This window comes from Lycorma delicatula, chromosome 10 (genome assembly GCF_047948215.1).
Source record: "Lycorma delicatula isolate Av1 chromosome 10, ASM4794821v1, whole genome shotgun sequence".
Taxonomy (NCBI): domain Eukaryota; kingdom Metazoa; phylum Arthropoda; class Insecta; order Hemiptera; family Fulgoridae; genus Lycorma; species Lycorma delicatula.
This window is the reverse complement of record NC_134464.1, coordinates 57473884-58050599: the sequence shown is the minus strand read 5'-3', so window position 1 is coordinate 58050599 and position 576716 is coordinate 57473884. Positions and strand designations below refer to the sequence as shown.

Genomic DNA, 576716 nt, shown 5'->3' with positions numbered 1-576716 from the left:
ATTTTTAATATCGAGTAGATGAAATCAATTAAATAATCAGAATGAAAAGTATCGTACATTATAGAAATAGACATATAAAAATATTTTTTTTAAATTTTTATACTAATTATCTTTTTTCAACCAGAATTGTTCTTCCATGAATTTATCGAAATCGGTTGTCTCCATTAATTAATTAAGATAAACTAAATTGTATTAATAAAATTAAAACCAAATAATTAAAATTATATTAAATTCATGATCTTATAATATATTTTAATTACTAAAAAAAAAAAAAAAAAGTTAATAATCTAACCAATATTAAGTACATAGGTTATATATCGGGCAAATACTAAGTGAACGTATATATATATATATATATATATATATATATATATATGTGTGTGTGTGTGTGTGTGTGTGTGTGTGTGGTACGTATGTATGATTTACGAAATGTTAAATGAACGTACTGTGTAATATTGTACCCGACTATTTAGTGTAATTGGGTTGAACACAGAATGTCGATTACAAAAGCACGATTGCTTCAGGCGATGCAGTGATGGCCTTTCATTATACAGGGAAAGGGGCGGCTGGACGCATACGTGGTAAGGGAAGGGCTAGTTAAACTAATGGAAGATTGTATCTAGCTTTATATATATGACATCAGCTGCAGAAAATGGCATTTAACTATATAATAATAATAATAATTATTATTATTATTTATTTATATATTTTTTTACGAAATTGTACAATATCGGGTTCCGCTAACACATAAGTCTTATCAGCAGGTTCTCGTATTAACATAATTTGATTACAAGTTATTTACACAGGGCAACACAAAAAAATACAATGAAAAATATACTTACATCTTAAGTAAATATTAAAATTCTGTTAAGTGTAAAAATTCAAGTTTGTTTAAACTGTTTAAAGTAACAAAAGAGTAAATAAATCCACCAGGTTGGTATAGTGGTAAACTCATCGTCGTGAATGAGCTGATTTCAAAGTCAAAGTTCTAGGTTCAAATAATAATAAAAGTGTTACTTTTATTCGGATTTGAATACTAGATCGTGGGTATCGGTGTTCTTTCGTGGTTGGGTTTCAATTAACCACACGTCTCAGGAGTAGTCTACCTGAGTTTGTTTAAGACTACAAATTTACCGGTACAGTTACACTTACCAGTTAACAACACTAATAAGTCGCTAATGACTTTAATTGTTGATGCGACTATAAATAAAAGTATTAAAAAAGTAAATAAAAATTAATGAGATTAATTTGTAGACTTATATTAAATGGATTACATCTAAATTTAGACTGTTCTTCTGCATTACAGTTTACATATTATAATACAAAATACAAAAATAAATAATATATAGATCACAGATATGATAAAAACTAAAATAACGATTATAATAATATATGATTATATATAATAATGATTATATATATATATATATATATATATATATATATATATGTCGGAGAATAAAGTACAGTGGAGTATCTTCCGACAAAACGATGAGAATATTCTTTAGAATATCGGTATTTTTAGTAGTTTTAAGAAATGTACTATTACTTGTAATATTTTGTAAAATAAGGTTTAAATTGTTTTATTGCGGTAGGCTTAGGCCTAGGTAGGCACATGGTTGTCAACGTAGTCGGGATCCCAGGACGATAGGGGTATCATAAAATTAATAAGGAAAAGGAAATATGCAGTAGGTATATTATTTGAGAATATGGAGAAAGGGTAGTCTTGCCTTGGAACCCAGATCGAACAGACGTCCTGGTGATCGCGAATTCGTTATTTCCCTGAGCCTCGGTCTATCGCAAGTTGTTTTAATATTATTTGAATTCTAAATTGAATTAGTCTTATATTATGGTTCGTGTACTACTGAGTTATTGATGAGTGATGGTTATCATTTGTAATTGTTTCATTGTGCGAGTTGTCTGCTCATTTTTATTAATTGAATTTTATTATAATCTTATATATTCTCCACTTGTAATAATAAAAATGAGTGAAACACAAAACGTTGAATCCCTGACAAATCTCCTCGCCTCTCTGACATATATATATATATATATATATATATATATATATATATATATATATATATATATAAAAGCGTAGTACAGAAATATAAAAAATAAGATATTAAATATTAAAATAAATATTAAAAATATTATGTATGGTACATACATAATATATAGTACAAAATATATTTTATAATAAAAGGAAAAAGCATATAATCTATTAACAAATTCCCGCTAATAAATAATTAAAAACTTCTTTTTTAACATTTTATTTTTTATATTTTCAAAATATGTGAAGGCAATTTATTAAAAACGGTCGGAATTTGGATTTTTAAAGTCTTCTTCCCATATAGATTAAAATAATTAAAATAATTTGGTACTGTGTACATTCTCTTATGTCTCAAATAAAGGGGTATATTATGTTTTACTAGATATTTGTTATATTAACCCACCAGGTTGGTCTAATGGTGAATGCGTCTTCGAAAATCAGCTGATTTCGAAGTCGAGAGTTCCAACGTTCAAATCCTAGTAAAGGCAGTTACATTTATACGGATTTGAATACTAGTTCGTAGACACCGGTGTTCTTTGGTGGTTGGGTATCAATTAACCACACATCTCAGAAATGGCCGACCTGAGACTGTGCAAGGATACACTTCACTTACACTCATACATATCACTCTGAAGTAATACCTGGCGGTGATTCCCAGAGGCTAAACGGGAAAATAAAAAGGTATTTTTTATTTTGGAAAAATAATTTACAAAGTGAGAAATAATGGTAACCTAGAGAGGTCAACGTATTACAATGCTTACTTCAACTAGCAAAAATCCCAGACCGTTGCTCGGCCTGCACATCGGCTGAATCAGCAGACCGGGAAATGCCAGTCTACTGCACAGCTTACCGCGGAGATAGGACACATCAACAGATGGAAAATGGACTAAGAAAACCTAGAGGAAACACCTGAAAAAATCAAACTACGCAAAGACGTAAAGAAATAACTGCAAGAGTAGAAAAATATCAAGCGCTTCTCAGAAAATCACTGTAAGTGTACGGGGCCAGAGGCCGAAAAGCGATGATAATAATAATAAAAAAAAAAAGCCTATGTGGGGTTTTCTGCCCCTCATTGGGTGCGTCCCTAAGTGGCGGATTGAGGAACGCTCCACATTTATGTGAGATAGATGGGAAATAAAATACCATCCGCGAACCAAAACAGAAACACAAATCCGGACGCGTCTGTTCTCATTGTGGGCGACGTTCCGGTCAGCGTCTTTACCCGTATCGAGCGGCTGTGTTTGGGCTGTCGGAGTAGTTGACCTGCTCGTGGGAGCTTATTCTACAAACCCACCGTTGAAATGGAGAATCAAATCAGGTGTTAATAGTCGGGGCAGTAGGGTCACTCGGGCGATGGCTCTTCGGAACCGCCAATACGTCTCGCCCAACGTGGATGCGGACCAACCGAGCGGCGTCCCTCTACGTTCTGGTACCACAAGAAACGGAAACAAACTACCCCTGTTTCTTAGGTTATGAGAAGATTTTTTTCTCAACTCACGGCGACAGAGACACGGGTCGAATCAAATCTTCCAACAATATTAACGAATATATTACTCGATGCCACCTCCTAGTGACTAGACTAGGAACAACTAACATACTTTATAGTATGAGGTCCATAGAATGGTTTTGAAACGCTTCCCTGAACGTTTCGACAGAACTGTCCAGAATATAATAGATCAACATATCTCTATCTTGACTATCACCGAAAAGAATGAAAGAAATCAAGTGAAAGGTGAAGGAGGAACTGGGAATGATGGTTAGGGATCCACAAAACGGGTACTGAAAACGGGTACAAATAGCGTACTGAATGAGCCAGAGGAAGAAACAACAAATAATGAGTAAAATAATGTATTTGAAGACACATGTTGTATGATGGAATTGACTTGATAAAACGTTCCACCTTGCTTAGATTAAAAACCAATTATCAAACCAATCAGGTAATTACGAAAGTTAACGATATTCTCAGACTTAAAATTTCGGCCGATTGTAGACGAGAGAGGTTGCACTTTCTATATACGTCTGTGCTGCCAGAGTTCTCAAATTTCATGGGCAAAACATCCGACTTAGATTGTCCAAATGATGAGTAAGAAGAACAAACTCCCGCCGTGGTAAAGAAGACTACAAAACAAAGTAGCAGAAGTGAGGAAGAAAATTGATGTAATGAACCAATATTTAAACGGTAATATGTCGCGCAGGGTGGTGGAAAATGTCAAAAGGATTATAAATGTCTTGACTAACTCTGAAGATCAAATTCCTTATATAATGGATAACTTGAAACAGACCTTGGCAGCTCTATCAAAATTACTGAGATGATGAGATGACTCATTTTGAAAGGGAGCAGAGAAAGAACCAAAATAGAATTTTCGAAGGGAACGACAAACAGTTTTACCATCAGGTCCAATTGCAGGTAGATAAAGATAAAGAAAAAACTACTAAAGAATGGAACCAGGCATCATCACGGTACCCAAGACAATCTGAAGCGGAAGAGTTGTCGAGAAATATATGGTCCACCAGCGGTGAACATAAACGGAGTGCAAGGTGGATTAAAGAAGAAAAAAAGAAGTGGAAGAATGTGCGCCATATGTATCATTCCAATATTAGCGAACAAGAAGTCCAGGCTGCACTGAAAAAGGCGCAGAATTGGAAAGCACCTGGAGTGGATAAGATCCAGAACTTCTGGTTCAAAACATTCACAGCGGCTCACTCGTAGTTGATCAAGGTTTTCAATAAACCGCTCCACCACCCAGACACAGCCGCTGAATTTCTAACCATTAGAATAACACACCTTCTACCTAAAACCACCAACTTTTCACCGCATCCAGGAAAATGTAGGTCAATAACATATGCCTCTTCACAACTTATAAATTTTTTTACAGCAGTCTTAGCAGAAGTAAGCAGTCTTAGATTGAAGTAGCACTTCAATCTTAATGGAATAAATGCCGAAGAACAGAAAGGCTGCAAGCGGCAAAGCCGTGGGTTTAAAGAGCAGCTAATTATTGTTTCGGCCATAACTGAAGTTGCTATGCATATAAGGCGTAACCGATAATTAAAACCGAAAATATCAAACTTTACTGGAATAGAAGGCTAAGAACATATAAAACTGTAAGTTATAATAAGCCAGATATTATTCATATGGATAAGAAAATAAAAATCACGCTCCTTGTGGATGTAACTATGCCATTTGTAAACAATCTCACAAAACGAGAAAACCAGAATATAGAAAGATATTTGCCGTTCGCAGACGAGATAAAAGCTATGTGGCACAGAAGGAGGTTAAAATAAGGCCAATAGTGATAGGTGCCATGAGGGAAATCCCTGTAAATCTAAAGAACTGCCTTACAAAACTGGATATCAATCATAATTGATAAATCTCCTTCAGAAGATAGTGATTTTAGAAACAGCAAATATTATGAGGTGTGTGATTGGTGGTTAACACAACTGTAAAAACTAGAAAAGTTAACGTCATGATTCCTTGCAGGAGGCCTGCCAAAACGTGACTAAGCCCAGTCTCGGTTCGAATCAATAACTGTGAAAACAAACCATAATAATAATAAAAAGAAGAAGTAGGAGGAGGATGAGGAGATGGCGGCGGAGGGTGAAGAAGAAGAAGAAAAAGAAGAAGAAGAATAAAAAGAAAAAAAAAGAATAAGAATAAGAATGAGAATGAAAATGAAAAAAGAATAATAATAATAAGAAAAAGAAGAAGGTAGGTGCAAACAAAATATTGTAATGTCTTAAATTTGTTATTGCTTTCATAATTATTATTAAAATTGACATTACTTACGTTTATTTATTCTTGAATAAAAAAAATTCTAAAATATAAATAGTAGCATAGGTTTCTTTCTCTCTCTTTCACCTATTCTCCTCATTGTATATTTATATTAGAACAAATATGTTTGCATGAATTAAGGAGCATAGAAAATTTACAAACGAAATTGCATCTTACAGTTAACAATTTTCAGTAATATCTTAAAATATAAAACAGTACAAAGTTATATAAGTTTTTATCCTATTATTACTTAGTTAATATCATTAAAAACTTTAATACCGGTATTTATTTATTATAATTTTATAATTTAATTAATTCCATTCAGGGGAAATTATGTTAAAATTTCGTTATAAGAGTTAACTTTGATTAAATGCATTGTTAAAACCGTTTCTTTTTTTTGTAAAAGAAACATTTTAATCAGATTAATTTTTTTTAATTTAAATTATTTTTTATTATTCTTGCCAATCTGAACAATATAAAAAAAAAAAAAAATTTCAAAAAGCGAATGTAATGTATTCATCCTCGTTAAAATATTTCTTAATTATTTTTTCTTTACCTAAAATATAAATTATTAAGTTGTCGTTTTAACATATTTATATAAAAAATAATATCTTCCTGTCACAGCTCAGATAAAAGCATCTAATAGCATTTATTTAAACAAAAATTCTATAGTGTTATAACCACGGGTGTCCTATTAAAAATGGATGAGATGATGCAGCTAAAAAATTTCAGAGATTTAAAAAAGTACGTTATCGCTATTAAGTGTTTAGGTTTTTGTGATATGTATCACAAAAGATGAAGCTTATGTCTGGAAAGAACTTTAATATAAAAATGAAAAATATTTTCCGCAATCTGAAATTATTTCCAGGTATGATACGAAAAATTAATTATACTAGGTATTACTAAAGTGTGGTAACATTTAAATAATTTTTCAAAAATTGGAATTTAGCAAAAGCTCCTATCGAAACGATCTATTTTTTCTACATGAAACAACCCCCCTCCCACCAAAGCACCCATAAGGGAGAAAACTCAGTAATTTAAAATGAAAAGGCTAGGATTTTCTCACATAATTTTAAAGGGTATTGAAAATCAAACATTTTGATATAAAATAAATTTCGGGACACGACAACCCTAACTGAAATTGGCGGGATTTAACATTCTTCATAGGTAATTTCAAAAGTGACCGACTGCGCATCTCAAGTAGTGATCTAACTTCTCAAAACGGTTATTTTGAAGTAGGAGAACCGAGTAAATTCTATTTTTTTAAATATTTCACGGATGGGAAGTTACTTAAAGGGTAGTGAAGTAATATAACATACTACTCGTCTAGCCAAAACCTGGACCCTTAGCGCCCAGGTAGGCCTACGCGAACCGCAGAGCCAAATCAAGGGCTCCTGGGACTTACCTCAGAACCGAAGAGCTCGCTTTGCTCGCCATTCCCCCTTTTTTTTTTTTGTCTTCAGTCATTTGACTGGTTTGATGCAGCTATCCAAGATTCCCTATCTAGTGCTAGTCGTTTCATTTCAGTATACCCTCTACATCCTACATCCCCAACAATTTGTTTTACATACTCCAAACGTGGCCTGCCTACACAATTTTTCCCTTCTACCTGTCCTTCCAATATTAAAGCGACTATTCCAGGATGCCTTAGTATGTGGCCTATAAGTCTGTCTCTTCTTTTAACTATATATTCTTCTTCTTTTAAATTAATTTTTGATGTAAACAAATTATATTTCTTACTGAAGGCTCGTTTAGCTTGTGCTATTCGGCATTTTATATCGCTCCTGCTTCGTCCATCTTTAGTAATTTTACTTCCCAAATAACAAAATTCTTCTACCTCCATAATCTTTTCTCCTCCTATTTTCACATTCAGTGGTCCATCTTTGTTATTTCTACTACATTTCATTACTTTTGTTTTGTTCTTGTTTATTTTCATGCGATAGTTCTTGCGTAGGACTTCATCTATGCCGTTCATTGTTTCTTCTAAATCCTTTTTACTCTCGGCTAGAATTACTATATCATCAGCAAATCGTAGCATCTTTATCTTTTCACCTTGTACTGTTACTCCGAATCTAAATTGTTCTTTAACATCATTAACTGCTAGTTCTATGTAAAGATTAAAAAGTAACGGAGACAGGGAACACCCTTGTCGGACTCCCTTTCTTATTAGGGCTTCTTTCTTATGTTCTTCAATTGTTATTGTTGCTGTTTGGTTCCTGTACATGTTAGCAATTGTTCTTCTATCTCTGTATTTGAACCCTAATTTTTTTAAAATGCTGAACATTTTATTCCAGTCTACGTTATCGAAAGCCTTTTCTAGGTCTATAAACGCCAAGTATGTTGGTTTGTTTTTCTTTAATCTTCCTTCTACTATTAATCTGAGGCCTAAAATTGCTTCCCTTGTCCCTATACTTTTCCTGAAACCAAATTGGTCTTCTCCTAACACTTCTTCCACTCTCCTCTCAATTCTTCTGTATAAAATTCTAGTTAAGATTTTTGATGCATGACTAGTTAAACTAATTGTTCTGTATTCTTCACATTTATCTGCCCCTGCTTTCTTTGGTATCATAACTATAACACTTTTTTTGAAGTCTGATGGAAATTCCCCTATTGCAGGAGAATGGCGCCTTCGATACCTGCAGAGATGGCTTAGGTCGTCATTCCTGTCCATCCAGAGGACTCCGTCCTCTGGACCTCCGTACTTTTCATTAACCTCATAATTGTGAGAACAATGCTAATAAATAACAATTAAAGTATTCAAGCTTTATTGAAACTTGTAAAAAAAACTAAATTACAAAAAGCAGAATAATAGTAGTTTTTTTTTATATGCACCCCTCCCGGAGCCGGATCCTCAATTAAGGAAACTCAGCTCCGGAAGGTGTCGTCGCCAACTCATCCTAACCAAGACCCACCCGAGTCATGGTCGTAACAGTTGCCTACCTCTAACTGGATCCCTCGAGGGGGCCCCAGCCAGGTCTCGTCTCGAGGGTGACGTAGTACTCGTGTCTCATTATCGTCGCCCCGGACGAACGACGACTCCAGAGGAGGCTGTCCAACACCCCCTCACTACCTCGCCATTCCTGCCTTTGTGCTGTAGTATCGTTGTTATATATTTTGACACAGCGTTGAATTTGTCGACTCCAGATACCATTTTCGGTACAATCGTGTCTACATCGAGGGGTCCAGTTATTTGTTCGAATATGCCTCTTTCAACCATCCACCGTCGATACCTGAACACAACATGTTCAGAGGAGTCAGAATAATAGTAGTTACGGTAACTGAAATACACACACCATTGACGACGAAAAATTTACAACTTACTTCTTTGTCACGGAGGGAGAAATATAATAATGAAGTAAAAGGTATTAATCTTTTTTTTCCTTAATGAATGTTTTTAATTTACAACTTCAATCTCCTTGAGGGGTGAAAAAATAATGAATAATTTTAATATTTTAACTTTCAAGGGGCTAAGGCCTCTGTCTGTGGCTTAAAACCTCCCATGGTATAATAGGAATATTCCCTGAAAGTTTGAAAGCAATCCATCGGTTGGTTCTTCGAAATTTTTCGAGACGAATTATATATAAAAATAGACATAATTTATCTTCTTAGTTATCCCAAGATCTTTTTAGTTAACCCGATAACTTCTTAGTTATCGGGTAAACGTTTGGTTGCAATTGATCGAGTAGTTTTTCTGTTTATTCCGAGTAAACAAAAACCCTCTTCTTCTTTATATAATAGTATAGATATATATTTAAGATTTTATTTCAGTGACTGTGACTGATATGGTAACATTGTGTTTATATTTTAATTTTTCAAGATAAATTTGTAACCAAACACATATATTTTCATTTGTTCTGATGAAGCAATGAACGTGAAAAAGCGCTGAACGTAGAAAAAGAGAAATGAAAAAGAACGTAGAAAAGGAAAAGGAAAGTAGGTGATAAATACCTTTTTTAAATATTTATATTCTGCTGCTAGGATACAATTTGCTAAGCTATTTGTTATAATCAATATAAAAAAAATTGTATTCTTTCCTGGGGACCAAAAAATTGCAAGATTCAGCAAAAGACCGGTTACAAAATAGGTTATTCATGCGTTTGTATGCGCGTGTGCATGTGCAAGGAGTATTGGTTCTAATTTGTTTAATATTTCAGAAACGGGTTGACGTAGGAGCTTGAAATTACGAGTAAGTTGGGTGACTCTACATGGGGGTATTAAAATTGCGAAAAAAAATTCAAACTGGTGAAATAGAGTTTATACCTGGATAAAAATATCCGAAGAGTAATGATTTTTTCTTATCTTTCTGATATTAATATCTGCAAACATATTTTTTTTTCTTCAAAAAACTAGCCCTTCGCTAAAAATATAAATTAAATATGAATTTCAATCGATGGTACATTTTATTAATTCTATTATAATTCAATAGTAAATTATCCGAATATAATTAAATTTCATTTATCAATGACTCTTCGATAAAAATGATTGCGATAAACACTTTCAGAAACCATCTCCTTCCAAAAATATTTCAAATATATGAATTTTTATTAGAGGCGCTTTTCATCAATTAAATCTAATGTAATTTAAAGTTAATTATTCTTATAAAATATAATTTTTTGAAATCCTAATTTGAAGAACTTTTTTTAACAGTGATAAAAGTATCGAATTTCATTTATTGACTTTTTTGAATTTCGCTATCAAAAAAAAAAAAAATGTTTATTTAGTAACTTAACTTTTATGTATGAGAAACTGATGTTAATAAATTTTTAATTAAAAAAGTTTTTTTACTTCCTTTTACGAAATAAAGGAAGTATTGTGATGGCGAAAAAATTTCGGTTTTCTGATTTCAACGGAAATATACATTTTCACCATACCTGAATTCATTTTGACTATTTTCGGCGTGACGTTTGTACGTACGTATGTATTTCGGATAACTCAAAAACGATTAGCTGTAGAATGTTGAAATTTTAGATTTAGGACTGTTGTAACATATACTTATGCACTTTTCCTTTTGATTCCAATCGACTTGACCAAAAATGTCCATAAAATGATTTTTTTATTGATTTTGGTCTTAACTGCAGCAATAAGCCCTCATTGAGAGCCTTTCAACGATATATTATAAGTAGTACTTATTTATATTGGTTTCAGAGTTATAACCAAATAAAATTTTAATTAATGAAATATTTGGATCTACAAGGAAAAGAAGGCACATCGGTTCGACTCCGACTTCATAAATATATATATTTTAATTTAAATATATTGATTTATTAATAATTATTAACCTCTATTTTTATTAATTATTAATCTCTGATTGGAAAAATATTTTTACAGTAAATAATAATAACAAAAAATAAATATATGAAAAAAAATCAGAAGTTATTAGTGAAATAAAATTTGATATATTTATCATTTTAATTCAAAATTCTTTACAGCGGTTAATAATTATTAATAATTCAACATATTTAAATTAAAAAAAGTTAAAAAAAAAATTATGTGTATAAAGTCGGATTCGAATCGGTGTATGCATGGTTAGGGATCCGAAACGTTCTCACTTATTCCACATAACTACTTACGCGAAACAAAACTATTATATAGACTAATATAAAATGCTGATACGGGCACCACAAAAAAATGTGATGCAATATGGTATCTATCACGATGCAATTGTGTAACTGTCCACTTTATTAAAGAATTGGAGGATCAATTTCTCAAACATGGAACTGCTGATAAGTTAAATGAATAAATTAACAATTAATGTAATCCACCTTACCAGCACTTTGATATGTACTCTAGATCTTTCAGATTACTTGGAAGCCATCATCAGCAGTTAAAATTAATATATTTCAAGTTAAAAGTTTATAAAATCATATTTAAAATTTAAAAACAGTCATGACTGTCCCGGTCCTATTAGTATACTCATAATTGGAGGATAGTATCTCACTTTCAAATGAAATAAGTTTAGATGAAGTGCAGCAAAAAATGTGTATAAGTAATTTAATAGGCGTACAAGAAAGTAAGAGGTGTCCACATCAGATTTGATGAGATTTTATTAAAAACTCGGAAAAGTTAAGCAATCTGTTGTCGCTTTTTTATTTTAAAGCTACATAACTCTACACAGCTAAATATTTTAATTATTTCAATATTTCGAAATCGAACTAAGAAAAATTGATTTTTATCAAAATAAAAACCTTTGAAAATTTTCAGTTAAAAATTTAAAAATAATTTTATTTCGGATCTATAATTAGTATTATAAGATTGATAATCCAAAAGGTATTTTAAAATTTTCATTGACGTTAAAAAACTTCAGTTTTTTAATATTTTCACATCTGATTACATATATTTTGACACAATCAACCGATCAATTATTGACAATCGAGTAGTTAAGTTATTCCTATTTTATTTCGGAGTTTTACAGACATCTATTGCAGCTTTCTTAATTCAGTGCCTTAGGCAGCTGCATCCCTTGTACGGGTAATGAATCTACATGTAGCTTTCACAACCACGAATCACTAGGCTAGAACGCGTTAATTAAAGTCCTTTTATCGTTAAATACAACTGGTTCGGCCGGGCCTCGTTCTATCTACCTCCCACTCGAAAATCCATCTGCCGTCTACAGCACGCTGAAAAACATATTAGCAGAACAGTAAGACATGTACAGTTCATCTTGTGCGGGGTTGTAAACGCTCCTTACAAACACTAACGACTGTTCCCCGAGAACAATGAATAACAACAAATTATCTCGATAGAACATAAATTACATAGTTGTAAGAAATAAAAAATTTAACAATAGGTAAAGTACCATTGAGGTTAAGGATGTTGAATAATTGCCCGTTGTTAGTAATGGCGTGCCATATGTTTTCGGCATAGAGGCGTCTTTCTTATATATAAAGTATATAAATATATAATGTAGTAAACAGGTCTAGCCTGTATAATTACATAGAAAGGAAATGTCGGTCAAACGTAAAAGGTCCTTTTTAAGACGACTCATATAATATTAGGGTCGGCTAGTTAGGGTAACCGACCGAACAACAGAACAAGACCTATCTATTCGTGTGTCGATATTAGATAGTAGGTGAACCAAAAAAAAAAAAAAATATATAACCTTAGTAAATAGGTGAAAATGGCAGATTAGGTTAAAAAAATTACTGGTTAATCTGCCGGAAGGGAAATAAAGGTAATTTTCTTACCCTCAATAATAGAAAAAAAAATTATAGTGCCACTTGGACTGCTAAAATAAATATTTTTTTGCTTTTAAAGTACTAGTCACATATCGGAAAGAATGAACGAACGCATTAAAATAATAATATACAAAATTTCCTATCCTTATGTTATTGACAGATAAATTATTTTTTTTATTTTAAATCTATTATTTATGTAGTTTGTATTGGTGTTTCTGAAGATATAAATTTATTAATTTTAGCTTTATTTAAATTTAAGTTTTATCCAAACCCACCGGGTTGGTCAAGTGGTAAAGTCGTTATAAACAGCTGATTTTGAAGTCGAGAGTTCTCAGATTCAAATCCTAATAAAGATAGTTACTTTATTTGGATTTGAATACTACAGGATGGATATCGGTGTTCTTTGGTGGTCGGGTTTCAAATAACCTCACGTCTCCCGAATGGTCGACCTGAGTTTGCTCGAGACAAACCGGTACAGTTATATTACACTGATAAGTCGTAAATAATTGTTGATGTGGCTAAAAATAAAATTATTAAAAATAAATCTAAGTTTGATCCAGGTTGAATGTATAACAAAAATTATAAATTTGTGTAAAGCAGTGATTCCCAGTCTGTGCGCTGCGGTGCAGCGCACTCTTCACAGGGGCGCCGCGAAATATTGCAAAAGCTTCGAATTAATTGAACCAAGATATTTATAATTATTAATTTAATGTTAAAAAAGTAAAAAAAATAAAAGATACACGTGTTTTATTTATTTTTGTCTATTACTTACGAGTAGTCATGTTTTTACTTAGGGTAGGGCGTCATGGAAAAATTTTAATTAAAAAACGGCGCCGCGATTCGGAAAAGTTTGGGAACCACTGGCCGTAAAGTAATTAGAAAAAATAAAACGTTGTATGGTACATAACAGATCGAGTTATACGTGTACTCCCGAAAAACTTGTAGAATTAATTTATATTACATTTCGGCAAATATATATTTTTATCTCTTCATTTAATTTTCAACGATCTGTTACCTGTGTATAAAATTAATCAAACAAAGTGAAAAATGACGAAGTAATGAGGAGAGTAAACAATAATAGAATAATCAAAACGACTTCAGGATAGGAAAGCTAACGACAGTGGGGCACGCGATGAAAGAAGAAGGAATAATAATTAATAATACCAGAAGGTACTAAAAAGAGAAGTTGGAAGAGAAGAAAAGATTATGGAAACTTGGTTAAAGAAAATCGGAGAAATCATGATCTCAATAAAATATTGGAAATACAACAAAATGTTGGACTTGATGCAATGAACCTGAAAGAGGGAAAAATAATTATATGATGATGAAATATTTATTTAAAATTTTATTACCGATGAATTTGAAGTTTGATAATTCGCTTAATGTAAAGAATAGTCTGTTGAAATTAATCATTCTTTGATCATTCAGACAAAAGACAAATTAAAAAAAAAGTAAGAATCAATATTAAGTTTAACAAGTTAATGAACTAATGTTGGTGTTTAAGGAAATAAAAATTTCCTTAAACACCAAGTTTTGGTGAACACCTAGGTTGTTATTTTAAATCAAATTAATCTATTTGAAAATACAGGAATACATTATTAATTATTGTTTTATTACTATTATCTATATTTTATAGTTTATTATTGGTTCGCACTTTCTAACGGCCGGACAATGTAAGCCACCTGAGATACAACGATATCAAAGTTACTTTCACTGAAAGTAATGACGTTGAGGTAACAACCACTTTTTGAGCTGAATTCCAGCTATATTTTGGTAGGAATGGAGTGTCAATATACAACCGTACATTTAAGAAAGCAACAAGAAATCATTTCTTGCCCTTATTTAAAGGGCATATTAATTTTTTATCACTGTTTAAATATACAGGGCTACAATATTAGCCACATGACATAGAGAGTATTTTGGTTCGACATGATAAGCGAGTATTCTGTTTACGTAAGAGAATGTTTCAAACAATCTTGTGTGGTGGCATCTTGTGGCTGCATTGTGAGTTTGTGGTTAACATTCTAGCCACATATCGTTTATAGAACGTGCTTATTCAGGAAATTGCAATTTATTGAACTTTGGTAAGCTTTTAGGTACTTTCTTTTTTTTTAGCATGTTTTATAATAATTGATGAAGTAAAACATTATAGAAATATCGTAGTAACTCTATCACTCAATAATATATTAGAAAAAACATACTAACATGCTGTTTTATACCCGACATTTTAAACATTCTTCATTTATATAAATAAAAATGTAAATGTTCGTTTGTTCAAAATCTTAAATCTCCGAAAGGTCTTCACCGATTACTTTGAAATTTTTACACAACGTTGCGTTCGAATACGCGCGTGTTTTATATACCTACTATTATATACCTACCTAAGATGTCATACCTGTGACAGGTAAAAACATACTTTTTTTGAAAAACAGCGCTATTTGTTGGACGTAAAAGCAACACACGCTATAGTAAATATTTTACGATTCCATTTCAATGTTTCCGATACTTGTGTCCGCTATAGATTAAAATACTACTGGACCGACTTATACAAGTGAAAAAAGGGAGAAAGGGAAAAACCGGAAAAGGAAAATAGGGAAAAAAAGAAAAATCGAAAAGGTAAAAGGGAAGAAGATAAAAATGGAAAAAGGGGGAAACGGAGAAAAGGAAATGGAAAGGGGAAAAGATAAAAAAAGAAAATGGGGAAAGAGGAAGTGGGAAAGGGAAATAAAGGAACGAGAAATGGGAAGGAAAAAGGATAAATTAGGGAAAGGGAAGGGGAAAATAGGGGAAATGGAATATTTAAAAATTAAATAGGGAGAAGGAAAATAGTGAAAGGGGGAAAAGTAAAATGAAAAAAGGAAAAGAAAGAAAGGGTAAAAGAGAGAAACGTTAAATTTTTTGAAGTTACGTAATGTTCTTTTTGTTAAGGTTTTATCAAACTTTCAATTGTGTTCATTTAATCTACATATATACTCAAATCTAACAATAGCAAAGCATTGCCGGGTCTGCTAGTATTAATGTATTTTATAACATATTTTACATAAATTAAAATATTAGCATTATTGAAAATATAAGCATTATTGCTTATAATTTTAAATATAATCTAACCAAACTTAACCTACGCTCGCTTCGCTCGCTAACTAATTAACAGTAATACTTTGATTATTTAAATAATAAATTCAGTAATTATTTAATAACAGTTAATATAAAACAAACCGCTTACCAACGATTGAATTCGAAGCAATCAAGCGCTTTCGGAATTAAATTTCATCTTCTGGAACTCTCATATTCGTTCTATTTGTAATAGTAATTAAAACTTCACATGTAAATTATAAAAATTCGTGGTATTTGTTTAAAACATAACAGGTGGTAGTCAGTTACATGTTATAAAATTATGTCAACGTAAACGTCCTGTCAATTTGGTGGTCTAAACTGTTGTGTGGTCAGTAATTATTGCAATTACCTACTGATTTGGAAGAATTCTGCCTCTATTGAACTTTCTTTTTGGAAATGAGGACTCCTGTACTTTACCATGGACCACCTACATTTTTTGGGTTTTTTAATAAAAGGTCAGCATGTATACCTCTCTCAGGTACATTTTCCAGTCGTTATTGTTTCATTTGATATTAACCAACGCCCGATAACCTTGACTAATCTGTTAATATGTTTAAAAAACCGGTATAAAACAGCATGATAGTGTTTTTCTCTTATGTTTTATTAGAAAAAATTAGTTATAAAATATGCTACGTTAAGTAATTTTTATATGAAGAAATGCGAGAAAAGTGATTATAAAATCGATTATTTAAAGACTCAGGTTTCATTTCCTCCTTTTTTATTTGTGAAAATAAAGCTTTTTCGCTTTTCTCTCTCTCTCTCTCTTTTACGCTGTATAAATTCTTACATTTTCTGTTACTCTTATTAAATTAATTTGTCTAATGCTCTACTGTTAGTCAGTCTTATTCCATTCTTCGAGCAAAATTCAAAAAAATTATTTAAAAAAATTATGTATTTATTACGAATATATAATTAATTAATGCAATAACCGATCTAAATCAAATTTAATTGGTAAGATTTGCTGATATTTTTTTCGCTTTTCCCTTATTAATTTTCATCATTTAAAAAAAAAAAAACATTTTTACACAAGAGGCAATCAATTTTGGACACCTAATAATAGCATTCCGAGACGTCGCCCGCCATCTTCCTGAATATGTAAATAATATTTTCCGAAAGCCCTAGAACATAATCACTACTAATAATTTTTGGTAAGCGGAAATTATAATTTATAAAATTTTTTTTTATATATTATATATACCAACGGGCCATGGTGAGATTAATCTAAATTGAAATAATATTAATAATAACAAAAACAATAAAATATCGTTTTTCTAAATATCAATTCTATACATTATTTATATAAGCTATTGATTCGTTCGGATTTGTAAAATGAATAACTCGTTAGATTTAATGGAACTTCAATTCCATATCGACATTTATATTTATAGTTGTTTAAATCTCTCTAAATCATTATATTAATATTGCAGTAAAAACAGACTGAATAATATTGTTCGCAGTAATGAACCTATATGCATTTAAAGTTTTTTATTTTTAAAAAGAGAATTATATATGAAAAAAATTACGATCTAAATAAATGGTACAAAAGAAGTTTTAAACAGAACTTAATAATACTGTGGGTAAAATAAGCGCTCTAAAAAAGTGACTAGAAAAAGATGTTAACGGGTATTAAGTATATATTTGTAAAGTTGTAATGACACGCTATCTCCCCCCACTATTTTATTTATTTCTTTTTCTCCACCTGTTAAAGAATAACTATTCTATACATATATATTTTGCGACCGCTAAAATAAACTCACGTAAGATAACTGTGCACGATCAGTAAAAACAACAGAAAAATTTAAATCGTAAATGTTTTATTATGTTATCATGATTTTTGTTATATTTAGGTTAAAAAAAACCGGCAAAAGGTTGCGTAAATTACCTGGTTTGACCTTGAAAAATTTTTATTTCAGTTTTGTCGTAGGGTTTTTATATAATAATTACTTAATATGCAATAATTAGAGTACGAATGCAAAAAAAAAGATCAAAATGTTCAATAAAAAAATTTGGATCATATTTCACCAAATAAATAAGTTTTTACCTTAAATGTAATCCATTATTAACATTATAATTGGAAAAAAATTAAATTTCTTACTAATACTTTTTGGATCTCGGGTGATCTCTTTGGTTGAATAACGTAATCCCCTACTCCTGCTGCAGATGAACAGATGCCTTTTGATTCTCCTTTCCCTGTATCGATTACTCTAGAATTTCCTATATCTCGAGAAGGGGTCAAGGTGCTGAAAGTCGGATATATTATAAAACGCATACCCTATTATTTTTACGTCGAAAAATGAAATCAAAAAAGGTATTAGTTCGTCGTCTAAGCGGAAAATTCACAACTTTACCACCAAGAGGTCTAGTGTCTCGATCTATGGCTTTCCTCGTGACCTTCCCTATGACAACACGAATGTATCCTGAAGATTTGAAAATAATAAGTCGTTGGTTCACGAGCAATGCTGTTGCAAATGGATAGAACCACCACAACTTTTGCATTTACATATTAGATGTATATATTGTACATTTTTAGTAAAACAATTTAGGTCCCGTTTCACCCCTTGCCCGACAACTACTTCATATAACATTTTTCCTTGTACAAAATAAAGGAAGTATTGTGATTGCGAAAAATTTCTGTTTTTAGATTTCAACGGAAATATCCATTTTGACTATCCCTGAATCCATTTTGACTAGTTTCGGTGTGACGTCTGTAAGTACGTATGTATATCGCATAAATCAAAAACGATTATCCGTAGGATGTTGAAATTTTGGATTTCAGTTACAGGACTACTGTAACATCTAGTTGAGCACCTCCCCTTTTGATTGCAATAGACTGAACCAAAAGTGTCCAAAAACTCCAAAATTCAAACAATTTGGATTTTGGACTTTTTCATAACTGCAGTAATAAGCCCTCATTAAGAGATTTTCAATGATATGTCACATATGGTACTTATTTTCATTGATTCCAGAGTTACAGTAATGAAATTTTAATTAATGAAATATTTGGATCTTACAAGCGGAAGGCACATCGATTCGAATCAGACTTCATCTCCTTTTTTTAACTATTTTTAATTTGAATATTTTTTTTTTTGTCTTCAGTCATTTGACTGGTTTGATGCAGCTCTCCAAGATTCCCTATCTAGTGCTAGTCGTTTCATTTCAGTATACCCCTTACATCCTACATCCCCAACAATTTGTTTTACATACTCCAAACGTGGCCTGCCTACACAATTTTTCCCTTCTACCTGTCCTTCCAATATTAAAGCGACTATTCCAGGATGCCTTAGTATGTGGCCTATAAGTCTGTCTCTTCTTTTAACTATATTTTTCCAAATGCTTCTTTCTTCATCTACTTGCCGCAATACCTCTTCATTTGTCACTTTATCCACCCATCTGATTTTTAACATTCTCCTATAGCACCACATTTCAAAAGCTTCTAATCTTTTCTTCTCAGATACTCCGATTGTCCAAGTTTCACTTCCATATAAAGCGACACTCCAAACATACACTTTCAAAAATCTTTTCCTGACATTTAAATTAATTTTTGATGTAAACAAATTATATTTCTTACTGAAGGCTCGTTTAGCTTGTGCTATTCGGCATTTTATATCGCTCCTGCTTCGTCCATCTTTAGTAATTTTACTTCCCAAATAACAAAATTCTTCTACCTCCATTATCTTTTCTCCTCCTATTTTCACATTCAGCGGTCCATCTTTGTTATTTCTACTACATTTCATTACTTTTGTTTTGTTCTTGTTTATTTTCATGTGATAGTTCTTGCGTAGGACTTCATCTATGCCGTTCATTGTTTCTTCTAAATCCTTTTTACTCTCGGCTAGAATTACTATATCATCAGCAAATCGTAGCATCTTTATCTTTTCACCTTGTACTGTTACTCCGAATCTAAATTGTTCTTTAACATCATTAACTGCTAGTTCCATGTAAAGATTAAAAAGTAACGGAGATAGGGAACATCCTTGTCGGACTCCCTTTCTTATTAGGGCTTCTTTCTTATGTTCTTCAATTGTTATTGTTGCTGTTTGGTTCCTGTACATGTTAGCAATTGTTCTTCTATCTCTGTATTTGAACCCTATTTTTTTTAAAATGCTGAACATTTTATTCCAGTCTACGTTATCGAATGCCTTTTCTAGGTCTATAAACGCCAAGTATGTTGGTTTGTTTTTCTTTAATCTTCCTTCTACTATTAATCTGAGGCCTAAAATTGCTTCCCTTGTCCCTATACTTTTCCTGAAACCATTTGAATATATTGATTTATTAATAATAATTATTAACCTCTGATTGTTAAACAAATTTTACGATAAATAATAAATCAATAAAAAAAAAAAATTTAAAAATATCAGAAGTCATTAATGAAATAAAATGTTATTTACTTTTCATTTTAAAAATATGTGTGTATGTAATTTAATAGGCGTACAAGGAAGTCATGTAGTGTCTACATCAGATTTTTAAATAACAATTCAGAACGCGTTAATGAAAATTACTTGAACACATATTATTTTTGCCAAGTAACCCCAAGCATTGAATAAACAAAATTCAGGTTTTATTAAAACGATTTTATAAGTAGAGAGCGGTCCAAAAAGTAATGAGACTGATTTTCATAGGGAAATTTAAAGCGCGCTGAGTGGCAGTTCTGTGTGCATAGAAGTATTTCGGTGTGTTACCTACTTCCCGTGCCTTCTCGTGTCGACTTCAGGTTGATCGGTGTATTACTGAGTACCAGTGACCGTTTGCGTAAAGTGTGTTGAATCATCCATATCCTATCGTGAAAAAAATCATCGTTACACGATTCATTTTTGTGTCCGTTTAAAAAAAATCAGTTTCCGAAACGTAGGAAATGTTGAAAGAAGCATTCGATTATGAGTGTGTCACGTACAACATGTTTTCGTTGGCACGCCGCATTTTTTGCCTGACAACCGAAAATAGCGAGCGTCAGCATTCGAGAATATCGTCGTATTGAAGTGCAGCAGTCTAGGGAACCGGTAAAGATCTAAAAAAGCAGTGCGCACTTTTTTTTAGCGAGAAGTTTCGTATGAAACGCGTTGCGTGTCGTCGAGTTCTATTGGGTTTTAACGCCTGACCAAATTGAGTACCGCGTATTTGTCTGCGAATATCAGCTAGCTACAAGAAGTAAGGAATGCGCTTTTTATATAATGCGGTAACCGTTGACGAGTCTGGGATGTTCAATTGTGATCCTGAGATGAAGCAATAAAACTCCCGATGGAAGTCAACTTCTTCACCGCCTCCCAAAGTAGCGAAAGCTGCACGCAGAACGGGTAAAGTAATGATGATAGTCTTTTTAAACCGACGATTCATTTACCGACATCAGGTACCTACAGGGACGAATGCTCTCTAGTACATCAGCGTGCTGAAGATATTACCAATTCGCTTTAAAAAATACAACGTCTTGGAAAAAATGAAGAACTTCTGTCGCACTACTATAACACGCGCCCCCATGTCGATTATATAGTCTGCAAATTTTTGAATGGGAGAAATTAAAACGGTTTCTTACCCACGGAACAGCTTCGTGCGACTTTTGGCTGTTCGCAGAAGTGAAAAATGGCCTGAAAGGGTAAAAATTTGAGACGAATCTAGAGGACGTAAAAGTTGTGCTTTCGAAAGAAGGTTTGAATTTCGTGTTTGAAAAGTGTATCAAGAACGCTTAAGGGACACGTTGAAAAGGAACGTGAAACTTTAGACTCAGAATAAAGTTTTTTCGAACTACAGTTGTTGTCTGATGACTTTTTGGAACGCCCTCATATTATTTAAAAAGTCATCGTCAGACTATTATGGGTTCTATAAAAAAATCTTTTAATTTTATTTTAAATAAATTAGTGGGAATATATTGTATAATGGATTTTGATAATTATTAAAAAGGCTAACGGAAGCATAATAAGGGCCTTTCTCGTAAGTCATAGTATTGAGCCAAATTACGCGAAAACATTCTGTTTTCTGGTTTGATAGTAGTGTATTTCTTTTTTACGAATGACATTTTTTAACCAAAAATTTCACGTTCATCAATAACAAGGATAAGTTTAAATTTTAATTTTTTAAATATCTGTTTACGTGATCTGACAGCCCATTTTTACATCTCAAAAACTCGTTCTGATTTTTTGAGGGATCCAAGAGATGATACCATACTTTTTTCGGAAATATATGTAATCATAATAAACATTTTATAATGATGGCATACTTAGCGTTTTTATTAATTAAATCAAAACGTAACTGTTTTATTTTGTTGTAAAAGAATTCATGGGAAACAGAAATACTAATGTTATCGTTATTGACAATTCTATCCACGGGAGCAGAAATGAAACGTCTATCTGTCAAACGCAAAATTTAGATGGTTAAAATCCATTCATATTGACACAGCTAATAGTTTAAAAAAGAATGAGTCGTTGTTTGTTTTTTTTTTTATTTCTTCCTATTCCTGTTAATTTCTTTGTACAACACTACTGTTCAATTAAATTCAAAGTAAAACTTAGTTGTATACCACCTACATTATACAGGAAAGAAAATTTAAAACGAAGTAGAGAGATTGTTTGATAAGTAATAAAAAAACGACGTCGGCATCTCCTACTATCTGTAATCGCTGTAAAAATAGTGGTGCAACAAAATTTTGATTCCGAGAATCTAAGATGTTGTGGTCTTTATACGGCGAACTGACAGGGAGCTGACGGAATGCGGCTGCTTCCTGTTCTGCTGACGTTGCTGTAAATGTACGAATCGGCTACTTCCTATTATTAGCGAGAAAGGCGTCCCCACCAAAGCACAAAATTGCCGACTCTTTGTCTCCGTCAAGTAATACTGTTCTGCCAAAACAGTATTTTCTGAATTTATAAATGAGAGACCGACTGCATCTTGCAACGATGCGATTTATTTGTAGTAAAATGATTCCGATGTGCATTTCTTTATTTCACATCTAAATCTCGGTCTGTTAGTTAATGTGATAAAAACATTCGTAATTAATGGTCTGTACCAATTATTAAGAGTATAAAGAAATAAAATAATGCTTTTTAAATTCGAAAAAAATACACGATATGTCATCAAATTTTAGTGATCCGATTAATCGATTGTTTCTTCTAAATAATTTATATTATTTTTTAAGAGATTTTTATCTGTCTGAATGTTATCATCGGAAAGCAAAACATAATTTTATACAGATGTAAATAGGTAAATGTTTTATTCTGATCGGTACATAAATTATGTAGATTACGTTTTTAAAAGATGAATTATAAATACAAAAACAAATTATAAGATCAGAAATAGATGCGATTAAAGTCGTATTAATTATTTAAATTCAAGAAAACGAAACAATGTTAGGATAAATATATTAAAAATAAAATATTAATACAAAATAATTAAATATTCAGAAGCCGCTATTAAAAATTATGTTAAACATATATTTATGTAAGTGGTGAACGGAATCCAGATAAATTATGGTTTTTAAAAAAAAACCCAAAGTTTTGAAAGATATTTATTACTATTACCTAAAAATTCATCTACAAAGTTATCTTGTTTTCATAAAATAAAATCTTTATTTGTATTTTACAAAATCGATAACTCGATAGGAAAATTTTTTTCGTAAGCAAAATCGATAAATCGATAGGAAAATTTTTCAAAATTTTATATGTTAATTCCATATAATATATATATGGCAGTTTATTAAAATAGGAAGAGCTGTCTAATAATGCATTTTCTCTTAACCTGAATTACTGTATCTAGTTACACAGAAAAAAAAAATTTCTGTAGTCTGGTTTTATAAACGTGGATATTATGTTTTATGTTTTTTTTTTTTAAAGAATAAGTGACTCATTTTTAGCATAAATCATAGATTATACAATCATAAATATAAACGCGAAGTTAAGTTTATCTTTTTTTAATTCCTTGTACGAAGTAAAGGAAGTACTGTGACCGCGAAAAATTACGGTTTTCAGATTTCAACGGAAATATCCATTTTGACCATTCCTGGATCCATTTTAACTAGTTTCAGCATGATGTATGTACGTACGTATGTATCTTGCATAACTCAAAAACAATTAGCCGAAGGATGTTGAAATTTTGGATTTCTGGCTGTTGTAAGATCTAGTTGTGCATCTACCTTTTTCATTGCAATCAACTGAACCAACCGTGTCAAAAAAAAGCCCAAAATAAAAAAAAAATGGATTATGGACTTTTTCTTAATTGCAGTAATAAGTCCTCATTGAGAGCTTTTCAAGATATATCATAAGTAATACTTATTTTCATCGGTTCCAGGGTTATAGCCAAATTAAATATTAATTAATGAAATATTTAGATCTTACAATCACATCGGTTCATCAGAGATCGGGCACATCGGTTCGATTCAGACTACATCTCCTTTTTTTAACAATCTTTTTTAATCTAAATTATTGATTTATTACTAATTAACCTCTGATTGTAAAAAAGTTTTACGATAAATAATAAATCAATAATAACAATAAAAAAATATATATATAAATTAAAAAATATCAGAAGTTATTAATAAAATAAAATTTTATGTATTTAAAAAAAAAGTGTGTATATGTAACTTTATAGGCGTAGAAGGAAGTCATGTGGTATCTACATTAAATTTTTTAGTTTTCTAAATGTAGATCTACACGAGCCATTCTTAAGGTTGCGAGATAATAATCTGACAGCCAATATATTCATATTAAAAGCTCGTTCTGAGTTTTTGAGGGAATCCCAAAAAGATAAGATTATAATTTAGACGGGAAAATACGTAGGCATAATAAATATTTAATAGTTAAGGCAACCTAGAGTTGGAATTTTGTGGCGTTTTAAGACCGTAATCCAAAATTTCAAACGCATTTGTTCATCACAAGGTTGTTTCAATGAACAAAACGATCATCGCATTACAATTTATCATGTAATAAAACATCCCAAAATTTCACTTTACAGGCAACAGAAATAATATAGTTATAAATAATGAGAATTTCATCCATACGATCAGAAATGTTAAGTTAACCTGTGAAGTACAACATAACGGTTTTATTCGTATTTAAAGTTAGACGGATACAATTCTACTAGATAAATACGTGTACAATTGACTAAAAATGTAAGAAAGTTTGAGGAAGATGTTGATAAAAGATAAAGACGAACAATAAGAAAGGAAAGAAATGAATATGAATGAGAAAGAGAAATGATAAATACGGAGTAGGATGAATAGAATGGCCGGTCTTCGTGGCGCGAGTAGTAGCGTCTCGGCCTTTCACCCCTAGGTCCCGGGTTTGAATCCCGGTCAGGCATGACATTTTCACACACGCTACAAATCATTCATCTCATACTCTGAAGTAACACTTAACTGTAGACCCGGAGGTTAAAAAAAAGAAGAGGATGAATAGAAGGAAGCAAACTGAAGTAGGAATAGGAAAAAGAGAAAGGGACAGCTTTAGAAGTCAGGAAGTCGAAAGATGGTAGAAATAAATTGGGTGGGTGAGGGTAGAGAAAGAAGTGAAGAAGCAATAATTAGGAATTACTTTAGATTAGTATAACTCACGTTATGAAATCTCATATCGTTCCTAGAATATACTACAAATTTTTGTTCACATATAACTAACTGTATTTGTTAATCATATACAAAAAAAAATCATAAGTAATTATTAAAGTACAATTACTTTAATAGCAATACAAAGATCGTTGTAAAGAAATCTTAAGAATTTAAAACTTTAAAGGAAATGCAATAGATTTATTATCTTTTACTTTCTTTAAATTATATCGATTCATCTATTAAAATAAATTCGAAGTAAGAGCGTGTCGATCTATTTATTCTAAATAAAAATCTTTCGAGTTAATGAAAGAGAAAAAATATATCGGATGGATTTTAAAAGATTCATTCTTGTACTTCAGTTAAAAAGCACACTGTAGCAGTTTATCTATAATGGAATTGTAAGTACTTAAACACATATGTTTGATCGCGCAACACATGTCGCAGAAAACAAATTGAAGCCATCTTGTCTCATCGATCGAACCCAAAGAGTATTTTCTTTATTATCTTTATTTCTCTCTCTACCTCTCACACGCTCTCATTCCCTTTTATATCTCATCCTTCCCCCGATATTCTGATCAAAATATTCAGTGAACAGCTGTTCAATCGTTTGTTATAATATATATTAAAAAACTTGTTTACACTGAACTAGTTCACTAGAGGCTAGTGTTGTTGTTGTTGTCGTTATCATAATAATCATCGACCAGTCGGCTTATCGGCCGCATCTAATAACTATTATGTACTAAAACAACAATTTATTAAATTTATTATTACAGTAAGAAGTGAGAAAATAACAGCGATTAATGAAGTTAAATACTAGTTGAATTAATGTATTTCTTCTGCCGATTACTCGATGGTTACCGGTAATAGCATAGTCGTGATATAACATGTTCTATATACCGTAACCTGGTAGCTGTATTACTCAAGCGACCAGAACTAAACAATTGAGTCACTTATTTTAAATTATGAAATATTATTATTGCTATATTATTTCTTGGTTTAAAAAACATTTACTTATTTTAAAAATTTCCTTTTTTGTATTGTAGTAGCGAAAAATTTCGGTTTTCAGATTTCAATGGAAATATCCATTTTGACCATCCCTGAATCCATTCTGACTAGTTTTGGCGTGACGTCTATACGTACGAATCTCGCATAACTCAAAAACGATTAGCCGTAGGATGTTGAAATTTTGGATTTAGGACTGTTGTAAGATCTAGTTGTGCACCTACCCTTTTGATTGCAATCGACTGAACCAAACGAGCTCAAAATCCCCCAAAAATTGACCTTTTTTTAACTATAGTAGTAATCTCTCATTAAGAGCATTTCAACGATATGTCATAAGTGGTTCTTATTTTCATTGGTTCCAGAGTTATAGCCAAATAAAATTTTATTTTATTGAAAATTTTCTTTTTTTTTAGCCTCCAGGACCACCGTTAAGTATTGCGTATTGCTTTAGAGGATGAGATGAAATGATAAGTTTGTAGCGTGTGAAAATGCCATTCCTCTGACCGGGATCCGAACCCGGGACCTTCGAATGAAAGGTCGAGACGCTTCCACTCGCGTGACAGTAGCAGGCTAATGAAATATTTTGATCTTAGGGGAAGGTACATCGGTTCCAATCAAACTTCATCTCCTTTTTTTTAACTTTTTTTTTATTTAAAATTTATTGATTTATTAACAATTATTAACCTGTAAAAAAATTTACGATGAATAATAATTCAATAAAAAGAAAAAAAAATCAAAAACATCAGAAGTTAATGAAATAAAGTTTTATGTACTTTTCATTAAAAAAAATATGTTCATTTAATAGGCGTACAAGGAAGTCATGTTGTGTCCACATCAGATTTTTTATAAAGAGCATTCACAAAGTTTGGCGACCGTTAAATAATTTTCAACTTTTAACTGAACAGAAAGATAAAATTTAGCTAATGCTCCTGTCTCAAAAGGATCCATTTTTTCTTTTTGTGTATGACCGGAGCATAAAGTGTACTGTAGGCCTTTTTAGAGGTAACTGTGAAAGATATAAAATTGCCGTCATTTCGGTTAGGGTTTTGCTTAGCTCGATGTTTTTTCTTACGTAAATATTTTTGTTTTTAATGACTTTTAAAATAATGTGTCATTATTATCTTAATCTTTCTATTTAGATTTTTTCAGTTTTTCCCATTCATGAGCGCTTGGGGATTTGATGGTCTTATAATGAAGGTAGTTTCGAGATAAGCGGATTTGCTAAATTTAATTTAATTTTTTTAACGTAATTTAACTTTTCTTAGTTTAACGGTTGAAAAGTTATTTAAGGGTTCCCACACTTTACGGATCCCTTTGTGTATGTAAAAAGATGGAAGCGTAAAGTAATACATCGCTTAGAAAAACTATTTAAACTAACTTTTATAAATATTTGTACGAATTTAACATAGACCGCAATATAATTGAATGAATGTGAAATTTAATAAAAATAAAAACTTAACTATTAAATTTCTATGCAAAGAACCCAAAAAAATATTTTAAAAAGTTTCTTTTTAAGCGTAAACAAATTTTGGGAAAGATATAGTTAACTGGATATGAAATGTTCAGAAAATATTTAACTACGCGTTTTGTTTTAATCCATTGATGATCTGATTAAACTATTCACATTTCCACGTGCCGTTCTAATTACGGGGAGATTTTGCTACAAAATGGTCAAAAACCTAATTTTTTTAACAGTTTCTACATAATTTTTTATTACATCCGATTTCTCTAAAGTTTATTTATAATGAGACGAATTCACTTTTATTCTTGTCTCGATCTCTTTTACTTTTTCCTAGGATCTTAAATTATGCCGGTCTACGTGACGGGAGCGGTAGCGTCTCAGCCTTTCATTCGGAGGTACCTGGTTTGAATCCTGGTCAAGCATAGCATTTTCAAGCGGTAAAAAATTCCATTTCATCTTATCCTTTGAAGCAATACTTAATGGTGGTCCTTGAGGCTAAAGAAGTATCTTAAATTATGAACTTAGTAGTGCATGAAAACCGGTCCACAGGAATATTTTATTAAAAACGATATTTTAAAAATACTGTAAATAATAAACAGGAATCGAGTAGTTTTGAAACTAAATTTTTCATTGGTACGGCAGAAACTTCATTGTCGAATAGAAATACGAGACATATCTTTTTAAATTATAAATTTATTTAAAATATTTTCTGGAATGTTTTCAATTGTAAGAATATGAAAAACGGTTATTCCTGCCTTTAAATTTTTTTTCATGAGAGAAGATCGGTCCATTTCAGTGGTTCCCAAATTTTTCCAAATTGCGGCGCCCTTTTTCAATTAAAATTTTTTCACGGCGCCCTATCCAAAGTAAACGTATGACTACTCGTAGGTAAGAGATAAAAATAAATAAAACTTTGTGTCTTCATTATTTTTTTTACTTTATTAATATTAAAATGTTAATAAATGTCGTGGTTCAATTAATTATGAAGCTTTTACAATATTTCGCGACGCCCTATGAAACTGTAGATCGCGGGACGCCGCGGCGCACAGTTTGGGAATCACTGGTTTATCTCTTAGGTGCGGTTTAATCGTTTATTTTATCTCTTGAGATAAATCTTGATATATCCAGTCCTATACAGGAGACGTAATCTGGGTGTACTCAAACTGAGAATCTGAGTAGAAAATTTCATCGGTTTAAATGTTTTTAATCTAAATTTAAGTTTTCTAATAGGAATGGGTTTAATATTTTTCTCTTATTTATTAAAAGTATTCGTTTTATAGCGATTCATAATTAATATTTATTATTATTTTTTCTTCGTTTCTCATTTTATTATTTTCAGACTTATACAATTTCCTCAGTATTTATTGATTACCGAAATTTCGGTTTAAAAATTGAAATATCTCATCTAGGCTTAGATATTAAATAAAATCTTTAAACGATTTTTTTGCGTAAACATGTTCTCCAATTTAATTTCAACAATCGTTTAGCTCTATGAGTTTTTGAATACTAGATCGTGGATACCGGTGTTTTTTGACGGTCGGGTTTCAATTAACCACATATCTCAGGAACGGTCGACCTGAGACTGTACAAAACTACACCGTCCTAATTATGGGGAGATATTGTTACAAAATATTGGTCAAAAACCTAATTTTTTTAACAGTTTTTAACAGTCTTTTATTCTTGTCTCGAACTCTTTTACTTTTTCCTAGTATCTTAAATTATGCCGGTCTACGTGGCGCGAAATTATCGCGCCACGTAGACCGTGGCATAATAATTATTCTTTTTAAGCGTAAACAAATTCTGGGAAAGATATGGTTAACTGGATATGAAATGTTCAGAAAAAATTTAACTACGCGTTTTGTTTTAATCCATTGATGATCTGATTAAACTATTCACATTTCCACGCGCCGTCCTAATTACGGAAAGATATTGTTACAAAATATTGGTGTGCAATAATAATAATAATAATAATTATTATTATTATTATTAATTAAATTATGCGGTCTGCGTGGCATACATATTATCCTCTGAAGTAAAACCTTACGATGGTTCCAGAGGCTAAACAGAAAAAAGAGAGTTTAGTAATTAAGATGACAGTAAATAACTTATTAGTAAATAATATGATCATTTATTAGTAAATTGATCACGTTAAACCTATCCCGGTAAATTCTTCCTTTAGGAATACTCATGAAAGAAACGCCTAATACCTACAAAAAGGCATTGAGCAATTCTCCGAGCGGGAGTTATTTATCTCGTAGTGTAATTCCTTTACGAATATATAGTTCATTCAACCATTAAAGTCTGTTCCTATTCTTGAAATATTTTTCCCCACGATTTTCTGGATGTAAGTAAGATTCACGCTTAGGGTGCCGAACCTGTAAATCTGTAGAAATAAGGGGTATTTTTATGATGTGATGGTGAAAGCAATACTTGTGGATTGGTCTAAGGATTATATTTTTCTACCCGATAGGTTTATAAGACAAAAAAAAAAAACAACCCTAAGCTGTATCGGATAAATAAAACCAGACCTCCTGATTTTAATCAGGATTACCGATATAATGGTTTATCTTTAATAAAACTATGTAGTAAAATTTTACAAATGTTTTTTTGGGATATCCTCTATTCCGGGATCAAAATTGAAAGGCGAAGTTATACATCTTGTTGTAGATACCAAACCAAAATCAGGAAGATAAGAATGCAAAAAAGATTTTAGATTGAAGTTTCTAGGAATTTATGTTCGCTTATCTTGTAATATATATTTAAAACTACAGACAGTATTGTGTACTTCCTGACGAAATTTGTATTTGGATAGAAAGTTTAATCTATCTAATATATAATTACGTCATCTTTATTAAAATCCAAAAAAAACTTATATTTTCAATAATGTAGATAGTTTTAAAAATTATTAGCTTCTCTCTTTCATTTCTTGTTATACTAATTTGCTATTATTATTACGATCGTAATACATTATTTATATGTATTTTAAAGTAAAAAATCAGATGGATTAAATAATAAGTGTAAAACCATCAGATCTTTGCTCAGTATCAAACATGATGAACATGATGAACAAACATGTGTAAGTAAATAAGATAATTATCCTCAACTATTCGGTATAAATGATAACAACAAGCCATTTTTTGTTAAAGTAATGAGCTTAGTATCGATTAGAAGATATCTTGCGGAGAGAGATAAAGTACTAAATTCTCAAAAATATTACATCGGTCGGGGTTAAAATAATACAATGTCAGGAGACGGACGGATATTTAATGATAAATATTAAAATAAATTATACTCGACATTCTATAGAAAAAATGGCTGTAGCAAGAATATGGAAATTATAATTGAATAACAATGAGAATAAATGAAGAGATGTAAAGGGTAAAGAAGAACGTTGTAGATAACTGAGGAAAAAGTTTGAGTGCATTGTTGCCAAAGCCCAAGAAATGAATTCCTTTTAGTCAACAAAATTCGTTCACTCAGACGAGCTCATAAAATATATTTAAAAATAAATAAATGAATGTAACAATACTTAATAACATAATTGTTTTTTAAAATTTTTTAAAAAGCTACGAAACATTAGCTAAATTTAAATATTGGATCTACAAAAAAATATATAGTAAAGTTACCTTAATTTTACTATATTATATTAAGTAACAAAAACTAATTAAACGTAACTGCATTCATTCTCATAAATTTTTATTATAGTAATTAAAATGAACCTAGAATATAAGCATATTAATTACCCATTTTAATTAAAAATACTGAAGATCATAAAAGGGGGAAGGAGAGTCAGGGATTTTTTTTTATAATATGAAAAGAAATACAGAAAAATTAAAAAACAAAACACAAAGTAGAAAAAGAAACAACATGGAAGAAAGTTATTACAATAGTGGTAAAAAATGGAAAAAAAATAGTATGAAAAGAATAGCAAGAAGAATGTAAACAAAAAGAAAGAGAAAAAAAACGAGAAAGATAGGGGAAAAGCATGAATGAAGAAAAAAATTAGGGTAATGCAAATATGAAAATAATAATGAAAAAAAAATAGAAATAAAATATTACTGGCCTTAATTAACCCATATTTTACGTTAATTAGTTTGTAATAATCTTTTTATATAAGTTAAAGCGTATGGGTTATAAAAATATGCTGTATTTATGCTTTAATGGTCGTTTAAAAATAAATATAACCGAAACGTTCTGCAAATAAAACAAATTAGTGTAATTCTACCCTACTAAACGGCATTTGTATGTGTGTCTGCGTGTGCGTCCCTCTAGTTTAGCATCGGAATGTACCGATCACTAGCGGAAAATCCCGATTCGTTAGTACATGTCTCGTGGTGATTACGTGTATATTTGTTATATTATTATACATCGATGTACCGTATATATATGTATATCGATACATAGATGAAATATATATCGAAGTTTTGGGAAAATTTAGTACTTTTTAACCGGATCCGAATTTTCGGACGAAAATCGCAAATATATCAAAAACGGTCGGTCCTAGCGCTCTGAAATTTTTCAACCCCCCTCGCCATTACCTTATTCACTCCCCGTGATACCCGTCGGATGATAATATTTTCCAGTACCCCGCTGCGCCGTTCGGTACTTTAACAGCTTTAACAGCGGCACCACTGTTAAATTAATACGCATTAAAAGGTAGAAAATAATTTTAGGACGGTATCTCAAAATGGATTTGAAAAAAGCTTTGATGGTGAAATGTAACATTGTGTGAAAGTCATAGCTTCAAATTAAAAAACATCAAATTTAATTTGATAAAATTTAATCTGAAAAATCTTTTTATTCTATTTGTTTATTTTATTTATTTACAATTTTATTTTTGATTAAAAGTTTTTTTAATCAAATTTAATTTGATAAAAAACATCAACTTTTTAATTTGTAGCTATGACTTTCATATATAATAATTTTACATATCATCATCAAAGCTTGTTTTACAATCCAGTCTGAGATACCGTCCTAAAATTATTTTTTACCTTTTAGTACATATAATTTAATAGTGGTGTCTTTAAAAATTTTTTATACATTTTTTATTTATTTATGTGATTATTTTTCTTAATAAAATAATCAACTATAACCTTAAAGTAGGCACCGGAATGTACCGATCACTAGCGGAGAATTCGTTAGTATCAATTTCTAGAGTTAAATTTCTAATTTAACTTTCGTTCTTGGTTTGCTTGCCATTTCTCGCTCCACCACCCTATTCGGTAAAGCATAAGGCCGAATATCTGTGCCACAAACGGCAACTGAGTCTCGAACAGTATCCTTACATAGCTCCTACCTAGACTTTACCTAACAGCGTGAGCTCTAGGAGCTATATTAGGTTGTTATAACTTTCGTTATATCAATTTTCATCATTCAAAAAAAAAAAAAAATATTTTACACAAGAGGTAATCAATTTTGGACACCTAATTATCCCATTGCGAGACGCCCGCCAGAGCAATCCGCTCGGAAAGCTAGTTGCGGAGGCGTGCTGTAGGCACGCCTACCGCAAGTACTTAAATTTTTTTTTTTCTTTAATATGAAGGTGAATTTTTTAATTCTTTTCATTTTGATAATTTTCTTTACAGCAAGGAAATTGATCATAATGATAAATTTCAATCGATAGTTAATTATTATATTAAATAAATAAATAGTATTATATTAAATAAAAGAATAAATAAGCTATAAAATTGACCTGATTTAGGTCAACTACTCATGGGTAGCAAATAAAATTATAACATCTAGAAAAATGATCGCGAAAAATTTCGGTTTTCAGATTTCAACGGAAATATCCATTTTGACTAATTTCGACGTGAAGTCTGTACGTACGTATGTATCTCGCATATTTCAAAAATGATTAATCGTAGGATGTTGAAATTTTGGATTTCGAACTATAACAGTGCTCTAGTTATGCACTTTTACTTCTGATTGGAATCAACTGAACCAAAAGTGTCAAAAACGCCCAAAATAAATAAAAAATCCGATTTTAGACTTTTTCTTAATTGCAGTAATAAGCCCTAATTGAGAGCTTTTCAACGATATGCCATAAGTGGTACTTATTTAAATTGGTTCCAGAGTTAGAGCCAAATGAAATTTTAATTAATCAGATCTTTGGATCTTATAAGAAATAAGGGAAGACACATCTTTCGAATCAGATTTCATCTCCTTATTTTAACTTTTTTTTTTAATTTGAGTATATTGATTTATTAATAATTATTAACCTCTGATTGTAAAAAGGATTTTTTAGTATAAATAATAATTCAGTAATAACAATAAAAAAGAAAATAATGAAAAAATATCAAAAGTTATTACAATAAAATTTATGTACTTTTCATTTTAAAAAAAATGTGTATATGTAATCTAATAGACGTACAAGGAGGTAATGTGGTGTCCACATCAAATTGTTTTATTTTATGTTTGTTAATTAAATAACCGGAGACAGGTGCAGCCAGTCGCGTCGCATATACAGTAACAGTGGCATTGACTGTGCCAGTTGAGTTGCCGCGCCACAACACAGCGACTCAACTGACACAACCAATGCCACAGCAAAATATTAGTAACTTTGAATCCAGAAAACTTATACTCAGTAGATCACCAAAGCTTACGTCTTATGCTCAGGTTGCTGCGGCTCCGCAGCTTATTTTAAATTAAAGGAGGTAATTTCTGAAGTGGCACCAGCATTAGCAAGCATGGTTGAAGGAATCATAAATCATAAACAGAACAGTCGATCAAATAGAGAAAGTAATCCAAAACGGATGAAGAAGCGGATGTCTCCATGCAATAGTTTGTTATACAACCGAGGAATGAATCTTCAACCAGTCAGAAGGCGAAGAAAAGTGAAAACAAAATGAAAAAGATTAAAGCTAAAGTACAGGTTGAAAAAATCCTCACTCAGGGACCTGCGAAACCAGAAATAAAGATTTTGGAAAAGGAAGGTTTCCAAAAACCAACAGGCCTTTAGGCGAGAGGGCGAGCATTTCGGCCGCCCCACATGTTCTAGCAGTGAATGCATTGAGTCTCGAGTGTAACGTACTTCTGACCGCGCCATCGGAGCCGGTGTTATCTGATACCGGCAGCAGGAGTTCCTCCGCGATTTACTGCGGAGGATCTGAAGTCTCCATCTCCGAGGACTCAAATACCTTGGGATTCAACATCGAGGCCTTCGGGAAGATGGAAAAACGGAAAAAGAAAGGATGGCCTAAGCAAAACCTAGTCAATAGAATTAAAGACTGAAATAGGATTTTTATGAACTCTTGAAGAATTTCAAGCAGAATGTTTCATTTCTTTCTTGACAATGAATTTATTTTCGTAGAATTGATAACATTTTGTTAGAAATGGAATGATTTATAAGTGTTTTTGAAGTGTTTTTAGTGTTACCTTTTTAACCGGTTTTTTTTAAGTGGCAAGGGCTCTTTACAGCCTTGTCATGTTGTGTTTCTTTTAGGGTTTTGTAATACCCCTTGACAAGTTTATTTTTGGATGATCTGTTATGACAAGAGAATCTACTGACTATGTAGCTAGTTTTTAACAGGGAAGGGAAAGACATTTTTTTTCTTTTCTTTTTGAGGTGAAAAGGGGCTAATGACTACTGCAGACGATGCCCCTAAAACTACAATTAAAAAAAAATTAAAAACTTTAAAAAATTAAAAAAAATTGGAACAAAATAGATAAACCAACAAATTAATGTATTCCTTTTTTTTAGTGAATAAGTCTAATATTAGATTGCATTTGCTCAGTGGAGGAACTAAAATTGGTACAGAAAAAAGCCTTTTGTAAATTAAATTAAAAAATTTTGCATTAATAGAGTGTCAACACTTTGTCTATATACATTGAACGAAAGTACTAAATTAAAAAATAAAAATTAAAACGAAAAAGTTTTTCTTTTTTCTCTTTTTTTATACAAAAATATTTTGTATAAATATATTTCCACTCACCAACAATTTTTTAATGTTTTATCCAAGCGCTTTCGGAGTCATTTCTCCATCATCAGGGATTATTTAAAGCTATGAATTTGTATCCGTGCATATAATGTTCTATCTATGATTATAATTAAAATTAAAATTGTTATTTTCATAACAGTCGGTCATCAATAATTAAAATAAGTTATACGTTAAGTAAAATAAAATATCATGTCAGTAGGATGTTTACGACTGTTATCAACTCTGTTTGGATAATACATTAAAAAAATTGTTGGTAAGAGGAAATATATTTTTTATACAAATTATATCAATACCAACAGTGCTAAATGTTAATAAAATTAAATCTAAATCATAAAATATATTATTTGTTAATTTTTCAGTAAATTTATTGAATAGGCGTGTAAAAAAAAATCATTATAACGTGGGAGTTTAAAGTAAAAAAGATTTTTATAATGTTTTATGAACTTCTTGTTATCGTTTATCGAAAATAATCCCCTTACAACCCAAAGGATGTATGGATGTATCAAAGATATCGGTTATTAAACATATCGCATTAAAATAATCGATTTTTATTCAAAGCGAACGAAACTCAAAAGTCTTAAAATTGTTCATGTTTATTCAGGCTGCTATTTTTACCCGGTTGTTGAATCTAACCGATGAGCCAGAAATTATACAAAATATTATTATTTATAACATTTTAAAAGCAATAACGAACGGGATAACTTTCTCGACTTTGTGCCGGTATCTCTCCACCACATCAAAGAATTACTTTTAAATTAAAAACTTATAGGAGTTAGTGTTTCATTTATAAATGTCACATAGTCATATCTCCATGTCATCGAAGTTCGGAGAGATGAGCCATAATTAAAACTTGTTACCTCCTCACCATTTCTTGTTAAACACGCGTCAAATTGGAGATTTTAGCACCGATAAAGAACAATAATTAATTTTTAAATTTCAATAATACTAAACACCAGTTACGATTGAAATTCGTAGATTTTAATTATTTGATGTAGGGGTTATTTTTGAAAAATTCATTACAATTCATTCATTGAAGATGTTGAGTATCCCTAAAATATATTTTACATAAATAAATAATTAACTATTTAAACACAATTCGATCAGTAAAAACCAGGTCTATAGAAATTCATATATACGAAATATTCCAGAGAATGAGTGTTTTTCTGGAGGGGGATGATGAAAGGGAAAGGTCTATTCAAATTGTTGTTATTAAAGTAATAACTACTATCATCTTTTCTGCTTAGATCAATATAGTTTCTATTGAGTACTACTGTTTACTTTTCTTAGCTTCATTCTTTTGACGAGTTACGGAATCACTCCACTTCTTTTTTTTCAAATATTACTAATATAAAAAAGGAATAAAAGGTTCAGAAAAATATAAAATTATGGCAATTTTTATTAAGATATGATACCACTAATGCTTCATAACCCTACTCTTCCAAAAACGTTTTTTCAAAATTGAATCAAACAAGTCTCGTACATAGAAGTCATTCTATAAACCTAAACTGTCTAAGCCATCCTGTGGCTGATAAACGAGGTAAAAGGACATCAACACACACTAACATATCTATATATATCTGACGGATAATCAATTAGTCGATATCGATCCATTGCAGGATGAATGCCTCTTCAGCACGTTTCTAACTAATATGGTTTTATGTGATCTTCTGCTGATTCGGTCCAATTTACTTGATATCATCAATTCAAGGTGCCTTTGGTATTGTTTCGTTGGCGTTTTACATCTAGTGGTATCCATTCAAGTGCTAATTTGTCCATCTGACATTGCTTCTGCTTACTGCATGGCCTGCCCATCACCATTTTAATTCTTTAACTTTCATGATGACATCGCGTACATTCGGCTGTTCTCTGATCCGTTTACAGGTCTTCCTATTCCGCCTGGTAACCTTTCTTGACGTATCCTACAAACGGAATATCTTCTCGTTTTAAGCCAGAACTTTTCTTTCTTTTATTCACCTATACGTTTTGCTTTATTAATTCCCTTATCTTCCAGCGTCTTCTGCATTTGTTTCACGTTAACCGACTCATTTCTTCCTGGATGCGTTTCCTTATTGTCTTAGTTCAACATATTCCTATTAAAAAAATCTCCTTGTGCATTAGTCGTCGTTTTTTCATTAGACTAACAGTTTCAATTGAAATTTTTGAGTCTCGACGATGCTGTTTGATGGTACTGTATACTTCACCGAATCACGTATAATATTCACAATTCCTTCTTTGTGTTTTGATATGTCCAAGTCTTGCAACAGAGAGAACCGACTCGATAGATTAAGCTCAGAACGGCTCTTGTTTTCTTATAGCTTTGCAGTGGTTTTTTTTTAGTTTTCTTGAGGTTTTTATATTGTTTTTTTACGTTCTTTTCAATTTATTCTCGCTTTAGACCATTTTATGATCTTTTCCAACATTTACGCGGTTGAGAACAATGCAATCGCATAGTATGACTTTATTTTTTGACATGATGTAATCAGTTCAACTCACATAGCCGGCTAGGCTTTTTCACGTTCATTTTCGACTGCATTTTTTCTTGTAAAATGAGTTTTTAAGATTTACAGTCCGTGTCCTACTGCAAAATTCACCAGCAAGTCATCCTGCCGTCTTGTACACCATTTCCATACAGGCCGATTGCATTTTTATAAGTTCATGTTTTTTCAATTATAGGATTAAAATCATCCATATGAATCTTCTGTATCCTTAAACTGCTGATACTATCGTTTAATAAAGCCTTTAATAGGATAGTCACGGCCGTACACTAACCGAAAACGTCTACGAACAGTAATAACAAATCGGCTTTCATGAAACCGTAGAAGGCACATTGCTTTCTCCTGCGCGGTAGTCATTGCTCAACTGACGAACCCCCTTGTCGTTGTACGTATAGTGCCGGCGACTCCATTCAGTGTAATCACTAACTTTAGTACCTACAGTAATGTTTAAAAAAAATCAACGCGCACTACATTGCTTAGTTCACTTTTTATTAACCTCTAAAGTGTCCTGAATAATTTATGTTCACTTTATGTATATATCACAGTGCTTATAACAACTCTTAAATATAACTTTTCAACAATAAAAAATAGAAAAATGAAAGTTAGCAGTTGCTCCTACGTCAAAACAATCTATTTTTCAGGATTGGGGAAACAATATAAACCCAAGCCTCTATGTAGGGATAACTAAAATAATTCAAATGGAAAAGTTGGGTTGCCCATGTTTTTCATTTTTATAAAGTTTTCTATTGAGTGTGGGAATCGAGATGAAAGGATGACATAAACTCAAGCACAAACCGAGAATCGAAATGACTTACGGAAAGTATTATTACAAAACTTAAGAAGCATATGTTTAATGGTTAGATAAAAGTATTTCAAAATGGTGGATAATAAACTGCAGAACTTCTTTATTTAATTTTTAAAAAAATTATCGCACATGAAGGAACGGATAATGGTTCATTAGGTAACAAATGGGAAGTCCTTAATTCGATAAAGAATTTTCTTCGATGCATATAAATTTAAATTCGGATCGTATAATTTATTATCAATCGGGCTTAAACACGACTAAAATATTTTATAATCAATTATTTAAATCTGAATTTTTATTATTATATACCAAATAATAAAACCTCACAAAATATAGCACTTAAAAGAAAAATACATTATTTATTAATTTGAACAATATATTTCAGTAATAAGTAACAGATCAGATTTTGCCTTATTGTTACTTTCAGTAATACAATAAGGAACTGATTGAAGCAACCGGTAATTCAAAGTTATGATAAAAGGAAATATGAATGAAAGATAAAAATATTTTTTTTTTTAAGAATAAATACAGAAATTTAATATAGCAATGAAAAAAGAAGTAAAGAGAGAAAAAGGAGAGAATAGAAATTTATCTCTACATTCTAGGTTAATATTATTATCAATAAAATAAAATGTTAAAAAAATTACATTTTCTGTATAACAAATTCTGTCTGCAGTTCAGGGATTAGCTGCCGGTTCAATTTCATTGTTTTAATAAAACTAATACTTTTCCGTTGAAAAAAAAAACAACTAAAAATAGTCTATTTTTATACAGTTATTTCTTTGTAACTTTTTTTTATCATTCATTTATCTATACTTTGCTTCATTATTGTTTGTACTCTATTTCTCTCCTAAATTTAAAGTAAAAAAAAAAGATAAATAAAGAATTCTTTCGTGCATAAAGAAAAACATTAAATTCATTTAAATTAAAAAAAAAGTATTAATTTTTACTATTTGTTATAAGAATTACAACCAATTTTTTTAGTTGATCTACAAAATTAAACTGATACGAATTCATTTATCTTTCCAATGTAAAAAATAAAAAAAATAATAAATAAATAAATCTTTTATTCTTATCGGTACGTAATAATACGTTATATATAATACGTAACGAATGAGTAGATATATGTTACTCCAGGGATAAAAGAAAGGACAGTCCTCTACTTTACCTGAATGAAAACTGTAGCAAAATCTTGATCAAATCGGCATCACAGAATACACATTAATTATAAATTAAAAAACAATTCTTCTCCTTCTGCTTTTTTATCATATATTTAGGCTTCTGCCCGTAACGTTAAACTACACTCTGAATTGTTCTTGCCATCTGTTCGTTGGGCGTCCCACATCTCTCACTTCTATTGGACGATAATCATAAAATCTTCTGGGCACCTTAGATTCCGCCATTTGCTGCACATCATCCAATCGCTTTATCGATATTCTTCAACTTCCTTATTCAGTCCATACATAACAAGTTTTCTTCGAATCTCTGAGTTTCTCCTTCAGTCAATTCGTGTACAACCTGCCACTGTTCTTAAGAAACGTATTTCTGCTGGTTGCAACTTGATTTATGTGTAGCCGTAATTGTCCACATTTCACTTCCAAAAAGGCAAGAAGGAACTTATATTACTCTGCAAAATTTTAGAAGGGTATCCTTTCTCTCCTTATTTCTCAAGGTTATCTTTATGACTACATCTAAACGACTAAAATTCTCAATTTTATCACGTATATCTATTTCTCCATAATAAGATATCCTACATTCTAAAAATCTAAAATTGTTCATTCGCTCAATGCTTGCGTTGTCAAAAAAATGGATATTAATTATTAAAAATATGAACACTAGAAATAATTTTAAGGTAAGTACAAAGAGATACTAAGTATAAAAAATAACTACAAAATATTTATACGGGGTTAATAAAAATTATTCAGTTTTTACTATTCAGTATAATTATTCAGTTTTACAGTCAGAGAATTCAGTTTTTACAATTATTATTTAAAATAAAATTTTATCGGGAGAATATTATGTTTTTTAAATCTTTAATTTTATTTTTTTTAATACTTTTATTAACAGTCGTATCAGCAATTAAGGTCATTAGCGACTTATCAAGTGAAATGTAACTGTACCGGTAAATGTTTAGTCTTGAACAAACTCAGGCCGACCATTCCTGAGACGTGTGGTTAATTGAAACTCAACCACCAAAGAAAACCGGTACCCACGATTTAATATTGACACCCTAATAAAATCAATTACCTTTATTACGATTTTAATCTGAGAACTGTTTACCATTAGACTAACCCGTTGGGTTATTTTAAATAAATTGGTGGGATGATTTAAAAGAAAAAATGTAATTTTTAAAAAATGGCAATGAGATCATAATAAGTCTTTCTATAAACCCAAATATTTTGTTGAGTTACAGGAAAATAGTTGTGTTATAATATTTGATAGTGGTGGATATTGTTAATTTTTTATGAATAAGTGACTATTATATTTAACAGTACTGCGCATTCATAAATATAAACACAAAAGTAACTGTCGTTATTTAAGATAATAATTATTATTACATTTTGCGCTAAGAATACTCTAATTTCATGTTGAATACTGTTTACCTTTCTTAGCTTCAATGTTTTATTATATGTTGACGCGTTTCAGAACCACTCCATTGTTAAATCTTCAAAGTTTAAAATTCAGTGTTCAAAATTTAAAGATTTATAAATTTAAAAAAAAAAATTAGAACTCTTTAAATTAAAAAGTAACAATAAAATGATCATAAATGAATATATCAACAATCAAACGGATGTCCTTTTCAAGAACCTCAATTTATTAAAAACAGGAAATAGATAAATAAAATTAAAAGATAATATAACCTTTAATAACAAATAAACAAGAAGAAGATCAGATAAGACATGACGTCAAATAAAGAATCGGGCGGTAAATATAAAGATTAACAGAAATTTAAAAGTACCAGTACAATCATTTTTGACAATGGAGTGGTTTCAAAACGCGTCAAAATATAATAAAAGAATGAAGTTAAGAAATCAGTCAATGAAGCTAAGAAATCAGTCAATGAACAACATTCAACATAGAACGTAAAGATAAGTTAACATCTAAATTTTTTTAAATATTGGTCCGCATGATTCAGATTTATAAGCGCCAAACAACGATCTACGCCCACTTTTTTCCTTGAAAAAACGTTTTGAAGGAGCTTCCAGAAATGATGTTATCCTTCATGTAGGAATATGTCTAAGCATAATGAATAATAATGATAAGCTTAGCGTTTTATTAAGTCGCTTGAAAGCAAAACAGTATTCAAAACGAAATCAATTTCACCACCCTGAGAGAATCTGTCAACCGATAAAACACCCAGAAATTTCGCTTATGGGCAAACAGAAATACTATTATTATTATATGAATAGGAATTCTACCTCGTGATCAACACTGCATCTACCTCAGAAATAACGCTTTTATATATATTTAAATTAAGATGGTTATCACACATCTATTGAATAACTTTTTAATCTAGTAAGGAGAATTTCCAGTTTTCTTAAAATAATTATCTTCGGATATATATTAAAATTGAAGATATTTTACCGAGCGGTAGTGATCTTTAGAACATTATTTTTATGATCCTGTGCACGATGTTAGAGAATATCTTCAACTCTATTTACGAGTTACTTTTCTAAGTCAGAAAATCAAAAGGTTTTACCATAAGTTTACCATTCTTTCCCGGTAACTTAAAAATCATGTACTTTTCTTCTTCTTCTTCTTTTTCTTACTATTATTTCTAATTTTTAAATATGGAATGTTTTAAAATAATTAAACTGTACGGTTTTAAAAATATAAAGTAAACTTTTATTAATGAAAGAGACTGGAATACTTTTGTAGAAAAGAAAATACTTTATAAAGAACTCCTATAAATTTCAATTAAGATAAAAACTTGTCTATTCATAATCTCCAGCTCTCAAGATTAAAAAAAAAGAAAAAAGAAAGTTTAAAAAGAAAAAAATGTTTTTCTCTACTTCTGATCATTTTTAAGTTATAGATTGAATGAAATAACGTGATCTTAACTTTTTCTATTATTATTATTATTATTATTATTATTATTATTATTATTATTATTATTATTATTATTATTTAATTTCTATTTCCTTGGGTATTTCCTAATATTCTATTATTATAATAAAGTAATAATCGTATGTGAGTAGAAAGTATAATAAAGCAGACATTAACCGCAAAATAATATTATTTTTAAACGATACATATTATGTTATGATATATATATATATATATGAGGTTAAATTTTATCCCAAATAATATTTTTAAAATTTCATCATTATTCAACCAATATGTTGGACAATAAACTACTTTATTTTATACGCAATTTTTTCCCTCTATGAGCCTGTGAAAACAAAAAAATTCTCTATACTTAAAAAAAAGTTAATCTATGGTAGAAACTTGAAATAAATGATAAAAAAATAGAAATTATATATTGTAAGTTAATATTAATGGTCCGAAAAAAAGGATTTTAGATGTTATAAATTTGTATGTTTCATAAGTATCGAATTTAATGCTATTTTATAATATTTATTAAGTTACGACAGGTAATCAAAAATAATAACAATAAAAGAGCTATACATTTAAGGAATTAAACTGCCTAGCATTTGCAGACGATTTTGTTAAATTTTCCGAAAATATAACAGACGCGACAACACAAATTAATCTTTTAGGAAAAATAGCTAGAAAAACATGTTTAAGATTTTCTGTAAATAAAATTAAATTCATGTCCAACATTAAGAGTGCACAATCATTTTTGTTAAAGATATCGGTCGCATAGAAAAGGTTAAAAAATTTAAATATCTAGGAGAGATAATTAAAAAAAATGAATTACAGAAATCCGCCGTAGATGGTAGGATTCATAAAATGCAAAGAGCGTACGATCTGAATAAGAATATCTATAACAAAAAATTTTTATAAAAAAATGCAAAAATAACGCATTATAACATTGTAATTAAAAGAAAATATGTTGTTTATACGTTTGCGGACGCCTATTGCTTAATTATAAAATATAATTGTTAGAAAGAGGAATTATTAGGAAAATATTGGGTCTACTAAAAACCGATGAAGGCTGAAAAATAAGTAATGATGAAGTATATAAAAATGTAGAAAAAATTTCTTAAAAAATGAGATAAAAAAGATTGAATTTCTTTGGGAATTATATAGAATGAATAACAACAGGTAAACGAAACAGATTTTCAAGTACCTTAGAGAAAAGATGTTAACGACAAGCTGAATCCAAGGATCAAAAACAATTAGAAAGAAACAACATATGAGAGGATGAAATAATAGAAAAAGGTGTGTTTCGTAGAACAGTTCGAAAAATAGAAGGATACTGAGATAAGAAGGAGAAGAGAACTGGAACACAGTGGTCCAAGTTAAAAACGCATAGCGAAAAATGAAAGAGTACTGGATGATGAGGAGACAATACAGGAGAAGGAAATAAAATTGTTACGTGGTCTTTATACGGCCATAACGGAAGAAGAAGAAGAAAACGAAGAGGTGGAAGAGAAGGAGGAGGAGGAGCAGCAGCAGGAGGAGGATGAAGATGAAGAGCTACATGAAACAGTTTTTGAGGTATATTAGGGTAAAGTTTACGCTCTAAAAAATTAATTTAAAATATAAACTTGAAAATGTAAGTTGTGTGGGTTTCAAACAGACGGTGTAATATATGTTTTTAGATTGATTAAACTTTCCATTCAAATATTACTTTCGTCAGGAAGTACACAATACCGACTGTAGGTTTAAATGTACATTACAGGAAGAGCGAAAGTATAGTACATTGAACTTAATTTTTAAATCTAAGATTTTTTAGATCGAAATTCAATTTAAAATTTTTCTTCACTTCTATTTTGTCATATTTTCCGAAAATCTAACAGACGCGGCAACACAAATTAATCTTTTAGGAAAAATAGCTAGAAAAACATTTTAAGATGTTCTGTAAATAAAATTAAATTCCAGACGAGTACTTTCTCTTTTCAAATTGAAAATTATTCCCGGAAAAGATCGTATTCCAATTTTTTTTTGTGACAATACAACCTACGTCACAATGGTTTTTAAATGAGAACCACTGAATTTGTATCACAGGAGTTATCAAAAGGCCTGTTTTTATACGGTTAAGCCAAAAGGTTTGTTTTTTATTGATGTTAAGAAGTCCAAGGTAGAAAAACGAATCCTCAGATCGATCCAGAAGTATCCCCTTCGCTCAGGTAATACTGAGTACGCCCTTCTACAATTCTACAGGTTCGACATCCTAAGCAAGGATCTTATTTTTTCTTTTTGAAATACCCCAAGGCAACCAGTCTGGCAATTAAGCAACACTCAGTCACCTCCTGTGTTGTGGCAGAAGCCTGCCCTCCCTGACTAGCCCCTTGTAGGGCATCCCAGTTGAAAGATGAGGTCTTTCTTGTGTTATCAGAATTCGCCGACCTCCTCTTCTGGGTAGCCAGCCTATCCCTCAGCTGGACACCTACCCTTCCCGTCCCTAACCTACGAATCACCAGGTGTGTGTTACGCACATTTGGTGCTTACCCCACACGACCCGTCCCCTAACACCTTACCTTGAGGGTATAAGCAATAATCTGAGAAGATCCATTATTAAGTAAATAAAACTATCTCAGGATTTCATTTACTTAATAATTGATAGATTATTAATAATTTACTTTTGAATATTTTCAATAATCACTTATAATTTTAAGCATGGTCTATTTCTTAGTTCTGCGATTCAAAACCGGATGGGGTTTTATTACGAAGTTATTATTGCGCTTCTACGAGTATATTTACTTATTCTTTACGAGGTTAGACTCCGCACTTGAAATCTTAGGAGGGTTTAAAAAACCATTAAAGAAAATATGTGTAAGCTTTAATTTATCTCGGAGAAAGCTGAACATATCTTTTAATATAAATACTAGATAAATGAAATGAAGCAAAATTGTAAAAAAAATAGCCGATCCTTAATGGGAATCGATAATAAAACTAGTGATCTAGAAATCAAATTTATAAACGTTGCATTATTTTCCTCATCAGGTTTTACTTATTAAAAAATAAAAACAAAAAAGAATAAAAAAGAAAAAACGGTATAGTTATACTTTTCATAATAATTTCGTTCAGTTTGATTAGGAAATCGAGCTTTAGAATTTGCTAATCAGTTTTTTAAAAAGTATAGACTGAAGAAAAATTGAAAAAACGAATTTTTCTGCAGTTGATAAAAAAACAAAAATTAATAAAATTCATCAAATTTAATAATGTTTGTGGTTATAGTAATAATGTGGTTTATATTTTTAATTTAAATTTATTTTTATTACCTTTCTAATCGACCAAGTATACTATAAATCGATATTTCATGTATTGTATTATGGCATGTATATACGCGCGCGCGCGTGTTTGCAATTGTAACTGTTATTTACTTTGTAATATTTTATATTACAAAAAATATAGGTGAAAGTAAGTTGTTTAAACGCAATCACGAAGTAAAAAAAAAAAAAATAAGAACAAGAAAAATTATAAAAAAATTAGTTAAAAGTGAGTGATAACGAAAAGCGATCGGGTTTTTGCGGTTTAGATGGATATAAGAGGAACGTATATTTTGCGATAATAAGGAACTGTGGAGTTAAAAAGATGGAGGGCGTTAGAGGTGGTACGGCAATTAGTTCTCACGGAGAGGTTAGACGATATCAAGAAGGCGTGAAAGTTACTAGGGCCACCGTCTTCATGGTTAACTGCTCGCTAGGCACTTCTCTCGTGCGAGCGTTGCCGTGCTCCGCGTCTTTTATAAAAGATGTTAGAAACAAGATCGTTGTAAATAATGCAATGTCTCTCACGCCGACACGCGGCGCGATCGTAAGCAAGGCCATCGTACGCTGTACCACACGAAAGAAAGTCATTTAAAACTTATTCTTTAGGAATAATATACGAAGAGGTAATGAATTTTTTACAGGTGTTTATTTAGAGCATAATACTAAAAAATTCCCGTTAGCTATTTTCTTAAAAATCGTATCGTTTTATTCGAACTTAAATATGAATATTTAATGGACAAGGTTCAAAAATTATTTTCTATATCCCTGCATATAAATCGTACAATACTATCTAGAATTAATATCTTTCTTTTATATTAAAAAATGTGTTTAGGAACGTTCATACAATGTATTACCTAATAGTAATTTATCATGTCTTTAGATTTAAATATTTTACGCAATTCTAAATGATGATGTAAACATAGATGATGACAGTGGAATTTACAGCATTAATACGATTCGAGTGAAAGTAAATGCTTCCTTCTTAACACAGGTCATATACGAGTATAAACAAAAGAAATTATTATTTTTTTAATTTTAAACTTTTGAAATCTTCACCAAATTAAAACTAAATCTCTAAAATTAACCGCTAATTTGGCATCAACACTAACACATCGAAATTTTAAGAAGAGGATATTATGTTTTAGAGCGAGTGTTGTATAATTCGATTGAAAATTTGTTATGTTTTATTTGCTGGATTTTATAAGAAAGCTACTTACTGTACTATATCGAATCATATTGTACACCTAATCCTTATCATTCTACCGAGTAAAGATTTGAATAAACGATTTTTAAAATACTCGTGACAGTTTTTTTTCAAAAGAAGTGGATTTGCGGTTCTGACGGGCATTCTGAAATAGGTTTAATATGTTTGAGATCGTCAATGTAATATGAAATCGACTATAACAATTTGATATCGAAATAAAATGATGGGGACACGTGAGATGCGTTAAAATATGCGTCCATCACGCTATTGTATGAATAAGAAAGGCCAGTAAAACGGAATTTTTTTCGTTTAGGTACAGTCCGATTGCGATTTGTTATGTATCTGCCAATTTTTATGATAAACTAAATTTGTTTTTTACAAACTTCTTTTTTACAAATTTCACTACTTCCCTCAGGATCTATGTTTAATTGAATCTATGAGTACTTAAGTATTCATAGAGTACTTAATGTACTTATCTTACTTAACATATTATCTACTTCTTACTTAATGTACTTGAGTACATTAAGAAAGAAAGAATTAATCCTAGAAACAGAAGTATAATTAAATGTGTTAGAGGAAATAATAGAAAAAGAAAAATAAGAGAAAAGATTAAAGAAATAATAAAATAAAATTTAAAAAAACATATACAGTATATTTTTCATTATCTTAATAAGAATCGTGACGTCATTTAATTAAATAAGAGCATTTTAGAAAACCGAGTCTAGGGTATCAAGTAAATAAATTTTTTTCCTAGTATATATATATATATATATATATATATATATATATATATATATATATATATATATATACTAGATATATATATATATATATATATATATATATATATATCTACTAACTAAACAAAAAATATATTTCAAAACTTTTTTTGTTGTATCAAAATTAATAAAATTAATTTTACTTCAAGTAATATGTTCTGGTATAATTTTTATCCCTTTTACGAGTAGTTTAAATATTTTATTCATATTAAAAACGGTATAATAAAAAGAGATAGAAAAAGCACTTTTAAATTACTTTCTGTTAGTTATTCATTTCACTAACAATATCTGAATTTTAAATACATAAATTGGTTTTAAATAATTATTTTCATCAGAAGTAAATACATAAATCGGTTTTAAATAATTATTTTTAACAGCAGTAAATGATGAATAAATATATAGGAAGAATTAGGAAATACACAAAGGCAAAAGAAAAAGAAAAAGAAAAAGAGTGAAAATGAAAAGATGAAAGAAAGTATTAAATTGGATGAGCAAAAATGAGATAAGAAGCACCGAAACGAAAATTAAGAGAAGAAGGAGGAAAAGATAAGAACTAACTGTAAATCAGTAAATCAAAAGAATGTTGTATGGTTCTAATAATAATCTGTTCAAATTTTTTTTAGCTGCAAATTTCATTTGCAATATTTTTACATCTTAAAGAGCCTTAAGTAAATTTAAACATTTGAAATGAAGTCCCCATCGAAACTCCACAATAATTACAAAATAGTATTATAATTTCTACGGAAAATCATAAGTTATAATACTATTTATATTATTACACTTTAAACACGAAAAATAGGTACGTCAGTAATATAACGAGTCAAACGATAACCAGAAATCAAGAAGAAGGGAAAAATGACCACAGAAAGAAAAATGAAATATAAAGTAAGCGAAAAAACAAAAATAGAAATAATTAAATAAAAATAGAGTACTCAGACGATGCGTTACCATAAATCAGGTTCAGTACGTGGAGACGTTTAAGTCTTCGGACGTCCTCTACATTATCGAGAAGGTTCATGGCCAAATGATTTACGTGATTGTTCAGGCGCAGTTCATATCTGGAACTGAAACGTTTTATTTCTTTCCGGACACGGCGTAGTCCCAAAAATTTATAGATCTCATTACTTTTCTCAAACCTTAGCGCCTCTGTCATACATCTCACTAACTTATTCTGAAACCGCTGTAAAATCTTGACGCGTTACTCTTGCCTGTTCAATTCCACGAATCAAAATCGTTTAAGTACTGCTAAGTACAATAACAGGTTAATGGATAATGATAACTAGAAACCTAACAACCAGCACATTTCCTTAATCTTGAAGTTTAATTGCTTTATATTTTCTCCTACATGAACCTTCATTTTAGGCGGTCAAGGTGAAGGCCTAGGTACCTTAAACCTTCGGTATTTGAGATGAAAACACCATCTATGTTCACCCGCGGATAATCCTTTATCCTCAAAGCGAATTTTACACGATTCGATTTTGCTTTGTTAACCCTTATTTTCCATTTTCCCAGCCACCTGTTAATTTGTTCTAACCCAGATTTGGAATACTCGAAGTTAGAGTTGGGTCCCTATCGACAGCTAGCATAGTCATGCCGCGATAAAAAGAAGGAATGGTGATGTTATCCGCAATCGAAGGTCTGTAGTGAAGATTGAGTGTAGAACAGGATCCATAACTAAACCTTGGGTTACACCCGACTTAGTGTCGAGGAACGTAGACAGCTCCTGGCTATACTTCAACTAGAAAAATCGTCCATCGAGGTAGCTAGACAGAACTACGGTTGAAGGAGACACTTTTTTTAATTTTTATAGTAGGCCCGGCACCCATATCTTATCAAAGGTCTGCGGACATTTACAAACGCAGCCAAACGTATTTCTTCTCTGTAAGACACTTGATTATATTAATAAAACTATGCGGTTGCTCAATAGTGGAGTATCCACTACGGAAGCCGAGTTGATGAGCAGGAATGACAAGACGTTCCTCTAGAATAGGCCACAGCTTTCGAAGAAACAAGCTCTTAATATCGTCGACAATACAGAACAGACTTAATGGTCGGTACGATGACATACTGACCCCCGTAGGGGAAGACGCCCATCCTGTGATGATCTCGGTCGCCACACCACCCCATCTATTCGTAGCCCTGATGAGCTTCACCGGAGGTCGTTTGTTAGATCATCTGAACTTGGAAACAGATCACAATCATCAGTATGGCCTCTGTCAGTGTGCTACCTATGCAAATGTCTCGGCAGACTTTCCATCAGTGTATTTATACAACTTACTATCGCCTTCGTATGGCTTATTTCAACCACGACTACCTACCTTAACTTACAAGCCTCATAAATCAAATTAACAGATTCGCGGAAACGCGATCCCCGCGCTTTCATCTAACACCAAAGGTTTCACATAAAAACTATTCCCATATCTAACTTCAATTAGACTTTTTACTCAGATCATTGCTTGATTGAATCTTTTAAACACCAAAAATATTATTCTCATACCAACAAAACAACTGTTGATCGCAACAACGACAATTTTGTCATGGAATTCAATATTCAAAGTCCCCAAGATTTACTCGAACATTAAGAAACGAATTAAAAAATTTATTAAACTTTTAGTAAAAACATACCCTACCTCTCTCTGCTCTGGCCCACTTTAGGAAGCGAGGTCAATTTGTACACCTCCCTCATTGCAGTTCCATCACAGAGTTTTCAACATGTTCATTCTCATCCTAACAGCGATTATCTCAGTTAACCGGGGCTCGATACCAAAACGCCTCCCAGTAGTAATTATCCAGGCAGGCTCCTAGCCATCCGGGTTGCTATTCTATCTATACATCTATAACAGCATCAGACTCCTTCAACCATCCTCTGCAGGGGTAAGAACTCAGGAAACCAGCAACTATATTCCATTCTCTTTCAATGTTTTTCAATTAACTTCTAAATCAAACCTGGATTGATCCTCGCAAGCTCTATAACTACTTTGGTACGTTCAGTTACGTACCTGGGACAGATATATAAGACAAAGCGCAGATCATTAATGGTCCTACACTCCGGACAGAAGTCTGTATGATGTTACGTAATCCAATAACTTGCCCGGCTTTGGGACTATAACCACTTATGAAACCTTCCATTCCACCGGAAAGTACGTCATCTGGAGTATGCTATTAAAGAGATGCGTTACGTAACAGCCGGGCCTTGAGAGGACGCATGAGTAGCATCTTGTTAGTAGCTGGGTTATATCTCGCGGCCTTCTTTGAATTTCCTACCTTTCTGATTACTTGCAGAATCTATATTGTGGAAAAAGGTTTGACAGGAAAACTCAAAGGAATCGGCCTGTTCAAGAATTCAAACATTTCCTCCACAAGCACTTTATACATTAAGTGGTAGAAAGACGTTGCTCAGATAAACAGCAAATTGGTTGACTTTTTCTTTGCTATGGATATTTCTTTTTGTGAATGATTGACTATGTTATTCCCAAAAAGGCATACCTGTTCCAAAAAAGAGATATCTTACGATAGGTGTGTAACTGTAGTTTTTTGTTCAGTTTGATGCGTTCTGTATATCACAATATTCCTGGGAAGGGAATTTAAATCACTTTAACTGTACTCAATCGTTGTTTTAGTTTATTTATTTTTTTGTTCCTTTTTACGAGGAAATATAAATTATATTGTAGAAAATATTTAACCAGATTAACGTTATATTATTAATAAGTTATGTGCTTTTCAAATTAGGACGAACATGCCTCTTATCTTCTGATAGATTATGTGAGGGACGGGTGAATCCGTTGCCCGGTCCAGTTCTGTGATTATCTCTCGCAGGGTTTATTTTCTTGATACAGATTTATTTCTCGAATAAGTCAATCTTTTTCGTAAAATTTTTTATTGTCGATCCATCACCGACATTTTTGATTCCGCTGTAGTTCGTAGCTTATCAGATCCAAGTTGATAATCCGGGGCCTATAAAATCAGTGTATCTCTGGCGTGATCGGGTGGAAGGGTACTGATCTTGGACTGTTAATCCGGAGACTGTAGTTTAAGCGAAACGGTTCAAGTACTTATTGTCTAAAACATAAACCTTCTTAATATATAAAAGACAAAAGAAGTTTCGCATGAATTTCCTTAAATTCGTTTGGATACTTTATCTATACATATAGATAATTGTAGTAAGGTGTTTATACAAGATCTTAAACAAAAATTTTCTTCAGTTCATTGATCTTTCCGTGATGTAAATAAATATAATCCATGTATTATACCTAAATATTAAAAAGTTATTTATTTTATACCTTAAAATTTGTTGCCGTTTTAAATCTGAGTCCGAATAAAAGTAACTGACGTATAATAAATTATTAAAAAAAGATTAATTTGATAATAATTAATTAATGTAATTTAATAATATTTATATTATTAATAAATAATAATAACAAGAATAATAATATTTATTAGTCTATTATTATTATTATCGTAAAATAATAGTAATAATAACAAGTAATTTGAAGTGAACATACTGTTGCAAAAGAATAAATATTAATCTTCCTATGTAGTTAGGTATATAGGTATAAGGTAATAAACTAAGTTCTAATAACCTGCCATAATAAAATAGAATCACCGATTGTACGAACCCGCAATTTTATATTACCTTTGTGCACACACAAACACATACATATACACATACACACAAATATTAAACCATTCCTTACTAATATAGAATAATATTTTACTGATGGGTAAAAACGATAGTGTTAAATATATATTGAGGTTTATTTATTTTATTCTATATATATTGATATCATTTTATTTGTAATTGTTACATATATGATGTGTGTGTGTGTGTGTGTGTGTGTATGTAACTAGAATTAACCTGACCGACAAAGGATAACAGTGTAGTATCAATTTGACGTATCGAACGACCAATTTAAGCATTAATTATACCAAAGCTCTCCCTCCCCCTCCGCTATTCCTCTCTCCTACCACTATATCCTTAGTACTATCATTTAATTAACAGTCTCATATGTCTATTATGGTTAGATATACGATGCGGACCTAATTTATAAAAGTATTATTATTTATTAGTGTTTTATTAATACCTTTTTAGTTAATAACGTTACATAGACGTATTTGTTGGTTTTCCTTTTATTTCCATTACCGTGATCGGTTTTTGTATTATGATATAATTATATACAAATATATCTTTTTTACTTTTAATTAAATTAAATTACAGTATAACACAAAACAATTAGAAGCATATCAAATAGGGGAAAAATTATTAATTAGTGTAAATTATTTATCTTGGTCTTCAATATAAGCAAATAGATCCTTAGAAAAAAAAAGAATTTCATACAGAGTTCAAATTTTTTCCTTTTGAAATGTTTCAAATAGTTTCGTTAAATATTTGCCGATGTGTTTGAAATATAATCTTAATCCTTTTTATATACTTTAATTATAACGGTTACGGGCTATTTAAGTGAAACAATAAAAAATAACTTTGCCTTTTTCATTCAAGACAAAATTCTATTTCTGGTTTACTACAGGATGTAAGAGGAATTGTTTTCCCGAGTTTCATTTCTCGCCGAATCTATTTTATATCGATATATCAAGCTCACTGTAATGCACATTATATTCTGTTCACCGAAAAGACCGAAGGCACCGTAATTCGTAACTTTAAGTACTTCAATCTTTTATGTGCTTCACAGTCATAAACAGTTTTGCAAACTGTTTGGTCAGAACAGGTTGTGCAAAACAGCATATTAATGTGTCCATTTTTATTGTGCAACGCATTATATAATATCTGTTTCAACTTGGTAAGGGAAACTCACTACATAGTAAACAGAAAAAAAGAGGAACAGTCTTATTTTACTCAGTATCTCTTTATTATAAAATTCCATTTGATACTGAAATTTATTGTGGATAAATCGAAGAAAAATACTGAAAATTACCTTTTTGACGCAAATAAGTCTTAAGAATTGTCACACGAAAAGAGGTTTTAACAACAATTTGATGAAATATTATTCTGTAATACTTCAACGGTTGGCATCCCCACGGTCCTAGTCTCTGCAGCTTTTCTTCCTGCTACACACAAAACTGGAGAACAATTGTTCTCCTGTACACTACACAAATTAAAAGTATATCCTTACTCAACTACACAGCATCGTACACTATTTCTTGTTACATTTACACTCGGTAGTGTTGAGACATTTTACGAAACGCAACCTTTCGAAACATTCATTTTTTCTCAGATTCCATGAGTGCTTTACAGGTGATTAATGATTACTCCAGATACCCTGTTGTCTGTGAGATTCATCGTATCATTTCTCAGATGAATCACCGAAATACAATACTGAGCTTCTGCTGGATCTACAGAGATATTGGGATTTTACGCGATGAGCGCGCTGGTGGTGCAGCAAAGGAGGCTTGTTTCCAACCTCCTTTCACCGATCGCATCGCTTCGAACAATCTTGTCTGCTTTCTAAAGAGGGTGGTGGATAATGATCTTGAGGTGATAATGATCTTTTCTAATATCCGATCAAAAACAATGTCTCACTGTGGAGCTCCTCATGCAGAAATAACCTTTGAGAGGAGATTATTCTGCCGTTTGCGAATAGGGCTCACTAGGCTCACTCATGGATATATGATGACGTAAACAGATGCACCTACTTGCACACGATGGGCTGCCAACTAATAGTGCACCACATCCTTGTAGATTGTATCTGTTATACGGAATTGCGTCAGAAGTTTAACCTACCATGCGAACTATTCTAGATGATCACGTAATGTTGTTATCTTATGTTTTACGATTTCTTAGGGCCGACCGTCTACATTGAAGTATTTGAATTACTGTAGTTTGGTGCCCGGGTGGTCACCAACCACGCTAACTTGAACCAATATCTGTTTCGGTTCCGTCTGGCAGCTGTTGACCTGTGCGTCTGCGGGGAGGTCCAGTCAAATGAACACCTGATGTTTCACTACCCTGCTGTGGGGGGGGGGTGACAGGGACCGGCTCACCCTGGAACTTAGAGATCAAGGGAAAAATTGGCCACTCACAAGCGGCGAGACAATGTGACGACAGCCGCATTGTCGGACCGTGTGGGAGTTCCTAGATCCGTAGTTTACTTAAGGGAAACACTCTTACCGCATTGCCTTGGGAAGGTAACCCTGAGTATGGCTGACTAGCAGCCAATTATTATGGTTCCAAGTGCTATAAAATGATGGACAGGTACTTGCTGGCATTCAGCGACCTAGGCGTGGCAACGAATTGCTGCCAAAATAAATTTTATTATGGATGTCATATATATTTTTAGTAGTTGACGGGGTGCGCCTACCCATTTTAGTAAATATATGACAAGTGAGCGGTTGGGACACGTAAGCCAATGGTGTATGGCACCACGCTTAGTCCACTAACACTGTTAGGTAAGCTCTAGGAGCTATGTTAGGATACTGGTTGCTAAACTGTTCGAGGCTCAGTTGCCGTTTGTGCCACAGACATTCGGTCTTATACTTTAGGGCAACGGAATGGCCAAACAAACCAAACAATACTTAGTTTGAATTCAAATTGATTTGAATTACTACTAATTGAGGTATATAATGTGATATATATTTTTTTATTACAATAAATATATAGTTCCCGGTTCGATGATAACGCGGAAGCCAAAAAAAGGTTTTTGCCCGACTATTCTCTGGTTTTTTTCTGTTTATGCTCCAGAACCATCGTAAGGTGGTTCTGGAGCATAAACAGAAAAAGGAGCATAAACAGGAGCATAAACAGAGCATATCATCCTTCAGAGGATGATATGTATGAATGTAAATAAACTTCTACAGTCTCAGGTGGACCGTTCCTGAGATGTATGGTTAGTTGAAACCCGACCGCCAAAGTATACCGGTATCCACGATCTAGTATTCAAATTCGTATAAAAGTAATTGCCTTTATTAGAATTTGTACCTTAGTATCCTCGACTTCGAACGTACGTTTTTCGCCCAGAAAAATATTCATGAGAATAAGACGATAACGTTATGAAGGTAGCTACGATATAGTCGGTCGAATTATAAATGCATCGGTAGATGAACAAAATGTTAAATCGATTGTCGAGACAATCGGATGATGAGGTTTTACGTGGATATTTGTGGGTATATTATCGATATCGCCTACCTCAATTTTTTTACCGATTTTGTAATCTATTTCGACTTAAATCTGTTTAAAGCAAAAGAATATTCTAAAAATATTTTCAATTAATTATCGAATACCTACTATCCGATATCATTCTTCTCATGCGAATCAGACGTTTTGGAAAAAAATTATATTTCAGTTATTGACTGTTTTTGTTTTTCCGAATATAGCTGTTAGATTAGAAACGGTTCATTTTAAAAATTGAAACAAACTTATTACTAGAGTTTAAAACCCGATTAAAAACAAAATTAAGTTAATATTTAAAAAAACCGCTTATCAACAATTGAATTCGAAGCGTTCAAGCGCTTTCGGACTTAAATTACATCTTCAGGAACTTTCATATTCATCCTATTTGTAATAGCAATTAAAACTTCACATGTTAATTATAAAAAATCTTGATAATCACACAACGTCTGAGACTACCAAATTGACAGGATTACGTTGACATAATTTTATAATATATGACGATCAACTGTTATGTTTTAAGCAAATATCACGATTTTTTTATAATTTGCATGTGAAGTTTCAATTACTATTACAAATAGGACGAATATGAAAGTTCCTGAAGGTGGAATTTAATTTTGAAAGCCTTTAACGCTTCGAATTCAATTGTTGGTAAGCTGTTTTTTTTTTGTATATTAACTTTAATTGTATACTTATACCAACGGGCCATGCTTAACAAAATTATTAAAAACAAAATGCTCATCTTTTGTTTTGTTAAGCCGGGGTAAATAAAATATAAGGTTTTTTTTTTTTTAACCACTCAGGGGCAACCGGTAACCGCCTAAAAGATGTTACCTCGGGTGGCTCCAAGTGACGTGGCGTCGACTAGCCCTCCCTATTATCAGTGAATGCCTGGCCTGTCATCGGGGTCCCTTCCGGTTCATACGAACATCCAGACTTCCACTTCTCGGTGCCGTGATGTTCATCTCCTGTAGGGCTACCCTTCCTGTCTCTACATCAACTCAGGGTCCGGGTATGCACCCTTCGCATACCCTCCTTGTTTAGCGCGTATAAATATAAAGTATTTAATTAATAAATATTTTACTTTTAAATAAACACTTAAAATACCAAATTTTAACAAAATTATTTTATCTTAAAAGCAACCAATTTCTATTTATTTCATTGATATTCTATTAATAATAAACGGACTCGGCTACACAATCAACAGGTGGATTGAAAAATACATTTTAAAAAATCTGATTCTGCACGTATAATAATGAGACTAATTTACAATAACTCTTCCAATAATAACAATAATTTGAAGTTATCTCTAAAACAACAAATCCTTTTATAATTAAATAGTCTACATTATTACATGATCGTTGCGTACGTTTCCTGTAAGCAGCAATTATTAAAAAAAGTTTCAAATATTATTTTCAACCATTACATTTTATCGTTTATCTTTAACTACTTTACATATTCTTTTACTTTGTTTATTTAAAACAAATGTTCCAGAGTTTTTAATGAAAAAAGTAGTCATTTCTGAAGAAAATAACTAAAAAGAAAAACGGTTGATAACCGAAAAACTGGTGGTTTAAAAAGTTCAAACTTGGCAAAGACATCACCGTTACTGAGCAGTTATTTTGTATTTCGTTCGTATTCTTAGTATATTTTTTTTTTTTAGCATTTTACTCTTGTGTAATTCATGTTAGGTTATAAAGCAATTCTTTTGAAGAAACATTTCAGAAATTGTATGAGATTAAGCATAAATTTACAGAAATGTGACTCTTGTACGATAAACTAATATTTCGATTATTTACCGTTCTGAAGCGGTGTGATTTTAAGTGTGATTTTAATCATCGTCAAAAATATATCACCAGTAATTAGAACATTTATTTATCTCTTTAAATTCACTCGGATACAATATTGTACAATACGATAACATGTACATAATGAAAAGTGAAAATTATAGATAGAATAAATCATTTCTAATAATACACATCAAACCAGCTTTCAAAAGTAAGTACTGTACTTGAGTCGAAAACAGGATTAATGATAAACGTAGAGTAATCAAACAAGAAATCATAATTTACATGTAAAACTGTATTACTTAAATACCACTCAAAGTAGAAGTTAAATAATTTATAGGAAACAAAAATATTCTATAAATCAAATACAAATACAATAATACTCACCATGTTCAAGACATATTTCATATAATAAATAATACAATAAATATCTTTTATAATAACATTACTTAGAGCAGCGATCTCCAAACATTTTTGATCGTGTACCCCTAAGATGAAAATAATTATAAGCTGTACCCCATATAATGTAATACATATGTATTTTTGTGTGTCAAAAATAAAATTATTTATTATTTGTACTAGTTCTTTAGCGTACCTCCTTAGGGTAGGCCACCTTCTCTTCTCTCTTTTTCTGTTTAGCCTCCGGAACCACCGTGAGGTATTACTTTAGAGGATAATGTGTATGATTCTATATGAAGTGGTGTAGTCTTGTACAGTCTCAGGAGACCATTCCTGAGATGTATGGTTAATTGAAACTTAACTGCCAAAGAACACCGGTATCTATGATCTAGTATTCAAATCCGTATAAAAGTAAGGAGTAGGCTACCCTGGGATAGACTTATCCCACTTCGGAGACCACTAGCTTAGAGGAATAAAAAAAAATATCCAAATTAAAATAATTAATATACTTTGTTAAAATCATAGTGATCATTTACAGAAAAATCCTTCAAATATCTCGTTGAATAAAACAAAATTTCAGATTATTATTATATTTTATTTTAAAATTTCGAGTACAACTTTATTATAGTACTTTTTTTTCTTTTTTTTTTTTTTTTACCGATCGGATTTAGATCATTAAAAATAATTTATTATATTAAATATTTTCTGATACTGAGTACTGTATCACCGGAACTTATATGTATTTCAAATTTCAAGCGTACTTTGTTATGATTTTTTTTCCCTGTTTAGCCTTCGGTAACTACCGTTTAGATAATACTTCAGAGGATGAATGAGGATGATATGTATGAGTGTAAATGAAGTGTAGAGTCTTGTACATTCTCAGTTCGACCGTTCCTGAGATGTGTGGTTAATTGAAACCCAACCACCAAAGAACACCGGTATCCACGATCTAGTATTCAAATCCGTGTAAAAATAGCTGGCTTTACTAGGACTCGAACGCTGGAACTCTCGACTTCCAAATCAGCTGATTTGGGAAGACGCTTTCACCACTAGACCAACCCGGTGGGTTGTTAATGATTCATAATTGTTTATGATTTATCTGTTGCATTTTATGTTAACTTTTTTCAGTGTTGTAACTGAAGCTTTGTTAATTTTAATAAAAGATAAAATAAGCCAAATCATTTAACTACGTTGAAAAATTTGGAAAATTAATATTAGTTTTTATCTTTTAAAATAGAACTGTTCAAAATTTTTCTAGTTTTTTTATTTTTCCAAGGGTTTTTGGAGTAGAATAAGGTAAGAATATTATAGAGATAAATATAACAATTACGATTGTTTTTTATATCCTCAGGTTTTTCTAAATTACTGGAAAAATATTTTGTTTTAGCTTAAAGAATTTAACAAAATTAACTTAGTTTGGAATATTAAACCAAATTTTTATTTGAAATTACAAAAATAAATTATTTAATTTATGTAAAGACAAATTGAAGTAGAAATATGTCGCTGCTACATGAATACAATAAAAAAAATGCTGACAACACAGTTGCAGGACGTTTCCGTCACGTGGATTTTTTCTGATGCACTGCATACACACACAATTTAAAATATTTAGCATTTTATTTAAATATAATACTTTTTTGTTTATTTAATTCAATGATTCTAACTAAAGTACGTGCGCATAACGTATTTCATTCACGCGGGTGTGGCGGTACTAGCGGCCACTTTAAATATTTTTTTACACTTTAAAAGTTTTTCCTTTATTTAATTCTACCGCTCACCTGCGACATCAGAACATAGTTAAAAAAAGACTGCAGCAGTTGTACGTCAGTGTTGCACTAGCGCTCCTTGTGATAAGAACGGGGTAGTATCGATACAGTATACCCACTTAGGCGCTACTTTATTTAGAGAATTTTTTTGGGGTGGGAGTGCGATTTTGCAAAAAAATATTTTTTGGAATTATTTTTTTATTAACAAATGTGCCTAAGAAAAATACAACCTTAATTAGGCGAAATCTCGAGATACTGAGGGTGAACTTGCTTTACAGCCTCATCCCCTAAACCTTTTAAGTTGAAAATTTAATTTCATCAATTCCCATATATAGAAGTAATATGACCAAATTTGGTCAAAATCGGTGGAGTAATTCTGAAGATATAAGGAAATTTAAGGGGCGACACCGAACATACACACGTACATACAAAAATCCGGAAAATTTCCTTTTTGGTAAGCTCTATCGGAAAAACTACAGAAATTCCTTTTTGGCTACTAATATCTGCTATACACTACAATATATTGAAAATATGTTGATCGGGATTAAAAAAAATTAAAGTGGTGCGGTCCCTTTTAATTAAGGACCTTTATGGTCCATATACTGACCTTAATGGACCTGTATATAGGTATACGGATTGATGGGATACATAAGAACTACTTTATAGCCCACGTAACTCAAAATTTTAGTCAAAGCGTAGGTTAAAATTTTTTCAAGTAATTTAATACCCCTTTAAGTAGGTAAGATGCTTCCTGAATTATGTTTGGTTTTATTCAAACCCTCATAAGGGTGGAGGTAAAAATACAGTTTTCTCTTTTTTTGCCATTTCTAAACTCAAACTCAAGTTCTTGAACTTACTACATGATTCCATTTTATTAGTATGTCATTTCGGTTATGTTTTTGAGCAATTTATTTAGGGATGTGGAATAATAAGGCTGATTTGTTTGTCTTTTTTTCATCAGTTATCGTTTTGCTTGATAACTTCAGACTTTATAACCAATTTTTACGAAATTTTACGATGATTTCTGAGTATGGGGGTCACTGATGCCATTTAATCTTGGTAAAAATTAGTCAACTGTGCAAAAAATTGTGGAGATACAGTTACCATGGGTCCCGTAACTTCGCCAGGAAAGTTGTATAACTCTGCAACGATTTTCAATTCTAATAAGATTAGACTTTTCATTTAGCTGTCATTGAAAAAATTTGTCATTTAAATATTCAATCAAGTTATATCGGAATATTAGAATATGCGGATAAAGAGATTTAAGAGAATTTTATCTATATATTTATAAAAATGAATGTTTGTCTGTCTGTATGTCTCTTATGCCTTCCTAAACCATTCATCCGATTGCAATGAAACTTTGGTGAATTGTTATGCGCACGCCCGCGAAGATTTCTGAATTAGTTTGGACCCGTTAGGTGGCGCTAGGGTCGAGATATTTCGAAAAATTGTATTTATGGTCCGATTTGGCTGATATTCAGAATATATATTAGTTACGTGAAAAAAAAAATTTGTGCAAAAACTATACTCGCTAGGTGGCGCCGGTGTCGAGATATTTACGAAACAAACAAACAAATACACAAACAGACTTTCTTCTTTTATATATACCGTATAAAAGGCAATGATCGTATGTGTACCCGCTGTAGACTGAAGAACTACTGGACCGATTTACGCACGGAGAAAGGGAAGGGGGAACGGGAAAAAGAGGAGAGAGGGAAAAATTGAAAGGTTTATTTTGTGAAATTCCGATATGTTCAGTTTATAATGTTTTATCAAACTATAGATATATACTATAGATATATAGATATTCTCAAATCTAGCAATAGCGAAGCATTGCCGGGTCTGCTAGTACTTTTATAAAAAAATTAGGAAATAATAAGTACATAACTTGCCCTAATTTCGTCCGATGAACTTAATTATTTCAAAGTCTGCTCTACTTCGGACAGTTCTCTTACTTATCAGAAAATTTTTAATGAATTCTGGGCAATCGTTAGAAACTCTCAATAAATCAAATACACAAACAGGAGAGGTACTAAGAACGGCTAGGATGTTTAAGGATAATTTCTGTCTCTTAGTGTACACATAATGAATTGATCAATTAGATTACAAAAAAAAAAAAATTATGTTAAATTCCGTACTAATAAATTGATTTTAATATTTAAATATTATTAAAATTCATAAATATGAATTTTAAACTGATTAAGAATCAGAAATCAATTTTAAATTTTTCAAGAAATAAATAGGATAAAATAGGAACCAAGCAGCCCCTACCCTTAGTTATTTGAAGTAAAACATTTGCTTCCTGAAGTAAAACAAATGCCTAAGGCATTTTTTGTTAGCATTCTTATGTTACCAAAAAATGTCTTAAATAACTTTTCAACTGTTAGATATAGAAAAATAAGATTTATTAAATATTCTTACTTCAAAATGATATATATATATCGCTTTGAGAACATTACACTCCAAGAATCAGGGGAGCTCCTAAAGGGATGCAATTCAAAATAGTAGGCTAGCAACATATTTTAATGTGCATTAAGCAAAAAAATGCATTCTGACGCAAAAAGCTTCAGATTATGCTATTAAAACCGAAACGTGGCCATTTAATATTTTTCACAGCCAGTTTCAAAGGTGCATCATACCCCAAGTGGGTGGTCTCATACCAAAAATCCATAGTTTTAAGAGAGGAGCATTTGTTAAATTTTAATTTTTTAGCATTTCAATGTTGGTAGTTATTTAAGAAGTACTGCAATACGTTTTTGAAATTGACTTTGAACAAAAATAAAATGACCGCCAATTTGGTAGGGTTTTAGCGGCCCGATAATTTTTCGTGAAAACTTTTGGTTTTTTTAATTCACTTTAAAATTATCGTAACAACCCTACCCTTTCCAATTTAAAAGTTTTGGGTTGTATCCCTTTGGGGGCATCTAGATGATTGAAGGATCTCATAACGAAAACTAAGTCGTTTCGAAGTAGAAACTTGATAAATTTAATTTTTCTATGTTTAACTTTTAAAAAATTATTTAAGAGTGCCATACTATATTTACTCGCACGAACTCTCTATTTCATGACATTTTTTATTCATAAAAAACAAAATAAAAATAATTACAATACAAAATAATAGTATTTATAATTATATAACAAACCAATAGTAATGTAAAATATATTTATGAATTTTTATAAATTCATTTATGAATTTTTCATAAGATGGATCTCCTTTTCTTTTTGCCAGTTTTACTCTCTCTCTCTCTTTCCATATATATATATATATATATATATATATATATATATATATATATATATATATATATATATATATATACATATACTGGTATAAACGAGTACATAAAATGTTCAGTAGATAAATGAAATTCTTGATTCCATTTCCCGTCAATTATTTTATACATAAATCCAATTTCCTTTTTCATTCATCTCGTTTTTCCGTACGACCACCTCTTTACTGACATGGAGGGTAAGCCTGTAACTGACGAAACTTTTAAAAACTTGGTATATCCGAAGAATTAGAAGAGAAGAAAAAAATGAATGAAATGAAATGAATGATTATTTATAATTATGTCCAGAAGATTTTTATGGATATAAATTTAGTAGAGAAAAGAAATTAATATAAATTTACAAATAAATAATTTTAAAAAAGTAAATAATTTTATTATCATTAGTGTAGAAGAAAATTTAATATATATAATAATATATATATATATATATATAGAATAAGATGTCGTGAATCATTCATAATCATCGCCCAGCAAAAACTACTGAATATAAATTGATGAAAATTTGTATACACGTTCTTCTTAACTAAGAAAGAAACTTTTAAAAATTCTGAATTTAAAGGATTAAAATTGACTAACAATGAAATATACATTTTTTTTTAAATTTATCATTAAAAAATGAAGATATCAACTTGATCTTTGGTGAATATAATCTTCATGTGAATATCTAAAAAGTAATTTCTAGATTTTTGGAAATTCGACTTCGAAGAGGAGAATTCGAAGAGGTGAAGAAAAGTAAAGTTTCGAACAATTATTATAAGTTTTCCCCATTTCCAACAATACTAAACGAGATATTTACTAAATTTTGGCTTGCAAGTACTCTTCAGATAAATATCTAAAAGCGATTCTCGGGTTTATTTAAATTTCAATTTTTTTAAGAGATGTGACTATGTTCAGCGCGGTGATTTAACCAACATAGCCATTGCCAGCCAATGTTGCTGTATGTGCTACGCTACTGGCTACACCTACCTTCGGTTACTTAACTAAAAAACATAAAATAAAACAAAAGTTGACCGTGACGGGAAACGCAAGAAACCAAATAGAACGGGTGAAATCGCGACGCGGATGCTAGTATTATATGTCAAAAAAACATGTGTATACATACATTTAAATAAAATATTAAATTCGAATAAAATCCATAACAGGTAAAAGTCTTAAAACAGCATCTCAATAAAATGAATCTGTACACCTTCAAGGTAATCTATACAATTTAATAAGTTTTAGTAATATTATAATGATTAAAAAAAAAAAATATTGTAATACGTTCACTAATGGCTTAATATGTATTATCAAAATATATCTATTTTTCTTCTTTTTAAAATCAAATCTCAAATATTTTTTAAATTATTACTGTTATATTTATAATTTTAGGATAAAAAAGTTAAAATCTTGCATTAAATAAACGAAAGATTTATTTATGAAAATATATAATACACTATACTACAGATCGAAGTTTAAAATTGTGTAATGTAATTTCATTATTATGTTACCGCACAAATATTTATGGAAATAATTTCCATTTAATTCATTCAGTAACATAATCACTACGATTTCAGGGAAACTTGACCTGATAGAAAATATACAATCGATCATGTGCCATGTGACAGAAAAAAATAGTCTCTGTCAAGCTTATCAGGGGTAGTAAAGGATATAGTGATTTAAAGATACCTTTTTACCGAGTCAAATATATTTTTATGTATTAAATCTAAGTCATATATCGAACAGCATTACTTTCAGAAAACCTAACAATGAACATTTTCTTGTACCTCGGGTGGTCTTTATTCCTAGTAAAGGCAGTTACTTTTATACGGATTTGTATACTAGATCATGGATACCGGTGTTCTAAGGTGGTTGGGTTTCAATTAACCACACATATCAGGAACGATTTATCTGAGAATGTTCAAGACTACATTTCATTTACATACATAAATACCATTCTCATTCATCCTCTGAATTAATTACTTGAGACGACTTCAAGTAATACCTTACGTGGTTCCAGAGGCTAAACAGAAAATGAAAAAAAAGCTGGTCTGTATATCGCATTAAGACGTTTAGTGTTAACGTAATGTTGACGTATTTATCAAGTTTTTAAGACGTATGTTAGGTTTTATATTATTAATTAGCATAGTGATATTACATTTTAGGACATAAATTGTGATAAATAAAATGGTTTCAAACTTTACTTCCAATTTAAAAGGACATATCCATTGCGTATCTTAGGTAGAAAGGAATAGCGAGAGAGAGAGAGAGTGATCGAGCGAGAGAGAAAGAGTGAGAGAGAGAGAGAGAGAGAGAGATTATCTAACTCTCTCTATCTCTCTTTCTCTCTCTCTCTCTCTGTGTGTGTGTGTGTGTGTGCAATGTGTAGGTGTGTGGTTGCACGCGCAAGCACCCTCCCCTAACACAGACACACACACTGTATATACAGAGTCTAATAAAGTATGAGAACCTTGAAATAATTATTCAACAATTAAACATAGAAAGACGAAATTTTGTAAAATGTTCCTACTTCGAAACGATTTTTTTTTATGTATGAGACCGCCACTTCACCAAGCCTATAAGGAACTCCAATAGGAAGTAACTCGAAAATGTTAAACAGAAAAAGTAGAATTCTAACATAACATCTTAAAAAGAATTGAATAAAAAAATTGAAGGAACATTCGGCTATAACTCTAGCCAAGATGACAGCTATTTAATGTTTTCACAAAGTGCTTTACATTACCTCTTACATAATTGCTCAACAGTGAACAATTAAAAAAAAAAAAAAAATTGTAAAATACTCAAACTTCGAAACGATTAAATTTCGGTATGAGAACACTATCACTGTCAAGTCCCCATTGGGGATAACTCATACATTTTAAATGTCAAGGGTAGAGTTGCAATAGTTCTTTTTTAAAGACTTGAAACAGAATTATATTTTGACATAAAAGATATAAAGTTATGGAAAGCTTAAATTAGAAAAGCTTAATTAAATTAGCTTAATTTAAAAGCTAATTAAATTAAAAAGCTTAAAGAAAGCTTAATTAAATTAGCGGTTATTTAATTATTTTACAAATAGTTTCAAAATTGTCCTACAGTTCACCCCAAGCAGTGATCTCATATTACAAAGGCTTGGGGGGTACCGTGGACTCATAACGAACGTTTCAATGTAGAAATATTTACTAAATTCAATTTTTTTGTGTTGAACGGTTGAAAAGATATCTAAGAATCACCTTATACTTTAAGAACACTGTATATTAATTTATATAAAAGTTTATAATGTATAATGCCGCTAACTTTGGAAGAGGTTTGCCTAGTTTCAGAGGTTAGTAGCGCGATAACCTACACGCATTTCTTCTTATTATGCGATGAACTTGTGTAGAGCTATCGACTCAAATATCAATACTCGATATCGTCTAAGAATGTTACGATTAAATCGTTTTACGTATGTAATATTTTTATTTCCAGATCTCTGTAAATACCGTTTTAATTTAATTGTACAACATTTTTTATCATAATTATAACAATTGCAACAGAAATTTTTGAAAAAAGTAATTCATTTTTATCGGTTTTCAAATTATAAATTTCTTATATTATAACAATATAATAATAAGTGATTTAATAATTTAAATTTCTCTGAAGATATGGAATAAACTTAACGTAAATATTAAGTAGAGAAAAGATATTTCCAAGGATATTTCAATTACTTGTCATGGTGAACGAACGGACGACCACAAATTGCTACGACATTTATTACCGCACCGCATTGTTTAAGAATTTCTTCATTTTTACATTAAAACGTTTAAGTTTTGTTTTCAAAATCATTATGAAGTAATCCAGACAGAAAATTTCCATTAAGATAATGAAACACTTTATAAGCCTACACACATCCTCGTCTTTTTTGTTTTGTGTTTGAAGAAAACTTTTGAGTTAAATATCAGATGTCATTATCTTAATGTTTAATGCTTTAATTATGCTCTCTTCTACTATTCTTTCCTGGAAGTAGCACATCGGTATACATTAAAAATATTTATTATTATATGCACGCGTTTGTACGCAAGAGAATGAAAAAGTAGGGGGAGAGGAAAAAGAGAGAAAGAGAGAGAGATTGAGAGAGAGAGAGAGAGACAGACGGACAGACAGTCAGACAGACGCAAGCAAACATAAATAAATGTGCAGTATAAAGCTACTTGGCTAATTGATTCACTAACCGATACAAATTCCAACCCGTAAATATATCTGGAAGCCTAAGATCGAAGTACTAACTCATTCTTCGATTCCAGAACTAACACGATTTTGACTTCGTGAGACAGAATTGTAGGAGAATCAAAGAACTGAAAAATACTTTTTTTGCCATTATTTAAACCGTTTGTCAAAACAAGCGGCAACCTCTCTTGGGGGAATAGCCCCAATTTTTTTTCATCTATTTATTTACTATTATTTAAAATAAACCTAGTCAACATACAAGAATGTAGCAAAAAATCTATAGGATCCTATTAATGAAGTTGTCGAATGAAAAGGGTGATAAAATAAAATTAGTTACGTTCAGAACCATTCGTGGGAGCAGCCTATGTTATTTTATTACATAAAAATATTCTTCTTATGATGGCTTTGAAATAAGAAGAATGGAAAAAAACTTGAAAATCTTTTTTTGGGGAATGATGGTAACCAAAAGAAAAATAAACCGCGATTAATATTTTCGCAATTTAAATCTAAGGAACCTTTTTTCTTTTCCCTGTTTAGCCTCCGGTAACTACCGTTTAGATAATTCTTCAGAGGATGAATGGTATGTATGAGTGTAAATGAAGTGTGGTCTTGTACATTCTCGGTTCGACCATTCCTGAGATGTGTAGTTAATTGAAACCCAACCACCAAAGAACACTGGTATCCACGATCTAGTATTCAAATCCGTGTAAAAATAACTGGCTTTACTAGGACTTGAACGCTGTAACTCTCGTCTTCCAAATCAGCTGACTTGGGAAGACGCGTTAACCACTAGACCAACCCGGTGAGTAAATCTAAGGAACCTGGTTTCAAAATAATGTTTTGACTGTTATTATATGGAATAGACACAAATTATAACAAATAAAGAGTCCTTTCTCTGAAAAAAAAAATAGGAATTTCTTGCATTTTATCGTACTAAAATAATGGAAATTAACAATAATTTTGGAATTAACTAAAATCAGCACAGTGGTTAAACAAACAATTCAGATGGATTTTTTGATATAGGAGGCCTCTTAGAGAGAAATAGTTTGACAATTTTGGATTGAATTTGTCTTGAAATTCACGGAACCGTTAATCGAATTGTTCTATTGGTCTACACCACTGACTTTATAGGACTACCTTCTAAAAGTCCGTTTGTTCCTTAAAAAACGAACGAATATAACGATAAAAGATATTTTTCGTCACGCCGAAAGACGGAGGTAGATTTCACCGGTGCTAAATAGGGTATAAAAAAGATTTTCACCTTAAAGTTAAGAAAAACGTCAAATTTACTTAATGCGACATGGTTGCATGTGAAAAAAAGTTTCACATGCTGTAGCTTAGAGGGACATGTGTGATAGGGCTCTCTCACTTCATGCCTGCCGCTGATGCTTTGTGGTTTTCGCCAATCCATTTATTGACTGCAGTGCTTATTTGCTCTTTATCTGAGTCAAGAGAAGGAGTGCTGAATAGCTGAGGCAGACAGCCCCCAGCTTTGCCAATTTGTCAGCCATTTCATTACTATATGTTACCGATACACGGTCGACCGGTATTATCTTTTTATAAGCGTAGACAGTTACCTAGTGTACTAGAGAGTAGTTACCAACCTTTTCCGTTCTCCATATATTTCAGAACATTACGGCATTAGTAAATACTATTTAAACAAGATAGTTTAATCTAGATGAACTCGGAATCCTGATGATCAGCCATTCTCAAAAAATGATCAATCGTTAATAATCGTGGATTGAATAATTCAAAACTAACAATCCTTGAAATCGAAAATAAAATAAAATACAATTACAATACCAGGTCGGATCAAATCTTTAAATTTTACTTCGATAATTAAGTAACTAACTAGTCCATAAAAATTTACGCCTATCAAATTCCATCTGTAGTATGTTTTTCCTGTAGTATTTCCTCAGGAAATTTCCAAAAATGGAGAATCTGTTAGAAGAAATAAATATATCCTTTAATCTGGTCGGTACACAATGTTACTTAGATCACGTCAGGAATGAGTAGATATGTTACTCCAGGGATAAAAAAGGGTACACTTCAGATTAGTTTGCATGGATCAAGGGAAATCGTGAAAAACCTGATAAGATAGATTTTAAAAATAATATTATTATAATTAAAGTAAAAAAAATAGGTATAGGCTTAAAAAATAGGTATTTTTTAAGCCTTTATTAATCGTTTAAAGGCTTCGTTTAACACGAACTGATATTAAGATGACATGTACGTAATGTCATCACCCTAATGTAACAATGACATGCCATAATACCAAATATAAAAATAAAACTACAAAATAATTTACAATTCAGAAGGTGTTAATGAAAAATTATTTGAGCGCATGTTAAACTGTAATTGAAAATATGTTAATGAACACGTTGAACACGGGATTCAAAAAATTCAGTCTTAAAAAAGGCATTTTAATTAATATTATTTAAAAATTCATCAAAAGAGTAATAAATTACAATATTTTCTAAAAAAAAGAACATTTTTTTAATTGTAAATAAATCAGTAGGAAGATTTTTAAATGTTAAATAATCTATTAAATGTTTTAATAATCTATTTAAATGTTTAAAAATATTTAAAATCTATAAAATAATTTATTATTCCTTCTATTAGACGAAAGAATAATAATGCCCTTTCTGGTAAGCCGTAGAACAAAGTTGCATGAAAACAACTGTGTTTTCCACTTTGATAGAAGTGGTTATAGTTATTTTTTAATGAATAAGTGATTATTATTTTTAGTAAAGATAACACATTCATTGATATAAAAAAATCTGGCAATACAGTTGATCTCCGTTACACGGCTAAAGCCGCGTGTCAGGAAAATTCTACTAGTGTAGGTTGTTTCTGATGCACTCAGATACACACACAATTAAAAATATTTATCGTTTTATTTAAATGTAGTATTTTTCGTTTATTTAATTCAATAATTCGATCTAAAGCGCGGGCGCATACCGTACTTAATTCGCGCGGGTGTGGCGATACTAGCGGCGACGGTCAGCACTAATTAAACTAATGTAATTTCATACCTTACATAGAACAAATTTCGCTTGTACGGTCGGCAGTCCGGTGTAGCCGCGAGACTTAACGCACCAAGTACTGAGTCGACTGGGCGATCAAGTTCGAGATCCGGCCAGATCGAGTTACCTTTTTATGCTTTAAATATTATTTTTTTAAGTCTACCGTTCACCTATGACGTCACAACATAGCAGAGACTACAACAGCATTTTTGGGATACGGGTGCGATTTTGCAAAAACGTTTTTTTGTAAATATTGTTATTGTTTAATCGTTAAGAAATGTGTCTAAGAAAAATATGCCCTTAATTAGACGAAATCTTGTGATATGAGGGCGATTTTGCTCTACAGCCTCACTCAATCGACCTTTTAATTTGAAAATTTAACAACATCAATTTCCCATTACAGAAGTAATCTGACTGATTTTGGTCAAAATCGGTACAGTAGTTCTGGAGATATAATATGATTTAGAGGCCTACACCGAACACATGTACATACGAACATTGACATCAGGAAAATTTCCATTCGGTATTTTAGTTTTTTAGTTTCCTTAGTTGTCAAAACGTCAAGATCCGGTGAAAACCGCATATGTCCAAATCGGACCGATTACAATAATTTTCCTTCTAGAGCTACAGCTCTATCTAGACGGGAAAATAAAATATAGATTAATATTTATAATTTTTTAAATGTTGATCTACAAGATTATAATCTAAAATATATATTTTCTTTCTCCTGTTTAGCCTCCGGGAATTACCGTTCAGGTATTACTTCAGAGGATGATATTTATGAGTGTAAATGAAGTGTGGTCTTGTACATTCTCAGTTCGACCATTCTAGAGATGTGTGGTTAATTGAAACCCAACCACCAAAAGAACACCGGTATCCACGAACTAGTATTCAAATCCGTAAAAATATAACCGACCTTCTACTAGGACTTGAACGCTAGAACTCTCGACTTTCAAATCAGCTGATTTGGGAAGACGCGTTCACCACTAGACCAACCCACGGTTATCTAAAATATATCTATGATCCAGATTAATTTAAAATTCAATATTACTTGAAAGTAACTAAAAATTCGTATTTATAATAAAATGATCCTTTCTTTTTCGTACATATGTCATTTACAAGCACTAGGTTGTTTATATGTAATATGTATATATAAAATTATATATATATAATTATTTAATTTAATTTCATAATTAATTATAACTTGTTTCATTCCATACAAACACACACAACACAACACACACACACAAACGCGCGATGTTGTGTAGTGAGTACTTGCTTATAAATAATTACACTCTATTTTCTTGTACAATTATGTCTAAACAGTATTTATTGTATATACAGAATAAATGTAATAAAATTTATGTGTATAAAGATGATAAAATATAGCTAGAAAATTAATGATGTTAATAATTTGAAATTAAATGTTAGTTAGTCAGTAGCATTAGTCGGTTATACTCGGTAATAAATTGCAATCAAGAAAACGTTTTCGTGAATACAACATGTATCTATCTATTAAAACATGCGCATGCACTCTCAAGATAATAAAGTATATCTAATTTTTTCTGTCCACTTAAATATGTAATGAGTTTTTAGTTAATAATATTGCCGATAGATGCCGCTTTATTTTTTCATTATTTTAATTTTATTATTATTGTTGTTATTTGTTTGGATTTAAGGTAACAATTTATTTATTTATATATTTTGAATGAATTATAAACATTTTAATAAATCATTAATATGACTATGAAGACGGTACTTCATTATTTTTATATTTATTATTAAAATAATGTATATATGATCAAAAATAACGATAAGTTAAATAGGAAAAAAACCAATATATTTTTATTTTTGTAGTCCTATATATGAAGAATAATAAAATTATTTAAATAATTATTTATTATATTTAAAATCCGTAAACATATAAACAATAAAAACAAAACAAAGGAACGGGAAATCGTGTATAAACATAACATGTATGTATACATACGTATTCTAAGATGTGAAAATTTGTTCGGTCTCATAAAAAAAAAATAATAAACCGTTATAGACCAATTAACACGTTTTTATTTTATTTTATATAACTCTGTGAGTTGTATTAACATATATCATGTTATTCATAGAAGCGGAAGGTCGTTATAAAATATACTTACAAGAATACTAAATAATTTGTTATGTACCTTTTATGTAAGTATTCCCACACAAATGTGTTGACTTCATAACAGTAACAATAATAGTACAAAAAAAAACTATATACATGTAGAATCTATTTATTTATTGTTACCGTATATTTTTTTATATTTTATTTTATAACACTTTAGAAGTACTACTTGTCAAAAACCAAGTAGCAAACCGGTTTTTTATTGAATCTGACGAACTAGTACAATATTTCCTTGTAATAAATAAACCGTTAAAAAAAATGTTTTATACGTAATATCTTTCAATAATATTCCGTTATTTAAAATTTAATTGTTATTATTCAACATTAATGGTTATTTTCAAAATATAAACAAAATATATTAATTGATTTGTACCCCTTATTAGTATATTGTTAAAAAAAAAATACTGTATTAAATATAATGTGTTAGATTATCATGAAATAATAGTGAATACATTAATAATAAATGAATTAAATAAAAAATCCCTTTCGGCACGCTGGAGGTAGATTTCACCGGTGCTAAGTAGGGGATAAAAATATTTCCATCTTAAAGTTAAAAAAAAATTCAAATTTACTCAATACGACAATGGTTACATGTGAAAAAAAGTTTCACTTGTTTAGCATACGAAGAACCACATCTTTTTACAATTCCAGCTATATTTTGGTCATCCCTTGCCGTAAGGATCGGTCATATCAAAAATTGTTTCTGACAAAGGTTTTAGGTAATTTGTAGAGGACTAACGACCATTTTAAGTCGATTCGATACTGTGCCTATTAAGGGAGGTATGATTTTTTTTGTCTTCGAAACACCAATCTTTCCACCCCTGGGTCAATTTTTGGTGATATAAAAAAATTTACTTACATAAGTTTTAGGCCCTTATCCAAACAACAGTAGGAACTTTAAATGAATTCGATATTTTACTTAGTAAGAAAGTTATAACGATATTTTATTTTTTCGAAAAATTGCCCCATTTCCATCCCTATGGACCGATTTTTCCCATTAACAAACTTAATGAGAAGATTTTGGGTCGTTATATTTTATTTATCAATTTGAAAGTGATTGACGCAAAATTCCGGCAGTTATCGTGTCCACAAGAAAGTGAAATATATATATATATAAATAAACTTCTGAACTGACGTTGGTTTTGTTGACTGGGGGATGTGAAACGCGAAGATAGGTCAAAATTTTGCGGAAGTTGAATCATGGTACTCATAACAACAGGTAGCTATCATATGAAATCTATCTAAAATTTATTTGCCAGTATACCATATAAATAGATTTAACGTGCCAGATAAAAAATTTGATTTAAACATAGCCAGCCCGTCTAGCCAGAACCTGGACCCTCAATGCCCAGGTCAGTCTAGGCAAACCCCGGAGCCAAATCAGGGACTTCTCGAAGCCTCCCTGGGCAACGGGACCTGCCCCAGGACCGGAGAGCTCGCTTCGCTCGCCAATCCCGTGTTGCAAGGGGACGGCGCCTTGGACACCCGCTCGTTTCGGTCGTCATTCCCGTCTACCCAAAGGGCTCCCCCTGGACCCCTGCACTGTTCGTTATCCTCATGGTTGCGAGAATAATACTAATAAGTAACAATCAAATTATTAAGGTTTTATGGAAACCTGAAAAACAAATTAAATTACAAAATACAGAATAATGGTAACTAAAGTACAGACACCTTTGATGACGATATATTATAAACGAATATTTTTTTCCTTAATAAATATCTTTAATTTACAACTTCACTCTCCTTGAGGGTGAAAAAGTCTATACTATTATATAAAAATGAAGTAGTTTTAGTTTGTTCAGTATAAACAAAAAAACTACTCGATCAATCACAACCAAATTTTAAAAATATTCATTATTTCTTCACCTCCAAGGAGGGTGCAAATTTTAATATTTTAACCTGCAAGGGAGCTAGGGCCTGGGTCAGAACGAGGATCTAGGTTAACATTTTCCATGGTAAATACGAATGTAATCTGAAAATTTGATCGGTTGGGTCTTCGAGAATTTTCGAGATGAATATATTTTAAAAAATCCCAGTAGTGCAAAAAACATAGGTAAATAATTAGTTCCGATTAATCGGATATTTTTTTTGTTTACCAAACAAAAAAAACCCTCTTCTTCTTTAAATAATAGTATAGATATAGATATTGTGTAACGTAAATTCAATTTTATTGTTTTTGTAATAGTAGCCATTCTACTGAGTCGGATCATTCAGTTCATACCCATCTCAAACAATGATAGAGACTTACAGTTCACAATTCATTAATTCTGCTTCATCCGGTAAATCTTCACTACTACCACTACCGCTACCGCTACCGCTACCACTACTACTAATACTACACACACACACACACACACACACACACACACACACACACACACACACACACACACACACACACACACACACACACACACAAACAACACACACACACACACACACACATATATATATATATATATATATATATATTAAGAGATTTTTTGAGATAAAATTTATCTAAAAACTTTCTCAGTAATGCCAAGAAATATGGGTAAAAATTGGGTTGCAATTTGATAGAGTAGTTTTTTTATTTATCCGGAACAAACAAAAACCAAACAAAAACTCTTCCCTCTTTATATAATAGTATAGATTTCAAAACATTTCAGATTTCATAAGTAAACGTGCACTGCATAATTTTAAATAGAAAGCGTTTATATTATTATTCTTTTTTTTTTTTGTTAAATTATTTTGGAATATGAACTGAAAAAGGATTTATTTATTTAATATGAACTTGGGAATTAATATTTATTGAATAATTACACTTATACCACGGCGGCAGTTATTCAAACATTTTTGGTCCTCCGACCGCGGAGGAATATGAAATTTGAAGAATCTTCATATCCAACAAATTTCATATCACAAATTTTTATATCTACATCATCATTATGTAATATCTTTTTTAATTATCTTACATTTAATTTAAGTTATTAATATTATTATGGAAAAGGAGCAATTATTATGGCAAAGAGGGTCAATAAAGGCCTTTATAACTAGAACTGGCACATTAACTGACAAATATGACCCTTCACAAGGTGATAGTCACACCTTGCAAATTAAGTTAAGGAATCTTCTTGGTTTACAAGGCAAATATGACATCATTCAATCAAAATTTGAAATGAATTTTGACGATGATGTTTTATCATTGGATCGTAAACAAGTCGAGGAAGACTTGTGTATTATAGAGTGCAAATTATAACAGTTAAAAAACGACAATAATAATGATAATAATAATAATCAAAAATCATCTAATCAAGGAGTTATTTCAAACACAACAACTACACAAATACAACTACAAACTATTAATCTATTGCCTTTATTTAGAGGTAATGTTTTAGACTGGCAGAATTATTTTAATATAATTAATGATTTGATACATACTAGAAATGTTTTAATCAATATTCAAAAGTTACATTGCTTGCATCTTCCTTGAAGGATGAAGCTTTAACTATCATTAAGAATCTGCCAATAACAAATGAAAATTATATAATTGCATTAAAATTATTAAAGACGTATGACAACAAATATATAATTGCATTTCATAATGGTGATCATATTTAAAGGTCAGATTTTATAAAAAGAGAATCTGTAGATACTTGATCTAAATTTATTAATGAAATATCCTCATATGTGAATTCGCTTGAAGCATGCAACTTCCTGTTAATACATATGAATTTATTGTCGATCAATTTCTAACATCAAAATTGAACTGTAAAACCTCAAGATTATGAAAGAAGAAATTGTCAAATCAAAGGTTTCCCACCTTTAAAAATTTTATAGAATTTCTTAATTCGAGACGACAACATTACGAAATGTAACGTATGGGACCGCTTGTGCAACATAATTAGCCACAAGATCTTTAATTCAGATAGCAAATGAAAATTAAAAAGATTTTCCATTAGCTTGTAAAGCCATTCGAAATGATTTTTATGTTTATTACCTCATAACAGGTTCAGATAACTTAAATGAAATTATTCATCTAAAAATTATTAAAACATTATGGTTTTCCACTTCATAAATGGTTCTCAAATAATCACTTCATTTCATCTTCTGATCAAAATTCTTCCATTCCTTCAAATCAAGAACAGAATTTACGTACTTTAGGAATTTTATGAAATAATTTTACAGACACACCACTTTTCCAAATTACTCATTCTAATGATTCTAAATCCACACTAAAAGAAACATTCTTTCTATTATAGCAGGTATGTTTGATCCTTTAGGACTCATTGATCCCATTCTATTTTTATTATAAACATTTTATGAAATTACTGTAGCAACCTAAAATTGATTAGGACGAAATATTACCTTACATAGTATTAACACAATGGCTCAATTTACACAATCAGTTGCATTTGATTGAGTCAATTAAATTAAGTCGATACATTAAACCTAACAATGGTAGTAAGGTTAATTCTATTCAAGTATACGGATTTTCCGATGCCTCCGTAAATGGTTATGGCTGTTACATCTACATACGAACTGTATTCGCCAACCATACAATTTCATCTTAGCTGCATCGATTTAAATAAAAATTAGCTTCCTTAAAACAAATAACATTACTAATACCTAAACATTATGATTGTTTACTATTTAATAGTTTGTTATCGAAGGTAATTAATGCCTTAAACGTACATTTTGAAGAAATATATCTACGGATTCTACAGTACTACTATATAGGATTAACGGACAATCATCTAATTTGAAAATATTTGTCAGTAATAGAATATCTGAGATTCAACGAAATACATCAAATGCTAATTGGCATTACGTCAAATCTTCTGAAAATCTACCTGATTTATTATCTCCAGTTGGAGTTGAACTCCAAGTAAATTACTTAATATGTCACTTTGGTGGCATGGTCCTTATTGGCTTTTACAATTTTCATCCCAGTGGCCAAATAATAATAATATTAACTTTAATAACTATAATATGAATTCTGAATGTTTAATAGAAAAACGCAGAACTATTTGAACATAATTTGAATCTGTTGTTGCATTTGATACACAGAAAGATTTTCATCTTTAGACACTTTAATTCGCACATTTAGTTTCTGTTTTAAATTTTTTCGCAATGTTAAACAAAATAAATCGGAAAGAATAGTTGGTTCCTTAACTATAAAGGAACTAAACCATACTGTTAATTTTTTTTTTTCATCAATCACAAGACTTACATTTTAGTAATGAAATTATCAATCATAAAAATAATCAAGTTATTTCTAATCAAAGCAAACTTATATCACTTGATCCATTTTTGGAAAATATAGGCTTACTTCATGTAGGAGACAGATTACAACACTTTGTACTGCATTACCATGTTAAACATCCTATTATTTTGCATCCAAATGCAAATATCACGAAATTAATATAATGCTGAACACTTGTGACTTTTGCATTCTGGTATTCAACTAACGCATCATTCTTTACGTCAGAAATATTGGATCATAAATGGTAAGAAAATTATTTCTTCTATCATTCGTAAATGTATGACATGCTTTCGATTTAATCCAAAAACCCAGGTTCAACAGCTTGGTCAGCTACTATCTTTCAGAGTAATCCCTTCCTGACCATTCTCTACTTGCACATAGAATACGGCGACGGTGGTCTAATTATAATTAATCACGGCGAGCACAGGTCTAAGATCTTGATTAAATCTTATATCGCACTTTTCATATATCTCACTACTAAAGCTATTCATTTAGAATCAGTTTCTGACTTGATTTCACAGTTGTTCATGTCAGCATTTAAATGATTTATATCACGTAGGGGTATCCTTACTCAAGTTTTTACTGATAACTGTTCCAACTTCAGTTACGCCAAAAACATCTTTTATGATTTATTTCACCTTTTAAATTCAGAAAAACGAAAATTTTTCAGAATTTTTTAAAAGTTTTTCAGTTTTTTTTTTGTCAGACATTCAAGCATTTTCATCTATAGAAAGTATAATCTGGTCATTTATTCCTCCCTCTTCTCCCCATTTTGGTGGTTTATGGGAGAGCACAATTAAGAGCGTCAAATATCACATGCGTTGCGTAATAGAAACAATCCTTAATTTTGAAGAGTTATGTACGGTTTTAACTGAAATTGAAACCTTTTTCAATTCCCGTCCTATTTTCGTTATTTTCCAAGATCACAGAGATCCAGAACCTCTATTACCAGGATACTTTCTCATTGATTGTCCACTCACCTCTTTGCCTAAATCCAATTTCCAAAAATTTATGCAATCTATTTGGAGACGATGTCTAAAGACTATCTACATTATTTTCAAAAACGCAATTAATGCTATTTTCCTTTTCGTAACCTTTGTCTTGGAGATTTAGTATTAATTACCAACGAAAATTCCTCACCCAAGCATTGGAAACATGAAATTGTCACCTAGGTATATCCGGGTTCTGACAACCTAGTCAGAACCCGGAAATACTCGTACAGTTAACGGTCAGTTAAAAAGACCTGTGCATATGTTTGTTACCAATCACTAATGATTGACTTAAATTATATTTTTTAAATAAATAAAGATAACATATTTTTTTAAATGATAATGATATTCTCATTGATTTAATTATTTATATAATATTATTATTGTAATGTCATTTGATTTGTTCTCTCACAATATAAATATTAATATACTCATAATTATTGTATTACTACGTTTATCCTAATTTAAATATTTATATTAATATAATTGTGTTTTAAAATTTATGTTGCTTTTACACTCCTAAACAATCTTTCTTTATTTTTCCTGCTTAGCCTCCGGTAATACCCTTACAGATAATATTTCAGAGGATGAATGAGGATGATATGTATTAAATGAAGTGTAGTCTCGTACAGTCTCAGTTCGACCATTCCTGAGATGTGTGGTTAATTGAAAACTCAACCACCAAAGAACACCAGTATCCATGATCTAGTATTCAAATCCGAGTAAACTGACTTTACTAGGACTTGAACGCTGCAAATATCGACTTCCAAATTAGCTGATTTGGGAAGACGCGTTCACCACTAGACCAACCCGGTGGGTTACTCGTAAACAATCTACAGTCTAATTACTATACTACGTACATGCACACATATATATACTACATACATCCACACAACATATATATATATATATATATATAGATTATAAGATTATGTACATATATATACATTAGGCGGAATAGACACCAGCGATAATTTATTGATTGATCGTCAGGAGTAGAATTCCCCAGATTTATTTTTTATTAATTCTATTTTTAAGAATATATACTCATGAATCTGTCAGTGGCACGAATTATATACCATATACCGGTCATTGAATACATCTTCACTGCATACACACGAACAACACATTAAAGAAATCCTAGATCTGTATGATTGTAGGTACAATTGAAAATATTCAGATCATTAACTTTGATCATTATTTATACATTCACTGTTAAATGTACAAGAAAATATGGTTGATAAACCAAGTTTAGATATTTATTAACATTGTTAATGTTATTTATTACATTACTGTATAATTATTTTAATACTTATGAGAAATGAATGTGTAATAATTTTAAACTGGTCATAATTTGTTATTTATTTATTTGGTTATACTGTCGTTAATTAAGCGATATGCATTTTAGTGAAGTTATATGAAAATTTCATGATAATTATATAAACTAACATTTGTTATTATTGTTAAAATACAGTATTATACTCGTAATACCGTGTAATACGGTATTATGTACTTATTATCCAAAAATTAATTTATTTACAAATACATTGTTAAAATATAAAATATTGTTAAAATAACCGATCATCTGTGTAGCTTATTGTGATTGCAAATCAATGATTATTAATGTTCTATTATTCCTGATACTATATTGTTATGTATATTAAAAATACATTCGATTTTTTTGACGGGGAGTATATTTTAAGACTCATGTTTCATCTCCTACTTATTATTTGTAAAACTAAATAAATATATAAACTGTATAGTTCTTCTTACTCTTTGTAAAATAAATAAGTTTATTCAGCTAGACTTGTTAACAGCTGATATTTTATATTAATAATGAAATAATATATCTGATTCTATATTGTTCAGTCTTAATCCATACTTCTTGAACAATGTAATATTTACTCAGTATAAAAATGAAACATTATATCAGACTATTTTGGAATATGAGCTGAACAAGTGTTTATTTATTTAATATGAACCAGCGAATTAATATTTATAGAATAATTATAGATAACCAAGGTATTAAACCACGGCGGCAGTTATTCCAACAGAGGCTGACATTGCTCTACAGCATCACCTCCTACATCTTTTAAGTCGAAAATTTAATGGCATCAATGCCTCATATATAGAAGTAATCTGGCCAAGTTTGGTCAAAGTCACTAGAGTAGTTCTGCAGATATATGGTGTGAAATACCTAACACACAAACACGTACATGCGAGCATTTCTATCCGGCTTTTTGTTTTTTGGGTTCCTTAGGTGTTAAAACGCAAAACATCGTATGAAAACCTCATATGCCCAAACCGGACCGATTATAATACTTTCCATTGTAAAATTATAGATCTGTTATAGTGCTAAGCAGGAAAGTAAAAATAAATTAAAAAAAATATTTAAATATACTTTAACGGTTACATTTATATTAAAATTACACTACAAATAAAAAATGCTGTATATTATTTTCTGTAGTCTTACTGCTTTCTATGAGGATTATAAAATAACTTAAAAAGTGCAGTTTTTAAAGTAAAAACTTCAGAAATTACTCCTGAAACTCCGCAAATTTTCCTCTTCCTTAAATAAATTTGTTGTCGATGTTACTACTTGTTACTGTGATCAATTACTACGAAATTTCGAAATTTTGATTATTTTACTCAAAAGATGGGAATGAAGAAAAAACAATCAAAGGATTAATAAAAAAAAGAAGCAATGAAACAGTGAGAGAAGAAAATAAAATAAAACTAAAATTAATAAGAAAGAATAATAACTAAAATTGAACGAAGTGAAATTATGAATCCATGGGTAACAATCATGCAGCTCAAACTCAAAACACCAAAATGAGCAAGGTCCAAAATGCGAATCGTTTTATCCTTCTAACATTTTCACTATTGTCCAGAACATTGTTTCTCATCCGGTGATCCGAGGACCATTGGTGGTCCGCAGGAAAATTTTAGTTGCCCGTGAATTTCTTTATATTTATTACATAGTTTTTACAACCTTTAAATGCATTATTACTCATTTTTTGTAATGGTAATAATAATGCATACAACTGAGAAAATCGAGCATTTCCTTATCGCACAACTGCGAGTTTACAGCACTGTTTGAAGTTTTTAGGTAATTAGTTCGCAAACCACCGGGTTGGTCTAGAGGTGAACGCGTCTTACCAAATCAGTTGATTTGGAAGTCGAGAGTTCCAGCGTTCAAGTCCTTGTAAAAGCAGTTACTTTTATACAGATTTGAATACTAGATCGTGGATACTGGTGTTCTTTAGTGGTTGAGTTTCAATTAACCACACATATCAGGAATGGTCAAACTGAGACTACAAGACTACACTTCATTTACACTCATACATATTCATCTTCTGAAGTAATTCCTGAACGATAATTCCTGGAGGCTCCGCGAATTCGTAAAAAAAAAACTGCACTTTCTTCAGTTTGGTATGCAACTTTTTGTGTGATCCGCAATACAAGCTTAAACTTTTTTATGGTCCGCAGTATCAGTTGCGTTGAGAAATACTGGTCTAGAAGGCTAAAAGCCAAATATTTCAATGGATGTTTAGCCGCAATTTATACTTTATACGAATCACTGTATTTCTTCTTTAGCGTACGATATACCAACGTATTCGTGGATTTCATTGTTTCTTATGAAGCAAAGCTCCTCTTTGATGGTCCTCAGTATTTGCTTTGAGTCGCTGTATAATTTCGAAAAAGGCTGCTGCTGGTAATACTCCAAAAAAAGAATAACGATTAAAAATAAGAAAATCTAATTTATAAAGAGCGACTTTATTTTTTAACCTGTTTACATTTTTACTACTCTGTTTATTGATAAATATTTATCATATCATTTTATTGTTAAGCTGAAAACTCTTGACGTAAACTTATAACTGACTTTTTTCTCGCCATAAAATATTTTAAAACCAATTATATACACATAATGTGAAAGTTTTATTTTGATCGGTACATTGTAATATATTACAAAGATCGCATAGAGAATTCGTAGATATACTATTCCTCGGATAAAAAAAGGAACCGCCCCAGAAATTGCTTGGATAGATCAAAGGAATCCGTTATATACATATGATCAGAGCAGCATAAAAAAAACAAAATTCATTACAAAATAAAAAAAAATAGATACTGTTAAATTTCGTATTAATTATTTAAAATATAGTAAAAAATTATAAATAACAAAAAAAAATAAATAATATTAAGATAAATATTTGAAGATATTAAATAAAAGAAATAACTTCTGGATAGTTACTTTTTCTGTAAAGTCACGATTCAGAAAATGTTAATGAAAATTACTTGAGCTCATATTTATGTATACGTTGAATGGAGATGTAGAAATTTTGTTTTTATTTAAAATTATTATTGTTATCTAAAAATTCATCAGTAGAGTAACCTTGTTACTTCCTTGTACGAAGTAAAGAAAGTATTGTGATCGCGAAAAATTTAGATTTTCAGATTTCAACGGAAATATCCATTTTGACCATCCCTGAATCCATTTTGATTAGTTTCGGCGTGACATCTGTACATACGTACGTCTCGTATAACTCAAAAACGATTAGCCGTAGGATGTTGAAATTTTGGATTTAGGTTTGCTGTAACATCTAGTTGTGCACTTCCCCTTTTGATTGCAATCGGTTGAACCAAAAGCGTCCAAAAAAGCCCAAAATCCCCAAAAACTTGGAATTTGTACTTTTTCGTACCTGCAGTAATAAGCCTTCATTTTTTCAACGATGTATCATAAGCAGTACTTATTTTTATTTGTTACAGAGTTATAGCCAAATAAATTTTTAATTAATGAAATATTTGGATCTTACAAGGGGAAGGCATATCGGTTCGAATCAGACTTCATCTCCTTTTTTTTGTTTTTAACCTGTTTTTTTTAATTTTAATATATTGATTTATTAATAATTATTATGATTGTAAAAAAAAATTAAGATGAATAATAATTCAATAACAAAACAAAAAAAAAGAAAAATATCAGAAGATATTAATAAAATAAAATTTTATGTACTTTTAAAAATGAGTATATATAATTTAATAGGTGTACAAGAAAGTGACCACATCAATTTTTTTTTGAATAAGAAAATATTTTAATTTGATTTAAATAAACTGGACGGAAGACTTTTTTAACTGTTCCGTAACTTATTAAAATTGGAAACGAAAACTATTACGGTCTTTTTTGTTTTAAACCGAAGTATTGTGTCAAGTTATAAAACAACACTTTTGTTTCTGGATTTATAGTAGATATGTTTTTTTTTATTAAGTGACTATCCTCTTTAACAAAGATTGCACATTAATAAAAATATAAACACACGGGTAAGTTACATAATTATTAGGTTTAGCGTCTACCCCCCGGGCTGGTCTAGTGATGAACGCGTCTTCGCAAATCAACTGATATCGAAATCGAGAGTTCCAACGTTCAAATCCTAGTAAAGGCAGTTACTTTCATACGGATTTGAATACTAGATTGTGAATACCGGTGTTCATTGGTGGTTAGGTTTCAGTTAACCACACATCTCAAAAATGGTCGACCTGAGACTGTACAAGACTGCACTCATATATATCATCCTCTGAAGTAATACCTGATAGTGATTCCCGGAAGCTAAACAAGAAAAAAAAAAGTTTAGCGTCTACATAAAAGCGAGTATACTCCATATGGGCGAGAATATTCTACACATTTAAAAAAAAAAATATGACGCTAATTCGTATATAGTGTTCCAAAAATGTCTTTCTTGTCTTTTCCCTTTTTTTTTGTTTAACCTCCGGGACCACCGTTAGGTATTGTTTCAGAGGTTAAGATGAATGATTTGTATCGTGTGTGAAAATACCGTGCCTGACCGGGATTCAAACCCAGGACCTCCGGATGAAAGGCCGAGACGCTACCAGTCGCGCCACGGATACCAGGTAAAGTGTCTTAATATGTCTATAGTTATCTCGGATGCGACTAGTGTTCATTATCTATTGGTTTTTTAATTTCAAGTTGTTATATATACTTTTCTTTTTTTTCATGGATTCGTCATTTTGTTTTATTTCTACTTATATATTATTTTGCTTTCTGTTGTTCTAGTGGCATTAAGTGTCATTTATTTTACGCTACTCTTACCGGATCGGAAACAGAATCGACGATCAGGCGCCCAAATGGAATTAATCCACCAAATAATATATAAAACGCACCATTTCAATAGATATCGGTATCTTTCCACGAAAAGATCTCGGCTGAGGTCTCGAAAAAACAAACATGTGAAGAATATATATATATAAATTTATTAAAAGAAAAAGACGGCAAAAATGCAGTAACACAGTAACAGTATAAAAAAATAATTGAATCTAAAAGAAAGATTCTCAAAAACCGTAAATGAAACCCTCCTTAGTTACAATATGTTTACTTTGCTAATATCCCCTCGGGATATCAGCTTATTTTCAAAACGGGAGAAACATATCGATAATACTACATTGGCAAAAGACATTACCTTCTTGAGTGCACGTTGGATATCTACTGGGTTTTTTTATAACTTTTCTGTGGCCGTTATAAATAATTAAAAATTGAAAGGACTTAACTATGTTCTTAATTTTACCTGTGCTAGACGAATAACCGATAACCGACTATTTAGGCAGACACTTCTGCATAAATCTTGTTGCAAAAGATTTACATGGTTCTTTAAACACAAACAATCTCAAAAGTATCTTATAAATTGTAATAATACCATCAAAAACATTAAATATTTTTATTTTTCTAATAATAAAAAATAACAGATATTACATAGTAAACTTGATTTTTTTTTTTTTTAATTTATTAAGGATTCGAAAAAAAATATAAACTATTTATGCAATTAAATGTTATTTAAATTAAATTAGGAGTACAAATAAAAATAATATTTAAAAAACAAACATATTTTTTGTTGCCCTGCTTTTATTTTCTTCATTCAAAAAAATATACCGATCACTGGAAATCGAAAAAACCCCAAAATCAGCGAGATCATTAAGTAAAAATTAATTAATTAAACATTTAAAAGAAAATATTTTTATAGTTTTTTTCAACGATTGTTATGAGCTATAATTTCAGTCGCTTAAAAGTACTAAAAAAGGTCCTTTTTTGGTTTCATTAAGCAAATTTCAGTATGGAATCAAATCGAAGAGGTTACTTTTTTTAACAAAAAAGTAACTGGGGCAGTAAAATTTATATCCCCCTTGATTCTTTATAATTATATTGGAGCGAGTTATTAAACTTTAAACCCCTCTATAAATTTATAGTGAATCGAGTATGGGAATTTACAGAAAAATCAATCGTACCAATTACGATAACAAACAAATCAGTACTAACCTATCATTAAATAGCGACTTAATATGATGATAAACAGAGCTTTAGATTACATAAATTGTCATGAATTAAACGAGGAACTTGACAGATTAAAGTACTTAGCGATAATAGTGGTCGGTAAAAACATAATAAGTATAAATGAAATCGTAAAGAAAAATATGCTGAACAAAAAGCGGAATAAACAATACATTACAAATACTGTAATAAATTAAAACAATTAGACGTCTACAACTATAATAAACATACTGCTAAAAATATTTCCCGATTACAATGTCGTTTTTAAAATATACAATAAAATAATATATAAAATTATTTAACGGAAAAAATAAAACCAAAAAAAGCAAAATTTATAATGAAATAAGCTCGTGCGCGCGTGTGTGTGCATATATATACACTTGCATATATATAATGTGGTGGAAGAAATTCCAAACAATTTTCACATGCAGGCTTATCAAACTGTATAGATGTAATTATTAGAAAACGTTTTTTTTTTTAAATAGAGGACCTATTAATTTAAAAAATAAATATTTAATTTCATATACGTAAATATTTACGAATGATTAAAGATTAAATTATTATCAATGAAAAATTTAGTTAGACTTTCCCGAATGAATGTTATTATTATTCTCTCAATTATTAATTCACTTCTAACAAAGTTATTATCTCTAACTTCTAATTACGCCAAGTTAATATAATTTATTTATATCGTGTTTTGGCGGTTTTACGGCATTTTTTTAAAAATTAATTAAAAGTTAGTTTTTCCGCCATTTTAGGGTCTTACACTTGATTTAAAAAATGTATATTCATATATTTTATGAATTTTAATAAACCTTACATTAATGCGTTTGAACGGAGTTGAGAGCTTACCACGTTACTGCGTAATGATTTTTACAAAATTTTAATTCTGGCGGCCATTTTGAGGTAAACCCAACAACGATCGGAACCATTCGTGTAATCCTCTAACGATGCTTAATCCGAAAACGAAATCAAAATCAGAATCCGAGACATAAAGTATTCACATATATTCATACATATATAATTCAATAAAGAAATGTTCGTTCTTGGATGAAATTTAATATGTAATTAATGAACGGTAAAATTTGTTATAATGAAAAATTTCTAATTTAATAACCAGTTCGCTTTTTTAAAACTAAAATAGATAAAATAGATTATTCCAATACCAAAAAACATCATACATTTTCTCGATATCTTTAAATGTAAAATCACATAGATGATAAGAGTATAATCAAAATATTATTAATAAATTATGGGTACCCTCAAAAAACCTTTTAACAGTTACATTACATTAAATTTACCAAATAACGAAATGACTAAATATCACGAAATGATATTTTTTTGTATTAGACCGACACATTTCCAAGCTCCTATTTAGTGAGGATGACAACACAATCAATAGTTTTAAATGGAAAAGGTAATATTATGAGACAATTTTAAAAGTCACTGCAAAACAGAAAATTTTGATGAAAAACTTCAGTCTACGATAGCCGTAATCAAATGACGGTCATTTATCATTTACACAGCTAATTAATTCTAAAGTGGCCTAAATTCTATCCAAATTCTATCACTTTACCAGACAGGTAAAATGATACAACATAGCCGGGCCTGGCGTTTCCCTCATCTGTCGACGAGGTGAAACCACCTCCCTCCCGGAACCGTGTTAATGCTTAATTGCGTTCTGGTTCCGGGAAGCAGGGTTAAAATAAATTAAAAAAAGTTCTATCATTTTGAGCAAGGAATATTTGCTAATTTCTTTTTTAGTGTTTCACTGTCGAACAGTAACTTTATAGATACTGCAGATCGCGTTTAAAATTAGCTGTTAAAAATATTTTTTAAATGGCTGTCCTCTTGGTTCGGGTTAAAAATATTTATTATTTATTTAATGTCCTTTAAAGAGATGTGTTATAATTGTATTACTCTTTCTATTTAAAAGTTTTAAGTTGTCCACTCTGCATGTGGGGTTGCAATATGGTGGTATCATATCAAAAAAAGGTCATTTTTGTAGGATTTTGTTTAAATTTTCATTTTTCTGTATTTAATGGTTAAAACATTTAATTATTACCATACTTTATTAAACCTTTGAGAGAAAGAGAGCGAGAGAGAGAGAGAGAGAGAGAGATTGTGTGTGTGTGTGTGTGTGTGTGTGTGTGTGTGTGTGTGTATATACATATATAAAAGTATAGAACACACTGTAAATGTAAGTAAACCTTTTTCATGTAAATTAAACAATATTCTTTTTTTAATTTAATAATTCCTCTACCTTGAAAAAAAAACAAATTTTATAAAAGTAATTACGCAGAAATAAGTAGAGTTTAAAAAATATATTTATAAAAAATAATATATATTATGCTTTTAAATCTTATACAAAATAACATATGTGAAAGTAATATTTAGTATAAAAATATTTAAATGTGTAGCTTAAAATAAATGAAATAAAGATAAAACGGAAATTAGGGTGGTAGTTTTTCCCTTTACAATATCTGTTTTATCTACCATTTCATCCCTATATATACAGGGGTACGTATATCCCTATTTCTCTACCCTAGGGCTGGATTCTTAATTAATTCCTAAGAGATTAAAAAAAACTTCCTGCTTTTTGAATTCATTTATATACTTTAATAATTGAAAAGGTCTTAGCTGTACTATTATATTGTATTAAGTGGAGATCTTTTTAGTCTTTAAAGCTAAGCGTTGTATAATATAATATGCAATAACTTACGTCTGTAGTAGCTCTACCGCCTACCGCATGTACACGCTTAAAAATAATACCGAGAGATATATTAAAAAACTTAAAAAATAAAATTAACATTCCTGCGGTACAAACAATTATTTTTTACAATGCAGGTGTTGCTTTAGAAGTAAATTTTAGGATATCTACTTTAAATAAGAGTATAAAACTAGATTCTTAGTCGATATATTATTTTTATTAATAATTATTGATTGATATTAAAAATGTTTTTACAAGATCTAAATGTTCGGTTAACTTTGAATCGGACAAATAAATAATCTTTATTCGCAGATCGTTAAATAAATCTGATCTTAAACTCTAAAAATAAATATTTAACATAAAAAACCTGATGTGGACACCACATAACTTCCTTGTAATACTATTAAATTAGATATACATATTTTTTAATACCAAGGAAAGAATAAAATAATTAAGAAAAAGGATGATAAATAAAAGAGAGAGAAAATTAAAAAAAAATTGATAACGTGTACACAAATTAAGATCAAAAGAACTATATCAAACTGCGATTAAATGATTAGCAACAAAAAAAAAACGAAATGATCATCTCCGACTTAGAAACAATATTGTCCGACAATATCATAGGAGTTATGAACTAAAAGATAAGAATTTTTTTAAATTTATTAAAGATCGGGCATATGTGATCCGTTTAAGAATTCCAGCCGTATATATCGGTAATTTATTCATCGATTTGATCAAATAGACTAAATTTATTTACAATAAAAGTCTTAACATTTTATCTATTAAAATATAATTCGATAAGACTAACCTTTATGGAGATATAAGTATAAAATTAATATTAATAGATAAATAATGTAAATAACAAAGGAATTTTGAATTTTTAAACTTAATCATTTTGTAGAAGATGTAAGATTCAGGTAAAGAGAAATTTTGTTAAAACATCTCAAATTTTTCTTAAGATATACGTTTTATTGAAAAAATAAAACAAAATGGCGGACAGAGGAAAATGAGGCGATGTAGAGCATTTGTCCACCCGAGTTTTTTTTTTATTTTGATGTCCAGGATCAGTCTCTTAAGTTTGTCTCTCTCTCTACATATATATATATAAAATAAACGGTATATATATATATATACATAAGTGTGTAGAGAGAGTGAGAGAGAGAGAGAGAGAGAGAGACAAACTAAATATATATATTGTTGTGTGTGTGCGCGCGCACGCGCGCGGGTGTGGGTGTATGTATAAGAAAAAGTATAGTTTTATTTTATTTTTACATTTTACCGTCAATAAGAACTTTTATTTCTGTAAATAATATTACGGTTTTTAATAAAAAGTAATTTCTTTTCTTTTAATGAATGCACTTACTAAATAAAATTCTTACCAAATATATTTTGATTATTATGAAACTTGGAATCTTTTCTTTTAAAAAGTATCAAACAATTTTTTTTTATATCTAATTTTTTATAATTAAAATATATTCTCATTAACGTTAATAATATATATATATATATATATATATATATATATATATATATATTAATAGAATTCTACTAAAAATAGGTCACCAGAAGCAAAAATTAATTACAGAAATAAAAAAAGAAATTAAGAAAAAATATTACATTTTCTATATAAATATAATTTATTCTACGTGACTGGAAGGCAAGCTATATCTTAAAAAATTAAACGTATTTTGGTGGTAGGAAAACAAAAGAAGGATAAAGTGAGCTGTTTAGACCGAGATAGAGTAGTGAAGTGCGGTAAAAAAGGGTAACTCGTCACTATGGTAACCAAATGGAAGCGTCTTCATGACTATGTAACAGGATTTATGACGTAAAGTAAGATGGTTTCAATAAAATCCTTTCAAAAAGCTTTATTATTGTTGATGGAAAATAAAAGGGGTAAATCACTTTCCTCTAAAATACTCGCACCTAAAACAATATATTTATGAATATATATAAATATTTTTCTCTATTATTATATTTTTAATATCTTTAATTAATTAAAAGTGAACAAGTTTTTTTAATACGTAAACGTAAGCATGTTTTTTTTATTAGACAACGAGAGCGCGCACGCGCAAACACATACACGCACACACATGTAAAATGCACATATATATACAAATTTAATGCAATCTGAAAAAAAAAACTTGAAGTTATATAAGTGAATCAGTTGTAGTTTTCTGAACTACTGCAATTAATATTAGTAAATAATCAAAGTAATTATAAGAAAATAAATGCAACTCGCTCGTATTTGATCGGTTGAACAGTTAAAGATGATGTTACTAAAACTACGCACATTTACTTTTATAGATTTTTCCATATGTTTCATTATAGCAGATATTACCCTTCTGAGTGTCTGAAACTACAGTGTAATCAATATTAAAATGATTAAAGGGACATGGTAGTGATTTCTAGAGGCGTAAACTGAAAGGGGTATTTTATCATCAATAGATGGAAACCGTCACAATTTATATTATAAACAACATATTACGGTAGTAATATGTTTTTTATCATATATATGTTTTTTATCATGTGATAAATTCATCGATCCACTTATAGAAAGGGGTGCAGTAATTTTTTCTTTATACTACTTGTACCGTTCTTTGTTTATTTTAATTTTGATTAAGACACAAGTAAAGTACGTGAGATACAAAAGAAATAAATAAAATGCTGCTTTCTCTTAGAATAATGATGTTTATTATACTTATATGTTACCAACAGGATAAACGTATTAATTATTTTTACATCCATCTGAACATCCATCTGTATTTTGGTCGGTCTGTGCATACTAATATTCGATTAGTATATTTGGATCGATGAGAAGGCAAGAGGAAACCATTTTAAACCTTATTTCTCTAAGTAAAACTGGCTTGCGATTCTTGTTATTACTGAAACGGTTATACCATTTTCGAGAATAACTAATATTTCTCAAGTTAGTTAGGATTGCCAGATTTCTTTCAAGTTAAACCGACAAATGTATGCTTAATAACAAAATTGTGAAACTGAGACTTTTAGGCGTCTCGAAAGTTCGTTCGGATCACTGGGACACGAGGTTTAAAACCGGTGACAATTCCAGTTTATCTGGACGCCTGGCAACCCTAAGTTAGTACGTCTATAATCGTTTCGTTACTGTACTCGTATTGCAATTAAAATCTTATCTTAAACTTATCTCAGAACGCTGAAAAAACGGTAGCCGCCATCGGTAGGATAATGACCGATATCGGAGGTCCACGCACATCAAAGGAGAGGGTTTTGTCACATTTGTTGCTTTCAAAAGTGTATATACGAAGCACCAGCTCGGCCTGTCGCGCTGGAAAAAATGAGAGCCCGAGCGATTCTTAACCGGTTGCACAAGGCCGTTCCCTTCGGGTATGCTGCAGTGACAGGACCGTCTCGAGCGATACAGCCTGTATAGTGGCCGGACTTGTACCTCTGAAAGAAAAAGATGATATATCAAAGAAATAATAGAAAGGAAGAGAAAGGGGTGTACCAGGGGATAAGTAAGCCGGAGGCATCGCTAGTTCGCAGGAGTCAGGAGGGATGGGATCGGTAGACAAACGTTAGATGGACTTATATACTGATCCCGGACTCTCAGAAATGGCCGGATCGCAGGTACGGGGAACTGGAAAACGATTTGATCCAATTCCTTAGCGTTGAAGGTTGCTTTAAAGCATACCTGTGCGCGCGGGCATTGAGACCTTCTACCGAGTGTGATTACTGCGGAAGACCTCGTAGAACGCACATGTTCGAATGCGATCGGTTCTTGCAGTACAGGGAAGCGTGCCTGAGAGAATTCGGTGTGCTTTCCCCTGATAAGATCGTAGGGACTATACAGTATAATGAACGAACTTGGGACGCTGTGTCGAAATTGTTAATGGGAATTATCAGTAAAAAGATGGCGGAAGACGTGCAGGAGTGAATTCACCCTAAATTTTGCTTGGGGCTGTTTTCGTAATCAAAGAAAATTAAACCCCAAGGAGAAGTAATCGACAAAAAAAAATCGTAAGAACTGAAAGTGCGGGAGTTGTTATACCACTAAGTACTACGGTTCCGTTCAAAGAAATTAATATTTATTTTTCAGACTTTTAGAATATTACGCAGTTTATTGAGATTTTAATAATTATATTTTTTCAAGACGCCTGATGTAAGCTGAATAATGATCCCTACTTTTCCTATCTCATTTTATTGTTTAGCGGTGAGTTACTAGTCTTCTCTTTCTTATTGTCTTTTCTTTTTCAAATATTTTTACGTCAATTGTATTGTTTCATTTAAAATTAAATGACATATGTTAAAAAAAAATCGTGTAACTTTCTCGGGATGCAACTCGATACTACTACACTTAGGAGCAAAATAATTAATAAACCAACTGCTTTAATAACTTTATTGATTCCCTTCGGAAAATTTTTGAATAATTCTATTGCGTATTCTTGTTTACGGAGTCCCATTGTTCGCCGATTTTCTTACAAAGAAGAAAATCAATCGATGTATTATTTTTATTTGAAACACAATTTTGACACCACCATTATGAGAAACCAGCATATGACAAAATTTACCATAACCACCATTATGACAAAATTTCATAAAAATCGTTTAATCCTTTCTGAAGATGTCAAGCAAAACAATAACAAAAAAAGGAAGGATTTTAATCTTTTACCCCCTTAATGAAATTGCTCAAATACAAAACCGAAATCATATACTTATACAGCTGAATCATCTAATTAGTGCAAAAATGTGACTTTGAATACAAAAACGACTTAGAAGAAAAAAGTGTTTTTAACCCCTATTTTACGGGGTTGAATAAAACCAAAAACCTTCACAAAGTATCATAACTACATAAGAGGCATTATATTAAAAAAAAAAAATGATTTATCCTTTTTTGGAAATTTTGAGATACGGTATCTGTGAGATCTAATTGAGACCAAAATTAAATGACATCAATGTTTCATATTTAGAAATTCATCCTGTTTATTTATTTATTTTTTTTTAGATATTCTAAATTATAACAAAAAGACTTTTTCCAAAAATTAATAAAATATGGTAACCCTTATATAACTTTTCCAATAATTTAACATAGAAGAATAAAGTTTAGCAAATGCTCTTTTTTAAATATATATTTTTCTGTATGAGACTATTTCACCTCAAGCACACAGAGATTTCTCAGAAGGGGTAACTCAAAAATTTTACACAACCAGTTTCAATATTTATTTATTTATGTAAACCAAGTTACTCAGTAACAGCACAATGACATGATTTCAACAGTACTTTGCCGAGATGCCAAGGAATTTGTGCGCAGTGGCGTGTAATCGTAAACGTACCGGAAAATGTATAGTTTTAAAGAGACTCAGGTCGACCGCTCCTGAGACACAAAAGAACACCGGTATTCATAGTCTAGCATTCAAATTTATTTATAAAAACACTTAAATAACTATTCGACAGCGAAATGCTAAAAAAAAAAAAAAAATTAATTTACTAAATCCTCCTACCTCAAAATGATCAATTTTGAGATATAAAACAACTATTTGAGCTACACTGTAGAACACTTTTGAAACTACCTGTGAAAAGTATTAAGTAACAGTCATTTTTGTTAGGGTTGTCGTAGGGTAAAGTTTTCACATCTGATTTATTTTCCATTACGCTCTAAATTGATGTGGCACAACCCTACTGTTTTCGTTTTAAATGTTGGGAACAGCACGGGGGCAAGGGAGCATGATGTCTCGCATCACAAAATAGATCGTTTCAAGGAAGATACATTTGGGAAATCTAATTTTTCATTTTAATTGGTGAAATATTTTTTATTTAAGAGTTGTCATACCTTCGTTTTAACACTAGATATGTTTTTTATAGAGTATTTATCTTAGTGAATACAGATATATTTTTCTTTCCGTTGTATTTAATCTTATTATTATTATTACTCGTACTAAATGTAATTAAACATATATTAAATATAATCTCATTGATATCGGTATTCAAAACTACGTTGTTATATTTCATTTTTTATATATGAACTTCTTTATAACAAAGCTTTATTTGATTAAATAAAAAAAAAAACAAATAATAATTTATATTCTATGTTTTTTTTAGCAACTTGTATAATTCTTGTTTATCTTGTATTCTGTATAATATAAAAATTATGAGAAAATTTAACTAATTCTCATAATTACTACAAATTAGATATTTTTATTACGAAAGATGAACAATAAAGTTCATATAATGAACAATTTTTTTTTGTCTTCAGTCATTTGGCTGGTTTGATGCAGCTCTCTAAGATTCCCTATCTAGTGCCAGCCGTTTCATTTCGGTATACCCCCTACATCCTACATCTCTAACAATTTGTTTTAAATATTCCAAACGTTGCCTGCCTGCACAATGTTTTCCTTCTACCTGACCTTCTAATATTAAAGCGACTATTCCAGGATGCCTTAATATGTGGCCTATAAGTCTGTCTTCTTTTAACTATATTTTGCCAAATGCTTCTTTCTTCATCAATTTACCGCAACACCTCTTCATTTCTCACTTTATCCACCACCCATCTGATTTTTAACATTCTCCTGTGGTACCGCATTTCAAAAGCTTATAATCTTTTCTTCTCAGATACTCCGATCGTCCAGGTTTCACTTCTACATAAAGCTACGCTCCAAACATATACTTTCAAAAATGTTTTACTGACGTTTAAATTAATTTTTGAGGTATACAAGTTATATATCTGACTGAAAGCTCGTTTTGCTTATCCTATTCAGCATTTTATATTGCTTCTCCTTTGTTCATCTTTAGTAATTCTACTTTCCATCTAGCAGAATTCTTCTACCTCCATAATCTTTTCTCTTCCTACTTTTATATTCAGTGGTCCATCTACATTATTTTTACTACATTTCATTACTTTCGTTTTGTTCTTGTTTATTTTTATGCGGTAGAACTTCATCCATGCTATTCATTGTTTCATCTAAATCTTTTTTATTCTCGGCTAGAATTACTATATCATCAGCAAATCGTAGCATCTTTATCTTTTCACATTGCAGTGTTACTCCGGATCTAAATTGTTCTTTAATATCATTAACTGCTACTTCTACGTAAAGAATAAAAAGTAACGGCGATAGGGAACATCCTTGTCGGACTTCCTATTTTATTACGGCTTCTTTCTTATGTTTTTCGATTATTACTGTTGAGTCTGGTTCCTGTAAATGTTAGCAATTGTTCTTCTGTCTCTATATTTGAACCCTAAATTTTTTAAAATGGTGAACATTTTATTTCAGTCTAGGCTACCAAATATATTTTCTAAGTCTGTAAATACTATCTATGTCGGTTTATTTTTTTCTTTAATCTTCTTTCTACTATTAGTCTGAGAGGTAAAATTGCTTCCCTTGTCCCTATACTTTTCCTGAAACCAAATTGGTTTTCTCTTAACACTTCTTCCACTCTTCTTTCAATTCTTCTGTACATAATCTAGTTAAGTTTTATGTTGCGTGAGTAGTTAAGCTAATTATGTATTCTTCACATTTATTTGTAATGTACAATAAATTGCATCGAAAAGATATAATGCTGAAGATAAATTGCTGAAGTCAAGAACCTCTTTACGAAAAAAGTGATGGGCATCGATGGGACTGCGTGAACGGAATTTTGAAACGCTCTGTGTTACACGATGTTAATTTAATGAATACTTTTTGAACAGAACTTGTTGTTTCTATTAAGTACAAAACGATCACTGCAATAATTACTAGGTTTTAAAAAAAATTATTCCGTAAATATTATTTTATTTATTATTATTTATATATTGTAAAATTTACTCCGAATTTATGTCTAATACCACAAACTAACAATTATAAAATAACTGATGAATCGCTCGCAAAATTACCATTCCAAGAATAAGAGGGATTCTACGTCAGAGTCCTTCATTTCGACGAATACAACGTTACAAATCAGCGCTTGTTGAGTTACAGTCGGAGATGAGATGTAATATTGCACCGGTTGCTTTTATGGAGAAATATCAAAGAATAAAAATGTCTTATAATTAAGGGTTGTATCTGAAAACATTACAAAAATTGATGATGTCCACTTAAAAAAAATTTAATTTTGCCTTCATATTTGAAAAACGAAGGTATCAAACAAGCCAGTATTTTAATGCAAACATGCTTGTTTGTTTTTCAAAAGAATATATTTTTTAACTCAACCCATTTCGCCTAACTAGGAATAAGGTGACTGACTGAGAAAAAAGCGGCACTTGTCAGAAGAGTTGCTTTCTTTAAGAGTAATGATGCCCATTATATAATCACTCCCTGTGTTGAAAAGAGTAAATGAAGTACTTGCTTATTTGGATATCGCTTGAATTTCGCCGGTCTTGAAATGCTGATTTGTAATGTTGTATTCGATGAACTGAAGGAACGCTGACGTGGTATAATTCAAGCGATATTCAAAAATGTAAGTACTTCATTCATTCTTTTCAACACAGGGAGTGGTTATACAGAGTGTCCCATATAAGACGCAACCCAACCATATACTGGTAGGTATTGAAATAATAAAAAGGCATGTGTAAATGTAAATGTAATTTTTATTATTACCATCCATTACGTTACATTTAGAGTAAATGTTGGAAGTGGCCGCCATCTTCTTGAATACAAGCTTCAATTCTTTTTACAGCGTTTCTTGCAACTTTTTTCAAAGTTTGTCGCTGGATATTTAATACAGCTTGTTCAATATTGACTTTCAATTGTTCAAGTGTTCGTGGTTTGTTGCTGTAGGCTTTTCCTTTGAGGTAACCCCATAGAAAAAAATCCGCCGCAGTCAAATCTGGAGATCTTGGTGGCCACAAGCCTCGACCGACAACACGATTACCAAAGAATTCCTCAATGAAATGAGAAGTTGAACCTGCGTAGTGCGATGTCTCACCGTCATGTTGTAGTCAGCAGTGTCTGTCTTCCTCTTCCAAGAGTGCAATGAATTGGAATAAAATATCCTGATATCGTTCTGCATTAATGGTGTACTCGAAAAAAATAGGACCGATTATTTTCTTCCGCGATAACGCGCACCACACGCCCAACTTCTGCGGGTGTAATTGTTTTTCGTGATAAACATGGGGATTTTCAGCACTCCAAATTCTACTGTTTTGGCTGTTTACGTAACCATCCAAATGAAACCGTGCTTCATCTGTGAAAAAAAAACATATCCATAACATTCATTTACTCACGCAGAAATCGTTGGAACCACTGACAAAATTGTAGCCGTTTTTCTTTGTCGGGCTCAAGAAGTCGATGAACCGTTTGAATGCGATAAGGTCGTAATTGTAATTGTTTGGTCGCCCGATGAACAGTTGATTTAGACAAATTAATTTCAGCAGACAAACGTCTGATCGATTTATTTGGCGAGGCGAGTAATCGGTCTTTGATTTCAGCGACTGTATCTGTATTCAACACTGACGCAGATCTTTTGTGTTCCTTGTTATTAACAGAACCAGTCTCTCTAAATTTTGCAAATAACCTTAATACTGATGTTTTGTTAGGAGCTGGTTTATCTGGGTACTTATGGCGAAACAAATCTTGCACTGCAACCACTGATTTCGTACTGAAGTACGACTCAACAATGAAAACACGTTCATCTAGCGAAAACACCATCTCGTCTCTAGCAATACACTGAACGTTGTGATTGCATTGTTGTTACTATCGGTAGTGTTCTACTGCGTCGCCGCGATGTTCAGATGTTGGACGAGTCCATTTCAGTAACGAGTAGGGGAGTAAGCTTGACTTTTGAAATTTCATGGATGAGTGATTGATAGGTTGCGTATTATATGGGACAACCTGTATAATGGACATCATTATTTTTAATGAAAGCAACTCCTCTTACAAGTGCCGCTTGCTTCTCAGTCAGTCACCTAATTCCTAGTTTGGCAGTGGGTTGAGTTAAAGAATATATTCTGGTATTATATATTCTATTCGAAAAACAAACAAGCATATTTGCATTAAAATACTGGTTTGTTTGATACCTTCATCGTTCTTCAAATACCAAGGCAAAATTAATTTTTTTTTAATTGGAGATCACCAATTTTTGTAATGTTTTAGGATACAACAGGTAACTGAAAGACATTTTTAGTCTTTGATATTTCTCCATAAACGCAACCGTTCCGTTGTAACACCTCATTTCCGATTGTAACTCAACAACGTGTAACGTTGTATAATACATTTTTCGAAAAATAAGATTTGTTTTGATTTTTTTATGGATTTATTACGGTGATTATGAATTATGTAGTAATTAAATTGTACCTATCAATATTAAAAAGAATATTTTTTTAATTTTTGTCCTAAGTAATATTTATTTTTCATAAATTATGATTAATATTTATTTGCTGATATTTTACAGCAACTTTTCCAAGAAAAGTATGATATTACTTTCGGTCGCAAGGTGGGATTGGGAGTTGAAATTGAATTTTCTTTACGTTTCGAAATATAAGGAATACGAAAACATCATTCACTTGAAATGTAAATTCCTTTTATATATATATATATATCACAATTTTTATGAATTTACCTATTCATAAAACTTTTGGCTCGAAAATCTACAAAAAATACCGTATTGCAGCAATGTATCTGAAATTGTGCATTTGAAAATTTAATGAGGATTGGTTTAGTCTTCTTGAGTTACGTTCATTTAAGGTAAACAACAAACATAGCTTCAATTTAAGTTATTTTTTCGGTTCCATGGTGTGAACGGGGGATGAAAATGATTTTTATTACGTTTTGAGGTGTGAGGATTGTGAATATATATTCATGCAAAAACTTTTGTGACTCGAAAATCTCAAAAATAACATTTATTTATAAAATGAATCTCCAAAATTATTAAATCAATTTCATTGTAGTTTAAATATTCTGTAGTAGTCTATTTGAAGTTGTGCGTGTAAAAATTTGAAGATGGGTTGAGTTTTTTTTTGAGTTACGTTCAATTTTAGATCGAAAACAAAAAAAATAATAATTTTAATTTGAATTTATATTGACTTTGGTGTATTTTTCATACGCGGTTATGCAGTGAGTCAAAGTGGTGAGTAAATTTAAACTTGTGCATAGATCTATTCCCTCGTTATTTTTAACTATTTCATCAAACTAGGGTTATAATAATATTTAGTTTTCATATAAACAGAAAATATATTTTAATATTAAATAAAAAAATAATTATACCCCTTTTTGTTTTCTTATTTAATTTATATTCTGTACATTTCTTGAGCAAAAAATTATAAAACAAAATACAAGATAGAATAGAATAACTAAAAGTCTATTTGTGCAGAAACGTGCGAGATTTTTTTTTTTATTGCATAAAGTAACAAGCTTTGTTGTCGTAAAATTTAATGAAAAACAATTTGCAGTTTCATTAAATTAATGTTTACGTTCATTAACTGAAATAAAACAGAATCTTTTGTCAATACTTTTTTTTTCCATTATAATAACGAGAATAGTACAGAATTTGAGCAACTGATTTAAAGAACTATAAAACTTTTAAAACGAAAAAATGTACAGTTTTTAAAAATGAACCGTATTGCAATATGAAGTATTATAAATATTCGTAAATATGAAATATTACGAAAACATAACTACATTAAACAATAAAAAAAAGCAAAATCACAAAACTGCGGAATTATGTTCAACTTATTCGTGTAGGACACACTGTCAGTAGGTACAAGTGGTGATGTATGTATTACACACACACACGCGCGCGCGCGCGCGAGTACAAAAGATAAAATTAAATTTTACCAATGAATATTCCATAATTGCAGTTATTTAAATCTTTTAATCATTAATAGATTCATAAATATTAATTTTATCGAATTATGTTTCATTAGATAAAATGTTAGGCTTTTTATTTAGAATAAAATGAAAGATGACACCTTATTTATTCAAATCGGTTGATAAAGCAATCGGGATACGACTATAATTGTAAAAATGTGTAGCGAGAATTACGCAGTGATAATTTTGTGCAGGTTTTCAATTTACTAATAATAGATTTTTTTAAAATTATTTTTAACACGATTGGTGAATGAAGTGAAAACAGGCCGAAAATTTACTTAGTATAAACTTTGTGATTTATTCCGACTATTACAGCCGTATCTCGGCTATTTATCGACCGATTTAAACAAATGATTTTATTTTTATTGTTTTTCAACTGAGATGTTTTTTTAATCATTTTATTATTAATTTTAAATTATTATTATTATTATTACTCGGTATTTTATTGGTTTCATCTAAATTTTAAAATATTTAATTTATGTCGGAATAAAAACATGAGGGCTGTAAAAAAGGAAACTATTATAAACTTTTATCTAATAATTTATGTTTATATAGACGTAAATCTGTTAAAAGATTTTACTGTTAAAAGCAATGTCCTAATTTTTTAGGTTTACTATAAAAAAAGTAGAAAATTTCGCACAAATAATCATCATATTTTAAATGTGTAACATAAAAAAATATAATAGAAATCCTCAATAAATTTGAGTAAGTTATTTGAAATGAAATCGTAAAGTTAAGGGAGAATTTGTGTGTTTGTATATAACAGGGAATTACAATCTGTGAATGAATGTACGAGAGAACAAGGGTGTAAAGTACCGTGTATTTTATTACTTACAAATAAAAAAGATAAAGTTTTAAATTTATTATAATAATCTACGTTTGAACAACCAAAATCATTAAATTAAAGCTGGAAAACCATACTACAAGCTGATCAGCAACTAACAAAACTTAGTTTTAACTGGATCTAAGCCAGAGTCGTAATTTCTTGTTAAAAAACCTTCAAACAAATTAAAAAAAAAAAAGAAAAAAAAGGGTTTTGTAACAGGTAGTATAAAATTACACTTTAGTTTTTGGTTTACGATGAGCGAAAGAAATTGAAAAAATTATTACATTGTTTTCTTTTTGCATTTTTATATCTTTGACCTACTTTTCATATTTTCTTACGTAATTGATGTTCTTCCCCGATCATCTGCTTCCTCTCTTTGTTTGCATGTAAATATAAAAAGTTTATAGTAATATATTTTTATCTTTTAGAATCGCAAAATTTTGAAGAATTTTTGTTGTTCACAAAAATGAATATTTTTAAATCGTTCCGACTACTAAAGTAATTTAGCGACCTCATAGGAAGTTGACCGGTTATAAATTTTCTAAACTCTAGCCGAGAATCAAAAGAGGGACTTTAAGAATCAGAAGAAAGCACATTTTCTCCTCTCCTAGTGAGACGGTTAATTAACATTAAAGAAATAAAAAAACATTTTTGTAATTTTTTTCTGTTCTTTTTTTTTAAGTTTTGGATTACTGATAAACAAGATGAAAGGTTTTCTGGAATTTGGAAAAATCGGTTATAACAATTTGGGAGTAGAATCAAAAATAATCTACAGGCGATATACTAGTTCAAATATTTTATTAAAAAATTATTTAAAATCTTTTGTGACAAAGTGTTTTTTATATTCGGCGATGAAATATATAAAAAAAATGTAGTTTTATTTTAACTAATAATTTTATACAAATATACAATTATCAAATAAAAAAACCAGTAAAATATGTCTTAAAACAACTCCGATCTGAAGGGTCGTCCTTCAAGAATTTTCAGGCGATATATATACTAATATTCATCAGAAATTTAAAAAATTTCTACCCGCAAACTCAAAACCTTTCCCGATAAATACACAAATTTTTGAAAAGTAAATTAATACTAACACATCTATAAAAAAAATTTAAAAAATTAAAAAAAAAACAACAAACGCAGATCTCGTGAACAATTTTCGACAATTTTGAAAAATAGTTTTCCCATATATAAGGAATAATAAAGCACATACATTCTATCAGAAATATTCCGGTAACGAAAAATAGTCTCCGAATTTTTAAAAGCTAAGTTTGACGTAACAAAGATCATACATGTAACGTAACTTCTCACCATTATTACAAAACAAAACAAATTTACATTCTAAAATAAATGTTATCTATTATCTAATGGTGTGTTTTACATCACAAAATAAACCGACAAAAACATTTTTAGAACATTCAAAATTGACAGTATCAGAAAATCTTTTTACTTTATTTTAGAAGTAACCTCTATCACTTTCATCGCGCCTGAAGATCACATAAAAGAACTCAACATTATAAAATATATTCACAAATGTAGTATAAACAATCGATATAACAGCACACTCATCGATAGTATAATGAAATAAATAAAAATAAAATTAAGATTACAATAATACAAGATATATTAAATTAACAAAAATGAAAAAAACATACAAAAAATAGCTCAGAAATTAGAATAATCTGGATACAATGAATTCATAATAACAAGTTAAATAAATGATTATACACATACAATCAAATACAAATGTTTCTGAAACATGATCGTTTAAATTTAACTGCTCCGTCTGCTTATTGTTTTACTTCGGTCAAACGGGACGACCGAATAAATATACAATAAACTGTTAAAAGCCTTGCATACCAACACAGGAAACCGTCTCGCGAGCAACAAAAAATCGATTAATAGTGACAATGACCAACAGTTTATACATATAAAATACGAAAACACTCAACAATATATATTACATTAATGAAAATAAACAATTCAAATTCAACGCATTTGATATCTATCTGCCTTTCTTTTTCCTGTTTAGCCTCCGGGAATTACCGTTCAGTATTACTTCAAAGGATGAATGAAAATGATATGTATGAGTGTAAATGAAGTGTAGTATCGTACAGTCTCAGTTCGACCATTCCTGAGATGTGTGGATAATCGAAACCCAACCACCAAAGAACACCGGTATCCACGATCTAGTATTCAAATCTGTATAAAAGTAACTCTGTCTTTACTAGGAGATGAACGCTGGAACTCTCGACTTCCAAATCAGGTAATTACCACTAGACCTACCCGGTTGGTTAATATATCTATCTGCCTGGCTCAACAAAACCACCGGTATAACACGGCTGACGTCAGAGTAAGATCAACAGTACCGGTCGCTGAAGATAGCTGCGAGACTGATTAGAAACTTTATATTTTAGTTTTAACGCTACGTATTTATAAAATTTTGTTCAGTTTCTCATTTAAAAAAAATTAAAGTATTAAATAATAACTTTATTTGTGATTAATTTAACTTAACACAAAACTTTAAAGGAAATATGCGCGAAGAAATTTATTTACTAAGCGGTATTAGAGCGAAAAATAAAATTAATGTAAACGTTTAAGAAATTTTAAGATTATTAATGTTTAATGGTATAAACACAAATGAAGTATGAAGAGGGGGGGGGGGTTGCTTGTAATTTAAGTACGAAATATGTGGAAATATTTAAAATAAAAACAAACTAAATTTAGGTTTAATATTTCAGTAACTGACAATTTAAAACGTTGTAAAATTTTAAACACTAAAAAAGTATAAAGTTTTCCAAAATAATGAAATATTACGAAAATATACTCTCATTAAATAATAACAACAGAACGAAATTACAATACAGTGTAGTTCAATTCAACTTGTAAGATACATACAGTACAGTTTTTAGATAAGACTGGATATGAGGCGTGGCTGGCTCTTCAACGGTGACGTTTAAGAAAAAATTCCCAAAAATAGAAAATATCTTGTATTGCAACAAAAAATGTTATAAAGTGGACAAAGTGTTTTAAAAGGTACTCGCGATATTTCACTGCATAATATCAGCTGTGAAATTTGACAATGTTTACCGTAAATAATATATCATATTTAATCATATGATATGTAATCTTTATTTCAGACTTTACTTCAAAATTTTCAATAATAATATTTTTGAAAAAATATATAAACTGATATCTCAGGAACGACATAAAGAAATTTAAACTAGTTTTGTTTAGCAGTAATAATAATATAAAAGAAAATAACTGTTCTTTGGGGGTGATCGTCAGCCTTGATCTGAACACAAATTGTAATAAATTACAGAAATACTCTGATCGAATTTATTGTATTATAATTAAGACGGTTTACAAATATTAAGCAAAATCTAAAAAAAACCAATTATTTTGGGTAAGGCTATTCCTCCTGTCGGATCGGAGGCAAAACGTTACAGATGTTAGAAATAATTTTATTTTTAAAATAAGTTTGTAGAGCAATATTTTTCCAAGTTTCATGAGTTTCTAGGAATCAGTTTTGAAAATATATAACAGACAATCTCTAAAATAATGAATATATATTTTTTACCCTTACCCTTAAGCCGATCGACTTAAAATTTCAGTCTCGTAAACAACTCATATAGTTCTACGGCTGTACTGAATTTAAAATTCTTAAGATGCCCCTACAAAAGAAATTGAATTTCAAAACGACTGTTATTCTCTCACTCTCTTGTTGATTAAATTAAATATTTAATGGGATCAATACCCCTTATACAGTAATATTTTGAGCCAAATTCCATGTTTTAATGCGTAAACGATTCTGAAATATTGATAAAAATACAAGGCCAACATACATACGGGGACGTACGAACGTATATACATTCTTCAGGCGTTTTTCATTGATTTTTTATGTTCTTCGGTTAGAGAGAGTAATAAAAAGTCGAGATTTGAAAAAAAAACCCCGTACTTATAGCCCTTATAGCCGTGTAGGTATTGCCAGGGGAAAGTGAAAAAAAAAATTCGTATCTAATTTGGCTTTTGAAATCGGTTTCATTTATTCAAACATTTTATATTTTTGTTTTACATCTTTTATTTATACATTTATACAGAATTCCATTCTCTCGTACTATAAAATAATTAATTGAACAAAAAAAAAGTTATCGTTAATTTGCGGTAATTATTTATTCTACTACAATTCATTAAATAACACCTGAAGGGTTTTTACATGTAGCCAATATAAATAAAAACGGAACCCCCCTCCTCTCATCAACACACTTAGTCAACATATATATGTTGTGCGAATGTAATTATTTATTTATATATATGTTTAACGTAACGCTATTTTACGGCTACGCGTTACAATAATGTAAGAAAAGGTTGTTCGTAATACGACCTTGAGAATATTGCCAGTAGAGTATATTAAATCAAACGTTAATTAAACGAGCATTTTTCTAAACCGGTCCGTTATTTATGTAACAAACGTGTCGATTACTCGCGACTTCGATGAAAGTTTACGCAAGCAAATAGAATGTAAGTTATGTTGAGAGTTCTCTCGTGGAAAAGAGAGTCGAAGTCGATGCGAGAAAGGTATTTATGTGCGTGTGTGTTTGCACACTCTTTGAAAATGAAAGATAAATGAAATGTACGAGCGTGAGAGAAAGAAATGCCTAATACTAATGCAACTTTGTTTTATAATGGTAAAAACGATGATGTATAAAAGGTTATCAAAAAATTTCTGACCGTACAAAAAAAAAACCAGAACCAGTCCAGTGAAACGAAGAAACTTGCACACGATTTTCTTCTCTCAGATCAATATTGTGTATACAATACTTTTATATATATATATATGTATGTAATTTTATAAATATATATAAAACTTCCGCAATAGTTACTCAGTTTTATAAATTTTATAAAGGCATAAGGATAGGTATATAATAATAATAATGATAATAATAATAATAATAATAATAATAATAATAATAATAATAATAATAATAATAATAATAATAATAATAATAATAATAATAATAATAATACACACCTTTAAAGGTTACAAACATTGGAATTACAAAATAGACTTTCCTATCAGAAAAGTACATATTACATATAATATAAAAACGTAATTAAATTGATTTTATTTTTAATTAGGAAATAATACTGATAGAATTTTTAAAATTTATGTTTTATTGGGCACTTATGACGTAAATATTTTCTCAATAAATAAAACGTATATGTAAATTCTATCGATATAAATAACAATCGTAAAATTCTACTTGTTTTTATCGTCAATATTTTTATATAAACAAAATAAATCTTTATTAATAATGTAAGAAAACAAATAAAATTTGTTATTTTTATCTTTTTTTATTAAATTTATATATTCCTTTTTATTACTAATAATACATAGAGAAACAACGTTAAAAAGATTACCTTTACGGCTTTAATAAAAAATAAACCTATCAAAGGATTTTTATTTAATGGAAAAGTGTCGACCGTTAATTTTATTTATCGAGAGATTATTTAACAAAAATTAAATGTAAAAATATAATAAAAAATTCAGAATACGTTGAACACTGTTTCGCAACCGAGGTTAAAGTAATATAATATATAGTAAGTGGAGATCATATGACCCCTTTACGGATGTTGTGGTAGCGCAGGAACATTGAAATAGCTGTTGCGAATTTACAGAGCTTCTTTTTTTATATCTTTAATATACAGTACAATAAAAAAAAAACACACAACAAAGAGATTTTTAGCGAGGTTACTTTATTTAGAAGAAAGAAATGTTAACTATTTAAAAAACTGTCAATCCTAGTTATTTTTCTTGTTAATAAAGACTAATGGGCAAAACGTATTTTTTAAAACAAAATATTTTTAAATTTCAGTTTATAAATAAAATAAAAATAAAATACTATTAAAGTCGAAATTAGTTCCGTTACGCAACGAGACTATAATGATAGCCATTAATGCACGGGTACGAAGTAAGTTACGACACGAGACTTGGCGATTGTAAAATTCGTAAGAGTGCATTAATATATTGTTTATAAAATATTTTTAAAACTTTTATCAAAAAATACATTTTTGTGGCAATTTATTAGTTATAAGTTCTTTTTTTTTTAATATCGATCGGTGTTAAAGACATTTCTTCCTAAAACCGGACATTATTATCAAAAGGATAAACAGTGTAACGTAGAAATTTAGTTATCTATCGGGGTACCATCAAATTAATCTCTCCTTGCTAACTACTAAATCGGATTAAAATCGAAGTTAAAAAAACAGCCGATAGGTTAAACGATATCCGCTTACTGTTTAGCGGTTGAAAAGATTATGGTTTTAATCAGTTGGGCGCTGTATCGTAATGAAAATCTGTTTAATAAAACTATCATTAAGATACAGGTAATTCAAACATTATAATAAAGTCGTAGAAAAAATACCTTTAATGATTTTTTCTTCATTTCTATGCTATAAAAATTTATCAAAATAAAAAAAATTTAAATTTTTAGATAATATTAATTTTTTGAAAGCGGTTTATACTGACTAAACTTTTAATAACTCTTACAATATTTAAAAAAAAGAAACTTTGCTCTAGTTATTAGGAAAATGGATGTACGATGGCCTCATCATCAGTTCTTTGAATAAGTATTTAAAATCGTTTATCAGCAAAAAACTGACAACTGCAGGTTGTTTCTGATACACGGCTTACACATACAACTTAAACATATTTATCATTTTATTTAAAAAAATATTTTTTCGTTTATTTAATTCAATGATTCTAACTAAAGCACGCGCGAATATCGGATTAAATTCACACGTTTGTAACGGTACTAGCAGCGACAGTCGTCACTAATTAAACTAAAGTAAATTCACAACCTACATAGAACACATTTCACTTGTACGGTCGGCAGCCGCTGAAGCCGCGAGGTTTAACGCACCATGTACCGAGCAATGGAATTCGAGATGCTTTATTTATTTTTTACGCTTTAAATATTATTCATATATTTAATTCTAACGTTCTCATGTGACATCACAACATACCAGACGACTACAACAGTACTTTTTGTAGGGGGTGCGATTTTCAAAAATTTTTTTGCAAATATTGTTATTTTTTAATTGTTAAAAAGTGTTAAAAATATGACCTTAATTAACCGAAATCGGGAAATACTGAGGATGACGTTTCTCTACAGTCTTATCTGCTTGACCTTTTAAGTTGAAAATTTAACATCAATGTCTCATATATAGAAAGTAATCTGACTAAGTTTGGTTAATATCGTTCCAGTAGTTCTGGAGATATAAAATAATTTAGAGGTCAACACCGAAAATACACTCTTACATATGAACATTAACATCCTGAAAATTTCCATTCGGATTTTTTGGTCCCTTAGGTGTCAAAACATCGACCCATCGTGTTGGTTCGAAGTCGAGAGTTCCAACGTTGAAATCCTAGTAAAGGCATAATCCTAGTAAAGTAACTACTTTTACACTAGATCGTCGGTACCTTTATCCACGATCTAGTATTCAAATATAATATATATAAATGGGAAAAGAATAGATTATGGAGATAAAAATCCGATTAATGGATCTTGAGCGAGCTCAAGATCCATGTGTAAATGAAACAGACTTTTTTTCAAAAAGGGTGTGACTTTAATATTTTATCCTGTTATTTCTTTAATAAAGTAGATCTCGAGGGACTGTTCCAGAAAAAATAAATTTTTCATCCAGAGTACCCAGTTAATCGGTAAATACTTACTTTTCGTCAAAGCATAGAGGAAAATAAGATTTAATTCCTACTTGTCGTTCATGCGTAATCTTGTACAAATTGAAAAATAGACACAAATGGAAATATTTGGCCAAAATGATAATTGCCACAAGTTGAAGTATTGAAATCTTTCTTCAGCTCGGTAAGAATTGAAAATGTAATATGAAATATACTCGTTCTCAGGAGTTTAATTTTTAATTAATCTTCTCCCAGATTAAGTACAAGGAGGAATTATCCAAATTCTATGATATTTCCTCGGGTGTTCCTCAGGGCTTAGTGTTGAGGGGGCCTGTCTTTTACATCATCTTCACTACGAATGCCACTATTACAACGTTAGTTGACGGCATGGCAATCGTAGCTGTCGATGATGATCCCAATCAAGTCTCTACTAAGTTGCAGTCCGAGTTAGACCTTCTAGCCGAACGGTTGAAGAAATGGAAAATAAACGTCGATAAAGGGAAATCGACTCATATTACATTCGATAAAGAGGAGAGCAACGAGAAGAGGTGACTGCCGTGGAATCCATTTTAATTGATTTTATAACCCGCGAGCTGAAAGTGTATGGTATTTACTATTCACAGGTCATTGTCTAATACGGAAGGTTCACATTAAGGAAAAAAGGTAACAGGTAGATATCAGATTTATTTAAATGGTTATACTTGTTAATAGACAGGAAATCGCAAGTACTCCTACCTATGAAACTACTTTTGTACAAAGTGAATCTAAAATAGGTGTGGACATACGGAATCCAACTCTAGGGTACGGCGAGTACCGGCAGTATAAAGATTATTCAGCGTTTCCTTAATAAATTTACGAGATAAATTACACAGGTGCAATGGCTTATTCGGAACAACGATTCACCCAGCTCATTATTCTCCTTATTATGAATGGTTTAATGATCTAATACGCGGTTACCGTGTGTTAGGAATTCGATTGATTTGTAACAGAATACAAAATAAGACTTAACGACCAAGTAAACTTTTCTAGCTGTAAACTTTCTAGGTAAATTTTCAATGGCGAAGATGAAAGGAGATTAAAGCGGGTACATCTATTGGACATAGGAGCCTAATAGTGAGACCTCGGGATAAGGTGTCCTCTTTTCTTAAGTTTCTTGTATCATCAAAGCATTTATGTTTACATTTATGATCATTTACGTTTCTATTGTTATTTGTTCCTACGTTATTATTTTCTCGTTTTTCGTTGTAGGTTTATTCTAAGTACTGGCCACTATTATGACTTCTAATTCATTTCTAGCTGGACTTTATTAATGCTTATGTTACTTTTGGTTTATTGCTGATGTGTAGAATGTATTTAAGGTGTTTCAAAGGAAATTCCTTTAAAACTTGATTATTATCAAGAAATTAAATTACGGTTTCTAATTTACGAAACTTATCGTAAATATAATTTCAGATACAAAAAGAAAAACGTGTATGGAACACGGATTTTGCTCGCCACAAAAAATTATGCCAAAAAATTATAGGATAACTACAGGAAACTGTATGTAAACCAGTTTCAGTTTTATTAAGTTACTTATACATTGAAATTTAACAAATTTTTATAAATAAAGCACCAAAATAAAATTCAATTCATTGTTTTTACAATTTAAATTTCGCATATTCCATTTTTTTACAGAACTCGTAATTCAAACCCGACTCAAAATATTAAGCTATTGTGCTAAAAAAATGGGGCTATGAGAAGCAAGAATCATACGCTCAAGCGATTTAAACCTAACTGTTCACCAAATAATTGTATTATTTACATAAATTTTCACCAAAAACTTTCCTCAATTTTCAATTAAAATAATCATTCGGATGGTTCCTAAGTTTTAACCGAATTCGGTACAAACAAAATATTCCGTTATATATAATTTAAACTTAAGTAACCGTATTACAATGAACGCAAATTTAATCTTTATGGATGGAACGTAAACGTTCTTTGTAATAAAATAAATTGGTATCTATATAAATGGTGATGTAGTACAAAGAAATGGAGGGGATAATTTACAATGACAAGAATAAAGATCATCTCTGTGACGGACAGTATTCCAGACAATTTATTCTGCAATATATGAGGGGCAGGAATACTACTAAACCACCCCTCTTAATATAAAGGAAATAAACTGAGGGCTTATCTGAACCCGATTAACGTAGACAACCCTCTAAAGTAACCCTCCTCCTTCCCATCCCACCCCCCCACAAAGAGATAACAAATAGGGCTTTCAAACGCCTAATTAAAATATGCAAATTCTTTATAGTAAAAAAAGAAAGAAATAAAAATATAAAACCGCTATTCCTTTTTGATCTTTAAAAGATAAATTATCCGTGCAAGGGAAATTAAAAGTGAGAGAATTCAATTTATTCGATCTGTAAGGTAGATATGGGGGAATTTTTAAATTACTTTTCAGGTTTTTTTTTAATGAGTAGAGAGGTACTTTATTTAATGTAGTTCTCTGGAATTCAAAATAATCATTCCAAAATTTCTAAAGCAGTAGATTCTATTTAAACAAATAGGTAATAATTAGAAATTATTAAAATTTAATGTTTGTTTACAGAATAATATTTGATCTAAGAATAAGCTATAGTACCAAAAAAAAGGGTGATTTGAATATTATTTTAATTTTTCCCAAGTATTGGCGAATAAAAAAAAATTATTAATTGTACTGGCGAACGTTTCTTGTATTTTCAAAAAGCCTAAAAATTCATCCTCTGCTTATAAGGATGATTTTTCCCTTTATTTAATAACAAGCTTTTTTAAAAATTTTTGTTTATTTTCTTAATCAAACAAAAATGATTTTTAATAAACCCAATAGAATTAAAAACAATTAAAAAAGAAAATCTCTAAAAAATTAGAATAATTAATTACCCGTTGTGAAAAGATTGATAAAATGGCAAGTTTCCGATCTGATTAAACATAATTAAAAAAATTAAATAAAAAAAAAAAAGAATTTAAGTAAATAGGTTAAAACAGTAAAAAGAAATCCTCAGGAACGAACCAACCGATAAGGCTGCCAAGAGAGCGGCAATAAATTGCATCCGAGTACAATCGACATGTGAGAGAAACTTCATGAGATCAGTCCGTGTAAAATTACGGGCTCAGTGGAATAGATTCTGGCTGCTGAGTCCTCCCACGGCATTACATAACATCCGGGAGATGTGTTCGAGAAACCTCTTTCCCCGAGCAATAAAAAGAGACCAAGTCATCTTAACTCGGGTAAGGATTGAACACACCAGGCTTACCCACGCTCATCTATTTGGCTCTTCTCAGAAGATCTGTGAGGCTTGCAAGGTCAAATGTTCCGTGCACCATCTGCACTTTGATTTCCCAATCTTTGGAACCATCCGAAAAAAACTTAGACCTGGGTTCAGATATGACATTTCTATTAAACCAGAAAGAAGGTACAATAAGTCTGTTGTGATTCCTTTCCTACAGCGGAATGAAGAGTACGATTTAGTGATTTTTGTCTGATTTATGTATTTTAGTTTTTATATGTTGTTGTTACTTGCCTATGTTTATTTTCTTTATTGTTCCTATTTATTTTTGTTGTTTTATGTAACACTACATGATAGTATAACTTTAGTCGCTAATGACTGTAATTGTTGATCGACTGTAAATAAGCATTAAAAAAAAAAGTAAAAAAAAAATAAAATTTTAAATTTATAATTTTAAGGTACTCTTTTTTTTAATCTCTGATCCTTTAATAAGGTTTGAATATTATTTCACTTAAATATCTCATTTATAATAACAATAATAATGTTATTTCTTTTTCTTTTATGACCTCTACATCTCACCATTTCACAGCTATCTCAGCCTCTATGAAGAAACGCTAACAAGGAAACTGACTTACTATAATGTGCACAGAATATAAAGTGCACAGAATAGCAAATAAAACCTTGATGTATACACCAGTCCTATCAGGGAACGAAAGTATAACAGGGAAACGTCAGAATACTAAAATGAATATAAATATCATACTAATGTACAATATGCTACAAAACTTACAAAAGAATTGGTAATGTGGAAAATCAAAAACACAAAAATACTGAAATACAAATGATGAAACAAAGCTAAAAAAAAAAACTATTAAAAAAGTCCATATTAAAAAATTATTATAAAAAAAATCATAATATTAATAATATATTTATACATTTCATTTGAAATGAATGTATTACAAGCAATAAGTAATATTTTCAATTAAAGTAAGTATTCTTTTCGTGGACTTCAGGAAAATTGTTGTACCATCCGGCACTCGACTGAGAAATTTGAATTGAGCTTAAAATTATTAGTCTAAAAGATAAAATTAGTAATTTGTTAAAATATTTTTTATATTTTCAAATAAGATCATTATAAAAAATAATTATTAGGATAAATAAAAAAAATTTAAACCGGTCTAAATATTTTTTTTAAATAATCTTTTTACGTTTCATACAAAAGTAAAATAAGTTATCCAATTGCATCTGTTTAGGTTTAACTGTCTGATTTTTCAGATAATTTTTATTTTTCCTTAGACGAAATAAACAGATAACTAACTAATAATTAGTGGATTATATTAAAATATATATATTTATACAGTGTCTCGGGAGAATTCTGCTAAACTTCATAGGCGTATTTCTCTCATCAAAATAATGAAAAAGTTCATATAAACATAGGTCCGACTAAACGCTTCGTTAGCGAGTAACAGTTAGTAAAAGATTTTGCCCCGATTTCTGCTTCCCCGCAGAAATGAAATCCTACTGTAATTAACTTGCGAATTTAGTGGTTTCATATGGTTTTTCACCTAAAAACGTTTTAAAAATGGGTCCCAGAACTGCATCACAGTCAGTTAAATTCCTTTTCAATTTAAAGAATAAGTTTTATTTGTTTACTGAAATTTAACAAAGTAATTTTATGACAAAGCTAAAAAATTGTGATTTTCAGCTCAAATATTTTGTTTATTACAACATATTTTGTATAAAATAATGGCAATACAGTTCTGCGACCCACTTTTAATACTTCTTTAAAGATCCGGGATGAAATCTTTCACTAGCCGTAACTCGCTAAGGTAAAGCGTTTTCAGACCAATGTTTATATGAACGTTTTTAATTATTTTAATAAGAGATACGCATATGAAGTTTAGTAGAATTCTCCCAGGACACCTGTGTATACCTTTTCTTTTTTCTTTCTTGGCTTATGTAGCTAGAATGGCTATATTAAAGGGTATAGTGATCGTGTCAAAAATGGGATATCAGGTTTTTTGTAAATCTTTACGTTTTAGGATCCAACTAGTTCATCTACATTAAAAAAATACATGTATATATTTTTGTGTATGTGTCGCACTGCTTTTGGTCTTATATTTCAATACTGATTTGCTTAAAATTTGGCTTAAATATTTCTATATATGAGGCATTGATCATATTCAAATTTTTTTTCAAAATTCGTTAAGGGGGTGTGGAGATATCTCTATACAACAAATTTCGATTTTCTTCAGAGGAGAGAAAATTATATTAAAGCAAATTTGTTACTTACAATGCGTATATAATAAATAATCTAATAAATAATTATATATAATAAATAAGAAAACCACAATTTAAGTGAAAGCTATTTTCCTACCCCTCGTACCTCAGAACGTAAAGAAAATTCATTTTCACTCCCCTGCTACTATGCATCCGAAAGTAATACGTTTATTTTCTTCGAAAAGTCGGTAAAAAAGATATAAAATTAAAAACTGGAATAACTGGAAAACCATTTCGTTATTATGAGAAAAACAGCAATAAATACGTGGATAAATTAACGTTAGACTTAACATTATATATTATTTCTAATGAAAATAATATTAAAGCAAATTTGAGTTTCATTAAACATGAAAACCAATATTCAATTACATGCAAGCTTCCTGGACAAATACACACACACGCGCGCGTACAAAAAAATACGATGTTCATTATATATATATATATATATATAAAATATAAATTAATGCGACGAGCGAAACGGCACATGTTGCTTTGTGGTTAGAATATAATTAATAGCAACTGTTGGCCAAAACGTAAAGCTTAAACGAGCTGTTATATACATAAACAATATGTTACTACATACACATATATTTAATATAGCTCTACATATGACATATATATATTTTATAATATAAGCCTATTTGTTAATTAGAACTAAACGTAAATTTATTATTTGTTAATGTATTACATTATATGTTTTGATTTTGAATTGAAACTTATTTCATTCAGTTAACAATTAAAACATAGTAGGCCTCTAAAACAGCATTAAGCAGTATTTAAAATATTATACATTATTATAATTTAATCTCGTATGTATAGAAATAAATATATTTATTTTTCGAGCTTTATTACTAGACGACAACAATATTATAAACACAATAGATCTAATGTGCCCGAGCTAGCTACTTAAATAATTTGGTTCGACCGTTGTGTTATCGATAGTCCAGCGACATTAACTCGTATGACCCGAATATTAAAAAAAATAAATCTAATCGAATTCATAAAAAAATTAGTGCAGCTGCTTTCATGCCGTGTAATTACTGTAAATAAATTTATCTGAAAGATAAATTTTCTACGGAGTTATGATCTACTAAAGATTTTAATTATATAACCGGCAATGACCGCAATCTCTACAAAAGAAGTGAGTTTTCGTCAAATTTTTTTATAAAACGTAGCCGACGTTTAAACCAACCTTTTCGATTTCGCAGTGCATAAGTAAAACGTGTGCGAAGATGAACTGATCGCAATCAACTGTACTTAGCGGAAGGCGTGTTTGATAAGTTAGTGTAAAGTCAAAAAACGGCGTTCGTAGAACAGTGTTGAAGTCACTGTTTAATTTCCCGCATCTCCTCTGGGAGTATACACTAAATTTTAGTCAGATAACTCCATTAAATTTTAGTTAGATAAATTCATCTTAGATAAATTTGACCTTTCATCCGTAGGTCCCGGGTTCGAATCCCGATCAGGCATGGCATTTTTACACACGCTACAAGTCATTCATTTCATCCTCTGAAGCAATACGTAACGTTGCTCCCGAAGGTTAAAAAATTTTAAAAATTGATTATTCTGTTGTTGCCGGTCGTTTGAGTCGATCAAGTTGCCTTTTGTAAAGAGCAAATGAATGACTGAAGAAAAAATTCATGTAATGCTCAATCATTATATTTAGAAAGGTAAAATCAGTACAGGAAACTAAAGGCAAGCTAGATAAGTATCATGATAAGTCAGTTTCCTCGGTTAAAACAGTTTATAAGGGGTTCGGAGTGGTCTTATCAGCACAAAATACATTGAACATCGGAGGATCTGTTGTGATTATAACTGTAAAGAATATTTAAAAATCCATTATATGGTGATTGAGAATAGAAAAATGAAATTGAGTGAGATAGGTAAGATAATAAGTATCTAAAATGAAAAACTGCATCGTATTTTACCCGAAATTTACTTACGAGAAAATTGTTGGAAAGATAGGTACACCGCGTTGCTCACAACCGATTTAAAGCTTGAATGTGTAAGTACAGTTTACGAGATTTTGAAGTAGTGCAAAGGAATTTTTGTGCTGTTTCATAACAGTAGATAAAATTGGAATACAACCAAAACTCGAGAAAGTTAAAACAATAGATTGGGAACTTGATCAAAAGGCGGTGGAAAACCGTTCCATCAGCAGAAAAGGCAAAAAGACTGTCTTTTGAGAAGCTCAAGGCATCTTTGTTAACTTTCTGGAGAAGGGTAAAAAAATAACAGAGATGGTTGTTGCATCGTTTAAAAGTGGGAATAAAGATAAAAGGACTGACTACATTTGACGAAAAAATAGATTATTTACCCTCTTCCCAAGGCAATGCATCGGCTCACTCTTCTGCGATTGTAATAGCAAAATTGTTCGAATTATGCTACGAAATTTTTCCGCATCTTCCTACTTAGCACCTTCAGACTATTATATATTTCTAGATATGAAGAAGGGGCTTGCTGGAAATAATTTTACGTAAAATAATGAGATTATTTCTGAAACATCTGCCTATTTTGAAGTCTTAGATAAATAATAATATAAGGATAGGATTGAACAATTTGAGTTTCTCTGAACGAAGAGCTTGGACTTAAAGGAAATCATGTTGACAAAAAAATAAATAGATTATTACCGAAAAGATACTCTTTAATTTTTAATTTAACTGGCCTGATATGTTAACCATTTATGAGTTTGAAGCTTAATATACCTCGCAACTTAATTGTTATAAAAACATCTTATTTTACTTGCGAATAATGTCTTGTTAAGCTGAAAAATTTCATTTTATTATTAAAACTTTTATTTTCGAAAAAATAAAGAAACTACGTTATTTTGATTTGTCCTCTTATCATTTTATTGCGAGGAATAATATGTATTGATTACTCTGGTACGAAATGTTTTATAATTCTGCCAGTCAAAACAAAGGAAACAATAAAAAAAAAATCATTATTTAAATAAAAATTAAAACAAAAGTTAGCGATCCAAAAATGACAAAATTGACGAGGAAAATTAAAAAAAAATTAATTATTATACAGTAAATTGGGCTTATATTTAGAATTACATTACTCTGTTTAAAACACCGACGTAAATTAAAATTATGTTAAAAAATGTAATCAAAAAAAGTACTTTTTTGTTAGTTTTTTTTAGTTAATTTAAAACAAAGAAATAAAATTAAATAGTATGAGTTAAACAAAAAAAAGAATACAGAGTAAAATATGAAGCGAGCTTAAAATTAATCAGCGAAGCGATAATGAGGATGTAATTTGACTATAAAAACAGTGTGAATGTGTTAAAAAATTTATACTGATTGAATAGAACTGATTTTTGCCAATAGTTTGAAGCTGAATGACTAGTTTCCTTATTGTAACAGAACCAGTATAACGGACCTGGGTAACGGATTCCTTCAAATTAAGAAGAAAGTGAGAAAATTATAATGAAAGGAATCCCGAAAGGAACGAAAAGGAATTTTTTACTCAGACTAACAGGTCCGTTTAACAATATGTTCCTTGTAGTACAGACAGTGGTTTACCTCCAACAGTTGTTCGACGAGAAGGGTTACCGGACCGGAGTAGGAATTTATAGGAAAATATAAGTGCGCGGACGATGAAATTAATACGCTTACCTACTGCTCGGGCCAGTGGGACCGTTAAGTATTAAGCCAGCGCTGCGAGGCCGTATGCGATGCGATTGTGTGATGACGTTTATCAGTAAGCGCGTAGTAACAAGGAGTGAAGCGTACGTCACAAATATTCCAGTGTGGACAGTGGGTAAATGCAGGAAGTTGTTCGGTATTATTGGTCGACAATAGTGAAAATTACAACCAACCGGGTTGGTCTAGTGATGAACGCGTTCTCGCAAATCACCTGATTTGGAAGTGGAGAGTTCTAAGATTCAAATCCTAGTAAAGGTAGTTACGTTTATACGGATTTGAATAGTAGATTGTGGATACCGGTGTTCTTTGGTAGTTGAGTTTCAATTAACCACACATCTCAGAAATGGTCGACCTGAGACGCACAAGACTACACTTCATTTACACTCATATATATCATCCTCATTCATCCTCTGAAGTAATCCTAACGGTGGTTCCGGAGGCTAAACAGAAAAAGAAAAAAGTAGGGAAAATTACAGTATTAAATTCGTTCATACAGTGTAGGGTAGTTTTATTGTAAACAGTAAAAGCAATTGTATTTGCTGAGAATGTAATTATATGAACTTTAGACTTGTCTAATATTTTCTTGTTAATGCGATATTAGATGTTAGTATTAGAGATCATTATAATGTCTTTTGTCGATTGGCTGTACTCTGATTTTTATAATTTAACTATCTTTAAACAAATCTTGTCCTCATTTGAGATATTATCGTGTATATTTCAGTATGATTATCATTATTTATTTATCATGTGTTCTACGTTCTTAGAGTTAAAAATCATTTTTATTGAAACATATTTAGTTGTTGGTCTTTCAATATCCTGATTGAGCCGAGAACACGCGACAATATAAAAACTGAGGGACATCAATCAATCACTTTTATATTAAATTATGAAGATATTTCCGCACTTATATAAGGTAACAGATTTTAAATAATTCATGGTTTTGGCGTTAGACAATAATGTATTTTTTTTTTAGTATAAATCGATGTATTGTAAAATCCATTAATTACAAAGATGGATCTACATAATCTTCAATTTACAAAAATATAGTAATTAAATTTTTTTAAAGAGAGGTAATGACTGGTAGAAGAATACGTCTACCTGGGGCAGCTAATAAACAGCAGAGGGGACATCAGACCTGAAATTTTCCGGAGAATCAGGATGGGCTGGAAACCATTTGGAAGACATTCAACAGAGTTCAAATTTAATATGACAGTAGTCTTGAAAAAGACCGTGTTTGATCAGTCTATTCTTCCAGTTCTCACCTACGGATGCGAGACCTAGACTTTAAATTAATTCGTGAAAGGAAATCTTCGGACAGCGCAAAGAGGCATGGAACCTCCATGACCTTTCCATTCCTCCTTGTACAGTCATGCTAGACTATACAAGGAGGGACCGGAAAAAAAAAGAAGACATAAGAGCCATAACAAGAGTGCATGACAATAGAAACAGTGAAAGCTCTGAAATGGCAATGGGCAGGGCGCATCGTGAGAAGATGTGATGGAAGGTGGACAAAGGCGGTCCTTGAGTGGAGTCCAAGAAAACGACAAAGGCCAAGAGGCAGGCCACCGAACCGATGGACAGAGGCATTAGAAGGATGGCTGGAACCAACTGGCAGAGGACGGCGCAAGACAGACAAGCATGGCGAGAACTGTTGAAAGCTTACCTGTCGAACTAGACTTGAAGATGCTACATCTTGTAAAAGATCGAAACAGCTGTATAATAACAATAATAATAATAATAAAAATAATGACTGAAGACGCAGTATGTTAATAATATCTTCATTAATGAATTATTATTTGATGTCTTTAAAAAGTACGTTGTAACAATACATTCCATCTAATTGGCAGGTGAAGTTAAAAGGTTAACTCTTCTATTTTGAATTATTTCACCGTTTTTTTAATGTTAATATAAAATGGGATTAATTTAGTATTTTTTATTGGGCTTCGTAGGACATAATAAAAAAATAAATAAACAAAAATAATAAACATACAAAAAATCAAAGAAGATTTTATCTATTACGTTACCATCATTAGCGTATAATAAATTAGTAAAAATAAATATAAATAAAAAATAAACAACTTAAAAGTATAAATATAAATAAAAGTAAATGCAATTAAAAAAAAACATTTAGTACATATAAAAAATACTGAAAGCTAAGAAAGGTATTTCTACCTTGGGGGTTTACTACAAACCTTTTACTTTATTGTTTTACAAAGTTTTTTATATTTATTTTTGTTATTTTACGATTAATTTATACATTTTTTGGGTCGACTGCTTTCGTCATATCAAATAATATATTAGGCAGTTATGCCTTTGAATAAACTATAATAATGTTTATAATAATTCTATGAAAAACCTGTTTAATACTATAAATCAAACGTAAGGAGGCGTGCTAGTTTCGTCGGTGTGACTTCCGATGATTTTCAGATATATTTATGTTTGACCCGTGCGAGTTCCACCCATTTAAAGGATATAATAAATAACGAAACAAGAATTAAGTTATAGCAACGTTGCATTTTTACATTTAAAACATAGACGTGCGAAATATGTCTAGGTGTTTAATAAATTTTACAAGCCGAATCCGTCAGTACGTCCGAGAAGTTCCCCTCTTATCCTTAGACAAATATTCGTTGCGTTTATAGGTTTGCACGTATGAAATATTTATCCAATTTTTCTGTGTGTAGGTCATCGTGTTGAACGCTCAGAGCTGTACTTCTTCTTCGCGTAAAGCGACTCCGGAATTACGATTTGAAAATATTCCTGCACAGTGTTGCGAAATTCATCATTTATTGCATATCAAAATCGAGAATAAAGGCCTTGATTATTCCCCCCAAGGAATCGTCAGGTGTAGTAGAGTCGAAGATAGTACTGTTTTTGAGCCGTCTAGCGGTTAGAGAATTGTTCATTAAAGAAATCGCGCTCTCCCTCTGGGTGAGAGGGTTGAATGAAAGAAAAGATAGAGAAAAAAAAGGGCTCAACCGGTGTTTCATCTCCATCCGATAGTTCATTCAAAAAAATTGATCGAAACGATTTCATATTCAAGTATTTTTTAATGCGTTTATGCATTTTTAACCCTCGATATATTAAGTTCGGCTGCGCGTATAAGAATAAGTCTAATAGTAGACCGCTCGATCGAATCGGCGACGGCACATGTGGCTTGTCGGAAGACGTTTTGTGACACACGAGTTATAATATTTACTCTTACGACTGCACTCGCGTTTTCTTTTTTCCATTATCTTTAAAACTGTTGGAAGCAAATGTAAATTTCTCTCGATCAAGCACTGTCGGTTTACGAGGCGAGTCCTTATTAAAGCTTTCAAGAAACACATCCATTTTTTACGGCATTGTTTCCTCCCTTGTTCAGGTACCCGAACATCACCAATCGTTTCTCTAAACTGTATGTGAGCCGTTCAGCCACGGGTTTGCACGATTGTATACGCACAGATCCACTGGATAAATATTCTGTAAATACATATGTTTGTATATAATTCTTAAAAAATGTACTATGTCCACAACGTATGTTTGTCTAAAACAGTACTATATACAGCTAATGTTTTTCAAGAAATTGAAATTCTTAAAGAGGACTCTGAGTATCGTAATAATAAATATAAAAAAAATTTGAATTAGGTAGATCGGAGGAAAATGACAAATAAAATATAAAAATTTGAATAAAAGAATTAAGAAACTATTAGATGTGGATAATGAAGATAGTAATTTAAGAAAATGTTTTTGTAGCCTGGTATACTTGTAAATATTTGAATACGGTAATGACAGAAGCCGTTAAAAAAAATTAAAAATAATGAAATCCATTAAAATGAAAAAATTAAATTATTAAATATTAGTTTAATAGCAAGTTTCACGCGACAAAAGTGCAAGTTACTCGAGGTATCGGTAAGTCTGGTATTTTAAATAATCAGGCAGTTTTATATTTCAAGCGGCTACGTAGCAAAACATCTTCTTCATTTCAATTTGTTTGAGTTGAATTAAATAGCAGAAACAGAAATAATAATTTCATAACTTAGGTAAAAACGTCCTTTACATTTTTACGAATGAAGTTATTATTACAAGTCACGTTAGCCTAGTAGTTATTTAACTTGCCATTTAGGCTTTACATTGTTAACAATTTTATTTAATGTTTAACGCGAATCGGTTTAATAATAAGTCATTAAAATCATTGGAATTAGCATGACGCAAACATAACCGATTCACTGTCAGGATCGAGGTGTATCTTTAAGTCATCTCTTCATTTTAGAAAACCTTCGATCTGAAAAGCCGGAAGGAGGATCTACCTACGATCTGCACGAGTCGCTCTCGCTATCGTCGTTCGAGATCGAGATACTCTTGGACGAACTCCAAGAGTTCTATCCTGCGTAATCGGACGCCGGATCCATCCGTGGATCTTCTACGTCGAGGAAACTGGTAGACCTGCGGGCGGGTGATGTCATTACGTCTATCGATCGGCTTTGGTGATTTCGTCTGTATGACCTCGAGGGTTTGGATCGGTTTTGTTTTGAGAAGGCGGTTTTCCGACCTTCTTTTAATCCTTTCTAGCTTTATACATCTTCTTTTTACCGGTTGCGCTAGTCGTCGATATGTCGATCCACTTCTGTCGAGTAGAGTTTCAAGCCTTATTTTGATAAATTTGTAGACTACGGAAAATAGATGCGGTTTTATATTACCTTAAAATCATTAATTTATTTAAATTTTATTTTTATAGTTCTTTTATAAATTTATAGAGCTAAAAATGATTGTTTAACGGCCAAAATGCTGAAATTCTTTGCGTTCAGTATACACATTCACTACTTGTAAATAATTAAGAAGATTAAAAAAAAATTGTAATTTTTCTGAAATTAAGGATATTCATATTAAAAAAATCACTTTCGGCACGCTGGAAGGCGAAGGTGGATATTACCGGTGCTTAGTAGGGAATAAAAATATTCCCAACTTAAAGTTAAGAAAAACTTCAAATTTACTAAATACGACAATGGTTGCATGTGAAACAAATTTCTCTTGTTTAGTATACGAAAAGCCCCGTCTTCTTACAATTCCAGCAATATTTTGGTCATCCTTTGCCGTCATCAAAAATTGTTTCAAACAAACGTTTTAGGTAATGTTTAGAGAACTAACGATCGCTTTAAACCGATTCGATACTGTGTCTATTAAGGAAGGTATGATTTTTTTTTGTCTTCGAAACCCCATTTTTTCCACCCCATGGAAAAAAATATCACCAATGGTGATATTTGATTCACCATTGATATCACCAATTGTTGGTGATATCAAAAAACTTCACTTACATCAGTTTTAGGTCCTTACCCAAAGAAAAGTAGTAGCTTTAAACTAATTTGATGTTCTACTTAATAAGAAAGTTAAAGCGATATTTTTTTTTTTTCGGAAAAGCCCCCTTTTTCCACTCCCATAATCAGATTTTGCCCATTAATGAACTCGACCTAGATTTTGGGTCGTTATATTTTACGTATCAATTTAAAAGTGACTGGCGCAAAATTACGATAATTATCGTGTCTACAAGAAAGTGAAATATATATATTTATATACATATTATGTCGCTGGAGATGATAAAAACGGATATTTGATCAAATTCCTAAGGTAGATGATCAATTCACGGAAGATGTTAAAATTACAACTCTGTGGAATGATTTCCCTAAAGAAAGTATGTGATTTACTCAAATCCCTTAACTGTTTTAGTGAAAAGATGAAATAATACTGTTTAGATATTAAAAGTATTTATTTAGTAAACCATGCATTATTAAATGTAGAGTAGGTAATACAACAATAGTTATTGAAACACAAATTATTTATTCGAAACTAATTGAAAAAAAAACTATGAAAAACTTATTAAGTTAAGTAGTCAGTTATTTTTACACGGATTTGAATACAAGATCGTGAATACCGGTGTTCTTTGGTGGTTGGGTTTTAATTAACCACACATCTCAGGAATGGTTGAACTGAGACTGTACAAGACTAAACTTCATTTACACTCACGCATATCATCCTCTTTCATCCTCTGAAGTATTTTCTGAACGGTAATTACCGGAGGCTAAACAGGAAAAAGAAAGAAAAGAAAACGAAAGTAAGTAATTAAATTATAAGTTTTTTTATCATAGTTTTTTTTAAATTAATTTTGAATGAATATTTCTGTTTCAATGACTATTGTTGTATTACCTACTCTATATGTACTAAATAAATACTTTTAATATATAAACAATATTATTTCATCTTTTCACTAAAACAGTTAAGGGATTTGATCAAATCACTTACTTTCTTTAGGGAAATCACCCCACAGAGTTGTAATTTTAATATTTTCCGTGAACCGATCACCTACCTTAGGGATTTGATAAAATCTCCGTTTTCATCAATTCCCTGCGACATATAAATGTATATAAAATTTGAGCTGATGGTGGTTTTGGAGTCTGCGGGATGTGAAACGCAAAGATATGTCGAAATTTTCCGGAAGTCGAATCATGATTCCCATTACAATAGTTAGCTTTCTTATGAAATCTACCTAAAAGCTGTATAACATTATAATTTCCACAATTTTTCTAAATTCTATATATTTTGAAATTAGAATGCAATAAAACAACAAAGACAAAATATTTTTATTCGCTAATATCTTATTTAATTAACTGTAAATTTAACTGAAAAATTGAAATATATAAATAGTGATTTTCTTAATTAAATTTGAAATTAGAAATGTTATCACTAAAATTTAAAAAGATATTTCTTATCACGATTTGAATTAAATTAAAAAGAGAAGAAAAAATTTCATTAAGATTTATTCTAACCGTATCTAAAATGATGTAATTTTATACAAAAATACTTCCCGTTCTGTTATTTTATTGAAAATAGTAAGCGGACCGTTTACGTTTAGCTTAAACGCGTAATGTATAGTGTTAAAAAGGATTTTACTGAAAGAGATAAAAAGTGTAGTGACAGCTAAGAAAGAAACTTTCAAAATTACTTAGGATTTTAATGAAGTCAACAGATTTCAATACGCGACAAGAGTAGGTACGTTTAAGAAATAGGGGTCTTTAATTGAATGAGGTATCAACGAAGAAAAACGCTACAACGAATCTTTAATATAATGCGTAACACGAGTACAATATCTCTTGACGCAATAAAAAAAAGTTGAAAACATTAAATTCTGAATGGGTAATTTAATTAATATTTTGAAAACTTCTTAATTAATTTTTTTAAAGCATAAAATGTTCATATACGCATAAAAATAAATACGGACGGTTATTTTATATTACACACTTTAGGGGAGATGTTTTGAAATAGGCTAATATGTGTTATAAAGTGAGACTAATATTAAGGAAAATTAAATATTTTATCCCCACATATGAAACGTTTTCATTCATTTAATTGCGAGCTTTTAAATTTTAAATAGATTATAGAAATTTTTTCTTATTAGAAATTCTAAAGTTTTTACGCTACATATAAGAAATTATAAAGCACCTTAATTAAGACGTATGCTCACTCACATACACACATACACATCTAAACGTGTACTACACCATTATGTATTATAGATGTATATATGTACAGCCTATTGATATAAGAAAAACCATTTTTTTCAGCCTATTTAGAGTTCTTCATTTTATTAATAAGAGAATTAAAAAGCGAAGAAATTTCTCATCTAAATAAATTCAAAATTGGAGGAAATGTTAAAATATTTTAAATAATATTGTCATTATTTTTTTTATACACCGATGATTTCTAAGAGTTTATCAACAACCGCTTCTTCCTTTCTACAATGTAAATGTTTCATAATATCTTAAACATTATGGTATGATATCAAGAATTTTTATTCGGCATTTATTTAAAAAAAAAAAAAAGACAAAATATACACTCAAACCTCCCTAAGCCGAATATTTACTTTGTCCCCTTGAAAAACCTCTTTAAATCGAATTAAATCATCTCCTTTATTCGAAAATCTCTAGGACTTGATATACATATTATTTCTTGGATGAAAACGTTTTTTTAAACGTTTTCAATAAAAATAAACATACTGTACACGATTTCCAATGAAGCATTGCTAGCAGATTATTATTTTAATAGTGTATAGCGATCGTTAGTGTGGACTGTGAATTTTATCCGGTACTATATGCTTAATGTTAATCAACTTCCTACTTGTTTATTTCCGTCGCCGGCCGCGCCGGAGTAGTCGATAACAAACTACGTGAACGGTGCCACTGTTTAATGAGTAATATCCTGTTTTATTCCTTACGGTAGGTTATGTGTAAAATAATGAGACAGATTTTATTATGGTATGCGTTTTGATTTTATGTAGTTAACATTAAAATTGTCGTTACTAATTGTATTTTAAAATTTGCATTTACACAGTGCACTAGCTTTTCTCGTCGAGTTCAACTTTTATTTCATTTTAACATTAAAATTGTCGTTACTAATTGTATTTTAAAATTTGCATTTACACAGTGCACTAGCTTTTCTCGTCGAGTTCAACTTTTATTTCATTTTAAAATCTACGATTCGATTTTGTACATTTTTTTTCGTTTCTTTTTATTTAAATTTTGTTACGTAAGCCAATTATACATTTTTAATAACCGCGTTTTATAACGAGCGTACAAAGGAAACATAAAGGATTTTATCAGTGAAGTTTAAAGATTATAAAAGAGGCAAAAAAAGAGACAAAGCTCACGAATTTGGAATTCCATCAAGAACTTTATCGACAATATAAAAAAATGAAAATTCGATTCTTTCAAAGAATATTCTTCGAATGTGGATCGCAAAATAAGAAGAGAGGCAGAATTCGCCGATATTGATGAATGCGTGTTAAAATGGTTCAAACAATATACAGATACTGTCAGTTTAGGGGTCCAATCATCAAAGGAAAAGTACAGATGTTTCCATAGGCGTTGGGGCATAAAGAATTTAAAGCGAACAACGGATGATTAGAAAAATATCAATAAAGAACTGGTACTGCGTTCTATAAAGTTAGCGGTGAAAGTGTTAGTAAGAGTGAAAACGTATGCGAATCGTGGAAACAACAATTAATCGCTTTGTTGAAAGACTATGAACCACAAAATACTTTTTTTGCTGATGAAACCGGACTATTTTATAAATGTCTTCCAGCTCTTACTTTAGCTCTACTTAGCTCTTTAAAATGAAAAATGCCATATTAGAAAGAACAGTAAAGAGAAAATTACCTTGATACTTATCGCTAACATGACGGATACAGAAAAACGTAAACATTTTTAATTGAGAAATCTACCAAACCCAGGTGTTTTAAGAACATAAAATCTCTTCCAGTTACTTATGCTACAAACAAAAAAGCATGGGTGACGGATGAATTATTCTCAGAACAGTTAATTAATTTAGACAAATATATAGAAAAATAGAAGTGAAATATTTTATTAATTATGGATAGCTGTACTGCGCATAATGATATTTCACCATTGAAGAAACAGTAAAATTTCTGCCTGCCAACATAACGTCAAAACTCCAACCCCTTCATCTAGGAATTATAAAAAAAATTAAAACTCTACAGAAAAGAAATTTTGCGTGAAATTATAACAGGTATTGAAGATGGCAGGAAAACGTGTATAACTATGTTATAGACTATACGCTTTGCTGTCAAAGCGTGGAGAAATGTCTGTCCAGAAACAATTATTAGCGGCATCGGGTACTTGGCGCACCAGGAAGAAACCAATTGTGATATTGCTTGATGTGAGCAATGCTTTTAATTCGCTGAAATGGGATGCGATCCTACAAGCGTTGAGAGATAAGGATATTCCTGGATACCTAAGAAGAATTATCCAGAATTACCTGCAGGATAGGTTTGTTGTTTGTCACCAGGGTAGATCCTGCTTCCGCTTCAAAGTGACGTGTGGAGTGCCTCAAGGCTCTGTCTTGGGGCCACTCCTTTGGAATCTGGTCTATGACGGAATTCTCGGGCTGAGTTATCCTCTGGGTGTTTTCCCAGTGGCTTTTGCTGACGACCTGGCCTTGGTTGTTACTGGAAAAACTGAAGTAGAGGTATCGGAGAAGGCAAACGCAGCGATACGAATGGCAGAAGTCTGGATGTCTACTAAAGGCTTAAAACTTTCGCATGGTAAAACAAAATACGTAGTCATGACAGGTCGTAGGAGAATATCTGACATCCTAATTCGAGTAGGGGGTAATCTTGTCCAGCAACAGACTTCAGCCAAATATTTAGGGATCTGGCTTGACAAGAGGAGGAGTTTTACGGCACACGTGAATGAAATACGTAAACGAGCTGAATGCACGGTCAAAAATCTTAGCAGATTACTCGGTAATATGACAGGATCCAGAACTGCGAAGCGTAAGATTTACGCTCACGTAGTTAATTCCATCTTACTTTACGGTATACAAGTCTGGGAAAGAGCTCTGCGTGCCGACAAGAACAGAAGAGCCCTTGAAGGAATTCAACGGCGCATGGGCTTAAGAGTGATATGCGCATATTCTTCAGTCTCCACCGAGGCAGTACTCGTAATTGCAGGAGTTACTCCGCTTAAACAACTGGCGGAGATGCGAGTGAGTATAGCATGTGGACAACCTTCTAAAGAAGCATATGAAGAGATGCTGCGTAATTGGCAACATCGTTGGGATGTAGCCAACACGGGACGATGGACACATCGTTTGATACCTTTGATCCGACCATGGATAGAAAGGAAGTTCGGGGACATAAATTACTGGATAACGCAATTTTTTACAGGGCATAGGTCGTTCAGGTCCTATTTATGTGCGAGACTAAGGGTAGATAACAACAACTGTCCTTACTGTGGGGCTTATGATTCCCCTGAACATGTAGTATTTGAATGTAACCGTTGGACTGAAAGCAGGCAATCCTGTGTAAGACGTATAGGGCCATTATCTACGGAGAATGTGGTGGATAAAATGCTACTTAACGAGGATAACTTTAACGTGATCTTGTCGTTTATAACCGCAGTTATAAAGAAGAAAGATGAGGAAGCTCGTCAAGAAGAAACCGCTCGCTGATGACGGCTTGTATGTGGAATTTCCATCTACGAAATAAAAGAGCTAACCGGTGAACTGACCTGCCGTGCCGGACATACAGCCGGCGGGCGGGGAGGCGAGCTAGAGTAAAGGACACTCCTCTGGCGCGAGTCAAACTTGATTGTAGATCCGTTCCAGAGGAGTAGGTGGAAATATAAAAATAAAAAAAAAAAAAAAAAAAAAAAAAAAGAAACAATTATTAACTCATCGGGTTGGTCTAATGGTGAACGTGTCTTCCCAAATCAGCTGATTTGCAAGTCGACAGTTCCAGCGTTCAAGTCCTAGTTAAGTCAGTTATTTTTACACGGATTTGAATACTAGATTGTGGATACCGGTGTTCTTTGGTGGTTGGGTTTCAATTAACCACACATCACAGGAATGGTCGAACTGAGACTGTACAAGACTACACTCATACATATCATCCTCAGAAGTATTATCTGAACGGTAATTACAAGAGGCTAAACAGGAAAAAGAAAAGAAAAAATTGTTAATTGCTTCAAAACTTGTGAATTTTGAACCGAAAAAATCAAGATGAATTTGTTGACCCTTTCTCAATTTCCGAAAAGAATGGAGTAATTTGTAAAAACTTTAACATTAGTATAGACGAAATTTCATTTGAACTGTACACACATTTTGAAGAAGATATTGCAGTTAATGCCACCCCAATCGATGATGATATCAGAGTGTCTGTGTCACATTCAACCATTGATAAGGATTGCGATGAAGAAGGCGAAACGAAACAAAGAAACTGCAGAAATTACAGTTTCAGCAAAAGATGCGAAATCGGCAATAAATAATCTTTGAACATTCTTCGAATGTTCAAGCGAAGTGAAGTTTAGTGCATTACTGAAGATTGAAAGTGTCCTTCAAATCTGCCAGAAGAAAACTCAGAAAACAGACTTTTTTCAAGAAATAATTAAAGGATACTGCATTTCTCTTTTTTTAATTTTTACTAAATAAGTTTTTTAAATAAGGCACAGTTGGTATGTAATATTATTTATATATAAATAAACGAAATTCAACCTTACCAACAATACGTCCGCAGTCTCTTTTCTAGCACTTTCGGTCATTCGACCATCCTCCTAAAAAAAAATATTCTTCAATTTATATCATTAAAATTAAATTATGTAAAATGTTAAAATTACAACTGGTATCATAGTATAAAGCTAGTCGTGTCTGTCACGTAAGAAGGTCGCAGTTGTTTTACATAATACTATACACATTTTGTCCTTTCTAATGTAATTTAGTACTGCAGTACATAATTATAGATTAACATAAATTTTTATTAAATTATGAAATTTTTGTGTACAATTTTTGAGTTTCATTATTTTACCTCTAAATAGAAAACTCCCTAAATCGAAAAAAAATTGGTCCCTTGAGATTCGAATTTGAAACGTATGACTACATCTTTTATAAAAGAATTCGTACGAATAATAAATAAAAATATATATATATAGCATAAATTACTCGGCTTTGCCAGCAAATTTAAACCGGATACGTTTTTACTCACGGTGACCGTACACCCCACCCTGTGGACCAATTATAACCAAAATTACATTTCTTAATGACCCGTATTCAGAAGTCACGTTAAAAATATTTCATAAAAATCTGTTAATCCAGTTCGAATATATGAAGTAAAACGATAACCGACGAAAAAAGCAAAAAGGAAATTACACTTTTTTCCCCACCCCATCTAAGATCCTCATTTTACACGGATTTGAATGCTAGAATGTGGATACCTGTGTTCTTTGGTGGTCGGGTTTCAATTATCCACACGCCTCAAGAGTGATCGGCCTGAGTCTGTTGACTACACATATTTATACTTACACGCCAGACTGTGAACAGATGCCTTGGCATCTCTGCAGAGTACTGCTGACATCATGTCACTTGCTGTTTCTCTGTAACCTGGTATTTATAAATAAATAAATAAGACCGACCACACAGAAAATATCTAACTGAGAAGAATACCGGTGGTCGTATTATTAGATGTCAAAAACGCCTTCAACTCGTTCCGCTGGGAGGCCGTCTTCTAAGCTCTCAGGAACAGAAGAATCGATGACGGAATAAGACGGATAATACAAAGGTACCTGGAAGAACGGTACCTACTATATGAAACAAATGACCAACTGATCCGCTTCCCAGTCACGTGCGGGGTCCCACAGGGGTCTGTTCTGGGCCCCACACTGTGGAATATCGTGTTTGACGAAGTACTCCGTCTCCAACTCCCTGAGGGTGTTACTCCTGTAGCATTTGCAGATGATCTTGCTCTGGTGGTAACGGCGAAGACAGTTGACGAAGTAGCGACGTCAGCGACTGAAGCTATCAGGACAGTTCAAGAGTGGCTGACCAACAAGGGGCTGGCTCTCTCCGGGGATAAAACAACGTTTGTTTGTCTAGCAGGTAGACGACCGCTCCCAGCAATCCCAGTGAAGATAGAAGGCACACTAGCCTCACAGGTGAAAACAGCCAAATACCTGGCATTTGGCTAGACCACAGGAGGTCCATCGCAGTTCACGTTAAGAAGACCGCAGAAAAAGCTGGAGAGACGGTACGAGCACTCAGGCTGCTGGGAAACGTCACTGGCCCTAGAACCTGTAAAAAGAGGTTATATGGGCACGTTATAAACTCTATACTCTTGTATGGAGTTTCACTGTGGGGGAATGCCCTGGAATTTGGAAACCATCGCCGCAGAATGGAAGGGGTGCAACGGAGGATAGCGCTGCGCATCATTTCTGCTTACTCGTCGGTTTCTACCGAAGCAGCCCTAGTGTTAGCAGGCATTCCCCCTCTCACCCTGATTGCTCGCATGAGGAAGAGAGTGGAGGAAGGGGAAGACTGGATAGTGGCGCGTAGACGGCTGTTCCAGGAGTGGCAGGAACGGTGGGACCAATCGACGACTGGAAGATGGACCCACCAATTAATAAGAGAGGTCGAACCATGGGTCAACCGCAAGTTCGGGGACTTGAACTATTGGTTGACCCAACTACTGACGGGCCATGGCTTGTTCCGAATCTACCACCATGGTAGGAGAAGAGCAGATGACGAACTATGTCGATACTGCGGAGAGACCGATACCCCAGAGCACGTCATGTTCGAATGTAGGCACTGGGAAGGTGAACGGCGCAGATGCGTCAACGTCACCGGACCTATAACAACTGACACGATAATACAGGTGATGTTAAGCAGCAGAGATAAATTTACCCTGTGGTGAGATACGTAACACATGTATTCACAACCAAAAGCAGAGAGGACGGAATGACAAGAGATGAGGGATAACCTCCACAAAACAGCGTCAATGTGTAACATACACTACTGGTGGTTAGGAAGACCACAAGACGTAAATTAAAGAGATTGCGAAGGGGTGAAGGACAGCCCTCTGCAGAGCCATCACTTGTCTGCATCTATGCGGGTGCGTGCTGGTGATGAGGCACGGGGACTCTTGACCCCCTGAGCCCAAAAGACACCCCAGAGGTTGTGCTATGCTTGACTGTTGATCCGGCCTCGGGTGGGGAGATACGGTGAAATAGGAGTTTTAGTCGGTAGGGTACGGGCACACATAGGTTCTGATAACAACATCTAGCCGAACCTGTACGAGTCCGACACTCCCCCACTTTGTGGGGGGTACGTAAATGGTATTTCTCCGCAACACTGTAAAAAAAAAAAAAAAAAAAAAAAAAAAAAAAAAATAGTACATCCCAAGTAGTGTCCTCATTCTGAAAAGTGGTTGGTATTGAGATTTTTTTTATTTTTACTCTTTCTCTGTTGTGAAATTATTTATCAAATACTGTTGACCGATATTAAAACTAGCCGTGAAAAATATTAAACGGCTGCCATTTTATTTGGAATTGTAACCCGAAGTTAGTACATCAATGTTTCTTTTTCAATTCCCTTTAAAATTGTTTGTAACTACTCTACCCTTTCCGTTTAAAATTTTTGACCTGCCTTCACATGTGGATCGCCTGGATATCTGTGGTATGGTTGTGATTTCATACAGGAAGAAATATTGTTCGAGGTAGGAGCATTTATAAAACTTATTTTAATATTTAATAAATTAATGGTTTCCATATTTTATTTAAATCCTACGCGTACTACGTGTGTGTATAATTATAATATATATATATATATATATATATATATAGAGAGAGAGAGAGAGAGAGAGAGTCTATTTTTCTGGCATTTTGTAATGTTTTCATTACACAAACCTATCAGAAATATGATTTCCTGTGAAATTTTGTGTTTTCTTAAAACGTGTAACGAGATTGATCGGCAGTGTACATCCGTCAACAACACTTTTTAACCGTGGCTTAAAATTATTTTTAAATTTACTATTTTTTAAGCTAAAATGCGATGTTATATTATTCTGTAGAATGTTTTATAAAATATTTTAAATTAATAATAAAAATAATAATATAGTTATCTTTTACTTTAAAAATAGATTTTCATTTCCATTTTTTAAAATATATATTTAATTTAGAAATGTAATTCTGAAAATATCTTATTAATGTTATTTAAATCTCTTGATTGTTTTTTCGTTTTGTTTTCTCTTTTTTGAATTTGATAAGATTATTATTGAAGAATATAATAAAAAGGGAATGAATACACACGAAGTTTTTGATTTCGAGTAATGATAGAAAGTAGAGTGTAAAATTAAAATTAAGAAAGTTGTACGACATTCATATGAATCATACAGGCTGTGAAATTACTATATTTTTATTTACAGTTAAAATGGTCTTTACGTACTCTTAACAAGTTTATATGCTGTTATTTGTTTATATATATATGTAATATACTTTCATACGATTAGTTCTAAAAAAAGAATATTATTTTAATCTTTTACGTACTTCTACGTTAATACTAACTTATGTTTGTAACTCCTGTAAAATATTTTCTTCATAATGTTATTACATGTACGTAAGAAAAGCTTTCTAAGAAAGTATTTTATTGTCTGAACTGCTACAGATTTTACGATTCTCTTACGTTAATTTAATGGTATTCCACAGTGACTTTGTAATCAAATAACAACTTAGAATCATCAAAAACGGATTATCCGTCTTGTCATCCACATACTTAAATAAAAAGGCATTTCCATTATATATTGACTGGTTCCGTATAAAATGGCTCTTTTTTTACTTCCTTGATATTTTAAAGAAGCAAAGAAAGAGACAAATAAATAAATTATAAAATGAAAATAAAACTTCTGACTTGATATTACAAGTATTACTTATTTTTAAATGGGTTTCTATAATCTTATCTATATTGTAGCCATATGGCGTAAAATTTATAAAATGAAGTATTTTCATATATATATATATATATATATATATATATATAAAGCTAGTCAAGATCTACGTGCGCGTGTGTCAAATACACACACCCACACGCACACGCACACGCACATGCACACACACACACACACACACACACACACACACACACACACACACACACACACACAATATTTTTATGCGTGATGTACGAGTAATAAGAGAAAAAGATAGATAGTTAGAGAGTGAGAAAGGGAGAAGTTAGCAACGATATCGCTGAATTTCACAGTTACGATTTTTTAAAAATATTTTTGAATTTTTAATAAAAATTCATATTTTGAAGATCTAAGCGCGCGTGTGGCAAACATACACACACACACACACACACACACAACACAATATTTTTTTCTTATTTTCTTAATAAAAGAAAATTTTTATTTTCTTTCTCTAATTATATTTACAATGTGACTAGTAACGGTGGTTAATTGAATAAAGATGTTACGTGAAAAGTTGACAATAATTTTTTTTGATGGGCTTAGTACGTTGATTTATAACAGCAAGACTCGTTTATTAACGAGAAACTACCTTACCTTCTGGAATAAAAGGGATAAATTTCTCTGAAGTTGGGGAATATATATTTTCTATTTCCAGGTTTTTCGATTAATTTGTGTATGTAAGCATTTTGATTATGTAAAATAGTTACAACAATCCAATAAAAAGCAATGGCTCAAAAAAAAAATCCCATCTGAAAAAAATCTCTTCAAATCGTGTATGTAGACGATGTAATTTTTTGTTAAAAAATTTTTTCACTTAACTTATCTGGAGAAATTTACAATGCTATTAACAGAGTAAATTCATTTACAAAAATAAAAAAATAAATAAATTGGATCATTTTGTAAAGAATAACGTTTGAACTTACGTAAAAAAATATAATCCAAGACCATTTTTAAAATCTCTTAAAAAATACTGTCGATAAATTAATACCCAGAGAGACTATAAATTTTGAAAACAATATCGGTAAGCCTAGGGAATAAATAACACTGAGTAACTTATATAATAAATCGGTTACACATTACCATTTAATTATCATAAAGAACAGGTTTGGTTCTTTTCCTATCAAGATGTTTTACAAAAATAGTGATAAGCCAAAACGTAGATTATTTCGCAGACATTTTAATTTAGGAAGTCATGATCATGTTCAATCAGCAACTGCAGTATACAGTATTGGTATAGCAAATAAAAAGAAACCTACTGGTAGTAAGCGAAGAATTAGTACGGTAAAATTATTGAAATCGTTCGTGCTATAAATACAAATTATTCGTCATCATTAGGCATGTCTATAGAACCATCGTTCGAGTGTTCATAGGATATTATCATTGGTTTACATTACCATCCAAGATTCTTTGACCTAAAATATACAGCAATCAACCTCCAACTACAGAAGAACTGAAAGCCAATCTTCGCTAGGAAATATTGTTGTTATAACACTGAGTTTGTGTAGAAGCAAAATTTAATTCAAAGATAGCAAAAATACCTGTGAAGTAATGGATGCAAGATGTCATTTTTGTAAAATAAATCTGGGGTATGTTTTTATTAAATGTCACATATTTTACATAATTAAATTAAATAAATAAATTTGTTCTTCAAACTTTCCCGTTTCCACAACAGCTGGACAAATAAATTCTGTAGGTCATTTACTTAAAAAATATTTACCGTGTACTTTCTTTAAAAATCTACGAAACGAGACCCACGTATGATCATACTACCGTACACTACCGGGTGAAAAATTTAAACCCAAATCAGGCGTCTGGAACTGCAGTTATCCGAGCGTCACCTTTAACGCTGCTACTACTACTACTATTTCCTTTTTCCTGTTTAGTTTTCGGGAATTACCGTCAGGTATTACTTCAGAGGATGAATGAGGATGATATGAATGAGTGTAAGTGAAGTGTACTCTTGTACAGTCTCAGGTCGACCATTTCTTAACCCACCGGGTTGGTCTAGTGGTGAACGCGTCTTCCTAAATCAGCTGATTTGGAAGTCGAGAATTCCAGCGTTCAAGTCCTAGTAAAGCCAGCTACTGTTACACAGATTTGAATACTAGATCGTGGATACCGGTGTTCTTTGGTGGTTGGGTTTCAATTAACCACACATCTCAGGTATGGTCGAACTGAGAATGTACAAGACTACACTTCATTCACACTCATACATATCATCCTCATTCATCCTCTGAAGTATTATCTAAACGGTAGTTACCGGAGGCTAAACATGAAAAAGAAAGAAAAGAAGGTCGACCATTTCTGAGATGTGTGGTTAATTGAAACCCAACCACCAAAGAACACCGGTATCCACTGTCTAGTATTCAAATCCATTTATAAGCAACTGCCTTTACTAGAACTTGAACGCTGGAACCCTCAACTTCCAAATTAGCATATTTGGAGAAGAAGAAGACGCGTTCACCACTAGACCAACCCGGTAGTGAACGCGCTGCTACTACTACTACTACTACTACTACTACTACTACTACTACTACTACTACTACTACTACTACAGCTACTACTACTACTACTACTACTACTAGTAGTAGAAGTCTACTACTCTACTACTAGTACTCTACTACTAACGCCGGAATTGGTGTGAATGTTACTACTGTCGTCTATTTTGTCAGTTTTCATGTTGTATAGCAGTGTAGTTTCGTTCTTTGTAGTTATTTATTTTTTTCTAAAATACTTATTCGATCGAGGAAAGTACTGCTATATACTTATTTCAGTTTTGGATCGTTTCAAGAAACCCGTCAAATATTCTCGGAAAAATATCGAATGGCAGTATCTCAGCTAAGAGAAGCATACACGATTCGGTTAAAACATTATGTATAACGGGATCAATTCTAAACGCAAAACGAAATAGGTGACTTCGTGTGGATCCCAAAGGCATATCCGATATGCAAAGAATTTCTGCCGATCTGAAGAAATCTATACGTAAGTTATCACAATAAAGTGCTGAAAAAAAACACATCTTATCGTAAAATTCTACATGATTTATAACTGATCATGAAGTAACAACTGATAGTTGTTAGGCGGTATGGTTTTAACTTAAGAGAACAAACAAATCGAAACGTCTTTATTAATTTATTCGCCTTTACTAAGCTTCTCAAAAACATTGTCAATGGATCGGTAGATCTTGTGCTGCAGTTCGTATCAGACAAGGCATGGTTTCGTTTATCTAGGCAAGCTAATTCACAAAACACTAGGTATCGGATGATTAAAAATTCTCACTGATGTTTGAACTTACATTTCACGATGAGAAAATCAATGTATCGTGTGCTGTTTCTGATAGTCGTATAGCGGGACTGACATATTTGACCGGAATATCGATATAGAAGTGTACCGTACAATTTTTAATTTTTCAAGGAATTCTACACACGGTTAATAAATCGCGTAAAAGAGTATGGATTCTTCCGACAAGGCGGAGTAACGTGTCACACGTAAGTCGATTCACTTAGCGCGCGTTCACGCGGCTGGTACCGAAGAACAATTTATCAACAAAGCGCGGTTGTCTCCATACTATCCCAGATTTGTCAATTTTTTCCTTTTGGGCTATTTTAAGGGTAAAAATTTACGAATCGAATTCCCGACTTATCGAACTGAAGACGAACGTCGAACAAGAAATCGACGGTCTTGCCAGCAATGTTTTACGAAAGGCTACTCTCAATACGATCACTCGTACAAAAAGTACATCGCTGAGCAAAGCGTTTACTTCGAATGTCTATTGTAAAAATATGTAAACTTTTACTAATGTAATTTTATTTAATTTACTTTTTCATTTTTTCATTCATTACACGTCTCAGCTCAGCTTAGTTTGAGGTCTTCGGTTTTAAATTGTTCACTTCAGTAGCAGACTAGTACTCGACTGTATAATATTTTTTTCAGAACAGGATGACTTTACAAAGAACCTCATAAATTTTTATACTGCATATAATTATTATTTAATAAAAGGCTTTAAATACAAAACATACAAATGCATATTTGTTTGTTTTGGAAATATTTACATAAATATTTTTATATTCCGTTTGATAACGACCGCTAATTTGAATTTTTAAGCTAAAAAAAGATTTATAACAAATGAAAATAATTATAACCTGTAAATAAAATTGTATTCAGTAGGAATAATTTTTTTTACGAGAATTGATATTCGGAAGAAAAAATTAATAGTATAGTAAAAATAAATTCTTTAAATTTTCGTTTCGAATAATTTAATGAAGAGAGAAAATATTATTATTATTTTATTAAGTATAGGTTCAGATACTTTTAAAAGAATCTAAATTGTAGAAAATTGGCAGTTTTAGTACGTGTTTAAAAAAAATTAAATTCGTGAGTTTGTAGTAGCAGCATACATTATACATTATGTTAAACGTGTTCGAAATAAAAATACCAGTTCACGAAATGTATAACCTATATTATGGTTATAAAAAAGAACGTGTAATAATTTTTAAAAACCATAAAATCTTTCCTTTTTATTGCGGATGTAATACTTTGTTTATAAAATAAATATTAGGTAAACAGAGTTATCACCTCATTCGTAAATCCATCTATAATTAACACATTTAAAAAAACTAATTTGGGATAAATCTTATTTATTATTAAAATATTTATAGCGTTAAATATATTCAATAAATTTTTATATTGAAATATATATATTCAAAAAAATTATTGCTTATTAAATTAAAATATTTCTTTAATCTACAGTAAAAAATTTAATTCTGAAAAGAAAAAATTATTTAGTAAATATTTCGGAGGACTCATTCAGTTAGATTGTTGTTAAAATACTACTTATTTTCTTTAATGCTGTCTAGATAGAATTTATATGATAATGGATGTACTAAAGCGTATTTAATTATAAGGTGACCGATTGCAATCAAAAGGGCGATGCCTGAAGTTAATTATTTATTTTTTCATATAATGGAGAATTGAAATGGCAAACACATATGTGTACAGTTAGAAAAAATTACAAATATGTAGATGCGATTCATTTAAAATCAGCCGAAGTTTCTCATTCTTGTATAATAATTATTTTTAACACGGTAAATCTATAAATTAAGTATATATAATATAATAATTATTTTCGTATAATTATTAAGCAAGAGTCTTAATAAAGTATGAGAACTGTTAAAGAACTTTTCAACAGTTAACTATAGAAAAATGAAATTTGGCAAATGTCAGAATGAAAAACGATCTATTTTCAATATAACATCACCATACTCCAAGCCATCATCGGGGGTAACGATTAAATTTTAAGCGGAAAGGGTGTAATTATGACGGAATATTTAAAAGGAAATCGAAAAAACCTTTTGATGTAAAAAAAAATCGGGCTTAAACAAGCCTAATTTAAATGGTGAACATAAAATAGTTTTTTTCAGCTAGTTTCAATAGCAACCTAGAGAACACCTCAAGTAGTTAATTTCATGCCAAAAAAGATTTATTGTTTTAAGGCATTTACTAAGTCTTTTTTGTTTTAGTGTTTTACTGTTGACCAATTATTTAAAAAAATATTGAATATCCACCTATTTGGTGAGAGATGTAGCCCAATACAATAACATTTTATTATTCAGTGGACTTACAATTCTTTTAATTTAAAATGTTTGCTGCTTTCTCGTGAAACTCCCGCGGTGGGCTTCTGCGGAATAGTCTCGCATCGAAAAATAGATTCTTTCTAAGAGGACCGTTTGCTAAATATAATTTCTATGAATAACTTTTTTAAAGTTTCCATAATTTACTTCTCTGCGTATAATCAAATAGCCTTAAAATATTAATAAGAATACGAGGTAGACAAATTATGTAAATTAACCTAGGATGAAGTGTAAGGTGCTCCTCATTTCTGACCTTTTTTCAACCTTCAAAGCCATACAATATAGTAGGAACAGCCATCACTTTATAAAATTTCATTTGAGTCTCATTTACCACCACCTGTGCAGTGTTCTCCTTATTGTTCCACAAATGGCTTGAAATCTAGAGATCTTCTTATCGCATCTCTACCGTTCCGTAAGTAATATCACAGCCTAAGTAATTAAAATGAGACACCTGTTCAAAAATCTTATCTCGTAAAACGATTTTTGATCTAATAGGAAACTTTCCCAGAAATGCCATGACAAATTAAACTACTCTTTTTGCAATGATCTGTTGAACAGAAAAGACATCGTCGTCCATGCACGACCGGCCTCTCCGAAAACCCACCTGGTCCTCCATTAAAACTACCTCCGAAAGACTTTGCAGTCTACGATTGACAATACTGCTATATAACTTATAGCAGATGCATAACAAACTTATCCCTCTATAATTCTTCACCACACTTCTATTCTCTTAGAAAGGGATATCACTTTGGCTATCTTTCACTCCTTAGGGATTTTTAAACTCATCCAACACATATTAAGTGAGTGAAAAGGCGTAGTTTAAATAATGTGCCTCCACACTTAAAGAGCTCAGAGATCGGTCGTGCATGGACGGTGTTTTTTCTCTTCAACAGATCATTGCAAAAAGAATAGAGTTTTATTTGAAAACACATTTCTGTTTTGTAGACTATGAGAAGTCCTTTGATAAGGTACTCAGAGGAAACGTTTGGTACATAGTGATGAAAAGAGGGATTCCACAACATTTAATATATGTGATTAGAAGAATGTATGCAAAGACATCAATCTTCTGTGATGGGAGGTTGTAATAAATAGAGGTGTACGGCAGGGTTGTCCTCTTTCTCCCTCTCTGTTTAATATATATATATATATATATATATATATATATATATATATATATATAGATGAAATGTGTAGAGAATGGAAGAGTGCAATAAGCCAAGGGATACAAATAAACCCTGATATATCCATCAATAACGTCTTATTTGCGGATGATCAGGTAATCCTTCAAAGAACGGAAGTTGATTTGCAGAGGGCGTGTTCTATCTGAATGGTTTAAGCTCTCAACATAATATGAAGATATCCTTGACAAAGACAAAAGTCATGGCATTTCTGGGAAAGTTTCCTATTAGATCAAAAATCGTTCTAGGAGATAAGATTATTGAACAGGTGTCTCATTTAATTACCTAGGTTGTGATGTTACTTACGAGAATGATAGAGATTGGGATAAGAAGATCTCGATTTCAAGCCATTTGTGGAACAATAAGGAGAACACTGCACAGGAAGTGCTAAGTGAGACTCAAATGAAATTTTATAAAAAGATGGCTGTTCCTACTCTGTTGTGTGGCTCTGAGAGTTGGGTCTTATCAAAGAGATAGCTCAGTAAATTCAAGCAGCGGATATGAGATACCTGCGTTCAGTAAAGGGGTGCACTAGACAAGATCTTTTTAGGAACGAGGACATCAGAAGGGAGTTAAATATTCTGTCCTTGTGCGACACAATATTAGAGAACAGGGAGAGGTGGAACGACCATGTTAATAGGATGGTAGACGGAAGTTCCCCAAGAAAATAATACACTATCGACTGAAGGGCAAAAGAGGTGTGGAACGGCCAAGAAAGCGCTGATAACCCTTTGAAACCAGAACAGGTGAATCGCCTATACCGTGATGGAGGAGGAGCAGGAGTAGGAGGAGGAGGAGGAGAAGAAGAAGAAGAATTTAGCTGTAGAAAAGTTATATATAAATACTCAAATACAAGTTTCGAAATGATTATTCGAAACCATAAATGATTATGGAAATAATCCTTCTAATTCAGATTTCAAAACAACATTTTATCTGACAATCTTTAACGCGTGATTATTAAAACGTAAACTAATGACCCATGCTGTTCACCCGTGCTTCTATGGGTGGACGGTGGTGATGGAGTGCGGGGACTCTCGAGACCCTGAGCTAAAAGACTGAGTCTCCCAACGGGGCCGACCCTTCGAGAGTGTTCCCGTTAGAGGCGAGGCATAAAGGACCGAGTCCCGGTTGCTCGGTGATGGTGGCTGGAAACGGCATAGCCGGGCCTGGCGTTTTCCTCATCTGGCAGCTAAAGGCGAAGATAACTCCCGGAAACAAGTTCATGCATAATTGTGAGTCTGGTTTCGGGAGACAGGGTTAAATGAAAAAAAAAAAAATATATATATATCTATTAAAATAAACTAATGACACAGCTGGTTTCCCTGGCGCGAGTGGTAGCGCCTCGGCCTTTCATCCGGAGGACCTGGGTTTGAATCCCGGTCAGGCATGGAAATTTCACTAACGGTGGACCGGGAGGTTAAACACAAAAAAAACTGTCACAATTTTATAATCACTTTTGGGTAGGAATTATATAAAATTTTGCTAAATATAATATTACGTAAAGAAAAAACTATTACAACAGAATTTATAAATTTATTATCGAAATCCCACACCACCAAGAATATTAGAACAGACGATAATAATGTGATCTAGGTTACCTAAATCTGGTTCTGCTGATTTGAATTTAAGCGAATATTATATTTTATTTCATAGCTGAAAGTAATATAAAATATTTTATATGAATATTAAGAACAGATGTCGTTACTTTGTTTGTAAGTGTGTGGGTACTTTCATATTCGGTGTCTTTGCATGAAGGTATAATTTACCAAAACATTTCTGCAATTTTATTTACTGCACCGAAATGAGTTTATTAAGTTTTGACCTTTTTTATATTATTACTATTATATAATTTATGATTAATTATTTTCAAATTTTATATAAATAAGCGGAAAAGAATCTATATGTTATAATGTAAAACCTTTCGGAAATTTTGGCTGTCCTAGGTAATATAATTTTATTTAATAACAAATTTATAATTGAAAAAAAGTCTGATGATATATTTCTCGGCAATAGATAAACAGCTTCTGCAATAGCTGTATCTATAAGGTAGAGAATAATGATCGGTAAAAATTTTATGGGTGGGGTTTTTTAAATCTCGACGTTTCATGACTTTTTGTAACAAAAAAACACAAAAAACCTATGATAAATCCCAGAAATATGTGTTTGTAGTCTTATATTTTGATGTACACCACCTCACTTTGACTTTAAATATTTCAATATATTGAAATATTTAAAACGTAAACTAATGACTTATGCTGTTCGCCCGTGCTTGTACGGGTGGATGGTGGTGTTGGAGTGCGGGGACTCTCGAGCCCCTGAGCTAAAAGACTGAGTTCCGGCGAGGCCGACCCCCCGCCGGGACTCGGTCTACTATTTCAATATACATGAATATATTGAAATATTTAATACTGAAGCGATAAAAATACTGGTACTGAAAATAAGATAATTTGATAAATACTATGATAATATGATGTGATAAATACTGATACTGAAGCGATTTAATTTTTGACTTGATCAGACAAGGAAATGGGGTACTTACCGACATTTTAAAATTTCAAATTTTCGTTGAGACATCGTAAGAGCTGTTAACAGTGGTAATAATATAAGATTATAGTGATAAAATTTTAAGACAATCGACTTAGGGCGGGAATAATTAGGGCGGGTAATTAGTTTAAACGTTTTACAGTATTTGTTGTGTATTTTCAAAATGGATTACTGAAAATTCATGAACTTGGAAAAAATATACGTCTACATAAAATTTAACTTTTGTTAAATTTTGACAAAGACTAGAAAAGGGGGTTCGGTCGTACTGAAAATAATTGGTGTTTAGATTTTTCTTAATATTTCTACACCGGTTTAACAATTAACTACTAAATTAGGTCAAAGTCTTTCTCTGGAAGAGATCTTAATTACTCGTATATATAGATTCAAACCTTGAAACTTAGTCTGTCCTTTAGTGGGTTACCCTTATAGAACAGTCGTATATATTTATACTATGGCGGCAAAAAAGTTCGATTCAATATCATTATTTCGTTATTGATATTTTTTGCCAAAAAGGTTTTACACATATTCTGAAATAAAAGCCGAAACATAAATTGTATGAAGTAAACAATGCAACAGTCGGCGCTCTCTATTTAGTAAAATATCACCAGGTTGTTAAAAAAAAATCAAATAAAAATCGTTATCCATTTTGTATTTTATAATTGATTCGATTCGTTTTAAATACTAATTAATAAAGAGACATTGGTCTTTAAAAAATCCCCCATTATGGATTAAAGAAATTAAAGAAGACATGTAAGAATTAAATTTGACTTACGAAGATTTACTTAATAAATCCGAAAAATTAAAATTTGTTATTAAAGATCCGAATACCAACTTTAAAGTAAGAACTTTTAATTATACATAAAGGGTTTATTCAGAAGAGGATCGTAAAGCAAGATCATTAAGAATGACTAAATATTGGGAGAAAGTAAAAGCTAAGAACTTAAAGGCCAAAAGATCAGCAAAAAAGACTTGAATTATTCTGAGTAAAGTGGTCCTTTGCGGCCTTAAAAGTACAAAAAAAAGAGACATTAATATTTAAAAACCGTACATCATATTTGAATAAAAATCTGACAATAGTGAAGCCAGAAAAGTTGAAAAATTCACCGAATTTTTTATTTTTTATAACAATTTTAAGTATAGATATATATTTTATGTAAATATTCAGAAGAAAAACTGTAAATAATTTACCAAGAAATTATTCTTACCGGTTCAAATAACTGACCCGACGTGAGTTCAGTTTACTTACAAACTGATATTTTGTTTTAAAATTTAAAATGATAAGATTTTATTTAATATTCTTTGACTTATTTATTTAAAATTATATGATCGGTGATTTGATATAATGACATATTATTATACGGATATAGCTAATGTTACGTTATAGATTATCTAGTTACCTCTAAATCGGTTACGTTATAACTGCACATTGTTTCATTTAAATTGTTTCAAAATGTAATTTAAATAATCTGGAATTAGTTTTAAAATGTTAACTGAAAATAATAAATACGTTAGTTTTCAATTTTCAACTAACCACGCCTACCACCTATCTACGGAATACCTCGTGGAATGTCGTTAAAAATGAATGTGGTCTCATTTTCACTATAGACGACATAAGTTTTGATTAATTTTATTTTTTTATTTTTTATTTATTTATTTATAAATCGTAAAATGTAGTTTTTAACCTTTTTATGTAATTTTTATATTTTATGGGGTAATTAAAAATACAAGAATTAATAATCGAAGTTTTTATTCTATAATTTCATGTAATCCTCCGTAATATCAATATTTTATATAATCAAGGTTTCTATAGGTTTATATTAATTCTAATAGTACAGACCTAACTGAATTTATTTTAAGATAACTTAATTTTTATTACATTATTTAAAAAAAAAAAAAACTGTAGCAGAAATACATTACGAGTAAGTAGTACGTTTAAAAGTTGTTATATAAAATATACGTAAACCTTTAAGATGGAAAATCTTTCTTAAACCGGTAGAACATAGAAAAGAAAAATATACAACAGAGTTATTGATTTATTCTTTAAACCGGCTAATAAATACAAAGCTGCGATGGTAAAAAAGATAATGAAGAAAACACAGAAACAGAAACAAAAAAAAAATTAATTAGACATCTTAAAGAAAAGTAATTAAATCTTTTCAAGTTTTCCTGACTAAAAAAAAAGTTTAGACTCTGTTCAGTAATAGTAAAGTTTTGTTCACTGTTTTTGCTTTTCCATCACTCTTCCTCTCGTTTCCCTCTCGTACTCTTTTTGTTTTACTCTCCCTCGTATTTCCTCTTTCTCACACACTAGAACTCATCTCTCTTAAACTTTTTGTATTCCGCTTCGGTTCGATATCTTATTTCAATGTCGGATAGAGACCGATTAGCAATAAAGTTACTAACAGGGAACCACGACTAGCGATTGTAATTTGCACGTGATACGATATACGAATCGTTTAAATTCGCATACACTTCTGGGCGCATTCTACTTCGCAGTCCGATTAGAATTTTCAATACTGAATTAACTAAAAGTGAGCCCGATTACGTATATATTTAAATCAAACTAAACAGACATTTCTGGTAAAAAATTATTATTTAAAAATCTCCTACCTTTTTGTCACATTCTGTTGGTAAAATAGGTTAGTTAAATTTTAATACTCTTCATTTTAATTTTATTATAAAAATGGTTCTCTATTTTTTTCTCCCTTAAAAAAAAAGGGAACCACCTATTTTTTGGTAGGAATAATAAAGGGGAAGGGAAAATCAAAAGTTTAAATAAAAAGGGTAGAGTTATTACAGATATTTTAAAGGGCACTGAAAAACGAAAATATTTGTTGTAAAAAACAAATCGATTACGAAAACCCTAATTAAAATGGCCTTCAGGTCATCTAATCTAACTTCAAACGTCACTTACGTATTGTATACTTTAAGAAGTGGCCTCATATAGTCAGTCCACTTCTTGATAGATAGGAAGTATTTAGCATTTGCTAAATTACATTTTTCTGTGTTTAATGTATTTAAACGCATGTAAAACTCATGGATTTGTTTTAATAATAATAGGACTAAAAATGTTTAATGAATTTTTAAACGTACAGTATATCTTTGGGAGATTAATTTACCATTACGTTAAGAATTGAAAAGGTCCATTCTTCTTAAGATTGAATGCAATCGAGCAAGTCGTTCCTTGTTCCTGGTCAATCGCCTTGACAATACCGATGATTTCACTCGTAATGTTCTGTTTGAAATCATCTTATTTCTGTAAATCTGAAAGCGTGTAGCGTATACTCTTGATATCAGAAAACCCAAACGAAAAAATTTGGTGGTAATAAAACGGGTAATCTAGATGGTCAAAAGTTACTAGAGATGATATGAACGTTAAAGAAGTATTTCTTTAAATACAAAGAAGTATTCGATAAAGAACGTTCGATCAAAGCCGCGGACTCTCATAGTGCTCCGTCCCGTTGAAATTGCTAAATTTCTTCAAGCTATTCAACGGATATAATGAAAATGCGTTGGCATTCACAGTTCTTACGAAAAAAGATTTAAATGGACTATTCTCTTTGCTGATGTTACACACCGAACTCCGACTTTTAGTGGATGGGTGGAATCTTCATAAATGATATATGAATATTTCGCAGTCCAAATGCGTTCGTTCTGTGAATTGAAATAATCTGACAAGAGAACTACGCATCATTTGTGAACCAAGTAACGGATAGTATATCCGGATTTGCAACATCTCCTAACGACCATCATCTGGAACCTAACGACAGTACTGCATTTTTCAGCTTTGTCGGGTTCCAGCAATTCATGAACATCGGTACGGTTTTCGACATTTTTGGCGCATCGAGTAGGAGTATTCGGCTTTCCTGAGACAGATGCCCTAATAATTTAATGTGTTTTTACAGAAATCTAACCTGAACGTCGGCAATAAACTGCTCCGGCAGTTTAGCCAAACAATTTTTTCCTGTTTCACTTAGAAAATGAACAGTTGTTTTCGGCTTTCTAACCAGCGTCAGTATTGTGATTCTGCCTGGACTAACACCAGATTCTATTTGTTACGTTCTTTGCATCACCACGACTGAATTTGTTAATCAGTAATGTCTTACAATGAACAGACATTGGCTCTAGTATTATCTTATTTTACCTTTAATTACAATAATGATACTTTATAGAAATAATAACAACACGGTTATAAATAATAATCAGCAAACACTTGTTATATGCTCCCCATCTAACCGCACATAATTGAAACGATTAATTAATCTAAATTAATTTTTTTAAAAATCATGAGTTTTATATGAACATTCTGGCTTGTGTTTGTGTGTGTGTGTGTATATATATATACACATACACACACACACACACACACACATATATATATATATATATATATATATATATATATGTGTTTGTGTTATTGAAAACTGAGAAAGATTTAGAATTCACATGAAGACAGAATTTTATGATTCAACAGAATAGAATAAATTCACAAAGTTATTTCAGTTTGATTTAATTTTCTAAGCATTTGGCACCGTTGGTATAAATTAAAGTTCCACACAGTTTTAAAATATATTTCCAAGTACTTTCGGAGTTGCTATACTTCATCATCAGGGATTTATTATAAGACGTTAATTCAAAATTCATATGTATAATTATCGGTCGTCAAGAAATAAAAAATAATTTATACGTAAATAAGACTGTAAGATCATGTTCGTAAGATGTGTACTACTATTATCTATAGATAATACCGACTGTTTTGAACGTAACAATTTTAATTTAAATATAATTATACAAAAGAATTTTGAATTAATATCTTATAAGAAATCCCTGATGATGAAGTATAGGACCTCCGAAAGTACTGGGAAATATATTTTTAAATTGTTGGTAAGTGGAAGTTTATACAATTATTTCAGTTTTGTTTGTAAATTTATTTCAGTTGAATAAACAATCTTTTATTTACTCGTACTGTATTCAATTTAAATTGTTAATAGTAACGTAATAATTCAATGCAATTACATCATAGTGTAATTGCCACACAGAAAGGGAAGGAATGTCATTTTTGGAAGATGATGTGTTGATGGGGTAGGGTTGTGGTTACCGTTAAAATGATAAATGGAGGGGATTTACAAAAAATATCTAATAGATCTACATTACTTCTCTCCCCTTTCTTTAACTATAATAATGTGAGCTGTTGTATGTCTTTACCTGCTAGAATTAGATATCAACCAAATTAAAGGCATCGGAGTTCGTGTTTTCCACGGTAGTGTAAACGCTACTACTATAACTTTGATAAGTGTATCAGTTGCAAAAATTGACGAAATAAATTTTAATTTAATGACAAATAATATATTTTAGTATGTAGGTCGGATGCGCCTACCCATTTTAGTAATATATGAAAAGTGGGCGGTGAGACACGCAAGTGAGTGGTGTAGGGCACTGCGCTAATTCCGCTCACTCAGTTAGGTAACCTCTAGAAGCTAATTACGATATTGGTCGCTAAACCGTTTTGAGGAACAGTAGCCGTTTATGGTACGAACATTCGGTCTTATGCTTTAGGGCGACCTAATGGGGTGGTGGTGGTGGTGGTGGTGGGAGAAATGCCAGCCAGATAAACTAAATCAGTTGCAATAATATAATTATTTTTACGATTCCAATTAAAATTTTAATAAAAGGATAGAATAAATTGGAAGAATATTTTGTAATGTATCTTCATAAATAACTATAAATTGAGAAAATAAATGTATATTTTTTATAAAGTGTGTATCAGTTTTTTTTTGTTGAGAAAATTAATTATTATATCGGGTTATTTATTGCTTTCGTATTGATAACACTGGTCGCTTCATTTTCCTTTACAGCAGTGATGATCGGTGTTTACTAATTCATTTCTTCTGAACAGAAGGTCTACATCCAAAAAAATTACAATGAAATTGTAAACCGTACGGTAAGTGTCTCGTAGATATCATTTCTTCCGCTCAAAAAACAAAAATTTCTGTAATATAAATAAAACTGTTTTTAAGAAAACGATACTGATATTAAAAAAGTAAGACAATACATTTCTATTATAAAAATCTGTTATTAATTTAGAATTCCCTTTAAGTACATGTTAAATATATATAATAGATAATTAATATACAATAGCAGATAATAAACAATGTTTAAGCGTTCCATATAAAAAGAAAAAAAAGAAAAAATGTTACAAATCTTTTACCGGCCCGATTTCATTTATTAAACAACAAATAATCATAAGAATTTTATTATTTCTGTAAATGTGATATGTATTATTCGTTGTTTAATAAACGAAATCCGGCCGGTAAGAGTTTTGTAACAAATTTTTTTTTTCCTTATATGGAATGCTTAAACATTGTTAATTATCTATTACTTTTATTTAACATGTATTTTTTTTTAAACAAAATTCTAAATTAATAACAGATTTTGATAATAGAAATGTAGTGTCTTACCTTTATTGATATCAGCATCCGTTTGTTAAAAACAGTTTTATTTATATTACAGAGATTTTTGTTTTTTGAGCGTAAAGATGATATCTACGAGACTCTTACCGTACGGTTTACCACTTCATTGTAATTTTTTTGACATCACTGCCCTTTTGTAAGTTATTCTTTTATTTTTTTTAATGTATTATTGATTCTTATCTTATGGATTTATTATTAAACTTTATTGTATTTCTAGAACAAGCAAATTGAATTTCACGGTCAATTTTTTTTGTTGGTAGACATCATTCATTTCATACCATATTTTTCCTATTTTAATAAAACTACTATAATGACCTTTAGAAATCGAAGATCGGTGATGTAATACTGCACTTATTACATTGTGTTACCCTCAATTTTTACCGTATTATTCGATTTTACCAATCGAAATTATTTCTGTTTTATTTATTTCTTTTTTAATAAAACTAGTATAATCTTTTGTAAATTAATAGTTGGTACTTTTTTTTAAAGAACTGATGATAATTAAAAAAATTGTTTCATCTTCAGTGCTTACATTTACATAACAGCATTTACTATTAAAATAAGCTATAGTATATTTTCTTTCGAATTTTATTATTTCAAGTACATTATCAAGTTTTCGTACGCTACCTAGTATTATCAAGTACTGCTATCTGGCGGTGTGATTCGTAAAGGTACATTAAAAAAATTAATAAAATGACATTTTAGAGTCCCAGGGTTCATCAAATGGAAAAAAAAGTTGTTTAATAAAATTCAAGGTAGTTTTGAAAGTATTCTTTATTATAAATGTAATTTAACGAAAATATAATGTTTTCACACTTATTTTATTTTCCCCATTTTCATTTCACTGTTAGGTTAGATCATGTTTAGAACTGTAAACGTAGTTCGTTGACTTCGTTGCCTCTTACCGACGAAGTTCTAAAGAACTCCATGAAAGTGTTTAAGTGTTTATCAAAGAATACCATACGGGAACTGTATTTTGCCATAACTGACTGCCAAAGAATGGCTCGGAAAAAAACAGTAGTATTAGCTTGTGTATGAGTTCAAGGAACCTGAGTCCGATCGACGGTCACAATAACATTGAGGGATTATTTAGCACGGAATAATTAGACGGGTGAGTGATTTTTTGGTGAAGCTGTACACTGTATGGAAATTATTAACGGTTTTTCATACAAAAATATAAATAAGGAACCTGGGTTTAACGAAGTTTGGTTAAAATGGGTAAAAACGTATGATATGCTGAAAATTTGTAATTCATTTATTTTATTTAATTAATTTTTTTTTTAATTTTATTTTTAATTATTTTTAAATTAATTTAATTTAGTTAATTTAATTGAATTTTTTATTTTTATTTATTTAATTTCATTTCATTTGTAATACAAATCTTGTATTGAAATAGCAAAATATCTTCCATTGGAAGATCGTTTTGATCTGTGCACTAAATAAAATTATTTGAAGTATTCTCAACCAGAATTTTCCAATACTAAATTTTTTCCATCAGTATAGTCGATAATAATATTCTTATACTAATTCACCTAAAACTCGTTTAATAAATTCTTAATCGATCAAATTTTCGTTGCATATTTCACCTTCATTTGTTTCATTTGCATAAATTTGAAGTACATATATATGTACTTCAAATTTATATTTTCCTTACAAGCATTACGGAATAAATATGAGGAACAGCTAAGAATTCCATAAACTGCTCAGCTGCTGCAGTCAAATAATTTATTATACCGGTGTCGGTATGTTTAAAATATTTTGAATATGAACATGGCACCCGCTTTAAATTTTATTTTACTTTTCTTTTTTTTACTTCCTGATAATAATTCTGTATTACTATATAATAATGCGATCAGATTAACCATAATATTTTAGAGGGTTTTTCAATAATTGTACAAAAAATAGAAAAAAATCATTTTTTTGAAACGTGTTGCTTCTCGGTTTAGTGTGTGGATTAACGAGTGGTTCGGATTATCACGAAAGTATTCTATTAAATATTCTTCTTCGTTAGAATCGAATGTAACCTATTAATTTGTCCTTTTACACAGTTTTCACCAGATTCTTTTTACGACTGAGACTTATTATGCACTTGAGGTAGAGAATACCTCGGTAAGCACCTAGTCGTTTAATATTGTGAGGTACTGAGTAACTTTGTAGGCACCTGAGTTTAATAATAATTGAATTTCATACATAATAAACGGGGGTTTAATAAAAATCTATAGATATAACTTTATACCACCAAACCGTCTTGAACATCTGTAAAAAAAAAATCTGGATCGCTACGTTAACGAAAGTGATTTTTTTTTTATATTCACACCGAAAACGAAGCAAAGGTTCTGTATTAGGAGTCATAGAATAGTCTCCGTAAAACTGTAATAGTTCACCGTAGAATAGCCAGTGAATAGTCAATGTAATAGTCGCTCACAATTACCCACCGAAAATGTTCAAAACTTCTTAATCAATGGAAAAATTTATAGTTAAAATGTTTGAGATTTGAAAGTTTCATTTAAAGAACATCATATAAAGAAAACTCAGTAATAAATTGCCCTTACGATTGCTGCTTAATAACCTGAAGCCTGCAGTTTAAAAACGATTTGATATCTATAAACGATGTTATTGTGTCTGCTCGCATTAAAGTTCGTCCGCGTACTGTAGACCTACCCTGGTGTTGAAATGCTACAGAAAATAAAGTTTGTGATCATACTGTAAACTGGAAAAATTTCAGTTTTAGGTGAAAAGAGGATCGAATTATTCATCGTACAACCCAGATTTCGCCTGTTCAGATTGCAATTTATTTGGTCTATTTAAAAGGTCATTAAGAGGAGGTCGAGTTATCCAGGATCAAGAACTGAAGAATCATGCGAGGCTTGCTTTTCAGCTAGCGTTTTCTTCTGAAAGCATAAGAATTCTTGGCATAAAGATGTAATATATAAACATATGAAATTTATAAACAAAGGGACTAGATTGGAAAATAATGTTATTGTAAGCACATAAGCTTTTAACTTTTTAGTTGTCCTCTTACACAATACACACACACACACACACACACACACACACACACACACACACACACACACACACACACACACACACACACACACACACACACACACACACACACACACACACACACACACACACACACACACACACACACGCACGCACGCGCGCGCGCGCGCGCGCGCGCACACACACACACAGAGAGAGAGAGAGAGAGAGAGAGAGAGAGAGAGAGAGAGAGAGAGAGAGAGAGAGAGAGAGAGAGAGAGACGCCATTTTGTAATTTACATAAGTATGTAAATCCAAATTTTTCGGTAAATGTAAAATTTTATTACCAAGACGTTTATTAAATATTAATAAATAAATAAATAATAAATTTTATAAAATTCTTTTTGATATAAATTTTTTTATAAAAATAACAAAATGGCGGATAGGAGAACGAAAAAGAAATTGCCATTTTTCCTAAAGATATTTTTTGTTTAGTTTTACAAGTACAATCCGAAAAAGTATACCCTGCTTACCATTATAGAAACACTTATGTACTACTATATAATAAAAATAATAAAGGCTTGATAAAGCCTCGCATTGTAGGCGAAACGTTGTGTTATTGTTTTGTATTTTATTTCATTTTAAGTAATTACACCATTATATTGTAAAATGGTTGTTTTTTTACCTGAAGAATTATAATAAGGAAATTTGTATCTGGGTATATTATCTGCATATTTATATTTATTTCTACTATTTGCGTAGTGACTTAATTAGATCTGAATATTCTGGGTTCTTGTTTTATATACATATGTATATGTATATATAATTTTTGTAAAAGTTTATGTACGTCCTCTTGTATGCATAATTATTTACGCTGATAAAATAATGCTCATAAAAGCTCGCGAATTATATATATATATATATATATATATATATATATATATATATATATATATCATTCGCAAGCTTTTATGTATATCATTTAGAAGAAGCCGGAATAAAACAATATTACAATACTTAAAAAGACACTATATTGTTATAAAATCTAGTATAACCGTAAAAATTTACCACTTCTCTTAAGAGAGATATAAACGCAAAGAATATTTAACGTTCAAAAAATATGAAGGAGTACGGTTAACACGACGGTGAGGAAATAGGGAGAGGTGGCAAGAGAATTAGAATGAGTGAAGCTATGTTCCATTTACCGGAAACAATCGGTACGTTTCTTCCATCTGTAAAATGGACAATGCATTTAAAAAAAACAAAAAAAAACTGTTTTCATTTAATGGTTTGTTTCCCTGCGGTATCATGAACTAATGATAAATGCAATATAAAAAGTAACGTTAAAAAAACAACAAAAAAGTGCAATATGAATATGCATATGTATCCAATAGTAAAAATTAATTGTTTGCTTGGTTGTTTTTTTTTTTTTTAGTTAAACATTTTTCACAGACTTTTAAAACTACAAATTATAAACTATATATTTATTTATTAATATAGAATTTATATTTCCATGAAAATGTGCTTTTTAATAATTAAAAATGTAAAATATTCTTCATGTTGTAAAAGATTGTTCTTTTGAAAACAAAATATAATGGAAAACATTTAACAGATGCAAAGGTAATGTTTTTTTTACTATATTCTTCATTAATAATATTTTATTTTCTCAACATTAAATTAAAAAATCAGTCTATACAAAAATATATATATGAGGTATGATAAATTCGGATGAAACCTGGGTGTGCGAACTTGCCTCTAGTTAAGTTGAGCACCTCCGTAGTGCGAGCGGTAGCGTCTCTGCCTTTCATCAAGAGGACCCGGGTTCGAATCCCGGTCAGATGTAGCATTTTTACACTCTTCGAAATTGTTATTTCATCTCATAGCCCCTCTGAAGCGATACCTAACGGTGGTCTAGGAGGCTAAAAAAAAAAAAAATTGTACATTTATTTATTTATTCATGAAATAAATATACAAACGTTCTACCTTAACATTTAGCTGGTTATTATGTAGATTTCATAAGAAAGCTACTTATTGTAACGAGTACCATGATTCGACTACCGGAAAATTTCGACATATCTTCGCGTTTCACATCCTCCAGACCCCAAAACCACCGTCAGTTCAAAATGTTATATATAATTCACTTTCTTGTGGACATGATAACTGGCGTAATTTTCTGCCAATCACTTTCAAATTTATACATAAAATATAACGACTCAAAATCTAGATCGCGTTCGTTAATGGGCAAAATCGGACCATGGAGATGGAAATGATATAGCTTTTTCGAAAAAAACAAAATATCGCTATAACGTTCCCATTAAGTAAAATACTGAATTCGTTTACTGTTCTTTGGATTAGGGCCTAAAACTTATCTAAGTAAAATTTTTTGGTATCACCGACCATTGGCACAGGGGGTGGAAAAAATGGGGTTTCGAAGACAAAAAAAATCATACCTCCCTTAATATGCACGGTTCGAATCTTTTTAAAGTGGTCGTTAGTCCTCTAAACATTACCTAAAACTTTTGTATGAGATAATTTTTGATATGACGGCAAGGGATGACCAAAATATTGCTGGAATTGTAAGAAGATGGGGCTTGTCGTATGCTAAATATGTGAAACGTTCTTTCACATGCAATCATTGTTGTATTGAGTAAATTTGAAGTTTTTCTTAACTTTAAGATGTAAATCTTTTTTATCCCCTACTTAGCACCGGTGAAATCTACACCCGCCTTCCGGCGTGCCGAAAGGAAATTTTTTAAAAATTTTGTTATTTAATTGTAGACACATTACACGATAATCTAAGTTGTATGTTCGTATAAGTTAACGTTTTATGAATATTACTTCTAAATTCTTAAATTATTATATTAAGTGTTTTTAAGTCGACTGAAAAAGTATATTTTAACTAACCGGACAATACGTTCTTGATATAAACAATAACAGTTAAGAAGAAGAAGCAATTTAAGTATAACAAACTGATTAGAGAAGAAGAAATAACACATACAATTCCACGACCAAACAATGGTGTTAAATTATACAGAAATTTAATGAAATTCGATAGAAAAAGTATAACAGTTACATTTTAAGGACAGAATAATATTCCAGACGGTCCTGGGTAAATTGAATTCCTACAACCGATAGTTCCGCAACGCGTGGGATGTTTTTCCAGTGAATGTCTCGGGAAATGATGGAGTGAGATTTCAATACCGAAGTAATATTTAATAAACCAATATCCATAAATTAACTCAATTTTAAAATGTCGGGTAGATTTTTCCTTTATATATATATATATATATATAAATACGATTATGAATCTTTGGTTAAAAATAAATAATTATTCTTTCTTAAAAAATAATAATAATCGGATAATTCAACACAAATTTACTGCTTACGAGAAAGGACTTTATTATGCTTCAGTTGCCATTTTTATATTTTTTCGTTTTACACTCCCCACTTTTTTCGTATAAAAATTACTTAATTTAGCATGTTGTATAATAATTGATGAATAAAACATTAGAGAAATACCGTAGTAAACCTATAAATCAATAAAATAACCCGATAATATATTAGAGAAAACACACTAACATTCTGTTTTACGCCGGTCGTTTTAAACGATCTCCGAATTATCGTATTATTGCATTATTGCTTATAATTATAAATAATCAACCAAACTTAACGTAAGTTCGCTCACTCACTAACCTTGATTAACTAACAGTAAGATTTAGATGATTTAAATAATAAATAACTGCAATAATTACTAAATTTATTTTTTAAATAATCAAAAAATTACTGTTAATTAGTCAAGGTTAGCGAGAAAAGCGAGTGTAGGTTAAGTTTGGTGAGATTATATTTATAATTTCTCTGCAAATGCCTCCAAATACTGGTTTGGAGAAATTCTGTCTCTATTGTTCTTTCCTTTTGAAAATGAGGACTAGTCTATTTCTACCGTCTTGCCTGGACCGCCTACCTTTTTTTGGGGGGTTTTTAAATAAATAATCAGCACACACACCTCTTGAATAAACTCTATACTTTTATTCTCCGATTTACCAGCAACTCGCCGATCAGGTCTAGCCGCTCGCCGATTAAAGCTTGCCCAAAGCCAGAAAAATTTATCATAAATTATTTTACCGTAAAATATTAATAGTAAGTAGTTGTTACTAAAGATTCAAAGGTAATAATTTTACATTCGGTATACAGGTTTCATTTAAATCATAATTTCGTGTATTTACTTTACACCATATCGATTACAAATAAGTACTAAATATTTCTTTGATTGTTTTTCATAATACAGGAGTCGTCTCCAAATCTTATTTAATTTTAAGACAAAAGTATAAGGATCGATTATTAATACGAATTTAATAAATTACGGCAACTCATAGATATATTTTTAATAGTTTAACTTAGAAAAGTTAAATTCGGTAAATACTTCTACCTCGAAACGTTCTATTTTTCGATAGGAGATCGCTACACCTCCGAATATCAGGGGAGGAAACCTTAAAATTTTAAATGTAAAGAGTTGAATTGTAACTATTACTTTAAAGAGTAATGAAAAGCAAACAATTTGAAATAAAAAACTGCAGATTACACAACCTTACCGAATCGGTGGTCATTTAATATTATTCACGGCTAGTTTTAAAAGTAGCTTACAGAACACCTTATGTAGTGTTATCGTAGTTAAAAATAACTATTTTTGAAGTACTACATTTTAAATTTGATTTTTTCGTTTTTCACTGTTGAGCAGTTACTTAAGAATTAGTACAGACCGATTCTCAACCAACTTGTGCTTTAACGCTAATATATTTTTTGCCCTTAAACATAATGAGTTACAACCCCCACCCTTTTTATTTTAAATAATTAAGCTTCCTCTCCCGGGGGCACCCTGTTGCTTGAGCGTGGTAATCTCATACCGAAAATATAGCATTTCAAGGTAGGCGCATTTGCCAAATTTTATTTTTCCATGTTTAATTGTTGAAAAATTATTCAAAAGTTGCAATAGAATGTTAACACTCTACATACTTTCTCATTACTATAATCTTATATTTTAAAATAAAAAGGAGACCTGAGTTAACTCGACAGAATTGTCGAAAATGAAAGAGTAGTAAACGATTCGGCCTTCAAGTTACATATCTGTTAGATAAATCAAGGGCGTACTGGCTCTACAGATCTCGGTATCCTACACAGGATCGGACCTATACCAAACAGATTCGAAAAGGGGGTATAAAAAATAAAACGATCATTTAAAGGGACAGCTCGGATAAGAAACGTACCTAAAATGCGATATACGAGTAAATAAGCTCACACAAAAGAAATCTTCAGTCAGTAATCATAATTTTTGCGCGTAATCCTTCTGGATGTCGAGTAATTATTACCTTTTTTCGGAGCAACACAATATCGAAACAACGATTTTAAGTCGACCAATAAATTGTTTTCCACCGATAAAAAACCCACTATTAGTCGAGAAATTAATTTGGTATCCGAGACAAAATATAGATCTCTTAAAAAAATATTCTCGCTCATTCTTGTTTTTGTATAAAAATTCGTATTTTTTATGGATAATTCCCTAATTATCCAGATGAAATTTAAACATTTTAATCAGACCACCGATGTAGATACTTGTAATAATTATTATTGTTTGTAATCTAATAGCGTTAAACTTTTAAGCGTATAATTATAATGTAAACATACATGTTGATATTAGGGGCTTCTAAAATTACTTTAGTAGTGTTTGAAAAGTGTTATTTAAAATGATGTATGGATGTTTAAAGCACTACATATATTACAATTTAATAATAGCTAATAATTACGTATGTATTAAGCATGAATCTATATTTTAAAAACGTAGAAAATGTAACGGCGCCAGTATAATCATCATACAACTGCTAATTTTTGGAAGTTTGGTTATATCATTGTTTAAGATTTTAAAAGTGGTATAATTAAAACCAAAATAAGGGTCTTTTGCCATATTCCCCGTTTTAAAAATATTTTCTACGGTATTAAACGATTATTATCGACTATTAATTCAGTTTTTATTTTTTATCACCTTACGTAATTACCTACACGAAAAGTTTTAGATTTTTCAATTATTTTAATTATAACTGACGATTATACGACTTGCGGCTTTTAAAGTATTTAAGCTCTCGAGAATATTTTTTAAATATTTCGATACGACACCGGAGTAATAAATTAATAACGTTTTTCTTTTCTGCTACTTATTAGATTTAAAAATTTTCCTCGTTTTTCACATCGATGTCCTTATTTTTCTCCCTAATGATAATGAATTTTAGATGTATATCTGGTTACGAAGGGTCGATCTTACTTTTTCCTGTTTAGCCTCCGGGAATTACCGTTCCGGTATTACTTCAGAGGATGAATGAGGATGATATGTATGAGTGTAGTTTTGTTCAATCCCAGTTCGACCATTCCTGAGATGTGTAGTTTTTTCTTTTTTTTTGGGGGGGACGGAGGTGGAAATGTATTTACGCACGAAGTTTCGGACTCCTGCTGGTGGTCTAATCCAACCGCCATCAACAGACTACCGACTACAACTACCCCCTTTGGAGTAACCCTACGCATCCCTGAATCACCTCGAGGCATTACTTCGAGATGTGTAGGCCCCCTTACAAACTACGACTTACGAACACGTAGATATATCGCGACTTCAATAGCAGTCTGCGACCCAACATTTCTATTACCGTCAACCTTATTGGTAATTATGAATAAAACCTTGCCTCCTCCTCGGTTTTCTTTTTCACTACTGCCCTGATTAACGTGGCCACGACAGCCCAGGACGTCTTACTTCTTAACATTATCTCTCCGATACTGTCCGGGAAGATGGGACCCACTTCTTGGACTACCAGAAGCTCCCATCTAGGGCACGTAAAAAATGTGTGCTCGGCAGAATCGACTGCTGCCTTGCAATACACGCACTCACGGGTGTCTGACTCCTCCCCCTCTCAAACAGATAGGAGTTAAAACACCCGTGTCCACTAAAGAACTGGGTGAGATAGAAGTCTAACTCGCCCAACCCTCTATCCACCCAGTTTTGGACGCTAGGCAGCAGTCTTCTTGTCCATCGCCCTTTTTGGGAATCCTCCCATCTACTCTCCCAGCAAACCAACAGATCTCGCCTAGTCTCGTTACGGTTCTTGCCCCCCTTCCTCTCATTTCACTCCTTGGGTAGCAGGTCAAGAGGAGGAAGCCCGGCAAGGACCATAGCTGCCTCAAACGAAACGGTACGGTAGGCCGAGACCACACGTATCGCCATTCTTCTTCGTATCCGCTCCAGGTTATCCCGGCCTCTGGCAATGCACAGCCCCGCCTCCCACATCGCAACGCCATACAGCATTATAGAATCTACCACCGATGCCAGCAGACGTCTCTTCGACTGACGTGGCCCTCCGATGTTTGCCATAATGTGGCACAATGCCGTAGCTGTTCTTTCAGCCTTGCCGGCGATTTCCCTGATGTGTACCTTGTACGTCAGTCTCTTACCTCTTGAGATGTGTAGTTAATTGAAACCCAACCACCAAAGAAAACCGGTATCCAAGATGTAGTATTCAAATCCGTATAAAAGTAACTGCCTTTACTAGGACTTGAACACTGCAACTCTCGACTTCCACATCAGCTGATTTGGGAAGACGCGTTCACCACTAGACCAATCCGGTGAGTTCGAAGGGTAGATCTAAAAATAGTTTAAAATTATAAGAAAAATAATTCGTTTCCAGGAAAAACTTTATGTCACTGGTTTTATAAGGTGAGGTGTTGAAGTAAACAGCGTTGTCTTCTATACTGAGCGTCTAATTTTCTGGTTATAGAAACAAACATGATACGGTCTAAAAACTCGATCAAGTAAAATTGTCGGACAATCAAATTATTCAAAATTTTAGGATATATAATTAAAAAAAAAACTATTCAAAATAATTAGTATGCAAAATATTACTTTGTAATAACAGTTATCTCTATTACAAAACATATGAAATTAATAATTTTAATAATAATACGAGTGCAAAAAAATAATTTAGGAGTTTTAATTTGTAATAATATTTTTTGGTGTAGGCAATGTTGGTTGAAGGCTAGAAGCAAGGAGCAAAAAGGACAGATTGAGCTGCGCGCAAGATATAATTTCCTATCTTTCCGCATAACAGCGCCTCTGGAAGTATGAAGACACTTGAACAGAAAGCATTGTCGGGTTTGCATTTTGCTGAATGTGAATCTATAGTAAAAACTTCGGCGTACATTCAGTAGAAAGTTTAATCATGTTCCTCCAAGTGACAATAACGTTTATCGATAGAATAATCGGGTTAAAACGTCATGATGTCTGTGTAAAGGAAAGAATACGGGATTGCCGAGTGTCTGGAGAAAATGTTGTACGTGTCAAGGAGATTTTCCTGCGAAATTCTAAAGAAAATTGTTAAGAAGACAGGCCGCGAACTAGCCATGACGGTGTGGAATGTTTTTAGAAACCGCTTACATATGGGTCCGTACTGTTTACTGCTGTTACAGCTTTGAAGCTTACCGGCTACGGAAGAAGTGTTGTGGATGAGTTGTACAAAAATAGTTCTGCTATCTGGTTTGGAAACGCATTCTTTTTCAACAGATTGGAGTGCAGCCTATTAATTTGTGCTTTTACACCCTTTGCCTCGGTTTTTTTTTCATTATCGGGACGTATATAAAGCTGCTGAGGTAAAAGAGGTACCCTTGATTGATTTCTCTGAAAGTAATTATGTAAAATATACTGCCCTCCCTAGTGTACAGTTTGATGATGTAGAACATAATATTAATTGAATTTTGAAGGGTAAATAAAAGAAAATCAGTTTAGTAATCCTGATTTATGGGATAAGAAATTTAGTAGGAAGACCCCCTCCCTATACTATTACTTTTGAAAATGGTTTGGAAACGATTTATGCTTCGTATCACGTAGTAAATTTTATGGCAGATATCTACCATATTCATTTTTTCCTAATTTTTTTTTTGTCTTAATTAATATCGAAATTTATTTATGAGATCTGTTAATTTTACTAATACATACAGTTAGTAAATTCGTAAGCTTTTCTTACTGACTAAACATTTTTTTCCTATTTTTATTTACTACCTTATAAATTATTTAAAGTACATAATTTTGGGGAACGATTTAGATTATATATATTAAAAAACCTAAGTAAGGCTTCACTAAGCGAATTTCATCTAATTTTCTTAAAAGGAATTGAAGATATTACGTTTCTGAGATCGCTTATTCTTTCCATATAAATTATATTTTTAATATTAAAATATATTAAAGTTGACAAAAACTTTACACAGAAATGATTTTAAATTACTTAAAGAGAATTTAAGTGTTTTCATTATATAATTGAAGAATGATTAAGAAAGAAAGGGGTGTATAAGAGAAGAGTAGAGAGGGGTTGAAAATTCCTTTTATGCAAAAGCACTCCTTTCCCTTCAAACCCTATATATATATATATATATATATAGAACCACTCTTCCGTATTTCCTTAATAGAAGAAATTCTGACAAGACGCCGTGTGCGCGTTTGCCAACGACCTGTGCGCACTTTACCGAATAATCAACTTAGCCCCGACCAGACACTGTGTATATATTTTGAGTTCCATTCACTACATCGCTAAAGTCTAAAACAGGCTTTATCCAAGTACCGTCAGTTAAAAACCAATCTTCAACATGGTATGTTAATTTCGGAAGAGGTTCCCCATCTATCTATCTCTTTCTATTATTCCCGCTTCTGTGCGCACCGCAACTCCCGCCACATACAATTCCCATAGTTCCTTGGCATCTATCCTTCTTCACCTTCATCCCATTTTCATTTCCCTAACGCTCTTTATCTTTATTTTGCTACATTTTCTTGTTTTCTTTAGGGAACGATCTTGAGACGTATTAATTTATTTTTAACAAAGAGTTTTTTTATTCTATCAATCTAATGATTTGAAAAGAAGTTACTTGTAAAGAAATATAACAAATCAATATATCCTAATAATAAAATGTCTATTTATCTATTTACTTTTAATAAATTTTTTTGTATGTACTATTTGTCTCAGTTTTTCGTATGATTTTAATGGAAGCAAAGGATCTTTGATAAATAAAGATAGGTGAGTTACTTTCGTTGTGTTATGTTGTTTATTATACAGCCATTTCCAGTGATGAATAATATGTAGTTATCACTTTTAATGATAATATTTCATTTGAATCTCGACGAGTTGAGGAACGAAAGTATAATTAAGTAAGGAAACAGGGAAAATTTTTATTTCTCTAATTTTTTATTTCTTCTGGTTAACCTGAAATGGTTTATTTGTTATTCTTGATGATAGATATGATTTTAATGTGATATGATTTTAATGTGTAATTGTGTCTAATAACCCACTATCAACTGATCTTAAGGTTGGCAGAAAACATAAAACTGCTGATGTTCATATAAGCCTATTGAGGTCGCTCGTTATTTTTGGGAATATTTTCCCCTTTTTTGATTGGCGTGTGTCTCATTTGAGATCGCGTATAGTTTCTAAGTTGATAAATAAGATATGTATAACATCAGTAATGTATTTAAACTTAATTAATAAAAGGTCCGACAGGATGATCTCAAGAGTTTGGTGTGGATGAAAATTAATGTTAAAATTATTAATACGCTATTTTAAAGATTAATTTTTACTTTATTATTTACAATATTAACTTTATTTTGAAAATTAAAATTATTATCTTATACATTCACATAGCAGCCGTTCTCTAAAGCTTTTGATTGCTCGTTGGATGGTTTGTTGTGATATTGCTACTATATTTTACGGATAGAACCCTTTAGTTTGACAATTGAACACGGTAGACTAGTACAGCGTTTATCTTTGAGATAGTCCCAAAGAAAAAAATTGTAGACAGCAAGAAAAATTGCTTGTAGGTATCACCATGACGTAAAATCAGACTTTCGAAGTAGAGTTTTGATAGAACATTCATAAAAGCTCTTACCATATGGGCGGTGGCACCATCTTGTCTGATATCTAAATTCGATGAACCTTGGTCGTTGAAGTGACAAGGTCGTGAGCGATAACAATAAGCGAGGGAAGAATAGAAAAAGTAAAAAAATTACAGATATTTGGGGATTATGATGACTAAAAACTGAATGAAAACAATGGAAAAGGAAGGATAACGATGTCAAAGGAAGCATTCAGTAAGAATAAGAAATTATTATTTGGTAGAAGTCTGGACTTCGAGTTAAGGAAAGATTAGCCGAATTCTACGTATAGATTATCTTGTATGGAAGGACCAGTGGACAATAAGGAAGAGAGACAGAGAGAGAGAGCGAGAGAGAGAGAGAGAGAGAGAGAGAGAGAGAGAGAGAGAGAGAGAGAGAGAGAGAGAGAGAGAGAGAGAGACAAATGGATTGGTTTGGGGGTTAAGATGTGTGAACATTAAAAAGGATAGAAATAAGATAAACGGATAAAGTAAAGAATGAGAAAGTAAAGAACAGAATTAACGAAGAAAGAGCACTTATGCGGGAAGTACAAAAAAGAAAAGGGAACTTGTCGGGACATGTGGTAAAAGGAAGTGGAATCTTGAAAACTGTATCGGAAGTGCTAGTAGAAGGATTAAAAAGTCAGGAAGAATAAGAATGAAGTTAATAGATGAAGTGAAGATTGGAAATTACAAGGGAGTGAAGGAAAAGACTTGGTTCAGAAACGGATGGAGATAGGGGTGGCGTAAGAGAGCTTTTTTTTCTTGTTTAACCTCCAGGAATCACCGTTAGGTATTACTTCAGAGGATGATATGTATGAGTGTAAGTGAACAGTCTCAGGTCGACCATTTCTGAGATGTGTGGTTAATTGAAACCCAACCACAAAAGAAAACCAGTATGGATGATCTAGTATTCAAATCCGTATAAAAGTAACTTCCGTTACTAGGATTTGAACGTTGGAACTTTCCACTTCGAAATCAGCTGATTTGTGAAGACGCGTTGACCACTAGACCAACCCGGTGGGTGGCGTAAGGGAGCTGCCGCTAGGAAGAATACTAGAAGATGCTTAAATCGGCATCACAAACCCAAGTACCTTATTGAAGTGCATACAATTACGTCTCCATATCTACTGCGTAATAAAACTGAAAGAACTGCGCATTCTTAAACGAACCGTATACTCTAGGCGATTGACTGCATCGATAATATGTCACAGGTCAGTTAATAAATAATAATTTTTAGTGATAAAGCGTATATTCAGCTTAGCAGATATGTCAACGATTGGAATAACAAATAGTAGTCGAGAGATAACCTCCATTTTTAACTCGAAATACCGTTTCATTCGTCGATGGTTGAGAGGGTGGTATTCAATTTCGAACGGTAGTAAGGCGCATATTTTTTTATACAAACTTCAATATTCAGTTGTACCATGCAATTTATTGGATTTCTAGAAGCTAAAATCCACGATTAATAAACCATTGTAATCAAATAATAATAGAAAGTTATTATTAACTGAAACAAGATAGGGGAAAGTGCCACACGTCTCATGAGACTGTACCGTTATTGAAAAAAATAGTTTGGCGATCGCCTCATTTCAAAAGTACTGTGTATACGCCGATCACCTGGTTTATCACCAATGGATTTGTTTCTCTAGGGGTTCTGTGTACCGACAGAATCTACGTACTAAAGAAGATGAGAGATTAGAAGAAAGATTATGTCCATCAACCTACGCTCCTACGGAATTTCACAGGGTCAAGAGAGCTCTTACCTGCCTTGAAGGAGTGGATGGATATTATAACATCTTCTGTAAACAAGTACTGTAATTCAATATTAAATTTGATACTTGTATCTTGTTTTGTTTCTTTTTAAACACAGGATATCTGTAATGTTTGTGATGAAATAATCTTTTAGTAATAGTAACATTTTACCGGGCCTTTATAATATTGGTTTATTTATATTTAAATAGTTCCATAACGGTAACAGATATAATAAAGCTTATCTGATGAAAGGGATAGATCTAATCACAAAAAACAGTTTCCTTTGAATAGTATCTTAAAAAAATCAATGCTTTAAATCTACATCTAAAGAAAACTGGACGATTTATTAAACAAACGATTAATTGAAATCGAATTTAAGTTATCCAGTTAAATTAAGGATAGTAATTATTTCCTACCCCGACTAATGTTATCAGGAAAAGCCAATCATGATTATTTCGGTAATTTTGTTCCTAAATTTACTTACTTTGATTCACACAAATTTATTTGTTGTAATTTATCGAACAGGAAAGGTTTTGATTTAACCGAACATATTATATTTTGTCTGATTGTATCGTGCTTACGGGTAAACTTATTTTTTCGAATTTTAATAAACTTTGTTACAAGGTGGAACGACAATTCACATTGATGCTCAATGCTGCTCTAGCTTTTATAATTTGAAAGATAATGGTTTAACAAATGATTAGGATTAAATATTTTTTAAGTATATCTCAAGTCAAACGATAAATAAAATTCAAACGAATTCAATCGATAAATAAAATTTGATTTTAATATCTAATACGTATAGTGAGATAGAGGATCGTTAGTAGTTCCCAGTTAGCGCCTTATATATACATATATATATATATATATATATATACTGTATAATATAATATAGAGCACTGTATAATATAATATAGAGTATATATATATATATATATACTCTACTTCTTTCCAAAAATAAAGCACGGTGCGTCGGCTTGTTTGTTGTATGTGCTTATATTTCTATTTTGAACTAGCAGACCCGGCAATGATTCGCTATAGCTAGATTGGAGTATATGTATAGATTAAATGAACACAATTGAAAGTTTGATTAAACATTAACAAAATGAACATGACGAAACTTCACAAAATTTAACCTTTCCCTTTTTATCCGTTTTCCTCTTTTTCCATTTTCCCTTTTAACCTTCTTCTCTTTTAGCGTTTTCGATTTTTCCCTATTTCCCATTTCCAATTCTTTACTTTCTCCCTTTAACTTCGCACGTAAATCGGTCCAGTAGTTTTTTAGTCTACAGCGGACACACATATCGGAAACATTGAAATGGAATCGTAAAATATTTAGTATAGCGTGCGTTGCTTTTACTTCGGAGAGCGCTGTTTTTTTAAAAAAAAAAGCATGTTTCTACCTGTCACAGGTATGACATCTTAGATATATAAGTAGTAGGTATATAAAAACACGCGTGTATTCGAATGCAACGTTATGTCAAAATTTCAAAGGAATCGGTGAAGAACTTTCGATGATCTAAGATTTTGGACAAACGAACATTAACATTTTTATTTATATAGATGAAGCGCATGAACGATTCATTCGTTCGAACGATTTATACTTTTTGATACGAACGATTTACCTAAAATTATATTTTTGTTTTTGGGATAGAAAGGGAAAATAGTGGGATTAGATCTGTGTTAAAATATCAGGTAAGGTTTTAAGCCACAGATCTAGGTTCTAACCCTTTCGGAAGTTAATTTGTGAATTAAAGATATTCATTAAAGAGAAAAGTGTCCTTTTACTACATTATTATATTTCTGTCACCATGGCAACAGAAATATAATGAAGTAAAATAATTAATTTTGTTTCTGTTTAATGAATACCTGTAAAATATTTAATATTCTAACAACCGTGAGGATAACTGATGCGTCGGGGTCCAGGGGGCTTCGCCCCCTGTCTAGGCGGTCGGTTGGGCGAAGCGAGCCCTTACCAGCCAGTAAGGGCTCGCTTCGCTCAAGCAACCGCCTAAAATGGTTAATTAATATTTAATTAACCATTGATTAATTAATATTAATAATTATATTAATTAACCATTTTATCACTCACTAATTTTTACTTTTTCAGTTATTTTCTCAGAGATTTAAACTTCATTTCATTAAGGTAGTAAGTAATTAGTTTTAAAATTTAATTGTGGTGTTTTATTTTTTTATCATATTAAAGAAAGAAAACGTTCAAACAGGAAAAAAGAAAGCTGTAAGTGAAAAAAATTCTAGATTAATTGATATATATTTCTGCTAGGATAATTTAATTATCCCAACTGTGTATAATTTATCTGAAAAAGAAAAATTTAGTTAAAAAACAAAGTGGATGTAGAATAGAAGCAGCGGCTGACGATTATCGGTTATTGATATCTATTTTTCTGGAAATATGGAAAATGTACGATACTGTTTTGCGGCACGAATACTTTTTTTATTTACTAAATCTTCTAAAATCATTCACCATCTACGATTTCGTTTTACACTGCATTTTAATTTTGTTATGCAGCTCAATCTATTTAAATCGCTTCGAAATGAAAACTTTGTTGATAATGGTACAAAATATTAGTTTGCTTATAATTTAAAAATTAATTGTTATTTTAAAATCCACCCGACCGGCTCCACAAGCGCATGCGTTCGTGCGATAAGGCGAGCGGATGCATTACAAAATCAGTTCGATATACAATTTGAGCTTGTTCACACGCTTCAATAATATATTCTAACGTTTTAATTACTTAATTCAATATTAATTAATATTATCTACATCATCGTTATAAAAGGTTACGGTAGAAGGGATACATATTTAGAAGCATTTATTGGTGGGGGACAGATACGACCCGGTTTGTGCTGCGATCTGGTGGCTCAGAGGTAAAATTAGACATTATGACAGTAAGCGACGGTTACAAACGCTCAGTCTTTACCGACTAACCGTCCGGTTCGAAGTAATCATTTACTTATCTGTGTATATGTATATTATACATAAGTGATAACACACCTGTTCTGTTATCAGTTACGTATTACGTGGGATGTGTATTATTTAAAATTTATTATTAATTAATTTAAAATTTACATAAGTTTAAATTTAATTTAATATTTGGTTTTAATTAATATATTGGTGTTATTTTTTTTAATGCGTATTTTTAAATTTTAATTAAATGTGATATCATTATTAACAGGTAATAATTATTATTTTTTTAAATTATATATTTTTACTTACGATATTTTAATGTATAAGTAAATATTTATTAATCATAATTAAAAAAAGTATAGATTATTTTAATTATTTAAATTTTAGGTATTTTTCATATTTTATTTTTTATACCGTTTTATAATTACAAAAAAAACCTTTAAGATTATTAGAGTTCTTTTATGGATACAATTTTATTTTTAAATAATTAAAACAAAATAAATCTACTAGCTTTTTCTTCTAATCAGTTTTTCCCATAAAATTAACGTATCGGGTGATGTATTATAGATCTCAAAATAAACTACCGTTTTTTGTTCGTTAATAAATAATTAGGTATAATATTTATAACTAAATGATTGACATTTCACAGGGGAGAAAATAAAATTAATTAAACATATATAATGTAACCGTGAATTTTTTCTATTCGGTAATATAACCAGTTGACAGATAAAAAATATAACTTTTTTTTTTCAAAATAAGAACCAAAGAATTAATTTATGGTTAATTTGTAATAATTTTAATTTAAATGTCTTTTTTAATTATTACTATTTAATTAAAAATATATATATTTTAAATTATAATAAATATATATATATATAATAATAGAAAATAATTTAATTATACTAATTAAATCCATTTAATTTAAACAGATTGAATTGCATTTATCTGTTCAAATATTCTCACAAATAACTGACCGATTTCATCTTAGTTCTATTTCAGATTTTGGCTTTTATTATATATATATATAATATAAAATTTTGAAATAAAGTAGACACCCCCATATAATATGACCGAGAGTTTTTTATGCTTGAAACATTTTTCCGTGTATTCTGTTCATGATAAAGCATAAATACTAAAATGTTGTTGTCATCCTAATTACATCTAATATATATTTATAAATACAATTTTTTTGAAATATATTTAAAAAATAGATATTTATCATGCAATAAGAGTGAATAAAAATTAATTAAACTTAATAAAGGTTAAAATTAATACAGAGAACTTTCCATACTTTACTCTTTACAATTTATAAATATTTAATATATCAGTAAATCTGTAAAAATAAACCTATATTATATGTTATCGGATTGCAAAAAAGATTTTATTCTTTAAAAAATTAAATATTTTTTTGTTTTTTAAAAAGTAATATTTTCTAATAATTTTTATTTATTTTATTTTTTAATATAAATCGAGTCAAATATTTTTTTTTTCAATATAAATTTTCTATTATATTTTCCCGTTTTAACCGAATTAAATAAAAATTTATTTTATGTTTTGTTTTATTATTAATGTATAATTTATGATTTTATACTCTAAATTATTAATTTAAAGAACGTATGAGGGGACCAGATGTATATTGAGACTATGAAATAAAAATAAGTTAAAAATACTTACACAAATGTAATCAAGACATAAGTAATATGACGAAACGAGATTACTGCTACAAGAATTTTATTGTAGTTTGAACATTTTATTTTAACCCTAGAATCTATAAGTATTAAAATTTTATATTTTATTTCGCAGCAATGAAATTAAATTTTTAGTTAAAAAAATCAATAAATATACTGAATGAAGTTTTTTTAAAATATATACTCTTTTAAATAATATACTCTCGGAATATAATCTTAATTAATAACATGGACTTACTTGATGATACAATTAAGAAATGTAATAATAATAACAATAATTTTATAAATAATAAGTGAGCTTTCTTTTTGTTTCCTTTTTTTTCGTTGTAAAATCTACATCAAAACAAGTAATTTTCATCTTAGCAACGTAATGATAAAATACTTTCGTCTTTTAATACTTGACCGCGAAAAAAATAATCATAGAAATTTGCTCTATATAAAAAAAAATATAATTTGATCATCCACTATCCAAACTAATGCTAGTATGAAAAACTTTGATGTTTCTCCATGGAGGGGTAAACAAAAAAATAGGAGGAGGCCGACTTCCTTTGAGTTTTTCATTATCCAATTTAAAGAAAAAAAATTTTCGTGTATTAGAACGGGTTAAAATTCTACGTTATATTATGACGATTTCCTTAATTGTATTAGATTATCCTCGCGATCAAAAAATTGTATTTGCATAAATAAAGAAAATTATGAGATTTACAAATTAAAATAATAATATAAAAAAGATGAAAAAATTAACAATAATTTTCTGTTTTGAAATAAAAATAAAGTAAATTATTCTCAAGTTAACTGAATATATCTATAAACTACTATTGTTATGGAATAAATAAATCTTTTATTCTGATCGGTACATAATAATATATTAAATAGATCGCGTCCGAAATCAGTAGTACTTCGCCTTCATCCACACAAGCATTTGCCTAGATGAATCATAGGGAAACACGTGTTAAAACCTTGATCAGAGCGGCGTCACGAAATAACAATATATTTTAAATTAAAAGATAAGTATTATTAAAGCCCTCATAAATTATTAAAATAAAATTACGTAAAATAATAATAAGATAAATATGTATAAAATAACTACAAAATAGTTTACGTTTAAGAAGGCATTAATAAAAATGATTTTAGCGTAAATTTTTAATAAATATTACTTAAAAATTCATGGACAGAGCATTACTGTTTCTGTAAAAGAAATCCTTTCAATCATATTTTAAATAAATTGATTTTTTTAAAAAGTTGAACCCCGTTAATAAATAAAATTAACTTGCGTATAATATGCGCTTTCTTGTAAGCCGAAGTAAAGTTACATAAAACAGCTCTGTGACGGTTTCACACACTTCTGAATATTGTTACTTTTTTTTTTTTTTTTTTTTTTACTAAGCGACTATTTTCTTTTTTTCAAAGACAGCACATTTATAAATACAGAAACGGATGTTTTTATGTGAATTTAATGTTTAATGTACATTAACTTTCTACATTTTTTTTCTTTTAATGTAACTTTTATGTTTTAATGAGACTTTCATTTTCTAAATTCTTTTTTCCTGAGCGCAAAACGATGTTTCTTCATCAGCGACCGGGTACGATATTTAATTAGTAAATAAATAAATAAATATTAAAAATTAAATTAAAAGCTGTAATATAAGTAATATAAAATCATTGCATAAATTTAAAACTCCTGTGACGTATGCTGAACGCGAAATAAAACCGCAATACTAATAATCTAAATTAAACGATAAAATTACCTTCTGCCATACACTAAATGGCATAAATAGCTGAAACATATAGTAATAACCAAATAATTGAATATAAACGGACGGCTTTGAGAATCGTAAAACATTGGATAACATCGTCTTACTGTTTCCTAGTATATTTCAGAAGTTATCTCCAAGTTTAAACTTCCAACGATACTGCGTAACAGACACAATCCACAAGGATACGGTGTACAGTCAGACGGCAGTCCCAACGAACAAAAACGGGTGCATCGGTATGATTCATTAGGTGTCCACGAGAAAGTTTAACGTACCCTATTAGCAAACGGCAAATAATAACCTTCTTTCGACGGTTATTTCTGCATGAGAAGCCCCACAGTGATACGGTATTCTTGATTTTCTAAAATATTGGTCTAAATGGTTCGTATGAATCTTGTTTGGCACTTGTAAGCGTCTATGGGCGCCAGACAATGATTTGATAGTCCATTTTTTTTACTTTCGTTCTATTTTTTGAGGAAAACCTACGAAATGATATTAAAAATCGACCGGAAATATACGTAAGCATAATAATTATGACAAGTTTAGCGTTTTATTGAACGGCTTTAAAGCAAAACAGTACGGTTTGATTTTTATCGCAAACGAAATCAGTTTGATCGTAAAAAGATAATTTATCATTCGATAAAATATTCAAATATTTCTCTTTACGGGTAATGGTAATACTAGTCTATCGTTATCATTACGGGGAATTCTATCCGTCTGATTAGACTTCATTTTTTTATTCTAGAAGCACGATGTTATGATTTTATCGATTTTTAAATTTAGACGGGTATAATCGTTCTAGTGGAAACGGTAAAGTTTTTTGTTTTAATAATTTTTAATTAATTTTGAATATTTTTTAATGTTTCTATTAATAAACCGTAAAATAGTTTTTATTACTGCAGTTAAATTAAAAAATCTGATGTGAACATTACGTGACTTCCTTGAACGCCTATTAAATTACATATACACTATTTTTTACAATCAGAAATTAATAATTTTTAATAAATCAATATATTAAAAAAAATAGTTAAAAAAATTAAAAAAAATTGTTTACAATCGGAGATTAATAAATCAATACATTCAAATGAAAAGAAAGTTAAAAAAATGAATTAAAAAAAAGAAATGAATTCTGATTCGAACCGATGTGCCTTCCCTTGCAAGATCCAAATATTTCATTAATTAAAATTTTATTTGGTTATAACTCTGGAACCAATGAAAATAAGTACCACTTATGATATATCGTTGAAAAAATCTCAATGAGGGCTTATTACTGCAGTTAATAATAAGTTAAAAATCAAACCTTTTTTTGGGATTTTAGGTTTTTTAGACACCTTTGGTTCAATCGATTCCAAATAACAGGAGAGGTGAACAATAGTATATGTTACAACAGCCCTAAATACAAAATTTCAACATCCTATAGCTAATCGTTTTTGAGTTATCGTATTTGAGTTATACATTCGTACGTATTTACAGACATCACGCTGAATGTATTCAAAATGGATTCAGGGATGATCAAAATGTATATTTACGTTGTAATCTGAAAACCGAACTTTTTCGCGATCACAATACTTCCTTTACTTCGTACAAGGAAGTAAAAAACAATCAGTTAAGATTAGAAATAAATTAAAAGAATTCTTTTCCTGTAAATTGTACAAAAGGGTTTCTTTCTTTTTACTTTCTTTAAAGGTTTTTTAATTACATTTTTTTTTTAATAATAAAAATAAAATTCTGGTTTATTATATATATATATATATATATATATACACACACACAAATATATCTATTTGTGTTTAACTTAAAAAATAAATTAAAAAAACAGTTCATTGAAAAGAGTATACATATTAAGCAAATATTTTCTATTAAAACTATTTAAACTTAACCAATATAATATGGCTGAGCGCATGCGTGTGTTTAGACTGGTATACGAGTATGTGTAGAATATTAACTATTATCATGTACTTTATAGCAGGTGAATGAACTTTGCGCAGATTGTAGGTGTATATTAACTGAATAATTATCACGGTATTTTATTTTAAAATTTATATGTATTTTATTACCTTTAAAATAAATAATAATTAAACTTAATAACAGTCTACCGTTTTATAATAAAACGTATATTTAAGAAGGATATATTAATTAAAAATATTTTGATTACGCTGTTCTATTATTACAAACATATTTTATATTTTATTTATCAATTTTTTTTTTTTATAACCTAATAATATTCTGATTTTAAAAGTCATTATTGTAAAAATAATTTTAAAGTATCCAAAATTTAAAATTATGTGTAATTAATAATAATGTTATTCTTATTTCAGTAAAATATCTAATTATATTGTCTTATTTTGATATACGTCTGGAATAAGATTATATATATATATATATATATATAAAACCGTATTACATATTATATTATAGTATGTATTATATTATATATATATTAACTATTATTATTAACTATATTCTATAAAGAGGGGGTTCAAAAAAATGAACTCACTCTTTGCCAGTCCAATATCTCGTGACAAATTTGACTTGACGTGACAGTTTTTGGCACCGAGAGAGGGTTATGGTATGTGTTCGAAATGACCACCAGCAGCTTCTATACAACGCCCTTGGCGCCGAACTGCACACCGAACTACGGCTGTTAATGTGTCTGTTGAAATGGCAGACTATTTTTTTACGTAGCTCGTCGATTGTTGGTGGTTTTTGTCGATATTCGACATTCTTGACGGTCCCCCAGAGGTAGAAGTCCAGAGTTGTCAAATGAGGACTCAATGCCTCTTCGACCCACCCACCGACCGGGTAGAGTTTTATGGAGGTACAACCGGACATCTAGATGATAGTGAGGCGGGGCTCCGTCTTTTTGCACGTAAAAAGTTTCATCACCGTACATATTTTGGATACCAGGCAAAATCCTTGTCTCAAGTATAACAAGATATACCTCACCCTCGAACAAGAAAGGATCAATCAAACCACGCACTGATAAACTACACCACATAGCAACCCCCCCGTAGATTTACTGCCTTGTCCATTCAAGCGTGAAGATTTTCAGGAGCTCAGTAGACACAATTGTAGAGGTTCACAGTACCGTTACGTTTTAATTGCTTCTCGTCGTCCACATAAACTTCTCTGCAAATTCCTCATCCTCGTCAACGATGTGCTGAAACCATTCACAGTACTCCATCTTTCGATCTGGGTCGTCCTTATTCAGCAGTCTTGGAGCTGGGGTAAATTGCCAGCTCCGCCTACCACGACAATTTGATTACATTACACTACACTCTACATTACATTAGTAAGTGTATATCTTTTTGTTTACAAATTATTTAATTACATACAGTGAGTACATTTTTTTGGACTCTTCTGTATATATAAAGCTTAATTGGAAATTATATCACAGCAGCATAATATATTTGATTTCATGTAATAATTTTTTCATTAGTTCCGTTAAATAATTTTCGTAGAAATCTGTGCTTCTTCTTGAACGAATTAAAAATATGAAAAAATAGAGATATATAATTATTTACTTTACCAGTTATAGAAGTAAAATGAATCACTCAGTTGCTATTACAATCTAGCGGTAGATAATGAAACTATTATTTTGGTACTATTATTTTGAATAATTTAAATACATTATTTCTATAAGCCAATCGATCATCGTATTCAAATTTTACTTCCTCATTAATTATGTAATTTCATTGGTGTATATATTTTTTTAAATTTTGTATATTTTTTGTTTTGTTCGAGATTTAAATTTATTGCTATTAATTTCATATACTTGTATATTTTCATACTTGAAAATATTTGTTTATTTTACCTGATAAGATCGCCGCGAATGTATTGTTTTTTTTTTTTTTAAATATATTTATACGCTTGTAAAAACAGTCAAAATTTCTTATTATCCAATATTCCTCCGTAGAAGTTTTTTTTATTTTTACAATTTTTCTCTCAGCATATAATAATATACTTCATAGATTTTTGTTTTATTATAAGTATTAGTATTATATTCTTTATTATTATTATTATTATTATTAGTTAATTTATCTAATTTTTTATCGTCTATCTTGCGGATAGAATACGCATTAATAAAAACGATGATGTTACTGTTAAAAAAAGAAAAGTGTATTTTTAGTACATGACAAGTCCTCGTGGAATGATCGAATCGATTTCATTTCAAATCAAATTGTTAGTTTTACTTCGAAACGCCTTAAAAAAACGCTAAGATTGTAAAATTGTTAAATATTTATTACGTTTACATATATTTCTATATGAAGTATAACATAATTCTCTTAAAAATTAAAACGAGTTTTTAAGATACAAAAACAGATCGATCACAACTATTAATCGTGTAGAAAGTATTTAGAAAATTAAAAATTCTAACTTATCGTTGTGTTTATATTTATAAATTTGCAATCTTTGCTAAAAATAATAGTCATTTATTTAAAAAAAAAAAAAAAAAAAAATAATATCTATCTTAACAAAATCAGATAACGCAACAGTGTTCGTATAATTCGACAAATCCTTCACAGGTACAAGAAAAAAGACGCCTCCATTGCGATTTGTAATAAATTTTCGAAAAATTAAAAAAAAATTTCCCACCGATTTATTTAAATAATAAGTAAAAAATCTTATTTTATAGGAACAATGTTACCCTGTTATTTAAATTTTAAATAACACTAATTAAATATAATAAAGAAAAATCTAATTTCCTCATAAGCATTTTAAAAACTGGACATAATTATAACCCCCAACAAATAAATTAAAATATTAGAATATAATAATAATTATTATAAAACCAGTACCTTAGAAAAATTTCATATATATATATATATATATAAAATAATAATAAATTGATGAATGAACAGATCAGATTCGATAATGATATCCTTTATAAACAAATTATATAATAATTAATTATTAATAGTTCGGTAACATTTCATTTAATATTAAATCTATTTCATAGATTTCAATCTGTGAAATTAGTTAATATTAATAGATTTTCAATCTATATTCTAATAGTCATACGTCTTATATATATATTCATATTCTATATTCATACGTCTTATTGACGTATGAATTAATTTTATTCTTGACAACCGACTATTATAAATATAAAATATAACAGTTTAATTTAAAAACGATTATTGATTTGAATTTAAATTAACATACCTGAAAATCCCTAAAGATGGAGTAACCGCTCCGAAAGCACTAGGATTTACACTTTTTAAACTGGTGGTAGAAACTTAACTTGTACAATAAAAAAAACCTGATTTATCTCTTTTCCGTTCAACTGTTACATAAATAAGTGCTCAAAATGATTTTTCGATAGAGCCGTCTGAATTATTTTGTAGTAATTTTTTTATATTTAATTTTTTGTAATTGCCTTTAATTTTTTCGAAATTTGAGGTGAATCAGCTACCCTAGGGTGCTATGCATCGTCAAAATTATTCATTTCGTTTCGCACTTACCCCTTTGTTGGTTCTTTGATTTGTTTTATCGTATCTTTATTTATTATTTGTGCGACTGATAAGACTATTTTTTTGGTGTTTTCTTTACTTTTTACGTTCTAAACTTTATCTATGTCTTAGATTCGTATTCGTCGTGTACTTATTTATGTTTATTATATATTTATGTATACAGTTCTCTGAGGGATTTCAACGGTAACCCTCGTACATGTAAATTACATGTCTTTTTATATATTAAAATTTACTTATGGTTCCGGTAAATTGGAACCGATTTTAAATTGAACACTGCAGCAAAATAAAAATGTATTTACCTTATTGTCATTTCATATGTTTATATTTAAATAATTAATATGGAGTTTACATCTATTTTTCATCTTATAATTTCGGTTTTTATATATTTATAATTTACTTTATGTTGATGTGATCTTTATAATGTATTATTACGAGCTGATCAGAGTAAGATATTTATTTATTTGTTAACTTTAAAAACGATTTTAATATAATTTAATTAATTTATATATATATATATATATATATTTGTCAGTATTGTAATTTAAAGGAAAATAGAATAATATCTTTTGTTAATTGGTATTTTGTGAATTTATTAATCTTATTTTAATATTTAAATGGACACATTTATTGATTTTATTTATATTGTAACCATTTTTTAACACCTATTTTATTAATTTAAAATCTTCGTTAATCGATATCATTTACATTATTAGGGCTTTGTTAATCGTATTATAAAAAGTTTTTATTCATTTATTTTTTTGTGTTTACTTTATTATTACTTTCAATAGAAATTTTGATAGACGCAGTTTAATTTATTTTTATATTTATACATAAATAGTGAAATATACTATGGTTTTCTATTTTTACAAAATTTTTACGTAAACTATTCGGCCTTTTTAACTTCCGTTCTGAAAAACAAGCATTCTCTATGAAAGTACGTAACAGAGCGAATGGGAAAAAAACATCAGTAAAAGATTTAATTTAAAAAAATAATAAATATAATCGCATGTTTATAAATAAAAATTAAATTATTTGAGTAATTTACGCTATTCAATTATCTAGTATACTTTTATGCATATCCGGTTTTTCCTCTCTTTTTTAACTATCATTTCTCTTCGGTCCCATCGGAGTTACACTGCCGAGAGTCAGTCTCCTCATAAGTTTTTCATATCATCGAAATCCATTAATCATCACATGTAAAATCATTTTTTCTAAAACTTTTAAATAAAAATTGTAAGTAAATAAATAAATAAATAAATATATATATATATGGTTTAATTATTAAATTTAATTTTTTTTTTTCATTTTTACCAAACTTATTATTTTTAATATATTTTAAAAATTAAAATTAAATTTCTGGTTTAGAATTAAAATAATTCATATAGATTATTTATTTGTAATTCTTTTTTCATAATCTTTGAACGTTCATAATAAATAGCATTCAAAATTATTTTTCTCAATACAAAACCAAATTTCAAATTTTACGCTTCAAGCTCTGAATAAGAAACAAATTGAAATAAAAATTACTCTAAATTTTATAGGTTTTAATTTTTTTATGTTAAAAATGCATTGTAAGATAAACATTTTGTAAAATTATCATTTTACAATCAAACGATTAAAATTTACATTAATTTTAAATAAATTGTTAACGATTTATGGTTTTTTTAGCATTTAACTCTACTTATTTTTCTTAAGATGAGGAATTTTAACGGCACCTACACCTATTTTATCTTGTTTACGGTCAAGCATTGCTTTTCTAGAAATGCACAAATTTTAATGGTTTCTTTTTCTTATTTTATAGCGAAACTTTCTTGGATATTTACAAAGTAGTTTTGTACTAGATAAATTAAGAGGAAGCTGTATAAAGAGTTCTTAAATCAAACGATTATACGATTCACGTGAATAAATTTTTCTCATCATTAGTCGCTTAATATTATAAAACGTTTTTAAGTAGGAATAATATTATATATACCTGGATTCCAGAGAGCCATAACTCGTGCACGGTAGTAAACTCTATAGACATTTCATTCGATTGTTGTCTTGCATTTATTGACAAAAAAGTTTCAATTTTTTAATATTTTTACATCAGCTTTTTTCTAAAAGCGGAAATATTTTTGTTAGGCCTGCTTATATTTTACATAAAAATAAATTTACGTAGCAGATTTTAAATAAAATTTAATAATATTGTGGCGTTAATGGTAGTGTCTCAGCTTTTTACCCGGAGGTCCTGGGTTAGAATCCCTGTCAGGCACAACATTTTTCATACGCTACAAATTTCCATTTGGGCTAAATGATCATTGCAATCGATGCCCCCACATCTCATTAAAAAAAAAAAAAATGTGTCAACTATATTTGGTATTTCGACGTTTTGAAGATTGTATATTATATTAAAAATAATTTATAATTCTCAATTTTCCCCCTTCTTCAAAAAATTAAAGAAGCTTTTACGTGTAGGCCTACTGAGGATTGCGTTAAATATCGTTAAACTTTTTTCCCTTTTCCTAAATTTCTTGGGCCGAGTTGCAGTTTTCTTTCCTCGGTCTAAATCTCTTAAGTTTACTATTATATATCTTAATTTTTTCTGGAAGCACAGTTTCAGTTAACATTTTCCTGAATTCATCTCTTTTTAGAATTTTAAGATCCTTTTCAATCTTGAAAGCGCTTATAAATTTATTTAAAAGAAATATTAGTTTATTATTATTATTTTACTTTTTAATGGGTTTTCCTACAATTTTTTGTTTTTAAAGTTATATTTTACTAGAAATAAATTTTTATTTTAGAGGGAATTAAAAATTTATATACTCAACCTTCACTTTACTAAATCCTTTCCGAGAAAAAACTGAATGCAATTAAAAAAAAAAAAAATGTATTTAATTTTAAAGTCGACTGGATTCAGTCCGGTTGAAAAAATTAGGCCTAGATATATTTATATATTAACGTTTATTCCTGACGTAAAATATGTCTTGTAATATTACAGGTGGTATAAAAAAAAGACCTCCAAGTATTTCCACAACTTGTTCCATCCATTAGTATAAAATAAAGGTTCATACAATATCTACTTATAATTAATAAATAGAAATATATGAAATAATGCAACTGCTGACATCCCATCTGTCACTTCTATCAAGTGTTACATCATTCATTACTGTTATATGAAAAAGAAAGGGTGTAATACTTTTTTAAAAATATATATTATGTTTAGATAGACGGAACAGCAAGCTACTGGAGGTTATAATGACGTTTGTTGCATACCCTTTTCTGCGATAAAGTATAATTACTGAATTAAATAGCAATTTATATGTTTTATACCTAAAAATAAGAGTTAATACGTGGAATTAATACGGCATAAAATGATAGGAGTCAATCGGATTTCGGTGGAAAATGGGCCGAAACAGATTCAAAACAGAATATAAATGGTTTTTTATATTTATTTATTTATTTTATAAATATAATTTAACCAAACTTAACCTACGCACGCTTCGCTCGTTAACCTTGACTAATTAACACCGTCATTTTTTGAGTATTTATTTAATAAATTCAGTAATTATTGCAATTTGATTATTTAAATAATAAATAATTGTAATTACTAAATTTATTAAATAAATACTCAAAAAATAACGGTGTTAATTAGTCAAGGTTAGCGAGCGAAGCGTGCGTAGGTTAAGTTTGGTTAAATTATATTTATAAAATAAATATTTATTTATTTATGTTAAATTCTATATCGGCCCATTTTCCACCGAAATCCGATTGACTACTTTGTTTTTAAATAAAGCTGTAGCTGCGGTGGCGTTAATACGTAAGTACCGAATTTTCTTATACAGTGAATAAAAAGATTAGGTGAAATAATTTGTGTACATAACGAAAAAAGATCGATATAAGAAAACAAAGAAATCTGTTTGTAAAGATGTAGAAAGAATTATAAATATATTTTGAAAAAAATCTGTGTGGAGTTTTAGATCTTAATAGTAAAATATGTAGAGCATAAAGAAAAAGATTGGAAGTATTTGCGATGTGAATTACAGAAAGATATTTAAACGACTTAAAAAAAGAGAAGAAATTTAAGAGAGAAAAGAAATTTACGTTAGAATCTTAAGAGATGAACTAGATCGATGGATGTGCCGTACAGTAAGACATCCGGATAAGCTAATTTCGTAATACAGGAATATGTAGAGGATAAACATTACATGAGAAAATAAATACAGATAACCGAGGAAAGAATGTATTATGAAAGATTAACGTAGAACAGAAAGGATCGGAGAATAACATAAACGTATATATTATAGATCGGTTTTGTAGAAATAAACGTTTAGTGCTGAAAACAATAAATAATGTCGATTCATTGTTAAGAGGATAAATTTTCTAGAATGAAAATAACTATAAGTAACAGATTATAATATAAAATAATTACAAATTAAATATTATAATAGTAGAACATGAAGATTTTTATTTTGTTTACCCATAAAACTAGGAAGTGGAGGATAACTTAAAATATAATGTAAAAGAAAATTATCGCGTAAAGAGCACTTTTATAAGCAAACATATTATAAAAACTACTGATTTATATATTAAACGTAAATTCTTAAAGATGATTCTATTCGTTTAATATTATCTATCTACTGAATAATTTACGTCTATATATTTATAATAAAATTACGTAACAGTGAAATGTACCATGAAAGCAAGAAAGGAAAATAAAGTCTTAGATTTTGAAAATTGACGCGATAGAAGTTTTTAAGACAAAATAAAAAAACGCTAAATGGAATAAACAAAAGTGTAATATAGAGAATATATAAAAAAAGTTAGAAAACAATTTATAAGAACACATAAAATAAGATGATCATGAAGTTTTAGGATATGAGAATACAATGAAAAATTATTTCATAATACGTACGCAAAAAGAAAAATCTGATGTGGATACCATATGACTTCCTTGTACGACTTAGGGAGAATATTGCCCGACAATATCAGAGAAGTAATGAATTAAAAGATAAAATTTTTTTGCAAATTACAGATCGGGCATGTAGTATCAGTGTATATGTTGTTCTTGTGAGGGTCTATTTTTCAGTCACTCAGTAGTTAACTTTAATGTAGATAAAATTAAACAGAAATTACATAATTAAATAAATTTAAACAGGAATTAAACTAGAAAATCCAAAAATAATACGATTCTAAATTATAATTTTCAATTAGTATTAAATAATCAGATGTTTCACCAAATCTATTACATATACACTTATGTAATAAAGCTTATTAAATTAAATAAACACATTTTTAAAAGTACGTAAAATTTTATTTCAATAACAACTGATTTTTTTTCATATTTATTTTTAATTATTATTATTGAATAATTATTTATTGTAAAACTTTTTTTATAATCACAGGGTTAATAATTGATAATAAATTAATATATTTAATTTAAAAAAAAAGTTAAAAAAAAATAAATAAAAAAGGAGATGATTCGAACCGATGTCCCTTCCCCTTATAGATCCAAATATTTCGTTAATTAAAATTTCATTTGGCTATAACTCTAGAACCAATGAAAATAAATACCACTTATGTATATCGTTGATTGTCTCTCAATGAGGGCTTATTACTGCAGTTAAATAAAAGTCCAAAATCCAAACGTTTTCGGGTTTTAGGTTTTTTTTGAACACTTTTGGTGCAGTCGATTGCAATCAAAAGTGGAGGTGCACAACTAGATGTTACAACAGTCCAAAATTTCAACATATTATGGCTAATCGTTTTTGAGTTATGCGAGATAAATATGTACGTGCAGACCTCACGCCAAAACTAGTCAAAATGAAATCAGGGATGGTCAAAATGGATATTTCCGTTGAAATTTGAAAACCGAAATTTTTCACGATAACAGTACTTCCTTTACTTCGTACAAGAAAGTAATAATAATTAACAATAAATAAAAATTAAAAAAAAAATAACTTAATTACTTCCTTGTACGAAAGGAAGTAAAAATTGCATTAAGGCAGGTTGTTATAACAAAGAGTATAGACGGCTAATAAACATAACAGTATACTTATTTGTCTTTGCATCGTAAACATATTCAGATCTTTGAGAAAGATATATTAGTGAAAATTTGTTTTGAAAAATAATCGATCGGGTAACTGATAAATTATAAATGTAATAAAATCTTTCATTTTACAATATAATTTTTCCTGTATTCTTATTTGTTACTGAAGACACTAAATATAACAAATACGACAACATTTAAATAACTTTTGGGCCTTTAAACATAGAAAAATTAAATTTACCGAAGGCCTACCTCGAAACGTCCAAGAATTCCTTTCTCGAAAATGTCCGAGAAGTTTATTTACCCGTAGAAATATAACATTGTGGGTTTAATAAACCTTTTGAATATTCATATACATTTGCACTTACCAATTATTTATCCCAAGCCGCTACAGGGGAATGACTAGAAACACTTAAAATAAAAAGGATAGGGTTATGACAGATCGTTTTAAACGCCATTGAAATCCAAAAGTTTGAAGTAAAAACTTTCGGGCTAATACTTTTTAATATTTTTCACAGCTGGTTTCAAAAGGTATCTACAGTACACGTCTTAAATATCTGTAAAAAATTAAATATTTAAAAAATAAAATTTAACAAATGCTTCTTCCTCAAAACGTCTATTTTTCCGTACGTGAAAAGCGACCCCTAAATATACCTATTTATATACACAATTTACTAAAACGATTAAAAAAAAACATATATAAAGGTATCCGACCTCCTTCTATCGTAAACATTTGTGATAACTAAATAGGTGATCTATTTTAGTTAAATATTTGACAAGTAAATAAAGAAAATTTGACTAATAAATTTTATTTGTTATTTGTGTGAAATAATTTATTCCGGGTAATAAAAATCATATCCGAAGTAGTTTTAGTTGAATTTATGTAACTGAATACTATAAAATCACTAGAAATGAGGTAAATATATTTAACAAAAATATCTATTATGATTTATTATATACCGGTGTTAAAATCAAATATACTGCAGTATAATAACATGTATTTGTAGCAAAATTTTTATGTAGGTAATAAAATATGATACATTTATATAAATGTATTTTAAGTGCCCTTAAGGAATAATGTTATATTATTATTTCACTCTATATGAAAGCTGTACGGTGTTCAGACTATTACAAAAACTTTATAAAAATATCATATATCATTTTATATAATAAAATAAGTTTACAACTTAACAAACAAGAGAATTCATAAAACAAAAAAATAAATAAATAAAAAGCAATGATAAACAGTAGCCAATTATTTATAACGGATCATGTATGTCCCTGTACGATGAAAAAATCTTTCATATAAATGAAAAAAAAAAAATTTTTTATATTATATTATTTACTTCAATAATTTATTTTACATTTATAATTAATTATACAAAAAAAATATTCGTTTTATTAAGTAACAGAAACAACACTCGCGTTGATAATCAATCACTGATAAAGATAATTTTTGTATCCTAACATGTGGTACGTGATTTTAATCTGTTTTTCGATGCTAAAAACGAATATGAACAAGAATTTTTCTATCACCTACCATTTTTGAAAAATTTTTAAATTTTAATTAAAGGGTTTTTTCATTTTTCGACGTAGAGTTAGCATTTTAAACTCCTATATTGTATTTTGTTAGTTCATTTTTATTGTTTAACTTTGTTAACATAATTTGTAAGCTATAAATAAACAATACTAGACAAAGAATTAAATCATATCATAGTCACATATTTTATATCTAATACTGAAGAGTGAGGCTTCATGGACAAGATTAATCAAGTGCAGGTCAAAACACGTAGCTGAAAACACAGCTGTGTTGTTTATATTAAGTACTCGATTTAAGAATGAATTAGTTTTGTTCAACCTTATTGCTGTCTTAAATTTGTTAACAGTGCTGTGTCATAATGCCTCGAAATTGTGTAAATGATGTAGATGCCTTTTGTTATGTATGTGGTGAGTTTACCGTAAAATGAAGTAGAAAAAACATTACACCTTTAATTAAAAAAGCATATCATTTGTACTTTCAGTGTAAAATTAGTGATCAGGATAAGACGTGGGATCCTCATGTAGTATACACTAATTGTTCTGTATATTTAAGAAGATCACTGAAAGGTACAAGGAAGGCTTTGCCATCTGGTGTATAAATCTTACATATCACCATCAAAGCTTGTTGTCAAATTCCTTCTGAGAAACCGTTCTAAAATTATTTCTTCCTTTTAGCGCGTTTAATTTAAGAGTGGTGTTTTAATTTTTTTTTACATATTCTTTATTTTCTACTTTTTAGTGCATTGAATACATGAGTGGTTTTTAAAACGTTTTTTAAATATCCTTTTTATTTTCTACTTTTTAGTCTTCTTAAGTTTATACTTTACAGCTGCGCTAGCACACTTTTTTGAGGGTATTTAGCGAAAAATCGTCGACCGGATAATTGGTCGATCAAGAGTGTACCCGATGCTTTAAAAAGTTAACGCTCGATCGGCTTACATATGCCGTTTGAATCGTAAAAATCGGACGAGCGATTGCCGAGATATTACGGTTGCACCTTATCGCACCCCCCCAATTTCCGAACGGTGCCTCACGGGCACTTTAAAATATTATCATCAGAGGGTATCACTAGGAGCGGATGGAATATCTTCAAGGGGGGGGGGGGCGAAAGAATTTTTCAGAGCGCTGGGACCTACCGTTTTCGAGATATTTGCGATTTTCGTTCGAAAATTCGGATCCGGTTAAAAAATACTAAATTTTCTCAAAACTTCGATATATATATCGATATATATATATACGGTATATCGATGTATAATAATGTAAAAGTATACACCTGACCACCACGAGACATGTACTAACGATTTAGGATTTTCCGCTAGTGTTTAGTACAATTCGGTGTTAAGCTAAGGGGGACGCACACACAGACACACATATAAACGCCGTTTAATAGGGTAGGATTGTATCTTAAAAATGAAATGGTGACAATCAAAAATGAATTCCACGTATTTAACACGGGTTACAAAAAAGAGAAGAATGCGACTCAGACTGCCCAAAAAATCTGTGATATATATGGATATGCCCAGATCTGGCACAAATCTGGTTCACTTCGTGAACCAGAAGTTATTTAAGAACGTGTCTTAAAAAACACATACATGTAATTCGATTTTGAGCATTTTTTTTGAAGTTGGTAAAAAAATAATTACAAAAAAAAGAAGAAATTTAAGGCGTGTGGGTTTAAAAACATATAACCAGTGTTATTATTTCAAATTATTTGCTGACATTATTTTTTTATAATCTAGAAAAACATGTACGAATAAAGTTTCATAAAATAAAAGTTTGTAAACAAGCTGACGTTTAACTGTGGCCTAATGTACTTCGTTATATTTTAATAAAAGTATATACGACAGATATATTTTTCAGGGTATATAAGGGGTTACTTAAACGAAAAAAAAACTTTCAAATAAATTAAATTTTATACATAAAGAATTTTAATAAATTATGGAAATCCTTCTTACTTTTCAACCTAGCTAATAACGTTTATTTTCTACGTAACGTACAAAATAAAATTTAGGAAATACTCCTACATTGAAACGACCTATTTTCGGTTAGAGACCACGATACCCTCAAGCACCTAGGGACATTTGTGGAGGACTGTACAAAAATTTTAAATAAAACTCCTAGGATTATAACTTACAATGTTAAAGGCATTAAAACAGAATCAATTAAAAAAAATATCTGGTCACAACTCTAATCGAAATGGCTGTCGTTAAATATTTAATATCGATAGTTTCAAAAGTGATCTACTCTCTCACTTAAATAATTAATATATATAACTCCAATCTTTCGGGAGTTGTTAGCTTTAAATTTTTGTATTTTTTTTAATTTCATCTATTTGTGGGAATGTTATTATAATTTAATGATATATATTAGTTTTTATAAGCTGAAATATACGTATAAACTGCCAATCCAATCTTCTTTGAGATAAAAGTACCTTAAATTCTCCCATATACAAGTCCAGTTTTTAAATTAAATTAAAAAAAAATTTAACAAAATTAATCTCTGTAATACACAAGTTACGACATTAAATTTCTTGATTACAGGTTTAACTATTCCTGAGATATAAAGCTAAACAGATGCCAAAACACTTATATGCACGCACGCGCGCACACACACAAAACATCATCCAGTACATGTATAAAATTTTTAACAGTTTCAGTATTTTTGGATTTAGGGCAAGTTAAAAATTTTATAAATAAGATCTATTTAAAAAAAGTTTTCGATATGTCTGTCTATCCTTTACGGTTTATTTAATGTTATTTACGATCTTTAATGTAATCTAATTTTTGATAATTGGTTATTTAATCTTCGCTTGATATGTAAACTGTTAATGATAGATACAACCTACGATTTTGTAGACGTTTTTGAATCCCATTCATTTTAATTTAATTTTTGTGTAAAAAAAAAAGGCAAAATTATAAATACAGTTTTTGCACTGACTGTTTATATATATATTTTAATATATCTTACTATTCAGTGTTTGGAATGCAAAATTATAAAAAATCTGATATGGACACGACATGACTTCCTTGTATGCCTATTATATTACATATACATATTTTTTAAAATTAACTCATAACATTTTATTTCGTTAACTTCTGATATTTTTTCATGTTTTTACTTCCTAGTACGAAGTAAAGGAAGTATTATTATCGCGAAAAATTTCCTGATTTCAACGAAAATATCCATTTTGACCATCTCTGAATCTATTTTGACTAGTTTCGGCGTGACGTCTGTACAAGTCTTTACTTAGTACAAGGAAGTAATAACAATTAACAATAAATAAAAAATAAAAATTAATTGAAACGAGATCATTTTAAAAATTTACTGGAACAAACTATAATAAAATTAAATTCATATACCTAATATGATTCTAATTTTTTTTGGCATTTAAATAAAGAAATTTACACGAAGATGCAGTCATCTCTATTTACTTAATACGCGTATTTGGCTTTGATTTCCTGGGATTAGGCTATATTTCAGAATATAATGTATAAAATCCACGGTTTTCAAAAGAGTATATTGATAATCTATAATACTACACCTCATTTATTCAAATTGAAAGGAATTGAAAGTGGATATAAACGATTTAAAAAGAATGTTATCGGTTAATTTACGTAAATATTAACTTAACCCTCTTTTTATAGTAGCCTACTACTAGTACAATCAATAAGAGTTAGGCAATTGTTATGGAAATAATTTCCATCACAAACTTTCCAGCTTGTAAAATCTGTATACAAAAACCAGAAATATACCTTTGTGCCGATGATCGCTTAAAACTAAGGAACCTCTGGACCGATTTACCTTTGTTATTGTTTTATTAAAACTTGAGAAAATTTCGTTACGTAAATCTATTCAAAATGATTATTTGTTAGGAAAAATGCTGGCGATTGTTGTCGGGTGAAAAATCAGCCTTAGACCAAGCCATATTTTCTAATGTTATTTTTAATGCGGTAAGGTTTCCAATCAGCGACTGAAGAGATACAGGAATAGTTTCAAAAAAATATTTAAAGAAAAATTTAGTTGACATTTACGTTCATTTATCAAAACTCCCAGTAAATTTATAAATTTACATGGTGTATCAGAATTTAGTTAAAAAAGTAGTGTTCAAAAAGTGATAACTTTATAGGAAAATGAATAAGTTACACTAGTTGTTGAAAGCAGCCTCCATTATGCGATTCATAAAACTTAATACGATGTTGCTTTTCTAATATGCTTGTTTATTACATTTTTTTTCTCTTCAGTAGAATAAATCTATTTTAACCGGTTAATTTTTAAGATTTAAATATATCAGCTATGTCTGTTGTCTTTAATTCTAAATATTTACCATTCGTTTTTCACAGTATATTTTAATAAAAAATATTCCAACGATAAAAATTAAATTTGAAATAATTTAAGGGTTCTTCTCTCTTTTTTTCAAAAGAAAATTTATTAACTTAGATCATTTTATTGAAAATTTTCAAAGGATGATAAGTAAAAAATGTTTTATTTTAAAAAACACTCATTTAAACGTTTTTAAAATTTAAAAAGGGAGCTTTTTCCGACTTAAGAAAAAAAAATTGTATTTTACTCGCTGTGGAAAAATTTCTATAAAATATTTCAGAGAAAAGGATTTTTCAGGCTTTCAGGCATTTGACTGGTTTGATGAAACTCTCTAATATTACCTTTCTAGTGCTAGTCGTTTCATTTCGGTATACCCCCTACATCCTACATCCCTAACAATTTGTTTTACATATTCCAAACGTTGTCTGCCTACACAATTTTTTCCTTCTACCTGTCTGTCCAATATTAAAGCGGCTATTCCAGGATGCCTTAATATGTGGCCTACAAGTCTTTCTCTTCTTTTAACTATATTTTTCTAAATGCTTCTTTCTTCATCGATTTGCCGCAATACCACTTCATTTGTCTCTTTATCCACCCATCTGATTTTTAACAGTCTCCTGTAGCACCACATTTCTAACGTTTAATAGTTTTCAGAGGAAAGGTATTAAAGAAATAAAATTTTAAACAATTTAAATGCGAACAGCAGTTTCTGCGGTTGAAATTCCGACTATAGTTGTGCTTGTGGATATCAGATAAGAACTGGTAACAGAAGAATACAGATTTATTTAAATTGCGTGTTATAGCATAAAGAGGAATACTTAGTAAAATGAATTTAAATTAATACTTGTTATAAATAGGAAAAATATTTCGATTGTTATCGATTGAAATACGAATAAAGAGTAATATAACGTAGTAATGCTCGCCCCAAAGTTTTATTTTTTTTTTAAATACCCCCAAGTCAACCGGTCCCCGCCCGATAGACAACTCGGTTACCTCAGGGTGCCGTGGCAGCAGCCTGTCCCCCCTAGCTTGGCCCAACCCAGAGGCCACCCACCGAGGTCCCCCCTGGATCGCAAGGACGCCCCGACTCTCCCTCTTCCGGGGCAGCCTAGACGCCCCTCCTCAGGAGGGCTACCCGTCCCCGTTCCTACCCTACTAAGATCCAGGCATGCATTACGCATGCCCTTCCCCTTACTCGGACCCTCTCACACCGCAAGAGTTTCACATGCCATCATTAGAAACACCCTGACTACCCCGCTCTTGTAGGCAGGCGAGCCAGGATATCCTAGGTAAGGGGACCCGAAAGAAGTTCGCTCGTAATTAATGTACCTGGGGGTATTTCAATCTGCATTCAGTTCTCGGTAAATAAATAAAAAAGTAAAAGTGGCATGTAACTGAAAAATATATTGGACAGTAAGGATTGAATCTATTTCTATAAACGGAAATGGGATTATGACTCATCTTCATGATTGCGGATCGGTTTTAAAAACCACGGCCCTTCACAACAGTTGTATTTTGTCGATAGATTTATATACCCGAATAGATAAAAATTGTAATATTTAACACTAATAAATAATTTATGTATATATATATGTATTTCTTTTTTATAGGTGGTATGAAGAAGATATAATTAAAGACAAAAAAAAAACACAAGTGATTGGAATGTATCGCAAACAGAAACAACCGGTTATATTATCGTGTGCAGTTAAATTAGTGTGATGATGTTATTCGGTGATATAGCTAAACATTGATCAGACGGAATGCCGGAAGTCTGGGTTTCGCTGCGACTACAAATATCGATGTCTTTAGTCGGCGTAATACTCGCTACTGGAGTATTAGTGAATGCGTTAACTGAAGAAATTACTTCGTCTTTAAAAGTAGCGCAATGTAGAGCCGCCTGTGTCCATGCGGTGAGTATTTTATTTATCTGTTTTATTTAATCTTATCTATAAATTATTAATAACGATAAAATTTTATATTACAACAATTTTTTATTATAAATTTTATATTATAACATTAAAAATCTCAGAAATGTTCCTAAATTTCAACGAATTTGCAGATTAACATTCTTTACTCTCCCGTTAACAAATTTGAAAATAATGACCTTTAAATTCTACTTTTTTATGATTTATTTACTACAGATTTTTTTAACTAATAGAAGATAATTTACGATACGGTCTCTTATTAAAGTCGTTGGTAAAAATTTATACAAATTACCATAAAATGGCAATTTTATCGGATATTTTTTAAAATAAATATTTAAAAAATTATTCGTTAACGTTGAGTACAATAAAAACGTTTAAAATCCTACTTCATATAACAACTCGTCTATTAAAAATATAATGTAAAAGTTGTTAGATAATAAGTTAAAATCATTGAAAAAGCGGTCTAAGGAATGCAAAACTTTTCCAGCACTTTCCCTTATTTTTCCAGCCAAACTTTAAAACGGAAATAATACAATAAAATTCAGTTGTTAAGTAGAATTTATTTAATTTTAAATAAAAATTGTAAATATTGTTATTATTATTAGTCGGCTTTTACAAATATATAATCAAACGATATTTAATTCCATGAAATTAATAATTTTAGTAAATGGAATAAAATAAGCGAAACTAAAAATTGTAAATATTATTTATTACTATTATTAGTTATAGTTAGAATAATATTATTATCGGTTTGGCTGACTAAATACACGCTAGCAGATTTGACACATAATTACGAAAAATATCAAAAGTTAACAAAAAAAAAAAATTGGGTCTAATTTGAACCTTGTGATCGAATGATATTTTTACTCCACAATTTATGCAGTATTAAGGGTACAGTAAAAAAAAGCTTAAAATTTTTGGTAAACAATTTTGGATCTAAATTTACCCCCTTACTGCAGCTTTTTAATACAATATTTTTCATAAACGCCACGACTTGATTCAGAGGATGAAAAAGGATGATATGTATGAGTGTAAATGAAGTGTAGTCTTGTACAGTCTCAGTTCGACCATTCCTGAGATGTGTGGTTAATTGAAATCCAATCACCAAAGAACTCCGGTATCCACGATCTATTATTCAATCCGTTTAAAAATAACTGGCTTTACTAGGACTTGAACGCTGGAACTCTTGACTTCAAAATCAGCTGATTTGGGAAAACGCGTTAACCATTTTACCAACCCGGTGGGTTTCTCTCCTTAAGATTGGCGAACCTGTATCGTTAATGGCCACGCTAGTAATACATACACTGCATTGTTGTTTGTAAGTTGTCGCGTTGTAGTATCTTTGATTACCTGTGAGTTATTACGTTATAAAATAAATAGGAAAATCGATATTGTCGCCGACTGTGAAATACGTGGAGTCATACGTTTTTTAAACCATCAAAACGTTAAGCCAGCTGAAATTCATAGGTAGTCGGTTGTTCTGTACGGTGATAATGTAATTATTGTAAGAAACGTCCGAAAATGGTGTGAAAAGTTTAGAAATAACAGAATTGATATGCACGATGAAGAACGTTCGAAGAGGCCCTCGATAATCAACGAGAACTTATTGAAACGCGTCGATGATGAAATCAGAAAAGATCATCGCTCAACGATTTTCGACCTGGTCCTTCTTTTTCCTGATGTTTCAAGAGCTGTTATCGGTCGCATTGTTCATGACCATTTAGACTCCAGAAAGGTTTGTGCACGTTAGGTGCCGGACGTCTTAACGGAAAGTCACAAGAAAATCCGAATGGGATCTGCTTTGGAATTTTTGATGCGCTACGCAGAAAAATGTGATTAGTTTCTTAATTCGATCTTTACCGACGATGAAACATTGATTTCGTATTACACGCCAGAGAGAAAACGGCAGTCAAATGAATGGCATCATCCTCAATCACCAACCATACTGAGAAAGGTCAAGCCACAGCCATTTGGACGCAAACTGATGGCCACAATCTTTTTGGGATCGGTTTGGCATACTGCTGATCAACTTCATGCCGCGTGAAACGACTATAAATGTAGAAGCCTACTGCGAAACTGTACGTAACTTACGGCCCGCCAATCAAAATCGGCGATGTACGTGGCTGACCGATGGCGTTGTCGTGCTGCACGATAATGCACGTCCACACGTTGCGTGTCCGACGCGTGATTTACTGAGAACGTTTGGATGGGAAATTTACGATCACCCATCATATAGCCCGTACTTAGCTCTTTCTAATTACCATTTGTTAGGGAAACTGAAAAACGTTTTGAGTGGTAAGTAATTCGCTGGTGACTATAAAATTAAAAATGCTGTTAATCAATGGCTAAATGGACTGTCGGCAGAAGAATTCCACGAGGGTATATTGATGCTGATGTATCGCTACGAAAAATGTCTTAATACATGTGGCGATGAAACGGTCTTTACTTTAGAAATAACCTCTCGTAAATTAAAGAAAATTCGAAAAATGTGTTTTTTAAGTCGGGTTCCAAGGGACCCTTCCCTTTTAGTAAAAAAAAAGAGTTCTCATATAGTCTACATTAATACTTCTACGGTTGGATTCTCAATCTTAAAAATTGAAAAAAGTAATATTTTGAGTACAGTGCCGTTTAACCTTTTTGTTTTGGGACTTAAAGTTTATTTATCGCAGTAATTATTTCGAGGATAAAAAAATTATAGTTCATAAAAAAAATAATTTTTACCGTAATGCCTCCTTCTCCGACGGATTAGACTATCAGGCCAAAACTGGTATATATAAAACCAATATTTGTGCAAAATTTCAACTTTTTTGGTCAATGGGTTTTCGAGATACAAGACTAAAATTGTTTAGAAATTACGTTGAAACTGCCCCAACGACAGTGAAATTTTAAATAACCTAATAAATATTTTCATCTAAGGAAGTTTAAATTAACTTAGAAATTCACATGAGAATAGGATATGACATTTTTTTAGGATGTGAAAACATTTCAAGCGCGATAGAAATTTGAACCAGAAATCTTGTAGACGAACAGCAGAGACGCTACCGTTCCACTACGGAAGAAGGCTTTAAAAAAATAAATTCAGTAAGGTAGAGGAAGACTTGAAGAAAGTATTTTGATGAAGTGTTTGGAAAAATAATTTTATTTGATGTCTTCATATTCGTAAATTGAAGGAGAAGCTGAAGTCAGTTTGATCGCGGTGAAGATCGGAGTAGATTAGATGGATTAGAATAAAAAATGAAGAGTAATAAGAAGAATAAACGAGAATAGAAATTAGTCAAAGTGATTTGAAATAGGGAAAACTGATCGGGCAGGGCGTCATGAAATAAGGATCGATTTTAACAAAGTTAAAAGATGCACTAAATAGAGGCCAAAAAGGTATTAAAAATTAGAGAAAATTTTAAAAATAAATGTGGTCAATCAAGAATCCAAAATTTTAGCTTATAACAAATAAAAATGATGGACTTAGTGCGAGGGACCTGCTCAATGTCGTACAACCATATTATGAATAATAATAATAACTCGAATGTTAACAAACAGGGCATTATCAGGAAATCCAAATTATAATGTTTAATCTTACATGTATTACATTATGCAGTAGAAAAATTCCAATACTTTAAAAACGCTTCTTTATTAAAATACATCGTTTCTTTATCCATAGTTAAACTAGTATAAAGAAAGATAAGCGGGATCATAATTTTTATACACATCAATAAAATAGTTACGTAATATCTAAACGATAGATTATTATGGGAGATCTTACTTTATAAGAAATAAAAATACAATGAAAAAAAAGTTTCACAAAGAAGGAGAAAATTCGTATTTTCTTTATATAGTTACAAACGTTGTGTAATATTTAAGATAGAACAGTACTATTCCCATTAATATTAATAGGTAAAAAAACAATTTCAAAAAGAAATACTAATCTTATGTCGGGTTAGTATTTTAGATTAAGATCTTTTAATGACTGTTCTTTGTTATTGTAAGATAAAAATTAAAAATTAATGACTTCTCTTGTTTGCATTTAACAATAAATAATTAATTAAAGTTTACATAAAAAAAGGTTTGATTAATATTTTATGATACTACAAGCTTCTGTATTAATTTGTGACGTCGTAACTTTTTTTTGGTAAATTATTTATTTTTTAATTTAAATGTCTACGATTAAGTTCTGCTTAATGAGAATTTTAAATTAAGTTATATTTTACAATAAATAAAAAAAACTAAAAGAAAATCTTTTTCAGAGAATTAATCAAGTGTGTGTTCGTTAAAATATTATAAGAAAAAAAACCTCTGGCTACGACGTGTTGTTAAACTTTCCATACAATAGAGTTTACAATTCAATCCATCGTCGATTGTATCTACGTTATATTTGTTCAATATATACCTTTTTGTTTGTTTTAAAATAATCTGCGATACGGTCTTAAGAATATAAAACGTAAATAAAAAAAAGGCTTGTATAAAAAAATGTACAATACAGACATTCCTGATGATGTTAGCCAAATTTAAGGGAATGATTCAGGACATCAAAATAAACAAACATGTTCATGAAGAGAATATTTTTATGTTTTCATTTCTAATAATAGAAACTGTTATTGAAGTAAGTGAAAACAGACAAAATCGTCAGATTGCATAATTTGTGCAATCCGATTCCAACACTTTCAGCTATATATTAGTTGTTTATTAACAGATTAAAACAAACGAATGTAGTAATATAGTTCGCAATTACAGGTTTAAAATTTTATTTAATAGAACGTAATTCGACAAAACTAATATATATCTACGGAACTATTTATCGGTTAAAACTATTTAAATAGCCACCGTTTTGGAATATTCAAAGGTAAAATTTTCAAACCTTTTTATATTTTATAAGATATTGTTAGGTACACGTGCATTAAATATAATTAAAATATCTCAATTCATTCTTAAGATATAAATTTTTATCGGAAAAAATCTGATGTGGATATCGCATGACTTCCTTGAATGGCTATTAAATTAGACACACATATTTCTAAAAGTACATAAAATTTTATTTCACTAATAACTTCTGACTTTTTTTATTGCTACTATTGAATTACTATTTATTGTAATTTTTTTTTACAATCAGAGGTTAATTTATTAATAAATCAATAATATATTTAAATTAAAAAAAAATTTAACAAAAAGGAAACGAACTCGGATTCAAACCGATGTACCTTTCCCTTGTATGATCCAGCTATTCCATTAATTAAAATTTTTTGTGGCTATAACATGGAACCAATAAGAATAAGTACGACTTGTGATAAATTGTTGAAAAGCTCTCAATGAGGGCTTAATACTGCACTTAGGAAAAAGACCAAAATCAATGACTCCCTTAACCAAAGCAACATACATTTACTAGGGGAATCAAACCTCAGAACTTGCGATTTTTCAAAAATCAGCTGTTAAACTACCAATTTGCGATGATGAGTTAACCAATAGACCAGTCCGTGGGCTGGTCTATTGGTTAACTCATAACTATTGGTTAATTTATCAATTGTTTATTTACCTGCATAAATATGAATGTTAAAATGTGACCTTCTATTCAGAAAATTACTTAGTAAAAAAAAAATTTTTCTTTAATTCTATTTTATACTCAATTTTATACCTTTCTGACTACCTCGTTGCAAAAAAATCTACAAGAGAAGTATTTGTAGACGAAACGTAAAACAATTTATACATTTCTCAGAAAGCATCCGTAATTTTATAAGAACACAATTTGATTCCGTTCAATACCGATACAAAAAAATATGTAAAAAAAAAAAAATAAATAAAACAAACATTTCATAAAACTTATAAACTTTAAATAGAATAAGGTACACAGGTATTTAACTTCCCATTATCATATTCTATGAAATATTACAGAATACATTTTGACTAGACAACTTGGAAAATTAACATTTTAACAAAACTATAGGGATTAAATTTTAAAAAAACCTTTTGAATTTTTTGCAAAACGATGAAATTTTTGAATTATAACAAAATTCTTAATACAATATTGTTATTGCACCGATTTGAATAAACGGAATTTAATTACGTATCCAACGTATCAAACAGTGAAATCTTACTACGGTTTCAATTCATAACTGATTCGCATCATCACGAAGTCATCACAATAAATTTCTAATTCAATTATCCGCTGATATTTAACCGAAGAATGAGATGCTATGAATACTAAAACAGTTTATTCTAAAAGGAAACACTGAACGTTACACATTATATTTCATTTCATAACATAACATTACGATTACGTTAAAATGTAATACAATATTAAAAAAAGGTACGACTATTTGCATCTGCTCCTTTATCAAGAAGAATTTAGAACAACCTAAATTTTATTAATAAAATATATTTATTTATTGTTTAAAAAATTAAAGAGTCCATGTAGATTAATAGTAGTGTGATTAGTTATTATCTGTAGTACACGAGAATTAAGCGGCCGCTATCCGCTTGATTTTATACGGTTTAATATCATTGTACTGAAACAATTGTTCCGATTTTAAAATAGCTAGTAAGTATCTGAATTTGAGATTTTGGCTTCTTTAATTATTTATTTAATGTAACTATATCTTATCGACCCGCCGGATTAGTCGAGCGGTTAAACTCATCATCGCAAAATCAGTTATTTTCGAATCGAGAATTCTGAGGTTCTACAAAGAAGTCGAACAGGTTTGAGTCCTTGTAAAACAGTTGCTTTTATATGGATTTGAATGTTACACTTTGGATACCGGTATTCTTTGGTGATTGGATTTCAATTAAACATAAGTCTCAGGAACGGTGTACCTGAGCCTGTTCCAGACTGTATGTTTACTGGTACATTTATATTTACACTGGAACTACGTCAGGCCTGGCAAGCCGGTAGCAATAATTACATTTGCCTATACACACACACTTAGACCCGGCAGTAGCTGGAAAACCAATTGGAGAAATATATATCTCCCGTTAAATCCCATCAGGGCTACGGGGGGGATGTGGTGACCGGAAGCGTCATAAGGCGGGTGTCTTCCCCTACGGGATGGGATGGAGAAATATATATATATATATATATTTATTAATTATGATTTTGTCTGTTTATAAAGGGTGTCCCATATAAAACGCAACTCAACCTTATATTGGTAGGTATTGAAATAATAAAAAGGCATGTGTAAATGTAAATGTAATTTTTATTATTACGATCCATTACCTTACATTTAGAGTAAATGTTGGAAGTGTATTCATCTTCTTGAATACAAGCTTCAATTCTTTTTACAGCGTTTCTTGTAACTTTTTTCAAAGTTTGTCGCTGGATATTTAATACAGCTTGTTGAATATTGACTTTCAATTGTTCAAGTGTTCGTGGTTTGTTGCTGTAGGCTTTTCCTTTGAGGTAACCCCATAGAAAGACAATCCGCCGCAGTCAAATCTGGAGATCTTGGTGGCCACAAGCCTCGACCGACAACACGATTACCAAAGAATTCCTCAATGAAATCAGAAGTTGAACCAGCGTAGTGCGATGTCTCACCGTCATGTTGTAGCCAGCAGTGTCTGTCTTCCTCTTCCAAGAGTGGATAGAACTGGAATAAAATATCCTGATATCGTTCTGCATTAATGGTGTACTCGAAAAAAATAGGACCGATTATTTTCTTCCGCGATATCGCGCACCACACGCCCGACTTCTGCGGGTGTAATTGTTTTTCGTGATAAACGTGGGGATTTTCAGCACTCCAAATTCTACTGTTTTGGCTGTTTACGTAGCCATCCAAATGAAACCGTGCTTCATCTGTGAAAAATAACGAATCCATAACATTAATTCCCTCACGCAGAAATTACACGGACTTGAATACTAGATCGTGGATACCGGTGTTGTTTGGTGGTTGGGTTTCAATTAACCACACATCTAAGGTATGGTCGAACTGAGAATGTACAAGACTAACTTCATTCACACTCATACATATCATCCTCTGAAGTATTATCTAAACGGTAGTTACCGGAGGCTAAACAGGAAAAAGAAAAAAAGATAAATCTAGTTATAAAAGATAAACATCGTCTTTTAAAATCATGTGTCATATGCAACATTTTATAAAATAATAATTTGTATTTGTTTAATTTTTGTTTGATTTATGCTGCACATATTGTGTAATCTTTTGTTGTGATCGATATAGTTGTTTAAAAGCTATCGATTCCATGTTTAAAAAGAGAAGGGTTCTGACGAATCACAAAAAAAAGAGAGCGAAAAAGGAAGACTATTAAAAGAGACGACGTATTTTTTCCGGCTAGGTTATCTAAAGTTGATCTTCAAAAATCAAATTGTGACCTCCAAAAGAAAATGGGCAGGCTCGGTGAAAAAATTCATGATATAATTGTACAATGATGGGCAAAAGGTAGGTCGTCGGTTGAAAAAGTAGCGTCTAAAATAAAAAAAAAAATATGAAAAAATACTACAATGTGGTAAGAAATATGTAAATTGAAAATCGATAGATAGTGATTTTATCTACGAAACTCATTTCATTTTTAAAAAAAACGACCGCATTGTTCGCGTTATAGATAGAGAATCTGTTTCTCCCGAAAACATCATCGAGTTTTGAAACAATGAAAAACCAGTAAAAAAAAAATATATTTTGGAGATGTTTTTCTGTTACAGGTCAAAATTATCTTATATCTATCAATGGAGTGTATGAGTGTAGAAATTTGAAAAACAAAATTCTGCCGTTTTTGAAAATTATAAATTGAATGTTCCAGCGATTCACTTCAAAAAAATGCTAAAAGATTCACGAGTGATAATAACATCCGTTTGTTAGACGGTCAGGAAACTAGACCGCTCTAAATCCTACTGAGAACCTACTGGCCATATGCAAGAGAGAAATGAGGAAGAACTAATCTGCTTGACTAAAAGAGAAAATTATTAACAGTACAATTCGAATTTGAATCCAGATGAGAAAAACTAATTCAAAACAGCGAAAGGGATGGAAAAATGTACAGATAAATATATTTATAATAAAAACTTTTTGCCGACTTCCGCGGCTGAGTAGGTAGCGTGTCATCATTTCGTGCGAAGGTCCCGGGTTTGAAATCCGGTTAGGCATAGTATCCTTTCATACACTACCAATTTCCACCGGGCTAATGACCTGTTGATTCACGCTTTTTTATAACAAAAAATAAATAATAATAATTTCTGCACTGTAAACGTCAGGAAAATATTAAAACTGTCTGTTAGAATTTAATTTGTCTCTATTAATTTGCTCAACATTGAATGGAATACTAATTTACTTGTCTCCAAAGCATAAACGAAATAGAAATTATTTGTTTAAACTATACATTACCTGAAAAAGTTTTATAAAAAATTGTTAATGTTTTTGAATTAATTTTAATAATGAAATTGAGAATATATTTACAATTTTTAGGAAATTAAAATTTGACCGGTGTTTATCGTTTAGTTTTTCAGGGAACCGCTAAATAAAACTTTCACTAAAAATTTAATTCCCCAAAGAATAAATTCTCCTGACCGTCTTCTCATTCTATTAAAAAAAAAAGTTAATTATATTAGTAGAAAAATAAAACAAATATTTTAGCTCATGCAATAAACATCTATATCGACGAACAAACGTCAATTAAAAAAAAAACACTAATCTTTAAAATATAAATAATAATCGTTTTACGAAACCCTGTAACGATTTTATTAGTTGATATTTTACTCGTTTATTTTATAGATCACAGATCATTGCAACTAACGAAGCACCTAAACTGTCCACCATTCGAGTTTATTGTTTACCTGCATACATAGATACATATCAAGTTGTTTTTTTTTTAACAGATAAAAATCTATTATACAGGTTGTTATTTAAACTTCGCAAACGCTGTTGTACATTAGTGTATATAAACAAAATAAATTAGTAACCATAACAACTCAAATAATTGAAGCTTTCGATTTTTTATAGTCATTTTAAGCTTTTTTTTAAGCAAATTGAAAAATCTTTTTTCATAAAAAAGAACACGCAAAAAACCCCCAAAAAATATATTTAAAATTTTTTACTAACTTAGCTTAATCACGTATTTGTAATGATAAAGGTTATATTAGAATCGGGTAAAGATTTTCGTATTTGTCCGGTAGATAACTTTAGGATCACATAAGTCTAGTAATATTAACCAAATCTGGCGTGTTTCGAAAAGGCGTGTTTTAGATATAATATATTTCTAGAAAATATATGATTATATTAGTTTACTTATTTGAATGAGTGAAAATTAAGTAAAAAATTTGATACATTTTGGTGATCGATTTAAAAGGTATATTTGATGTAATAAACTTTAGTTGAAATAAAAAAAAATCTTGTTTCACTTTTGTATTAAAATATGAAGAAATTTTTTCAACAGCCCTTTATAATAATAATAACTGGAATCAAGAAAAAATTATTGCTTTATTAAAAATATAGTTTACTGGTAGTTCGGATTCAATTCCCGGGAAGTTACTGGTATATATAGATATAGTTATAATTATTTTTTATAAAATATCTCATAAACCGCGATATAGGTCGTAAGAGAGTATTAAAAGAAAGTTAGACGTAATACCCATATTAGAAATAACCTATAGATTCTGAAGTTATTACAATTTTTAATAAACTTTATGGAATTATTGTGTTTGCTATTATTCCATTTACATAACATTTTGGATGTTATAAAACAAAAAGATTTTAAGCCGACAAAAATTTTATGTCTGGTATATTACACTCTTATCTGTTATTTAATAGAAAGAAAAAAAAGGAACAAGTTAGGCCTAATTAAAATTTTCCACTGGTATAATAAGGCAGTAAGAGTTGTCAAAAAACTTTTATAGTGTTCCAAAAAATAAAAAAAATTACGTAATTAAAAATTTTCTTCAAGACAATGCTCGGCATCTGACAAGACAATTAGTCATATTCTTTTGGAGTATACAGCCACTCTTTCCTTTCTTGGACAGTGTAAGGGTACAACAAGTTTCTAAAGCTTTTGACCTGGACAAAAGACAATTAAAGTTATACGTATCTACCCGACGTCATTTGTAACTTTTACAAAAAAATACTTCAATTTAAGAAAAAGATATATTGACGTCATTTAAAAGTATAAATATATTAATTTTATAATATATAAATAAAATTTTAATCGCTTCTAAAAATATTTAAAAATATGCTTGCGATAAATCAAATTAATTAGAAATTTAGAGAAACGTAAAGTAATATTTGTTATCTCCATTTTGTATATAAAAAAAATTTAATTAAAATTTTTAAATCAAGAAGTCTAGTTCGTTAAATATTTTAAGGACAAACACCGTTTCTTTATTTATTACTTTTTAATAACGTAAAAAGTAAGCGTTAACGAAAGCTCTTTGATGTAAGGGAAATGTATTATTTTAATCTTTAAATTTCCAAATAAAGTTACGTTTTTCCGGCTTTTTTATGAAAGATATTTCAAAAATGAGAATGACATTATCGTTTAACAATACAATACTGAGCGATGATGGCCACAAACAAATGACTCATCAAATCGTTTGTAGAAACAACAGGATGTTTTAATTAGAAAATGTATCGTTCAGGTTATGCAGTACGGAACAAAATGTATAACGGGACCTAAAGACTGTAACTAAATAAAAAAATAATCACCTAAATCAGTATATTTTCTAAAGTGTAAGACTTTAAAAAATGTTTTATAAATATATACGCATGTTTTAAATGTTCTTTCCGTACTAATCGATTGAGATTCAGGAGTGTTCAATAGGTGAAAATAAAATTTATACAAATATAAATTTGAAAAAAGCTTCATTTTAGAGATAGCTTGCGAAAAAGTTTGCCCAGAAGTTTTTTATTTTTTAGAGGTGTAGGAACCCCATTTACGGTTGCCGAAGCAGTGTCGGACTTGCTAACCGGTTCCGCAAGCTGTTACAGAAAATGTGTATGTATTCTACGCACTACCGACTAAAATTCCATCCCTGGCGATCCCAGCTCCTGCGAAACCGGTTATAAAGTATTAATTCAGGAGGGGGATAAATGCCCACACACATAATCGATCTCCACAAGCAAACGTCATCAATACTAAATCACTACACGCATACACTGCACACCACAAATACTTAAAGGTGGAAAACATCCAAGAACATAGCACACCTAACAGATACTAAGACGTACCACATAGATTTATACATCAAGGCAACACAAGACAAGCGCACAACAATCATGAAAACATAGCCACAAGACATAACTTATCCACCAAACCATATTCAACAGTTAATTAAATTTTAGTAAAATAAATTGACTTCTGATCCGAGAGTAAAATGAAACCAGACTGAAATTCTTGGAACTTAAATTTGATGATTTCATGTGGTATTCGATCTAAAAATTAAATAAAACAAATCCCAGAATTGTTTTCTAACAATTTTTGAGAGCGATATCGCAAAACACAAACAATTATCGCCGAACACAGAAATTGTTAGTCTGACGTATAATAACTTTATTAAATTGCCAGTAAACAAATAAAATTTTGCGATAAATTTATAGACAATTTAATTCTGTGAAAATAGAATAAGAGTCAATAAAAATCCATATTTATTGAAAACCGAACAAATCAAGAAAATTTTTTAAATATTACACGGAATTGATGATTTATATATAACGATTGTTAACAAAGTATGGAAAATATTAAAAAACGTTTTAAAAGTTAACATAGAAAAATTACGTCTGCCGAATACTTCTACCTTAAAGCGATCTATTTTCTCAGTACGAGACCATCACGCTAACAAGCCCCCATCGAGAACGAATGAGGAATTTTAAATGGGTACGGTTATGATATATCATTTTAAACAGCATTAAAAAACAAAATTTTGCAGTAAAAAACTTTGGGCTACGGTAACCGTAACTAAAATGACGGTCATTAAGTATTTTTTCACAGCTAGTTAAAAAGTAGTCAGTAGTACATCCAGTAGTGATCTAGAAAAAAATAGATTGTTTTGAGTTATGATAATCTTCCTAGTAAAAAACGTTACTTTTATATAGATTTGATTACTAGATCGTGGATACCAGTGTTCTTGGGCGGTTGAGTTTCAATTAACCGCACATCTCAGGAACGGTTGACCTGAGACCGTACAAGACTATACTTCATTTACATTCGTACATACCATCCTTATTCCGGTAAATACCTTACGGAAAATACCTTTACCTGTAAATACTTTTCGATGGTTTCAGAGGCTAAACAGAAAAAGAGAGAGGAAAATCGGATAAAACTCTTCTTTTTTTTTAATGTTTCCCAGTTAAGCAGTTATTTTATTTAATTTTCTACGGTAGACAACTTTTGAAAGTAATCGTACAAAAACTTTTATGACCGCTAGTTTGATCAGGGATGCCAATCCGGTATTTTTTTATGTCAAAGTTTTGGTTTTGCAAAACCCTTTAAAATAGCCCTACGTTTCAAAATTATTGAGTTGCCCTTACTTGGGTGCTTCAGGCTGTTGTCGTCTTATACTAAATAATGGAGAGGTAGGATGTACTATTAACCCATGTACTATTAACCCACCGGGTTGGTCTAGTGATGAACGCGTCTTCCCAAATCAGCTGATTTGCAAGTCGAGAGTTCCAGCGTTCAAATCCTAGTAAAGACAGTTACTTTTATACGGATTTGAATATTAGATCGTGAATACCGGTGCTCTTTGGTGGTTGGGTTTCAATTAACCACACATGTCAGGAATAGTCGAACTGAGACTGTACTACACTTCATTTACACTCATATATATCATCCTCATTCATCCTCTGACGTAATACCTGAACGGTAATTCCCGGAAGCTAAACAGAAAAAAAGAAAGGTTATTACGTACTAAATTTAATTTTTCTACTGTTAACTGTTGAAAAATTATGAAGAGTTAACCAGAATATATATATATATATTCTGGTTATATATATATATATATATAATATATAATATTCTGGTTATATATATATATATATATATTACATATATATATAATATATATATATATATGCCGGTTAACTCTATATATATATATATAGATGTATATATACGAATATAACTGACAATCTCCTTATTAAAGAAGATGATTAAATACATGTCTTTTAAATAAATATTTTAGTTTTTTTAAATTCTGTCTAATAACAGATGTGTATAATGTTTAATTCACCACATAAAGTAAAAAACTTGTAAGTGGAAATATTTTAGTGTATTTTTGTAGTGCTATGCACGGCCGGGTCTCCGATGTAAGGACGCTAACGGTCGGTCACGGAAGTGGCAATACCGTGCACGAGTATATAATGTGTATATATGCGGTAAATACTTGTACTTTTATTAGAGGTTTTGTAAAATTAAATGCTATGCGTTCTGCGTTTACAATCAGAATAAAACGAAAAATAAAAAAAATTCATAACGAATTTTTATAACATAATTTATACAATTATTTATTTTTTACCCTTTATTAAGTAACATGTCTTCAAAAAGCGAATCAAAAACTATTAAATATAAAAAAGATATTTAACAGTTTTAAAATTTTCTAAAACGGTAATGAAATCTCTAATTTTATCAATTGTCTTTCTTACAGCGATCGACGTTATAATAATTACGAGTATTGCAATATAAGGAAAGAGAACATTAAGAGTGAAAAAACAGATCAAGAAAGCTGTAGAAATGAAGACCGATGATGGCGGAAATGAATGAAGCGGTTATCTTCCTTCCATTTTCAAACAGAAAAAAAGCATCGCTTTTAGTGTAATTGCACTTCCGAGTTCATTTCATATTTGAAATTAATAGAGGTTTTTGACTAAAACGAAAGTTTAAAATGAAATGAAAAAAAAACCCAAAAAAAACAGTCATTGCCGTAAAGTAAATATTAACATTTTAATGAACCAGATTAATAAGTTCTGCAAGCAAAAATGTAATAAAATTATTATTTTTTAAATAGTAAAAATAAAACTAAAATTTATTTTTTAAATATGTAATACTTAGTGAAATAACTTTAAAAAATAACAATTATAATGGAAAATTGTTCGAAAAATATAATTGTTTAATAACATTAAATATACATAACATACATTACACATTAAATTAAATATACATATACATTAAACATACATCATTTAGTATTTATTATTCAGGTCAAAAAAAAAAAAGGAATAATTTGGAAGCGCGTTAAAATTAGGTGAATTAGAATGTATTTTTTACACTGAATCTTAAAATTAAATCAGTTTTTCTTCATCACCCTCAGATTTTTAGTTATGATCCTTTAAAATATTTACAAACCTCTTAAATAATACAATACAAAAATAATAATAATTACCATTAAAATTCCTATCATTATTTAGCAGACATTTACGTTTATCTTAATTTCTTTTTTCTTATTTATTTTCCTTTTGTGTTCGGTAAAGTGTTCTCTTTTTATCATCCGGCAGTAGTCACTCGTAGATTCATCGCATTAGCCTTGACAATGTTTTTCCACCTGAAATATATCACGGGGAAACCTTTCTTCTTGTTCGTGTTTGATTTTACCCGAGTTTAAAGGGAAAAAGTCTAAATGAGAATGTAAAAAATTAATTTTCAACGACATTATGCAGCCTAAATTTCTGTAGTGCACTAAGAGTTTATTTATAAGCCGATCGTGGTTTTCAGCTTTTTTGTTTCCAAGAAAACCCATAACGACATCTTTGAATGACTTCCTTGCTGGTAGTTCTTTAGGATTTAGTTTGCTGTCAAATATATTTTCAAGAATTAATTTTCTTATTTGTGCCCCGATGAATATTCCTTCTTTTAATTTGGCTTCACTTAATCGTGACAAATCCTCAGATAAATATCTAAAACTGTCTCCATCTTTATCTAATGATTTTACAAAATTCTTCATCAGGCCTACGTTTATGTGTAGAGGTGGTAAAATAATACGATCTGCTTCGACAAGAGGAAAACAGCATTTACCTTTCCTGTAGTAAACTGATTTCTTTTTGGCCACTCTTTAACTGCATAGTGTTTATCTGTTCGCAAACACAATAAAGAGATATTTTTGTAAAACCACTCTGAAGACCGAGAAGAAGATCTATCGCTTTCTGGTCAATGATAGTTCCCCATGAATGATTAATAATTTTTTAAAATTTTTATGTACTTTTTATTCCTACAGCATGTGCTACCGGTATAGAAGAAAACTTATTCGAGTTATGCAGCAACACTACCTTTAAGTTTCTTTTTGATGAGTCTATAAATAAACGCCGATCGTAAATAACATATTCGATGTCCAGTTCAGACATTAGTCCCTTAACAACACGCCAGGAACAAATTAAACCATCTCTTCTAAAGTGTTCAGTAAATTTTCGTTTCGATTTCTATATAATGAAATTTTAGTATCCCTTTTTTATAAATTCCATTCTTTAAGACGTGTTGTATATTTGTGAAAGTGTTTTTTTCGACAAATACAAGTCACGAATTAGGTCGCTCAGTTCTGCTTGTGTGATGAGGTGAGGTTCAGTATTTGGTTCTTCTGGAATCTAACTAACATCTATTGAAGTTGAGGATTCATCGGTCGAGCCTTCTGGGGAATCAGAAATGTCTTTCCAAGAAGTTAGAGTGATCAGAATCGGTAAATCAACACCATGAAATACCGGTCTTATAACTGAACGAACATTTGGCTGTGCGATACTACTTTTATTGTTTGAATTGAAATCGGTGATATATGTTAAGCAAAGATAGCAGTCATCATAACGGTTAGTAGGCTCTCGCCAAATCATAGGTGCGCCAAAAAGCAAATTCTCTTTTTTTCCTTTTAACCACCGAGTTGGTTTAACGTAGCACTTGATGTATGGCACATGCGAAGCCCAAGATTTATCTTGGTCTCCCGAGGGACAGTCAAAATAATGTTTGTAATCTTGGTCTCCCGAGGGACAGTCAAAATAATGTTTGTAAGCAGTTTTTAGCAGATTCGATACTGGTTTTCCTTGACGTTTTGTGGTGAATTCTCCGCAAACGTAGCAAAAAATATCTGAAGAATTTTCACAAGCCCAATTTTATTCATTGTCAAGTTCAAAATGTTTTAATGAATGAAAGTAAACTAAATATTACAGAAATACTTAGTTTAGAAATAATTAAGTTTTAATTTATAAATATGTAATTACTTAAAATAGTCATAAAATTGTTTCACCATGTAGTGCAATAAGACACGGCGCGAAACACGCCCGCACGCGCACGCACAGCTTAAAAAAATCTTGATGTTCAATAAAATAATATCAAAAGTTGTTCTATCATAAAACTTTTTGACTAAATTTATGGCATCGCTTATGAAACCATCTTTATAATATGTATATGATAAAACCACTACAACAAATAATGAACACAGCAAGTGATACCAAGAGCTGAACTCGTACTGAAGAAAATTTCATCACGTTGAATTTCTCATTACTCGACTCACTGACATGTCTATACATGTTTGGCTTGACATGAAATAACATCGTTCGACTGTTATGTATCAAATATATACAGTATGCATCCAGTATAAATCAGATGTGAATAAACAAGCATACAAACGTACTAACTTATTTGTATTGTTTGTTCCACGAATGATGGAACAAATAAATTTAAGGGGTTGTAACTTAAGAACGTTACGTGATGCGTTGCTTCAGTTTTATATATTCAGAATATAAAATACTATATAGAATACCTACTACTCCCTTTTCAGTCCCAAATTTTATGTTGACCAGTATTATTACAATTCCTACAGAAAAAAATTTACCATTTATAATAAAAAAAAGAAAAAGAAGTAATGTTGAAAATAATAAAATATAATTTATAAAATTTAATAAGAAAGATGTATATGTTACTTATACCAGCCTTGAATATACGCGTAGTGTTTTGAAGAACACCAAATCGATCGCACTGTGCTGCGCTCTTGCGAACAAAACTGTAAGTTTAAAACCTCTTTTTTTGCAAACCCCCTCGACACTGTACTTCTAGAGAGATCATTATGTATGCGGAACAAAACAATAGGTGATTTATTTATGCTATAAAAAAATAAACGATAAAAACTATTTAATAATATAATAGTCATATACGAACAGGACGTGCATATATTTTACTTTTTATCATAATCGAAAATAAAATATTAAAATAAGTAATTTTTTTAATTGTATAGAAATTAAGAGTCATATAATTTAGTCATATTTTATATAATTGAACAACTTACATGGCAACACCATATTAAAACAAAGTATTATCATACTGAACACAAAAATAAAGAAAATCTAAAATATTCATTTTAAGTGTGCCACCATGGCTATTTCATAAAAAACAGGCAATCTACAGAGAAATTTAAATGGCTACTATTCCCCGATTTTAAAGCGCGTTAAAAATATTTTATTGGCATACTAGCTGATGTTTCGCCATTGCTAGATTTGAATATACATATATATATATATATATATATATATATATATATATATATTGAGATTAAATGAACAAAAAGGGAAAGTTTGATACATCATTAAAAAACTGAACATTACGTAATTTTACAAAATTTATTTAACCTTTCCCTTCTTCCATTTTATGCAAAAATATTTCTTTTCAAGAAAAACTAATATATATTCTGAATATGAGCCAAATAGAACCATAAATGCAATTTTTCCAAATATTTCAACCCAGCGCCGTCTAGCGGGTCCATTTTTTGTAGAAGTATTTCTTTCCATGTAATACATATTTTGAATATGAGCCCAATCGGACCATAAATACAATTTTTCGAAATATTTCGACTCCAGCGCTACCTAGCGGAACCATTTTTTTGCAAAAACATTTTTTTTCACATAACTAATATATATATAAGCTAAATCGGACCATAAATACAAATGTTCGATATATCTTGACCCTGGCGCCACCTAGCGAGTCTATTTTTTGAAAAAAAAATTTTTTCCCCACATAACTAATATATATTCTGAATACAAGCCAAATCGGACCATAAATACAATTTTTCGAAATATCTTGTCCACAGCGCCACCTAGCGAGTCCAAATTAATTCAGAAACCTTCGCGGGCGTGCGCACAACTCACCAAAGTTTCATCGCAATCGGTTGAATGGTATAGGAACGCATAAGGAATAAACTGACAACAAACAAACATTCATTTTTGTGTATATATATATATATAAAAGATTTGAAATCCCGGAAATTTTTCCAATATGGCGGTGAACTCAATTGTTTTATGTGGAAATCAACAATTTTTATTACATTTTCAGATACAACACATAAGCCTAAGACTTTATTTTTAGACGTTTTCCTCTAAATGCAATCGTTTAAATGTCCACCTCGCGTGCTTAAACACATCGACATTATGTACCCTACAAGTTGATTGTTAATCCGCAATGTTATAATTTTACTATTTTGTTATTTTTTCATTGAATTTATATTTACGTAATTTTTTGGCTAACTTTTAAAAATTATACATTTTTTTCGTCTTTTAACAGTTGTTGTTTTATGATATTTTAAATCATAGGCTCAAATTCTGTATTAAACTCTTTATTCTAGTAAATAATTACAATAAAAAGAACTCAGCATTGACAAAATAGTTAAGTTGTATTTATTTAATTATTTTTTTTGCCTCACAATTTGTTTATTTACATTCGTTTCCGAGTAAGGAGCCACAAGTATATCGTATTATAAAAAGCACATTATGAGGGATTTCCAGCGAACACCGTCAATAAAACGTTCATATAAATGTACAAAGTTCATATATGTATAAATATATTCACTTTGAATAAGATTACATAGGTACAAAAGTTCATAGAGGTCTAAAAGGAGTAAAATCACAATACTGTGAACTTACGTGCAACTTATAGTTTATATACTGTGAACTTCGTGCAACTTATAGTTTATATACTGTCGACAGGTATAACTAGAGATGAGGTGTAGCTCCTGAACGATTTCATTTACGGTAAAATGTCAAGGAATACAGATCATTTAAAATAACGTATCGTATTCACAAATGTCACAAAAATTGCGGGATTTTATAAAACAATATAACTCGATGCCGGATTGGAAAACTGGCGATTTCAAACGTACCAGTAAATATTTTTAATGTGCTTAAAAATCGAAGTTATCAATTTAATATTATTTGTAGCTTTTCTTGTTTATAAGATCTCAGTGGTGTCACGCTTAAAATTGAAAGTCTGTATAGGTTTATTCTAATCGCCGGCTTCCGTGGCGCGAATGGTAACGTCCCGGCCTTTCATCCGGAGGTCCCGAGTTCAAATCCCGGTCAGGCGTGACATTTTCACACGCTACAAAAATTATCATTCATCTCATTCTTTGAAGTAATACGGTGGTCCCGGAGGTTAAACAAAAAAAAAAAAAAGGTTTATTCTAATCACCCGTTCATTTACAAAAAGGTGCTGCTTTAAAAATAGCTTTCTAACCCGTATAAATGTATAGTGCTCAGATTTTTAAACGTGTTAAGAAAGTAATTTAAAATGTATCTAAGCCTTCTAATTAATGCTTGCACGAGTGGGCGTTAGTGATGAGACACGGGGACTTTCGCACCCCCGAGTGAAAAAGACCGAGTCCCGGCGGGGATGCTGCACTCGGGGTGTTCCCGGTAGAGGCATTGACATAAAGACCCCACTCCCAGAGTGGGGACCCAGGAACGGCATAGCCGGCTCTGGTGGATCCTACTCTGAGGATTTGACGCGGGTGTAAAGTAAGATCCGACCGGCGGGCAGAGACGTGGAGGCCCGTTAGAGTAAAGGACACTCTCCTGGGCTGTGTAATACTTAACTGCAGGATTCGACCCTGGGGAGAAGAAGAAGAAAAAAAAGCCTTCTAATTAAAATTTCTTCTTATTATAATTCCCCATATTAAGTTTCTAATCATAAATTAAATTCCACTTTAAAACATCTTTATAGAAGATGTTAGGCAAGAGTTAAACTCTTATAGACTTCACTAAGTTGCTGGTCTATAAGAATCGATTGATCGTTTGTCTGTCATATCCGTAGATTTTATTTGAAGATTAAAAAGAAGATGAAACAAGGATTATTCGAAAAAAACATTCGAATAAATTCATTTACTTTCAAATATATTTTTTTATTTTAATGTTTTTTTCGTATATTTATTTATAAACTTATGTGTAAAAACAATATCATTGAATATTCTTTTTCATTTCACGCTGTTCCATGTTTATATTTAATATTTTGTTATAAAATCAATTGTGGTCTGAAGCACAATAATAAATTTAAAAAATAAAATTACGTGATGTGGTACGATCACTGCAAGACTGTATTAATTAAATGTATTCTATAAATGTTTTACGTATTTAATCGGATATAGCTATTTTCTTTATTTACCGAAATACCTGAAATTTGGCACGAACGCAGAAATAACATAAAAATGTACACGATAAAGTTGTAAGACTTCATTTGTTACAATCAAAATTACAACCTTTTAAAATAAAACCAGTTTTCAGTAATTTAAAAAAATATATTTTACAGCAATACAAAAAATGTTACTGTTTAGTGTGACGTAATGTTATTAATATTTATGAATTAATATATTCCTATTTCTGTAAAACAAAGGAAACAAAAAAAAGGTATAGATTAAAAGTAGCACTTTACAATTGACAAGGGTATAATAAGACTTTCCTTCTTAATGTCTATAATTATTTTATATTTCATTGCTCTCAGTCAGTTCTTGACCGTCTCCAGTTTGAGTGGTCGTCCTTATTCTGTCGCTTTAAGCAAAAAAGAGAAAATTTCAACATGTAAAAATTAGTAAAATCAGGCTATTTTACTAGTAATGGTAGTTGTTTATATTTAAAATAAGTTTATTAAGAACTGTTTTTATTTTTATAAGGTCACTTTTTTCTCTTTTTTTTTAACAAAAATCGACTGATACTTTATACTAATGATTAATTGAAGATGTAAATTTTTTACTGGATAATATTAAAAAATAAATAAATAACAATAAATAAATAACAAATAATATTTGTTTGTAAACAATAAAGAGGAAGAAAGACCAAGGAACTAATAAAAAGATTAAGAGAGGATTATGAATATAAAGAGAGAGAAAATTTGAAAACTAGAAACGTGTTTTCAGAAGAAATTAAAATTAGAAGAATTATATCAAACCAAAGAGCGATTAAATGATTGGCAGGAAAAAAAAATAAAGGAAATGATCAACTTCGACTTAGGAAGAATAATGACTGGCAATATCAGAGGAGTAATGAACTGAAAGACAAGAATTTTTTGCAATTTATCAAACATCGGACATGTACGATTCAATATATATGTTTTTCTTGTGAGGGTCTATTTTTCAGTCACTCTGTAGTTAACTTTAATGTAGATAAAATTAAACATTAATTCCAGAATAATTAAAAACAAATTAAACAGAAATTAAACTAGAAAATCCAAAAATAATACGATTCTAAATCATAATTTTCAATTAATAATAAATAATGAGATGTTTCACCAAATCTATTACATACACACATATGCAATAATGCCAATTACATTAGATATACACATTTTTTAAAGTGTATAAAATTTTATTTCACTAACTTCTGATTTTTTTATATTTATTTTTAATTGTTATTATTGAATAATTATTTATTGTAAAACTTTTTTTATAATCACGGGTTAATAATTGATTAACAAATTAATATATTTAATTTAAAAAAAAAGTTAAAAAAATAAATAAAATTTATTTTATTTATTTGTTTCATTTTTTTATTGTTATTATTGTTTTTTTTTTTTTGTCTTCAGTCATTTGACTGGTTTGATGCAGCTCTCCAAGATTCCCTATCTAGTGCTAGTCGTTTCATTTCAGTATACCCTCTACATCCTACATCCCTAACAATTTGTTTTACATATTCCAAACGTGGCCTGCCTACACAATTTTTCCCTTCTACCTGTCCTTCCAAAATTAAAGCGACTATTCCAGGATGCCTTAGTATGTGGCCTATAAGTCTGTCTCTTCTTTTAACTATATTTTTCCAAATGCTTCTTTCTTCATCTATTTGCCGCAATACCTCCTCATTTGTCACTTTATCCACCCATCTGATTTTTAACATTCTCCTATAGCACCACATTTCAAAAGCTTCTAACCTTTTCTTCTCAGATACTCCGATTGTCCAAGTTTCACTTCCATATAAAGCGACACTCCAAACATACACTTTCAAAAATCTTTTCCTGACATTTAAATTAATTTTTGATGTAAACAACTTATATTTCTTACTGAAGGCTCGTTTAGCTTGTGCTATTCGGCATTTTATATCGCTCCTGCTTCGTCCATCTTTAGTAATTCTACTTCCCAAATAACAAAATTCTTCTACCTCCATAATCTTTTCTCCTCCTATTTTCACATTCAGTGGTCCATCTTTGTTATTTCTACTACATTTCATTACTTTTGTTTTGTTCTTGTTTATTTTCATGCGATAGTTCTTGCGTAGGACTTCATCTATGCCGTTCATTGTTTCTTCTAAATCCTTTTTATTCTCGGCTAGAATTACTATATCATCAGCAAATCGTAGCATCTTTATCTTTTCACCTTGTACTGTTACTCCGAATCTAAATTGTTCTTTAACATCATTAACTGCTAGTTCCATGTAAAGATTAAAAAGTAACGGAGATAGAGAACATCCTTGTCGGACTCCCTTTCTTATTATGGCTTCTTTCTTATGTTCTTCAATTGCTACTGTTGCTGTTTGGTTCCTGTACATGTTAGCAATTGTTCTTCTATCTCTGTATTTGAACCCTAATTTTTTTAAAATGCTGAACATTTTATTCCAGTCTACGTTATCGAATGCCTTTTCTAGGTCTATAAACGCCAAGTATGTCGGTTTGTTTTTCTTTAATCTTCCTTCTACTATTAATCTGAGGCCTAAAATTGCTTCCCTTGTCCCTATACTTTTCCTGAAACCAAATTGGTCTTCTCCTAACACTTCCTCCACTCTCCTCTCAATTCTTCTGTATAGAATTCTAGTTAAGATTTTTGATGCATGACTAGTTAAACTAATTGTTCTGTATTCTTCACACTTATCTGCCCCTGATTTCTTTGGTATCATTACTATAACACTTTTTTTGAAGTCTGACGGAAATTCCCCTTTTTCATAAATATTACACACCAGTTTGTATAATCTATCAATCGCCTCCTCCCCTGCACTGCGCAGTAATTCTACAGGTATTCCGTCTATTCCAGGAGCCTTTCTGCCATTTAAATCTTTTAATGCTCTCTTAAATTCAGATCTCAATATTGTTTCTCCCATTTCATCCTCCTCAACTTCCTCTTCTTCCTCTATAACACCATTTTCTAATTCATTTCCTCCGTATAACTCTTCAATATATTCCACCCATCTATCGACTTTACCTTTCGTATTATATATAGGTGTACCATCTTTGTTTAACACATTATTAGATTTTAATTTATGTACCCCAAAATTTTCCTTAACTTTCCTGTATGCTCCGTCTATTTTACCAATGTTCATTTCTCTTTCCACTTCTGAACACTTTTCTTTAATCCACTCTTCTTTCGCCAGTTTGCACTTCCTGTTTATAGCATTTCTTAATTGCCGATAGTTCCTTTTACTTTCTTCATCACTAGCATTCTTATATTTTCTACGTTCATCCATCAGCTGCAATATATCGTCTGAAACCCAAGGTTTTCTACCAGTTCTCTTTATTCCGCCTAAGTTCGCTTCTGCTGATTTAAGAATTTCCTTTTTAACATTCTCCCATTCTTCTTCTACATTTTCTATCTTATCTTTTTTACTCAGACCTCTAGCGATGTCCTCCTCAAAAATCTTCTTTACCTCCTCTTCCTCAAGCCTCTCTAAATTCCACCGATTCATCTGACACCTTTTCTTCAGGTTTTTAAACCCCAATCTACATTTCATTATCACCAAATTATGGTCGCTATCAATGTCTGCTCCAGGGTAAGTTTTGCAGTCCACGAGTTGATTTCTAAATCTTTGCTTAACCATGATATAATCTATCTGATACCTTGCAGTATCGCCTGGCTTTTTCCAAGTGTATATTCTTCTATTATGATTTTTAAATTGGGTGTTGGCAATTACTAAATTATACTTCGTGCAAAACTCTATAAGTCGGTCCCCTCTTTCATTCCTTTTGCCCAGCCCGTATTCACCCACTATATTTCCTTCCTTGCCTTTTCCAATGCTTGCATTCCAATCTCCAACTATTATTAAATTTTCATCTCCTTTTACGTGTTTAATTGCTTCATCAATCTCTTCGTATACACATTCTACCTCATCATCATCATGGGCGCTTGTAGGCATATAGACGTTAACAATCGTTGTCGGTTTAGGTTTTGAATTTATCCTTATTACAATGACTCTATCGCTATGCGTCTTGAAATACTCCACTCTCCTCCCTATTTTCTTGTTCATCACGAAACCTACTCCTGCCTGCCCGTTATTTGACGCTGAGTTAATTACTCTAAAGTTACCCGACCAAAAGTCGCCTTCCTCTTCCCACCGAACCTCACTAATTCCTACTATATCCACGTTTACCCTATCCATTTCCCTTTTTAAATTCTCTAGCCTACCAACCTTTTTTAAGCTTCTAACATTCCACGCTCCAACTCGTAGAATGTTATTTTTTACTTTTCTGGTGACCCCTTCCTTAGTAGTCCCCACCCGGAGATCCGAACGGGGGACTATTTTACCTCCGTGTTATTATTGAATAATTATTTATGGTAAATTTTTTTTTACAATCAAAAGTTAATAATTATTAATAAATCAATATATTTAAATTAAAAAAAAAGTTAAAAAAGAAAAGGTGATAAAGTATGACTCTGACCAGTGTGCCTTCACTAAAAGATCCAAATATTTCATTAATTAAAAATTATTTGACTATAACTCTGGAAACAAAGAAAATAAGTACCACTTATGGTACTTATTTACATAGTTAAAAAGCTCTCAATGACGACTTATTACTGCAGATAAGGAAAAGTCTAAGATTCAAGCCTTTTTTGATTTGGGCTTTTTTGGACACTTCTTTCAGTCGATTGCAATCAAAAGGGAAGGTGCACAACTAGATGTTACAACAACTGTTGTAACATTTATACTATGTCTAATAGTTTTTGAGTTATGCGAGATACATACGTACATATATACATACATAAATACGTACATACATACATAAATACGTACATACAGACGTCACGCCGAAACTAATCAAAATGGATTCAGCGATGGTCAAAATGGATATTTCCATTGGAATCTGAAAACCGAAATTTTTCGCGATCACAATACCTTCTTTACTTCGTACAACGAAGTAAAAAAAAAATGATTCTTTGGTTTGCTTGTTTGATGTATGTGCTTACGTTTTTATTTTAGTTGCTATTAGCGAAGAGCAGACCACGTGGTGCGTCAATACACACAGTACTTCCTTTACTTCGTACTAGGAAGTAAAACCATTTGTTCTAAATTTTAATTAAATTTTCTTCTTACTCTTCCATAGACATAATATAAATTACAAACTTATTTCGAGAATAAAAAAATATTCTAAATACCAATTAACTAAACGCCAAGTGCATAGACTATGATTTAAAAAAAAATTATTTACTTGAATAAGCACTTTGAGCTAATACCTGTCATAAAAAAAAACTATATGCCTAATTAAATTTTGGCAGTCCCTTTTGTTTAATTAAAGAAAAAAAAAACTTATATTCTGTTTGTTATACCACGGGAAGAATGGGTAGATATGCTATGCCATGGATAAATAAGGATCTACCACCAGATTTACTTGGATGGATCAAGAGAAACCATGATAAAACTTTGATCAGAGAAGTATTGCAAAATACACAATTAATTATAAAATAAACAACAGGTGTGATTCATATTAATTATTTAAAATATAATCATATAAAACAATGTTAAAATAAATGCACGAAGATATTAGTTATAAAAAATTAACAATTCAGGGAGGTTTTAATAAGAATTTTTTAAGCACGAATTTCTAATTATTATCGTTATTATTTGAAACCTCAAGACAGAGCCGTATTTTTTCCGTAAAAAAACATCTTTTAATTGTGTTTAAAAAAAATATATTATCAGGAAGATCCTGTAAATGGTTAGGTAATTTATTTAAAATGATAATGGAAATTTAATAACGACCTTTCTCGAAAGTCTAAGCTTCGTTTTGAGATACACGAAAATAATTTATTGTCTGGTTAAATTAACTATGTAATTTGAAATATTTAGACATTCATTGATAATACAAAAAAAAATTAAACCACAATTTACGTGAAATTTGACCTTATAATTTATTTAAGTCGTATCGATTTAAGCTATAAAATATTTATTTTAATTTACATTTAAAAAAAAAACACTCGTACTTTGAAGTGCAATCAGATATCTATAGTTGATATATATATGCTTATTAGTTATCATATATAAAAAAAACTTAGAAAAAATAAAGTGAAAAATTTAATTAAAAATATATGCTTATGTTGCAGGAATTAGCATCCGATTTAAAACTTCGGTTATATCTATTCTGGTGTCCCAGTTTTGTTACAACGGTATTTATTAAGTTTAAGGCTCTACCGGAAACCTGTTTTTTACATCTGACCAAAAAAAAAAAATCGAACCGTCGACCTCCTAAATAGTAGCGCAGTATCTTGACAACAGACTACCTGACGTACATATTTATTATAGACTTAAATATTTTTTTTTAACGTGATTAGTGTTAGTCTTTTGCTTTAGTAGCGTGATTTTTGGTTTTAGTTGGACATCTGTAAAGGAGCCCAGTCTTTAAAATCTGAGCAGAAGTTGTTTAACCTGTCTGTGATTTTCCTTATTCGGTATATCAGCGTATATTGTACTTAATATAAAGGAAAAATATGGTCCTTGTATTAATCCGGTTTATTTAAACGATTAACGCCGTGTACATTTTACTTTAAAATAAATTCACGGACTAGCTCTATACAAAGTATAAAATCTCGATCGATCTAGACAAATTGTCACTGAAACTTCGTTACGCTTGATTAACTAAAATATATTAAAATTAATTGTACTATTGTATCCGATCGCGTGTAACGGATAACTTTTAATTTTTACCTTCTTATTCGTCACGTGACTTTATTTTTACGTTTTTGGAATCGAAGCGGTTGAGGGATTATGGATAATCATCAGAAGACTTTACACTTTGGAGATATTAGAATACTAAATCTAAATAAATAGATATTGGGCGTAAAATAAAATAATATCCAAGATATAATACTAATGTCACACGTAAAGTTTTAAAAGCATATCGTACAGTTAATCATCGACTAAATTATAATTTATTAAAATTTTAATAATCTAAAAAAAAAATTATTAATTTGAGTTTTTAATTTTAAATTTCTACCGATATGTTTTGATAATATGAAAGTTACCTTTGTAAAAGAATATCTATTTCTATATTATGAAATAAAAATAAACCCCATTATTTAGTATAAGATTATTAATTTTTAAGACTTATAAATTTCAAAATTTTTATACGATTATATACGAATCTCTCCTTTTTTATTTTTTTGTTGGAACCTTAGGTAAATCGTTTGATAATACGCACATGATACGAGGTTCTTTTCCAGTAAGTCAATCCATAATAAAAGTATTCAGTAAAGTTCATTATTAATAAAAAAATTTGATGTGGACAACACATGACTTCCTTTGTTTTTTATCCTATTTTAAACGTTATGGAGACCACCTGTAATTTTCTAAAAAGACGTTGCCTCGAACGACATGACTTCCTTACACGCACATTAAATTATATTTACACATTTTTTTTAAATGAAAAAGTACTTAAAATTTTATTTCATTAAAAACGTCTGATATTTTTTCTGTTTCTTTTTTTGTTGAATTATTATTCATCGTACAATTTTTCTTACAATGAGAGATTAATAATTATTAATAAATCAATATATTTAAATTTAAAAAAAGAGATGAAGTGTGTTTCGAACCGGTGTTCCTTCTCCTAAGATCCAAATATTTCATTAAATAAAATTCTATTTGGCTACAACTCTGGAACCAATGAAAATAAATACCACTTATGATATATCGTTGAAAAGCTCTCAATTAGGGCATATTACTGCAGTTAAGAAAAAGTCCATAATCCAAATGTTTTGGATTTTCTACTTTTTTGGACACTTTTGGTTCAGTCCATTACAATCAAAAGGGAAGGTGCACAACTAGATGTTACAACAGTCCTAAATCGAAAATTTTAACATCCTACGGCTAATAATTTTTGAGCTATTCAAGATACATACATACTTACGTACGTACAGACGTCACGCCGAAACTAGTCATAATTGATTCAAGGGTGATCAAAATGGATATTTCCGTTGAAATCTGGAAACCGAAATTTTTCGCGATCACAATACTTCCTTTACTTCGTACGAGGAAGTAAAATAGTTTAATTCAAATATTTGGCTATACCTATCCCAGCTTCGGCCTTTTTTTCGACCTCATCGCACAAGAGGGTATCACAATACTCATTTTCTTTACTTAACTATAGTTATTTTAGTCTTGTTGAATAACATTGCAACAAATCAAACCTACTTACGTAAATAATTGCTTCAATAAATACAATTTTTAAGTTATAGAAACGAAGCGGGTTGTATGGAACTCGTATTTAAATATTTTTTAAAGTTTAAGTTTGAAGATTAAAAATATAACTGTATCTAGTAATAAAACAGACGACATGGGAAGTTTTTGTTTTAAATTTGGGTCCCATGGAACCCGAGAAATTAAAAAACTTAAGAATTAAAAAAATATGTTAACTTTTTATAATTTTGATACTTAATCTGTTTTTTCAGTTGTGATTGAAATTAAAAATATCAGCTGTCGAATATAACATGAATTCTTTTGGAAGATATTTTTTTTATCTTTTAGTTATTATTTTTTAAATATATTACAATTTTTAATGATAAAAAATCATTTTGTCATCGATCAGGGAATCAGAATCATCAGGGAATCGACCGGGATCTACTGGTCCCGGTCGATTTCCTTGATACATTTTAACAAGAATTTGATACATTCTCAATTATATTTTTAATATTCCATAATTTTTAAAATAAAAAGTCATTTGATGAGGGTGCTCAAATCGGAGCCAAATTATTTTAATGAACATTTTGATATTTTTTGCAATTATACTTTAAATATTCTATAATGAAGTCTTCATATTTAAAAACTCTATGCTGTATTTGAAATAAAACTCTGTGTATGGCAAAGTCAGGAAGATTATGCAACTCTTTGCCGGATTTTATATTTCTTGATTTTTGAGAGAAGTTGCATTATATTCATTTTATTTTATATTGTATTTATTAGGCGAGGTTGCAAATAATTCACACACTTATTATTATTAATTTATAGCGTTTTTTCAAGGTCAACCGGTAGAAAAATTTCATATTTATAGACAATCTAAATTATAATTATTCTGGAACGAAAAGTTTAAAAAAGTACTGGTTGGTAAAAGGCTACGAATAAATGTTTAATAAATAAAATAATCCTCTACTTCTTTGAACTTGAAATTTATAAAAGTTTGACCGTTCGAGTAAAAAGTACTATCCGTAAAAATAAAAAAAGCTATTGGTAATAAACAATTATTACCGATATAACAGCACTGTTCTCTTTATTAAAAAAAAAAATAGAGGTAACGAAAAATGGTACAACTATGAAAACAAATAAAAAAAGAGAAAAAAAGGTTATTTATTCAAGCTATTTGTTATATATTTATGGTAGAATAATATTCACTTTATTTAAATAATTCATTTATATTGGTGCTAATTTTAAACTAAGATTTTCTTTCTTTTATTTTTACGTGACAGGAATGTGTAGCATGTATACACAAAGATTTATTAGTTACATACAGATTTACAACAAACTCCCTAATACTAAAGATAAACAAAAATATTTTAAATAGCTTCATTTTTTGTACATTTTGAATAGCTGTAATTTGTTAACAAATTATACGTATAATTGTCGTACATATTACAGCATTAATATTCTACATAATTCGTTATTTTGTTTTTGTTTCTTTAACTAATAACTTTCCTTTTAGCAAGACAATTACATATAATGAAGACTATTTTTCAAAATTATTTTAATAAATAATTATGACTGTTGTAACCACTTTTTATAATGTATTTTGCACCCATTTTAATAAAGAATTAACCCAAATATAAATAAATTATTTTATATTTCATTTTTAATATTTCTGAATAGATTATATACAATTTTAATCTTGTGGGATAAAAAAAAAAATTAATCTATCTGGAAAAGATGTCGCTATATATATATTACACACACACACACACACACACACACACACACACACACACACACACACACACACACACACACACACACACACACACACACACACACACACACACACACACACACACTTTTACAGTATAGTAATAGCTTCTAATAATAATAAAAAATTATTATGTTATTAATTTGTTGTGTGTGTGACAACACATTGTAGAACTTTGCCGGAACGCGTGGGTTGTTTCTGATGCACGGCTACACGCACAACTTAATTTAAAATATTAATATTTTATTTAAATACAATATTTTTTAGTTTATTTAATTAAATGGTTCTAACTAAAGCGCGCGCGTATACCGTATTTTATTCACGCGAGTGTGGCGGTACTAGCAGGGACGGTCGGCAATAACTCTCTCTCTCTCTCTCTTTTCTGTTTAGCCTCCGGGAATTACCTTTCAGATATTACTACAGAGGATGAATGAGGGTGATACGTATGAGTTTAAATGCAGTGTGTAGTCTTGTACAGTCTCAGTTTGACCATTCCTGAGATGTGTGGTTAATTAAAACCCAAACACCAAAGAATACCGGTATCCACGATCTTCTATTCAAATCCGTACAAAAATAAGTGACTTTACGAGGACTTGAACGCTGGAACTCTCGACTTCCAAATCAGCTGATTTGGGAAGACGAGTTCACGAGTAGATCAACCCGGTGGGTGAAAGGTCGGCATTAAATAAACTAATGTAATTTCACTGCTCGCATAGAAAAAATTTCGCTTGTACGGTCCGCAGACCGGTGTAATCGCGAGGATTAAAGCACGAGGTATCATCGAGTAGACCAGGCGATCGAGTTCAAGATCTGACCAGACCGAGTTACTTTTTTAAACGTAAAATATTATTCATTTATTTCATTCTACCGCTCCCTGTGATGTCACAACATAGCAGACGACTACAACAGCTGTACATCACTGCTACCAACCTTTGAAATTTTAACTAAATAAAATAAAATAAATAATTATTATTTAATGTGTAAAAAATTATCTGGTTGGCAACTCTGTGGATTTTCAAATTTCTCGGTTCATGAGGACGAGGAAAAAAGGAATTTTCGAACAGAGAAAAAAGGAAATTCCAAGACGTCACTCTGGGACACTTTTCTTGTGGTGACAGGGGATACTATTGACGCAGTATGACCACTTAGCTAGTGTTTTAGAGCATTTTTTGGGGTAGGGGTGCGATTTTGAACAAATGTTATGCAAATATTGTTACACACACACACACACACACACACACACATACACGAACATTAACATCCGGAATATTTTCATTCGGTTTTCTGGTTTATTTGGGTTTCTTAACTGTTAAAACGTCAACAGCCGATGAAAACCGCCTATGCCGGAATCGGACCGATTACAATAATTTCGCTTCTAGAACTATATATCTGCTATAGCGCTCGCTATCTAGACGGGAAAGTAAAAAAAAAAATTATGGAGGTAAATTAAGATAGTTTAACTTCTTATCAAGAAATATATTGTTCAACCGATTAAAATATATATTTTTCAAACAGAATTATCTTAAATTAGAAGAAATTAATGAATAACAATGACAGAAAACCCCAAAAAATTTCTTAAGAAAAATAATACGAAAATTATTTAAATTCAGTCATCGAACTCAACTTGTCCTTACCAAAATAGAATAATTGCTGTAAATTACTTTTCCCCCGATTTATCTTGCATCTGTTTTTAAAACTTTTCTCTCTTTTAAAGCCACACATTGACTTAATTAAGTATATAGAAGTACAAAAAGATTTTAATCAATGGTAATTATATGATGGGTAAAAAATAGTACCTGTAAAAAGCTGACTTAATTTAACATTTGCAATGCATTTAATTTTTTGGTGTCAACGAACCAATCGTTTACACTATAAAGTAATATCCATTTTATTTACATTTTTGTAATAAAATACAATAGTATAAAATTAATAAATTTAATACAAACACTGTACTACAAACATTCATAATAAGTTGCAGAGTTTTATATTCATCTTTTGTTAATTAGGCCATAAAATGAGTAATTTAAATTTATAGCAGACTATAACAATAAAATTTACTTAATAATATACATAAACTTATGTGTGACTTTATTTCTATAGTAAATAAGAAAACAAAGTCATGCGCGTATCTATAAAAGTATAAATGACTCTCAAGTTTATAGTTATAAACGCAATATACATACCGTAGCGCAAGCAACAATTCAACGATGAAAAAGGCACGCGTATCTAACTGACCGTACATAAGTTCTGCTTAAATAGCTATGTAAGCTGCAAGTATAAAATATATTCTCATTATGTTTGTAACAGCTGTAAAACATAAAAGTGTGTAAAATTTTAAATGACTTATTTCTAAAAAACTTATGAAAATTAAATACCAAATAATTGTAGTAATTAAAAGTAAATAATTTTTCATATTACAAATAGGACTTTTTCGTGTTTTTTTCTTTTAATTATTAATATTAATTATTATTATATAAGATTTATAAACTATAAATATGTTCCTTTTAGGTAGATTTCATAAGAAAACTACCTATTGTAATGGGTACCATGATTTGACTTCCAAAATATTTCGACTTATCTTCGCGTTTCATATCCCCCAGACCTCAAAACCACCGTCAGCTCAATGTTTATATTTATATATATATATATATATATATATATATATTTCACTACCTTGTGGACACGACAATTGCCGTAATTTTGCACCAATCAGTTTCAAATTGCTCCTTAAAAATGATTCTCGATCGAGTTCGTTAACGGTCAAAATCGGACCATAGGAGTGGAAATGCGGAGAGGGGCTTTTTTAAAAAAAAATATATTGCTATACCTTTCTTGTTAAGTAAAATATCGAATTTGTTTAAAATTCTTGCTATTCTTTGGATAAGGGCCTAAAACTACGTGATTAAAGTTTTTTGGTAACACCAACCATTGGCCCAGGGGGTGGAAAAAATGTGGTTTTGAAGACGAAAAAAATCATACCTCCCTTAATAGGCACAGTATCAAATCGGAAGTGTTCGTTAGTCCTCTAAAAATTACCTAAAACGATTTTCTGAAACAATTTTTGATATGACCAACAACCCTTACGGCAAGGGATGACCAAAATGTTGCTGGATTTGTAAGACGATGGGGTTTGTCGTATGCTAAATATGTCAAAAAAGTTTCATAATTGTTGTATTGAGTAAACAGGAAGTTTTTCTTAACATTCAGGTGAAAATATTTTTTATCTCCTGCTTAGCACCGGTGAAATTTTTTTTTTTTTAGGTGGAAGAACCTCATTTACGGGCGACGAAGTAGTGTCGGACTCGCTAACAGTTTTCGCATCTGTTACAGAAAATGCGTATGTATTCCTTCACTACTGACTAAACCTGCAACCCTGGCGACCCCACCACCTGGGAAACCGGGAATAAAGCATTACTTCCGTGGAGGGGGGGTGTAGCAACGGGGTAAAATTTACCTCCGCCTTCCGGCGTGCCAAAAGGATTTTTTTTTTTATTTACTTGTGAATAAATAAAAAATACGTCGTTTCTGTAAAACTCATCAATCGATTTTTATAAAATAAAGGTTAAATTATTTGGCAGTCTTTTAAAAATAATTCCATACAATCGTTAATAAAATAATATAAATATAATAATATAATATAATAAAATAATAAGAAAAAAATTCCTGTTAGCATGTAATCATGAACAGTGAAATTTAGTAAATGCTCCTACCTCGAAACGATCTATCTTTTTCGGTATGAAATCATCACAACTGCAAGTTCCTGTAATGAAAAATTCAAAAAGTATAAATGAAAAGAATAGGGTTGTGGCGCACCATTTTAAAGAGCATTGAAAACAAATAAAATTTTGACATAAACAACTTTAAGCTACGACAATCTTAACCGAAATGGTGGCCGTTTAACATTTTTCACAGATAGTTTCAAAACTGGTCTACAGTATACTACAAGCAACGGTCTCGTAGTGAAAAATAGATCCTTCTGAGGTAGGGATATTTGATCAATTTTATTTATTTTTTAAAGCTGCAGGTTGAGAAATTATTTAAGAGGTACTGTAGACCGCTTTTGAAACTAGGTGCGCAGAATATTAAAGGAGGACTACCATTTTGGTTAAGGTGGTCGAAGTTTGAAGTTCGATTAGTCAAAATTTATTTTTTTCAATTTTGATTAAAACGATTGTCACAATCTACCTTTTTTATTTAACATTTTTGAATTTTCCCTTTGTGAAAATCCCGCTTAGAGGCTGGGGTGTCATACTGAAAAACATTTCGTTTCATAGTAGGAGTAGGCTATTTGCAAATTTTAGTTTTTCAGTGTTTAACTGTTTTCTATATATATATATATATATATATATATATATAGAGAGAGAGAGAGAGAGAGAGAGAGCGAGAGAGTAAAAATAAAATACATATTTTACTTTACGTTTATTAAATATTTATACAACCGTCCTACGAGGCGCGAGTGGTAGCGCCTCGGCATTTCATCCGGAGGTTCCGGGTTCGAATCCTGGTCAGGCATGGCATTTTCACACGCTACAAAAATTGTTATTCATCTCATCCTCTGAGCATTACCTAACGGTGGTTCCGGAAGTAAAAAAAAAAAAAAATTATACAACTGTGGTGTTTTTTAAATTATATTAAGTTCAATGAACACGGTGATAACTATGATAATAAAATATTTGAATTTTCAGAAAAAAAACATATATATATATGTATATATAAAATTTTCAATGTATGTTTAAATACATGTATATATAACGTTTTTAAGTAAAATGAAAGAAATACATAAAAATAATTATAACGACCAACCCAGTATGTGAAAAGTAGAATAATATAACCAGAAGAGATTTTAAACAGAAAAAAAATTCTGGGGGATCAAAGGTATGCAACATTTTAAGATAGAAAAAATCTTAAAAAATATTATAGTTTAAGGAAGCGTTACATTTTTTATTAGGAGTTATCTGTCAGTTAAATATCAGTTCAATGTAAATCTACAATTCTGACTATTATTTTTAATTTTTAATTTCAACATGTTTACTTAATCCTACATCCTCAAATATCTGTTTTAAATATTTCGATCTTTGAGTTCCTGTAATGTTTTTATCTTCTATACATCTTTCTGTTATTATTAAATTAATCAAACCTGGTTATCTTAGTTATCTATACCTTGTTCTTCTCTTCAGAAAATACTACCTCAAATTTCTCTCCTCTTTTATTGTACGGGTCGTATCGTAGTCGACCCGTTTCCTCTTTTTTTTTTTATTGTCCGTATTTCATTACTATAAAGCGCTGCACTCTATACGTATACACTGTATATTTTCAAGAATTTCTTTCTAATTTTTAAATTTATCTCTGATAATAGCATACATTTTCATACTCTTTTATCTTTAAAGCGCTTCTTGCTTATGTCAGTCTCTGCTATTTGCATTATTTCGAACGAGTATCTTTTGTAATATTATTACCTAGGTAACAAAATTCTTTATCTTGTTATACCTTTATCTTGTTTATACTGTGTACCATAATCTTAATACGTAATTTTTACTTTCTTTTTAATTTTTAATTATCTTACTTTCTGTCAAGTTTTAGTATCTTTGTTTTACTCTTAGGTATTTTTAAACTTATTATTCTTTGCTAAAAAGAACAACAACGGAACTGTTTTCGTATAACTAAAAAAAAAAAAAAAAAAAAAAAAAAAAAAAAAAAAAAAAAAACAAACACTTCAGCGTACAAGAAACGCCTTCTTATGCTCCTGTGCCATTTTTAATTAATTTCTAAACCGTTTAAAAACGCTTCCCACCAGTTTATCTAAAATGTCTAAACGATTAAAAGATTTTCTATTATAGAAAAAATATTATTCGGTTGATGAATAATAATAAAAAAACATGACTTATCTGTGGCCCGTAAAACGTATATGTAAATATGTGCTCAAAATAAATTTCGATAGCGGCTTAGTTATGAATCATTTTATAGCAATTTTTTTATATTTAATCCCTTTTTCTATTGTAATTTCATGTGGTTTTATTTAAACTAGAAAAAAGGTGGGCCTAAGGCCCGCCACGAAAATGTTGCATGGTTTATGTTTCATTATAAATGAATTTTTTAAAATGTTTTTAGTAATTGTAACTAAATAACGTTCATAATTTAGTGAACTAACAACAACAAAAAAATTTTTCGACAAAAAGCTTTTCAAAATCCTGAACATTTTTAGATGTTTCTTGAGTTGTGATTTTTTAACACAGTTCTACCCCTAATGTTTTCGTTTTTTATCCCCAAAACAGAAATGTAGTTACATAATTCGTATCAAGAAGTATAAATCATTCGAACAAATGAATGGTTCAAGAAATATAAATCATTCGAACGAATGAATCGTTCGTGAAGTATAAGTCGTTCAAACGAATGAATCGTTCGTGAATTGTGCGCAGCTGCCCTACGCACCACGTGGTCTGCTCTTCGCTAATAGCAACTAAAATAAAAACGTAAGCACATACATCAAACAAACAAACCCACGCGCCATATTTTTACTTCTTTGTACGAAGTAAAGGAAATTTAGGTTTCCAGATTTCAACTGAAATATCAATTTGACCATCCCTGAATCCATTTTCACTAGTTTCGGCGTGACGTATATACGTATGTATGTACGTACGTATCTCGCATAACTCTTAAACGATTAGCCGTAGGATATTGAAATTTTGGATTTAGGACGGTGTAACTAGTATCGTAAAGTAGATACTTTACGGGTCATAAGTAGATACTTATGCACCTCCCTTTTTCATTGCAATTGACTGAACTAAAAAGCCGAAAATCAAAAAAAATCTTGATTTTGGACTTTTTCTTAACTGTAGTAATACGATCTCATTGAGAGAGCCTTTCACCGATACATAACGTAAGTGGTACTTATTTTCAATGGTTCCAGAGTTATAGCCAAATAAAATTTTAATTAATGAAATATTTAGATCTTAGAAGGGGAAGAAGGCACATCGGTTCGAATCACACTTCATCTCCTTTTTTTAACTTTTTTTTTTATTCAGATATATTGATTTATTAATAATTATTAACCTCTGATTATAAAAAACCCTTTTACGATAAATAATAATTCAATAATAACCGTCAAAAAAAATAGTACAAAATAAGGAGTTATTAATGAAATAAAATTTTACGTACTATTCATTTAAAACAAATGTGTACATATAATTTAATAGGCGTACAAGGATGTCATGTGGTGCCCACATCAGATTTTTTATGGAAAAGATGGGATATTGGAAAGAAAGTAAAGATAATTAATTTGGACTTAAACATATATATTTTTTATCTTAGAAATTGTTTTTATATTTATATTATATTGACGCGATCAGTATTATGTTTTTTTTATATTCCGATTAGAGTAAAGATTTATTTATATTTACTATTTCCTACCAATAAATCCATACGATATAGAATTTCATTTAGCTCAATTTTTTCTGCCTAAAGTATAATATTGTTGATGAATATATTTTAATCTTTCACCTTTGATACTTACTCCATTTCAGGTTTTTCTATTAATTCCTGTATTGTTTCTTCTATGTATAAGTTGAAAATTAAGGACAGGATACTTTCTTGACTCACTCCTATCTGAATGATATTTCCCTTTCCTCAATTTGTACACTCACAACTTCTGATTATTCTATAGATTATAAATAAATTTTCTCTCCCGTTAGTACACATTTTCTTGTGAATGAAACTATAAACTGTTGCATAAAGTAAAATTAACGTATACTTGCCAATAATAAACCTAACCACATATTCAATAAATTTTGTAGAAAACATAATTTTTGCGTAGTTATTTATTCAAAATGATGTCTACGAACAAAAAAAAAATCGATTTACTGTTCTTTATAAAGGGGATTCCTAAAACAACTTGTAAATTATTATTTGATCGAAATCAAAATATACTTTTCCATAAAAGAGAACTGCACTGGAACTGAGAGTAAAAAAGAGAGAGGATGACTGAATGAGAGAGAAACGTGTTTATACGCACGGTTATTAATAGTTTTATTAAAATACACAAACCGTTAATAGGCACCTGCTGTGATAGGTTAGTCAAAATGTTACAGCTTTAGAACAACCTATATTAATGTTTTGTTCTACTTTTTCATTTTTAATAACAACGAATTTTTAGTTTGATTTTCAAAACCTATCGCCATTAAGGTAGTTTACAAAAATTGTTAACCACTGAACAGCTTTATTCGAAATAATTAAATTCGGAGTATAGGCGAATGTAAGTGAATTTATTTTTATATAATTACTTACAGTAACCGAAACAAGCCAAATATTGATTTATTAAGACTGACAGGGAATTAGATAGAAATGTGTGCCGATCAGCAATAACTAATTACCAATTAATTCCCAGACGGATTAGTTCCTTCGTATAACTAATTTATCCTCGTCATTATCATTTATCATCACATTTTATCCATCGTGCATCATACACCGCAAAAAATAAAATATTTATCTGAAAGTCTTATTTATTATAAAACGAGTTGTGATATTTTAGGAAGGTTATATTTTGATTTCCTCTAAGAAAAAAATTTCAATTTATTAAAAAGAACCCTTTATAATGAAGAAATTGACAGCTTTAAAATTATATGTATATGTAGGAGGACCGATCAAAAAATTTTAGGCCTAATAAAAAAGTCTGATGTGGGCAACTAATGACTTCCTTGTACACCTATTAAATTACATTTACACATTTTTATAAGATGAAAATTACATAAAATTTTATTTCATTAAAAACTTCTGATTTTTTTTTGTTATTGATTATTTTTCATCGTAAATATTTTTTTTTACAATGACAGGGGTTAATAATTATTAATAAATCCATATATTTAAATTAAAAAAAGTTTAAAACAAAATGAGATGAAGTCTGATTCGAACCGATGTGTCTTCCCCTAGTAAAATCCAAATATTTTATTAATTAAATATTTATTTGGCTATAAATCTGGAACCAATGAAAATAAGTACCACTTATGATATATTGTTGAAAAGTTCTCAATGAGAGCTTATTTACTGCAGTTAAGAAAAAGTCCAAAATCCAGATTTTTCTTTGGATTTTGGGGTTTCTTTGCACGCTTTTAGTTCAGTCGATTGCAATCAAAAGGGGAGGTGCACAACTTGATTACAACAGTCCTAAATCCAAAATTTCAACATCCTACGGTTAATGGTTTTCGAGTTACGGGAGATACAATACGTACATACCTACGTACGTACGTACAGACGTCACGCCGAAACTAGTCAAAATGTATTCAAGAATGGTCAAAATGGATATTTCCGTTGAAATCTGAAAACGGAATTTTTTCGCGATCACAATACTTTCTTTACTTCGCAAAAGAAAGTAAAAACTTTTCTGAATTTTTTTTATCCTCACATCAAGCGAATCGATACATTTAAATTATCATCGATTTTCCAATTATTTAACGTCTTCTGTACAATAAAATTTTCCAACTCTTCAAAATAAGCGGTTATTTCAGCTACGACATCATCATTTGAAGTGAATCTTGTTTCAGCAAGCCAGCCATTTCATGGGGTTTGAGAAGAGGGTAATCGCCGGAAGCCATATACAGTAAGTATTGTGCATGTGTAAGTATTTCGAAGATTCACATGAAGCTTTTTTTTGAAGGTTAGCAGAAATAACCCGAGAAGTGTCCAGGTTCATTTTCGTGGCGAAAGAACATTTTTTTTTTTTGGCCGGATGAGGATGTTTTTCTTGAATAGCACCCTTCAATCGGTCCAGTAGTTAAGCGTAATACTCCGCGATTCTATCTTTTTCCAGGTTGACTGTGAGTATCGTACCATAAAAAATACAAAAAAACCGTAGCCGTGACTTTTCCTGCAGATGGAACCGTTTTCATTTTCTTTGAGGCATGCTCCCGCTTATTATTTAGATTTTTTTTTGGTCTCTTAGTTAGTAACGGTTAATCTACGTTTTATCTACTTTTATAAAATGTCGAAGAAACTCAGCGGAATCCCATTTAAATAATTTAAAACTCAACCGGTGTTCAGTTGAATGAGTCACTGGTCAACTGTTAACAAAATATCATGTAAAATGTACTGGACGCTATCTAAAGAAAACTTTATATCATCAACCTCGCATACCTTCGGTCGGCAATTTAATACGCATTCTGGATTTTTATGCCGATTTCTATGGTCGTATTGTTATTTTGGCTTCTCGAGCGTTCACCATCTTGAATAGATGTACGATCACGTTTAAATTTAGCAGCCCCCTTTTTTTCGCTCAAAACAAAGGGAAAAATTCTTTAAAGTGGAGTCTAACTCTTTTTATAAATCATACAAATATTTTTTATAAAAGATTTATCGGGGTTAAATCTTTATAACTATCTATCTTCTAAGTCCTCTCCTAAGTTCTATTTATCTCCAAATGCTCCAAACAGCGCGTACTTTAATTTTATTAAATATTATAAACTTGTTAGCTTTACTCGATCGCTACAAATAAGCGACTTACGCATGTCTGAAACTTCGTAGTACGGCATCTATAGGATCAACATGATAAATATCATACAAATATTACTTGTACGAAGTAAAGGATATATTGAGATCGAAATTGTAAAGGAAATATTGTGATCAATTTTGATTTTCTAGATTTTAACCGAAATATCCATTTTCACCATTCCTGAATCCATTTTCACTAGTTTCGGCGTGACATCTGTACGTACGTATGTATGTATCTAACATAACTCAAAAACAATTAGCCGTAAGATGTTGAAATTTTGGATTTAGGACTGTTGTAACATCTAGTTGTGTATCTCCCTTTTTGATTGCAATCGACTGAACCAAAAGTGTCCAAAAAAGCCCAAAATCCCAAAAAAAAAGAAATGGATTTTTGACTTTTTTAACTGCAGTAATAAGCCCTTATTGAGAGATTTTCAACAATATATCATAAGTGGTATTTATTTTCATTGGGTTATAGTCAAATGAAGTTTTAATTAATGTGAATATTTGATCTTGCAAAGAGAAGAAAGCATATCGGTTCGAATTAGATTTCATCTTTTTTTTTAATTTAAATACATTGATTTATTAATAATTATTAACCTCTCATTATAAAAAAAAATTATGATGAATAATTCAAGAATAAGAAAAAAAAAAGAAAAAAAATATGTAAAGTTTTAATGCAATAAAATTTTATGTACTTTTCATTTAAAAAAATGTGTAAATGTAATTTAATAGGCTTACAAGGTCATGTGTTGTCCATATCAGATTTTTCATATTTGCGCCAACTCTGTATCAGTTTGAGAATTTTTCGAATGACTATAGTGTATATATATATAAATTTTCCCGCTAGTAAACTTTTCATTGTTAAAATGTCTTATGCTTAGGATAGTTATACAGTACTATTAATTTAGAATGAAATTTTTGGTGTACTGATACTCGTTAATAATAATAATAAAATACATTGACAGTGTGATAATAAAAATAGCTCTTACACTTTATAGAATTTTATGGTAAAAAAAAAGATAAAAAATAACTAGAGATCATTAGAAAACTAAAATTAAAAATGTGTTACTCCCATCAATAAATTGTTTTATTACCGGTAGAACTTTTCAGGGTTATACTATTAAAATATATATTATTATTTGTACATTCACAGTTCTGTTTTTTGTATACAAGAGAAAACAAAACATATTAAAACATAATGTTGTTTAAGTTCTTTTATTTTATAATTTATAGCCTAATAAATGTTCTTTCCCTTTACAAATACAAGAAAGGGAATTTAGACCTTCTCGTTAGGATGTTAATTATGAAAAAAAAAACACAGAAATTAAAAAAAAACATTTGTCGCTTAATTGTAAATGTTGGTATTTATTTTTAACGGAACAATTCGGATATCCGTTCAGTTTTAATTTAAAAAAAAAAAAATTAGTAAACGTATATTCATATATTATATATATTATTATATGTATTCATATATTATTATATGTAAAGACCTAAAAAAAAGAAATAAAAAATTTATCAGATTATGTGCCCTTAAGAAGTTCCCTTACACTATATTCGTATCTATTCCCTTCTATTCCGGTTATATTTTTAATTCCTTGATAGCACTTACTTCCTTTTAGATCATCTATCAGTCATTTTTTTATTTTTTCTGACCTCTGTTCCTTCTAGTGATCCTAATAGCTTTGTTCTAATAATCAACCCTTCTTCTTTCATGATGTACCGGCCAGTTAGCTCTCCTTATTCTGATTAATCTTCATTTTCATTCATTCTGATCATTATTTCATTTTGTCTATCCGTTTAAATATCTCCAATCAACACTACGCTTATATTTCAAATTGATCAGATTTTCTTTTATTATGCGTTTACGTTTCACTTCATACAGAAATATTCTCCAAACAAAACATTTCATAAGATACTTTTAATTTTATTTTCCTATAAAAAACCAGTTTCTTTCTATTAAAAGTTTCCTTAGCCATTATATTCATGATTTTATTTAGTTTGGATTTTTGAAATTTCTGTTAACACGTACCTTAGTATCTTTATACGGTTTTACTTGTTTAATCCTTTCTTCTTTGTGCAGGTATTCGTTGGTTTATTTATTGACTTCTGGCGTCATTACATTAGTTTTCCTAACGCTCATTATCATTTTACATTCCGTCTTTTAATTTCAAAGTCTTCCATTTCATTTTTATTTATTGAAAATTACAAAATTTGTAATACATTTGCGTTCCCAACAAATTAAAAAAAAAAATTTGCGCAAGAAAACAGACTATTCGTTATTTTATTTTTTTTCCCCAGTCATCACGACTCTCAAAGTAAGTAATGCTTCCTGAATACGCCGAACAATGTTGGTAATAATAATTACCGCAGATAAAGAAACGTCAACGTTTCAACTTGCACCAACATAACGGACCGTACTTTTAATTTGCCCCACTCAAATTTTTCCTTAAATATCTTAAATTTAGCGTAACTGAAGAACTAATTTTCACTAAAATTTAAAGTTTTATACCTAGCATATATTTATATTTTAACTATATACATACATATTGAATCCGCCAAGTACAGAATTAAAAAAAACATTCTTATCTTTGTTTTTTTTTTATTTCCATATATTAGAGCACTTTCGGGCATAAGCCCATCCTCAGTAAGTTTATCTTCATTTACCTTTACACATTTAACCACCATTCAACATCTTTGTATTTTGGTTACTTTTTTATAACTTTGGTTACTGAGTAAAATATAAGAAATGTTAAACATCTACAGAACATAGATTTGTTCAGACAAACTTTTTTTTAAATTAAAAAAAAAAATAAAAACTACAATTAAAATTAAATTTTTTTATTAATTTACAAAAATTTATTTAAAATTTCTTTCAATATGTTGTTTTATGTAATAATGTTAGTACACTACTGCATTAAGGTATTTAGCTAGGCACATCGGTTCGAATCAGACTTCATCTGCTTTTATTTTAATTTTTTTTAACTTAAAAATATTGATTTATTAATTTATGTTAACCTCTGATTATAAAAAAAATTACGATAAATAATAATTCAATAATAACGATAAAAAATTACAGAAGTTATTAATGAAATAAAATTTTATGTATTTTTCATTTAAAAAAAACGTGTATATGTAATTTAATAGGCGTACAAGGAAGTCATATGGTGTCCACATCATTTTTTTAAATTCTGTCCGAAATTTAACTCTGCCTCGCGTGTAGGATTACATTTTTAGCCGTTTCGAAGAATTTACGTGGAGATAGTCTGGAGATATCGATCAGAATACAGGACGAAACAGGTACGATATACATCTTTCTGAAATTTCTGTAACTTTTTGGGGCTAAGGAGAGTCTTGAAATGTCAATATTTTCAAAACATTCCGTACTTAAAATTTTTGCCGATCGCTCTACTTTATCTTAATAACTAGGTTGCAGCAGCAAAATAGCTCCCGACTATAGTCGGGAGAGTAACATAATCATGGTTTTTCAAATAATGCTCCTTATTACTATAAATGAGTAATACACCTGAAAAGCGATACGCTTTTTTAACATAAATAAAATAGAAGGTCAGAAGTTTTAGCCTTATTTAAGTCTAATTTCTACAGTAGTATCTATAATTTTAATAACTTAATATATTTGTTTTTACCTAGGAATGAAATAGAATATCAGATAAATCACCAACCTTTACATATTTTTTTTAACGGCTTACTACTGCCTCTACCTCTATTACTTCTAAGGTTGATCAAGGAAAAGGTAAATGGAATATCATCGTAGAGATCAAGGGTGGTCGGTGTACTGTCTTCAAGTTTAAACGTGCAGTCGAAGGCTTCGTTGTGTTTTAAATGGTTTTTAAATCAGTTGCATTGTTAGAAGCTGAAAAATACGTTTTACTTTAATAAGTGATAGTAAGTAACTTTTCATCGAGTGATTTATGAGTATTTAAATATACGTATTTTAGTTTTAGATTAACAAATGTCGGTAATTTATGCGCATATTTTTATTATTATTAAGGGTAGACCTATTGAGCAGAAAATTGAACTGTCGTTTTATTGTAGAGTTTTCGTTTATTTTTATGAACAAAAGTTACATTGTGAATAAATGTAACTAAAATTATAACATAGGCAAAATTGTGTGTATGTATTGTGTAATATATAAAGATTTCACAATAGTTTAAGAAACAAAAGGAGCAAAATGGCGGTGATGTTTGATATTACATAGAGTCGAGTACGAAGAATAAAAAAAAAGAAGAAAAAAACAGATCGGTAGGGGGAACAGCTAGACTTCCATTGTGGTCCTAATGTCTGAAGACGTGCTTAATTATTAAGACTAAAGTCAAAGAGTCCATTATATTGTGCGCAACGTATAGCGGCTGCAAAGACTCGGGGATATTCCAGCCGCCTTTGTATCGAGGCTATTGTAGTCGTAGCTGAAGGCTTATCTCCAAATTAGACAACCCCCTCCTGACGACTCTTCGTCTAACCCTACTCTTGCCCTTCCTTATTCACAGAGTGCTACCGAGTGCCTCCTCAAGATTGTATCTAGCCCCTAGGGCACCCTTTCTACCGAACTCGCTCCTATTCTATTCGTAGGACTGTCTGACTGTACAATGTAGTTGTGCCCTCTGTGTAAAACCGACTATACAGTACTACATTCAGCTGAATTCGGCCTGATTTCTGCTGATAATGTGTCTTCGTAAGATAAAAACGAAAAATTACTTCGTGGCAAAATTCTTATATATTTTTATATTTGGCCTACTAAACGATGATTTTTTGAACTTTTGTTAAAAACAATAACTTTTTAACAAATCAATTTAAATAAATAAAACAGAGCGGCAACAAATTACATAACTTTTTATGAATTTATGAATGAATACAATCATTCATAACATAATAGTATATTTAGACAAAAAATTATCGGTATCAGCGGTTCGTATATAAAAATCACGTAAAGTTTCTATATAAAAGGTCGGATGAACGATCAATAACTGAAATCCGTTACCTTCTCCATTTCTTTCGACGTATTTATCAAATTACGACTTAAGCACCTGCTAATTATATTTTATATCGATTTAAAACTATTAAATTACAATAGAATTAACGAAAGAAAATTCTAATTAATATATATTTTAAATATTTGGGAGTGACTTTTGAGAAAACGTTTTCTGAAAATATATTTTGCATTTAAGAGACAATTAATAAGTAAGGAAAAATTCCTTTTTACCTCCCATTCTGCTGGCGGAATTAAAAAAAAAATATTACTACAATCAGTATCCCAAATATAGAAGCCATATTATAAAATTCCACGTAGTGCTGTCCTCATATCTTTTGAAACGTTTTCAAAGAAGGACGCAAATATTCTGATAATTTATTTTACAAAGATAATTAATAAATTATAAGAGAATTAATAAAAAAAAAATGTTATCGATTCGGTACTAATATATTATGGAAGGAGAAGTTAAAAAAAAAAAAAACAATTTTGCATTTTTGTGAACATTAATTAAAAATTTTTTTTTGCCTCCGGAACCACCGTCAGGATTACTTCAGAGGATGAATAAGGATGGTATGTATGAGTGTAAATGAAGTGTAGTCTTTTACAGTCTCAGCCGACCATTTCTGGTATGTGTGGTTAATTGAAACCCAACCACCAATAATAAGTGTTCTGCCCAAAGGCAGGCTTTCACATGGCCGCCCTTCATTCTGCTCGATTATGTGCCATCCGTTTCATTTTATAGTAACTTTCTCCCCTTTTTATATTGCCTACCAGTTTCATTCGTTTCCGACCTCTTGCTTTTCTCCCCGCTACAAATCCTTCCAATGCCGTCACCAAAAGGCGGTCGCGTCTTAGCCAGTGTTCAAACCAACTGCATTTTCTTTTTTTTATTATTTCAATAGTTGCCCTCTCTTTTCCCACTTTACAAAGCACCTCCTCATTCCGAACTTCCTCCGTCTAGCTGATCTTTTCCATCCTCCTTGAAACCCACATTTCAAAGGCCTCCAATCTTCACTTCTCTCCATTCCTAATATTCCACGTCTCTGCCCCTAAAGGGTCACATTCCACACAAAGTATTTCGCAAGTTTTTTCCTTAATCGCAGATCTGGTTTGCTACATATCTCCTCATTTTGCTGAATGCTTCCTTGGCAATTCGTACTTTAACTTCCTGATCACACTTCATATATCCTTAATGATGCACCCCAGGTACTTGAAGGATCCCAACCACCAAAGAACACCGGAATCTACGATCAAGTATTCAAATCTATAACAGTAATATACAGTAATAACAGTATATAAAAGTAACTGCCTTTACTAGGATTTGAATCTTAGAACTCTCTACTTTGAAATCAGCTGATTTGCGAAGACGCGTTCACTACTAGACCAATCCGGTGGGTTTTACGGCGAACATTACTGTAATCAAAAACAGGCAATGAAAATATAACAAAAAAATGTTATTTTTTATCAAGATATGACATCCCGTACCTTCATATCTCCTCCCTTTTTAAAAGGAATTTTAAAAAATAATAAAAATTATGCCGCATTTATACAAATCATCCTACCAAATTTCAAGTTCTATATCAGCCCGTTTCTGAGATATTAACATAAATCAAACCCAACCTTAAATCTAATCGAATTAAAAATGTGAAACTTCATCCATCATCCATCACACTAATGCTCATTTTCCTAGTATAAGTATAAAAGCCAAAGAATAAAAATGAAGAAACTATCCCTCCACCTTTATTAATTTTTTCAGGAATTTAATGGCATCAATGCGACACATATATAAGTTATTTTTAGCCGTTTTCGAAGATTTTATGTTGAGCCAGTCAACGGAGATATTCATCAAAATACAGGCCAACACAAAGTGCGTAGGTACATACAGCTTCAGGAATTTTTTATAATTTTTTATGTACTTTGAACTAAGGGGGTTTTGAAACGTCGAAAGTTGTTAAAATTTCAATACCCATAATTTTGGGCGATCGCTAAACTTTTCTTTTATGCTTATGCTGCTGCAACAATGCTAGATATAGATATATCTATATACATATAACAGCATCTTATGTAAATACGGTGTCTCAAATAAAAAATGGTATGTGAACACCACATGACTTCCTTGTATGGCTATTAAATTACATATAGCTACACGTTCAGGATTTTATCATAGTTTCAGCATAAATTTTATTTTACATCGCTCAAGTAGTTATGTAGTGTAACTGAGAAAGTGACGGATCCGTAACCATGGATATGTCGGTTCGAATTCTAATTTATATACATTTTTTTTAAATTTAAATGTATTGATATATTATTAATTAATAACCTCTAAAAATTTTTGAATTAAAATTAAAAGTACATAAAATATTATTTCACTAATAATTTTTGATTATTTTCATTTTTTTTTTATTGTTATTATTGTAGTATTATTTATTGTAAAACTATTTTTACAATCGCAGGTTAATAATTATTAATAAATCAATATATTTAAATTAAAAAAAAAATATATATACTCTGGAACCAGTGAAAATAAGTACGACTTATAATATATCGTTGAAAAGCTCTCAATTAGGGCTATTACTGCGGTTAAGAAAAAGTCCAAAATCCAAGTTTTTTTGGATTTTCTACTTTTTTGGACACTTTTGGTTCAGTTGATTGCAATCAAACGGGAAGGTGCACAACTAGATGTTACAGCAGTCCAAAATTTCAACATCCTACGGCTACTCGTTTTTGAGTTATTCGAGATACATACATACGTACAGACGTCACGCCGAAACTAGTCATAATTGATTCAGGGATGGTCAAAATGAATATTTCCATTGAAATTTGAAAAGCGAAATTTTTCGCGATTACAATATTTTCTTTACTTCGTATAAAGAAGTAAAAAGGAATTTTTAGGTATTTTTTACAAGTGAAAATAAAGACAAAGGTTCATATAAACACGGGGCTAAAACACTTCCTTTTCGAATAATAGTCCCCAAAAAAACTTCGCACTGACTTCTGTTCCGAGGGTAAATTGAAGCCGTTCTTTAATTTTTTGAAATTAAATTACTGAGCAATTTTGTTTATATTAAATACATGGGTTTAAGATCTCCAATAGTGAATAAAACAGATCCCAGAAACATTTCTGTGGTCTGTTTTTTTTTTCACTATTGTATTTATTCACTATCTTCTCAAAAACTTTTAGAGATTTGTATCTTTTGAAATTTTTGAGAGTTCGTTATTTTGTGTAAATTACAGAATTTATAAGGGTAATTTCTGAATCTCAATGGAATCAAATTCATTTTTATTAGGAATTATTTATTTATTTAACTGTACAATTACGTAAGTCTACTAATATTTTATTCGGTCGAATAAGTAATTCTAGATTATATAGTTTAACTCAAGAACGAGTGAGAGTTACTATTCCATAGATAACAAAAGGAACTACACATCATTTTCCTGGCAAATTCAAATGAAACCGATGGTAAACTTTGATCAAAGCGATACAATTATTAATCGAGTTAACTTGTAACATTGTTACCACAGAAACGGCATTTATTTTACAGTTACTTTTGATAATTATAGTCGTTTCAGAGTTACAAAGTTGTAACTCTGTCGAATATTTTAGTTAAATTTACAAAAAAAAACACAAGTATTCCATACAAATAAAAAAAGAGAGAAGAAAATTAACAAACGTAAGGAAAAAACGTTTTAAAATTGAACATTTTTGTTTGACTCTTTACAAAAAGATTTAACTTCATATATATTTACACAAGGATAGATTGTATTTCAACAGAGTACAATTGTTGAAATTTATTAACTTCAGTTCATCTATTTTTAAGTTTATTGACGGTAACAGTAAAGAGACTATTACGTTTTATATTTTTACAACTTTATTAATTAGCTTTATCACAAAAATATTGTTACAATCTTATAAAGAATATTTTACTTTTATGTAATATTTACTAATTTAATTTTTGCTTTACAAATAGTTATGTATTCTAATAATATAACAATATCCATTTCTATCAAAACACTTGATAATACAACAGTTTTCGTATAACTTAACACAATAATATGGAATACGTAAAAGCCGATATTATAATGTATCCGTTGCCGTTTTTAATAAATTACCGAACCATTTAAAAAAAGTTGACTGTTTTTTTCTTCGCTCCCCACCAGCCTTATCCGTAACTAAACATAAACTCAGCTCCGAGGGGTGCCATAGCCTCTAACTACCTTATCGGGAACAAAGTTCCTGCCAGATATCCGGGAGTCGGTCTTTTAGGCGCCTAAAAGACCGACAGGGTTCCCTTATATTATAAGGGAGCCCCAAAGAATCCCCCACCGGTGAGGGATCCCCCCCATCTCCATCCTACAATACAGTTGTAGGATTTTTCTGTCACGTGGCTAAAGCCGCGTTCAGAAAATTTGCGATGTCAGCAAGCTCACATATCTTCAGTCGGCAAACATTTAATGCGGAATTATGGTTTTTGTGCCGATTTCAATCGATGGTAGTAGTTAGGCTTCCCATGCGTTCATCATCTTGAATGTGTGTGGAACGTGTTGAAATTTAACGGTTTACTTTTTTATCCTTCAAAAACAATCTGATGTGGACAGTACATAACTTTCCTTACACGCCTATTAAATTACATATACCCATTTTTTTAAAATGAAAAGTATAAAATTCTATTTCTTTAATAACTTTTTCATTTTTTTATTATTATTATTATTGAATTATTATTATCGTAAAACCTTTTTACAATCAGAGGTTAATAAATTATTAATAAATCAATATATTTAAATTAAAAAAAATTTAAAAAAAGAAGATGAAGTCTGATTCGCACCGATGTGCCTTCTCCATAAGATCCAAGTATTTCATTAATTAAAATTTTATTTGGCTATAACTCTGGAACCAATGAAATTAAGTGTAACTTATGATGTTTCGTTGAAAATCTCTCAATGAGGGTTTATTATTGCAGTTAAGAAAAAGCTCAAAATCCAAAAATTTGGATTTCGGGCTTTTTTTTTGGACACTTTTGGTTTAGTAGATTGCAGTCAAAAGGAGAGGTGCACTACTAGATGTAACAACAATCATAAATCCAAAATTTCAACATCCTATGGCTAATCGTTTTTGAGTTATGCTACATACATACGTGCATATTTACAGATGTCACGCCGAAGTATTAGATAGTCAAAATAAATTCAGAGATGATGAAAATGGATATTTCTGTTGAAATCTGAAAACCGAAATTTTTCGCGATCACTATACTTCCTTTACTTCATACATGGAAGTAAAAAGGAAAAATCCTTTAAAGTTTAACTCTTTTTTTATGTCATTCTGGGTTGAACCTTTATTCATTTTTCAAAAAAAATGTTAAAAGAAATTTGCTTTAGGCGATCGCCACCGGCAACTAAATGCAAGCATCTGAAACTTTGCAGTACGCCATGTAAAGTATCAAATTTGACGAATATCATAAACCATTTCGTCGTACTTGCTCCATCTGTGTTTCATGCCGAGAACTTTCCAAACGATCCTAGTATGAATAGGATGGAGTTGTTTTTTTTTTACATTTTTTTGTTTGAAAATTATTTTTATGGTATAAAAATTATTATATTGAATTATATTCTTTTGTTGTTACATACTGAACAAATGAAGATACGCTATTCGTCGGTCTGATTTTTACGTGCATTTCATTCGATTTGGGAAGAATATATTTGTGTGACATATGTTTGGGTAAATGAAATGTGTAACTGGATACTACTTTTTCATCCCTTTGCATGGATTCTTGTTATTTTTGAGAAAGGTGTAACAGATTTTCGGGGTCGACCGATCCCGAAAGTCATGAGATCGTGCTCATGTCCTGAGATTGTACAAGACTATACGTCGTTCACATTCATACATATCCTCCTCATTCATCCTCTGAAGTAATACCTTACGGTGATTCCCGGAGGTTAAACAGAAAAAGAGAAGAGAGTTCGTGCTCATGGGGATCCTATCGGTTATGGGACGTAACATATGTACAAGATATGAGTAATCAAATTTATTTCACATAAATAAAATTGAATACTTTTCTGTTTATTAATGCTGTTTCATCAAATTTTTGAAGAAAAATCGACATTAAATATTTTCATATACGCGAAAAATGCTGAAAACTAGTCTTACTTGTCAAATAGCGATAGTAATTAATGAAAATTCATTTTAGATTAGTTTAAAATTTGATCTTTAAAAATTCTACAAACAAAATTGTATAATTCATAATTAAATAACATTTTTGGTATATAATTTTCCAAATTTATTGAGCTAATTAATTACGGCTTGTGAGCACGCGCGCGTGTGACTGTGTGTGAGTATATAGTGTAGAATTAATGTTATGAAATATAAACTACGGGATTTATACTATATTAATAAACATAGCGATTTTGGATAAGCTAGTTGTTGTACGCCGTTGAAAAGGCCTATGCTATATTTCAAACAAAGTATATAGAGAAAGCGCACGGGGAGAAAGACGGTGAGGAAGGGATGTAAAAGGACAAGTCAGGGGTAGGGGCTTGGAATGGACTTGTTTACAATTAGCGAGGCTTATGTTGAGGAAGAAGCTTAGAGACGGTGTTTAAACACTCACAAAGTTCTCCACTAACAGTAAGCTTGAAGCTGAGGCACGCTGCCTCAAACCAATACAATTCCCTTTTTAGCTTGTTCTTTCTCTTTTTCTCAATCGCTCTTTGTTTCTCACTCCGCCTCTATAATTCTCTCTTTCTTCTTTTAATACTCTTCTCCATTTACTTTCTTTTAATCTTTACCCACAGACAATGTTTTTACCCCCTTTTTTTAACTTTGTGGATAATATGGTACGAAGAACTGGACCTCTGTGAATTTTTATTGCGGTCCTAAATAATTCATAAGAAAAAATAAATATATATATAAAAAGAAGTTCATAAATAAACCACTAAAGAAGAAAAAATTCATAATCAAAAGTGTCAGTTAATATTTAGGACAATTATGCAAAGTATCAATACATATACAGTGTCCTGGGAGGGGGAAGTGTATTCAGTACGTCAAAATAAAAAAACTTCTTAATAGTCAAATGTCTTATCTAACTTTATTTTCCCTCCGTTGGCCAATTTGTGTTTTATCGATAAAAATATAATAAATCTTAAAAACAGGTAAAAATATTTTAATGAAATTGTACTTACATGTACCGCAAGAATATTAAATAAAATTGATTAACTGTAACGATCTTAAATTTGAAAATTCAAAAATGGTGGTTATTAAATTTTTTTAATTGTTATTAGTTCCGTAGGTATTATCTTTGTACAATTATCTTTTAGAGTGATATTTTGGTATTATCTTTTCTGTGTGTTATTTTGTTCACTCAGTCTTGTTTGAGACTAACGTAATACATGTTTTGTGTTTAGTTTTGTTGTTTTTTAGAGATAGTAGTATACCAACGGTAATGTAACATGTAGCATTCCCATTGTTGGCATCCTGATTGAGGCAAACACGAACTTGAAAGGAGACTTTCACCGAGATTTTGAAAATGTCCTCCGGTAAAGTTCATAAGGGCTAGGAACGGAGGGGTGGTACGGTGACCGTAACTGTCGCATGGTGGATGTCTTCCCCTACGGGTTGAGGATATGTTACAAAATTGTGAACAAAATGCTCCCTATTGGTTCAAATCGGTTGATTAACAGCTAAGATCTAAATATTTTTTTCTGTTTAGCCTCCGGAACCACCGTAAGGCGTTACTTCAGAGGATAATATGTATGAATGTAACTGAAGTGTAGTCTTGTACGGTCTCAGATCGACCGTTCCTGAGACGTGTGGTTAATTGAAACCCGACCGCCAAATAACACCGGTATCTCGATCTAGTATTCAAATCCGTATAAAAGTAACTGTCTCTATTAGTATTTGAAGCTTATTATTCTCGTCTTCGAAATCAGCTGATTTTCGATGACCATTTCACCACTAGACTAACCTGGTGGGTACTGCTAAGATATAGATTAAATTTTTAAGAATTAAACAGTCTCAATTTCTGTTTTGTTTTACTATATGGAGCTACTAATGATTAAAAACTTAATGGCCGCCTTTTTTTGAATTTTCAAAGGTAAAATTGCTTTACGAATGCCAAACGATGATGACAGAAAACACGTTTATATCCTAAAGATTTGTTAAAGCGAAATTCAACGGTTTAATTTGGTCGGATAAAAAAATTAATTCCATTATTACACTAAAGTTCTTTACTTAACTTGAATACCAAGAATTTCACACTATAAGCAACATAAATAATGCTAAATTATGAGAATATTGTCCATATAACAAGCAATATTATCTCTATTTTATGCAGAATAATTTTGAAAGGATTTTTTGTCTTCAGTCATTTGACTGGTTTGATGCAGCTCTCCAAGAATCCCTATCTAGTGCTAGTCGTTTCATTTCAGTATACCCCTACGTCCTACATCCCTAACAATTTGTGTTACATATACCAAACGTTGTCTGCCTGCACAATTTTTTCCTTCTACCTGTCCCTCCAATATTAAAGCGAGTGACTATTCCAGGATGCATTTGAAAGATAATTAAACATTATTCACAAAATATAAATATTATACATTAATATTTTTTTAACCGACTTTTGAAAAATAGTTAATTGATAACAGTTAAATAAAGTTAATTAACGATATTATTGTTTACAACATAAAGACGTAAACGATACATGGACTGTTCAATTTTAATTTCATTTAGGTATCTTCTTTAAGTTTATTATGATATATACATAAAATTTCACACGGTTTATTAATTTTTTGATTGTAAATTATAATAAAAAAATGATTGGCGTATATAATAATTTTAAAAATATCTTTTCTATTCAATTTATATATCGTCTTCAATTATTAAATTTTTAAACTAGCAATGTAAAAAGAAAACATTTCAATTTCATTTGGATTTTCTGAAATGAGGGAGTAAAAAAGACCCTCATTTGAAGCAGTAATGTAGTAGTTACTGGGTGGAAAGAAGAATATGTACGTCATGAAGGGATAAATAGCGGTCGGCTGAAATCGCTAGGCCGTGAAATGTAAAAATGTTTCCATCTCTGGTTTTGATTAATACGTACATTGAGGTACAGCCAGTTAGTCTCCGTTTGTAGATCAGAGTATTTTATTATTATTTTTTTTTACTTTTTTTACAAAAAAAAAAAAAAAACTAAAACTCTTTGTATAAGAGAAACGAACGGGTCGGGGTTGTGTATCCGAATTCGAATCCAGCCGCGCCTGCAGGGAACCATAAACCGGAATTAAAACAGGATTCCCAACTCCTATAACAGAGAATTACAAAAAAAAATTACGTTAATATAACAAACCGTAGAGTGGACCTCGTGTATCCAACCGTTCGTATATCTGTACCGATGTATCAATAAACGTTTTTGTGTAAAAACTGTTCATATATTAAAACAAAAAACACGTATGCACGGTTACGTACCACTGATAAAAATTTCATATATGTAAAAATAATACTGATATCCACCAATGAAATAAGTAAAAGAAAGAAGACACAACTGACAGAGATTATTTTTATTTTAAGTAACAAATTTCAAAACGAATTTTTCATTTTTATATATATATATATATATTAAAAAAAACCATTAAAAGCTTTCAATGGACACACATATTTACAAACACATTCAACCCCACTCGCGCGAATCCATTTACACAAAGGTTTGCCGATTCAAACTGTAAAAAAAATCATTTATTATTCCATATCCCAAAAACTTATTTGATGAACCTGATTTGTAGCTTTTAATTAAAACCTTATCTAAGAGTCATAAACACTTTACGTGTTACAAAACTTCTCCAAGATTAATCTTCTACCAGGTGAAGATCGATTTTAATCTCCTTGAAATACAACCGGCATCACTTAATTGTCTTTAACTACGAGTTAGACACATAATAAAACCAATAGAAAATCCTATGCTGAAATAGCTTTTTTCTACGGCTGTATAATAACGTTTGAATTACGCGGCTGGAACCTGTAGCATGCCGGCCTCCGTGGCGCGAGTGGTAGCGTCTCGGCCTTTCATACACAGGTCCCGGGTTCGAATCCCGGTTACGCATGGCATTTTCATACACGCTACAAATCATTCATCTCATCCTCTAAAGTAATACCTAACGGTGGTCCCGGAGGTTAGACAAAAAAAAAAAAAAATTCATTACGATACAGATATTCAACCGATCGAAAACATACTCTTTTCAACCACTGACCTATCAGAAGCGAGTATTGCTTAATTTATCAGCTGTTTTCTTACTTTGATTTTAATCCGATTTAGTAATTAGCAAGCAGAGGTTAATTTGAAAGTACACCGTTAGGCCCTTTCCATGTTATACCGTTTATACTTTTGTTAATTATGTCGGATTCGGAGGTAACACCGATCAGTATTAAAGAAAATGAAGAACTTATGTCTATTGCTACATTATGTCTTATTGCCACAGAATTGTACTGATTTTTGAAAAAAAAAATACATTAACAATGTAAAACGATCCGTAAACAATGTATTCTATCATTGTGTGTTGATTTAAATCAATAATCCTAAGATTTTCTCAGTCGTGGAAAACGTACGGCATGCAGCTTTCTACAATATCCATTAATGCATTCTTGGGAAGTTTACGACGCTCGCCAAGCATTTAGTCGATCCTGAACTATCAGAGTTGAATCTGTAACGGTTTAGATTCCGTTTTTAAGTTAAATTTACCCATTTTATTTGGATTAAAACGATAGTATTTCTATTATTCATGATAAAGAATTTCTGGGTATTTTATTAAATTAAAAATTCTCTTGAGATGACCAAACTGATTTACGGCAAACAAACTGAGTTTGTTTGCCGTAAAATCACACCGTATTGTTTTGCTTTGAAAAATCTTAATAAAACTCTATGACGTAATCTAGGTAATTTATTACTATGTTTCGATAAAAAGTTTTATTTTAAATATATTTTTTTAATAAAAGAGTTGCCATCAACAGCTATGGTCATTAGCTCGGTCGATATCGGTAACTTTTGAAAAGATACCATGACTGTCCGGAATGTGAACCCTGGATTTCCACACGAAATGCCGAGACGCTACCTACTCAGCCACGGAGATCGGCCACCGGGAATGTCTAGTGGTTAACTCGTTATGCAAATCAGTTGTTTAACAGTTGATTTTCGAAGTCGAAGGTTCTGATGATCAAATTCTAGTAAATTTAGTCGCTTTTATTAAAATTTGAATACTAGACAGTGGATACCTCTGTAATTTGGTGGCCGGGAATCGATTAACCACACGTCTCAGGAACGGTCGGCTTTTTTTTCTCCCTTTCCCTTAAGGCCCGATCCATGATTCCGTATAACACGGCCTTGAGGGTGCCAGTTACCTCTATTCCCCTGGGAGGCCATGCCAGATCCGGCTGTGCCGTTCCTGACAGCACCCCCCCCCCCCCACAGTAGTAGGGTCTCGGTCTTTTAATAAGCGCATGTCTCTATTCCGGGGCCCTAAACCAGGTCTCAGTCTTTCCTTACCCCACCTAAAGACCCCAGGAGTCCTCGTTCAATCATTGAAGGTGGACGCCGGAGCATCCCACCCCTCCTGAAGGGGGCTGTGCTTCCTGCCCTAATGCTAACATTCCTCACTCATCTTACACTTCTTCCAGGGTCTTCTTTCGGATAATGTTCCCTATTACCTTACTGACTATTGACCACCTCATTTATATAACACCCAGAAGCATCCTCATCTGACTAGACTGTGGGGGGGGGGGTGCTTATCGTTCACTAGTTAGACAGGTTTCAACGTACACATTAAGAAAAAAAATATTTAATATTGCTGTAAAAATATGGGAATTTGAATTTTTTGCGCATTTATCATTGTTTTGAGATTCTCTGCGAGTTCAAAAATTCTGATAAAAACAAGAGTACAATTCTGTACATATGATGTCTATTTCGCTTAATATTTCTTTAACAGGTACGTATATAATATTGAAAATTAATATGATGGTCCGATATTTGAAAGGTTGATCTACTAAAATTCAATGAAAATCAGACGAAGGGGTAAGGCAGTTCCCCTTTCATTTACGACCTTATTTATATAGATGAATTTTAATAAAAACTTCACGTTGAAATTATTGAAGACTTCTATTAATAAACACATTTTTTTTTTAATTTAAAAAAAATTCCCTTACTCTACTTTCAAAGGTAAAAGTTAATGTTCAGACTTACAATTTTTTTAAAAATTTTACGACAGAAAAGCGTAGAAAGAGGGAGAAAGAAATCGAATATGGTAAACCCTCCATTTGGATTTAAAGGAGAAAGTTGAGATATTTTAAATTAAATTTAAAATGTCTCCCTTTTTACAAGACGGAATGAAAATAATTATTAAAAAAATTCAGCCGCAGGGACAAAAATTTTACCACTTCTGAATAGGATGAGTTTTTTAATTATGTATTTATTATTTTCACATTAACTTAATTATTTTTTTCTTTTCGTGGTTTGACGATTTCGTTATTGTTAGAAAATGAAACAGAACAGACCGTTTAGGATTTTAACTATTACAGAATACAGAATACAGAACAATTAGTTTAACTAGTCATGCATCAAAAAACTTAACTAGAATTCTATACAGAAGAATTGAGAGGAGAGTGGAGGAAGTGTTAGGAGAAGACCAATTTGGTTTCAGGAAAAGTATAGGGACAAGGGAAGCAATTTTAGGCCTCAGATTAATAGTAGAAGGAAGATTAAAGAAAAAAAAAACCAACATACTTGGCGTTTATAGACCTAGAAAAAGCATTCGATAACGTAGACTGGAATAAAATGTTCAGCATTTTAAAAAAATTAGGTTTCAAATACAAAGATAGAAGAACAATTGGTAACATGTACAGGAACCAAATAGCAACAGTAACAATTGAAGAACATAAGAAAGAAGCCGTAATAAGAAAGGGAGTCCGACAAGGATGTTCCCTATCTCCGTTACTTTTTTAATCTTTACATGGAACTAGCAGTTAATGATGTTAAAGAACAATTTAGATTCGGAGTAACAGTACAAGGTGAAAAGATAAAGATGCTACGATTTGCTGATGATATAGTAATTCTAGCCGAGAGTAAAAAGGATTTAGAAGAAACAATGAACGGCATAGATGAAGTCCTACGCAAGAACTATCGCATGAAAATAAACAATAACAAAACAAAAGTAATGAAATGTAGTAGAAATAACAAAGATGGACCACTGAATGTGAAAATAGGAGGAGAAAAGATTATGGAGGTAGAAGAATTTTGTTATTTGGGAAGTAGAATTACTAAAGATGGACGAAGCAGGAGCGATATAAAATGCCGAATAGCACAAGCGAAACGAGCCTTCAGTAAGAAATATAATTTGTTTACATCAAAAATTAATTTAAATGTCAGGAAAAGATTTAAAAGAGTGTCGCTTTATATGGAAGTGAAACTTGGACAATCGGAGTATCTGAGAAGAAAAGATTAGAAGCTTTTGAAATGTGGTGCTATAGGAGAATGTTAAATATCTGATGGGTGGATAAAGTGGCAAATGAAGATGTATTGCGGCAAATAGATGAAGAAAGAAGCATTTGGAAAAATATAGTTAAAAGAAGAGACAGACTTATAGGCCACGTACTAAGGCATCCTGGAATAGTCGCTTTAATATTGGAAGGACAGGTAGAAGGGAAAAATTGTGTAGGCAGGCCACGTTTGGAATATGTAAAACAAATTGTTAGGGATGTAGGATGTAGAGGGTATACTGAAATGAAACGACTAGCACTAGATAGGGAATCTTGGAGAGCTGCATCAAACCAGTCAAATGACTGAAGACAAAAAAAAACTATTACAAAGATCCAGGGACAACTAGACGGAAAACTTTGCCGATTATTATTTTTATTATTTTAACAATATTAAAAAAAAATTAAATACTTCCTTTGTTATTTTGGCTGGAAGTGGGGTCAAAAGCAATTGGAAAATTTTTTTATTTATTATTACACTAAATGTTTAAAAAGGTTTCTATTTAAATTATCTATGGAGTATTTATAGTATAGAATGCGGAGTGCCAAGCCGCCGTGACTCGACATGACAACGTTACATTGATCGCATTTGTTGTTATAGATTATTATTAATTTAATTGGACTGTTAAACAACCAGGTAACATTTTAACATCGTTCAAGTTGAAGGGCTTAAAGAGAGAAAATTTAATAATTTTTTAAAATTTATTGTTATTTTCTAATAATATTATTTACAGGGTGTAATCACTTGTGTTTTAAAAGTAATAACAATTCTTTATCTTATTTAAAAACAAAAAAAAAACTAAAGTTAAAAAGACCTCATTTTAAAATTAAAGAAAATTAAGGGAAAAACTTATCAAGGAACTAATTTTAGAACTTTTGTGTTAGAGATGATTTTCTTTTTATTATCCTTATTATTTTTACTTTAACTAAATTGAAGTCAGAGCACCGATTCTAACTAATTCTGTTCTTAATCTTTCCGTGTTACTTTCTAAAAGAAACTTACTTTTCAATTATCAGGAAAAAGCACTCACCTTTTACTTAAGAATAAGAGACGGCTTGAGTTTTACTAGTAACAACACGGTATAAAGGAATGAAGTTAAAGAAAGATAGAAAATGTTTTCTAGAGAAAGAAAAAGAGTTAGTTTTAAGAAAAAGTGAAGTAAAAAGGAGAAGGGAAATTTCGGAATTCATTTTGCCACCCTTTCGCAAATAAAGCTCGCTGCTTTTTCCCGTATTCGTTTTTCTAAATTAACCCTAAAGCTAAAAAGTCTTTTCAACATTAAGGTGAACGTGTGGTGGATATTTTTCAATAAGAAAATCTTATATATAAATCCATACGTGTAGAAAGAGAGATTAAATTCGTTTTCCGCACTTATGTTTTTATAGTTTTCCACACCCGTTATTAATTTAGTAAATAGTTTAATATTAAATTCGTCTAATAGTTATTAAAAAAAATTGATCATACTACATTTACTATTATAACGGATGAAAATAACAAATAAGTTTAACTACGAATAAACGGAGAAAATTACTTACAATGATCTCACCAAGCTGAAAGTTTATACACGTTTTATATTAATTAATCAAAAAATAACTTCTGATGAAATCCTATATTTTATTTTTTTTAAATAATTTCTGTTTGAACTACATATGAAAGAAAAATTATGTTAGAGACTTTATTTTCTTGTTAAATTTACTTTGTAGTTATTTCTGCCTAAGTCCACTGATTAATTGAAAAGTAACAAAATAAAATCTTTCTTCATAATGATTCAGCAGTACTTATTTACATTTACTTACCTGTTTAAATAGCAACTATAGTTACGTATGTAGAAGGGAAAGCATGGTGATCGGTCAAAATTTGGCATATCCGGTTTTCACCGAATCGACCCCTTAGGACCCTTAAAAACTGAAAAATGGAATCGAAATTACCGCGACAAAATGTGCGTACACATGTATGTATGTATGTATGTTGGCGTGTAAATCGCCTTATATTTTCAGAATTACTAGACCGATTTTCACTAAACTTAACTATTATATTTCTATAGTAGGGGCATTGATGCTATTAAATTTTCAATTCAAGAAGTCAGTGGCTGGGTGATACAGGGGGAAAAACGAAATCGCCTCCAAATTTTGGATAATTAAGGTTATATATATTTTTTTTTTGATAAATTTGTGAATATTAATAAACAACTTTTGTAAAAATAATTTTTTTGTTAAATTTCACTCCCTGCTCTAAAAATGGTTTTCGGTGTTGCCTATAAATCACTTTATATTAACAGAACTACTCGACCGATTTCAACCAAACTTGGTCAGATTACACTTCTATATTTGGGACACTGATGCTACTAAATTTTCAATTCAAAAGTTCAGTTCAATCGTCTTCAGATTTTGCATAATTAAGGTTATATATATATATTTTTATAATTTTGTGGATATTAACAAACAACTTTTGTAAAAAAATGGTTTTATGCTAAATTTCACCCCATCCATAAAAATTGTTTTAATTTTGTTGAGTTATGGAAGGCAGTGCAAGGGGTAATTTCGTTGCATTTTTTTTTTAATATTTTTGCGAACAATTATAAAAAAACAACTTTTGTGTAAAACGTTTTTACTAAATTGCACTTCCACTCCAAAAAATAGTAATAATTTTGAAACGTTGTAAAAGGCAATACAGTTGGTTTTTGTCGTTGCAGTTTTTTCCATTAGCATCTCGTTGGATTAACAAATTTGTTCCCCATCAAAGTAGGGTCTTAACCCAGCCACCCTCCCCACCACTCATCCCACTTAGCGGCCGGACTACTGCTGCAGTCGACTGCTATGTTGTAACGTCACAGGTGAGCGGTAGAATTAAATAAATGAATAACATTTAAGTGTAAAAATTTATTTAAAGTAGGCGTTAGTACCGCAAAACCAGCGCGAATGAAATACGGTATGTGCGCGCACTTTAATTAGAATATTAGTTAGTTTTGTGTGTGTAAGCCGTGCATCAGTAAAAAGCCGCGTGACGGGAAAGTCCTACAACTGTGTTGTCGGATTTTTTAAGTTTTCAACGATAATACTTTAGTTGCGTTATATTATCGATAATGAATTTTTAAAGTTTAAAATCAGTTTCTTAATTATGAAACCATGCCTGACCAGGATTTCGATCCAGGACCTCCGGACTAAAGCCTGAGACCCTACCACTTGCACCACGGCATAACTTCTGTTACGGTCGAAGTATTGTGATTTTTATACTCACAGTTTTTCTCAGGTTATAGTACATAAAAACGTGATGTGCTCATTAATATATCTATACTATTATATAAAGAGGAAGAGGGTTTTTGTTTATTTGGGATAAACAAAGAAAAACTACTCGATCAATCGCAACCAAATTTTTACGCATGTTTCTTGGCATAACTGAGAAAGTTTTTAGATATAATTCATCCCGAAAAAAATATATATATGGACATTTGCCGGTTGAAGCACAAACTTTGATGAATTGAATTAATGAACTGAACTGTGAGTTGGCTCCGGGACTGGCTTGGGGTAACCTGAGACCCGAGGGTTTAGATTCTGGCTAGTCAGACTCGCTACTCTATATATATGTATATATATATATATATATATATATATATATATATATAACTATTGTTTTTTTTCACACTGTGAATCTTCTAGAAGTATGATTAAATAAACGAGGTATTGACTATATTTATTATTTTTTTTAAGCATAAATAATTTACTTTTAAAAAATTTTCTTTACAGCGAAAAATAATGTAGTCATTAAATATATTTTACAGATGCTTAATGAAAATTATTTTGTTGGTTGTTGTTTCGCAGTCGGAAACCAACATCCATATACAAACGTGAATAATATACGTAGCCTACACGTACATCCATCTATCTCGAGTATTGTTCACCTTTCCAGAGTTCCGTTGTGTGCTTTATCCGTCCGCACCCGACCCGCGACTCTGACAGGAAGTAATGAATGTATCTAGGTCTATATACAACTCGCATTGTACGTATTTAATAAACAGGAAACTTTCGTTTTACAACTCGGTTATTAAACAGGCTTTGTATTTATATACATACTTTTTTAATGCAGGGGAAATAATTATAAAAGAAACAATGTCTATTCAACTCATCGATATTATTGTTATTTAAATAAAAAAGTCTTTTGAAAATATATCTTGTTTTCTAGTTTTAAAAGGAATTGTAAAATAATTAACAGATACTGCGAATATTAATTTACAAGTATAATTATATCTTTGACCATAAAGGAAATTAAAAACTGGTTTCATAGTAACAATAAAAAAAAAAACCGGAAGATGTTACTATTTTATCCTGGAATCACTTTTTATTACAATTTTATTGTAAACTGTCTAATTATAAAGAAAGAGCTGTGCTAAACAGTTATTGAATTAAAATATAAAACTTAATGGTCGTTTTGATTACTGAGGAAGTAGTAAAAAAATATATATATATAAATATAAAATAAGCACAAAAATAAAGAACAGAGACATTACAAGATAGTAATACTTTTAGGAGCTCTGTATATGACATAGAGTTTACAAAAAATACAGAAAAAGAATCAACAAAATAGAAGAAAGAATTTTAGACTATTTTAGAATAGTCTAAATATTAAACAAATATATTAAGCACAACCGAGGAAATTTATAAAGAATTTTGAAAAAGTAGAAAATACAATGAGAAAATAAGATTAAAATTTTATGGCCACCTGTATAAATTGAATGAGAACACATTAACTAAACAAATTTTTAATTTTTTAAAGATAAAACAAAAAATCAAAATTTTGAACTGACGAACTTTTAGAAAAAGAATAGATGAATCTGAAATTTCCAGAAGAGCAGAAGAAAAAAGCAAAAATCGTAAATGGAGAGATGAGATGAAAAGAAAGATCAGCTAAAGAACAAGGATTTTTTGAAAATGAAGCCCTACTGAAATTATTGGAACTTAATTAAGGGGTTAATTTTATGGTTTCATATAGTTTTCGCTTTAAAAACTGAATTAAAGAAGTTCTACGTCTATGTAATGTTTTAGAAAATTATATTAAACAAGAAGAAAAAAAAATTATCATCAGAAAACACCAGTTTTGTTTAGGCTAAATAGCCCTAATTAAATTACGAGTAGACAAAAAGCATTTTATAGAAAATTTAATTCTGAAAAAATTTGTATAAGTAATGCCGACTATGTTTCCCGTAACGTATATTTAGGCGAGAGAGGAAAATTATATAAATATTCTTAAAAAAAATAATTAAATAACCCGTTACTTTTATTTCTTCATTAATATAAAATTTGTCTCTCCCTTTTAGTTATCTGTAGGTAGGTAACAATTATGATAATTTTAGGCATGTATATAAATGTGTTTTATTTGAAATGTACATTGAGAGAGAGAGAGAGAGAGAGAGAGAGAGAGAGAGAGAGAGAGAGAGAGAGAGAGAGAGAGTTAAACCTATTAATGTCGTCGAATGATTCACGTTCAGTAAATTTTATATTAAAGCTGTTTAATAGCCATTAGTTGAGTTCTACAGTAGTAAAGTACGACCATAATGCAGTTTAGTAGGCAGCTACTATAGGTTGTTTTACTACGTTATAGTACTAAATGAAATAAAGTTAATAATGACCGAATTACTTTGAACGACAGTTGTACATATTATACAGTACATATTAACGATGTAATACAGTTAAAAATATATTTGTTCTACAAACACGTACACATAGACCTATATATTTAAATTCACTACTAATTAAGCGAAATAAAAAGTTACAAATTTTATTTGTAAAAGAAACTTTAGGAAAAAATAACGGTACACTAAAGAGGAAAGAAATAAAAGATGCGGTAAAAATACAATTTTTTTAAAAAAGTCATGAAAAATTATTAGGCCGGTCATAAAGAAAAAAATAGACGATTTAGAGATGACAAACCCAAAGAAAGGGAAGGTACGAGCATTCATAAAAAAAAGAAACGATCTTAGGACATCCTGGTTCGAAAGGTTGAAATTTTAACGAATGTCATAGTAATGTTGCAGAATGTGCGATTATAAATAAGAATGCGAAAAGGTAGAAGAGCGGAAATCATCGAAAGTATAAAAAACAGGTAAAATATGTTTGCGATGTTAAAGGTAAATTTATCAAGATAATCGTATACGTAACCTTTCGAAATTTTTTTCGAAACTTTTTGATTATCGGTGAAAAAATTTCCAAAATGATGTCTTTCGGGATTACCAAATACGAATTGACACTGCATTAACTTTAAAATCTACGTACGATCAAAGGGTATAAATTAAAGTAGAAAAAATTGTTAAAATACTGCTAGATTACCATTTATATCATTAAGCAATCATCATCAATAGATATTGAGGAAAAAAAATATATGAATAAATAAACGATAAAAAATATTAAAAACGCCTTTTATTCTAATCAGTACATGATAATACATTATAAATATCGCGTCCGGAACAGGTAGATATGAAACACCATGGGATTAAAAAAAAGAGAATGCCTCAGAATTTCTGAGGCATTCTCTTGCCTGGATGGATCAAGAGAAACCTTTTTAAAACCTAGATCAGAGCAGGCAGCATAAAAAAGTAATTAATTATAAAATAAAAAAATAGATAAGATTAACGTCTAAATTAGTTATTTAGTTAGAGTATTAATAAATGAAATAACATTAAGATAACGAAATGAAACAACTAATGAAATTTCGAATGAAATAACATTAGATACTAAATATAAAAAATAAATACTAAAAAAATCAAATTTCAGAATGTTTTAATAAATATTTACTTACAAATTAAGCGGGATCAGTTGTAAAAAGAATATTAATCACGAAAAATTTCGGTTTTCAGATTTCAACGTAAATATCCATTTTGACCATACCTGAATCCATTTTGACTAGTTTCCGTGTGACGTCTGTACGTGTACGTACGTACGTACGTATCTAGTATAATTAAAAAACGATTAGCCGTAGGATGTTGACATTTTGGATTTAGGACTGTTTACATCAAGTTGAGCAGCTCCCCTTTTCATAGCAATAGACTGGACCAAAAGTGTTCAAAAACGCCTAAAATCAAAATGATTTGGATTTTGGACTACTTCTATATGGACTGCACTAATAAGGTCTCATTGAGAGTTTTTCAACGATATATCATAAGTGGTACTTATTTTCATTGGTTCCAGAGTTATAGCCAAATAAAGTTTAATTAGTAAAATATTTGGATCTTATAGAAGGCACATCGGTTCGAATCAGACATCATCTCCATTTCTTAACCTTTCTTTTATAATTTAAATATATTGTTTATTAATAATGATTAACCTTTGATTGTAAAATATTACGACACAATAGTTCAAAAATAAAAATAAAGTGAAAAAATCAGAAGTTGTTAATGAAGTAGAATTTTATGTACTTTTCATTTAAAAAAAAAAGTGGATATGTAATTTTATAGGCGTAAAAGGAAGTCATGTTGTGTCTACATCAGATTTTTTTAATATTATAAAATTGTTGTGTTACCGAAAGAGTTACAAAATATTTTTTGCATATATATATATATATATGAACGTACACTGAACAATAATTCACAAAAGTCTAATGAAAAACAATCAGAAAGAATGTATAATATCATTTAACAATAAAAAAAGAAACAAATAGTAAATATAACTCATGGAGATAAATGGAAAGATGTGGCTTATCTCCTCATCAAGATGTTGAAAGATGCTCATCGCATATGTGATATTGAACCAGTCTAAAGAGTCACTCTGGTTCGATTCTCCCAAGTCCATGGCATATAGGCGTGCTCTGCTGCTGTGTAGGAGATTAACTGCTAGAAAGTTTATACGATTTTCTAAACACTGTCTATAATTTGAACCCCGAACCGTTTGACCTTTTCGCAAATATAAGATAATTCTAGGCAGTCGTGAATTTCTTCGTTCTGTACGAACCATGAGGCCTCTGAAAAGGATCTTGCCAATTTTGGACACTTTGTACGATCTCAGTATTACTTTTGTTGGTCGTACCCCGTAGCTGTATGCCGTACGTCCAAATCGGTATTCGAATTGCGTTGTATACTAAAAATTTGTTGAACAGCGACAAATGTGAATTCCTGCCTAATAACCTATAAAGCTTGTTATACCTTATGTTTAACTGTTTCTTTTTTTCTCTCGCGTGATACTTTCACGTCAAACGACGATCAAGTTGGAGCCGACAGTACCGTACGCGGTCAGAGTGCGAGATGAAAATGGCGTCTAAGTGGACCCGGGGACAGATACCTCTTCTCATCGCAAATGTAATATGACTTGACTTATTCGGATTCGTTTTTATTCTCCATTTTGTTAACCATACGCCGATTTAGTCCAATACTAATTAGAGCTTTCCTTAGTCTAATTGTGGGTCTTTGTTGACTGCCAGGATTGCTGTATCATCAGCAAACTAGGCAGCGGTGACAACGGTCCGGAGCTGGAAGGTCCGCAGTGAAAATTGAGTACTGGACTGGTCCTGTCGATCAATAGGAAATGTTTTAATTTTATTTTAAATAAATCGATGGAAAGATTTTTTTTTACTGGTTCGATAATTTGTTAAAATAAAAAATTTCAGTGGAAATATAGTGGAAGGCCCATTAAAAAAAAAAAGTGACGATACAATTCCCAACAAAATTATCTTATTTTATCTAGAGAATACAAATAAAAGCATATATCGTGATAAGATTTAAAAGAATATTTAAAGAAAGGAGAAAGATAAATTCCATACAAGAAAGTCAAAAATTATTAAAAAATAACATAAATTAAAAGAAATCTCGCAAAGGGGACTGTTTTCTATAAAGAAGAAGCTATAAAACAAAAAGATAAACAATTAAAAAAAGGAGCAGTAAGAAATTAAAAAGTACTGGCTAAGGAAAGGGTGATAAGAAAATTGTTAAAGTGGTTTGTAGTTGGGCGATATGAAAAAAAAATATTAGAGCCGGATTGAACGTGTGCGATACCTACAGAATATTTAATCAAAATCATCACCTGTGCCGTATAACTTTTTTTTTCTTTTTCTGTTTAGCCTCCGGAAGCACCGACAGATATTATTTCAGAGGATGAATAAGGATGATATGTTTTGAGTGTAAATGAAGAGTAGTCTTATACAGTCTCAGGTTGACCATTTCTGAGATGTGTCCTTTGAAATCGAACCACCAAAGAACAGCGGTATCCACGATCTTGTATTCAAATCCGTATAAAAGTAAATTGTGCCGTATGGTAACTGATAAACGGAATATTACACGTCGATCTCCAAATCGCATTAAAAAGAATTGAATTTTTTATCAATCAACCTTCTAGAACGTTATTCTAAACGTTATTCCATTCGTATTTATTTAAAAGCAGCCTCTCTTTCCAATTATCCATAACTATTATATCGGATTTAACTAATTAAGGGTATTCATAAAGTATACTAATGAATTTTGTTTAATAAAAAAAATCATCGTTTTCATATTGATTTTTTTTTCTTCTCCCCCGGGCCGGATCCTGCAGTTAAGTATTACACAGTCCAGGAAAGTGTCCTCTACTCTAATGGACCTCTACGTCTCGGCTCGCCGGTCGGATCTCACTTTGCGCCCGCCTCAAACCCCTGGGGGTTTGAGGCGAAAGTGGTGTATCCTACTATGGAGTAGGATACACCAGGCCCACTACGCCGTCCCTGGGTCCCTACTCCGGGACACTGGACTCAGTCTTTATGCCTCTAACGGGGACACCCCGCCGGGACTCGGTCTTGACGGGGATGCCCCATATTGATGTATTTTACATATTAATTTATGTTATTTTCTCCTTACGTTTACGTTGCAATCTATTCAATTAGTGAAAAATAAGCAGACCCAATAATATGAGGATTATAAGTGTGATATGCAATTGAGTTGTGTTCTTGTACAGACTCAGCCCAAGCATTCCTGAGACGTGTGGTTAATTGAACCCCGACTATCAAGGTACACCGATATCCACCGTCTAGTATTCAAATCCGTATTAACTTGTTTTTACTAAAAATTACAACTAAGAACCTTAGACTTCGAAAATCAGCTGTGAAACAACTGATTTCCGACGACGAGTTAACCACTATAACAGTCCGGTGGGTTTTACATATTTGCAAAATTATTGTTTTTGTAAATATTTTTTTAAATAAATTATTATAAACAATTTTTTTAAAAAATAAACTGATTTTAAAACGTTGTTGAGGTTGAAAAGTTAGTACAAATATACAAATAAATAAAAAAATTGAAAAAAGTTAAATAAAACTGTATAGTACACCTCCTGTACATAGATAGAAAAACATTTTATAACGGATATTAAAAAAAAAAAGTTATTAAATTATTTAAATTTTACAGAAAGGATAATTTAATTCGATTTATATACAGTTGTACAGAAGTAATTTCAATAGAAATAAACAACAAGAAGTGAGGGTTGAACAAACAAGTTAAGTTAAATAAGAACTACTGGTTAAAGCAAATATACGTAAAGTTACAAAGTTTAGATGCAGTACCTTAACGTAACCGCTTCAGTATTACTTTCTCTCTCTCTCTCTTCGTATTAGTGGATTGTACGACTGACTTTTATATATATATATATATATATATGGTAGGTTTATAGGGAGGCATTACAACACGCCGGTAAAGAGAACAGTTAGATTAAATCGCTGGTCTTCGTCGTTGTCATTGTAGACGTAATTGTTGTGTGCGAGTGAAGTCGGAGGAGTGAAGGTGATGTAGGGTTGGTGGCAGAGGTGGAATTGTGAGGTTTAGGTGGAATGGTAAAGAGGAAAGAAGGGAAGAACTTGTTTGTCGATAGGTTGTCGTGTAGTCCTACATCGACCCGGAGGGAAAGAGAGACAGAGAAATAGTTACCGACCGCATCGCAAAACTGATAGAAGTGTGGAAGCCGAGGGTCGAGGGTAGTTTCGTGATTCTACCGGCAAGTCTAACTCGATCGTAAATTATTTAAACTTTAACGGATGCTCGCTGCGAATTTACTTCCACAACAACAACACAAACGACGACCTAACAACGAGCCTAACTAGAAAAGTAATACGAAGTCGGAATGACCACAAATCAGCTCCCGGTCTCAGACGTTAATTTCATTGTAATTGGCTGAGGACGGGGTACGATATAGAAAAAGAAAGAACGATAGAGAATAGATTTTAATACGGGTCTTAAGATGAACGAGCGAGAGAGATACGACGATAATATGTAGAACTTGGCAACGGCCTGCTAAGAAAGAAACGACATTAAATACAAAGAATTGTTTTAACTTGACTAATCTAGATTACGAAATGCTCATTTCTTTAAGTAGAAACAACCTAATAATAAAGTACTTACAATGTACTAAAGTATTTAAAAACTTCCATCGGATTCCAAAGACAAAGTTTAAAAAAAAAAAATAAATAACGTTTAGGCAAGGCATGTGTATTCTTATAAATATTCTTAAAGGTAATGCGATCGACTGGATGAGTACATATACGTAATATTTTTTTTCTGGCCAATACTTTATACTTTTTCCCACAGGGTGATTACAAAGAGTAGACTAGACGTCATACCGACGATAATACATTACACGTTTATTATTAAAATTAAACGAAGATTTTTTTTCTTTTGTTGTGGAATATAAAATCAAGATTCCAGCACAAACAGAAACCATCGACTGTAAATGTTAATCATTAAATCGGTGAGCAACAGAAATATATGTATATTTATTTATTTATTTATAATAAAATGACCAATTCTTATTAATTCTTTTATTTTTTAATCTACATTCGAACGGAAAATGATACATCTTTATAACGAAGAAAAGTAGAAATATAAAAGGGCCAATGGTTCTCTTTAATCAATTTAAATATAAACTAGCTACCCAGGTCTCCACAGCTAGGCCCTCCGAGCGGGGTTGCCCTGTCGGGCGGCATCTTGAAATGGGATTATTCCAAGATGGAATAATCTAATCAAGATGTCCAGACCTGATTAGCTCTTGTGTAAAAATTTTTTTTTTTTTTTTTACACAAAACTGACTCATGACTCAGTAGTTATTTCGTAGAAGAGGTTTCATTAACGCAGATTAAGAAGTAAATAATTTGCTTGTATACATTACTGTACGTTAAAATTCACATAACATTATTATTATTATTATTTTTTAAACCTACGTTTAAATAATGTTTAGGAAGATTTATTATTATTTTAAAATGTTATTTAATTTTATGAAGTATTTACGAGTTCGTTGATCTTTATTTTTATTTAAAAATTGACCGATTCAAACTCATGAAAACTGATATAACAAAAGTTAAATTAGAAATTTAACTCTACAAATTGATACTAACGAATCAGGATTTTCCGCTAGTGATCGGTACAAACCGGTGCCTACGTTTTAGTTATAATTCATTATTTTATGAAGAAAAACAATCATATAAATAAATAAAAAATATGTAAAAAAATGTTTATTTTATTTTCTTTATTTTCTACTTTTTAATCTTTATAATTTCATACATTACAACTGCGCTAGCACACAGTTTGGAGTGTATTTAGTGAAAAATCGGATCGGTACGTTTTACGGTGGGTGACTGAAATCAAAACACAGGGCTAAACGATTTAATTTCCGGATAACCAAGATCTGGTCGATCAAGAGTGTACCCTGCATTAAACAGTTAGCGCTTGACCTGCTGATATATACGCCGTTTGTATGCGTATTTCCCATATATATCGATACATATACGATATATCGATACCGATATGTATATATATATATCGGTATAATAATATAAGAAGTATACACCTGGCCACCAGGAGACATGTACTAACGAATCGGGATTTTCCGCTAGTGATCGGTACATTCCGGTGCTAAGCTAAGGGGGACGAACACACAGATATACATACAAATGCTGTTTAGTATGGCAGAATGAGAAAGCTGTAAAATTATTCAAAGGTTTTTAAAATAAAACTACAAGAATTTATTTTAATGTCGTACATTTTAAAGGTATTATTTTATTTTTATCATTTGGATGTTAGAATCGTTTTATTTTCTTTACGCGAAGCACAGTATTTTCCTTTTGATTAAACTAACGTTAAGTCATTGTGGTATATTTATTTATCTTTATTACCCGTGTGAACTTTTTCGTGTAAAAAGTAGTTATTTCGTAGAAGAGCTTTAACTAGCACAGATTAAGAAGAAAATAATTTTCTTGTATACATTACTGTACGTTAAAATTCACATAACATTTTTTATCTTTTTTTGAAAAAAAAACCTACGTTTAATTAATGTTTCTAAAGAATTATTATTTAAAAATGTTATAATATTTAATTTTATGAAGTATTTACGAGTTCGTTGATCTGTATTTTTATTTAAACTGTAATAATACTTTAATATTTTTAAATTCCAAGAATGGAATTTTAAATTTTAAATGGTAAGAGAACTTCTTTGATTTTACTGGGTATATTTAAATACGAATTTATATAATTGATGAAGACCCATTAAGTAACGATAATATTTGAATTTATAATAAGAAAAATTTTAAATAACCTTTGAAGAATTTTTTTTAAATTCCATTTTTGTTAAATTCAAATTAAACAGCATTTATATCGAAATATAAAAATTGTAATGTCGGACTTAGATATTATCAAAGTTATTTAAGTTACTGAATCGACCGCAAATTAATTGGAACTTAAATCGTTACGTGTATTTTTTTACCTTACTTTTTTTTTCTCGTATTATTATTTTTTCCTCCGAATAATGTAATAACATTTGATACTTTAAAAATGTTGTAAAATCAACGCGTCACTGCGAGTCCGAATAACTCGTTTCTTTTAACTTTGCTAACCGCTTTAGGTATTTTCTAACACGGACAAGGTATTTACACAAATTTTAGACCGGTATATAAATAGTTAACTTATTGAAAATCGTACAACAGTTTTTTTTACGTTGCAGTTGTCTTGATATGTTGTTGCTGTTCTTGTTATAACATTCTGAGTTTATTTAAGTTTAGTTAATTTTTTTTTAACAAAAAAATAGCGAAACCGATATTATCAACCGATTACTAATTTATTTCTAAATCGTAGTATCGACTTTTATTCACGTTTATTTCATTAAATCTATCTTAAAATATCTCTTACTTTTTTATTTTTATTTTTTTATTTTTTATTTTTTTTTTAGTAAAAACATTTTAGCGTAAGTATTATAAAATATGCTAATAAACAATGTAAATTATCAGTTTCGCTTAAGAATAATTTTGGTAATAATTTAACTAGAAGGCTCAAGTAAAACCACAGTTTTAACGGATTAAAATATTTATAACTTTGAAAATAATATTCTTTTAAAAAATTCCACTTTTATTTAAAAAAAAAAAAAATGTATAAATTCCCTGTTCTTTTTTGTATTTAAATAAATTACATATTTTTATTAGTAATTAATTTACTATATTATTTTGATTTTATCTTTACAAATTTAAATATCTGCCAAATTCTAAATATTTTCTGTAGAAACGCGTAAAATAAACTTATATAATACGCTCGTAAAATAAAGTTCTTGGTGATATAATTTTGTTGTACCAAGGCAACACAATAATATATTAACTGTTACGTACGTAAATAATATATACTACAAAAATTTAATTTCAATGTACGCAATAACAAATAATTTTTTTATATCATCTTAAAAAACCAACAAATTACAGTTTCAAATTAACAGAAATTTCTACAACAAACACCAGTCGTAACTAAAATCAACTTTCAGAGATATGAACATAGATTACTCGACACGACCCTGTCGCCTGAAGATAACAAAGAATAGAAGAACTCTACACTATTAAAATACCTTCCGTACTCATTGACACACTCCCACACAAAATACATAGGAGCAAAAATGAAAATAAAGATAAACAAAACAAAAAATTCATCACCACGTATACGTGGATGTCCAGGAGGTATTGGCCAAATTTAAGGAAGGGATTGATTCAGGAATCATCAAAATAAACAAAAAAACTAGTTTAAAGAAATTATCCTATCTCTCTATATCTTTTCTCTCTCTCCACCACTCTCTGTCTTTTTAAACAGAATTTATATCTTAAGAACGAATCGTTCTTAAGTTTAATGTAGTTGGTGAACTTATACCTGGCAATATTTTCTAGAAAATAGTTTAGTTAGAAAACCTACCTTCACAAATTCTAAACTGAAAAAGATAACATTTTTAATCGTTAATAGTTTCGTAAATTTTAGTTTTGTTGAATTATGTTATTGTATTATATGTATTATAAAATACAAACAATACGAAAAAAATTATATTGCATTTGTTCAAATCGGTTTATAGATACGATTAGTGAAATCGATTATGGATGAAATCGTAGAATTGAATAGCAATAATTGGACGAATTAAAATTTCTTTTAATAATACCTGAATAATTAATAATAATAGAAATTATAAATTTTTAATTCAATTAGTGAAGGAAGTGAAAGACGGAAAAAATGTCTGATTCCTAATTTTTTAAATTTTGGAATTTTCAAAGGTAAAATTTTTAAACGTAATCATTTTTTGGATGTTATCGGATATGCATACAACAAATTCATTAAAATATCTTAATTCGTTCTTAAGGCAAACATTTTTATTGAAATAAAAAAAATTATTTAGAATCGATTAAGTTTGTTACACATCTTCCGGAACATTCCTTTTTTCTCTCTTTTTCCTGTTTAGCCTCCGGTAATTCAGATAATACTTCAGAGGATGAATGAGGATATGTATGAGTGCAAATGAAATGTAGTCTTGAACAGTCTCAGTTCGACCATTCCTGAGATGTGAGGTTAATTGAAACCTAACCACCAAACAACACCGGTATCCACAATCTAGTAATCAAATCCGTGTAAAAATAACTGACTTTACTAGAACGCTGGAACTCTCAACTTCCAAATCAGCTTATTTGAGAAGACGCGTTCACCACTAGACCAACCCGATGGGTCTTCGGAACACTCTGTGTAAACAAAACCTCACAAGAAAATCCTTAACATGTTTAATAAAAATTTAGGTACAGTGTAGCTTTTAGAACAATAACGAAAATAAAATAAATTATATTCGGAACACAATGGTTCTGAGATATGTAAATTGAACTGTTTTGATTACAAGTTAGTTTTACATCGGTCAAACGGGATGTAATTTCAAATACAAATACGCTTGAAACCCCCCCCCCCCAAAAAAAAAACCTTATGAATTTTATGAATAATTTTAACAGCTGTTTATACACTTTTTTATGGGATTTGATTACAAAAAATAAAAAAAATATGTAGTAAAAAAGTAATAATAGATTCATATCGGTTATGAATTTGTTTATAATTTTTATTATAAATTCGTATCATGTGGATCTTTGAAATAATTTATCTTATTTTTGATTACTTTGGTTTTTTTTTGTGTAATAAATCCTCCTAAACTAAATTTATTTTCTGAAAGTTGTTCGGTTATTTTTATTTTAAGATGATGATTTATATCAATTTTTTTTTATTCTCTGAGTAAAAATTACTCGTGATAAGTAATTCAATCCGACTTTTTCTAACAGGAAACAAAAGTTTACCTTCATGCCCGGACGTTCAAATCTGTTTAAAGTTTTTATTTTTTTGTAGTCATTAAGATAAAAATCATATTTGTTTTTTTTTAGTTATATGTCGTAAAACTTTACGGGCAATTTTACTAATATTATGAAAAACTTTTTTAAAACATTGCCGGAGCTGGGAAAATTTGTAATTAAATGATGTTAAACTTATTTATAGCGGGGAATGGAATTTGTAATGAGTTACGAGGTAATAACCTATTTTACTTCTATTCCTTGGCGTAACGCACTTCATGTGTCCTCATCTCAAAACTACTGTCCTAAACAGGAGCATTCATAAAGTTGACCGAAGTTTAATTAACGCATTTGCATTTAAATTCGTTGCTTATCTAATGTTTGTATATGTAATCAAGTTTCGGCCTATGATACTGGAATAAATTTTCTCTTAGGCGACGATTTTATGTAAAAAAGAAATAATAAAAATAATAATGGATAAATTTGATTTTTATTCCATTTAAGGAGACATTTTAAGTATTTATTTGCTTTCTATTGAAACAACATAGAGAAAAATAGCTAAAAATAAATATAAATACGATTTATGTTAATTACACATTTATTTTTCCTAAAATTAAATTAAAAATTTTAGTGTTGCAATAATAACTCTTTAACTCACTTTTTTTTTGTGAATCTGGTTCAAAAGCAATTAAAAATTTATCATTTAACTGCTTATTGCATAATAAATTGGGTGAATAAAGGGTATGTAATCATTGATTGGAAGAGATAAATGTCATCGTCTAGGATACTAAGCAATTACTTCCTAATATGGCATCGGCCTTTGATTCAGAAATTAATGTAATTAAGAAAAGCGAAAATTATTTGTTTTTATTTATATATTAGTCGACTAGCCAGAACCTGAATTCTCGGGGCTCAGATCAGCCCAGGAGAATCCTGTAGCCAACTCTGGGGCTCCTCGAAGCTTCCCGGGCCAAGAAGCCTACCCCATGCCCGGAGAGCTAGGTTCGTGTGCCATTACTAACTTGCCAGGGGGACCGACACTCTTGTTACCCGTACAGCTTGCTTCGATCGCCATTCCCATCTACCTAAAATCTCTTTCCTGGGATCCCCGCATATCTTGATGGTGATCTTCATGGTTGTGAGAATAACACTGATATATAATAATTATACTATTCAGACTTTATAGAAACCTAAAAACGAAACTAACTTACAAAAGATAGAACAATAGCAACTACGGTAACTTACACACACCTTTGATGACAAAAAATTCATAACTTTTTTCTTTGCCGTGGAGACAGGAATATAATAATGAAGTAAAAGAATTAATTAATTTTTCCCTTAATGAATAACCTTAAATTCATAACTTCAAGTTCCTTTGGGGGGGGGGGGGCGAAGAAATAATGAATAGTTTTAATATATTAACCTTCAAAAAAGATAGGGTCTCGGTGAATCGCTTAAAACCTTCCCTTGTATAACACGAATGTATTTTGAACATTTGAAAGTACTCGGTCGGTTGGTTCCCGCGTGATTCGATTACAAAAAAACAGACAAACTTTACACACATTATATATATATATATATATATATATATATATATATATATATATATATATATATATATATATATATATATATAATATAGTAAATATATATAGTATTATATATAATATAGTAGTAATATATATAGTAAATATATATACGTTTCCGAATAACCGTGATCTGTTAGATGGAGAGTATACTTGATGCGTGGAAAGGTTAGCCTTCAACCTACTAACAAATACCGCGTTTGAATTTTGAAACTCGGCCGATTGTTTGCTGACATATTATAAAAGGATACCTTTGCACCTCCAAAACAGCGCCCCAGAGCCATCCCGTTTGTTACCAGTTGATGGTGATGATCGGTCTAGCCTCACACGATGTACTCACACACCTTATCACTCTAGCCTCACACGCAGTTCCCACCTGAAGCCCATTATTGTTAAACAGAAATTTATTTAATATTATTTTATTTAACGTAAATTTAATTCTATTGTGTTTGTTATATTATTTATTCGATTGATTCGAATTATTCAGTTCAAACCCAGCTCACACACTGATATAGACTCACAGTTCACAGTTCATTAATTACATTTATTAAAGTTAGTGTTTCACCTACAAATCTCCACTACTATATATACTGGCAGGTTTTCCGTCGCGGCCTCGCCCACGCGATACTTGAATTTTAAACATATTTATTGAATGTTTTGGAGTGATGCTTTTACTTATTATGTTGCTATGTTTAAAAGATGATGTCAGAAATAGATAATAGAACTCCTGTTCTTATCATTCATAATCATCATTCATCATCACTGTTACTTGCGGGCTCCCAAAAAAAAAAAGTTGCCCTTTTTTCCATCCGACCCCTCACAAGCCAGTGATTTTAAAAATCTACTAATAAATACTACAAACTTTTTAATCGCATGTTATTTACAGAATTTATTTTAATAAATATTTAAATAAATAACAAACACATAAATAATTTAAAAAAAATTAAATAACAAAAAAATTAATATAAATATTTTAAATGTAATATAAAAATAAAATTATTGTAGAACTTCTTTGTTTATTGTTAATAAACAAACTTCTTTAATTATTGTTAATAATTTAATTTAAAAATTAAATTATTAACAATAAATAACAACATTAATAATGCATTTAAATTAAATTAAAAAAATAAAATATGAATAAATTTTATACCGTAATTCATTCATTCATTATCGATTGATCTTAAAATTCAAGTAATTTCGACGCAAATAAATCGATACTGAAAATACTATCGATTATTCATTTGAGCCCCTTAAAACCAACATTTCGCAAAATCCTTTCTTGGTGCACGTCTACTTAAGATACGAAGGTACCCTGAAAATTTCAAGTCTCTACCTATAATAGTTTTGGCTGTAAGATAATTATGAGTCGGTCAGTCAGGATATTCTCTTTTAAATATATAATATATATATATATATATATATATATATATTTTAAATAACCGCCATTGTAGACTTTTTCATGGTTAAACTTTCTAATTTATTTACTTAGTAAATGAATATTTACTTAGTTACTGGATGTATGGGGATATGGGTGTGCACAAAATTTCATTAGAATATCCCAAATTGTGCTTTAGATGTACACTTTTAAAGAAAAAATACAAAAAGGCGGACTGAGGTAAAATGAAGCAAGATAAGGCATTTCCCAAATAAATGTTTTGATTTATTTTGATGTCCTGAATCAGATCCTTAATTTTTGACAATAAGCCTACCTCCCGGGACACGCGCGCGCGCACACACACACACACACACACACATATATATATATATATATATATATATATATATATATATATATATATATATATATATATATATATACTTATTTATATAAATATATATATATATGTACTTATTTATATAAATATAATATATATATATATATACTTATACCTACTCGGTAAAAAATATTCTAAAATATACAGTTGGTTGAACAAAAACATAAAAACAAAAAAATTATTTTGTTTTTTTTTTATAAAAACATCTCAGTTTTTTCCAGTCTAATTAAAGAAATAGCTAAGGGTAATTCAAGTTTCTTCTAAAGGACTCGTTGACTACAAATAGTAAAAAAAAAAATGATAAAGTTTCTTGTTAAACAGAGCTCATCGTAGAAGATTTACCCAAAATAATAAAAATATTATAAATTCAGATAGAAAAACGTCTCTGCGTGTTGAATGACATTTTACTGCAAATTTGACATCATTACAACTTATAACTTCTCGGGCCTTTTATAAATTATATATAAGTTTGTATACGCATAGCGATAATGTAAAGAAATTTATATTGTAGAATATTTCAATATTTAAGTCATTAAAAAAGTTTCTGTGTCGTGACAAAAAGTTACTCCAATTTTTTTTTATATCGAAGATGTTCGTGTGGAATACAAAAAATAATGAGGAAAACTTCTAACTACAGAATATTACGAATAGAATTTAAATTATTTTATTTTAAGAAGATATTTAAAAACGAGTTAATAATTATTGTATTATGATCTGTATCACTATTATAAAATAATATTTTACATAAAATATTTATTTAAACATTTGTAATGTACCAGCACTGAAACCTTAAACTATAGTAGCTTACCATTACTTTGTAATAAAATACTAATGTAACCTTATATATGCATGTTATAAAACAGTTATACCATTGTAAAATAAATTTAATCTAAACGTAAAGGAAAAATAATAAATACGAACGTATAAAAAAAATGCGGATTTTATTCTAAAAATGTGCAAGTGTAGAATTACCTTTAGTTTGAATACTAAAAGAGAATGATCAATTTTCAAATTTTTATCGATTTGGCCATTACGGATTGCCTCATAACTTCTCATCGTTTTCTGTTGTTCTTTGTTCCCAATATTCTTTCATCATTTCACGGTGCAGTGTCTTTCTTCCTACCACTCGATCTTAAATTTATTTAAATTTAATAATTTATTTATTTAAATTTATTTAAGATCGATATGATTTTTTATTTTACCTTGGAGAGCAACCAACTTTTGAGTTTTTTCTTTAAAATTTTCCTATTTTTATTTTCTCTTCAGATATCTGTTTTCCCAAGTCTTTTCTGACTTCTGAGAACCAAGCAAATACTTTTCTTAAAAAAAAAAAAGAAGAATTCAAATACTTTCTTTGCCGATTTATTTTTGTCCAGTCTTGAAGGATGACCTTAAAACATTAACCTTCTCTTTTATATGGAATTGAATATTTCTTTGGTTTTTTCGGTATATTTCGGAATTATTTGCTACTCTTCAGGTGTCTTTGGTAGATCCTTAAACCTTTCTTAACAATTCATAATAAATTTACTAAAATATTTTATTTTCTAAACAATTTCAAATCATATATCAGTCGGTTTTTTTATTGTGATAGACTTTGATCACTGACCAAATCACGTTCTTTGTTAATTAAGTTAGTTATGATTGGTTGACTCGTTCTTGAGTTATACTCATTTGTTCCAAATAATTTGAAAATTTTATGGCTCGAAAATCTTCAACCTAAGATCAGTTTCATTGGAATGAATATGCTTAATGACAGTGATGCGAGGGGGTGAAGATCAGCTGACTGTGGAGCCTCCGTTCGTCTGTTCTTGCGCAGATGGTTGGAGGTGATGAGACATGAGGATTCTGATCCCCCCCGAGCTAACAAGACCGAGTCCCGGTGACTGCTCTCTACTGGGAAAGCTCGCGTTTGAGGCGGAAAAGACCGGGTTCCGGCTGCTGTGATGGGGTGGCTAGGAACGGCATAGCCAAGCACTACTCCTCCGTGGCGGTTAGAGTAGAAGGTACCACCCAGGGCTTAATTGTGGGTCCCGCCCTGGCAGGCAGGAAGATAAATAAATGAAAAAAAAAGAAAAAAAAAGTTGCGGTTAAAATAATTTAATTTTCTTAAAAAGAGAAATTATATTAATACAAATAAAAAAAATTCTACCTCTTTTAGTTTTCTCATTTAATTCAATTTTAATTTTTTTAATTTAATTTAATTTTTTTGTCTTGTATATTTCTTGCACAAAAAAATTATAAAAAATAAAATAACTAAAAGTACGTCTTACGCAGAGCTGTCAAATTTTTTAAACTATTGTTCGTTTTATATTGATTCTATTTATATAAATTTTCTTTGAATTAAATTTTGTAAAAAAATTTATTAAAAAAAGATTTTTCGTTTTAATTCTTAATTCAGCAAAGCTATATTGTCCAAAAATTATGGTTTTTTACTAAAATGTTTTGAGTTTCTCTCGATTTTTCTTGAAGATTATTTGAGATACAGTGTCTAAACGTTTTTGAAATAATTTTCTGAACGAATAACATAAAAGCACATTAATTTTTTAAATCATCATAATTAGTGTCCAGAAAATTTTAGTACCTCAATATACGTAAAATTAGGGTGAAAAAATTTTCAGCGGCCGTAACTGAAAACCAAAACATCTGTGAAACTATGTTAAATGGTTTTTTATTATTTTTAGTTTCTAGAATCACCACTCAAAATATTTTTTTTCTTGGTGAAACGCTCAGTATAATTCATTCATATTACGTAACAACCCCCTCAGTGAACATTTTCCTTAGTGAAGTGACAATTTTTTCTTCAAACTCGGAACGTCTTATCGCAACCCTTGATGCTGGAGAAACAATAATTTGTTGCGGTGAATTATTCAACAAAAATTGTTGATCTATTGTGCTGCTGTCAACCCGTGAAAAAATATCCATAACTTAGTGACTGTTATTCACTCTGTTCGAAAAAGAGTGTAAAATACTTTTCGGATGGGGTTTGTACGTGGTGTTTTGTATTTCCTTTGTGGGTAGGTTATCATCATCCGGCCCATTCCCCTATCCTTGATCCATTTTATTTTCTGTTTGCCGCGAGAGTTTTTCAGATGGATATCGCTCCACGTAAAAGTTACAAAGAACTCTTTTGCATTTAATGCATCCTTCTTATCGGCACGGGTCACCGGGGATCGATTTTGCCTGTAGTCAGAATCTTCTCCGAGGATTCATGTTTTCTATTTGGTGGTCGTGCCAAAAACCTGATTCAGGATTGAGGTGTTTATAATTAATGTAAACCCAGACTCCTAATCCTTTCTAATATAATAACAAGTGCGCTGTTAAATTTCTCGATCGCTAGATCAAAATATGTCGGTTAATAGTACCCGACAGTCGAATCGTGACCGGGAGATAGTGTCAAAGATTAGAACTGCTAGTATTAAAGTAATAAGTGCTAACTTTGACTCTGCCTCACAATTAATTAGCACAGTTTGTAAGTTGTCTTCTTATAGTAAGTCGGTTTGTATCTACTTTTTTTTTTTTAAATAAAAATTGTGTTTGCAAATACATCTTGGTTTGTCTTTACCGGGACAAATTAATTAGTATTCATAATTAAAAGATTCATCTACACTACATTAATTTGCCTCTTATCCTCTTAGTTTTAGTCTTATTTATGGGTAATAAAAATAGGCGTCTGTGGCCCACCGCAAGAATATTACATGGTCTATGTTTTATTACACATGATTTATAAAATCTTTTTGGCAATTGTAACTAAATAACGTTCATGAATTTAGCAAACTAACAAGAACAAAACTTGTACAACGAAAAGCTTCAAAAGTTAAGTTGTGATTTTTTAACACAGCTCTAACCCTAATGTTTTCTTTTTTACCACTAAAACACAAATATAAATTTAGATAAATCATTCTTATCAAGAACTATAAATCGTTCGAACGAATGAATCGTTCATGCGCTGTGCGCAGCCACCAGGCGCACCACCATTGGTCCGCTCTGCGCCAATAACAGCTAAAATAAGAATCTGAGGACTTAAAAAACATAAATCTGATGTGGCTACGACATGACTTCCTTGTACGCCTATTAAATTACAAATACAGATTTTTCTTAAAGTGAAAAGTACATCAAATTTTATTTCATTATTAACATTTGATATTTTTTCATATTTTTTTCTTTTTAATTGTTATTATTGAATAATTATTTACCGTAATTTTTTTTACAATCAGAGTTTAATAATTATTAATACATCAACATATTTAAATTAAAAAAGAAAGGTAAAAAAAGAAGGAGATGATATCTGCTTCAAACCCATGTGCCTTCTCCTGTAAGATCTAAATATTTCATTAATTAAAATTTTATTTGGCTATAACTCTGAAACCACTGAAAATAAGTATTAAATAAGTGTACCACTTATGATGTACAATTGAAGAGCTCTCAATGACGGCTTATTAATGTAATTAAGAAAAAGTCCAAAATCCAAAAAATTTGGATTTTGGATCAAAAATTATGGTTCTGTCGATTGCAAAAAATGAGGTGCACAATTAGATGTTACAACACTCCTTAAACCAAAATTTAAACATTCCTCGGCTTTTTGAGTTATGCGAGATACATACACACGTACGTATGTACAGACGTCACGCCGAATCTAGTAAAAATGGATTCAGGGATGGTCAAAATGAATATTTCCGTTGAAAACTAAAAACCGAAATTTTTCGCGATCACAGTAATTCTTTTCGTACAAGGAAGTAAAAAACAAACCCACGTACCATGCTTTTTATAGGAAAGAAATAAAAAAAATAAAAAAATTAAGTCAAAAATCTAAATTTTATTTTGTTACAATCGGAAACTAGATTCGAAGATATTGTTGACAAACTATGTGGTTTTTTCTATCGAAATCTAATATTTAACTTGCACCACTCAGAATATCGCAAGTTTTGAGAATTTCCATTCTTTTGAAAATTTTGAAGGTATCAACTGTACTCGGGTATCGTGTTTGAAGTTTCTAAGACGCTTACAAGTGCCGTAATTATTCATCCATTTTTTGTAACATATTTTTATTAAACTTTTTATGGAAAATAAATTTTTCTGAATTCCAATTTGTATAATATAATCAATATCGTTACTTAATTGAATTATATTTGATATTACAACTTACATCTACTTGCACTTTTGTAACTGTAAACTATATATATATAGATTACTTCTTCTGGATACTTTGATTTGTTTATTTATGATAAATTATGGGAAAGTTTTCTATAACAGTAGGGGAATCGTATTTATTTCATGAAACCCCTTTTACAAAATTACAATAAAAACATTTACAATTATAGAAACAAATATATACAAAATTGATACCGTTTGTTAGATTAAATGAATTTAGTTGCACTGTCGTTCGTTTGATGTTAACTAAACTGTCATGTCGTTGTTTACAAATTAGTTTTGGCTTAACCTAAATGCTTTTGTTACATATTAAACGATCAAATTATTACACAAAATTAAAAACGAATATGTATAACATAATGTATTATATATAAAACAATCACTTAGGTCGTAACTAAACTTTAAAAAACACGAAGTAACTCTGCCTAATATTTCAATTTTGTAACTACGAGAAAATAAAAATAAATAAAAACCTGAATTTTTTGGATCTCTAATTAACGTGCACATATATATATATATATATAATAATTTATATACTAAAAATGTATTTTTTGAAATAACATTCTTTAATGTCGTTTGAATTGTTATTTATTTTATAGTTATTTTATTTATTTAGAATTTTTTTATATTAAATTCGTTTAATAAAATATAACCTTTTAATGGAGCCGTAGGAGTTATTTATTTTTCCAGTTTTTATTATTTCTGACTCTTTATCTGTTTTTCAAGTTGTCGCTATTAATAAATATGTTGTACGAGCCTAATTTCGAGCAAGCCGACAAGTTTCAGCAAGATAAAAACATATAGTGATCAAAGGGGAGTAAAAACGACCCATAGTTTTACTGAATATTTTGATATTTTTCCCAGTTGTATTCTAAATATTGCATAATGAAATCATTAATATTTAAAAACCGTATGGTGATATTTGAAATAGAAATTTGTCAACAACAAATCCGGAAAAGTTACGCAACTCTTTGCCAAATTTTTTTAAAGTTCTGTAAATTTTACTTTTCCGAAAAGCCATGTATTTTATACTTTCACGGCGGTAAAAAAGATGTTTAAAACGATATGAAATTATTGTTTGATACGTTTTACACAGAAATCATTAATGATGTAATTATATTTTTTCTATGATTTTATTTTGAAGACATAATACGGCTAACTCACCCACCAAGTTATAATGGCGCTTGTAAAATACGTACATTTACTGAATATTTATTTAAACTAAGCCTCTGATTCTAAATTCATTCTATATTCAATTAAACTTATGAGTTTTTTTTTATTAAAAAAACAAACTACAAAACATAGCCTATTAGTAACAGGAAATAATAAGCCATAAAAAGTTATATGAAAATTCTATGTTTACTATTTAATATTATAATTAACGCGCGCGCGCACACACACACACACACACATGTAAAAAGTAATGTAGTATTTTTCAAAGCAAAAGGAAAAAATCCATTGTTTTTTCTTTAAATTAACTATTTGTATGTTAATACGAAATATAAATTAAAAATTCAAACATTAAACTCGACTGAATTCAAAATTACGTTACAATTATAGCTTCCATTATGCTTGAAATGTGAGCTACATTAACATGTTTTATGTTTTCAACGCGTAAATTATGCAAATGACAATTAATGAGAGCTCGGAAATAAAGTAAATGTACTACAGCACAAAACTGACTAGTTAATGTTACGCGTACATATTGTATCGTACGTACGCACAGTATACAGAATAAGCTCGGCCCAAAATTCCAGTTATAGCCGAGTGGCTATATCTGTCAACATTACATCATTATGATGTTCATATTAATTTACATATTTGAATAGGATTTACATAAAGTACAAAAAGATGTATGATGTGATATAACTTACAATCTTGACCCTGTTATGCCTACGGTAATATATATATATACACACACGAGTATGTATATGTATAGCCTCAAATATAGTATACACATTCTGTATTCATTTTATATTTTAAAATTATGCAAAATAAACCTATCAGGAAATTTGAATTTTATATCATAATAAAATAGGATAAGTAAAAAAATATGAAATGATATTTTTACTATGTTTTCAAGAATATTTCTTGATATTTTAAGCCTAAAACTAAGTTTTCATAAACAAACTTCAGGCTGATAAAGGCACCGATGTGAAAACCGTAGAAAGGGAGAAACCCATCTATTTTGTTATCGGTTAGTTTTAACGACTCACGGTACATCCATGACTTCTTGTCGTGTACCCTGGGTGTATTGTGGCAAATAAGTTGTAGCAAGAGCAAGAGGGAATAGGGTGAAAAAGCAGTTTGTGGCGCCTTAAAACGGAGACAATTCAGATAATATATAGCAACACCAACGGGCTACAGGATTCCTTCGAACGAGGGTTGAGGCTTCGGACCGGAAAACAGAAAAATCTCCCTGAAAGGATCCTTTGATGTTGGCCTGGAAATAACGGCTTAATAACAATAAAAGTCTCACAAATTATATATACGTACCGGATACTGGAAAATTTGTGAAATTACTACTGGATATGGATTCCAGCTCTACATACACAATTAGGATCTTCATTTTTCTGGGATGACCCGGAAAGAAATGATTAGATGAAGTATCTTTCTCATGTAGATATATACCATAGAGATTTGTGAAGGGGTAATAATTAGCCGTGTTAAAAACCACAAAAATAATAATAATAATAAAGTTTTAATTATTATGTTAATCGTTGAGTTTTACATGTCCGTTTAGTGTTGAGTGGACCTGTTTTAAATTTATTGCTAGAATGAAGAATACATCAATAACTTTATCATTCGATAAAAAATTTTTCAAAAAAAAACAAAATATATAAAATCGATATTTCTCTAATTATACTATTAAGACAAATAATATATATATATATATATATATGGTTTTATTTCATGAATACAGATTTGTATACTGTAACACGTGGTAAATTTTGGTTTCTTAGCTGGAAGTAATCGGATGATAGAAAAAAAAATTCGGTTTCGTTCAGCTTAACTTTTGTATCCGTAATCTAATGAATATTACGATTGATTACGGAAAAGGCACCTAACGAGCTGGAGTTCATATTTGATGTGGGATCACAAAACAAGGAATGTCGGGACATTATTTCTTTTGATGTAATTGTAACAGGTGGTTCATATCCATATATATTATGAGATGTCCAATGAGCTGTCAAATAACCCTAGCTTTGATATCGGCCGTTTGAATATTTATCGGAGAGACAAGGTCTTATTATGCTGTAAAAGATGGAAGCTATATCGAACAAATCTTTTCTGAACGGATAGGAACAGTCAAATGATCATCACGTTTATGTGGTTTCATAACTTTAAGTTCTACGAAATTTTCAAAGATATTGTATTTTTTTCAAATCAAAATGATTGGAAACGCATCATTTTTTTGAATGAAAACACAATAGATTTTATGAGTCAGGGTAAAAATTTATTGGATAAAATGTGTAATTCAAAGAATAAACGCTGCCATGAATGCTCAAGAGCAAAAAGCTGATACTTCGAAGAATTTCTGTGGTGTGTATTAAATATGTAATAATAGAAAACCTTTTTGGTTAATTATTTCATTATTAATAATTAGGAAAACTTTTAGCCCAGCCGATTATATATATATATATATATATATATATATATATATATATATATATATATATTGTATATATATGTTTCTAAAATGGTCAATTTTAGATATTTCACTTTACGATCAATTCGATGAAATATTAATTGTTTTTATTTATTGTTAATTATAGTATTGCAAATTAGTATAAGTAAGTAATAATTTTCTCACAATAAAGATCTAATAACTATGACACAAAATTACATCAATTTTCTTGCATAACTCGACTATTTGTTAACCGATTTTCAAAAATAAAATGTCATTTTGTTCAAAATAAAACCCTTATTATTTTAATGAATAACATATAGTTTTATAAAACTATTATTTATGGAGATATAACGGATTGAAAAATAATCATGGCCGCCATTTTGTAATTTGCAAACGTATTCCTGAGTTAAGTCCTGAGTTTTTGATAATTTTAAAACTTTATTACCAAGACGCTTACCAAATATTAATGTGATTCGTCTATCCGAATTTGAGATATAAATTTTTATATAAAAATAACAAAATGGCGGAAGGAAGAACGAAGGAGAAATAGTCATTTTTCCTAAGGATATTTTTTGTTTAGTTTTACAAGTAGAATCCGAAAAAATATAGCCAGCCCACCATTTTAGAAACACTCTGTATGTCCGTACAAATAAAATCACCACATACAACAATGATTAACTAATATAATCGAGCTTGATGGAGAATTCTTCAACGAAACATGCCGTTAAAACGCAAAATGTTTGGACTGGTTTCAATCATGCTATTTGTAACGTCGACCTCCGTGGTGGAATAATAGAATTTCTGGTTTACATCTAGTAAGTCCTAGATTAAAACGCCAGTCTGGAGTGACTTTTTTTTACATATTTCTAAGTTACAATCATAAGCATTAGTTTTTATTTGTTAAAAAGGAAATAAAGAAACATTTTAAAATTAATTTCTGCTAGGTACTATATGTCTCCGTTATTTTACGATTGTAACGTATGTGAGACGACTGATGTACTAAATAAGAGTTACTTTCCTCGAAAGTAAAGATGTTCATTATGCAACCAAACCCTGTGATGAATAGATTGAAGGTGTCAGTTTTGAGAATGAGTAGCAGTAAACTTTGGTGAACTCGGCAGGCCGATGTGTAAAAATATGGTCCCAGTGAAGAAGCAACGTGAAACTGTTTTATTCTTCATTTACTTCAGTAACCCTGGCATGAGATGGTTATCTTCTTAAGAATGACAACGACTATTTTTGTAGTGATATATATCACTTATCAGGTCTCTAACAGTCTTTTTTGTTATGAGACCTAACATAAATACTTTATTATTAATTTCAAATTAATAAAATACCCTGGCTAATGATATAAAATCAACAAAGTTACACGTATATAACCACCTCTTAACCAAGGAGTGTAGCTACTACTTACGTCTAAATAAAGTTGCAGATATGACGGATTATCTTACAATTTTTTCAAAAGCATGAAATAAAATTGAAAAAATAAATAATAATGATACTAATAATAAATAAACAATAAAACTTAGTTAAAGATAGCTATACTAATCAGCTGTTGGAAAAATGGGAAAATAAGACCCAAAAACCCTCTAAACCGTTTATTAAAATGCATAAATAGCTGGATGTTTTGATTGTAAAACGATTTCTACCATTAGATACTGAAGAATTGTTAATTAAAATTCTAAAAAACAAATAAATAAACGAATGAAAAAATTGGAAATTTGACAAAATGTACTTTTTTATGCAAAAAAAGATTTAGAAAAAACCAAATTAATTAACAAATAAAAAACACTTAATAAGTGTCTATAATAGTATTTATAGAATAAGACTTAATTTACAAAAAAAAAGTTGGCAAAGAAGTCGTTTATATTATTTTAAGCAACCCCTATCGAGCTTAAAAAAAAGGTTAAATTACTAAAAATTCCAATTCCCTTCGATTCTTGTGTAGGAGCGGAAAAAATAAAATTTTTTTCTTAAGATAGGTAAAGATGGCGTGAAACTTAAACCGTTCAAAGAGATTTTCCTATCCTTAAACTTTTGTTTGTGGGAGAGGATATCTCTTTGATCGGTCTAAGTTTTACACTGTTTTTATCTTACTCAGTTCTTTCATGTTTTAACTTTTTAATATTCTTTATGTGAGAAACTTTCAAAAGATATTTTTAATAAATCTATTTAAAATTTAAAAGGCTATTACGTGCATATCGGTTCCCTGTCGTTCAACAATGGAGTTTCCGTATCGTAATTGATTAATTAATATTTATTACTATCTAATTTCTTAATCATCAGTTAAAATAATTTTTTTAATTTAATTTCTAATAAAGTGATTCTGAGACCAGTTTTCAGACAATGTTAGACTACAGCCGATTTATTTGGTATTCTATATTTATAACGGGCCTTTACTTAGTTTCAATTTTTTTTGCAGCCAGGTTATTATTTTTATTTATCATTTAATTCCGGGTAAGGTTTTTTTATTAATTTTTGCATAATGTTATTTATTAAAAATACCTTAGAGATCTTACTAGTAAAAATCTCCTTTGTACATCGGTATGAATTTTACATTTTATTTGAGACAACGGTTTTAAGATTTCTTTTTTAAAGTCAGTAATTTTATAAATAATATAATTTATTTTCACAATTGCATATTTATTTACATTTGAATCCACTCGGCTTAGCTTCATCCATTATTATTTACACGTAGAAGATGCGATTGGAATCGATAAACGGAATGTAAATAATATGTAAAATCAATAAAAAGCGAATATTTAAATATAATTAAGTTAAATGTTATTTTTTAGAAATCAGTAAGTACTAATTAATTGAAGTAAGAGAATATCAAAGTCTGCAAACATCCCATCCTGTCGTACACAAGTAATTAAAACATAAAAAATAAACTTAGAATTTATTATACTGTCTTTTATAATAAAAATAATTATAATAAATTACTATACATCCGAGTTCAAAGTAACTAGAAATACTTAAGGTGTAGCGTCGTGTTATATACAATGAGATAGCATTGTTAAATCCTCGTAGCTTACTATTCTGTGGGTTGAAGATATGCATTACAAACCTTGTCATAACACATGTTGAATAATGTATTACTTATTCTCTCCTTTTCCCGATCGTCTTTTCTCTTTCTTTTTCTTTCTTTCTTTCGTGGACAATACGCTGGGAAATTAGATATCAGAATACATAAGTTAGCATAATCAGGCACCCAGCCCTTTATCAAAACCGTACGCTGCCTGTACATACTCGGTTCGGTTGAATAGTCGCATGATACGCGTGGGATGCTACAGACCCACCCGTCCGGACGACATCGACCGTGTAATGAAAATAGAGAAACGCGGATAGGATAGGCAGGTAAACAATTTTTCAATGTTTACCCACCGATTGTAGCGGTAGTCTATCGGGTAAGCCTTATGACAGTCACCGTGATTTTTAAAATTTACTATTGTACTTATGCGAAAATAAAATTGAATAAAAATAATATATTTTAAAACATAAATAAGCGTGAAATACAAAGAAAATATTTTTATATGTATATATTTATGTCACGCACATAAATACATTTAAGTGGTTTTTCGTAAAATATTACCTTCCTATCTTGACATGCGCATCAGGACTATGGAATATAAGAAAAGTCTAGTATGTTAATTTACAAAGACTAAATTTAAATTAAATTAAAAAAGTCCATTTCATGTAAGTGCGTCAAACAAACGAGGAGAAAATACAATTGAAAGCGTGCTAATATAAGAAAATTGGACTTTGGGTAATCACGGAAACTTTGGATGGATTGAATCCAGAAGTAATTGGATAAAAGTAAATGACCTTAAAAACGTTTGAGGTATATTGCTTTAGAAACAAAAGAACAGACGAGTCGGTTAACGATTCGATGCGGTTAATCTTGAAGCAAAGAATCAGATATTTGCCACAAAAATAAATAATTTATTTAAAAAAATTACGGTGTAATATATTTAGCCAGTTAACGAAGAGTATTTTATGAATATTTGTAACTACAAAGAAAGTGATTGCAAAATCCAATACATACTCATAACACCAAGCCTAGAAATTAACTTTCAAAGTATAAAATAATGGATTCCTAACTATCTTTGAAATGTTTAGTAATTATAATGGATGAGAATCTTAAACACAAAGCCGAAGGAGCTGCTAGTAAACACGCAGCAGTCGACTTAATCTTTCCGTTAATCTTCATACCCTATATTAAAAAATCATAAAACGTAAAACAAAGTAGAACAAAATTTCTTTGAACATTACCCGTACTTTATTTTCAAAAAACTCAGTTTTATTAAAGATGCCCTAAACATGTCGTGCTTTTATTTCTTGTTCGTTTATGAGGTGCCGTAATTTAACGATCGTCAGTTATTTATCTACACGAGTTAACTCCTAGAACAACAAGCATCATATGAAATGAAACTAATACCCTCGCATGTGACATCTTTACTCCAAATAAGACTGGGACAAATTGTAAATGAGTATCATTAATTTCAACGGAAATTATCATTATAATTATTAACTATTATAGTAACAATGACTGAACAGTTCGTATTCCATTTTGGATAGCATTTGAAAACAATAAGTCGTTCAGTGAGTGAAAGTGACAAACCACCGGGTTGGTGGTGAACGCGTCTTCATAAATCAGCTGATTTCGAAGTCAAAAGTTCCAAGTTCAAATCCTAGTAAAGACAGTTACTTTTATACGGATTCGAATACTAGATCGTGGATACCGGTGTTCTTTAGTGGTTGGGTTTTCAATTAATCACACATCTCAGAAATGGTCGACCTGAGACTGTACAAAACTATACTTTACTTACACTTGTACATATCATCCTCTGAAATACTACCTGACTGTAATTACCGGAGGCTAAACAGGAAAAAACGGAGTGAAAGTGACAGTGTTCTATTCGATCATAGAGTGTAAAGTTAGTTCTTTTGTAAACAGTAAAGAGAATAATACTGTATCAAGAACGGTATAACGGGCCTGAGTAACGAATTCTTACCAATTATTATGAAAGTAAAAATAGTAATAATTAATTGGGAGAATCCAAAAAGGGACAAAAAGAAGAGTCCTTTTTGTAAAGAATAGGCCCGTTCTATAATTGTCTTATGTTATACTGCCCGCTAACACACAATGCACACCTGTTGTACAGTGAGAAGAGATCAGGCTTGGAATTCATGAGAACAAAGCCTCGGTTGACTCTTCTCAAGCTTCGAGTTGGGTCCGATCCTACAGGTGAAGAAGCTAACAGTATAAATAGCATATTAAAACCCTAAAATAAGACCCTAAATACCCTAGTAAAAGTTAGTTCGGCAGAGAGTTCTGCTAGGCGTTACGGCGTCGGTCCCGCAGGGGCAGTTCTGCGAGGAGTTCAGCGAGGAGAGGCTGCGAGTTGTGTGAATTCGGCAGAGAGTTCTGCGAACCAGTCTAGCGAGACGTACGATGACGGTCCAGCGTGGAGAGTTATAGGTGTGTCTGCTGCAAGACGTCAGTCCAGCGATAGAGTATCCACTTTGATACGATTAAGGTGATGCCACGAGTAATTCAGTAACCAAGAAAGTACTGTTGGTGAGTTACACTAAAACTATAAGTGTACATGTGATGATCAAGCCGCGCGGAACCACATCAAGCGACAATACTTACAAAAATTGAATTGTACGAACTTTAGTCTTTTGTAATCTTATCTTGTAATACAATCTTGTAATGCAATATCAGTTTATTTTCGTCATTATAAAGTTTTTAGTAAATCGGAGTGTAGTTTGACATGTATAATTTAATCTGCATTAAATTGATTTTGTCTTTTTATTTGAATTACTATTTTGTACGTTATATATAATTATTATTTATTTTATTTAACATTTTTAGGGTAACTGTATTTATAAAAAAATTTAACGTTTATTGGTCTCTCAATATCCTTGTCGAACCGTAAACACGCGACTATATATTTATAAATACATTACATGAAAATCGGTCTAGTATCCGTTCTGGAATATTTAGAGCTGAATTGATGAAAGGTATATTATATTCACAACATTTTTTAAAATTAATTATTTATACAACTAAAAGTAATCTATATACAATCAAACGGTTTTCCATTTTTTTTTCATTATTATGCGCTTAATTTTTTTTTTTTTATATATTATAACGGTTAAAATGAAAGGATTTAAACCGGTACGTTTTAAACTGTTACAATTTGTAACCTGTTATATTAGCTTTGATTTATGTGACAAAGAAAATAAATAAATAAAAGGGTAAAGAATATTATTGCGAAAAAAAATATCTTTTATAAAAATAAAATATTTAACTAAGTAGATGGACTGAATAAATTAAATAAATTATATATAATTTAATAATTAAAAATTACAAAAAAAAAATATAATTATTATGTTGAAAAATGAATATTAAAAAAAATCGTAGCTACATGGATAAAAAGCTGTTACAAGAATCATCAAGATAAATTCAGGTCGTTGCCAGAAATATATGGTTAGTTATTTTAAAATTATATATTACTAATAACATTTTTAAAACTTTGCCATAGGAAAGCTGCTAGTATATTTTTATATTTTGTCCGGGAATAAGGAAAATGATATGTTGTGAAGCCTACTCGCCGATTTCACTGCCGTTAATTTCCTTTATATTGTACTTATAATAAGGTCGAGTAACATAACCTATTATTATTATCTCGTTAAGTAAAGGTTAGTATATTTTTTTCTTTCTAATACTATTTTCTGATTTATAAAAATAATGACATTAATATCTGACGTTTTTGGAAATAATAATATAATTACTATATTATTATTAAAAAAAAAAAATAAAAACCTTTTATCAGTTGATTTTTTAACTTTGAAAATTAACAGATCAATAAATTTAAAAAAACGACAGATAATACGCCTACAAAATATATAACAACTGATTAACTAAAAACTTTATTACAATCTAAAAATTATAGAAACGAAACAAAATTATAGAATAATTTAAATTAATTTAAATTTTTGTAACGATAAAAACGTTTTCTCATAACATTTTATAACAAAAACTTTTAAATGCATATTTCAAAACATTCTCGATCATATTTGCCCTCCATTTTTCAGTTACTGAAAACGAGTGAGTGATCTTCCCCGATTGATCACAACTAACGGTTTTTTACTTTCCCACCACTGTTCGTAATGCTACTGCTGTTTAGAATTACGTTTTATAAAAGATAGGTACAGCGATCGATCGAAATTTTGTTTTTTTTTGGAATTTTTACAAATTTTGTCGTCTCAAGACCTTATTAATCTAAAAAAACACAAAAAAGATTTACAGAAATTTCTGATAGACGGGATTTAACCTTTATTTTATTTAATATCTCCGGACCGGGTCGACGAAAATTCTTCGAAAGTAGGTCAACAGATTGTAATATTTGAGGCATGGATGGCATTTAATTTCAGACAAAATTAAAAAAAAAGAAGAAAGGGTATTTTTCATTAGTTTTAATTTTTTACTTTTTCTATACGGTCGCAGAAAATTGAGCTTTGATATGATAAAAGTATTTGTTAATTTATTTAAAATCCCAAGTTTTAAGACGATTGGATTTATGGATGGAGAATATTTCAACATTATTTGTAAATAAGTTTTCCTCGTATCTCGAAAATGATTTTATCAAAATAGTTTAAATTTAGCGTAAAATGTTTAGCTATATATATTTTAGATTAGGTTTATTTTCATCCTCGTCGGACAAGGGAGCAATATCTTCTTTTTTTTTTGTAGACTATAGATTTTTAGCCTTGTTGAATAACGCTGCACCAAATCAGATCGACTTATTGAAGGAAATAATTACTATGATAAATAAATATTTAAGAAGGTTGAGTCACAAAAAACAGCTGCAATTAAAATATTCCTTTTTTAAATTTACTTTTCAAGATTGCAAAACCAATCGTTAATCTAGTAGTCTAGTATTTTAGTAGGAATCTAATATTAATGTCACGGGAACGTATTTTTAAAAAAAGGGATCTGGTAGTACCCGGCTTAAGAGTTTTAAAAAAAATGTTAATATTTGTAAGTTTTGATTCTTCAATGATGTAATTATATATATATATAAATGATACATACAACTGTTTTTTAAGTTGTGGCTGTTATTAAATTGTTATACGAGGTTTCTGTCGAGCAAAGGAAGGTCAAATGGCACTCGATTCTTTTAATAAAAATGTTAATTTTTCTCAATTATATTTTATAATACTACATATTTTTTTAAGGTAAAGAAATAATTTGATCAAAGGTATGAAATCAAGCCCATGTTTTTTAATGAACAGTTCGATATTTTTTACAATTGTATTCTAAAATTGCATAATTATATCATTAATATTAAAAAACCAAGAGGCGTATTTGAAATAAAAATCTGTCAAGGACAAATGTAAAAAATTTAAGTTTTTTCTTTTTATTTATGTTTTTATTTTATTAGACGGACATTTAAAATGCGATTAAATAGTATATTTAAGATATCTTTGTGAATTTTTTACCAATACAAACATGATATCTCTCAAATAAGCAGGGAGACTTTTCAAGAAATGTTCTATAAGACAAAAAAAAGAAAGTACACATAAACGGATAGGGTCTGGAAATGCTTCGTTCTCGAGTTACTGTATAGGTTGCAAAAAACTTCACCCTGTTTTCTGTTCTAAGGGTAAAATGAAGCCATATTGAATTTCTTGCAACATAGATTAATAGTTAAATTTGACGGTTTTATAAGTTTCTGAACTGAAAAATTGGATAAAACAGAACCTATAACTAGAGTCTAGTTATTTTTGAGAAAACTATAGCATAACAAAAAGAATTGATGTCGAACCCGAGACCTTTCATTCGGAAATCCCGGTCAGGCATGGCATTTTCACGCGCTGCTTCATTCATCTCATCCTCTGAAGCAATACCTAACGGTGGTCCCGGTGGTAAAACAAAGAAAAAAAACTGAAAAAACAAAATTTTCTTAGGTTTACCCAAAATTATTTTTATAAATTGCTAGTAAATAATATGCAAAAAAGGTTAAAAAAATTATTTAGATATTCTGAGAATATCTATGTAAATAATGTCAAATGAACACGAGAAGAGCTTAAAAAATTAAACTTTTATTAAAGATAAAACACATAGAAAATTTTAAAACACGTCCGTTTCTTCCTGAAATATTTTGTATATTTCAGCACGTTAAGGTGAGATAATTTTTTTATGTATATAGAATATTATGATTTTTAATCATTAAGATTCGCGGGAATGTCGAATGGAAATTTTATATTGTATGTAAAACATTTTTCCTGAGCAGGATTTAAATTCAGGATCTTCCGGATGAAACCCAAAACGCTAAACTCCTTCGTGGATGTCGGTGGCGTAATAGTTTACGCTTTTCTTCAACGGTAAAAAATTTAATAACTAAAAAGTCAGTAACATACAAGAGGGAGAAGAAGAAGATGAAGAAGAAGGAAGACCCACCACTCGTCTCAACATCACGGACTGGAGTCCGGAACAGAGCCCAGCAGAGATGCGTCCTGAAGGGCAGCCATACCAGAAGCGGATGAAGAGCTTCTACACAACCTCTCCTTTTCAAAAATTACAGTAAGATAAAATAACCCAGCAATTGCGACTCCTCCGGAAAAGGGGACGCATTGCTCCCTCCTTATAGCTAGTGCCCCGTTGTGGCGTATTCCTGCTAGCCTATTAAGAGTTAGCACCGAAAGGACTTCAGTGGACGGTCTGAAGGGGAATTACGTCGGGAGGACAGGCTTTATAAGCCTAGCCTTCCGCGGTCGGCCCATGAAATGGGTTCGATAACGTTGGTTCAACAACGGATTGGAATGCAACTAAATCCGTCTTAAATTCACTAAAATAATAATACACAAAACTTGAAAAAATTAGATCCGAGATATAAAATAACCCTTTTAAAAACCAAGCCCGATTAGAATCATCCAGCAGCAAGGGACTCTGTCCAGGTTCTGCGATAAAGTAGGGAGTACTAAACTCCCGCCAACTTTGCATTCCATTCCATTCCAGTAACATACCGGACAGCTCGATCGAATGAAAATGAATCTCAAGGCTTATGGTATCTGCTCTGATGTGATTAGAACGGTCTAATTTGAAATTTAAAAACATCATTAAAGTCAATCGTTCTTACACTTCAAATTCATATCCCGTACATGCATGAAAAAGCTGAGGTGGGAAAGGTGTGCCACCATCTTACCGATGAAGATGATAATGAAGATTGACGGAAGACAGCGATGAATTCGTCCCGGCACCGACTCAGCTGATGTAAGAAGAAGACGAAGAAGAAAAAGAATCTACAAAAGCTAGGTTCATTGTCCTTCCTTCATCTTACAATTTTTGGCCTAAATAATACACATTCCATTCCCTCTGAGCAGAGTGTACGCTGCACCCTCTAAAAACTAGTGCCATAGCGGGCGCTTTCCTACTAGACCGAAAGCTCTTCGGTGGATGGACTTAAAGAGGAATCGCAACCGAAGAAACACGAACTATCTTACTACTCTCCCGAGGAATAAGCAGAATAAAAAATACTTCAAAACCCGATCTACGAAGGACCGGCATACGATCCAAAATTCCGTTCATCAGGGGTTCGATGTCCATGCTCTACGATTAATAGAGGGATAAAATATCCCCGATACTCCTGCGTTCCGTTCCTATGCCGCCTTCTTCAAATCTACGCATGCGCATACGGGGTCTCACTCTCATTCGGTTAACCGGTAATAAGTAATTAATTATCCTGTACTCCATTACTCTCGATCGTTAACGATTTGTTAATTTCAGCGCGAGCGATTGCGTTCCTAAATATTATCTTACACGGATGCGTTTCTAGGTATACTGAATGTTATACGAACGAGTTCTTAATTTAGAGCCGTAAGGTTTCAGATGTTGTAAACCGGCTGCGTCCAACCCACAGCCCGTGGGCAACATGCGGTCCAGTCATTCCTTTTGTGTGGCCCATTAAAAAATCTAACAAAAATTATAATATATTTAACACAGATAATTGAACATCGACTGCGACTGCTTAACAGCGTAATACAGTTTTTATCGTTATTTTTTTATATTAAACTGTTTACAACGTTCATAGTCTACAACTCTTATAGTTTTAAGTTTTTAACTTACGACGCTGAAGATACACACAGTTAAAGATTTTTATAAAAAAAATTAAAAATAAAATATCTATGTTAAAAAAAAAGTATGTTAGAAAAAATATATAAATAAATTTAGTTAGATTTGAAGAATTTGATAAAAAAAAAAAACAATTATAAAAAAAATAAAAACTTTTTTATTTTTTGAAAAAAATATTGTTTTATTACACTAAAAAGTGTATAATAAAATTATAATAACAGGTGGCCGGCCCTTTAAATATCTTGTCTATGCGGCGTGCGGCTCACTTCACATTCCTAGTATTTTATTAGCCCGGTAACTATTTTGGGTTGGACATAGCTGATGTAAACATTATTTAAACTATCGTGGATATAATAAATATGTTAGATCGTAGTACTTATCCGGCCTGAGGATTAATATAGTATTTATCGTGCTATTCTCTATTCTAAAAAACCCTTGTTTCAATTCATCTTATAAATTAGAATTTTTATCGTATAATTTCATCTTTTTTACTCGTGCAAATGTTGAACTTCTTAATTTAGATTAAAACAGCTGTATTTTATTGTTTGGGCTTAATTAACAGCATTTATTACGATCTCTTTTTCTAAATAAAAGTAAATTTAAAAAACAAAAAAAAATAATTTATGAAATGTCCCTGTTGCTTCGAAAATACGAGACATAAAAGCTGTTATAAAACGCGCCCGGCACACACACATACATACAGAAAGAGATGTATATTACTAGTATTACAAAGAATAAATTCAGTATTCATTGTTTACAAAACAATATCATAATATTCCATATTTCTACTTTACTTATTATTATAATGATAATTATTATTGTTATCTTTTGTTAACATAATATAATAAGAATAATAGTAATTCATTATGCATTCATTCGGGGGATAGGTATATTTTTATTGTTTTATAATGACGTAAGGCAAAAGACCGAGTTGATGTTTTATTATAATACAAAACGAAGAGATCGTGGGATGAAATATCGGTAGGGGTAATCGCTTATGTATCCGATTAATGAACGCGTAAAACTTTCTTATTACGGTTTAGATTCTTACTTCTTTGTAAAATAATTAATAATAAAGATCTCTTTGTTTAAAACCCTATTTTAAAGAAAAAATAATTTCAAAATAAATGGGTACGTTACAGAGTCGTATGTACTACACAAATAAATTTTTTGAATAGATTTCTTTAAACTTGACTTCTTATCGCATCAATAAAAGTTTTTTCGAATAAATGATGCACTAAAAAATAAATAAACTATAAATAATGTATTTACTTTAACGTTATTTCATGTATTTGTATTTAAATAATTGATATCGACTTTAATCACATCTATTTCTTATTTTATAATTTGTTTTTATATTTATAATTTATCTTATATTGTCGCGGACTATATAATGTATTTTTATGTTACGAACAGAATAACGATTTATTTGTCAAAAAAATTGCAAAAAAAAACAAATGATTAACGGTATTTTCTTATAGTTTTACCTAAACGTGTTAAGTAAGATTTTATCTTTTAGTAAATAAATTGAAAAAAAATTACGAAAGAAAATTTAATATTTTGATATTTTGCCAGTTTTTATTCAAGTCGGCGAGAGAAATTTAACGGTTTACCTCTGCCAAAACATTTTCTCTTCTTTAGCGATATTATTTTGTTCCTATTATATGAAAATTAAGTTCGCTGTTATAACGCTGCTTATGTAGGTGAAATTTAGATGCCTGAACGACTTTAATTTCAGATTGTAGCTCTTACGTTAAGTTATTATTAAAGTAGATTATACGGAATAGATATTTTGTTAGTGTAAAAATATTTAATACTACTTAAGTCAAAACTTTGCGACCTATTCTAACAGTAATTTAATTTATTCACACCTTTTAACTTAATTAAGGAAGATTAGTAGTTATATTAGAATTTTCTTGTAACTCGACGAAGAAGATTAACTAATAATATACATATATTAATAAAAAACGAACTGAAATTTTAATTATAAAATATATAATAACAAAGCCATCGTCTTACATTATTTCAAAAAAAACTTCATTAAGATTTCGCTCACTAGAATATCGACCGACATCAAAGAAAATTGTATTATCTTTAAACAACTCCTTTAAAAAACTTATGAATATTTAAAGTTTAAAAATCTCTTATGGAAGATAAATCACCGACCCAAGATCGAAATATTCGTTTTTCTCGATTCTCTAAATTCATTATATATTTATAAAAGTTTGATTATAGGTAATCAAAATCCATGCAACTAAAAGTTATAAAATAACCGAAACAATTCGAATTCTGAAGGATGAAATCTCAACACTTAAAAAAATCACGTTTAAAAAAATAGTCCTTGTATCACTAAAGTTAAACGATACCGATTATAATTTTCTGGCTTTTTGATGTATTTATAAACATCCAACATTAATACTACGAAGCTGTGCAATAAAAATTTCCGAAAAATGTTTGAGATTTAGAGTCGTTTTTTTTTTCAACCAATAAGTTGATAGAAGGAGTAAAATTAAAAGTACTTTGATATAAAACAAAAAAAAAATTGTTTTAGAAATGTCTTATGAAAAAACAGAATTTATAAAAGACGATAAGAACTGTGTAGAAGAAACAATCACTGAAAAGCAACAAAAAGTACACAAAGTAGGTAAATTTAAGTACCTTGGGGGAGATAATAACAATAACTTACTCGAAGTAGAAGAAATTAAAAGTAGGATTCGTAAAATGAAATTAGTTTATAGACAGACAGCGGATGTTTACGATATGAAATTCCTAGGCTATAAAGCTAACCTACGACACTACAAAACAGTAAGTTGCCTAAAAGCCATATACGATAGCGACTTTAGGAAAGTTTAATATAAGAAATATTTTAAGAGAAGAATCTTACGGAAGATTTTTGTACCCAAAAGAACAGAGAAAGGTTATAAGAAAATCTAACAAAGAAATTTATCAAGAAATAAAATATTTATAAACAGAAATCCGGAAAAGAAGAATGAGGTTTTTGGTCATATTTATAGAACGAGTGACAACAGACTCAAAATTTATGTAAATTTTACAAGGTTAGATAAACAAAAACACGTTATCACCGGCAACAGCTGTACATACTTACAATACATATAGTTGGCTAACGAGGCTTCGAGTGTTTTCCTCAAAAATGTGATCGCTTTTGACCTGTTTACCACCTTCAGATCACTATGTTGGATTTGAATTCCTCGGCCACCTGCTCATCATGCACAGTGTAAATGGTTTGGAAATGGACTACCACATTTAGAGCTGGCGATGTGGCGGCGAAGGTCAATGTTATTGCAGGTGTAAAGGAGACTCCGTTGTCCGCATGCCCCCTGCGATGGCAAACATGTAGCGAAGGTGCAAATGTATGTCGGTGCATGGGAGCCCTGAAAGTTTCGACGAGTAGGGGTCTGGAGTCTTTGTGCAGAGATTGCGCATCCTCTCTCTACCAGAAAATATGCCGGTTGTACCTAGTACCGGATCGGACTTCCAAGGTTATTAGCCTTGGAGTTATTAGCCTTGAGTGTACTTCGGCGTCTAATCTTGCTACAGAAGGGATCAACTTTAATATAACATCTTGAGCAACTCAACGTGGCAGCGGGTGCACGTAAATACCCTTGTTTAGAAACAGTTGATTAGCAAGAAGCGAAGGGGAAATGTAGTAAAGAGACTGACAGAATTAGAAAAATTCTGAGTAAAGCTTTGTTAAGCAACAATGTGCCCAGACCAAGACATTTAGTGATTACGAGAGAGAATGAAACCTTCCAGAAAGTCAGTCCATTCTTAATCGCTCGAGAAATTACAAATTATGATGGTAGTCCTGTCAAGGTGATAAGCAGGACTTTTAGTGGTTTGTACATCGAAACTGTAAACGATGAAATGAACTGTAAGATTGAAAAAGTTCAATATTTGAAGAAGATCAATGAGTTTCAGGTGTCTATACAACCTTAGATTACGCTTAACTCATCAAACGGAGTCATTGTTTGCCGCGGTCTTCTCAACTGCACCGAAGAAAGGAAACTGGAGGAAATGTCAAACCACGGAGTGATTCAATGTCGCAGGTTAACCATGAGGAGAAATGTTGAACTTCTTCCTTCGGCGTCGCATGTGTTAACGTTCAACAGGCCTAATCTACCTGAGAAAGTATGTGCTGGCATACATCTACTAGATATATCCGCATTTTTACCGCAACCTATGCGATGTTTTATGTGCCAACGTTTCGGACACACTGCGGTTAGATGTGAAAGGCAAGAAATCTGCGTGTGTGGAATGGAAAACTCATGAAGGCGATTCGTGTAAAGATCTTTCAGTTCGCATTAACTGCAAAGGGCATCACAACTGCCGTTCAAGAAACTGCCCGGTGTATAAATTGGAAACGGCCAATCAGAAAATTAAAACGCTGCAAAAGATAAGTTATCCTGATCCGAGGAAAATTGTTAACAGTAAAACACTTCGACCGACAATGACCTATGCAGAAGAAACGGCTAACCCATCGTCATCCGAAATTAATGTGGAGCAATTGTTTTCTACACTTTCACCAAGTCATGCTACTATGATAGAGAAAATCATTGACATAGATTGAATCTACTCAGCGACTGGAACGATTAAAACTCGCGAAGACTCATCCATAGGTGGACATCATTGATACTAGGATCGAATCTTGTCAGCAAAAAGAAGCAGCAAAACCCTCGATGATGCAATCACCAATCGATAATGTGGGTGAGGATAAGAAGACATCTAAAAAAGCCAGAAAGATTACTCCTTCAACCAGTCACAAAGCAAAGGAAGGTAGCAAGGGTGCCGAAAAAGTCTGAATTTAGTGCGATGCAGGTTTAAGTAACAATACAGAAAGCACAGGATATAGATGGTGTACAACCCGCACCTATACAACCTCCAAAAGCCAATGAACATCTAAGGCCGAGTACTTCAGCCGCCCCAAATATAACATTGGAGAATGCATCAAGTTTAGATTAAATAACCACCACGCTAACCGCTCCATCTAAGTTGTCCTCACTTTTTTGATGTCAGTCGCAGAACATCACTGGTATCTGAAAGGGAAGAAAATGCCATGTCCGTGGCCTCAGGCACCTTTTCATTTGAAGTAGAGGCTGTAAGGAGGATGTAAAAAAGATGTAAGAAAGGAAGGCCGAAAGGAAATCCTAGGCGGTAAACAAATGTAATATGTTCAAGAATCAAGATTCATAGTGACTGTATTTCTGTATTGTTTGAGTTTGTAATCAAAAATGAATTAACAGTCTGTCTTTAGTTTCATGTAAGTGTGACAGGATTCAGCCTTTTTTCTTTTTTTTTTTTTTTGAAGTGAAAAGCGGCTAATGACCAAGACCAAAGTAGTCGATGCCCCTAAAAACTCAAAAAAAAAAAAAAAAAAAATCTTGTGTCACTTCCAGGTTCAATGATCTAGTAAAATTATAGTATAATTGTAAAAAGAATAATTCATGTTTTATATTTTTTTTTAAACTTATTTTTCAAATATTAGTGGTTTCATATCGTGGTTTTATGTAGATTTAAAACAAATTTTTATTTTGGGTTTATATTAAATATTTATTTAGTTACGAAAAGAACTGTTTTTATTTCATATATAATTTATATACTAATTATTTTTTTTGGAAGTTAAAAAAAAAATGTAAGAAATGTTTCACGAAAAAATAAATAATTATTGTTTTAAACATTACGAAATTATCTTTATTATGTAAACCGTTAGCAAATTATTATAATTTTGTTTTCTTTTTTGTTAAAGAAATGAAATATGTTTTTTAAAAATATTTTTTATTAACAAAGTTTTAAAAATGTTTCTGTACCGCAACAAAAAAATTACATTTAATTTAATAAATTTTATTAAAATTAAATAAAACTGTGCACGTCATTATAAGAAATCGTGTAACAGATTTAATTTGCTAAAACATGAAAAGTTATCAAGTTTTAAACAACCAATCATAATCAAATTTTAAGATTTTTGACCGACTTTCATAATTTTTTAACATTCTTGTTTTAACTGACTTCCTGTGTTATTATTACATTATATATACACACACACACACACACACACACACACACACACACACACACACACACACACATATATATATATATATATATATATATATATATATCTAATCCACCAAAGTACACCAGTATCCATTATTTAGTATTCAAATCCGTATAAAAGCAACTACCTTAACCTTTACTACGATTTGAACCTAAAAAATTTCGACTTTGAAAATCAGCTATTAAATTTTATATTTTTTAATAAAAATTTTTGTTTTTCTCTTTTTTATTTGTATTTTTTTAAATTTAGTTAATTGTATTGTAACGGACGAACTCCTGTAAAGCCTCCAGTAAAGGCTAGGAACGGAGGAGGTGGTGTGTGACCGGAATCACCACAACTGGGTGTCTTCCCCTTAGCGGTTGGGATGTACTGTAATGGACAATTAAATTTTATTTAAGAATGATAGTTCTTTTTAGTTACTTTTATATCAGGGTTAATTAATTTTTTCCCCGAATATGAAAGATGAAAAGGAATAATCATATTTATCAACCTAGAAATTATATTCATATTTGATTCTTCTGAATATTTTTTCACTCAAGATTATAATCATTAATTGAAATTCGAATTAATTGATGAACAAAATCAATTAAACCTTGTAACTCGATAAAGTACCATTATTTATTACTATTATTTTAATTTATTTAGGAGTTACAGTAGCATGAGTACATCACAATATTTTATCAAATAAATCTCTATTAATTACAATCCTAATAGGCCTATATTTTACAAAAAAAAAAAAAAAAAAATGAGAATACTCTCGATCACAATTCACTATTACAGACTCACTTTACGGCTCATTATTTTTACTAACTACTGGATTCCACAGAATTCACGTAATTGTAGGAATAACATTTCTAACAGTATCAATAGTACGATATATAAAAATAATCTTTTCAAAAAATCACCTCGTTGGACTAGAAGTAGCAATCTGATATTGAAATTTTGTAGTTGTTGTATGATTATTTCTATACTTAACCATTTACTAATGATGAAAATAAAATAAATTCCTTTTAGTACAAATAGTGTAATCGGCCTTCAACCAAAAGATTAATTGATTTAAAAAGATAATTAAAATCATAATTTTAACAATGACAATAATTTTAATAATCGTAATTATTATTGAAATAAACATTTTAAAAAAAGAACTAAAACCAAAAATAAGATTCCCCATTTGAATGTGGGTTTTCAAAAATATCAACACGTAAGTCTTTCTCAACTTATTTTTCTTAATCGTAACAGTTGTCCTAATTTTTGACCTAAAAATTTCAGTAAAGTGATTCTATGACGACTTTATTGAAATTGTGGTGGACAATTATTACAGTATTTATATATTTTTCTGATCAGTTTGTTCTCTTATATTCTTCTGTTTTTAATGAATAAAGCGTACAGACTAATTATGTAAATAACAACAACGTTTCATTGTGTGCTGTTGTTTCAGCATGTCATTATAGTACTCCGAACATGAACTAAAATATTATTCCAAGCAGCGAGTTAGAATAATGGATTAATCATATTTAAACCTATGATCTACATAATTGTAGGAAGATAAGGGTTTAATAAAGAGACCCTATTTGGTAAAGACTATTCTGCATCAGAACAATAATATAAGAAATAAAAAATAAACAAACATTAGATGAATTATAACGATTTAACTTTAAACAAGGATGTTCATCGGGCAAATTTACCATTGTTAAATTGTATAGATGTTGCTCCTATTGATGGTAATAGAACTCGTTTTACTCACCGTCTAAACTTTTGGGTATTTCATTGGATGATTTCTTTTGATGGAACTACCTCGTTTCGTTATCAAGTAAATTATTTAAACATTATTTTTGTTATCATCATTAAATATTTATTAATTTCCAATTGTACTGGATGAGCAACTTAGAAACCGATTCGAGCCGGCTTGAACTGCAGTTTTTCGAGGTCACGATTAACGCTGCTACTAGCGCCACTATTGGTTTTGTATGAAACTACTAGTTGTAAACTTTTTATGATTCAATGTAAAAGTTTCGTTCTTCGCTATTGTGTTTTTTATAAAGTGCTTTATTCGATCGAGAAAAGGTTTGTAATGGAGAAAGCTTACGTGAATTCTAGATATTTTCAAGAAACACGTCAAATACAGTGAAATAATTGTCAAATGCCAGTATCCTAGCAAAGAGCAAGATACACGATTCGGTTGAAAATTGCGAACAACGGGGTCAGTTTCAAACGCAAAATAAAATAGCGGCCAGCCGCCGAGGCCGTAGTCGATATTTAAAGAAGAATTTCTGCAAGTCTGAATAAATTATAGGTAAATTATCATACCAAAGGTGTATAAAATATACATCTAGACGTAAGATTCTTCACGAATTAAATTTAAAATCGTATTGTATAACAACTGTGCAATACGTTAACAGAATTATCGAAACTTCTTAATTATTGCGATCGGTGTCTTAAAAATATTGACCATAACTCGTGCTGTATTTCATGTTAGACAAGGGACGGTTTCATTTATCTTTATTTGCTAATTTGCTAAAGACCAGGAATAGAATGATTGAAATCTATTCACTATATGTTTGAATGTCCATCGGATGATAAAATCGATGTATGGTCTGCTGTTTCTGGTAATCGTACAGCGAGTCCGATATTTTTTACCGGATGGTCAATACGGAAGTGTATCGTACAATTTTCGAAGAACTCTGCTCTCTGTTAATAGATCGTGAAAAAGAAGTGTTGGTTTCTGCCAACATGATGGTGCAACGTGCCAAATGATTCACCAACACTTGTTCGTACGGCTTTTATAGTGGGACGTACTGTCAACAACGGGAGATGTCCTAAGCGTTCCCCAGATTTGTCATGTAATGATTTTTTTCCTTCAGGGCTTTTCAAAGACTAGAATTTATGACTGGAATTCGGACACTATCGATGAAATGAAAGTGAATATCGGACAAGAAATTAAGAGCATTAACATCAACCGATTTGCATCAGGTGACTCTCAATATGACAACTAAACTCTTAATTAATACGCTCAGTTTGAATATCTTTTGTAAAAATGTAGTAAATATATTAACTTTTGTTACACAGAAACTACAGAAGTTACTTTTGTATATACAAAAACTAATTTAAAATAGGATTTAAATTTTTCATTTAATTTATAAAATATTATATGTTTAATCATGTTTAAGGTTTAGCGGTTTGTTTTTAAGTCGCTCAGGTGTTAGTTACGTCTAAAATGTAATATAAATTATGCTCCTCCAGAAACTTTTCCAGTAAGTTATAAGATAAAAATATAAGCCGTCAGATCATTATTTAGAAACCAAAATTTATTTAATAGAAAACTATATACAAAATGCTGTCTTTTGTTATAAAAAGAAAAGATATTTCTAAAACAAAAAGGATATTTACAAGTATCAAATAAAACACAAGATTTATTACCGTAGAATAATATGTCGGCATTTGAAAAAAGTTTTTATTGATGTTTCAGTTATTATTAATATTACATTTTACAACAGAGATTTTGTTATTTAAGGAACAAATAAAGTAAAGAAGAGTATGAAAAGATGATAGGAGATCTTTCATTCAGAAAATAAGTTTATTAGTATCAAATGTACAAAATGTTTCACGAAGAAACGGAAAGAAATTTACGACATACTTTTTAACTATAAATACAGAATGATGAGCTTATATAAATTGTTGGGTTCGAAAAAGTTTCGTTTTTGAATTACAGCTTGCGAAAATTTCGCTCTGATTTCTGCTCCAAGGTTAAAATAAAGCCGTCTGAAATTTTTGGAACTTAAATTAAGGAAAAAAATTGATGATTTCACAAGGATTATGACTTGAAAAACTGGATAAAAAAGGTCACAAAAATGTTTATAGTAATTATCGATTATATTGGAAAACAAAAATTGGTATCCAAAAGCAGGATTTTTTGGTCGTTCATAGCCAAGCTAGTAATGTACACACTAGATAGTAAAGATTAGTAAAGGCAGTTACTTTTATACGGATTTGAATACTAGATCGTGGATACCGGTGTTCTTTGGTGGTTGGGTTTTCAATTAACCATACATCTCAGAAATGAACGACTTGAGACTGTACTAGACTACATTTCACTTACACTCATCATATCATCCTCATTCTTTTTCTGAAGTAATACCTGACGGTGATTTCCGGAGGCTAAACAGGGGGGGGGGAAATGTACACACTGCATCGTTGTCTGGATGATGTCGCGTTGTAGTACCTTTCATTACGTATGAGTTATTACGTTATAAAATGAACAGGAAAATCGATGTTGCCGCCGACTGTGAAATCCGTGGGGTCATATGTTTTTTAAATTATCAAAACGTAAAACCAGCTGAAATTCATAGGCAGTTAATTGCTGTGTACGGTAATAATGTAATGAATAAAAGAAACGACCGAAAATGGTGTGAAAGGTTTAGAAATAACAATTAATGTTTACGATGAAAAACGTTCGGGGAAGCCCTCGATAATCACCGAGGAGACTTGTTGAAACGCTTCGACGATGAAATCAGAAAAGATCGTCGCTCAACGATTTTCGACTTGGTCCTTCTTTTCCCTGACGTTTCAAGAACTGTTATAGGTCGCATTGTTCATGACTATTTAGACTCCAGAAAAGTTTGTGCACATCGGGTGCCGCATGTCTTAACGGATGGTCACAAAAAAATCCGAATAGGATCTGCTTTGGAATTTTTGATTCATTACACAGAAAAAGATGATAAGTTCCTTAATGCAATTTTTACCGGCGAAGAAACGTGGATTTCGTATTACACGTCAGATAAAAAATGGCAGTCAAGTGAATGGCGTCATCCTTAATCAGTAACCAGATTAACATTGGTCAAGCCATAGCCATTTGGGCGCAAAGTGATGACCACAGTCTTTTGGAATCGGTTTGGCATACTGCTGATTAATTTCATGCCATCTGAAACGACTATAAATGCAGAAGCATAGTGGGAAACTCTACGTAAGTTTCGGCGCGCCATTCAAAATCGGCGACGTGGGTGGCTGGCCGACGGCGTCATCCTGCTGCACAATAATGCACGTCCACATGTTGCGGGTCCGACAACTGATTTACTGAGAACATTTTGATAGGAAATTCCACATTTTGATAGGATCACCCACATATAGTTTTTCTTTCTTTTTCCTGTTTAGCCTCCGGTAATTACCGTTCAGATAATACTTCAGAAGTTGAATGAGGATGATATGTATGAGTGTAAATGAAGTGTAATCTTGTACAATCTCAATTCGACCATTTCTGAGATGTGTGGTTAATTGAAACCCAACCACCAAAGAACACCGGTATCCACGATCTGGTACTCAAATACATGGAAATATAACTGCCTTTACTAGGACTTGAACGCTGGAACTCTGATTTGGGAAGACGCATTCACCACTAGACTAAGCCGGTGGGTACCCATCATATAGTCTGGACATAGTTCCTTCTGATTACCCTTTGTTTGGGAAATTGAAAGAATTTTTGAGTGGAAAGTAATTCGTGGGTGACGATGAACTTACAAATGCTTAAAATTGAACTGGCGGCAGAAGAATACGACGAAGGTATATTGAAGCTAGTGTATCCCTACGATAAATAAAATTCATGTTGCGATTATATAGAGAAGTAGTATTAGGTATTTAGTTAAAGAGAAATAAAAAATATTTATATAGTTTTCAGAATACATTTTTTTTACAATGAAATGGTCTTTACTTTAGAGATAACCTTTCACGTAGTATAGAATAGAAAAAAGAAATAGCATTAATTTTTTATTTTTTTGAGAATTTATTGGTTAATATCCCCCCCCCAGTAGATGAATTCACAATTAAGCATTTACTCAGCTCCAGGGAATGCCACCGCCTCAAACTACCTCGTCGGGAACTAAAGTTAAACTAGTTAAATTACAGGTGATTAATTAAACAAAAATCAATAAATATAAAAAAAAAATTAAACAGGCGCATTTTATTTTTTACAACTAAGTATTGAGAATTGGTTTGTAATATTATGTATGAATATTTAAATAATAAGAAAAACTGGACTAAATTATAGGGTTATTGTGCCGTTAGAATATAAATAAAATTATTAAAAATTTGTAGTGGGTAAAATATTTTATTTGTTAATTATTAATTAAAAACGGTGAACTATAATAAAAATTCTGCTTAGAGCTTGTAAACTGGAAAAGGTGAATGAATTTTATTGAGATAACAAAGAATTACTACTGAATAATAATAATTATAAAAAAAATGTTAAATCTCTTTTTGTTTATTTCCTATTCATAGAATATCAAAGTATTCAAGTAAGCATATGTGAGTGTGTGTGTGCTCATGCGTGCGCATGCACGCCCCTGTCTAAAGAATACATAATAACAATATTAATAAGACTAGCATTTAATAAGCTACATATTATTTCCTGCAATCTCATAGCGCATAATAATATCTGTTCAACATTGGTAAGTTCAAAGATCAAATATAATTATTTAACTATACATAAATGTATCTACTTTATAATTTAACAAATAAAAAAGCACATAAATAATTACAGAGAAGTATAAAAGTAAAAAAGAACAGAATAATCATCCTTAACAACAATAATAATAATAAAGTTAAAAACAAAAATGTACTGCCGTATGGAAAGCAATTTTACGATGTGAAATAAATTCCATGAAAGGAATTTATTTTGGAAAATTAATTCATTGATATGTATAGTATTTGTTTTATATATCTATATATATTTTTTATTTATTCATGCGAGTACCTATGTCTTTTTAATTTGTGAGCATTGTTCGTGCTTTTTACGTGCGGAGGGAGATATGTATTTGTGTGCATGCATTTTATAATAGTTGGTAGGTCCTTGTGTATGTTTTGTCCCGTTAATTTAAGTGTTCTGGTGGAATGGGTGGAATATATATATATATATGTGCACGTTAAAGGGAAACTAAGGTTCATTTCCAATTTTTCACCTGCCCATACATTACTGTCGAGGCACTTTTATTTAGTCGCTGTACATTCATAAATAAGCAATTAGGGTCGTATGTAAGTGAATGATGTTGTTTACTTAAAAAAAAAACACTCGGTTCTCATTGTTCATCATATAACCTTTGTCAGATGGGTCTTTATCTTTCGGTTCTATTTTACATATTACCTTCATACTCTTCTGCACACACATGCGTGCACCAACCACACGCATTCAAAAATAACAATATTAAAATCCATTTCAAAATTTTAAACTAACAAAAATTTAATTGAAATGTTTTTTAATGAATTTTTTTTAAATGTCATTTAAGTCAATAATTTATACTAAATCTTTGCATATGAGTTTGAAATTTGGTAACTCCAATTTATAATAATGGTAAAATATCCAGGGTGGTCTTATTTTTGTTTTTCTACGCTATATGGCTCTGTTGTTTTTGCTTGCGAAGAATTCACCATAGAAACTTAAATAGAAACTGTTAAGTGGGCATATGAAAATTGAATTTTGTAGCGTATGAAGAATGCCTTGCCTGACTCTGGGATTCGAACAGGAGGGCCTCAAGTTGAAAGGCCGAGAAGTTACCACTCCATCACGGAGATCTGCAATTTTATTCCATTATTTAAATTTAACTAAAAAAAAACAAAAAAAAAATTAAAAAAATGACTATTTATATGATAAACGTTTTAACATATTTTATTATTATTTTTTTTATGTCCTTTTTTACAGAAAAATCTAAAAGTATGATCTGCCTATCATATCGGTTTCAATATAAACCAAAAAGAAGCAAATAAACTTAGTAAAAAAAAGTAGAAAAGACCGGATTGCAGATCTCCACCCAAAAAAAGAATTCACCGCCCAACATTATATCCCCAAATGCTTTAGTTAGTTAATGCTTTGGTTAGTTCCCAAATGCTACCGCTCATAACTGACTGGAAAAATTAACAAAACTGAAAAATGAAGTACCTAGGAAAGATAATCAACGTCTCTGGAAAGGATGACGTCTCATTAGTACAGAATAAATTAAATTAAATGAGATTATTGATTTACTAAGAACACCTTCTGTAAAACAGAAATATCTAAACGAAGACTAGGCTAGAGTCATTTTTCGGATGTTCTATGTGTAGTTGCCTGATATTTAACAAGAAACTTCTAATCGATAAACCACACAAAAAGAAGGAAGAATACTCAGAAAGATATTAGGTCTCATCAAAGAAGAAAAACAAGACACAATAACGAGCAAATATTTCTCATATAAAGGATAGTGTGTGAAATTTTTTCTTTGTTTAATGTATGTGCTCATATTTTCATCTTAGCTGCTATTGGCGCAGAGCGGACCACGTGTTGCATCGGGAGGCTGCGCGCAGTGCACGAACGATTCATTCATTCAAACGATTCATACTTCTTGAAAAGAATGTTTATTTTTTTAATCGCCGTGACCACCATTAGATATTATTTCAGAGGATGAAATGAATGACAATTTTTGTAGCGTGTAAAAATGCCATACCTGACCGGGATTCGAACCTGGGACCTCCGGATGAAAAGCCGAGACGCTACCACTAGCGTCACGGAGGCCGGTACAAACGATTTATCTAAAATTATATTTGTGTTTTGGGGATAAAAAAACGAAAACATTGGGGTTAGAGCTGTGTTAAAAATTCACAACTTTAGTAACAGCTAAAATTTCTTCAGGATTTTGAAGCTTTTCGTAGTAAAAGTTTTTGTTGTTGTTGTTGTTGTTACGCTAAATTCATGAACGTTATTTAATAATTAACAATCAGCATAAACATTTAACAAAATCGTGTGTAATGAAACATAAACGATGTAAAATTTTCATAGCGAGCCGTAAGTCCGCCTTTTTCATAGTAGAAGATATCAGATGTAATTAGAAAAAGAAGGATCGCCTTCTACGATTACCTACAGAGAATGAATCCAAACAGTTTTTTACACACTTCAAAAATCTAAAAACCAATAACGATTGGATCAGAGTAACAGAAAGAGGCATGAAAGAACTGAAAGTAACATAAAGAAACATCAAAGAATTTTCTCTACTGAAAAAAAAAATTACAAAACATTCAAGGTGTTATGGAACAACAATCGGGGAAGAAGTATTACTGGACTGAAGAAAGAAAGGAAAAAAACACCGGGAAATGATGAAGGATATTTACACTGGTATATAAACAAAACGGAAAACAATAATTTTTAATCGGTTTATAGTGTAATTAAAATGACAAATTATTTTACTAATCCATTTATAACATTTTGTTACAGGATAAATACGAATGTAAGAAAAAAGTTAAAATAAGATATTTCATAAATTTTCTCCACTATCTCAAAGATAATTTTATCTTATACAATAAAGAAATGGATGAAAGATCATACAATAAAATAATTTTTTTTTACAACGGTGTATATTCGTAATAAATAAAAAAATATCACAATAATATTTTACTTATCTTTAGGTTTTTTTTTATGATAGATGTAATGAAATGAAAAAAAAGGAGACAATTAATAAAGAAAACGGACTGGAAACTAAGTTGGACCGCTTGAGATTATTTACCGTATTTATAAATTGATTTATTAAGTTTCAAATTCATTGGAAAATATATAGCTCTATAATCACAGTTTAACTTACGCCGTCATAACAAAATTGTTCGGTATATAATTTATGAAAAATCGGTGTTTGTATTCTTGACTTACAGAAACATAAACAAACTTAACAACCGATTGCTCTGCAGACACGACCTATCTTCTGACAATCGGAAGGTTAAAAATTCAGATAACTATTTGAAATTAACTCAAACTTAGACAAGTTTATTTCCTTATGGAGACTGACCTATAACGAATTCGATCGATAATATTATTACTCGAATAATTTTATATCTTTCCATTTCTTAGAAAACTATTAAATCTAATTTTTAATTAGATAATTTAAATTATAAATCGAAAAAATATTCTCTTTAATATAAGTTTCGATAACTGACAGTTAAAGGGCGTTGATCCATAAATAAATAAGCATTTTGTTTCTGTGTATATCACGTAAATATATATCCATATGTAAATATGATTACAGTATGTGTCTATTTAGAAAGTTTTTATTTAATCTTAAAAAGAAAATAATTTTTTTAATTATTCCCCTTTGTTTTATAATTTAATTGCTAAAATAATAAGTCGTTGATAAACGATTGACAGTTTGAAAATACTAATAAGGTACGTACAATTCTTAATGATTACGGTTGGTAACATCATTATTTGTTGAAGGTTGTCACTTAAACATCTACTTTCCCTCCCAAAGAGACATCATTAGCTTCTTTTTTTTAACCCCTTTCTTAATTTTGTAAAGATATTTTTTCCTAGGTTATTTTATATATATATATATATATATATACTTTTTTGTTCAATTAACAGGAAAAGGAAATGAACTGAGATCACAGACAACAGTTAATATGTTCTTTTAACAAGAAAAACAATGTCATCTTTTGTTTTGAAAGAAAATAATATTTTTTGTTTATTTGTTTTTAAATTGACTCGATCTCGTCCGTTGAGTAAATACATTATATTTCCTTTTTGATTCTTATCTAAAAGTATCATTCTCACAAAAATATTGATTTAAATATATTATTCTTCTAGAAAAGTTAAATAAATAATGCGGTTAATGACATCGTCTAAACTAATTGACATAACGGCTGTTTGAAGAACTAATTTTCTTTTTATTTTAATTGTGACAACGATAGTTCAATGTGGTTCATATTAAACAGACTAAAAAGAGGATTTTTAATATATAATTGTTTTTAATATTATTCAATAATTTATACGTTATTTATTTATTAAGCCATATGTATAGTTTATCTTTAGAAGGACCGGTACAATAATTAATTTTAACATATAATCATATTTACTGCAATAATTTTAATAATCAGAATAATAAAGATATAACCTAATCGTATACATACAGTAAAAGCGACTGTAATACTCTTTGGAATATTACCCTTCTTTTATACACACAGTGCTTTTAAAAAACGTAAAAAGAACCAATAAAGTTCCATCGGTTATTCATTTTAGGTAATTCATACGAATAATAATTATTTTTTATCGTAATTGAATATTTTTGGGGTTTATATCATTAAGATTGATCTAATTTCGATAGAATTTATCAAACAATGATTATTACGATTTGTTAAAATATTTATTCTTGCAGATAACAAAACGGACATAAAAATATAGGAATTTAAAAAACACGAAGCTTTTCAGGAAGCAGCTTTATAAGAAACATTTTCACTTATCATTACGTAAAAATCTACCTGTAAGTTGGGTGTGTTTATCAAACACTGTTTACGTATATATTATATGAATGTAAATAATATTAATAAAAGGTATGGAGACTTTCAAATAACTTTTCAACCATTAAACATTAAAAAATACAATTTAGCATATGGTGTTTTCTGAAACGATCTATTTTTCGGTGTGAAACTACCACAAGTTTCATACTTGTGGTAAACTTTCATACTTTCATACAACTTTCAACTCACAACTTTCATACTTTTCACTGCGGGTGAAAAGTAAAATATTTTTAAATGGGAAAAGTAGGGTTGTAATCATTATAAAGGGCGTTAAAAAACAAAAAAGTTACGTAAAAACCCCTTGCTACAAAACAGTAACCAAAATGGCGATCGTTCAATACAATTTCACCCAAAGCAATACAGTACACCCAAAGCAGTGGTCTCCTGCCGAAGAAAAATAGATCAGATTTTAAGGTAGAAGCATTCGGTAAATTTAAATGATTTGTCATACCTACTTTTTCAAATTAAAATTTTTGAGTTGTGGCGTTCGGCGGGGAATCGGAGTGGGGTGGTCTCATGTCAAAAAAAAAAATTATTTCAAGGTATGAAAATTTGGTAAATTTCATTTGTCTATGTTCGACGGTTGTAAAGTTATCTAACGGTTTCCATATTTAATTATTGTATATATTTATATCCGAATACATTCGGTACCAAGACGTAACGGTTGAAAGTGACTGACAACAGGTTCAGGAAAAGGTATTGCCGTTTCCAAGAGTAACAAGCGTATTATATCAAATTACTTAGAGAAGAAAAGTGATTTGCACAGCTTTCCTTTGACGAACAAATGTTATATATCAAGGTCACAAACCCGCTAAATATAAATTGGGATGATTTTCATATTTTTAATCTCTACAAGCCTAACGTTCATTCTGGTTGTATAATGAACATCATTACTCTCAAAGAAAGTTATTATTATTAGTGTCGCTTATACTCTAGATGCGTTACATGCATCACTGCCTTAAGAGAGAAAGAAATATAGTAAAGTTACACATTAATGCTTCTTTTTTCTGGTGTAAAACAATTAAACAATACATATATATACACACTGTGTAGACACCGTTCTTTGTTAACTATACTATTCGTACATACCATATCCCCAGTTTATAATGACGATGATTTTTTAACAATCAAGATTAACAGTTTTAGATTTTATTTAAACGATTTTTGAGCGTGTTCTTATTTTTCCAAATGACTTCGATGACCGTTTAGTAAAGCTGTTGTATCTTTCTTTTTTAATATATAAATCATTATTTTTCGTTTATAATATGACATGAAACGGAGGACTACACGTTTGTATGCGTACGACTGTTATCTCGTATGAAGTATTTATGTATTCATGCATAAACAATTAGATAGCAAATGCTGTCGCTTGAAGGTAAATATGCCAATCAGAAGTATAAAAATAATAATAATTATATCTTAATACATAAAACAGATAGAATAATTTTTATTTAATTTTAGGTTACTTTCTATATGTGTATTTGTTTATTCAAACTGGTGTTTACGTAAAAAAAACAAAAAAAAAAAACAGTGAAAATGAAATAATGATATAGACAACCAATTTGCTGGAATATTTTTTCTTCCGGACGGAAAATAGGAGCTCATGTCAGGTTGGTGTTACTATTAGTGTTCGAGTGTTAATTTAAGTGTTTAGTGTAATTTTCGAGTGTTTAATTTCCGTTTTAATTCCTTGTACGAAGTAAAGGGTGTATATTGTGATCACGAAAAATTTTGGTATTCAGATTTCAACGGAAATATTCATTTTGACCATCCCTGTATCCATTTTGACTAGTTTCGGCGTGACGTCTCTATGTACATATATATGTATGTACGTATTTCGCATAACTCAAAAACGATTAGCCGTAGGATGTTGAAATTTTGGATTTAGGACTGTTGTAACATATAGTTGTGTATCGCCTCCTTTTGATTACATTCGACTGAACCAAAGTGTACAACTGAGCCCAAAATTAAAAAAAAAAAATTGGATTTTGGAACTTCTCTTAACGTCAGTAATAAGCCCTCATTGAGGGCTTTTCAACGATGTACCATAAGTGGTACTTATTTTCACTGGTTTCAGAATTATAGCCAAATGAAATTTTAATTAATGAAATATTTGAATCTATGAGGGAATCTATTCGAATCACACTTCATCTCGTTTTTTATTAATTTTTTTTTTTAAATTAAATATATTGATTAATTAATAATTATAAACCCGTGATTGTAAAAATATTATTACAATAAATAATTATTCAATAATAACAATAAAAAAATAATATGAAAAAAAAATTAGAAGTTATTAGTGAAATAAAATTATACGTACTTTTGAAAATGTGTATATGTAATTTAATAGGCATTATTACATATGTGTGTATGTTATAGAGTTGGCGAAACATCTGATTATTTAATATTAATTGAAAATTGTAATTTAAAATCATATTATTTTTGGATTTTCTTAGCAAATTCTTATAAAAATTGTATACTTATTTTTAAAAAAATCGTGTTATTTAATTATTTGACAGAAAAATAAAATAAATTTTTGAATGCATTCAATTTAAAGTGATTATTGAAAATTCTTTTTCACTTGTGCATAATATGCACAAGATTTCTGGTGTGTCGTATAAATAAAGGTTAATAATATACTATTCCGTTTAGTGAACACCTGTATACTGGTTACATATATTAAATGTGACCTTAAGGTGTAGAATAATCAATTTTTATTATTGGATTATTTGGTAAACAGTTTATTTAAAGAATAATCAAGGGACTCTTAATCTAACCTAATATTTCAGATAAGATTGTTGAATTAATAAATATTTGATGTTAAAAATTAATATTTTAGTAATTGTGTAACTGCTAACTTTTATTTAAGAAATGGAGGATCGTATCTCACTTTCAAACGAAATAAGTTTAAATGAAGTGCAGGAAAAACGTGTAATGTAATTTAATAGACGTACAAAGAAGTCATGTGATGTCCACATCAAATTTTTGAATAATGTAAAACAGATAAAATTTAACGAATAAAGGACAAATTATAACAATGAAAAAAGAACAATAATATTAACATGTAAATAGAATTGTGTTTCACATTAAATGTCATATTAGAATCTAAACAATAAATTAACAATAAGGTATGGGTTTGAGATTAGAAGGTCGATATGAATCCATTCTTCTTTGATTATTTTTTTTATTTTATTCATTTCTAGTTTCTTTATACCATTTACACACACAAACACACATACAAAATCAAACACACAGTTTCCCATCTTCTAATTCATTTTTGTTTTACAAATTATTTTATACCCTTTATTTTATTCGTAGTATACGAATTATCTCTTGAAAATAACTTAACGTATTCTACCATAAAACGTTTTAATATTAAAATTTCTACTGGATAATATATTACAGTCATAAGTTCGGTTCGCTTATACGTCCTCTATTAAATATAAATAGACGTACATGTAAGTACATATATGAATTCATGTATGTATATAATTGTGTAATTTCATTCGGTATAGAAGAGTTACCGATAAATTTACGAGTAATAAATTGTAATATCTCTAGATATGAAATATTGTGGAATAAATTTATTACAATTCTACGGTAGCAGCTTATAAAATAAAATGTTTAAATTATCTTTCGTTATTTTCCACTTTACAAATTAAATTTTCCTTTTATATACGAATTTAATCTAAATTTAGATTATATACGATTTATTCCCCAATGTAAATTCTCGGTCGATTAATTTTTCATCGTTTAATTTATATATTATTTACTGATACTTTATATGCATAAAAATACTTAAAAAGAATTAGAAAAAAAGAAAATAATACGATATTAAATCTACGATAGCGAGGTGAAACACTGACTGGGGAATTTGGACATTTTATTTTACTATCCCAGGAGAAATGATAATATTTTATGAGTGTGGTTTGTTTGTTTATTCACTATTCTCCCCCCTCCCCCCAACAGCGGCAGTAAAAAACGGCAGAATTGAATTTGATTAAATAGGTATCTTAAATACGAGAGCACCATCATAAGTGTATGACAACCTGAAAAAAAATTACTCAAAGTGAAGTAGGGTGGTGTATATCCCTTTTAAAAAAAACGATAAACTAAATAGCTTGCGTCACCGACTCGAAGTCGATATGAGTTTATAAAATAATGTACCTAAAAAAAAACGCCGGAAGACGGAGGTAGATTTCACCGGTGCTAACTACGGGTTAAAAAAGATATCTAACTTAAAGTTAAGAAAAACTACAAATTTATCAATACGACAATGGTTGCAAGTGAAAAAAGTTACACATGTTTACCATACGACAAGCACTATTTTGATAAAATTCCAGCAATATTTTGGTCATCCCTTGCTGTAAGGGTTGATCATATCAAAAGTTGTTTCAGACAAAAGTTTGAGCTAATATATAGAGGACTAATGACAATTTCAAATCGATTCGATACTGTGCCTACTATGACAGGTATAAAATTTTGTCTCTGAAACTCCATTATTTCCAACCCCTGAGCCAATGGTTGGGATATCAAAAATCTTTACTTAGATATGTTTTAGGCCCTTATTCAAAGAATAGAAGGAACTTTAAACAAATTCGATATTTTATTTAATAAGAAAGTTATAGTGATATTTTGTTTTTTCGAAAAAGCCCCCACCATTTCCACTCCTATGGTCCGATTTTTCCCATTAACAAACTGGACCGAGATTTTGGGTCGTTATATTTTATGTATCAATGTGAAAGTGATTGGCGCAAAATTACGGCAGTTATCGTATCCACAAGAAAGTGAAATATACATATATCATAATATTATATATATATAATTCATAATAAAAATTGTTACAGACAAAACGTTTAGGTAATGTTTAGAGGACTGACGACCACTTTGGATATTGTGCCTATTAAGGGAGGTAAGATATATATATATATATATATATATATATATATATATAAATACAAATATACAAATGTGTATATAAGCTTTTGAACTGACTATGGTTTTAGTGTCTGGGGGACGTGAAACGCGAAGATATGTCAAAATTTTCCGGAAGTCGAATCACGGTACCCATTAAAATAGATCGCTTTCTTTTGAAATCTACCTAATATAGTACAGGGCTCTGTACTAGGTCCTGTGGTATTTTCAATATTCACTGCGAACCTTCCGATCCTGGAAGGTCGTAATATTTGCTGAAGACACTGCTATCCTTGCCTTTAACGAAAAACCTGGACTAGCCTCGTGGGAAGCTGCAAACGGCATCGGACCTTGTCTACGCGTGCCAGAAAAAATGGACGATTAAAGTTAATCAGGATTAAATCGAAGCGCGTCATATTCGCCGTAGAAGGGGTGACTGTCCCGCTGTGAACAGGGACAGTGTCTTGATCCCGCAAACAGAAAGTGTGCGGTACCTAGAATTTCACTTAGATCGGCGTTTGACCTGGAAGAGTCACGTGAGGATGAAAAGAAAACTACTGAACGCAACGTATAGGAAACTGCATAGGCCGCTGCGAAGAAACTCACCTCTCGCGTTGTCCAATAAAGTTCTGATTTTTTCAAAGTTGTCTTTCGACCGATCTGGACTTATGGCGTGAAGTTATGAGGAACAGCAAGTAATACTAACATAGATATAAAAAAGAAGGTACCGAGAACAATTACAGAGGCGTCACGATTCACACAGAAAGATGAGATTCACGTATATCTTGCGCTTGCAACGGTTCGTGAGGTTGTGAAACGGCATAGTATTAAATACCAATAACGTTTAGAAAATCACGTCAATAACTTAGCGATCATACTACGTGATAACAGCGGGAACATCCGAAAGTTTAAACGTCTCCACGGGCCTGACTTAGGGGCTACTGAATGACAGTTTGCAGTTACTCTCGCCAGATCTAGTGATGTTATTTTTGTTTACTTCTTTATTTTTCGATAGATTATTTGTTTGTTTTATTTTATTGCTTATTTTTATTGTTAATTGGTTGTTTTAATGGACTATGAAGTGTTGGCAGGTAAATTTGTTTTACAAATGAACTTTACTATTACTGTTTTTACAATTACGCATAAATTCAGCTCCGAGGGTTACCTTCGCCTCAAACTACCTCGGTAGGGCGTTAGGCCCTATAGCCGGGACTCGGTCTTGTGTTACATCCTATGCCTCTAGCGGGAAACCCCAAGGGATTCCCCCGCCTGGACTTCGGTCTTGACGCCCAGCCAACATAGGAGAACCCCCGGAGGGATCTTCCATCAGGACTACGGTCTTCCATTCCCCCACAATGGCGTCTGTAAGGGAGTCCCCACCCGGTCATTGGAGATGAAACGCCACATCCACCCACCCCACCCGGATAGGGCTTTCCCTTACAGACACCGCAGCTTCATTTTACAAACTCCAGCGAATTCATGACGTGGGCGAAGTCGCCTTACACCCACGGCCTCCAGGCGCTTGTCGACGCAATTTGCATGTGAGACACCGATGCTCCTGCATACAAGTGGCCAGGCTCGCCACAGGTAAAGCAGTTGCCGCTGCGATCTGGTCCAACACACAATTTGGCCCTGTGGCCTGGCTTCCAGCAGCGAAAACCTGACATCAAAACTGTGCCTCATCACCCGGCAGGCCACTCACAGAAGCTTGCCCGCCAAGATGGGTGGTACTGCCAAGGGGACCATTTGCGTCGCCCTAAATGCCGGCTGCATGGATAGTATATCTAGTGAGACCGACTCCCCTGTAACCTGACGAAGTTCCTATTACTACTTAGTGATAACTGTTATTACGGATTGACTTATTACGGGAGTTCCTTAAGAACCTCCTATCTTGTTCTTATTATCAAACGATTTAATTATGGTTCCACCATAAGGAGCCGATTGTAAATATACTGTTCGTGAAAAAAATAAATAAATAAAAATATTTTAATATTCCTTAACAAAATGATTAGAATAATATTGTTGTAACAGATGAAAATACATACGATAATACTCATAAGAAATACTCATGAAAATATTACCAAAAATAAGATGACAAATTTGAACATCAGTTTATATATAATAAATTCATTCGTCTAGTTTTTCTATGACAAAACTAGGTTTCTCGTTTGGCCAAGCCTTCTGTTGGATCCTAATTACTTGCGAATGATACTCTTTGGTAAGTAGTAAGGAGTTTAAAATGTAGAAAGCAGTACCTTAGTGCTCTCTACATTTCATAAAAATTCATAAAATTCCTTAGCCAAACGCGACTAACATCAATATAGTAGGAAGTAAGAATATGATTTATTAAATCACTGCATAATGAGGATTATTTAGAACTCAAAAAACAAATAGAAAACAGGAAATAATTTTAAAAAAATAATTAGTTAATCAGGATATAAAAAAACTCCTGTCCTAATATACTGTAATTATTTATTATTATTACTTATAAGTAAAGTAGTCGGTATTCGAACCGTAGAAAAATTTAATCATATTTGATTGAATTACTTTATATTTATGAAAAAATGTTATCAGACGAAAAAAATTGCGGAGAGCATGCAAAAAATGTAATCATATAATAAAATCATTTTTCATTTTGTTTTAATTGTTTATTAATCAATTAAATTGTTTAACTGTATAGAGAACTGTATTTATTATTCTAAAATATTCGTATATTAATTAATTATCATTAATTAAATGTATTTTAATTAAAAAATAATAATAATTTTCGAATGATAATCATTCAAAAAGTTAACAGAAATTCGAAAATAAAAACCAAAATCAATTTTTCATAGAAGTCATATGGAAGTTATACGGTTGAAAACCGTTGTTATACGGACAGAAAGAATCACTGTACTTATTGCTTAAATATAGCTCTGTATGATAGTACATGTAAGCTAGTAATAGAAATTTTTAGGCTGATAAAATAAATAATCAAAAGACGACCATTTTTCAACACAAAAAGCGTTAAATAAATTTAAATTTTATTTATAAAAGAACCAAAGCCGTAGAATTACTAAATAGAAATATAAGTACTGGTTTATCTTTTCAGGCATCCCTTAGCTAAAACCAGAGTTCCCGAGTAGTCCCGAAGGGACTATCACCCTTTGTAACACCAAGTAATAACAACAGAATACTGGAACTCCTTTTAAACAATCACCCTTCTGAGCTCTGAAGATGTGGTAATACGATCGACTTTAAAAAAGTATTTAGATGCTTTTAAAGGACGACAGCTGTACAATTTCCATGGCTTTATACAAGGAATAAGGCAATAAGGAAAAGGAAAGGGGAAGTATTGAGGAAGGAATTCGATCAAGCTCTGGAGGCACTGCTTGTGATCGGGGTAGTTAATTCTCGCACGGACACATATAGTATAATCACAACCGAGTTTAGTTATTGCATGGTTGAACCTCTGAAAAGTACGATTATACTGTATCATCTGAAACATAAATGATACTTACTGAAGTAAATTAATGAAACGTCATACGTATTTCTGCACCTTTATTAAAAGCTGGATTTTTATGTACTTGGTTAAAATTACAAAAATAAAAATCTGGAAATATTTGTATCATTAATAAGTGATAATAAAATAGATACATCTAATTATATGTCTTTGGATTTAATTATATCGCTACCAAAATTTATGAAGTTTAACAAATATTAAAGATTGCAAGTTTGGGTTCATTGGAAAAACTAGAAACAAGAAATAATTTTGTTGGGGTTTTTTTTAGATAAAAGATGGCATTGAGTTTTGTGGATGTGTAATTTTTAAAAAATTCATTTAAGATTATTATTGGTATTAAAGATATAGAAGATAATATATATATATTTATTTGATTTTTTTTGGAATTTTTACATTACTATTTTTAGAATTATATTCTCTACAAGTTTTGTTAATAAATTTTACGCTTTTCTAGTCATTTAACATAGTTATTGTGTTGCAAACCTAAAACTCTGTGGACGACATATGACTTCGTTGTACGCCTATTAAATTACATATACATATTTTCTTAAAATGAAAAGTACATAAAATTTTATTTCATTAAATTCTGATATTTTTCTTTTTTTTTTTAATCGTAATTTTTTTTACAATCAGAGGTCAATAATTATTAATAAATCAATATATATAATAAAAAAAAAAAAAAATTAAAAAAGAAGATAAAGTCTGATTCGAACCGATGAGCCTTCCCCTTGTAAGATGCAAATATTTCATTAATTAAAATTTCATTTGGCTATAACTCTGGAACCAATGAATATAAGTACTACTTATGATATATAGTTGAAAACCTCTCAATGAGGGCTTATTACTGCAGTTATGTAAAAGTCCAACATCCAAATTCTTTAGATTTTGGGCTTTTTTGGACAGTTTACGTTCAGTCGATTGCAATGAAAAGGAGAGATACATAAGTAGATATTTTCTTCTTTTTTTCTTCTTACGTGAAGCAGTACCTGTGATGAGCTCCTCCTGTAAACCATTTTATTTGGCACTATCCACCATTGTACTTTTGTTGTTTCTTGTTTATAAATATTCTTGATATTTTTCTCTCTGCTTTTAGGATCTCGTCAATTCTGTTCCTCTGAGTGGCTTTGAAGAAGGTTAAACTTTTAGAAGTTTTAGGGCTTTTATCATTTTATTAGTTCTTTCTGTCACCCGTTTATTGTAATATAATTAATAATAATAAAACAATATTATTATATTAATATATATTATATATATATATATATATATATATAATTACATTTTTAATTTCTCGATCTCTTCTAATAATTCCTCTCATTCAGTTCTCCTCTTCCGCCCGTAATTCCATCCATCAATCTCTCTCCCACTCACTCACTCACTCAATCTCTCTCTCACTCTCTCTCTCTCTCTCTCTCTCTATATATATATATATATATATAATATATATAGTATATATAATATAGTACAACATATATATATAATTACTATTATAATAAATAATAATAATATATTATTTCTAATGTAGTTTTGTAGTAATGAATAATTAATATAAATTGAACAAATTAACAATCATTAACTAAAACTGACAGAAATATTCCTTTATTATACATTTTAGGAAAGAGAGAGAGAGTGAGGGAGAAAATCAATTGAACATCATATCATCGCTTAATGAAATCAATCTGTTTTTACTGATGTGTGTAATGGAAGTAGAATTTTATTTAGTAACAGAAACTCTTGACTGATATAATCTCTAATATCTAGTTTAAAGTAACAGTGAGTGGGTATATTATAAATTGACTGAATCAGTCAATCAATCAATTTAATAACGAGGGGAATTGGTTGAAATTAATGTTAATTAATTAATATATATATATATATATATATATATATATATATAGAGAGAGAGAGAGAGAGAGAGAGAGAGAGAGATTGATTGAGTGAGTGGGAGAGAGATTGATGGATGGAATTACGGGCGGAAGAGGAGAACTGAATGAGAGGAATTATTAGAAGAGATCGAGAAATTAAAAATTTAATAATATTTATTAATTAAATTATATGTATATATATTTTTTTAAATGACTATAAAACCTGTTGTAATCAATTAATTAAAAAGTAATTAATTATTAGTTGATTGTTTCAATGAATCTGATAAACATTTTAAAAAATCACAGAGATGAATTATTAGTATTAAATTAATTTTGATTTAAACTGATTGTATTTTATTTTCGTTACATATAACGTGATAAAAATCAAAATTTCTATTCTTTTTAATTAGTAATATAACAAACTAAATCTTAATTATAAAATGCATAAGAAAACTAAATAGAAAAATTTTAATTTCTTTTAAATCGGATATTTATTTAAAGAGGGATTCAGATTTTAACGGGTATTAATATTATGTATTTGGTTTATTATTTTAAATTTGGTTCTGAAATTTATTAGAGGTGGGAACGTAACGTTCTCAATGTTAGCTTACTCTATTATTTATGTACCATTTTACCTACCCGTTTTTTTAATTAGTCATATTTCTTACACAAGTGACCCCCGTTAAAGAGCAATATAAACTTTAACGACGACTAAAATTTAGACATTACAAAGAGCTTTTACATTATAAACTCTATAACGTATTCCACATTAATTGATATTATATTTAGATGGATAAGTGAGCTGTACATTGAAGTTATATACTATTAGAGGTAAGTTATCGTTGTTGTCCAGTTATATCTACCGTTACCGTCTTGTCAACGCACTATCGTTAATCTTTTAAAAAATTAAATTTAGGATAATAAATAATCTCAGAGTTTCATAAGGTTAAATAAGTTCATTTTACATTTATACATACACTTTCTATCAATATTTAATTAATGCAACAGCTTAGTGTCAAACTGTAAAGTAGAATTTACAAAAAAAAAAAAACAAAATAATTGAAACAATAATTAAAAATCTTCAAGGCACTAATTTATTATTACATAATTTATATTCTTGTGCTATATTATGTTTTACAAAATAAACTGTATAAAATTAATATATTCTAAGTAAAAGATACTTAATAAATCAACTGTGATTCTTATAAACTGGCACAATATATAGTGTTGAATGCTTGGATGTTCTCAGTTAGATTTAAATTCCAACGGAAATGTTTCGATGCGTTATTGCTTAATATAAAATAGAGTATAGATGACAAATTTAAATATTTATAATATTCTAACTGAAATATAATAAAAATGTTATTTTTTTTGAAACATTACCAAGATTTTTTTTTCACCTTATCTCGTGGGACGGATCCTGCAGTTAAATATAACACAGCCCAGGGGAGTGTCCTATACTTTACCGGGCCTCCCCGTTTCGATCCGCTGGCCGGATCTTATTTTGCGCCCGCCTCAAACCCTCAGAGTAGGATCCAGCGGGGTTTTGAGGCGGGCACCTCAAACTCCCGGTGATATATATAATATAAAGATATTATATTATTTTAACATAAGCATAATAAGATTATATTAAAAACAAAATTGTTAACATTTTTGAGCAAATAAAAATTTCTTTTGTAACCAAATATTCCAGTATTTTACCTTATTCATGTCAACATATTTATTTCTTACTCTTTTAATATATAAAAATGACAGAATACATTGTTAATAAAACTTACAAATTGTTCTTTATACCTTGAAAATAGGAAAACAATAAGAATTAAACCCTACTGTATGTTACTCAACTATGTTGGAATATCGTTATTATGTTATGTTGGAACTAACATCGCTATTTACTCGTCGATCCCAACTCAGGACGACTCAGTGCTAAAAGTAGTTTTGGAAATGGAGAGATTTCGAGACGCATCAACTACGAATGTTAAGAGTGGCGATGCTAGGAAGGGTAGAAAATAACACTCAAATCAATTATAATAATTCTAGTGGAAATATAAAATATTGTGATAATTAAATTCTCATACTTATTTGAGGCAATGTATGCAAAGTAATCTTACAAAACAGAAAAGGATATGTTAAATTCATTATTCCAAACTGTCACGCCAGTCTTATTGTTATAACTGTAATTCATAACGACTTGAAGAGGTTACAATCAGTATTGTTTTCCCTGAAAGTAATGCTGCACAATCTACAGCCGATTAAAATTATGGCGATATCCGGCAGATATTTTATTTTTTAAATTGCATAGTTATACTGAAATTTGTTCATTTGATCTTACAGTAGTTAATATATTTTGCTAAAACCGCTCTTCTAAACCATTACTCTATTAAGGTTATTTTAAATAATTCGTGAAAAAAATTATTAAAATTATATTAAGGAACAAAATTTTCGTATTTAATTAAGGTACGGGTTAGTACTTCATTATTTTTGAAATAGAACACAATACAATACTTAAATTAAGAGAGTTCTGCGTTTTTTCGACGTTCTTTTTCATCATTTGTAAGGGAAAAAATTTAACAAAACGAGAAACAAGAGGGAAAAACATTGTCTAAGGAAGGAGAGGTTAAAAAAGGCGGAGGTAGAGGAATAAGAGTTTGAGGGAAGACAGTAAATGAGTGCGAGAGAGAAAAAAAGAAACTAAATCGGTTAAATTAAGTCACTTCCTTTGTTTTTCAAACCGTGAAGGGCTGATTGAATTTTAAGATTGTTTTTCTACATAAAAACAGCAACGCTAAAGGAATTATAATTGTTTGAAGAAGCCTTTCTTGGAGGGTGCTGATAATTATTTGGGTATTTTTTCTTTTTTTTTTTAAAGACAGAATTTATAAAAAGTGACGTCCTTTCTTTTATTTTATTCAAAGAATCCAGCGACTGGCAGTTATTTGCATTGGAGATTAAGAATAAGAAGGCTTCTTTAACTGTTTAGACTTATTTGGTTTTCGTTTTTTTTGTTTTTTTGTAACAATTCGTTCGATTTAATACAGTCTTGATATTATTTACCTTCGTTTCATATTAAAACCTGCATAGGTCAAGCGATTCTTTCTTTACCTATTTAACTTTTTTCAAACATTCTTTATTTTCCTAATTATTTTATTATTTAACATTAAAAATTGTGTATATTATATCTAAAATAAATCTTCCTATAAAATTGCTTTTACAAAAATTAAATAGCATTTACTCAAAACTTTTCGATCTAATTATTAGTTTGTTTTTCACAGATACACTTGTTTGCAAATGAAAATATTGTTTTCCCGTTAACACACGCTTGGAGTTCCTCAGGTTCTGTCTTTTGCCTCTTTCTATTAATACTATCACTAGAATTTTTTACTCTTTTTTCAATGAACACGTTTTGCTGCACACGCAGATGATACTAAACTTTATTTAAGACCAATTAAGGAAAACGTTACCTAAACGTTTTCCTTGGGGAACAGATTTTTCCATGCGGTTCAACAAGTAAAAACAATCAAGATTAAAACCTCGATTTAACCTATATAATATATGAGGGAAAATTGCTTATCTGGTTTCTTTTCAGAATTTGACATTTCATGATTCTCTTTTATCAAAAATATAATTTTAGCATGAAAAATTCCGGAAGGATGTATGAATGTACGTGTGTAGACCGATTGAAATAACTGATTTAGAGGGGGAAAAATTGTTACCTGGACTTTTATAAGTGGAAATAGTAAAGGGGCTTATAATAATATCCGTAAAAAAAATAAATGCGTGAGCGGGGATGATGGTGAGTTGATTTTGAGGGGTTGAAAAGGGGGTGGAAAAAGGTATTGTTGCGATTTCCGGCGAAAGTTGACGTCAAAAAAATGTTTGGTTATTTAAGACACAGAAAGGTATCCTTTCACAAAGTTTCGTCAAAATTAAATTATTTTTGCGGAAATTAAAAATAAAAAACGAAAAAAGAAACGACTTTTCGCATTTTTCTTGGAAATTTTGAGGTTATGTTAAAAACTGACCTCTAAAAAAGATGTAAATTTTTGCATGATCCACAAATTTTTCTATCGGAAAATTTTTCTTTTCAACCCCTAACCACCCCAATTCACCGATTCACTTCCTTCGCTCACGCATTTATTTATTTTTTTTACGTTTATTATAAGTCCCTTTACCATTTCCACTTTTAAAATCCAGGTGACAATTTTTTTTCTACGTGTAAAGCTGGTTGGATTTAATGTGTGTATGTTGGCCCGCTTTTGCATGATATCTCCAGATTCGATGAACTGACTTGAATAACATTTTTTTTTACGATGATCTCTGTATATATTGAACATTGATGTCATTCAATTTTGATTACTATCGGTCAAGGGAGAAGAGAGATAGAGACTTTACGGGTTCCTTATCTCAAAATGTTATTCATAAGTGTAGGTAAGTTTTTCGTATAATTTTATACCCTATAGGTAGCTAATATAATTTCTGATTGTGTCAGTCTTATTCAAACCTCGATAAAGGGGTGAATACTTTTTTCTTTTTGGTCATTTCTGGAATCAAATTCACATTCTTATACTAATTAGATGAATTATTACATTAGTATACGATTTTGGTTATATAATCGAGAAATTTCTTTCAGTGATGGGAAATAATAAGCCTTTTTTTGTCGGTTATCGTTTCACTTAATATCTTCAGACTATAAATTAACCATTTTATGAAATTTTATTCCATGACTTTCGAATAAGGGTGAATTATGCCATTTAATTTTGATTTCAATCGGTCAAGGGTGATACGGTCACCGTGGATCCTTGTATTTGAAGATTTTACTTAAACAGTGTAATAGTAATTTTTTTTTTACATAACTCTTTACATAATGTAATGTTTCACTTAATTTTCCCTTTACAAGCAGGACAATTTTTTTCCCAAGCAAAGCAATCTTTCTGCCAAGCGAATGTTTTGAGAGACAGAATCGCATATCTTTTCCGGCTTCACCAGGAAAGATATACAACTCTTTTATGGCGTTCTTTTTACTTTTTTTTAACAAGTAATCATTAAACATAATCAACAGGTAATTTTAGTTAAATCTTTAACTTGGGAAGGCGAGAATCTCTTAAATCGAAGGCGAGCAAGGAATTAAAAAAAATCAAAAAAAATCACTGTTACTACCGGAGGAAAACCTGAACTTAAGGAAAACTTCTAGCAAATAATTGAAAAGAATTGTCGTACAGCTCATGTATATCATAAAAACTAATAAATAAATATGTTAAACTCCCAAAAAAATTATCTACTTACTTTTTGCCTGACATCATTAAAATCAAACTTATATGTAAAATTACAGAAATTAGTTGAAGTTAACTCGTTAATGAAGTTTAGTTATAGTTACAGTCATTTTACAGATGAGAATAATATGGATATGAGGGAGTAAACTTTGAGAGAGTCTAAATGTCGGGAGAGGTTAACAAGAGTAGATTGTGATGACTTGTCGGGAAAGGGGAAAATACTTAAGTTTAACAACACTTGATATGTTTATGATAACGACATTTGTCATTAAACCTTGTTAGCGTTAAGAGAGAAGAACAGAACCGGTACTGGAATAGAACTGGAGTACCAGAGAGGCTTAATCTGCGGGAACTGGCATAATTTTACTCGGCAAAGTAATACCGACATCACAACCGCATCACACCATATCATATCAGAACTAGTAGGAAACGAATCAAAAAGCAATGACCGGTTAGTTTTATGTAATGTTGTGGGGTTGGCGTCTATTCGTAGATGTATAAGTATATAATATCGATGTGGCGTTCATTTTGTAATATATATTTTTAGTAATGGCGAATAAAAAAAAAATCAATAAAGTAATATTTTATTTGGATCATTTTCGGAATTCCCCCCCCCCCCAAAAAAAAACAATCTTTTAATCAATGGACCAAAACTCGATGTATTTTTAATATCCAATAAGAATTAGGTGGGAACATGCATATTTCAAAATAGCAGGAAATAACTCAAAATAGCTGGAAATATTGATATTAAAAATAACCAGGTTGGAGAATAACCCAATAACCCAATAACACACTAATATACCGGTCATTTTAAACATTCTCCATATTAGCATATTTTACATATTAAAAATATAATATAATTATAGATATAAATTATATATATCATCAACAAACTTAACCTACGCTGGCTTTGATTGCTAACCTCGACTAACTAACATTAATGTTTTGATTATTTAAATAATTGCAATAATTACTGAATTTATTGAAAATTTATTAGTCTAACCTAACTTAACCTACACTCGTTTTGCTCGCTAACCTCGACTACGGTAATTAATAGTAAGTAATGTTTTGATTAATTAAATAATAAATAATAGCAATAATTACTGAATTTATTATTTAAATATTCAAAACATTACTGTTAATTAGTAAGGTTAGCGAGCGAAGCGAGTGTAGGTTAAATTTCGTTAGATTATATTATAAAATAAATAAATAGAAACGGTTATAAGAATGGTTTTTGCTAATATCAATATTTCTTGCTATTTTGAGTTATCTTCAGGCGAAAACTTTCAAACTTAGGGGGGTGGGGGGGGAAGAAACGAAAAAATACCAATTTTGAAACATGCATATTCTCACCTAATTCTTACTCGATATTTATAATACATCGATTTTTGCCGATTGGTTAAAAAATTAAGGGTTTTTTTTTGGGCGGGGGGCTGTTATTTTCACAAATAACGGAAAAATATTTCTTACAAAGCCGGCAACGATATTGTTGAAATTTTCTGGTATTTGAATAGAGCTTAAAATTCATGGGATCAGCTTTCATTCAATATTTTTCCGTTATTTGTTAAATAGAATATTATCTTATTTATTTTTTATTCATCATTAGTAAAAAATATTTTATAAAATGAAACGACAGTAATAAATAAAGTTTTTTAGAACTTTAAATTCATTTATGAGAAAGTTAACCGATTGCAGTACTATCGCAAGGAATCCACGGGTTAAAATAATAAAAGGCAAATCTACTTTCAGACTTGAGATTATATTAACACTTAATCTTTTGATAATAAATAGACTCCTTTTATTTTATTTTTTTTAATTTAATTTTTTTCTCCCCTTTTTTCCCACTCCTGTGGGAAACTGTGCCGGTGCGCAACTAAACATAATCTGGACTCCGAGGGGTGCCATATCTTGTCGGGATCAAAGTTCCCGCCAGAGAGCCGGGACTCGGTCTTTTTGGCGCCATGCCTCTAATGAGGGGACTTCAAAGGATCCCCCCACTGGAACTCGGTCTTTATGCCTTGCCTCTAATGGGGAACCCCCCGTAAGGATCCCCATCGGGGCTAGGCCTTACTTTCCCTCCAACTGTACTGCAAAGGAGTCCCCCTCCGATCATCGTTAGCGGGAAACCGAGAGTTTTCCCACCTCTTCACGGATGGGGCTGTCCCTCAGAGACACCATGATGAAGCAGTTCCAGTTGTCGATGGAGCCATCTTACATCCTTCACCTCCAGGTACATGACCGATAACTACACTTCAATGTAAAACATATCGTTTCCCTTGTATATTTAAAAAAAAAAAGTATAAGATTTCCTCCAGTAAATTAAAAAAATAAAAATAATAATAATAAATGAAACAGTAAATTATAAATAATTTACAATAAATAACAAACCGTTTGTTAGTTATATTATGAAACGTAAAATTATCTCTCATGATTCATCAAGTTGCAAGAATCAGAGGTGAATTTCTAGCTGCATTATCGACATATTTGTATTACTATTATAAATCGGAGTCAGAATACATACCGTACGGCACTCCGGTTTCATTGCTTCGTCATATTTTCTTAGTAAAGTTAAACGACTATAATCAGACGAGTAGAGGTAATCTTGGTCAGTGTAATATGATACACTGTAATTGCTTTAAACAACTGAACACTCGAATTGATTTAATAAACATAAAGAGCTATCTTTGGTTAATATGACAATTAGTAATTAATAATTATTTAATAAAGAGAGTGTATATATATATATATATATATATATATATATATATATATATATATATAAAACCTAACGTGAGTGAGGAAGAAAGTGATATGAGGTGTGTTTATTTCATAATAATTCCTGAATATTTTAATTTAAAAGAAAATTATAATTAGCAAATTTTTTTTTGTATCTAATTACATTTACAATCGGTTTCATGTATTAGAAATCGTAAGTAAATTTCATTTCAATAATTAAGTTATAAATTAGTTTCTCTTGAATTACCATAATTAAATACATTCAAGATATTAGTAGTAAATCAAATGTATAGCACAAGCATTGAAAAAATCTAGCCGGTAATAAACTAGAAACCATAATTATGTCCAGTACTATGAATAAAACCACAACATAAAACGAAAAAATAGTAACATAGGAACAAATAATATTAGAAACGTAATGATCTTAAACATAAATACAACTTATGAAGAAATACCTCGTTCTGAGAATCACTACTAGGTTCCTAAGTCCAATATATGTGTCCGCTTTAATAGCCTTACATTTTCCCCATTGTCTAAGAGGTTAAGAGCTATATAGTTTGCACAATATTATTTCAAACTACAAAATTTAAAGAATACTTACTTATATAATATAATAAAATAATCTTTTTTTTTTAACCTCTAAGACCACCGTTAGGTATTGCTTCAGAGGATAAGCGTAACGTGTGAAAATACCATTCCTAACCGGGGATTCGAACCCGGAACCTCCGTACTTTCTCTCTCTTTTTTTTAAACACCCCCAAGGCATTGAGGCAACCTGTCCCCGCCAGTCAGATATAACTCTGTCGTGGCAGCAGCCTACCCTCCTAGGCCACCGGTATCCCCACTGGATCACAAGGAAGCCCCGACTCCCTCTCCTGAGCAGCCAAGATGCCCCCCCGTCGTCAAGAGGGCTGCCCGTCTCCGTTCCTATCCTGCCAGAATCCAAGCACGCATTACGCATGCCCTTCCTCTTATTCGCGCTCTATCACAGCGCAAGGGTCCCCCAAGCCATCATCAGAAGCATCCCGGAACCCACGCTCTTGCATGTGGGCTATCCAGGATGTCCTTGGCAAGGAGGCTGCCTACCTGTCTCTATACGTCACCACGCTTCAGATATTTTTTTTTTTTTTTTAGCTTAACTAAAGATCACGTGTTTGACTCTGCTAGAGATAAAAAAATGTATAAAAAGTCGATCCCAATCTGTCAAACTTATAGCAATCGCTAATAAGACACTAATCGGAGTTCACTTTTGAACACTTTTCATTTAAAATTGTTCAGTTCACACCCAAGAGGATTTAGAATGTGGTGGTTTCATTTTTCAGTATGAAACCACCACATTATCATGATTTTGACGTAGGAAAAAACTGGCGGGAAAGCACAAACTACCCAAGAGAGGTAATAAATCTTGCTACTGCTAAGAGACGTCTTAGGAGAAGATTGCAACGCTATAGGAGACCTGAAGTTAAACAGATCTGAACAGGGTTTCTTGTAGGTTGAAGAGGCTGCTAAAGTCAATTAAAAAGGAAACGTTTAAGAATAACCTTGAAAATCTTTCCCGTTGGAGAAAAGCCACGTGAAAGTTTCAACGACCTCCAATCTCGTTTCCACCTTTAAAACCATCAAATGAATCATCGGCTAGAAGCGACGGCCAAAAGACCGGCTTATTTTCTCCACAGCTAAGTAAGGTCTTTCAGGCACATAATATTAGGAGAGCTAATGAAGAGGAAATTCTTAAGTTCTTGAGCAGTTCAATCCTCCGTAAGACCTACAAAGCGGTTTTCATTAACGGAAGTGTTGTAAGAGATCAGGAAGAAGCGTAATCTAAAATAGAGTCTAGGCTTTTATTTAGATACTCATAAATTGCTACTTATGTACTTACATACTTATGTACTTATGCTACTATTTAAGGCTATCCTGCACATAACGCACATTTTTAATGTCATAAAAAAGTGCTCAACGTATTTCGCTCAACGTACTTCCTGTCGGAATAGAAAGCGTCACAGATTTTAATGATCCTCGAAACAGGGTTAAGCAATACACGATGCCTGTTCGTGCAGACCTATAAGTCTATTACCTATTTTCTCTAAAATGTTTGAGAGGCACTTTTTCCGCTAAGACTGTAGACCATTTCAGAGCGAGAACATGTTATTTTGACTATCAGTTTAGCTTCCGAAGTGGTCATTTCACTATAGTGAAATCCTATATGGAATTTAAGTGTTTTTTTATAAAAAAACACGTAGGATTCCATTATAAACACATAATATTGTTAATGTAGTCAAAAAGTGTTTAGAAGGGAAGAAACATTATTCGGCAGCCTTTCTGGATGTCTAGTATGCCTTTTACAAGGTTTGGTTGCCTGATCTACTTTATAAGCTAAAAACGAGCTTGCCTCAACCATTTTATTTGATTCTGTGAAGTTACCTGGATGGTCGTTTATCCCAGATTTAGTTTAATCAAGGCTTGACACTCAATTGGACGTTCCTCAAGGCTAAGTTTTGGGACCGATCTTGTACCCTATCTTCACTGGAAAACTTTCTGCTCCAGACTATGTCACTGTTATTTCGTTTGCTGATAACACAGCGATTTTGGCGGTCAACAATGACCCGACCCAAGCTTCGGAATTGCAATCTGTGTTAGATCTAATCAATGAGAGGCTGTATAAAATAAAAATAAAAGGTAATCCGGCGAAATCAAGTTATGTTTGCTACGAGGATTGTCCACGGTTCCACCTAAATGGCGTTTTCATCTCTCAGGATTTCGCGTACGGTATCTAGATCTAGATCTGGACCGTCGTCTGACATAGAATTATCATGTGAGAGAAAAATAAAACGACTGAACAGTGAATTTAAAAAGATGTCCTGGTTGCTAGGCAGCGGTCACTGTTGACATTGTCTAAGAAACAGTTGTTGTATAAAGTACTTCTAAAGCCAAGTACTTCTATGAACCTAAGGTATCCAACTTTGGTGAACAAGATGTAGAAACAACATGGATATTATCTGGCGGTTCCAGAATAAATTAATCAGGAGCATAACGGAGGCACCGTGGTTTGTGAGGAACATTTGGAATTAGAAACGTTCATAGTTCAGTTCAAATTACAAATTAAGGCTAAACAACCCTGAAAACCAGCTGGCTGTGAACCTCGAAAACAGTGAGTTAGACGGCTGAGACGATTCCTTTTGTAGGATGTGAGAGATACTGTGTGATATCTATAGTGAAACTTCTTCTCTCAAGTGTTATTTTGTTTTATCTCATTATTTTATTTAGGAGTTAGTTGATTATGTTTGGTGATTTTGCTATTTCATTGTTCTATTTCTTTTTACTTTTTTTCTGTTTCTTCATAGTTCTGTTTATAATTTAATCGCTGTATGTTGCTTTTCATACATGTAATTTATACGACTACTTACTTTTGTTCCTTTGAGTTTCAATGGGAAATTCTATTCAGGTCATTATTTTGTGATCCAATTTACTTACGGTTTCTACATATGTGGAACTGATTGAAAATAAACTTTAAGGAAAAATATATAATTTTTCTCTTTGATTTTTAAAAAGTTATTTAATGGTCGCCATACTTTTTAACATCCAGTATACAATAATATTAGCTAATTTGGAGCATTCCATTCTGAATTATATAATGTTACGAAAATTAGAAGGTGAATGAAGAATAAATACACATAGAATTTCTCTGAAAATATGATTATACAATTCTACATACGTTGCGCGCTCGCGTACGTTGAAGTAGTACGGTACTATGTTTTGGTATTATTGTACTACGGTAGATTACTATGTTCTAAAGTTTCGGTATTACTATTAAATAATTAATAATATTATTGTTTAGCTGAAGTATGGTATTTAAATTACCAAATAATTAAAACTGGTATAATATTAATTTAAATTAATTATCTTAAACTTCCGAAAGTTATTTAAGTCAATGTTAAATAGCCATAAGGAATTTCTGAACGTTTAATAACATCGACGAATGAAGTTAAAAATTAATTTGTTGTTATGGCTGAACTATTTTTGTAATATTTCATTGAAATGTTAATCATTCAATCATATATATAGAAAAATCGATTTGTAAAATCTTAAATTTAAATTTACAAATTAATCAAATTTGTTACTATCTATTTAAATCTATTAATAAATCAGTTAATTGAATTCTACTATTTTCGCAAACCATTTTTGCTCATATCACATCTTTAATCTCAAATTACTTATTTCACTTTTAATATTCTTTCAATTGTTAAAATTTTTGTTTTCTTACATTTACGTACTGCCTACATTTCCTTTTATTATCAAACCAAAGGACATGCTTAATGTTACTTAACAAACTTTATAAGAGTTTACATAAAACTATAATATTCACATATGTAGTTCTTTAAAATTACCTTCTTTTAAATGTATTTTTTTCTTTTATCACTAAAAATTCATTACTGTAACAATATGAGTATTCCTTTTAACCAATATTTCTAAAATGGTAATAGACGAGAAAAATTTTAACGGATTTTTTTCTTTATAAAAAAACGACATGTAAAATCACATGAACTGTTATTTAGAAATTCATTTTTCTAAATTTTGTAGTTTTAAAAAAGTCGATAAAGAGTTTCGCGTAAGTTAATAATTAAATTATGTAAGTTTGCAAGTAAAGAAATACGTAAAGAAAAAGGATTCTATTCTTTGAATAAAGTTTTGAAATGCGGGATCCACGGTGACCGTATCTCTCTCTCTCTCTCTCTCTCCTTTTCACCAGTTGTAACCAAGATTAAATGACCTGCAAAGATCTATATTTAGAAGTCATCCACAAAATTTCATAAGAAACGGTCAATCCGGTCTTAAGATATCAATCAAAACGACTAAAAACAGAAAAGTTAGGTTCCGTATATACGCAGTTTTATATGAGTGGTAAAACAATCACCATTCTCCATCCCAGCATGAAATTCCCCGTGACATACTAATGTAAAGGTATCATAATCTAATACAATTACAATTAATACAAAATGCGTCTTAAATGCAGAAACGAAAAAAGCTTTTTTTTTTGCCCCGACTCCTGTAAGGGGATTTGAGTGACCTAACTAAACAAAATTTCCCAAATACATAATCAAAGTGAGACACTTAAGTTATGGAATTATTTGATTAAAATAAGAATACGATTTTGAGTCGACAAATACATAAAAATGGTTTTTTGCCTCTACCCATAAACTGTTTTTATAGGAGTTTGATCAGACCAAACGCTATCAGAAAGTAACGTAGCTACCTAAGGGATATTAAATTATGTGAAAAAATTTATTTATACATTGAGTAAAAGTTTTGAGTTGTGCGATCCATGATATCCATATTTCCTTGCCCTCTTGATTAATTGTGACCGAAATTAAATGTTATCAATCATCTATATGTAGAAATCATCGTGCTAACTTTACCCGAATCGATCCATCTAGTTCAGAGATATCAAGTAAAATCAGATCAAAATAAATACACATACGTACATATATCTTTCCGGAAGTTATCAATTTAAAAAATTTATTTTATTGTTTAGAGGGGTCATGAAAGGTCAAGATTTACAAAATTCCCGACTTGCAAGTTTAGACCAGATTGGCGTATTTTCCCTTTATCATACGACCGTATAACTGGAAAAGTAAAAATAGAAAATCGATTTATTTTTGTTCAGTTAAATTTTTTTAATACAATATTGAAAACGGTAACCTTGATTCTCCAATACAAAATCAATAGCTTTTGAATTCGCAAAAGCTGGAATTCAATAATTTCATTGTAATTTAACCAACCGGGTTGGTCTAGTGATGAACGCGTCTTCACAAATTAGCTGATTTCGTAGTAGAGAGTTCCAGCGTTCTAGTCCTAATAAAGGCAGTTACTTTTATACGGATTTGAATAGTAGATCGTGAATACCGATGTTCTTTGGTTGTTGGCTTTCAATTAACCACACATCTCAGAAATGGTCGACCTGATACTGTACAGGACTACACTTCACTTATGCTCATACGTGTCATCCTCTGAAATAATACCTGACGGTGATTACCGGAGGTTAAACAAGAAAAAGGAATTTCGTTGTAATAACCAGGTTTGCTAGTGAACGTTCTCTTTTTATTAACGAATTCTGTCCGTGATATCTTGATTATCTATTTCTTTCCATTATTTTTAATTTAATTTCTAATTCATAACGTTTAGCAAATTTAATAAAATTTAAAAATATTACGTACTTCTATGAAATCCACATTGCTTCATTTTACGTAACTCTTTAATTACTTTTAATTATTTAATTTTCAGTTAAATTTTAATACATTAAAAACTATAACTTTCAGTAATATGTGTAACTTATTTTCAATTTTAATAAGAATAATAATATCGTCAACTGATGACATTATTATTATTATTACATTTTTACTTTATTATCATAATTTATTTTATTAAAAAATGTCTATTCACTAGAATTTGCCTTCTCTAATCTTTTAAAAATGTTAAGGCTATGTAATTCTAATATAAGATTTACGTAATTTTTCCAACCTAGTTACCACAATTTTATAGACGCAACGTCAAACTATGTTGGGGTAATAATAATAACAAGAATAATGATAATAAATGAAACATGCACGAGATGCCATCAACAAAAGGAAACAGTGGTACACATCACAAGTGGATGGAGAACTCTAGCAAGCACCGAATCACAGCCAGACGTAATACAGCAGCTAAATTAGTATCCCAAGCATTAACCACAACATACAAACTTATCGAAAACACAGATCTCTATTACAAATACACCCCGACATATATACTCGAAAATGCTAAATACAAACTGTACTGGGATATCGACATTTATACGAATAAAACAATCCCCACCAGCAGACCAGACATCATCTTCCAATCCATAAAAGAAAAAGTTACATACCTATTCAACATTGTCATCCTTACCGGCATAGACATCCAAACTAAATACACCGATCAAGCGATAGAAAAATAAAAAGGTTCTGAAGACAAGAAAAATTAATCATCCCTCCTCATTAGATCTCACATATTGACACCGCATCCAGAAATTGTTGTTAGATCTTGTTTTAATACAGATTCATTATAGTATTTGTACTGACTTGGCATAGACCGTCAGTGCAGATTAAGACCGAAATCACACGAGAGAGAAGAAAATAGTAATAATAATAATAATAATAATAAGAATCGTACATTGCAATGATACTGTTCTATTGTATATTTTAATAGAATATAAGGAAAGAAACAATGATAATTTTTGTTTTTCATGTTGTAAAACAAAAAGATTTTAACGCCGTTTATAAAAAAATTACTTAAAATTAAAAATATAGAATAACAATTGAAAACGGTCACCTATTTTTATATTTTAAATGAAAGAGTATTTTCTGTTTTATTTTTCAACATTCAAACATTTTTTTGAGAAAGCGTTTCACCCTATTAGCCTGGTTATGGTGTGGCAGTTCTAGTCAGCTTCTGTATTGCAGCTCATTTAAAAAATATAATCAGGAATCTTTACCGTAATATTAAAATAGTAATAAAAAGATTTACATTTTTTCTTTTTTTCAACAGAAATTTTAAGTAATAAGGGATTAATATAAAGTAGTCTGTCTTCTATTTTATTTAATATGTACACGGAAGGAAGTAGTGGAACGTAGGAAGCAAAAACGAGCGAAGAAATATTGCTTAGACGAGAATCTGTAATTAATCTGATTCTCTTAATCTCTTTGTAGATAATCAGATAATAATTCAAGAAATTGGAAACGATTGGTGATGCAATTTTTTAACAGGTATCTTTAAATATTTAATTGAGATGAATCTTTAATGCGACGAAGTATTCCCTGGATGCCTTAAGACTCCTGTTGTTATTCCTTTTCGTAAGAAAGGTTCGGCATTTAATTTACAAAATTATAAGCCGATTTCGTTATTATCCGTTTTGTAATGTTTTACGAAAAATCTACTTTTAATTTTTCTTGAAAAGCTTACCGTATTAACAAACTTTCAGCACGGTTTTAAGAAAAAAAAAATTAAAAACAAATAAATAAGAAAAATGATTAAAAACAGATAGCGCTGTTTTTAATAAAAGCATGTTTTTACCCGTCACAGGTGTGACATCTTAGGTGTGTAAATAGTAGTTATATAAAAACACGCACGTATTCGAATGCAACGTTATGTCAAAATTTCAAAGCAATCAGTGAAGAACTATTGGAGATTTGAGATTTTAAACAAATATTTAAATATTTATTTATACAGATTAATCTTATATCCACGTAATATACGAGTAGTTTTACGTTTCAATCAGAATAAAGATTTATTTATTTACCTATGACATAAATGTTAGGATATATAAAAAATCTATATATTTACGAAATTAAAGTTTTATACAACAATGGCAGTACAACTGATTTACATCAGTGAAAACTTTAAATAAAATAAGACGAAAATACCAATCGATTCATTGAATACCCTTTCTAAACAGGGATAAAGTTCGTAAAATTCCCCGATTTAAACATTGACATGACCCGGAAACCAGTCACTGAACGACCAGTTCAAGAAATGCAAAAAATTACATGAAAAAAGGATGTCATTAGAGCATCCTTTTGAAGCCGTGAAGTATATAAACCGCAAGGTGTTGAAGATGTTGGTAGGCCGAGAAGAAGATGGATCGATTCATTTCCGTCTTATTTTGTGAAATAATAATTACGACCGAACAGGTTAAATACACTTAAAACTTGTTAACCAAAAGAAAAGAAGTAAAATTAAAAAAGTAATGTTTTTAAGCGAATGTTTTGTTTTCTAATTAATGCCATTAAAAATATACTGTTTATGTTTATTAGCAAATAATAATTGATTAAATAATTAATAGAACGATATGATATATTTTTGCAAATGTTCAGCGATAAATTATTGTTAAACAATCGAAACGACCAACAAGTTAGATGCCGTGATTGATTACAAAATTATATTACGTTTATCGTTAAGTGGAAATTTTTAATTGTCAAACCTTAAACGGTTATCCACTCCTTTAAATACTGTTCATGAGAAGAGGTACCAGTTTGATCGGTCTAAGGTTTAGTTTATTATCTTTATCTTTCTTGAGATTATTCTTTATCTTAGGCAACTCTACAAAGTGGCGACAAAAGGTAAATACGAGGATTATTTTTTTCAAGGTCCGATCGGTCACGAAATTAAAACCACAGTGAAAATAAAAATTTTTTTATTTGTAACAAGTACTTACATAGTTACTCTATTTCTCTACATAGTCGCCACTCAGATTTAGACATATGTCTTAGCGTGGTATCAACTTTCCAATACCCTCGTCATAGAACGGAACCGCCTGTGTTTTCAGCCATATTTCTACGCTGGTCTGCAACTCGATGACTGTGCCAAAATGTTGTCCTTCTAGCTAGCGTTTCTTGTGATCAAAGAGGTGAAAATCGGATGGAGCCAAGTCCGGGATGTATGGTGGATGATCAAACACTTCCCAATGAAAACGCTACAAGAGCTTCTTTGTTACAGCTGCAGTGTGCGGCCGACGATTGTCATGGAGAAAAACAATGCCTTATGACAACATTCCTCTCCGATTATTCTTATTAACCCACCATACAGCCCGAAATTGGCCCGAAAATGCTCCTGCAGCGTTTTCATTGGGAAGTGTTTGATCACCCACCATACACCCGGATTTGGCTCCATCCGATTTTCACCTCTTCGATCACATGAAACGCTGGCTAGGAAGACAACATTTTGGCACAGACATCGAGTTGCAGATCAGCATAGAAACATGGCTGAATAAATGTATATAAATACAGTTTTCTTGATTATATCTTTAAATAAAATAAATTCAATTAAAAAACACATAAATAACAATTTTGAAATTTTTCTTATCGTTTGTATAATTTACACGCTTATAAATAGATTCCAAATGATTTGTGGCATCATTAGGAAAACATTGAGTTACATAACTAGATAGATACAAAAAAAAAATTGGCTACTCCTTTTCTTTTAAATGAAAGTGAAATTCGAGTTACTACAAAGCTGCAAGATGATAGAATTTGACTGGGAGAAATGAGGTAACCTGGACAGGATCGGATCAATCATTCGATATAGATTACGTGATGATTTAAATATATACAACTTGAACGAGAAAATCGCAAATAGATTAGAATAGGTTCGTCATAGAACCGAGCCGCCTGTGTGCTCGGTTCTATGACGAGGCAGGCGGCTCGGTTCTATGACGAGGGAATTGGAAAGTTGGTATCACGCTACGACAAATGTCTAAATCGGAGGGGCGACTATGTAAAGAAATAGCGTAACTATGTAAGTACGTGTTACAAATAAAAAGTTTTTATTTTCACTGTGGTTTTAATTTCGTGACCGATCGGACCTTGAAAAAAAAAATAACCCTCGTATAAGCTAACTTTACTTTTGCGTTTTGAATTGTTTAAAACTGTAACAGTTTATTGTATTTTATGCTCTTACTTTAACAGCATTGTTATGAATAATACTCGTTTTAAAATACTGTTATTTGCCGGTTAATATTTTTTATTTTATTTAGTTTTTTCTTACATATACCGTATTTTAAATGTCTGCTGAAGATGAACTATCGAAATGGTCATCTGATTTTTCATCGAAAGTAAACGGTTTTTGAGTATTTTTGGGGGTTTTCGTTTATTTTTCAGCTATTAATGAATTATTTCAAAATATTACGGATGAAGGAGACTTTTTTTACTTACATCACTTACAAAATAACAAAAGGGTTTAAAAGATTGCAATAGTGAATTCCAAATTTTAAATAATAATTTTAAAATTTTTATAATATTGTTATTTTTTGTGAGGCCGTCAAGTTTTTATTTTCCTTGTCGAATACAATACCTTTCTATGCAGCCTTTCTTTTGATATCCTTTTAAAATACTGTAGCCACCAATTGTGGTAATTTGCAATTTTCTCGTTCAAGTTGTATATATTTAAATCATCACGAAATCTATATCGAATGATTGATCCGATCCTGTCCAGGTTACCTCATTTCTCCCAGTCAAATTCTATCATCTTCCAGCTTTGTAGTAACTCGAATTTCACTTTCATTTAAAAGAAAAGGAGTAGCCAATTTTTTTTTTGTATCTATCTAGTTATATAACTCAATGTTTTCCTAATGATGCCACAAATCATTTGGAATCTATTTATAAGCGTGTAAATTATATAAACGATAAGAAAAATTTCAAAATTGTTATTTATGTGTTTTTTAATTGAATTTATTTTATTTAAAGATATAATCAAGAAAACTGTATTTATATACATTTATTTCGATCAATCAGATACGTTATTTAATTAAAATGAATTTAAGTCCATTTCGTTTTAAGTTCTACTAGTGCAGTAAAAGAGAACGAATAAATCTTTATTTAACTTGTATTAAATAAAGTAGGTTTATGCGGTTTAGTTTGTTTAGATAACATCAGTGATCGATCAGAAAACTTTTCAGACCTCGACCGCAACTATTTTAGTTCATTTTTGTAAAAAAACCTAGTTGAATATAAACTTTCTAAAAGAGGTAGCGATTTGGTTCTGTAACTGTGTGAGAGTGTTTTTGTCGGTTAGTTATTGACTTTTAAATAAATAGAGTAGTAAGTTATGAAAAACATGAAATACACAATACATATTTATAGGACAGAATCTTTCAGAAAATGAAGTGATTATAATCGATTAACTTTTACCTGCTTTAATATTGTATACCGCCTTTAATGGTTATTAACATTTCCTCTAGGTTTAATTTAAGAGGCCTACGAGATAAACTATATATGTTTAAATTTTTGAACATCCATTAATCTCATACTTCTCGAGTTCCACTAGATGTTTTTTGTATTATATTTCTTGAGTTTGAGACAATCCTAATTACCCCGGCTACCGCTCTATTGCTGCTGTAGCATAATAAACGGTAGTCAAAGCACAGTAATCGGTCAAAAATGTTGAATCTCGGAATTTTTGCGATTCAAGACCGCCTTAGTCTAAAAACAACATAAAAAAGCGTTATAGAAATTTCAGGAGACGTACGTACGTACCTGTTTTAGTCTGTATTTTAATTAATATTTCCGCATTGGATTAACTGTAACTAATAAATTCTATTAAATTAACTATTCATAATATTTATTTGCCTCGTACTTCATAAATCCATTGACCTAAAAATTGAAATTTAGCGTAAGTATCTGAATACATATATCTCAGCTTTAGCCTGATTTTCGGCCTCATAGGAAAAGGGAGCATCGCGGTTCCCATATATATATATATATTCTTTTAGTAAACTGTAATTTTTTTTAGTCTTTTTGAGTAACATTATCCCAAATTGGGTTAGCTTATTTAAGTAGATAATTACTCCAATAAACAAGGGAGGTGAAATGGGACTCAATTCTCTTTTCTATATCAATATATATATTTTAGGTAGATTCCATAAGAAAGCTATCTATTGTAATGGGTACCATGCTTTCACTTCCCGAAAATTTCGACATATTTTGCGTTTCACAACCCCTGGATCCCACAATCATCCTCTCTTCAAAAGTTTATATATATATATATATATTTGACTTTCTTGTGAACACGAAAACTGCCGTAATTTTTCGTCAATCACTTTCAAATTGATACATAAAAAATATAACGACTCAAAATCTCGGTCGAGTTCGTCAATGGGAAAAATCGGATTGTGGGGGTGGAAATGGGGAGCTTTTTCGAAAAAATATAGCTATAACATTCTTATTAAGTAAAATATCGAATTCGTTTATAGTTCGTATTATCATTTGGATAAAGGCCTAAAACTTATCTAATTTTTTTTTATATCACCAACCATTGGCCCACGGGGTGGAAAATTGGGGTTTTAAAGACAAAAAAATCATAGCTCCCTTAATAGGCACAGTATCGAACCGGTTTAAAGAATTCGTTAGTCCTCTAAACATTACCTCAAACTTTTGTGTGAAAAAAATTTCGATATGACCAAACGTTACGGCAAGGGATGACCAAATATTGCTGGAATTGTAAGAAGATGGGCTTGTCGTATGCTAAACATGTGAAATTTTTTCTTTCACATGCAACCATTGTCGTATTGAATAAATTTGAAGATTTTCATAACTTTAAGGTGGAAATATTTTTCATCCCCTATTTAAAACCGGTGAAATCTACCTCCGTCTTCCGGCGTGCCAAATGGGATTTTTTATAGCAGTTCTACAATAAACAGTCTTTAAGAAAAAACCTCACTTACCAAATTTTTTAATGAACAATGTGATTTATTTCGCTATTATACTCTAAATATTGCACAATGAAGTCTTTAATATTTAAAAGGCCTGTAGCGTATTTGAAATAAAAATATGTGATTAGGACCTTTACGAAATTGAATATAACCTAAAACCCTACGTTCAAATAAAGTAAAAAAAGCAACACCCAAAAGAATAAAAATAAAAATAAAAAAAAAATAACTAAGAATAAACATTTACTAACTGTAAAAATACATTATTATATTCTAAATTTAAAGCACTTAAATGAAGGGCAAAGCCGGGAAGATTATGCAATCCTTTCCTTTTACTTTTTTTATACCTACGTACAAATAATTTTGAGAAAATAACAACCCTTTTATTTCTCCTCTAGATTTCAAAAACGGGAGATTTAATTTTTTCCACTATTACGTATATTTATTTATTAAGTGCATCCAGAACAAGTAGGTTCAAAAATCTATTTATCGTTAAAAGGAGATGTTTCGAGAAATGGTTTTAACAAATCATATATCATTTTGTTCACAATAAAATTCTTAAAATTTTACCCAGTTAAATGTAGTTTGATGTTTAATGAATTTAACCCACCATTTTGAAACTTTTAAACCTAAATTATTTTGTAAAATATATTATTGAATACTGTTGGATAAATATACAAAAAATTGTATTAAAATTAAATTCTTTTCTATTAAAGCGACTATTCGATGATACCTTAATATGTGACCTGACCTATAAGTCTGTTTCTTCTTTTAATTATATTTTTCCAGATGCTTATTTTCTTCATCAGTTTGCCGCAACACATCTTCATTTATCACTTTATCTACCTATCTGATTTTTAACATTCTCCTATAACACCACATTTCAAAATCATCTAATCTTTTCTTCTCAGGTACTCCGATCGTCCAAGTTTCACTTCCATGTAAAGCTGCGCTCCAAACATATACTTTCAAAAATTTAATCAAATTGTATTTCTGATAAAGGCTCGTTTTGCCTGTGTGTTTCGGCATTTTATATCGCTCCTTTTCTTTTCTTTTATAATAAAGGAAATAAAACATGAAAAATCATTTATAGAAAACATTTTTTTTTTTTAAGTTTTAACGTTTTCCTTCGACGTGACGGACAAGAATTGGTATTCAACAGACTGATAAGTGATTCAGCTATCATGTTTTTAAAATTTAAATGATTTAGTACACCTAAACACCTTTTTCTCTTATTACACGATCAATCGGTAGACGTTAGCGTAGATGATTTCGTATAAAATTAATCTAATTAAAAAATAGGGGCAAAATAGACATTTATTATTGAAACAGCTAATTAAATAATAAATAACACTAATAATAATCCTGTATTTTATTTATTTTATAATTACATAATAAACTGTTATAATTTACGTTTTAAAAGATAGTAAATAAACTAATGAGAGAAATTTATAATCGGTTTCTATCAGTGGTGCTATCTATTGCTTTATTTCTTCCTTCTTTCTTATTATTTTAAGGGTTATCTTATTTTTATTATTAGTAGATCGGTGTTTTTTTTTCGTGTTTGCAGATGAAGTTATTATGTGTTAGTTGCGGTGACCGGACTGAGGGGTAGACAGTTTTTTTTCTTTCTTTATTATAAAAGAAACAAAGGAATTCTTGTTATATCTTCTTACTTTACTTATACTTCTTTCTTTTCCATCTTAATTCTCTCTCTACGTTCTTTTAATCTTGCTTACATTACTCGTTCTCTCTCTCACTCTCTCTCTCTGTCGCTCTTTATGTCTATAGTTATATTATAGAATAATATAACTGAGATCAGTTACATGATTTTAGATAAGAACCTTTTTAAGCCTCATGATCATGAACTGACAGAAGGGTCAGATACAATTGATAAGAAAATAAACGTGATTTTGTCCTCCTTTATATTCTTTTTTTATTCTTCTTCTCCTTCTTATTATTATTATTCTTCCAATCTATTACCCATCATCCTCATCCTTCGGATTAATTCTCTATCTACCCTTATTGCCCTCCCTTTACTCTTTATCCTTTCTTTTTTTAATTTTTTTGAAACTTGAACTTCCTCCCTACCTACCTACCTACCTACTAAACAAGGTCGTCTTAAATCTTAAAGTGTAATACTTTTAAAGAGAATACAAATGTCTGATCACGATTTAAGTTAAATATGAATTATTCTAATCGTATAAAATGTAAAATAAGATATTAAATAAATAAAACAAAACAAAACATGAAAAATAAATTTAATACGTAATAAATTTCGTATTTGGATGAAACAATCTAATTTTTAATAATAAATAAATTATAATGATAAAAACATTTGTATTATTACTTTTATGTTTTACGATCAGATTATTCTTTCTATACTTATGACTTAATTTAAAACAAAAGAAAAAATAATACATTTCTTTACATCTCTACCCGATTTGATTACTATTATTATTTTTATGTATTAATTTATCTAAACGTCCGCATTTCACAACCATTTTGTAATTTTATAGATTAATGTTGAATTAACATAAAAAGAATTACCCTATTATTGGGTACCAAATCGTACTTAAAAAATGCGATCTAATCTGGCCAATATTTTAATTTCCTCGTTTGTTATTAATTATAAAATATTTCTCTTTATTATATATATACCTCGCTTTTATATTATTATATTTTTCTTTCAAATTATAAGTCGAATACCATCTTTGCCGATGAGTTTGAAGTTTAATAAATCGTTCATCATAAGTATAAAAATTCCTGTTTCTGGTTACTACACTTAGTCGAACTTATACACAAAAACATCATCTATCAAATCGTTTAATAATTAATATATTTTCTTCGATGTAGTTCGGTGTGGTTTTGGATAAACGATTTTTCAATTATCAACCATTTCTCATGATGTAACTATTTTAATAAAATACTTCTTTTTTATTATTGTATTACAAAAATAAGAATTCGAATATTTAGCTATGTAACGTAGGAGTTTCTATAATTATTGCACATTTTTTATTTGTTTTTAGAATTATTTTAATACATATAAAGTATAAATACTGGTAAATAGAAAATATTCTCATAAAAATTATTTATAAAAGAAAATCTGATGTGGATACTACATGATTTCCGTGTACGCCTATTAAATTACATGTACACATTTTCACTGTATATTATTTAAACTTATTTCACTTGAAAGTCAGATACGATCCTCCAATTATTTAATAAAAGTGGACAGTTATATGGAATGGAATGCAAAGTTGGCAGGAGTCTATTACTCCCTACTTTATCGCAGAACCTGGACAGAGTCCCTTGCTGCTGGATCTTTCTAATCGGGCTTGTTTTTAAAAGGGTTATTTTTTTTTTAATCTCGGATCTAATTTTTCAAGTTTTGTCTATTATTATTTTAGTGAATTTAAGACGGATTTAATTGCATTCCAATCCGTTGTTAAACCAGCGTTATCGAACCCATTTCATGGGCCGACCGCGGAAGGCTAGGCTTATAAAGCCTGTCCTCCCGACGTAATTCCCCTTCAGACCGTCCACTGAAGTCCTTTCGGTGCTAACTCTTTAATAGGCTAGCAGGAATACGCCACAACGGGGCACTAGCTATAAGGAGGGAGCAATGTGTCCCCTTTTCCGGAGGAGTCGCAATTGCTGGGTTATTTTATCTTACTGTAAGTTTAACTTACAGATGGTGATACCTATTCGCGATCGCGGTTTTGGGGCGGCGATTCTGGAAAGAAGTAAACAGTAATTATTCTTTCCACGTAATTATTAACCTTCAGACACGCGTGTGTCTGAGAAGGGGTTGGGGGGACCGCGTGGCCGCAGTGAAGAAACCATTTGTTTTTGTGGTGGCTGTTGGCATCTGCAACAAAAGAAGCAGAACACACACACGAGAAAAAAAAAAAAAAAAAAATTTAATTTTTACTTTCCTTTCGACTGGCAGGATGAGACGGCACGACGCGTCGTTCCACATCCACGTTTCTCCCGTTTCTGAAACTAGAGAAACAGAACAAAACACACGCGAGAAAAAAAAAAAAAAAAAAAAAAAAAAAAAAAAAAAAAAAAACTATTCACTCGCGACCCCGGAAACGCGTCTGACGCACTATTCCGTTTATGGCTCATGCGATATGGAGGCCCCTAAGCCTGGTTTGTCGATTTTCGGCTACCGCACCGCACCATCACGGTGGTTCGTCCAGTACGGCGTGAGGCCGCTTCCTTACAACTGTCGGAGTTGGGTCCTCTCTGCAGATGTCCCGAAGATGACTGTGTTCGGACACAGCCGCTCTCCCGAACAGTCTGCGCGCCTGCGCCACCCCCACCTCGGACACGGATTGAAATCTCGCATCAGATCGGAGAGTGGCGTTCCTGACGAACCACGGAGCTCCAAAGATCGTCCGCAACGCGATGTTTTGGACGGCCTCGATCTTCTTTTGAAGCGAGGAGCTCAACATTGCCCCCCATGCCGGGTAAGCATATGTTAGAATCGGCAGTACGTACAGCCGAAAAATGAGAAGCTTAGTTGCCAGTGGGTATGGGCTGGCACTGTTCAGCACTGGGTATAGTGAGGCTCTGGCGGCCTTAGCCCTCCGGGTCGCATAATTTACATGTTCGCCGAAGGTAAGCCGCCTGTCCAACACCACCCCCAGGTACTTAACTGTTTTCTCAAAAGGGATTTTCTCCCCTGAGATTTCCAGCTCTCTGGTCGGTTTTCGTGTCTTGCATGTGAACATCACGGCCACCGATTTTTCACCGTTGACCCTGATTCTCCACATGTCGAGCCACGGTTCCACTAAGTCCAGCTGCCTTTGGAGCCTCCGGACCGCGTAATCCACATTTGCGGATTCGTAAAAAAATGCCGTGTCGTCTGCGTAAAGGGCCGTTTTGACCCCTTCCGACAGCGGCATATCGTTCACGTACAAAGTGTACAAGAACGGGGAAAGTACTGCTCCTTGGGGAACCCCAGCGGCTATTTCTCTGGTGGAGGAAATCGTTTCCCCTACGCGCACGACAAAATGTCGGTCTAGCAGATATGACCGCATCAGTCTGACATAGCGGTAGGGGATCGCCGATCGCGCTAGCTTATAAAGCAGCCCGCTATGCCAAACTTTGTCAAAGGCCTTGGCCACATCCAGAAAAACGGCTGCAGTCACCCGTTTCCTGTTCAGGCCTCCGACAAGGTCGTCTATTATTTTTACCAGTTGGAGGGTGGTTGAGTGACCCTCCCTGAACCCAAATTGCTCGGGCCGCACTTCTCCCTCCATGTATCGCCTCAGTTTTTCAAGAAAAATCCTCTCGAACAACTTAGACAATACCGGTAACAGGGAGATTGGCCTATAATTCCGTGGGAAAAGTAAACTTTTCCCCGGTTTGGGTAAACATACGACTTTGGCCGTTTTCCAACAATTCGGGAAATATCCAACGTACAAAATGGACGTGAATATCACCGAAATTGTTGTAATCACGGAGGCCGGTATGTTCCGGAATGCACGGGCGCTGATCCCGTCGACACGCGGGGCCTTGTCGGGGCTTGTGGCCTTAATGGCTGCGGAAACTTCCGCTTCAGTGACTTGGTCAATCTCTAGAGGGGCATCCTCCACCTGTGAGAAATAATCTACAAGAAAGGATTCCACCTCGGTTGTGTGCTCGTCGTTCGGGGAGGGAGGGGGGTTTGGAGTGAACTGCTCCTCCAAGGTATCGGCGAATACCTCGGCCCTCTCCGCCTCCGAGTATGCAAGAAAACCTCGCTGCCCCACAACCGGATGGCGAGGCTTCTTCCCTTCTCGCAGTCTCCTGTTCAACCTGAACACCGAGGAGAAGTCGTCAGAGACCGAGGCGAGGTATTCGTTCCACGAATCCTCTCGATGGCTTGTCAGCAGTTGTTTTACCCTGTCCGTTTGATTATAAAAGGCCCGCTTATCAGCGGGGGACAGGGTGATTCGATATCTCCTCCTCAGTCGTCGTTTCTCCGTTATGGCTTCGGAGATATGAGGAGGGAGGTCGTTTCGAACAACTGCTCGAGTTTTGGCCGATGAGCTGCCTGCCAGGGCCTCAGTCATTGACGACGTGACGCGCCCGACAGTGTCGTCGATTTCCTCCGGGGTGTTCAGGAGCTCAGGATTTACCGGCCTGTACTCCCGCTGGAGGGTCTCGTAGAACCTTTTCCAGTTGACTGACCTTCGGGGTATAGGCGGGGGATCTCGGCCACCCCCTGCCTGACCTAGTTCCAACAGGACAGGGGAATGGTCCGAGCTGAGGTCTTCTATCGTTTCAATCATGAATGGGAGGGTACCCCCCTTCATGACTGCGATATCCAACACGTCAGGCCTAGATCTGCCTGAGCGATGCACGAACGTGGGCACCTCAGGGCCTACGACGACCAAGCGGCGGGCTCTCGCCCTTTCGTACAGCAATCTGCCATTCGGATTTGTCAGAATGCTGTTCCATGACACGTGTTTGGCATTGAGGTCGCCCATGAGTATCATGGGCCCATCCCAATTTTCCAGCACGGCATCCAGATCTGCGCCGGTTACCGCGTCGTTCGGCTTGCTATAAGCCGAAACCAGCCGATACACCGTGCCCAGATGCTCCACATGCACACACGTTTGCTCCATCACGTTTGTATGAAGAACAACGCGCGTATGCATGTGGCGTCTGTGGACTAAAACCGCAGTTCCACCAGAGGTGCGAGATCCGGGTCGAACTGGCCTATCCGTCCTATATGTAAAATAGTTCCGAAGGGTCAGTTGCTTGGTTGGGTTCAACCACGTCTCAGACAACAGTATCACGTCTATCAGTAGATCCTCGGCCAGACGGCATAGTTCCTCCGTCCGGCCTACTACTGAGTTGGCGTTCCACTGCAAGAGCCTGAGGGTGGGCCTAACCATACCTGGACAGTACAGCCATGAGGCACTCTATTAAGGACTGAATACAGTCCTTGAGAGATTTTGCCTGGAGCAGGCGTGGCAAAACCATCATGATATGTGGCAGGATATCCTTCACTGTCATCTGCGACAGGAAGTCCATGCCAGTGGTCTCCAACGGGGTAGCCGGTTTCGGATTGCCGCTGGAGGTGCCTTTTGGCGCGGCCGCCCTTTTGGTGGGGCGCGGGGTCACAGGGGCCGCGGTGTTTTTAACAGCCTGCTTGGCCTTCCCAGCCGGAGCAGGCTTTGCCTTTCCCGTCGAGGAAGGCTTGGCCTTCTTCGCCGGGGCCGGCTTTGTCGCCGCCTTTTGTTTCACCACCTTCTTGGTGGTCGCCGCCGGTTTTGGCTTGGCGGGTGTTGGGGAGGGTACCTCCCCTTTTTTCACTACCGCCTTGGCCACAGGTGCCGGCACCTCCGGTTTGGGGGCTGATTTTCCCCCACCGGCAACACGGGCCCAGCTGCGGCCGTCAACAGTCGCGGGCTTTTTAATGCCCTTGACCTTATTGACTTGCTCCTTATAATAGGGGCAACCCCGGTAATTAGCCGGATGAGGCCCCTTGCAGTTAACGCATGAGGCTGGTTCCTCACGCGGCTTAACGCATGTGGCAGTGTCGTGGTCCCCACCACACTTGACACATTGCTGGGCCCTCTGGCAGTAATTGGACGAGTGTCCAAATTTCTGGCATCTGTGGCACTGGGGTGGCCCCCCTCGTGACACAAACGCAGTCACTGCGACCTTGCAGTAAAAAATACTGCCAAGGTCATAAATGGTCCGGGCCGAAGGGGTCCTCTTAAGGGCCACTAGGCAGGTCGGGGTTTCCCGACCGTCCCTTGTGAGGAGCTTCTTAACCGAAACCACCTCATAGCCAAGGGAGGTCAGTTCCTCCCTTACTTCCTCCGGGGCAGCCCCATAGGGGATTCCCCGTATAACCACCTTCAGCTCCCTGTCCTTCGGGAGCTGAAAGGAGTGAAAGGCGATTCCCTTCGAGTGCAGAAAACTCTGCACCGCCCGGTAATCCGCCTCGCTGCCCAGCTGCAGCCTTATCGAGAGCCCGGTGCTTTTAGCCACCAGGCGCCCCCCGATCCGCGACTTAATGTCGCGCGCTAATGCTGGCCACTCCTTCGGGCAGTCCAGCATTATTGGCGGGATTTTCTCCCGCCTGACGGTAGCAGGCTGTGATGGGGCCCCATCATCAGCCTGCGGGTTGGCGGCTGCTGCAGCCTTGCTGCAGCCCGCTACGGGCTCCGTCTCCATAGGAGGCGCGGAGTCCCGGCGTTTCTGGCGCTTCCTAGCGCCAGACCCGCTTTCCTCTCCACCGACGGACAGTTCCGGGGTGGGAGAACGGGGCGGGGCAGGCCTTACTTTTCCTTCCATTGAGGAAAAATAAAGAATAAAATTTAAAAATTAAAATTAAACTTAATTAATCACTTCTTAATGTACACTTGCTGCAAAATAAAATCACTGACAAGAAAAATCAAAACAAGATATAACCTGTAGACCTAAATAGGTACAGATTATATCAAACAATTTAAAATAAAATTATTTTAAAATCAGCACAATAGTCCTATAATAATAGGCTATTAACTTAATGTGTTCGTAATGACTACAAGAGTTCACTTTACATTATTATAGAAATTTGAATAGAATAGAAATAAAATTAAGAAAAGGATTATCCTTTTCTTAATGTAACTGGCCTGTAATCCAGGTAGCTGGCCGCCCGGCTGATGTCCTAGCAGACCCTTCTCACATTGTCTGGCGACGCAGGTAGAAGAACTGTTGAACACCTGGCTGGACTGGTTACAACTCACAATCACAGAGCACAATAAGACACAACCTTTCACTACAAGAGCCAAGGATGGAATATCGACAGTTATATAACTGCTGAAACGTTAGCTTTTATTAACATCAAATATTTATACAATATTACACAATATTGTAATATTTATACAATATTATTTTGAATATTAATTCAACAATCTTACCTGAAATATTAGGTTAGAGAAAAAGTCCCTTTATTACTCTTTAAATTAATCTAAATCTTATATGTAACTAATATTATGTTTGTTTTTTTAATTTTTACGTTGTAACCATCATCTAAATGAAAACAAAAACGAAACAGGAGAAAATTTTTAAATTCTATAGCAATATTTATTATCAACTGTACTGAAAAAAATGCGTAAATAAAAATAACGATTCTAAATTATAATTTTCAATTAATATTAAATAATCAGATGCTTAAAAAAATATGATGTGGACATACATCAGTTCCTTGTACGCCTATTAAATTACATATACTCATTTTTAAAAATAAGTAAAATTTTATTTCACTAATAACTTCTAATTTTTCTTCAATTTTTTTTTTAATTTTTTTATTCGGATTATTGAATTATCGTAATTTTTTTTACTATCACAGGTTAATAATTATTAATAAATCAAAATATTTACATTAAAAAAAACCAAAAAAACAGTGGGAAATGAAATCAAATTCAAACCGATGTGCCTTCCCCATATAAGATACAAATACTAAAATAAATAGTAATAATTAATAAAATATTAATTAAAATTTTATTTGGGTATAACTCTGGAACCAATAAAAATGAGTACTACTTGTGATTTATCTTTAAAAAGCTCTCAATGAGGGCTTATTACTGCAGTTAAGAAAAAGTTCAAGATCCATATTTTTTTTATTTTGGGCTTTTTTGGACACTTTTGGTTCAATCGATTGTAATCAAAATGGGAGGTGCACAACTAGTTCTTAAACCAGTACTAAATCCAAAATTTTAACATCCTACGACTCCACTGAAATCTGAAAACCGAAATTTTTCGCGATCACAATACTTCCTTTACTTCGTACTAAGATGTAATAAATGATCTACTTATTTTTTACGGCCTCATGTTGCAAAAAAGGTTGTAAAAACGTGAATGTGAATATATTAAATACTGTAAGAAATTAAAAAGTATATATAGTGAGTGTTAACAAAACATAGTATAATTTTTCAATCATTAAATGTAAAAAAATTAAATTTAACTAATGTTTCTACCTAAAAAAAGTCGAAAAAAAGATTTTTTTCAGTATGATAGTACTACATTCCAATATACAAGGGGCCACAATCAGTGTGGGTGGTAAACAAACAAATTAAACGGAAAGAGTAGGTTTGTGGTTCATCATTTTAAAGGACACTAAAAAACTAAGGTTTTGATATAAATTGAAATTGGGCGATGACAACTAACCAAAATGGCGACCATCTGATATCTTTCACGGTTTTTTAAAAGTCATCTATTATATAGTACCTTGAAATAATTGTTTGATAGTGAAAAACTAATAAATTTCAATTTAGAAATTGTCTCTACCTCAAATCGATCTATTTCTTCAGTATGAGGTCGCTTATACTAAAGCGTATAAACCTTTGGATGTACACCAGGTCACTTTAATTTATTTTTTAAATCTCCAAATACCTAAACAAAGATCAAATCTTTGAGTGCACTAACAGAAATAATAACGGGCTACGGTAAAAAGATTTAACTCTCACATTATCGAAATTCGAAATTTCTATCATTCGAAATTTTTGGAAGTCGAAATTTTTACGTTTGGTTTTTAAACTACATTAAATAATCGCCATTTAGGTTTGGCATGTGGTAATCAAACGTTTTTTTTTTTTTTTTACGTTCAAATGTTTACTTTTCAGTTCCCTTTATTAAAATCCTACCTTTTCCACTTTTTTTAGATGTTTTATACGGGAGCCTTCTCGGTGCTCGGGGTGTTTCGGACTCTTACTAAAAAATTAGGTCGTTTTGAGGTAGTTTTAATGTTTGAAAAGTTATTTATTTGTTGCTGTACTTTAGAACACCTGTAAAAAAATGAGGAAAATAATATCTAAGAAATTAGTTTACTGAAGGAAACTTTTTTCTCTCACCTGTTATGACGAATAAATAGCGTTAATCACTTTATTGGTATTGTATGTTAATTTTTTCAGTCGGTGATTTCTCAGATTTCCATCGCTGTAAACATAAAAAGAGATGATTAAAAATTAAATTGAAAAGTTTATTCATTCTAAATTCTTTGTATAAAGGTTTTCTTTGCAAATTTAAAATTTTTATTTAAATACAGGAATATAATTTAAAGCAGGAAATCTTTGTAAGTGACCTATAGCGAAATTAGACTTCTGTTTATTATTTTTTTTTCATAAAAATAAAGATAAATCTTCTTCTTCGTTGCCATATCAAAGCTTATTCAGCTCATATTGACGCCCATCTTATTCGATCTTCCTCGATCGCTTCTTCCACGAGGATTATATTTAAAAGCTTTAATTGGTAAACGTTCTGATGGTATTCTTTTATATTTTTATGTTTTATTTTACTTTATTTATTTATATTTATATTATTTTATATTTATATTTTATTTTTTTCTGTTATTTTATATTTGTAATTTTTTATTTTACGAGTTTAGAATACCTGTAAAATTAATAATAAAAAAGGAAAATGTAGAGAAAAAATATTTTACATATAGAAATAAAAATAAATTGTTTATTAAAAAATTGATTTTCAACTTTTTTTTTAAAATGAAACAAAACATTATTATTTAAATTATAATCAGAAACAATCCTAAAAAATAGTACATACTCTTTCTCTCTCTTATTATTTGGTAAAAGTTTTGTTCTTTTTTTATCCAATTCACGAATAATGTTAGTTAAATTTTAAAAAACCTTAATGAACAATTTTTATTCCACTTCGTTCTCACTCTCTACGTAACAACGACAAAATTTAGTATTGATGTCGTTTACAAATTGATCAGGTTATTCGAAATTGCTTTACTCTGATTGAAAATCGATTATTCATTACTTTTCTCTTTTCCCTCTCGCATTTCTAAAATGTTGTTTTTATATATATATGTATATTACTGTAATGGAAAACAACATAAATATCTAAACTTTAATTGAACTAATTGGTAGTGGTTCAGATATTATTACTTACACCACATCGAGAAAATACCTCTTTTCATTATTCTTAATTAATAAGATTAGTATTATCCAGTAAATTATTATCATTTCCGATAGATTATTTACTTTATATTTGTAATTGTTTTATTTTACGAGTTTAGTGTACCTGCAAAATTAATAATAAATCCGAGTATAGAATGTAATTAGATTTAGTTAATTGGATTATATTAATACTAATTAAATTTTTCAATTTAATACTTTTAAATTAAAATAATAAAATATAAGTTTTAGTATTTTATATTTAAAACGAACTGTAAATGGAAAATTGTCAATCTAGCAAAATTATAAAAAAGATAAAATCTCCGTTAAGTTATACAATATTTAATATTCGTATCGAATAACTATTCACTGCAATATCGAAGCTTACTACTAAATGTTTATATTCAAATCGTTGCATCAGCCGGTCGGTTTTTTGTGTGATACTATAAAATCATTATTAATGATAAAAAAATTATTCAAAAATGAATAAAATATAAGAATGATATGCTCTTCTAATTTGAAAAAATAATTCGTTAAATAATAATAATTCATGTATAAAGTGAAAAAAGTTGAGTTGTTATTGTAAACCGACGATTTTTATCAAAGGAGAATAATTATCTTGTTTTCTTGGTGTTATTAAATTAACAGAGAAAAAAAATTGCTGTCCGTCAAAAAAAGATGGAGTCCTCCCATAGCATCCGAGGGAATGTTCTCGAGAAACCTCTTTCCCCGAGTAAAGGAAGAGACCAAGTCATCTTAACTCGTCTAAGGATTGGACATACCAGTCTTACCCACGCTCATCTATTTGGCTCTCCTCAGAAGATGCGTGAGGCTTGCAAGGTCAAATGGTCCGTGCACCATCTGCTCTTTGATTGGAAGAGAATCTTTTATGGAGATGGTTTATTCTATCGATATTCTTTCTTTTTTTTAATGCATTTATTTTCAGTCGCATCAACAATTACAGTCATTAGCGACTAAAGTAACACTATCATGTAGTGTTACATAAAACAACAAATATAAACAGGAACAATAAAGAATAAACATAGACAAGTAACAACTAATACAAACTAAAATACATAAATCAGATAAGAACCACTGAATTGTATTCTTAATTCCACTGTAGGAGAGGAACCGCAACAGACATTTTTATACCTTCTTTCTGGTTTAGTATAAATTTCATATCTGAACTCAGGTCTAAGTTTTGTCGGATGGTTCCAAAGATTGGGCAATAAAAGAGCAGATGGTGCACGGACCATTTGACCTTGCAAGCCTCACAGATCTTCTGAGGAGAGCCAAATAAATGAGCGTGGTAAGCCTGGTGTGTCCAATCCTTAGCCGAGTTAAGATGACTTGGTCTCTTCTGTTGCTCGGGGAAAGAAGTTTCTCGAGCACATTCTCCCGGCTGTTGTGTATGCCGTGGGAAGACCCAGCAGCCAGAACCTATTCCACTGAGCCCGTAATATTCTTTTATTTATCTATACAAACTAAAAAAAAAAAAAATCTTTATGTAAAATTGCCTTCAAGTGTAAATATATGTGTTCATATCTTTTATTAATATACATTTGTTTTATTTTCTTGGTTCCATAGTTATATTGTTCAATATGTCAGAAGGAAATATGCTAATTGGTTCAAAATTTGCATTTTAGTGGTTTTTGCAGGCTTTGATGTTATATGTTCTTCTTTTACAAAAAACACAATTTTAACAATGAAAAATTCCTGAAGGTTGTATTTACTATGTGCATATACATGTGTATATGTGTATATATATATATATATATATATATATATATATATATGCCCGAAATTTCCAGAATGGATGGAACAATTTGGATGAAATTTGGCACGATGATTTCAGTGTATGATGCATTGATGCGATTTAATTTCGGTCACAATTGATTAAGGGGCAAGGACCTTATGGGTTCCGTATTTAAACTTTTACTCAAAAGTATGTAGAGTTTTTCAAATAATTTAATGCTTCTTATCTAGCTAATACTTTCTTTGGTGTTGTGACTCATCAGACACTAAATTCGAAGGATGAGGGAAACACCTTAGTGTAAATTTCAAGAACTGGTTCGATGATCAGGAATTAATATTTAGGTTGGCAACCGCAAAGTCTGGATTTCACCTCAGAAAATTTATGCTCCCGTTATAAAACGCTGACGTTTAAGTGGAACTTCTAAACTCAATTAAAATTCTTAGTAAGAAATTCAGCGAACTATAAGATTCACACCAAACTTTGTGTTTATGTGGTGTGTATGTTCTAATACGAGGAGCAATCAACATTTTAAAGAACACAACTAACAAATAATTCACTTCAGCATGTTATTATTAATGGTAACGTATTAGTAATGTTAACATTTTATTGTCTTTGTTAAGCCTTACGGAATAATGGATAAACTCAATAAAATATTAAGAGTAGAAAAATCTACTTTAGTATTTCTTGGAATTAGTTATATATGGATTTTACTCTACAGTTCTGGGACCTTTATACGATTTTCCAGATCAAAAAACATAAGAAAACATCACGTTTACCCCTCTTATAACGCCTTAAAAATTTCAGTATGACCGCATTTAACCGGGGGACTGAAATTCGGGCGAAATGTTTCGCTAGCCGTACTCGATAACAAAGCGTTTTCGGAGATATATTTGTACGTACTTTTTTCCTAATTTCAAGCTCAAGAAGCAGTTCCCAAATTATTTTCCTATCCTTCTGAATCACTCTGTTTATATTTAATAAAATGTCTGTATAGATAAAAGCGACTCTTTAAGTTTATTTTTAGTTCTTGTTTTAAAAACAAAGTTTCTGAATGACTGATGGAAAAGTTTTTACTACAGTTCAGAGAATTCTTTAACTTAAACGAATAATTTTAAAACTTTATATTTTAGATATGGCTTTTTAAAATTTTTAAAGTTAACTTTTGCCGCAATTTTATATATATATTTTTTTAAATCAAGACTAATATTTATTGACTTTTTATTATTTTTTAAAATTATTTGTTGAACGATTTTCTAAATATTCACGAGTCTCTATTTAAATATTTATTTTCTATTTTAATGTAGTTTATCTAATTTGTTATTTTAACACGGTTTACTGCAAAAATTATTATTTATTTATTTTTCTCTGATACTAATTTATAAGTGATCACAACGTCACAAGTATTTGTGATAAATCTTAATCATAACTATTATTTTTATTATTACTACATATTAAAAATTCATACGACTTCCATTTCGAAGGTTTTGGGTTCGAATACCGGTCAGGCGTATTACTTTCATACGGTACATAACGTTACTGAAAATAATAGTAAACCTGTCATTGCTTTAACAACATAAAACGTTCTTCCTCGGTTGTTCTGTTGCTAATTCGTCAAAACTGACGTTGGCTGTAAGGATGTAAAGAATTGAAGTGGAAGGCAACTATTAAAAACATATATATATATATATATATATATGTATGTATGCAGAAGTTAATGAAGTATGAACCCTTAAATAACTTTTCATTAGTTAAATGTAGAAGAATCAAATTTAGCAAAACTCCTCTTACCTTGAAACGATATATTTTTCGGTAAAATGATATTTTCATACCGAACCACATTTCGCCTAGACTTTTTGTTCTTAAGGTCAAATAATTCTATACAAAAATTTTACAAAGATTATGAAGGAAAACTAGTGATTTTTCTATGGAATATTAAATGAAAATAGAAAAAATGAGTCCTAGTAGTATCGAAAAAAAATTATTGTAAAACCAAAAAAAAAAAAAAAATAGAATCGAATAACACTTTTTTATTAGGTTTGGCGTAACTTTTTAAATAGTCAATAACCGATTAAGACATAAAAAAAAAACAAATTGCAAAAATTTTACTTCTGTGAAAATTGATTTTTATTAAAGTCAATAAAAACCAAACAGAATTTCTAAAAATTCATTTTTTATTTAAAAATACAACAAAAAAATCTTAAAATCTAGCACTACAAGTAATAGGTAACGTATTCTAAGCGGTAAAAGTGCTACTCTCAAATAACCGTTTAACTGTTTAACATAGAACGAAATTTAAGATATGATCTCGCCTCAAAAAATCGATCTATTATTCCGTATAAGATCACTGCAAACACAAATGTCTACGGGAGAGCAAATTAAAATGTTAAATGGATAGAGTAGGGTTGTGAGACATCATTAAATAGGTCATTGCAAAATAAACATTTTAACGTAAAAAACTAACGGTACGGCAAGCTTATCGAAATTGTGTCCATTTAATATTTTTCACAGCTATTTTTAAAAGTGGTCTATAGTACACCCCAAGTACTGAATTCGTATATAAAAATATAAAGTATTTAATAAATTTTAATATTATTTTTGTTTATTCCTTTCAGTGTTCTCCTGTTAACCAATTATTTATCTGTTACCACTATTGAAACTAGTCGAAAAAAAAAATTCAATAGTCCCTACTTTGCTTAAGGTTGTAATATATCTTTTTCCTGTTTAGCCTCCGGGAATTACCGTTCAGGTATTACTTCAGAGGATGAATGGAATAAGGATGATATGTATGAGTATAAATGAAGTGTACTCATGTACAGTCTCAGTTCGATCATTCGTGAGATGTGTGGTTAATTGAAACTTAACCACCAAAGAACACCGGTATCCATGATATAGTATTCAAAGGTTGTAATCTAAAGATTTTTAAGCAAACATTTTTATTTTACAACGTCCTTTAAAATTATTGATAGCAATTCTATTCTTAAAATTCTTACACATTTTTGAGTTGAACTTTATGATTTCCTCCCGGGTGCTTGGGGTTTGGAGATTTCATACCGAAAATTAGATCGTGTCGTGTCGAGAAAGGATTATTTGCTAAATTTTATTTTTCTACTTCTACATCTTTTTTTTTTTAACCTCCGGGACCGGGACCGGGATGGAAAAATTCCATGCCTGACCGGGATTTGAACCCGGGACAACACGATGGATTTTGTCCACATTTAGCTGTTAGTTATTTAACCTCAAAAAGAGTCATACTTTATTAATAGTGTATATATATATATATATATATATATATATATAGATCGGTCACAACAATATTCATTAAGTTACGTCAATTCTCAGCTCGTAAATAATAAAATACAATAGCAAAGTATTTTTCAGGCTTTATTATTATTCTATTACAAAGTTTATAGGAGATCCATCGCTTTGAAATTCATCAACAATGGCGGTGGTTACAAAGAAATTATATTAACATTTTAGTATATTCAAATATAAAAATCGTACAATAGATCTTTATCAAATATTTTTTAATAAAATATAAGTAGATGTATATATCGCGTTAAATCCGAGTTATCCAGCGAATAGCTTACTTTACAAATCTGAATAACAGGATTTGATAGTTAAAATCCCTCGAGGCTTATACACCTAAGTGTTCGCAATAAAAGAGCACAATGGGATCCAGAATACAGACTGCGTTGCTACCGCGGTAACAGGAGTGTTGTCATCGTTGTAGTATATCTGGTACGGCAAGGGGTTGTTCGGATGACAATAGCGACTCGGATGAAAATTGCATCATAAATATTTTTAATTCAGGTGGTCGAGGACAGCTTGAATAGTGGCCAGAGGGGGAAGTTTTTTAGTTGTTGTACGAAACCGACATAACTACCGCCCTCATCAGTTAGTTACCTCCAGAACCCTACCACCCCTTCGATTTATATCCCCATGCGATTTCTTACCCCTTTGAAATTATTATTGTTACAACAGTAATCTGAGTGAGTAATGCGTCATGTTATGCATTACATTTACATGCTTGGAAAAAAAATTAAAAACATTTATAATCCTGAAGCATACAGCACGAGTTCGGTTTTCTATATAAATGTTCCCTTCCACCGTTTTTATGTGTTATAAAATAATTTATGGCCAATAATACTGTCATAACAAAGTGTATATATATATATATATATATATACATATATGTATAATATTTTGTAGTCAACATATATATTTTTTCATTTATAAAAATGCAGAGGGTAGTTCCAAAAAATGACGAAGTTCAAAAAGAAAATAGTTTTGCACGTAATGAATGGAAGATGTACACTTATGAATAATGAATGACTATTATAATATTTAAATAAATTGTTTTTTTTTTTACCATTATTATTATTATATTTATGAAAAATTATAAGTAGCTATTATAAAATTACGATATGTAGTCTGTTAGTAAAAGGTAAAAGAAACGACTAATCATATCTTGGGCGATGTGTTGAACACGTTGTTGCCGTTTCTAAAAATGTAGCATTTCAGTTTTAAAGTAAATAATTTGTACAACGGTCAAAACTATAAAACAAAATTCAAATTCTGAATTTTTTATTTTTTATCTGTTTGTAAAAATCTAAATTCTCCTGTTCAAAAAAGTACTTGTGAAGTGTAAAATTTGGTAAAAGTATATTTCTTAATCAAAACAGTAAAGTGATATATATGTATACAATATATATATATATATATACATAGAAGTTCCTAATTCAATTTGTATGCGTTTTTTAAATTTATTTAAACCTAATTCTTCGGTTAATAAGAGTGTCTGGTCTCGATGCGTTTTTTTTTTTATTTGATTTTATTTACCAAATTTTTCTGGTGGTCTCCTTGAAAATATTTTTCATATAAATGGAAGATTTTGTAAAAGTTTTTATTTTGTATAAAACTCTATTCAAAGAGTTTTTATTTGGTCATCATCGGTTACTCCTACCGGGCTGGTCTAGTGGTTAAATCGTCGTGACAAATTAATTATTTAACAGCTGATTTTTAAACTCGAAAGTTCTGAAGTTTAAATTTCCTAGTAAAAATTAGTTGTTTTTATACCGATTTGAATACTAGACAGTGAATACCGGTGTACTTTGATGGTTGGGTTTCAATTAACCACACATCTCAGGAATGGTCGGGCTGAGCCTGAAATATTTAAAAATGATAGATACATATCCTCATTTCATTGAGCTGGTGAGGGAGAGGTTACTTATTGTTCACTATTTGAACAGACTGCAATGTAGACATCAGAAAAAAATAAATATCATTAGTAAGTATTTGATTTCTGCAACGGCAATAACTGATATAATTCGATTTTCAAAGTATTCTCGAGTAAATATTTAATTGGCAAAATTATAATAATTACGTGCTAAAATAATACATAATCTCGCATTTTAATGAGACAAAATGTTTTATGTATGTGTGTGTGTGTGTGTGTGTGTGTGTGTGTGTGTGTGTGGGCGCGTGCGCGCATGTGTATGTGTGCGTGGAAGTGAGTGAGTGTATCCCAGATTCAGCCTGATTTTCGGACAAAGAAATTACTTCGCGGTTCCAATTTTTTTTCTAAATCTCTTTTTAGCCTTGTTTAAATCGGGCCGACATATTGAAGTAAAATACTCCAAACAATAATATTAAGCCCCCAAAAAGAAGGGGTGTGAATGAATGTGACACGTACTTAAAATACATTTTTTTTCAAATTTAATTTCAACCCTATTTAATCCTAACCCTATATATTATATTAAAGTAAACGACATGAACTTTTTTAACCCTAATTGGGTCTTTTGGGACCCAATTTAAGAATTTATAGTTTTTTTTGTATTTTTTTTTGCTTTTTATGTATTAAGAATGTTATACTTTCGAATAAGGTATTCAAATAGGACTGAAATATTTTAATTAAAAATTTTCATATTTTTTTCAATTTATTCAACATACAATATAATTTTGACGATGAAAAGTATTTTGCTGAAGCGGATTGACTGGGTTACAACATTTTTTATTATGAATTTTGATTCTTTTTCACAATTATAATTTTTAGGTGAAAAGATAACCAAGGGATTCAAATTTCAGATTTGAGATTCAAATTTTTTACTGAAAATTTTGTTCTTTTTCGCAATTGTGTATCAAATATGCTCTTATTACTGTTAAATAAATCAATAAAAACGCTATTATTAATAATAAGAATGATGATAATCATTAACTTAATATAATTTAATAATAATATTCTCGATTTTTATTTTTTATATTTTATTTAACAGAATAATGATTTTATTAAATTATTACACTTTATGCCAATAAATAATTCATAATTTTTATTTATGATTAAATAAATTTTACTTAACAACTTAATTATTGTAATATTACCATCTTAAAATTCAATTGAACATAAGGTACAACGCCTGAAAAAAATTTGCATTCCTTTTTTTTAAAAAAAAACAATTTGCTGTTTTTTTTTTCCAGCTGCTACAAAATTTATATCTGTCACACATGAAAGACTGAAACGCTAGAAATTAATCAACATCATAGCGGTGATGCTTTTTATTGTGATAATTTTTTGAATTAATCAATCAAATAACAATGATTTTTAAAGTATTGAACAGCAATAAAAAAGTTTTTTAAAATTAGTTAACATCTGCTCACTTAAAAATATAAAAGAAAAAAGTTGAAAGAAAGGAATCACCTGTTTTTGGTACAAACAGCATTCTTCAGTTGTCCTTTTCTTATAATTTTTTTATTAAATTTATTTAATTTTCTTATAAAAAATTAATAAAGTTATAAAATTATAAATTTTATTTATGTTTCTTTTAAATTCTTTTCTTTGATTTAAATAAATACATAAATTATTTTCCTTTATGTTAAAATATTACAACCTTAAACACTACAAACGTACGCGCACACTAATACACCCCCCCCCCCCACACACACACACACACACACACACACGTGTAGTGAATATTCGTAGGCTTTCTATATTAATACATAAGATTTTCATTTTAACAAACAGAATTAAATTGATGTTATAGAAACTTTATATTGTCAAAAGAGAAAACATAGTCCTTAGTTTTGTTAACATCTCCTTAAAACCTCTCTGAAATTGTCAATTCACCGACATGATTCATAGTGTACCAAAACTCGAAAACTCCCGGCTTACTCTGGTAATTAAATTGCGGAATATTAGTTTTCAACTTGTTTGAGTGTTGTAACAAGTTCTAGGAGCTATCTATGTAGAACGTTCATCTACAAAACACTCTGCTTGTATAACATAGCTTCTTAACCAAAATCTGTATTTTGTACATTGGAAGAGAGAGAGAGAGAGAAAGAGAAAGTTATAGAAGGGGACAGAGAATGTCAAATATAGAGATTATTTACAAAAGGAAACAATAAAAGCGTTTTAAACAAAATGTCTCGTTTATGTTTTTGTTGTCATCAAAGAAATCCAGACACTGTTTCTTTATTTATTTATTTTTTTTTAATTTTTGTTACGTTGGCCTCAGAAAAATGTTCATTGTATTAAACTATTTCTTATTCTAAATTTTTCTGAGCTCTTGCACATGAGCAAGTCGATTGATGTTTTATTTTGATATTGTAGTGGATTTATTTTTCAAATTTCTTAATCGTCATGCTGCTTTTTTAATAAGCTAACTGATCCGCCTAATAAAATATCTCAGAATGACAACAGATGCTTATTATTATTTACGACACTAAATTTTAAAAGGCTTTATGAATAAAACTGTAAAAATTAGTATGAATAAAAACAAGCCGGGTTGAATTTCATTAGGAAAAACATCTGTTTCTATTTAAATATGGAAATAATAGGTGGGAGAAAATTTTTTTAAAGATATATGGGTCAGCGTAGAATTTTTCTTATATACGTGTCTATAAGAGATGGTAGGTAACCTGACATAAACCCCGGTCATGCTAGAACCGTTCTCAAGAATAACATGTGTTCCACGTCGTATTTAATAAGGTCGATGAAAATTGAAGTAGATTTTCAGTCGCCTTCATTGATCCGAGTACACTACAACATAGCACCACAGTTATTCAGATGATATTAATTTTAAGAGCGATAAGAAAGTTATATACTCCGTTCATCTCAAAGATCGACTGTATTATCAGCATCATTCATTTCAGAAAAAGAAAACAATATTTCAAAATAAAAACTGAATATTAATTCATTGAAGTTAAGGATATCCGATTACTATAAAAAAATACTTTTTTCCACATAAATTGGAAAAAAAATAATTATATACGATTATTCTGTATTCGATATAAAAGGGATATTTTATAACAAAGAAAGATGAATAAAATACAATTTAGAAGGAAAAAATAGAAACCTCTAGATATTAAAGTTAGCCGACAATATTGAAAATCTGTTAATTAGATTTAAAATGGATGAATATAAAAATTCACAAAAAAAAGTTTATGGAATTTTTTATTTTGCATATATCTTAGTCGGTCGGTCATGTAGTTTGTGAAACAATCCTTGACGAGTTAATTTAAAAAGAAAGAAAGGGTTAACAGAATGTTAACCTTAAATAACTTCTCACCCGTTAAACACAGGAAAAATAAAATTTTAAAATATTTCTACCGCGAAAAGATCTACGTATTTCTCGGTATGAGACTACTGCACTCGTAAGTCATCGCAAGGGAGCAAAGAAATAATTTTAAATTGAAACGGTAGGATTGTAACATAATTTTAAGGGTATTTAAAATCGGCAATTTTAATATAAAAACTATGGGCTATACCCAAAGTGGTGAATCATTCAATATTTTTCATAGTTGACTTAAAATATGGCCTACAGTACACTCCAAATAGCGGACTCATACAAAAAAAAAAAAAACGATCGCTTTAAAGTAGAAATATCTATTCAATTTTATTTTTCTACGTTTAACTACTGAAACGTTATTTAAGGGTTCCCGTTCCCTACTTTATGAATACTCGTGTGTACGTATGTATATATATATATATATATATATATATATATATATATATATATATATGTGTGTGTGTGTGTGTATATGGAGGTAATTAAGAATATCGGGTAAGATAGTGGAAAATAGAACTGCAACAAATCAATAAAATTATCAAAAGAAAAAAATTAAATAAATTTACTTTGATGATTTCTGATTTATTTACTTTCATTAGATTCTCGATTCCAGTAATTTTAGCCTGGGATAAATAGATTACTTCATATTTTAGTTCCTTTCTAAACTTTCTGTTCTAAATGTTTAAGTTCTTTTCCTGCATTCTAATTGTACATTTTTATAAATAAATGTTAGTTAATTTTTCACAATCTTAACCTTTGTTTAACCCCGGGACCACCGTTAAGTATTGCTTCAGAGATTGAGATGAATGATTTGTAGCGTGAGTGAAAATCCCATTCCTGACCGGGATTCGAACCCGGAAGGATCCTAGAGGAGGTACAGCGTCGCATGGCCCTCATGGTGACATTAGCATATGCCTCAGTGTCGACAGAGGCGGTGTTGGTGATTATGGGGCAGCCACCTCTTGAAAAGCTGGCAGAGACTCGAGTGTTGGGCCACCGGGTAGTGCCTAAGGGGGACAAACATGCGGTGCTGTTTCGAGATTGGTAAACTAGGTGACATGCGTCCACCAAGGACGCAGGTGGTATGCGTTATAGGATAAGGCGGATGCCTTATCGCATCCGCGAAAAGGCGGTGCAACCACAACGCCTTATCGCGGATATAAGGCCGTGGGCCGGTCGGAGGATTGGTAAGCAGAACTACTGGCTCACACAATTTCTGACCCGCCATGGGTCTTTCACGCCTACCTGTGTGGTAGGAGGAGGGCGCATGACCCCTACTGTCCTTACTGCGGCGATCCGGATACCCCGGAACACGTGGTATTCTGGTGTCCGCAGTGGGATGAATACCGCCTGGCTTGCTCGGCGATTACCGGACCGCTCAGCGCGGAGAATATCATCGCCACCATGTTGCAAAGCTCCAAGAATTTTGATACCATCGAGGGTTCTTCAAGAGAAGGATCGGGGGATGAGGGACAGCCCTATGTGGAGCTTCCGTTCGCTCGTGCTTGCACGAGTGGACAGTAGCGATGAGGCACGGGGACTCTCGCACCCTTGAGAGAAGAAGACCGATTCCCGGCGGGGATGCCCCACTCGGGGTGTCCCTGTTAGAGGTGTTGGGATAGAAACTGAGTCCCGGATCCCGGAATGAGGATCCAGGGACGGCATAGCCGGGCCTGTTGGATCCTGATCTGGGTGTTTGAGGCGGGTTAAAGTAAGATACGACCGGCGGGCCGTTAGAGTATAGGACACTTCCCTGGGTTGTATTATATTTAACTGCAGAATCCAGCGCAGGGGTGAAGGTGAAAAAAAGGGAAAAAATATACATTTTTAGAAACGGAGAGACCAAGTCGTACGAGATTGTTGGGGAATATTAAATATTATTTTTATAAATATTTTTCGGAAGGTCCGGTTTCGAGACGTGCCATTTTTAATTACACATTAAAAAATTTATTTCTATCGGTAGAAATGGTTATTATTTAGGCATTAACCTTCTGTTACTATGGATAAATAAATCCTTATAATTATATTTTAAATCTTTTACTGATATGTAAATCCATCAGGTTAGTCTAGCGATTAAACTCTTCATCGCAAAATCAATTGATTTTTGAAGTCGAGAGTTTAAGGTCCGCGTACTTATAAAGGCAAATGCTTTTATACGGATTTGAATGCTAGACTGTGGATACCGGTATTCATCGCTGTTTCGGCTTCAATTAACCACGCGTTTCAGGAGCAGTCTGTGCCAGACTACATGTTTACCGGTACATTTACACTTACGTTGCTGCTACGTCAGGCCTGGCAAGCCGGCAATGGTAATTGCATTTGCCTGTACCTACACATTTAGATCCCCGGCAGTAGCTGGAAAACCGGTTGGAATAAACAAACCGTATGTATATGCGAAAGTTTGTCCGTTTGTTTGCAACAGCATCACGCGAGAACTAACTGATCGATTGATTTCAAATTTTCAGATTACTTTTGTAATATCCCAAGAACACTTTAAAGCCATAGATCGTGGTCCTAAGCCCATTGGAGGTTAAGATATTAAAGATATTCATTAAAGAAACAAAAATTAATCCGTTTACTTCATTATAATTCTGTCACCGTAGCGAAAGAAATATAATTACGTAAAATGACAATTTTTTTTTTCTTTAATGAATATCGGTCAATTATTTAATATTCTTACAACCATGAGGATAACGAACGCCGGGGGAGTCCAGGAGGGTCTAGCCCCAGCTAGCAATTATCTATAATTTATAAACTTAGGGTTTTAAACGTATACCGGGTTTTGCTATATTTTATTCTATATTTTCCTACATTTATGATAGAATATTTTATTCTACGGACGGCGATGAAAATTATTTAAAATTATAAATTTTTGAAACAACTAGCCGAATCAGATATTTTTACAAATTGATTTCAGTAAATTACTTCAAAACGTTTACAATTTACCGTCCCGAAAAAATTATTATTAAAAAATAATCGGTTTCTCTTGCGTTTCAAAAACTTTTAGTTTTGAATATAAATTTTAACCTAAATAATTTTAATATCATTCTTTTTCTTTTTCAGTTTACAACAAAGAATGGCTCCCAAAACATATGTTTGCAAAATTCGGATTGCCTTACGGTAAGTAATTGCATTTTATATTCTGCTTTTCTCTACCAACCGATTTAATTTGTAAAACTAAAAGAGAGGGGTAAATCGTTGTTTATTTTTTTGTTGTATTTTTTTTTAGCTGGTGAATGTAGGTGAATAATTTAAAGGTTTAGTTTTTAATTAATAGTTATAGAGGAGGAAAAAACAGAAAAACTATCTTAATTTTATTACTAAATAATTTGCCATCAACCTTTTTTTTAATGACTTCAAAGTTATGTCATCCGTTATCCTAAAATCAAACTACTCTTTATCTCGCTATTGAAAATATATTTATATATATTTACATTATAAGAAATCAATATTTAAAACTATTCAACTAAAGTTTACTCCATTACGGGTATGTATAATTTTCACGCTGATGTAAAGTTTAAAACAATTTCAAATTATCTAGTTCAAATGGTAGATTTTAACAAAGACAAGATTTTAATAACGTTAAAATTATTATTATGTTTATAAACATTTATTTCCTCTTTGAAATATTGCAATACTTATACCATCATTAGCTTTTTTTTTATGTCAATTACAAAATGAGCAACATAAAACCGAATCGATAATGAAACCATTACCCAACACTATTTATAAAAGACTCTCACACAAGTAGCGCGACTAGTGGATGTGTATGCCACTACTGATTGTTGCTGCCGTTTGTGAAGCGGTTAACTGTCAGTGCAGTATTCGTCTTGTTTCAGTGCCGTATTGTGAGTGCAGTGCAGTTGTGTTTGTGTGAACCCAACGGTTTAACCCAGCGGCTTGGTTTAGTGGTGAACGCGTCTTTCCTAATCAGATTTTTTGGAAGTCGAGAGTTCAAGTCCTAGTAAAGTCAGTTATTTTTACATGGATTTGAATACTAAATCGTGAATACCGCTTTTCTTTGGTAATTTGGTTTCAATTAACTACACATCTCAGGAATGGTTGAACTAGACTGTACAAGACTAGACTTCATTTACACTCTTGCATATCATCCTCATTCATCCTCTGAAGTATCATCTGAACTGTATTTACCGGAGGCTATACAGGAAAAAGAAAAGAAAAAAAAACTTGTGTTTGTGTAAAATGCCTTATTCAATCCACGAGAGGGTAGCTATAGTTGAGGCCTATGTTCGTTCTGGATCGTTTGAAGAATCACGTCAAGTATTCGTAGAAAAATTTCCGAATTCCTGTATCCCACCAAAGAGTAGTGTACACGATTTAGTTAAAAAAAATGGCGTACATTAGGCTCGGTTTCTAATGCAAGACGAAAAAGGAAATTTTCCATTTGAACTTCATAGGCTAATGCCGATACTGAAAAGACAATTAGTGTCAGTCCAAAAAAAATCACTACGCAAGTTATCTCAACAATCTGGTGTTAAATACACATCTTGTCGTAAAATGCTTCATGAATTAAACTTGAAACCATACCGCGTTACAACTGAGCAACAGCTGAAGCAGACAGTCAAACCGAAACGACTTGATTATTGCAATTGGCTTCTCGAAAACATTGTTGGTGGACAGATAGACCGCATGTCGTATTTCGTGTCAGACGAGGCATGGTTTCGTTTATCCGGCTATATTAATTCGCATAATATGAACTGAAGGTGAATATTCAACGAGAAATCAACGCAATTGACAACATCATTTTGCGTCGGACGACTCTCAATATGATCAGTCGAGCACAAAATTGCATCGATATCCAAGGTGATATTTTGAATATTTTTTCTAACAATAAGGTAAAAATATGTAGCATTTAAATTACGTTTTATGTTTTTCTTATTTATCCGTAACCGTATCATTCATAAAATTTCATTCCAACATAACCTACCGATTCTGCAGCGGTTTCGTTATGGGTTCCATTTTATGTTGCTCACTCTGTATAATTCCTATGAAATTGTTATCTTGTTATTGTTATCTTGGGATTACATATGTACGATTAAAAAGAAAGGCATTATTTTCTGCTAAATGTGAGTCACGTTGATCTATAAATAAATATTTTATTATGATCGATATTTAATTATACTTCACATAGATCTCCTCAGGAACGGATAAATATCCTACTAAATTTACCATAGATAAAAATCTGATGTGGACAAGACATGACTTCCTTGTACGCCTATTGAGTTACTTATTCAATTTTTTTAAAATGAAAAGTACATAAAATTTCATTTCATTATTATTCCTGATATATTTTCATACTTTTCTGTTTTTATTGTTATTATTAATTTATTGTAAACATTTTTTTACAATCAGAAGTTAATAATATTAATAAATCAATATATTTAAATTAAAAAAAGGAGATGAACTCGGATTTGAACCGATGTGCCTTTCCCCTTGTAAGATCCAAATATTTCATTAATTAAAATTTTATTTGGCTCTGGAACCATTGAAAATAAGTACCACTTATGATGAGAGTTTATTACTGCAGTTAAGAAAAATTCTAAAATCCAAAGTTTTTGGTTTTTTTGGATACTTTTGGACCGGTCGATTGCAATCAGAAGAGGAGGTGTAGAGCTAGATGTTACAACAGTCCTAAATCCAGAATTCCAACATCCTACGGCTAATCGTTTTTGAGTTAGGCGAGATACATACGTACGTACAGACGTCACGCCGAAACTAGTCAAAATGGACTCAGGGTTGATAAAAATGGATATTTCCGATGAAATCTGAAAACCGACATTTTTTACGATCACAATTACTTCCGTTACTTCGTGCAACGAAGTAAAAAAGGAACAACTATCTTAGAATTTTCCTAGATCGATCAAGGGAAATTGTGACAAAATCTAGATCAGAACAGTGTCGCAAAACATACAATTAATTATAATGTAACAGATTTATGCGATTCAAGTTCATATCAATTATTTACAATCAATAATCTGATGAAATAATTTTAAGGTGACATGAAGGTGATCATATATGAAAAATAATCACTTCAGATTAAATGAAAATTATTTGAGCGCTTTAAGTTGAACAGAATGAAGAAATTCAGGGTGTTTTTTTTACATTTTATTTAGAATTATTTTTAAAAAATCATCTGATGAGTATCAAATATACTTATTTAATTATTTTGTCGCTATATACTCGTATATATATTTTTTTTTGAATGAAATTTTTATATTTATATATTAACATAAAATTTTTATTTTTTAAATTTATATTTTGTAATACCGTTCGGATGAAGGTTTCCCTGGGCCTTTCTAGGGAAATTCTGTATAATTCCTTTGGTTATCGTGAAATAACTTATTCGTCCGCCAAATGAAGTATGAAATTTATAATCGGGTATATTATTTATCGATTTTTTTGCAATATTCAAACATTGTAAATATAATATGCTGAAAAAATGTATTTGCTTTCACAAATTAAAAAACTACAAGGTATAATAAGATCAGACTTTTTCAAGGTACAATTTAATCGTATCTTAAATCGGATAATTTATGAAAGATTTAATAACCGTTTACATAGAATATTTTTGCAGTAACAGCAAAAATAAACGATCGTTGTATTTTCCTTAACGTATACATCTACTATATTACGTTAAGAAAAAGCGATAAAACATTTTAAAGCGAAAATCACGTAACGCGTAACTGTTACGAGTACACACGATCTCTTAATATGGAATCGCAAAACAAGAGAGAATAATGTTTCGTTATCCTATACACAAAGATGTTATTTTAATATCTTTACACGATGTGAGTACGGCTGCATCTGACAGTTATTTCATTACACGAAATAAAACAGGACAGAAAATGATTATTCGAGTGAAAAAGGAACAAAGATAGAAATAAATCTAACGCGTACACGTACAGTGTATTCGAATACATAACGTATATAAACGGTATCAAACATTAATTGTTATTACAGTTTAACGATAGAGACTTAGAACGTATTAAATCGTAAGTGAGGTTTAGTTTAGTTTAAAGGGGTAACAAAATAACCGGGTTGGGGGTTGGGAAAGGGGGGATAGGGATTAATAAATGGAATGGAAGGGGTAAAGTTAAATTTCTCGTATAACGCAATCATCATTTGTTTGTCTTTAATTTAAGTTCTGTATTTATAAACACACACACACACACTGTACCAAACAGATATTCAGTCTTTCCCGTTCATTAGTTTTAATAATATGCTACACTATATTATGCTATATATAACACAAAATAGTATTTATAAATATATTTAGAAGACTAGCTGAAAAGTTATACTTTTTGTAATGCATTATAATAAACTTTTTGCCACATCAAAATTTCACGTTCTTATCCTAATAAAGGTAGTTTGGTTTTATGGTTTTATTGTTATTTGAATACTCACAATATATTTTATATAAAAAATTACATACAAAAAATAAAAAAAAATTATATATATATTTTCAAATTATTACGTCCTTGTACGAAGTAAAGTAAGTATAATGATCACGAAAAATTTTGGTTTCCAGATTTCAACGGAAGTATCCGTTTTGATCATCCCCGAATCCATTTCTTCTATTTTTTTCTTGTTTAGCCCCCGGGACCATTGGTATTGGTTCAGAGGATAAGATCAATGATTTGTAGCGTGTGTGAAAAATGCCATGCCTGTCCGGGATACGAACCTGGGACCTCCGGATGAAAGGCCAAGACGCTACCACTCGCGCCACAAAAATTTTTACTAGTTACAGCGTGACATCTGTACGTATGTACGTGCTTATATATTTCGCATAACTCAAAAACGATTGGCTGTAACATCTTGAAATTTTGGATTTAGGACTGTTGTATGTTTTATGCGCCTCCCCTTTTGATTGCAATCGACTGAACCAAAACTGTCTCAAAAAGCCCAAAATCCAAAAAAAATTTGGATTTTGGACACTTTCTTAACTGTAGTAGTAGGCCATCTGAGAGCTTTTCAACGATATATCATAAGTGGTACTTATCTTCATTGGTTCAGAGTTATAGCCAAATAAAATTTTAATTAATGAAATATTTGGATCTTACAAGGGGAAGGCACATCGGTTCAAATCCGACTTCATCTCCTTTTTTTTAAATTTAAATGTATTGATTTATTAACTTCTGATCGTAAAAAAATTACAATAAATAATAATTTAAATAACAATAAAAAATAATATTAAAACAAATTTCGGGAGTTATTAATGAAATAATATTTTATGTACTTTTCATTTTAAAAAAATATGTAAATGTAATTCAATAGGCGTAAAAAGAAGTCATGTATTGCCCACATCAGATTTTATATTTCGCTGTGATTCGTACGTCTCAGGAATGATCGGCCTAAGTTTGTTCAAGACTGCACATTTACCGGTGTAGTTACATTACACTGATAAGTCGCTAATGACTGACTTCAATTGTTGATGCAACTACAAATAAAAAAAATAAAAAATATTCATATTTCGATTTATTTTTGTGGAATTAACTTTGATTCTTATCACTCACGTATTTGATATCCTGTTCGATTACATTAAATAATTTTATTAAATTACGTTCCACTCATTAGATAGAAAAAATTAGAACGATTTTGTTTTTAAGGTACAGAAATTTGATGTGAACACCACATGACCTTTTTATATACCTAATAAATTACATATACACATCTTTTTTTAAATGAAAAGAACATAAAATTTTATTTCATTAATTACTTCTGATATTTTTTTAATGAATTATTATTATCGTAATTTTTTTTTTTCAATCAGAGGTTAATCATTATTAATAAATCAATATATTTAAATTAAAAAAAAAAGGAGATGAAGTCTAATTCGAACCGATGTGTCCTTCTAAGATCCAAATATTTTATTAATTAAAATTTCATTTGGCTATAACTTTGCAGCCAATAAAATAAGCACCACTTATGATTTATAGTTGAAAGGCACTCAAAGAGGGCTTATTACTACAGTTAAGAAAAAGTCCAAAATCAGACTTTTGTTAATTGATTTTGGGCTTTTTTGAACAATTTTGGTTCAGTCGATTGTAATCAAAAAGGGAGGTGCACAACTAGATGTTACAGCGTCCAGAATCCAAAATTTCAATATCCTACGGCTAATCGTTTTTGAGTTATTCGACATACGTACGTACGTACGTAGTTACGGACAGATGTCACGCTGAAACTAGTAAAAATGGATTCGGAAATGGTGAAAATGGATATTTCCGTTGAAATCTGTAAACGGAAATTTTTCGCGATCAATACTTCCTTTACTTCATACAAAGAAGTAAAAAATGTCACATTGATTTTGACCTAGAAGTATGAATTATGTAGAAAGATATTTAGAAAATTAAAAATATTTAACTTATCCTTGCCTTTATTATAATGTTTATACTTTCGAATGTCCAATGTTTGCTAAAAAGAATAGATACAATTCTTTAAAAAATAAAAATGAAATAAAAAATATCACTATTCATATCTAGCAGACAACAGAGTTGTCTTCGTATGGCTCAACACAATACTTCTGCTTACAACAAAAGGCCTTGTTATGCTTTCGCTGCTATTTTTAATAAATATTCGAATCGTTTAAAATTGAAAAATCTTTCCACCAATTTATTTAAAATGCAACAAAAATGGTTTCTTTTATATTAAAATATTACTTTATCGATGATGTTTTAAATAATAGCTATTAAAAATTAAACAAAAGAAGACCTAAATTTTCTGCATCCGTTGAGCGCGTGAATGTGTGCTCAAATAATTTTCAATGACATCTTCTGAGTTGTGATTTAACTTAAAATTGTATCGTATGCTTAAATTTTTAAAAATCTTTACGGTATTTTAAATATATTTATTTTTTATCTTGTAATAAACTTCACGTATATTCTGTGATGTCATTCTGATGAAGGCTTTACACAGTTTCATCCGAACAAAGGCTGAGGCGGTTTATTTTGTTTTTATCCATGGAGTAACACATCTACCTATTGCTTATGCGATCTATATAGTTTACGAATATTATGTACCGATCAGCCGATCAGAATAAAAAAATTTAATTAAAAAAAAAGTAGATTTAATTTATTACTAATTGTTTGGTAATTAAAAGTTAATTAAAATATGTGATAGAACTTAAATTAAGGTATATTTTTAATGATTTCACGTTTCCATACGGTTGGTTTTAAAATAAAACATGTCCTACACCTGTATTTTTAGCAATTTTTTACAAAATTATAAAAAAACACAAAAGATTAGCGTCGTAAAACACAATTTTTAAGTTTGACTAAAATAAACTTTGTTAAATTTCCAGGAACATATAAAACTTGCCACAAAATTTTTAGAGAATATGATTTTGAGTAAAACTAAATGTAAAGAGTCGATGAAGAGTTTAAGAATATAAAAATTGAAGAAACTTTACATTTATTGAAAACAAAACAGACCAATACATGGCATAAAAACTCAATTAAATTTATAACCGAATCTTTATAATATTGTAAAATACAGTATCTAGAAATAGAATTAATTATAAATAAAAACGCATTACTTAAGTTTCATGAATTTTAGTATAGCTTTACTGAGAAGGAATCAGTATGAAATGTTTCGCAAGTTATAACTTTCATCCTTTTTCCTGTTTAGCTTCCGGCAATCACCGTCAGGTATTACTTCAGAGCATGATATGTATGAGTGTAAATGAAGTGTAGTTTTGTAGTCTCAGGTCAAGCATTTCTGAGATATGTGGTTAATTGAAACCAGACTACCAAAGTACACCTGTATCTTTGATCAAATCCGTATAAAAGTAACTGGCTTTAGTAGGACTTGAACGCTGGAAACCTCGACTTCGAAAACAGCTTATTTGGGAAAACGCGTTCATCACTAGACCAACCTGGCGGGTTTCGCAAGTTATAACTGGAAAACGAAAAGTTTCCTTACCGATTTATATGAACTTTTTTCTTTACTTCACTTTTAGAACACGTTTCAAAATTTTTTCTGTTTCCTCGTCAGACATTCTAAGTGTTAGTAATTAAAATTAGAATTACTACAACACAGACGAATATTTTGAAAAAAAAAATCTTTTAAAATACTTGTTGGGGAATACTGTTAATAATAACGTAATAAAATAGATTACACAGATTACAATGTGAATTCGTTAAGAATTAAAAATGGTAATACAATACCGATTTTGTGTTATTATATTAGTAATTAATATAATTATTAGTTTATAATATTAGATTAATATAATTGTACGGTATCTGATTTAAATATTAAAATAAGGTTTATTGATAGAGTTAAACTATTTTTTACTTCTTACGAGATTTTATAACGAGCATAAATTATTAGCTGTACTAGACAAATTTTTTTTTTTGACTCAAAGACCGTCTATTTACAATTGGTTCCGACAAAGGAACCGCAAGGAAATCTCATTATAAAAAGTACTTGATGAACGCTGTCCAATGAACATCCTCAATAAAACCTACATATAAAGCTATGCATAAATAAACTTCATATTATTTAATAAGTTCGATGTAAATAAACACACTCGCATCGACTGAGATCACAAAGAAAAAAGAGATCACAGAAGTCAAATGAAAAAACAAAAAAAAAATCCATAACATGATTAAAAAAAAAATATATATATATAGAGAGAGATAGATAAACAAAATAATAACATAACAAGTTCTCGAAAATAAACTGAAGGGGGGTAGAATCCTCAATAAGATATAGGAAAGGCCATAACATATGATTCCGAACCAGCTCAAGTGTCACTCAAATACTCCAAATCCAGCAAATGTAGGCGTCGCAGATACCGGTTATCTTCACTTCTGTCTAGGAGATTAAGTGCTAGAAAGGTTAAAAGATTATTTAATCGCTATCTGTAAACTGAACCGAATCGTTTGATTTCCTCGCGAACGTAAGGCCATCGTGAATTTCCTTGTTCCGAGCGAACCACGGTGCCTCTGCAATGGATCCTCCTGTTTGATTACCCGTAGCACCTCCCTAACTGAAATGGGTCTATACGAAAGGCTTAAACGCATTTGGCTGGTCAAGAGTTCAACTACTTTCTTATTATTAAGACTGCCTCCTTCGTATAGGCGAAATGTTTTACAATGGGGTAAAGTAAACAGTGCTTTCTGTCTACCGCTCCAGATCCATGATCCAACAGACGATTTCAATGTAGGTGTAATGGTGTAGGTCAATGAAAATCCCTCTTGGATTTCCACAAAGTGCATCCATCTCTATTCAAATGAGAAAGATTCTCCATATAATCTTTAAAAATCTCAATAATTGTCCTCAGCAGTCAACCTGCGTGCAGCTCTGTCCAGTCCGTCCTGTTGTCAAGGATAAGCCACTTTCTCTTTCTGATCATCGTCGTACTTAAGAAGAATGGTCCGAAGTGAATCAAAACCAGACGATCGGCGGCCCGTAGATTCGATTCGAGTAATATTTGTAGAGCTACGATTCACGTTTTGTTTCTTTATTCTGTAGGATTTCCTTATAAACTCTGAAACCGGCTGTATTTGGCCAGGTGGTCTGATTGACAGAGAGCGCTAATACCTGCAGTGTTTTTGTCCTTTCTTGGACAAACTGCCGGCAGCGCATACGTTGTTTTAAACCTGGAGGTTTTCTTAAATGAAACGCTGTAATTAACAACGTACTTTAAGTTAAAAATATCTCTATTGTCTTCTTGGGGTTCGAGGTTTACAAAGATCGTCAATGTTGGATCCTTGGATATTCTATGACGTACAATTCACTATGCTTCTGAACCTACGTCCACACCTCTATTTTTTTTCTTGATCCTCTCCAACGGGACGGAATAGTGTAGATTACTGAAAATTACTCTAAAGGTTCTTTCCTCCTTTCTCGTGAACGCATGTCCAAGCAACACTTCCTCATCAAACATGTTTATCATCTTTTTGTACTTCTCTATATCCTTTGAAACAATACGAAGTTGTTTGGTACCGAGGAGCCGTTACATTGTAATTGCCCTCTGTTACAACTGTTCATAAAGCCTCAGTACATCAATGATCCCGTTTAGCATAATACGTGGAGGTCTGACAATTTTCTTTGGTTCACATTAACGCTGGTATCCTCCATGGGATGGAGGATATGTATTCTACAAAGGTAAATTATTAGAGTCATTGTTGGTGTCAGTGGCAATTACAGATTTTCGAGGTACAGATACATGGAATGGAATCTGGTTGGGAGTCTAAAATTAACCCTCAATATCACTATCTGAGGACTCAGTTAAATTGGCAGCAATGTATCTCTAATTAATTCTCTACGAGATAGTTTTCTTTGTCCCGCTAGATGATGCCAATGACGCACGTTTTTGAGAGATTAGTAAACAATTCTCGCAAGACAAACTCTCACTGTCGTCGTTTAGATTAGCCGATCGATGTTTACATTCCTCTAAGGCCTATTGGTTAGCCCCAGAGCAGTTAAAAAGAGGTACTAAAATGACGAATTATTAAGTAAACCTTATACAAAAAATATTCTCTCTCGCTCATTCCACAATAATCTTGTGGATTATTATTTTTTTCACAAAATATATATCAGTTAAATAAACAATAAAATTCAATCAAAATAATACAACTATACTATAAAGTAACAGCTGATTGGTTTTGGATATTCAAAATTATTAAACGATGGGTTTATTTAAACTAAAATATATTTATAAAATATTTCTTTATATTTTAAATAATTAAAATGAAATACAAATACCTTCAATTTTATATTATTATTACTTTTAATAAAGTCTATCACTTGGATAGAATTTTAAAATCGAACTTTTATATATACCAGAAAGAAACAGATAATAGTGCTTGATATTAAGAGTAGTTTAGCCTTCGTTGGGAACGTGGAGGAAAGAGTTTCCTACATTGTAGTGAGTCCGTCTATTCCATTACTACATCGATTTCCTTTAAAAGCTGATAACAACACTTGCTATGCACTTATAACAGCAGCTTCTTCTTCTTCTACTTAACCACCAGTTAAGCCGCTTAACGCTTTTGGCCTTTCCTTTTCATACGCGCACGCACAAACACATACACATACACAACATTTATATATATATATATATATATATATATATATATATATATATAAATAAAACATTAAACATGCATTACGTAAGTAGTTTTGAAGATGAATCTACATAACAATTAACTATCCCTCTTTAATAGATTACTTAGTAAAATTTGATTGAAAAGTATAATAAAATTAAATTAGATAATAAAACTTAAATAATTCGTATATATTTTTACTTAGCGTTCTTAATAACTTTGTTGTTAGTGCTCTATTATGATTATACAGTATACTGATTAAATTTTAAGCACGCTGTTATGGTATTAAATTATATTATTACTTAATTAATAATATGGTACTTAAGTTTATAATATTATAAAGTTGTATTATTAAAATCTATATCACTAATTAAATTTACTTAGAAGGTAATATTAAAGCAAAATAATATTATATTAAATTAAGATAATGCCATTACGATAATGTAACTATCGTTACACTAATAGGATTTCTTAGCTCGGTACTACGATCCAAAAAGGAATAAGATAAGAATGTAATTTGTTTCTTTAAGTTTTCAAGTATTTAGAATTAGGAGAGGTAAAACTAAAAAACAAATTTTAAAGTTACAATCTAAATAAAAAAAATATATATATAAATAACGCTGTAGTTCACTGATGATGCGATCAATTTTTAAATAGAAAAAAATGCGTTAAAAGAAATTCTGAACGGTATGAACTGATTATAATGAAAGAGATTCATCTTGAAAATGAATAACAAGTAAAATAAAGGTAATTTACAGAAATTTATTGTTTAAAGAATAAGATTATAAAGGATAGACTAAATAAGGTTGAGATTAAAAGATGGCTCCATAAATGCGAAGAATTTTCAAGCAAAGGATAAGTTTGCCAGTACAAAGAATAGATCTAAAAATTAGAAAAAATATTCTATGTGAAGTGTAGCACTTTACAGAGCGAAACCTGGAGGATAAGAAGAGTAGAAATAAAAGAACAGAGACTTTGAATCTTAAGATTACAGATTTTTTAAGATTACGGATTTGGAAAATTAGATTGACCAATTTTGAAATGCATCAGTTTTAAAGTCAATACAAGAGGAAAAATATATGTGGAAGACTCTTAGAAAGAAAATAAAATAGATTAACAAAATGGACATTAACACATCCGGGTTTGGTTAATTTGTGGATGAAGAATATTTAGAGGATAAAATCAAAAGAAAAAGACAAAGATTTGAACAAGCAATGTCTGTATATATATATATATATATATATATATATATATAATATGCTGTCGAGAATGAAAATATGTAATATTTGTGTTGAGGATAAAAGACTAGCATAGAAAATAAAGGATTGGAAAATGGCATCGATTCAGTGACAAAGCATTCCGGATCTATTGTTCCTCTGCTTCCCCCAAGCTCATCTGTTAGGCATATCTTTATTCGTTCTTCACGTCAGCAATGAGTATACCGGGAGAATTGTTTATGCCCATAATCCGTAGATACGGATTATGCTGTCGTATTCACGCTCTCTAGCGCGTAGAGAAAAGCAGCTATGAAGGAAAGTATTAAATTGGATGGATGATCTCGAGAAGGAAACTAATATGAAAGTACAGTAGTGTGAAGGTATATCGCCGTTTCGTATGAATAAAAAAGCTTGGTGGTGAGGAAGAGAGATATACACAGCTGCATTTTCCAAGGTTACTTCACATTGTCTTTGGAACAAAATACCAGGGTCATTTAATAATTAAGGACATCGATAGATGAGATGGTAAAACAGTTGGTAAGAGGGTTATGATACAGTCAGAAGGTAACCCTATGGTGGCTTTCGATCACCTGTTCAAGTAAAATTGTTTTGTTTATAACCTCAAAATCTCATTTTATGATGGCGAATCCTGTTGTAGATTGTGAGTTACTTGAAAAGCCTGCAGCGATCCGGTTTTTGTTTTTCGAAGGTGAAAGAACAGTTAAAATTTATTTTCGTATGACCAAACAATACGTACAAAATTGTACGAATCGCAGAAATTTCTAGAAGCGGGTAGAAAAAATTAAAGACAGTTGATGTTCATTGACTGACGAATACTGTTCTGTGCGTCCAATTAAAGTTTCAACTCCAGCGTTTGAAACTCACATAGACTCTCTCATACAAGAATACAGACGGATTACAGTTGAGAATACAACTGAAAGATTACAAGTAAGTGTCTGTGCACTTCATAACATTTCAGCGACAAGCTCGAGTACCGTAAAACAAGCGCAAGTTGGATTCCAAGTTAGTTGATAAATTATAAGAAGACAAGTCTTTGAATGTTTACAGAGTTTAAACAACAGAATCAGTATGTGTATCAGAATGATGATTTTTTTTGTATTTTAATCTGTGATGAGATTTGCTTTCGCTATTATGAACCAAAAAGACAAAGCATGGAGTTCAGCTGCCAAGAAAAAATTTCAAACCGTCAGAAAGAAAAATCAAGATGAAAATCTTTTAGAGCACAAAAAAGTTCGGTTTTTTATCGATTTTGTTGGAGATTAGCAAACGATAAACAGCGCATACTATTGTGAAATGTTTATCAAAGTAATGAAGCCAGCAGTGTTAAATAACGTCGGAATCTCGGCTCAAAGGCATCATTCTGTTTCACACGATAACTCTCGGTCTCACACGGCTCAGTCGACTCGAAAAATAACTGAAAAATTGTATTTTGAAGTACTACCTCACCAACACCCCCGTGCATTCCTGACTTGCCATCATCGAAATTTTTTGGTCCACTCAAAGAAGTCTTACTTGAGAAGAAGTTTATTGGCACAGACGACGACATAGAAAATGCGGTAAATCGGCTCAGACATCATGACAAAAATTTATTTGCAGCAGGTATAAATAAGCCGAAACAGAGATAGGAAAAGAGCATTAAAATTACTGGATATTATGTTGAAAAGTGAAAAAAAAAGTCGCACGATTAAATAAACTGCTTCAGTTCCAGACAAATCTGTCTCTATCGAATACCCTTCGTATCTAAGATCGATATGCGAGCTAAAAAAGTAGATATAGGGCAAAATTATAACGGGAGAAGAAGAGTGGGAAACCAAGTACATCGGACACAATGAAGGAGGATACTTAGAAGAGAAATATCAAGAAAAAGAAAGAGAAACAAAATTGCCGAATACAGCTTTTTTTTTCCTTTCTTTTTCCTGTTTAGCCTCCGGTAACTACCGTTTAGATAATTCTTCAGAGGATGATATATATGGATGTAAATGAAGTGTAGTCTTGTACATTCTCAGTTTGACCATTCCTGAGATGTGTGGTTAATTGAAACCCAACCCCACCAAAGAACACCGGTATCCACGATCTAGTATTCAAATCCATGTAAAAATAACTGGCTTTACTAGGACTTGAACGCTGTAACTCTCGACTTCCAAATCAGCTGATTTGGGAAGACGCGTTAACCACTAGACCAACCCGCTGGGTTGCCGAATACAGCTAATTATCAGATATAGCACGGTATCATCGCCGAAGATTTAAAGGGCTGCAAAAAGATCCTGGGGACAAACATTTGCGACTAACAACATTAATATACTTTGGAAAGAATCCTATCAAAAGAACGATAATGAAGAAATTGAATGAAGATGTAAGGCTAAAATAATAAAGATATATGTATATATTCAAGGGTAAGAATAAATAAAAAATAAGATTCAAGTTAAAAAACAACATACAGTAGTACTCGTATTTTTAAACTGAAATTTTAGCCGAAGGATTACATAAAAATATGCTACAACAAAAATTATATTTTAATGAAATGGCAAAAAGTTTAGAAATTCTCCTTCATATTGAATTTACCTTTCAGAAACGAAGCAGAAATCCAAGGAAATTAAAAAAAAAGAATCCGTTTAAACTTATGGAATAAATCAATAACATTGGACATAACTCAATTGCTGACTGAATAGATATAAAATAGTTTTACGTATAATGTGTGTGTGTGTGTGTGTTAGTGCACGCGCGCGCGTGTTGGTGTTGTGTGAAAAAATTAAAATTATTTAGTTAAAACTTGAATTGATTTTTTTTTTGTTGTTACATTTTTTCAGTAATAACTGAAGTTGGAACTAATAAATAATTATAAAATCTTACTTTAACAACAATGTTGAGCAAAAGTTACTTTAACAATAATTTTGAGAATAAAAAAATATTTTAATTTAAAAATAAATGTAATAGCAATGTATAATATGTAATAATTTAAATAATTAATTTATTAAAAAAATCTACAAATGATGAAATTGTGAAAGGAAAAGAATTCAAAACCATCTGATTTGTACCAAATCTTCAAAAGCAGAGCTCTTAACTTTATGATTAAATTTATCTTTTAATTGTAATCGTGTGTAGATAATTAAGAATGACCTCAAAGTGTCTTTTGCATTTATATCATTATATGTGAGTGCCTATAATTGCGATTATTTATGTTGAGAAAGATTCTTAAACTTTAATTCTGGGTTTTAAGTAAATACAATACTAAACTTATTATATTATTAAAAGACGGGTTGTAAAAGAACAAACGAAAGCAAAGGAAGCCATATATTACTGATGACTGAAAAAAATTCGCACGATTAAATAAACTGCTTCAGTTCCAGAACAATCTGTCTATCAAATACCCTTCGTATCTAAGATCGACTTGTGAGCTAAAAAAGTAGATAAAAGGCAAAATTAAAATGGGAGAAGAAGAGTGGGAAACCGATACAGCCTCCTACCGATGAAGCTTCTATTACACAACAGGAAGAGAAGAGAAAACACAAGCTGAAAGTTTTCAGCGGGAGATACTAGAACGGTTTATCCTAGTATAATTTAGCTGATGGTTTTTTTACGTATGGAATATCAAGACACAACATGAGGAGTACTTCACACGTAATACAAAATATTCTTTCCACTTCAGATTATACTACCTTTACCAAATGAGGCAATATCTGTTTCGGTTCCGCCTGGTAGCTGACGAGTTGTGCGTCTGCGGGAAGATCCAGTCAAATGAACACCTTATTTTTGACTGCCCTCCTCTTCTTGCCGGTGGGGGGGGGGCAGTGACCGGGCTACCCTGGAACTTAGAGGTCAAGAGGAAAATTGTCCACTTACAAGCGGCGAGTCAATGTGGCGAGAACCGAATTGTCGGACCGTGTGGGAGTTTCTTGATGAGGTTGCTTTGTTCAACCGACATCAGTAGTTTACTACTAATGGAAAAGACTCCTGCCGCACTGTTGTGAGAAGCTAATCTAGAGATATGCGTGGCTGACCACCAACTAATTAAGGCTCCAAGCGCATTAATATGGTAGACAGGTACTTGCTGGCATTCAGCGACCTATGCATGGTAGCGAATTGCTGTCTCGACGAAATAATTTTTAATTTATGGATGTCATACATATTTTTAGTCGTTGACAAGGTGCGCCTACCCATTTCAGTAAATATATGACAAGTGAACGGTTGGGACACGTAAGCCGGTGGTGTATGGCACTGCGGTTAGTCCGCTCACGCTGTTAGGTAAGCTCTAGGAGCTACTTAGGATGCTGGTCGCTAAACTGTTCGAGGCTCAGTAGCCGTTTGGGGGAAAAACATTTGGTCATATGCTTTAGGGCGACCGAATGGGGGGTTGGCGGGAGAAAAAAATGAGGCAGTACAAGTACGCTTAAAATAAATAATAAATTATTTAAATTTAATCAATCATAAGGTTTTGTTAACTAAGTTAAATTTACAAAGATTAAAATTAAGTTTCATTACGAAATATAAAATTAACGAAGAATAAACACCTATGTACTTTAATTGTTGTAGGAAACTAGTTAACTGTAAGCTGATGTACTTATTAGATACGGGTAGAAAATAAAATTAACACACTTGGAAAAGTTTAGTGTAATTCAATATTTTAATCCAGAACTGTACGATGATTATAGAATAGAAAATGAGGTAACCCTAATTTTGTATTATTCATAGTAAGCTTTCACTATGCGTATTTACATAATCGTTTACGAAATTTTATTTTGCATGAAGAATAATTTGTTATCCCGGTAACATGTGATGAATACAGTAAGTTAAATAAACGACATAAATAAATTTTAGCGAGTATATAAAAAAAAAAAAAATCCAGTCTAATTTAATTTAATTTTTTTTTCGAAGGGGAAAAGAGTGAAAGAGAAACATCAGTTAAGGCAATTTACGAGACAGGTTGAATCTAAATGCTGCTTAGAATCTCCTATATCTGTATACAAACTATTATTGCCTCGCTCTCATTCAAGTCACCAAACTAAACACAAAAATAGCAACGCGTAAAATTTATTCCTATCTATAAATTAATCGAGTAAAGTTTTCTTTTTTTAAACAATTTTTATCGTTCTTTTTGAAAGGCGTAAATAATTTCGTTAAATTCAGGTCTAATAAAGTACTATTTATACAACTGAAATTAGTGATCGTAAATTTAATTTTAAATTTATATCAACGTTTATGTTAATCCAAGTAAAATAGGTATAACAAATCATAGAATTTAATCATATAAATTGAATCTACCTTTTATTTCTCTGTTTACTTCGTTGCTTTATATTATATGGATTACTACAATAAGGGAAATTATAGTACGGGTCAGAGGTTTGTGTGGTGAAGGTTCAACTAACAACAACGTTCACCAGATATTTTTCATTGAAAATTACTCGGAAAACTTTATAAATGAAGCCCGGCCCAGCGGGATCACGACCGTGGCCATCCGGTTTTCCCCGATTCGATCCTTTAGAGTTCTTCATATGAGGACAGTGGTCGCATTAGTGTACGCTCAAAAGAGCTTGGCAATGAAACTAACTTTTACAGAATCATATTTGCTAAGAGAATAAAACCAGCCCGGCAATGTTTGAAAAGGCAGTTTGTCGCAGTGAAATATGCAATAACACTGGATGTAGAGATTACGAAAGTAATATTATCCTCCTAAGTTAAGTAAATGGCAATTAAATAATAATTTGGTTTTGTTATGAAGTTATTTTGAGAATCGTAGGCCTATCGCTTAACTCATCATTTTTAATATAATATTTATAAAAATGTTTTGTTTGATTTTTAATAAAAATGGATTAAAAATATCATTCGGTTTTTATTGACTTTAATCGCGTATTTTTTCTCAGAATTAAATTTTTTATCTTTATTCGGTTATGGACAATTTAATAAAGTAAATTTTCGCCATCATATAAAGCACGGCTTTTTCGGATTTGTTTTCTGGTTTTACTACAATTTTCTTGAAATCTACTGGAAGTACAATTCAGGAACCCATTTTTTTAATTTTTCATGATTATTGTATATTAAACCATTAATTAATTTTCCCTAATAATTTATGTTCATTAAGTTCTAGTCAAGTATTATTTAAGTAAACTTCATTGTAGTTTACTGTCACATCTATTATTTTGTTCGCTGCTCCGGTTTCGGGGTCAAAGTTGCTGATTAAAAGGAACCTTTACCAGGCTTCAGAGTATGCACAGACGTTCGTTGCTGGGGATCATTGTAGCATATCGAATCACCTCATATGATGCTACCTGCTTGCTAACGGGTGTTCCCCCATCGGTCTATTGGTAAAGAACAGACAGGCAAGCCGGGATATCGGCTACATTGGTAAGGAACTCGACTTTTAACTTGTGGCAAGATCGGTGTCTGGTTGGGGAAACGGCAGCCTGGACGAGAGTCTTAATACCGGACCTGCGATCGTGGTGTTTGAGAAAGCACAGTGACCTTGACTATTACACCACTCAAATGTTCTCAGGCCATGGCAATTTTGGCAGTTATCTTCATCCTATTGGGAGACGTGATACCTCCAATTGTATGTAGTGCGCAGAATGTGATACCGTCGAACACACCCTGTTTCATTGCACAGAATGGGAGGAGCAAAGGGCTCGAGCGGAGATTACTGGCTTGTCACCTGCGTCCCTGCTTCCTTACATCATCGCTTCTGCAGCTTGCTGAGATGCGTTCAGCCTCTTTTCGCGGACGGTGTTTCGAGCCAAAGATGATGAGGAACGGAGGAGGGGTTTCTAACGGGAAGTGTTGGACAGCCCCAACTGTGAGTGCCGGTATGCCCTAGTGTGCTGGCTCCAATGATCAGCTGGGGACTCCATGTACAAAGTGCATTCTACTGTGACGACGATCATCTGGACCTGACGTCTTTTATAAGGGAGTTAAGACTAAAGTTCCGGTGGGGGATCCCCTTGGGGATTACACATTTGAGGCATAAGGCACTCAAAAGACCGAGACCCGGCTCCTACGGTGGGGGGGTGAAGGTTACGGCATTGCTGGATCTGAAGTCTCCTTGCTGGGGGTTAGAAGCAGGCAAAAAGTAAAAGATCCAACCGGCGGGCCAACCTGTCTTGCCGAATTTTCAGCTGGTGGGCGGAAGGCCCGTTAAAGTTAAAGGACACTCTTTTGGACTGCGTTATACTTAACTGTGAGTTCGGCTCAGGGGAGGGGGTATAAAAAAGATAAACACAAAAAACCTTTATAATAGGGATCTAAACGAAATATCTTGCGATCCGTAACTAAAAATATAAACCGTTTTTAGATCTACGTTTATATAAACTTCTTGTATTATTTTAATGAGCGAAATACGGTTTAAACTTCTTGAAACAGTCTACATATATCATAATCTGTATTTCAATTTCTTTCCTGAAAAAAAATCTTTTACTTTTTTATAAGAATGTGATGTTAATTTTACTTATATTACCTTAAATTTTGCAATCATATGACCAGATTGATTTTTGGTATCAGTTGGAAATTTTCCTGGAAGTAGAGAAGGACAAAAGAGGTACATTCTTCTTTAAATAAGTCGATAGAGCTTTGACTTAACACTACGTAACCAAAAAGTCATTTTTCATGGATTATATCAAAGTAGTTAATGCTGGAAAATCTGTTCGAATTAATAATAATATTTTTCTTTAAAATACTAATTAAGATTTTAAACTAAAAAAAAAACAAATTACTTTTTAAAAATATTTTTATGATATTATTAACTTAAAAACAATTTTGATTTTTCAATTTCGAAAAATTACGTCTTTGTTCTCTGTTCTTTAATCATGTATTTATTTTTAAAAAAAATATTTTTCTAAGTAGCATTATGTGGAAGATTAAAAAAAAATATATTTTTATTCTCAAGAGTTCTGGAGTTTTAAGGGCACAAATAAAGAAGTGTATTGTTAATGTACACAACATTTCCTGTAGGGTATTTGTACAAAAAATTATATTTTTTGGGATAAATAAGATAAAAACATTTCTATCATTAAATATACATGATGAAATACTAATGAATTACTTAAGCGACTACATAAACTGATGAATATGTGTAGAAGAAATGCCACAAAAATTTACTTTACCGAAATTTTACATTATTTTTTTGCTGATTTCTATTCTTTTTTTTCAAAGATCAAGACATAACATTTAATAGTAATAATAATAAAAAAAATACCTAAAGCAGTTAACCTATAGATGGTTGAATTAAAGACCACCTAGGTAGTTAAACACATAAATAATATCTGCAATATAATCACTAACAAGTTATAAATATCCAATAATTTATACTAGACTGTACCATCATATTTTTGGTATAGTAATATATTACATAAAAAAGTCTTGTATTATTTTTATTTTTAAATACGTAATTACTACCGCAATATTTTACGTTGAATTAATGAAACGTTCATAAATTACGTAAATTTTACAATAAAATTAAAAAATCTACAGTTATAAAAGGTAAATTGAAGTTTATTAAGAGATGGAGAGAAAAATAAAACGAATAAATATAATCAATTTATTATACCAAATAAAAAGGGACGGAATTTCAAATGAATAAGGAACACTTCCAAATTTTATATAACCAGTAATTTTTTTTTCAGGTATAAATAAATTAGTCTATATTTTGATCGGTACATAATAATATATTATATGACTCACTTCAGGTAGAGATAAGTATGCTGATGCACCTATAAAAAAAGAAATTTTCCAGCATTTGCTTCGATGAATAAAGGGAAACCGTGGTAGAATCTTGATCACAACAGTCTCACAAAATACCCAATTAATTAATTATTATTAAATACGAAATATATACGCTTAAAGTCAATATTAATTATTTTATGTCACAGATTCATCCGCTCTATATGGTTATTTGCGTTTCTGGTCGCATCCAATTTTTTTTTAATTTTCTATTTTTTTAGCCAAATAATCGGAAGCAGGTCCGATGTAGTCGCGTCACACATACAGTAACAGTGGCAGTGGCTGTATTGGTTGAGCCGCCGTATATCATCGTACCCCTTAAAAAAAATCAAAATTAAAAAAAAACCGAAAGTGGTTTTTAAACATTTATCTGAAAAGTATTTGCAAGCCTAAATCTGGATATTTCGTTCTGAATATATCGTATTGAAAAATCTCGTACTGAGAAAATCAAATTACTGAGAAGTAGAACTAGTAAATAATAATGTAAAATGCTGAAATAAGAGTAAAAAAAAAAAAAAAAAAGTAAATACAAGTACTGAAATAGTACTGAGAAATATCGTACTGAATATCTAGTTCAAAGGTTTTAGGTAGATTTCATATGAAAGCTACCTATTGTAATGGGTACCATGATTCCGACTTCAGGATAATTTCAACATATCTTCGCGTTTCACATCTTCCAGACCCCAAAACCACCGTCAGTTCAACAGTTTATATATATATATATATATATATTTCACTTTCTTGTGGATAAGATAATTGCCGTAATTTTATGCCAATCACTTTCAAATTGATACATAAAATATAACCATCCAAATTCTTGGTCGAGTTCGTTAATGGGCAAGATCAGATCATAGGGGTGGAAATGGTGGGGCGGCTTTTTCGAAAAAAAATATTGCGATACTTTTCTTATGAGGTAAAATATCGAATCGAGTAAAAAGTCTACTATTGTTTGGATAAGAGTCTAAAACTTATGTAAGTAAAGTTTTTTGATATCATCAACCATTGGCCCAGGAGATGGAAAAAAATGGAGTTTCGAAGACTAAAAGCATCAGACAACCCTTAAATAGGCACAGTATTGAATCGGTTTAAAGTGGACGTTAGTCCTCTAAACATTACCTAAAATCTTTGAAACAATTTTTGATATGACTAAAGCAAGGGATGACTAAAATACTACTAAAATTGTAAGATGGGGCTTGTCGTATGCTAAACATGTGAAACTTTTTTCACATGCAACAATTGTCATGTTGAGTAAATTTTAAGTTTTTCGTAACTGTAAGATGGAAATATTTTTATTCCTTACTTAGTACCGGTGAAATCTATTTCCGCCCTCCGGGATACCAAAGGGACGTTTTTACTTTTCTTCATCTCTTTCAAAGTCGAAATTCTAGAAAAAATATAAAAATTAGTTTTTAGATATTCTCATGACTTTACATACATAAAGACTCAAGTCGATATCTTCATTTATTATGAAGAAATTAAAAATAATTAAAAGGTGTACGTCGGTGATTGTACACACTACGGAAGGCAAGCTTCTAACGCAATATTAAATGAATTATTTATGTTGTAAAATAACGTATACGCAATACACAAACGAAATCATTTTTACTTCCTTGTACGAAGTAAAGGAAGTATTGTGAAAAATGTGTGTATGTAATTTAATAAGCATACAAGGAATCATGTGGTGTCCACATCAGATTTTTTATTAATAAGAAATATGAACTAACAATGACATACACATATTATGAAAAAAATATTTATTTACATAAAATGCAGAAAGATTTAAACATAACATTGAAGTTTATAATTATAAGTTGGAGCACGTATTTTCTATATTATATGATCAGCTGTATTGCAGCACACGCGTACGCATAGTGGGAGAATCAGTTGGCGCGTAACGCTTTTTCGTGACTGTTCTTCATATTGAATTCTTGTTACATTTAAATTTTCTCAAAATCAAATTCTCCACAAAATTTGGTAATTATTTAGTTGAGATGCCTCACCCAGAAATCACAAAAAACCATCAAATTTATTCAAAATTAGTATTTATTCATTTAATGATGTATTTTGGGTGTCGGAAAATAGAAAATTAGTAAAAATTTACATAGCGAAAATTCGAAAAAAAAAATACTTATATCATAGTGAAACATTATATTTAAAGATATAAACATGAAAAATATATTACAATATACAATCGATATCAATTAACAATCGTTAATCTGAATCAGATTGCGATGATATTTGTGCAGAATCATCACTGGAATGATGAAAATTTCTTTTGTGTCTCGTTGTATTCCACCAAATACTCAATTTCCATTTATAATTTACCAATTTTTGCTTCATCAATTTCTACAACTTTGCCTACTCCTCCGACCTTTTTCGAATTAGTATACAAATATTCAAAACAAATTTCCCGAAAAAAATTGCTCCAATCTACCACAGTACTAGACGATAAATTTAGCTCACTACACAACATATCTTGCCGAGGTGGCTTTATTACACACCATATTATGGAGAAACGTAAAATAACAGGTAATTTTAACCTAGCGGTGGTTAACCATGTATCAGTGTAATGCAAAATGGCTATGTTACACGCTTTACTTTCATATTTCTTATGTTTTTTAAGTACACGAAGGCGTTTTCTGCTACGGAAAATATGTCGATCTTCGTTCAGCTTCATTTCGTTATTATACGATGGACAGTGTCTGTGTTTCGGCAAAATTCCGTGATTGTAAAAAATTTTCTCACATTATCAACCGACTGAGAGACTTCAATAAATGTAAATTCACAATTTTTACATATGCATTTCAGGTCCAGCAGATTTTTTTTCATCTATTGTAGTTCACTCTATTTACTTACTGAACACTATAAATTCTATAAAGAAAATTCAGGAAACTTAGACGCTGTGTGAGAATAGCAGTGTAATGTAATGAATCCGTTATAAATAATAAAAGTAGTTTAGTGAATAAGAAAGAATTTTACATTACCTGGAGGTGAGAATCTGCATTATCTAAAGTATCAATATTCAAATATCTATTTTTTCGACATTTCATTTCCATCATAAAATATATTTCAAAAGATTTCACAACGATTTGATATATTTTTTGTGATTTCGGGGTGATGCACCTCAACTAAATAATTATTAAAAATATTACTTCTTTACTGAAAATTTAACAAATTTATTGGAAGTCAACAATTTGGTTCTAAATTTATTTTTAAAATAATTTTCTCAATAATTACTAGACGTCCAAGTATGGAAGATGTTTTATTTTTAAGGTTAAAAACTATATGAAACCATTATTAAGTTTATTCCTTAATTTAAGTTGATAATACGATTTATTACGTCTGAAATAAACTTTTAATTAAGAATCAGTAAAATTTTTTATTCTGATTGGTACTTAGTAATATATTATATAGATCACGTCAAAAATGGGTAGAGTGGATCAGAGCAGGATCGCAAAATAAACAATTAATTATAAAATAAAAAGAATAGATGTAATTAAAGTACGTAAACATTATTTAAAATACAAAATAATTTTAAGGTAATTACATGAATAAAAAATAACTCGCAACTCAGCAGGCGTTAATAAAAATTATCTATGTACATGCAATATTTAAATGTAATGAGTACATATATATGTACACGATAAACGGGATGCAGAAATACCAGGTTTTTTAAATTTCTTTATAATTAGTAATATGTAAAATTCATGGAAAAAAAAAATTGTTTAGAAGAAATCCCAATAGAAGCTAAGTAGAGTTCTTTCCAGAAGTATTTGTCCGAGTTACACAGAAACATTTTTTTATCTGATATGATAGAGGTGGATTTTGTTATTTTTAAGGATCGATGTCTGTTCATTTTATCCATGATTTCTAATTCATAAATATAAAAAACACATGAATAAAATAAAATGTTAATTTTTTTAAAAGTCGGTCCACGTAATTCATACGCATGGGAACAAAACGATATCAGACATTTTAGTACCCTGAAAATACATTCTGACTTTTTGAGGAAGCCTCAAGATATGATTTTTTAATTCAAACGAGAATATACTTAAGCATAATAAATAGGTAATAATTATGATAAACTTAGTATTTTATTAAAGAGGTTCAAAATAAAAGAGTATGCTTTGATTTCGGTTACGAAATCCATTTCGCAATCCTAAGTGAACTTGTCTCTCCAATAAAAAAGGATGGTTGATGGTGGATTGGCTTGTTGTATGTTCTCACATTTTTTAGCCATTACTGGCGCAGAGCGGACCACATGATGCTTCGGGCGGCTGCGCACAGCCGACACTCTCCCGCTTCCTTTTGAATCTGGCGCTTCATGTGTTAAAAAATTATAACTGAACAGCTAAATTTTACAGGGTAGATGAACTCCGTTGTCTATTAATTTACAGTATTTAATTTAATTTCTAAGCGTAAATTATTTCTATTTATATTTACAAATTTTTCTTTTGTAGATTTTAAACGAAACGTTTTTCCTATTTATTGACCAAATATTTTGTTGTGATTTTAATGTACTTGTGATTTAAAAATTGTAAATACTTTACAAAAATATTTCACATTAAACTTAATACCACTACAACGATTTGGCTGTAAATGTTTGCTGGCAGATAAAAAACAAATTACAAAAATATATAAATATCGTAAAATAACAGCCGTCTTGTTGAATAAAACAATTATAAAATCAGTTTTCAATGGTTTTGGAAATAAATTTACAGTGTAGCATACATTACTGATATTTTAAGTTAAAATTACTAATATTTATAAAGTGAAATAATATTGTTTTAATTAAAGCAAAACCCAGAATCGGGATTACTACTCAAAATAAATTCCATTTCTGTTCACCTATTCACGCTGTCTCTATTACCACTCTCAAAAGCGTTTCTGTTTTTAACCTTGTAGGTTATCGTTTGAATCGCTGTCGGGCTTGGGACTTCTTATACGCAGCAGAATTCATTTGTCATCACAATAAAATTGAATGTAGCTATAATCGGGCATACTCATTCTGTTGCCGGGAGCGTATAAATAAATAAATGACGCATCCTATATCACAAAAATAACCTCGGGATTTGAAAATCCTCTTCTATAATTTCCTCGTAGCTTTCATTTACGAAACTACACAAGAAGCGTTTTAAAAGAAAAAGAAAAAGTCGTGAACAAATAAATCACGCATTCTTCATGACTAGTAGAAAATTTTCTTGGTTCATTTCCAAACGAAAATAAAAATATAAAATTCGATTTATGTAAGTAGTTTATAATCCTTTCTACAAAAGAATTGTTGTACGCTTGCATGAAAGCATTTTTCATAATGAAATCCGATTTGCACAAGGGCAATAGAAGATAAGCTAATACACATTCTCCTTTTTTTCAAATCGGTAGATCGGCTTAATTTTATTTAGTGTACCCCCTATTTTCAACAAAATAATTTTTTCTATCTATGTTTTTGATGTAGGATGAATACCCGAGTAATTAGCTATAAAATATTTTATATTTTCTTAAAATATTAGAAAATAAAATATTTCGAGCACAACACTAATTTTGTTGCTCAGACTAGTAGACCATATTTCACGAAAATAATTAAGTTAATTAAATTGTATGTTTTTATTGTTATGCTTTTTTTTTTAAATTTAAAACAGATGTTCAACAATACACTGGATACTTATCATGAAAAATAAATTACATTATACGAAAATCAGGATGATTTTTTAATCATTTAGATTTTATAACACCGCATTTTTTAATTTCAATACTTATTTTGTTTTTATGCGGTAACAGAATAAAAAAAAAATTTTAATTTAAAAAAAAATCTAACGTTTACGTATAGATTAGTAAACCTTTTTTAAAAAATCCGAGTTCAAATGCACATAAATTCCTGAATAAACGAACTTATGTTATAATCATGAAAAGTACGATTATTCGTTAGTACCGATTTGAAATACTTTAAGACTGTCGTAGAATCATCGTTTAACTCGTAGGATCATCGTTTAACAAATAAAATAAGAATCATGAAAATCCGTCAAATTTTTTTCTGAGTAATTGAAATACGTATGTAGAAATGTAAATGAATACGAAAAGGTTTTTTGCTTATTCGATCATTATTTAGCCCTTCTAAATAGCCCGCATCTACTTAGGGTAGCCCTTTATGAAACGAAAGCAAAATCATTAAGATCACTGTCACGATAAATATACCATGTTTTTTAAACGTACATAAAAAAAAAAATATTTGGCTCGAAGTCGGTTATAAAAAAGCTGATAGTTGATAGTTAAATTTTATGACTTTTTCTGTCTGCTAAAAATAACACACAAATTTGGTGCTAGTAAATAATGTGCCTGTAAACAAAGGTATCCTCTTTGTTGGATACATACTGTGCAATTTATGTAAGAAAATTTTGTTATAACTTTCAGAAAATTGCTGTAATTCTGAATGCATTTATTTTATGACTACTCCCAAGGATGGTTTTAATTGAAAAATTAAATCGGATTCAAACGTGAGCTACGTTATATTCTGATGAGATAGTTTTTAATCGTTTACTTGTGGATGCTAATTTATAATTGAATTCAGTGGTACTATAATTAAAGTAAATTTAAACTCCAAAATATTGGTAATAATTTTTAAAAATTTTAAACCAGGACTCCTGGTTAACAAATATGTAATAGTACTCGAAAAACTCCAGATTAATGCAACAACCAGTTAAATATATATTTATTACTAGCCGGCCCCTAGCCAGAACCTGGATCCTCGGGGCTCCATTCAGCCCAGGGAAATCCCGGAGCTAACATAGGTACTCCTCGTGGCCAAGAGGCCTACCCATGGCCGCAAAACTCGTCATTCCTAGTTTACCAGGGGGACCGGCGCTCTGGACACCCGCAAAGCTTGCTTCGGTCGCCATTCCCATCAACTAAGAGTTTCCACCCCCTGGACTCCGCACTGTACGTTTATATACATTTCCGAATAACCGTGATCTGTTACATCAAGAGTGTATCTGATGCGTGCAAAAGTTAGCCTTCAACCTACTAACAAATACCCTGTTTCAATTTTGAAAATCGGACGATTGTTTGCATAGATATTATAAGAATACCCCATTGCCTCTCCAATCAGCGACCTAGGGGCACCCTGTTTTCCACCAGTTGATGGTGATGATCGGTCTAGCCTACCACGAGGTGCTCGCATAGCTCCCCATTCTAGCCTCACATATATTATTGTTAAACAGAAACTTTTTAAATTTATTTAATATTTATTTTATTTTATAAAAAAAAATTAAAATAAATTTAATATATTATTTTATTTTAGTAAATCTAATATATTATTTTTGCAGTATTATAGATTCATTGATTATAATCATTTACTATAAACCTAGGTCAGTTCATTATCATCACAGTTGATTATCTCAATTCTTTAAAGTTTGTGTTTCAACCGGCAAACCTCCACTACTACATGTATATTTTTTTCGAGGTTTTTCGAGATGAAGTATATCCAAAAACCTTCTCAGTATGCCAAGAAGCATGGGTATAAATTTGGTTGCGATTGATCGAGTAGTTTTTATTTATCCCAAACAAAAGCACTCTCTTCCTCTTTATATAATAATATAAATAAATAAATAAAAAAATATGGATACAGCTTAAGCATGCGCCTGTATAATTACAGAAAGAACAAAATAATCAATTATAAATTATGAATTTGTTTTGTTTTTTTTTTTGTTTTTTAAATAAGCTATTATATTACATAGCTTTCGCTCTCAGTGACACAAATGTAGTGTTTAAAACTAAGGTCTACTTAACAATGCTATTTCAACAATATAAGAGTAAACAATGCTTTTGTACTTTTGTCCTTTTGTAGTGTTACATAAACTATACATGTTCAAACAAAGGAAATATTTCGAAATCTACTTACATACATAACAACAGGTACGTGAAAAACTTATATAATAATAATAATAAGTACTCGAAGCGATCTTAATTAAAGCAACTTTTAAAATAGATATCGGCAGATTTAGTCTAAGGCGAAATCTAAGGAATATCACATTCCGGATTATAAAAACCTTTACATCAAATTTATTATAAAATATAAGCAATATTCAGTAGTTTTCTTTATTTTTTCGCGTTAAGAGAAAATCCGATAAAATTTTAATCGATCGGGGGTATTAAGAAACAATCCTAAAAATAGTGTCGGCCGAAGATTAACACAAAATTACTACATTTCCATGATAAACGTTATTTAAAAAATTATTTCAAAGTTTTCTTAACAAAAAAACTAATTTTAATTGTCGTGTGAAATAACATGGATAATTTTTACCACTACGCAAATAATTTCCAGTACAAAATAGTTATTTATATAAATTTAATTCAAAATTGAATGTCTAATAAAGCGTTCATGTTATTTTTATAGAATTATTACGTGTATTGCAATAAAAAAAAGTATTGTCCTTGATTGCACATATTTTAAATACCAATACGAATTTTTTTCAAAATTATTGATAAAAACCACATTTTTTTATTTAATTCTGTCTATATTATTGGCTGCTGTTTTAAATAAAATTGTTTTTCACTTATTGCTTTTACTTTCGTTCTATAGAAAAAATAATAAAAATTAATCTGAAAATCTTCACACGAAAAAATAGTATCTCTCATACACATGAGCTCGCGCACGCGCTCACACAAACAACAGATTAAATATATTTCTATTTTAAATGCTCTAGTCTCATGGTTCATGTTGGTTAAACACAGAAGGGGATTCTTTTGAGGTTTTTCCATTAATTGAACCCCAACTACTGACTTTATAACGATTAACCGATTACGCAAGTCAGTAAGGGTGTAATTTTAAATTATTAGGTATTACTACATTACGAAAATTCTACCACAATAATCTATCCGCAATTACTCTTACCGTCCTTTCAACTAATCGGTTAAATGTTGTTAAATCATCCAAAATTAATTATTTGAAGTAAATAATACTGCAGATATTGGTCGGTAATCCAGACCAGAAGGTTTTATTGATTTGAGTTGATAACTGGTGATTTCAGTCAACTGATAACTGACTTCCAAATGAGGTGAATGAAGCTGTTGTCAGAATGAAGCAAGGTTTCAACCTCAGGCATAATACTGGAAAGTGAGGAATAAGACTGTTTCCCCTAAAAGAGGGGGAAATGGGAAAAGAGAAAGGGAATATGGTAAAAATAAAAATGGGAAAAGGAAAGAATGAGGAAATGGAAAAAAGAAAAAATCAAAGCAGGGGAAAGGAAAAACGAAAAAAGGAAATGGAAAAGGGAAAGGAGAAAAAAGAAAAAGGTGAAAAAGGAAGAGGGAAAGTGAAATGAGGAAACGAATAAGAAAGGGGGTTAAAAAGGAGAAAATTGTGGAAAGGGAAGAGAGGAATGAGGGAAAGAGAAATGGAATGTGGTAAAAATGAAAATGGGAAAAGGAAAGCAAGGAAAAATTGAAAAAAGATAAAGGGTAAAATATGAAATGGGAAAAGGAAATGCAAAGGGGAAAGAATAAAATAGGAAAGTAGATAAAGAGAAACGGGGAAAGGAAAATCAAGGAAAGAAAAATGAGTGAATGAAAGGGAAAGGGAGAGAAAAGGAGAAAATGGTGGAAAGTGAAGCGGGGTAAAATTTGTAATGAGAAAAAGGAAAATTGAAAAGGAGGAAAAGAAAAAAGAAACGGAAAATGAGAAAGGGAAAGGGAGGAAGGGGAAATAGAAGAAAGGGTAAGAGGGAAAGGTTAAATTTTGTTAATTCCGTAATGTTCATTTTGGTAATGTTTTATGAAACTTTCAATTGTGTTCATTTTATCTACCTATATATATATCAAATCTAGCAATAGCGAAGCGTCGCAGGGTTTGCTAGTATATATATATATATATATATGTATATAAAACTATTTATGTAGTTTTTGTAGTTTATAGTTTAGACATTTCTATAAATGTTAGACAGAAGAATTTTTGAAGTTTGTTTTATAGTCATTCGTTCCGATTTGATGCACTTCTAGATCCTTTCTATTACGCGCTAACTTATATCGAAGGTCTTACGACCTCGATTATTTCTTTAAAAAATACAAATTATTTACTAGTTATGTTATTTTATCCTCTTTCATTTTATACGCACCGTACATTATTAAAAATTGAATTACTGGAAGTAGCAGTAGCAGTAGTAATAAAAATAAATAGACCTTACAGTAGGTAGTAACTCGTTTAGATTTTATATTTGAAGAGGTTAATTGGATTTAGTAATAACCATACGTAACATGAATAAATAAAACCAGGGATACAAGGTTGTTTGTTTCTAAGTTTTAATTTAAATTAAGTAAGTCTACGGAAAGGACAAATCAAATTCTGTTATGTAAACTTGTTTCCGTTTTAACAAGTTTAGTTTTGAGTTTATAGGTCTGTCAACAAACCGATCTCATTCGGCAACGAATAGGCCCCCTAAATTAGTCTTCGTTTATTCAATTCTGGATTTCAAAGCTTTGAATAGCTTTTAGGCTGACCGAACAAATAATAAACATCTTAAAACAATATTACTAATAGAATTGAAACCTATTATCTAAGCAAACTTTAGAATCTTTAAAGAAAATTGTATTCAACTTTCATTTCATTCATTATTATTATTATCTCTAATTAACAGTAGAAATAGTTAAGGATGTGAACTATCTTTATTTTTATTTTGTTTTTTATTTACTTTCTGAAAAAAAAGGAATAAAATATAAAAAATCTGACTTCCTTTTATGCCTATTAAATTACACATAAAAAATGTTTAAAATGATAAGTACATAAAATTTTATTTCATTAATTACTTCTGATATTATTTTAATAATCTTTTTTTTATTGTATTTGCTGAATTATTATTTATTATAAAAATATTTTTTACAATCTGAAGTTAATAATATTAATATACTTAAATTGTCGGCCTCCGTGGCGCGAGTGGTAGTGTCTCGGCCTTTCATCCGGAGACCCGGGTACGAATCCCGGACAGACATGGCATTTTTTCACAAGCTACAAAAATTCATTCCTTTCATCCTCTGAAGTAATACCTAACAGTAATCCCTGAGGTTAAACAAAAAAATAAATAAATAAAATATTATATATATTTAAATTAAAAAAAAGTTAAAAAAAGGAGATAAAGTCGAATTTGAACCGATGTACCTTCCCCTTTTAAGATATAAATATTTCATTAATTAAATTTTATTTGGCTATGACTGTGGAACCAATGAAAATAACTATCATTATATGTCGTTGGAAAGCTTTCAATAAGGGGTTATTACTTCAGTTAAGGAAAAGTCAAAAATCCAAATTTTTTCGATTTTGGCCTTTTTTGGACATAAGATATTAGATGTTAGCACAATGAGATGTTACAACAGTCATAAATCCAAAATTTAAACATCCTACGGCTAATCGTTTTTGAGTTATGCGAGATACATACGCACATACAAACGTACGTAAGTGCATTCAGGGATGGTCAAAATGGATATTTCCGTTGAAATCTCAAAACCGAAATTTATCGCGATCACATTACTTTCTTTACTTCGTACAAGGAAGAAAAAACTGATGCAGGAATAATAAACGTAAAAAAATAGCCTTAAATAAATTTTGGGATTAATTATTGTAGTATGAATTCTCTATACGGTTAAAATTTAGTTAATTATTAATTGAGAATAAGAGAAATCGATACGTGACAAAAAAAAAGATAAAAAATATTAAATATCAAAGAAAAAGTGTGATATATCAAGTGACTAAATATTAAAAGAGATATATTCTAAAAGATCGTAAATTTTTAATTTATTTTGTAAAATTGCAAAGGTTGAACGAAACTTGATGGCTAACAAAAAGATGTTAAAACACTCGAGAGCTTGCATGAAGGAGAAAATCTCATTTATTTATTTTAATTGGGTTATTTAATTTACAGGCTCAACAGAACTCAATAACAGTAAACGAATTTACATTCACATATTCAATAAAACGCAAAACAAACTGAATTAGAAAAAAGCAAAATGAGATTTAATGCATATAAATTTGTAATCTGAAATATAAAAATTATTTTTTAAAATTGGTATTTTTATCTTCAACCACCGGAAAATTTACACTGAAATTAAAATAGTATAACTTTAACTGAAGATCGTAAATCTATTAATGAAGTGATGAACAAGAATCGCTCATCAATTTTACTCCCGCGTTAACAATTTCACCCTTACTTCAGAATACATAAATTCTAAGGAGCGAAGCGACGTCATTAGATAAACGTATAATGCATAATTACTAATATTTCAAGTTGGTTTATAGTAAAAAATTAATCTTGGATTATAAGAAAAAAAAAAACGGGATTACAAATATGAATTCTTTCTAATAAAGCTCGATAGTAGAGTGGATATATCCTGTTACTGATTTACAAATAAAGAATACAGAGACATTCTCTCGCCTAACTTTAAATTTGCATATGTAATACAATTACGTACGATCAGGATGTAAAAAGAGAAACGTGTAAAAATTAAACATTTTAATTGAAGATATGAAAACAACGCAACGGTAGAGTAAAAAAAAAAAAACAACATAAAAGTCGATTTGACAGTTATATAAAAATACAGAAAAATTTATGTTTTTAAATTGTTCTTGATTTATCAGGGTCTTTCGGAATGATGTCGGCCTACCATAAATATAAAGCAAATATGACCAAATAACTTATAGTATTTCTCAACCTTTCAGTATTTGCGACCCAATGTTAAACATAATTTTCATCGCACCGTCTCATACAATAACAATATGTACATTAATAATGTATTTTGACACTAAAGCTGTAATATGAGCTTAATTACAAACCTTACAAATTACCAAGAATAAGTAAATTTATTGATATTTTGTAACACCGATCGCTGCATTGACAAAACCAGAATCGATGCCTCTCTATTGCTCTGTCTTACGTCCACCATATCGGACATTCTCGCGGCTTCGCGAAAAGTTCCGATTTGTCTCGAACATTCTGCAACGTCTACGCGACCGTCTGCGCAAACGAGTATAAATGGTGCACCTCGTTCGATTTCAGCCAGTTTCAGTCGAGTCGATCCTTCTATTGAATGTGGTTGTTGCAATTTACGTGTTAATTTCGATTCACAGTATTAAATATTCACGACAGTAGATTTATACAGAATCATGGATAAATTTTTAAGGGGCGTAAGCGACATTAGACTATAGTGAAGCATCAACAAGTGCACAGACAATCGTGGTTTCGGAAATAAAAACAAGAAAATATTCTCGAATATTTAAATTTTGTGTTTACCAGTACTGAAGTAAATGAAAGAGAAGGCCCCCGTGTGTCATTTGCTCAAAATTTTTGGCAGCAGACAGCATGAAAACTAATAAACTTAAACAACATTTGGAAACGCTTCATAGTGAGTACGTTAACAAATCCAGAGAATTCTTCAAAATAAAATTAAAATCATGTGAAAAGCAAGCATCATTTTTTTTTAAAATTTGTCTGCGAATGGAAAAGCTTTACTTGCCTCTTACAAAGTTTCATATAAAATAGCCAGATGTAAAAAGCCTCACACCATTGGTGAAGAGCTTATTTTGCCAGCTGCAATTAAGATTGTAAAAACTATGTTTAGAGTTAATTTTTCCAAACAATTGCAGTCCATACCTTTATCAAATGATACTGTTGCTCGTCGGATTACTGATATAGCGCAAGATGTACAGCATCAGCTTTTCGGGGAATTGCGTGAAAAATTGTTTTCAGTTTAGCTGGAAGAGGCAACAGATAACAACAAATATGCTCATTTCATTGCCTGTTTGATTTTGTGATGGTATGTTATCAGTAGAAGAACTACTTTTCTGCAAACCAATATAGGTCAAAGCAACAGCACTCGCATTGTTTGCTATCTTAAATTATTTTATAAACGAGGCAAACAAAGAGTGGAAACCGCTTATTTTTTAGAGTTAGATAAATCGAATTGTACTTAGTGTATTAAAAAATTCATTTGTTTAAACGACAAAGAAAAGTTGTTTGTCTAAATGTGTCGAATCGAAAGGTAACTACGTTGAAAAGAAATTCCAAAAATGTTGTTTTCTTTGTCAGGCAGAGAACTTTCTGAATGACCCTTTTCATTAATTTTTTACAAATCGAATTGAAATATATAAACAGAAAGAGTATTTGAATATCAGAAAGTTTAAGCTTCAAACTTTTTTTAACAAATGATGTAACGTAGCAACCTAACAAAAACAGAGCAAATATATAAGTGATGAATGAATAAATACTGTTTATTATTAACAAAAAAAAAAAAAACAATTACTCCGGTTCAATTTGTAGAAAAAGAATCATTTTTGAACATTTAAACAAACGAGTGCCCTTATAGAAATGTGCCCTCGCCGTGCCCGTTTCGTGACTGTAATAATTTAGTCAACTATTAACTTGACAACTTTTTCCTGTTAGCTATTTTTACAATTGTCAACTATTTAGTTGGCAACTTTTTCTTTCACTGTCTGTATACATTCTGCGCATTATTTAGCACTGTCAGGTACTCTTACCGGCAAATTTGGACACGTCGAATAAAAAAAAACTATAGAGATTTTTTATCATGGGCACTGTTGAAATTTTATTTTCTTTTTTTTTAACCACTTGAGAGCAACCGATAACCGCCTAGAAGACGTTACTTCGGTTGGTCCCAAGCGATGTGGCTGAAGATTAACCACCCCCTTAGTGCAGCTTGAAGCTGATCTCCCGACTGGGTCCCCCTTTGATCATTGAAACATCACGACATCCCTCCCGGTTGCCATGGTGACTTTCCCCAAGAGAGCTACCCTTCCATCCCTATCACCTAGTCTGGGTCCGGGTATGCACCCCACGCATACCCCCCTGAATCGCGCGCCCACCTCACAAACCTCGAGCGTCCTCAATGCGTCATCAGAACGTCCGGATCCAGCCATTTGCTTGACCCGAACGCTCTCAGAAAAGAGACCCTCGACGTGTCCACAATTCGACCCCCTGGCGACAATATTTTTTCGCAAGCTCCCGCCGAATTTTTTTTTTTCAAATTCATATTAATGAAGTTTGACATCCATACAGTATAGTTTCATTAGCTCCAGTCAGTCGAAGATATATATCATTGCCCTTCAGTGAGATGAGATATAGTACCTCACTTATATGTGCAGCAAGATTTATTTACCAACACAGTTCAGTATACATACAGCCAAGTCGCTCAACATTACAGAATTGATGAAATACAATTATTAAATACATTAAATTTAATATACATATTTACAGTAATACAGTTGAAATTTTACTTACTGTAAGAAAACGTCACTGTTATCTCTGTACAGACAGAGAAATACATTAAGCACAATCAGACAGATAGTTTTTATATTAAATTGTAAAGTGTTTATATAAATTTCATAAAATATTATTACATATTGTTATTTAATGACAATAGATCTAATTTAAAAGTATTTTTTCTTAAAATACAGTACTGATTACATAACAGATTGATACTAAATAATTTTTTGAAGAATCATAAAATCTTTCTATCTATTTTATGTATATGTACATAATAAAAAATACACCCTTTAGTTATGACGTAATAATAATGATCGTTAAAGTTTACTAAAGTCTACTTCACGCATGAAAGGTTCGCGACTATTTCCGATACGATCCTTAGGCAACTATAATTTATTATTTGCACATAAGTTATTAAGCTGTGTAATTTATTCAGGTCGTCTCTAAAATAAATATATACTCTTAAGAAATTCATGTAGCTAAATATCAATAAAAGCTATATATATATTCCCTATAAAGCCAAACAATACATATAAAAAAAATGAAGTTTAAACAGAGTACCTCATTTTATATTTCTTACTGAATTACTTTAGCATAGAACTTTTTACATTTTTGAAAATAGCGTTGAAGTATTGATAAATAAACTGCGGAAAGTTTTTTTTTAAGGTGAGGCTTTTATCAATCATATAATAATAATAATAATAAGTTAAATTATTTAACTTTCGTCTGTTTATTAATTCTAATTTATTACCAAGAGGAGGGCCACCTCAGTCACACCCACTCCAATATATATACATATCGAAATAAAGTATGCCAACTGAAGTTATTTCAAATTTTTGTTTTAATTTAGAATTTTTCTAAAATGAAACCTCAATAAATAAATTATTAAAACAAACCGGTTAAAATTTATATATGTTTTTTCATTCGAATTATTTGTTATTAGTTGTATTTATAGAAAATAAAAGACAAGAAATGAATTTTGCAAAATAGAATTGAGACCCGTTATAAATATTTAATGATAAAACTTAGAAATTACAACAATTCATTTAAACATTTTATTTTAAGATATTTTTCTCTGATAACAGAACAGATATGAGATATATTTCGGAATATTTTGCTAATTGATTGAAATTTTCAAGAAATACAAAGACTAAAAAACTTCCCATAAAAAAAACTGACAGCGACTATAGGCTTTTTTTTATTAAGAGGTTTTTTATATACATGAAAGCTTAAAATCAGTTCACTCGGATATTTCAAAACGTTACGTGATTCCAGTTGCCTGATACTGTTCTTAGGTGTCTCTATACATGGAGAACATTTTTTGAAGCATTTATACGATCAGTCAACATGTAATAAATTGTTAATCAATACATTCTGGGTAAAATTATATCGAATTTCCAATGATTACTGGGCAGGACGGTTACCCGTTATTTAGAGAGAACCGAAAAGCATTCCTTTGGGTCGGCTTAGTTATCTTGTTAATTCCCAAATAATTTTTTTTGTACCGCTTAGATGTGTATTAGATGCTAGGTAAGAAAATACAGTGATCCTTAGAGGCAATATGCCCTTGTTATTTATTCGGTGCCGTTCTGCCGATATACCTATGACTTTTATCCCGTCTCCTAAGAACCCAGACAACTGCTTACAGGCTAAACTGTCTCTTAAATACATAGTTATACGAATGAAAAATGAAATATCTAAAATAAATGTCCCACAAATGATTAAATAAAAAGATTATTTATATCAAAACTGATTATAGTAACAGTATCGTGCTACCCGTAACCATTCTAAAGAGCCTGATTACTCTCAACGAAACCGATTATTGGTTGGAGAATCTACCAACAGTCACAGAAAATATAAGATTTCCTCTAAGTATACGATTAATAGCGACTGACAATGGTTGTTCTAAGCCTAAGGAAGTAGGCTTTATATACCTCTGTTTCATTTGACGTAAAGCAATTACCAATCACAGATCTTCTAAAGTGAATTAAAGCCTCTAGTTATTATCAATATCTTTGTACAAAATAGTCCATAATCAATTCATATGAAACTGTAATAGATATTGGAAATAATATACAATATTTCTATTATTATTGGTTTATTACAAATCGTTCTGTTATTCTCGATTTTCCAATAGAAAATTTGTGAATTTGTTTGAAATTCGTTGGTCTAAAAGTATCAAATTGCAACGGAACTGATTATATTAAAAAAAAAGAAGATATTTCTAAAAAATGTTGTTTCTTTATTCCGAACGATTACGTATTTAGGTTTTTTACAATAGATAGTTATTCAATTTTTGAGAATCAAATCAGGTACTGGCAAAGTCGTTATAACGTTCTTACATAATGCTACCGAAAATCAATTACATAATAGGTTATAATAATAATAATGCTGACGTATTTATTTAGAAATAATGTTACGATAAAAAACGATTTGCAGTGAAAAGTAACGTTGTTTGTACTCTATTTGATCAGTAATACTGATAATTCAGTCACGATGCATATTATAAAAAATAACTGTATAATCTTTTTATCATTATTATTACTATTATTAATAATAAAGATATTTTAGCTATAAAATTCAGGTTAGATAAATTTATAACGCATAAATAACGAAGGTGGAATGCATTTTTAAGTAAGACTATCACCGATAGTCGTTATTTCTCGTTTAAGTAAACATTTTTATAATGACATTTTTGGTTTACGTGCTTCAGGTAGAAAGAATTAGATATTAAAAAAAAAACCTTTTAAATATTTTAAATATAAATGTTTAAAAATATAAATAAAATCGATGGTATTAAAGGCACTGAAATACGGTTATTGGAGAGCTAGCAGATTAGAACATAAGGTATATAAATTGAAAGTAAAATTAATGCAGAACACAAAACTAGAAAATTATTTGGTTACATTTTTTATCCCCCCCAAAAAAATTTACTGGAACAGTAAATTTTGAAGATACGAGTTTAAAAATAGAGTAATCGTCCCGTTGAGAATTTAAAACACAGTCGTATATTCCTATTACATTTATTTCTATACTAAAATTAATTGCAATATCCTAGCTTCGCAATAGATGGTGATTATTGACAACAACTTTCCTGAGACACTTTCGTTAACTGAATCCCAATCACATATTTAAAACGATTAACCGGTTATGCAAGTCGATTAATTCCGCTAGAGTGGAATGGGCAAAAACGTTTTATAGTAGTTTGAAGGCTTTTTTCTTTCTTTTTATATTTAGCCTCCAGGACCACCATAAGATATTAATTCAGAGGATGAATGAAGATGATATGTATGAATTGAAATGAAATTTAATGTTGCCCAATCTCAAGTAGACCGTTCCTGAGATGTGTGGTTAATTAAAAACCCAATCGCCAAAAAACACCGGCATCCAAGATCTAGTATTCAAATCCGAATAAGAAGTCCTATCGATGTAAAAAATATCTATGCAAAAACCTCTTATTAACTCCTTTTCTGAAACAAACATAACTAAAAAAAAACAAAAATAAACATAAAATAAATTAATTTTTTTGGGAAGGAGAGGAGTATTAAATTAAATTGTTTGGTCATTTTTAATCTCGATAAAAAAAACGATTCAACTTCTGAACGAAAAGGTTTTCGCTAAAGTGCCCCAGTAAAGATTGAAATTTTATTTCGACCAAAACGCCCCCAACTATTTTTCATATTTTTCCAAAAATTTTGAAAAAATCAGTCGACAGGATCCAGAGTTATAAGACCAAATACAGGCCAATACACACATAACCCATCAGGTTGGTCTAATGGTGAACGCGTCTTCACCATTAGCTGATTTGGAGGTTTGAGAGTTCCAGCGTTCAAATCCTGGTAAAGTCAGTTATTTTGTTACGGATTTGAATTCAGCTCTACATCTTTGCAAAATTTTTTCCAGTAATATTTTATTTATTTTATCACTAATATTTTGTTAGATTACAAATTAAACGTCAAGATGTGGAAAAACTTCGGTGACAAATTTGACACGATTAGCGTACTTTCTCTTATATAGTATAATGTTAAGCTAAATAATATTATATGACCGGGAGAGTAAAATATAGTTAGTAAAATTTATTTAGCACACCGGGTTGGTCTAGTGGTGAATGCGTCTTCCCAAATCAGCTGATTTGGAAGTCGAGAGTTCCAGCGTTCAAAGGCGGTTATTTTTACATGGATTTGAATACTAGATCGTGGATACCCGTGTTCTTTGGTGATTGGGTTTCAATTAATCAAACAACTCAGGAATGATCGAACTGAGACTGTACAAGACTTCATTTATACTCATACATATCATCCTCTGAAGTAATATCTGAACGGTAATTCCCGGAGGCTAAATAGAAAAAAGAAAAAACACACAATATTTATACACATAAATATTGATCAGCTGTTATTCCCAACCTATGAAAAAATAAACTTTTTTAATATGTTTTGGAAAAATTTCTTTCAAATCTCTTTTTATAATTTTTAGCAGTTGTATGTAAATTTTTCTGTTTAAAATCGTATTGCTTTTCCGAACCAGTTTTTGTGTTTTGTTTCTGATAAGGTTGAATTTATAAAATCTTTGTTTAATTTTAATAGTCGTTATTTACATCAATTTTCTAGGAATTAAATTCTCTTCAAAGTTAATTAGAAACTTTTATTATATTTTTTTTTGAGGGGGAAATTAACAGTTATTTTATTTCAAACTTAAAAAATTGTATTTTCCGACAAAACCTATTCATGTTTTACCCCGTTTTTCGTGAAACCTAAGTGAGATAGATATCTGTGAACATTTATTCAATTTCGAACATCAAAAACCATAAGGAAGCAAATTTACCCTTGATTTTACCGCAAGAATTTTAGTACGGTTTAATTTCACAGAGAGAGGAGAAAGAAGGACAAATATTTCGCGAACCAAAATTCGCCAACAAATTGTTTACTGATCTATGTTTATGTGAACCTGTTTTCGTAATTTTGGATGTAGAATCATCTCGGAAGAATGCAGTGCAATTTAGAATTACCCTGACTGCAAATTTTATTATATAATTTTTATTCTTGAGAATTTTAAGATCTCTCATATATTTTATACTACCGCAAATTTTTCTGTTTAATTTTTGTTGTTGTTTGAAATCATATTTAAAATCAGATACATTTACATAAACTTTCGTAAATTGGATCACATCCTAAATCATATTATAAGGGGTCCTCAGCGAAACTCTTCAAAATTACACACTAATATAGTAAAATCTTTTATACCAAGCATATTTAATTAGCATATAATAATCCTCAACACCACTAGGACAATGGAAAGTAAAATAACATATAAGTAGTACAAGTAAAAAAAAAAATTATCAATAAATGAAAAGTAAAAAGAAAAGTCAATGTAAAAAATTTTAAATTAAATAGATAATGCACGATAGTCACAGCCGAAGTCACTATACATCATGCATGGCCAACATAGGACCAGCGAGTGGGATACGGCCCGCGAAAAATTTGTCAATATTAGCTATTTTTTTTTTTTTTTATAAGCAGTTAAAAATGGAAAATATGGAAATTTCAAAAAACTTGCCAAGAAATATTTAGTAATCTTCAGCTCAACTTATATTTGTGAACAAACCTTTTCTTTAATGAAAGTAGAAAAAATGCCCTAATAAAATAACTTTACTTGAATGAATTGATTTTGTATTTAACATTTTTTAATTTTAATATTTCGTTCGGCCCGTGAAAAATATTTTCTTCCTAATTCAGCCAGGAGGCAAACCTGTTGGCCACGCCTGTTGTAGACAGTTTAAGACACTACAGTGACACTTAGGTCTAGAACGTACCGTTGGTTCAACCTTCTAATATCATCCCCATTGCTTAGTAGGTTCACCTCCAAGTGATTTGTGCGGTGGTTAAACCCAATTTCGTACTTGAACTGAAACGTGGTATTTCCTCCCGTACGGTCCGTAATCCTAAATAACTCTGGAAGTCATTGAATTCTTAAGTTTGATTGTTAAAAAAATTTAAATAAAAATAATTATAATTCACTAAAATTGAAGTTCTCATAATTAAAAAAAAATAAGATCCAACTTGAAAAATTATTTCATTAGTTTTCTTACGTTTTCTGAAAAACCTAATCTTCATCATGGCATTAATTCTCTTATCCGCTTTAAAGGCTGAGTAGCCAATACGATGCTCTTAATTGCAATCAACCGGTAACAATCGTATTCAAATAATTTAAATTCAAACCACCTTGATTCATACAAAGTGTCTCGTTAAGAAAGGTAATGAATATTAAGACTTGTTTTATAAGTAAAATAAAGAAAAATGTCCATATAAATATGAGTCCGGCAAAGCTTTGCTTTTGAATTTAACTTGTTAAAATGTGCCCCTTATTTCTGCTCCAAGAGTAAAAGTGAAGCAATGTTGAGATTCTTGGAAGTTAAATTAAAACTATTCAAATATAATTCATGAATTTTATTTGCTGATCAGCAGTCAGCATTGCTAATTTAAACAATTAAAAATTTTCCAAAACTAATTCTAAATTATGAATTTTCATTTCTCTTAATATTTTTAACAATGTGATTAAAATAGCACTATTATATAATAGTCTTATTTTTTTAATAATTAATTTTGTTTGTAGATGTTGTAATGTTGTCCGATATTAAAATGATTTTTGTTTCGTTTTAAAATTATAATATTGTATTTTATGACCACTTTTCCATTTTTTTTTTTTTTTTTTTTTTTTTTTTTTTTTTGATAAAAGTCGAATTTTTAAAAATTCTTTTTCATATAAATCGACTTTACTTATATAGGCTTTCTCAGTATTAAAATCTCTACAATTTTTGTTGTAATATTTTATTGATTGTATATTAACAAACAGTAAAGTACTTATAAATGTTAAAGTAGTTATTTTTCATCAAATTATAGTTTACATCAATTTTTTATATTTTATAAGAAATTTCTTAACAATTACTTTAGTTTACAGTTGTGCGACCTGTTGTGCAGTTATGCAATTCTTCAGGACAAAAATCGTATGAAATATCAAATTTATACCCTGATCTAATTTTCAAGAGTTTCATTACGGCTTTAATTCTACTGTTGAAGCAAAATTTAGGGTGAAATTTTTCTTAATTTATAACTAAAAACGAAGCATTTCCGGATCCTTATTTGTGTGATCGTTTTTCTTTATTTTCATACGTACAATATGACTTCTTATAAGTTCCATTTCTTCGTGAGACAACGTATAACGTATAAACTTATTCATGATAGATTTTAAAATAATTTCCAGTTTCTTAGTACATGAGAAATAGCTTATAAATAAAAATTTATAGTATAAAATAAGTGAATTGTCACAATTATAAGGAGATTATTTCTATCTTTCTATAAAGTATTTAACTATTGACAAACAATGAACACATTGAAAATATTGCGATTTTCGTTTGACAGTCAATGTATATCTTTGTATTTTACCTATTTTTTTCTGTTTGCTAAGTAATGATTTCAACTTGTTGCTGTAAAATATTATCAACTAATTTATATTTTATGGTGAATAAACAAAAATATTTAAGTACATAACATATTATAAAAAGCTTTTAAGGATGATTTTTAACGTTTTTATATGATAGAAACTTATTATTTATTAAAAAACTTTTTAGATCATTAAAATAAAAACAGTACATATTTATTTATATATCTCAAAAGGGTTATATTCGTTTTAAAAAAAAGACTTAATAAATAATTCCATCTATGAAAAAGGTCGGTAGCATTTCACATTCTGCTAGAAAGATAAAGTTAAATGGAAGAGAGAGAATTTTTTTCTAGAAAAAAAATAAAAGTTAAATAAAAGAGAAAAACCGTGTAGAGAGGTAAGAAAGAGTAGTATAGTTGCTTGGTGGGCTACTACTAGTTTACGGAAAATAAGATAAAAAAAAAACAGCCTAGAAGTAAAACGTTATGTACCACGTTGCAAGAACATAAGCCAGTAAAACTAGTCTACATGGAATAATATGTTATGTAAATACGAGTCACATCAGTATTAATCATTATGAGTTTTTTTTTTAATTAAGAACTTTAGAAAAATGTTTTTTTTTTTTTTAGTTTTATAACAGAAAATTAGAACGAGTAAACTTAGAAATTTTATTTTTAACATAAAAAATTAAAGTGAAGTAAAACCATATTGTAAAATGTAACATCGTCTCATTTAATGATAAAAAACATAACATTTAATTGTAGAAGATAGTGTATATGTATAAAAAGGAGACATGCTCGTAAAAAAATGTCTCTCTCATATAAGCGTTTTCAGACGTGGAACGATTTTTCTTATCCACTTTTCAGAGCAATCCTCTTCCTTATGGAAGTGGATTGCTCTAAATCCACTTCCATAGTATTGCCGTAATTTATGTATTCCTCTCGTAAAAAAAAATGAAAAAGAATCATGTAATTATAGACGTTTTGTTTTAGATTTGCGCCATAAAGAAATGTTGCTTATATTCCGGTGTAAAGGAAAATAATCTAATACTAAAATTCCATAGGCGAAATTAATAAGTAAAACTAGTGTTTTATGTACAATCTTACATGAAAAATTGGTTCCAGAACTATATCTCCAGAGATATTGTAGAGAACTGTAAAACCCGAAAATTAGAATTGAAAAGATGCATTGAATGAAAATTCGATTTGAAAGGATATATATATATATATATGTATATACATGTTTTTTTCTTAGGTTTGGCGTAAGTTTAATTTGTTAAATTGTCGATAAGCAAATAAAAATCCAAAACAAAATTTAGCAGAAAATTTAATTTTTAAAAAATTAATGTAATTAAAATCAATATCATCTTTAACAACCCGTTTTTATTGAAAAAACGAACAAAAAAATTTTGAAAATCATGGGAAATTACTAAAAAAAATGTATACTGAACTGTATTTAATTTTTGATTTTGTTACAAGAACTTTTGTGTAAAGATGGTTCGATAATTTCAGCGGGGGTAGATATAGTTGATTGTTTTAAGATTCGATAAAGCAGGTTTGCTAGTAATTTTACATTACCTCTCCCAAACTTTCTTATGGTTTTAACAAATCAAACCAATGAAAGGAATCTGTAAGATTTCTTTCTTTGAAATTATTGATGTTCACAATATAATCAGTCCGTTTACTGAACAGAGCGAATATGTTACTTAAAATACTGAATAAACCTGTATTTCGGTTTATTAAGCATGCAAATTTATAATAATATATAAGGCTGAGTAAAGAAGGTAATGGTGAAAATTCTTCACATGTCAGTTTGAGTAATTTTGTAATGAAATAATCGTTATATTTCATTAAGAACGGCTGTAATGTTCTCGGTAATGATTTATGATTCAAGTCACTTAGCCGACAACTATTATAATTTAGGGACTAAAAAATATACAGATTTTCTTAATATTCTTCTTGGCATCTGACCAAGCTTGTACGAGTTAATTAAATAAAAAGTTATACGGTAATCCGCTGCTTATGTAGATGCATTAGAAGCGCTGAGATTTAATAGGAATAGTTTTGTAAGTACATCCACCTTCTCAATTCTCATTTATTCATTACCAAGACAGAATTTAAAGGTAAATTTCAAAGTACTTGCTTTTAAATGCGAATTAAAATCATATACGTATATCGGGGATTAAAATGATTTTATACATATATAATTATATATAATTTTTTTTTAAATAATACCAATAGACTTTCTAAAGATTGTCTTATGAAGGAAGAATCAATGGTCGGGATTTTGGGTGGTAAAGTGGAAGTAAGCAACAATGGAGGGGTGTTATTATTGCGTAATTGTTCCTGAATATCAATAAACTAGATTGATTGATGTAACATTATAAATTACTTTATTTATTCTAAAAAAAATTAAGATATTTTTGCTACATACAGTATAAAATATTAAATCAAATAAATATTAAATGGGAAGTAAGTAATTTTTTAAAAAATTATATACAAAGATATTATTTTCTTGTTTTCATATTATTTTATACGTTAACTGTATTCTAAAAATTTATTCCATGTAGCCGAGAATAATAATCTACCTCGACATCAGTAAAAAACAGAATTATAATATCATCATTAACTATACAATTACGTATACTATAATGTTTTTTGTGCGTGTTTATCGCTTGTTTATGATCATTTATTTCGTACGAAAATTTAGTTCACTCAAAACAAGTTATTTTTTTAGTAATATTACTTTTATAGTTATTGTTATAGCGTTATTATTGTTATTATTATTATTTCTAATGGTGAAAGGAAATTTCTCATCCGTTATGTTGTAGTCGCTATAGAAATATATTTTACCTAACTGGAAAACTGTTAACCCTTGTTTTTTTTTATTATTTCAATCTAGGAAGGGCATTACATGCATCAAAAAATCATCAGGTACAGTGTTATTTTCTATTAGATGTATGTGAAAAGTTATTTATGTAGTCCACTAATAAAAAAAAATAATAATAATAATAATGAAAAAAATCTTGGAATTTAGTATTCCTTTTTGTTATTTATTTATTTCTTTTTATTAGTGGACCCTTGCCGCTCCACAGAGCTATTATTACAAATTAATGTTATGCATTTAAGTAATGGGCTAAAAGTCTATTCCATCTACACAGTCTCACTCCCAACCCTCATGTTTTTCTCTTTCCTTTTCTAACACAGGTAAAATGCGTACTCAAAACCTATTTCCAGTCCGTCCAGACGTTCCACTGGATGGATCGTACTGATTTTTTTTCTGCTTAGAATGGCCCGCAGATATGTCATCAAACATTCAAAGTTTCAAAGTGATTTTCCTAGGAGTAATAACCTCGAAAGTTCCTCAATTAAAAGAATAATTGATTTCTCAGAGGAGTCTCATTTTGTGGTCCGATGACGCTTGATGACATATCTTTGAGTGATTCCGTGCAGAATATAAAATCAGCACGATCCGTCCAATAGAACGCCCATACGAACTGGAAGTAGGTTTTTAGTCCAATTTGTTTAATATATATCATGGTTTTTTTTTATGTTTTCTAAATTCGTAATTTTTTTTGTTCATTAATACTTTCGATTTGTAATCTTAGAATTTAAAATCTCGATCGAAGTCATAATAAGGACGTTTGTAATGGGGAAAATTAATCCCTTTTTTATGAAAATGCTGTTCAAGAATGTTAATCTCATAATTGAGATCAACATCAATAGTCAATTCTGAGGTCAAATAGTCTGAGGTCAATTCTTTTATAGTTACTCTAGAATAGCTTAAAATAATTTTAGTGGATCCCATTGCATCTTCAGGGTCTTTGGTATCTGTTACTAAAATTTTTGGTATCTGAATTAAAATTAGGAAATATTTAATAAGAAAATTTTTTCAGAAGAATTTGTCCTTTGAAATGAAAGTAAAATATATACTAATATATATATATATATATAAATACTCTGTTGTAGACGTTCGAAGCCTTTTACAAACTCAATAGAAAGTCTATTCTTCAGGTTTTAGCAACGATAAATAGAATGATAATAAAAAAAAATATATATATAAAAACATTCCATGAGGAACAGACAACTCTTCATTAATAAAAATTGAGAACAATATATATTTTATAAAAGACATTGTTACTTTTTAAGAAAATTTAAAAAAAATTTGTCTAGATACTTTACCGACTATATAGTTACACAGTATGAAGTATATACTAATCGGGTTATATTTTACATTTAGGGATTTTATAGATCTTGACGTTTATGACAACCTCTAGCCAAAAAAAAACCCCAAAAAACACAATTTTAGCACTGAAAAATCCTGGAAGGATATATATCCTTACATAAGGATACGGATAAGGATAATATAAGGATTACGTAAGGATAATATATCCTTACAATTTCCTATATCCTATCCTATTCAATATCTTTTAGGAGGCTTATACAGTTCTGTTTGTGTTATCGAATCTTAAAATAAAATGGTTTTTCCAAATTTTTTTAAATTTGTTGTTCATGAACTGGCTTAATTATAAGGTTAATACTTTAAATTTTCAACCACTCAAAGTCTCAATCATAATCGCGTATATATATATATATATATATATATATATATAGGTATAAAAATATTTATTTACTTTATTTGCTTGATATCTATAATCAATCTAGATGAAATTTGGCAAGATAATTAATGTAAATGGGGCACTGATACTGTTTAATTTTGTTCACAATTCGTTAACGGACTTCGTGAATCCCGTACCTTAAATTTTTTTCTGAAACGGTGAGTGACTTTTATCATTTAATTTAATACCCTTAGGTCGCAAAAATACTTTTTGATAGTATTTCGTCTTATTCAAATACCCATAAATGTGAAGGAAAAATCCTTAATTTATTTTTAATTTTCAAGTCTAGTCTAGTACAATCACATGCCTGTATTAATTTATATAATGCTACTGCATTAGCATATCACTGTTTTATGTATTCCAGGAATTTTATTTCAGGAATGTTGAATAATAATAAATTAAATTTTTTTGTTGGTTTTTTGTCCGTTATAATTTTGGTTGATGTATTAAGAGTGGATTAATATGGGTCATTGATGTTTTTAATTTCGGTTTCTATCGGTCAAGGGAGTAGGAAAATACGGTGCCCGCTAGGTGCCATAATCTCAAAACTTTACTTAAAGTAAAATATTTTTTACATAATTCAATATCTTTTAGGAGTCTTATACAGTTCTGGTTTTGTGTTATGCATTTGTGTTATCGGACCCTAAATAAAAAAGGTTTTTCCAAATTTTTGAAAATTATTGTTCATGAACCTGACTTAATGATAAGGTTAATACTTTAAATTGTCAACCACACAAAGCCTCAATCAAAATCACGTAGAAAATTTGTAGTCTCATTATAAATAAACATTAAACGTGACGCTTATCGTCATTAAAATCTTGATAGGTCTTTACATTACCAGACATATGAAAAAATATTCTATGTTTGTATATATATATATATATTGTATCTGAAGTCAAAAGATTTTTATAAAAAAAAATTGATTGGACACCACACGACTTCCTTGTACATCTATTAAATTACATATACACATTTTTAAAATGAAAAGTAAATAGAATTTTATTTCATTAAAAACTTATGATTTTTTGTTATTGTTATTATTGAATCATTATTTACTGTAATATTTTTTTTTACAATCAGAGGTTAATAATTATTAATAAATCATAAAATTTAAATTAAAAAAAAAAATAGTTAAAAAAAAGGAGATGAAGTCGGATTTGAACCGACGTGCCTTCCCCCTTGTAAAATTCAAATATTACATTAATTAAAATTCTATTTGGCTATAACTCTGGAACCAATGAAAATAAATACCACTTATGTTAAATCGTTGAAAATCTCTCAACGATAGCTTATTAATGCAGTTAAGAAAAAGTCCAAAATTCAATCTTTTTTTGGATTTTCGACTTTTTTTGGCACTTTTAGTCCAGTCGATTGCAATCAAAAGGGGAGGTGCACAACTAGATTTTACAAGAGTCCAAAATACAAAATTTAAACATCCTACAGCTAATCGTTTTTGAGTTATGCGAGATACATACGTACGTATAGACGTTACGCCGAAACTAGTCAAAATGGATCCAGGGATCGTCAAAATGGATATTTCCGTTGAAATCTGAAAACCGACATTTTTTGCGATCACAATACTTCCTTTACTTCGTACAAGGAAGTAAAAATTGAAAATGATTTTTTTAGCCTTTACGATTGAAAAAATCAAACAGTACTAGTACCATCATGAAAGGTCATCATCGGATCAGTTGAATCGTTAAGAGCGTTGTACTAAGCGTGTGCACTTCTTATAAGTATCTCCACAAAATTTGACTGTTGCTGCCGGTAGCTCTTTCACTATACATTAATCGTTTTGAAAATATTTCCTTATATAAGTTTTCACAGAACAGGAGGTTAATCCACTTTACTTTTTTATAATCCTTCGTAAAAATTGTTGTCTCAAATAAATGTTAAGTATAATTTTAATAAATTTAGTTTTCACCAAAATATCCATTTTGGATATTTTCGGTGAAATCCAAAAACCGAAATTTTTCGTAATCACAATACTTCCTTTACTATGAACAAGGATGTAATTAAAACAATTAAGAAATGAAATTTACGGTAGAAACTCTAGATCAATTTATGAAACTTTTTTCATACAATGAAATTTCATCTTAAGATGAAATTGAAACAGACAAATAATCTTGAGTATTTACTTTTATAATTCCCTGGAAATCCAAAATCCCAACAATTTTTTAAATGTTCTTACCCGTGTTTTTACGAGTTTAAAAAAAAATAAATAATTTTTATAATATTCAGACTAACTTTTTAGATTCGTTAAATGAATGAATTTCTTACTAGTTTTTTTTTAATAAAACAAGTATTAATTTCTGGTAATGGAAATTTTTTTTTATAAAATTCTCAAATCTATTGAATAAAGTACAGAATAAAACAAATAAAATACATGTACAAACGTTATTACAATAACAATCAACAAAACTCGCATTCTCTTTCACTCGACGCGCATGAAAGAACAACTTTGAAAGCAAACACTAACACGCGCGCACGCGCACATACAGAAAAAGAAAGGAATATTAAATAGAAATATAAATCGATTTTTTTTATATACATGTATATTTTAACTAGAAAGAACAATTCATTAATTTAATTCACAACTGATAGAGAATCTAAATAGGCGATGTATCTTTTTAATTGGACATTAATGCCACGGAGATTTCCCACTAGGACTGTTGATTTTAGTTTTATGGTTGTAGGATGGAGCGTTTTATGGTGTTTGGTGTTGCAGTTTCTGATTAGGACAGACAGTAGGCACTGGCAAAGGGAATCTCTGTTTCAGTTAGGGGGAAGGGTTAGCCTAGTGTTATATCTTTTTCTCTTGCTTATATATATATATATATATATATACAGAAATAGAGGCAGTGAAGAATTGTATTTAATAGGAGGCGTATTTAAAGATTTAAAAGAGCTATAGCAGTAGAAAACGGTTTGAGTAGAGGGGATAAATGTTACCGAGTGTTGTGTTAATGTTAGGGAGGTGTGATGTTTAGGTGTAATGAAAAAAGTCTGGCAAAAATTTCCCCTTATTTCTTTCTCATTTCTTTTTTTTTCCCTTCCCAAGTTCCTATCCCTTACACCACTTTTATTCTATCGGGTCCAATTTAGAACGAAACGATGGTTATATCTATTGAAGTCAGCGGGTGAGTCACACTTATATTAGATGACGTTAACGGTAAGGGGTGAAGAGTTCGATTCCATTATTTAGGGAATTGCTTGTTACTGAATGCACCGCAGCACACCACCATACCCACCGCTCCATCATTCATCGTTAGTACAATTCGGTAGAACTCGGCAATAAATCAGTGTTACCAAATATACTTCCCGTGGGTTTTAAAGTCTTACATTACAATTCATAGCGCAAAAAAAAATCTCAACTGTATTACTTCGATATATTTTCTTCTTATATAACTTTTATAAATTGCACGAAAATTATAATATAAATTACAGTAATAAAATAGAAAATGTTTCGTTTTCATATCTTTGAACAATAAAAATAATATTTTAATTTGACGTAATTAATATTATTATTATTAAATTAAAGCACATATCTTTATAAGTAAATCAGAATATCAAGTTATATATGCTTTTATTTGAACTGATTTGCTTAAAATACAATAGGCGATTTGAATAATTCATTTACAATTTGTTTTTATTAAACCTAAAGAACGGTCTTGTGTATGACTTTATCCAGATAATTCTATTACCGAAATAAAATTTAAATCGACGTTCTTATTTTGCAGTATCATTTTTCGTATAGCGATATTTGAGTCGTTGACTAAACAACTTGTTATAAGAGATAAGGTAAAATAAATAGATCCCACGACTAAAATATAAAAGAAAAAGAATTTTATCTCGGTATTTCATTTATGAGAATCAGCTCAACTCTTCTCAGATATCAGAGATTCAATTTAATTGAAAATCTTATTGCAAATGTATAATTTTTTTATAGGTCGGCGACCGACATAAAATTTTATTTACGTCACTCACATGCATTAATTATGTAGATAAAATGTTAAAATATTTTATTTTCATGTTATCTTTTTGCAATTAATACAAAAATAAAACATGTCTTTTGTTTCACTGTCTTTGTCGATTACAATTTGTATCCGTTATCTCGATTTCTGTCCTGTTTTACTATTTGAACGAGATTAAGTAGGAATGTCGATACGACCTGTTTCAACAGAACTTGACAAATGTACTTATTTTATTTAATAAGACAGCGATTTACCTCGAATGAAATATTAGTAATGTCTACTGTTTCTTCAGCTGAAAATTACATTTTGATATTTATTCGCTCACTCGGCAGTTAATTTTTAAAAAGAATCTGAACTTCAGTTATTTTCCTGCTGAAGATGAATTTTAGTAATAAAATTTCAAGCGGTGAAAAACTATAGCAGAGTTATATAAAACCTTCACAGAATTTTATTTAAATGTTAAACGATGGTTCCTTCACCAATGTTAGTAGAATACGTTTATTTTCACACACTGTTAATAAATTTTACTGGTGATCTCATACCGAAGGGTAGGTCGTTTCGTGGTAGAAACATTTGTTAAATTTCATTCGTCTATGTTTAATTGTCGTTCCCAACAGTTAAAATGTTGTGATTTTTAAAGTCCATAAATAAAACTTAAACATAATAACCGCCACTAAATAACACTCAATAACCCGCCCGATAGTAGAAAAATACAGAAGCAAGGGACATTAAATTCATCTGTAGGGAGAAATAATAATACTCCCGCCATTCTAGCGTTCCGTTCCTCTTTCTCATTCTCTCTCTTTCTATATATATATAATTTTAGGTAGATTTCATAAGAAAGCTTCCTATTGTAATGGGTACCATGATTCGACTTCCGGAAAATTTCGATATAACTTCGCGTTTCACATCTCCCAGATCCCAAAACCACCATCAGTTCAAAAGTTTGTATGTGTGTGTGTGTGTATATATATATATATATATATTTCACTTTATTGTGGACGCGATAACTGCCGTAATTTTGCGCCAATCACTTTCAAATTGATACATAAATAATGACGATCGCAAATCTCGGTCCAGTTCGTTAATGGACAAAATAGGACCGTGGGAAGGCTTTTTCGAAAAATCGAAATATCACTATAAATTTCTTATTAAGTAAAATATTGAACTCGTTTAAGTTCCTGCTCTTCTTTGGATAAGGGCCTAAGACGTATCTAAGTGAAGATTTTGATATCACAAAGCATTGGCCCAGGGGGTGGAAAAATGGGGTTTTGAAGACAAAAAGATTCATCCCTCCCTTAATAGGCACATAATCGAATCGGTGCGAAGTGGCTCTCTAAACATTACCTAAAACTTTTGTCTGAAACAAGTTTTGATATGATCAACTCTTATGGCAAGGGTTAACCAAAATGTTGCTGGAATTGTAAGAAAAACATGGGGTTTGTCATATTCTAAACATATGAAACATTTTTTCACATACAACTATTGTCATATTGAGTAAATTTGAAGTTTTTCTTTACTTTAAGGTGGAAATGTTTTTTATCTCCTATTTAGCACCGGTGAAATCTACCTCCGTCTTCCGGGATGCTGAAAAGGATTATTTTCCCCCACAACCAGTATATTTAAAATTAGCTCAAATGGATCCATAAGTAAATAGTTAGATAATAAGCACATGATATAGGGGGTTCTTAAGGAACTCTCCCGTAATAAGTTAATCCATGACAATAGTTATAAGTAATCTTGAAGTTCATTAGAAAAAAATATATTTCTGCCAATATTTCATAGATTATAAAAACAAACAATTAACTAATAAATAATCAACAGAAGAAACAAACAAATAATGAACAAAATAGTCGAACAAAATAACTTGTACATATAAACATAAAAATAAAAAAAATAAAGAAAATAAAGAAAAATAATATAGCTAGGTTTGGCAATAGTAACTGCAAACCGTCATTCAGTAGCCCCCAAGTCAAGCACATGGAGACATCTCAACCTTCGAACGCCCGCATTGTTATCAAGCGGATTGATCGCTAAGAGGCTGACGTGGTTTTCTAAACGTTGTAAGTATTTAACACGCTGCTTTCTCACAACCTCACGAACCGTCGGAAGCTCCAGATATTCGTGAATCTCATCATTCCGTGTGAATCGTGGCGCCTCTGCAGTTGTTTTCGTTACCTTGTTTTGGAATCGTCGTATAATGTACTATTTACTCGCTATCCGCCACAACTCCACGCCGTAACTCCAGATTGATCATAGATAACTTTGTAAATCACACCTTTATTGGACAACGTGAGGTGTTACTTTCTCCGTAGCAGCCGATGCAGTTTTCTATACTTCACGTTTAGTTGTTTTCTTTTCATTCAAAAATAAATATATATATATATATTTTTGTTCACTTTCATATATTTAGAATATATCTACAATAAAAAATAATTGAAGAAAATTCGATTTTAAATTTTATTTACAATATCAAACTGATATGTTGTATTTTTAGCTTGATTGGTATGAATAAAATGATCTTTATGTCAATGTAAAATAAACAGTCAGTCAAAACGGTTAAGTTTACACACACACACACACACACACACACACACACACACACACACACACACACACACACACACACACACACACACACACACACACACACACACACACACACACACACACACACACACACACACACATATATATATATATATATATATATATACACACACACACACACACACAACAGTCGATTAAGTTCATCCAAAGATAAAACTAGCAACACTTTTCTGGTAATAATTCACTACAATAAATTTTAGAGAAAAAATTTAAGTAAATTTGAAATATTTTTTGTGAAAAATACATTTTGAAGTTTCTAATGAGGATCCCTTACTGGAAATAAAATACTAAAATCTAGTAATCGAAGGTAGGCGGAGTAGTTCGGCCGATTTTGTAATAAAAACTGGTACTATAAATTGGGTTTTGCATAAGATCAGTCTTTTTAACAGCTAAGAAAATTTTACCTCACTCTTTCTTTGAAAATTTTTCCACTATTTTGTTGTTATTACCTTTATTGTAAAGTTTCAGACCGGCCACTCAATGTTACGATCGATACTCGATGTAATTTATTAGCTCCCATATTGTTCACACTTTTTACTTCTAATAATCTACCAAAAAGCTGACGAAAAAGTAATAACGACTTTTGAAGATAATGTTGTCATTCTCTTAGTACACGAAGATTACATTCATGAAACCGTTTAAAACTTATTCAAGATTGGGGGAAAAGGGTATTTTTTAAGAACCAACGCAGGAAAACGTACGTGTGTTTCATTTACCAATAACTGTCCAAATTTATTTTGCAATAAGGAACAAATCCCACGTGTTGAAACTAGTATATGCTTCGGTTTAAACTTGGGCAGAAGTCAACGAAAAGAAACATTCGACAGAAGCTCATGCGACCAGATGCAAAATTTAACTAATCCTTTGGCTTCTTGAATGATATTCCAAATTTTCACTACGCAATAAAATCATAGTGCATAAATAATCCTGAAAACTAATATGGACGAATGACGTAAAATTATGAGGGACTAGTGTTTAAATTGAAATACAGAAATAACTGCTTCGAAATTCCAATAAAAACTTTACTCAAATATCATAGTACATTAAAAATAAAATCATTCAGTTAGATTAAAACGTTAGTAACAAATACGAACAAAGACTTGAAACGCATCAAATTCATTTGGCAATAAATTTATTAGACAGCGAAATTATACTAAAATAAAAGCAATTAATAGACTTATTTGGTTAAACCTTTAAAACTTTATCATATTAATAAAGATGATCGCACTGGGTTTGACTAAATTTAAATGTATTGTTTAAATTGATGTAGCTCTGCTGAGAGTTTCCTTTTATGTCAGTATTCCTATTTATTCCATTGTAGATACTATTTATCGATAATGTTTTAGAAGGGACCAACAGTCAACCCTAAGTAGAGGTCTCAAACCAAAAAATTATATATCGCAACTGTAACCTTTCAAAACAAAACGTTTTTTTTGTTCCTCCTCTGTGTTTGAGGTGTGATGATTTCATACCTGAAGCAGTATGATATACTGCTTCAGGTATTTTTCAGAAAGTAGATTATTTCGAGGAAGGAAAATTTGTTAAATTTCATTTTTCTATATTTCAGCTATTGAAAACTTTTTTAAAGTCCCCATACTTTATTAAGTGTACGACTGTATATTATTCTCTAACGTGCAAACACACACACACACACACACACACTCTCTCTCTCTCTCTCTCTCTCTCTCTCTCTCTCTCTCTCTCTCTCTCTCTCTCTCTATACTATACTCTATACTCTCTATGTGTATATATATATATATATATATATATATATATATATATATATACACATACACACTTTATTTTTATTTTTAATAGAATTGGAATATATGCACCATAAAAAGAATATTTTAAGAAAATTGGTTTATAACATTTTATTTACAATGTCAGACTGGTATGTTTTATTCGAAGCTCGGTATGAATAAAACTAGACGATTTTACATTAGTGAAAATATTTAAGCTAATTTAAAATAAACAGTCAATCAGAACAGTTAAGTCTATGTACACCCACGCAGAATATATATATATAACGTAACTGTTGTACATAAATATATATGTACAACAATCAATCAGAACAGTTAAATTCATAAAAAAAAAAAAAAAAAAATTAATACTTTTTTTTGTAAGACGAAAGTGAAATTGTTAATACAAAAAATATTAAGTACTATTTCGTGTAACTTCAAAGTTTGTTCCATTAGCTAATGAATGGAAATAATAAAATCAATAGAAGATAAAGTAATAACTACGTAGAACTAAAAAAAAAAATTAGATAATGTGTACACAACGAGTGTTTAACGAGGTTAAGCTATTTCAGAAATAGTAAAAAACTGGTATAATGTCAGTTAATATTAACTTCGCAATGTCGTTATTTGTTGGACAAAGAATTTTGTCCAACAAATTATTTTTAGGTTTTTAGTGTGTTGTTTTGAAGTAACAAAGGGGAATACGACAGCACTATGGTAGTGCACTCTAGTGGGGACTAACTAAAATTGAAGTAATATATGTGTTGGTAAGTACGTTACTTTACTGCAGTGTGTGTATGTGTGTGCGCGTGCGTGCATATTGTGGATTGTAGATAGGTTGGGTGTTTGGTTGGTGAATGTCGCCAGTAATTGTGTGGACTCAACCTCACCCCATTTCTATCCGTTGCTTATAGCCAGCAACAACACATATATACCACCCACCCGTTAGTAAACCTATATATATATATGTATATATATATATATATATATATATATATATAAGAATTATACTTGGTAACGTACGTAGAGGATTCGATTTAATTTCTTTATTTCATGAAGGGACTTTTCCTAGTCATTCATATGTTTACTTCTCTCACCGTTTAATGTTATTGTACTAGTACCTTCGTTGAATAGTATTCCCCTTCTCAATTTTCTAGATGCTGTTTGTCATTTCAACCCTAAATTTCATCATAAACTCTACATTAAGAGAGAGTGTGTGTATCTCTGAATCAGCCTTTATTTCTTGTTTGTTTCCACACATAACCTATATTGATGAGATATCAAATCTTTTATTCACTACTCTACGACCCAAGAACTTTTCATACACAAAATAACAGATGTTGACCAGACTCCCCTTTCATTTACCGTTATTTTTTTCTAAAAAATTACGAGTAATCAAGTTAATTATTTTAACTACGTTTGTGGCGAAGCGGTAGCATCTATCACTTTCTTTCGAAAGTTCTAGGTTCAAATCCGGGTCAGATTTTGCATTTTTTCTCACGCTACAAAAATCATCTCTAACCATGATAAAAAGGATATATAAGATGGATTAATTAGACACAACCTTGATACATTCCACAGAATGAATGATTATTAAAAAATAATAATTAAATTAATGAGTATAATTTAAAAATAATAATTAAAATTTAAACTATTTTCTGTAATATGAATTTTTTCTCTAATATCAACTTTCATGTTTATAATCGTTCTTGAATCAACAATGTCAGCATTTCATATCAAGAAATATTTTAGTTAACCCGGACGAATAAAAATTATAACCGCAGGTTACCGACATTATAGTATTGTTCTCGATAAACCTTCTTATAATATTTAAAATTATTGTGATCTAATAAACTGTGTTATTAAAATTATTAATATTTTTTTTTATTCCGAAATTTTTACATTTTTAGTAAAATGAATTCAGGAAAATGTACGGTATCCCGAGGATCAGTAAAATTTACAAATAATTTTACTTTATCAATATTTTAATTTTTTTTTTCTTAAAATTCTATTTTATTATTCCGGGTGAGCAACTTAAAATCGGACCGCTATTTTATAATATATTTACCGATATCTTTACAAAAAATATTTAAACTGTCCGCCCTGAACAGGGCTAGGTGATTATATCGAGTCACCTGTTGCAAAAAATTCTTAACAAACCCCGTCGATTTCTTGATAAATATTCGCTTTCAATTCATCGCTAATGTTGGGATCCGACTTATAAAATATTCCCTCATATGGCCCCGAAGAAAAAAATCGTAACCAGACAAATCTGGGGAACACGATAGCCATCGCTTTTTTCTGACAGTAAAAGCCGGATGAACGCGTGCTTTTGATGTGTTATACATTACTCCTTTAGGTGGGAAGGAGCTGAACTCTTTATCACGATCTGTTTACTGAGCGTAAAATTCTTTGAAAATTAGCCGTGCCTCGTCTGACATGAAATACAGAGCGAGTCTATCTAACGACAATGTTCTTGAGAAGCTAACCGCAATAATTAAGACGTTTTGGTTTTTCCTGTTTTTTTAAGCTGTTGCGCAATCGTTACACGTTTCGAATTTAAAATATGGAGAATCTTACGGATAGATGTAATATTTTACACCGATTAATTGTAATAACTTAGGAGATACCTTAACTGTAGATTTCTTCGGATCGGTAGAAATTCTTCTTTTAATATCAGCTATGGTCTCTGAAGTTCTAACGGGTTGCCTATTTCGTTTACCGTCTAAAATCGACCCCGTTGTACGCCATTTTTAAACCGAATCGTACCTGCTATTCTTTGTTGGGATACTGGCATTCGGAAATTTTTCTGTGAATATTTGACGAATTTATTGAAAGGAACGCACATAAGCTTCCGCTGTAGCAAACCTTTTCTCGATCGAATTAGGCATTTTAGAAAAACACAACTATAAAGAACGATACTATACTGCGCTGAAGCATGAACAGTTTACAATTGATTACAATAGACGAAAATAGTAACATACACAAAGAATATTGGCGCTAGTAAGTAGCAGCGTTAAAGATGAAGCTCAAATAACTGCAACCCGAGCCGGCTCAGTTAAGTTTTAAGTTGCTCACTCGGTATATTATTAGACATAAAATAGAATAAATTTAAAATTAAATATATTATAAATTATTACATGTAAAATTGTTCAAAAAATGATTTTCCTTAATTTCTTAAACTGAAAATTCAAAGCAAGAAAATGTTTTCTCTAAATAGAAAACGATTTCCTTTCTAAATAGAAACGATTTGGAATAGAAAATTAAAAAATAATAATAATTTTTTTAGTTCAGAATTCTTCATATTATTTGCTATTATTCAAAAATATGGATTGGAATGTCTTCATCGAGTTTTTTTTTAATAAAAATTTTCTGAATCGATTACAAGATGAATCGATAAAAAGAAAGACGTAAGAGTTAAATTAATAAGCAAGGTGTCCAACGCTACCGGTTGTCAGCCGGGCAGAGTCCTTTTCTATCAAGAGCATTTGTTTTCGTATAAAAATAAACCTCATTGTAAGATACGGAAGTTTCGAATCAAATGAAACTAGTTTGAAAATTAGCAATTAAATTGAATTATTAAGAATGTTTTATCGTTGTAGAAAATTTAATATTTTTACTTGGTTATCAAAAATATTATAAGATTTTTCTCTTGGTAGTACTTAATTATAATAAAGTATTAAGTATATGGTATATCTATCTTTCTTTAGCGTAAATTTATTACTTCATGCGTGGGTTTATCTTCCATCGTTTAGCATGGTGGGGGAGATTAAAGTAATTAGAATAAATTTAAATGCATATATTTAATAATAAACTTTTAATTAAACTCGACAAAAACTGACAACTTAATGAAGATGTATTATAAGATCTTTTTATTTTTTTATCTTTCATAATAAAATTAATTCAAAACAAATTTTATTCGTAGATTTATCGATAAGTAAAGTTATAAATATAATGAGATATACGAAGCTAGTTATCGATAATGTACAAACAAGATGGATACAAAGAAAGGGTAAGGGTTGATGCAAAGTCGAACGAGGGTAGAATGAGTAGAAACGACGGATGGGTAAGCGCAGGTAGGTTACTTGATGCCATCTCGATGAAAGGTAATTAAGTTTACAAATTAATCAGTTTTAACCCCAGGGAGTAAGATTGGTTCCTATTAATTCTATATAGGCGCAACACTAAGGTACCTGTTATCATACTTGCTGTATGTTCGTATAACTTAATATACTTACTAATACAGCGTTCATTTACTTTCCGATATAAATTAAATGATATCCGTACAATGATACAGTAATATTTATTCATCGAGAAAAATTTCATGCTAAATATATATTTTTCTCTCATTTAGAAATAATTTATCGCCCAATTCAGACATATCCTTTGGGTCCTTAATCTAAGTAACCTCCAAAATAAATTTAAAAAAAATATATATTCATATATTATGAATATACTAGCTGCAGAGTGCCGTATGCATGACTTCCGGGCGGGTTGCCCGGGCGAGCGGCGTCTCGAAATAAGAATATTAAGTGTTCAAAATTGATTACCTCTTGAGTAAAAAAATTTTTTTTGGATGATGAAAATTGATATAACCAAAGGTAAATTAGAAATTTAACTCTAGAAATTGATACTAAGGAATAGGGATTTTTCGCTAGTGATCGGTACATTTCGGTGCCTACTTTTTAGTTATAGTTCATTATTTTATGAGGAAAAACAGTCACATAAATAAAAAAAATATATTATTAATAAATATTTCGAAAATATATTGATATATCAAAATAATATAACATGTATACACCTGATCACCACGAGACATATACAAACGAATCGGAAGTTTCCGCTAAGTACATTCCGGTGTTAAGCTGCGGGGGAAGGACACACACACAGACACACATACATATGTCCTTTGGTAGGGTAGAATTTTATGTGTGTGTGTGTGTGTGTGTTGTTGCGCGGGTGTTTGCATTTTTACACATCACTGATTTACAAATAACAAAATCTTTGAACTAAAAGATTTTTTGCAATTAAATATAAAACGAACGCTTACCATAAAAAATAAATTATAAAAGAACCAATTTTAAATTTCTTAAAACAAAATAATTAAAAGTAATTAATAAGTGATATATTCACCTACCAGAAAATAAGTGTTAAGTCCTCTAGATCTTTCGGTTTTTCAAACGATCATCAGAAGTTAAAATATTATAATTAACTCAAAAGTTCAAATGCGTATACAGTCATGACTGTTTGCATGTTAACAATTAAGAATAAGAAATGTATTCTTAAAACATTTTGTAATTAAATAATAACAATTCTATTATTAATAAATTTATAAAAGATAAAAGTATAAGCCAAAGAAGAAAATAGAATTGTATTAGATTGTTATATTTTTAATTATAAGTTTAAAGATTTGATAACTAACTTCATAATTAAATTAAAAAAACTGTGAATTGCTTAAATAAACTGAGCCGAAAAATTTATGAAATTTTTTATTAGGCTTTGCAAAAATTATTTATTTTTTTTAATTGATAATTTCCATTTCAATAACTAATTAGATTAATAAATATTATTTAATTTGCTAATTTCTGCCACAAATATCTAATTGTAATAATTTTTTTTTTTTTTTTTTTTTTAATTTCATTCAAATATTTAAATATATTAAAAGATTCAAACATGATATATAAAATACAATAAGTTTAATAAAACTTAATTTTAAAGAAAATACAATAAATTCGTAAAAAAAAATTTAATTTTTTTTATTTATTTTTTTTTTTATGAAAATATTACATCCTTTGTTAAAAGAGTTTTTCAAACGTTTAAAGACATCAATGCACAACATGTAGAAATCATCGTACAAAATTTTACGTGTTTAAGACAAACCTTTTCTGAGTTACAAGCCCCCCCCCTCCCCACACACACACACAGACACACAAACAAAACATTTTTGCAAGTGATTTTTGCCAGTTTTCTACGTTTCATGTCCATGATCAGAAAATATGAACTTATATTCAGCGTATTCATTTTATATGGGCCGCCATTGGTATCTCATAAACAAAAAAGCGCTACGACTATTAAATAGGGAAAGTTTCCTCGATTTTTGAAAATATAATTAACATGTTTGAAATCTCCGTCATTTTTTTAACATGACCAAATTAATTTTTTTTTTTATGAACTCATCAAATTTTATAACATTTTCGGATACAATATATAATTTGAAATCATTTTTGGTCTTGGACATATTACTTTTCTTCGGAAAAAGTATTTGAGCAGATTTTTATGTATTCGATCAACGAAATCCAAAAAATTCAGTGTTTATTTTTTATAATTATTATCAAAAAATTCATCGAAAAAAGGTTTAACTGGTTTCTGTTAACGAAAAGTTTTAATTATAATTTAGATAAATTAGAGGAAAACATTTTAAACGGTAGGTAATTTATTAAAAGTGACTGCGGAAGTAAAATTTCGCTTTTTAACATAAATCAATGTATTATGTTGAATTACATGAAAACACTTCTGCTGTTTGCTGGTTTAACAGAGATAAATGTTGTTGTTTTTTAAGAATAAGGTACTATTCTTTGTAGCAAAAGTTGGACATTCATAAATAAAAATTTAAGGAAAAATTAACATTTTTAATTTTATAAGTATCTATTAAGTATCTATAAGTATCATGTTTATAGAGGCCAAAAAATTTAACAGCTCATTTTTTAACTCATTTATTATGAAATTAAATTTATTTTTTATGTATTTTTTGTATTATGTTCTGACTTTTTGAGGAAATCTCAACAGATGATATTATAATTAAGATTTTTAGTCGGGAATATATTTAAGGATAATAAATAAACATTTAATAACGATTAAAATTTTAGCGTTGTTTTAGATCCTTCAAAGCAAAACTTTACCGTTTGTAAGATCGATTAATATTTTACAGAGTAAATTAAACCGTCACATTACACATCAGTAATATTTAGGTAGTGGTCATTTATTACGTTAGTGCAGAGTTTGATGTCAAAAATATGATTTTTTATTTTTATAAAATTACTAGCAGACCCAGCAATGCTTCGCTGATGCTAGTTATATATATATAAATTAAATGAACACAATTGAAAGTTTGATAAAACATTAACAAAATGAACATTATGGAACTTCACAAAATTAAACCTTTTCCCTTTAACTCTTTTGCCCTTTTCCCTCCCCCATATACTTTTCCCCTTTCCATTTTCCTCCTTTTCATATTCTCCCATTCTCCATTTTCCTTTTCCCAGTTTTCATTTTTTTCACTTCCCTTACCCATTTCCCCTTTCCCTTTCCATATTCTTCCCTCATTTCTATTTCCCTTATTTCTTTTGTTCCTCCCTCTTTACTTCTTTTCCCATTTCCTCTTATTTTTTTCTCCTTTCCTCTTTCCATTTCTTTTCTCCGTTTTCCATTTCCCCGTTTTTCTTTTTTCCATTTTCCCTTCTTACCTTTTACCTTTTTCTATTTTTTCTTTACCAATTTTTCCCCATTTGCTTTTTCCGATTTTTCCCTTTCTCCCTTTTTCCCCGCGCATAAGTCGGTCCAGTAGTTTTTTAGTCTGTAGCGGACACACATATCGGAATCATTGAAATGGAATCGTAAAATATTTAGTATAGCGGATGTTGCTTTTACGTCCAACAGATTGCGCTGTTTTCAAAAAAAGCACAGGGTGACATCTTAGGTATATAAATAGTAGGTACATAAAAACACGCGCGTATTCGAATGCAACGTTGTGTAAAAATTTCAAAGCAATCGATGATGAACTTTCATGATTTAAGATTTTGAACAAACGAACATTTAAATTATTATTTATATAAATGAAATTGTAGAGGTATTATTAACCTCTATAATTTTGTATAAATCTTTCTTAAAATTTCAAATTTCTCGAAGACTTGTTTCAAAAAATATTAATCTAAATTTATTTTAAGTGTACATCCTAATAATTCCCAATTTTTTTGTAAAATTTTCTTTAAAGAAAATAATAAAAATAACTTTTTTTACTTATCAAAATATCTGGTAATTGTATAAAAAAAAATTAATATTACTATAAAGATGGAAAACGTTAAAAGAGGACTGTTAGAGAGTTGTAAATAATTAAAACTGTAGTAGGGATGATGACTGGAATACTAATATAATTTATGAAACGCAATGCTGATTTACAATGACATTGCTTGTACGCGGGACGTTTGTGTTTCTATAATTAATCATAGTGTAGATATTGGTGAATTTATTGTCATATAAATTTAATAATATAAAATACCGTGCCTGTGTAACAAAAAGCTGAAATTAAATTTTAAAACTAAAATGAGGTTATTTCAAAAATTATTGTGACAATTCACGCTAAACACTGTAAAAAAAGGTACGTTTAAGGATTTATTGAGTAAAAGAATTATTTTATCCAGTAAATTAATCTCGAGAATAATCCAAGAATTTTACCGAATACAGAATGGTATAATTGAAGTTGGGATAAATACATTTTATTTTACTTTTTATAAAATATTTATGTATTTTCAATTTTGTTGGAAAAATCAACAACTAAGATAAAAAACATGAATAAATAACTGATTTTATTTTAAAGTAAATTTCATAACAATCGATTAGATTTAATTAAAAAAAAAAAAAAAAAAACAACAGAGAGAAATACAAATGTAATTATAAAAAGATAAATAATGAAGTAAAATATTATGTTAGCTTTATAAATATAAATGCATAAAGAATTTGAAACTATAACAAAATACTATTACGTGTTAGAAAAGGATAGGATTGAAATGAAAAAAAAAGGAAGTAGAGACGAGACAAGAAAAGTGAAATACAAACAAAAAGCTATGTTTTACGACGAGTTACCTTTAGTTTTCCTACAAAATCTATCCGCAAACAAGTTAATATTAATTCTGGAACAAAATCTCAAGGGAAATGTGCTATAAAGCTTGTTGCTTCCATCAAGACTTTGACGCCGGGTAAGTTTTCTTTATTCAGTTTTATTTGCTTTATATATGCGCGAACGTGAACATGTTACTTATAAAGGTAAAAATAAACTAAAATCATATTTACGTAAACAAGAAATTAATTAATTTTAAATATATTTCCCTTCCCTACACACACACACACACACACACACACACACACACACACACACACACACACACACACACACACACACACACACACACACACACATACACACACACACAGAGAGAGAGAGAGAGAGAGAGAGAGGGAGAGAGTTAGTGAGAGAGAGAGAAAGAGAGTATGTGTGAGAGAGAAAGATTGAAGAGGGAACCGTAAAATATGGAAACCCTTAAATAACTGTACCACTCTTGAACATAGATAAATAAATTTAACAATCAAGATTTCAACCACAAAACCAGCCATTTTTCGGTATGAGACCATTACAGCATTAGTATCCAGGTAAGCGTAACTCAAAAGTTTAATTGCAATAGGATAGGCTTTCTTTTTTTTCCTGTTTAGCCTCCGGGAATTACCTACCACTCAGGAATTACTTTAGAGGATTAATGAGGATTATATGTATGAGTGTAAATGAAGTGTAATCTTGTACAGTCTCAGTTCGACCATTCCTGAGATGTGTGGTTAATTGAAATCCAACCACCAAAGAACAACGGTATCCAATATCTAGTATTCAAATCTGTATAAAAATAACTGACGTTACTAGGACTTGAACGATGGAACTATCGACTTCCAAATCAGCTGATTTGGGAAGACGCGTTCAGCACTAGACCAACTCGATGGGTTTGCAAAAGATAGGCTGTGACAGATCGTTTTAGATATCAGTGTGTTTGGGTCTAATGAAGCGTAATATTGAAACTAGGTAAGGAAAATATTGAATAATCGCCAAATTGATTACGATTGTCATAGTGCAGTGATTTCTGCCTGCGTCAAGTTTTTTTCAATGCTGTTTAAAATGATCTATCAAACCCTACGCTTTCCGTTAGGCAATTTTGAACTGTTTCCTTTATTGGGACCTCCTGGGTTCTAAGGTGTGGTGACCTTAAACTGAAAAATAATTAATATTGAGGTAGAAGCAATCATAAATTTACTTTTTCTATATTCTAACTACTGAAAAGTTGGTTTACTATTTACTTTTTAAAACTCGCTTGTGTGTGTGTGTGTGTGTGTGTGTGTGTGTGTGTGTGTGTGTGTGTGTGTGTGTGTGTGTGTGTGTGTGTGTGTGCGTGTGTGTGTGTGTGTGTGTGTGTGTGTGTGTGTACGGAATATTTCTAAATTAGTTATACAAAAGTAACCTTTAATAATGAAAAAAAGTAAATAACTTACAGAATTGTTTGATACATCAAGAAAATTATAATTTGTTATTCTTCTATTACAAGTTATAAGTAAATACTAGAAAAAAGGTGGGCCTGCAAATGTTACATCGTTTACGTTTCCTTACAAATGATTTTGTTAAATGTTTTAACCAATTGTAACTAATAACTAAATAACATTTATGCATTTAGCATAATAACAACAAAAACCTTTAGAACGAAGTTTCAAAATCTTGAACATTTTTGGCTGTTTTTTGAGTTGTGATTTTTTAACATAAATCTAACACCCAATGTTTTCCTTTTTTATCCCCAAAACAGAAATATAATTTTAGGTAAATTATTCGTATCAGGAAGCGCAGCTGCCCGGCGCACCACGTGGTCAGTAGCAGCTAAAATAAAAATGTGAGCATCAAACCTTTGGTGCGGAGGTCCTGGGTTCGAATCCCAGTCAGGCATGGTATTTTTTCATACGCTACCAATTTCCACCGAGCTAGTGACCATAGCGGTTGATGCTCGCTCTTTCATAACAAAAAAAAAAAAAAAATGGAGATAAGATATATAAAGTAATTTTAAAATTAACAACGAAACAGAAATTAAATGAATCTGTAACAATAATCTGTTATTTGGGAAGTAGAATTATTAAAGATGGACGAAGCAGGAGCGATATAAAATGCCGAATAGCACAAGCGAAACTTGTTCGCTTAAACAAGCGAATTTGTTTACATCAAAAATTAATTTAAACGTCAGGAAAAGATTTTTGAAAGTATATGTTGGGAGTGTCGCTTTATATGGAAGTGAAACTTGGACGATTGGAGTCACTGAGAAGAAAAGATTAGAGAAGCTTTTGAAATGTGGTGCTATAGGAGAATGTTAAAAACCAGATGGGTGGATAAAGTGACAAATGAAGAGGTGTTGCGGCAAATCAATGAAGAAAGAAGCATTTGGAAAAATATAGTTAAAAGAAGAGATAGACTTATAGGCCACATATTAAGGCATCCTGGAATAATCGCTTTAATATTGGAGGGATAGGTAGAAGAGAAAAATTGTGCGGGCAGGCAACGTTTGGAATATATAAAACAAATTGTTAGATTTGTATGATGTAGGAGATACCGAAATGAATCGACTAGCACTAGGTAGGGAATCTTGGAGAGCTGCATCAAACCAGTCAAATGACTGAAGACGAAAAAAAAATTATTAATATATGCGGTTTGGTTTTACATAAAAATTGATTTTTAAATTATATCAATTTTCTCAGAATTATCGTCTCCGCAAACATTTGTTGCGGAGAAAGTTTTATTGGTTATCGGGAATCCAACAAAATAAATTTACGCTAATAATTTTCTAGGAAACTACTAGTAATGTAATTCTATGTACCATTTTTTTTTTTTCACTTCTAAATCTATTATCTCATATAAAACCATTAATTCTGATCAATAATAATCTGTGTACGTAGTTTTAGTGCACATCATTTGACCTTGACAAGAATTCTGAGTGAATATTCCTATATATCAAGGCAGAAATATTCTTAACATATATAAATTTATAAAAATTAATAATTAGATTTTTCCGTTAATTGGTTTTACTTGTTTTGTCTCCTTTGAGTACTATCTACTTTTTTTAAACGAAATGTCTTTTAGAATAATAAATTATTTAGAAAAAATACTTAAAAAAGTAGAAATAGATTTAAGTTCTGTCATTAATTATTTAAGTAAAATTAAGTATTCTGTTTATATTATAATTTACTGTTAGATAACGAAATTATTATTTTGATATTATTAAGCTATTATTTTGATGCCACATTTATAGAACTATATTCTTGATTGTAAATAAGAATTATGAATAATTTCAATAAACCACTTATATTCAAATTTTATTCATTCATTTATTATATTGTTATTGCTACTTTTTATTATGAATATATTTTCCGCTGTTGAAAGGATTTATATTTATTTGTGCAGAAAATTCATAAATTTAAAAATAAAAATATAAAGACAAGTATTTGTTATACATGTTTATTTTCCCTAATATGATTGGTCAACATAATTAAATTGTTAAATTATATTATACTGCTTGTAAATACTTTGGAAATGATTTTTTTTTCATTTCTATATGGAATTTTTATATTTTTACCCTCCACATTCTACTTCATTAAAATAAAATATTAGAATCGGATTTATTGTTACTTTTTTTTTGTCTTCAGTCATTTGACTGGTTTGATGCAGCTCCCAAAGTTTCCCTATCTAGTGCTAGTCGATTCATTTGGTATCTCCTACATCCTACAAATCAACAATTTGTTTTATATATTCCAAACGTTACCTGCCTACACAATTTTTTCCTTCTACCTGTCCTTCCAATATTAAAGCGATTATTCCAGGATGCCTTAGTATGTGGCCTATAAGTCTGTCTCTTCTTTTAACTATATTTTTCCAAATGCTTCTTTCTTCATTGATTTGCCGCAACACCTCTTCATTTGTCACTTTATCCACCCAGCTGATTGTTAACATTCTCCTATAGCACCACATTTCAAAAGCTTCTCTAATCGTTACTTCTCAGCGACTCCGATCGTCCAAGTTTCACTTCCATATAAAGCGACACTCCCAACATATACTTTCAAAAATCTTTTCCTTACGTTTAAATTCATTTTTGATGTAAACAAATTATACTTCTGACTAAAGGCTCGTTTCGCCTGTGCTATTCGGCATTTTATATCGTTCCTGCTTCGTCCATCTTTAGTAATTCTGCTTCCCAAACAACTAAATTCTTCTACCTCCATAATCTTTTTTCTTTAATGTTCGTTATTTCTACTACATTTATTACTTTCGTTTTGTTCTTGTTTATTTTCATGCGATAGTTCTTGCGTAGGACTTCATCCATGCCATTCTTTGTTCCTTCTAAATCTTTTTTACTCTCAGCTGAAATTATATACCATCAGCAAATTGTAGCGTCTTAATCGTTTCACCGTGTACTGTTAGTCCAGATCTAAACTGTGCTTTAACATGATTAACTGCTAGTTCTATGTAAAGATTAAAAAGTAAAGGAGATAGGGAACATTCTTGGCGGACTCCCTTTCTTCTTACGGTTGTAAATTATATAACAAAATATTACTGCTTTTCCCTAGTTAATAACATGATCTGCTGATTCTGTTTACTGTACCATGAACAATATTTCACCAGATAAACATTTTACTAATTTGAATAATACACGTTATACAGCTTAAAGTTGTTAAATGCGCATAACATTAAAAAATTACTCGTTCACAACTTTACAAAAACACATTCACAAATTTGGACTAGTATAAATTCAAAAGTTTCAAAACTGGTAGTAACTCATTCTCAAAGTCTTCAAAATTATGTAGTTTTACAATTTTAACTTTTTTCATGCGTAATTTTCCAGAGTGACGTGAATAAACAGCAAACAGAGGAGAATTGAAGCGAGATAGGGGACATTTATCCACATGAATTTTTATTTTTATTTTTTAATGCCCTGAAATATTCCCTAAAGTTTAACCGACATTTCCCTGGACAATCTATATATTAAAACAAACTCTTTATATATTTCTTCCTGTACTTCCTGCACTCAGTTTCAAATTTATTTATTTTTAATAACGCTATCTCATGCAGATTAGATTTTTTTTGTGAAACAATATTGATGAAACGTACTAATACTTTAACTATAAAAAAATTCACTTTCAAAACATTAGAACTTCTGCCGTATAACCTTTTGAATCTAACTAGCAATATCTTGAGAACAGGTACACTGGTACGTGTATTCCATATACGTTGTACTAGGTGTATATTTAAAAAAATTCAATGTTTTATTATATTTCTTTATATATAAACTATTCAGCCCGTCTTACTAAAAGTTGGACCATCAAGGCTCAGATGAGTACATGCGAATCCCAGAGACAACTCAGGGGCACCTCGGAGCCTAGCTCGCTTCGCTCACCATTCCCAATTTGTCAGCGGACCGCCGCCTTGGACACCTGCAGAGCTTCCTTCGGTTGCCACTTCCATCTAACCAGAGGGCTCCTCCCAGGAGACCTCCGCACTGTTCATTAACCTCATAGTTGTAGGTATATTACTGATACAATTATGGTATTCAGGCTTTATAGAAACTTGAAAAAGAAACTAAATTACAAAAGATAGAATATTAATAACTACTTATTTATTTGGGTTTAATCCCCGAGATAACTGTTAGACATTGCTTCAGAAGATGAGAATAATGATTTGTAGCGTGTCTGAAAATGATACGCCTGACCGGAATTCGAACCCTGGACTTAACCGAGACTTCAGCCGCCTTAGGGGCGAAAAAATAATGAATATTTTTAATATCTTAACCTTTACAGGAGGTGAGGGCCTTGGGTGATAGCTTTAAGCGTTCCCTGAAATAATACAATTTTATCCTGCCAATTTAAAAAATAATCGCTCAGTTGCTTCTCGCGTGATGCGACAACAAACAAACAGACAAACTAGTATACTTACATTGCTGAATAACCGTGATCTGTTAGATCGAGAATGTACCTGATGCATGCAAAGGTTAGCCCTCAACTTACTAACAAATACCCCGTTTGAATTTTGAAAATCGGATGATCGTTTGCAGAAATATTATAACAGTACCCCATTGCACCTCCCAAAACAGCGCCTAAGAAACACCCTGTTTGTTACCAATCGATGGTAATGGTCGGTCTAGCCTCCCGTGAGGTGCTCACATATTTTACTACTCTAGCCTCACACGCATTATTGTTAAACAATAATTTTTTAATTTATCTAATATTATTTTATTTAACGTAAACTTAATTCTTTATTTTTGTTATATTATTCATTCTATTGATTCGAATCGTTCAGTTCATATCCAGCTAACACAGTGATAGAGACTCACAGTTCACAATTAATTCAGTTCATTAAATTGTGTGCTTCAACAGTTAAATTTCCACTATTATACACATATTTGCTTTTTTCGAGATAAAATATATCTGAAAACTTTCTAAGTTATGTCAAACACATAGGTAAAAATTTGGTTGCGATTGATCGAGTAGTTTTTTGTTTACCCCGAACAAACTAAAACCCTCTTTCTCTTTATATAATAGTATATAGATTAAATAACTAAAGATTTATCTTGACTGGATTAATTTCAAAATGGTCCATTTTTTACCAAAAATATATTAAATTTAAAATATGTCTTTACGTAGTGAAATATTATATTCAATTTTCCTTACTTTTTTTATAATGATTGTTGTATTATTTTGAAAGGATAACAACGAAAAAAGGTTGTTTCTTATGTTTTTAGTTAAAAATGAATAAATAAATTTTTTATATTAATAAGTATACAATATAAACAAAATACATAATACACAACATACATTTATCGTTTTATAGAACGTATCTCGTTTTTCACATTTTATAAAAAAACAATATTAGAAATGGATCGGTGTGTTACAGCACAGTTACGATAAAAAAAAAATACTGCCCCAACATTTGTCTGGATGAATACAGGGAAAACGTGACAAAATACACAATTAATTATGAGATAAAAAAATTCCCTTTCGGCACGATTAAAGGCGGAGGTAGATTTCACCGGTGCTAAGTAGGGGATAAAAAAAGATTTCCACCTAAAAGTTAAGAAAAACTTCAAATTGACTCAATACGACAATGGTTGCAAGGGAAAAATGTTTCACATGTTTAGCATATGATAAATCCCATCTTCTTACAATTCCAGCAAAAGTTTGGTCATCCCTTGCCGTAAGGGTTGGTCATATCAAAAATTTTTTCAGAAAAAACGTTTTAAGTAATGTTTAAGGGAATAAAAACCACTCATACCGATTCGATACTGTACCTATTAAGGGAGGTATGACGTTTTTTGTCTAAAACCCCATTTTTTCGGCCCCCTCGGCCAATAGTTGGTGATATAAAAAAACACATAGATAAATAAGTTTTAGGCCCTTATCCAAAGAACAGTAGGAACTTTAAACGAATTCAATATTACTTAATAAGAAAGTTATAGTGGTATTTTGTTTTTTCTGTTTTTTTATTTTTATTATTATCTATTGCTTATAGCCTATGGCGATATTTGCTCTAAAGATATTATTTTTTTTTCGAAAAAGCTCCTCCATTTCCATCCCCATAGTCCGATTTTCCTCATTAACGAACTCGACCGAGATTTTGAGTTGTTATATTTTATTTATCAATTTGAAAGTGATTGTTGCAAAATTATGGTAGTTATATATATATATATAACTATCTCTATATAAACGTTTGAGCTGACGGTGGTTTTGAGGTCTGGGGATGTGAAACGCGAAGATATGTCGAAATTTTCCGGAAGTCGAATCATGGTACCCATTATAGTAGTTAGCTTTCTTATAAAATCTACCCAAAATCAAATGTGATAATAGTACATACACATCATTTTATTAAAATATATAAGCGCATAAAATTATTTTAAGGTAAATACGCGTAAGTATTGCATATAAAAAATAACTACAAAATAATTCCCTATTCTGAAGACATTAATGGAAATTATTAAAATATAATAATAATATAATAATCAGTTTGCTTCTGCTGATTTAAGAATTTCTTTTCTAACATTCTTCCATTCCTCTTCTACATTTTCTACCTTATCTTTTTTACTCAGACCTCTTGCGATGTCCTCAAAAATCTTCTTTACCTCCTCTTCCTCAAGCTTCTCTAAATGCTGATGATATAGTAATTCTAGCCGAGAGTAAAAAGGATTTAGAAGAAACAATGAACGGCATAGATGAAGTCCTACGCAAGAACTATCGCATGAAAATAAATAAGAACAAAACAAAAGTAATGAAATGTAGTAGAAATAACAATGATGGGCCACTGAATGTGAAAATAGGAGGAGAAAAGATTATGAAGGTAGAAGAATTTTGTTATTTGGGAAGTAGAATTACTAAAGATGGACGAAGCAGGAGCGATATAAAATGCCGAATAGCACAAGCTAAACGAGCCTTCAGTAAGAAATATAATTTGTTTACATCAAAAATTAACTTAAATGTCAGGAAAAGATTTTTGAAAGTGTATGTTTGGAGTGTCGCTTTATATGGAAGTGAAACTTGGACAATCGGAGTATCTGAGAAGAAAAGATTAGAAGCTTTTGAAATGTGGTGCTACAGAAGAATGTTAAAAATCAGATGGGTGGATAAAGTGACAAATGAAGAGGTATTGCGGCAAATAGATGAAGAAAGAAGCATTTGGAAAAATATAGTTAAAAGAAGAGACAGACTTATAGGCCACATACTAAGGCATCCTGGAATAGTCGCTTTAATATTGGAAGGAGAGGTAGAAGGAAAAAATTGTGTAGGAAGGCCACGTTTGGAATATGTAAAACAAATTGTTAGGGATGTAGGATGTAGAGGGTATACTGAAAAGAAACGACTAGCACTAGATAGGGAATCTTGGAGAGCTGCATCAAACCAGTCAAATGACTGAAGACAAAAAAAAATAAGAGTATATATATATATATATATATATATATATATACATATATACACGTACATGTGGAAAGGATATTTAGAATAATCAGTATTATTTCTATAAAAACAGAGTTTTTAAATTTTATTTTAAATAAATTTGGTGGGAAAAACTTTTAAACGGTTCGGCAGTTTAGAAGCATATTAGCTTACTTCTTGTAACCTGAATCATTGTGTTGAATTATAGGAAAACAGTTCATTTTTATATTCTGAAAACTTTATTTATCCTATTGAGGGAGCCTCAAGGGTTAATGATATACTTTAAACAGAATAAATACACATGCATAATAATTATTTAATAATTGCGACAATGAGAGTTTATTAAGGCGATTCTAAGTAAAACAGTTGGGTTTGATTTTGTTGGAAAATTATATTTTATTTTCCCGTTTATTTATCTTCAGTAAAAAGGAAACTCAATAAGACAAAATCCACAAATCATATTTAATTTGTATGGAAATAATTGTCCGTTGATAAAGTGAAGCTTGACGACATACACTCTTACCCTTCTCTTCCCATAAACGTGGTGATGATGCAGATATTACAAGCTTCATTTTAATTGTCATTTAACATGGAGAAAGCATATGTTATATAAAACGAAGCGTTTATTATTAAAATACTGTAAAACGTATCGGCTACATGGATATAAATAAATCTGTCATCCTCCAGTAAACTAACATTAGGCAAGTAGACTTGAAAACCGGTTTAGAAGTGTGGAACACTATTACAGGGATACATGTGTTAACTCCTGCATCGAGTTATTTGAAAACTACAAAAACTAAAACAATTATGATAATGTTTAACAAGCCATAGTACATCGAAAATGTGTATATTTATGTAAAAATCTGAAAATAAATGTATTTAAAAAAGAGATATAAAATTCAGTTCAAGTTATAACAAAACACATATTTTAAACACTTAACACTCTTTTGACCGTGGTTCTTTGCGTTCTATAAAAGTTAAACAGATAATTATCTTTTTTTAGAATTAAACGTATCGATTTTATGGATAAAATTTAGACTAATAACTGCACATAATTCGAAATTTGTAAATAATTTGCCGATCTCCGTGGCAGAGTGGTAGCGTCTTGGCCTTTTATCTGGAGGTCCTGGGTTCAAATCCCGGTCAGACATGACATTTTTTATACGCTACAAAATTTTTATTCCATATCCTACGCACTATCTTCAACCTTATGTAGTGATATAATCAAGCAGACAAAACAAAAAATAATGCAACTGAATTTCATAACTGAAGTTGTCTTATTCATCTTCATTTCTTGCTGTGAGAATGTATATTATAGAAAAATAATTTTTTATTATACTAATAGATTTAAAGGTACGTAGCCGATTTATTGTATCTTTAAAAAAAATTATTGAAAAAATTTAATTACACCGTTTGAATATCAAACTTTATGTGTAAAATGAGTAAAAAAAATGTGTTCTTATCCGTTTTCTATTTTTTTTGTAAAAAAAAAACGTAGACATCGTTAAAAATATAATTCAGAAAATATCTGAATCACTTTTCATCATCCGAATTTACTGAATTTAAAATTTCTAAAAAAAAATTTTTTAGAAATTAAATTTTGATGCCGTTTGACCTCCTGCTCGACACCTTCGGGTAATCTACAACCTTTGTTTTCGGACCATTTTTTAAACTCACATGGGACGGTAGGAATTCGCCTGGAAGACGTTACCTCATCCGCACCTATGAGTCGTGGCGGTGACTGCAACCCACCACCGGGACATTCTGACCTTTCGCTTCTGGAGGGCCCGAAAATTCGTCCTCAAGAGGGCTGGGTTATTTACAGTATGAATTGGACCAAATCAACGGACGGCTATCAAGATGGAAGATTAGGATTATTAAAGAGAAGTCCAAACACGTGAAATTCTCAGTGAAGAGAGGAAACTGCCCACGGGTCCATCTCGATGACATTCTCATACCGCATGCTCCAAGTGTACATACCTTGGTCTTCATCTTGATCGTCGTCTGGTGTGGAAGGTCCACATAAAGAGAAAACAACCGGATATAAGTTCAAGGAAATGTACTGATTGTTGAGCAAGAGGTCAAAGCTTTCACTATCCGACAAACAATTATTGAACGCGACGATCCTGAAACTGATTTGAAGTAATGAAATCCACCTTTGGGGTACAACAAGCAGCGAAAACGTCGAAATTATACAGCGATTCCAAAATAAATTGCTGAGGTGCATCACAGAGGCGCCTTGGTTCGTAAAAAACGGTGATACTTTAATACCTGAGTTTACGTCCGGGAAGAATATAGCGATTCGGTACAAAGTATAAACTGCAGGTAAATAACCGCCTGAATATTTTAGCTATTAATCTTCTAGGCCAGGCGTGACCTACAGCTTTTGCCTCCGGGCCGAATTGGAAAAAAAACTTTGTTCACGGGTCTAACGAAATATTAAAATTAAAAAATGTTAAATATTAAAACGATTAATTTAAGTAAACAAAATTTTATTATGGAATTTGTTGTACTTTCATTAAAGAAAAAGTTTGTTCGCTAATACAAGTTGAGCTGAAGATTACTAAATATTTCTTGGCAAGTTTTTTAAAATTTTTGTATTTCCCATTATTCAATTGCTTATAAAAAGCTAATATTGAAAAATTTTTCACGAGCCGTACAAATTCATTAAGCGGGCCGGAGAATCGGTCCGCGGGATATATGTTGGCCATGCTTGTTCTAGGAAATGGTGAAGACGTTTGAAGGCTAAGATAACTGCCCGTATGGGGGACCACCAATGCCTTTATGTGATTGAGGGGGAAATACATCAACTTAGTGTTACCCATCATATTTATATTTCACTTCGTTCAATTTTAGCTATTATTCTATTCATTTTTTCTCTTTTTTGAATTCTTATGATTGTTTTTATTTTGTGTTGAACTAACCTAACTTTAATGTGTGCTTTTTTTAATTTCCGTGACCAATTAGGTATTACTTCAGAGAATGAGATGAATGAAAATTTTTGTAGCGTATGAATATGCCATACCTGACCGGGATTCGAACCCGGGACCTCCGAATGAAAGGCCGAGACGCTACCACTCGCGCCACGAAGGCCAGATCCATTATATGATTACATTACTTGTTCTGTATAGGTTATTAGTATATATCTACATACTAATCTATATATCTCTATTTGAGGAGCTTCGATTGAAGTTTCTCTACTTGATTTAATACGTCATCATATTTACTTATAGTTTCTGTAAAAATATAACCGATAGTAAATTCTATATCGATACAAAAAATAATTATACCGATTGTTAATATTAAATATAAATATACAAAAGTATATAAATTCTGTTTATTAAGATAAACAAAAATATGTTTACATTTGTAGAGCCGATTTTATTTTTTACAAGATTTATTATTATACTATAAAAGATATTAAAAGTACCACATGAATGAGTGTACATCATATTCTGAAAACCAGTTTTAGTTAACAGTTTATGAATATTGTATAATAGAAAAGTAACTTAATATGCTACCTTAAGGCAGTTAACAGAAATTAAATATCGCGATCTTTTAAGAACTACAGTAGCAAGAAACTGTAGCCTTTAAGATCGTTTATCATTCTATCCATTAATAAGTACAGATTATTATTTCAACTTTTTATTGTTATTTTATTATTGTTATTATAAATGAATTATCACATGAATTAACTGGTAGCTACTAGCTAGATTTTAAGATTTTTTTTTGTACTAAGGCGTATTTTTTTAACCAGTTTCACTGCATGAATAACACAACATATTTACAGTGGCTTTAGTCGTATGTTTCATTTTTAATTTCTTAATTAATCTTCGTGTGTGGTCATCTTAAATAATAAATTCTATGTAGAATTTAATTTTTTTAATTTTACATCATTCAATCCTTCGATATTCATTTTAATAAATAAATAAGTTTATATATATTAAATATTATTTGTATATTAAAGAAAATAAGTATTATAAACAATTAAAATATAAAACTCACTTAATCTTTTAATGCGTCCTAGCGCTTTCGGAAATGAATTCCATCTTCAGGAACTTAATTTTTCTTTTTATTAACTAAAACTTTGTCGTTATAAGTAGAATTGTTAAGTAAAGTGTGTAAAATATATAAAGGTGGTCGTCATATGTTAAAATTGGGTCGACTTAACATCCTGTCATAATGAATCTGTTCACTGTTATCGGTGATAGATAATGGTGAGGACATACATTATGACAGGTCGTTAAGTTGACGCAGTTTTATCTCTGGATTTCTACCTTTATATATTTTACACACTTTACATAACAATTCTACTCATGACGACAAAGTTTAGTTATTAAAAAAAAAAATTAAGTAGCTGAAGATGGAATTCGTTTCCGAAAGCGCTAGGACGTATTAAAAGATTGCTGGTAAGTGGGTTTTATATTTTAATTATATATTGTATAATCATACCAATAGGCCATGTTTGATAAAATTATTATAAATAAGTATTTAATATACCATCTTGTTATTTTGATATTTTTAATAACTAGTATAACGTCTGGTTATTTCACATAAAGAACAGACATTTAAAGAAACGTTTGCGTATAGTAAAAATTAAGAAATACATATGCATTTCGATAGTTATACAATCATAATCATTAGATAAAAAAAATTTAGTAAAAATAAAGACTAAAACAAAACTTATTTTCTACAAGTATGAAGCACAAAGTCAGTAACTTATTAAGGAATGAACCGAACACTCGATTCCTTCTTCGGGGTTCCAAAATTTTTTTTTTGTTCTTTGAAAACAATTTTTGAAATTTTTTGGAATTCATCTTTTTTTAATGTGTTCGAATAGATAGGTTATCTTCTGTAACCTTTATTGTGTTTATATTTATGAACATTCAATTTTTGTTTAAAAAAAAAATAACACCGACTTATTTTTAAAAAGTAAGAAAAAACCACCCTTTACTAAACCAGACAACTAAATTATTTACCTGTAACCTAAAGTAATACTTTATTTTACGAGAAAGTGCCTTATTATACTACTGTTGCAATTTTTTTTTATAATCGTTGAATCATTTTTTTAGAAATATTCTCACTTATTTATTTAAAATACAATTAAACGATTTTCTTTTGGAGAAACTATATTATTTTCTGGATGAATTTTTAAATTAAAATAAGCCTTAAATTTCCTGCATCCTGCTCAATGTGTACAAAAACATGTGGACTTCTGAATAGTGAAGAGTTTTGTAATTCTTTTTTAAATTTAGTATTTTCACGTATTTACGTTGTTATTATTATTTTATACCCACCGGGTTGGTCTAATGGTAAAATTGCCCACGCAAATCTCTTGTTTAACTGCCGATATTTGAAGCCGAGGTTTTAGGTTCAAATCCTAATAAAGGTACTTTTATACCGATTTGATTACTAGACAGTGGATCTCGGTGTGCTTTGATCATCGGAAGTCAATTAACTATATATCCCAAAACTAGTCAGCCTGAATCTATACAAGACTGCTTCTCATTTACTTGTCATACATATCATCCTCATCTCATTTGGCCGTAGGGTTGCTTATTTACTGTTCACAAATTGAAATGTACACATTAGGAATAAAAAATAAAATAATTTCATGTTTTTTTTTTTTTAAATTTATATGGATTTTAATCGAATCTATTTTTTATTTTATAACTAACAGACCCGACATTCTTCGCTATTGCTAGATTTCAGTATATATAGGTTATATAGATTAAATGAACACAATTGAAAGTTTGATAAAATATAAACAAAATGAATGTTACGGAAATTCACAAAATTTAACTTTTCCCTTTTACCCTTTTTCTCTTTCCTTTTTCCCTTTTCCCATTTTAATTTTTACAATATTCCCTTTCCCCCATTTAATACTTTCTATTTCCATATTTCCCAATTTTACCCCCTTTACCATTTCATTCCACCATTATCTTTCCCTTATTTCCCCTTTCCCTGCATATTTCCTACTTTCCCCAGTTTCTTTTTCTCCTTTTTCCTTTCCATTTCCTTCTCGCCGTTATCCCATTTTTTCCTTTTTCCATTTTCTCCCTCTTCCCTTTTTAAATTTTTTGATTTTCCCCTATTCCGATTTTTCCCTTTTCCCCGCGTGTAAATCGGTCCAATAGTTTTTTAGTCTATAGGGGAAACACATATCGACAACATTGAAATGGAATCGTAAAATATCTAGTATAGCGTGTGTTGCTTTTACGTCCAACAGATAGCGCTCTTTTTAAAAAAAAAGCATGTTTTACCTGTCACAGGTGTAACATCTTAGGTATATAAATTTTTTTTTGTCTTCAGTCATTTGACTGGTTTGATGCAGCTCTCCAAGATTCCTTATCTAGTGCTATTCGTTTCATTTCAGTATACCCTCATATATCCTACATTCCTAACAATTTGTTTTACATATTCCAAACGTTGTCTGCCTACACAATTTTTCCCTTCTACCTATCCCTCCAATATTAAAGCGATTATTCCAGGATGCCTTAATATGTGGCTAATAAGTCTGTCTCTTCTTTTAACTATATTTTTCCAAATGCTTCTTTCTTCATCTATTTGCCGCAATACCTCTTCATTTGTCACTTTATCCACCCATCTGATTTTTAACATTCTCCTATAGCACCACATTTCAAAAGCTTCTAATCTTTTCTTCTCAGATACTCCGATTGTCCAAGTTTCACTTCCATATAAAGCGACACTCCAAACATATACTTTCAAAAATCTTATCCTGACATTTAAATTAATTTTTGATGTAAACAAATTATATTTCTTACTGAAGGCTCGTTTCGCTTGTGCTATTCGGCATTTTATATCGCTCCTGCTTCGTCCATCTTTAGTAATTCTACTTCCTAAATAACAAAATTCTCCTACCTCCATAATCTTTTCTCCTTCTATTTTCACATTCAGTGGTCCATCTTTGTTATTTCTACTACATTTCATTACTTTTGTTTTCTTCTTGTTTATTTTCATGCGATAGTTCTTGCGTAGAACTTCATCTATGCCGTTTATTGTCTCTTCTAAATCCTTTTTACTCTCGGCTAGAATTACTATATCATCAGCAAATCGTAGCATCTTTATCTTTTCACCTTGTACTGTTACTCCGAATCTAAATTGTTCTTTAACATCATTAACTGCTAGTTCCATGTAAAGATTAAAAAGTAACGGAGATAGGGAACATCCTTGTCGGACTCCCTTTCTTATTAGGGCTTCTTTCTTATGTTCTTCAATTGTTATTGTTGCTGTTTGGTTCCTGTACATGTTAGCAATTGTTCTTCTATCTCTGTATTTGAACCCTAATGTTTTTAAAATGCTGAACATTTTATTCATGTCTACGTTATCGAATGCCTTTTCTAGGTCTATAAACGCCAAGTATGTTGGTTTGTTTTTCTTTAATCTTCCTTCTATTATTAATCTTATGCCTAAAATTGCTTCCCTTGTCCCTATACTTTTCCTGAAACCAAATTGGTCTTCTGCTAACACTTCTTCCACTCTCCTCTCAATTCTTCTGTATAAAATTCTAGTTAAGATTTTTCATGCATGACTAGTTAAACTAATTGTTCTGTATTCTTCACATTTATCTGTCCCTGCTTTCTTTGGTATCATGACTAACACTTTTTTGAAGTCTGACGGAAATTCCCCTTTTTCATAAATATTACACACACAGGTATATACATAGTATTATTTATATTAAAAAAGGCGCGTATTTGAATGTAACGATGTGTCAAAATTTCAAAGCAATCGGTGAAGAACTTTTTCGGAGATTTAAGATTTTGAACAAACGAACATTTACATTTTTATTTATATAGATAGATTTATTTGTACATTTTGTGATGCTGCTCTTATCGTGGTTTTACAACGGTTTCCCTTTATTCGTTCGGGCAAATTGTGAGAAAGTTCCTTTTTTTTATCGGTGAATTTACTCATTCCTAAAGTGATCTCTGTAACGTATTATTATGTACCGATCAGAATAAAATACTACATTTACTTATTTATAATGTATTTTCTCTTTTAATTAATGGAAAATGTTGGGTTACATTCAACATTACATATTGTAAGCGACCGGCTGTCGTGATAATGAGTTAATATTTGTAGATTATCATTTCCTACTGAACTTTTTACTCCTTTATAAATATTTCCCCACCACATCATTTTTTTACAAAATTATAAAGTTCTACAAATTAGGAATATATTCACCAACGTTTTCGTGATTTGAATAAAAAATGAAATTTTGGAATCAAAATAAATTTCTTAATCATTATTTATTAACTTTTAAAAGATCCGACTGATGCCCAGTTACAGCTTGGTAGTGTTATACAAAAATATACCATACCTGTCCGAAATTCAAATTTTCTGGGGTACTTTTTCTTTTGACGCTCCCCAATTTTTCGCCTTTTTTTTACATAAAAATTATATTATATTTTTTTTTTTTTTTATAATTGATGAGTAAAACATTACAAAAATACTGTAAATTTATTACTTAAATAATTAAAACATTACTGTTAATTAGTAAAGGTTAGCGAACATAGGTTAAGTTTGGTTAGATTATACAGAGTTATCATAAAAGAATGGTGCGGTTTTGAACATGGTTTAAATTAAAACAGAATTTCAGTTTATATTTTTTATTTTTCAAATTTGTCGTCTCAAACATTTTTTTACATAATTAATAAATTTCAATATGTGCGCCCTTAGTCGCTCGACAAATGTCCAAACATTAGTTAAAATTTCTTCGTTAATGGTTGTCATTGCTTCATTAATCCTGTTTTTTAAGTGGTTTAGGTCGCGAATTTGTTGTGTATAAACAACGCTTTTGATGTAACCCCACAAGAAAAAATCGCAAGGTATCAGGTCTGGACTCCTTGGAGGCCAAAGTATGGGTCCTTGCCGGCCTATTCATCGATCTCCAAATTTTTCGTTCAATGCGTCCGTGACCAATGCATTGAAGTGCGGGAGTTCATGAATGTTTTCGAGTTCATCCGGCTGGGCAAAGCAATAATTGGTTAACATGTCAAGATACACAACTCCATTAATTGTTTTTTCAGCAAAGAAGAAAGGCTCTATTACACGATTTTGCATCACGCCACACCAAACATTAACTTTAGGCGAATCGCGTTGTTTCTCAATAATTGCGTGTTGGTTTTCAGAGCCCCATATTCTTGAATTGTGTCTGTTAACACATCCATTCACATGGAGTGTAGTTTCGTCTGTAAAAATTATATCATCTAAAAATGATTCGTTTTCACTTATTCTGTCCAACATTTCAACAGCGAAATTGTAACGTTTTACACCATCATCGGGTTTCAATTTCTGCAGTATCTGGATTTTATAAGCGTGTAATTTCAGTTTTTTATGTAAAACTTTGTGAACTGTTGATTTTGGAATACCTAATTCGACGCTTCGACGGGGGATGGACTTCCCAGGACTTCTAATTGCCAATTGTCTTATTAGTTCGACCGTTTCGTCTGGTACACTTGGTCTGCCGGTTAATTCTGTTTCTTAACCGATCCAGTTTCTTCGAATTGTTTGAACCAACGTGTTATGTTATTTTTGTGTGGTGGATCTCTTCCGAATTCACGTCGAAACGCACGTTGAACTAAAATTACGGATTTTAATTAAGCCATCAATAAAACACACTTTGCTTTGTCTTTATCCGAGAACATAGTAACTCACTAAACTCACCGCAACAACAATACAAGAACTGACGTTGTGGTTACAACTGCTGAAACAAACCTTTGGGTTGCAGGCTTTCAGGGATACATATATAACATCTAGAAATTTCCCTACAATCTTCCTATGAATTACTGAAACCGCACCATTCTTTTATGATAACCCTGTATTTATTCCTTGTACTGAAGAATCGTACATATATTATCAACATAACTGAACCGAATATAAGTTTGGTTTAAACATAATAAACACACTAACTTACTAAACCGAAATATAAATAATGTATAACAAATAAAAAAATGTTCTTCTCACTGGAAAAATTTCACTAATGTGTTTTAATATAATATTAAATAAATCTTCATTTTATGACTATTACGCCATAATTCGAAGAGATATGAAAATTTGTCGAGCGGTTACACTACCCTCTTGTTTAACTATTTCACCTAAACAGCTTTAACGGATTTCTTTTTCTAATTATAATTGTCTATAATCAATTTAAAAAAAATATATATATAGATATTTTTAAAGCTACATAAACTTTACTTCAATGCACCAATTACAAATTTTATTATTTCTACAATAAATTAATTAATTCAAATTTTAACATAAAGAATTAATTTTATGTAGAGAATATTTCAAAAGTATTATTTTAAATTTACAGTAAAATATTTCGTTAACTACATTTTAAGTGCTAACGTTTTTTCTTTGTTCTTATTTTTTTTTAACTTAATGATGAAGAATAATTACTATTCGACTAGTAAGTGATGAGTAAGTATTGGAGGGGGGTAAAAAAAAATGAAAAAATAATTGGTAAATGACAAGGATAGATCGAGTTTAAAAAGAAACGAAAGCTTAATACTTACTAATCTACTCGATAGCACTTAAAAGGAGATTAACTATAGAATATTATAAAAAAAATTACTAACATAAACAATTATTTTCTACTAATATATATTTCAGATTATTTTTATGTAAATAAGACTAATATAAGAATATAATAACATTTTTAAGTTGATACACTAATTTATTACTTTAATTTAACATGACTATACTGAATTAAATTTATGCCGAATTAAAGAGACTACATATATATACAGAGTGTTTCTAAAATGTTGACTGACTATACTTTTTCGAATTCTACTTTTAAAACTAAACAAAAAATATCCTTAGGAAAAACATCAATTTCTCCCTTGTTATTTCTCCCCCTGTCCACCATTTGTTATTTTTATATAGAAATTTATATCTCAAGTTTGAATAGAGGAATCACATTAATAGTTGGTAAGCGTCTTAGTAGTAATATTTTTAAATTATCAAAAAATCAGGACTTAATTTACTTTTGCAAATTACAAAATGGCGGCCATGTTTATTTTTCAATCCGTTATTTTTCCATAAATATTTGTTTTATCAAAATATGTTTGTCAAAATATTAAGCCTTTTATTTTTAAAAAAAAATTACATTTTATTTTTTTTAAATCGGTTAAAATATCCGAGTTATGGCAGAAAATTGATATTGTAATTTTCTGTCTGTTTTCATGTCCTCCATTTTACGTTCAATTCGATTAAATATTTTTTTTTATTATTTATTGTTAATTATAGTATTGTAAGTTAATATCAAATTATAATCATTTTCTCACAATAAAATTTAATATTAAATAATAATAAAACAATTGATAGTAATTTTTCACTTTTGAATAATTTTACATAGCGATTATTATTGCTAATTTTGTTAACGGGATTTTTGAACGGTTAACACCATCTCTTCGGAAAAGACTAGTGTAATTTTTAATGGTGTGATGGACTCTTTGAACATCTCTTATAGCTTACAATAATTGTTAATTATTAAAAAAAAAAAAACACCATCGTTCTAGAGCAATTAACGTAAGATTTTCACATGTAGTTGTTTTATTTTTTTAATTATTAGGACTTATATTGTGTGAAAGTTATAACTTAATTTGATACTGATTTACAATACCAGAATTAAAAATAAATAAAAACACTTAATCGAATTTAACGTAAAGTGGAGGACATGAAAACAGACACAAAATTACATCAATTTTCTGCCATAACTTAGGTATTTTTTTGCCGATTTAAAAAATATATATATAATTTTGTTGAAAATAAAGGGCTTAATATTTTAGCAAAACATATATTTTGATAAAACTAATATTTATGGAAATAAAACGGATTGAAAAATAAACATGACCGCCATTTTGTAATTTGCGAAGGTATTAAAGTTCTAATTTTTTGCTAATTTTATTACGAAGACGTCTATCAAATATTAATGTGATTCCTCTAACCAAACTTGAGATGGACATTTTTATATAAAAATAACAAAATGACGGACAGGGGGTGAACGAGGGAAAAATTGCCATTTTTCCTAAGGATATTTTTTGTTTAGTTTTACAAGTAGAATCTGAAAAAGTATAGCCAGCCTACCAATTTAAAAACACTCTGTAGATATATATATACTCGTACATAAAATAATTGATAATTGCAAGGCGTGGTTACGTAAGAAATGTAAACCCTAAAAGATTCAATATTTAATTCCCTGTTTGATTTTTAATGCACAAGGCTATACACAGTGATGCACAGTAATGCACAGTGATGTCGATTAATAAATGAATTTAACGAATACCAGTGGAATGATTCAATTAAAAAAATAATGAACGTGTGGGATGGTTAAACTAAGCACAATGCTATTCTACTACTTAATCTCCACTCATATTAACGTTTTCTTTCTAATTATTATCGATACGTGTAATATTTTATAATAAAAAAATAACTCAAAATAATTTTCCATTCATAGTAAACTTACATATAAGTTAAATTTATAAATAATATTTTCTGGACAGTATTTGTTGACCCCGAGCAACAGCGCTAGTGAATTCTAGTAAAAATTATCATGTGCCGAGTTATAACCATATATTATATTGTAGACTATATTGTGGGATTATTATCTTGGTATTGTCTCAAGAAAGAATATTTTTACTTGGTGTCGCTTTTGAATAAGCGACATAATCTTCCGTAGCACATAGCTATAGACTAGCTACAATGTGTTCCTCTTGGCAACCGCGAGTCATCACATGTAAACAATAATCTACACGGTAATAGAATACGCGTGCTTCTAAAGTGTTCTGACAGGGACCGTCGGAAATCGGCGCGGCGTAAGTTAATTAGAGACGATATTATCGATAACATAAGTGATTTTTCAGGAGCAGAGAATTAAAGTGATATTACGGATTTTCGTGAGGCAAACCTTTCCTGCCATGCAATACCAGTATTGCGCATACAAAATGAACGTGTTTGGCAGAACTAAGAAATTCCAGTAGCAAAAAAACGCCAACGCGCAAATTATACTGAACCTAATATTCGCGTACAATCAGCCGGTCCATCTACTTTTGCTGTTGCTCCATTAAATAAATTTCGTCTTCTTGAAAACTTTGTTGAGAATGAAATTTTCACGCAAAAACATTAAAACCTGAGGCTATTTTTGTAATAGGCGTTAATGCAATAACTGAACTAAAAAGTTTTCTGTCACATTATTTCCTAATTTATTCTAATCAAAACAGCTCATTTAGAGGAGGAAAAATTGTTACCTGGACTTTTATAAGTGGAAATAGTAAAGGGGCTTATAATAAACGTAAAAAAAAAATAAATGCATAGATTGATTTGGGGGTTTGTAAAGAGGTGAAAAATGGTATTATTGCGATTTCCGACGAAAGTTGACATCGAAAAAATTTGTGTTTATTTAAACACGGAAAGGTATACTTCATCATGTTTCGTCAAAATTCAATTATTTTTGCGGAAATGAAAAATAAAAAACGAAAAAAAAAGATTTTTCGCATATTTCTCGGAAATTTTGAGGTTATTTTAAAAAGTGACCTCTACAAAAATTGTAGATTTTTGCATGACAACCTTTGTATAGAAAAAATTTTTTTTCAAGCCCCAACCACCAAATCATCCCTCCACCACCTCCGCTCAAGCATTTACTTTTTTTTACGTTTATTATAAGCCTCTTTAACATTTCCAGTTATAAAAGTCCTGGTAACAACTTTTTTTCTCGAAGTTTAATTTAGTTGTAGTAATTATAATGTTATTAAGTATAAATTGACGATATTGAAATAGAGCCACACGGTATGAGTTCTATCGGTTGGTATTGAAGCATATGCAATTATCAGGTCAAAAATGCTTAACCCAACGGGTTGGTCTAGTGGTGAACGCGTCTTCCCAAATCAGCTGATTTGGAAGTCGAGAGTTCCAGCGTTCAAGTCCTAGTAAAGCCAGCTATTTTTACACGGACTTGAATACTAGATCGTGGATACCGGTGTTCTTTGGTGGTTGGGTTTCAATTAACCACACATCTCAGGTTTGGTCGAACTGAGAATGTACAAGACTACACTTCATTCACACTCATACATATCATCCTCATTCATCCTCTGAAGTATTATCTAAACGGTAGTTACCGGAGGCTAAACAGGAAAAGTAAAGAAAGAAAAAAGTTAAAAATGCTTGAAATCGATATTAGTCATTATACATATAAACTTCAACATAAAAGAACATATAGAGTGGTTATGCGAGAGGCACCCATCAGTCGGAAGATAAATCAGTAGTCGTTGATGAATTGATGAAGTTAGGTCACGAGGTTAGAAACGTTACTGACGAACGTTCTACATCGTCAAACGAAGGAACCGCTGCGACTTTATTTGTAGACTTGGAGTCGAAATCATATTTTTGACGTGAGATCTCTCAACTATACAACTGTTAGATTTGAAGTTCCGTATATTAAAAAAGAAGTGATCCAATGCAAACCAGATGCAGTCTTAGGTATCCCACGCTGTTAGCATCCGGAATGTAAACTCCATTAAGTTGAACTCGCTGGCAGTTACCCCTCCTCATTGCGTAACAGTTTAGGCTTACCCGGATTAACCTTTATCAGGAACGAATAATACGAGGGGGGTCCAAAAAGTAAGTTAAGTTTTTGCCTAACGTGAAGATGGATGGGGATAGAGCTGCCATGTTGATATCAAAACGTTTTTACATTCAGTACGCATGAAGCTGCCGTAGCGTGTGGACTATAATTTTTCTCCTTCGTTCGTTGTGGATTGTTGAAATGTGCGCTTCAATAGAAAATCCCGCGAGTTGTGAGGTGCGTTCAGTGATAAGGATTTTACTGGCAAAAAACCTCATACCAATTGAAATTCATCGGCAACTTTGTGAGGTGTCCGGAGATGGAACATTAAGTGAAGGTGATGTGAGGCAGTAGTGCATTCAGTTTAAAAATGTTCGCACCAATGTTCATGATACGGACCACAGCTGTCGGCCTAGCATTCTGACTGATGAACTGACAATGAAAATCAACAATATAATTCGAGAAAATCGCCGCATTACGATTACGAAACTCTCGCTTCATTTCCCCCAAATTTCACGAAGTTTACTGTATGAAATTGAATCGGGAAACCTTGGTTATCACAAATTTTGTGCAAGAAGAGTGCCAAAAATCTAAGGCGGCAGATTTCTACAGAGAAGGAATTGAAAAGGTTGTGCATCATTATGATAAATGGCATCTATGTAGAAAAATAGTTTAAGATTTTCCCTTTCAAAAGTGTATAATATAATTTCTTTTTTTTTGGTTGTTTTTTTTTATTTTAAAACGTAAGTTACTTTCTGGTCAGTCCTCGTATAATTTTTTCAATGTTGTTTATAAAATTGTATTATTTTTAATTAATTAAATAAATAAAAAGTAAAAACCAAACAACAGGCTAATGCGCAAATTATATCCACTAATGAGGTATTAATTTTGTAGCGTGCAAAAAATTAATAAATTGTACCTTGCGCAAAATTCAAACGGGCTTTTCGGATGAAAACCAGAGATGTTATCACTCTGCCATTGAATTCGGAAAATAATAACGATAAAACCTTATTTTATTACTGCAATTTTATTCCTAAATATCTATAATTTAAAAAAAATCTCCGTAAATTTTAAATTATTTTCCTATTAGTTAAAATAAAATTATTATGTTCTCACTTAATATATATATATATATATATATATATATTTTTTTTTTTTCAACCAATAATTTGTAAACATAATGAGTTTATTCAAATACAAATAAAAAAATTAAAACTAATCGATTCAACAAATGAGAAATGATTTTCCTCACATTTGTTTTTAAGTGGAAAGAGGTAGTTTAAGAATAAGAAAATAAATGCTTGTATATTACTTGAACCGCCCTTTATATGTATCTAATAAATTGTTTAAAATCTCTTACAATAAACTAATATTCATTAAATTGATCAACGAATCATCTGAACTTATAAATCAACCGTTCATGTGTAGTTAATAAATCGTATTATAGCGAGAAATACGACAGCATAGCATTTTGATATGAAAGGTGTTATCCAACCGCCATGTTATTTTGACAAGTATTTTGAATTAATTATGCTACCCACTCGTTTATTTGCGAATGAATATTATACAATGAAAAACTGTATATAGTAAACAACAAACAATATCCATTGACGTAGCTTAGCATATTATCATACTTTACGCTATTATTATAAGTCCGTTAAAAGCTCTTCTATCACGAATTTCTCTCAAAATTCTATCTATTTCGATTACATCTGATAAATATTTATTTATTTCTTCGAATCTATAAAATTTTTCGACAGTAGTTTAATGAAAAGTTGATAGATTTAAATAAAATTCTGAATATTAATTCTTTATCAAAAAATAAAACATTTTGAGGCGGAAAATAATTATTTAAAACGGTTACTATCAGTGAGTGGTTAAGCGGATAATTTATTCTAACCGGAAAATTAGGCTAGCGGTTTTTCAGTCGGATAATTTCACACCGTATATAGTTCTGGTAACGGTCAAGAGTTTTCCTTAAGAAAGCTTGAACGGCTGTATAGTAAACGGCCGAAAAACTATTTTTTTGCAGCATATTAGTATTTCTTGAATAACGTAAAACGAAAATAAGGATAACAAAAGACGCGACATCGATGTGTGAGTCACTAATGTGTGAGACTGTGACCGAGAAGTAAATTGTTATCAACAGACGGAGATTCCGAGTAGTATGCCACTCGATTTTTCTGCTCTTCCTGGCAGAAGTTGATAAAAAGTACACGAATTCCGCAGAGGAGTTCAGTTTAACAGGAACCGACAATTGTAGCGAGCTACAATCTCACAATTTTTGGCTTTTGTGTATATTTTATTTTTTTATTTCATGCATTTTCTCAACAATGTAAGTAGTGTTAGTGTTTTTAAATTTATTTTATTAATAATATTGTATACATTTTTTACAGATTTAAGACTATAAAAAATCTGATGTAGACATCACATGACTTCCTTGTACGCCTATAAAATTACATATACACATTTTTTTTAAAAATAAAACGTACATAAAATTTTATTTCATTAATAACTTTTGATATTTTTCATTCTTTTTTTCATATTGTTATTATTAAATTATTATTTCTGATAAAACTATTTTTACAATCAGAGTTTAATAATTATTAATAAATCAATATATTTAAATTAAAAAAAGGAAAATTAAAAAAAAAGGAGATGATGTGATTCGAACCGATGACTCTTCCCCTTGTAAGATAACAAATATTTAATTAATTAAAATCTTATTTGGCTATAACTGTGGAACCAATGAAAAGTACTACTTATGGTAAATCGTTGAAAAGCTCTCAATCAGTGCTTATTACTACAGTTAATAAAAAGTCCAAAATCCAAATTTTTTAGGATTTTGGGTTTTTGAACAATTTTAGTTCAGTCGATTACAACCAAAAGAGTAGGTGCACAACTAGATGTTACAACAGGTCTAAATCCAAAATTTCAACATCCTACGGCTAGTGGTTTTTGAGTTATGCTAGATATGTACGCATATACGTTAGCACGTACGTACGGAAGTCACGTCGAAACTAGCAAGATGGATTCAGGGATGGTCAAAATGGATATTTCCGTTGAAATCTGCGAGCCGAGATTTTTCGCATCCTAATACTTCCTTTACTTCGTACAAGGAAGTAAAAAGTTGAGGATTTTTATTTGTAAATTTTTTAATAGTTTTTATTTTTTATTTATGTCCGTAATAAAAGTATCATATATTTCTCCTTTATGTATAATCCTACAAAATAAATCAATATATTTAAATAAAAAAAAGAAAAGTTAAAAAAGAGATGAAGTCTGAACCGATGTGCCTTCCCCTTGTAAGATACAAATATTTCATTAATTAAAATCTTATTTGGCTATAACTCTGACACCAGTGAAAATAAGTACCGCTTATGCTATAGCGTTTAAATTATTTTAATGAAGATTTATTACTGCAGTTAAGAAAAACTCCAAAATCCCCCAAAAAATTGGATTTTGGGCAATTTTCGTCCTGTCGATTGCAGTTATAAGAGGAGGTTTTAAATATTACAATAGTCCTAAATCCAAAATTTCAACATCGTATGACAAATCGTTTTTGAGTTATGCAAGATACATTCGTACGTCACACCGAAACTAATAAAAATGCATTCGGGAATGGTCAAAATGGATATTTCCGTTAATACCCGAAAACCGAAATTTTTTGCGATCACAATACTTCCTTTACTTCGTACAAGGAAGTAAAAGAATATAATAATAAATTAAATAAGACGATGGTGGTATTATTTAAGTTTCATTGCATTTAAAAAAAAGTTTTAAAAAAACGAGAAACTTTTTATTTATTTGCATATTAGCTGAAATTAAATTTGAATACCTTCATTGTAAATTCAAATAATTTACTTCATTTTAATCATGTAGCAGAAATCAGGAAAATTTTTTTCGCAAGGTATAACTCGAAAAACCTAATTTTTACTTATTGAGCGTGTTTTGAAATTCTTTACGAGATATTCTGTATGAAGTAAGGTGTTTTAAATTTAAATTATTTGAATACGATTGTTACCGGTTGAGAGCAATTAACAGCACTGTTTTAGCGCTATTATACCTTAAACGCTGACTATTCAGCTATTAAAGTCTGCAAGATTAACAGGTGAGGTGTAAGATTACTTTTATAGTAAAGGTGTGAAAAATAACGAAGTAAAATTTTAAAGCTGAACTTTTTCTATTTAAAAGTTTTTACGGTAAACCTTTTGTTCAGAAAACGGTAGTTTTTCAACGGTGAATTTAAGAAGAAAATTTTATGGTAATATAAAAATATAAGAGATGTATTTAAATTCTGAAATAAGAGTAAAAATTATATAATTTTAAGGTTTATTATTCTCAGAAAACTTATTTATAAACTTTAAATATAGCTTTTAATATAATTTTGTTGCCATTATAACATTTTATCGGTTTAACTTTTATTGTTGTATAGTAGTTTTAAAGTAAGTTGTTGAAAATCCTTTAAAAGTTGTTTATGTCAGTTAAGTTCAAAAAGTGTTTTCACTTCTTGTTTCAGTGTTGGGAAAACTGTCAGCTACTTCAAACCAACTTTCCTGTATGGGAACATATTTGTTCCCAAAAGGCGACCTGTGTAAGTTCTCACAATATTTTTTCTTATAAAATATTGTTAAGTTATAATTTGTTCGTATATTCCTTTTTTATTTATTCATCGTTATATTTTAATAATATAGAAAAATATATATGTTATTTTTGATAAAAGAACACATTTAACAGTAAGTAATCTTTATAACAAGTTATTTGTAATTTTCATGTCCATTTAGGTGTACTTAAAAAGCTTTCCATATTTCGATCAATATTTTATTGAATAGATTTAGGTTGCTTTAAGCAGTATTTCGAATAGTTGTACAGCGATTAATGTTCTACATAATGAAATAATTATTTGTGTGATAATACACACAAATAACATTGGGAGTTGTACAAACGGATTTACGTACGCTTACACGCACCCACACACATAATAATAATAAAAGGTTTATAGAAGTATCCACATACAGATTAGAATAACTGGGTTTTACAGCAAAAATATAGTAAAACCCGCTTATATTTACTACTGTTGGAATCGATGAAAGCGGTCATATTATTTAGATGATCATTACACGCAAATAAATTAAAAATAAACACCGTTATTAAAAAGTACAAGTGTTTTAGTGAATTTGTACCGATTTCACGATTTGTACTTTCAATTAATTTAGTTATTAACGATACAGATATTAAGGTACCATCCAGAGAAAAGCGTGGAATTCTTTATCATTTCGGCCAAGTAATAAAAAATAGGTGATTATTTTAAACAGTTAATCAGATTAATACATCCAGTCATAATAATAATCCAATCAAACATTAATATTTACAAAGTACATTGGAACATTACAGCTCTATTTTTATAACAACAACGCAGTAGAGTTAAAGTACTTTAAATATCGATGTACCAGTATATAAGCTTGCACATTCGTTTGCCGATACAATAATCCATAATAGAACGAAAAACAAAGGTATTAATTGTTTACAATATCCCATCTGCCTTTAAACTCTTCGATATTGTGGTATATGAACCTAATTCTAGTATGATCAATAGAAAAACATTCGTTTTAATTCGGAAATCCATAAAAAAAAATAAGCATACTAATCTTCAAAGTCGTCTTCAGAAGATTCATAACAGTCTCTCGGAGGCTATGCGGTTGGCTGCTACCGGTGCTCAGAGTAGTAAAGCTGTCCGAATGCTATGAACTCGTGATTTCTAGTCCGGATTGAGTCGACGGAACACGAATTCGGCTAGATGCCCGTCTAAATGTTACCTTCGGTTATTGTACCTAGATGCATTTGGAGGAACTTCACGCCGTGTTCTTTCAATTATTTGCGTACGAGGCTCGATGTCCGAATCGACAAGTTTACAGAGCGGTTACCTGTTAGGTGGTTTAGAATTGCGAACGATGAAGAGACTTCCAAAAGTTATTAATTATAGTAGTCCGTTTCACTTCCAGTCGGAACTGTAACAAAAAAACACTTTCTACTGCCGCGCTTATACTTCCGAACATCAGGTTACTATCAATCAGCCAATCTCTTTTACATTTTGTGAGATCTATTTTTACTCAATCTATTTCTACAATAGAAATCCTGCTCTATCGATCGCTGAAGATTCCTGTAATTCACACGCACGTAAATTTCACGAAGGTCAATACATGTTCGAGAACACCTGGCGATCTCGTTACGCTAAAAATGTTAATGCGGATGGATATACTGTAATTAAAAACGTAATAAATCAACAAACCTGCGATTTACTTAAATTATAATGGAAAAACCAAATACAGTGTAACCCCGCTATAACGCGGTTATTGGGAGACTTATGTGACACCCGCGTTATAGGCTAATCGCGTTATTTCGAGAAATAAATTTTAAATCACAAAGGGGATCAATTAAAAATAGGAAAAAATCAAGCAATAATGGTTTAATAGAAAAAGCCAATACAGTAAAATGTGTACTTACATAGAAAGAAGTTAAGTGCGGAAGATACGATATTTTTTCTTTGAATGTAAATTACTTTTTAAAATAAGAAGTTATTGATTTTTATTTCTTCTTTAAAATATTTGATTTTACACTTTGTAAACGCAATAAATGACGATCATCACTGTGATAGTGATGATTGTTGCTCCATCCATGTTATTACACTATTTATATTTTCCAGAACGTTTTTTATTGAGAGTGAAGACCTCTCCATAACAGCGACCTATGCAACACTTACCCCTTCTACCTTCGACAAATTATCGTTAAGTTGTAGAACGGAACAATTTCTTCGTCAATCATATAATGGGCAAAGGGTGTAGTAATACAGTACAGCCCCGCTATAACGCATCTAGTTATACCGCTGATAGGGTATAACGCGGATTATAACCCTTCCCCCTAAAAATATCTGTAAAAATAAAATAGGATGAAAAAATTCTACTCACCCGACCACAGTATTTCGTATCGGTATAAAACTCACCATAAATCCTTTGAAATTGTCAACAATACGCCTTCTAATATAACATCTGTTAGTCAAGACCAATTTTGATTGTCTTCTTAAACCCACTCATTGAGATCACTTTTTTCTTTTCTTTTTTTTTTGTTAAATAGGTGAAGAATCCCATTTACGGACGCCTAAGCAGTGTCGGGCTCGCTAACAGGTGCCGCAAGATGTTATTAATATGCGTATGTAAACCTGCGCACTACCGACTAAACCGCCATCCCAGGCTACCTACCACCCTTCCTGGAACCGCTAACGAAACATTCCTTCTGGAAGGGAGGTTTCACGCCCATTCACATACTCATACGTCATAGTTCAATCGCATCATAATAGGAAAATCAATAGAAACACATCAGTTACAGCAAACAAGATACATCAAGATACAGAAAACAGATTATGAAATTACATATTAAAAACTACATACAAAGAAAAAAGTCACACAATATATACAAATTCAAGAGAAGAAAAACTCAAGAAAATAAGTCTCACAACAATATAAACATAGAAAGAACATAAAAAAAAAAACAACATAAAGAAAAAGAAACGTCTGAAAAGAGACATTCATTAGTATTACACGATCAGTGTAACAACACAACACTAAAAATGCATAGATCGGAGAGCAGGAAAAAAACTCATTGAGATCACTTACAGACAATTCTTGCCCGGTTGAATTTGACTACTCCAGTGCCTTTTTGGTCAATAAAAATTAAACGTTTCCTCTTTGAATGTCTTTTGTATTACTCTGTGAAAATACCGACCAACAATTTCTAATTGTAATACAATTGACGTTCCTTCATGCTGTTCCAGCGCTGTATACAACACTTTTTAATGTCATAATTTTAAGAAATTCCAAGGTTTTAAAATTGGTCGTGACTAACTGACAGATGTTATATTAGAAGCGTATTGTTGACAATTTCAAAGAACTTAGGTGAGTTTTACACCGATATCGAATACATTGGTAAGGTGAGTAGCATTTTTTCATCTTATTTTATTTTTTCAAGTATTCGGATATTTTTTGAGGGACAGGTTATAATCCGTATCCGCGGTATATCTAGCCGCGTTATAACGGAGCTGTATTTCTACTTTGTGAGACTGATTTACCATACTTTTTTCTGTTGAGAATCAACTCTATTAGTTCTTTTGTGATAACAAAACGATTTCGTTTCTTCATTAAATGTTATTTGATTTCAAAAATCCGGATATTTCTTAGATTACGTCTAAAACGTGATCATACAACGATCTACGCAAGAATTCATTACCTTCTGATAAAACAATAAATTGTGATAACGTGAACTCACATCCGCTGCAAGAAAAAGGCTGTAATTAAAACATAACCAAGCCATTACATCGACCGGATTACACGACCCTCTAGCATCAAACTTTAGTCTTAAGATGAACGGATTATTCTTCGATAGCGACGATCTATTAAATACAATGGAATTCCTTAGCGTTTGAAAACTATTTCTTCGGATATATCTCAATATCAGACGTTAGAGGAAGGGAGAAAGGAGGAGGAAGAGTAGGAGGAAAGAGGAACGGTTACTTAAACAAAATTATATTCAATTTAAAGGCAAACATACTTTATTCGATTGCTACCAGACTGTACTTGTTTACACCATTTCAACGAGCCGTTAACCAAGGAGTGATTTAATGTCAACCTGTGTTCACGAATAAAGAATTTTATTAAGAGATTCCATTTAAATTGCAATAATATAAGTTATTACTACAAATCATACATGCAATATTTTTTCATAAACAACATAAGTACTGCAACATAAAACGGTATTAATATACTTACGATGAAATGCACTGATAATATATATTTATGAGAATAGAAAAGATTATAAAGGTAACTTATACGGTATAATAATATTATAAATAATTTTTCATCAAAATAATGGCGTACATTACTAACGAAACCGATGATACTAAAATATATTCTATTACGTTAAATTTAGGCTTCGATGTACTACTTCCTATTACTTCAGGCTACTGCTGTATGACATGCACTCACATGTACATGTCATGTTTAATGAACGTGGGACATACGAAATTGTACTTGCAAATGTCATACCGGTTTGACATTGAAATCCACTTAAAGGAATATCAAGTTAAACTTAATGTAACGAAACATTATTTCAAAGTACGCGCTAGTTTCTGCGTGTTTATGCGGGTGTGTGTGATAAAACGCACAAAAAATATTTACTAGATCGATGACAACCGATTGATAATGTATAACTTAATAATAGAAGTAAAAGAATTAAATATTTATATCGGTAACGACGTAATAAATCTTTTAGTTAAAACAAACACGCATTCGTGAGAATTACCTGAAGAATTTACATCGTCTATGAATTTTTATTAGTTATATTTGACACAATCTAGATTTAGTACATAAATAAATTATATAATTTGAAAAAAAATCTGATATGGTCACCACATGACTTCCTTGTACGCCTGTTAAATTACATATACACATTTTTAAAAGTACATAAAATTTTATTTCACTAAAAACTTTTTTTCTTTTTAATTGTTATTACTGGATTAATATTTATAGTAAAACTTTTTTTACAATCAGAGGTTAATTATTATTAATAAATCAATATATTTAAATTAAAAAAAAGAAGGAAATTAAGTCGGATTTGAACCGATGTGCCTTCCCGTTGTAAGATCCAAATATTTCATTAATTAAAATTTTATTTGGCTATAACTCTGCAACCAATGAAAATAAGTACCACTTATGATATATAGTTGAAAAGCTCAAACAATGAGGGCTTATTACTGTACTTAAGAAAAAGTCAAAATCCAAAAACATTTGATTTTGGGCTTTGTATTATTTTTTTTTTTAAATAAAATTTTTAATTAATAACAGATTTTGATAATAGAAATATAGTGTCTTACCTTTTTTGATATCAGTATTGTTTTGTTAAAAACAGTTTTATTTATATTACAGAAAATTTTGTTTTTTGAGCGGAAGAAATGATATCTGCGAGACTGTTACCGTGTGGTTTACAATTTCATTGTAATTTTTTTGTATCAGTTTTACTTTCCTAGCTATTATAAAACCGAGGGAAAATGTTGTTATCTTAACAAAAAAAATTCAATCTAATTTTGTATTATAATTTTTTTTTTTTGACTCAGTGAGTCGAAAAGTTGAGACCCTGCACAATATTACTTACAAGTATGTGTGTGTTGGCTTCTATTTTATATACTTGTTCTGGAATGGCTAGCTATAGGAACGTGAAATTTATAGGGAATTTTTAATAGGTAAATCAGAGGGAATTGATTATGTTAATTTTTTAAGAATTTTCTCCAAATGAATAAAGTGGACACTAATGTACTCGATAAAAGTATCCCAACAGTAAATTTTATTTTATTAACTTTTTTAATAAAAGTCTTGTCGATTTAGCCATGTCACTCTCATCTCCGTTTCTCTCTTCAAGTGATTATATGCCATCTCTTCTTTAACGTTATTGATGATGGTTTTCTCGATCTACCTCTAGGTTTTTACCCAAAACCTTGCCCTCAAATATATTTGTCAAGAACTGGTCATGTCGTATTACATGTCTATCAATTTCGCTCTTCTTCTTTGTAAAATATTTAGCAAGGACCTCCTCTTACTTACTTCTACTAATACTTGATCATTTCTTTTCCTATCCACCCAGCTTGTTCTTGTTGTTCTCCTCCAAATCCACATTTCCATTGGTTTCAGTCTTCTTCTTTCTGCTTTACCAAGCGTCCACGTTTCACACCCAAAGTTAGAACACTCCAGACATAGGTTTTAGTGAACTGTTTCCTTATTTGCATACTCATATGATTATCAGTCAGACATAGATCATCTAGATGCTAGTAATATTTGGAAAATGTTTCTCTTTTTCATAAATCATCCTTCCCCCGAAATATTTCAAATAAAATTTATCTTTAAATTGTGAATTTCAATCAGAATTAATTTTTGCTAATTGTTATGTAATTCAGTAGGAATTATTTAGTGGTGATAATATCTTTAATTTGATGAATATTGTGAAAAGAAGTGAAGCGGATAATCGATTTCAGTTATCGCTTATTTCGGCAGCTGATATGACATCTATAAATATGGATTTAAAAATTTTCGCCTAATGAATAAAGTGGACACTAACGTCATAACTCGATAAAAGTATCCTAAGAATGCATTTTATTTTATTAACTTTAGATACTAGTAACATTTGGAAAATGTTTTTCTTTTCCATAAATCACCCCTCGTCCGAAATATTTCAAATAGAATTTATTTTTAAATTACGAATTTCAATCTGAACTAATTTTCGCTGATTATTTTGTAATTCAGTAGGAATTATTAACGCAAAATATATTTATTGGTGCTAATATTTTTAATTTCAGGAATATTGTAAAAAGATATGAGTAATTAATAACTAAAATTATTTCGGATATATGTTTGTAGAATAATGTTTTTCTTAATTTAATGCTCCGAATCGCTTGCTGAAATAATACCCTTCTTTATTCTGTTGTACTCTGTATATTTAAATAACAGAGTGTATTTTATTGCAGAGGGATTAGGTAAAAACAAGTATAGTAAACATATATTTTTAACCGATTTAAGCAAGCTTGGAAATTAGAATTTAAATAGTGTTTTAATAATTAACTTTTTATAATAATAAACTGTTGTATGAATTCATACTTGTAAATATCCTAAGGGGTCTTGTGTTGTCCTGTATTATAAATAATATATACTTATTCATATAAATAATATCACAGTACTGTATAAATATAAACGTTATGTTAACTGACGTAAAGCATCGCTTATGAGTAATACATTATGTTGACCTCATTTTATAAAATAATATATGTTATTCGTAATAAAACACTGTCGTGTTGATTTAAGATATTTTATAGAAGTTGTATTAATTTGCCCCGGGTAAAACAATTAAGTAAATAACCACATTAGGCAAGAAGAACATGGTATACTACGGTAGGATTAACTTAAACGTACGAATTGTGTGTGTCTTTGTGTTATATTATAAGGTACTTGTAACTTAAGGCAATGTTTTATATAGCCGCGGCCGGCTAAGTAGATGTAGGAAATAGAATTTATTACAGACTTATGCAAATATAAAATTTTCATAAAATAATGCCTCCCACATAATTACTGTTTCAAGAAGGAATCGGGTCAGGGGATAATTTCTTGAGGAAGTTACTTATTGTTCTATAAAATATGAAAAAAAAAAAAAATAAGAGTAATGCATTTAAAATAAATAACAAAACAGGTTAAATAATTTATAAAACGTATATAGGCGGTCGTTTTTAATAAAATCTAGATTTAAATTGTTTTGTATTTGGTTAACATTATTTCTCAAAATAAAACTCTTCAAAAAAATTTTATTTTAAAGTTTTATTTGTTTATCGGTTATTCATAAGTATTGTTGTACATCAAACCCTATAAATGCATTTGGAAATATCAATTTTTGAATTTTATAATAAATTTATCATAAATTACAGTAGACACAATTATGAAACTGTTTAATATATTTTCAGGACAAAAAACATACAAAGCTGTCAAATTTACTCATCAATTTAAGTTTCAATATTTTCTGAGCGGCTTCATTTCACCCCTGCAGCAGAAATAAGGGCAAATTTTTTTCGCAAGTTGTAACTCAAAAACGAAGCTTTGCCGAATGCTTATATGAACTTTTTACTTAATTTTTATTTGTAGAACGTGTTTTGAGATTATTTCCTTTCTTCGTGAGACACTTATATATATATACATTGTTCGTAAAGTATAAGGTTCTTAAATAATCTTTCAACGGTTAAACAGAAAAGTTTAGTAAATGCTCTTACCTAAAAACGATGCATTTTTCGGTACGAGATCATCACACCCTAAGCACCCAAGCTGTTCCTGTTGTGGGACAACTAAAGAATCTTAAACAGAAAGGTTAGAATTGTGACAGGTCATTTTAAAGACTGTTAGATCGGGGTATGCTTAAGGCTGCGAGAAATATTAAATGGCCACTGTATCAATTAGTAATGTATACAAATAATATAGTCTAACAATGTTAACCCATCGGGCTGGTCTATTAGTGAACGGATCTTCCCAAATCAGCTGATTTGGAAGTCGAGATTTCCAGCGTTCAAGTCCTAGTACACGGATGTACTTATAAAAGAACATCCGTAAAATATAGTTAGTAAAATTTATTTAACCCACCGGGTTGATCTAGTGGTGAACGCGTCATCCCAAAATCAGCTGATTTGGAAGTCGAGAGTCCCAGCGTTCAAAGGCAGTTATTTTTTCACGGATTTGAATACTAGATCGAGGATACCGGTGTTCTTTGGTGGTTGGGTTTCAGTTAACCACTCATCTCAGAAATGGTCGACCTGAGATTGTACAAGAATACACTTCACTTACACTCATAATACATATCATCCTCATTCATCCTCTGAAGTAATACCTGAACGGTAATTCCCGGAGGCTAAACAAGAAAAAGAAAGAAAAGTCTAACAATGTTTTCGCACGTGAATTTTTCGATCCGCTTTAACAATTTCCCTTTATTTCAGAGCAAATAAATAAGCTGTAAGTTCACAATAAAAGGGTTAACATTTTATTTAATAAAACATTATTCGATAAAAACATTCGGTTTAATTTTTTAGAAGGATCTTTTTCCCTCCGCCAAAAAAAAAAACTCTAAATGAAATCAAAACACTTCATAAACATTCTTTAATATCTAAAAGTACAATTGGAGTTCGATGCGAGGTAAGATGCGAGCTGTCAATTCACCCGAAAAAAGACTCTGGTTCTATCAGTTCATGAAGAAATAGAGATTGTGACAGAAGAAGAAATATAACTTAAAGAGTTGATATCATGCCGGTTAGGTTATCTAGCGTCAACCCACCGAGTTGGTCTAGTGGTAACCCGTCTTCCAAAATCAGCTGATTTGGAAGTCGAGAGTTCCAGCGTTCAAGTCCTAGTAAAGGCAGTTACTTTCATACGGATTTGAATACTATATCGTGGATACCGGTGTTCTTTAGTGGTCGGGATTCAATTAATCATACATTTCAGGAATGGTCGAACTGAGACTGTACAAGACTATATTTCATTTACACTCATACATGTCATCCTCTGAAGAATCTGAACGGTAATTCCCGGAGGCTTAAAAGCAAAAAGAAAAAAGGTTATCTAGAGTCGGCTCTCAAAAATCAAGTTTTAATCTTCAAATGGAAACGGTAGGTTCGGAGTTGAAATTCAGGATTCGATCGGAAAACAAAGGTTTCTTGATGGAAGTCGGAAAACACGAGTTCCGTTTAAGATCAGTTTCTTGCAGAAAATATGAATAAAACAGACTATGATAGGCTAAAAGAAATTGTAGGTAGGACTTTTGAAGTTCAGTGAAACGGAATTTTTCCGACGAAATGAATTTTATTGTGAAAAGCAAACGTCTGCCGATTGCTCAAAGGATGTAGGACTCCCAAAAATGACGTTCGATATGTGAAATATCCGGTAAAAAGAAATGTTTGGAGATGATTTACTATTGAGGAAACATATCGTCTTGTACATATCGAGGATATGATAAATATATAGAAACTCGTATTTTGTAAAACAGAGTATTGAATCTTGTGAGAGACGAAAAATTAGATCTTTACCAAAACCTCGAACCCTATTATTCTTCAGAAGAAAAACTGTAAAAAAAAGTGTTCACGAGAGACAATAATATTCGTTTGTTTAACCGGCCAGGAAACTCTCGCGATCTCAATTCTATTGTAAATATTTACGGGGTATATGCAAAAGGGAAATTAGGAAACTAGACTGAATGATAAAGGAGAAAACTATTAAAGGTGCTCTCTGCGTACGGTATCGGAATGAATATGTTAAAGAACATGTATAAAACTAATTCAATCTATGATAAGAAGAATGAAAAATTTGATACTAACAAAAACCTATGCAGATTAAAATAATATGAAGAAAATAATAAATTTAAAAATGTTTTCGTTAATTAGAATAATAACAGAATTCAACGGATGGTATTACAGTATGTTCACAGTAATATTAGGTAACATTTAGAATTGTTTTATAAAATTAATATGTTTTTTCGGGATTTGAAAAATTAAAAAAAAAAAATTTACATCAAACAAAATTCTTCTTTATAAAAAAAAAATGAATAGCAAAAAATTGTATAATTGATCAAAAACTATATCAGAAAAGTAAAAAAAAGAAAATTGGAAAATTGTTAATCAACTTAAAAACAAACAATGATGTACAATCATTTCAGAATAATATGAAAGTAATAAATCAGTTAAAAAAAAAGAGAAAAAAAACAAACCGTAAAAGATGATTGATATATGTAATAAAACCTGAAGCAAGAGGCGACCCTGAATTATCGGTCAAAATCATTGCAGTATATGGATGAAAGTAGTGTAATAAACAAAGGGTTAGTTAAGCTTCGCTGACTTTTATGTGATCCACGAGAACGAGAAATTCTTTTTAATAAACTGTAATAATTGTTACGAATACCAGGATATTTAAATTTACAATAATGTCATCGATATGTTTGTTTATCTGTACGTTTAACCTGTCTTATAACGATAAATTTTTTTATTCGTAAAATCATTTAACGTTTATTACCTATGATCAGTTCCCAACATTAAAAAAAAATAATTGCTTTTTATTCTGACAGTAAATAATCAGTTTTATAATCTTGTTACTTTTAAGATTATAATATAAAAAAATAATAATAATAATGTTATCTTCTTATTCATCGTTACCTTTGAAACCGGGTCAGCTCATTCTCATTTCAAGGAATTTAAATTAATTTTTAGATGAAATAAATTAATTTATAAGTTGTGTATATGGTAAAAGTAAATTTATTAAAATTATACTTAACATCTATTAGAGACAACAATTTTTACGAAGGATTATAAAAAAGTAAAATGGATTAACCTCCTGTTCTGTGAAAACTTATATGAGGAAATATTTTTAAAACGACTAATGTATAGTGAAAGAGCTACCGGCAGCAACAGTCAAATTTTGTGGAGATACTTATAAGAAATGCACACGCTTAGTACAACGCTCTTAACGATTCAACTGATCTGATGATGACCTTTCAAGATGGTACTAGTACTGTTTGATTTTTTCAATCGTAAAGGCCAAAAAAATCATTTTCAATTTTTACTTCCTTGTACGAAGTAAAGAAGGTATTGTGATCGCAAAAAATGTCGGTTTTCAGAATTCAACGGAAATATCCATTTTGACGATCCCTGGATCCATTTTGACTAGTTTCGGCGTGACGTTTGTACGTACGTATATATCTCTCGCATAACTCAAAAACAATTAGCCGTAGGATGTTGAAATTTTGGATTTAGGACTGTTGTAACATCTAGTTATACACCTCCCCTTTTAATTGCAATCGACTGAACCAAAGGTGTCCAAAAAAGCCCAAAATCCAAAACAAATGATTTTTTACTTTTTCTTAACTGCAGTAATACGCCCTCATTGAGAGCTTTTCAACGATATATCAAAAATAGTACTTATTTTCATTGGTTCCAGAGTAATAGCCAAATTAAATGAATTAATTAATGAAATATTTGTATCTTACAAGGGACGGCATATCGGTTCGAATCAGATTTCATTTCCATTTTCTTAACTTTTTTTTAATTTAAATATATTAATTTATTAATAATTATTAACCTATGATTTTTAAATAATATTACATATAAAAATATATATATAAAAAAATTCAGAAGTTATTAGTGAAATAAAATTTTATATACTTTTGAAATTGTATATATGTAATATAACAGGCATTATTACATATGTGTATATGTAATAGATTCGGTGAAACGTCTGATTATTTTATGTTGATTGAAAATTATAATTTAGAATCTTATTATTTTTGGATTTTCTAGTTGAAATTCTATTTAGTTATTCTGAAATTTCTATTTAATTTTATCTACATTACACAACATATACACATATTTTTAACAGCATATATACTGAGATGCATGCCAGATCTTTAATATATTGCAAAAAATCTGATTGTTTATTTTATAGCTCCTCTGATATTGTCTAACAATATTCTGCCAATCATGTAATTCTTCTTTGGCTTGATATAATTCTTAATGGTTTGTGATCTTAATTTGTACACACGTTCTTTAGTTTTCAAATTTTCTCTCTCTTTTTATTCATCATCCTCTTTTAATATTTTTATTTTTTCCTTGGACTTAACGTTTTCTTCCTTTTTATATTTATCATCCTCTCTTAACTTTTTTATTCTTCCCTTGTTCTTAACATTTTCTTTTTGTTCATATTCATCTTCTTGTCGGTTTTTTTTAGCTATATTTCTTCATTTTATCATTCTTTTTTCTGTATGATTGTTTCTTTTTCATTTTTGATTATTCACCAAATTATTCAATAATAAAAATTGAATATTTTACACCGTAAGGTCGAAATTAACATTTGTAACCAGTGTATATGAGTTTACTAAACGGAATAGTTTAATTTTTAAGTTTTTTTTTATACGTCACAGCAGAAATCAAAAATTTTTGTTAATCAGCAACTCACGAAGATACGAATAATATTATCTTTTTAATAAAGGGAATTTTATTCTATCCTATTATTTCATGTAAGACTGTTGAATTAATAATTGTATAAATATTTGACGTTGATAAAAACTAATACTTCAGCAATTGTATAACTGTCCACTTTATTAAAGAATTGGAGGATCCTATCTCACTTTCAAATGAAATAAGTTAAAATGAAGTGCAGCAAAAAATGTGTATATGTAATTTAATAGGCGTACAAGGAAGACATGTAGTGTCCACATTAGATTATTATTTAAAAGTAAAATAGATTTTATTTTACAGCTTAATTTGATTGTATTATTTTCATTTAATCTTTTTTTTAATATGAGGTCAGCGACTGTCTAACCTTTGCTTCGTTTATTTATGTTAACTCTAAATATATTTGAAAAGTATTGGAAATAAATTCACATTTATTATATTTCAGACGTAAATAATCAAATTTTATTATTAATTGTGTTAAAAAAAAAGTTATAAAAAGTAAATTAAAAGTACGCAAAATTGTTAAATATTAACTGTTATAAAAGCTACGAAAGTTTATATTTTAAATGTAAAATGTTACAAGAGCCTATTTAACGACTAATTAAATCGTTATAATTTTATTATCCAATTTAATTACTGTATTACTTAAATTTCAGTTTTAATTTACTTATCGATTTAAGTTTACGCATTAGTTAAAACGATCGCTTTGATCCGTCAGGGATTAATAGTAGTTAATGATAAGGACGTAACACGAAAGAGAAGCGGATAGATAAGAGGTGGAGTAATAGGAGGTGGGGGTAAAGGGGGAAACGAGGAGGAAATGAAGGGGAAGTACTTCTGTCCATTGAATTTAATGGCTGTACCGTTTAATTGTCCGATTTAATTTTAATTGGAGAATGTTCTGTGAGCGACTGAGTTTGCTTTATGACGTATTAAATGTGATTAGTTAATTTAGATATGTTATCTTCTTTTAAACATCTGATTACGTAATGTTTATTATGCTTTTAATTAAATCAATATTGGAAATAAAATAAATTATAGTCGCACAAAATATTTAAATAGTATTAGATTAATTAATTAATCCCTGTTAAAATAAAATTTTTCAAACAAGTAAAGTAAAAGTTCAACGAGTTAATTTAAAAACAAAAAAGAAACTGATTTTAAAAGATAATTTATTTCCAGTTTTAATTTTTTTTATTTTTATTTTTAGTCGCTTCGAAAATTTAAGTCATTAGCGAGACTTATCGATGTAATGTAACTGTACCGGTAAACGTGTAGTTTTGAACAAACTCAGGCCGACCGATTAAAACCCAACCGCCAAAAAATATTCGGATCTATACTAGATCGTGGATCTATACCAGATCCACGATCTAGTATAGATCCGAATAAAAACAGCTACCTTTATTAGGAATTGAACCCGAGAACCCTCAGTTTCGAAATCAGCTCATTTACGATGACGAGTTTACCATTAGACCAACCCGCTGGGTTTTTAGAGTAATAAAAATTTTTTTATAACAAAATTTATGACCAATACTAAATGCTATAGTATCATATACCTCTGAATACGAGACATTTATATCGATCCACAAAATATTTCATATTGAGTGAGTAGGGAGGTGTTGGCCAAAGTTGGGGATTGGTTCATGATTTCAAAATAATAAAACAGTTTATGCGAACAAAACCGCCATCGCGCTTCATTTATTCCCGTTATTTTGTGTTTTTTCAATAAAAATTTACATCTTATAACTGAATCGAGATATTTTAATCAAATTTGGTATACATATATACGCAACAACATCGCGTACTAGATAAATAAGTTTGAAAATTATACCTTAAAAAAATAACAAAATAGTTAATTTTTTATTCTTTAATAGCTTGTAAATATTAGCTTTATCGAATTCTGTATTAAGTAAAAGGTTAGGCCTTTTATTATTGACTAGTATATAACACCTAATTTATTCAAATCTTTTGATAAATACCTGAAATATGCAGCCTGACAATTTTGTGCCTATTTTAAAGCATAATTTTAACGATCCATTTTAACAATTTCAGCTATCCTGTATAATGATAAAAACTGTTCATATTAAGAAAAAAATAACATAAAGGTTTTTAAAAAAAAATTTAACGGGTGAAACTTTTTTGTTACTTAAAATAAATTTTTTTGTTACTGCAAAATATTCTAGACATACATCTCCTATTTCTTTTTTCTTATCGAGGAATAGATGAAAAAACTTGCCTAAAATTCATTGTTAACTCGACTTTGGCTATCCTGGAATCACGAAAGCCGTTTTATACAGAGAAGCTGTTTTCTGACGTAGAAATCTTCCTATTCTTTTATAATCTACAAATTGACATTCATATAAATTTTATTTGACCAGAAGTTTTGAATTAACATAAAAAATCTTTTCATAACCGATTAGGTTACGATCCGTACAGGAGGAGATACAAACTTTCAGTTTAAAGTACGAACTTCCGCTTAACTACCACACAGATTACTTAACAGTAAATCTACTAGACAACAAAGGTGACATTAAAAGGTCGAACCGACTGCACGCTCTAGATCTAAGTTTCCTTATAGTGATCACTATAAGGATATATTAGTTTAATATATCTATTATAAATTTGGATCCGAGTATTGAGCATTATCTATTCGACACTTAATTTAAAATTTGTTACGTATACTTCTCTTTTAGATAGATTTCATGAGAAAGCTACCTATTGTAATGGATACCATGATTCGACTTCCGGAAAATTTCGATTATCTTCGCGTTTTCACATTCTCCAGAACCCAAAACAAACGACAGCTCAAAGGTTTATATATATAAAATAATAACTAAACTCTATTCTTTGGTTAGACAAAAATAAATAAAAAGGAAAATTAACCAAATTAATAGAAAATTTTCTAATATAATTCATTAGGGCCTAATGAATTATAATAGAATTCAAATGAATTGTATTAGAAAATTTTCTATTAATTTGGATAATTTTCCTACTTATTTAATTTATATATCGTGTATTTCACTTTCTTGTGAACACGATAACTGCCACAACTTTGCGCCAATCACTTTCAAATTGTTTCTTAAAAATAACTCGTCCCAAAATCTCGGTCGAGTTTGTTAACGGCCAAAATCGAACCATGGGGGTGGAAATGGTGGCTTTTTCAAAAAACGTATCGCTATAACTTTTTTATTAAATAAAATATCAAATTCGTTTAAAGGTCCTACTATTCTTTAGGCAAGGACCTAAAAATTATCTACGTAAAGTTTTTTTGCTATCACCAACCACTGGCCCAGGGGGTGGAAAAAATGGGGTTTCGAAGACAAAAAAGAATCATACTTTCCTTAATAGGCACGGTATCTAATCGGTTTAAAGTGGTCGTTCTTTTTTTTCCTGTTTAGCCTCCGGTAACTACCGTTTAGATAATACTTCAGAGGATGAATGAGGATGATATGTATGAGTGTAAATGAAATGTAGTCTTGTACATTCTCAGTTCGACCATTCCTGAGATGTGTGGTTAATTAAAACCCAACCACCAAAGAACACCGGTATCCACGATCTAGTATTCAAATCCGTGTAAAAATAGCTGGTTTTACTAGGATTTGAAATCAGCTGATTTGGGAAGACGCGTTTACCACTAGACCAACCCGGTGGAAAGTGGTCGTTAGTCCTTTAAAACATTACCTAAAATATTTGTCTGAAACAATTTTTGATATGACCTACAAATCTTACGGCAAGGGATAACCAAAATATTGCTGAAATTCGATGGGGCTTGTTTTATGCTAAACATGTGAAACTTTTTTTCACATGCAACCATTGTCTTAAATTTGAAGTTTTTCTTAACTTTAAGATGGAAATCTTTTGTATCCCCTACTTAGCACTGGTGAAATCTATGTCCGCCTTTCGGCGTGCCGAAGGGTTTTTTTTCTATTGGTTCATCGTTTTTGTTCTTTCTTACTTCCACTTATTATAATATATATTTTTTATTGTTCTAAGGTGTTGAGTGTCATTCATATAATTGCTAACCGTATGTGCTTGGCATAAAAGCTTTTATTATACTAGTGTGTAATTTTTAAGAAGTTTCGCCGAGATCTCCTATCATGTGATATGTGAAGCGATCCAATTTACTAAATGTTTATGCAGATGTAACTGATTGTAAATAAGTCTTGAAAAAAAAAATAAATAACCGAACTAATTTCTAATAGAATAATTCAGAAGATTGGACGTTAAGACAAGTGTATCTTTCAAATTTCTTTAACACATTTTTGTTATTGTTTACAATTAGTGGAATTTATTTAGTGTTCTACATTGTACAGTTCTAATTAAAGGAAATTATTTTTAACACATTGTATACGTTCTATAAAAGTAGAAGGTTAAATCGAGAAATCGAATGTGATGTGGCTCGAACCTCGACCAGCAGTGAGGAATCTAAGGATTTTGCAATAAAATCACAGCGGGCCACGTTTACTTTTATATATATATATATATATATATATATATATATAATTATAAAAGAAACTTCTCGGTTGTTTGTGTATAGACAACAAATATTTTTATTTTATTTTATACCTCTTTAGTTAACACAACCAATTTATATTATTAAACAAAAATAAACACAACAAAATAAAACAACGTTTAATTTTTTGAATAAATTCGAGGCTTTCTCAAGTATAACTGTAAACGTAACCTACTTAATCATATGTTAAACAGTATTGGATTGGTCTTATGGTTCAGCCAAACTGAAAATTTGATAAAAATAATAAATCATATACGTATAACTAAACAATTTTTTTACGCAATAAAATATAATTCTATATATTAATCGTTTATCATTAAATTTAAATCAGATAAAATATATTAAATTATACTAGCATATACACCACTTTAATCCAGATACAGCAACTATTAATATCCGTTCTGTTGTTGATAGATTTTTAATTATGAAAATTGAAAATATGAATCATTTCAGGCATAAACTTCCTAGTATTATTTACATCATAATCTAAAATTTTAACTTGTTCATAATTAAAACTGTCTTTATGATGCAACGTTTAATTAATTAACAATATTTGTCGTAATAGCTTTTATGAAATATGCAATTTTAAAGATAACAACAACATCGGAGTTACTGTATGAGAGAAAAACGAATAACAACCCTTTATAACTGTTTCGTAAATCCAAAATTTGTCTGAAAAACTTGAAAAATTTTTGAAACAATAATTCAAATTTGTATTTAAAAACTTCAACAATTTTAACCACCTTTTCTCCAAATTGAAAGCGCCAATCGACAAACTTAGTACACATTATTCAATATAATGATTGTCAGGAACAATACATAGGACAAATCTCTCAATATTTAAAAAAGCGTTTGGAAGCCTTTAAATATCGAAAACATGAAGTTTTTTTTAACCTCAGGGACCATGTCAGGTATTCCTTCGGAGAATAAGATGAATGATTTGTAGCGTGTAAAAATACCATGCCTGACCGAGATTCGAATCCGGGATCTCCGGATGAAAGGCCTAGATGTAAATTGGAGGACATGAAAACAGACACATAATTACAACATCAATTTTATACCATAATTCCGCTATTTTTTAACCGATTTTCAAAAATAAAATTCCATTTTGTTCAAAATAAAAGGATTAATATTTTAGTAAATAAGATAAATTTTGATAAAACTAATATTTATGGAGATATAACGGATTGAAAAATAAACATGTACGCCATTTTGTAATTTGTGAAGGTATTTAAGTCCTAATTTTTTGATAATTTTAAATCCTTATTTTCAAGATGCTTACCAAATATTAATGTGATTCCACTACCCGAAATTGAAATATACATTTTTATATAAAAATAACAAAATAACGGACAAAATTGGAGAACGAAGGAGAAATTGCCATTTTCCCTAAGGATAATTTTACAAGTAGTTAGTTTTACAAGTAGAATCCGTAGAAGTATAGCCAACCCGCCATTTTAGAAACACCGTGAATATATATATATATTTTCACGTATATATATTCTCTCTCTCTCCTCTCCTCTCCGTTTCTCTCTCACTCTCTCTCTCTCTCTCTCTCTCTCTCTCTCTCTCTCTCTGTGTGTGTGTGTGTGTGTGTTTGAAATTAATTTATACTTATAAATTTACGCAGGAAAATATATTACGAAGGACGAAGTGATACTGATGAAAACTAAACCAAGTATTTAAAATCCCACAAGTCGTCAAGATTTCTATTTTTTACAATAAAATACTAATTCGGAAAATGATGTTTCTGTCCTGCGATAAATCAATCCCCCGGGCTGGTGTATATTCTATAATAATATTTCATTTTAATTATTTTAAAAACACATCCCTTTACAGTTAATATTTATAATTTATAATAAAAATTAGATTATAAATTGTAAATAGTGCTTTTACAATTTATAAATGCGCCATGTAAAACTGAAGCGGAAGCCGCAACGTACATCGTTAAATAAAATACAGTACGTAATCTAATAACGGTGTGCCAGTATGTGGGACAACACTCTCATAAGAATATTTATTTATAAAAAGTAACTTTTTTTTGACAGGAATATGTAACTAATTTCAAAAGATTTTATTCTAACAAAAAACACTGGAATAAAAAAAAAATTACAATAAAAAAAGCAATAAAAAATAATTTTCTTATATTATTATTAATAATCATAAGACAGCATATATATATATATATATATATATATATATATATATATATATATATATATGTTGTTTTTTTTTATGAATAAAAACAACAAACAACTGGATAACGTTGTAAACAATTCCGACCACCAAACCACAAAGCCGCTATGAAAATTGTACTAGTAATGACAAAACGTATAAAGAAAAAATAAGAAACAAATTTAGGAGGTTTCTGTGGTAACCTATACGTGGGTATGTGGGAATATGAATTCATAACTTCTTGTAAGTTTTGGTTTTATTATATTACATAGTTTCTTTTCTTTATTTAATTTTTTTTGTTGTTTTATTTTTCGTTAATAATAATAAAATAGTTATATTCCAAAGAAAGAAAGAAAGTAAAAGAAGATTAGGCTTTTACAAACACTTAAAAAGAATGGCTAACAACAGATTAATAAAAAAAATCATTTTTTAACAATTACAAGCTAAAAATAACTGCTCAAAAAAATCGAAAAATATTTAAAAAAATGAAATATTAAAGAAGAAAAGAATGTTAGATCTTAGCAGTTTCAGAAGTAAAATAAAAACTTTCAAGAATTTTCAAGAAAAACAGGGAGAAAAAGGGGAAGAAAATTTAAAAAAAAGGTACTAAGTCAGTTAAAGAATGAAAGAGTACTGGCAGAAAAGGGAAATAAAATTCATAATAAAGTTGTTTTTTTAATGCGATCAATAAATGATCAAAACGAAATAGAAATTGTAAAAAAGCATCTTCTAAATACTTAAACCAACATTGTAAGTCTTAATTTAATAACATATCTGTTTTATTAGCGAAATAATTTATACCTTCTTACGTCTTTTAATGGGAAATTAAATTTTTTATTCCTTAATTTATAAGTTTAATTACGAATATGGATTCAAAACATAAAGGAGTAAAGTTAATTAAATTACAATAAAATATAATTTTCATGATTGGTTTCTTTTAATACTACCAGTTTTAGACTTTTATTTTAATAACTGATGCAAAATAATCGAATGAAGTAAATTTATGTAAATACAAACCGGTCCATCTAGCCAGAACCTGGACCCGCATGGATCAGGTCAGCCCAGGCGAATCCCAGAGCCAACTCAGAGGTTCCTCGAGGCCATCATGAGCCAAGGGGTCTACCCCGTGGTCGCAGAACTCGCTTCGCTTGCCATTCCCAATTTGCCAGGAGGACCGGCGCCCTGGATACAAGCGGAGCTTGCTTCGATCGCCATTCCCATCTCCCTAGAGGACTCCACCCAATGGATCACCGTACTGTACGTTATACTCATGGTTGTGAGAATAACTGATAAATAATAATTATGGTATTCAGATCTTATAGAAACTTAAAAAAGAAACTATTACAAAATAATACTAACTACAGTACACTAAAAACTTCTTTCTTTGCCGTGGCGGCAGAAATACAAGAATGAAGTAAAAGAATTAATTTATTTTTTCCTTAATTCACACCTTTAATTCACAACTTTACCATCCTTGAGGGCGAAGAAATAATATCTTTATTAGGTTAAAAAAAAAATTTTAACATCTTAACCTTCAAGGGAACAAGGGTTCCGGTCGATGGCCTAAAACCTTCCCTGCGATAACACTAATGTATCCTGCAAATTTGAAAGTAATCGGTCCGTCAGTTCTCGCGTGATGCGATAACAAAAAACAGACAGACTTTATGTATATATATAATATATCTTTATACATTTCCGAATAATCGTGATTTGTTAGATTAAGAGTGTACCTGATGTATGCAAAATTTAGCTTTCAACATACTAACAAAATACCCCGTTTGAATTTTGAAAATCGGACGTTTCTTTACAGAGATATTATAAGAGCACCCTACTGCACCTCCCAAAACAGCGCCCCAGGGGCACCCCGTTTGTTACCGGTTGATGGTGACGATCGAATACCTCGCACGCATACCTCACTGCTCCAGCTTCAAACAAACACAGTCTCCGAAGGAAGCCCATTATTATTAAAACAGAAACGTTTTTCTTTTTTTTTTCTTTCACTTTTACAAAATTAATAATTAATGGAGTAATACTAACTGTAATATTACTTAACTTAATCATACTTAATTTAACATTGTTTTATAATACAATTTAATATTTATTACTTAATTTAACTTAATTATACTTAATTTGTATGATTTGTATAAAATGAAAGATTAGGTGTCCACAAGGTTGTTGCCCGTTTTGTGGCACCATCCCTTTTCTATTAATCTTTTTAGTTAGAGTAAGGGGAAAAAAGTAAACAGTTTTATCTTATACAGGAGGATTAGTTTTCGTTCAATTCATGATTTACTCTGGTGGAAACTTATCTTTTCTGCAGTTAAGTATAGAGAAGATCAATCAATTTAAATTTATTTAATATTATTTTATTTAACGTAAATTTAATACTCTTATTTTTGAAATATTATTCATTCATTCAATTACTTCCAATCATTCAGTTCAAACTCAGCTCACACAGTGATAGACAGTTCATCAATTCAAATTCATTAATGTTTGTGTGTGTGTGTGTTTGTGTGTGTGTGTGTGTGTGTGTGTGTGTGTGTGTGTGTGTGTGTGTGTGTGTGTGTGTGTGTGTGTGTGTGTATGCCATGCCTGAACTTGGTGCGACCTCCGGATGAAAGTCCTAGACGGTACCACTCGCGCCACGGAGGCCGGCGCGAGTGGTAATGTTTGTGCTTCAACAGGCAAATTTCCACTTTTTCGAGACTTTACGAAATGAAAAATATCTAAAAAACTTTTTATTTATAACAAGAAACTTTTTATTTATGGGTCAAAATTTGGTTGAGACACATAAAGTAGTTTATTGGTTATCCCGAACAAAAACTATATAATAGTATAGATATTGAAGTATAAATAATTTAAAATTATATGTAAATCTGTTGTAAAAGCCACATATTAGTTAGTAATGACATCAATTAGAACAGAAAGTTTATTTATAAATAATTCTATATTAAAAAAAAATATATATTTAAGAGTGTTTATTAATTTTTTTAATTACTTATTTTTAAAAACAGATTTATTTGTAAAATGTTAATTACATCGTAAGCTTTTTAAAAACGAAACGTTTTTTATTTAACGTATTGCATGTACGAGTATATAAATATAATATTTACATAAATTTGATGGATTATTATAAGTAAATAGACAGTAACACTATACTTGTACACGAGTTTTGCCGGAAGAAACTTTCACCTCGGTGTATGTAATTACGTGCAACAGCCATAATCACCTGCCTGTTCTGTTAACAGATCGTAAAGGCTGAAGATAAGTCCTTTGTACTTTGTACATAAAACGCAATGAACAAACACATGCGCGCGCGCACATACACAGACACACACCATATACATCGTAGTGTTACTCAGTCTAAACATGTTCATAGACTTCTTTTTATTAGTCTATTAAGTTTTCTATTCCATAACGGTATACTTATTAAATAATTAAATAATAAATTATAACTATTCCTATTTTATTATGTTTTTATAGAGAGTATGTGTGATTACTTATGTTAATCTTGTTGTAATGTTTTATGTAGTAATACGAGAGTATTATTGTAACGTAAAATCTTATTTTAATTTATATTTCAACAACATAACTACATACTTGTATTATTTAACGTTATGCGATTAGCTTATTAATCGTTCCCGATATAAGGAAGTTTAAATTAATCTAAGCAACTTTAATACTAAATTACAACAAATGTTTCTAAACACGATCTATTAAAAAATAATTATTCTGCTTTTGATATTTTACAACACCGTATTTTATTTTAGGTTAATAAATAATCTTATTATGTAAACGGGACGGAAATATATTTGAATTAATTATTATCGATATAAAATAAGATATATGAATTTATTTAAATGGATTTAGCTTTAGCGTATTAATAAGACAAGCCTTAAGACAAGCTTTAGCCCTATAAAAAATAATATTTTTTTAGGAATAAATAAGCCATATTAATTAGACAAGGTTTTGTTAATATTTAAGATTCTACATATAACATTTATCAGTTATTTATAGTATATTTCTAAACAAAAATGCAAAATAATTATGCGTATAAATAATTAAATAAATTCGGTTACCTTCCGTGTGGTAAGATAAATACTCGGGTTTTATTTTATAATTTAAACGTTCAACACACAGCACAGACTAACAGACACGTACGTTCTTGTTTGTCGTAATACCTTCATTGTCACTGCCGATGACAATCGTCTATTTCCGCGTGCAATCGGTTAATTCCGTTGTACAGTATTTACTTGAGTTCACTACACAGTTCTAACGATGACTCATTACTGACATATACTGCGGTTATTAGTGCGTAGTTGTTTGGTAAATAGAATACTCTTCTTTTTTTTTAATAACAATGTTTTTTTCACTTTAAACTCTTTTAAACAAAATTGTTTTCATCCAGTTGTTCAATACTTCAATATATAAGGAAGAGCCTTATCATGGTCTCATTATCTTTTTTTTTTCTTTTTTTTTATAAATAACATAACCGCTTGAAAAACTTTCCACTAATTTCTAAATAATTCTAATTAAGTATTTTTTTTTTAAGATTCCTGAAATTTTTCTGCATCCCGTTCAACGTGCGCACATATATGATCTGGAATACTTTTCAATAATGCATTTAGAATTATAAATAATTTTTTATATTAAATATTTTCATGTATTTACCTTAAAATATATCATATGTTATATTTTAAGTAACATATAAACTTTAAACATAAATATTTATATTTTTTAAAACTTATAATTAGTTTTATATTTTGTGATGTTATTACGATCAAGGTTTTATTACAGTTTTTCTTGATCCGTCCAGGCAAATACTGTGGCAGTTCTTTATTTTTACCCGTGGAATAGTATATCTACTCGTTAATAAAGTGTTATATATAATGTATTATTTTTTACTGATGAAACTAAAAATTGTTTTAACGACTAGTAAAGAACTTAATAGGTCCGAAGAGATTCCTTGATAAGGAGGTCTCCACGTCCTTATAAAAAAGAATAGTATCATGTAAAACTAAAAACATTTATTTAAAAGAGATATATTTTCTTGTCAGAAACGTGTAAAAAATCAATGCTGTCACAAAGTTTAAATTCCCTTTTACACCACGGTAAACTTGATCCTCGGCCTCACTTAAATTAACAAAATTTTCGCGTTATAAATTTTAACAATTTTCAAACTACGTATTTTAAAATAAGTTTTACCTTCTGGGAAAAATCAAAAGATATCATCCTGTAAAATATTCAAATCCTTGCCCCTACACGTCTTCGAGTCCACTTAACTTCATAAATTAATTAAAGTGGAACATCCTAGGCTCCGTTAAATTTCAGCGGTATTAAATTCGTTTCGAAAACCATTTTCGCTTCATCATTCTAGTTTCTTAGTTCCAAAATTTAAAAAAAATGTTATTTGAACCGTTCATTTTCAAAACGGTTTGTTTTTAGAAGCTAATACCATACGGTATCGAACATTTTAACTACACTTTTCATTCGAGTATTTTAGCCCCTGCAACAAACTGAATTTCTATAAAATTAAAACTTTATTTTCTGAACCGGTTTTCCTCGAAAAATTTCAAACAAGTAACGGACCAGAGTCACCCGAAATATCCTTCTTTCCTTCCTTTAATTAATGAAACTTGAATTCGGTCGCTTATTTCTTCTACGTTCAGAGAGTCGATAACGGACATATAAAACTCTCAATTCTGTAGAAGATATCTAAAAAAAATATTCTATAACGTTTTTTAAGAAACTATATTCCTTCTTTATTAAACATTTTTTTTTTTGACCTTCGGGACCACCGATAAGGTATTTACTTCAGAGGATGAGATGAATGATTTGTAGCGTGTATGAAAATGCTTACGCCTGACCGGGATTCGAACCCGGGACCTCCGGATGAAAGGCCGAGACGCTACCACTCGCAACACGGAGGCCGGCTCTTTATTAAAGATTAGCTAGCCCAAAATCCACCAAAAAAAAAAAAACAATAATTGTACAAAAATTAAATGCCATTAAAAATTAAATAATTTTTAGGACAGTTCTTTTTAAAATTGTAATCCATCTTGCACGTAATAAAAGTCAATTAAAATAATTGTTCTTTATATTGGTGAATAGATTTTTTTTCTGTGATTATTATTTAATATTTCTGTGTAGAAGATAATAGTGCATGACAGACAGCTAGAGAAGCCGGTATTATAGTTATTTGAAGAATAAAAACGTTTGTTTAATGGATTTAAAATCTATTTTTCATTTCTAAAATTAAAAAAAAAAAAAATTGAAATGACACTAAATTAAAATTGCATGCGACAGGTTTTTGCGGTTAAATTATAAATAAAAATTCTTTGTTTTTATACATTAGAGAAAAATTTTAATTATAAATTTTTTTTTTTTAATATGAGATATTTAAATATACGTAATGCTTATTGTTTTGTATAGTTATTAACTGACGTTAATAAATGGGCGGTATTTAACAATTAAATAGAGCAGATGAACGGAAATGAAATAAATGACTTTTAATTAGACATTTGATATTTTGTTTTTAAATCGTGTTACTATTTTATCAGACTATTATAATTAACTTCTATTAAAATTTAACAGAAAACCTTTTTAATTCGTATACTATTTCTTTGTTATTCGTGTAACTCGAAACGGTTTTGCTTTAAGATAAACACTTTAAACGTGTGTCCATGATCCTTCAAGTTTTTATTTCTTTTTATAAAATTTAATTAAATATAATACTTTATATCTACCGTGTAACGTATTCGTAAAAATAAAACGTACACGAATTTACCGTGAGACAGTGTAATGTAAAAAATTATTTATTTTTATTTTCTCAGTAATTATAGTACAGAAAGGGTTTACAATTTTAGTAATTGTTTTTTTCCATTTCTGATCATTCTGAGATATGACAAAAATTCAAAAACATACAGCGAAATCCTGTACATATATTTATGTATGCAAATGTGTCGGTTTCTATTTTGCGAAATATTTTTAAAACGATGCAGTTATAATCATAAAATTTTACAGTACGTAATTTAATTTATATGGGGTGTTAATGACATTAGATTTCTACGAAAATAATTGTTTCATTACATAAAGCGGTTCATTACTTCGTTGGTTTACATTATCCGTCCCTATCTTTCTTATAGCAATGATAAATGTGAAATATTTTATGTTCAGCTCATAATTGGTTTCTCTGAGAGTAGTGGTGTCCATACAAAATCAATTTCTAGAGTTAACAGGTAAAGATATTACTTGAAGGGCATTTTAGTAGGTATGCTGCTATGTAATCCTACACACCGTTTAGTGAAAAAGGCAACGGAAATAATCCGTCAGTCTCCACTGTAACCCCAGCCTGTGAACCGTGGTTGACACGCCGTATATTCTCGTCTGAAGTGCATATAATATTATCCTTGGACTCCTTCAAAAGGCCAAAACGAGTTTTCAGAGTACAAAAATGGGCTTTCAAATCATCGTTTTGTATCCGTAATAATGTATCATATCGGCAGATATTTCAAAAATTAAAAGTGTGTTATCCTTCTGTTTATATTTTATAATTTGCTGAAAATAATAATTATTTATTCTTATTATTAAAACTGTTTTATTAAAATACTGTTATTTAGATACTGTTGTTTTATTAAAAATAACAGTATCCACCTCTAAAAACAATACAACAAAATTGCTTTTTTTTTAACTCGACACGAACTTACTATGATATCGTTGTCATTTGTATGATACCGATACATTTTTAAAAAATTTTCCAAAAATTTATTTAAAATACAGTTAAAAAGTTTTCTTTTAGAGAAACAATATTACTCGGTCGATAGATTTTTAAATAATATTAATTAGAAAAAAAAATTTCATCTCCGATAAACTTTACATAAAAATCTGTTCATACAAGTTTATCATACTGTTTATAGTTTCATTAATATCTACTCTTTTACATTTAATGTATTCATTTACTTACCTTAATATTATGTATGTTCTGTATTTATAATTTAGATAATTAATATGAATTTTAATCATATATAATATTTATTTTAAAAATTAACTGCGTATTTCATGATAATGCTTTGATTATAATTTTATCATAATTTCTCTTGAACCATCCAGAGAAAATACTGGAGCAGTTCCTTTTTTATATTTCTCAGTAACATCAATTGGTCAAAAAAAAGAACATATGCTGCATAAAAAATAATAATTTAATATTTCAATAAATTAAAGAAAACATAAAAAATTCCTTTCGCCACGCCAGAAAGCAGAAGTAAATTTCACCGGTGTTAAGTAGAGGATAAAAAAAAATGTTCTCCTTAAAAATTAAGAAAAACTTTAAATTTAGTCAATACGACAATGGTTGTTTGTGAAAAACATTTCGGATGTTTAGCATACGAAATCTTACAATTCCAGCAAAATTTTGGTCATCCCTTGCCGTAAGGGTTGGTCATATCAAAAATTGTTTCAGATAAAAGTTTTTCGTAATGGTTCAGAGGACTAATGACCACTTTTAAACGATTCGATACTGTGCCTACTGCGGGAGGTATGATTTTTTTTGTTTTCGAAACCTCATTTTTCCACTCCATGGACCAATGGTAGGTGTTATCAAAACCTTTACTTAGATAAGTAATAGATCCTTATCCAAAGAATAGTAGGAACTTTAAACGAATTAAATATTTTACTTAATAAGAAAGTTATAGCGATATTTTGTTTTTTCGAAAAAGCTCTCCCATTTCCAACTCCATGGTCCGATTTTGACCATGGAGTTTTGGAATCTTACATTTCCAGCAAAGTTTTGGTCATCCCTTGCCGTAAGGGTTGGTCATATCAAAACTTTTTTTCAGATAAATGATTTAGGTAATGTTTAGAGGACTAACAACTACTTCAAAACGATTCGATACTGTACCTATCAAGGGAGGTATGATATTATTTGCCTTCGATACCTCATTTTTTCCACCTCCTAAGCCAATGGTTGGTGTATCAAAAAACTTAGATACGTTTTAGGCTCTTATCCAGAGAATAGTAAGAACAATAAACGAATTTGATATTTTACTTAATAATAAAGTTAAGCGATATTTTGTTTTTTCCAAACAGCCCCACCCTCAATTTCAACCCCCACGGTCCAATTTTGCCCATTAATGAACTCGATCAGATTTTTGGTTGTTATATTTTATGTTTCCATTTGAAAGTGACTGGCGAAAAATTACGGTAATTATCGTGTCTACAAGAAAGTGAAATATATATAAATGTATATATAAACTTTTGAACTGACGGTGGTTTTGGAATTTGGGGGATGTGAAACCTGAAGATACGTCGAAATTTTCCGGAAGTCGAATCATGGTACCCATTACAATAGGAAGCTTTCTTATGAAATCTACCTAAAATATAAATAGATTAAAAAAAAATCAAGAAAAAACGTAAACTAAGAGTCAAAAAGTGGCTTTATCTTCCCGTACTTTTATCGAATAAATCAAGAACAAACAGACTTTTTTGAGACGTGTTCACATGGGATCGCAAAGGTAGGAATCTAGCTTTTCTCAACTGATTCCATATTTACGCCTATTATAGAGTTTACAGCAGCTCCCGAAACACATTAACTAAACATACTTTCCAGTTAACGAACCAACGAAATTTCCTCTACGATTAACCGAAAGATGTCACAGGTTTATCCCTTGTAAATTAGTAATTCCGTTGTAGGATATCCACAAATCCGAAACAGTAGTAGTTCCGGGTCGTATACAAGTTGCGACGACTGTGTTCAGAAATGTTGCCGCGATTGTGTTTGGTGCAGCAAAAAGAGAACTTCGTTATCCTCGCCGAACATCCGCTGCAGTATAATCGGCCGATTTGGTATTTTATGCTTTTATTCTTTTCCTGTTTAGCCTCCGGTAATTACCTTTCAGATAATACTTCAGAGGATGAATGAGAATGATATGTATCAGTGTAAATGAAGTGTTGTAGTCTTGTATGGTCTCAGTTCGACCATTCCTGAGATGTGTGGTTAATTGAAACCCTACCACCTAAGAACATCGGTATCCACGATCTAATATTCAAATCCGTATAAAAGTCTTGTAAAGCCTTTACTAGAATTTGAACGCTGGAACTCTCGACTTCCAAGTCAGCTGATTTGCGTTCACCACTAGACCAACCCGGTGGGGGGTCTCCTACGTCACCTTGTAGTTTCCAATCTTCGCCTCACCTATTCATTTAATCTTTCTTCTTCCTTACTTCCTTTCTTCTAAAAAGAATTTAGGAATTTGTTTTTATTAATTAAACATTTTAGTATAAAATTAATGACATAAGAATACATATTTAACTCTTTTTACTGACCAAATAGTTTTTAAAAACACACTTTTTTTGTTTTTTTACAATTGTGTTTTGCAATGGCATAACTATTGCAAAAGGAAAGAGCAGCGATCGGCCAAAAGTTTCAGAATTTTTTAAATTTCAACGTTTTAAGATACCTGTACCTTAAAAAAAAATACAAAAAGTTATAAAAATTTCCGAAAGATGTATATATTTAAGTTGTTGCCTCTGTATTTCGATTAATATCTCCTGATTGACTCAATATAGATTTTTCGAAAATGGCTTGATGGAATTAAATTTTGAAAAAAGGAAAGGGGTAGTTAAACAACTTTTGAATAAAAAAAGAATTTTGAAGTAAATATATATTTTTTTGTTTGAAGATATCACCACATAAGCTTGAAGCTTGTGCGTGGAGTATGGAAATGGAATTTTTTATGAAAAATGCCATACCTGACCGTGATTCGAATCCGGGACCTCTGGATGAATGGCCGAGATGCTACCACTTCACTACGTTGATCGGCTATGTATATTTGAGCTTTTTCCTGTTTTTCAATCCCATCAGACAAGGAAACATCACGGTATCCATATGTTTTTTTTTAATTTTAATAATTATTATTTTTAGCCATGTTGAATAACATTGCTCAAAATTGAGCCAACTTGCCGGCCTCCGTGGCGCGAGTGTTAGCGTCTCGGCCTTTCATCCGGAGGTCCCGGTTTTGAATCCCGGCATTTTCACACGCTACAAATCTTCCATCTCATCCTCTGAAGCAATACCTAACGGTGGTCGCGGAGCTTAAAAACAAATATTGGGTGAAATTATTGAAGTAAAGAATTACGTAAATAAAAACGGTTAAGCCCCAAAAAATGAAGTGCTAAATGGAACTCGTACTTAACAAATCAATTTTTTCAAACTTAATTTTTTGGGTTAAAATTCCAACTGTACCTACTATTACTATAAACTAGAATAGGAGATTCGATTGAAAACATGAAATTTTCCTGTGGATCAGACTAGGTGGAAAAGATGGCCTCAGTTAACATACTAAAAGTCGAGAGCCACTACTGCAAAGAAATTCTTAGATAGCAAAGTGGATCTAGTAAAATGGCCTAATCTATATTGATGTAAACGTGACTTAGACCCGTTATTCAGTTTTAAATAATTAAATATTGAATTTACCGAAAAACATTATAAAGAAAAGTTGTAGAACGGAAAAACTTTACACAAAAAAACCTCTAGTAACATTTTCATAAAATCATATATGTGTTAGAATGATGTGTTCATCAAAAACAAAAAAAAATCGTTTTTTATTTTAAACAATTAAATTTTTTGAAAAATTTAAAAATACAATGAAATCGAAGGTTAACACAATACATATTTCTGGATAAAATTACCAAGTTTAACATAAAGATATATTTCTGTTAACTTTCGACAAACATTTATTTATATTTATATTTTCAATAAGACAACTTGTGTACTCAACAGAACAGAACAGTGGCTTTCAAACGTTTGCCGTCGCAGGTTGGTGTCAGATTAATTAATAGGCTCTCAGAGGATGTCAAACAAATTCCCATTCTGAGACGATTTAAATCTAGACTAAAACGCCTTTTGATGTCTAAGGCGTTCTGCTCTGTTGACAAGTTCATGGATGGCCGCTGGGATAATTAATCAAATTTATATAAGGACCGAGCCTAATGACATAAAGATATGAATGGTGCATGAATGATACGTTTTGTGTGTTTGAATTAGGTGACTGAGTGGGTAGAAAGGACTTTACAGTTTTAATTATTTATTTCTGTAGACTTTTAACCATATTTCCTTAGTTATTGATTGTTGACGACTGTGATCCAATTTTCTATTGTTTTTACGCAATAAAAGGATTATTTATTTATTCAATGTTTGTTGCGCACTGACGCTTTTACGAATATTATGCTCACAAACTTCAATCAAAAATTAAAATTAACGTAAAACTGATATTACTATCTAAAAGTAAAAATTTTTCCCTAATTATTGCTATTGTGTAATATTTAATTTCGTAAAATTTTCTTAAGTTACGATTGGTTTTTTGTACTTTGTCAAAGTCCCAAAATTCGTTTTTTGAAATATAATAATTTTAAAATTATTAATATTTAAAAAACGACATATACTTTGCTAAAAAATTTATTTAATTCATAAATAATCACCTTAAGAATATATTCGTATAGTTGAATTTAGATTTTTGAATTTGGTTTTTATTTTGCAGGCCTTTGATAAAAAAAATTTAAATAACTTGGTTTTGACATTATACTATAATATGTTATTCGTAAATTAAAAAAATTTTTTTAAATTTACCAAAATTTATTCCATTAGGTATCATTTATCGATGACATTTTGATTTTTTACACTATTTATCGTTGATCAAAAGTTGTAGGTATTTGTTTATCGTGCGCATCTTGAAACGGTGCAGCCGGCTACCTCATACCTCCCGAATCGGCAGAATATAGAGCACTGCCATTTATTGCGTAAGCTCATTTATTTTTCATCTGATCGGAATACGTCCACAGAATTTTCCGCTCTACATTTTTGACAAGTGCAATTTTTTCTGAAAATCAATATTTAATTAGCTACAGTAAAAAGTTTGAAAAAGAGCACGGTTTTTAAATTTTATTTTGTTTGTAAACAAAAGTCGGAATGGAAGTGAAGCTCTCGAGTTTTAGTATGTTAATTGAGGCATACATAGTACAGACACCTATTCCACCTGGTCTGATCGACATGAAAATTTTACCCATATATTATTCATTTTTTGAATTTAATGCTCCTACTTTAATGATACGGAAATTATATTTAAAAAAATGATCTCATGGGAACCGAATTAAAAATGAAATTTTTAAGTAGATTTAATAAGAACTACCTATAGTAAAGGGTACCATGATTCGACTTTCGGAAAATTTCGACATATCTTCGCGTGTTTCACATCCCCCAGATCCCAAAACCTCTGTCAGTTCAAAAGTTAATATATTCAAGTTAATAAATATATATATATATATATTTCACTTTCTTGTGGTCACGATAACTGCCGTAATTTTACACCAATCACTCTCAAATTTTTTTTTTAAAAATAATTCGTTCAAAAATCTCGGTCTAGTTCGTTAACGGTCAAAATCGGACCATGGAGTTGTAAATGGGAGAGCTTTTTCGAAAAAACAAAATATCGCTATAACTTTCTTATTAAGTAAAATATTCAATTCGTTTAAAGTTCCTACTATTCTTTGGATAAGGATCTAAAACTTATCTAAGTAAAGGTTTTGATATCACCTACCATTGGTCCATGGAGTGGAAAAATGAGGTTTCGAAAACAAAAAAAAATATCATATCTCCCTTAGTAGGCACAGTATCGAATCGTTTAAAAGTGGTCATTAGTCCTCTGAACCATTACCCAAAAACTTTTATGTGAAACAATTATTGATATGACCAACCCTTACGGCAAGGGATGGCCAAAATATTGTTGGAATTATAAGATGGGGCTTGTCGTATGCTAAACATGCGAAACGTTTTTCACATGCAACCATTGTCGTATTGGGTAAATTTGAAGTTTTTCTTAACTTTAAGGTGGAAATCTTTTTTATTTTCTTCTTAGCACCGGTGAAATCTTCCGGCATGCCGAAAGGGATTTTCTTTTAATTTTTTATAATTCCTGATACTTCATCTTTATTTTATTTATTAAAAATGTTTTACTGGGTGGCTGTCAAACAAGCAAGTCAAAAAGAATCCAAACGTTTTTGATAAAACGCATTGCATTGTTTAGAATTTGTTAAAAATGCTTAAATATAATTATACTCTGAATACAGTATAATATTTCATGACAGAAACGTCATTTAATGGAAGGATTAATTAAGTCCAAAATGTTTCACTGAAAATTTTGACTTGTTTCTTAATTATACTTTTATACTGCGAATTTTTATGGTAATACGTAAGCATGGGGTTTTGATCATTTCATCAAGAGGCTAACATTTTTAACTGAATATTTTGATATGTTTTGTAATAATTAAATCATTGATATTTATAGGATGTTTAAAATATTAATATTTAAAATCTCTATGTTGTATTTTAAATAAAAATTCGCTCATGATCAAAGCTAAGAAAATTATGCAACAATGTATGGATTTTTCTCATGCTAACTTTAAGGGTGAGCGAAAACATTCCTTTAGGAACTCTACTCCTCTCTAGTTTGGCTCTTTGGACCAATTAATTTTTTTTTTAAATTACATTTATCACGGGAAAGAAAATTTGTGATAAGACTTAATTATCAGATTTGTAATTAGCGTAAAAAGAAACAACTTAGAATATAATTAATATATATCAGTTATTTAAAAATGTTTAATTGTTCTAAAATAAATTTGATATTGTTAATCAGGAGACCATATATATTACTTTAATACTTCGTTGATTTAAGATAGTGTGATAATTATATCTTAAAAACGGCTTCAGTTTTTTAAATTTTATATTAATTTTGTTTTTCAGTTTTCAGGATGCGAAACAGCTTGTCAGTTTATGAACACGGATAGACGGAGCGAAAGAGTACCGATATTAATACATCGTGGCGAAGAGGTAATACGAATACACGGAGAAGAAACAAGATGGCCGCCACCTAATTCAGAATTAGACGGTCCATGGGTTTACCTTGTAATGACACAATTAAATAATGTATGGCATCAAATCACTCAGACGCTCGATTTATCAGCAAAAATACCAAACGGAAATAGTATAATTAGAGTGTTAGTAGTCGGAAAAGATGGACTTCTCACAATTTACAGCCCGTCGACTGAGTTACCAACACCTAGAGAAACTGCTAGAAATGTTATAAAAAGTCTTGGTTTAACAGACACGCTTCTTAGGCTAGGTTTACCGGCTACTGAACCGGAAACGTTTTTTCGACCGTCAGAAGTAAGTATATATTTATAAGCATGAGAGTAGATAAGAGTGAGAAATATAATAACTAGATTTTTATATTCTCGTATCTAAATAGGATAATGTAGTATCCGGATTGAAAACATTAATCTTTGCGTGAAATTAATATCTATACACGATTATAATCGATTAATTATAAACTTTTCTCATTAAGATTTTTTTTTATCTATTGTTTTATTTACTATAAATATCCTGAATAAAGAAACTATAAGTAAATTATACAGAGAAATAATGACGTGAAAAGTAAGCATTTAATACAAAGGTTAAAACAAAGTACAGTACAATAAAAAATATAACTAAGCTTAACAAAGTAAAAACGATTCGTCAATTAACTGTTAAGAAAAAAAAAGTTAAATGGTACCATAACTTAACAAAGGTGTAGAGAATAGTAAAATTAAACTATTAAGAAAATAGAGCAAGCAGTTGAGTATAAAAAAAATTGTCACAAGTCATATACGACAAACAAGAGATAAATATTAAAAATTAAAACGCATGACTGGCGAAAAGAAAAAAATTGCTGACAAACATTGCTCTTTTGGTCTGCTTTGATACTATCGTAATTATGTACTGACTTGCAAATACCCCGTTTGAATTTTGAAAATCGGAACAGCATTTAAGAATAACCGTAATCTGTTTGATCGAGGGTGTACCTGATGCATGCAAAAATTAGGGACTATCATTAAGCCCTCCACAAGTATAGAAATAATTTGTGTTTTTTTACTTCCGTGTATAACGAAAAGGAAGTATTGTGATTGCGAAAAATTTCGGTTTTCAGATTTCAACGGAAATATCATTTTGATCATCCCTGAATCCATTTTTACTAGTTTCGGTGTGGCGTCTGTACGTACGTATGTATCTCGGGTAACTCAAAAACGATTAGCCGCAGGATGATGAAATTTTGGATTTAGAACTGTTGTAAAATCTAGTTGTGTACCTTCCCTTTTAATTGCAATTGACTGGATCAAAAGTGTCCAAAAAAGCCTAAAATCCAAAAAAAAAAATGATTTTTTACTTTTTCTTAACTGCAGTAGTAAGCTCTCATTAACATAATTGGTACATATTTCCATTGGTTCCAGAGTTATAGCCAAATAAAATTTTAATCTATTAAATATTTGGAACGTACAAACGGAAGGCATGTCGGTTCGAATCCGACTTCATTTAATTTTTTTTTAACTTTATTTTAATTTAAATTTATTGATTTATTAATAATTATTAACTTCTGATTGTATAAAAAACGTTTTACGATAAATAATAATTCAACAACTAAAAAAAAAATCACAAGTAATTAATGAAATAAAATTTTATGTACTTATCATTTTAAAAAATATTGTATATGTACATGTATATTGTGTATATATATACATATAATTGTATTATAATATTGTATTTTTTTCTTGTTTAACCTCCGGGTCCGCAGTTAAGCATTTTTTCCGCAGAGGATGAGATGAATGTTTTGTAGCGTGTGTGAAAAATGACATGCGTGACCGGGATTCGAACACAGGACCTCCGGGTGAAAGGCCGAGATGCTACCACTCGCGCCATGGAGGCCGGATATTGTATATGTAATTTAATATGTATAGGAAGTCATGTGGTATCCACATCAGATTTTTATTGAATTATTATTGCAATTGTACGTTTTTCATTAATTGTGTTAACCTTTTCATGAAGTTTGTTGCTGGAATCAATCATTTTTCAATAAAATTATAATATGTTAGCAAAAATTGAATCTTTAATTACGTTTTTACGGTAAAATATTAGCATAATATTTTGAAATCTGTTAAATAAAAAAATGACAAAGCGGAATATAATAATATCGCACCACGTCCACATGTATTTGCAATACGTTTTGACACGTATCACAAAGTTTCAACTAAGTAAGACAACCCATAAATAGTATTCAACGATAAAATATAAAAAAATTAAATATATGTAAAGATTTTTTCTCAAAACGATCTGTTTTAACTTAACCTTTTAACGTAAAAGGTAAGACCGTAATAGATCATTTTAAAAGGCATTGAAAAAATAATTAACGTAAAAACCATTTGTTTACGACTATTCTAAGCGAAACGGATATTTTTCACAGATTGTTTCAAACGAAGGCTAACAATACTTTTTAAATAACTGTTCAAATTAAAAAATAAAATTTAACGCATGGATCTATTTGGAAATGGCTTTTTTTTGGTACAAAACCACTAATTTAGGATTACTAAAAGAACCAAAAAGGTTAGTCTAATGATGAACGTGTCTTCCCAAATCAGCTGATTTGCAAGTCGACAGTTTCAGCGTTCAAGTCCTAGTAAAGGCAATCAGTTTTAAACGGATTTGAATACTAGATCGTGGATACCGGTGTTCTATGGTGGTTGGGTTCCAATTAAACATACATTTCAGGAATGGTCGACCTGAGACTGTACAAGACTACACTTCATTTACACTCATACATATCATCCTCTGAAGTAATATCTGACGGTAATTCCCGGAGGCTAAACAGGAAAAAAGGAAGGTGACGGAGGAGAAGGCCTGGGACGTAAATCCATGGAGATAGCGGTTGCGTAAGGGAATATCATTATTGTCAGACTATGTTTAAATGAATTCTTTGACTCAAGATGTCAACAATAGTAGCCTACCTTTTTCAGAAAACATACATGTTAGCGTAAACAAAAAATCTACTTATTTAATATAGAATTTAACTCGATGAAAAATCATTAAATTCTTTATTGACTTCTGTAAAAAAATCCCTCCTTTAAATTAAGCTTAAAAAGCCGTGGAAAAGAGTTAAAAAGAAAAGATATTTGGCCCTTTATGGAAGCAGCCCACTTTTCATACTACGTGTAATTGAAATTTAAGACATTTTTAAGTTTTATTTCAACTTAAATAGCGTGTAGATTCTGGTAGATTCATATTATCAACCGGATTGGTCTAGTAGTGAACGCGTTTTCGCAAATCAGCTGATATGGAAGTCAGTTCCAGCGTTCAAGTCCTAGTAAAGTCAGTTACTGTTATACGGTTTTGAATACTAGATCGTGGATACCGGTGTTCTTTGGTGGTTGGGTTTAAATTAATCACACATCTCAGAAATGTCAACCTGAGACTGTACAAGACTATACTGCATTTACATTCTTTTTTTTTATAAAATGTTTCTCATTCGATCCATCACCGATAATGCATCATTATTGCAAGGTTTTCTTCCTGTTAATTTGAAGTTGTCAAATTCATCAATAGGCAATGTCAGTATGTTAAATTATTACATCTGCACCCTTAATTTACTCTCGTACGGAGGATGTTTACAAAAGTAATGGTGGAGTACTTTATTGTCACCTCCAACCTTAATAACTGTGCAAAATTTCATCAATCAGCAATGTTAGGAAGTATGTTATATTAAGAATGCAAGATTTGAGGACAAACATGAAAAAAAATGTTTTGAGTTAAATAAAAGCATGTAATAATAAATCGTTTTGAGGTAAAAGCATTCGTTATATTTCATTTCCATATTTTTAAGTATTAAAAAGATATCTAAGAATCCAGATACTTTGTTATCACCAGGAATAATTAAATTTTGAATATATAAAACAATCATTTTATATTTTCCCGGATATATGCTTATTATTTAAAGTAACAAATGTTGTTCAGACAAATTTGGTGAAACAAGGAAAGAAAAAATCAATAATATTTAATTTTTGTATTTGTGTGTTCTAATTTTATATGAATCAGCGTTAAAAGAGAAAAAAATTTAACTCAGAATTTATTTGTTAATATTTTAATAAAATATCATATTATTATTTAAACTAAAATTTATATTAACTTTTTTCATCATCATTTTTACCACGTAATTTTATGTTTTAAATGAATAAATACATTAGTAAAATTACTTTTATTAAAAAAAAAAGAAAAATAATAAAGGAAATAAAAACCGAACAGGTAACATAGTTCGATGATTATATCGTATCTTATTCGACGTACAAACTGCGTTAAGTTGCAGTTACAGTATTTTAATTGGTCAATAAATCTGTTGGGTAACTTAAGTTTGAATACTGCTTTAAGTGTAAAGAGAGATACGCTAGCGGAGAATGAGAGAGAGAGAGAGAGAGATAAAGATTGTAAATAAACGAAGATAGAAGAATAATATAGAACGGATAGAAGATTGCTTTATTTGAGTTTTAAGCCCGAAGCTAGAATTCAAGAAAGAAAATATTCCCTTATTTGATGATTATATAATTTTTGTTTTCGTATTCAGTTTACACATAAACAACCAAAAATACACAGTAATTTTAAAATACGGTACTTGTTTTCAACCTATCTATATTGTAGGTACATTTATAAAACTAGCGTTTTGAAAATCCCATTTAAAAACAGCGATATAAGCATCGCGTTTTGTTCCATTCGGGTTTGAGAGAGAGAGAGAAGGAGAGAGAGAAGTTACCTATCTCGTGGATATAAATAAATGGCTCAATAAAAGCTAACATTTGTTTATCAGTTCCGTTATATGTAACACTTAACAACGGTCTTGTATGAACTTAACAGTAATAATAGTGTAAGTAAATATCAACAACATTTCAATAATTATTCTTAATTAACCTTTCACAATTTTATAAGCTTTTTTTTAATTATTATTATTATATATATATTTTTTTTTTAAATTCCTATGAAATCTAAAAAAAGGATTATTTATAAAATTTTATTTTAACAATATTTTCAAGGATACTTATAACAGTTTACAAGGTCTTAGGTCAATTTACAAGGTAAAAATTTCATGATGTATTATATGAGTAAAAATAAATAAAAAAATCATATAAACTTTGATCCAGCAACGCTTCAATTTCGAATTATAGTTTGGAAAGTATTTGTCCCTGATTTCTGCCATAAAGATAAAATGAAGTCTAAGAATTTAAATTTAGACTGTAAATTTCACGGATTTATGTAGGTTTTGATCTAAAAGATTAAATAAATCAAATCCCAAATTCTTTCTTTAATAATTCTTGAGAAAATTATTCTAAAATACGAAGCAATTGATTACAGAAAACACAATTATCTAGAATTGGCGCATAATAACCTCGTTAAATTTTCAATAAACAAATAATATTTTGTAATACAATTTTTAAAGAACTTAATTCTGGTAAAGGGGGAATTTCCAACAGACTTGAAAACGAGTGTTATGGTCATGATACCAAAAAAGCAAGAGCAGATAAATGTGAAGAATACAGAACAACTAGCTTAACTAGCCATGCATAAAAAATCTTAACTACAATTCTGTACATAAGAATTGAGAGGAGAATGGAATAAGTGTTAGGAGAAGATTAATTTAGTTTCAGGAAAAGTATAGGGACAAGGGAAGCAATTTCAGCGCTCAGATTAATATTAGAAGGAAGCTTAAAGAAAAACAAACCAACATATTTGGCATTTATAGACCTTTTTCTTTCTTTTCCTATTTAGCCTCCGGTATAGACCTAGAAAAAGCATTCGATAACGTAGACTGGAATAAAATGTTTAAAAAAATTAGGGTTCAAATACAGAGGTAGAAGAACAACTGTTAACATTTACAGGAACCAAACAACAGTAATAATTGAAGAACATAAGAAAGAAGCCGTAATAAGAAAGGAAGTCCGACAAGGATGTTCCTTATCCCCGTTGTTTTTAATCTTTACATAGAACTACCAGTTCATGATGTTAAAGAACAATTTAGATCCGGAGTAACAGTACAAGGTGAAAAGATAAACATGCTACGATTTGCTGATGATATAGTAATTCTAGCTGAGAGTAAAACGGATTTAGAAGGAACAATGAATGACGTGGATGCGATATAAAATGCCGAATAGCACAGGCGAAACGAGCCTTTAGTCAGAAATATAATTTTTTTACATCAAAAATTAATTTAAACGTCAGGAAAAGATTTTTTAAAGTATATGCTTGGAGCGTACTTTATATGGAAGTGAAACTTGGACGATCGGAGTACCTGAGAAGAAAAGATTAGAAGCTTTTGAAATGTGGTGCTACAGGAGAATGTTAAAAATCAGATGGGTGGATAAAGGGACAAACGAAGAGGTGTTGTGGCAAATCGATGAAGAAAGAAGCATTTGGAAAAATATAGTTAAAAGAAGAGACAGACTTATAGGCCACATATGAAGGCATCCTGGAATAGTCGCTTTAATATTAGAGGGACAGGTAGAAGGAAAAATTTGTATAGGCAAGCAACGTTTGGAATATGTAAAACAAATTAGGGATGTAGGATGTAGGGGGTATACCGAAATGAAACGACTAGCACTAGATAGGGAATCTTGGGGGTGGGCTGCATCAAATCAGTCAAATAACAGAAGATAAAAAAAAAATTCTGGAAAAAATCTAAATGTAAATAATTTTGACTAACATGAAGAAAATTTTGAAAAAAATGTATCTTTTATTAAAAACAAAACAAATACGAAACGAAGCAGAAAAATCCTTTTCCCGCATCTACGTTTATATGAATTTTTCCTTCATTTTCCTTGGTAGAACAAATATTTAAAGTCTTTCCAGTTCATCGTAAGGCGGTCTGTACACACAGGGCGTATATATTTGTTTAATTTCTCACGTTATAAAAATGAAGTATTTTAATAAAAATAAAGTAGATTCTATGTTTACTTTTTTAAAATGATTTTTTTCAGCAGATTTATATTCTACGGAGCTAAATAAACAAATGTTTATTACATTAAATGTTTAACATTTTTAAAATGTTTACAAATGTTTATTTGTTGTTTAAATTAATATTAACGCTTTTAAAAATATAGATTAATGCTTTAAAGAATATTTAAAGGGAAATTTCGTAGTATTATTTTAAAAATGTAATATTAATAGAAATTAATTTATTCCTATTATCAGAAATCTAAATTATTTTTTGTTACGTCATGATAATTTTTCTATTTTATAGAAGATTCAACTATGAAATTATTATTTTAATAATAATTAATTAATCCTATAAATAAAAGTTAACGTAACAAAAAAATAAGTAAATAGATGATGAGACAAAAAAACTGGTCGTTAACATGCTATCTGATCTGCTTGGGGAATTTCCAGATTTTTATTCGTGATTTAAGCTACATCTCTTTTTTTTAATCGCTCCAATTTTATAAATAACTTATTGTAGACAAGGTTACACTACTTACTAAGAAATTAGCAGGTAATTCCCGTAAGTAAATTATATTATATAATTAGTAATTCCGTGGTTTTTTCCAGTTGTAATTATATTTTTCACCTTTCATCCGGAGGTACCGGGTTCGAATCCCGGTCAGGCATGGCATTTTCATAGACGATACAAATTATTCATCTCATCCTCTGAAGAATGCATAGCGATGATTCGGTAGTTAAAAAAAATTATGTATTTCTAATCGATTAAAAATGTTGCTTTCAATTACCACTCTAGTTTTTCAACTACTGATGTTAAATACTATAATTTAAAATCATTTATAATCGAATAAAATGTCTAGGAATATTTTATAAGAAAAGGCTTAAGATATGATATAAGCAAACGGTTATTAAGATATCCTTTATTGTCAATCGTTTATCGTAATATATCTTATGTACTTTGTCGTAACGGGGTGTCTTGTGTACAGTTTGTGTTTAAAAAATTGACTGAATATGTGAGGAGGACCAGTTATGGAGAAACTCGTCATATTCAAACATAATAACAATCCAAAGTTTAAAATAATTCAGCGTTTCCAGTCAAAATTACAATTAAAATCATCCATATAGATAAATAAACATTTCTATCGTGAAAAAAGAAGTTTCAAGATTCAGCAATAAATACAAAATAATTATTGAATCTCACAAAAATCATGTAACAATTAATTTATTAGACAATGAAAAGACGATGTTTTTTTGTTTTTTTTTTGGTGGGGAAGTTTGATCTTCTTTCGTGTGGGGCTCTCACCCACTGAAACCCCCACCCAATTTAAGACCATTCTTATCCTCCCACGGAACCACATTTAAATATTACTTCATGGGAGATTGGTATTAGCTCTTCACAATGGTTCCCTTACTTTTGTTTTTTTTTCTTTAAATTCAAAGTACACATTTTCTTTTTAATTTATCATCATTCTAAATACTTCTAAATACTAAATACTTTTTACTAAATACTCTTGCATGGTGTTCCAGTTTTCTTCAGTTTCCAGAATCAGTGCAACAATCAATACCTTCCAGCGAAATCTGTTTATTTATTTTTTGACACTCGGCCTGCCTACCTACCGTTTCCCTTGTTTTATATTTAAAAATACTGTGTCGCGTCATCTTCTTTGTCTGCGCAATAGATGCAGACTGCATTTTCTAAAATGATAAATTTTTTCACTTAGCTTTTAAAGCAGTTATACCCATTAGTGCTTGCACAAGAAAATGGTTTACTTTACCGTGTTTTCTGTCGATCCAATCGCTTATAGTAGGAATTAAAGTATACATCCATCTTCCAGTTTTGTCTGTTTCCCATCTTTGTTGCCATCTATTTAAAATTGTTTTTGTCTCACGTGTTTTTTTTTAATACTTAGCTTCTTTCGTATCGATTCTTTTTCACAGTCTGCATTCAACTCTTTTGTTAACATTTCATACACTACTTGTCTTTCCAATACTAATATGTCAATCAGTGGTGTACTTGATAACACTAATTAAGCGCTTTACAATACCAATCCATAATTTGAAAAAAATTGTTTTTCTTTTTACTACTGTAAGTGAGCCTCACCTTTGTATCGACGCCATTTTTACTTTCAGTGCACTGTTTCTAATACTCCAGCGCCCACCGGTGTTGTATAAAGAATTTTCTAGTCGATTACGCTGGAAAATAGTCTACATTTGGATGCCTTCGTTCCTCGGATGATAAGCATTAACGTTGACAGAGACGCACTGGTCTCTGATCATCAGTCTGTGACGTAATACATAGCTCCCGTTTTTTTATGGCTATACTGAAATCTCTGATTGTCAGCCAGTATTTCATACGTGACAAAACATCGTTGACAACAACCTCCAAATTATCTGTCGATTCTGCTGTAGATACCATTACTGCGTCGTTTGAAAAATCTATTAGCTCGGCATTTTTTAGGAGAAACATATTTCGAAGCCATCAAACATCACGCTCCTCAGCAGCGGACCAATCTTAAAACCTTGTGGTACTCCACATTTCATTTCATGTATTACATGATTCTGATCGATTTCCATGTATGTATGTATAATGTAAGCACCCGCTGGACTTATTCAGCTAATCTTTCAAACCACAATTTTATGATGAAGATGATCACACACTGTGTTTAATTAAATTTATATGCATTAATTTGTTCAGATAGAGTTAGCTCTGTGAAAGATTTCTTTTTAAGACCGTTAAAAAAAGACAGTTAATCGATTAAAATTATTAATTATATACAATCGTTATAATTAATTTATCTTTAATATTTTTCTATAAAAGAAATAAATATAAATAAATCATTAATATTCTAATGGAAAAGCAACATTGCAGATATAATTTCTTCAGCAAAAAAATTACGGTACAATTTTTTTAAATTAAAAATTAATTACGATAAGAAATAATTTCACACTTACGGTAAAATTTACGACTAATTGAAATTTCAATACGAATTACATTTTTGGAATCATCTGCAAACTTCCACTTTCCATTCCAGTTTTATTTTTCAATCTCCGTAGAGAGAACTAATCGCATCTCAGCTTTTCATACGGAAGATTATAATTTGGTGCCTCAAAATAAAAAATATGCGATTGAAGTGTACGTACAAAAAGTATTCCTAAAAGTAACTCCTAAAGACTCCAAAAATAATGACGATATAGGCGATAACATTTGTCAATTCCGTATTGAAATGTTTCTTCATTTTTGTCAATAAAAAATTGTTAAATTTAGTTTAAATTCTAAAATGTTTGAGGTAAATTTTGTTAATAAAAAGTGTAATGTGAACACCACACGACTTCCTTGTACGGCTATTAAATTACATATACACTTTTTTTTTTAAATGAAAAGTACATAGAATTTTTTTATTAATAACTTCTGATTTTTTTAAATTTATTTATTTTTTATTGTTATTATTGATTTATTTATTAGTTTTATTTTACAGTTTGTTTTTAAATTTTTAAAAAGTTAAAAAAAGAGATAAAGTCTGATTCGAACCGATGTGCCTTCTCCTGTAAGATCCAAATATTTCATTAATTAAAATTTTATTTAGCTATAACTCTGAAAGCAATGAAAATAAGTACCATTTATGATACATCGTTGAAATGCTCTCAATGAGGGCATATTACTGCACTTAAAAAAAACTCCAAAATCCGAATTTTTTGATTTTGGGCTTTTTTTTATTCTTTTGGTTCAGTCCATTGCAAAAGTGAAGGTGCACAACTACAAATTACAACAGCCCTAAATTCAAAATTTCAACATCCTACGGCTAATCGTTTTTGAGTTATGCGAGAGACGTATATTCGTACAGACGACACGCCGAATCTAGTCAAAATGGATTCAGGGATGGTCAAAATGGATATTTCCGTTGAAATCTGAAATTTTTAGTGATCACAATTAAGTCACAATTAAGTAAAAATGAAAAACATTAGGGTTTCTTAGCTATTTACTTATTATTTATATAAAAATGTTATAGAATTTAAATGTAGTAAAATTTATTTTTTTCGCATTCCGAAAATCGTATCATTTATTAAATAAAAATTAATGATATTTACCTAGTTTTGTTTTTAGCTATTATAAATATTTAATTTAATTTTATATTTTGCAGAACATTCATAAAGAATTTAAATTAAAATGTAAGCAAACAAACCCTACTAATAACCTAGAAATAATTTCCCTATCATTTATTATATTCCTATAAAATGTAGAATTAATCTTATACATTTTTTTTCTACTCGATGGTGTAAAATTACCTCAGAAAAATAAACATGTATTCTTATCTCGATTGAAGATGGAAGAATTGGTCAACTTCAAATCCACGAAATAATGTAAATGTGTTACCGATACCATCAGTTACCAGGATATTCATTTACATCTAGTAAAGGGAAATTTACAATAAAAAATGTTCAACCGTCCTATTTGACCTTATTAGCCGTTCTTCGTAATTAATTTAAGCGTTTCGGGAATCTAATTTATTTATTTTAAATTTATTTTTCATTAGTTAATTGTGTGTGTGTGTGTGTGTGTGTGTGTGTGTGTGTGTGTGTGTGTGTGTGTGTGTGTGTGTGTGTGTGTGTGTGTGTGTGTGTGTGTGTGTGTGTGTGTGTGTGTGTGTGTGTGTGTGTGTGTGTGTGTGTGTGTGTGTGTGTGTGTGTGTGTGTGTGTGTGTGTGTGTGTGTGTGTGTATGTGTATGTGTGTGTGTACACAATAATTAATTTTAAAAAAATTACTTTTTATAATATTTTATAAAGTTTAGCTTTCGGTATTATTGTAAACTCACAAAATTCCAAATTGTTCGGTAAATTAACAAGCAGAATAGAGTGGAGCTATATTTTTGGATGCATTAGTACTCAAAGACAAGTGATGTCATAAATTCACACTGACAGTCTTACATTTTCTAAGTACCATCATCAGCTAATTGACTGGTGTAATCGTAATTTCTTTTCTATTCGTTTATATTTCGTGTAATTCTTTTAACCTAAGCATAATTATCATATCCTGCAACTTCAGTTATCCATTTTAAATAATGCAATTTTTATCTTTTTCTGTAGTTTTTACTTTTTAAATATCTCTTTATGACCAAATTAATTATGTGTGGTTGTCTTAATATACGATACATCGACCTGATTTATTTCATTATTTGATACTGCTACAAAATTCTCTCCTTTATTAAAGTATCGACCTACCTAATTTTCAATTTTCTCCTATAATTCCGCATTTAAAGGCCTGTATTTTATTCATTCTGTTTCTCTTATTGTCCATGATAAGTTATCAATCAGTGGTTACTTCACATAAGTATTTTCTTGAATTTCTTTAGTAATTTATAAATCCATATTTGGTGCTTGCAAACTCTTTGTTTTCGTTTGAAAGACCTTCTTATTTGTACTAGTCTGGTTTTGATTTGTATCTTCGTCTATTCTCGTAATTTTATTACACAGAATTCTTACCTGTCTAATATAGAAAGATCCTGCTTATTAAAATGTATTTTCTAATTACCCTTCTTTATATTTCTTCGTATTTTAATTTAATTATTTATTTTAAAACTGATTTTCTCTTTTACCAATGAATTCAGCTGTTTGCTTTACCCCAGTAAAATATATTCAAATAAATTTTACAACAGCTTAACTTATAAAAAGTGTTATACTTAAACAATAAAATTAATAAAAATATTGAAGAATTAAAAATCATTAAAGGTAATTTAATTGTGAAAAATATTTAATTAAAATATAAGGTTTTATCTGTGAAATATTTTACAGTTAATTATGTTTTATTTTTTAAGGAAGGAAGTTGGAATCTTCGAGAATTGTCGGTAATCCATCAACAAGTAATTGTGTTTGCTGAAGTGACCTGGGAACCTAGACGTTCTCGAGCGCTTTACCTTGTCACATGGCAGGTAGATGGAGGCGGAATACAGGGTAATCTCTTTACTGATTCTACAACGGTTACGTTATCATTGTGGCCAGACACTTTATTTCATATTCAGGTAAATACGTTACATTTATTTTTTTATTTTTTATTATCGATATCATAACTGAATTATTAATCAAATTGTTCTCTGATTCTGCAAAAACCACGAGTATTTTCAAGTTTAATTAAAAGAAGATCTTTTAATTAATTTTTACGATAAAATTTGGTCGTAATAATAAAAATTAACGGTACTGTTTATATCTTGATTGGTTTTATAAGACCGATAAATAAAAATAAATAAATAAATAAAATACTTTTAATTTTCATTTGAGTATAATGAACTAAGAAAAAAAAGTGTTTTGGGGAAAGTTTTTTTAAAATGATTTTCGTTTATCATTGTTTGAATCGGCAATTGCAGACGATGAAGCATCATTGAAGATAAAATATCGACTATTCTTAGCGTAAAATACTAATTGTAAAATCAGTACAATATTAATTTAAAGTAAAGAGTTATGCTACTAACTATTATTTAAATAAATTGGAAAAATTAAATAGAAATTACAGTATTTATATACTGTAATTTATATATGTATATATATGTTTAATATATGTATATATATTTAAATATGTATGCAAAAAAATGTTTCTATTCTTTGAATAAAAATTTGCGTACGAGATCCATGCTAACGTATCTCAAAATTTCTTTTGTAGGATGACATTCTACATAATAATGATCTTACAAAATTTCATAAAAATCGGTTGATTTGGTCAGAAAATATCAAGAAAATATCATAAGTGATGGAAAAAAAAATAGAATTATTATCCCACATCCCCGCATTAAATTTCCTGAATACATAATAAAAATAAATTAGTGTAATGATATCGTCTAATTAATTAGTATAAGAATGTACCTTTGAGCCTAAAAAATTAAAAAATTCTCCTTGTATGGGGGCTTGAATATATCTTAACCACGGGAGAGGGGATTAAATTTAATGAAAAAATTTACTTCCCTTTTTAGAAAGATTTTGAGATACGGAAACCATGAGATATCCCTTTCCCCTTGACCGTTTGTGATTAAAATTAAGCGGTTGCAATGCTAATATCAAAAAAATCAATATCAAATTTCATCAAAATTAGTCCGTTCAGTCTATCAAGCAAAAAATAGGCCAACATGTATAGGAAATATGTAAATACATCCTTACAGAATTTTTCAGTGCTAAAATTATATATATATTTTTTTTTTTTTTTATAAGAGGACATGAAACGTTAAGCTCTACTTAAACCATGAAAAATTTAACCCGATCAGCAAACTTTCCTTTGTATAGTATACTATACTCTATAAAATATCCAAAAAATAGTTTTCTAATTATTTATTTCACGTTTATTACGTGTATTTTTTAAAAATGATATTTTTAATTAGCTAAATGGTAGGCGAAGTTTGGGATTTTCTAAAACTATAGTAGTTGTTTGTTTTTTCACGTATTTAAAAAAAAAAAAATATTAAAAATATTACACCATTGGCAAGTATTGTAATAAATTTTAATATTTTGTTTAATTTATTTACTTAGCTTTATTACTTATAATTTATCCTCAGTATAATATACTGATGATGTAATTTTTTGTTTAACCTCCCTCTGGGACCACCGAGTTAGTTATTGCTTCATGCTTCAGAGGATGAGATGAATGATTTGTAGCGTGTGTGAAAATGCCATGTTTGACCGAGATTCGAACCTGGGACCTCCGGACGAAAGGCCGAGACGCTACCACTCGCGCCATGGAGGACGGCAAAAATGTTCACAAGAGACATATTTTTTCAGGAGACATATCTTTTCTTTTTTTTTTTTTTTATGATTAATTCACCATATATGATTATGTTTATTTAAGAGATCGAAATGACCACTTCGTTTTAATTTTAAGTAAACAGTTTTGTAAATATTTTTAAGGGTTTTTTTCCAATTTATTTAAATAATAGTTTATTTAACATACCTCATTATTTTTGCATTAAATTTTTATAATTCCTCAATTTTTACGCGTCCAATTAAATATTTTAGTGTGCTTTCCCAATATTTGGAAGTAATAATAGTTCTACGCAAAATATTTTTTCGTACATTTTTTCGAGAGTGAAACAGAAAGTAGTAACCACAGGTAAATGTTTAATTAAAGCATATTATAATTTAAAAAAAAAAAAAAATACATTAAACCATTTTTGCTTGATCTCTTCATGCAAAGTTAAACCGGTTTGTTTGTAAATATTTTGTTTATTAAAACAAGATATTTTAATATATTATTAACTATTATGTTATAAAAGAAAATTTTCTTTAACTAAACCGGTACTGAAGTAATCTTTTCAAGGTCATAAACGTAAACAAAATTTACGTATAACGATAACAATTACCGATATTACGTGTAACAAAACCGCATTCGATAGGTATATAAAACAATAGCAGTAACGACTTTTACAATATATCGATCCCCTTATATCGATTACTCTACTTCAATTCCGCGGTTAGACGCTCTTGCTTTATTTAGGCTACAGAACAAGTCGTTACAGTATTTGTAAAGTGATATTTGAGCGGTTACAAACCGGTCCAATTTAACGAATAATAGCGATATAATAAAAAATACTAACCTACCCTCTATATATTATATAAAATATAATGTGACGTAATTTACTTTAATGTTTAATTAACCGACTTTTCTTCAGTTAACGGCAGATAAGAATGCATTTATTCGCATCAATTTCATTGCGGTTTAAGAATATAAGCCTGTATTGTATCCTACACGTAGCATATACTTTAAAAAATATATATATTAACACCTTGAACGGTAAATTTTATATTAAACCGATATAAGAAATAACCAATTAAAAGTTAAAATAAAATCAAATGAAACAATCTGTTAACCGTAATAAACATGCAACGTGTTATGCTCCGATTACGGCTTCCCCTGGAATCAGTTTAAGCACTTTGTAATCCAGTCGGACACTTCCACACGCCGCAGAACTTGAGGGTTTATCGTAATGAAGTCTCAGCCTTTTCTTTAAAGCTGTTCAGTATTTTTTATTATCCAGCTATTTGTTTTATCATGCGTTTAAGCCGATTGATACAAAAAATTGTTCATCAGTAGCCTGACTACTCTCATCGTAGGAATAGAATACATTCCGATTTTCCAAGGAAAGTCTTTACTACCTAGAGGGATCTTGATATATTGCTTTGAGGAATCCTCGGCGGGTTTCTTTAGTTTCGTCTCTCTGTCTCTCAGGGGACAGATCGTTCGTTCTCTTATCTTATCCTTGATTCCTTCTTCAAAATGTTGTATGGATTTTGATCAGATATCCTAGCAGTGCTAAGGATTTAGGGATCTGCTAGATTTATTAAATTCTTCGTTTTTCTGTAGTTTGTCGGAGAGGTAGCTCCGACAAACTACAGCTACTAGCTATTTCCGACAAACTACTAGCTATTTCATAGCTAGCTATGAAATTCTCTGAGGATTCTTTCCTTATTTACACCTTGTCCTGTAGCTGTACCGAAGGCTTACTCCGGGGTTGAAGAACACAGCAAGTAAAATTAGGTTTATTGAGACTATATACTCACACATATGCCCATCGACTAGGAAGATTATGTAATTAGAAACCGTAAATTTATTCCACTAAATACTTAACTGCATTTTCGCTGATTTGACCAATTACCGATTAAATCCATCCGACGACCGACCAATTAAATATATAAAGAAGAAAACAATTTAGATATGAAATTTTTTTAAATATTCTACACTTACAACCTCGCCGATAACAAAAATCCCATTAAATACTTAAACTAGTTAAAATACAAGTGCAAATGAACAACAACATGAAAATTTTGTTCGTATGAAACAAAGCAAGTAAAATTAGATTTAACTGAGGGAATCGAAATAAATAATTACATAAAAGCATTGTTCTAAATGAACAAACAGAAATTAAATTTCATATTCTTCGTACGTAAAATAAACTAAATATATTTCTCTAAAATCACTTCAAACACTGCACCATATCAGCGGCAGGTAAATATAGCCGCTAACCCAGCGATCGCCTGTGAAGTTTAATTTCGATAAAAGCTTGCTTAGACATAGGTAAAATTTATATAACTTTAACCTTAAAGTTATATAAACACTCTCCTCTCAATTCTTCTGTATAGAATTCTAGTTAAGATTTTTGATGCATGACTAGTTAAACTAATTGTTCTGTATTCTTCACATTTATCTGCCCCTGCTTTCTTTGGTATCATGACTATAACACTTTTTTTGAAGTCTGACGGAAATCCCCCTTTTTCATAAATATTACACCCCAGTTTGTATAATCTATCAATTGCTTCCTCACCTGCACTGCGCAGTAATTCTACAGGTATTCCGTCTATTCCAGGAGCCTTTCTGCCATTAAAATCTTTTAATGCTCTCTTAAATTCAGATCTCAGTATTGTTTCTCCCATTTCATCCTCCTCAACTTCCTCTTCTTCCTCTATAACACCATTTTCTAATTAATTTCCTCCGTATAACTCTTCAATATATTCCACCCATCTATCGACTTTACCTTTCGTATTATATATTGTTGTACTATCTTTGTTTAACACATTATTAGATAATTAATTACCTAATTATTATTAGGTAATTAATAACGCCTTCACTAATTTTTAATGTAATTTTTCCGTTGTTTTCAAAGTTAAATTACATTTTATGTTAAAAGCTGTTTCCAACCTATGGACAAAATTTAGTTTTCATACTGTTAACATTTTATTGTCTCAATTCAGTTTTGTAATATTCTGTATTTAATTTTCTCTTAAGTAATTACATGAATATTTTCAGAATTTAATTTTCTACATTTTTAATTGAAAAAAGTTCCTACGTTAAACCGAAAAACGTATTATTTTTTTCCTCCAATTTTTGTGTTTTACGTCAGATATCTTTATAACTAATGGAGCTACAGTTCTGGGAACGATTTTTTTCTAATATTTTCAGGTGAAAAACCACAAAAAAATCATAAGAAACAACTAAATTTTCTCCTTAATTTACCTTCCAAGAATTTCAGGAAGTATAATTTCCCCGGGGAAACCGAAATGCGGGCGAAATATTTCGCTAGCCGTAACTAGCTAACGAAGCATATCCGTGCCCGTTTTTATATGAACTTTTTTCCTATTTTTAGCAATAGAATTAGCTCCTGAGAGATTGCCGAATAATTTTCAATCACTCTGTGTATATATATATATATAAGATGTCAAATTTAATGGAAACAATATGTCTATCAATAGTGCTCTTGATATGATTCTAAGAAAGGTATCTCATTTCCTGAGTTATAATACTTATCTTGGCCTTGTTTATTTTTACAAAAAATAAAATAAGGATAGATTATAAACTATTTTTATATATGTTAAATATTTATAGTTAGTTAATTTATCATTTAGCTTCTTCTGTTGACTAATTATGACGCTTGTTGAGAGTAGGCCTACTGCATTATTATAACATTTAAAATCTTACCGTAAAATTTCTTTTTTATGACAAAATACTTAATTTATTAAGTTTAAACAGGAGAATAAAAAATATTTAAAAGTAATATATAATACCATCCAATAACATAGAATAATAAGTTATATTTACATAAAATCAATTCGCTTCTGCGCGTGAAAACCAAACTGAATGTTTTCAGTTTGGATAACAGGCATCGTACTCTAACATCTTTGCAGAATTTTTTCCAGTACTAATATTGTATTACATTACAAATTAAACGTCAAGATGTGGAAAAACCTCGGTGTAAAATTTGACACGATTAGCGTAGTTTCTCTTATATAGTATAATGTAATGCTAAATAATATTATATGACCGGGAGTGTAAAATATAGTTAGTAAAATTTATTTAACCCACCGGGTTGGTCTAGTAGTGAACGCGTCTTCCCAAATCAGCTGATTTGTAAGTCGAGAGTTCCAGCGTTCAAAGGCAGTTATTTTTACACGGATTTGAATACTAGATCGTGGATACCGGTGTTCTTTGGTGGTTGGGTTTCAATTGACCACACGTTTCAGGAATAGTCGAACTGAGACTATACAAGACTACACTTCATTTACAGTCATACATATCATCCTCATTCATCCTCTGAAGTATTATCTGACCGGTAATTACCGGAGGCTAAACAGGAAAAAGAAAGAAAAGTAAAATTTATTAAATCAGTAACCTAGGATCGCAAAGAATTGTTATTAAAAAGATCATTCATACTATTCTTATATGTTAAATGAATTTACTATTTCTTATCGAATTAATTAACGTTTAATTTAAACCCAACGATGAATAAAGTGTTCTGCACTTAAATTTCAAAGTGAAATGGGAAAGTAGCACTTCTCAGAAAAAAATGATTTCTGTTTAATTAAAAACTTACCGTTAGCCCAGGCGTGGCTAACAGTTTTTGCCTCTGGACCGAATTGGAAAGAACATTTTTTTCACGGACCGAACGGAATACTAAAATTAAAAAATGTTAAATAAAAAAACGTTTCATTTAAGTAAACAAAATTCTATTATGGAATTTGTTGTACTTTTATTTAGATTCATTAAAGAAAAATTTGTTCACAAATTTAAGTTGAGATGAAGATTACTAAATATTTCTTGGCAAGTTTTTTTTTTTAATTTCCTTATCTTCCATTATTCAATTGCTTATAAAAAGCTAATATTGAAAATTTTTCGCGGGCCGTATGTTGTCCATGCCTGCATTAGCCACACTATCCACTGTGGAGTCTCAACGAAATCTGCGTCCGTAGTAGTATGTGACTCAACTGCTTTTAAAACATCAAAATTTCGTCACAGTTGTCGTGTCCAGAGTAGGAAGATTACCCCATTAGTTTATATCCAGTAGTAATCTTTTATTTTTTGTATGTTAATACATAGCTTATGATCGGTCGATTCTATTCACCGATTCCAGAAAAGTATTACGAAGTATACTTTTCTACCACCTAATTTACTATAGTTAAAATAAACCGTGCATGTATTTTTTTTTTCAATTCGTTATGTAAAGACGTAAAATTTTATGAAATCAATGGAAATAACCGAACTTATTTCTATTATAGTAATAATGAATTCATGAAATCATTGATTCAATGAAATCATTGTAAAGATTTTATGAAACCGATGTTTTTTTAATGACAAATTGAATTAAATTTCTATTGATAAGACTATTTTATTTATGCTAAATCGCTTTCAATCGGCCATATTTCTCGATGACACTGGAAGTGCTATTTTTTGTTATGATTCCACCTCAAGTTATTGTTGATATTAGTTTTTTTTTTGGTTTTTCATTAAAAAGTACATATATATGTACATATACATGTACATATATATAACTATATATAGATTACTATATATATATATATATATATTATATATATATATATATATATAAATTAATTAAATTATTATGCATTAATAATTATGATCTTAAAAGTAGTAGAAATCGGTGAATAATTTATTTAGTTTAAACTTGAATACATAAATCAAATATAAAAACAGATTTTTTAAATAAAATATATATATATATATATATAGGGATAGAGATGACGTCAAACAGAAATAAAATCAATGTATCTACGTTATGCAATATTTTATCTAAAATTCGTATGGGCCTATACCAGAAAACAAATTTAACTTACGATATTTTTTTCTTTTATTAGCTTCACCCTTCGTTTATTCTTATCTATTTTTGGCTTGAGTGGATAGCTAAGGTATATACCAGTATAATAGACAGCACAGCCTAAGCGGTATAATACTTTAGTTTTCCACAAGATTTAGAAATGTTCCTTCTCTTATCAAATTGTGTAGTAGGTAGCTAACAATTTATTTTTATGAATGAAATATGTAACCCTTTTAGTACTCTTACGACTCACGTGTGCACGTGAAAATTTCTTGGGGTTGTAAAAAGATATATAAATATAAAAAAGGGTGATTATTATGCTATATAATGTATAAAATTGTGCGCACGCACAATTTTACACATCAATACTCAGTGTTTCAACTTTACAAGGATAAGCATTATTTACAGAACGATTTAAAAAATAGATTACTACTGACGCGTAAAGAAAAATTAGTTATTTTCCTTGAGCTCAAAGAAGAAAACCTTTTCTAATCATACTTATACTTCCTATAAGTCAAGATTTAATTTTTTTTTTCTGAATTCGTGTATTTACAATCATAACTTCCATATTGAAGCTACAAGTAAGTCGCATCACTTGAAATATAATTTGAGAATCATCCAATGATAAGCCTCAACCGAATGAAAAAATAATTAATATGAATAAACATAAGAAAACTAGTAATTATGAAATTAAATTACTTGATAATATTTAGGTAGTGTAGCATAGTTTTATACATATAATACGTAGAATTGATAAAATCCCACGCAGACACTACCACCCACCAAAAGATCCATATTTCAAAACAGAGTTAATCCACTTCGCCACACCAGACTACAAATATAGGAATCAAACTCTAATACGCAAGCAGGATAATATAAAATGACTCATAAATTTGAAGTTAATTACCGATAAATATCAATTAAATTTATTTAATATAGTTAATACAAAATTAATATATATCTCACAAGTCGGGTACGTAAATATAACAAAAACAAATAAAGCATTAACTTTAAGATAACCGTAGGTAAATAATAAACTTAAGCATCCATAAATTTGAATAACTGAAAATAAGACAAAAATAATTATAAAAAATGGTAACTCCAACGAACCCTATTATCATAACGGTTCATGAACCAAGTCCTTTTAAACCTTCTTTTCATCCTCACTGTTGTCAAGTAAATTCAAAGGTAGGTGATTAACATGCTTCTCCAGCCTGGAAAGAATGTACGAAATTCCTATGTAATCGTTATCTCTGTATTTCTAACAAACCACGGCGCTGTGGTATTCCGTAATATATATATATATTATATATTATATATATATATATATGTATTATATTCCGTAATATTTATTCTGGAACCGTTGAATAATCTTCACATTTCTGTTACTGGTTTTGTCCCAGAATTCAATTACGTAAGTCCATAGTGGCTTCAAGAAAACCTTGTAAAGCAGAATCTTGTTGATTAGAGAAAGTTGTGGTCCCTTACCCGATATTCAGCAAATCCTTTTAAACTCCTTTCTCCCTTTCACGAAAGGAACAGTCTTCTTTCTCCCTTTCATTATCTCTCCAAGTTAAAAGGCGATCAAGGTATAAGCTCAGGTATCTTACCTTATAGGCATCAAGTATTCCAACATTGTTTAAATGCATTTTTGGACAGTCTTTTCTTCATATCGTGAATGTTACGTGGCTGGACTTTGCCGGATTTACTTGTATTCCCCATTTTCGTAGTCCAGTTTTAATTTTAATTATTCCAAGGGTATATTCCGGTTTAAATATATTTATAATACTATTATTAAACTTTTTTTTTTAATTTTTTAATGTTTACTTACCTTGAACATTTTTACTTCTATTTTTATTTTTTTTAAAGGGTAAATTACTTTCAAAAAACATGTCTGTTTGGAATAAAAATATTAGCGAAAAACATAAATTCTAAAAAATCAGCTTGATTATAAAAACATAGAAAGAAATCCAAAGAAACAAAAAAATATTACTACTGAGTTTGAGCTAAGGTATAATGTCAAATATGGGACGCTTTTTACTTTTTTACTTTAGAAAAATATAATTTGGATTTTATATTTTCAAAATAAAATTTTTAATTTATGTTTTCAAAACCAATTTTAAATAATAAATTCTCGTTGTTTAATATTTTGAACATAACAATGAATTTTAATTAATCCTCTTAGACTATCATCTAACTTTATTATTATTATTTTTTTTTTAGATAAATTCCAACACCGAAGTAATTCTTATTTTGAGAAAAAATTGTAATACACTATATTTCTGCCACATTTTGGTCTGTTTTGTTTTATTATATGTCACATTTCTTACATTCTTTTTCTTGTAATCGACGTAACTTATAGATTTTCTAGAAATAAATTGTCTATAAATTGCGTTGTAAAATTTAATTTATTTATTTCTAATTTAATTAATTTGTACATAAATCCCCAAAAAAATATGTTTAGGACTCCAAATTTTGGTGTTTTACAATAATTTTCTAAAAAAAATTGCTAAAAATAAAGTTGTGTGTTTTTTTATTAAATTATTTATTTGAAAAACTAGAAAATTTAGTCATAGTTAAGTTCCAAGAATTTCAGTAGGGTTTCATTTTACACTCAGAACAGAAATCAAGGCAAACGTTTTCTCAAGCTAACTCGAAAATAAAGCATTTCCGTATCGAATTAATATGATAACTATTTTTATTTTTACTCTTAGAGTATATCCTGAAATTCTTTACCCTTCTTCATGATTTACAACGTGTTTATATATATATATATAACACACCTAGTATATATATATATATATACTAGGTGTGTTTTAAAAGTAAGGTCCGTTTTGAATTCGCCGACTATAAACGCAATATAAACACAGCCAGCGCTTGCTTAGCTCAGTTATTTCAATAGTAGTCAATAGTTAGCAACAGTAGTCCAATAATTTTTGTTGTTGTTTATATTCATCAATTTATAGTGAATGATACAATTCGTGATCCCGCCAACTGTGATGTACGAGATGTAATCCTATTATTGATGGAAAAAACAATTCTGCGACTGAAATTCACTAGCACATTTATGTCGTTTAGAGGTCGTATATTATGAACGACGCATTAATAAGACAGTGGTGCCGTTCATTTTGAGAAAGTCGAGTTTTCATGATAAAGAATGTAGCGCCCGGTCGTCGATGTTAACGAATGATTTGATTGAAAAAATTAAAAATAAATTCGATTTAAACGGCGCTTCACCGTTTCACAATTTTCTTAATGTTTATCCATCTTTGTTTTATTAAATTTTGCTGAAAAATTGCGTTATAAAATTTGTGTAACAGACAAACTTTTATACGGATTTGAATACTAGATTGAGGATACCGGTTTTCTTTGATATTTAGGTTTCAATTAACCACGCAAGGAACGGTCCACTTGAGAATGTAAAAACCTACATTTACATTTATGCATAAATGTATTCATCCTCTGAAGTAATACCTTACGGTATTTCCGGAGGGTAAATAAAAAAAGACAGTATGAAGAAATTCAAACAAAAATGTTCTGTAAAAAAACTTACAGCAACTGTTTTGAGACAAAAGGGTATTTTGCTCGATGAATATAGCTTATTGAATGCCTACTGTGAATGCCGATATATAATGTAAAACGTTAAACAACGTTAGAAGATCAAAAAAAAGACGTAGCATGCTATCACGCTGGATTCTGATTTTTCATGACAGCCCGGTCATACAAAGCAAATCAGATGGTGAGGCGATTGGAAAAACTTTCTGAATAATTTTAAATCATCCCTCTACAACCTTGACTTAGTTTTCAGGAATTATTTTATTTTTCTTCACCTTAAACAAAGACTTGTATCACAAAGGTTTTACGGTGACAACAAACTGAGAAATGGCGTTTACTGCGTGATTTAAGTCACTGGCTGTAAAATTTCTGGAGTTGGTGAAACATAAAAATAAATTGAAGTTGAAGGGGGCCAAGTAAAAATGTAGGAAATAAATATGTAAATCTAATAATGTTTGTTCATATTTTTCCGTTGTTTTTATTTCAAAAGAAACTTTTCTTTAAACACATGGCTCGTATAAATTTATATATTTTAACGGATATATATACATATATTTTACTAAACTTTATAAAAATAAATCTCAAAAAAATTTCATTATGGTTTCTACACAATACTAACAATAAAAGAACGGAATTAATTATTTTCGGTTATAAGTTATGAAAATTAATTTTTAAAAGAATTCATTTAATAAAGTCAAAAACGGCGCTGGAATACTTCATCTTTAAGTGTAATAAAAAAGTGTTGTATTCGTAGTTGGATACTGGAATGGGAGTAATAAACCTGGATAAGTAAACTGTTTGTCCAAGAAACTAGGTAACAAAATCTCATTTAACCTTTTCACCGATATTTTTTCTGTCAACTAAATTAAAATTTATAACCGTTAAGGCGATAGGATCGAAGAAAGATCGATACAAATCACATTTTAATCCCAAAAATAGTATAAAAACTTTGGAAAAGTAATTTGTTCTCTTGAAGTTCTCGACAATCATAATGGATATATCGCCTATTAATATATATATATATATATATATATACATTACTTTTTTAAATAATAGTGATGGAATAAAAAATTATCGATAATACAGTTTCTTCAGCGATTGATAACACAGTTTTAATTTTATTTCTTAATCATATCTGATCGTATTACTTTAATAAATATTATCATTAAAGGTGGTTAATTAAAAAAATACAGACGATAATTTAACTCTTTTGGTAATTCCAATTGTAATATTTAAACAAACTTAAGTGTAATATGTTTGAAACGGTTTGGTTCAGAAGAAATAAACGATAATAAAACGTATAAATAAACTTACAAGGGCAAAGATACGTCTTTAAATATATTAATCAATGTTAAAAACCAGTTAGGGTCATCACGGTTCAAGTATCAGAACGTTACATCGCTGTTGTTGATTGATGATTTTACAGAATGAAGACGTTTGACTGTAACGAAGTAGTAACTATTAGTAATAGTTTTATTAACAATATTAATAGTAAATTTAAAGTATGCCGGATTCACTTTTTCACCGTGGTACAGAAGTCACGAACCCATTAGTACAGATAAAACAAAGATGACTTCTGTTTATCTACATTTTTTATTGATGTTGCCTATTCCTTGCATTACTAATATAGTTAAAAATAATAATATTATTATTATTACTGTTATTAACATGTAACTACATATTACATGTTACTTTTGTGTATGTAAATGTATATTTGTGTGGATATGTGTGCGTGCGGGCATGCAAATTCAGAAAGCCGAAGATTCTTCTTTCATGATGTCTCCATTAGTTTGAATGAATGAAGAACCTTTATTTCACATTATTCATTTAAACATAATACCTGCAAATGATAACCTATGAGCAGGTATAAGCCGCTTTATATGATTTTTCTAAAAAGGGAAGATAAAAATAAAAAATAAAAAATAAAAAATAAAATAAATTGTAACTAAAAGTTCCTAAATAAATACGAGTAAATAAAAGTTCTAACACACAGACACTTAATTGTTAACGATTGAGATCGATTAAAATTTAAATTTATTATCTTAGAAATTTTTATCCCATAAACGTAACCGGTTATCAGATTCCAAAACCTGGACGTGGATATGACGGGACTAAATCTAGCCTGGTATGACACCAGACATAAAGGAAGAAAATATAGGTTAGTAAAAAGGGGCTTATCAAAAAAGTCATTGCGATCCGAGAACGGATCGCAATGTGAAACGTAAAGGATAACCTGCAGCAAGGTTATCCGGGCAGCAAGTACCCGTTCTGCCTAAAACTCCCTAAAGAGATCGGTTGATTTATCCAGGATGAAAGCTTCTCATTAACGATCAACGATTTGGCGTTCACTAGCTTAATGATAAAAAAAAATTTATTTTTATTCATTAATTCAAATTAATTTTTATTCAATATCTGAGAACAAAATCTAGTTCTAAAAATCCAACTTTTGATGGGTCATGGGTCGATAATTTAATCGTATCAATTGGCGGGATAATAGGTCATATAAAAGTATTCGACCTGATTAGAAAGCGTTTGTCGATTCCTATATTTCAGGATAATTATGATTATAAATATTATTTGTTCATTTTTTTCATTTACAAATAAAAAAGTAGATTTATGGCACGAACGGTTCATAAATATTATGTAATGCTATTATTATGAAATACGGTGTTGTAAAATTCCTTTTCCCTTGGATTTGATTCTAGTTTTTATTGTCACCTGAAAATAATAAACAAAGAGATTTAAGAGAGAGCTTTTGATGTACAATCAATCATCTTTTTTTTTTGTATTTTTCAGCTAATTTCCTGATTTTCTTAAAAATTATTTTGTAGGAAAAATTTTGAAGTTGAAATAAATGTGATAAAAAAATTAATTAGATACATCAGAAAATTTCTACGTTAATGTAAATAAAATAATGGTAAATTAGAGAGTTAAACTTTTAGAAAGATATTTATTTACGAATTAAATATTTAATTATGAAGTTGAAGCTGCAGTTTTATGTAAATAGATTACAATTACTGTAATTGTAATTTTTTTAACTTTTAAATTTCAGTTTCCGTCGATGAAATTTATGTTTGAAAAGGCTTCAATGTTTTAATAAAGTATCAAGTTTACGTCTATGTGTAGCAGAATCATAAAATGTCATATTTTTTAATTGCCATAATATATATCGGAATACAAAATTAATTAGAATAAAAATATTACAGTTTTTATGCGGGTAACATCAACCCCACATATTTTAATGAAAAAATCAAATGTGGACACCACATGGCTCCCTTGCACGCCTATTAAATTACATATACACATTTTTTGCTGCACTTCACTTAAACCTATTTCATTTGAAAGTGAGATACGATCCTCCAATTCTATAATAAAAAAAGCCGGCATCCGAGGTGCGAGCATCTCGGCCTTTCATTCGGAGGTCCCCCGGGTTCGAATCCCAGTCAGGCATGGCATTTTTACACCCTAAAAAATACTCATCTCTTCCTCTGAAGCAATACCGGTGGTCCCGGAGGTTAAAAAAAAATTCACACAATTACTGAAATATTAGTTTTTTTTTATTAACGTAAAATATTTATACAATTATTAATTCAACATTGTTACATGATATATTAGGGTAGAGTAAAAAATCCCTTTATTACTGGTAGTACGAGTATTAGATAAGTATTATTCTTAAATTCGAGAGTTGCTGATTAAAAAAAGTTTTGATTTCTAGTGTGTCTTATAAATAAAAGTTAATAATAATATATTTATTCCGTTTAGTAAACTCCTGTATACTGGTTACAAATGTGAATTTCGATCTTACGGTGTAAAACATTCAGTTATCATTATTGGATAATGTGGTGAATAATCAAAAATGAAAAAGAAACAATCATACAGGAAAAAGAAAGATAACATGAAAAAATATATCTCAAAAATACGACAAGGTGAATATGAAGAGGAAAAACTGTTAAGAACAAGGCAATATAAAAATATTAAGAGAAGTTGATAAATATAAAGAAGAAGAAAATGTTAAAACCAAAGAAAGAATAAAAAGATTAAGAGAACATGAAACATATAAAGAAAAAGGAAATGTTAAAACCAAAGAAAGAAAATGTTGCAAACAAAGAAAAAATAAAAACATTAAAAGAAAATGATAAATATAAAGTGTAAGAAAATGTTAAAACCAAATAAAATTTTAAAAAATAACAAGATTAAGAGAGGATGATAAATATAAATAGAGAAAATTTGAAAACTAGGGAACGTATACATAAATTAAGATCAGAAGAATTATGTCAAACCAAAAAATGATTAAATAATTGGCAAAAAAAAAAAAAACAAATAAACGAAATTATGATCAACTCCTACTTACAAAGAATATTGTCCGACAATATCAGAGGAGTAATGAACTAATTGATAAGATTTTTTTGCAATTTGTTAAAGATCGGTTTTTCAGTCACTCTGTAGTTAAATTTAAAAGTTAAAAAGAAATTCCAAAATAATAAATAAAATCAAACTAGAAAATCCAAAAATAATACGATTCTAAATTATAATTTTCAATTAATATTAAATGAGATGTTTCACCAAATCTATTACATATACTCATATGTAATAACACCTATTACATTACAAATACACATTTTTAAAAGTATATAAAATTTTATTTAACTAATAACTTCTGACTTTTATATATATATATATATATATATATATAATTTTTTTGTACTGTTATTATTGAATAATTATTTATTGTAAAAATATTTCTACAATCAGGGATTAATTATTAATAAATCATTATATTTAAATTATATAAAATAAGTTTAAAAAATAGATAAATAAAGGAGATGAAGTCTGATTCGAACCGATGTGCCTTCCCTTGTAATATCCAAATATTTCATTAATTAAAAATGTTATTTGGCTATAACTCTGGAACCAGTGAAAATAAGTACCATTTACGATATATCGTTGAAAGGCTCTCAATGAGGGCTTATTACTGTATTTTAAAAAAGTCTAAAATCCAATTTTTTTGAATTTTGGGCTTTTATGAACACTTTTGGTTCAGTCGATTGTAATTAAAAGGGGAGGTGTAAAACTAGATGTTACAACAGTCCTAAATCCAAACTTTCAACATCCTACTTAACTGTTTTTGAGTTATACGAGATACGTACGTACGTACAGACGTCACGCCGATGCTAGTCAAAATGGATTCAGGGATGCTCAAAATGGATATTTTCGTTGAAATCTGAAAACTGAATTTTTTCGCGATCACAATACTTCCATTACTTCGTACAAGGAAGTAAAAAAGGAAGTTTTACAGTATCGATGTATAATATCGATCGGAAGAAACCGGGAAACCGGAAATTCATTTGCGTGCAGAGACTTTAACATCATACAACCTTGTACACATACAGGTTTAAGTGCGTTTGTGATGTGTATGTTTCGTGTTATGTTATATACGAATACGTCTGCATGTTTCTCGTGACAACATTCCAGTGAAATACTTCAGCCTAACAGTCAAAAGCTCAAAGTACATGATAGTACACGAATTTATGGAATTTCAATGCGTTTAAATATCGGTGACACAAAAAGAGAATATTATAAAGGTTTTCAATATTAAAATGAGTTTAACGTTTTATAAACACGCCTGCCAACGTTACATTACAATATATATATATATATATATATATATATATATATACACAAAATAATAATTTATGCTTTGATACTATCCAAACAAATCTCTTTTTCCAAAAATTCCTCATTTATTGTCGAATAAACATTAATAAAATATAAATTGCACGTTTACAAAGTTATTTTACATTTTTTAAGTTAGTTTGTTTAATTTATTTATTCATTTTTTTTTAATCTGAAATTTGAGTAAATTATTTATTATTTATTCCCTAATTTTTCTCCATTATTTTCTTGTAAAAAATTTAACCCCTCATCTTTTGTCCTTGATATCCTTGAAGAGTTTTTTTTTGTAATTTGATGTAATTATTAGAGTAAACGATTATAATTATTTTAAATAAATCAGAAAATTGTAAGGTTTCAGTTTACAATTATTTTTTAAACCTCAATAAATCGAGATTTTCAAGTCTACTCTTATATCTTTTTTTTTGGATATGAAAGACTTATTTTTTACCAAAAGATCCGATTTAGTAGCTTTTATTTAGTAAAAAAAAGTTCACCTGATGACCACGCAATAATGTGGTTGCGTCTACGACCAGCGGCCGGTCGTGGCCGCATTGCATACGACCGAACAAGCGGCTAGCCGCTGAGCCCAACAAGGTGATGGCCAAGCCTCGGCCAACCAGTCACAAGTTGGATGTCACCGAAATAGCTGCAGTAGTGTATTTATATATAATCACTTGAAACGGGAAAAAAAAATTTCGGATATATCCCTTTTTACGAAGTCGTTTTTCAAAAGGCATGTTTATAATTTTTTTAGTAATCCGCGTCAACATGAAAAAAATTATTTGAATTTCACAAAAATGTCACTCAAGAGTTTTGTTAATTTATTAAATAAAATTGCAAAGGTATAGACACATAATTGCATTTGCGCGTAGGAAATTGTTGGAATATTCATCGGAAGACAGACCCCCAAAACGTGGACTTTCTTTAACTTCATAAATGAAATTTTCTGTATCGAAATCAATTTCCGACAACATTTCAATATTTTTAAAAGAATCAAGAGAAAACAAAATTAAATGTTTGCACATTTTTTCTAAATTACGCATTAAAATAACAGTTTAATACAATTTTGTATACGTTTGCACAAAAGTGAAGAGGTCGCTGTTTAATCGCATACTGGCTGTCTGGCGTGCGCATTGTCCCATTAAGATTAATACAAACTTTGGTCGCAAGATTTCGTTTGGTCGTGGCGGCCAGAACGACAAACCTCTGGCCGCAGCGGTACGCCGGTCGCACCAGCAACGTGCGATTTCATTTATACGAGTTCCACACAGATTGGCCGCTTCCAGCCATATGCCATGGCCATCACTGCAGCTGTGTAAGTGCACGTTTGCCCTTAATTGGAAGATTTTTAAACGAAAAATCGTATAGACTACATCGGTCATTTTATTGTAAGAGCAAAATTGCAACAGAAAATCGGACGAGCAGTTACCGAGATATTATTGTGGCACCCACGCACCCCCTCCTCGATTTCCAAACGGCCCTTTTGGAAATATTATCATCCGACGGGTACCACTGGGAGTGGCTGACCAGGGGGATCGAAAAATCTTTCAGGGCGCTAGGAGCAACCGTTTTCGAGATATTTGCAATTTTTGTCCGAAAATTCGGGTCCGGTTAAAACGTACTAAATTTCCCAAAATCCTCGTTATTAGCATCGATATATATATCGGATATATGTCAATATATATACGTTATATCCATATATAACAATATAACAAGTGTACACCTGACCACCACGAGACATGTACTAACGAATCGGGATTTTCCGCTAGTGATCGGTACACTCCGGTGCTAAGCTAAGGGGGCGCGCACACAGACACACATACAAATGCCGTTTAGTAGGGTAGGATGAACGCCTAATACTGGTTTCCTACAACGTAATCAGATATAGCTTGGTTCATTCTAATTATCAAATTTCATGAACATTTTTTTAAATATGTGATTCAACGAAGAAAAACTTATATGTATATATATATATATATAATGAATGTGAGTATAGTTCAGTAACACTATTACATCTTCTGACATTTTTGTAATATAAACTTTAAAACAGATGAAAAATCCAAAACATATTTTTGGTTTCATCTTTAAATCGATCCTAAAATGTTGAAACTGGTTTAACAGAATCATTGTAACTTTCGTAAATTTGTAATCAAATTAAGGAAAAAATTATAACTGCCAAAGATATGTTATAACGTTAAAAACAATTTGGGCTTCCTGGTTTTAATTCCTCCAAGTACGGATTTTCGAAGATACTTTTTACTCGTTGACTTAAAACAGAAAATTCAGCCAATACATTAATTAGAAAATTATGAAAATACTTTAAGAATTTCATTGAAAATATTTTAAGCTAAAAACTTGATAAAACTGGTTGTTTTTTGTACCCAATACATTTATTCATTAGACAGACCGGAAAGCATTCGCTTATTTATATTAAATTTCTCATATCTGGAATTGTTAGAATGCTGAAATTTGGCATCGTTATTTCTTTTGATACAATAAGGAAAAAATATTTTTATTAACGATTACAAAAAGGTTAAAAAAGATGGTCCTTAAGCGTAAAAATCAGTCATTTTCCGTGTGAAAAACAAACAGGTAATTAAGCTGGGTTTTTTTATTTATGTTGCAGCTATAAAAATAAAAATAAACCGTTATCATATTACTCGTATTTATAGTAGTGGCAAAGTAACACTTCAACCGATTTTATTTAATGTTTTATTGATTTTAATTAAAAGTATGTATAGCACCTTAGTTATCATTTTAATGAACTGAAAAACAAAACAAAAATTCTACACTTTTTACATTTATATACTTGTGATTAATTTATTACTTGCTATTTTACCTATAAAATTTTTAAAAGCACAATTTCGTTATTAAAAAAAGTAGGTTATGTCGACACTTAATCTGAAGTAAATTACAAAATAAATAAATAATAATAACAATAATAAATAAATTTTTTCGTATTTACACTAGTGTAGGAAGAATTTTTACCGGTTAAATTATTTCCGTAATTAAATCAGACAGACCGGTGTTCAAAATATTTTTAATTAATGCTAAAACAAAATATAAACAATAAAAAACGCGACAACACAGCTGTAGGACTTTCCCCCCACGCGGTTTTTTCTGTACGCCTTACACACACATACACACACAATTTAAAATATTTACCATTTTATTTAAACATAATATTTTTTGTTTATTTAATTCAATGATTCTAACTAAAGCGCTCGCGCATACCGTATTTAATTCGCGCGGAAGTGGCGGTACTAGCGACCACTTTAAATACTTTTTTACACTTTAAATATGATTATTCATTTATTTAATTCTACCACTCACCTGTGACGTTCAGCATAGAAGACAACTACGGCAGCTTTACGTCTTGCTACACTAGCGCTCATGGTGGTGAGATGGAGTACTAATGACGCATTATACCCGTTTGTTCCACCGTAGCAGCTCAACGGCTGAACCGATTTAGATGTATGACCTCGCGTTGGAATCCTTGCTTTAACGGGAGTGTCCGTACACTATATATATATATATAAATTAACAAAAAAAATATATATACTATATACAAAATTGTCACTCGCACGGTCTTTAATTATTCTGTATTACTAATAATTCTATTTTAAAGAGCAATGTTCTGTTCTGCAGTCATGTTTTTTAATTTTTAATATTTATTTCTTGTTCCTGATAAATTCAGTGGAAGTTTATTTTCTAATCAGGAGTACAGACGCCAAAACTATTGTTAAAAAATACTCTTTAAAATGATAAGGTGTGACATTTCATTTACCTAACTCTGTTTAAGATTTTTGTGTTACTCCTTGGCGGCTTGTAGATGTAGTGATCTTATTCTGAACAATAGATAGTTTTGAGGTATAAGAATTTATTAAATTTAATTTTTGTACGATTAACTGTTGAAAAAATTATTTAAACATTTCCATACTTCATTAACTATTTTATTTATTTATATATATTTTTATAATGTAATCTGTATTTTATGCCAAAAGACGAAGGCATTAATGTATTTATTACTTTTTTATAAATAAATTATTTTTTGTAAATAATTTTCGAAAAGAAAATGTAGTTTCCACACAAGTAATCGCTTATTAAAATAAAATAAAATACGAAGTGAAATACTAGTTCCTTATATTCAAGTAACATGAATCTTTTACATCTAGCTGATAAATAATTCTTACTGTTGATCGGTTAGCGAATCGTGAAGGCTTAACTCTCCACGAAATAAGCTATAGTATATACTAGGAGAAAGGACAAGGACAGTGGAGATGTTTAAACCGGCCTATCTCTTACTTAGCTTTCTTGACATCGTGGATTAATAGCCGGCTAGTCTAACAACCTGTTAGTTTAGTATCTTATCAGCGAAACGTATTCTGTTTAAATAAGGGGTCAGACAAGAGTAGAAATGTATCTAGTTCCGATTATAACGAATGTATTTTGTTTTACGCTGTGTATAACTTATATAAACACCATATTAACTTGTACCAAACAAAGATAAATAGTAGATTTATTTTATTAACTAATAAGTTTGATTTATAATATTACTATTAAAAGTATAACTCATTGCATCGGATAAGAGTTGTTAATTAAGAAATGATTATTTTCTTTAATTAGATAACATTTTTCTTATCCTTTTTTGCAAGATAAAAACCGTTTTAAAAAACATAATACACAGTAAATTAATTTAAAAAGATAAATAAGTAAAATGTAATGTAATATTTATTTTTAATTATCTGCTTGAGTCAGTCGTTTTAACAAATTCTACAGAAAAATATTCTATAACTTCATCATTATTAAATATTTACTAAACTTATGTATATTCTCCCGTCAAAAGTATAATATTTTGAGGTTCTGTCAAAAAATCAAAACAAGTTTTCAAGAAACAAAAATGACTATCAAATCATTGTTTTAAGCCCATAAATATGAATCATGTTGATCGATACTTTGAAAATTAAACTTTTTGACTCATCGTTGTTTTTTTATAGTGCAATTATTCTTTAAAAGAACATTAATTATTTTATTACGAAAACATTATAAAATATTCACCTCCATCAAATTAAACAATTGTAATCGTGAAATTCAATAAAAACACTGCTGCCCTGATAAGGTTTTACCAACGTTTTCCTTAATCTATCCAGGCAAATAAGTCGGTACATTCAATATGTTATATTTACCGAAAATAATAAAATATTTATTTACATGCTAGTATCATTCTGCAGGGATTTTTATTGTATATGTTTGTATACATGTATGTATATATATATAGAGTATCCCACGAAGAAGTATATGCTTTTGATTTAGCTTTGATTGGAGCTTGTTCTTTCTTATCATCCTTTCATAAATAAATATATTATCTCCATTGATTTATAAGAATAAATTATATAGCTCGTGTCTGGAACGGGTTAATGTGTAACTTCACGAGTAACAAAAAAATGACTGACTTAACATTTACTTGTATGGATCAAACAAAACCTTTAAGAGCGTCAGAAAATACTCATTTAGTCTAAATGAAATATTAGAAATATACATACATAAAAAATCTAATGTGGACACCACATGACTTCCTTGTACGTCTGTTAAATTACACATTTTTTTTTAAATGAAAAGTATGAAAAATTTTATTTCATTAATAACTTCTATTTTTTATTTTTAAAAACATGTTTTTTTTTTTTTTAAAAACAGCGCTATCTGTTGGATGTAAAAGTAACACACGCTATACTAAATATTTTACTATTCCATTTCAGTGTTTCCGATATGTGTGTCCGCTATAGACTAAACAATTAAAGGACCGATTTACACGCTGGGAAAAAGGGAGAAGGGAAAAATCGGAAAAGGAAAAGAGGAAAAAATTGGAAAAGGGAAAAATTGAAAAAGGTAAAAAGGGAAGACAGGGAAAATGGGAAAGCGAGGAAAAAGAAATGGAAGGGGAAAGATGAAGGGGAAAGGGGTAGAGGTAAAGCATAAATGGGGGAAACAGAAAGGGAGAAAAGAGAAAGTGGATATGATAAGAATTCAAATTGGAAAAGGGAAATGGGGAAAAGAGAGAAAGGGTAAAAGGGAAAGGTTAAATTTTGAGAAGTTTCGTCATGTTCATTTTGTTAATATTTTATCTAACTTTCAATTGTGTTAGTTTAATCTATATATATATATATATATATATATATATATACGCAAATCTAGCAATAGCGAAGCATTGCCGGGTCTGCTAGTAATTAATAAATCAATATATTTAAATTTAAAAAAAAAAGTTAAAAAAACGGAATGTCTGATTCGAACCCGTGTGCCTTCCCCTTGTAAGATCCAAATATTTAATTAATTAAAATTTTATTTATCTACAACTCTGGAACCAATGAAAATAAGTACCGCTTATGATATATGGTTGAAGATCTTCAATGACTTATTTCTACAGTTAAGAAAAAGTCCAAAATCCAATTTTTTGGGGATTTTGGGCGTTTTTGGATACTTTTGGTCCAGTCGATTATAATCAAAAGTTGAGGTGCACAACATGATGTTACAACAGTCCTAAATCCAAAATTTCAACATCCTACGGCTAATCGTTTTTTATTTATGCAAGATACATACGTACGTACGTAAGACGTCACGCCGAAACTAGTCAAAATGGATTCAGGGATGGTCAAAATGGATATTTCCATTGAAATCTGAAAACCGAAATTTTTCATAATCACAATACTTCCTTTACTTCGTACAAAGAAGTAAAAAATAGTATATAGATATTTTAATTAAGTAAACAAATAAATCATAATTCAAAAAGGATCAACGAAAATTATTACAGCATATATTTATTTGCACGTTAAATGAAGGTTGTACTGTTTAAAAATTCATAGACAGAAATATATTTCTGTCCATATATATACGTATATTTTTTTCAGCAAAATAGAATCTTTTAATTGCATTTTAAATAAATTAATAGAAAGATTTTTCAGACGGTTTGTTAATTTATTAAAGACCATAATAAAACGATTAATTTAAGACCCTTTTTTTTGTAAACTAACTTTAAGTATCGAGTTGAATTTGAACGTAAACGGTTCAAATTTGTTTGATTAAAGAAGTATAAGTTATTTATTTTTTTAAATAAATTATTATTATTTTTAACGTAGGTTTCGCATTAATAAATATAATACGCATGGATAAAATAAAACCTTTAATTTACTAAATATCGATCTACAAAGTTCACATTTACGGGCAGCATAAAATAATTTGATAGCACGTTTTGTATACTGAAAATTCGTTCTGATTTTTAAGAAAGCCCCAAGAAATGAGATTACACTTCTGACGAGAATGTACATAGATATAATAAATATTAAACGCTGATGGACCTTAGCGGTTTATTAAGCGGAAATTAATTCTCGACCACGAATTTTACAAATGCTCAATTATTATATGAGGTCACGAACCTTATACGGATATTCCTAGTTGTCGATTTAATTTTTAAAATTTAAAATTATGATATCGAATATTTTAACGGGCGTAATAATAACATTTCAGTATATTAGGAAACCGGATGTAACTCGACCTGTTTGCTACAACACAATCAGATAATTTTAAGGTGGAGTTTACTGTTCCCGCCTTTTTATAAATGTCATTCGATTGGCTGCGGTTATTCTCCTTAGTTGGTGTCAAACAAGACATCTCTTTTAACTGTACATTAATATTAAATATTTTTGAAGTGGTTTTATATATATATATATATATATATATATATATATATATATATATAGTAAATAAATTTAAAAAAACAAGCCAATGTAAGCATTTATTTTCATTTCATACTTATATTGAATAAAAAATGCTTATAGAAAATAAGTTTATATATAATGAATTTAATAACAATTTGTTATTTTATTTGACAGGTAGAGATAGTCGGAGGACAAAGAAGTGAAGTATTATCAATAAATACTAGAAGAAAAATAATGCCTGTATTAGAACGGTCATCGCCTATAATTTTTGAATTATCTTCGGCAACTGCAGCGACCATTGTTTTGGCATTTTGTTTTATATTAATTTTATGGCGAATAAAACAACACAATCATAAACTAGTCGATCAAAGTCTTTGTGATAATCATCAACCGAAAGGTATGTATTTGTATTTAATTCCAATACATATACATCGAACTGTCAAATTTTTATTGGAAAATTACATCGAGAAACAAAATTAATTTTTTTTTTGACACGATAAAAAAATATATGATCCTAATAGAACGTTTCTCACTGAATTCAAATATATAAATAAAGTTTGTCCATTTTTCACCGTTTGTTTTTTGTGATGCGAAGGTACTATTGAAATAAATGTAAGAATTTACTCATACATGCATGCAGGACACTATTCAACTTAAGTAAAGTGAGGTAATTGTTTCCCTTTTGTGTTTGGAATTTGAAAGATCCCTCTTTAGCGTCCAACAATAATCTGCAAGAATTCTTACACTCCACTGTCGCTGATACTCTTTTCCACGACCGAGAAATGTTAGCGGAAGCGTTCCTCGTGATAGTCATTGACGGCACCGAGATTGTACAGAAAAAAATCCAGACATGAATCCAAGAAATGAATTTTTAGGGACATATTACACTGTATATGTTTGTATGAATGTAATAATTCGCATATGTCCTGATGTTAGTTTGCAGGGCGCCTCTTGGGTACGCCCGAATAAGTACGTAAGGCAATATCTTTCTGGTCATGGCGCTTTCCGGAACAGGCTGCAGAGGTTCGGCCTGGTGGACTCGGGGATGTGTTCCCAATGCGAACACATCATGTTCTGTATGTCTGTCCAAAGTATGAGTCTATACGTACTGAGACTCTTTGTCGGCTCGATATTATCGGGTCGGCGCTAGATCTCCGTGTCAATTGGTTCACCAATTGACACGGTTTCAACCTGGTTGAACCTGGTTTCAGGTTCCATTCAGCCAGGTTGAAACCTGGCTGAATGGATGATAGTTGAGAATTTTATATGTTATTTGGCAAAAGAAAGGACTGCCAAGGGCATTTAGAGAACCGCTTGAGCCTTCCGCGTTCTTCTTTTGTTTGTTTTGTAGTTTTAGGTTTTTGTTGTTGGTTTGTTTTTTGTTATTGCGTGTTGAAATCACTCTTTTGCCTTCGGGTAGGTAGTGGATTTCAGTTCCTTTCCATATTTTGTTTACTCAGTTTAGTTTTAGACTACCGTGAGGTGTGTTTTGTTTTTATTTTTTATTTTTAGAGATAGTACACCGATGGGAATGTCACAAGTGGCATTCGCATCAGAGTGGCATCCTGACTGAGGCAAGAACAAGGTTTTCAAACCTTATTTGCAGTTACCTTATTTAACCTTATTTGCATGAGTGTAACGAGTCTTCAAACCTCCAGGTTTGAAGATGACCTCCAGTAAAGCTCATAAGAGCTATGTACGGAGGGGGTGGCGTGGCGACCGCAACTGTCATATGGTTGGTGTCTTCCCCTATGGGGTCAGGATGTAATAATTCACTCAAAATGTCAAGTATTCGAGGGGTTTAAGATTTTTTAAAAGGTTTTCTACAATAATCTTAAATGACCTTCAAGTTGGCTTTTTGACTTTCCTTAACAATGTTTCGAATTATCAACTGTAATTAAAATTCTAATTTGGAAACTTCAAAAAATTCCTTATCTAATTTTAGCATTACTAAAACAAGGAAAGTTTTTTTTTCAAATGATGAAATCCATCATCATTTTTATCCATGCCATCGCTTTAACCAAGTTTTTGAAAAGTTTTAATTTTACAAGGAATGGCGGTAGAAGAATCATTTACGAATTAACTGGAAGGGGATGTACAACATTTATCTATCCTGGCAAAAGTGCTACACGCTTTAGTCATTCCTTCCTGATATAATGATTTGTCTTGTCCCTGCTGTCCCATTTGTACAACAAAAAAAAAAAATTGGTGTATTCCAGTTACAAACCGTTTAGATAATAACGCATTTACTTTTAAATCTAAATATTCAGTCCAACAGTACTTATTGTACGGAATTTTATTATAACAAAATTTTCATACTGTCTATGTTTCTTTCATGCTAGTTGCATTAGCTAACTACAAAAAGGGAAGTTTTTTGCTACTGTTTAAAAGGACCACCTTTAAGCTAGTTTTCCAAGAATCAATGAACAGTTATGTACTAGTTTGTACAGTTATGTTCATGAAGAAATGCATTCATAACAGAAATATTGGAACAGTACAATGAACGGTTTCATTTTCTTGAGAATATAAATCTTGAAGGTCTTCCTGGTGATTATGAAAGAAATGGTTACTAAAATGGTAAGGGGAAGATTCCTGCCTTTCAGCATAGATCCCGGCTTGTTTCTTTGACAAGTTCAAATTCCAAACATCTTCGATTAATTCACTTCTTTTTTTTTTTATTTGTCCTCCTGCTTCCCTGGTCCGGCTCAACAATCCAGTATTAATCAGCCCAGGGGATGTCCTTGTGACTAATCATTCTCCCACCTAGTAGCAGTACGTCCGGCATGGCAGGTCGGCTCACCGGTTCCGGATCTTTTCCTTATTTTCATCTTGCCTCTGCCTGTAATCTCTAAGGCCGTTTAGTTCACCTTGAGTTATCAGACGAAATTCACGGGAAGACAAGTAAATCCTCACCATGATGCAAGGCCCTCATAGTATACGGTAAATTTGGCTGCTTAAATACGTAGTGACGTATTTAAGTTTACTACTTACTCCTTTCATCTTTATAATGCAAAAGTTTGACAAACGGTCTTGTGATTCACTCCGCACCATCGGTGTGGCAAAACTCATGTGCCGTTTATCCTTAAGCCCAGTCATTCATGCAGGTCGAACACCAAGTGTGAGGGGCTCAGTTTTTATATCGGTCTGTACCTTTACGGCACATTAATATATAACATTTTTTAACACTGCGTGTCAAACTTCGTTGTTCTTTTTTAAACATCAAATCACCTAACAAAGATTATCCGGTTCATTTACACACTTCTTTGGCATACTTATTTAACATAACTTTATGCTCAAAGACTGCCTGTGCTGATATGTCAGAACCTATAGTAAATTAATCAATATGAATATACAGCTAATGGCCTACGTAATTTCGCCTTCGTAATCGCCTACGTAATTTTATGTTTATATCCCGCCCACTGTTGGAAATATTTAAATACCCTTTTATGTGCATATTTACCCCTAAAATATATGTAAAATTCCGTTTTCAAAAACGTTATCATATAAAACATATGGACGATGGAAAAATTCTGGTCGCATTTTTGAATTGAGTATAATAAAATTTTACATTAGAAACTGGTTAAAAATTTTACTAAAAAGTTTATTAATGTTATTAAAGCATTACAATTATTTCTGATATCTTGTTGCAATAAAACTAATTTTAATTTTCACAGCAGGAGGTAAATCACATTATCTGAATATTACTTACTAATCAAATTTTATCGATTCATGTATGTTATGTAGGATCACGCTTAGTAATTTCAAACATATTTTTAATGCTTTATTCATTTTTTATAGGTAGATTTCATAAGAAAGCTACCTATTGTAATGGGTACCATGATTCGACTTCCGGAAAATTTCGACATATCTTCGCGTTTCACATCCCTCAGACCCCAAAACCACTGGCATATTAAATGTTTAAAAACACATTTATATGTATATATATATATATATATATTTCAATTTCTTGTGGACACGATAACTGCCGTAATTTTGTGCCTATCACGTTCAAATTTATACATAAAATATAACGACCCAAATTCTCGGTCGAGTTCGTCAATGGGAAAAATTGGACCATGGAGGTGGAAATGGGGGCTTTTTCGAAAAAAAAATATCCCTATAACTTTCTTATTAAGTAAAATATCGAATTCATTTAAAGTTCCTACTATTCTTTAGGTAAAGGCCTAAAACTTATCTAAGAAAAGTTTTTTGATATAACGAACCATTGGCCCAGGGACTGGAAAAAATGGAGTTTCGAAGAGAAAAACAAATCATAGTTCCCTTAATGGGCACAGCATCGAATCAGTTTAAAGTGGTTGTTAGTTCTCTAAACATTACCTAAAACTTTTGTCTGACACAATTTTTGATATGACCAACCCTTACGGTAAGGAATGACCAAAATGTTGCTGGAATTGTAAGAAGATGGGACTTGTATGCTAAACATGTGAAAATGTTTTTCACATGCAACCATTTTCGTATTGAGTAAATTTGAAGTTTTTCTTAACTTTAAGTTGGAAATCTTTTTTATCCCCTACTTAGCATCGATGAAATCTTCCTCCGTCTTTCGGTGTGCCGAAAGGGATTTTTTATACTTCGTTTATTAAATAATTACAGAATGTTAATAAAAAATGGTAAATTTTTTAAAAAAACATTTTTTTTTAAATGTTAATTTTGATGTACTTTTAAAATATTAAACTTACAAAAAATAAAATAGTAGTAAAGAAAAATAATGTTATCTTTCAAAATTTCCAAAAAAAAACCCTATGGCCAAATTAATTAAAAAATAGTGAACTGTAATATACTAAACTGTTGATTTATTTCTGCCTAATTTTAGATTTGTAATACATGAGTATTTATTTTCACGATTATATGAAATATCCCTTATTTACAACAAAAAAATTCATAAAATAATAAATAAGATAAAATGTATAATATTGTATATATTTAATCTTATTTTAATGCTACTACCAGTAATGGATTACTATCAGAGGTAACAACCACTTTAAACTGATTCGATACTGTGCCTATTAAGGGAAGTACGATTTGTTTTTCTCTTCCAAACCCCATTACTATATAAATAAAAAAGTAAATAATGTTCGTTTGTTCAAAATCTTAAATCTCCAAAAGTTCTTCACCGATTGCTTTGAAATTATGACACAACGTTGCATTCGAATATGCGCGTGTTTTTATATACCTAGTATTTATATATCTAAGATGTCACACCTGTAACAGGTAAAAACATGATTTTTTTTTAATAAACAGCGCTATCTGTTGGATGTAAAAGCAACACACGCTATACTAAATATTTTACGATTCCATTACGTTTCCGATATGTGTGTCCGCCAAAGACGAAAAAGTACTGGACCGACTTACGCGGGCATAAAGGGAGATAGGGAAAAATCGGAAAAGGTAAAAGGGATGAAGGGGAAATGAAAAAATAATATAAGGGGAAAAGGGGAAAGGAGGAAAAATAAAAGGAGGAATGGGGAAATGGAAGGGAATGTGGTTCAAATTAAAATTGAAAACGGGGAATGATAGGGAAAAGGGAAAATCACAGGTTAAATTTTGTGAACTTCCGTAATGTTCATTTTGTTAATGTTTTATCAATCTTTCAATTGTGTTCATTTAATCTATATATATATATACTCAAATCTAGCAATAGCGAAGCATTGCCGAGTCTGCCAGTTAAATAATATATTTTATGTCATATTAACGTAAAAAAATTTAATTTTTTAATTTTTATGTTTCAGGTTTACCGTCATTATTGACTATAATGAAATTACAACAAAGTGGGAACAATAAAAATAGTTCTTACCAAAAACAGCAACTTATAACATGACCTGAATATTACGTCACTTAGATAGAGTTTCTCTATCTTGGCCGGAGGATTTCATTGATTGTGAAGAGATAAACTAATACATTACAACTATTTACGATGATCCTTGTGGCAATATTTTTGTTAAAGTTCCACAATTTTTAAGAAATCTTAAAATTTTGTATAAGAATACAAGTGTTGTCAAATGGACAAATACCAACCAGTTTTACGTTTACATAACTTACAATCGGATGAAACTGATCGTTAGAGACCGGATTATATGCATTTGCATACTAAGCCCATTCTCACTGATTATTGCATATTTTTCCTTAAAATCTAGTGATGATGCATATTTTCGCTATATTTACAATATTTTTTTCGGTAGGATAGCTTTTTATTAAATGAAATCTTACGTTGTAGCCGACTTAACCTATTAGCTGTATAGAGCTGTAATTAGCTCTTAGAGCGCATTTAGCAGTCGCGAAACAGTACCTCTGACTGTTTATGTTTACAAAAGTAACAAAATGTTAAATAATCGTTAATTATGGAATTTATCGATATATTATTCAACTACTTACTAATTGTATGCTGATTTTGAAATAAAAAACTAAAAATTACTATTTTTTATTTGTTAAAGTTGCATATATTGATACTTTTCATGCATATTTTAAGCTTTTTATGTTACATATAATCCGGTTTCTACTCATCGTCATGTAAATGATACGTATTATTTATAACATTGATGTTAAGCAGTACCATTAAATTAAAACATCAAGTGAGTTATCACCGGTTGTAAACGTCATTTTTACAACCATATCAAACGCTTCACGGATGATTATTACGAAAAAATAATAATAAACATTTTTATAACCTTTAAAATACAAAGTAAGCATTATTGTTAATAAATTATATACACATATATATATATATATATATGCTCTCAAGAATCTTTTCTTTTTTTTCTATATAAACGTTTTAATATTTTGTCATGCGTAGTAAGTTTTAAATTATGAGTAAAGTAAAATAACAAAAATTGTTATGTTAATTATTATCATAAATTATTATGATAATTTTATCAATTACTGACCTTAACAAGGTCAGTAATATGTATTAAGTAAACATAATTATTATGTTAATAAAACTTTATTTAAATTTCAAACTTTGGTAATTATAAATTGGATTTATAATATAAATTTTATTTACATATTAATTAAAATGTTTTAATTAATTTTTGTGAGTTGTAAAAATTTAACAGATATAAGTTTTTAAAGAATACAAACTTACAGAAATACGCCTACTGCTGAACTCATATCAAGAATCAATATCTCACACCACTGCAGTGTGAATCGAATATACATTTATTTCCATTATTTTAAACAGTAAATCAGAAAGCCGGGCCATGTTTAATAAACCGTAGTCATTCAAACGTTCAATTTAACTATTTTTATAAGGGGAGGAAACATTGTCGAAATTTCTTTAGTGAGTAACTGCATGAAGAGATGGTAATCATTACATGATAAATCGACAACGCTAAGTTTTGAACAATCATAGTCAATGGTGGCTTGTCGCTATGACTACAGCCTACAGTAATATAGCAACTGACACCTATTGATACAATTCCTTACAAAACATTTTCTCTATCTTTTACTATTATATATATATATATATATATATATATATATATATATATATATATATATATATATATAAAATCCATTTTATTACTCGATTCCTAAATCTCTATTAACAAAAAGAATGTTCTAGTTCATTTAAATATTCAAATGGAACTTTGAACTTGAAATTTTATATTTGACATTAAGTTTTCTTGCAACTGTTTATTGTGTATTATTTATTTTGGGGGTTCCTTAAGGATCTTCTTATCACGTGGTTTTGTCAGGAAACTTACTTATGGCTCCGCAGGAGAGCCGATTGTAATTATAATTATTATTGAGGAAAAAAAATGGAACTTTAACTAAAAAAACTACTTTGTTCGAAAATAATAAATCTTAATAATCAAAAACAGTAGCCGCCACGTAACGGCGAGCTTGGATGATCAACCCCACGTCACTACTCTACTACTGTTCTCTGAAACACTGGCACCATGATTTCTTAGTAGCATAAATATGATACAATTTACGTTGGGTAGTAATCATCGCCACTTCAAGCTCGCCGTTACTAAGCGCCGACTATAATTGAGAACAACAAAATGTTTGTGTTTATTTTTGCTGATCCAGAAAAAAAATTCATTCATCTGGCATTATGTAGCTATTGTAAATAACTATAGGATTACTTTTTTTAAATGTATCATTAACTAAGTTTATAAAAAAATAAATAAATAAAAATATGATTTAAGAATTGACTGTCAATACCCCTTCATATAATCTATTAAACCTAATATATAGCGTGTTAATGTTTAAGAAACGTAAAGAAAATAATTTTTGTATATATATCTTTTACTTTTTTTTTTGTAAATAAATTATGTAAAACCTAGCTTAAAAAATATATTATCAATTATTTATTAATTAATTACTTATTCATTAAATGATTTATGAATTATTACCTAACAAAATTTAATCAAATAACTACATAAATTAACCATTTTTAATATAATTTATGATGAATATATAAAAATTAATTAAATTTATATTTTATAATAAAAAAATAAATTGAGTGTATCTAGTAAGAGTAGGAACTTGATTTTAAAAGTAGGATTAAATATAGGGACGTAATTCAATGGGCTGTTTTGATTTTTTTTTTGGAAACTTCAGTTGATCGAAACTAAATTAATAGTATTAAACTATTTTAAAAAATTAAATAAAATATTTCAAACTATTTCATGAATCTTACTTTTTACAATGAAAAAAATTTCTTCTCAAAAGAAAATTCGTTTGGGTTCGTTCATATATATATGATGCTAAAACGATTACGATATAATTATCTCCGATCAGTTCTAATAAAAACAGTTGTAAAATTAAATGTGTAATTTTAATGGTTAAATGTTGTACAGATTAATGGAAAAATTCTTAAATTTGAGCAAATTGTTATATTTTACTTACATGAGTTAAAATTACACAATTTTGTTAGTATGAAATACTTACGAAACGGTGGTGATTGTCCGCTTTTATATTTTATCTCCTATTTCACTCTTTTAAACATGGACTGAATTAATTTTACACATTGTACTTTAAAATGTTCACCCCTAAATCGTATACGGATTTCACAATTAATCATTTTCTCCTTTGTTATACAGAATCTAGCTTCCTCATTTCCCTCTTGCGTAAGGCCAATAAATTCTAAATAGAGTTTAGATCGAGCGAGTTTCCTGACCGATCTAACAAAGGGATACTATTGTCACTCATAAACATATTTTAGCGCTTTAAAAGAATGACCGCTTGCTGAAAAACGCTCAAGGTTTTCTTTCTACAAGATATAGAATTGTTTTTCAAAATTAACATTATATATATTTATTTATTTATCATGATGTAAAAGAAAATATGGTCTTACAAAAAAAAAAAAACATTCTCAAAAACATTTTTTATCGGTTATTTCACCGACCAAAAAACTAAATTATTCATCTGACCTTCAAACAAATTACGGAGTTTTCCCTTCTAAAATGAAACAGGTTTTGTTGGAAAAAATCCTATTTAACCGAGCTTTAAATGTCAATTAGTATATTTCTTTTCCAGTTGTACTTCCTTTTTTCACATTTTCTGTTAAGAGCTGATTTTGCAACGGACGTCTTGCTTTCCGACCTCTGGCATAAAGTCGAATCGTGAATTTCACCATCGGAGTCGACCATTATATTTTGAAATATCATGAAATGATTTTGAGGATCTAATTTAGATAACCTAGCTGGCAATACGTCATCTATTTTAATAATATTTCTTTTTTTGCCGCTCATTTATTTGACAGAATGCCTCCTCTCCTTTTTCAGATGGATAGTGGAATCGAGAGCTTTTAAACTTATTCCGAATTGTGCTGCATTTGACTTTGAGACGTTAGAAAATATACTAAACAATTATAATTTTAGTTCTTTTTTTATTAAATCCGACGATTACATTCAAATTACATAACGTATAAAAAAAATCACACACCGGTTACAAAAATTAATCGAATCTAATAAACTGCTATACAAAATATTCAATATTTAACTTCGAATTAAATTATAAAACACAAACAACTGTGAGCATCGCTTATTATAAAATAACCGACAAAGGTGGTTATGCAAAGAGAACTGTGATATTTCCTTCTACAGTGGAAATGTTTCTGTTATATTTGAACCTTCCTGTTACCCGTATAATTCGATAGCCGGATCTCACAGTTAACCCCAAGAACAATTCGGCCGACGTCTGGGTAGTTAAATGGAACGGACTGACTTCTGAATTGTGCGAAAGCTTACGGATTAGAAGACTAATTTACCGGCCCGAAAAAAAATTACGATTCGGTAAATCAATACCTCAATTAGTCAAGTTTCTACTTACTTTGATTTTTTTTTAATTTAAAAATTTAATAATTTTTTAAATGATACATGAGTAAACAAAAGTAATATATTTATTAATTCCTTTTGAATGTCTAGTCCTAATTTATTATGTTTTTGTTTTTTTTTTTTTAAATATAATTTAGCATATAAGAAATTATAATCATTATATTATAATCGATTATTGTAATATTTGTATGTACTGTTAATTATAATAATTAATTTAATTAATTAGTTTTGAAGGAATATAGATGTGTGATTCTTTAAACCAAATTATTACTATGATTATGTCTTTTTTTTATACTTTGTAAATAATTAAGTTATAATAATAATAATAATGTATGAATAAATAATTATATATATATTATGTTATTTTCTAATCTGAGTTGTTAATATTTCTTTATAATGCAACACTATATACCTTGAATATTTAAAACTGAGAGTAATTCAAAAAACAGTCCAAATGTGTCGGTAACACATAATTAGTAGATTAATAAAATGACCTAAAATAAAATAATAATTGGTTTGCCATTACATTTATTATTGAAAGGCAATTGTTAGAGATGTAGAAAAATTTAAATCGTTATTTAATTATTGTGCTAACTTTCTTTAATTATTTTACGTAACTTTCAGCAGCATAATTACTGTGACCCACCGGGTTGGTCTAGTGGTGAACGCGTCATCCCAAATCAGCTGATTTGGAAGTCGAGAGTTCCAGCGTTCAAGTCCTAGTTAAGGTAGCTACTTTTATACGGATTTGAATACTAGATCGTGGATACCGGTGTTCTTTGGTGGTTGGGTTTCAATTAACCACACATCTCAGGAATGGTCGAACTGAGACTGTACATGACTGCACTTCATTTACACTCATACATATCATCCTCATTCATTCTCTGAAGTAATACCTGAACGGTAATTCCCGGAGGTTAAACAAGAAAGAGAAAGAAAAAAGCATAATTACTGTAGATGCGGCATAAATTTAAAAAAAAATTTGAGCTGTTTTTTAAAAAACAAAATGAAAAAAAATTTGTGACTTTTATTTATGAATTAAGAATATATAAGATAATTTATATTAGCTCTTAAATATCAGTGAATACATTCAGTTTCATGTTTTTTTGTTTTTTATTTTAAATAGTATATTATTTAAAAAGAAAGTAAAAGCCTTAATGTCGTGTACTTTACAATCATTATATTACGTAAATTTGTATCTTTTAAACATTACATGTATAATATAAATAAATATATAATATAATTAAATACACTTATTATTTTGTACTATAATTTCATTTATTGTATAATATTACATTAATCTAAGTTTTACCTATAGCCTAAAATTAATTCGATTAAAAAATAAATTATTTTTAGAAGAAGATTATGATCGATCGTAATAACAGTTATTTTTGTTCTTTCATAATATAAATAATATGACTGATATAAGAAATAAATAAACATTTGTTATTTTTTAAAACAATTTATTTTTTTATTTTTCCTTCTTACGTCTTTGATTTCCATAATGTTTATATTATTTCAGACAGAAAGGTGTAAATTATTTTCTTAGACTATCATTTCTGGTTTTTCTTATTGCTGTGATACTGGAAGAACTCCTGAAGCTGTTAATAAATTATAGAGAATATATATCTTTTGTTTTCTGGTCGTTTCTTAAATTACCGCTATTCTCAGTAGATTTGAATATTAAATCAAACGATAATATCGGAAATCAGTTCTGTTATGTGATCGAATAAACGTAATTTTAGTCTAATCTAGAGTAAGGTTTAATCAATTTTGAACCGTAAAACTAATTCAACCGTCAGTCCTTTACAGACGCTTCCAAGGATTTATCGTCAACTTAAATTACTGTTATCACATTAATATATAAACGTATTCTTTATAAACCACATGCACTAAGAAGTATAAGACAAAGTTATCAAGGATTTATATAATTAGTGGTAATTTTTATATTTAATTTAATTTTTTTTTTCAAATATACTTACTAAGTTAAAAAAAAGAGAGAAACAAACGAAAGAAGGGTAAAAAGGAACGATATTAAAATAGAAGAAGTTACAGAATTTTGTTATTTAAACAGTAAAAACGTAATATAAAATAAAGAAATAGTAGATGGAATAGTAAAAAGAAAATCGGTCGTTAAACACAACACTTTCGACAGATCTTGATTGGAATGCTATATTGTGGATATCGGTGTTCTTTGGTAGTTGGGTTTCAAGTAACCACACATCTAAGGAATGTTCGACCTGAGAATGTACAAGATTACACTTTATTTACATTCACACATGTCATCCTCTGAAGTAATAATACCTTACAGTGGTTGCGGAGGCTAAATAGAAAAAGAGAGAGATTTTGATCGGAGGTGAATCGATGTAATGGGTACATCCCTGACCCGTCAGGGTGACGGGAATCACCGTCCGAATAACTAGCAAATATATCTGTCCTTGTGTTGACAAGGACAGATATATTTCCTAGTGCATTGTGCCGCTGTATGTCCAAATTTCTGACATCCAAAACAGCGTAATGGAATGGAGAGATCAATGGAAGAATATCATAGTCTATGAAAGACAGCCATTATTTTTTTCGGGGTACTTGGGTTTGTTAAAGGACAAGATATGCGACGCAGAATGTACAAATTCTCCATTTTGTCGTATGTTCAGTCACCGACAAGTAACAACTTGCCAATTACATTGATATTTAACATTGTCCGTAGAGTTCCTCTACAATTTCGTCTTTGGTACAGTTCAGTAAATCCCTGCACATAATTACTCCCCTTGAAGTAGTTAACGTAACATGCGGTATAACCTCAATGTCTAAAAGTCCAGTCTTGACTTTGAAAGGTGTGATGATTGTGGATCTTTGACGGTTTCAACAAATAGTGACATAGCAGTCTTCCTTGTCTCCTTAAAAGATCCTCCTGGAGCTTCTATGATCCATCGACCAATTCTAAAAGAATTAATTTTAGTAAAATCTCCTTCTTTCCTCTTTATCACCAAATATTTTGGCAACGCTTCACTACACATTAATCGAAACTTAGTTCCATCTTCCTTGTCAGTATACGAAACTCATTAAATTCAACGCTCTTCCTTCGTTTCGCTCGTGAAGACAAAGGCTCTCCTGGATAAGGATCCTCTACCACAGAAATCGTGTAATTTCAAATTTCCATGAATGAAGTGACTCCAGTCAATATCTCGCAAGGTGCGGTCAGAGATGGTTGGGCTTCTCTCCCGGATCACTGATCCTGTCTGGGCTCCCTCAGTCAGCCGTCTCCTGCAGATTTAACCGGCCCGGGAATTCATGTACTGTCTGATACATTATTATTATTTAAAAAAAATTGAAATCAACAAAACTCAAGTAGTAGAATATAACTCATAGAATAACTCATAGAATAACTCATTCATTATTTTTCTTATGAAAAATAATGAATGAATTATACAATTTTTTTATTTAAAAAAAAATTACAAATGTATTACAAACAAGAAATTATAATTAATTGATTACACAGAGTGAAATTTAAGTATGGAATCAGTTTTATACTGCATACCTGAGAGGTAATTGGAGGCAGAAAGAAATGGGGATTCTCCATACTAAAAAAAAAAATCCGCATCATGGTTTGAAGTAGCAGTAACAGTACAAGGTGAAAAGATAAAGATGCTACGATTTGCTGATAAATAAGAACAAAACAAAAGTAATGAAATGTAGTAGAAATAACAAAGATGGACTGCTGAATGTGAAAATAGGAGGAGAAAAGATTATGGAGGTAAAAGAATTTTGTTATTTGGGAAGTAAAATTACTAAAGATGGACGAAGCAGGAGCGATATAAAATGCCGAATAGCACAAGCTAAACGAGCCTTCAGTAAGAAATATAATTTGTTTACATCAAAAATTAATTTAAATCTCAGGAAAAGATTTTTGAAAGTGTATGTTTGGAGTGTCGCTTTATATGGAAGTGAAACTTAGACAATCGGAGTATCTGAGAAGAAAAGATTAGAAGCTTTTGAAATGTGGTGCTATAGGAGAATGTTAAAAATCAGATGGGTGGATAAAGTGACAAATGAAGCGGTATTGCGGCAAATAGATGAAGAAAGAAGCATTTGGAAAAATATAGTTAAAAGAAGAGACAGACTTATAGGCCACATACTAAGGCATCCTGGAATAGTCGCTTTAATATTGGAAAGACAGGTAGAAGGGAAAAATTGTGTAGGCAGGCCACGTTTGGAGTATGTAAAACAAATTGTTGGGGATGTAGGATGTGGAGGGTATACTGAAATGAAACGACTAGCACTAGATAGGGAATCTTGGAGAGCTGCATCAAACCAGTCAAATGACTGAAGACAAAAAAACAAAAAAACAAGAAAAATAAAGGTGAAACCTATTTTTCTGTAAATCCCTTCGTTATCGATTTATAAGCATTCAAAATTGCAATGACGGAAAAATCGTATTAACAATAAAACGATCTGCGTGAAAAATTTTATTGCACTTTACATTCATAATGCATACAATAATGAACTTTAAATAATGCTATAATATTGATGATAATAATAATCAATAACTAATAATTAACAACAATTTATACGGCTATATCAAGTGATATTATTTTCTAAATAAGAATTACCTTCCAGTGTTAATATCAGCTGATATTTGTTACTAATCGTAAATGAAACAAATCAGCCAATCACTAAGGAAATATTTAATTTCAAAGTGTATTAAAAATTTAGTTGAATAAATCAGTTGTTAATTTACAAAAATGCAATTTATATTACTTTGAAAGAACGCAACTTGTTAACTCCTCATTTCACCTTTTTACGTCAACATACTTGTAATGGTAAAATTTGATTGTGCTAGTAAAAATTAAGTTGTAAATTTAGCGGTTCAAATTTGTTTTTTGGTGAAAGTTTTATTATCAATTTCCTAGTTCATTTTTTAGTTTTATTAAATATTAAATCTTCAAATAACAATGCCGTCTTTAAAAGTGAAAACGAAAGAATAGCTCTTTTGATGATGTACGGTGTGGTGACAGAGCTCGCCCTTTACAAGACATATGTGATTTATTTAATAATAAATTTCCAAACAGATAACCAATAAGTAAATCGATTGTGATCAAAACAGTACAGAGATTTGAAGAAACCGGTTCTGTTAAGAATCGTTTTCGCACCGGTAGATCAAGGAACTGTCACAGCTAAAGCAGTCATTAGATGTATTGCAGACCTTTGTTAAAGACCCTTATTCATCGATTCGGAAAGCTGTTGTGTAACATGACACCAGTTATTATTCGATTCAAAAAATTCTTAAAACAAATAAATTTCACCCTTATAAGCTACATCTGCTGCAAGAACTTTTGTAGATGATTTTGATTGAAGAGTTGATTGTGATATTATAAAGCAAAAATTATTACTATTACTATTATTATTATTAGCAATTTTTTCTAATTCAATAATATTTGTCAGTGAAGCGACTTTTATGTTAAATGGGCATTTGAAAAAGCAAAACTATCGACATTGGAGCTATAATCATTCTAGATGTTGAAAGCTTATACAAAGCACCCTCACAAAGTGAACGTTTGGGCGAGAATCGTCGGTTATTTTTTTGTAGGGCCTTTTATTTTAGATGACATTCTAACAGGAAATACTTACTGCAACTTGTTAGCCGATAGAAGTTTACCAAATATCCAGGAAAATATTGGACAAGAATTAAATAATAAGGTATGGTTTCAGCAAAATGGAGCACCACCTCATTATTTAAGGGCACGACAAATTTTAAATAAACAATTTTCCAAATCGCTGAATAGGTCGAAGAGAAGTCATAGAATGGCCTACCAGGTACCCATACCTGTCTCCTCTGGATTAATTTTGGGAGTACCAAAGACATAACGTTTACAAAAAAAAAATACCGGCAGACATTAACGAATCAAAAAGAAAAAATAATTGACGAATCTGCTCGTGAACCACCGGACATGTTATGACAAGTTATTAACGAAAATTACTTGAGGTTAACACACAGCCAAGATGAAGAGGAAAAGCATTTTCAACATTTATTAAAGAACGGTATGCTTTTAAAATTTATTTCATTCGTAATTACGATCGAAAATATTTATTTAAAATTTTAAAATAAATATTGTAATAAAGTAAGTAATATCAGTAAATAAAGCCGTTTAATTTGTGGTGTTGTTAATTATTATTTATTGTGATTAATATAGCACTGTTTAAAGTTCGTTATTGTACGCATTATGATTGTGAAATGTAATAAAATTGTTCATGCTGCGGGTTTTTACCTCATTTTATTGTTTTTCTTGTAAAATTTTAAATTGAAATAATTGTCATATATCCACCTTCCTATTTAAAAAAAAAAAAGTAAGTTTGATTCAATATGGCGGGGTCAAATAGGCGGACAAAAAGTAAAAACCTAACATAATGCAGATTTTTTTAACTATGTAGAACCCCATTTCTTTCTGCCTCTAAATACCTTTCAGATATCCAGTAGAGAGCTGTTTCCATATTACCCAGTATAAAATGGCCATATTCCTCTGTTAATTTCTTTCGTGTAAATGAATAATATTATTTGAAAATATTAATTATAGCGTTTATGAAACCTTGGCTACTATTTTGTATATGATATCGACGTAATTGTTTGCATGTGAGTTTATTAACCTGCATGCTATTTTTAAATTTGTAAGTACACTTGAAATGTAGTGATTAAAAAAAATATATATAACATAAATTTAAAAATAAGTACAGGTTAATAAATTTACATGCGGTTTACAATACTGTTATTATAAATTACTAGAAAAGAAATAAGAAAAAATTGTTATACTTACAATTTTCGTGAAAAATTGGTAATATCAATTTATAACAGTTGTTTAACTGTTAATACGGATGAAATTTGTACTTTCCCAGCTCCATAATTAATGATACTGAACACTTATGCTATATATTATATAAGGGAAAGAATGGTAATCGAATCTAATTTTTCATTTCGGAATATTCGAAAATTTTTGAAGTTTTCAGACACCCAAATCCAACTTTAATTTTCAAGTTAGCATTGAAAATTTCCGAAAGAACGCGCGTACGTATATAATATATACCTTGTCTGTTTTTATTTGATATCTCCAGAATGAAAGAACCAATTATTCACAATAATTTATGAACAGGGAGAACTATTTAAATAACTTTAATAAATCGTTAATAATTAGAAAATTTTCATCACAGTTTAAAATTTACACTTATAAGGTCTGAAGAAATGGTGATCATCATCTGAGTTTTACACTGAGAGAAACAATAAAAATATAATATATTTTATTTAAAATCACCTTAAAATTTCAACATTTATTGATTAATACAATTCGATTTTACTTAATTTATATTAAGCAATTGATAACAATTAGAATCCTTTTACACAAACTTTAAAATTCACATTTATCTGTTACGAAGAAATCGAGATTTTTTTTCACCTTATCCTCCGGGTCGGATCCAGAACAAAACAAAGCATAGCCCACGGGGGGTTGTCTACTCAAACAGATCTCCCCGTCCGAAATCGCGATTTTTTGATATTTTTTTTTTTTTTTTTGGTTTAACCTCCGGGACCACCGTTAGGTATTGCTTCAGAGGATGAGATGAATGGTTTGTAGTGCGTATGAAAATGCCATGCCTGACCGAAATCGAGATTGGATTTAAGAACCCACACGGAGCGAATCAATAGAGATGTTATTTTTATAAAAATAATCTTTATATTTCAATAATTTTTTTCTAAAATAGTTTTTACATAATTTAGGATAATTAATCGATAATAATCAGAAAATTTTGTCATCACATTTCAAAATTAACTTCTTTTACTAGGTCTAAAGAAAACGATATCGGTACCCGAGATGAAGATTGAGCGAAAGAAAAATGTTATTTTCTTTTACTTAAACGTTAAATTATATAAATTTTCATCTAACACAATTTTTTTTTACTTAAATTACGTTAATCAATCGATTACAGTTAGAAAATTTTGGATCAGAATTTAAAATTTCCACTTACTGGGGCTGAAGAAGTCGTTATCGGCATCCGAAATCCAAATTGAGCGAAGCCATAAAAATCTAATATTTTTAATGTAATATTACTTAATAAATAATATTACTTATCGTTATGTTACTTATTTTAAATGTAATATTAATTCAATGTGTAATTTTTAATGTAACAAACATTTTACGGTTAAATAAATATTTTTAACAAAATTTAAATATTTACAATTTAAAAATTTTTCTATTAAAATAATTTTTTTTGTATTACTAGAAAAAAGGCGGGCCTATGGTCCACCACAAAAATATTACTTATTATTTTTAGCTGTTTCTTTAGTTGTAATTTTTTTAACACATATATAACCCCAATGTTTTCCTTTTTTATCCCCAAAACACAAATATAATTTTAGATAAATAGTTCGTATCAAAACTTATAAATCATTTGAACGAATGAATCGTTCGAGAAGTATAAACCGTTTGAACAAATAAATCGTTTATGCGCTGCGCGCAGCCGCCCAGTGCACCTCCATTGATCCGCTCTACGCCAACAGCAACTAAAAAAATTTTGCGCATACAACATACAAACCCAGGCACCATCCTTTCTTATGAGAAAGATGAAAGATGTTATTATCAAACGATTTTTTTTTTAACCTCCGGGATCTTTAGTTATTGCTTCAGAGGATAAGATGAATGACAGGTAGCGTATGCAAATGCCACGCCTGACCGGGATTCGAACCGGATCTCCGGATGAAAGGCCGAGACGCTAGCACACGAGCCTTGGAGGCCGGCAAACGATAATAATTAGAAAATTTAAATCTGACTTTAAAATTCACATTTATTATGCCTGAAGAAGACGAAATCGGCATGAAAAATTGACATTGAACGAAACAATATTTTGTTATATTTTATTAAAATGATCGTTAAATGGTCAATATGTTATTTTTTAAATATTTTGTTTTACATAAATTATTTTATTAAAGCGATAATAATTAGAAACTTATACATTACATTTTAAATTTCATATTTATTAGGTCTGAAGAAATCGTGAACGAAATACAAGATTCATATTGAATCAAACCACAAAATATTTTTCTTTTTTTAAATAATAAATAAATTTCAACAATTTTCATGTAAAATAATTTCTTTTACATAAATTACGTTAATCAATCGATAATAATGAGAAAATTTTCCGACACATTTTAAAATCCACATTTACTTGGTCTGAAGAAGTCGAAATCTGCATCCAAGATTCACGTTGAGCGTATTTATATTATATTAATTAACCGGTAAATTTCAACGTTTGTTTTCAAAAATAATTTGATCTTACTTAATTTAAGTTATAGAAACGATAATAATTAGAAACTTTTACATTGCATTTTAAAATTCACATTTATTAGTTCTGAAGAAGTCAGCGAAACAATAAATATGAAGTATTTTTTAAAACAATAGTTAAATTGTTTTTTTAGTAAAAAAAATTGTTTTATTTATTTAGATTAAGTTTATAAAACGGTAATAATTCGAAAATATTACATCCCATTTTAAAATTCAAATTTTTTAGGTAATTTGAGATCGGCATCCGCATCCACAATCAGCGAACAATAAAATATTATATTATTTTAATAATCTTTATATTTCAAAATTCTTTCGAAAATAATTACTTTTTACATGTAATTAATGTTAATCAGTCGATAAGAATTAAAAACTTACACATCTCATTTTAAAATTCATATTTGTTAAGCCTGATAAAGCGAGATCAGAATCCGTTTGCAAAAATTGAACGTAACCAAAGAAATATTATACTGATGGGGCATGGTAAGTGTGTTCATCAGGGGTTGTCTGAAAGTCAAAGATTTTGTCTAGTACTGTTAGCTAGGGAGTATCTCGATGTGATAGTAACGCTTACTGGTAGTACTATATATATATATATATATTACCACTTATTGAATGCCAATTTAGTACCGGCATCTGTCCCGTTCTCGAGCGCAACACATTCTAAACCGGGGCAAACTTATAATTCCTGTACAGTATTTTTATTTAATCTTTAAATTAAAAATCTTTTATTTAATTAACATAATATTTTTTACCTAAATTACGGTAATCAATCTATAATTAGAAACTTTATATAGTATTTTAAAATATAAACATGAAATACATTTTTGATGTACTCACTTTTTTATCCAGTATTCTTTTCAACTATTATAATATAATACGCTTACACTGAATTTAAACAATTTTTTTTTTTTTATTATTATGAGTACGTATTGAAATATTTCATATAAACAAGCACTTTGACATATAATAAACAAACATTTAAATGTATATATGTATACAAGCAAAACCGAGAAGCAATGTAGTACGGCTAACTATAATTCACAGTCTATCTTTACCGTATACTAATCTATACGTATACTCATGTATGGGGATGAATATTGAAAGAGAGGGTTCTCCCTCTCATTATTGTGAATAATCGGCAGTTTTTTCTCCCACCTACCATTCTTTGCTACTACATATTATACTACACACTCATATATGCGTATATATATTCTCGCTCTATGCCTTTTTCTCTTTCATTTACATATACATATATATATGCTTAGCGTCTTGCGTTACGTTACATATTTTCATTACAAATCAGCGATTTTTTCCCATGTTCCCATGTAATTCGTAATTACGATACATGTAACTCGACACAACACTCCTAAAGAAGTTTTTACTTCAAAAATTCATAAAGAACAAATTTAAACGAGTTCGTCGGTGTGTGGACACACGAAGCACGGAAGCAAAGCTTCTTACGCAATATTATATGAATTATTAATGGTGTAAAATAACTTAAACGCATTATACACAAACGATAAAATTTTTTATTAATAAGAAATATGAACATCATTAAATATATTTATTTACATATAACATAGAAAGATTTAAACATAACAGTGAAGTTTAATCATGATTATAAGTTGGAACACTTGTTTTCTCCAGAGGTCTTGACTTGTCAGACTTGTCAGACAGAGGTCAGACTTGTTACCAGAGGTCGGCAACCTTTTTGTCAGTAAGGGTACAAAATAAATTCAAAAGTCACTGGGGGCACCAAACTATTATTACACAATAGCAGATATATTTGCCTTTAAAGTCAATAAAACAAAATTGTTCTTCCTAGTCAACATTAAAACAATAAATTCTTTTTCTTTTAGAATTATTCATGATGGGTTAGTTATCAAATCCGTTTAATCATTACGATACATATATGATAGTGAAAAGCGCGAATATCTTGTGTGATATGGTTACTAATAATACGTAAATAATAAAATATAGTCAATAATAATAACACTCGGAATAAGGTAACATACTACCAAATTAATCAAAAGCGAGAATATTCCTACGTGCTAAATAGCAAGTGTGTCAGTGTAAGACCTTGATTACTATTTGCTGACACTAAGCTTGCGCAATTATATTTTCTTATATACGCGTGACGCGGATACAGTTATTGGGCTCAGTAGATATGTAATATAGTGAGGGCGTATAAAAATCTTATCCAGGGCGACACGGCACCCGCGGTCGCCGCGTTGCCGACACCTACTCTATACTACGAGTATATTTTCAGATGTACTGCATCACACGCGGTAGGCGTAGTGGGGGAATCAACTAGCGCGTGATGCTTTTTTGTGACGCTCGTCTTATCTCAGTTTCCTTTCCATCCCAAAGCCTGCGTTAAAACGTATCGCTTCAAAATTTTATTTTATAAAAAAATTGTAAAATTTCAACATTTTTCTTCGAAAATAATTTGTTCTTACATAAATTACGTTAACCAAACTATAAACCCTTAATAAACTTTTACAACTCTTTTTAAAATCCATAATTATTAGATCTAACGAAGTTGAGATCGGCATCCGAGTTCGACATCGATCGAAACCATAAAAATTTTATACTGTTAGGGCCTGGTAATTGTGCCTCTACGGTGGGTGGTGAGAGAGACGAAGAAAAGTTTTTGTCTCATGCCGGTAACTAGGGCGTATCTCGTTGTCATAGCAACGCTTACTGGTACTACTATCTATCACAACATATAAAATTATATATTAATACTGCCATCTATCCTTATGTCGCGCACAACACATTCCATAATGAGGCAAGTTTAAAATTCCTGTATAGTATTTTTTTTTAATAATATTTAAATTTCAACATTTTTCTATTAAAACAATATGTTTCTACTTAATTTACGGTAGTCAATCAATAATAATTACTAACTTTACGTCACATTTTAATTCCAATTTATTATGACTGAAGAAGTCGAGATCGGCACTTGAGATACACATTAATCTAAATATATGAAAATAAATTTTACAAAAACAAAATCGTTAAATTTCAAAGCTTTTTATTTCATTAATAACTTCTGATATTTTTTCGTGTATATATATATATATATATATATATATATATATTACTCTAATTGATTTATTACTTATCGTAAATTTTATTTTTAATTTTTAATCAGAGATTAATAATTATTAATAAATCAATATATTTCAATTAAAAAAATAAATTAAAAAAAAAACGGAGTTGAAGTCTGATTCGAACCGATGTGCCTTCCCCTTGTAAGATCCAAATATTTCATTAATTAAAATTTATTTGGCTATAACTCTGGAACCAATGAAAATAAGTGTCACTTATGATATATCGTTGAAAATCTCTCAATGAGGGCTTATTATTGCAATTAAAAAAGTCCAAAATAAAAAAAAAAAATTAATTTTGGACTTTTTTGGATACTTTTGGTCCAGTCGATTGCAATCAAAATGGGAGATGCACAACTAGATGTTATAACAGTCCTAAATCTAAAATTTCAAAATCCTGCGGCTAATCGGTTTTGAGTTATGCGAGGTAGATACGTAAGTGCAGAAGTCACACCGATACTAGTAAAAATGGATTCAGGGATGGTTAAAATGGATATTTCCAATAAAAACCAAGATTTTTTGCGATCACTATACCTCTTTTACTTCGTAAAAGGAAGTAAAAAAAATAGATCGCTTCAAGGTAGCAACATTTCCCAAAATTAATTTTTATGTTTAACTGTTGATAAGTTATTTAAAGGTTCCCATACTTTATTAATATTATATAGTGCCTACACAAACACACACATGCACAAAAAGAAACAAACACACACGTACACATGTAAAAGAAGAAAGAGAGGAAATGAAAAAGAGCTCATAAATAATTTTTCTATCTCAAGTTATATGTATAAAAGTAAATGTACCATGGAACACAACAACGTAATCGACATCATTTAAAAACGTAGTGTATTGTACAATGATGAAAGTCAAATATTAAAACTATTACATCATGAATCATGTGTTGACAGAGTAGAAAATGTGAAAAATACCGTTATTTTATAAAGTATTTGAATATAAAAGAGATTTAAAAAGGAGGTGAGTGGTTATCGTGTTTGAGAGTAAACATTGAAATGTTAAATGAGGTGTATTAGGTGGGGTTGTAAAATGTTGATATCACGTATACTCATATAATATGCAGAGGTAAGTTTTTCTTTTTTTTAAGAATAGGCTACTGTTAGTAGTAAGAGAGCTGTGGTGAATGATAGTTTGTGAAGGACTGCGGAGGAGGGGTTAAATAGGGTATTTTTATTTCGTTTTCACTTTTTTTTTACGAAGCTTGACGGAATGGATATCGTTTACTAACCTACTATAGAGAACTACCTTACCGATCTAAAGTATATTACAAGAAGAACTCTATATATATATATATATATATATATATATATATATAGATGTATAAGATAAAGTGTATCCGTTTGTCACGTGCACAAACTTATCATCAGTTCACTCAGCCGTTCACTTATCTATGTTCCTGTCTTTTATGACTTTACACAACGTTACACAAAATATTTCCCTCATTTTGTCCTTCCGGTACACCCTGAAAAGAAACTTTAAATAGTTTATTTTTTAGTGATCTGCATTTTATTTTATAGATTTTTTAGTAGAAGAAATATCCATTATATGTATTTTCATACATACAATCAAAGTATTGCCTGTTATATAAAAATAGGTTACTAGATTTTTTTTTTTTTATACAAGGAAACGATTTTGTTGGTCGATGAGATTAGCAAAATATCTGATGTGGACACCACATGACTTCCTTGTATGCCTATTAAATTATACATACATATTTTTAAAAGTACATAAAATTTTATTTCACTAATAACTTCTAATTTTTTGATATTTTTTTTTTTTAATGTTATTATTGAATAATTATTTATTGTAAAACATTTTTTCAATCACGGATTAATAATTAATTATTAATAAATCAATATATTTAAATTTAAAAAAATAATAAAGTTAAAAAATAAAAGGAGATAAAGTCTGATTCGAACCGACGTGCCTTCCCTTGAAAAATTAAAATATTTCATTAATTAAAATTTTATTTGGCTATAACTATGGAACCAATGAAACTAAGTACCACTTATGATATATCGTTGAAATGATCTCAATGAGGCTTATTACTACAGTTAAGAAAAAGTACAAATTTTTTTTTTTGATTTTATGCTTTTTTGGATAATATTGGTTCAGTCGATTGCAATCAAAAGGAGAGGTGCACAACTAGATGTTACAACAATCCTAAATTCAAAATTTCAACATACTACGACTAATCGTTTTTGAGTTATGCGAGATACATACATACGTATAGACATCACGCCGAAACTAGTCAAAATGGATTCAGGAATGGTCAAAATGGATATTTCAGTTAAAATCTGAAAACCGAGATTTTTCGCAATCACAATACTTCCTTTACTTCGTACAAGGAAATAAAAAAAATCATTTTTTGAAAACGAATTGATTTAAAATATTATAAAACTTTTAATTAAACTCGCTTATTATGATTTAACTCCAGATAAATATATTTAAAATTAAAGAAAAATCTTCAAGAAATTATTTATGTATAAATGACAAAACAGTAATATTAAAAACACTTCTAACATAAGAAAGAATCACATATATAATTAAAAATATTTTGATTTAAGTAGTATTAAGCGGCGGCAAAGCCGAGGAGCAAACTGGCGGTTTGGTGAATCAATTTGAATGAATAAATTCGAAACTACTATATTATGTAGCAGGGGGCTGTTCAGTACGATAAACCAATTATGCTTCTTCTTATCGAAAAGTAATAGTTTCCAATTTCTTAGTTCTATCTATCTTGTAAAGTTTATCTTCCATAAATTTATTCTATTATAATCCTTATATGTCTCGGCACCATATTATTAAAGCGGCTAACTTATTACTTCAATAATACCTGCTAAATACTCTCCCAGTCCGAGTAATGTAGTAAAAAAAAAAATCTCCTAATAAATACGCCATTACAAAATATTTTTACTCAATTCAATACCATATAGTTTTTATTCCTGTTTAGCTTCCGGGAATCACCGTCAGGTATTATTTCAGAGGATGAATGAGGATGATATGTATGAGTGTAAGAGTAGTGTAATCTTATACACTCTCAGGTTGACCGTTTTTGAGATGTGTGGTTAATTGAAACCCAACCACCAAAGAACACCGGTATCCGCGGTATAGTATTCAAGTCCGTCTAAAAGTATGTGCCTTTACTAGAATTTGAACGTTGAAACTCTGGATATCAAAATCAGCTGATTTTGAAATCTTCGCAATTCAAAATTGCGAAGACGCGATCACCACTAGACCAACCTGTTGAGTAATACTATATAGTTATTTTAATTATTTATTACGCAGTATTTATTATTGTTTTTTAGAAATGTACAAATAATCTATACATAATATTATACAACATATTTCTATAAATTAAGTTTATTTATAAGTTAAATGAACACAGCAGGGTCCAGGGGGCAGAGCCCTCTGGCTGGATTGAAAGGGCGAGCGAAGCGAGCCATGACCGACTAACTATCCCCTGACCGTGACGTGAAACGCAAGTTACCATATAGCTCGGGCAAAGCCTCAATGGGGATACTAGCCTATATATATTTAATCTGTCTAAAAAGAAATAATGATTTTTCTTAAAAGTATAAAGTATACACATAAAATGAGAAGAACGTAAAAAGCATTTCGAATCGTAAAATTAGAAATGGAACTTTAGTATTTCTTGAGGAAAATATAAAAATATTATTACTGAATTAGCTACGCATCCTGTTCTACTTGCCGGCCTCCGTGGCGCGAGAGGTAGCGTCTCGACCTTTCATCCGGAGGTCCCGGGTTAGAATCCCGGTCAGGTATGGCACATTCATACGCTACAAAAATTTTCATTTATGTCATCCTATGAAGCAATACCTAACGGTAGTCTGGAGGTTAAAAAAAATCTTGTTCTACTTAATCATTTTAATCCGCTGCGGTGAAGTTGTTTTTTCATTGATTATCTCCAAAGAAGTCGTACGTACTAATCGGTATTATAGTATCGTGAGACTAATTATAAATCTTTATGTTTTATATCGAATAATTTTAGTTTATACAAAAAAAAGGAGTGATAAGCTTTTCTCCAAAAAATTAATGAAGCTGTGATAAAGATTTTTTAATATTTAATATTATTTATTTTTGTACTATCCAGATCTGAACGATATTTATGAAAAATAACTTTTCCCCTAAATTTATTTTTATATGCGCCTTATGAGACAATTTTTTTTTTTTTAATGTGCGCTATAAGTAATTTGATGTAGCTAAAAGTAATTAACGGGTTATTAGTACTAATTGCGAACAATTTCAAAGGAATTTGACATTTACAAAAAAACTATTGACTTGGTCCGGGAGCACAACTTTATTGGCCATAAAATGTATAAGAAAAGATGAAAGGACATTTTGGATGATGCTGAAAAATTTTCATTACTCGACTTCAATCGATGTCATTAAAGTAAAAATTGAAAGTCACGTGTAAAAAGTCCTAACCTTAGGACATAGTTTACTCGCCATCGAGTAAACTATTGCCAACATTCTTTATCGTCTTTGAGCTCCGGGAAAACAAAAAGGACCCCCGAAAACACCGGGACCGAAAAAGGGTCCCCAGAAAACAGCGATACCCACGACTACTTTTTCCCCCCTCCCCAGGGCCGGACCCACAATTAACAAAATAAAGTTACAATTACAAATTGTAAATAAATTTAAAAAACACAAATAAAGTAACAAATTAAAGTTACAATTAACAAAATAAAGTTAGAACGTAGCCCAGGGGAGTGTCCATAACTCTAACAGGCCTTCTCGCCTACCGCCTTATTAACATCCGGAATGGCAGGTCCACCCGCCAATTAGATCTTTTATTTACGCCTGACTCTAACCCGGGGGACGGCAGACCCGGCTATGCCGACCCTGACATCCCCACACCAGAGACACCAGATCTCAGTCTTTTATGTGCCATGTGTCTCTAATGGGAAACCCCTTTGGGGGTGCCCCATTAGAGACTAAGGGACAGCGATCTTAACTCCCTCCCAGCTGTTGTCGGGTCCTGTACGTAGCAGTAGTAGAGTACCGCAAACCCGTGACTACCTGGGATTACTATTCTTTCATGAAGAGATTCAACGATTCAGTTCAAAATAAAGGCTAAACAACCCTGAAAACCATGTGGCTATGAACCTACACGACAACAGCGAGGATATTAGACGGCTGAGACGACTTCTTGTGCTGGACCTGGGATATATTACGTAATATTTATGGTAAAAATTTTCCCTCAAGTGTTATGTTTATCTCATTATTTTGTTAAGGAGTTAGTTGATTTTTTCTATTTCTTTATTATGTTCTATTTATTTTTACCACTGTTTGCTGTTTAACTCATTTCTGTTTATAATTTAATCACTTTGTGTTGCTTTTCATCCATGTAATGTTCTCACATACATTCCTTTGAATTTCAATAAAAACTTCTCTATGTCATTGTTTTGTGTCCGACTTACTTACGGTTTCTATGTATGTGAAGCAATCGTAAATAAAACTTTAAGGCAAAAATAAATCTTCTGTCTTAACATTCTTTCATGTGTTTATATTTTAAATAATTAATATAAACTTTGATCAAATGTATTTTTTATTTTATGATTCACTGTGCATTTCGTGGTGCTGTTCTGATCCAATTTTTTTATCCCGATCTCCCTTGATCCACCCAAGGCGAATGCTATAATAGTTCCCTTTTTTCCATGAAGAAAGATATCCATCCATTCCTGACATGATTTATGTAATCCATATGTAACCACAGAAACGTAATTTTATTTACCAATCAGAAAAAAATATTAATTTGTGTCCATTTTTAATCATTTAATTTTGTAAAAGGCATCTTTACAAAAATGTATTTTACAAAGTAATACATTCAATAATTTGGATGTACGTTAATTTTTAGGTAGATTTCATAAGAAAGCTACCTATTGTAATGGGTATCAACATCAAAATTCCGGAAAATCTTGAAATATCTTTGCGTTTCACATCCCTCAGACCCCAAAACCACCGTCAATTCAAACGTTTATTTTATATATATATATATATATTTTTTTTTTTTTTTCACTTTCTTGTGGACAGGACAACTGCCGTAATTTTGTGCCAATCACTTTCAAATTTGTACATAAAATTTACCGACCCAAAATCTCGGTCACGTTCGTTAATGGGGAAAATCAAACCATGGGGGTGGAAATGGGGCGGAGCTTTTTCGAAAACACAAAATATCACTATAACTTTCTTATTAAGTAAAATATCGAATTCGTTTAAAGTTCCTACTATTGACCTGACCTTTGACCTGACCTTTGACCTGACCTTTGACCTGACCTTTGACCTCGACCTGACCTTGAGCTCTGTCCTTGACCCCCGCCCGCGACCTTGACCCCGGAAGTTCAAGGTCATTTCTATTCTACTCTTTAAAGTTCCTACTATTCTTTGGATAAGTGCCTAAAACTTATCTACGTAAAGTTATTTGATATCACCAACCGCTGGTCCAGGGGGGGAAAAAATTGGGTTTCGAAGAGAAAAACAAATCATACTTCCCTTAATAGGCACAATATTGAACTGGTTTAAAGTGGTTGTTAGTACCTAAAACGTTTTTCTGAAACAATTTTTGATATGATCAACTCTTACGGCATGGGGTGGCCAAAATGTTGCTGGAATTGTAAGATGGGGCTTGTTGTATGCTAAACATGTGAAACGTTTTTCATATGCAACAATTGTATTGAATAAATTTGAAGTTTTCTTAACTTTATGGTGGAAATCTTTTTTATCCCCTACTTAGCACCGGTGAAGTCTATTTCCGCCTTCCGGCGTACCGAAAGGGATTTTTGATAATAGAAAAGTAATAACGGTTGCATTCTGAACAAAATAATAATAATTTAAAACAAAATAGATGAAAGGAGATGTAACACAGAAAATTATGGGTAATAAATGCGTATCGTAGATTATTATGAAAATTGAAACAATTATATCGGGTGAAGTTTAAAAGGAAGGTAATATTTAATTTTTTTTTCTATTATAATGGTTAAGAAATAATAAGATATTTATGAAGTATAACTGTGCGAAATTTAAATAAATAAAATTAAATCTCTAATAGATTTCAGAAAAACTGAATAAAGATAATAAATTGATATACAACTTCCACCTGAATTTAACTAAGTTCGAGAAACTGGGTTTCTTGCACCACCATCATCTACCCACGGATGCGATAAATAATAACTATATAGAATCAAATCTGCAATAAACGAACAATTTTAGATATAATAAATTTACATAAATATTTATTATCACTATATGGTTTCGATCCATAAAAATGTAAAAATAATTCAGGAAATTTCAGTTCAAACCTGGTTTATTCAATTTTTATAAATACAGTTCACATTTATAACATTTAAAATTTCAATTCTCTAAAATTAAACGCACTTAATGCTGAATTTTTGGAATCTTTGCATAATATAAGTTACAAAAAAACATTTTTTTGAAAATAAATTTCATACAAAATACAGCGTTTAAAAATAATAAAGTAATTTTTTTTTCCCCGTTTTGTTGTATGATACAATTTATTAAAAACAAAGCGGGAAAATAGGGAAATATTAGGCGTAAAATTTACCTTATTTTTCATTAGTTTTCCGGGTAGTATGAAACTACTTCTCAGTATATAGTTCTGAGATCCATTTAAACAATTTCTTTCAGGTCAGAAAATATACAGACAACCAGTTTTCTCCCAATAATTTCAGTATAGTATTAACAAAAACATAAGTTCTATATTTATTATTCTTTCTTTTTTTTTGAGTCACGGCTAACCAAAAAATTGTTTCCCTTTTATTGTGCCTTAAAGTTAAGCCAGTGTGATACTAGATATACGAAAACCCAAATATAGAGTAGATTCGAAGTAAATTTATAATTTTAGATGTAATTTTATTTAACAAATTCAAAAATATTTATTACTATGTCGTGAGTTAATTTTTATGAAGTTGCTGCAACAAGCTACAGCTGTACCTAAAAGTGTAAGAATTGGTGAAAATTCTGGATGGGGATTTTTGCAAATTTCAAAGTTTCGTTGCTCTTTCTTACCAAAATTTAGCTTAAATATTTCTATATACGGTATACTGATGGTATTAAATGTTTAACTTAATCGAACAAAAGTGTGGTGTATTTATCGTCAAGAACTAGAAATCGTAAAATTTAAAATTCGGTAGAGTGGTAGTACTGTATTTGTTGCTTACAATACTGAAGTTTGATGTATGTCAGAGTTAGGGATAGGAATATAATCAATCAGGTTAACCGTTTTGGAGTTTTTAATACTAGGAGCGGCTGAAATGTAATGTACACTGAAACATAATATGAAGAACAAAATGTCACATAATATGACAGGTGCTACCATGTTGTAGTTTTATTCTAATGTTAACATTCCAAAACTCGTTGACCCACGCCCTCTCATTTTCTGTCAGTCGCTATTGTTACACAATAGAGTATGCCTGCTATGTCAGTGGGTCTAAAACAATGTGCAGCGGAAAAAGTAAACGCTACGGACATCATCTAAACTGCGACATCAACGGTAATAAAACTTGATCGAAGTAGATGGATGAAACTTTTTGAGTAGGTAACTGATGAGAAACATTAAAAGGAAGTGAGATTCAACATGACCGTCACGTCATACACCAATGCATCGCCACCTAGATAGGCATATCGAAAGAACGAATAGGACACATTATTGCACAACTAAGCATCCGTAAACATTTTTCGAGATGCCAAGCAAACTCACAGATAGCTGAAATTTTAACCTCTTTCACAACCTCTATACTCTCTAGATTTAGCGCTCTCCCATTTTCAATTCTTTCCGCTATTTTAAAGAGAATTATTAAGGGTTTTTATCTCATCATGAATTATGAAATGAAGGACGCAGTGGAATCGTGAATCGAGGAAAACCTCCTGCATTCTTGATTGACGGAATGAAAAAACTGGAAAACTGATTTTTGAAAATGGTGACTATGTGGAAAAATAAATTGAAGTTTTTGTAGCAAATAAAATGTATTTCATTTGACTATATTTTTTTATTTTCTTCTTATGAGGGACTGCATAAAAATTCAACCACTCCTCGAATATAAATTATACGAATTATATATAATTAAGATTTCGCTTAATATTTAACAACCGACATAACCATTAAGCTCAAAATTAGGTCAATGTATTTTTGTTAACGAGATCTTAATTGTATTACGCTTTAGGCCCCTACAGACAAAAGAGGGTAAGGTGGTAGCCAGTATCATATTTCCAAGATAGTTTACTAAATTCGTTACTAAAATCGGTTTCAATTTTGTTTTTTTAACTGATTTGATCGATTTTAAATAATAATAATAATTATTTTTTTTTTTTTTATTTTTTATTTTATTTTATTTGCCTTGTTTGTGCAACAGAACAGTTACAAAACCTTTGTATGCCGCACAATATCACATAAAGTCACAAAAGAACAGCCACAAGTCAACAACCCACATATAAATTAAAAATACAATATTCAAAACACAATAATAATAATAATAACAATTATGCAGTCAAATACAAAAAATAATTAGAACTTTAAAAGCGGTAGCTACGGAGTGATAATAAAAACACATAGATGAAAACATACAAAAACAAAAAGACAACATTACTAATACATTCCAAATAAAACAAGTTATAAGCAATAATCCTTAAAAAAACAACAATAATTTTAAAATCATGAAAGTGAGCATCACACCAAGGACAATGATCCATCGCCACGTAACCCTCTCAAATTTTTAACGAAGGTTGCCTCATCTTCCCAAAAGCTTAGCTTATCCTGGAACTCCACTGCAACACTGGTACACCGCTCAATCGGAGACACGGTGGAACCAACAGGCGTCACAAACTGCCTAAAAGACCTCACTGACCTGGCCTGGTTCCGCAAGACAACATGATAACGCGTCGGAAGTCTGTTGTGCAGAGCTTTATAAAAGAAAACCAAGTCAAAGTACGTTCTTCTATCAGATAACCTGGAAAGGCCTAATTGCCTCAACATATCCTCTCTACTAGCACCAACAAAACAATCTCCAAACTTAAAACGCATCCAGTTCAAGAACCTATCCTGAACACCCTCAACCAGATCAGAGGCAAAACGTCGTGTACTATTTCACACTACGGTCGAGTACTCCAAGCGACTCCTCACCAAAGACTTGTACAGCAGGTTACTAGTGGAAATATTGCTAAACCGTCCACAAATCCAAAGGACAAGACCAAGGTCCCGGCGTGCTTTACCGACAGTCCGAGCAACATATTCGTGAAAATACAACTTCGCGTCAAATAAAACTCCGAGGTCCTCAACCAATGTCTCAGCGACAATAACGTGCGTACCAATCCTATAGCTGAAAACAGAGCTCGACGTCTTACGAGACAAAGTCAAATGTTTGGTCTTCCGAAAATTCAAGAGCATACAATTGCGGTCAGCCCACTCAACAACCTTGTTAATATTCAATTGTAGCAACAGGTGATCCATATTATTTCTGATCGGACAATATATTTTGACGTCATCCGCAAACATCTGAAAATTGCACGTCAAAAGATGCCCGATATCATTTATAAAAATAATAAAAAGAAGAGGACCCAAAACAGAGCCTTGCGGCACTCCAGACTTACCCAAGAAGGATTCCTCAGACATCTGTCCACCAAAACGAACCGAAAAACGCCTGTCACGAAGATAAGAGGATAGCCAATCATTAAAACGATCGCTGAAGCCGAAGCCCTTGGTCTTTATTAACAACAAATGATGGGGTATCTTGTCAAAAGCTTTGGTAAAATCAAAATATATCACATCTACTTGACCCCTATGCTCAATTGCATTAACTGAATCCTGCAAAAAGGCGGCCAAATTAGAAGCTGGTGAACGACCTTTAATAAATCCATGCTGGAATGACGACAACATCGGGACTAATAATAATATCATTATTAGATAACACAGGAACCATTTTTTGTTTTAATTCCTAATGCAAAAATATAAATTTAGCATTAATTTGTACTAACTTTTGTTCAGGTAAATACAGTACTATATTTAGGTCAAAAAAGAAAAGGCGTTTTGTTAACCGTAACTTCAAAACAAAGATGTCCGGATCCATATTTATTTAAATTTTTTTCAAAGTTTTAATTAGAGGAATAAATCTGTAATGTTGAATAGGAACGTCCTGGAATACTCTTTATCTCAATTTTTTTTTTAACAAATAAATGATAAATGAAGTTCTTTTCTCAATAACTTAAATGTATTAAACTTTTCTTGTTCTTAATAATATAATTTGCATCATAATTTACATAAAAATGTTACACTATAAAAGAAATATAATCTAAAATAAAATTTAAAAAAAACATACACTTTTAAAATATCTTCGCTAAATATAATTACAATAATAAACTATTTAAACAAACAATGCATTAAAAGTTCAGCCGTTACATCAAGGACAGTGATAATTATCAACTTTCTAAGAGTTAGATGCTTTTAACCAAAAGCTTTTGATGTTTGTAACAAAAATACGTTAACTTGTAATGAAGTAGCTTTAAGATTATAATCCAAGTTAAAAACTTTGTTTTTCATGTTAGTTATAGGATAACATAAACTATATATATATATATATATATATATATATATGTGTGTATGTGTGTGTGTGTGTGTGTGTGTGTGTATGTGTGTGTGTGTGTGTGTGTGTGTGTGTGTGTGTGTGTGTATGTGTGTGTGTGTGTGTGTGTGTGTGTGTGTGTGTGTGTGTGTGTGTGTGTGTGTGTGTGTGTGTGTGTGTGTGTGTGTGTGTGTGTCATTCTACTTCTTTTTATAAACGTCTTGTAAATACATTTGTATAAAGTATACAAGTAAAATGTTTTGTGCATGAAGTCAAAAGTTGAATTTTATATTAAAACTGTGTTAGTATTTTTTTTTCTTGTATATGTAGAAGGGGTAGAAAGATAAAGGAAAAGATGACTATGGATGGTGAATGAGAAGGTGGAGGGGGGAGGTGAATAGCATTTTCTTAAATACGAGATGGTATACAAATGAGTTTAGGCTCTCTTCAATTAACTATTAAGCCTGTAGCAAATTGCACTTACTTATAAAAGTTAGAACCTACATTAAAGATAATAGCTACTTGAGTTCAATCTTCAGAAAGTAAGATGGCCGCTCTCTTTCTAATAATTTCTTCTCTCTCTCTCTCTCTTACTCTCTCACTCTTTCTCTATATCTCTACTCCTTTCCCCGTCCGTTCTAAATTTTACCCTTCCTTCCTCCTCTGCTACGCCCCTTCTCTCCGCGACTACTAATTTCTCGTTTTTCTCTATCTTATTCCTTCGGATATTGTAATAATTGTTCAAAACAACTTCTTAGCAGCAATTTAAGTCAATTCAGTATGGAATAAAGAGAAATATTCTATTCTTTAACCCTTTTCAACTAAATTTTGCTAGAGTATTCATCCCTCCTCCAAAAAAGTAATTACAATTAAAATCTAATTTATGAATATTCATTTAGTTACTTAACTTAATATACAGTTCATTGAAAATTTATCGGCTATATATTTTTAAAATAAAACAATTTTATTTATAAATTAATAAGTTAGTAGAAAATAAATTGTTAAGTTAAAATTTGAAAATAAGAATTGCTGGAATAGACTAAAAAGAGAAATAAAATTCTACAACTGGATATGCACTTCGATTATTAAATAAATCATCATCACAAGATAAACTAAGAGTTAATGAAAATAAAATAATTATAAAATAAAAAGAAATTTCTTTTATAATTATTTTTATTATTTATAATTTTTAATGGTAATTGTTTATAATAAATAATTTTAATTTATGCAAAATGATTCCTACCCCTAAGTTTATAAAACAAAGGGGGAAAAATTTACACAAGTTACTATTATATTAAAATAACATTGGGATTTGATTTGGATACTCTATATTAATTAATAAAATATTTATTACATGTTATAAATATAATTAAATAAAAGCATTATATATTATATTAATTAAAAATTATTAATAATAATAATAAAGAAACAGGAATGGAAGATTATAAGGAAAATATTGGAACCGAGACAAACTGAAGAAGGATATAGATTACAACCGAACGAAATTGTTGAAACACACTCCAATATCCTAACTGACATAAGGAAAAGATGAATGAAATTCTTCAGACACCTTTGCAGGTTTCCGGAAAACCGACTGACCAAAAGGATAATCCCGTACTTAACAGCATTAAAAGTTGCAATTCACTGGCTCGAAGAAACACGAAAAGATTTAGAACACGCTGGAATTACGCTGGAGGGGATCATAGACAGAAACACGTACAGAAACAAAATAGAAAGATGGGAAGTTAAATCAGAAGTGCCGAAGCCTAAACAACATCTTCCGAAATGGTCTGAAGAACGGAAGAAGGCCTAAAGAATTTTGGAGGGAAAAGAAGAATGTCAAGCGAAAGAAATATGAATCATGAAGGCTTAATGTCTTCCACTGGGAAGTTCTCGACTTATAATAATAATAATAATAATAATAATAATAATGCATTATTATTATTATTATTTTTTTGTTATGAAAGAGCTATGGCCATTAGCTTGGTAGAAATTGGTATCGTATAAAAAGATGCCATGTCTGACCGGGATTCGAAGATACATGAGGGTGATCCATGTAAAGACCCTCCAGTCTGCATTAATTGTAAAGGGCACCATAACTGTCGATCCAGGAACTGCCCAGTATACAAATCAGAAACAGCCATTCAGGAGGTTAAAACGCTTCAAAAAGTCAGCTACCCTGAAGCGAAGAAGAATGTAAACCTACGTACACCTAGACCATCGACTACATACGCAGAAGCAGCTGCTGCTCCCCCCACACCTAAAATCAACGTGGAGCAGTTGCTTAATACGATGGCACCAAGTCTCGCGACAATGATAGAAAGAATCATTGATTCCAAGATCGAGTCGACTCATCAGATACAACAAAGTAAACATGAGAAGGCTCATTCCCGGACTGACGTCGCCGACAGAAGACCCGTACCAGCGCAGTTTAAAAAATCGGCAAAATCTTCGATTATAACTCCAGCAATAGACGTAATGAAGAAAAATCTTGATTTATCCGACAAAGATCTAAAGATCACCCCGACGACGAGTCATATAGCTAAGGATACTGTGACAAGAGTACAGGAAAAATCTGCGTCAACCAAAATGGAGGTGCAAGTAACTATCGAAAAAGCACCAGACACAGATGATATTAAAACCGTACCTACAGAGGCCCCTAAAGCTCAGAGAACCACTGTGGCGAGAGTATCTGTATCAGCCGGCCCAAGCACAGCCTTAGACATTGAATCAAGTTCATCAGCCGCCGAAAGTGCATCGGTTGCAAGTTTAGACTCAATTGCAACGATGCTCACAGCACCATTGAAGCTTTCATCACCTGATGTAAGCCGGCGAACGTCATTGGCGTCCGAAAGAGAAGACGATACCATGTCCGAAGCCTCAGACACTCTGTCGTCGGAAGTTGAGGCCGTTCGCAGAATGGAAAAACGTAAGAAAGGATGGCCGAAAGGAAAGCCTAGGCGGTAATTTGTTGGATTTTAAATTAGAAGATTGAAATTTTGATCACTTATTTTCTTCATGGAAATATGAATTAAAGAACGTTTTTTTTTAGTTTTTTTTGAAGTGGGATGGGGCTAATGACCAAAGTAGTCGATGCCCCTAAAAACCTCAAAAAAATAAATAAATAAATAAATAAATTCTCGTGCAACTAATCGATATTTGCTTCACGTGAACTGTGTATTGAATAATTATGTATGTAGTTTTCTGTACAAGTCCATTCTGCGGTTCATTGTTCACACACTTACACACACACACACATATATATATATATATATATATATATATATATATATTTAATTTACTGATGCGCAAGTGTATGCGTGTGATTAGAACGAGAAAAAAGTAAAATAAAATAAGAAATAGTGAAAAAAAAGTAGTAACGAAGTCAGAAGATTTACTAAGCAAGATTTTCTCATTCACATGTAACTTACTATGTTACTTATAAACTGTAGCAGGAGACTTAAGCTTTAGCCGAGCTATTTTGTTGTCTATCTAGAAGGACAAAGGAACAGAGGGATTATAGCCTATTTGGCGGACAGCCACAATGCGATTTCGGATACGATAGGCTGCCTAACAGAGTAAAATGTACTGACCGTAATATTCTCACCGTTTTGTTTAATTCTTGTCTTACATTTACATACTTACTTGATTCGATTTGCGAATGTAAAACATGAAGCCTAGAATATGTTAAAACATTCGCTTTTAGTATTATCTTTAACAGAAATATTTAAGGTAATTAATTAACTTACTTGTTTATTTAAATTCTAAGCGATTCAGTTTTATTTTAAATACGATTTCCCTTATCATTATTATTATTATTGCGTGGTTTTTTATAAATTTATTTTTATCTTCTGTGTAACAAAACGTTTACATCTGTTATTAAAAATATAAATATACAAATAAACATTATAAATTACTGTTAAACATTATAAATATTACAATATATACACTACCTCATACCATTTAAATCGTAAATGGTATACCGTATATATATATATATGAATAAAATAAATAAATTAACTTATCATAGCAACATAGGACAGAGACCCCCACACAACGCAGAAAAGTGCAATAAAATTTCATCAACTTAAATTATTTGAAATGTTAAATACTTTCGTAAAAAGGTATGATACTTTCATATGAAAAATTAAAAATAGATTGTAAAAAAAAAAAAAAATGAGCAATTCGAAATTGATGGAGTGTATAAGGAATAAGGAGATATTAAAGAAAGAGATCGTGTATGATAAAGGTTACAAAGAAGAAACAGAATGTTGTTAAGGTCAAGAGCTATATCGGAATTGTATTTTGCAGACGAAGGACAGACAGTAAAGAAGGAATTAAATGTAAAAAAAAGTGGTATAGCTGGAAACAGTAGAGGACGTAAGAAGAAATAAGTGATAAGGAAATGAAGAAAGGTGCTGAGGGCGAAGAAGGATAATTGAGACACTATTTCTACAGCTAATAATGGTCAGTCGGTAGTCCAAGGATTATTCTTGTAATAGATTTTTTTTAAATAAAATGGAAAAACTAAAGACGTTTGAACTTTAACTACCCAAACTAGCCTACCCACATATTTTAGTTTTAATCGTTAGTTCCATTTTCGTTCTTTAGGGGAGCTTTAGTAAAAAATTCTAACTACTGGTATTAAGAAAAATCTGACAATAAAGTTGTAATACTTTCTGTCATTTATTTTTATATAGTGGAAAAATGCAAAAAAATTACCTAAAATTTCTTTTCTGGGATGAAGGGTAATTTATGTTGAAGATTTATTGTAAAATTGTCGATACATATTTAAATAAACCAAAAATGTTTTTAAAAAATCGGTAATTTTTTTTTTCTACTTGTCTACAAAATCACCTTCCAAGAAAATTGTATTGCGTTTACTATATTAGATAGAAGAAACAAAAAAAATCAACTAAAAATGTACAACCAATAAAAAGTTACCTACGACTGCTTTTTTTTGTGGTGGGTGAATTATGATGAAATTTTATTTTAATATTATTACTAAAAGTTTATTAGTAACAGAATTTTTTAATATTATTAAAAGCATAAATAAACCAAAAAGAGGTTTAAAAAATTCAAAACATTTATATATTTAAAATTTGATCGGCTCCCCCAACCCCAGTATAACCCCCAAAGTTTTTTTTTGGGTCGCTTGCACTGCTATGCCTAGGAAGACATTAAAAGAAAATCAATTAAAATATATGTAATAAATAAAATGGTAGGTTTTCAATTTTTGGAATAATTTTTTTTTTTCTAAATGTTAAGACAAGCGTGTACGCGTGTCTCGCTTAATACAAAGTGGAGTTATATTTGAAAATTTTGAGAAAATTGATTTCCAAAAACCATTACAGAAAATATATAAAGAGATATAAAAGCATTAAATATTTAGAAGTACTACACAAATAAAAAATACTACAAATAGAATCTCCATTAATTTACTTTTTTACAAGGTATTACAATCTCATTTATATCACATTAATACATAATCGTTAAACTATTTTTTACATGCGATACTGCATAGAGATCAAAGCAAGGAACATTATATTTATTAAAAAAACTGAATGAATTTATGTAAATTACACGTAATTTTTTTATTATAGACTACAATTTAAAATAATGCTGAACAATTTAAAACCGAACCAGAACAGACTAAACCCTGTAATATTTAGGAATGAAATGAAAACTTACATTGAATTAAATTTTGAATTGACATTAACAAACATTTACATATTTATGGCCGATCTCCTTGACGGAGTACTAACGTCTGGGCCTTTCATGCAGAGGTCCCGGGTTTTAATCCCGGTTAGGCATGACATTTTTTATAAATTGTAAATTTCCATTTGGACTAATGTGTATTATGCTGAAGTATAAATAATTTACAACTGACGATAACAGACGAGATAAGTAATAATATACTCGTACACAATCAATAGTTAACTAGTAGTAGCAGCGTTAAATTTGACGCTCAAATTCAAGTCGGCTCGGTTCGGTTTATTTTCTCACCCGATATTATGTTTAAAATAGAGTAATAGACTTGTATTAAGTGAAGGATAAATGTTTCAAATAGAAAAACAATTTCGAGTTAAAATTATAAATAAATTAAATATTATAAAAACAATCAAATCTGTATAGTATTTTATAAAATAAATACGGTTGACAATCTCCTTAAGAGTAATTTGAAATAAAATTATAGCGCACATAGTGAGATATTTTACAAGATAATAAATCTTTCCATAAAGCAATAAATGAGAAACAATTACCACAGCTTTGTCATTTACCGCATTATTAACTCGGCTAAGACTTTTATTTATTATTTCACAAACCCATTAAATAAATTCCAAGTGTCGTTGAGATTTCTGTTATAGGTAACGAAGTGCCCAGGCGTACAGGGAATAATCCTATTAACCCGGTGTCCGAACATTTTTAGATAATCAAGGAATTAGATTAGGGAATTAAAAGTCGATTAAAATCCCTTTCCAGACCTTAAATCTCACGAACTGTTTATCAATTATTCTATTAGAATTCCCTAACCGACTTTCTAATTCGCTAACGGCAATCCCTCACAAGTTTGTTTGCAAGTAACCAGATTTTGTCCCCACAAAATTATCACTACCGTTTAATGTATAATAAAAACGCTGTATCAATATTCACTTAATAAGTGCCATATCAATGTCATTTAATAAGTGACATTGATACGGCATGATCAAGGATGTAAAATTCATTGTCTAGTAGTAAGTTTAAATCACGGTCCGCTACAGTAAGTACTTGTGAAACATTTCTGTTTTTTCCTCTTTAGCCTCCGGGTATCACCTTCAGGTATTACTTCAGAGGATGAATGAGGATGATATGTGTGAGTGTAAATGAAGTGTAGTCTTGTACAGTCTCAGATCGACCATTTCTGATATGTATGGTTAATTGAAACCCAACCACCAAATAACACCGGTATCCATGATCTAGTAGTCAAATCCGTATAAAAGTATATGCCTTTACTAGGATTTGAACGTTGTAACTCTCGATTTCGAAATCAGCTTATTTGCGAAGACGCGTTCACCATTAGACTAACCCGTTGGGTTAAGTACTTTTGAAACTGGGCGGAGGCAATTTTCACCGGTGTAGTACTTATACTGTTCATGGTAAAGCTCTAAACACGTTCGCAAGCATCCGTTATATTGCGAAAGCACTGGTGGCAGAGTCATAGACTTAAATGGAGGTATTTTATGATTTTTTTTGTACGCTTTGAGGCATAATCAGAGAATACTTTGGCTTTATTAGTTGAGTCAACCGATTGCTTCAGATACCCGGTATTGCTTTAAAGGCACCCGATATTGATAAGCTTTTTGCAGTCTCAAGCAATATATATGTAGAGCAATACATAAAATATCTAAAAATATCGTACATGATGCATGCTGATGGTATAACTTAGGCTAAGGTATCAAACACACAGGTTTTTCTATGTAGCATTCACAATTTTGAAGTCATATAAATAAACTACTAACTTACTTTCCAAAATTTACATTTTTTTATAAATTCCACTTTTTTTATTAAAAAAAACAAAGTATTTTTAACTATTTATAATTTTCAATATGAATTTGATCGTATAGTTAAGATAGTTGTGAAATAGGTCTATCCATTGATTTTCCATAACATAAGTAGGTAAAATTTCGGAATTTACAAAATATTGTAGAAACTTTCCGGAACTAAGTTAAATTAAACTTAACTTCAGTTTGAAAATATATTAAAGTACTTTTCAATTACGGTAGGCTAATGTGAATTTGACCTGTCCATTGTAATTCCTTAATACACGCCGATCTCCATGGGTGAATGGTCGGCTTTTCAACCAGGGATTCCAAGTTCAAATCCTGATCAGGTATAGCACTATTCATACGCTATAAAATTTCCAATTCCAATATCCCATACTATAAAATTATTTGGCAAATTAATAATAACAAATAAAAAACAAGAGATAGAATTTTTGAGCTAACGAAAATATTGTTGGAATTATCGAAACTAATGATTAAAACAAAAAATGGGGTATAAACTATTTCGAGTAAGTGAATAATAATACATTTCTCCCAGTCTTCTCTGTTGCTTATATTGTTATAAGTTAGGGCCTGAAAAGAGAAAAAAATATTTTAAAGTAATAATGACGTTTACGGAACTAATGTAATGAAATAATTATTGTTTACTGAATAGAAGTCTACTTTATAATTCATCATGTGGTGTTCTGTCTGTCGGCAAGTACCTGGCACCACTGTTACCCTCATCTGTTTCTGTTCCGTGCTTTTCTTTTCGTCTCATCATAACCTTTACTACCCTTTATGTCATTTATTAACTTCAGCCTTTTCCTTCCTCTTCTTTTTTCACCTTCAACGAAGCCTTCAAGAACTGTATTTATTATTCTTTTTACCTTCTATTCTTGATACTTTACTCTGTCCACCCGTTTCATGTTCTGCATCCTCTTCTAGACTCAAATCTCAAAGCCTCGATTTTTTCCCCTTATTTTCTCCCAGCGTCCGTGTTTCACTATCGTACAAAAGGATACTCCAAACACGGTATTTTACCGATTTCTTCCTCAGGTTCATATCCATGTTGCTGCAGAGTAAATTTTACTTTCTACAAAAAGGCTTTTTTTCCGTTGCCAATTCTCATCTTAATCTTTTCTTTACTCCGCTTCAGTTAGTACTGTTCTGAGATGTCTGTATCTTTTTACTTGTTAAGTATTTCCTTTTGTTCTTAAAAATTTCATTTCTTTCCTCTCATTCACCTTCATAAGTTTTGTTTCCTCACATTTATTTGCATCCCGTATTCCTTCATCTCCACTTCCAGTGCTTTTATCACTCCTTGTAATACCTGAGAATCATTTTATGTCATTTCCTTGTAGATATTTTATAATTACCCTAGAATAAATAAGTCAGATTTAAAAGATTTTTTTTTTATGAAATGGTTCCTCCGAGAATTAGGAAAAGGACAATTTCCACACGGCAATCAAGTAATAAAAATTGGCAGTCGCTTTTCAATATTTAGCTTCTGGAGACTTGTATAAAAGTTTCATATATTTATGCAAAATGACGAAATAATTTACCTCAAACTACAGATGTTTTTCACTCGAGATAAAACAAACGGATACTAACATCGTACGGTATTGAACTGTAGCACGAACGTTTATCTGCATGTATTTAGTCTTATAAAAATGTTACCGGGAAACACAGGCCGGGCACTTTCTTTTTTTTTTTTTTTTTTTTTTTTTTTTTTTTTTTTTTTTTTTTTTTTTTTTTTTTTTTATCGATGTTGCGGAGAAACAAGTTCAAGTATGTCAATATTGTAGTTGCACCCACCGGGTTGGGCTAGTGGTGAACGCGTCTTCCCAAATCAGCTGTTTTAGAAGTCGAGAGTTCCAGCGTTCAAGTCTTAGTTAAGCCAGTTATTTTTACACGGATTTGAATACTAGATCGTGGATACCGGTGTTCTTTGGTGGTTGGGTTTCAATTAATCACACATCTCAGGAATGGTCGAACTGAGACTGTACAAGAATACACGTCATTTACTCTCATACATATTATCCTCTGAAGTATTATCTGAAAGGTAATTACCGGGGACCAAACAGGAAAAAGAAAAGGTCTGTGACTACTTAATGTTAGTTCAAACAATCTTATTTACTTACTGTTCAATTATCTTTCTGAACAGATTGTAATGTAGCTGTGTAAAGCAGCCAATAATATTAAAATTGTTACGCTTATAATATAATAATAAATTATTTTCCAACTAAGAATGCACTTCTCAAGACAACAATACAATATTATTTACAATATACAACAGTTACAAATTAGACATAGCTTATCAATTATACAAATACTTCTGTTGGTTGACCTGCAACAGTTTGTACACGTAGATTCTTATTGAACTACAACAGGCTCACAAGATTAACTATAATTTTCTAATTTTACTGTGATGCAATAATTTATGATGAAATAATATCAGTAAACATTTTAAAAATTGAATATAAATAATACATTAAGATAAAATGTAGTACCGATGACGGATGATTT

At 30.5% G+C, this 576716-nt stretch overlaps 1 protein-coding gene across 1 annotated transcript; it reads left to right on the top strand.

The window, feature by feature from the left end:
- Positions 1-169918: 169918 nt before the first annotated feature.
- On the top strand, positions 169919-539062 carry LOC142331238 (uncharacterized). Its single transcript, XM_075376992.1, has 8 exons — positions 169919-170112; positions 192255-192554; positions 366804-366860; positions 460252-460326; positions 494772-495194; positions 507621-507824; positions 532499-532721; positions 538075-539062. Exons 2-8 carry the CDS (start codon positions 192405-192407, stop codon positions 538161-538163), a joined length of 1221 nt encoding a protein of 406 aa, XP_075233107.1. The 5' UTR covers positions 169919-170112; positions 192255-192404; the 3' UTR covers positions 538164-539062.
- The last annotated feature ends 37654 nt before the right edge of the window (positions 539063-576716 follow it).

Coding starts and splice junctions, on each gene's coding strand:
- LOC142331238 (XM_075376992.1), top strand. CDS start 192,405: ATGCCGGAAGTCTGGGTTTCGCTGCGACTACAAATATCGATGTCTTTA. Junction 495,195..507,620: donor CGTTTTTTCGACCGTCAGAA/GTAAGTATATAT, acceptor TTATTTTTTAAG/GAAGGAAGTTGGAATCTTCG. Junction 532,722..538,074: donor TGATAATCATCAACCGAAAG/GTATGTATTTGT, acceptor TTTATGTTTCAG/GTTTACCGTCATTATTGACT.